At 45.2% G+C, this 547,412-nt stretch overlaps 1 protein-coding gene, 1 long non-coding RNA gene and 1 pseudogene across 2 annotated transcripts; all 3 read right to left on the reverse strand.

Moving 5' to 3' along the window:
- Positions 1-8,404: 8,404 nt before the first annotated feature.
- LOC144819195 (large ribosomal subunit protein uL23 pseudogene) lies at positions 8,405-8,879 on the reverse strand (annotated as a pseudogene).
- An 8,097-nt stretch (positions 8,880-16,976) lies between these two features.
- Positions 16,977-449,335, reverse strand: LOC144817691 (long-chain-fatty-acid--CoA ligase ACSBG2-like). The gene is made up of 13 exons (XM_078674438.1): positions 448,795-449,335; positions 417,866-418,152; positions 342,803-342,891; positions 339,802-339,922; positions 324,573-324,653; positions 318,151-318,300; positions 248,487-248,651; positions 201,694-201,875; positions 176,801-177,034; positions 166,054-166,271; positions 104,028-104,167; positions 93,025-93,271; positions 16,977-17,364 (listed from the first exon to the last, which is right to left on the reverse strand). The coding sequence occupies exons 1-13, from the start codon at positions 448,802-448,804 to the stop codon at positions 17,219-17,221; spliced, it is 2,070 nt and encodes a 689-aa protein (XP_078530564.1). The 5' UTR covers positions 448,805-449,335; the 3' UTR covers positions 16,977-17,218.
- A 32,294-nt stretch (positions 449,336-481,629) lies between these two features.
- Positions 481,630-487,170, reverse strand: LOC144819196 (uncharacterized). The gene is made up of 3 exons (XR_013607229.1): positions 485,068-487,170; positions 483,722-483,807; positions 481,630-483,292 (listed from the first exon to the last, which is right to left on the reverse strand). It is a non-coding gene; the product is annotated as an uncharacterized LOC144819196 (long non-coding RNA).
- Positions 487,171-547,412: the final 60,242 nt, after the last annotated feature.

Here is a 547,412-nt window from a genome sequence, read left to right on the forward strand (position 1 = left end):
AACGTGGCAACATAGCTTTACATAGGCCTAATATTCGTAGTATTCACGAGAACTGGAAATTGACATACTAGAGATGGACACAACTGTAATTGCGTCTTTTAATCGAACATGGGGAATACATATGCATATTAATCATGCACAGATAACATATGATGGAGGACGCGTAGGGACACAGAACATGGCAAAATTTACTTTTCCACAGTCCAATCTGGACAAAACCAGGGAAATGACAATCTGAGTGAGGGCAGTTTGGGAGAAGAAGCGGGCAATTTTTTTTATTTTCTTTAACTGAAAAAAACTGGAGGAAACAACAGCTCCAACTTGTTTATTCAGAGAGAGGTCCTCACTAATGAAAATGCCGAGGCTCTTGACCGAGGATGATTTGGATGGGGGGGTGCCCATGCATGAAGGCCAGAAACTGGGGTTCCAGCTGAGGGTGCTCTGTCCTGGCAAGACCAGTTCGGTCTTGCCTGGGTTAAGTTTCAGATGATTGCAGCTCATCCAACTCAGAATGTGGGACATGGTGTTTTGGAGTTCTACCACAGAGTCCTTGGTGTTTAAAGGAAAGATGAGCTGCAAATCATCGGCGTAATTGAAAATGGTGACCTTAGCATGCCTGAGGGAGTACAGAAGTGGGCGCAGATACAAATTAAAAAGCAGGGGAGACAGCGAAGAGCCTTGGGGTACTCCACAGATGGTAGATATGGTAGGGGCCGTGAAGGGGCCTAGTCTGACCGATTGAGTTCGGTCAGTGATAAATGAACGGATCCAGCTCAGTGCAGGGCCCCTGAGACCTGCCTGTTCGACACGGTCGACCAAGATGGTATAGTCGACCGTGTCGAAGGCAGCAGAGAGGTCTAAAAGCACCAGAGCCTGATGGATCCCTTCATCCACATTCCGCCTCAGGGTGTTCTGCACCGAGAGGATGACCGCCTCCGTAGAATGGCAGGGACGGAAACCGGCCTGATTAGGTGCAAGATATTCCGATTTTTCAAGGAATGTGGAGATGCTGTCGCATACATGAGACTCCAGAAGTTTGGCGCAGTATGGCAGCAGAGATATGGGCCTGTAATTGAGTGGGTCTAGTGGATTGGCTCCTGCCTTTTTTATGAGTGGAATAAGGAGGGCTTTTTTAAAGTTGTTTGGAACTTTACCCTGAGCAAGTGAACCATTCAGCATGGGAAGTAGACCCCCAGGGATGCTGGTACCTACTTCTTTCAGGATGTAAGGGGGGCAGATGTCATCAGGGGAGCCGGATTTGATCTTAGAGAGAAGTTTAGATAAGTTGGTGTTTTCGATGGGGGGGTAGGAGTCCAGGGTGACAGGGTTATAAAAGATGTCTGAAAATAAAAGGGGAGGCTGGGTGGTGGGAATGTTTTGTTTAATGGTACAGATTTTGTCAAAGAAAAAAGAGTTTAAAGAATTGCAAAGTTCCTGAGTGGGTACTGTCGGGAGGGAGGTTCTGTCACTGGTGCTAAGATCTTCCACAATGTTGAACAGTTCTTTAGATTGGTTCTGAGCTTTAAGAATTTTTTCCGAGAAATAGTCAGTTTTGTGTTTTAAAATCAGCTTTTGATAGTTTTTGCGAGCCTTGCAGTAATTAGCCCTGTCCTGTTCTGAATAGGCTATGCGCCATTTTCGCTCCAATTGACGGACTTCAAGTTTGTGAGTTTTCAGAAGGGGTGTAAACCACCTATGGGCGTCATTGGGGCGGGAGCGAGGAAAGCAGGTACAGGGGGCGTGAGCGTCCGCAGCCTGGAGAAGCCACCCTGAGAAAGCCTCTTCCATCTTTTCAATGTCCTGATCAAACGGAGGAAGGGAGGAAGTAAGTGCACGGTTTGTGTTTAAAGTCATGCACGCGCATTGCATGTAAGCATGCAAATCGCATAAGCAATGCCTGCAATTAAGTTATGGTGTGGGTTCTAGCTAGCGCTGTGACCATCGAGGCCCTGTCTGTAGGCTCTCTGGCTCTTCTTCGTCTTCATGGGGACCATAACGCTGACCCAGAGGCTCAGCAAGGATGCGTTCGGTGAGATGGTGAGTGCTACGGCACGTGGCAGCAGACTGGTGTTATATGTTGTGTTGGATTCTAGCGTGTGCTCGAGCCATCCTGAATGTTGTCGATTCTAGAATGATGTTTACGTGGAGTATGTAGAATACCTGCTGCATTCGAGTTACGGAGCTCCAGCTGACGGTTGTGTCTGCATTGCGGTGGGGTCTTGGGGGTTTAAGTATGAGACTAAATCTGAGAAGAATCCTCCTTGTGTACGATTATTCTTCACAACATTATAGTGCCTTTTGTCTCTTCCTTGGTAACTCGATGCTGCCAGGGTGCCTTGGCACGGCCTGGGAAAGGGCAAATGAGCCGGGCGAATGTCTTCCGGTCGTGTGCATTTCAGAGAGCCTTTCCAGTGGCTCAGGTGCTGCTGACACTCGTGGTTATTTTTTAAAGACACATCAAAACCGAAGTGAACATTTAGACTTGGACTTCGCTCACTAGAAACTTGATGAACGCATATATGCAAGTTAGCAAAAAGCCGTTAATTTATCCGGTTATTCACCGGCCGGTGCAGCAATACCGGTCCTAACTCACCGACATCCAAAAGCAACACCTTTTGTAAGATGGTGGGTGGTGGTGCCAAGGGGTGGTTGGGCGGTGCAGTGGTCATATGGCGACCCTAAGTAAGTGGCTGTCCACTGACCTCTCTATCCTCCTAACGGATGTCCCAGCATGACGCCTCTTAGTGTAAGTTTTCCTGCCAGCCGGCGGCCCCTTTAAAGGGCTGTAGAAGCTTCAGGGTCTGGCTTCTGGCTGTAGACACGGAATGCAGTAGCATGCCACTTGGAAATGCTTTTCTAACCCATTGGTCATATGTGCCAGCGTTTGGAATATCAGTGAGTTAACTGAAAGAGAAATATTGTGACAATTCCATTTTAAAATTCGTTTTTAAGCAATGTATATTTTTAATAGGGTTTTGGGAAAATATTGAGAAATACCACCACTTTGGGTAAAATAAAAAAAATGAAGCTCGCTGATAGACAGAGGTGGCATTAATGCTGGTTGGAACTGGGAAGCAAAGGCACGAAGCACTAAAATCATGGTAAACAATAGAGCTGGTTTCGTGCACTTCTCTTCAGGCTTACCCTCGCCAACACCTGTTTATAGTGCATGTATGTGTGCCCCTCCCCAGTCTATAACGCCTTTGCATACATTTTAAAGCCAGTGCTTAACATATTCCATAATAAATCGAGGGGAGGAAGGCGTAAAGGGACAGATTTATACAGAAAGGGAAAATAACATTGGAATGGGAATTACACTCTGAGCACATTAGCCGAAATGGGTCCTCAACCGGTCACTTGGGGTTCTTTTTAAATAGCAGACAGAGGTATGTGTTGAGGAGGCCTCCTGGAGATAGGGCCGTCTCCACCCCCTCACTCCCCCACCAAAGGGGCTGCAGGGGCCTCTGTTGCCGTTACGACAGATGTTTTTAGTGCGCTCTACCCCCATAACCATCTCTGTGAATCCGTGAACTTTCCTCGGATTGTTGGGTAATTGTTATAAATGTGTTTTCAATAAACCCCATGTGTGGGTTGTGAACAATGAACATTTCTTCACTGTATTGTTTATTTAGAAACAAAACGTCACCCTTTAAAGTCGTCTGCATTTTAGCCTGCTAGGGATCTAAGCGGTGTTAGGTGCTGTGTTGGTTGAGAGAATGAAGTTGATGATACACTGCCACACAGTCCATTGCAGTAATGTGCGATAATATAATGCATGGCTAAACACCTATAAGACCCAATGGTGAGACCGATTTGCATTGCAAATGCAACAAGTCTCACCTTTTGATTAAGGTAAACCATTTGCTTTGCTAATGGTATTGTATAGCAAAGCAGATGGCTTCAACTTAATAAAAGGTGAGACCTATTGCATTTTCAATGCTTGTTTATAATTGTGGACATACTTTATCACAAAGTATTCATGTGGGGTACTCTATGTGTGCCTGGGAAACTGTCTCAGCCCGGGCTGATACACACGGGTGGGAGGGGGGATGACTGAAGTCCATTGAGCTCAATGGGGGTTTCACACCTGGGGGGTATAAAGTGTGCATCGAATTGACCTCTCTCGCTCATGAAGGAAGAGGTGATAAAAAAAATAATGTGTGATACCTTTGTGGTCTCTTAAACTTCTCCAAAGCTGCGGGACAATTGCAGGCTTTAAAGCTTGTTAACTAACTAGTGATTGTAAAATGGCGTTTTCAGAATCTTTCCTAAGGATGGTTGGGTTGTGGTTCCATCACTTTTGTTCGCATCACTATCCTGATCCTCATCAGAGAGGAAAGAGACGTGGCTAAGTCCTGCGACCGCTAAGAGTCCTCATATCCGGGCAGTGCACACAGTGATTCCAGGGGGTTGGGCCGTTTCGTTACGGAGGCGCGGTGCTGGGAGGTGACTTGTCCGACAGCATAAGCAAGGAAAGCACGTGATTTACTTTAGTTTCAAGCTGAGAAAATGTTTTCTGTCATTTGCCGCTGAGAAAATGTTTTCTTTCATTTGCCGCTCTCACGGTGCTCTCTATACACACCTGTAGACTGCAGAGAGAGGATGTGGCGTGTCGGCCAGAGATGTCGACTTTGGATCTGGAGATCCAGGTTCGAGTCTCGGCGTTGGTTAAAAATACTGTGATTCTTGGCAAATCAATCTCCCAGTGCCTAAAAAATAAGCACATGACATGTATTTTAACTGGTGCTCATTTACAGCGCGCTGATATCTTCTGGCCGCGCTCCCACTATGTAAATGTGAAAAATAATCACACGTCCCCGTTATAAGGATAGTGGGTTTGAATGGGGCCACCGGTGTCCCTTGCGGGGCAACCCACCCTGCACTTGTTCTTTTAAGTTCTTCCTTCATATGAGCAGCACAGGAGAGAAGAGGAGGCAGGGGCGGATTACGCACACTTAAGGACAAAAGAACAAAAGAACAAAAAAACTCAGCGGTGACAGAGCGGAATACAGCGTTTCAATCAGATCCCAATGAGATGCCACTGTTTTGCCACAATTGGCCAACCCTGTCGTAACATTTTGACCCCCAGCTTTAACATAATTGCAGTGGCCCTTATTTTGTGGTACAAAATCTATGCGTTCAAAGCTTCCACTGTATTCACTTAGGCCTTTTATGTGACTCAAAGTAGACTATTTGGAATTCGGAAAAAGCCAGAAATTATTAATTTCCAAAAGGATTATCCGTGTTGGACTGCAGCTGTGCATTATATCTAACATTTTGCTTTAGGCTTTGTTATCCTATAAAAAGCTCATCCCTCCCTACACAGAGCTCTTAGATTAAACAGGCAGGCAACACGTATAGAAAAATAGGAAATGCTTTTTTTAGTCCAGGTTTATTTTTTTTATTTATTTAAATCTGAAAGTACCTGGTACATGCAGTTATTTGTATGGTGGAAGCTGTTCAGGGCGTCAGATGAGGTCTCCCACTTTAAAAGTGACACCTATTTTCTGGATGCGTTTGTCCTCAGAGATGTATGTGGTGAAGAATCTGGCCGCTGTCCCTGCCCGTCTGCGTTCAGCAGTTTTTGGTCTGTTACTTAGATGTATGCAGAGTTCGAAATTGGCAGGTGAATGACATTCCCAAGTTTGTGTTTGATCAAAACCGTTTTCATACTTTATATTTAAACAACTGTCCCTGATCAGCTGAGTTGCTGCGGGTTAAAAGGAGAGAAGGATGGTCTCCTCCACCTTGAAATGAGAGAAAGGAGAAGCAGCTCAAGAACAAGCTTTTGCAATGCAATAAATCTCTTTTGAGAGAATTTGAGCTATTGGAATTGTAAATGACAATGCCTTTGATTTGTGTTTTGAAAACATGCAAGGGGCTTGTACACACACACTTTGTACTTTGTACTTATAGATGTTGCTTGCAAGAAGAAAGGCTGGCAGTAACTGCGTCTCTCTTACTACCAGCCTTGCTTCCTGAAAACAGCAACTAAGTACAAAGTGTGTGTTTACTCACTGCTTGCAGGTTTGCAAAACACATAAATAAAAGGCATTGTCATTTACAGTGCCAATAGCTCAAACTCTTGCAAAAGCGAAACCTATTGCATTGCAAATGCTTGTTTATTTTGAAGTGATAAGTGAAGGTGAATACGAAGGTAAGACAACGTTTTTTTTAATTACCCTACCATGTTCCAGCCTGTTTTGAAGTGTAATGCCCTCTTCTGGTTGGGACCTGCGTTATTGGTGGTAGTGGTCACTCTGAATGTGGTATTATTGTGATAACAGCGTTAGCTAGGATGTACAAGGAACCAGTGGCATTGCCCGAAATCCGATGTTCTTATTGCGGTTAGGACCTGGTTTTTACTCTCCAGACGAATCGATCTACTTGGAGTCTGTGGTACGCCGAACGTGTTTATAAAAAATGTTTTGGTAAATTGTGTACAACTTTGTGACTAACAATAGGCCCGGGTAAGGGACTAGGACAGTGTTGGGATTCTTATCTGGGGTTGTACTTAAACTAGGTGGGATTGACGGGTTTGGAAATTGATGGTATTATGTTGATTTGCTCTTTAATTGGAGCTTTGGTATTTCCCTTAAATCAGAACCCAGGCCTCTAAGGAATATGTTTCAATTTTGGAACCATTTGATTGAGTGGACCAGGACAAAGACGCTTCTGGTGAGATTATGTGATGGTCTTTGTAGGCACACTTTGTGGTACATTCACTTAGAATAAAAGAGGAGAATACATCTTTTCTCTCTTTTTGCTTTCTCCTCTGTTTTTCCCTGGCTCCTCCTTCTTCTTCTTTTTTAATTTTTTTTCCTTCCTTCTTTACACCTTTCTTGTACCTAACACAGTCTTTTTACTGTGCACGCTCGGTGTACTTTTGGGTCTTCTCCTTTTTCTAAAGTCTTAAAAATTTAGTGTTTGTGATGAAATAGTATCTTGATTTTTCTACCAATAATACAGTATGATTTGGATCAGAAAACACATTTTAGCTAAGTCTATATACTAAATGTATTGTATGTCCATTTATTTAGTGTCTCTCTTTTGTTGAGTTAAGCACCCTAACTTTGGTGTGAATACAGATTTTAGAATCTTTCGCGAGACTGGTTGATTGTTGTGTTGTTATCTTGGGGTAATGTTGCATATACACAACATGATACTAGATCTTTTCTTGCTTGAATTTTTTTCATTGTCTGTTTGTTTTGCCATTCTCTCAATGTAATGAATTTATGTGGTTTATATGCTTATGCACTTAATTATATATGTTGGCTAGACATGTTTATGTGTTGTCTTATATGGCAGGTGTACTTAGTGTGTTTTTATTTGTGTACTTTTTTCAGCCCTGATGAAGTTCCATTCGGAACGAAACGCATTGGCTGATGTCCAAATTTTAAATTGAAAATTCAATAAAGAATATATTTTGGAGTACACTCGGAATTCTCTGACTTCATCCTGGTGCACCGTCCCTCTTCCTATGAATCTATCTATCTGGTCTCCAGTGGAGTATAAGTGCGGCGTACTCCGGATGTGTTTGCACAGACATTTTATGAATCTGTTTACTTAAGAAGCTGAAGTGCTGAGCCTTTGGTCAGCTGCATTTTGTCTTTTCAATTGTGAAATATGGACTACTCTGTTGGTTGATGCTGCCCCGGCACATACCATGCGGCACAAATTAAAGCAGCCCAAAATAACACCCTGCTCCATCAGAAATATGCAATTTTTCTCACAACCTCCTAAATTATTGCTTTACCCACTACTATTTTTTCTGTTGTTTTTTTGGATAAATCACTTCTTACAAAAATATATTCACAACTTCACATTTTTTAGGGGCACCCCTTTTAGTATAACAAAAATATTAAATTAAAGAATAGAATACTTTATTGGAAAGATAGGATATATAAGGGTATCATAACATACATTTTTAGTAAATTAGTTGATTTCCTTTTCTGACCTTCAGCAAACATTCTATTGATCCCCATCTAATAATACCAAATGCAAACAACTTAAAGGGATTCTACCACAATAGATCTTTTCCCTCCAATCTCCTGATCAATCCCACCAACATACAGTATCCACTCTTACTTTCTCCAATGAAGTGAGAGCTTCCTACATATATAAGCATATTGATACATTTTCTGCTGATAGATCTGATACGAATGTTGAATTACAATGGGAAAAGGACTTTCAACATACATTTGCACTTCACATTTGGAATCCTGATTTGGGCCAAAATTCACTCCACACCTCGCTCTGCTCGCTCTGATCCAGCTTCTTAACTCACAGAATGATAAGCCCTCTATAGAGCATTGATGCAAGGAACTAGAGGTATATCTCTCAACACCTGACCTGAATAGTTTTTAAATTTTATTCTGAACTATCCAGCGTCTACAGAGGAGGCTTAGATTATGCCAATTTTGTTGGCCACATCCAGTGCATCATAGTCAGGAGCTAGACGCACATATGCCTTCTTCTCGCCGTCTGGCCTGATCAGGGTGTTGACCTTGGCAACATCAATATCATAAAGCTTCTTTACAGCCTGTTTGATCTGGTGCTTGTTAGCCTTGACATCCACAATGAAGACCAGCGTGTTGTTATCTTCAATCTTCTTCATGGCAGACTCCGTGGTAAGAGGGAACTTGATAATCGCATAATGGTCAAGTTTGTTCCTACGAGGAGCACTCTTCCTGGGATACTTCGGTTGCCTTCTTAACCTCAAGGTCCTCGGCCTCCTGAAAGTGGGGGCTGTCCTAATTTTCTTCTTCTTGTGACTGTGTACCCCCTTAAGAACAGCATTTTTAGCTTTCAAAGCTTTGGACTTTGCTTCAGTTTTAACAGGGACAGCTTCCTTCTTGGCCTTCGGTGCCATGTTGGGGGTGAAATGACCTGAATAAATAATTATGGCTGTGAATGGTATCAGTGATTCTGGGAAGCATACTTTTATGAGGTAGATGCAGCATTTCAGTAATTGATTACTTTTTTAACTCTAGCAGTCAAATCAAGATATTCTATCATGGAGCAACTGTTCCCTCGTACTTTGGCGATCACAACCCTATTGAAGCAGCATTGAGGATCAAAACCAATATTGATGCTGGTATTGGCAAGCCTAAACCATCCTCAGAAAGCCTTAGAGTGATATGGAAAATCCATAATTTGGTCCAATTCCTGGAAACCATCATAAGAGATAATCAGGAGTTGATCATGGGTTGCTTGACTGAGGAGGTAGACCAGAAGCCAATAGTCTCCTCTTTTGTACAATAATTAAAAAAGCTCTTTGTAAAACTCATCAGATCGATGCATACTGCACCGAAGTGGTTTAATCAAGATTGCTCGGCAACCAATTGACTATTGCGCAGGGCACTTACTGCTAATCCTCCAGATACACTCATAGTAGCTGCTTTAATTAAGAAGTATAAAGCTCTTACTGTAAAGAGATGGAAAGAGGTTATCACCCAACATTGAACACAGTAGCTCAAGCATCATCTATGAAGGATTGTAATTCCTTCTGGTCTGTTGTAACTACCATGAGAACAATAAATCACGCTGTGACCCCCAATTAGCTGCCACATTTTCAGTGATACAAAAGGGAATGATGGACGTCCATCACCACCCCCTTTTGTACCGCTTTGGCCGCCATAAGTGTGGTAGGGTATGCTCAGACGTGAGTCCCTTGCTCACTTTGCCACTGGATTCAAGCAAGCCGGGCTGAAGACGGCTGTAATGCCAGAAACCGATCCTTGGAAGCTTGTTTCCGGTCCAGGGAAGGCATGGCTTGGCAGTTCGGGCTGGACTGTTCCCATGAGGCACAGGGTCAGACTGATTTGCATATAGCCATGTCTGAACTGGGGTGGCAGAGTGGGCTAAAGGACGGTGATGGATCTAACCCAGATCTTTTGACTGGGTGTGAGTGTTTGATTGGTTCAGATGCTCCGTCCATCACCACCCCCTTTTGTACCGCTTTGGCCGCCATAAGTGTGGTAGGGTATGCTCAGACGTGAGTCCCTTGCTCACTTTGCCACTGGATTCAAGCAAGCCGGGCTGAAGACTGCTGTAATGCCAGAAACCGGTCCTTGGAAGCTTGTTTCCGGTCCAGGGAAGGCATGGCTTGGCAGTTCGGGCTGGACTGTTCCCATGAGGCACAGGGTCAGACTGATTTGCATATAGCCATGTCTGAACTGGGGTGGCAGACTGGGCTAAAGAACGGTGATGGATCTAACCCAGATCTTTTGACTGGGTATGAGTGTTTGATTGGTTCAGATGCTCCGTCCATCACCACCCCCTTTTGTACCACAATTTCAGTGAGGCACAAAAGGCTCACTTTTTCAAAACATAAGAGCGTTTCAGCGGGGCAAACCCAGAATCCAGGCCGACACGCGGTTGAAGGCAGGCGGCTTGGCTTTGGCGGTTGCTCCTGGTCACCTTTTCTTTGTTCAGACTTAGAAACTTTTCTGGAGCTTTTTCTTGCGGTGTCCCTCAATGCTCTTCACCAGGCCGGATTCTGTGAGGGTTCTCCGGCCTTGGATTTCGTCTACTCCCGGTCAATCTCGGGAAGTGGGACCTACGGAGCTTTTAGCTGGACGAACCTGGATGGCTTGGCCGGTTCGCAGTAGAAGGCAGGCGGCCTGGTTGGCCAGGTTGAGTCGGTCCCTCTAGGGAGCTTTTTTCCAAAGTTGCTCCAAAGTTCTCCAAACTTTTTGAACTTCTTCCTGGAGTTCCTCAAGGGGTCCCAGAGTGTCTCAAACTCACTCCAAGGGTCTGGAAGCTCCAAGATGGTCCTTGAAAGTTGAGGACTTCAGTTCTGACAATCCACTTGAACAAAACCCCTACACATCCACTGGTGTTTTCCAGGTTGAGGATCCTTGGTGGTTATGCTCCAGGTGAGCTCGTTCAATCTGTAGCTTTCAAGGAGTCCACTGTTTAGTTCTTTTTCAGCATGATAATTCACTGGCGTTTTAGAAGGTGCAGTCTTCAGAGGCCAGGCCTTAGAAATCTTTGCACAGCAATCTTCTCAGCTTGGCAATGTCTTGCTTCAGTAAGTTTCACGCAACAGATCTGAGAGGCTCTGCCCCTCTCAGATACTTATTCCCAGTTCTCTGGGGCAAGGAGGAGGTCACTGCTGACCAATGGGAGAAGGCCAACTCCCCAAAAATATGACCACATTCTGTAAAGTGTGGCATTATTTTGTACCAGAGTGCACCAAATCTTCCAAATTCATAATGGCTAATTTTCCAGCAGAGAGTCAAGAGCTGGCTAAACACACCCCCTAGGATGGCCTATTTCCATAGACTTTCCCCCTACCATCTGCAGATACCTTCCCTAATCATTGGTCTGTTTGGGGTCAAAAGTGTAGAGTGGAAACTTACACTGAGGCCACCCCCCTTTCTTTGAAGACCATGGTTTTTGACTCCTCCCCCAGGTCTGGCATTCCTGTGTATCAGCACACAGGCCTCCCAGCAGAGCTGGTTAACCCCAGGGGCTCTTTATCACCTCTGCCAAGCAGCCAGGCTAATCCACTTAACTCGGACCAATCAGGACAGACCACTAGAAAGCTGAATTTGGATCTACAAACAAGAAAGTCTTATAACTTCTTGTCTGTGCATTTTAGGAGAAATTCAACAATATGATATTGTTGGATGTATTAATACAATCCACAGTGTTCCTAGCATCAAAGTCCAATTTGAGCAGCACTTTACCACAATGTGGGGAGTGAAATGTGAAATTTTACTTCACACAGGGCATATAAAACTCATTTTATAAGGGTATACCTTTTAAATATCTGACCCCCACCCTTGAGACACCTAGCGGAGACCCTGGGGGTTCCTAATATGCAAAAACATTGTAGGTTACCTATTTTGTAAGTGCCCCAAACCCCAAAGTCGAGTTAGAACACAATTTACTTTTTAAAACTAGTGTTGGCACCCAGGGCTGCTTTTACACTGACCTCAGGCTTCAGCAGTGCACACAATGCAAGTGCAAAAAGAACTGCTGGCCTCCAAACTGCCATGCCCTAGGGTACTTGGAACTTCTAGATAGTTTCAATCCCCTGCCCTGTTATATACAAGGGGCTTATAGGGTAGGTCATGGCAATCACAAGGGGATCCCACAATACCAATGTGTAACATAGTGTATATAGGTTTTTCAACTGTATTCTAAATGTGTGTCTTTCAGCATTACACTGGCCCTGTGCCTGGTTAGGCAGAGCCCAGGGTCAATCAGAGTCAGTTACCACCAGTACCATTCAGCAAATGAATATGTGATTCCATCCCGCTGTTTTTCTCCCCTGAGGGAATCACAACGCGGTCGTTACAACTACCGCGTTGTGATTCTGCATACCATTACTCGACAAGTCGGAACAACGACTTGCGGAGGGGGGGTGCTGGATGTTGGAATAGTATAATTTACTATTTCAACTCCAGTCAGTGTGGACAATAGGGAAGGTGTTGGATTCTAAATCCAACACCCCCCCCCACCTCCCTCCCCTCCGCAAGTCGTTTTTCCGACTTGCGGATTAATGGTATGCGGAATCACAACGCGGTCGCTGTAACAACCTTGTTGTGATCCCCTGCGGGGAGAAAGATTCGCGGTAAACGTTGTTTACCTCAGCACATAGTTGCCAGGGCACAGGATGACTTTGCAATACTCACTCATAGACATATCTGTCAAAATTCTAGGCAGCGATATATATAAATATATGTATAATAGGATTAAGGAATGGGCGTCAGATAACACCATTTTTCATATCTGTCAGTATGGATTTCAAAACCATGTAGGTACAATAGGGCAGTGCTAAACCTAATCATTGTTCAGTACACAATAGCTAACCAAACACCATTGTATCTTGCATTTATGGATTTGACTTCAGCATTTGATTGTGCAATCTGATCAAACCTCTGGCGACTTAGAATTTCTAAGGGAATGGATGAAGTACTTGTACACTTTCTAGCCTTACCTCATGAAGACATGAAAGCCAGAGTAAGAATTGTGCCTAATGGCGAAGTCTCCAATGAGATCAAAATCTTTTGAAGTGTGAGGTAAGGCTGTGTGTTGACACCTTTACTGTTTATCGTCTATATTAACAAGCTCAGCCCCGATCTAACCACCATTACCCCCAATGTCCCCAAGGTCAATAGGGCTTCACTTCTTGTAGGAAGCTGTCTCTTTACATAGTGGACCAAAAAGAAGCACACTGTGTAAAGAGTCCAAGCAAACCCAGGAAGAGTTACAGAGGCACAAATGACACCCCAAATGCTCTCTTTTGTGGTAGTGTGGGTGACCAGTTAGGCAGGGGCTATTACACCGCAGCTGGTACCATGCAGGGCCTTTACCACGCATGTGTTACACGCATGCAATGTTACACGCATAGCCTTTGCCATGCATGCATTACCACGTATGCACTGTTACGCACATAGCCTTTACCACACATTTTTTTACAACATATATGCCTTTACCACGCATGCCTTGACAGCAAATTAATGTTGTAAATGTATGAATGATAAAGGTATATGTGTAGTACTGCTGGTAAGGGCAAATGCTGGTAACTGTGGTATAGGCACTGGCGTGGTCAAGGCTATCGGCGTCGTTAGAGAAAACAGAAAGACCCTTCTGCTTTCTCATGACGGCCTGTGCCACGCCTTGGAAGAGCTGTCTCATCGTCCTGTTAAGGTAAGAGGGATTGGGCCTGGGGTAGGGTGTATGGATTTAGGGTGTTTGACTGGGGGTGTTTTTTTTTTAGGTACTTAGAGCCAGGGTGAGCTTGTGCCGGGGTACAGGGCAGGGGTCGGGTATAGTTTAAGAGGGCTGGGGCCAAGGGTGTTTGATTTTAGGGCGGTGGACGGGTGGTTTTGAAAAGTGCTAGGGGTTGAAGGGCAGCCTATGTGTAGTTTGTATGTGGGTCCCTTCGAGGTATAATATATGCTGCAGCCTTAGGGACCCTTTTTAGTACCCCTGCCATAGGTACCTGGAGTACCATTTACTAGGGACGTGCAGGGGTGCTAAAGTCCTTAGCCAGTTGTAGCACAATTCGACTTTACCTTGTTTTAGGGAAGGAGCACTGGCACTCAGGTGTGGTAAGTAGGCCTCAGTGCACCATCAGAGTCGAACATCAGCATTCATATGCTAAAATGAGGGGTAAAAGGGAGGGGGGTGGTAACTGCAACAAAAGCCCTGTTCTCTAGACTCCCGACTTTGCTAGAAGGTCAGCATCTGCTGGTGTCCTCCTTTATCCAATTCATGGTTGATTTTCATCTTCAAAAAACTTTTCAAAGTCATCTATTATGGCTTGTGGCCAGATTTCTACCCTTGCTGTTGGTACAAACTGCATAGAACCAGCACTTTGTCTTATCTTAGGTTTATCTTTGATTCAGCTGGTTCTTGGGCAACTAACATCACAGGCGGAAGCTATCTAGGACATTGGTTTCTCTTTAGTCTACCTCCGCCCCCTGGGGGAGGGCACTCTCACTGCCTCTGGAGATCTATACTACTCAGGATGTCCCTGTTGCAGCATATCAGGCCAAGATATGGAGTATTGCCAATTGCAAAGCCATTCAGCTGGAGCAAAACTGCCTGTGTATAAAAGTTCTCTCGCCCACTTTATCCTCCTTTTAGATCATTCTCTCTCCTCCAGTTGTGATTCCAGGTGAATCGTCGCTTCTTTTTGGTTGAAGGTGCACTCTAAGTCCTCACTTCCCTGGGTTGGGTCCATCCTGGTTTCATCGAGGGAGTCCAGGAATCCTTCCAGCCGTCCAGAATCCTTCTATCCCGTGGTTCTGGTCTCATAACTTATCAACTAGGTTGCTTGAACTAATAAGCCATATTGAATTCCCAAGGTCTTCATTCGGGGTCGCAGTGCTATGAATGTTTCACGGCACAAAACCGTTTTATGGGAAACGTTTTGTGAAATAAGAAAATAATCATTTCAAAATAAGAATGGGTGGAGTTAAGGAGAATGCACCCAAACCTTCCTTAGTGGTCAAGGGTATGGTGACCTCAGGGACAGACACAACGATGTGCACCTTCTTCCGCAAAATACATTAAAGATTTGAAGAAAAGCATAGACTGGTCATGGAGGGCATGTCAAGACTAGCGCCTCGATGCCACGGGCACCCTGACCAAGATACTAGAGCTTGTAAAACACAACAAAGTATCATGAGACTCTATACTGGTGGATGTAGTCTCAGGACTTCTGAAAGTACATGTTACAGGATACAGGTTCAATTCACGGCTTCTGAACGTACAAAATACATGTTACAGGCTCAGGGTTCAAATCACTGTTTCTGAAAGTACGAAATACATGTTACAGACTCAAGGTGTAAATCACTGTTTCTGAAAGTACGAAATACATGTTACAGACTCAAGGTGTAAATCACTCCTTCTGTAAGTACAAAATAAATGGTACAGGCTGGTACATGCTCAACGTTCAAATCACGGCTTCTGAAAGTACAAAATACATGTCACAGGCTTAAGGTTTACAACATGGATTCTGAAAGTACAAAATACATGTCATAGGCTCAAGGTTCAAACCACAGATTCGGAAAGTACAAAATACATATGAAAGGCTCAAGGTTCAAATCACTGCTTCTGAAAGTAGAAAACATATGTTACAGGCTCAAGGTTTACATCACAGCTTCAGCAAGTACAAAATACATGTCACCGGCTCAGGTTTAAAATCACTGCTTCTGAAAGTTTAAAATAAGTGTTACAGGTTCGAGGCTCAAATCACTGTATCTGAAAGAATAAAATACATGTCATAGGCTCAAGGTTCAAATCACCGCTTCTGAAAGTACAAAATACATGTTACAATATCAAGGAGAAAATTACAGCTTTTGAACGTACAAAATACATATTACAGGCTCAAGGGCCAAATCACGGCTTATTAAGTTTTCTTTTTAGATTTTTCTAACATTAAATTACATTTAGTTACATTTTTAACTATTTTTAAATTTAGTTAATTCAAAGTTTTTTCTACGCGGATTAAAGTCCGTATTATCGTAATTTTCTATTGGAGTGTGCTGCAGTACCAGTGGTTGGCCATGTGTGGGGCTCTGAGCTGGTGTAATTTGGGACTTTGGGTTATCGTCATTTTAAACATGCAGTTTGTGAAAGCATTTCCCGCCGTAAACACCTCCCTAATCCTGCCTCCTTACATCTCCTTAAACCCCTCCAATTTAGTAGTCAGGATGCCCCATTTTCCAGCCAGTTCCCCATGTCCCTCCCACATTTACTACTGAGAAGTAAACTTACATCTGTTAGGATCTCCCCATTGAAAGGATAGGAGCACTCATAGTTTTCTGACTATTATTTGTAGTAGAGTTGAAGTAGTATTAAATGTACTACAAAGTGCAGTCTGTGAAAGGCACCTCAGTATTTATAACAAATCTCTTGGGGCTGTGTCTAGAGAATTCAATATTTTTGATTTGAGAGCAGAATGTTAATGGAATAGCGCTTCATCAATGGCAGGAGTAGGAGCTGGAAACACCATCTCTGTCTGTCCTAATCCCACACGGCGAAGCGAGTGGTGGAAGCGTGCAAGAGTTGCAATCTTTCTGAGATTAACCAAAGGTGATGGGGTGTTAATATCAGTCTCTTATTTAAATTATTATCTTTACAGTAATCTCTGCTTTGTTTTGTCCATGAAAACTGAGGTAACTTTCAGACTTTCATGTTTTCTTTTTACTTCACTTAAGCTTCCCAAATGCTAACTCTGATTAGTCCCTTATATGAATAACTTAATGATAACTTATCCAAATTTTGACACAATTATAATATATGCACTTCAAGGATTTGAAGGTGTCTTAGGCAGAAGAGGAATCTGGAAGTAACCATAAACAGAAATATCCACTAGAAGTAAATAGCGGTTCAAGGACAGAAGTTCAATTGTAGGCTCAAACTGGAAGAAGAGTTGATTTGTGGGATTCAAGCACACATGCCATTGTTGTATGCACACTACCTTACTCTTAAACATATACGCACAGACGTACAACAAAATCAAGCTTTATTTACATAGCTGGTCACAGGAAATTACTACAATCATTAACTTGAGGGGCACATCAATGGAATGCGTCTATATATTTTTACCAACTTCTAGATCACCAGAAAAGGCCCGCAAGAAGAATTCCAGAAACCTTAGCTTGATATCTGATTGCGTTTCCATACACAGTGTGCCATCCTTCACCATCTGTCCCTTTGACATCCAGGCTCCCCAGGAATCAGTAGATCTTTACAGCTTACTTTTTAATCCTTTACTTCTTTGGGTTAGAGGTCTTTGTTTCTTTCCCTGGGGGGATCTTCCCTCCATGTAGAACTCATCAATGATCTTCTCATACTTTTTTAAGATAACAGGACGCTTCAATTTCATGGTGGGGCCTGAATATGAGAGAACAGATGAGGAAAGTTAGAGAAGGAGGAAAAGGAAAAGCAAAGTATATCTAAAGCAAACGTACAATCTTTAAAAAACTCTTAAATATAATATTCTAACCGTTCTGTTACCATTCTGTAAATCTCAAACTCTGGCAAATGTTTCTCCCTTGCAACAAATGTCCTTAAAGTGACTTGTTCTAACTATGAACAACATATTATTATTATACTAACATATACTTCATAACTGCCCTATGTATTTTTACTGAGGCACCATTTAAGGCTAATCTCTACCTACATTTCTCATTACAATGGGTTCTCCTGGTCGACTGAGTGGGGAGCGTGAGAAAAGGCTTTTAGACATCCTTTGCCTAATCTCTCATAAGATTTTGTCCTGGGCCACACACAGCTGTAAACAAAACTCCTTAAAATTGTCTATGTCTCTTATAGCTTGGGGTTAGTGCAGTGAAGTGTTCAGATCTAATAAATCAAAAAGTGATACAGAGAACACAATTGCGAATGTAGGGCCAACGAAGAATACAAGGTGTTGCTTCATCAAACAATGTTAAAAAAAACATTGAAGGAAAAGTGAGAAAAATGTATTAGGATTTTCTCAGAAAGGATTACAGGAGCACTACATATTCCTGTCTCCATTATATTGATCTAATCCTGTACCCTAGGTATTGTTTATTACCTGTTTTGGTGATTCTATTCCACAAATTGCAAGGGTAAAAAAAGAGAAAACCATATTTTGCAGAAAACTTTGAGATATAAATTGTTATTGTTTATTTAATTATGAGGCACTCATAATCCCAAACTTCATGACGCTGAAAATAACAAATGTTAGCAAAGGAGAAACAAAGAAAAATAGCATAATATAAAAGAAGTCACTGTGGCTAAACAGCAGTGTTTTAAATCTTCTTTAGAAGGGCAACATTTGGGGAATGCTCAGGATTTCATCTGAGAGATCAGTTCACTCTCCTATGGCCATTATGGAAACAGCCCACTGGCCATAATTCACAGTAAACTCTTTAGTAATGACTAAGTCATGAGCTCTTCTCAATTTCAAATGTCTTGGTGGATAGATTGAGGACCTGTCCTTTAAAAAGGCAGAGGAGATCCATGACCACCCAGAAAATAATTGTCATGGCTTTAAATAAAAGTCCCTGCCTAATGGAGAGTCAATGTAGTTGTCTCAAAATGGGGGTGATGTGATGTTTCTGAGGAGTGTTACCTACGAGACAAGCAGCATTCTGAACCAGCTGGAGCCTCTTTGAGGATTTGTCTGATATTCACGCAATTCAATTATCCAAGGTGGACAACACCAAAGCCTAAATCACAGGGACTTGAAGGGATACGATGACCGAAATCCAGAAATGGCAAAACGTCCTTTACTAGATTTATCTGCCACGAGCATGTTTGAGCCAGTAATGCAACGTAACGATTAAGCAGCAGAATCACATCATGGGATCCAAGGTTGCATACAACCTCTTAAGGTTTTTTTTTTTGTTTGTTTTTTTGAAGGTATTATATAGCGCGAATGTGACCTTTGCTGGTATCAGAGCACTTTACAAGTAAGGTAGTTAAACAAAAGGGACAATCTATAAAGAAACATAGTATTTCGAGATAAAGACTTATGTTACAGCTGGTTGTTCTACTAGTCCGAAATAATGTTCAAATTAATTTCATCATGAGAAGAGATTTACCTTCTTTTTTGAAGGAGGCAGTTGATGGGTTGAGTCTGATTTCTGGGGGTACTGCATTCCAAATCCTTAGCGCAATTCCAGAGAAGGCGCGATTATATTTCTTCTTCTTGGAAAATCTTTGAGGCATCCAAAGAAGGTTGTTGGCGCTCCTGGAGGGTCTGTTTCCACACGAGAGCTCCAGTTTTTGGGCCAGGTACCTCGGGGTGTTGTGATGTAGGGCTTTGTGTGTCATGTAAGCACATTTTTAGATGAATTCTTGCTTCGAAGGGTAGCCAGTTAAGCGATTTGAAGTCAGGGGAAATGTGGCAATGTCTTTTGAAACCTGTGATGAGCCTGGCCGCTGAGTTGAGTGATGCTCTTAGCGGGGCAGTTGTCGATCTAGGAGTCCACAGAGTTGCACTAACATATTCTAGTCTGGGAATTACTAGTGCTTGGACGGCTAGTTTGAAGTCGTTTACTGGGAGGAAGGGTTTTTTATTTTCTCAGGGTGTACATCTGAAGGTTGAGGTTGCGGACCCATTATAAATGGGCATTTGCCATTCTGTAGTTTTGTGATATTGTTGCGTTGGTCAGAAGCTCTGATGTTGCTGGATTCACTGGTAGAAACCTTTGGGACATCCACTGACATGCAACCTTACATAAATATGCACGATATTTGTATAGTAGACAGTGCACAATGTGTGGAGACTTCACCTGATGAAATTTAAATAAAACATGGGTATCCTCAGCGTAGACATAGAACTGCATCCCAGATGGAATAGGAGGTCAGCTAATGGGGCCATATAAATATTAAAGAGTAGGGGTCAGTATATATCCCATGGCACGCCATAGGATATGGACTTAGCTTCAGAAATAAATGGAGGCAAAAAGATGGTTGTGTCCAAGATGAGAAGTAACTAAACCATTGAAGGGAGTGTGAGTCACATCAAGTCCATCTAACCTCTACAGCAGTACCGTATAGTCAGTGGAACTAAATGCTCACCTTACCTCATACCTGGCCGTCAAACTCAAGAAGGCCGGTCAGACTAGCAGCCTCAGAATTTCTAACACTCTACTCCTGATCTCGCCGAAAATCTGTGAACAAAAAAACGCTTCTTGTTCCTTTTCTGGAAATGTGCCCAAAATCTGGAACTCCATCCCAGTCTAGATCTGGACTACCCCCTCCTTTACACATTTCAAAAGGCAGCTCAAAGGCCTCTTCCTCAAACGTTCTCTCCTGAATGGATAGCCGCTGCCGAAACGCAGAAGCTTGCACTTTGCAGGGCACAGTCACTTCATCACTAAGACTTCTACCTCATCCCCTTCCTGACCCCTCCCTCTTTCCCCCTTCCCTAAAGGAGTCTGGGCTTAAGTCAGTGTGCCCAATATTGTGATTCCCTGTGTCTTCCTTTCTTGCAATGTTGTTCTGTGCGCCGAGACTTCCAATTGCGCCTTGATTCAATATGTTTATAACAGCCAAACTGTGTGTTTTTACCCTTGCTGTGAAGCGCTCCGATTCCTTTGGGTCTGGCCACGCTATATAAAACTATACAATAAATAAATAAATAAAATGCTGCTGGCAGAGCTCACTAGACCAGCACAGTTGTCCATGTCATGCCTAAGGTCACCAAAAACAGAAAAGACCACCAATGCAGGGCTGTTCCTGGAATGAAACCCCACTTGAAACAGATGGCAATATTTCTTAACCTCCTTAATGCCCTGCTGTTAATGGAACACCAGTTTTTCTAGCACCTTACCCAGCAAAGAAGGAAGTGAAATCAGTCTGAAATTTTTAGGATCTAAGTGTGAAAGCTGGTGTGTCCTACTGTGATTTCAGCAAAGCTGCTTTCCATTCCCAGGGTAAGGTAGCTTCTTTCACTGAGAGATTAGGTAGAATGGTGATTTGTTGAATAAGAAACTGAGCAGTTTGCTTTATATCATAGGCTGCACAAGAGTCCCAGGAGTTCCTGAGGGCTTGGGAGTAATAACAGCCACTTTCATGCCCTATTGTCCACTTGCAATAGTTCAGCCAGGGAAAATTTCTCACCACCAATCATGTCCAGGGGGCCAACTTGTATGGCTGTATATAGTGTTTGTTGTGTACCATTATATATTTGTTCCACCACAATTGCTTCATCTGATGTCAGGCACCTTTTCAATAAAAAAATCTGAAAATGAATCACAAAGATTTTAGGAGGGTACTAACCCTTCATGGGAGATTTGAGCATTAGAGGGCAATTGTACTATTATGTTTCATAGTTGCCGGTTAAATATGGATTTCATAATCTTCCTGACAGCCCACAAATCACTCAACAGAGCAATGATGTTGTCAAGGCTACTAGGATTATGTGACATGGGAATCCAAATTATGGGTTAAGGTTGTCTAAATTATGTGGTAAAAAAATACTTTGCGTCACATTTTGCAAGTTATGTGGTGAATGCAGTAAATTCGAACCCAGTATAATTATAAAGTATTTGCTGCAGCAGCAGAATTGCATAAATTCCATGACCTCACCATTGCTCAATGTTTTATTTGCAATGTATTCAAGAAAGGTAAACACAAACAAAACATCATGGACAGCAATTGAAATGTGTTACACTTAATGTTGAGTGAGGGGTAGTTACAAGATGGCAGAGAAAAGAACATCTCCCATAGAGCTGATAATTGGGTCCACCAGGAGATTCATCAAGTAGCTCAAAGTATATGCAAATCCCTACAATCTTACAAAAATACACAACCTTTTTAGGTCTCGCCTAGGCAGTGCGCAAGCACTGCTAGGAGGGACATCTTGGAATCGCTCCATGCTTTAGTTGAAACTCGTGCATGTTTTGCACTGTTTCCTATTGGTACGCATGCATGTATGGCATTTACCTTGCTGGAGTCAGCAGCAGCGCCATCTGTTAGTAATTATCGCATTGGCTCCCGCAAGGTAAAACCGCCATACATGGACTTCCGGCGGCGCGCGCCACTGAAACACCTTTGAGTGGTGCCCTCAGCCTCGCTTTAACTTTGGAGGCCGCGCCAGATTTTCACCGCTTGTTTGTAAGGCTGTGCAGATTTGTTCTTCTGTAGCATACTTTTATTCTTTTAAAGTGATATGCAGCCCCTTAGATAAAACTATGAGTAAGTTAAGAGCATTTACGCAGATTTTCTACGAAATAAGATGCCTTTGAGAGAGAAGTCTGATTAATGGTCCGTGATTTATTGGTGTGCAGCACGAAAATCCATTTAGCTGCTGCTTTATAGGGGTCATGCCATGCGGGATGAAATCGGAAGTACCTTATTTCCCTCAGACCTACTAGGCATCATGATTTTATTGGAAATGTGTCGATTAGTGATTTTATTTTCAGCTTTTTCACTGCTTCTTTATAGGCAACATGTTAACAACAGGGATTAGGAAAGCAGTGGTTCTACAATATTTTTGGTGTGTTTCTGTTTGTGGTCTTGAATTATTGTTCAGAAATTATTAAGTCATTGTTGGACTTGGCCCATTTTACCAAAAATGTTCGCCTTTCACACCCTATTTTAGGATGTCTTCCCCATGGTAGAAAAATGTACAGGCCATGTGTTGTCTGAGATGCCCTAGTAAATGAAATGCAATGGTGTCCGCCCTTGTTAATCCCCCCCCCCATTGCAAGAATGCACCCTGGTGAAATGTCGCTTTTAAAATGGATGCCGTGGCTGTGTGTTGTGCCGCTTGACTGTGGTGGGTTAGCAGTCTAGATTTTCAGTTTCCAGCCATCACAGCTTTTGGAGGGAAAGCCTGGCACCCAGGGTGCTCTACTCCTCCCCCTGAGCCAGTTAGAACCAGATTCCCAGATGCTTCCAGAAGCTTCTGGCACTGTCTGGTAGGTGGGGTGAGGGGCGTATAAGTAGGGGGGCTGTTCCACCATGTGCTCAGACAGAGCAGGGACATGAACATGAGGGACCTGCTGCCAGGGGGTACCACCACTTGTGCCTGTGTGCTGGACCCTGCACCGAACTGAAACCCCTCTGCTGTCCACATGGCCAGTGAAAGTCCCACTGCAGGAGTCAAGGCTGCTGTACAGGAGAAGTGCCGCGCTACAGTGGTAAATGGTTTTTAAAGCCTACCGCCCTGTCCTGATGAGTGCCCACTGACTGCTGACCTTGCCCAGTAGTGCCTGCTGCTCTGCTACCTGGCCCCTGAAGAAGGAAGGAATGCCATCCTAGGACCGGAGGCTGCTGGAGGGACCTTGCGCTACGCGAGCGCTACATCTAAAAGCGCCAGGAGAAGAAGAGCGCTTTACCTGTCTGCCAAGTAGCACATTTAACTGTGCCCAGAAGGAGGTGGGGAGCGCTACAACTGTCCCCATCTGGCCTGCTGACTAGCGCCTGGTGAGTGCAGCGCTATATTACAAGCGCCGATGAGGAGCTGATCCCTGCGAGCGCCTGAACTGCGCAAGGAAGGACTGTTCTATTTAGAAGCGCCGCAGGAGCCTACCCCGCGTTATTGCTGCCATAGCGGGTGCCTATCCCGCGTGTGGAGACTGCCTGCATACTTTGAAACCAGCGGGAGCCTACCCCGTGTTTTTGATATGGATTTAACTGGAGCCTACCCCGTGTAATGGCGGCGCCTGTGCCGCTTAAGAACTAGCGGGAGCCTACCCTGCGTTGGCGCACCTAATTAACCCAGCGGGTGCCCACCCCGCATAGTTGCCGCCATGAGGTAATTCACCGCCGCGGCCGAGTTGTACCAATGGAACGGCCTGTTGGGAACTGCAGTGGGAGCCTACCCCACACTGCAGAGCTGCCCAAGATCACCGCAGCGGCCCAGGAGGCTCCGGAGTCCCACGCGGGCTTCACCGTGACGTAAAGGGAGCCGCGGTGGGATTGGCGAAGGCGGGGGGACCTCTCGGGGAAAGTCCCTCCCTGCAGGGGCGGAAGCAGGAAGAAGTCGGAACGAGGTGTTGCGGGGCTCCCGTGGTGACGAGGGAGTCCCAGGTTAGCCGAGCAGCCAGGCGGGAGCCTACCCCGGGCTGGCCCATAGCATGCAGTTCACAGATATCAAACTTGCCCTTTCATGTTTTTTTTTTAGGTTGACATTTTAAGTACTGTTATCTGGGCAATCACAGCAACTGTTACGCGCTGTTCTGTGAAACTGGTATAATCTGTGTGAGCGCTAGCAGCGCAATGTATAACATCAGTCTTTTCCAGCAAGTCACTTTCCAAAGGGAGACCAGAGGGATTTAAACCCGTAGTTCATACCACTTTTTTTGGGTAGGATGCTTTATCTTTTGATTATTTTGATAACAAAAGGTTAAGTGTACTTTTTTCTCTTTTAGTCTCATTAGGTCTCGTCTGGCGACACAGCGCGAAAGTGCTGTTGCCAGCGAGATCTATTGTCGCTGACTTTCCTCTCAAGGGAGACAGGAGATGGGCATGCGCAGGCTGCAGGCTGGACTGGAAATGTGGACACGCGCGTGAACACGCGCTAGCATCCACTGTGAGCCATCCCATTGCCGTTAATTAAGTTTCAGTTTCATTGTTAAAGATGTACACCTGGCGCCTGGCACTTGGTGCGCTTTAAATACTGCTTTCAGTACATGAGAAATTGAAGTGTGCTTTGACAGGGTGGGCTTGTGATACTGCTTTATTTTTTATTATTTCGTTTTACCAAGTTTCAGAACATGAAATGTGCTGTGTCTCGCTGGCGCCATGGCTTCAGTAATAAGCAAATGCAATATAAACAGCGCCTTCCGGCACCGAGGCCAAAGTGTGACTTGCTATTGGCATAGTTGCGGTGAAACCCTCTCTTTGCTATGCCCGACTTGCCCAACCTCCCCCCCTTCCTAAACACCCAAATGCAGCCTATTTACGTCTCGCCTGGCCCAGCGGCACTACTCCTACTGCACCCCTACTGTCACAAGACCATGGTGGACTCACCTAGGGTGTCAGGCAGCAGGCAGTGCAGAGGCAGCACACCCAGCACCAAGCAGGAGCCCCCACCGTCTTCCTGGCTACCCGGGAGCACAAGCATGTTCCTCAAGCGTTGGTCCTTTCCTCTTCTCCCAGGCTCCTCCAGTGCTAACTTTCAGCCGGCCCTCCGCTCTTGCCAGTGTCCAACCTTGCCCGCTGCTGCCTCCTTCCAAGTGAGACTCACGGGCGGCCGAGGTGGCAGTGGGGTAGGCCAGTCCCGCCTCGCACCTGGGTGCTGCGGGAAATTTCTGTGGCTCCTCCTATTGCACTGTGGGCGTGAAACAGAAACACGGAGGCCGGCACTTTTTATGACGCACGCTCCTCTCAGGGATTTCATGTCCTTGTTGTGTGCGCACCACAGGGCTTGTGTGTGCACCACTCGGGGGACGCTGCTTTCTGATGGCGCCCGCTCACCACAGGCATCTCGCTGGCCAGGAGATATGCACACCCAGACAGGAGATGTGCATACCTAGACAGGAGATGTGCACGGCGTGTAGTGCCAAGAGACAAGCGTGCAAGCCACAGCAACAGAGGCAGCTCACGGGCAGACATGCCTGCGGGAGGACTGTGGCCCCGCAGGGTCATTCGGCAGTGAGTCTGTTTGAATGTTCTTCATTTTTTTTTTTTTGTGAAGCATGTGCGCAGTGGGCATCCCCACCCGGCTACTATGGCTTGTTAATACAGTTACCCCGTTAAATATGTGCATACTGTCCATTTCTAGTTCAATAATCATGCTGAAAGTGTTGGCACTGTCCATTCCTAGATACATCTTACTGACATTGTTTGCACTGTACGTTTCGAGAGCAACAGCCCTGTTGAAAGTGTGGGTGTTGCCCATTTCAAGCACAGCAGTCCTCATGCGAAGTGTCGGAAATTTCAAGTTCTAGTTAACTGTATTATTGTAGCTTTAACTCGCAACAATTCGAAGCAACATGTTAGCGCGCTACAAATCTCTGTCAATAAATACATCATTATAATACACCTGGCACCCTACCCGGCGTAGGTGGGAGAAATAGGCCATAGTTCACCACTAAAAAAAGAGCTAAGACCCTGCTTCCGGAGGACATCTGCGAGGGTGATTCCGGACACGGAGCCAGGTGTTTCAGAAGCAAACACAAGGGCGATGGGAAACGATCACTTTCAGCTCCTCGAGATGACAGACGTCAAAGACCCGGCCCTGAGCTCTCGGTGCAGACTGCAGACCCCTGTCTAACAAAGCTGAACTGGGTCAAATGACACTTGTGGTTGCTTCACCTGCAACTACGCCAATAGCAAGTCACAACATGGCCTATTAAGGATTAGTATACATCACTGCTGAGCCCAAGCTCAAAGCAGGGGCCGAAGAAACTGAGGGGCATATTACCGAGATGTGCGTTGCAAAAACGCACAACACACATCTCCGTATCGCCGGATTTCATCGCCTAATTAGCACGCAATTATCAATGAGCATCAGGCAGGCGATCAGAAATCCGGCGATAGTCGGCGATATGGCATATTAGCGCATGAAAAAAATGTTGTTTTCATGTGCTAATGTGGGCCTTGATAATAAGGGGGGGTGGATTCAGCTTTATGATCCGCACCCCCATGTTAACAATGCCTAACGCCTGGTCGGAGCAGGCGTTGGGAGACCTGCGATAAATGAGTTTATCGTAGGTTTTTGTCTCCCAACGCCTGCCTTGGTAATAGGGTGTTCCCACCTCCAACCACATTTTACATGTGGTTGGACGTGGGAACGCCCACTTTGCATGTCATTAGCGATGTTTATCGCTGACATGCAAAGTGGGCTCCGGCCAGACTTTAAAGTGCCCTTGGTAATAGGGCTCTAGCTGTATCGCCGCTTTCTCAGCACAATTCGCAGAGAAAGCGGCGATACAAGCCCTTGGTAATATGCCCCTCCGTGTTGCTACTTACTTTCCATTTTGTTTGTCTTTTTCTTTCTTAAGGATAGCACTGCTAAAAAGAATCATCAGATCACTAATGGTTGAAAATGAAATAGAATGTGATTCGTGCAGTTGTGAAAGGGCTGACCGACTATAAACTGTTTGCATGTGGGTATGGGCGACTAGAAGATGTTTCTTGGGGTGTTCCAAGCTTCCTTTCAAGCATTATTGGACAGAATTGAGCTCTGCTGGAGTCGGAACTTTCAGGGGCCCGAAGCAGACAGGTCATGGTCAGAGATGCACAAAGAAGAGGTGCTGGCCAAGTTTGGCATCTGCCTGTATGTAACCAGACACAGCTCCTCTTCTGTCCCACACAAAAGGACTTCGGGCCAGCAGGGGCATGTGCTCCAACCATGTGTGGAATCTCGCAGAGGGTGGACTTTTTGCTAAGGCCATAAATAGTGCCACAAAACATTTATTATCCCATTTTTGTAAAAATGATGCTCCACAACCACCCGCCTCTCATCGCTTTTCCCCAAGATTACTAAGTGGCTCCATTTTCTCACACATTACCACTCTCTTTAAGCTAATCTTGAACAGGCCAATTATTCCCTTTAAGGGTTTTCTCCTGTCCGATTGTAAACATTTTTTTAAAACTTGAGCAATCAATGGGGTTGTGTAAATATACAATGTTTGTAACTAGTATAGCAAGATTTGATTTGATTTGATTTGATTTATCCACTTATAAAGCGCGCGATTTCCCGAAGGCGTCTTGGCGCTAGGACAGATAGCAAGCCTCAAAGATGGAAAACAAAACTCCCTTAAGAGTCAGCCATGAAAAGCCAAGTTTTCACTGCCTTTCTAAACATGGCCAGTGTTGGACTTTCTTTTATGCTAAGTGGCAGCCGGTTCCATGCCCGAGCTGTATGTACCAGGAAACTTCTCCCACCCCAATTGGTTCGTCTGAATTTTGGGATACTAATTAATTTCAATTGCCTTGATCTAAGCATCCTGACTGGTTCATACAATTTCAAGTTAGTTCGCAGAAACTGTGAGCCTAAGCCCTGAACAGCCTTGTATGCCAGGCAAAGTGATTTGAAACATACTCTCTTTTCCAATGGAAGCCAATGCAAGAGTTTTAGTTTAGATGTAATGTACTCATATTTGGGGATATCGAGCACTAACCTCGCAGCTGCATTCTGCAGGCATTGTAACTTGTATAGAATTTGTTTTCTGGCCCCAGCGTATAAAGCATTTCCATAATCTAACCGAGACAATGCCAATGCCGTCACCACTGTTTTCTGGCAATTGTCTGGTATGTAAGGCAGTAGTTTCTTTATCATCTTTAAGATAAACCAAACTGAGGATACAAGTTTGCTTGCTTGAGCATCAAACGAAAGCTTGATGTCCAGGGTCATTCCCAGATTCCTTACTTTGTCTACCCGGTCCGGGCAACTCCCCAGATTGTCCGGCCACCAGGCTGGAGACCAGATGTCAGCATTTCCTCCCAGCACCAGCACTTCACTCCTGTCGCCGTTCAACTTCAAACAGTTGTCCGTCATCCACTGACTGACCTGTGACATACAGTGTTTGAATTTCGCTGCTGTCTCATTCACCTCCTTACTGATAGACACCACTATCTGGGTGTTGTCAGCATAAGATACTGGGGTAAAGCCACATTCCGTTATGATTTTTGCCTGCGGTGCTACATATAAATTAGAAAGGGTAGGGCTTAAGGCAGACCCCTCTGGTACCCCACAAGGTGAGCTAAATGATTTGGACTTTGCCTCGCCCAACTCAACTGAGAAGGTTCTATTTCGAAGGTATGAGGCAAGGAAAGATATTGCAGAATCATGGACCCTTACTTCTGTTAGGCGGGCCAGGAGTATCTCATGGCTGACCGTGTCGAAGGCCGCCGATAGGTCTAATAACGCTAAGGCGGCCTTCCCTCCTTGTCTAGCAGCCTCCTGAGTTCTTCCACCGCCGCCAGCAGAGCTGTTTCCGTGCCATGTCCCTCCCGGAATACATATTGAGAAAGATCTAACCAGCTACCATCTACAATGTACTGGGACAGCTGTCTGTTTAGTAACTTCTCTAGGATTTTCGCCACAAACGGGATCCTGGCTATGGGTCTATAGCTACTGGGCTCATCATTATCCAAATTCGATTTTTTCAGGAGCGAGACAACTGCAGGCAGGTGCCCAAGGCGCCTGGAGTTAAGGGAAGGAGAGTGCTACTTGCTCTCAGAAGCATCACATTTAAAAGTATTGTTAGAGGGCGGTATAATATTATTACTCACTTATCGCTGTAACATGAAAAACAAGCATTTGCAATGCAATAGGTGTCGCACTTATGCGAGTTTGAGCTACTGACATTCCAAATACCAATGCCTTTTCTTTTTCTTTTTAAAACAAATAAAAGGCTTTGTCATTTACAATGCCAATAGCTTAAACTTGCGTAAATGCGAGACCTATTGCATTGCAAATGCTTGTTAGTATTGCCCTGGCCCCCTACATCCACAGCTCTCCCAGTGACATTCCAATTGTTGGCATTCTTAGTTGTTTCTTTGAGTCGTTAAACAAAATCTTTGCAGAATCTCTTAGAGCACATCAATCAGAGGAATCCAGGAACGCACCCTGGTACACACGCGAGTGTCGGAAGGATAAATTGCAGATGATTACAGCTGTAAAAATAACTAATTTGATAACAGTTCATGATACAAGAAGTCAATATAGCAAAATGTAGGTTTTTTTAGCAGAAAAAAATGGAATAGCTAATTGGCAAGAGTTTGAGAGGCTTCTCCAAAGAGGAATAAGACATCCTTTGGCACATCATCACAAATGAGGGCTTGGATGGATCTACAACCACTGACCATTTTATTCACTCACAAGTTTGTGTCCAGCAGTTTTCTAATTGATAATCAATGGATAACGCTGGGAATAAGGTACCTCCTGGAGTGCCCAACCTATTGAACACCCTTGTTACATCTACTGAAACTCCTGCATGTTCCATAACTGACACTGTGATCACTATAGAGTCACTGCAAGGGGGCGAGGCCCCTAGCCCTGGCAAAATTCCTGGGGACCTTTATTGCTGTGTGATACGGGTATAGGTCCAGTACACCTATCTACTGTCAAATGCTATAATGGCGGGTGCAGCCACACCCGACTCCTGGAGAGGTGTGGAAATAATTCCTATTTATAAAAAAGGAAAGAGGGGCAATCCCTGTAATCAGTCTGCTGGACAACATTCAGAAGGTGTTCTACAAGTAGGTGCCGGGGAACCTCCAGCTATGGATGAGGGGGACCAAGATCTCATGAATGAATGAATGACCAGTTGGTATAGCTCAAACATATACCCGAAGGTTTCTAAGCGCTGCAAAAGTTATCTGGTTCGAGCAATTCTTCATAGGTCAAATGTCAGGTCTTCAAGGCCTTATGAAATGGGAGATTTGATTCTATGCCGGATATGGATAGAGGAAGAGTGTTCCAAAGCTTGGCCGCTGCGACAGAGAAAGCTCTTACTCCCATTGTGACTTCCTATTTTCAGGACAACCAGCTGATTTTTATTGGCTGAACTTAGTTGTATGGTAGGGATATATTGGTGAAAGATGTTCCTGATTCCCTCTGGTCCTGAATTGTGTAGTGCCTTATGCACAATACACAAGCTTTAAATAGAATTCTATTTTTCTACTGAGAGCCAGTGCAATTTCTTGATGGCAGCCAAAATTGAATGGTATTTTGGAACATCTAATACCAGTCTGTCTTGCTGTCGCATTCTGCACCAATTGTAGTTCATTGATGGAGGCCCTATTTATATCTAAAAGAAAGGCGTTGCAATAATCCATCTTCGATAAAATCAATGATACACCATCTTGCTTCCGTGCGGCAAGGGAAAGAAATGGTAATACCTTTCTGAGAGTTCTTATGGCCCTAAAGCAAGTGGACACAGTTCTATTGACATGGTGGTTGAAAGATAGACTGGTTTAAACTATGGCACCAAGATTCCTTGCTGATTCAACTGGAGAGGGACATGATCCCAATGTTTTTGAGCCACCATGAGTGGGTCCATTCGGGTGATGATTATCAAACCTCAAAATCACCGTTTTGTCGCTGTTTAATTGAAGGTAGTTGTCTCTCATTCAGAAAGCCACCAACTTAATACAGTTATTAAATCTTGCAGCTGCAGTCTTTATATCTTATCATATAGACACAATTAGTTGTGTGCTATATGCATTGGATATTACCTCCAGTCTGAAAGATCTAACCAGTTTTGCCAATGGAGCGATGTATATATTAAACAGGGTGGGGCTCAAGGAGGACTCCTGAGGGACTCTACAACAATTTGGGATTGGGTCTGAGTAGAATCGGTCCATCTTAACATTTTGTGATCCATCAGTTAAGAAGGAAGCCAGCAGCTTCAGTGCATCATCCGTGAAACCTATTTCTTGTAGCCGGTTGATCAACTTATTTGGTGAGATGTTATCAAATGCTGAAGACAATTCCAATAATATCAACAGCACGTTTGCCCAGCATCCACCAAAATGTGTATATTATTTACTGCAGTTATTAAGCAGTTTCTTACCCATGGTAGCTTCTGAACCCATACTGAGAATGAGCTAGTAGTTGATGTTGCTCCAAATACACACTCAGTTGTGAGCTAAGATGCTTTTGTAGAATCTTGGCCGGTACTAGAAGTAAAGAAATGGGTCGATAGTTTTTAAAGTCTGTAGGATTAAGATTGACTTTTTTAAAAAGAGGCTTGATGAACGCTATTTTCCAGTTAAGTGGATAGCATCCTGTATTGATGGCTACGTTGAGAGACTCTGTTAGACGGGGTACAACAATTTCCCTGCCTAACCTCATCAACTTTGGGGAGCACAGCTCAAAAGTAAAGCCTGATTTAATCCCTTCTAAAAGCTGGTCGGTCTGTCTTATCACCTTTACAGGCTGGCTTCAGATCTCAAGTTAGCACAAGTCTGCAGATTAGCTTTAATTTGGGGGAAATACACTTAGTTAAATAAAGAGCATCTTTACTTGCCTTTTGTAGACTTGAGGGTTGCTTTTGATCTTGTCGCCAGTAAAAATCTGTTGGACTTTCTCAGGTCTATGGATGTCCTGACTAGGCTGCTACTTATCATAATAAGGTTTCATGAGGACAACTTACCTCAAGTGTGTTGGGGAAAACAGGGCAAGCTTACTGATAGATTATCTATTATGAAAGGTGTATGCCAAGGATGTGTCCTCGTCTCTATGCTTTGCTCATTAATGATTAATGATGCATTTAATAATTTATCTGATGGTATCCCCAATTCTCTCAAACTTTATGGAACACCGATCCCAGGTCTACAATTTGTGGACAACATGTTACTTGTTTCAGTGAGTCATGTGGGGCTGCAAAATCTGCAGAATAAGTTCAAAGACTTCTGTGACTTGAGGGGCTTGGACATCCATACCCAAAAAAGAAAGTATATGGCAACTTGGTCATATAAGTCCTTTCAAAACAACTTGGGAATGGGGGATATCGTTTTTGAGAAAGTTGACCACTATCATTATTTGGGTATTAGGGTTGATAACATCTTAACATGGTCTTCTCGTATTGAAAAAAATAGGGCAATAGTCCTCCATAGAGCTTCTGCTGTTTTTAGATCTACATCGTCAAGATCAGTGTCAACACCACTAGGGGTCTATAGAGCAAACATATTTAGAAGCCCTTTGGCCATTATTATACTAGGTTAGGCTGTGGACAACAACAGAGTTGGAATCATACAGGAATGAATTGACTGAGATTTTAAGTTTAGGTAAGGATATCAAATTGCCTTGGCTGTGCCATTGTAAGTCTTGGCTTTGCGCTTTGGGGCTGGAACATATGTAGTCCGAACTCACCTTAATGAACCTGGCTGCAAAGGGCACCTTACAAAATAAATGTTGGCTTAATGTTGTGGAAAAATGGCCCAGAAACACATACAGTGTTAGCCTTTTGGTCACATATCTGGATATTAAACCCAATCCACATTGCCAACCCTTCAGATGAAATTGTCCCCCACAGGACCAAAATGCTAAATATTAAAGGCATATTTAGCAATGTTTTGCATTGTCTGTGGCCAGGCTCTGCATCCAACTTACACTATGCAGAGTCTTTGGGTGTGCGCAGTACAGGTTGTCCTCAGAACTTGGCCTGTGGACAGGTGCTATGGCTAACCACCCAACTCATGCTTCAACGGGAGATAGCTGGAGAGCCTAAACTGCATTGAGGAGATAAACCGCTGTGACTACCCGACCCATGTTGCGCATGGCCTTTGGGCATGTGCATAGGCAGGGTTAGCCAAGTCAGGCCCTGTGCCCAACTTCCCAACTCACTCTGCACATGACCTTAGGAGATATGCAATGGGGTTGGCCTCATGGCCTGGCCTGCTCTCAGGCCCTGCACCGTTCTTTATGGCTTACAAGTAAAGCTAGACACTTATTTTTGTTTCTGACTTTGCTTGTTCTTCATTTTTAGGTCTCGCCTAGCATTGCAGCGCGAATGCGTTGCTATCGCTTTATGAGGCATGCAGTATACACTCTAGTGTGGAAGCTTCGTGGAAGCTCCGGCCACTCTCCAGTTCATCTTTTTCATTGTCTTAGGTCCTAAATACAGCCTTCCCGTTGTTTTTTTGGCTTATTAGTACCTCCTACTGACGGCCATGTTGTCAATTGTGAACTTCCATGGTTATTGGCTCCTTTGCTGTAAACACAATTTTGTTCTGTGGCTCATCCCCTCCCCTTTCGCAGTCCATGACTTCTTGGTACTCCACCATCACCCCACTCCCGTTTGTGCCTTTTTGCCCGCCCGTGCTCCCTTTTAAAATGCAATAGGACTCGCGTAAATGCAAGTTCTATTGCATTGCAAATGCTTGTTTTTAAAGTAGTGCGCATTAACAGGCATGCGATGCCTGGATATCCCCGCATTGCCTGGAGTCGTGAGGGGAGCTCACCCTGAATGTTGGTGCGATCTTGCTGCGGGAGCATAAGAATCCAGCGGGAGCCTACCCCGATTGCCTGGTGAAACCGCCGCTGACAGCCGCGAAAACCAGAAGTCAGGCGTACTGCCTGACCGAGGGTGGAGCTAACCCCAGGAAGTATTGAGGGCAGTAAACGTTGGTACAACTTTCAGTCCAATTTCCGGTGCGCGGTGATGGTTTTCGAGCTGGCTGGCTGGCTGTCTAGTCACAGCTTATCCCTATAATAAACTTTGCTGTGTGCGCTGTGTAAATATATCACCCCCTCACACAGTGAGGCGTTTATTACTAGCGTCTTTCGCTTCAGAAAGGGGGCTGCTGGTGTGGGGAGGTGCGATGCACTGGAGTGAGCCTTTTGTGAGAATGCGGCCGATTCATTGCGAATCAGAGCGGAGCAGGAGGCTCCCGACATAGCGGGACGAAGGGGAAGTGGCAGAGCGGGGGCGCAGCAGTGCCAATAACATAATCAGGCTCTTGTGTGCCTCTTCCAAGGCTGAGGCGGCCACCTGCATGCCGGCCGCCGGTTTCAGGGGGTGAACAATCCCCACATTTACCAGTGCAGACTTGGGCTGGACTGTGAACTAGGAGACTGGAGGGAGCTGCACTCCTGTGTCGGTGGTGAACCTACAGCCTGTGTACTCAACAGTTATTTTATTTTCATCTCCCTGCCATGGTGCTACTGTACCAGCCTAGAGGAAGGCGCGGGGTACCGACGGACAGAGCGGTGCTCCATTTCTGTACCTGAGCTGTTGCCGGGTGAGGTGGAGAGTCCATTCCCCAGAACATGGGTGATATGATTTTATACACAACATTCACTTCAAGATGAGCAGTAGCACTTCCTTAACAACTAGGTCCTGATGAAGCAGACTGGTATCCTTTGAACCTAATACTGCAGAAACATGTCGACCAATTAAAATCTCAGTAGTTATTTGTTACCACTACTTGCACTGTCTTTTAACCTTGGGTGAGGGTAGGAACACAATAAACTCTTTTTTCCACTCCCTCAACCCAATATTAACTTCCTCACTCTCACATGCCACAGCGAGCACTTAATGCACTGTGTTTTGTTCTGTTTATGCCCCCTGATACCATCATAATAGTCTACCCACACACCCTACATTCCTTCACACCTCGATTGGGTCACAATACACCTAATCCTAAGTGGTTCGTTCCACTTCCTTCTGGTGAAGGATCCCAAGTGATGTAGGGCGGTACAGGACGGGTATCTGATGGGAACAATTTTTCACTAAGAATACTTTGGATTCTGGGATTGTGTTCTCTTTAAAAACACACTTACAGTTGTCTAGATAGCTGCTATACTTTTATGTTGACCCATTGTTACACGTTGTTTTTTTCAGCTACTGTACCAGTACCAGTTCAAGCCTCTAACCGCCCTCGCTGCTCACTAGGCAAATCATGGTAAAACTTCATGAGCACAATTTTGCACAGATTAGATGGGGTTCTACTGGAAATGTTACCAGCCAGTTACCAGTAGAAAGAGGGGTACGTCAGGGCTGCGTTTTTGCTCCCACCCTGTTTTCTCTATATATTAATGATGTGGCCAAACTAATGACAGCAGCTAACGTCGACGCCCCAATTTTAGCCGGGTCGAAAGTACCTATTTTAATGTTTGCAGATAATTGTTTAATCATTTCAAAGACCCCGAGTGGATTGCAGAAAGCACTAGTCATTTTCAAAGAATTCTGCACCACCCGAGGCCTTGAAGCAAATGTTTTAAAATCTAAATTCATGACTTTTAACCAGCACAAATCTTTTAAGGGCAATCTTTTTATGAATAATTTACCTCTGGAACAAGTAAGGGCATTTAGCTACCTGGGTGTCAATATCCAACATGATTTGCGATGGAACCAACAGACTGAGTTGGCAACGCTTAAACATCGCCAACTGGCTGGAGCATTGAGCTCTGAGCATGCCAAATCATTAACTAAGCCATTTGCCCCTGCTCTTCGAGTTTATGACGCAAAGGTGGTTAGCTCAGCCCTCTATGGCGTAGAGATTGGGGATTTGAGAACTTAGCTAAAATGACTGTATCCGAAAATAAGTTCCTACGTTATCTTATTAATTTACCCCAGAGTACCCCCATGTGTCCTATTTTTTATGATTTAGGAATGAGGCCAATTAAATGTATTGCTAACCTGCGTCCGGTATTATATTGGAGGCGCCTGTGGACAACTCCCGAAATAAGAATATTTGCTACAGGCCTTATGGATATTATTATTATTTTTTTTTAATTTTCAAAAACCTTTATTGGTCATATCTATTATCATACACAGCCCGTAGCCTACAACCCGGAAGCCGGCAGCAGAGAGATCTCAGGTCAGTATACGCTCGGTCTTAAAGTACACAGCCATGTAGCCGACAACCCGGGGGCCCGGCGGCTTGTTACACGCATAAGTTCAAGCAGCTATTAATATATATTACAGGGCCTAGGATACCAAATCCTCCCCTATCCTTATGAACAGCTGACCCCCATTACTTTCACCTTATTGCTACCCGATCCTGTACCTAGTTGGCTGTGAATCTCCAGTAAATTTAAGACCCTATCTAAATGAAAAAACCCTAATCATCCCCCTGCCCCCCACCCTTGCACACACCTAGCCCCCCTCCTGGTCTTCTCATATCAATATGTATACCTTGCCATTTCGCCCTGCCTCCATCGTGAGTTAATGTGGCTGACCAAGTTACCATTTCTAATATATAAGGCAGTTGTGTTGTATGACCCCACTCGTCTGTTTGTAGGAGATCCCTGGGGAACTTGCAGTGTATTGTTATCTGTTCGCCCTGTTCCCCCACCAACGCCACCCCCCCTCACGCTCTCACCGGGGCCCACCCTTCGCGTCCGTATGCTGTGAAACTCTGTTAGTCTTCCTCCGAGGGTTCTAAAGTGTCTGGCAATGCGTCCTCCCCACCTGCTTCCTCAACAGCTTCCCTCTCTATGTCTCTAGCTCGAAGATGCGTTTGGTACAAACCCCAAATGTTCTTCGGGCGGCTTGTGGGAGGCAGTAGCTCACTATAATGTTCAGATTGGGTGCAGCAGTACAGCATATCATGCGCCCATCGCTTGGCCGTCTGGAGCGAGCCTCTCATCCAGCAGAGAGCTACCTCTCGCCTAGCTATTAGCATTCCCATATCCGCCAAGCGTCTGACCGCAACCGGCAGCCCTCCAGAGTAACCCAGTAGTGCCAACGCCGGTTTTGGGGTCAATTCAAGTTCTAGTATCACGCTCATTTCCGTGAATATACTGTCCCAAAATCTCTGGATTCCCGGGCACCACCATGCAAGATGCACGAATTCCTCTATTGGCTCGTGGCAACGTTCGCATTCTGCCGACTGCCTGAGGCCATACCGGTGAAGTCTCTCCGGGGTGTAATACACTCTTTGAAGAAACTTAAAGTGTATCAGCCTATGTCTACCATTCAAAGACAGTGTCTTAGTATTCGTACATCAATAACGCCACATACCATCGTCTATCGTTACCTGCAGATCTCTCTGCCAGGCCATTCTAGATTTCATGAGCTGCTGCCCTCTATGCGTCATAGCCATCTTGTACAAGTTCGTGATCAGTTTACGGGGGGTGTCTGTTTTGATAATATGCGTGAGTTCCATGATCTCCGGTGGTTCCGCCATTTCTGGGCCAAGGAGGTCCAGCAGTGCGCAGCGCACCCTGTGATATTGGAAACGGAGTAGCAATGGTGCTACGCTACATTCTGACGCCACCTGGTCCCACGTTTTCACTCTGCCTCCCGCAAATAGGTCTCCTGCACTAGTGATGCCCACTTTGCGTAGTGCTTGATTGACCCTTCTTTCTTTGATTGGTGTTAGCCATAACGTCCACTCAATGGGCATTTTAGGGGAATATAATAAGACACAATTCTGCGCCTGAAGAAGAGAGTGCCATGCATGATTCGTGGCAGTAATAGAGTCTAATATGCCCGTCCTGCGGTCCACCGGTCTGAATACCGTGGCCGGAAGCGGAAGTGGATCTGCAAAGAGACGTTCCATGCGTATATGGGGGATCTGCGCATCTCCGTGTATCCATGTGTGTAAATGGGCAGCCTGAGCCACCCTGTAGTACAGCTCCAAGTCAGGAGCACCCAATCCGCCCATCTTGTACGGCAGCGTGAGGAGGGTCCATTTCGCTCTGGGTTGTTTGCCTCCCCACGCTAGCCTAATCATAAGTTGTGTTAGGGTTTTGAAGAAAACTTTTGATAGCACCATCAGTATGGCACTGAACAGGAATACAAATCTGGGCAGTACTACCATTTTCATGATGGCTATGCGTCCCATTAGGGATAGAGGTAGCTTGCACCACGCCTCTACATCATCCTCCAGCCTACTGCATGCCACACCATAGGTCTCTGTTAGCAGAATTTCCGGGTCTGTGTGGAGCCGAATCCCTAGATACCGTACCGACTCTAGAGACCATTGTAGCGGGTATTCCATGTCAAACTGGCATGTCGCTGGGGTCAGGGGGATGGCCACCGACTTCGTCCAGTTTATCTTCAACCCGGAGAGTGCTCCGAATCGCACCACCTCTCTAAGCACCGATGTCAGATTAGCCTCCGGGTCTCGAACGTATAGCAGTGTGTCGTCTGCATATGTTGAAATTACGATCTTATACGTTGGAAAATTGACACCTTCATTGCTATGATACTCTTGCAATGCACATGCCAGCGGTTCAGCCACTAGCGCATAAAGCAGCAGTGAAAGCGGGCAGCCTTGTCTAGTTCCTCTGCAGATCGGAAAGGGGCCAGACACTAGGTCACCCATGCGGAGTCTAGCTGTCGGTTGATGATATAAAGCACCAATCCTTTGGAGGAATGGCTCACCCAGCCCTAGTCTCCGCAATACTCGAACCATGAATGGCCACTCAACGGAGTCAAAGGCCTTCTCCATATCAAGAAACACTGCTATTGCCTTCGTATCTTGCCTGACATGTTGGATGGTGCCCAGCACAGTTCTAATAATATAGGTGAGATTTCTGTTAGGAATAAACCCCGCCTGTTCCGGAGCTACTAGCTGTGGTGCAAGCAGCGCAAGACGAGTCGCCAAAACGTTTGCAGACAACTTCGCATCAACATTAAGCAGTGATAAAGGCCTGTACGTACTGCAGTCATTGTGGGGCTTGCCAGGCTTAAGTATGGTAACTATCAGCGCCTCCCTCATGGATTGCGGCATACTTCCTTCCACACAAACAACGTCAAATAGTGTGGACAAGTGCAGGATTAATTTATCCTGAAACGCTTTGTAGAAACCCACCGTGAGCCCGTCTGCCCCTGGGGCGCTACCAGAGCGCATGCTCGACAAAGCCTCTATGATTTCATCTTTGCTTATAGGTTGCATTAGGAATTCACGGTGTGTGTTCGTGAGCATAGGTAAGTTTATATGCTCCAGGTAATCCACTATGTCGTCTGTGCAGCCTCCAGACCTAGAGGAGTACAGGTCCGAGTAGTAATTCCTGAACTCCTGTGCTATCTCAGCCTTGTCCGTGACTATTCCACAATTAGCAGTCTTTAGCTCAGGGATTTGTGTCTTCCCTCTAGTTCCTTTCAGTACCCTGGCGAGAAGCAAACTAGGACGTTCCCCCTCTCCGTATGTCCGAGCTGTCGCATATTTCCCCATGTGCTGAACTTCCCTGTCTGCCTCTTCGTTATATTCTGCTATCAGCATTTTTATATCTTCTGCTACTGTTGTGTCAGGTCTGTTCTGTTGGTGCCTTTCTAGTTCGGCTAGCTGTTTTTCTAATTGCAGTAACCGTTGGCGAATAGATTTGAGGACGCTCGAGTGTTTGGACATAGCCATGCCTCTTATAAAGACCTTAAATGCCTCCCATACTGTTTGGAAACTATCCACAGAGTCCAAGTTGGTCTCGAAAAAGACATCAATCTCTTCCGCGAGCTCCCCCCGGAAGTGCTCATCTAACAGCGAGTATGGAGGGAAACTCCATGTAAATGGTGGGATCTTCTTCGTTGGTGTCTCTAGCACCAGCAGTAACGGTGAGTGATCTGAGAGAGTACGCGTCAGTACTGAGCAAGCCTTGATGCGCCCCATTATGGAGGACGACGTAAGCCAATAGTCAATTCTCGTGTGTATATCGTGGTATGCAGAGTAATGTGTATATCCCCCCTGCGTTGCGTGCCTGTGTCTCCATACGTCCTCTAAATCTAGGGTTAGAAGCTCTGTTTGCAGTGTTAGTGCGGCCGTTGAAGGTCTGCGTGGTGGGCCTGCTGATTTGTCCAGCGCCGGATTCAGTACCAGATTAAAGTCCCCCCCCCAGAGCACCTGTGTCGTTGTGTAAATGCGGCATATTTGGGCTAAGTTACTATAAAAGGTCGAGAGCGGGCTTCTAAGTCTTCTGTCTTGTCTTGCAGAGTTTGCATTATCTTCTCCAGCTTCTTATGTCCCGTGTCCAGCTCCGTCTGGGCCTCTTCCACGTGTATGCCCAACAGAGACGCAATAAACCATTCAATCCCCAAACCGACACATCTTCCTCAGGAAGCGACACATCGAATCGACCACCGAGAAGAGACAAGCCACACGAACAACCACGGACCAACAAAATCACACAGGCTGCTAACAACGTAACCAATCCCACAGAACCATCCACTGCGGTTCCTTTTTTAGTGGAAGGACACGACCACCAAGACGACCCAGGAGGGGCCTTAGAAAAAACAAAAGAAACCTCACAATTCAACACGCGGAGCACGAAAAAGAACAAAAAGAAAAACACCTAGTTATAAACATCTCTAATACAACCTTGAGTCCTCATGAAATGAGGCTATTGTCCAAAGGCACGTCCTTTATACCTACCACAAAAACGAATCATCTAGAACTTCAGATAAGTACATACAAATTCGTACGGAAGCTCAAACTGAGATATTTCTTCGATCATGTGACTCCTCCAACCACCAGGAAAGCGGACCAATTGATGGGACTCAGACCCACTAGCACTTTTGAAGCTCCCACAAGCCACAAAAGCATAGATCTTTTTGAGACGCTAATAAAGCAAGACATCTCGAAACTCAATTACAATAAGTCGTTACACAGGAACATGACGCAAAAGGATTATGACACCCTGCAGAGAATCGCCAGGAATACAGAGATCAAATGTGTCAAGGCCGACAAGGGAGGCGCACTGGTGATAATGGATTCCAGCATGTATAAATGAAAAATGGATGAATACATCCACGACGAACAAACATACATGAAACTCCCGAATAACCCAACCAACCAATTCAAGGAGAGATTCATTCAAATTGTTAATAAAGCACATGAAATGTCCCTCATCGATGACCGAACCAAAAAGTATCTCATAAAACCATTTCCAAGAAGCCCTACCATTACTATGATTCCCAAAATTCACAAGAACTTGACGGATCCCCCCTGCAGACCTATCGTCTCCACAAGGAGTTCTTTACATGAGCCAGTCGGGAAATTCATAGATCGTTACCTACAGCCCATTGTAAGAACTATGAAGAGCTACATTCAGGACACTACAGACTTCTTGACCAAGCTTGCTTGTATTGAAACCAACACTGACCAACAATTCATCTTATGTACAGCGGATGTACGATCCCTCTACACGTCAATCCCCCATAATGAAGGGATAGAAGCCATTGAAAAGGCAATCCTTGAGAGTGATATAACGACAGAGATGCAAACATTTCTAATGGAACTTGTGGTGTTTACGCTCTATCACAGCTACTTTCGCAACGAAGACAACTGGTACCTTCAACTGTCTGGGACCTCTATGGGTAATTAGGCCGCACCGACCTATGCCAACATCTACATGAAGTCCTTCGAAGAGGATTACATCTACAACAACCCAATCTGGACAGAGAACATTGTCATGTACGCCAGGTACATTGATGTTGTTTTTATCATTTGGAAGAACACGGAAGAAACCCTAACACAATCGCTGCTAGCCCTGAACTCAGCAAATGACAGAATTAAATTCACATGGGACATGAACAACAGAACTATTACCTTCCTAGACGTGAAAATTACAATAACCGAAACTGGCATTGAAACAGATCTTTTCCGCAAATCCACAGACAGAAACAATACTCTTCTCTATACAAGTTTCCATCAAGGATCACTAAAACAGCATTTACCTACATCACAAATGCTACGGGTGAGAAGAATCATCTCTAACCCTTTGCTAATAGAGACAAGACTAGAAGAAATGGGAAGAAGATTTCAAGAGAGAGGATACCCAGAAGGAATAATCCAAGAGGCCAAAAGAAAAGCACAGACAACACCGAGAGAAAAACTACTTACAAAAGTCATCCAACCACAGAAAGACAGGATGGTCCTTGTATCAAAATTCTCCACACTCAGCATAGCGTATAAGAAAATTGTTTTAAGACATTGGCCAATCCTAACTGCAGAACAGGATTTTGGTACTACCTTTATAAATCCTCCCATATTTGCGTACACCCGCAGCGCAAACCTAAAAGAGATCCTCAACAAAAAAACACACACAAAAGGTAACTACAGAGGCACTCAACCGTGCGTGAACTGCGGTAATTGCAACTGCATCATCAGGGGCACGTCCATAAATCACCCCATGAGAGGGAATGAAATACAACTAAAAGTGAACGCGACATGCGACACGCAAAACGTCATCTATCTGATTAAATGCCCGTGTGGCATGATATATATCGGCAAAACGGAAAGGAAAGTCAAAACTTGTATCAACGAGCACAAGTCCAACATCAGGACACAAAACACCAAATCCAACGTGGCAGCACATTTTACAGAATCGAGACACAACATCTCACAATTTAAATTTTTGATATTGGAAGTTGTCGAAAGATGTGAAGGCATAGACAACAACAAAGAACTACTCAGAAGAGAAATGACATGGATTTTTAAACTACAGTCCATGAAACCCATGGGACTGAACGACTGGCTGGAATTTTCTTGTTACCTATGAAGCACCTAACCATGGTGCCTTATGTCGCTTACATGACATTCCTGATGTGCTGCTACCAGTTCACTTTATTTTACCTTTATTTTATTTTAATTTCAATTTCTATTCGCATTCAATGTTCATTTGGATTTTTCCCCACTGGTTTTAATCGTTCCCGTCACGTTCCCACCACCGGTATCGAACCCTCGTACACACACGTTTTACCTTTTCAACATGGCCGTTTCACTAGTCCTATTTCTATATTAATCGCACTGTTCCTGGGTGCAACCTACTCACTTCCTGGTTTCGCGGGAAAGACAAACATCGGAGGAACATATCGCAAGCACGGAGCACAATAACCCCAAGTAGGTAACGCGCTGAGATGTCATTAACTTGTTCCACATAAGCGCTTCAGATGCGCAATGGGGAATGAATTTATTCATTAAGATTGACATCCGTTATTACTATTTTATTGTAGACTCTCCACGCACCGAGAGCACGTGAGTGATAAGGATGCACTAATCTCTTTCGTTTACTAGCGTATTTAGGCACTTAAATCACATTCGAGCACATCATTGTTCCTACAACTAGTCACCGCGACCTCCGTCACTTACTGAGCACACCACCATTTAACATCGACTCCGAGCACATTGTGATTAAGCCGGTCACTCCATGCACCTACCTGACCCGCATGCTACGTTAATCCACTGCTGAACACACAAACCCACCCTTAGTGCTATATGTTCTGTCTTTGTTTACAGAAGCTCCCCGATGAAGGGTACATTACCCGAAATGCATTGGAGCAGTTTTCGAAAAAACGTCTAAAATGTAAAACATGAATACAATGTATTACGAACTAAAGATGACGCACCAATAAATTGTGACAACTATTTACATTGTGGAGGTTTATCACTCAAACACCAATGGTGTGCACAAAATGCAGGGATGTCACCAAGGTAACATGGTGACACATTAAACACATTCGTAAAACACGTGTGTCGGACGGACACACCACCTGCTTGCAGCACCCAACTTTAAAAAAAAAAGCTATTCAAAAGAGAAATCAAGTATCAAACTAAACTCGCTGTGCGTCCCCCAATTATAATATTTAGCCTCTTCCACTTCTGTCATTCTCCTCTCAGCCATGTCGTGTCTCTCAGCATGTTTGTCTAGGCGCTCCGCCATGCGGTCCATCCTATTTGTTAGTGCATCTATTTTGGTGCCCAGCGAGGACATGCTAGTCTGCAGACTTTTTTCCATGGACAACAGCATAGTCTTGATGTCCGATCCAGCTGTTTGATCGTCCTCTGTCCGTGTTACCAACCTTTCCTCCATGAGGGCACCCTGTGACTGCGATCTCCTCTGCGCAAAGGGCAATTTGCTTTGTGTTTTGTCGCCTTTCATCATCTTGGGCGTCTGTCTTCAGCTCAAACTGGAATGCAAACCAACGATACAGCGCTTGGGGGGGCAGCAAGGTGTCGGGGTCTATTACTCACTCCTCTGCGGCTCCGCAATACCAGCACAGGGCTGTCTTATCGCCTCTTCCACCCGTCTCAGGAAGCCCTCTACGCGTCTCTTCATTTTGTCTGTGGTTTTTTGCTGTCTGTGCTGCGCTGTGAGGCGCACTATGCGCCAGCGAGGATCTGCTTCCCTCCTCCGACTCTGCCCGTCAATCCGTGGACCTGTCCCCTCTATGTGGCCGTCTCACTGCGTTCCCTGCTGCAGGCAGAGTGCCCTTATACTGCGGCGATACCACTGTTCCCTCTGCATCTGGGAGCCGCTCAGTCAGTGCCAAGGCGCGCAGCGCAAGTCACTTGGCGCCCAGTCTTGCACGAGTGTCCCCGCTATGCCAAACGTTATGCCGAGTATCCAAGATAGATTCCACTGAGCTTGTAATACATCATAAGCCACAAGCTCAAGGTTAATCTTACCATATGTAACAATTCTATATACTCACACAATATCCATGCAGCTAGAATGTAGTGAAGGACCAAGTGACACAAAACTTGATAGACCTATTGCACTGGTGATGTCACTATATCACTTTCCCTTCTGCAGGCAACGGGTATAACAAGGATATTGCGCTGCATAGCTAAATACGTATGAGGCCCCAAAGGCGAGACCTATTGGCTATGCCAATGCTTGTTTTCTAAAGCATGCGCATTCTATTGCTGAAGTAGTGCGGGCGTGTATCTTCGGCAAGCTTGTGTGCAGAAAAATAACCAAATGTTTCTAACGCACGTGCACTCGCTTCCTGAATAGTTTGAAAAACGATTGCTTTTATAACATGCATGTGTATTTAAAAAAAAATGCATTGTGTTTGTTATGCACTCTAAGAGCTCTGCAAATACTTGTTTATATTGGCTGAGACTCACAAATTGAAAGTTCATGAATCAGGCTCAAAATGACCATCAAATCATGCACCTAAAATGGGTGCTGGTGAGCTCGCAAAGCCATCTGCCAAAAATGTTGCTATTTTCAGTTGTGCTGAGGATTTAGCATGACCAGTACCCATGACCATTGCCTGGGATCTTGTCACCTTTGCGGCTGTCGGCCCATTCATTTATGTTTTCACTGACGAAACTCGCAAGCCTGAGCCTACTTGTGAATGTCAGTCCGGCTGGAAAAAAGATTCAGCCCTAATGAGCGAATCACATTGCCTTCAAATTTGAAAATGTGATTGAGAGGATTGACTCACCAGCAATGTTTCCTCTAATTTCTTTCCTCTGTGTGCGGCAGTGTAGGGTCTCTGTGCGCTGCAGTTATGGCTATGTGCGCCAGGAACCATACTGCGCATGCATGCAGCGCCAAATATCCCTCCAAAGTTTTGCTTGGAAAAGTGAAAAGACTGTGCATTTCCACACATACAACGCCATGTTTGGGTCTTAAGGTAGGTTTGCAATTTGTTACGCTTGCCATGACATGAATTAGTTACACAGACAAGTACACTTCGGGTTTAGAAAAGCACCAACGGTGGGACCATCATAAGATTTTACTAAAGATTCCTAACTGGAGCACTGTTCATTGGGTGGGGAAATGTTGGGAGCCTATACAAGAACACATATACAAATTAAGTTACGCGCTTAGATTACATATTTACAATTTGATGGGCAAGCTACTGTGTAATGTCGGGCTATCTCATCAAAGATAGTGTATGAAATGAGATTAACTTGAATACTTTCACAAAGGCCCACAATCAGACCCGCAGCCACGCTCTACTAAGAAAAGAAATGCATCAAGTCCAAAAGCATAAAGTGTTTTAAACGTCGTGCTTTTGGACTTGATGCAGGTGGCGTCTGGCATGCTACTTGTTATATTATATAGATGGATGCAGAGAGAGAAAGAAGCAGCAAAATACAACCGATGACAAAGCCAATAGTCCTGGCTTGTTGTTGGTGTAATGTTACTTGTATTATATTTTTGGATGCAGTGACAGAAGCAGCAAAGTACCAGTCAGGCAGCACACTATGCTAAGCACAGATTTTCAGTTTGTGTTTTTAAGCCATGCCCTTAACTACATCGGTCACACCCCTTTAAGAGACCCCCCCTAGTTTTTTCATCCCACTTTAAGCCCTGTCTATAAGATTTGTGGACAGTTACTGTAAATATAAAAGAGCATATCTAGAAGTTCTAACATTATGGTATTGGGCTAAATGTAATAAAAACGTTTCCTATGTTCTTTGTACTGCATCTTCTTTGAGGAATTCACCTTGCGATCCTGCAAAGGCGCTTCATCTTTTATCTTATTAGTCTATCAAAAATACCATGAATGGCCCTATTAGGCCTACAATGAAATAAGTCACAATTCTAGTGAAAGTTACTTTGAGAATCCTGTATTGTTTTTCAACATATCCTCTCTGAGAGCTTCCTCTCATCTTCCCCATCCTCCTCCCACCTGTGCCTTGAATTAGTAATCAGCAGTATTTGTCCAACAGGCCCCTTCTGGTCCTTTGCCATGGATCCCTTTGCTAAGTTAGAATCTGCATAGCAGAAGCAGGTTGTTTTGTATTGGCTTCTGGCCCTGACACAGATCAATAACTGTGAATAACAGATGTTCAGTGACAAGATATTAGGAGTTTGTGTGAGAAGGTTTTTGGAGCTGAATGGTATGTAAACATGTTTATTGAGGTCTTTCTGGGTCGCTGTGAGGCCCATCACAGTGCTGGAAAGAATGTATACTAAGTAGGCGGCTATATAATGTCTTTCTATAAGACTATCATACCCAAAGTCCTGTTTGCTTGCACCGCATCTGTGGTTGCCCTTGGTACAATATGGAAGTGAACAGATTTAGACCCTCATTGCCAGTGGCCTAGTTTATGTGCGATATTTATTGCACACAATAAAAACAAACATTGATGTGTACACAATTGATTGTGTTATAATTATAATATGTGGTAACTGGAGCTAAAGGACCATTAGTAATGAGGAACAATGTGCTTTACAAATTCTCAAGTACTCCTTTGTATGCACTGTAAAGCGCCACATTTTAAAAGTCATCTTTTGCAACCCACTTTCTTGCCTTGATTCATAACAATCTACCTTTTTTCTTTTAAAAGCGGAAAAAAGCATGCTGAATAGCTTTTATAGGAAGCACACCAAAAAGAAGTCAATGGGCATAATTATGAGGCGCAAAATACAGTAAAAAAAAAAGTGTTTTGTTCCCCGAAGAAACCTTTCATGTTAACACCAGAACCTGGGCTTCTATGGGAATTCACAAGGGCATATTATCAAGCCCATTATCGCCGCTTTAGCTACAGTTTCCTGCCGAGAAAAGCGGTGATAATGTATCGCCTTTCTTGATAATATGGCCCGCAGATCCTCTGTGGATCCGTGGGTAGAAGCCCAATTGTATACATATTAAAACCCTTACAAACTCACACACCATACCCCTGCTCAGCATGATGAAAGGGATAGCGTTGGGTGCATGTGGGAGAGTTGCCCAGGTCACCCCTCCCTCCCATGGCTGAAGGCCGTGTGCAGCAGTGGTTGTATTAATTTACATAATTATACATTACTTTATGTTAATACACCAAAATTCACTTAAAAAAGATTACTGGGCTGTTATAGTTAGGTTGACGTTTGCCCACGCAAAACAATAGAAATTCTGCAGTTATAGTTATACTAAAAATTATACATATCTGAGGAAAATATATCTCATGCCCTAAAGTAACTTTAGGCCACAAGTTTTAGTTTCTTAGCATAAGTATAACTAGAAGTATAACTATAATTGGTTTTGTATGCGTAAAACATCAACCTAACTTTAACGTCCCTATAAACTTTGTTTTTTTAATGAATTGCTAAGGTTTTTATAATTCTATTTCCTAACTATATTGTCCCGGTAGCCACTGTTTTTTTCTGTGAATATCTACTTTTTATTGTGCTATTTTTTAACTATAACGTCCCTGTAACCTTTGTTTTTTTTCAGTGAATTGCTACAGTTTTTTAAGGCAATTTACTAAATATAACGTCCCTGTAACCTGGACGCTTCTGTGTGGGTGAATGTGGGTGTATGAGTGTGTAGTGGGTGTGTCAGTGCGTGTGACTGGCTGTGTCAGTCTGTGACTAGGTCCATTAATGGCTGTGTGGGTGTGTGAGTTCCTGTACAGGTGTGAGTGGTTACATGGTTGTGTGAGAGCCTGTTTAGGTCTGTGAGTAGGTGTGTGAGTGGTTCTCTGGGTTTCTGAGTGGCGTGTGAGTGGCTGTATGGGTGAGTCAGTGGGTGTGTGAATGGTGTTCTGGGTCTCTGAGTAATTGTTTGGGGGTGTGAGAGAGTGTGTGAGTAGGTCTGTGAGTCAGTATATTATTTAAGTAGGATCTGGATCTGTGAATCTATCTCAGATTCACATGGGGCAGCTCTGAGCGCTGCAGTGGATATGCAGATCTACGTGTCTTTCCCTGCACAGACCCCTCATGGGAAATTCCTCACCCATGAGGGGTCCCTCACAGACCCCTCTATCAGTCCTCTATCCTGATCCCTTATAGCCTATTTCTACATTATCCCCCCTTTTCTGGGTACTTTTTTAAGAGTCACAAAATGACAGATGCAACATTTCCCTCAGGTTGCTCCCAGCCAATCATGGCATTACTGTTGCCGCGTGGATCCACTGTGGTGGATCCACCACAGATCTGGATATCTAGATGTACATACATCTTTTTTTCTTTAATTACTCCAAAACTACTGAGCAAATTAACATCAAATTGCAAAAAGCACTCTTTCTGGGCCAAGATCTACCTTTCTGCCACATTTGGCATAATTCCGTTCAGCAGTTCGATCTGTAGGCGTGTCTAAAATCCTTTTCAGAAATTGCATGGGGAAAAGCCCAACCCCCACTTGACGAATCTCTCAAAAATGTTCCAGACAGCAGCTACAATGAGTGGCAAACTAGTTTTGAAAATTTTGTGAAGATTTGTCGAACAGAGCTAACGTTATTAGCAAAACAAAATATGTTTTTCTCATGGAAAGGAAACTAGGTTCGAAGTAAAACTACCTACGGGCAACCGTCAAGGCTGTTATAACTAGGTCAGCATTTCTATAGGAAATGGCGTTTTTTGCTTTGCTAATGATTTAGGCGCCGTTTGACGAATCTTCATGACACTTCCCAGAAACATGCTCTTTTTAGCCTAATTGTGCATGGAGAGTTTCAGGGTAATCCGTCAAACGGGGGCCAAGAAAACAAAGGGGTCCCAAAAATCCAAATCCCCATGCATTTTCAATAGCCTTCTTTAAAAAACACTACTTTTTGTTATTTGGTGTAAATCTGTTCAGTAGTTTTTGAGAAATTAATGTTTAGAAATATTTGTATATCCGGACCGTTTGGGTGCAAGAGACTCTTGCAAAGGTCCCTTGAACCCAATTAAAAAAATAGAGCATTCTGATTGGCCCAGGGTGTTTTTTTTTCATTGGGCCATGCAGCGGGTGGGTGCCATAGGTAGGCACTGGGGCACCCATGGATTATTAATGGGGGCCCTGGGGGATGAGGCTTTGAGGGCCAAAATAGGCTTGGGAGGCGTTCTGCATGGCCCCCCTCCCCTTTGAAAGAACAGACAGAGAGGGAGATAGGGGTCCCCCGGGCCTGAGATGGTTTGGGGAGGAGGGCCACCTGGCCCCATCCCCTTTTTCATTGTATTTGGCCTGCAGGATTGGGCTCTTTAATAAGACTGAGGGAGAGGGGCTGCATGCACCCCTCCCCCTAGATTATGGCCCCAGGGGATGGGGTCCTCGGGGCTCAAAAAGGCTCAGTGCTGAGGGCCGCGCGGCCTCCCTCCTCTTTTTATTGGGACTGGCGATGAGGGATGGGTTCCCGGGGCCATGTAAGGCTACATTCCCCCCTACCCTTCACATATATGTTCTGGCCCCAGGGGATTGGATCCCCGGGGCCCGAAGGCCAAACCTACTCTACGCATGGAAAGATTTTGTGTGGCGTGGGGTGGAAGCCTGCTAGGGATTTGGCACAGGGCAAGGTGGCAGGCCAAGCCCAGTGGCTAACCGCTCAATGCACAAGGCCAAAGGCTGTGGGCAGCGTGGGATTGGCTGCCTGCTGGGGGTTTGGCCACATGGCCTGGTGGCAAGCCAAGTCCTGTGGCCATCTGTGTGCTGCGCATGGCCACAGGCCGTGCACAGCCCAGGATTGGCTGTCTGTGGGGGGTTCGCTGCAGGGCCTGTTCTAACCCCAGCCATGCAACTTTGCGTTAAAAAACTGTAGAAATGCACGGAAAAAAACAAAGGTTAAAGTAATGTTATAGTTAGGTGTGATAAAAAGATTTGTCTTTGTTTTAAAAAAATAAAAATTCACTGGAATAACTAAAGGTAAAAGTGACTTTATAGTTAGGTGAATATGCCATTGACAATATTAACATGTTGAACAAAAAAAACACAGAAATTTAACAGCTATAGTTAGTATCTTGCACCTCTGCCATGTACTGCTTATGACCTAACATATTACAGCACTCATGACATGTTCTATGACATCATTTATGACATCATTTTTTTTCTTTTTAATTTTTTGTCCTCATTCGCCTTCAACCACCTAAAACCAACCGCCTGTTCGTACCCTTACTCAACGACCTGGGATAGCTTTGGCTATTTAGATGGAATCTTTCGGTGCCTTCAGCCTGTCAGGGTACATTATCAGATACGGAAGTTCTTTCCCCGTGAAAAGGGTGTGGGGTTTACTCCAACTAGGTCTTTAAGTACTTGATGGACACTTTTGATGGCCTGGAGAGGCGCGACCTGGTCCAAGGAGTATCCATAAGGCATAATCATAGGACCCGCCCCCCAAAAAAATAATATTAATTCTTAGCTTACTTCCATTGAAGTTGCAGGTCCCGGTATGCAATTTTTTTCTTACTGCAAACTCTAGACAAGTCCATCTTGGATACTTCATATAGTGAGATCAGCCAGTCTGAATGCTTGGGGGGCGGGGGCTGGATCTACCCACTGGTTGCAAATTTGTCTCCTGGCCAGTAGTATTGATCAAAATAGAAAAGATCTGGCTGGGCCTACAATGTGGCTATTAAGGCCGAAGATTATCAGGATCAGATCTATATAGATGCTTCAGCCAGCCCGCACTTTTTACATGTAACTTGGGTCCCATTCAAAAATGTATGTAGTCTGGGGGAGATGGGTATGCTCTATGAGCAGTGAATAAGTGATTCCTCTTCAGCCAAGCAGGTTTAACTAAACTGAAGAGAGTTCTAAACGAGTCCTGCTATATGAGGTCACACTGGGCATTGGCCTCTTAACTAACGGTTGCTTGAGGCTAATACCACCACCAATGTTTTTTTGTTGCCTTAACTGGGATTGTCCCCAGCTTTGTAGCTGGATATACTTAGATCTTGAGAGACCAGTACCTACTCTCTTTCTTAGATCTTCCCATGAGATAAATGTCTCCTCACTGATCAAATCTCCCCATACTTTTAACCCAGCTTCTTTAAGAGGTATCGCCAACCTATCCTGAAGGCATTCCGGCGAGCCCGGTGAATCACAAAGTGGCGCTAGGTTTGAAAAGTAATTAAGACCCACCAGAGTTTTTAATCTGGCCCATATTTTAGCAAATGCCTGGAGGACCTTGAGTTTGACCTTTTTAAAGAACTTTTGGTCCCCAAATTTAAACATAAAGCCTTCTTCGGGTAAACCAGCACCTCTAAATATAGCCCTAAACATGTCTTCTCCCCCAGTACAGACAGGCATTTTTAATAACATCTGGGAGTGTGAAAGCTGAAAAGCCCAGGCATAGTACTGTAGGTCAGGTAGCGCAAGGCCTCCTTCCTCACTTCTTCGCCTTAGTTTTTTCCAGGCTATTCAGGTCGTTCTACATCTCCAGATGAAGGAGTTCACTTCCTGCGGAAATTTATCTATTGAGCGTTTGTCCAAGTGCAGGCGGATTGTATTGAAGAGAAACGTGATCTTAGGTAGAATCGTCATTTTGACCAAATTTACCCTCCCCAAGATGGATGGGTGGGCCCATGACTTCATCTGTTTTTGACATTCCCTAAGGCCTCGCGCTAGATTTATTTCTGCAATTTTATCTACATCTTGAACAATTCTGAACCCCAAGTACCGCATGATGGGACTAACCTGGTATTGAGTTTCCCTAATATGCCAGGTCATAATCTCAGTCTTCCCAGCATTTACTTTGTACCCAGAAACCTGTCTAAATTTCTCCACCACTCTTATTACTGCCGGAAAGGATGTGTCCAGCTCTGACTAAAGTATCAGAATGTCATCCGCATGCAAGGCCACCCTCCTCTCTAGGGGCCCGATTCACAGTACTAACTTAAGACAAAATCCTAAACGTACTACTTTTGGTATTCACAGAATGCACCTACTACTTTTGGTATTCACAGAATGCACTTACTACTTTTGGTATTCACAGGATGCACTTACTACTTTTGGTATTCACAGAATGGATTTACGACTACTAACTTTATGTCCGCACTCGGGCCGTGCTTGGAGGCGGGGCTTCCGGCCCAGAGACGGAAATTTCAGTCATGGCTAAATCCCGACCTCCGAGCCGGAAGCTCCGCCTCTAAGCCGAAAGCTCCGTGGCATCCAAAGTTAAGGCTATTGAGGAAGAGAATAGGTGGAAGCAATATCAATTGCACCGACCAGATCGTATGTAAGGTCAGCTAATTGTCTCCCTTTCACAAACCCTTTTTAATCTAGGTGAAGGATGTCATTTGCCACCATCCCTAGCCTGGTTGCTAGAATAGAAGAGCAGATTTTATAATCTGTATTTAAGAGTGATATTGGTCAATATGAATCACAGCTGGCTGGATTTTTACCGGGTTTCAAAATCAGGACTACAATAGCATCATCCCAAGAACGAGGGGGGCTAATTCCCTCCAATAATATCTTGTTATACAGTTGAGGTAGTACTGGAATTATAGCCTCCCCCAAAGATCGATATAGTGCAGCTGGTAGCCCGTCAGGCCTGGCAGCTTTCCCTCGTTTACTACCCGCCATGACCTTCCTCACCTCCTCTTCCGTAAGGGCACACTCCAAGTCTGTCTGCTGCTTGGAACTGACAGTCGGTAATGTAGTCCCATCCAGCCACAGCTTTACTTTTGCTTTATCCTCTATACCTGTCTCTTTATATATGTCTTGGAAGTATTCCAAGAAAGCCATACCGATTTCTTTATCCGAGGATAAGGAGGGTGCGTCATTAGCCACAATTATTTCTTTTATGTGGTTGCGGAGATGGTTTGCTTTGATTTTCCAAGCAAGTAACTTCCCCGCCCCTTCACCATACTCAAAATGGGCGATCTTGCTTGCCTCCCTTCTATGCCTGAGCCTTCTTTGAAGAGTGCTCTCCAGCTGTTCCTTTAGTTGATTAAATTTGTCCAGATCGTCCTTCATGCCGATGCTGGCCTGGCTATTTAATTTTAGTTCAACTAACCTCATTTCAGCCTCCAAAGCTGAAGTCACTACCCTATACTTTTTTCTCCTATAGCTTGATCTGTTCATAATAATGCCTCTCAGGAAAGTTTGAGAGTGTCCCAGACTATAGTTATATTGGCTGTACCTAAGTTATGATCTAAGAATTGTTTTGTTTCACTAGAAAGGAAAGCTTCCTCTTCAGTAGTAATGATCGATCTAGTGACCATGCTCTGGTATACTGTGGCTGTATACAATCAATGGCTAATAAAATTCCTGAGTGGTCCGAAAGATGTGATGGCATATATATTATATCTTTGACTCTATCTCTTAAGTTATAACTGAGCAGAATATGGTCAATTCTTGACTTGTGTTTATATTTAAGATTTCTAAATGATACTCCTAGTTGCTCGCCTGACCTTTCCCTCCATTTGTCACTGAGTTCCAATTGAGCCATCAATGTCAGGAGAGACGTCCTGGATCTTGAGGGGACTGCTGCTCTACTATTTGTAGACTTATCCAATTAAAGGTCAAGGACGATATTAAAATCTCCTGCCCATATCACTGACTCTGGAAAATCCAGGAGATGTGAACAGATAGATTTGAGACAAAAGGGATCGTCCTGGTTAGGACCCTAATATCCAATTAAAGTAAAAAGGATACCCATTAAGGTAATCTTCAATATCAGCCACCTACCACTTGAATCTTCCCTATGTTGTAAGATCTGAGCTTTCGCTTGCTTTTTGAAAAGAATCAGTACTCCTCTAATATTAGCTTTCTGGTTGGTGCATATGAAAGAATCCACCCATTTCTGAGTTTTTAGCATTTCTTTTGTCTCTGCCTTGAGAAGGTGGACTCCTGAATGACAATGAACTACACTAGGGAATTTCACAGATATTGTAGGATTCTAGCTCTTCGTGCTCTCACGCGCAGGCCATTGACATTCCAGGACAATATCTGGAGTATTGTCATGTTATTTTAACATTAGCATATCCAGACCTTACTGAGCATGAACAGAGGAAACTTCCAGCTCTTTGTATTCTAACTGGATCCATCCTCACTAAGATTTCTAAGTCTAAAAGCGTTGAGACGAATGAGGTTATTTTATTTTCTATCCCCCTGTGCTCCCCTTCCCCCCCCATCTATCCCCCCCTTGGAGAACCCTTCTCCCATTTATCTGGACCGGTGTTCTCCAGATGTTGCGTCCGTGAACTACTCCCCCCCCCTTTTCCTATTGTGTCTGTGTATTACCATTCCCATAGAGAGAAAGAGCTCTTCCTTTTATATATATATATATATATTTTTTTTTTTTTCCTTGTTCCTTTTCTTTTTTCTTGTCCTGTACTTTTTTTCCCCTTTCTTTTCTTTTCCCCCTCTTCTTTTTTTTCTATTAAACTGTACCAAGTTTAAACCTGAACTAAACGCAAAAGAGGAAAACTAGACAGGTACTATAAACTACATTCCTATTTCTTCTTCTGTGACCTTATTATAAAAAGTATTCCCCAGCCATCTGACAGTGACACATCAAGTAGTGAGGATAAAAAAAAGAAAAAAGGCTCTATTCACCCTGGCGGTAAGCTACTCCAACCTGACCCTGTATCAGAGCAAAGAAATAGGGCTACCTATAGGGGCTTATGGGACCTCCTTACTAATTGTATCAAGCAGTTTGTCTGCCTCTTGGGCTGATCTGATGTTATGCATCTTGTTGTAATACATGACTTTTAAAAAGGCTAGGAATGTAAGTTGTGCTACTGCTCCGATCTTCTTAAAATTGTCCATTCTTCTGCCGAGTTCCCACTGCCTTTCTAGTGGAGCTTTGGAAAGATCTGAACAAACTTCAAAGGAGAAGTCCTTACTCCTTAGCGTCTTCGCTTTTAAAGCCACATTCAAGATTTTTTCTTTTACCGAATAGGTGAGAAAGTTGATAAGTATCTTCCTAGGCTTTGCCCTATTAGGGTTGTGACAAAATGGATCCCTATGAATTCTAAGAGCTCTGTTGTTTCTTCGAGTGATAGGGCCTCCTTGAGCAACAAGATCATAAAAGTCTTGAGACCTGCCCCTTCTTTTCCTTCTGGAACATTCATACTCCGAAGGTTATTTCTGTGAGAATTATTTTCAAGCGTCCCCACTCTGTCACAAAGAGCAGCTTCACCTCTTTGAAGGCCTTGAATTTTTGTCTCTGCTGTCCCCAGATTAGTCTTGCGTTCCTCCACAAAACAATCTAGGGACTCAGTCCTCGAATTTAACAGATCGACCTTCCTCTCTAGGATCTCACATGAGTTCCTTATCTCACTTTGATTAGCTTCTGATACTGCAAACCCTTTTTTATGTCCTCTCTTAATGAGGCCAACAGGGCTTCCATCGAGACCACTGAGGGGTGGCTAATGTCATCCACTTGATTCTGAGCAGCTGACTCTACCTCCTCCCCCAACAGCTGGTCAGGCAGCATTTCAGAGAATGCTGTAGATATGAGGCACCGACTGAGAGGGTCCCCCTTAGGATCAATATTGTCTCTGCAGACACCGGCCGCAGAGCTAATAGAGTAGATATCTGAGTCACCTCTGGAGTCCACCCCTTGTTTTGTAATAGTAAGGACCTCAGGTTGCACCCTGAAAAAGAACCGCAATGAGGGGGTAGCTCTGACTTTATTATATAAGGAAACACTCCTATTCCTCCCCCCTTTATGCTCCTTCCCTTAACCGTATAATTTTGAAAGTCTGTACCTTCGTTAGGGATGGTGATACTCCTGTCTCTAGCGTCTTCCAAAACGCGGCCCTCTACTAGCTGTGGCTCTGTTATTCCACTTTCTATGGCCAGACGCGCTCTCCCCACATTTCATACCTTTTTTTCCTCCTTGCTTGTTCTCAACTGTCACCCGACTCTCTAAGTTATGAGGCAATGCCTTACCTCCAAGGTGCTCATGGTTTCTGTTGGATAAATTAGGGGAGACCAGGGATTCAGCAACTTGCGCGGAGGATATTACACCCTTACTGCCTGAAATCCTCCTCGAGGCAGCAGAATCAGAAGAAGAAACCATGCCCGGGACAGACAGAGCTGACAATTCCTCCGGAGCAGATCTGATTACCTCCCCAGCACCACCAGCAGCCGCCGTCTCGAAGAACCGGCTGATGCTGGCGCTGCCGAATCGGAGGAGTCAGTGGGCTGCCACTCTGCGACGGCACCTCAACTCCAGGGCGGCTCCGCAGCAACGCGGAAGGCAGAGTGGGTGAGAGACGCCGGGAGACTCGATACACATCCAGCCCCCCGCAGCCGAAGAGAAGCTGCAGAAAGAGCTTCCAGAAGACTCCCCGAGCAAAACTCAGTCCATGTTGGGGAATATTATTTGATATTCAGCAGAGGATAGGGGTGAGTTTTTCCGGCCCGCACACTGAGCAGCTTGCAGGCGCCATGTTCTCCACCCAAAAAAAATGCATGACATCATTGATGACATTTCAAATGACATCACTGATGGCATTACTGATTAAATCATCCAATGAGTGTGTTAATTTGTTTCATAGTTTACATAGTGGTGGGTAACCACCATATTACTTTTCTATCTAATTTTGTACAGCCTGTGTCTTGCTAATGGGTGCAACTGTTTACACATGCATTTGCTACAAATGTATCATAGTTGTGTAGAGGTATTGAAAATTTTCTAAATATTGCATCCTCATGCATTTTACATTGACTTTTTTAAAAAGCACTACAGCAACAACAGCTGATCGGACTTACACTAACTTTGGCTGGAAGCCAGATCTTGGTCCACAATGTGAGCTTTTTGTGATTTGGTGTAAATCTGTTCAGTAGTTTGTGAGAAATGAAGGTTACAAAATATTTGTATATCTGGGCAGTTGGGTTCACCAGATTCTTGCGAGAGTCCAGCAGGAGAGCAAATTAAAAAATGGAACCATACGATTGGTCGAGGGGTCTCTTTTTCCCATCAGCCATCTTGCTATCCCTGGAACATGATGCTTCAGTGTGTCCTGCTGAAGTGAGCACTCTGATTGGCTGGCTGCTGAAGGTTACAAATGACTTGACCGCCATTACTGTTTAGTATGAAAAATTGCTTTGTTTGTGAGAAGGAAGTATAAAAGGTATATAATTGGGTATGATAAAGGCATCCTGTCCACATAGTAATTTAGAAAAGGTCTGTAAAGAATAAGTGCTGTGATGAAAGTAAGTGTACAATCTTTTTTTCAAAATTTTGAGATGCTGCAGGACTTTCACATGATCCTAAAAAGATAGGGAGGATTGGAAAAAATCTCTTTCTACTCTACTATGCAGATCTGTAGCCCTGGGGAGGATTCTCACTGTAGAGGTAGTTCATCACTGCACCCTTCTACAATTATTTGTCACCCTGTAGAATAGTCTAAGAGGAGAGGGCAATCCCTCCCCATAATCTACTATGCATGCTTGTCTTCCTGTGTAGGGATGATAGAAGAGAGTCCAGTCCCTTCCCACACCCTTTAACCTCCACCTATCACCCTGAAGATAGTTGTCAATGGAAATGCCGGTCCCTAGCCACACTCTAGCATGCGCACCCGCTATCCCTCTCCATACCCTACTACACACATCTGTTGTTCCAGAGAGAGGGCTTAGTGGAGATACCAATTGTTTTCTACACCCTTCTATGCACACCTGTTATCCAAGAGAGACGTCTCAGTGGAGAGGGCTGTCTCTCTCCACACCCTCCTATGCACATCCGTCAACCCAGAGTGAGGTCTCAGTGAGGAGGCCAGACCCTCTTCATATTCTACTTATCCAAGAGAGAGGTTTCAGTGGATAGGCCAGTCCCTCCCTTCAGCCTGTGGTAAATAAATAAATAATACCCTATTTTTGACTAGACTTATAGCATAACAGATAGCTCAATAAAATAAGAGTCAAGATTCGAGGTAGTAGGAGTTTCTGCAGGTTTATTACAGCATAAGGACAGGATCAGGACAACCTGCATGGGAATAGGACAATAAGGCCCGGCAGCTGCCGGGGCTGGGTCTGGGATGAGCGCGCTAACATTCAATAACAAAACATTGACTTATATACATAGCGCAAACACATAGCATTACATTGCAGTAGGCGTAGCGGTGGGTGGAGCAGAAGGCGTGACGCGTAGCAGTCGCGAGAGATAACAGTAAAAGTAGGTGTAACTGGGCGTATACATAGACATGTGGTGCAAACGTAACAGAATATGTCATGAATGGGCGGAAACTTTGGAGGGGGCTACCTAAGGAGCCGGGACCTCTAACCTAATGGTGCGCGAAAACTGGCAATGACGTGTTACTAGGAGAAGCTGGGGGCTATGAACTCTGTGCTAGGAGCAGAGACTAGAGTCTGAAGGGTCGGAGCGACATGTACCTAAACCCTATCTGGTATCTGATGTTTAGGGAACATGTTGATATAAACTAGAAGTCATGAGGGGAGAAGCTAACTTGATTCTAAGACTGGACCATGCATTATTCTACATGTAGTGCGTGATGAAGAATATTAAATGACCATTAAATACAGTATTTCTCTAACATGGAGACGAGAAGGCTAGACAATGACGGAAACTATTGATGCAGAAATCTGTAGCTTAGGAATGCAGAGGAGGAGGACTGAACTGATAACTGGAACTATAACATACTTTTGGCAGACTCAGAGGCAGAGCCAAGCTGCACCGGGCACTGCGAGGCAGGAAGTAAGTGAAGGGTCGAGGATACAGGTGGGGGCTGTATCGCTCCTCAGCGAGGCTTTCAGGAGACAGGAGCTGAATCCAGGGTCCGGGCCTTTTTGAGGCCTAGAAACGGGGATTTTATAATGGAATAACGTGCACACTAAGAAACGTGGCAACATTACTTTACATAGGCCTGATATTCGTAGTATTCACGAGGACTGGAAAATAGCATACTAGAGGTGGACACAACTGGAATTGCGTCATTAATCAGGCATGGGGAATAACATATGCATATTGGTCATGCACACATAACATATGATGGATGAAGCGTAGGGACACAGAACATGGCAAAATTTACTTTTCCACATTCCCTCCTTGTCACTACGTTTCCATCAGGAAACATCAATTTTCATGATACCATCTATCATTTCATACAGTACCATTTGCTCGTCTCGAATTGTCTTGGAACGGGATTTAGAACGGGGCTTGGGACTAAGAATACAAGAGGTAGCACACATGCTGCAAATCGCAGGGCCACATTGTATACAGAGGCAGCAGCTTAATATGATCGCTACTGCAATACCTAGAAAGGACAGGACTTTCCATCCCCATGCGGAAATTATATTCCAGAACCAACCGGACCATGTCCAGGTGCCTGGATCTTGATGTAACAGATGGGCAATTTTATGGAGTCTGGTTATAGCTGAATAAACAGACGGCGCGTTATTTGGAATGAAAATGCAGCAACTAGATCCGATGACTCTACAGGCCCCGCCCCTATCGGCCAGTATGACGTCAAGGACGAGACGATTTTGCAAAACGACAAATCTCATAGCAGATTGTTCTTCGGTTAGGTTACCTAGAGCAGAGGCAGTCTCATTAACTACAGCTTCAAGGGTTCTTGTTAACCTACGGATCAGTTTACTATTCTGGACAGGTCCTACAAAGAAGAAGAAACCTTTATTGAAATCTGTATACTGTTCTAGAGTAGTTTCAGTATAATCGACAATTGGGGACTCCCTTCTATGTCTAATGTGTACTAGATGTGTGTTTCTGTGATAATCAGATGGGGCTAGGAAAACAGGTGGCAGTAGGAAGGCAATGTAACAGGTTCCCTCCCAATCGAGGGGCAGACGGACATATGCAGTTTGACCACAAATAAAATAGGAATGACGTGAAGCTTTGAAAATAGATTTCCCACTGTCACTATATTGGATAACAGTAGTACATTCACTATGACCTATGTGTACAGAACCATAACTACGGACACATAATTCGCCTTTGACTGGTAGTACTGAAATAGCAGGTAAATCTGGAGTAGTATCAGACTGAACATTCAGGACCATGAAATTCGACGAATAATTACCTAAATTATATACTTCATTTTCTAGATCTAAACCTGTTCTGTGGGGGAGACCTTGCTTGTCTGGAAAACATGTACTGTTAAGAAAAGACATATCTGTTGAGGATGACGTTAACGTGGACCATGCTCCACACGAACCATTGTGTGAGAATGGATAAGGAAAGAGTGGCAGAACTCCCTTCGGTGTCTGAAAAGGGGGGAGTCGACCACACACCCAACAATTAGTAGCATTGCTGGTCTGGTGTGAATAATGTAACATACGGATAAATGTGTTGTTGCGCATAGCGAGGCGGTAAGAATATTCGTGAGGAGGCAGATCACTAAACGTGTGCTCTACTGTAGCATTAGCAGACATATTTACATGAGGAACTGGAAAACACAGGAAAAGTGCGTAACTAGTGCAGGAAATCATTATGCTGAGAAATAATATGAAACTCAGAAAAACGATACATTTGATTGAACTTTGACTGACTCTCTCACTATGGGGGTCTATTTTATACATGTCAGAAACAATTTAACCGTTTCACCTAGGGGAGGACTTATACAATCAAACTGACTGACTTATTTTACTAGACCTTAACTTCAACTTATACTCCTGCTGCGGAGTTTTCTCTAACAAGGGAGGGGTTGTAATAATGTCTTGTGCGGGACAGTCCTTAAGAGCAATATTTTGGCAGTCTTTCGAATCCTGGGAAATGTTTTTAGACGCTGGTTTCAATCCTTTGAAAAGTTTTACATGAGAAAGGTGGACCCACCCCTTCCTGCCTTCCAACTTGACAGCAGTTCGGGTGGTCAAGAGGACCTGGCGTGGCTCCTTCCAACGTGGTTCCAGCGGACTTGATCTGTCAAAATTTCTGATCATCACAAGGGAGCCTGGAACGATCTCGTGCGGTGCCACCTCGGTATTGTCTGGAAATGCGGCGGCAACCTGTGAACGACATGAGTTGAGGGCAGACATCAAGGAAGCTAGGTAATCTGTCAGCATATTACATGAAACATCGGTAATACTTCGGGGTCTAGGAGTACCCCACATGTTAGGGGGGCGGCCGAATACGACCTCATACGGGGACAGACCTGATCTGGAATGTGCGACCATACGCATATAAAATAAAGCGACTGGCAGAGCTATTAACCAGTCCACACCTTTGTCTTTACATATTTTAGCAATTCGAATTTTCAGAGTCTGATTATGTCTTTCGACTAGTCCAGCTGCTTCAGGATGGCGTACACAATGAAACTTCCACTGGTACCCTAACAACAGGGAAACGTGTTTCATGAGTTCAGATGAGAATGGCTGGCCGTTATCAGAATATACGACTCTAGGGAGTCCGTATCTAGGGAAAAATTCACGAACCAACTGCTTGGCAGTGGTCGCGGCTGTGTAATCTGGGACTGGATATGCTTCTGTCCACCTGGACAAAGCGCATACAACTACAAGAACATACTTGAAACCTCGACATCGCTCCATCTGAATATAATCCATCTGGAGGACCTCAAAAGGGTGGTCAGGGGGCTGGAAACCACCTTGTTCCACCGGGACACTTTTACCTGGATTAAACTGACAACATATCATACAGGTACGGACTTTCTGCTTGGCTGCAGCTCGTAAATGCTTGTTGAACCAAATGTTCTGGGTACTGTCTAACATAGCTTTTTCTCCTAAATGTGCTGGACTATGTGCGGTATTGATAATGACTTGAACCATAGAATCGGGGAGAAACCATGTGGCTCTACCCTTCGTTAACCATCCTTGATCTGTCTGGACCCCTCCTTGTTCAGACCATTTCTTGATTTCATCGGGAGTAGCATGTAACTGAATATCTATGACATCTTGTGTAGGGTCCTTAACTGTCATGCATGTAATCGGATCTGGAGTATGTGTCAGATTAACTGGAATGTCTGGAGTCTGTGCTGTAAGCTTGGCTGTGCGGTCTGCTAGATCATTACCTTGGGAAATAATGTCAGTGACTTTCGTATGTGCTTTGCATTTCATAATAGCAATAGATGTCGGTAAATGTATGGCATCTAACAGGGCTTGAATAAGGAGACCATGCTGAATCTTGGTTCCATGAGAAGTCATGAAACCTCTCTCCTGCCAGAGCACTCCGAAGTCGTGTACAACTCCGAATGCGTAACGTGAATCTGTGTAAACATTAACTTTCAGGTTCTTGGCATGTGTACAGGCTTGTGTCAGAGCGACTAGCTCTGCTGCTTGAGCGGACAGGGTGTCAATACGGTGTGTTTCAATAACTTCAGTGTCAGTAGTCACTGCATACGCGGCGACTAGTTCTCCTGTACTAGTTCTCATACATGAACCATCTACATAAAGTGTCAGGTCGGGATCTGGTAACGGAATGTCTGTCAGGTCTTGTCTTGGCTTCGTCGTAATGTTAACTACTTCCACACAGTCATGTGGGTCTGGATTTGAACTAACTGATGGTAACAGTGTAGCAGGATTCAGAACGTTGCAGCGTCTGATTTCTATGTGTGGCTGGAACAGTGTCAATTCATAACCTGTTAAACGTGCAATTGTCAAGTGCTGAGTTTGTGTTCGGTTTAAAAGAACTTCTACTGAATGTGGGACTTGTACTGTCAAGGAATGTCCTAAAACTATGGAATCACTTTGTCTGATAGCTAGTGCTGTGGCTGCAACTGACTTGAGGCACGCAGGCAACGCCTGGGCGACTGGATCTAATGTGCTCGAAAAATAAGCACAGGGCTTGTATTGACCTGCTTGATCTTGTGTGAGAACAGATAATGCTGTACCTTCCCGTTCAGTAACGAAAAGTGTAAAAGGCTTACTGTAGTTCGGTGTAGCTAGAACTGGAGCTTGACATAGGGCTTTCTTTAACTCGTTAAAGCTAAGTGTATGGTCAGATGTCCAAGGGAGGACAGTCGATACGGCTGCCTCCTGTGTCGTTAACTGTATCAGTGGCTTGGCTAGAAATGCATACTGGGGAATCCATTGTCTACAATAAGAAGTAAGGCCGATAAAAGCACGTACCTCCTTCTGGGTTCTGGGCTGGGGAAGACTCGCTATTAACTGGATACGGTCTGGTGTCAACTGCCTACCCCTCTTGGACAGCAAGTGTCCTAAGTATACCACTTGCTGGACACAGAATTGAAGCTTCGAAGGTGACACCTTGTGCCCCATCTCGGCTAGAAAATACAGAACTGTAAGTGATGCTCGCTCGCAAGCACGTTCAGAACGGGCTGTGATCAGTAGATCATCGACATACTGGAGCAGGGCAGTGTCAGTTGGCATGTGAATATTGTCTAGTTGTCTCTTGAGTGCTTGACTGTAAATACTAGGGCTTTCTGTGAAACCTTGAGGAGCGCGTGTGAACATATAGCTCCTTCCATTTAAACAAAATCCAAAAAGAAACTGGCTGTCTGGATGAATTGGAACACTAAAAAATGCATTCTTGAGGTCTATGACAGTGAAGAACATGGCTTCGGAATCAATAGCAGTTAACAGGGAAGAAATATCTGGAACAACTGGGTACTGAGGAATAATACATTTGTTAAGCTCTCGTAAATCAATCACTAATCGATATACTGGGGGTGCATTCGGATCAGTACGTTTCATGACTGGAATGATCGGAGAATTGCATACATTGGAGTCAGTTTCTACAACTACTCCTTGAGCCATGAGCTCGTCAATAATTTTGGATAAGGCTGCTACAGCCTCGGGTGGCAATCTGTACTGTCTGATTCGGGGTAACACTACACCTGGTTTGAGAGTCACACGATGGGGTGTGATTTGCATGTAACCTACATCAGTTGGACCTTGCGCCCATAAATGCTGTGGAACATTAGACAATCTTGAATCAAAATCTCGTAATACATAGTGACCCTTAAAGTCACGTAGGAACAGACGTATTCCCTCTGGGGAACAGCAAATAACTGCACCTAACTCTTTCAGTGTCTTAATACCTAATAGATTTTCTGGACATGACTTAGTAAGTAACAGATCAGTAGTACGGGATAATGGACCTACTTCTAGAGTAACTGGCTTAGATATTTCATTAACTATTGGCTTTCCTGAAAATCCAAGGGAAACATTTCTTGAGCCTGAGAGCGGAGCCCCTGGAACTTCGGCATGACTAATTGTGGTCCTACTTGCCCCTGTATCGATCAAAAACTTTCTGTCTTTCCCTAATACTTGACTGTGAACATAGGGACCTTCTTGATCTACAGGTATCTCGATGAGAGGCAAGCCTACCTCCCTCTCTAGGCTGTTTCATGAATATGACTGGTACTCTGGATACTCGGACTGTGCATACTGGTACATCTGTGATGTAACGTGCTGTGTTGCAGCAATGGGCTGCGGTACTGTAACGGTCTGTTGTGCATTCTGTAGTTGAGGAATCTGTGAAACTTGTTCTTGTCTAGGCGGACGTGGTCTTTCTTTAGTCTTACCAGTAGCTATGTTATGTTTCAGAACTGCACACTCGTTTATAAAATGACCTGGCTGTTTACAATAATTGCAGTTCCCTTTAACGGGAGCTGCAGGATGACTGGCTTGATTCGGACCCCTCTTCTGACTGTCTTGAGGAACAGATTGTGCAACTAGCACTTTCATTTTCGTGTCTTTCATACGTTTTCTCTCGTGTTCTTGCTCTTCCCTGATTCTATTCTGGTGGTACTGGAGCATCTGGAGCATCTGGGACGGAGTATTAGCTTGCCAGGTGCTTTCGACTTTCAAAACTCGGTTTTTAATTTGTGGACTTGAATTCTCGACTAATTTGGTGACGAAAAGGTGAGGGTATGACTCACTACTTGTCTTGAGACCACTGTTGATACTGAAACATTTCTCAAATCTAGAATAAAAATCACTAATATCCTCATCTTGTTTCTGTTTACAGGCTGAGATTGCATCCCAGTCTTCTTTCCTAGTTGTCAATAATCTGGGTAAAACTTGAATCAATAATTCTGGTAAATCTTTACATTTATCTCCAAGACCGGTACCTGGTACTCTTGCCTTGTCTTCAGCTTCTAGAGCTGTCCAATCGATCTTTTTCTCTCCCACCTCCCATTCTTTTTCCTTTAACTTTTCATACACCCCTGCGGGTAACAGGACCTTTAACATTTTAATGATATCTGGGTAAGTGTATTCTCCCATACGGAGCATGTCTTTTAATTCTCTATGGAACCCTGCTGGATCTTTGTCATGACAGGGAATTAATTTCTTCATTTCAAGAAGTTCCATCTTTGATATTGGAGTGTATACAAACACTCGTTGCATTACGCCACCCGCCCCTTGGACTGGGTGGACTTCTCGTAACGGATTCTGTCTGTCTATGTAGAATGATTTACTTTCTGGGGGTGAGACATGAACAAAATGCGGGTTCAAAAACGTTCTATACTTGTGACGCTGTTCTAGAATGACACTAATTAAATCGGTACCTAGACCTCTCCATCTATACTGGAGTAACTCGTTCAGGATATCGTGCAACGGACCTGGATCAGAATTTTGACCCTCGTACAGAGTAATGAGGTGCTGGATCATATACATACCCACCAGTTGTTGCTCGGCTGGGGGCAATTTCAGAAACATTTGTGCCACTATTTCGTCTGAAAAAGTGGTAGAATCAGTAATCCATCGGACTGCTGATCGGGCTAGTTCTTGTTCATGCATAGTACTTAGTTCACTGTAACCGATTCGTGATTTCAGAATGTGATCGGTAGCTTGAAATACTTGTTCTAGGGAACCTTGTTCTGGTGCTAGATGTTGAAAAATAGACTTGGGTTCTAGACGTAAATGGCGATCTGGAAATCTGGATTTTCCTACATACGCTATTCTGGCGGGATTCTCGTTCTCTTCCTCTTCAGGATCAGAGATACTTTCTTTCTCGCTTACTTGTGCTGCTTTACGCTGGTCGTGTAACCTTATTATTTCTTTACGAATTTTCTTGTACATACTCTCCATGGCACTGACGGTCTTGTGCTTACCCTCGGCTATATTATCACTCCACCTTGTCAGGATTCTCATTTCGGCGGGATCTTTAGACGGGTAATCTTGTTCTCTTATTAAACAATTGATCAGGAACTTTAATATCATGAGCTGAATCTCGGCTTTCCTTTGAGACATAATTTCGCCAATACTTTCTGGATCATCCCCTGTACGGATGAAACGATATATTCTGTCTAGATCTTCTTTCATATTCGGTAAGGTGACTAGATACTCGGTCACTCTCCTTACACGTAAGGAATATAAAACCATAGTATATTCGCCTGGAACTGGATCATAGACACATTCGTTAAGTGCTTGCCTGATTTCTGTGACAGACTTATTACTTTTAGGAGTACGCTGTGATGCTTGAGCATGTAATTCGAGTGCTGATAAACGCTTGTGTGGCGGCGGGGTTTGAGGAGTAGCTCCTCCTGCGGCCCCTAGACTGGAGTCGTCTACTGAGGCTCTACGTCCTGGCAGAGTGGGAAATGGAACTGTAGGCTGGACCGGGGGCACCGTAACAGGTACTCCGGTGTCTGGAGAAGCGGGAAGTGCCTGATTTACAGGGACTGGCGGAGCACGAACAGGATTTGCATATTCGGGGACTGTGTCGTCCAAATAGGACGAAATAAAAATATCAGCTGCGGTCGGTTTGTGACGTAGCTTGGTCGGAACTAATGGCGGCGGGAAATTACTGGATGCCTCTGGGGTCGCTTTTGGCAGGCCCTCGGCAAGAAGAGGATACATACCCTTAATAAGGGCATGCCTCTGTCTGTCTGACTGTTCGGCTTTGACTTGTTCACCTATCTCGATTAATTCTCTTTCTTGGGCTCGTTCTTGGGATTCTCTACTTAACTCTGACTTTCTGACTTCCTTTTTCCGTTCTTTTATGAGCTTCCTTGCGCCATAACTCGATGGCATCTTTCTGTGACTGTCTGGCTTTCTTTTTCCATAATGCTTCTTCTACTCGCATGATACATTCGGCATCCCATGTACCCGATACGGGCCATCTATACTTTTCTTCTAACTGTTTGGTATACTCTACCCATAAATCTAGATACATTATGGCGCTTATGCCATGTTTCTGATACATAAAATGACCTGGACTGTCCCTAGGCGGGACAGGAACTGCTTCCTCTAACAGACCCTTTCTAGTTTTTAACTGACGTAACTTGGAAAAGAGCGGCATTCTAAACTTGAATCGGAACACAATACAATACACGAAAAACAATAACAATTGGGAAAACAATTCAGGCATACCACGACATTGGAAATACATTAAACAATATCATACCATAACAGTTCGAACAGAATACTACCTGAAAATACTGAAAACAGAAACAGAACAGAATTCTCGAGAACGGAACAGACTAGAGTTACTGGATGCACTGCTGTAACAGTACGGAACATACCGGTCCCACAAAGGAACGCATCAAGACCCGTATCCACCTAGGTGAACACTTCGTTTGTGGGCTTGGGTACCACCAACCCACGGACCAGGAGTCAATTTAGATTGGTCCTGTCTAGATACTACCCCAGCAATGGTACTCACCGGGCAGCATGGAACGGAAAGCCTCGAACGGGACTGGACTACGACGGACTTCGGACTTCGGACTTCAGTTACGGGTGGGCCTCCGGATACCTCGGACCTTGGACTCTCGGCTTGGGCTCTGGTCGGGACTCGCCGCGTTCCTCCACCGTCTCGTTTGGATGCTGGACCGCCTCCTCCGTCTCCTCCGTGGGCCTGAGGGATACTTGGAGCAGAAATATCTGCCAGTGCACGGTATGGTTCCGTCACGACTGCAGAGGGTCAGGGGGTCGGCGTGGCTTCACCGACGCGTGGGGAAAGGGCAAGTCCCTATTCGGGCGCCATTATGTGGTAAATAAATAAATAATACCCTATTTTTGACTAGACTTATAGCATAACAGATAGCTCAATAAAATAAGAGTCAAGATTCGAGGTAGTAGGAGTTTCTGCAGGTTTATTACAGCATAAGGACAGGATCAGGACAACCTGCATGGGAATAGGACAATAAGGCCCGGCAGCTGCCGGGGCTGGGTCTGGGATGAGCGCGCTAACATTCAATAACAAAACATTGACTTATATACATAGCGCAAACACATAGCATTACATTGCAGTAGGCGTAGCGGTGGGTGGAGCAGAAGGCGTGACGCGTAGCAGTCGCGAGAGATAACAGTAAAAGTAGGTGTAACTGGGCGTATACATAGACATGTGGTGCAAACGTAACAGAATATGTCATGAATGGGCGGAAACTTTGGAGGGGGCTACCTAAGGAGCCGGGACCTCTAACCTAATGGTGCGCGAAAACTGGCAATGACGTGTTACTAGGAGAAGCTGGGGGCTATGAACTCTGTGCTAGGAGCAGAGACTAGAGTCTGAAGGGTCGGAGCGACATGTACCTAAACCCTATCTGGTATCTGATGTTTAGGGAACATGTTGATATAAACTAGAAGTCATGAGGGGAGAAGCTAACTTGATTCTAAGACTGGACCATGCATTATTCTACATGTAGTGCGTGATGAAGAATATTAAATGACCATTAAATACAGTATTTCTCTAACATGGAGACGAGAAGGCTAGACAATGACGGAAACTATTGATGCAGAAATCTGTAGCTTAGGAATGCAGAGGAGGAGGACTGAACTGATAACTGGAACTATAACATACTTTTGGCAGACTCAGAGGCAGAGCCAAGCTGCACCGGGCACTGCGAGGCAGGAAGTAAGTGAAGGGTCGAGGATACAGGTGGGGGCTGTATCGCTCCTCAGCGAGGCTTTCAGGAGACAGGAGCTGAATCCAGGGTCCGGGCCTTTTTGAGGCCTAGAAACGGGGATTTTATAATGGAATAACGTGCACACTAAGAAACGTGGCAACATTACTTTACATAGGCCTGATATTCGTAGTATTCACGAGGACTGGAAAATAGCATACTAGAGGTGGACACAACTGGAATTGCGTCATTAATCAGGCATGGGGAATAACATATGCATATTGGTCATGCACACATAACATATGATGGATGAAGCGTAGGGACACAGAACATGGCAAAATTTACTTTTCCACAAGCCAACTATGCATCCCCAGCATCCCAGAGAAAGGTGCAGTAGGAGACAAGCCCCTCTCCATACACTACTACGTACACCCATTACCTTGAGGATAGCTGTCAAGGGAGAGGACAGTCTCTCTTCATACCCTACTATACACATTTATTATCCAAGAGAGAAGTGTAAGTGGAGTTGTCAATTGTTTCCAATAATCTACTATGTACACCCGTCATGCAAGAGAGAAGACTTGGCAGAGAGGCTAGTCCTGCATCACACCCTACTATGCACTTCTGCCATTCAAGAGAGAGGCCTCAGTGGAGACGTAGGTCTCTCCCCGCAACCTGCTATGCACAGCCATCATCCATGAGAATGATCTCAGCAAGGAGGCCAGTCTCTCTCTACACCCTAATATGCACACCCATCATCCGAGAAAGAGGTCTAACCAGAAAGATTAGTCCCTCATCAAACTCATCTACGCCCCTCTGTTAGGTAAGAGAAACATCTCAGTAGAGAGGTTAGTTTATCACCACACCCTACTACTTACATGCAGAGCAATCTCAGAGGAGAGACCAGTCTCTCCTCATACCCTACTATGCACATCTGCCCTCCAAGAGAGAAGTCTCAGTGGAGAGGCCAGTCCCTCCCCACACGCTACCACATACTTCTGTCATGCTAGACAGAGGTGTCAGCGGAGATGCCAGTCTCTCCTCATCCCTTACTGTGCACACCCATAGTCCAAGGGAGAGAGGTAACTGCAGAGAGGCCATTCCCTCCCCACACTCTACTGCATGCACTTGTCACCCTGGGAGGGGTCTCATTGGAGAGGACACTCACTTCTCGCACCCTACTATGCACGCTGTCACGCTTGGGTGAGATTTCAGTGGAGAAGGCAGTTCCTCCCTAGAGCCTAGTGCATACTTCTGTAAACCCGCAGAGAGGTCACAGCAGATAGGTCACTCTCTCTCATTCCCCACTACGCAAGCCTATCACCATGGAGAGTACAGTCTCTCCCTACAGTCTAGTGTGCATACACCATACATTGTTCCGTTCATAGCATTTTTTATATGCTAGCTGTATATGTTTTCAAGAGTCATGAGAACGTGTGTTGAAATAATTTCCTAAAACTGAGTACCTTGCTCAGTTTGATACAGAGAGCACTGACTTACTTAAAACCAATATGAGGGGTTTCATCTAACCAGTCAGTCACGCTGGCAAACATTATTAAGGTGGCTAATAGATTTGGATTATTCTCTGACTACACACTTAATGTATCTAAGGTCCATATGTAGTTAAAGTACATTTACAGATTCTTGAATACCGAATTTTACCGATTCGGTATTCTAGAATCGGTAAATGCTTTGTAGCGAAATATTCGGTAAGTATTACCGAATCTGTAAGATTCGGTATTTACCGAATCGGTATTTACCGATTCGGTAAAATGGGGAAAACATTCAAGGGTGCCAGGGTGTCCCTTTGACACCCTGTTGCACCCCTGAATCGTGCTTGTGTGCACATGTTGATTCAGAAAAGGGGGTGGTGATGGACAGAGTATCTGAGTTAATCAGAACACTCATACCCAGTCAAGAGATCAGGGCTGGATCCATCACCGTTTTTTAACTCACTGCATCACCCCAGTTCAGAACCTGGCTATATGCAAATTAGTCTGACCCCGTGCCTCATGGGAACAGGGCAGACCAAACTACCAAGCCAATTCTTCACTGGAAAGGAGACAAGCTTCCGGGGACCGGTTTCTGGCATTTCAGCCGTCGTCGGCCCGGCTTGCTTGAATTCTAGTGGTGCAGTGAGCAAGGGACTCATGTCTGAGCATACCCTGCCACACCTGTAGTGGCCAAAACGATTCAGAAAAGGGGGTGGTGATGGACAGAGTATCTGAGTTAATCAGAACACTCATACCCAGTCAAGAGATCAGGGCTGGATCCATCACCGTTTTTTAACTCACTGCATCACCCCAGTTCAGAACCTGGCTATATGCAAATTAGTCTGACCCCGTGCCTCATGGGAACAGGGCAGACCAAACTACCAAGCCAATTCTTCACTGGAAAGGAGACAAGCTTCCGGGGACCGGTTTCTGGCATTTCAGCCGTCGTCGGCCCGGCTTGCTTGAATCCTAGTGGTGCAGTGAGCAAGGGACTCATGTCTGAGCATACCCTGCCACACCCCCTTTTATGAATCGTTTTTGGCCACCATAAGTGTGGTGGGGTATACTCAGATGTGAGTCCCTTGCTCACTGCACCATCAGGATTCAAGCAAGCCGGGCCGAAGACGGCTGTAATGCCAGAAGCCGGTCCCCGGAAGCTTGTTTCCTTTCCGGTAAAGAATTGGCTTGGTAGTTTGGTCTGCCCTGTTCCCATGATGCACTGGGCCAGGGTCAGACTCATTTGCATGTAGCCAGGTTCTGAGCTGGGATGGTGCAGTGAGCTATAAAACGGTGATGGATCAAGCCCTGATCTTTTGACATGGGTAGGAGTGTTCTGCTTAATTCAGATACTCTGTCCATCACCACCCCCTTTTATGAATTGTGTGCACATGTGACACACCTACATGCCCTAAGGGCATGTATGTCTGCCACATGGCACAAAATTGCTTTTTATAAGGTATTCTGTATTTACCACCAACTATTAGTTGGTGGTGAATAACGAATACTTAAATGTAAAACGCACTCACTTGAGTGCTCTCTAAATTTCAGATTCAGTAATTTACCGATTCGGTATTTTAAGGAATCAGTAATTTACTGATTTCTTAAATTACCGATTCGGTAAATTACCGAATCTGAAATGTAGCCACCTACATCTGAAAAGCCTAAATCCGGTCGGTAACGGCTGAAATTCCGTAATTTCGGCCAATACCGACCGGAATTAGGCTTCCTACATCTGGCCCTAAGTCTCTAGTCCTCCTTAATTTTAAACCAGAAGCCCATATTGCTGGAGTTTGTTATACAGCATCATGTCTCGGGGTTCAATTAAGCTTGCAGGTCAGGAAAGTGGTCAAATTTAACTATGAACCCTTACTACGCTCAGTTACTAGCAAATTGCAGCTTTGGAATATACTCCAGATAAGCATCATAAGCCAATGTAATACCATTTAAATAAATGTTTTGCCAAACTTTATATACCTATTTCAGGCAATACCCATCAGGGTCCCCAACCATGTTTCTGAAACACCTCAAAGGTGCTATAGGCAGCTTTATCTGGGCATTTAATAGGGTTAGACGTGGTATAGGATTTTTAAAATTCCCTTATGGCCAAGGCAGGTTGCAGTTTCCCATCTTTAAACGTTACTTCTGGGTGGCATTTGCGTAATCTGCTAATACGAGGTGACCCAGACCCCTCAGTTTTTGGCTATCGACTAGCGCTAGGGCCAGACTACAGACTATTTTTATGTCGATGTGGAAATCCCAAATATTGTAAACGTGTTAGGTTTAAGTTTATTATGGACATCATCAGTTTATGGTGGGAAATCTCAGCTGAATACTCCCTTCTCCTGATTCATCCAGATATGCCCCATGTGGGAAATTGCAGCATTCCCGGCTATATTCCACCATGCAGTGGGTAAAGCTTGGCGGTGCTATGAGGTGAAGACTACGGGACAAACTCTATGATCTCAATGGATTCTTTACATTTGCCCAGCTCCAGCTCTCTTTCGATTGCCCTCACCATTTATTTTTCAAATACCTAAAGATAAGGGATATTTTTTTGTCTGAATGTAGGCTCACATCCGAACTGGGCAGCTCTGAACTACTTTCTTGTTTGTATAAAGCACCTATGAAATCATTCATTAGTGTGATTTGTCAGTGGCTCTGCAACACATGTCAGTGTTTTGGAGACCATCAACGGTTTGGTTCATTCTATTAATCTAAAGCTGCACCAATTTAAGACAATCTGCATGTTGTATTATATGCTGAGCAGAATTATTAAATGGGGTGGGAACTCTGTGGATGAGTCGACTAAGTATCCCAAATGTGGGTGCTATCCAGCAGATATTTTATATATGCTCTCCAACTGATCTTATTTGATTTGCAATAATTTTGGGAGGGGGTGACCTGTGTGTGAGAAAAGAGGGGTATCCCCGACTAAAGTTCCTAATTCGGGATATGTAAACTGTTTGAGAGAACGAGAAATTAGGAACAAGGATATCAAGTGGACAAGGACTGACATCAGACAGAAATGACTAATTATAGACAATAAGCATGGTACAAAAATTATTTATATATTTTATTAAGCAATAGTTTTTTTTAAAAAAGGAGCAATATTTTATACATTTTTTTATCTCTTATGTATTTGTGATATGTAATCTACAAATGCATACTGTTGTACATGTTCTTTCTAGGTAGGTTATAATACATTACATTGCAGTTTATTGTATGGAGACTTTTAATGCTATTTAGCAACATTTTTCAGTCTAAAAACATGGCTAAAGATTACTACGCGCGTTTCGGCTATTAGCCTTCATCAGGAAGCCATGATGAATTTTCGAATGTACCATAGGCTGTGGTTGCAGTATCTTGTAGATATCTTCCATGTGCTCTACTATTTTAAAATGCCCTAATATTTTTTTAGGGATGATTCCTCTTTCTGCCTAGAAAACGGTAGTCCATGCCCTAGTCACTTCTAAGCTGTGCTACGGCAATTTTCTCTATCTGGGCTCCAATAAAGCTAAAGACTTCAAGTGGTGCAGAATGCAGCGGCTAGATTACTGTGTCAAGTGCCAAAATCTTCATGAGTCACCAGGTTCCTTCGTTGCCTTTATTGGTTGGCGGTGGAGAACCAAATAAAATGTAAAGTCCTATGCTACATGTTAAAAATTTTAATTGGAGTGGCCCCCAAATATTTGCAAAACGTAGTTCAACCTTACCAACCCGCTTGTCTTCTGCACTCCGCCCACCAGATAAGGTTTTCTGTCCCGAAATTCAAACTCTTTCATGTGTGTCCGGTCCTTTTCTCCTATAGGACCAACCCTGTGGAACTCTTTACCTATCTGACTAGGTGAGGAAACTGTTCATGGTGTATTCCGCAGAAGCTTGAAGACTTGTGTCTTCAACTCTTAGATTCCTCCTTGCTACATCTTTGCTTTCCTACCGGGCTGGCACCGGGAAACCCCTCTAGGTAGCTGTGCGCCCTACAAATTCAAATTCAAGGAACGTTTGGGGTGACTGGCAGCAACAGATGTTCGGTGAGACACTCTAAGGTAAGTCCTTTTAGTTATTGTAAACTGAGCTGTCAAACAGTAAAGAAAAGAGAATTATTTGACTTGGCTCTTTTGCAACGTTTTAAACCTTGGGGTTCTAAGAAAGAATTACTAGGTGAGTCTGACTACTATGAAGATGTGTTTAATGCAGTGAAACATAATATTAAGTGTGCAATGTTTCCCACATATCTGAAAATGTTGAATGATGATATTCAACAAAGAGGAAACACTTGCTAAAGAGGTTGGAAAGAACAGTTCACAAGGGAGCCAGAGCTCAAGCCCTAATAGTCAAGATTCCCTTAGGCAGCCTACTACTGAGCATCCATAGCTATGAATGAAGCTGAAAATACTATGGGCCAAGTGAGGAGTGTCTAGTAATATTTGAAAACATGTGAATCAGTAGATCATGGACTTTTACATGATAAGTCTGAATGTTCATGTACAACATTCAAGCCTACAATTCTCCATGTTGTTGGTCAGGTAGGCGCAGGCAAATGTTTTCTGATTGAAGTAGTAACTGCATTTGTTCACAGGAAAACAAGTTGTGATATCGCATGTGTTGTGAATGCTCCTTCTGGACTAGCAGTTCACAACATTAAAGGAATTACATTGCATCTGCTCCTTATGTTTCCTGTGGAGCATGGCAACAAACTAAAGTACTTGAAGGTATCCGGTGATGCTTGTCATGAAGTGCCCTAAGTTATAAAAATAGTCCTCATTATTGATGAGGTTAGCATGGCATCTAACCAAAAGCTGGCCTTCATTCATCTAAGGATGTAAGAGGTACTCAGAACTGACTTTGATGTTCTTTTTTCTGCCAAGCACGTCATAGTTTTTGGTGACCTTCTACAGTTGACAACAGCTTCATGAAGAAACTAAAAAGTTCTTAGGAAGTATTTGAAATGTTAACATATGGTTACATTTTCAGGATGCTGAGTTGACTCACAATTTGACCCAGGCTACAGATGTGGAGTATGGCAATATATTAAATGGCATTTGAATAGGAATTATTCAGAAAGAAGCAAAGAAAGCTCTTCCTTCTCGCATGTACTGGTTATTGTTGTATTTCATTTACCAGTAGTGCTTGAATATATTCAATAAATCAAAAAGAAAAATCTGTGCCAAGCTTTCACCAAATTTATCCATCTTAGTTGAGGATCAGAAACATGTGTGTTCTTCAACCACAGCTATACGTGACATTGTTGTACTGATGTTATACAATTTACTTTAAATTCTTAATAGGATGTTCAGGAATTTTTAACAATAGTTCTAAATGTGTTGGAAAGTGAGGGAATTCCAGTTAATGAAATCTATGGAATAAGCTATTCAAGGTATTGTGAATGTGTTAGTTGTTCCTATCAATGGTTCGACCCAGAAAATTAAAATACCCCCCACTTTGATCCATCCCTCGAAAGCTATCAGGTGTCCAAAGCGAATACACTCTAGATTAGGTCCCTTAATCCATTCTTCTGTCCATCTATTTCTCCATCCTTTGAAACCGTCATGCATCCATCCATTCATCCATCTTCTCAGGTTTCCACCCATACATCCATCATTTCACCCTTCCATCCATCTACCCTCTCATCATTACAGACACTTTCTTTCACCCACCCATGTAAATCTTGCTTTCCACTTCCATCCATCAGTTCTTTCTCTGTGCATTCTTCCTTTAATGCACACTTCCTCCCTTATGTTTAGATGCCCTTGCTCTTGCGTCTCATTCCTAACCTCTCTCCCACTCTCTCTTTCATTCCCTTTCTTTTTCTCTTAATTTATTTTCTGTGATTAACTCCTGATCAGTGTTTTTTTATCGTTTTCCTTTACTTTAGATTTTTTAATAACTTTTGTCTGCAGAGCAGCTGCAGCCAGGACAGGGCCGTAAATAACTATAATAGTCAACACCTTAAGCTGTAAAAGTGGGGGATTCACAATGTCACTGGTTTATGCCTCAGCAACGTTTTCCCAGAAGCCTGAAGAGGGTCATTGATAGCTGAGAGAGCTGAGCCTTAAGAAGTGGGAAAAAGTGGCTGGCAGCCGCGGTCGGTAGTGGTAGTACCAAATTTCATTGCGTGCACTGCATCACCAAATGCGATGCAGTGCGCGCACCGAAATTCGTTTTTATTTATTTATATGTTAACTTACCTGTTAAACTCCGTAATCCATACATTACTACCCTCCACCCAGCCCATCCCCCTCCCCACGACACCGCCCGGCCGGTACTCACACTACCGGCCGTGGCTGGCAGTGCATATAGAACCACTGTAAGGATTAGAGCAGTAGCTTCAACAGTGCACTCAGGAAAAAGGCAAGTGCTGCCATTGTGTCCCAGAACTTGCTCCTGGGAAAAGATTGTTAGTCCTCCCAGGGTTCAGGCAAGTCCTATGTAGAATATAAAATTGTATGAGCTTCAGGTGGGCATTTCTGGATACTGTATCAGGGTATAAAAGGGCATACTCCCATTTATCGTCATTAAGTGCCATAGTGAAGTATGTTTCCTACTTTGTCCACAGTAAGTTTAAAGAAATTTGCATGTGAGTCAGCAGGGCGCTAGTTAACCATGTTATGAGATCTCACCTAATGTGAAGCAACTGCAGCAACTCGTTTGTACGTGGATCCACTGCGGTTATAAAAAGGAAAAGTTCAAGATGCCGTTCCTAGCTCAGGTTCTGCTTATACTGTATGGAGTCTGTTGACCTGCAGAATGTTTCTTCGTTTCAAGGTTAGGTCTGATCACTTCCACTCCTCGAGCCTTCACGAAAGTGATGGTAGTGGTTGTGGCCAATCTCCTAAGGGGTAGCAATCACAGTATTCCCTTACCAGGATGACTGACACATCAAAGTAGGTCTCCAGAGATAGTGTCTTGCCTCTTGCAGGCAACAACCACGTTGTTGTTGAACCTGGACATTTTGGTCAACGGGCCCAAATTTTCAGCTCATTCTGTTCATAGGGGCAATGCCAGAAAGCACATTGAGTTGTGCCCTCTCTCCTTCCAGAGTAGAATGATCATTCCAGTCCTGATGGTCCTCCTGCAGCCCTGATGCAGTCTCCTGCATTCTGTTTGTAACTCATGCACACTTGCATTTGAGGGCTCTCTAATGGAGCATTGTGGTCCCAATACAACGGAAATCTCAAAAGCTGTATCAATCATTTGGATTTGTAGAATGCAATTGCATCACCCGTGAGGGTCTCGAGGTGCTGGGATAGTGGTCTGCTGGTTCTTCTATTGATTGAACATCCAGGTCTTGAGGTCCTTCTTGAAAAGCTATAGCAAAGTACATGCTCTGAGGCACAGGGGAGGTTGTTCCAGGTCCCAGCCGCCAGGTAGAAAAAGATGCGGCCTCCGCTGTTGGTCCGGCAGATGCAACATGTGGCTGCTAGGAAGAGGGATTCTGAGCAACATTACCTTGTACATAGGTGGATGTTCATTCGAGTGTTGAGGTACCCCAGCAGTGGTGGCTAGGATATCACGCTCCAACTTGAATGTCTTGGAGAAAACTGGTACTACGGAGAAACAAATTGGTAAGCAGCAAGCAACTCACCCTCCCCCAAATATGCAAAAAGACAAATCCATTGTGTTAATCTCTAAAAATAAAGACAAAGATAAAGATGTTGACGAAGACTTGCTTGATGATAAACTTAATAGTCATAATATTAATAAAGCCACTAACAAGGTGGGTGCACAGGGAGCCATTAATATCGACGTCTCAGTAAAGGCAGGGGGGGAGTTGGATATTAATGACTCTCTGGCTACAATGTGAGTAAAGAGAAGTTAAATGTGCTGCTTGTGGAAGATTCTACGGTTGTGAATCCGGTGCTGGCTGATGATCTTAACTTAGAGGGACCTTTTTCAACAGACACTGCCAAGTCTGCCAGTAAATGTAGCATCCCCCGCAGCTACGCCAGCTCCTTCTCAAGCTTTACAGGTACATGATATGACTGCGGTCGACGAGAGAATAGATAGTTGCAGTGAGATACCGGAGATTCTACAAGAGAACAACTTCTACTCCAATGACGAATATGAGGAATATGAGGAGGGAGGAGATGCAGAGGATGCAGAGGAGGATACAGAACATAATGCTCTACAATCAAAGGGGAGCAAATCCTCGGGCTTAAGAAAAAGGGGGAAGGCAAAAACTAAAGCAAAGAAAGGGGGGAAAATATGAATCCTTCAGTTTTACTCACAACATTAATACCAACCCTCATTGGAGGGAAACAAATCAAAGACCAGAACCCGCTGCACAAGTGGATTCAAGTCAAAAGAGGAGATAAGAATTTGCCGCTGAGCTTAAAGGGGATCACTCTAAAAATTCTCAAACCTTTCAGAACCCTCAGAATATAACGTTGAATAACGGGGGGTTATTTGACCCTGAATTAGACTCGATGGCGGCGTCCTCCATTGCTATCACTACTGTTACCCCCCCTACTCTTATATTTTCTACTGCTGACAACATACCTCGCCAGAAAGAGAAATCTTCCTCACCTACCCCTCCCCATGGTGAGGCTAAATCTATGGCACCGGTGGTATCTGATGTGTCCACTGCACCCCTTAACCCTCTCACTGCTTCTACCAATGATTCGACCTTTGATATAATTTTAAGAACCTTAATGGTACACCATCAAGAGATTCAAGAACACTTTTTACAGTTAAGGGAGGATAACAGTAAAATACATAGCTGTTTGCATGAAGTAACAAATAAACTGAACGGCGTAACAAAGGATATAGAAGAGCTACAACAAAGGGTTGTCGAAGTAGTGGAAACTTTGGCGACCACTATGGTTTCAATAGGTCAGCACAATGAAGACATTGGGGCCCTACAGAACAAAGTGGAAGACCTTGAAAATAGGCAGATACGGCAGAACCTGAGACTTTTTGGGATACCCGAAGGATCAGAGGGTTCAGATGTGAGGGCCTATTTGGTCAAACTACTCCAAAGGGCATTCCCGGACTTATCTGACTGGGACTGGGACTCTCAACTCCAGCGAGTACATAGATTGCCCACGATCTCAGAGAGTAAATACCCAAGGCCTTTGCTGATTTACTTTGGCAACTATCTGCTAAGACAAGCAGTTTCAATTAAAGCTAGACCGAACAACCCTGTGACAATTGATAATCTAACCATTTTTGTAAAATCTGACCTGAGTAAGGTTACCATGGATAAGAGATGGGGGTTACGTAAATTGATCGACCCCTTTAAGTCTTTGGGGGCAACTGCTTATCTTCAGGAACCTGATCGCCTCAAAGTCATAAAATCCGGCCATACATTTTTTTAATGACCTAAAAGAAGCTGAGCAATGTCTTGCAAAAATGGGTTAAAAAACTTAAGAAATTAAGTTTAATTTGATAGGGCTCTCAATAATCTATTATGGCACTTTCTTGTCTTCTTTCTCCTTTCTCTTTTTTTTTTGGTTACTGTTGTTTTGCGTATGAGTATAATACGGAGGTTTGGGGTTCCTGGGGAATCCTCTCTGGATGGCTGCCCCTCCAGCGGCAGCAGAAAATAGAGGGAGACTTCCGGGTAGGTAGTACTATGGGTGGGGGGGGGGTTGGGGTTGTGGGGTAGGGCTGCTGGAGGGGGTTTTGTCTAAAAAAGATGACACAAGCATAGAATGTTTATGGTATTTAAAGAGAAGGTTTCTTTTCAGACTAAAACAAGAACCTGGGATATATTTAGAGTATAGAAATGTATCAAATTAGTTGTTTAGCCTGGAATGTTGCAGGCCTTAATAATAAAGGTAAAAGGCAACTGGTTTTCGAAGAGCTTAAAATGTACAATCCTCATTTAGCATTGTTAACCGAAACTCATTTATATTATAAGGATAGGAAATTGCTTGTGCAGGGAGGGTATGAGTTATTGACGTGTACAACTCTAAATGCTTCTATTCGAGGGGTAGCCATACTTAAGAAAAAACAATTTAAAGTAGAAATTCTTAAAGCAACTGCCGACAAAGCGGGACGATGGGCCATTGTGCAAATTAATTTATCAAACGCTATATATGTTTTCTGAGCTATATATGGTTCAAATACTGATAATGCTTATGTTTTTGGTAAATTAAATATGGAGCTGTTAGATTGGGAAGGGGAGCTAATACTTATGGGCGATTTTAATTGTGTTATGAATTATGTACAGGACACTACGAGGCAAGGTATATCTACACGTATGCGTAAGACACGAGCCGCTATCCTTGAACTTTCACGTATAGATAATATTAAGGATGTCTGGAGGAATCTTTATCCTAACCTATCAGGTTTTACTTATTATTCAGCGTCTCATAAGATGTGCTCACATATTGATATGGCATGGGCCTCTGACAACATAATAGAAACATGGAAAATGGAGATATGCTCTAGGGTAACTTTAGATCATAACCCAATCCTACTACGATTTAATATTATACCTAAAATAACTGAACCAAGGTTGTTTTCATTTCCTAGATACTTATTGTCAGATGTAATATTCATTTCCCAGTTGAAAGACCATATTAAAGAATTTTTGGAGTTTGATATGGATTCCGCCGCACTGGTGTATGTTTGGGACGCTTGTAAGGCGAGCATCCGAGGGTTTGCCCAGCAGTTTATCCTTAGACTAAATTCTAAACGCAAGGAGGAGACGAGGGTAATCACTTTGGATATTTTGACACTAGAGAAACATTTCGCAGAAACTCTCAGACAGGGGGCTGTAGGAGCGCCTACTCTATTAACCTTAAATCAGTTGGATCTCAAATTAATTACTTTAAGATCTAATACTAAAAAACTTTTTAGAGAGCGTATTAGATCCAAATTATATAAATATAAGCTGATGCAATATGAAAGCGGTGATAGAATCGGTAAAAGTCTAGCCTATAAAATAGCTGATGATAGAGCTAGCTCTTTAATTAAAGGCATAAAAGTAGAAGATGATATTATATATAATCAACCTGGACAGATTCTGCAACAATTTGTTTCATACAATAGCAAACTTTATACACCGGAACAAAACCTCAGGGAGGAAGATTTACGGAGATATATTCAGAAGAATTGGGTACTAGAGAAGGAGGCAGACATGATTGAACAGCTGGAAAAAGAGATTTCGCTTTCGGAGCTAAAAATTGCCATCTCTTCCCTCCCCTCTGGGAAAGCAGCTGGAGATGATATGCTCCCAATTGAATTATATAAATTATGTGGTGAGGAATTGCTCCCCCTTCTGTGCTCTGCCATTAATCAAATAGGTGATACGGGCAAGGCCCCTAATTCTTGGAGAACGGCAAAAATAATATATTTTAAAAAAAAACAAAGTTCCTACAGAATGCGGCTCTTACAGGCCTATTTCTTTGATTAATGCGGACGCCAAGGCCTATGCCAAACTGCTTGCAATGCGTCTTGCCCCGCTTATGCCTAAATTAGTTAATGCACAGCAGCACGGTTTTGTGGTTGGCAGGGACACAACTGCGCATGTTAATATTTTACTATTCTTGGTGACCTGAACCTCCATTGGAAGATGAACTATGTAATGTTAGCAAACTGTTTTTATCTGAACTTGAAGCCTTAAACATCCTGTTATGCAACTCAGGACCCACACATTCTGCATGGCATTTATTGGACCCTGTTCTCTCCAATCTATCATTTGAATGCTCCTCCCTTGCTCGTCCTCTGGAATGGTCGGATGACTATGCTGAACATTTCTCCCTATCTCGGACTAGAACCCCGACTAGTGGGAATGGCAGTAAGGACGTGTTTATACGTCAATGGAACAAGCTTGACATCTCTGATTTCAACAGGCGCTTGATGGACACTCTCCCTAACACTGATATGTCCACCTCCGTGTTGAACTCAGAGTTATCTAAATGGTTGAGCACTACTATTGATGTACTCCTCCCTCTAACATCCAAAAATTCTATGTCCCATCGAACTCCTGCGCCCTGGTTCTCTGAGGACTTAAAGCGCATGAGATCTAATTGTAAGAACTTTGAAAGGAAGTGGAGGTGCTCTTACTCTTCCTCTCGTAAAGCGGCCTACAAGGAAGCCCTTAGGGACTATCACCATCAATGTAAAATGGCCAGAGCCGCCTATGTTTCCAATACAGTTACCAATGCCCAAAACTGTCCTCGTACCCTTTTTTCGGTGGTAAAAAAGTTAACAGGGGCAGATGTGGTGCCGGCCCCCCCTGCTCTAGATGAGACTCAGTGTAACTCTATTGCAAAATTCTTCATATCTAAAGTAGAGCGTATCTATGACTCACTAAGTACTTCTTCATCTAATGATGAGCCTCAACCTGAATCAACAGTGATTCCAGATCATATGCCTCTTGCCATGAATAGACTTGCAAATTGGTTACCCTTTGATGATGCTTCTTTCTCTCTCTGCCTGAATAGCATTAAATCTGGCTCCCCACGGGATCCGGTACCGGCCAAAATTCTAAAACTACTTGAACCCAGCCCACGTCACGTATTAATGCAACTTCTCAACTCTTCATTATCTGAGTCTCTCGTTCCACAGGAATGGAAGCATGCAATGATTGTTCCTTTATTAAAAAAGGCTGGAGCTGATGTTGCCAATTTGTCTAACTTCAGACCAATCTCACTGCTTCCAATTCTGTCGAAAATCCTAGAACGGCATATTAATACGCAATTAACTCACCTTGTGGAAAGCACGGGATTTTTACATCCGTCCCAGTCAGGCTTTAGAGCGCATCACTCGACCGAAACTACACTCCTGGGAGTTACCGAGAGTCTGAGACACAGTGTCGATCGTGGAGAAACATCTGCCCTCATTCTTTTGGATTTGAGCGCGGCGTTCAACACTGTGTCTCATTCCATCCTCCTTACGACTCTCTGGTCCCTGGGTGTAGAAGGCGCTGCTTTAGCCTGGATAGCCTCTTTTTTAAGAGACCGCACTTTTCAGGTGTTTTCGACCTCTGCTTCATCTACAATTTGTTCATCGCCGTACGGCGTGCCTCAGAGGTCTATAATTAGTCCTCTACTATTCAATATCTACGTAAGACCCCTGGCCACTATCATAGAGGAAGCCGGTCTTACCTTATACTCCTACGCCGATGACACACAGATCATCTTCTCTCTCTCTAATACAGAGGGCACTGATACCTCTGCTTTGAGAGAAGGTTTGGTTCGTGTCTCCAGGTGGATGAAGAACAATTTCTTGAAACTTAACGGTGACAAGACCGAGGTTGTGATACGTGGCAGGGGTAAGGATCTCTGGGGCCCCCACCGTTGGCCCAATGATATGGGACCTACCCCTCAGCCTGTAACTGTAGTTCACAATCTCGGGTTCCTCATTGATGAGAAACTCACAATGAGACAGCAGGCTGTAAAGGTAGCCTCTATCTGTTTCGCCACCTTGAGATGGCTCAAAAAATCCTGTGGATGTTGCCCCCCTCCACACAAAGAACGGTAGTCCAGGCGTTGGTTGTATCCCGCCTGGACTACGGCAACATTTTATACCTTGGAGCTGATCTGACAACCATTAAAAAACTCCAGGTTGTTCAGAACGCAGCTGCTCGACTGCTTCGCAACGTCCCCAGGAGAACATCTGCCTCTCCTGCTCTTCACGACCTGCATTGGCTCAGAGTCCTGAATAGAATCAAATTCAAGGCCCTTTGTCATGTTTTTAAAATTAAACAAGCCTCCGCTCCTAAATTATTCAGGGCCTTATTCAGGCCTATAAGCCAAATCGTATCCTGAGATCTTCAGGGAATGGTGACTTCTCCATCCCCAGATTTAGGCTAGCAAAAATGGGAGGCCGCTCATTTGCCTATTTGGGTCCTAAATTCTGGAATGCTCTTCCCATGACACTTAAGACAGAAACCAATCTTTTTCGCTTCCGTAAAGGATCAAAACGTAGCTCTTTAAACAGTAAATTGAAGCCTCCTCTTAGTACAATCAGCATGCAAGTTCTTCTTTAGTCTGTCCCTCAGTGCCGGGAAACCCACTGTGCGCTTTATAAGCTTAAATAAATAAATAAAATAAATAAATATGGCGATTACTGCATTTGATGTAGCAGCTATTTATCCCTCCCCACTCGGCATGGTGCTATTAGATGCTGAAAAAGCATTTGACCGGGTGGGGTGGGATTATCTCTGGGCAGTTTTATCTGAGATTGGCTTTAAGACACAATTTCTAAAGAAAATACAGTCTTTGTATGATTGCCCAAATGCCAAAATAGGCTATGCCAATATGTTGTCTTCCAGTTTTCCTATTTTGAGAGGCACTCGTCAAGGGTGCCCCTTATCTCCGCTTCTATTTGCTCTTTCTATGGAGCCATTTATAAATGCTTTACAGTCTCAAGTACATATTAAGCCTTTCTGTCATGGAAATAATACGCTCAAAATTACTGCCTATGCCGATGATTTGGCAATCTTTACAACAGATGTTGTTGAAGCAATGGGTGGAATTACGGAAAAAGCCAAAGACTTTGGTGCCATCTCTGGATACAAACTAAATCTGAATAAAACGCAAATTCTTTTAAATTACCAGCCCTCGACTCCTGTTTCAGGCATTTGTCAGACAGCTACCTATCTAGGTATTAAAATTTCAACAACTGTTAGGGATATCAACACACTTAATTATGATACGCTATTGAAAGATACTGCGGTTCTTCTTAAAAAATGGCATAAGGTTCCTCTTAATCTATTTGGACGGATAAATCTTATTAAAATGAATATTCTTCCCAAATTTCTTTATCTATTCAGGTCTATCCCCCTGCTTGTGAATAATTCTTTTTTCAGAAAGCTTGACGGAATTTTGGGCAGCTATATATGGGGGTATAAAAAAAGTCGCAGAGCATTATCTTTTTTGAAGCTATCCTTTATCAAAGGTGGGCTTAATTTTCCTGATTTTAGAATGTATTTCTATGCCACCTTTTTGGGTCGATTGCGTAGCCTTTTTAACTCTAGTAACCCCCTTTTTTTTCATCAATTCATTCTAGGACCAGATTCTAAACGATTTCTTGCCAGAACTAACGATCCAAATTATTTTAGGAGAGTAAAGTTCAAGACCGCCAGTGATGCCGTTCGCATTTGGAAAACAATTTTGGCTTTTGATGCAGCCTCCCTTTTTCATCCTAATCTGGCGCTTTGGGATAACCCGGGACTGCTGGGCATTTTTAGTGATAAAGCAGGGAGATCATGGGCTAACTTTGGGGTGACTAGGCTGGGGGATTTATATGGTATAACAGGCTTATTTGAGTTTGAGACACTTAAATTACTCTATAAACTACCGGAACAAATGCGATTTAAATATATACAAATGCGAGACTTTCTCTTAGGTAAAATGAAATTAAAACAATTATTAGACTCCGAGGTTTGGTCCTGTATTTATAGAGAGAAGAACAAAGCCCTAATTAGCGTAGGTTATAAATGCTTCAGCCAGTTCAAGACTGATGATTGTCTGCATCTCGCGTAGAAATGGACTTCTAGAATGGGGAGGCGTAAACTTTCTAACAACATCTCAACATTCTTTCAACGTATTAATAGCCTAGTTCATTCTTCTAGCCTTTAATTACAAGCTTATAAAACGGTTTGTCAGTTATACTACAACCTCCTTAAGAATTTCTAAGTGGTCTGGAAACACTACTCCCAGCGACCGTACTAAATGCCCCAAATGCGACTTTGCGGCTGCAGATCTGGAGCATATGCTCTACTCATGCCCATTGCTCCGTGTATTCTGGAATGGGATACAAATTATTTTGAGGCAGAAACTATTACTCTCTATCTCTATTACAGCTGAGATGGTATTACTTGGAATCTCGTTCTCCACTTGTTTACTTACGGATCTCCTAATTGTTTTGATCTCATGTGCAAGATTGGTTATTGCAAGGGCATGGATTTTAGTTAAACACCTCATGTTACCGAATGGTGGTTCTTGGTGAATGAAATTTATGATATGGAACTTTCTATAGCAAAAATAACGGGCACAATCGATTGAAAAATTAGATAAAATCTGGGGAACTTTTCTTCTGCTGTGAATCTAATGGCCGTTTTTTGATTTTATGCATTTTTGCTTCTTCCTTTACATTAGTTCGCGGGTGTATGTTTTAGTCTCTTACGCAAAAATTATGTGTTTATATCAAATTATGATTGTTGGTTTATTTATGTGTTTTTGAAACTGATTCTCTGCTTTTCTTTACTGCTTGTGTCATTAATAAAAATAAAAAAAATGTAAAAAAATTAACATCCAGTTCTTGAGGACCTTCTTGAAAAGCTATAGCAAAGTATATGCTCTGAGGCACAGGGGGAGGTTGTTCCAGGTCTTAGCCGCCAGGTAGAAAAAGATGCGACCTCCGCTGTTGGTCCGGCAGATGCAACATGTGGCTGCTAGGAAGAGGGATTCTGAGCAATGTTACCTTGTACGTAGGTGGAAGTTAATTCGAGTGCTGAGGTACCCTGGTCCTTCATTGTGTGGTGCATTGTAAGTGTGGGTAAGCAGCCTTAACTGCCATCTCTTTGCGACTGGTAGCCAGTGGAGTTTCCTGAAGTGAGTGGTGATGTAAGTCCGTCTGGGGAGGTCGAGGATGAGTCTGGCTACCGTGTTCTGGATATTCTGGAGTTTTGTCATGAGTTGGGTGGTAGTTCCAATGTAGAGGGAGTCTCAAAAAGTCTAGAGACATTGTAACAGACCTACAATGTTGGATTGTGTGCAATAACTTTACACAAGTCAGGCCATTTCGCCCTCTCTCTACAGGGATCATGGATGCTTCCACCATAAAGTGGAAGGCCCCATGTGGTGAGACTGGAGATCAGGGGTCGCTGGTCTCTAGAAAAACAAATATTTCACATCAACCTGTATAAGCTGCAGGCGATACGTCTGCTTCTCAAGTCCTTCCTCTCTTACAATTGCTGTCAGTCTGTCCAGATCTTGATGGACAATACAACCACGATGTGGTACATCAATAAGCAAGGGAGAGTAGGGTTGCATCCACTCTGCCAAGAAGCTTTGCGACTCTAGTCCCGGGGTTAAGACCATCAAATCTGCTTAGTAGCAAATCGCCTGACCAGAGTGCCCAAAATGTGAGCGGCTCGGGAAAACATTTCTCAAGTAGGTGCTCCTTGAGGATAAGATCATACAACCCCTCGTAGTCCCCCACCTCACTGCCTTGCACCCACCCCTCCAGGGCCTTCTTTGCATAGTCCAGGAAATCTGCCCAATTCTGTGTGCCCAGTTTGTGGCTGTTCCTAAATTTCTGTCGGTATTTTTCTGGAGTCAGCCCAAACTTTTTTATTAGCGCCACTTTCATGGTGGGGTAGTGGGTCTGCTCTCCCTGCTCGAGGGCCAAAAGTGTATCCCTTCCTGCAGGAGGCATGTATTTATACAAGCCACCCCCCCAGTGTCTTTCCAATATCCCATGGGCTCTTAAGGAGACCTCATAGGCAGCCAGCCACTTTGCAATGTCATCCCCTGCACTGTAGCTGGCGACTACGTCCTTGGGCAAATAGGGTCTGCGTTCCCTGGTTAGGTCTTTGGATTTGCTGCCACCAACAGGAGTACTGGGAGTTCCTATTTGCAGGGCCTTGAGGTCTAACTCTCTGAGACTCAACTCATGAGCCATCCTCTTTTCCTCCCTCTCCTTTTCCAACCTAGCTAGCTCCCACTTCAACTGCCTTTTCTCTCTTCGGTCAGCTAATTCGGCTTCGGTCAAACTTCTTACAGAGACACTGCTACCCTCCCTTGAAAGTGTCCTAGGACCCGTTAGTAGGTTCCCCACTTCAGGTTGGTACAGTCCATCCACTCCCATGACAGTGTCTCGATCCCCCTCTTCCTCCTCCTCCTTCCCATCTGGGTGAGCTGCCACCCACGCTCTCAAGCTGGTTTGGAGTTCCCCCTTTTTAGCACCACGCTTGAAAAACACCCCCTTACTTTGGCAAAATTCCCTGAGTTGTGCCGCAGTGTAGGTCTCCAACTCTTCCAATTAAAATTCCATTTTGCCAACAGGGTCTCTGACAGTCACTGGGAAGAAGTCAAGAAGGGCGATAATTAAAAGCTACCTCCACCCACCACCAGGAAAGAATTTGGAAAAGCAAAACGGTAATTAGGGAGTCCGCTAGGAGAAAACTCCTGGTGTAGGCCTGTGGTGCCCACTAAGCCACTGTCAAGTGGACGCACGCACAAGCTCTAATCCCACCGCTGAACACCAATTATGTTGGACCTGCGATTACCAGTCCACCTAGGGTAGCCTAGCACAAGTGGTAAGGACTATTCTCAGAGACATTTGTGTTGTGATTGCGTCACACTTTCCACAGCAACCCAGTGTACGTCCACCCAAAAATGACACTACACCGTGTTTATAAAAGATAGAAAAGGTTTATCTTTCCTTCAGTTAGTTTAGCAGTTACACACAATTTATTAAATAAACATTTAGAGCTTTCTCCTGATACACCTGCACTTGTAAACACATGTGGAAGCATAATATGACATTTCATAAGCAATTCTTCTTTCTACTTATAGTATCAAAAGGTAAATTAGATGTAACCATTAATTCATTACATTACCCATCAGAAGGAGAATAAGTTCTACTAGAAATTCTGCAATACTGGTGCCTTGGTAAAGGAATCAATCCTCTGAAATCCTAGTAAGCTGTCTGCAGACCAAAACAGTAATTCATTTTTACATTGCTTCCATTTTACATTAATATAAGGTCATAGTTCAGTTTCTCAATTCATACAAGCATTGAACTGTTGAAGAAATTACCCACTAAATGGAGGCAGGGCTTGAGTCGAATTAAAGACTTAGGGGGGGAAGGCTTATTTCATAAGAGTAATATAGCTTCACATTTAATTCTGCACATCAACCTGTTCCCCTCGATTGTCTTGCTAAGTATCAGACTCAGATTAGCCAAAGCCTTGTTAGTAGGGTTCTTGAGTTATTAGTTCTGCCACACATTAACTCTCCCCGGCAGCTTGATTCTGCTAGATTCACTCCCTGGGTTCCTCTTACACTCTTCCTGTTTGTGCTGAAAAGGGGCTGTTTACATCATAGTTCAACGGGAGTCTTTTGAGGTCTGTCTGGCCTCCCACTAGCCCCTTTCCCAGCTTACTTGTCACCTGAGGCAGAAACAGAAGGTCCTGACGATTTTGGCAGTCGGTGTTGTGAAGCTTCCACTTCCGACGCTTTCCTCGGCAAAGGAGGGCCCTTAGCGGCTGGCTCACGGAGAGAAGCCCCCACCAACTACGCCCTGCTCCTTGTGTCCCTCCCTTACGCTTAACAACGAGGAAGGAACCTCCCCTGTTTCCAGCCTCCTACGAGTTCCTCACGCCTCCCTGCACTCTTTCCTGTCAACGCTGGGCGGGACTTCACTCGTTCTCGCTCCCGATCCCCTCACAGAGAATGAGGCACCTTTCCCTCCCGCGCCGATCCACTACGGCGGGACAGAAGCTCCGGCTGTTGGCGGCTTCCTCTCTATCACTCCTACGCTCGCCAGACAGGGCACCAGGGTACCAGCGGAACCAGCACTCGGGCAGCACCAACTCCACCACAGGGGCTCCAAGCAAGCCTGCAGCAGCAAGATCAGGTACAAGCTGAACAAGTCAGGGTCTGTGGCAGTCTTGGGACCCACACTGGAGGGCAAGTTCTGGGGAGTTCTCCCCTCTGACTGGCTTGTATGCCCTCACACCCTAGAGCCAGTCCCAGATTTCTCTCATGGGGCAATTAAGGGGGAAAGATGCGTTTACCCCAGTCGTTTTCAGCAGTGTTAGATCAACCCACAGGGGGTAATGTCAACAGTGAGGGGAAGCGACCCCAAGGGGTAGTCAAATCCTCCCACAGTGCACTAACCTCCCTGTCGAGCAGCCTAAACTCCTCACTCCACCCCCTCTCCAAACACTTCTAAAATGGCTGCCCTGGTTCTGTCCCTTATATAGGCTGACCTCAGGCTACCAGAACCAGCTGGAAGGTTCTGGGGCTTTCCCATACTCTCCTATGGCCAGTTCCTGAGGTAATCAGTTGTGGCAGTTACTAGCCACCATTTTGTGTGACTAAATTTCCACCACTATAAGGGACACCTAGGCCTAAAAAAAATGATAGGGACAAGGAAGCACCCATCCCCTAGGACAACACCTAAAAATTTTAGTGGACACAAAAGAAAATGAAAAGTACTAGGAGGCAAAAAGGGACAAAATAAATAAATAATTGGAGGGACCACCCAAAGGGCGGTCAGGTCTAACAGTGCCAACCTCCTTTAATTCTCCCTGTGCCTTTCACTCTGTTTCCCTTACAGGGTAGACCTCCTCTCACATTTACAGGAGTGTGTTCAACAACCAAGTCTCCAGGGCCTGGGCCAGCAAGACCAAGCTCTATTTGTGTGAATAAAGCTTGTTACCAGACAGTGTCCCTTAACAGTAGAGAAAAATGGTCTCTGGACTCTGAAATGCACATCACTGCCTGTGCATTTAACTGCAGATTAGTCACTCCTAGAACAGCCTACGTACCAGGTGGGATCTTGAAACCTCTTCCAGCAATGCCTCCTGTGTGTCAACAGGTGACGCCATGTGGCTCAGTTGAGATCACATACGCCTATACTGCACTATGAGATATGGTTAGCATTGTGGTGGAAGCTGAGGATTTGGTTGAATGCACACAGCCAGTGTGCATTCAACCAGATCCTCAGCTTCCATCATAAGGCCAACAATTAGCAGAGGCTAACAGCCCTATTTGGTTCCTAGTATGATGTGGTCTAGAGCCTACAAATATTCCCTGGGTTACTGATGATGAGGTGAAGGCGGACAATATCTTCCCCCCTCATTATACCGATGAAGGACTTACCTATACCTAGGGATTACCAGTGGGCTAAATACCTTCAATGAAACTAAGAGGGACTCCCCACCAGGCCCATCAATGGAGGCCTTTGCAGTACTAGAGCGCAGAATGGCAGTTACATTTATTACTGCTTACAGTTAAAGCAAAGTCAGTTTGCTGACTAATATATGCCAATAGGGCTGTCTTCATCAGAGTCTCGATTGCCATTTAACAAGGATCTCACGGACACCCTTGTGGCCACTTGATCAAAGCCTGTGGTCAGGTAATACAGACTGACTCTTGGCGACCCTGATTTTCTGACAAAGCACCCCAATGCTTGAAAGCCTTGTGGTGCAGTCATCGACAAGTTAGGTGACTCCAAATGCCTTTCAGAAGAGTCCACTAGGCAGCGCAATGAAGCATACTGACACATATGGCAAGAAAATGCTTTCAGAAAAGAAAGATCCAGCCAAGAAAGTGCTATACTGAACAACTATAGAAGGTGAACACCATTTACTTTTTTCTTGGTTGTTGCTCAACACTTTATGAGACAAAAAACACATCAGAGGCTCCTAAAAATCATCACATTTGGAGAGCAACATAATATCGAGAGACCAAGCCCATAAAACTGCCTGTGGGAAGGGAACACTGTACATGTTCCTGATACACACATCTGAGGTACCCTAAGGCTAAGAGAGTAAGAGAGGTGGAGGTGGAGAAGAGGGGTATCATTCTACATGGGACAGTGGCCATTGCAGAGACTCTAGAGTACCTGAGTTTTCAAAGGTAAGCACTGGGATGGACAGTTGGATGTTTGCAAAGTATTGAGTCTGTTCTACCCCACACTAACCTCCCTGTGAAGCCTGTGACTACTTGCCATTACTATCACGAAGTGCTGAAGGGACTGTATTTGGCCAAGTTTCCTAAGCCATAGTAGGATGGGCCCTGGGACATCTGTGGCAAATAACACCAGCCCACACAATTAGGCTCAGCATCACTTGCTTACCACATGCCCCCACTCTGTCTGACAACAACTGTGACATCATCAGAACCCTTCAGTTTCATGATGGTGACATCAAGCATAATTTCACTTTATTCACGCTAAATGATGATATATCTGCATTTTAATTGAAGGATCATGTTGTGTTGTGTCCACCTGTGCCAAAACCATCTATAAGTACTACATGTTGTTTGTTGTCGATTCTCTTGGTATTCACCTGTCTCTTCCATTTTTTTTGTTACTATCGGTATTCGCTTAGTTCTCTGCATCAATGTAAAGTCATACAGTTCAACACTCTATCATCATGACTCTTTCTTTTACATTTTTCAGGTACTCACATGCTGGTCACCATCCATAGTTATGCTACAGTTGATCACTCCAGCTTGTAGTACTCACCTAGCTCACCCCCATCTATAGATAAATCCTTTTCCAGTATGGTCCATTTCTTCACCCTTTGAGCATTGAAAGCCGCCCTTTGGTTCACCCGGTCCAAGCCCTCCTGGATGGCCTTGTAGATTGCTGGGTCCTTCGATTTCACCACCTCCGACACCCGCGTAGCCCTGCTGCCCAGCTGCTGGCAGAGGCGGATGGCATCGGGGGTCAGATCATCACCGGGCCTCTGTGTTTTCGGATCTGTGGTACACTGAAAGCAGATAAATCAGCACCATATCAAGCAAGAACTTGTTTCTGACCTATTTGTGTTTGATTTATTGCCCAAAATTATGAATTATGAACCACAGAAAATGTTTCTACCAGTTCATGAGAGTTCTGCAAAACTTGATATGGACAGAATGATATGTAAAACAATAAATGCAAATCTCAGTAAAGGGTTAAAGGTGAATAAGAGAGAGGATGGATGGTTTAAGGCAGAAAATGGCATGGAGATAATTCATTTTGGATTGGTATCACAGCCATAAGTAGCTATGACTGTTAATGTTTTATAATGATTCTGTTTTGAAAGTGAACTTATTTTATAAAAATGTATTGTAAAAATTGGTGACAACAAAAAGAAACTTAATTCAGCTGTTATGGTGTAAATACATCTGAATTGCAGGAAGACACGTTTGCTTTATACAAACTTAGGAGAAAGTGGAGAATTGTCTTGTAAGGTAACCCCTTACAGAAGGTTTCCTAGTTGCCTGGAAAGCATTAAGGATTCAGGGGACATACACAAAAAGAATGCTAAGCCACGGGAGTGTGTGGAACTGAGCACGTACAACTACATTTAGTTTTAAGAATTGCAGATCCAAACAAAGCCATGTTTTTCAAATATAGGTAATATATATAACATATAATGACAGATAAAAAAGGGGAACAACATTAAAATGAAGCAAAGTTATCATAGCATACCATGAACTACAGCACATGGGAGAGATATAAACCAGGACATGAGGAGTGCAGACAAAATACATAAAACTGTCTCTTGAGCAATACATACACAATAAAACTACATCTTAGTGGAACAGTATGTATGGAGGGTAAAATATTGTTTTACTGCTGAATTGTTAGAAACATTGCCAATGAACAACCCAAGCCTATGTCTCCTTTGTTATTTCTTGGAAGACCTTTCTTGGCTTCAGAGCAATAAACATGGATAATAGCTCCCTATCTGCCTTTCACCTCATTTTTAGGGAGATCAGCACGGATCCATTATGGCATAGGCAAGCATAGACAAGTGTCTTCAGACCAATCGATATGGGTGATCTTTGCTCGAATGTCTTCAGAGAAATCATCATCGCCAAGCTTACAGTTTACATTTAGATTAATTTAAAGTAATCAGCATGGACAAGTTCTACCCTTCTACCTGAGAAGAGATCACTATGGACTAGGTTGATGTTCTTACCTGAGGAGTAATCAGCATGGACACGTTCTACCCTTCTACCCTAGAAGAGACCACTATTGACTGACGCTGATGTTCTTTCCTGAAGAGTAATCAGCATAGACATATTCTACCCTTCGACCTGAGAAGAGACCACTATGGAATGACGTTGATGTTCTTATTAGAGCAGTAATCAGCATGGACACGTTCTACACTTCTCCCTGAGAAGAGATCATTATGGAATGATGTTAATGTTCTTACCTGAGGAGTAATCAGCGTGGACACGTTCTACCCTCTACCTGAGAAGAGATCACTATGGAATGACATGGATGTTCTTACCTGAGGAGTAATCAGCATGGACAAGTTCTACCCTTCTACCTGAGACGAGATCACTATGAACGAGGTTGATGTTCGTACCTGAGAAGTAATCAGCATGGAAAAGTTCTGTCCTTCTACCTGAGAAGAGATCACTATGGAATGATGTTGATGTTCTTACCTGAGCGGTAATCCGCATAGACACGTTCTACCCTGTACCTGTAAAGAGATCACTATGGAATGAAGTTGATGTTCTTACCTGAGGATTAATCAGCTTGGACACGTTCTACCCTTCTACCTGAGAAGAGACCTCTATGGAATGACGATGATGTTCCTACCTGAGGAGTAATCAGCATGGACCCGTTCTACCCTTCAACCTGAGAAGAGAGCACTATGGAATGGCATTGCTGTTCTTACCTGAGGAGTAATCAGCATGGAGAAGTTCTACCCTTCTACCTGAGAAGAGATTACTATGGAATGACGTTGATGCTCTTATCTAAGGAGTAATCAGCATGGACACGTTCTACCCGTCTACCTGAGAAAAGATCACTATGCAATGACTTTGATGTTCTTACCTGAGGAGTAATGAGCATGGACAAGTTCTACCCTTCTACCTGAGCAGAGACCACTATGGAATGACGATGTTCTTACCTGAGGAGTAATCAGCATGGACACGTTTTACCCTTCTACCTGAGAAGAGAATACTATGGAATGTGGTTGATGTTCTTACCTGAGGAGTAATCAGCATGGGCACGTTCTACCCTTCTAGATGAGAAGAGATCACTATGGAATGATGTTGCTGTACTTACCTGAGGATTAATCAGCATGGACACGTTCTACCCTTCTACTTAAGAAGAGATCACTATGGACAATGTTGATGTTCTAAAATAAGGAAAAACTAGCATGGTCAAGTCTTGTCCAACAATTTGAGGAATGACCAACTGGACATCAGAGGGACACGCTCTGTCCTCCTAATTTAGAAGTGATCAGCATGGATGAGCATGAAGAAATTCGATCGTCATACCTTTCTAGTGATCAGCACAGACAAGCTTTGTACTCCTAGCTGAGGTGTCCTAAGGAGTGATCAGAAAAGGTGAGTACTGTACTTCGGATCACTGACACACTATTGTGGCAAATAATATTGTTGACAAAAATATCCTTTAGCACATTATTATGCTCCTATACTTTTAACAGTAAGTAAAAAAATATCAGAAAACAAATATTGTAGACACTAATATCATCCAGAGACGCCGATCCTGAGTCAGCAAGAGTGCAAGGGGGACGCCGGCTGCGCTTGTCTGGGATCACCGGTTTCGGTATTCTGCGCTTGCATCCGATTCCCAGCCCATAGCCCCCGGTCCGCTACCGCCCCCGTGCAATTTCCACACAGCGGTGGGGGGTCAAAAGCTTCACCCAGAGCGGCTAAGTCGAGGCACCGCCACCGAGGGAACCGGAGCAAACGGCTCAGCGGGAGCCTGCGCCTCCCCCTGCTAAGCGAGCTGAGAACGCCAAGAGAAAGGCGGGCAGCAGGTAGAAACGGACTATTCCTTTCCTCGGCACAGTCCAGCGCCAGGTCCTGGCCTTATCTGCAAGTAAGCACAGCGCAGAGCTGCTCACCGGATCAAGGGATCTCAAAGACCACAGAAGATCATAAAGGACTCTGAGGTGAGGAGCACTTGAAGGAGCACTTGAAGGAGCATTGAAGGCGTAAGGCAGGCACAAGGCAGAGGAGGAGGAGGTGTGGTATCCCGTGCACATTGAGAACAGAGAGAAGAGCACTGCTGGGAGCCCTGGCAGGTGCGTGGTGCATTCGGGCTTCGACAGCAGAGGTGAGCTGAGGTGAGGTGAGCTGAGGTGTGCCACTTACCAGTCCACCCTTCTACCACCCTCTTACCACCCTTCTACCACCCTCTAGTACCCGTCATCACGGTACCGCCAAACCCCTACCCGATGCTCCATCATTCATTCTGCTCACCTGTTTCCCACTCTCCAGCAGCCCAAAGGGAGCAAAGCTTCAAGCCTAACGCCCAATGAACAAACCCGCAGGATGAACCGGAAGGGCAAGACCTGGCGTCAAGGGGAGTCGCCACACCATCACTTAGCCGCCGCCAAGCCACTACTAAGTCACCAAGGCTAAGGGGGGATGAGGGGGGCCACCAGTTAACAGGTGTGAATCCCTGCCCTGGTTCCTATTCTCTGGCTCTCTTCCTAAACCTCCGTGCACTTACCTCTCCTGATAGGCTAGGAGGAGTGCAGTCTCCTTCACCCCCCCTGTTAAACCGCCAATCAACACCTTGGGGGCCTACCATGGAAGACCGCAAGCAACTCAGAAGACTCCCACGGAGGAAATGTACTACCCTCCGCTCCGCCTCCCCTGGAGGGGTCCAGCAGGAGTCGCCCCCACCCAAAGACGAGACGTCAAACACAGGCGGCCTATCATCGCCAGCGCAATTGCAACCTCGGATTAGCGACTTCTTTACTAAAACCCCTGTCCAAAAGGTCTTTTCCTCTATCCAATCATCTCAGCAGGATACAGACTTAAAAGCTGACACCCAGATGGACAACCTCTGCTCCCCCGGACCTGCCTACGTTAAAAACTCAACCCCGGAGAAACCCTCTCTACCCTCACCCGGACCTTCCACCACACACGAGACAATCCATGAGTCATTTCACAAGACACACCAGCTGCTCATCCTCTCCCAGGAGGTTGCTGTCACGACTCATGACAGCCCTCTTCTTTCACTGTCCGCCTTCTCTGCAGCACCTGGAAACACAGCCTTACCAGCCCTCAGCTCAGAATCTACAGACATCACGATTTTAAACAACGCGACTAAGCTAGAAGTCGAAGCCCAAGTCCATGGCAGTGTCCCGTTGTCACCATCTAAACATACCGACAATTGTTATATTGCAGACTTAACATCGAAGGCTCAACTACAACCCAGTCCAATTGTATGCTCAGGGGCCCCTTCCACTAGCCGGAACGTCTCCCTACCTTCAGACAAGAGCCCAAAAAACAAAGGCCTCTCATTATCTCACAAACTATCCAACCGATTCCTGGCCTCCTTAGAAAGTCGAACTGAGGAATCACTCGCCCACTCACCAGGCTTCAGTCCCTCCTCAAACTTCTTCAGAAACCCTCCAGAGGACCAGGAATCATCCGTGTTCACTCTGCCGGACCCCATAAACTCCATTTCGGTCTCACTGACATCCCTCCATGCCAAACAAGACGCGATTGCCAAGGCTACGCTATGGCAGTCGCAGAAAATGGAGCTGCAGATCGATCTAATGCAAACTTTGGCATCAATATTGTTGGATCTGGGCTCCAGGATACGCACCCTCGAAGACCTGGCGGGGACAATGGGCAATCAGAGTTCCTGTCCCTGCAGCCCAATAATCAACAATCTCTCGTCCCTCCCTAAAAACATGGGCGCAATCCTGAACAGCGTAGAGTGCCACAGCAGCAGACAAGGAACATCTCAGCCTACGCTCATGCAAGAGTTTCAAACTTCACCTATCCTTGAAGACCCTTTACGCTCCGCCGCACTAGCGGGCCCATGCCCTGTGAGAAAAAATACACCCCCTTGTGCCGACCAAGCTATTAAAAGTTCGGCCAGCCTTCCATTAGGGACCAGCCCCGGCCCGCTCTCAGCGGGTTTGGATCTCACCGAAACCACATCGACGCAAGTATCAACCACGCGATCCGACCGCCCCAAAGGAACCCTCACGGACCTGATTCACAGCGTTCCTAAGCCTCCAACGAAAACCTCACTGTCAAGGCGGGAAAGAAAAAAACTAAAAAAACAATCTAAAAAACAACGCTTATTGAAAAGAAGATCGGGCATGAAGGGTTAGTGGCACCCAGTCTACCAGTTAATAAATCAAGGGGTCTCCCCTACTTCCCCATTTTCAACCCACCTGTAAAACCTGAAATAAAACACAACAAGAAAAGTAAGTCCCCCGCTGGCTCAATGGCCACCAGCGAACAGCACGGGTCATCAACCCTGGGGAGCTCCGGGATCACAAGAGCCTCAGAAGTGCACACCTCAACTACAGTAAATGTATTACTGCCAAACAAATCTATAGGAACAAGTACCAAAGACTACAGCGCTGGGAATCAGAACAACCCCGCACAGCTCACTGAAGCAAAAATGGAAGACCGGAATAGTCCACCTCAACCCCAGGGAATGGCAGAAATCACGAACACGGTTCTTCACAGCCCAATAGTGGGCATTGCCACAGACCGCAGTGCGCCCCATCAATTAGAAGACTTAACTAAAGCCTGCTGTGACCTCCACCTACAGCCGCAAAGGTACTTTTTGCCTCAAGTGCCACAGGCCTCGGGTATGACAAGCCAATCGGGGAGGTCTATTTACCCACCTGAAGCTCGCTTCCTACTTCAGATGGCGACAGCTCCTTTACCTGGTACAGCCAGGAGCCCGGAAAAGAGAGCAGAACTAGTATTTTATCCACACTACGAGCACAAGGGCCCACATGATATTCTTAACAGACGCAATCTCCTCCGCCTGTTCAACTGCATTCCAGCACTGGCCGGGCTCACCTCCTCAGACCTTACGTCAGTCAAGTTCTCCACAATACCAGGGAGAGGGGACTTTGAGGCCACCATTACAATGTGGTCCCAGGAATCCATTAGGAATGCAATTTTTAAGGAAGCCAACCAATTTGAAAACTGGGGCATTGAAACGTGGGTCCCCACCCAACAAAAATACCCCCACGTCCTTCTCCCACAGGCCCCTGCGAAACAGCTTACCAGCGTACTGAAGGGGTCCCGGGGCGCAACCCATGCCTGGCTTACAGAAGCGTCGAAAGCGGACAATCTCCTAAACATTGCATGCTATAAAAACCAACGTACGATAAGCTGTAAATTGAATTGCCCTGTCCCCCATGTCAACGACATGCGCTACGGAGACTCAGTCCCAGAGTCATCAATCAACTTTGCCCAGCAACAGCGATCCTCCTAATAAGAACACCAACTGGCCCGATTCCAAACTAACTATCACAACTTGGAACACGAGCGGGCTAAAGTCAACCCTAGCTTCAAAATCAGCCGTTGAATTCCTGAACAAAACGACATAATCTGCTTTCAGGAGACCTGGTCTCTATCCCCATCGCCTCTCCTTGGCTATCATGAACTTTTTCAACCGGCCGCTAAAGTCAACTCTTATGGAAGACCCTCAGGGGGCCTCTCCATTTTCATCAGCCACAGGTGCAAGTTAACGGCCACACCCATCACTCGGAACCTGACGGCAGGGCAGATGGTTCTGATTACCGGTCTGTCTTTTTCAGGCAGGGCACGCTCTATCCTCCTAATTAACATTTATCATAATACAGCAAAAACCGCAAAATCATCTGCAACGGACCTGATGATAAAACAACTGGAAGACCTTCTAGCGGAATTTGCATCCATGGAGGTACTGCTACTAGGAGACTTCAACATCAAAGACCTCGCATCCAACGGCCTCTTAGCTTGGAAAAACAAAGAGCAAGAAGCGATGATCACTTTTCTAATAACCCATAACTTCCGCTCGGCTCAGCAAATCTCGCTGGAACTGCTCCCGGATGCTCATTTCTTGCCAACATTTAGGAGAATCTCTACCATTGATTACATCTTTCTTTCCCCGCTTCTGGGTAATCGTCTGGCCAGGATGGAAATTCCCTACCGTTTGGAGAGTGACCATAACCCCATAGTGGCCACACTGGACCTGCAAGTGCAAGTTGCCCTCGAAACGGCAGAGGTGGGGCATTCAACGCGAGTTGAATTGCACACTATGGTTAGGAGAATCAAATGGGACTCACAGGGATCCGCCAAGGTGGGAACCTGGCTCAACGGCGAAATGCGTAACTTCAGTCACATTGCCCCGATAGAATCACACCACCGGTGGGATAACTCCATCGCTAAGCTACAGGATCTCCTGGCAGGGCCCGCGCTCCATCATAGAACATTCGGGCGACACACACGAAGCAAACCCATGACCCACTGCTAGCCTTCCAAAGAAAGACCCTCAGGAAGGCCGTCCGACTGCACAATCTGATTGGAACTGTGCACTCCGCCAAAAAGGTGGCATCGCTGCGGACGACCTACAAGAAATCCTTATGGGAGACCAAGAGACTCAAAGAACAGTCTGAGTGGGTAAAAATCTTTGCCCTTCTCAAGAGCAAAAGTCAGTCCCAGTTTTGGAACTATATGAACAAACTCCGCTCCACCAACAAGACGAGAGGAAATGCAGTCTGTGAAGAAGCGTGGGCCCTGCACGTGTCCGATCTATATCGCAGCGACTCTGGCGACCCCGTGGAGATAGAACTAAGAGATCGTGCTGCTTTAACACTCAAATAGAAACTTTCGAACTGACCACTGCAGCCGAGGTCACCAAGTATCTGCGAGCCATAAAAAAAGACGGAGCTCCAGGGCCCAACGGTCTACCAGCTGGGATATTTAAATGCGCCCCGGAAGAGTGGGCTGACCTTCTGACTCCCCTATTTAACAACGTTTTCGCGACAGGCCAGCTCCCAGACTCTTGGTTAGGTTCGACTCAATGCTCCATATTCAAGAAAGGTGACCCTGCGTCACCGGCTAACTACCGCCTCATTGCCCTATTAGACCTGGAGGCAAAGGCATACGCTCGATGTCTCCTTCGGTTGCTGGAAAAATGGGTCGAAGAAAATAATATACTACCATACTACCAAACTGGGTTCCGGGCATCGGCTTCCACAATAGACAACATCATTACTCTAGCCGCTCTGAGTCAAAAAGCTGCACAAAAAACCATCTTCCACTCTATTGCTGCTTTATAGACTACAGCGCGGCTTTTGACAAAGTGTCTCGGAACATCTTGTGGAGGAAGCTGAACAAATAGGGGATCCCGCATGACCTACTAGGCGCACTAATTTCTCTGCATAAGAACACGTGGGTGCGAATCAAAACCAGCCCAAAGACACTTTCCTCAAGAATTGCCGTCGAAGACGGGCTAAAGCAAGGCTGTGTTCTCGCCCCACTGCTGTTCAATCTCTACACAGCCGACCTCTGAACATTCTTGGAGAATAGTAATCTTCTCCCGCCAAAATTGGGTCCCGCCAAAAAGCCTCTTCACATATTACAATATGCAGATGATATTGTAATAATGGACCAAGCAAAATCGGGTCTCCAACGGGCATTAAATATGCTTCATACATATAACTCCGCCAATGCCCTGAAAATCAACCAGGCAAAGACGAAGGTACTGGTATTTGGCAGATGTAAGAACAAGAAAAGGCTGGCATGGAACATCGGACCCGCCAGGATTAATACAACAGTAAAATGTAATTACTTGGGTGTCTGGTTCAACGAGACGTCCAGGCCTACAGCTCACCTAGCCGCTCTGCAAAAGAGAGCAGGCGCAATTACATACTCCCTGACCCGGCTGAACCAAACTCTGAGCAGCCCCTCTGCAGAAGCCATCCTGAAGGTGGCTAAAGCCACTCTACTTCCTGCATTAACTTATGGACACCAGGCCTTCCCTGGAGCGTGCTCCTCTAGTCTTGAGCTCGCCCAAATCTCCACCTATAAAAAACTTTTCCATCTGCCAAGTTTTATTCAGCGGGCAAGACTACGACTGGAGCTGGGCCTACAAAGACAATCTCTTTACTGCGAGGCTGACACCCTGAAATACTTTATTAGGACCCTAAAAGCAGGTGATAACACTCTTAAATTCCAGCTAAAAGGAATCCTGTCTAGCCCCGGCAATCCCTGGATCACCCAGATTATAAAGGCCATAAGAGTGTTAGAGATTGAAGAGTCATCTCTCCCCTCAGTCACTATTCCGTACTCGGCCTGGAAAAGCACCATCAATAAGCAAGTCAAACTTATTTCTCAGTCCATGGATCTGCAGGCTCTAAAGGCATCAACCATTCTGCTCCCCTTGAACTCTTCGTATCTTCTTGGGCGTCCACAAGCATACTGCCAGGAAAACTTAAGCAAAGTGGCTAGGAAGAACATAATGTTTATGCGACTTCTAGGCCTGCGCTCGACGGCCTTTAATAAATGGGCCCCAACAAGCGAGGGGGGAGCATGCAGGCTGTGCAAATACCACTCCGAATCATGGCTGCATCTCCTGTGCTGCTGCCCGGCACTAGCAGCCCCTAGGAGGTCCCTTTTGAAACCCTTGTTCCTAAAATGGGGCGCCAGGACGTGCTGGGAGGCCTCGGCCTTGTGCTTTACATCTACTGACATTCAAGCACTTGCTAGGTTTGGAAAATTTGTGAGACTTTTGGACAATCTTTTATTACCCCCCTTGGTTGCCATGCTTCCTCCCCCTCCCCCTCAAAGACTCATTACAGACTTTTTCCGTCCCTTGGCCCAGTACCCTCTGTATTAACTATTTTATCCGGCCAAGCATAGCAAAACGCTCACATAGGCAACCATAATACTGCTCCTCGATAAGCATATTGGCCACTAAGCCTTGTAAATTGCTTTTTAGCCTTGTTTTTATTTGATAAATGTGCTAAAAACTAAATTTTATATTCATGTTAAAGTAGACTTTGTACAGCAATAGTTTTAAGTAACTGTGCTAAACTAATAAAAAACTTGAAACCTGTGAAGAACCCACTAATATCATCCAGAAATAGATACAAATATTGATTATTTTAAAATAAATAGAGTTTAAAGTAGTAATTGTAAATAGTTCAATATATAAATGTAACCTAATGTAGATTACATATATTCTACTAATATTACTACTATATATAAATATACACTTATATCTGTGTTTAAAATTCATTTAAAATGATAAGCTATACTTAATAAACAATTAATAACATTTATATAAACAATCACGCAAACATTATTATATCAACTAAAACACATTGAAATAACTTAAAAATCATATTTTTAATGACTCTGATAGTGAAAACGAAATTAAAACACTGATGATATTGACAACGATATTACTTACAGTAACAAATGAAATTCTTGTCAACAATATTTTTGTATTGCAATATTTGTGTGTCACAATATTTAGTTTATTATATTTCTATCTCCCAATATTTTTAAATTGACATTCTTTCCAAGCACTCGCTCTCCTCCCCTGAACAGAAATCAGCATGCATGTGTTCTTCAACCTTACTTGTAGAGTGAACAGCATGTGCAATCTCTTCCTTCTTGCCTTCAAAGTGATCAGAAAGACAGTTTCTCCCTTTTTTTTTTAGTTTGATGCATATGAAGGATGCCTTATCTATCACATTAGACTTTTCAGCAGAGGCAAACTGTACTTACCTTCAGGGTGATCAGCATCGACAAGAACTTTCTCTTGTCGCCTACTAACACAGCATTACTGATGATGGGAACCTCAGTTTTCAGAGCGTTCTCTATTGGAACTGGGGGAATGTTCTTGCCTCCTGATGTTATAACCAATTCTGCAATCAGAGACAAACACTAATTAAACATGATCTATTCTGAAAAGAGTGAAGTTTCTGTAACTTGTTCAACTACTTTGTGATGACAATGACCCAACAAAAAAGGAAATGAACATGATCACAGTCTTGTGGACTCTATTTTCTATGAGGACATCCTTCTGGGTTCACAGATTTCGGATCCCTCTGCCCTCATGCAGCACCTGTAGGTTCTCAACAGATAGCTTAAAATAATTACATATTTATTTTAACATTAGGTTAATTGTGCTGTAGCATTTTATTGTATTCTACATTTAAAATAACTATATAAAATTAATTTGCATGTAATACTGAACCTAAGAATATTTTTCCTAACATTTTTGAAAGTTTAATATTTTTTTTATTTTTCCATATACTTTACCAAAAGGAGACCTTTGCCCAAGTGGAGGAGAACTTAACCTATGTGCGAAAAGTTACTACTAGTAACTTCACTCTGTTAAGTTGTTTTTTTTACTAAATATTTAATTAAAATTATGTATTTAGATATTTTTTAGAAAGAGATGCAAAATGTTTGCATTCCCTATATATTAAAATAACAAACATTGCATATAAGATTATTTTACATTAATTTCAATTTTCTAATGTTACATTTATTTTTACATTTTAAAAAGTTATGAAATATTTTATCATGAAATAATATTTGTATTTATACAGTTTTTACATTACCTAACGTATTTTTATTTTTAATTTTTTTAAATACTTTAGTTTATACTAACATTATGATCTATGGGGTTTTACTTTAAGTCCCGGCCTTCATATTCTCTATGGGAGGATGTTGGAGTACCAATGGTTGGACATTTGTACGGTTGAATATACGCCATACCTGGATCCACTGCTGTTACACTCTGAAATCTTGAATAGCCAAAAGTAATACATTTACTACAAACCGTAAGGGTACATTTACACATGCTGATTTACTCACTTGCAAAGTTACCTTTCTAAGTAGGTCCCACAGTTTTGAGATTAGGCATATTAACAGCATCTTTTTCCGGACTAAATATTCTAGATGCATAAACCACTTTAATGGTATGCATGAGCCAGATCTGCTAGTCTATAGCTTTGTCCCGCTCGACAACACTGATAATACATAAAATACAAAGGAGCAAACTCTAGTGAACACAGCACTGGTGCTGAGTGCCAGCACAATTTTGACTGCTAGCTGCAGACCCAACTGCTCGGGAGCTGAACAGGTGTGTGAAGATCTATGGTTTGTCATCACAGATGGTCTGCTCGTGCCCTGGTAAGAAAAAGAGCTAAAGTAGCACAAAAGTGGGCCTTTTGATTTCTCACAAACACAAAATCTGCAGAGTGGAATAACTTTCATATTCAAGGGGTATGTCATCAAGCTCCGGAGATAAAATTATTGCCGATTTAGCGCCTGTTTTTGGACGGAAAGCAGCGATAATTTTATTGTCTAATCAGCAAGGTCACGCATTTGCGTGAATCCTTGCATTATCCCCCTTTCCCCCAACGCCCATCTTTGCATCTCTAATGAGCTAAGCGGCATTTCTCCAATTATCAATGGGCACGCTAATCTGCAGAGCCACAAGCAAAGTAGCGATAACCTCTGTTATCGCTACTTTCCTTCCGCCTGCTTCAAAAGTGACTTATGTGGTTTGGCCACTCGAGTTTTCTATGACACGTGAACAGTGTGCACACTATACTATTGTTTACCTTGATGTTATGACCCGCTCATGGTTATGTCACGTCTTTTAGTGTATAGCACTTTGTATTGTTATCTATCTTACCTCATTGTAAATCTTGAATAGTCGCTTTTTGGTTTTACAGATTGCCCCTGAAGAAGGGACATCACTGTCCCGAAATGCATCGGGCACTGCCAAGAAAGTCATTGTTAACTATTTTCTGTTAATGAAGAATGAAAAAATGTATTTCAATGTTGAGCATTATTTGATTGGTTCCATGATTTAATGGACCAACAAGCGATTCATTTGTTGACTCTTATATGTAAGATGCAAAAATTAATCTGTGTATTCTAATTGATACATTTTGTGGACATATACATAAAGAAATAACAGGTTTATTTCCTTGAAAAATTGTTGAATGTGTATAATTTATTAGATAACTGTTTTTGTCTTAACCAATAGAGTCCACCTGGACTATACATGCACAGTGCGCGGCGTTACCTGCCAGTAGTGGTAGTTCACTTGAGCATCAAAAGTGACTTAGCCATGATTTCCTATGTAAGGTGGATATCATGGCTAAGCATGCCTTGCCCTATCAGCAAGCTTTCGCCAAACCTTGTGTGATTATCGCTGTATTTACAGCGATAATCGCACAATTGGCAGCTTGCGCTCTGAATTTTATTGCTTTGGAGATAAGCATTGCTGATAGCACACTATCTCCGCGATAAAATTCAGAGTTGGCCGGCGATAATTATCCTTGCGCTAAGAGCGCTCAGCGATAATTATCGCATGGCCTTGATGCTATTCCCCCAAGTTGTTGGCAAAAAGGCTGAAATATGCCACCTCTCTGAACCCCAAACAGGACAAATTGACACACATACACACTACACTGCTAAGTATAATCATGTGATGACGCACTGTGTTAGTGCTGCATTAATGTCACTCTAATGCACTGGTGGCTATTCTGCGATTTGTGTTCACTCAATGTAGTCTTTTAGCATGAATGTCTAGCACTGCTAAGAGGTCTATGATAAGTAATTATCAAATATATAACTTATATGCTACAGTGATATCCAGTGATTGAATGTTTTAAAAGTTCATACAAATATATATAAAAAACTACGTCAAATACTTTTGCCTGGTAACTTATGCATGAGTGAGAAATTCCCCTTAACGTGTGGCCCACTCAGAATGTTCATATTTTTTGTAGACTTGGGGGCATATTTACAAGCCCCTATCGCCACCAGAGCGTAACTTAATTTCTCATATTTACAAAGTGGAGCTAAGCCACTTTACGTGGCTTAACGCCACTTTTTAAATATGCCCTTTTCTTCCGCAGTCCAGCAAAAGGGAGTGTAATGGGTGTTGCTGTGGGCGTTCCACTGCATTATCCATTGCTTTTTGAAGCTGCCTCTGATTTACAAGGTGAGGCAGCTCCAAAAAACGAATGCCATGGATGACCAGGCATTAAGATGGCAATGCGAGGAGAAATGTTTAGTTCCTACCTCGCTTTTTGCTCTTTCCATGGGTGATACATTCTGCGGCACAAATAGAAAGTGCAGAGGGATGTATGACGTTACAACGCATACTTTTACAACGCCTACCTTTACATCGCAAGTTTTACAACGCATACCATTACAACGCATAATGCTTTTGGGCGCTGGATAGTGAATAGTTTAATTTACTATTCCAACTCCAGTCCCTGTGGATAGTAGGGAAGGTGCTGGATAGTACATTAAACCTATTCCCTATCCTAGAGCGCCCCCCAGCGCTATGCGTTGTAATGGTTTGCGTTGTAAAAGTTGCGTCGTAATGGTAGTGCGTTGTAAAAGTTTCGTTGTAAAGGCTGTTCACCGCAAATCACCATTATTGTTTTTCTATGTAGAGGAAGGTATCCCTCCTGCACATAAACAATCACCCCTGCAGTGCAGGCGCCCATGCAACATGGCGGCAAGGTGCCTGCACTTCTGTTAGGCAGCTTTTTTGCACTGGCACTAAAGGCTACGTTGAGCTGTATTTCTCAAGAATAGGGCGCACCACTGTGTGTGCCATATTCTTGTGAAATACAGCTCATCCCTGCATTTTGAAAATGATTGCGCGTGGCACTGCTGAATTTGGTGCAGTTCCGAACACCAAACTTTTTTTGTAAATCTGTCGCCACATTTTCAATAATTTTTTACTAATCATTCGGCAAATCATATGCAACCTCCCAATGTATGTGATCTGACCCTTGATTATGAAGAAACATTGGCTACACCCAATTGTTATAATGAATGTTGATACAAAGCCAAAATAACTTACATACAATCTTTCATGTGTGCTGTGTCCTTATTGCTTTGCACACTCTTGCACTGTCTTTAGAATATTACTATGAACTTCTTTACTGCAAATCTCATTTCTTGTGCCCCATTCACAGGAATGGCTCTCTATAGACAGCAGTGTCTGGTAATCTCTTGTGTGAAAGGTCAGAAAAACGTTGGAAATCGTTCAAAGTATCAAATGGGTTCCATGGGTGCTGTCGATGGAAAGCTGATGGTCCATCCATCTCCAAATGAGGCAGCAGGCCATCCATCTGGGGGACAGGGAGCTCCATCACATTTTGGGCACACCATTTGTGACAGAGAAACCTGTCCGCCAAACTCTAAATCTACCCAGCAGTCTTTGATTTTTGTTGGTCTTGGCCCCATACCATATTGCTCTTTGTGGATAACAATCAACAATATCAACTTGAAGTAACAGGGAATGAGTGTGCAACTCAACCTAGTGGCAGTTGCAGTGTTTACTCCTAGACTCTAATGGGAAATTACAAAGAAACATATGCCACTCCAACTTGGCCACACCCAAGTACTAAAGCCACAATTAAATCCTGAGACAGCAACAGAGGCATCCAACAAAGATTACATAACTCACTCATTCATGATAGGAGATTATTACAAACTCACTCTGCCATGAAAGAGAGGTTATGAGTAACTCAGTGAATGATGGCCACGAAGAGATTATTTCTAACTCATGCTCATGTCAGTGGCATTATTACTTACTCAGGACAGCAAAGAGATCAGTACTTACTCCTTACAATGAGAAGATTATTACAAACTCATACACTGATGACAGCAAGGAGGATATTACCTAATTATGACATCGATATTATTATGAACTCATTCACGATGTCAACAGGGAGATTATTGCTAACTAAAGTAAACATGACAGTGAAGAGATTATTACTCGTTCACTGATGACAGTGAGAAGGTTATTACTAACTCATTCACTGAAACCAGCAAGGAGATAATCATCTACTCATGACAGTGAGAAGACTTGCTCAGCATTCCTTCCATGGTAACCAGGATGCTTTGTTCTGAGTTGACCAGAAGAGAAGAGCTGGCAGTTGCAGTGTGAGGACATGTTTGGGGGCTGTTCCTGTGAACTTAATAAAAGTTCTTACTACAAATAACTTGTCTGCGCCTCTTAAAAGTGGCGACGAGGATGAGATGCAATTTTCCATGAGGGCACACTGGGCAGAGACTGTGTGTTATCAACCTCTAGACAAGTAAGGATTAATTGAATTTTTACTCGACATTATCCACGATGTGCTGATGGTGAAATGTTGTTACAACAAGAACATCTAGAGAAGAATCAGCTGGATCGTAATACTATTGACTCTAACTCTAATTCCGTGAGCCCAGGGTAAGAGCCACCTAACGTGGAAGTGAGCGGTGTCCTTGTTAGTAAGAATGCTGTGAAACCGGCATCAACTGCGTATAAAACTGTCTGAATGCTGACTGCGCTAAGAGTTAGGGCCTCATGCGTCACTTTTACGCCGCCGGTGCGTCACTTTTTGTGACGCACCAGCAGCGTAAAAAATATGCCTTGTTGCACCATATCTACAAAGTGACGCATCTAGGTAGATGCGTCACTTTGTAAACCCCTGCGCTACATTATACCTACGCCAGGTATAATGTATGCAGGGGAGGCGTTCTAACGCAAGAAAGGGTCGTAGAAGTGATGCAGTGAAATCTATGTGATTTCACTGCGCCACTTCTAGGAAACAAATGCGTCAATTTCTTGCGCCTGCCTCACAGCAGGCGTAAGACTGGCACAGGCCCTTTCACATGGGGCTTGCCCCATGTGAAAGGACCCATTGCTGGAGTTGCGTCACTTTTGTGACACACTCCAGCAATGCGTCACTTTTGCGCTTACAGATACGTCAGAAATACTGACGTATCTGTAACTCCTTGCGACATGATGCGTCATATCATAAATATGACGCATCAATCATGTCGCAAGGAGTGCGCACTGAGAAGTGACGCATCGCTGCTTTCACGCAGCGATGAGTCATTTCTCATAAATGAGGCCCTATATGCTTATAGGCTGAATTGAAGCGTCAATACTGCTGAAAGCATCTTAGCACAAGTTTTTAAAAAAGGAAAAAAAGGAGAAATCTACCAAGTGGGAAATCTGCGTGAAATTTACAAGCGTGTGGAAACTGAGTTGATGTGGATACCCGTATATATCTCCAAAACTGTGTGAATCCTGCTGGCCGAAATCAGTTACTTTCTGAGTATACAGTTACAGTGGGAGCTCCATTGTTAGCATCCCATTCCTCTTGTTAGTTTTTAAAATCGGCTCATGACGGCTGCTCGTGCTGGGTGTGCATTTCGTCCCTGTTGCCTCTTGTCATCGGAAGCTCTACGAAGAAGCTACAACTCGTCACACATATGTATAGCATTGCCTTGTGACGGGCGACATTATCGATGCTGGTAGCTTACAACATGTGGCTGTTATGACAACCAGAGTGAATACTCCACAACGCGATCTCAAGAAGAAAAAAAAAAAACGATTAGAAGTGAAACAGACTGGAGCACTACAACACGATCACAAGGAGGAATTCGGGAATTTGGAGGTGAACAATTGAACAACGGTGACCACCTTAATTTTGTTAGCTTGTTTTTTTCAATCTGTTTTTTTCACATACTATCTCCAGTACAATATTACTATTATTACTGTATATTCAATACTTATAGTGTGTATAGTATTGTGGGCAACTTATTATTCATATTCATTATTAAAACATTTTTTTTTAAAGTAACACTATCATTAGGGACATGTCATCCATCTTAGCTCCACCTACGTTTTTACTGAACCTGGGAGAGCCTGTTTTACCATTGGAAGAGTGGATAGAGTCCTTTGAGATTTATTTAGAAGCTATTGGTGGGGAAGATTTTATAGCCTCCAGGAAACTGGCATTACTTAAACACAATTTAGGATTAGAGGGCAGGAAGGTATTAAAGACTTTACCCATTAAAACAAGTGATTATTAGTGAGAAAGCAAACGATGGTGAAAGTAAAGAGGAGGGTGAGGAAGTTGTAGAGGTGTTACAATATGATGAGATAGTTCCCACTGATGAGTATATTGAGGTAGGGCATTAGAAGAAAACTATGGCAAAAAGATTAGCATAGTTGTAGAAATGCATACTTTTTTTCTCAATCTCAATTACCGGGAGAGTCTGTGGAGGAATATATTTCTGTTTTAAGAACACTTGCAGCCACCTGTAAATTTAGAGACCTTCACAAGAAGATCATAAAAGATCAGTTTATAAACAGAACGAGTAATATTAAAATGTAAGAGAGACTACTAGATATGAAAGATCCCTCTATACAAAAAAACTATAGAAGTGGCAAGACGAGTTGAGAATACTTTAAAGTATGTCAGGGAATTAAGCTCAGAAAAACCTGTTAATACCGAACTATGTGCTCCTGAAAAAAAATCATTTAAAAAGGAGAGCAATAGCAAACTCACTAATATTCCTAAGAATAATAAAGTGTGTTACAGATGTGGCAGCACTAGACACACTGCGGACTCTGACAAATGTTTTGCAGTTAAAGAAACATGCTACAAATGTAAAAAGATTGGTCACTTAGCATGCATGTGTAAAGCTGGATCTTTATCTAATCCAAAATGGAAGCCACCTGTGAACACCATTAGAGAAAATTCTGAGGATGATAATTCTGACAATGAAGGGGAAGCTGAAATGATGGTTATTTGCAACAATGAAATGAATTATGTATCTGAGGTTTACAATCCACCAAAATGTGACTTAGGCTTTGATGGCACTAAAATAACTGTATTGGCCGATTCCTGCTCACCCTATAACATTATTGATAAGAACACATGGGTGAGGGTAGGCAGTCACCAATTGAGTATACCACATGTTGAACATGTTGGGTATTGTGGTGCCAAACTCCCTATGTTAGTTTTGTTCAAATGCACCTTGTCCCACAAAGGAAAGCTATCGATTAGCAAGGTATGTGTAGTCAAAAAGGGAAGAACATTGCTGGGATGGTGTGAACAAAAAATGTTGGGCATCACATTAGATCCTAATCACCCACAACAAGTATTGGCCACTGAAGATTCTGAGATAACTAAATGGAGCTCAACATTTCCTAAATTATTTGAAGAATAATTTATTTGAAGAATAATGTTCAAATGTTTCTAAACACCCCAATGTACTTAAGCACAACAACGTTCTGTGTGTATACAAAGCAAGGAGTGAACTTTTTACGCTTAGAGAAAAGTTGAAATTAGAACTACAGAGGTTATGTAAGGCACAAGTTATAGAACCTATTGAGTCGTCTTAATGGCTCAGTCCGATAGTTTTGGCATAAAAACCGGACGGCAATTTACGCATGTGTATTGACCTGAGAGACCTCAATCATAATATTTGGGTTGACCGATACCCATTACCACATATCAATGAAATGGTGTCTTCAGTAAACAATGCTACATATTTCTCATTGATTGACCTGTCTAATACTTATCATCAGATCAAATTGCATTCCTCTGCAAAACATCTCACGTCCACACTGGAAGGAGCTTTTCAGTTCATTAGAATGCCATTTGGTCTGGCATCCGCCTCAGAGTTTTTTCTAAGAGTAAAAAGTAAAATATTGGAGGGCTTTCCTAATGTGTTGTTGTTCCAGGACGTGCTAGTATGTGCTAGTATGGGGGTCCAATCTCATTGAACACGATTCAATATTAACAAAAACATTGGAGAAGTTTGACTGGACGGAGGATTGTCAAAGGGATTTTACTTCTGTCAAAGAACAAATTGTTAAGGCTGTTTCCTTGAAACCATGTAATCCTTTGCATCAGAGCATAATTGTAGTGGATGCCAGTGCTTATGGCCTGAGAGCAGTGCTGATGCAAAAGCACTTTGGACATGAACTAGTAGCATTCACATCCCGCACCTTGAAGGGTGCAGAGGGAACTTACTGGGTCATTCAAAAAGAAGCACTTGCATGCTGGTGGGGAGTGAATTACTTCAAGAATTACATATGGGGCACACAATTTGAAATCAGATCAGACCACAACCCGCTCGTAGAGTTGTTTACCATAAAAGGAGCTGCAAAAGTAACTCCCAGGATTGCCAAATGGCTATTCAGGCTTCAAGGATATATTTTCTCTCTTCAATATGTTCCTGGCATTCGCAATGTCAATGCTGACTGTTTATCACGTTTACCATTGGAATGCAATGGTAATGATACAGACGCCAATGATGAGTGTGTGGTAGCAAGTGTAGTTGAGTCATGTGAAGGAGCTATAACTTGTGATGAGTGGAAGGATGCTGTAACCAATGGTACCATTTTCAAGGAGCTTATTGTTGAATTGTAAAATCCATCTGGCCCTAACTTCGTTAAAAAAAAAAAAATCGGGAGAGTTTCGGACAGTATGGACAGAACTTTCAGTTGGTGATGGTATGCTATGCAGAAGTGGTAGGTTGGTGGTTCTGGAAAGTCTGCAAAATAAACTACTGAAGTTATTACATGAAGGACACATTGGTATGTCAGGTATGAAGAGGAAAGCTAGAGAAACCTTTTGGTGGCAAGGGATGGACAAAACACCTTGGGCGCGATTCACAGAACTAACTTAAGACAAAATCCTAAACGTACTACCATTTTGTTAGTCACAGAAGACACTTACTCATTTTGGTATTCACATAAGATAATTACTCATTGATGAGTATGTGCCTTCTGTGAATACCAAATGAGTAACTTACTCATTTTGAGTAATTTACTCATTTTGGGATTCACAGAAGGCACTTACTCATCGATGAAAAAGGGCCTTCTGTGAATGCCAAAATGAGTAAGTGCCTTCTGTGAATGCCAAAATGAGTAAGTGCCTTCTGTGAATACCAAATTAGTAGTATGTTTAGGATTTTGTCTTAAGTTCGTTCTGTGAGTCGGGCTCTCTCTCTTTTCTCTATCAGTCATCCTTTTCTCCATCAAAACTGTTTTAAAATCGTTGTCACTGAATTTTAAGAGTCCCTCCGGATCCTCAATGTTCAATTTCCCATCCACCTCCTTTAGCAAGCTGTATACATAAGCCAGCCATGGTAGTATTGCTCCATATTCGAAAGTAAGGCAGTTTGTTATCATCTCTTTGATGAAATAGGTGCCATCTTTACTCCACATATTATACCCGTAGTGCAATGGCGCTTGTCTGCAAGCCATCCTCTAAATAGGGGACTGCTAATTCCTTATGGAATATATTAGAAGAGGTTGAGCAGGGCACTGCTAATGATCTGAATAAGAAACGGTTTTCCTGTGTCTGCAACAATTTACAGTTTATCAAGCCCCACAGGGGGCTCCATAATTGACACTAGAAATTAATGTATTTCTGTATATGGTCAACAGCTCTCTCAGGGGTTTATTCCCAATTTTTGATGTAAACCTAAAGCGGGGTTCTGATGATCTAATACATTTCAGTTTTGCTGCTTCCACATGTGTCCCCATTGGCCATAGCTAGAAAAATTCACACCTAGATATGAGAAACTTTCTGTTGAAGGATATGATGACTTGATATGATGACTTTTCTTCTTGGGTCCCCTTTTCCGCACATCATGGTAAAGTTTTTTTTTTAATTAATTCATATCCGTATTCTCCATTTACATGGTGATATCACCAAATAAGAGCTGGAGGTCATTACCAGTTCTCATGATCAAGATGGCGTCATCTTCGGATAGTGGTACAGTTGTTGAATGTTTGCTAACTTTTGGGGTGTCTGCATTGATGTTTTGTAAAAATTAATTTACCCCATTAATATATAATGAAAGTATAAGAGGGGCAAGGACACGGCCTTGCCGGATTCCTCTAGACATTTTAAAAAGTGGTGTGACTTCTCCTCTTGACCCATAGCACACCCTTAATGTTTACTGTGCATATAGTTGTGAAAAAAAGTTCACAATCTCAATGGTGGCCCCCATCTTAACCAGTGACTGTCACAGCATGGCGCGATTAACCAGATCAAAGGTGCTGCTCAAATCAGCAAAGCATAGATGGACATAAATGGGCGTGGCCCTCTTTCACCAGGCTGTATTTGGTGATGAGCAGATAAAGATTGATACATTGCTCGATGGTGCCCACATCACTTCTAAAACCATATTATGTATCAGTTTTTATCTGAATGTCTAGCGGCAAGGATTCCAACCATTCTGTCAGCCCTCTTAGCAGAGGAGTCCAAGAGGGATATTGGATGATTACACCCTGCACCTCGGGACTGTAACACTTTCTGTCCTACATAAGGGCAGATATCCTCTGGCTGCCCCGTTGCACACCTGCGTCAGTACAAGGCCCCATAGGTTAATGCATAGTTTAAATGTTTCAATTGGGACCCAAAAGTTCTGGATGACTTCGCAGCAGCAAACATTCCCAAAGAAATAGTAACTTCCTCCAATCTAATGGGTTTTAGATGTGATTGTCCTACATAGCTTATTGCTCCAGGAGTAATGTCCAGCCCATGATCTTCAGGAATAAAAATACCTCCATAGTGGCCCAGAAAGTCGGCCTGTTGGATTAGTGCCTCTACCAGGGGGGCTGATGAATCTTTTAAAAAAGGTTAGTTTATTGTTTTCCAGAGAACGGTAATATCTTTTTGTGTCAGCTGTCTGGTGCAAAATTGTCCAACCTCAATCAATCAATCAATGACACTTGTAAAGCGCGCTACCTACCCGTAGGGTCTCAAGGCGCTGGGGGGGGGGGGGTGCCGCTACTGCTCGAACAGCCAGGTCTTCAGCTTCCTCCTGAAGGAGAGGTGGTCTTGGGTCAGGCGCAGGTCGGTCGGGAGGGAGTTCCAGGTCTTGGCGGCCAGGTAGGAGAAGGACCTTCCTCCTGTAGTTGCTCTTCGGATGCGGGGGACGGCGGCGAGGGCGTGGTTGGCTGATCGAAGGTGGCGTCTGGGAGCGTAGAAGTTGACTCGGCTGTTGAGGTAGCTCGGGCCTTGGTCGTGTAGGGCTTTGTGTGCGTGGGTGAGGAGGCGGAAGGTGATTCTTTTGCTGACGGGGAGCCAGTGCAGGTCTCTGAGATGTCCGGAGATGTGACTGGTTCGTGGGATGTCGAGGATGAGTCTGGCTGAGGCGTTCTGGATCCGCTGGAGTCTCTTCTGGAGCTTGGCGGTGGTACCGGCGTAGAGGGCGTTGCCGTAGTCCAGGCGGCTGGTGACGAGGGCCTGGGTGACGGTCCTCCTGGTCTCGGTGGGGATCCACCAGAAGATCTTCCGTAGCATGCGTAGGGTGTTGAAGCATGCCGAGGAGACGGCGTTGACTTGCCTGGTCATGGAGAGGGAGGAGTCCAGGATGAAGCCCAGGTTGCGTGCATGGTCTGTCGGTTTGGGTGCGGTGCCCAGGGCGGGAGGCCACCAGGAGTCGTCCCAGGCGGAGGGTGAGGAGCCCAGGATGAGGACCTCCGTCTTGTCCGAGTTCAGCTTCAGGCGGCTGGTCGTCATCCACTCGGCTACCTCCTTCATCCCTTCGTGCAGGTTGGCTCTGGCGGCGGCGGGGTTGTTGGTCAGGGAGAGGATCAGCTGGGTGTCGTCGGCGTAGGAGATTATGCTGAGGTTGTGTTTGCGTACGATGGCCGCGAGGGGGCTCATGTAGACGTTGAAGAGGGTGGGGCTCAGAGATGATCCTTGAGGGACGCCGCAGATGACTTCGGAGGCCTCTGACTTGTACGGTGGTAGGCGGACTCTCTGTGTTCTTCCGTCGAGGAAGGAGATGATCCATTCCAGCGCCTTGTCCTGGATTCCGACGTTGCTGAGGCGCTGCACTAGGGTGCGGTGGCAGACCGTGTCGAATGCCGCGGAGAGGTCTAGGAGGATGAGGGCCGCTGTTTCTCCATTGTCCATCAGGGCTCGGATGTCATCGGTGGCGGCGATGAGGGCGGTCTCGGTGCTGTGGTTGGCTCGGAAGCCGGACTGTGAGGGGTCGAGGGATCCGTTCGTCTCGAGGAATGCGGCCATCTGCTTGTTGACGGTCTTCTCGATGACTTTGGCTGGAAACGGGAGGAGCGAGATGGGGCGGTAGTTCTTGAGGTCGGTGGGGTCCGCTGTTGGTTTCTTGAGTAGAGCGCTGAGTTCGGCGTGCTTCCAGCTCTCAGGGAAGATGGTGGTGTCGAAGGATGTGTTGATGATGTCTCGCAGATGGGGTGCGATGACAGCGTCGGCCTTGTTGAAGACGTGGTGAGGGCAGGGGTCGGTCGGCGATCCGGAGTGGATGGAGTTCATCGTGCGGATGGTGTCTTCGGTGCTGATCGGGGTCCAGGCGTGGAGGGTGGTGGTGGGGGGTGGTAGTTCGGTCATGGTGTGCGTTGGTTGGTTGTTGAAGCTGTTGTGTATGTCCGCGATCTTGTTGTGGAAGTATGAGGCGAGGGAGTTGCAGAGGTCTTGCGATGGGGTGATGTCGTTGTTTCCTGCGCTGGGGTTGGAGAGCTCTTTCACGATGTTGAAGAGTTCCTTGCTGTTGTGTGCGTTGTTGTCCAGCCTGTCCTTGAATGCTGTTTTCTTGGCGGCGCGGATCAGCTGGTGGTGTTTCCGGGTGGCAAGCTTGAAGGAGGTCCTGTTGTTCGGTGTCGGATCCCTTCTCCAGACTTTCTCGAGGGCTCGGCAGTTCTTCTTGGAGCTCTTGAGTTCGTCGGTGAACCAAGGGGCCTTCTTGCTGCCGGGTCTGCTAGGCGGGGTCCTCAGTGGGGCGAGTTCGTCCGCGCAGTTGCTGATCCACTTTGTGAGGTAGTCGGCGGCCTGGTTGGGGTTCGCTGAGCTGGCAGGAGGGTGCTGGCTCAGGGAGGTGGCGAGCTGGTCTGCTGTGATCGTGTTCCAGCTTCTGCGGGCGGCCTGTTGTTGGTGGTGGTGGGTCGTTGTTCTCTTGAAGGTGAAGTGGACGCAGCTGTGGTCCGTCCATTGAAGCTCTGTGGCGTGGCTGAAGTCGATGTCTGTGCTGGAGGAGAAGACGGCGTCGAGTGTGTGTCCGGCGAGGTGGGTGGGGGTGGACACCAGTTGCTTGAGTCCCAGGTTGGCGAGGTTGTCTAGCAGGGTGCTGGTGTTGCGGTCGTTGTTGTTTTCCAGATGGAAGTTGAGGTCTCCTAGGAGGATGTAGTCAGCGGAGGGGAGGGCGTGTGGGCTGACGAAGTCGGCGATGTCCTCGCTGAATTGTGTGCGTGGTCCAGGGGGTCGGTAGATCAGGGTGCCTCTGAGGGTGGTGTTCGGGTTGGTGTGGATCTGGAAATGCAGGTGTTCGGCGCTGGTCAGGGTGTTGTCGGTGCTGGTCGTGAGACGGATGGTGTTCCTGTGGATGATGGCGATGCCTCCTCCCATCTGGTTGGCGTTGCGGTCCCTCCGGACGATCTTGTAGCCCTCTGGGATAGCGATGGCGATGTCGGGAGCTGAAGAGGCGTTCATCCAGGTCTCCGTGAGGAAGGCAACGTCAGGGGCTGTGGTGTCGAGCAGGTTCCAGAGCTCGATGGCGTGTCTGTGGACGGAGCGGGTGTTGAGCAGGATGCACTTGAGGTGGGTACTGCTGGTGTTCGGTTTGGCGGGTGCTGGTGCGAGGATGGTCCGGATGCAGGATAACTTGCAGGCGTTGCAGCTGAAAGGTCCGTGGGTACGTCGTGGAGTGGCTTGATGGCAATCTGGGTGTCGGTCGGTGTTGAGAGCGGTGAGGGTGGCGGAGGAGTACGTCAGGCGGGTCGGTCGGGCTCTTCGGGGGCCAGGGGTCCTGGCACTGGGCGCGGTCCAAGCGCGGACGGGCGCAGACGGGCTTACCTTTGGCGCGCCTTCGGCGCACAATCGGCGCGCCCGCTGCGCGTCAACGCTGCGCGTTCGCACGGTCGCCATTTAAGGCGAAGTGCGCGGGTGGGCGGAGCAGCTGGGAGGCGGGAGCGGGGAGGGAAACAGAAGAGAAAAAGGGGCGGGGCTAATGGCGGTGGCGGGAAGCGGGAGCGGGGGGCGGCGAGGTGGGCGGGGAAGCAGGAAGGGGACAGGCACAATTAGCAGAGGAGTGCAAAACACGACGGGGACGGCAAATACAAAAGGACAAGCACAAATTCAAGAGAAAACGGGGAAAAAGACTGTCACACACGATCTGGGGCACAGGGAGAAAACAAGCACAAATACCAATAAAAACGGGGAAAAAGACTGTCACACACGATCTGGGGCACAGGGAGAAAAACAAGCACAAATACCAGTAAAAACGGGGAAAAAGACTGTCACACACGATCTGGGGCACAGGGAGAAAAACAAGCACAAATACCAGTAAAACGGGCGAAAACCAAGGAGAGCGCTCAGGGCGGCAGCGAGGCCGGCGCTGAGGCAGAGGCAGGCACTGGGGGCACACGCAGCAGCTGGTGGCCGTGCGGCGCGGGGGTGTCCCACTCCGTAGATCCACCCTTCTTGAGTCTCGAGGTTAAAATCTCCCCCTTTAGGAATTCCCGTTTTAACCACCTAATGGGTTTATTATCAGACCTCTCTCTGGTCGATCTCAGGTTACCGCAAATAGCTGTTAGCATTTTGCTGAAAGCATCTATGATTTGGCAGAGCAAAGGATTTTGGTCAGTGCAAGTGGGACATTGAATGGGGTAATCCTTAACCACTTTGTTTAGTAGGGCACTTCATTGACCTTTGTTCATTTGAGGCTAATACCATTTGTGCCATGGGTTTCTATATATTCTGTCTATTGTGATCCCTTAGTCTATTGTGTTTTAATATTGAGTGACATCAAAAATGGGTTATATTCGCTAAAATGGCTTGGAACAATTTTCAGAGACCAGAATGTGGTCAATAAAGAAACCAGAGCGATTCCCATGGAGGGGAGAATATGCATCTGCCCTCACTATCAGGTGTATGTTAAGGGCTTCAACATAAGGGTTGTGTAGAAAGTGTGTTTGGTTACCCCTATTCATGTTTGTGTATCCACACATCTTACTAGAGTGCTTGCAGCAAATTTCAATGTTCAATCCCAACCCATATGAAAGTGCAGCTATCTGAAACATGTGTCTCAAAAGATTCCAGTTCTCTCCACAGGTCATCAATGACCCAATTCGTCATGTTGGCAAAAACATTATTATAAAAATTAATCAGAATAAAATTAGCTTTCTCGATGGTCTGAGGATGAAATGTCTGGTCATAACTTCCTGGTGAGCAATTTCTGACATTTCATGAATTAAACCCCCGGCAACGTTTTTCTCCTCTCTTCCTTCACAGCAATTATTCTCATTACAGCATATTTGCTGTGCTTATTCTGCCATTTTCTACATCTAACCTTTTTTTCCTTCATGAATGCCATATAAAAAGCTCTTTATTTACCTCTGCTCTTTCTACATTGCATTTTCTATATTGTCATTGCCTTTCATATCACATGCTGGGTCTCTGAATACTTTTTTAGTACATCCTTCGCTCTGGATATTGGTCACATAGGCTTATAAATATTTTTCTTCACTTCTGCATGCTTCTACGTGTTGCTCATACAGCATATGGTTAGGCTCAGACCGTTACCAAAGTTGGTACATCGTCCTCTTTGTCATGCTACTATGGCCAGTGACATTTTAGCCTCTGTCAAGCCTTCATCTTCTGCCACAAAAACTAAGCAGGTGAAAAATGACCCCCCTCACCCATTCTGTTACCACACAACCCTGTTCTTGACAATATTCTTGATGAGGTAAGGGGATTAAAATCTTTGATTATCCGCTACTAATGTTGTAAGTTTCAAGTTTATTTTATTTTGCATAATTACCAAAAAATGTAAAACAAATATTCAGTAAATTTTCATCAACCTTTGCCACCGTTTTTTGAGAAGTATTTAGTAAAATTAATATTGTCTACTAAAAATCAGTTAAAACCCTTGATAAAAAATACTGTACAGTTTGTTGACAATGATGCAATGGCGCAGATCATCAGTTCGCACAGTAAAGTGCAGTGCGGTCGATCTTTTTAGCCACACACCTCAGCCCGCCACTAAGAACACTATCATCTACCCCTTTTTACGAGATCACTCCCTACCCACCCGGTCACTCCGCAGGCAGCGAAACCTCAGATCCCACATCTTCGGTTCTTGCTGATTGCATGTTGGCCCATTGTATACACGGTTCCCAAATGTCACGAGGTCGGGAAGTAGGCGGCATTAGCTCCCAGAATAGTCCCAATTGTGTGTGTCCATATGCTACATCGACCAGCCAGCCTTTAATTGCGGGTACTCGTTTCCTACCCCAGTGTACCGCCACCCACCTTTTAGCGAAAAGGAGAAGTAATGCATGCAATTTACGTGTTTTGGGTGGAGGGTTTTTGACATATTCCAGTATGCCCAGTTTGGGAGATGGGGCATCTGACCGTCCAACAATTTGATTTACCGAGGTGAAGACTTCAGACCAGTGTTCTGTCAGCGCCGGGCAAGACCATGCTATGTGTAGAAAAGAGGTGGGGGAGAAGCCACATCTCCAACAGTCATCTCTTTCTCTAAGGCCCACCCTGCGCAGCCCTATGGGGGCCTGTAGTTAGGCGAGAGCTCTGTGAGTTGAACGCAGCAGAATGCCCATTGGTCTTCGGTTAGGGGCACCAGAAGGTCATCATTCCAACACTGCAGGGACTACTGCTCTATCACTGGCGTTGTGGCCTGCATCTGCCTGTATAGTCTGGTCACCAACCTACCGGGGGACGGAGATCCTACCAGATTTTCCAATGCAGGGAAGACCGGGGGAGCTGATGGGAAATTGTCACTAAAGGCCCGGCACGCTGTATGCAATTTAAGATACAAGAACATTTCTGAAAATGGCACCACCCTCCTCCCCCTCCGGGGGGGCATGAATTTGTTATCAGGGAATAAATCAGCAAAGGTATAGAGGTGCAGCTTCTGCTCCAGGGATCTACTAATCCCCCCTTCAATACATATTGGATTATGCGACAGCGAAAGCAAGGGGGCATATAAAAATGGGGGCCCCGCCCTTTTCCGCAGCTCCTCCCACACCCATCTCAGCATGACCGCTGAGTCTATATCCCCTCTGGGGCACCTTGCCTTCACACAGACGGCCACCGTCAGCAGGACAGGTGCGACCATATCCTGCTCCACCACCACATGGGACTGAAAAGGGGTGGGATGGACCCAGAAATGTAAATATTGAGCTTGAGCACAGGGTCTCAACAGCCGCAGTCTCCAGCAAACGGCACGCCGATATGCCGCAGTCTTCCTTGACATCTGGCGGCCACACACAATCTCCTCTTACGCGAGGCGCAGTTTGTTCAGACAGGGTATGCCCACAACAGCATATGGGCAAGTCTTCTCTTAGCGGACGAAGGCCCACGCACCTCCAGCAGCCGCGGGCTCGATTTTAGCACACCCCGATGGCAGCACAGCACAGCGCCTCACCGGTCCCCTGCACCCGCACCACTGCTCGTAGCTCAGCTCCGGATGCTGTCAGGGCTTCGAAACTTCTACCAAGTGCTCTACACACTAGCAGCTAGTCATACAGTTGACCTGGGCAGCTTTCGGACTATCCATCGTGCAAGATTTAAAAAGGATTTTGTCCCGTCCGGCGGAGAGCACTCAAGGAGCGGCCATTCCGTGTAGAAAAGTCAGCCCACATCGCACCCGATGCCCAGGCTGCTGGTGCAGGGCGACTCTTCGTTCCCATCATAAATAATTACCAAATGAAGAGACGGGCACTGGAAGTAGGAAAACAAGAACAGAGTTTATTACTCATGAGGAGAGCATGTCATTTGGGACACTCGCATAGTGTCTTCGGGAGGTGCTCTAACAAGTTTCTCTGAGGCTTCGCCTTTTATACACAGGTTTGTGGCACACAGGCATCCTTTATTACAATCAATACATTGTGAAGTATGAAGATATTCCAACACGTGGCTACAGTAGGGGCCCTTATCCTTCATGCAATAGGAGGGGGCTGTCACGCAGCTGGGTGTTCTGCTGATTCCATTGGAATGTGTGTGCCTGATCGAATCTCAGGGGGTGGGGTGGCCATGATCAATAGTGGCTTCTTTCAAGAAAGACGAGTGCATACAGTAGTGGGCAATAAACTGTATCCTCGGGCTAAGGGATGACCAGCGGTCCGTGCAAACAATTAGGTTCAGAGGAAGAGGTCATCAAAGGAGGGGTATTCATGGAGGGACAGGAGGTGTTGGTCAGGCGCGGGGTGCGATTCTCAGAGACAGAGTCATGCGGGAGGGGAGGGCTCATGACTTGTGCATGTGAGAGCGGGGGCGGTCAGGGTACATGGGGGAAGCTTGCAGGGTCAGGGAAGGGGCTGATGATCGATTGTGAACAAGGAGACCATGATACCTAAAATGGCTGTCGTGTCCGTGTGTGCATGGGTCTATGCTAGCGGGGTAACACAGTCAGTGCTTTAGCGATATCCGTTCTGCTTACAAAAAGGGGTACAGTGAACACAAATGAACGCCGCTTATGTGTATATATAATGCCAATTTCAACAGTCGCCGCTTTTAAACATAGCTAGTACATTTGTGTTTACCCCAACTGATGGAGTGTACATATAGTCATGTGTGGCCAATGAAATAACGTTCGTCGAATGCTAGCAAATTGCGTGTAGCCATATGCAGTCGATACAATTGGCGGAATACGGTACATATGAATTTACATTCGCTGCGTTATTCATAGATCGGCATAACACGTAGTCGAGGGCAATCAGGAAAAACGTTCCGACATATTGTAGACTCAGGTTCTGACTTTCTTTTCAATGACATCAACATATAGTAAAAAGTGCTATATGAGACTTTTGGACTTAAGTGACCAAAAACATTTTTGAAAGCAACAAGAATTGAGGGAGAAAGTTCAGGAAGGGGGTCTTAGTGAAAATGTCTTTTTTCAACGATGAGCCACCACTGGTAGACTCTGTTAGTCCGTTTTTCTTTTCATTGGCGCTTTTGAGCACCGGCGGTGGAGCTACAAGTCCAGCTCGGAATCATCCTTACGCGTTGCAGGGTGCGATCAGTCCTCTGCTGTTAGATCACAGTCCTGTTTCCTAACTCATTTTCTTAGGGGTGCCTCATGCTGGGCACCTGCGTGTCTTTCTTTTTCCGTGGCAAAATCCCATTCCATAGTCAAAAGTTTATATGAAAGAGTTTGTTGAATAATCGAGGGAAGAGAGGGCGGAGTGGGGCCAGATCTTCGAACACACCAAGAGACCAAGGGAGCAAAGGACAATAAGCAGGCAAGCCCAACAGTCGGACTCAAAAGGGGACGGGGGACTTCAGGCACAAGTGGGTCAGCGAGTCGAGGGCTTCAAGGCAGCCCTTCATTCCTCCATCTGCTGAGTTTGAAAGTTATGCCTCGTCCCACGTCTCGTTGCTCTGCGGCTCCACCTTTGGTCGTCACACGTGCTCCATGATCTGTGGCCAGGTTGTGCGTTACGTCCAGCTCCTCTCCTCCGGTGATTATATCTTTGAATGGGTAGAAAACAAGTTTTAGAAAAACTGGCAGGAGAAGACATTTATACATCTCAATTCCGTCCCCAATTCTATGTAGGTGGGGGATAAGTTCATCGGTCACAGTCAGAAGTCGTCATTTATGGAGTCTGTAGGAGTGCATTGCTTATGAATTCATAACCCTGTTCGTCGCTCATTCGTGACGTACGTGGAGAGAAATTGGACTTTTATACACAGTGTATTATAGCAAACACAAGGTCGAGTCCTTATGTAGAGACTCGCCCTTCCCTTTAACTCAAGTATCGACCATCTTACATCTCCCTTCGGGGTCGGCTAACTCTTGTAAGTGGGGCGTTATCGTCATGAAGAAGGGGAGGGGGTGGACGTAAAACATGCTCTTACTTGGGGAGTGAACGTTAATCAAGGTCATCAATTTCGCTTTCGAGGGTAGATGACATGAGCTGGGGTTAATCGGGAGAAACAGGGACGTTTTGGGCAGGGAGCTGGGTCGATCGGGAGAAGTGGGGTACTCTGGACATCCACACTTAAGTGTAGAGGAGCGAAGTAATCTGTGCATTGGGAATTGCATTTTTAGCGAACTGAGAAACTGGAGGCCATTGACGTTATAGTCCCCCTATAAAGGCCAGATTAGGGGACGTTAGTCGTCTGACCCGTCCTTTCTTTCATGACCAACTCGGGTTCTATTGTTTTGCAGAAAGGAGAGGTAGTAACATGGCAAGTTACAGTCGTTTTAGTTCCTGTCAATTTTTCCAAACACCTTTGTGTTCGAGGAAACCCAATTAGGTGTTGTGCCGGGAGGGGCACAACGTTACCATTACAAGAAAAGAGGGAACAGGGGGGTTTTAGAGAGTGAGAGAGAGAGAGAGAGAGAGAGAGAGAGAGAGAGAGAGAGAGAGAGAGAGAGAGAGAGAGAGAGAGAGAGAGAGAGAGAGAGAGAGAGAGAGAGAGAGAGAGAGAGAGAGAGAGAGAGAGAGAGAGAGAGAGAGAGAGAGAGAGAGAGAGAGAGAGAGAGAGAGAGAGATCGCACTCTAAATGGTCCATTCTGTACACGCATGGCATGGAGCGAGAGAGAGAGACGTGTACAATAATGGGCCATCCAGTGCACACAGAACCACGGGGATTAAGTACTACGGAAATACAGACAGAGGGATGACGTAGATCCATGCATCACGTATACACAAACTCAGGCGGAGAAGACAGTACATGTATTATGTACGAAAATCCAAGACAAAACATAAAACAGTTATTGGCCAAAATTATCCCTTTCTGTATGCTGTGCATTCTTAGCATCCTAAGCTCTTTTTACCTTTTTCTTCTCTTTTAACCGTCGGCTGCCCTTACTGGTGGTTTTGATTGTACACACTTACGCCTTTGGCAATTGGTCATGAACTAACCTGGTCGGGCTAATGCTCACAGTGGTTTATTCGAGTCATTTTTAGCAAATGCGTTTCCAGGCTGAGACAAGCGGTTGGTGTCAGTTGGAGAACAATGGGGCAGCTTGGAGTTACATGTCTAGGAGGGTGCGAAGAAGGATGCAGTAGATTTTAAATGTACCTCACCCCAAAATATTCCTTAACTTTCCCTATTTAATTAATTGTGGGGTGCTTATTCATTAGCGCACGTCATTTTAGTTGTACTATTCGGGGTGCCAAGCGAAGTTACATTTTGTGGTTTCCCCTTCAGGCTGCCCTCCCAGGCGCTAAGTTCAGAGAGAGAAAATAGTCATGGTTTGCTTGTTGCGGTTAGGTACCATAATCAAACCCTTTTTTCCGTCTCTTTGTCCGTTAGATCGCCGTTTTCATACATTGATCGATATTCCGATGTGACCTGCAGAGAGAGGGAAAAAGAAGGGGGCAGGGGCTACATTGATAGACACATTAGCGTGCATAAACCCAGAAAGGCTTTTACTTACTGCATACTCGGCCTATCTCCACGGAATGCAGTCCCTGCCAACTGGGCGTTTTAAGCCCCGGCGGACCGTTAGTGTGACTCTTTTTATACAGGTAGCGCATGAAGTATAGGCTAAACACCAGGATTTTTAGCGGTTGCTTTTTGGCTGCACAAAAAGGAAGAACGCACACAACGAAAACTTGGACCCTTCATTTTTGCAATATTTCTACGTACTATACTTTTTAATCCTTTAAACAGTGGTCATTTATTCGAAAATTACCAATTCACACGTGACAACTACGTTTGCTTTTTCCAAAAATCTTTAATAAGAATGTCGGTGCATAAATATGGGCCTACAACCCCGTGGGCCGGCCACGGAGCAGGCTGGAACTGTTATATGTGGGGATACTTATTAGCGGAGAACTTTAATGGAGTCGGTGGTCGTTTATTTCGTAATCTAAAAGTGCGACAAGTGCAACAAAATCATGTCGAGACTTCAGTGTGAGCGAGTGTCATGAGTGTTGGGCTTCCAACTTTCAATAATCATGATGCGCCAAACTTAACAACAATTCATTGTCCGAATGTTCAATTAATACCCATCTGATGTCAATTTACCGTCTGAACACATAATCAGTACCCACCCAATATCAATTCATTGTCCGAACATATAGCCAGTACCCATCCCATATCAATTCATTCCCCGAACTGACAGTACACATCCTGAATCAATTAATTGTCCGAACATATAATTAGTACACATCCTATATCAATTCATGTGGTTAAAAAAACCCTTCATACATATCTCATGACACCAGGGCTGAACAATCGGGGTACAACAAGGAGTTGAATGTTTCATTTGCATCGGCGCCATTTTGGGTGTGGTCAGGCAGAACCAGGCATAGTCTAAATTTCTACTAACTCGTGGTTGGCCCAGAGCTTCTTTTGGCAGTCCAAAAGTTCCGTTAAAGGGCAAAAGAAAGGATCGGTGGTCTGAACCATCAATCAAAAGGGGAGGGAGGCAACAATGTTCCTACCGGGTCATACTGTGCTTTCACCGGAACTGATCCGAACTGTAGTCTGCAGGATTCTAGTCATTCAAACTGAGGCTGGCGACAGCATGGAAGCGCCGACGTCCTGCGGCTACATTTCCATTGTTCCGTGGGCAATCATGGCAGTCATTCCCCATCGGGGGTATCTGCGGGGGGTCGGGGACTCCCGCGGCTCCTCTAGAATCTTCAAGGTCGTGGAGAACTATGATGGTGGAGTCAACAAGTGACTGGGCCATTCCTTCATGCAGGGCCCGCTCTTGCCAGGTCGATCGCCATTTTGAGAGTTCGGCAGCTACCGGCGATCGCGGGGTCAAATGAGCGGACGGGCTCCACCCTGCCGGGCGAGGCGTTGCAGCATCGCCATAGTGGAAGAACCCTTTTCCGGGCGCCTGGAGCGCTGAGGGTGCAGCTGGGAAGCCTCCACCTGGGGAGGCGGGAGAGACTTGTTCGCACCGTCTCTCCCTCCCAGTGCACCCCACGGCGTCTCGCTTGACATTTGTTATGGCCGGACCAGGCGATGAGGACGAGGGGGGGGGTCGGAGGCATGTGCAAGACATTCCCCCCCCCGAGTGTTGTTGCTGCCATTATGGAAGAAAAAAGAAAGAAGTGGCGCCTGGCATGTTTTCGGGTCGGGCCTCCGATTGATGGCGGCCGGACGCTCTTCGTCCTGGCCCCAGGAACGGGTTCCTTGGTTCATCCGGTGGGGTAAGCCTTGGCGTGTGACGCCTCTCCTGGGCCTCTCGTGCAGTGGCCTCTCCACTCCCAGGCCCTCCATGGATGCTGGTCCCGACTGGGAGAGAGAGGGGAGGGTTGAGGACATAGACATTCCCCCCCCCTGCAACTCTCCAGGGTTGTCGTAGCAGTCCCCTTGGCCGGGTCCCTTCGGCCTCGGCCTCTCCTTCGGCTACACCCTATGTGATGATCTCCGGCCGACTGTTGGCAGCAGGACCCGCCCTATATGTGTTGCTTCCGGCTGGGCGTAGCCGCAACCCTGTTGCACTTTGGAAGTTTCCAGAATGGGGCGGATGTCTGTTGCTTTGTATCTTTCCCAGTTTGCCGTTATTTGGGCGTGGCAGGCGGTGGGACAGACACGTTTGGGGCTGTGAGGGGCGATGAAGCCTCGTTGCCTTGTGGCCGTTGCAATGCCACGCTTGGTTTCTCTTACTGTTCTCAGGTTTCTTATTACAGGCTTATTTCTAACGTTTCTTGTTTCTAAGACAATAATAGATTTTATCATTAAGTATTGTTATCGTTTTCTTGTTCGTTATTTAATAAAAGTTCATCAGTGGCCTACTGATTTTCGTTTTCCTATTCCTTTCTTTCCAGGTTGTTTCATGCTAAAGTCTCTGTTAACAGGATACAGTGATCACTTCGTTATTATTGTATATGTCCTTTTCACTAGGGGTGCTCTCTGGTCGGGCCAGGTGACCTATCTCTAGTAAATGGTCCGGGTGAGACTGGTGCATCAATCAGTGGGGAGTAGATAGGCATGACATATTACAATGGGGGACAAAGGTCCGCATTACCTACCCTTCACTACTTGCAAAGACTAGACAGAGTATGGCGACTCTGTGCTTGTTTGTAAATAGAGAATACCTCCAAAAAGAACCAATTCCAAACAGTCAATGTTCGGGCAAACAATCAATCAATGAGGAATTAAATAGGTACGACGTGTTAAAGGTTTGCGTTACCTACCCTTCACTATCTGCAAAGGGAGAGAGAATATTCCTATTCTTCCCCGTTTGCAGACAGAGAAGATCCTTAGGAGAACCAACTTCGAACAATTCAATGCTCGATTCAATCAATCAATCAATGGGGAGAAAAATAGGTATGACGGATTACAATGGGGACAAAAGTCTGCATTACCTATTTATTTATTATTTATTTATTTTAAATATTTATAAAGCGCAGCTGATACCTTGCAGGCTTCCTGGCGCTAGTGAATGTACTGCTGAGGATAGACCAGAGTAGCTAGCAGACGGGTGGGGGATTAGGGGAAGAGCCAGGTCTTAATGCGTTTCCTGAATGGAAGAAGTTGTGAGATCTGGCGTATGTCAATGGGTAGGCTGTTCCATAACTTGGCCGCTGCGACCCTGAAGGATCTGCCCCCGGTTCTGGCTTTGTTGAATCTGGGCACCTTTACCAAACAGGCTGAGGACGATCGTAGGTCTCTAGTGGGAGTGTACCACAGAAACAAGGCTTGCAGGGGTCTAGGCCCGAGTCCATGCAGAGCCTTGAAGACAATGCAGAGGGACTTGAATGCCACCCGCTGCTTTAGAGGAAGCCAATGTAGCTCGACCAAGGCTGCTGTGGCTGAGGACCTTCTCGTCCAACCGAGAGCCAGCTTGGCGGCGGCAGATTGAATTCTTTGAAGTCGGTCCAGCAGCGTGACTGGGGACTCAAGGAGCAGGGCATTGCAATAGTCAAGGCGACTGAGTATTGTACACCTGACTATCGATGCCCGGGCTTGTGCGGGGAGAAGTGGCATAATTTTACGCAGGGAACGTAGCAGGGCTGTGCAGATCCCCACTGTTTTTGTTACCTGGGTTTCCATACTCAGCTTGTTGTTGAGCATGGCTCCCAGGTTACGGACCGAGGAGACTGGCAGAGGTTTGTCTCTAGTATCCTTCACTATCTGCAAAGACTAAACAGAGTATGGCGACTCTGTGCTTGTTTGCAAATAGAGAATCTCTCAGAAACAATCAATAAGTAATATTAGTATTTTCAAACAATCAATCAATCAATTTCGCAATTTGTCGTGTGTCACGACCTTACCCGGACCGGACCATGTGGACAGTTCTTCGCCTTCCTTTTTTCCAGCGCCCGATCGTTCTCTTTTCTTCATGTTTTTACCGCAGCAGTCCTGTGGGATTCCAGTCAGGACAATAGGTCACTTGAGAGAGGTCCGTTCGGAATCGGTGAAGTTCATTCAATCGGCAGCCGGACGAGGGCCCTCTCAAGGCAGGTATACTCCAATCATTTAGATGTTCACCCCATCGTCTGGACCTCTCTTACCGGACCCTATGTCGCTGATGGGCCCCGCGTTGGGCGCCAATTGTAGAAAAGTCAGCCCACATCGCACCCGATGCCCAGGCTGCTGGTGCAGGACGACTCTTCGTTCCCATCATAAATAATTACCAAATGAAGAGACGGGCACTGGAAGTAGGAAAACAAGAACAGAGTTTATTACTCATGAGGAGAGCATGTCATTTGGGACACTCGCATAGTGTCTTCGGGAGGTGCTCTAACAAGTTTCTCTGAGGCTTCGCCTTTTATACACAGGTTTGTGGCACACAGGCATCCTTTATTACAATCAATACATTGTGAAGTATGAAGATATTCCAACACGTGGCTACAGTAGGGGCCCTTATCCTTCATGCAATAGGAGGGGGCTGTCACGCAGCTGGGTGTTCTGCTGATTCCATTGGAATGTGTGTGCCTGATCGAATCTCAGGGGGTGGGGTGGCCATGATCAATAGTGGCTTCTTTCAAGAAAGACGAGTGCATACAGTAGTGGGCAATAAACTGTATCCTCGGGCTAAGGGATGACCAGCGGTCCGTGCAAACAATTAGGTTCAGAGGAAGAGGTCATCAAAGGAGGGGTATTCATGGAGGGACAGGAGGTGTTGGTCAGGCGCGGGGTGCGATTCTCAGAGACAGAGTCATGCGGGAGGGGAGGGCTCATGACTTGTGCATGTGAGAGCGGGGGCAGTCAGGGTACATGGGGGAAGCTTGCAGGGTCAGGGAAGGGGCTGATGATCGATCGTGAACAAGGAGACCATGATACCTAAAATGGCTGTCGTGTCCGTGTGTGCATGGGTCTATGCTAGCGGGGTAACACAGTCAGTGCTTTAGCGATATCCGTTCTGCTTACAAAAAGGGGTACAGTGAACACAAATGAACGCCGCTTATGTGTATATATAATGCCAATTTCAACATCCGCTTCGCAGCATGCTACGCCCCCCTTGTAGCTATTCTTGATGCAATTCCTTGCATGTGTAGATTAGATGTAGAATGTCACATTGCTTGATGTTACACAGCCTGCACGTGCTTTGTGTTATTGTCCTCAGCCACGGTGGAAGGCACTGAGCGCACAGGAGAAAGCACATCTATGCCTTAGAAAATTCATTTTTATACCTTTAGAATGCTTGTGGTGCAAGTGATTTATAGGTATTCAGGCTCATCCAGGCATGAGATCTATTTGAGAAGCTTGTCTTGTCCTCCACCAGGTAGATTTGTTATATGCGTTTCCATTCCAGTTTTTTAAAAGTTAGATGGCCGAGTTGGGTGTCCCAGAGTTCCGTGAGCCTGGTTGTTTCCAGGGCTGTCTGAAGGTAGCTTCTCACTTGGGAAGTTTCCCTGTGCTGTATATCGTGCCATAGCAGATGATTTAACATGTTTGTAGTGGCGCTTCTGATCTTATGCCAGCAGATGATGAAAGAACCGTGCCTGGCCAGGCTTGTTGTAAAAGTCCAAACTCCAGCCTTATTTGAGCCGGTGAAGTGTAATACAGGCATCTCTCCCCGCATAGCCTCACTGCCGTAGGTAATCGTGGGGAGTAATTTAGCTTGGACTACCTTCAAAAGCGGGCTCAGTGTCGGCCCCATCAATTTGTTTGCAAGATTTTTCATTGATAGAGATATTAACAGTCCTTTCCTTCTTGTTTCCTCTTTTTGGTGCCTAAAAGACCCTTCTCAGTCAATTATGACTCCTAGGTACTTGTAGTCGTGAGCTGGTTCGAGTTTAGTGCCACCCAAAAACCAATTCCTCTGCCGTTTGTTTTTGTTGTTTATTGTCATTGACCGAGTCTTACTCAGATTAATTTTTAAGTTGTTTTCTGTGGCGTAGTTCTGCATTTCCATAGATGTTGAAATCCAACATAGGTATGACTGAGCAGAACTACGCCATCTGCATAGATAAGATTGGTCAATGTTTTGCCTCTTAGCTTTGGTGAGTGGGCATTACCGGCATCAAGGGCCTTTGGGAGGTCGGCCATGAATAATTTAAACAGGGTGTGTGTGAGCACGCAGCCCTGTTTCAATCCTTTGGTTGTGGGGACCTTTGAAGAGAGGTGGGTGCCGCTGCCTAATTTCACTTGCACCCAGGTGCCTGTGTGGAGGAGTGACAGAATGTTTAAAATAGGCTTTGGGCTACCCCAGAGTGCCAATTTCCCCCACAGTCTACCCCTCTCCACATTGTCAAATGCTTCACTAATGAGAAACAAATCGAGGACAGATGGATTAATATGGAAGCAAAGGTGTTCAACATGGAGAAACGTATAGGTGATTTGAATGATGTCACTACCAAAATTCCTATCTTGGAGCACGAGATCCAACGACTCAAGCTGCATACTGAGGGTCTTGAAAATCGAAATAGACGTAATCACATCTGTCTATATGGCTTTCCAGAAAATTTGGGAGGCTTGGACCTTCTCCTCTTCTGAAGAAATTCCTGCCTGAGCTTTTTGACCTTCAACATGATCCTCCACTGAACATTCACAGTGCACACCGTCTTGGTCATTTTCAACCTCATTCTACTAGACATAGAGTAATTATAATGTTATTTTTGGAATTCACTAATGAGACAATTACATATTTGTTATGATATTTTATATCCGTGTCTATGTAAATTGTCTCATGAGGGCACTACATGTTCTTTTGACGATCCTGTCAAACTAAAGTCTTTTCTCCAAAGTATCTTGCCAAACTCTATAGATACTTCTATCCAGCGCTCCTAATTTATTTTAACTAAGTCCTGTTACCTTCACATTCCCTCCACCTTCTTCTATATTGTTTCTATATGGCTGTTATCTCATGTATATCTTAGTATTTTTCCTCTGCTGCTCTTCTTGCTCTTGGTGCTGCCCTTTTCTGTGTAACTATGCAACTATGTAATTGGAACTGCTTACTATGTTGGTGTAATCTTTCCTCTTGTCTCTCCCATGCCGTTTACTGCTTCTCACGATTTCCTCTGCCCGCTCCCGCCTCTTACCACCCAGCACCCTGCCCCACTATCAGGACCTACTTAGTGGAAGATGCAGAGTGACCCCATTGAGCAGGTCCTGTGCCAGCTCCCAGCGCCAGTCCAGACTTGCTTGTCTGTCAGCTGAGCGTTTGCCTAGTCTCCCTGCCTCTTGTTTTACGAAATCTCAGGGTCATAAAAGATTTCTTGAATTCTGCTGGTGCTCCTGGCCATCAGTGAGCCCTACACTCGACTGATGTGCCTCCTCCAGTCTTGGGCCTCAGAAGTGGGTTTCCGCAGCTTTATCCAACTTCAACAGTGACACAGCAGCATCTTTGCACTGATCTGGACCGACATATCACCCTTTGACTTTTTGGCTGCTGGTGTATGCCCAGACGTGGATCCCGGGCTGACTGTGCCACTGGTTTCAAGCTATCCTGGTTGATGAGAGATGCCTGTTTCTGGTCCAGGGAGGACCTGGCTTGGCAGTTTGGGCTAGACTGTTCCCATGAGGGACATGGTCAGGACTGATTTGCATATCGCCAGGTCTAAACTGCGGTGGCATTGTGAGAAAAAGAATTAAGGATTTAACCCAGATCTCATGACTGGGGGTGAATGTTTTGATTTGTTCTGCATTCTGTCGATCAATTGTGTGTCTTTTGCTCAAAAAGAATCACTGCACAGCCCTCGAGGCTCAATGAGGATGGACAGCGCGGCTGGATGACGACACATCATACAGTGGTTAATCGACGAAGCTTCCATTGATGTTGTGAATCAGCACCAATGCTCGCCTCCATCCATGGGATGGGTGATGCAGCACCTCCTCGATGCTCCGGTCCATCCAAGGTACTTTGTCAGCTGGACCTGTCTGAGTCCTGTAGCTTGCCTGCCCTCCATTGCAGTCAGCCTGAACTTTGGATTTACCCCAGTCTGGCGAGCTCTTGAGTAACCATTTGGCACTATTGACTTCTAACGATTTTTTTTTGTTTATTCTTTAACAATTCATAACTTTGGTTCTACTTTTGTATTCTTCTTGTTTTTGTCTTGATTTTCTCATAAAAATATCTTTTTCTAAACCTGTGTGAAGTCTTTGTGGTGTATTCATGGCGTTGATGTGTAAAGTGTGTGTGCAAATCCCACACACAGAGTGCCTCTTTAGATAAGCCTGTCTGCTGTGTGCCAAGCTACCAAAGGGTGAGCACAGGTTTATCTTTTTGTGAGTATCTAGCGTACTCTGACTAGAGTGGTGGTTCCTGCTTGAACAGAGAGAATACCCCGGCCAACCAGAAACCCCGGTTCTAAAACAGACCATAGATCCTTAAATTACACCAAATTACAGACAGAGTTACGAATCAGGATTACAATTCCCATGGTCCCCCAAAAATGACGCACATAAGGAGTGTGGCTTTCCCAATCTAACACGGGGGAGTATGTATTCAACTACAAATTCCATGATACCCTGCGAACGACACATGCATGTGAGGGATGTGGCTTTCGCAAGCTAATGCAGTGAGTCAAGAATAAAAACCATCAGAAACCACTTATTGGGCGTCCAATCTAGGTTCTACCAGTGATGCTACTCCCTTGGCATAGTAAGTACCTACAGATGTATGGGATATTTGGAGGTACCGTTAACACACAAGTACTATTTAACCTGGTCACTTATCTCAAAAGGAAACCACTTGTGGCTTTGGCTAATTATAAGAGGAGTCTAACTCAAGCAGAGTGGGATGGCGTTCAGCAGACAATTGAAGACTTGGCAATGCATCAAATGGGTATATATTTCATGTAGTAAGTTCCTGTATGTTTTATGTGCATATTAAGGTGTTGGAAAAGGGATGGATTACACTGAGACTGTGGATACCACACAAAGCAGTATGGTGCCCAATGTACCTATGTTGAGGAGTCTCAGAAATGACAACATGTGAGTGCACCTCTTCCTCACAGTGTGATGTGATTGCACCTCTTCTTCACAGTGTGAGTGCATCTCTTCTTGACAATGGGAGTAAAGCTATTCCTCAAAATGTGACTACATTTCTTCTTCAAAATATGAGTACACCACTTCTTTACAATGAGAGTTCACCTCTTCTTCTCAATGTGTGTGCCTCTTCTTCAGAATGTGATAATACCTCTTCTTCAAAATGTGACTACATCTCTTCTCACAATTTGAGTACACCACTTCTTCACAATGTGAGTTAACCACTTATTCACAAAGGGATTACACCTATTCTTCACAATGTGAGTACACCTCGTCTTCACAATGCAAGTACACCTCTTCTCCACAATGCAAGTGTACCTCTTCTACATAATGTGAGTACATCTCTTCTTCACAATGTGAGTGCACCTCTTCTTCACAATGTGAGTACACCTCTTCTTCACAATGTGAGGTCACTTCATTTTCATAATGTGATTACACCTCTTTTTCACAATGAGTGCACCTGTTCCTCACAATGTGATTACACTTCTTCTTCACAATGGGTGCACCTCTTCCTCACAAAGTGATTACACCTCTTCTCCGCAATGTGAGTACACCTCTTCTTCACAATGTGAGTATACCTCTTCTTCACAATGTGAGTACACCTCTTCTTCACAATGTGAGTGCACTTCATTTTCATAACGTGATAACATCCCTTTTTCACAATGAGTGCACCTGTTCCTCACAATGTGATTACACCTCTTCTTCACAATGAGTGCGCCTCTTTCTCATGAAGTGATTACACCTTGTTAGACTTGGCCCTTCTGACAGGTTCACCCCTTAACTTTTTACCTTTTAATATGACGTAATTATGGTGATTTCGGTCTTTGCGCACTTTGACACTGTGTCCAAGTGTAAAGTGTGTGCGCAGTCTGAGTGCGTATGGTGAGACTGCCTGCCTTCCCATAGGAATGCATGGGGAATATGTGTGTCCATGGTAGTTCCTGATGTGTGGGGAGTGCAGGGTCGAGTTTGGTATGTGCGGAATTGTGAGATTGAATGCTGCGCGATGATATGTGCAGATTTAATGTGTCTAGTGTGGAAGTGCCACTTCTAGAAGTTGGCACGTCTGTGCAGTGAATGTGGATTGACTGTCTGGCTTGTGATTGGCTGGAGCTGGCTTGGGTGCCTGGCCCCAGGAGTCAGGATTGGTCTGCCCTGGTGGTGAATGGAGAGATCTGCATGTTGATGGGAGGGCGGAGTGCACCTGGGACCTGAATAGGGCTGTGCCTTCCCTCCATAATGCTGGCTCCATCCCCTGTGGTGGGTCTGATGTCCCTGACCCATCCTGTGAATAGGCAGAGGGGCAAAGCAAAACAAAGTCCTCAAGAACCAGTTGTGTCTGGTTCGCCCCTTGCCTGCACCTTTGACAACAAAGGAAATTAAATCTACCAGGTGTGTGCTGCTGTTGGGGCCCTGCCCAGCCCCTGGATGCTGGAGGAAGTCCTTTACTGGGAGCTGCTGTGCTCCACCTTATGCCTCTAGGACTGCTGGGACTGCTTTGGTTTACTTTTGATTTTGCCCAGGCTTGCGACAGCCTTCCAGCGCCCGAGGAGTGCTCTATTCTGCTTCTTGAACTTGCCCAGCTGAGGAGGAGTGTGTGGGCTTGGCAGCACTGTGCTGCACTGGTGTCTTGGAGGAATCCCCAGCGTGGGGATCCCCTCCAAAATGGCTCCACTGCGGGTGCCCATCCTACTTATTTAATTATTGTTATTACAGGTGCCCACCAAGTTTATAGGAGCCTTAGCGGGAGTCCACCCCGCTCATACGTTTTGTTAGCATACCAAGGGTGCCCACCCCTCATTTTCTGATGTAGAATCACCGCCGCTGCCCTCCCGCCGAAAACGGAAGTCAGGCAGCCTTTCACCTGGCAGCAGGCGGGACTTCCGGTTTGCCGGAGGAAGTCCCGCGCACGCCGCCGTCTGAGGAAATCCTGGGTGAGGAAAGGTGCCGCCCGAGAGAGAGGATGCTGGCGCCTGCCCGTGCGGGGCTCCCATTGCTGAGGGAGGGCCCCACGGGCGCCAGCCAGCAGCAGTGAACAGCGGAGGGGGCGCGAGGCACATTGCCGGTGCCTGCCCCTACCGCGAGCGCCAGAATCGTTCTACCGCCACCCGCAGGAGTCCCCGTCACGGGAACAGCCCGGTGAGTGTAAACGGGCTGGGGGGAGCTTCAGGCATGTTGACCAGCCTGACCTCGTCAGTGCCGGCCGCTCAACCCGCCGCGTGGCTCCTCCCGAGGTCAACCGGCCCCCCCTGCAACCAGCACCTGCTCGCAGCCGCCTGCCTCCACTGAGCCCCTGACTGCGACCTTCTCCGTGCGTTGTCTGCGACGCTGCCGCCTTGCCTTCACTGTGCCCCTGAGTGCCCGCGCTCTTCTGCCTGCATTGTGTGTGCCTTGCCTGATTGTCCTCTGTGCCCCTGACGGCCTGTGCTCGTCTGCCTGCATTGTGTGTGCTGCCTGATTGCCCTCTGTGCCCCTGATTGGCCGCGCTCATCTCCCTGCACTGTGTGTGTTTTTCTCCGCCTGTTTGCCCGCTGTTTGGCCCCCTGCCTGGGTGAACCCTAGCCCCTAGCCCCCAGTGCTTCAGCCGCCGCTCCACCCCGCTGCCCCCCCGCGGCACCGCCCCCTCGTCATCTGGGCCCTCTCCCATTCGCCACCCCGCTCCCACCTCCCAGCTGCTCCTCCCTCGCTCCGCCCCCTCCACTCTCCATTTATGGCAGAGTCCGCGCGTATGTGCAGCGTGCACGCCGATTGTGCGCCGAAGGCGCGCCAAAGGCAAGACCGTCTACGCCCGTCCGCGCCTGGACCGCGCCCAGCGCCGGACCCCCTGGCCCCCGCAGATGCCAGCCCACCCGCCGGACTTACGACGCCGCCACCCTCAACACGCTCAACACCGGCCGGATCCCTGCCTGCTACCGAGCATCCCCAAGACGCACCCACGGACCCTTCACCTGTCAATCCTGCAAATTCTCCTGCATTCGGACCTGTACTGCACCCGCCAAGCCGAGCACCAGCAGCAATCACCTGAAGTGCATCCTGCTCAACACCCGCTCCGTCCACAGACACGCCGTGGAACTCTGGAACCTGCTCAACACCACATCTCCAGACATCGCCTTCCTCACAGAAACATAGATGAACGCCTCCTCAGCGCCCGACATCGCCATCCCGGACGGATACAAGATCACCCGGAGGAACCGCGTCAACCAGACAGGAGGAGGCCTCGCCATCGTCCACAAGAACACCATTCGCATCACGACCAACTCCGACGACACCCTCATAGCTGCCGAACATCTCCACTTCCAAATACACACCGACCCCAAGACCACCCTCAGAGGCACCCTCATCTACAAACCCCCAGGTCCTCGCACACAATTCAGCGACGACATCGCAGACCTCATCAGCCCACACGCCCTCGCCTCCGCTGACTACATCCTCCTAGGGGACCTCAACTTCCACCTGGAGAACAAGAACGACAACATCACCGCCGCCCTGCTGGACAACCTCGCCAACCTAGGACTCAAGCAACTAGTGAACACCCCCACCCACTACGCCGGACACACGCTGGATCCAGTCTTCTCCTCCAGCAAGTACATCTCCTTCAGCCACTCCACTGGACTCCACTGGACAGACCACAGCTGCGTCCACTTCAGCGTCAGAAGGAACACGACTCACCGCCACCCGCAACAGGCTCCCCGCAGGAGCTGGAACAAGATCATCACCGAACAGATCACCACATCCCTGAGCCAGAACCCTCCCGCCTGCTCAACGGGCCCCAACCAAGCAGCCAACAACCTGACACAGTGGATCACCAACTGCGCCGACATCCTCGCACCTCTGAGAAACCAGCCCAGCAGGTCCGGCAGCAAGAAAGCCTCCTGGTTCAACGACGACCTCAAGACCTCCAAGAAGAACTGCAGAATCCTTGAGAAAGCCTGGCGCAAAGACCCGACTACAGACAACATGACCACCTACAAGCACGCCTCCCGCAAACACCACCAGCTGATCCGCACCACCAAGAAGACAGCATTCAAGGAACGACTAGACAACAACGCACACAACAGCAAGGAACTCTTCAGCATCGTCAAAGAGCTCTCCAACCCCAGCGCCGCAAACAACGACATCACTCCCTCACAAGACCTCTGCGACTCACTCGCCTCGTTCTTCCACAGCAAGATCGTCGACATACACAACAGCTTCGGCGCCTAGACCACGTACCCAACCACCGAACCGACGCCCCCCACCTCCACCCTCCACGCCTGGACCCCGATCAGCACTGAAGACACCATCCACACGATGAACACCATCCACTCCGGATCTCCAACCAACCCATGCCCCCACCACGTCTTCAACAAGGCCGACTCCGTCATCGCACCCCAACTCCGGGACATCATCAACTGCTCCTTCGACACCGCAACCTTCCCGGAGAGCTGGAAGCATGCCGAACTCAGCGCCCTTCTGAAGAAACCATCAGCAGACCCCACCGACCTCAAGAACTACCGCCCCATCTCGCTCCTCCCTTTTCCGGCCAAAGTCATAGAGAAGACCGTCAACAGACAGCTTGCCGCCTTTCTCGAGACAAACGGATCCCTCGACCACTCGCAGTCCGGCTTCCAGGCCAACCACAGCACCGAGATCGCCCTCATCGCAGCCACTGACGACATCCGCGCCCTGCTCGACAACAAGGAAACAGCGGCCCTCATCCTCCTGGACCTCTCCGCAGCGTTCGACACTGTCTGCCACCGCACCCTAGTGCAGCCTCTCAGCAACATCGGAATCCAAGAGAAGGCACTAGAGTGGATCATCTCGTTCCTCGCCAGAAGAACCCAGAAAGTCCGCCTCCCCCCGTTCAGATCCGAGGCCACCGAAGTCATCTGCGGCGTACCACAAGAATCATCACTCAGCCCCACCCTCTTTAACATCTACATGAGCCCCCTCGCAGCCATCGCACGCCAACACAACCTCAACATCATCTCCTACGCCGACGACACCCAGCTGATCCTCTCCCTCACCAACGACCCAGCCACCGCCAGAACCTGTGGTATATAAATAAATAATACCGGATCTATTTTTGAATGAATGAATGAATAACAGATAGCTCAATAAATAAGAGTCAAAATTCGAGGTAGTAGGAGTTTTGCAGGTTTATTACAGCATAAGGACAGGAACAGGACAACCTGCACGGACTAGGATGGCAAGCCTGGCAGCGCTGCCGTGGTCAGGGTCTGGAATGGCTCACCAACAGGATCGGAACTGGGAACACTTTTTAATAACAATACATGAGCATATACACATAACGCCAACACATAGCATTACATTGCAATGGGCGCAGCAGTGGGTGGAGCAAGAGGCATGACGCGAAACAGTCGCGAAAGATAAGGGCTAAAGAGGGTGTAACTGGGTGTGCACATAGACATGTGATGCAAATGTAACAGAATATGTCATGAATGGGGCAGAAACATTGGAGGGGGCTACCTAAGGAGCCGGGACCTCTAATCTGATGGTGCGCGCAAACTGGCAATGACGTGTTACTAGGAGAAGCTGGGGGCTATGAACTCTGTGCTAGGAGCAGAGACTAAAGTCTGGAGGGTCGGAGCGACATGTACCTAAACCCTATCTGGTATCTAATGTTTAGGGAACATGTTGATATAAACTAGAAGTCATGAGGGGAAAAGCTAACAGACTCTAAGGCTAGAGCATGCATTTATTCTACATGTAGTGCGTGATGAAGAATATTAAATGACCATTAAATGCAGTATTTCTCTAACGTGGAGACGTGAAGGCTAGACAATGACGGAAACTATTGATGCAGTTCAGTAGCTTAGGAATGCAGAGAAGGAGGACTAAACTGATAGCTGGAATCATAACATATTCTTGGCAGACTCAGAGACTGAGCCAAGCTGCACCGGGCACTGCGAGGCAGGAAGTAAGTGAAAGGTCGAGGATACAGGTGGGGGCTGTATCGCTCCTCAGCGAGGCTTCAGGAGACAGGAGCTGAATCTGGTGTCCGGGCCCTGTTGAGGCCTAGAAACGCGGACTTTCAATGAATTAACGTGCACACTGAGAAACGTGGCAACATAACTTTACATAGGCCTGATACTCATATTACTCATGAGGACTGGGAAATGACATACCAGAGGTGGACACAACTATAATTGCGTCTTGAATCGGACATGGGGAATACATATGCATATTTAATCATGCACACATAACATATGATGGATGACACGTAGGGACATAGAACATGACAAAATTTACTTTTCCACATTCCCTCCTTGTCACTACGTTTCCATCAGGAAACATCAATATTCATGATACCATCTATCATTTCATACAGTACCATTTGTTCATCTCGAATTGTCTTGGAACGAGATTTAGAACGGGGCTTGGGACTAGGAATACAAGAGGTAGCACACATGCCGCAAATCGCAGGGCCACATTGTATACAGAGGCAGCAGCTGAATATGATCGCTACTGCGATACCTAGAAAGGACAGGACTTTCCATCCCCAGGCGGAAATTATATTCCAGAACCAACCGGACCATGTCCAGGTGCCTGGATCTTGGTGTAACAGATGGGCAATTTTATGAAGTCTGGTTATAGCTGAATAAACAGACGGCGCGTTATTTGGAATGAAAATGCAGCAACTGGATCCGATGAGTCTACAGGCCCCGCCCCTATCGGCCAGTATGACGTCAAGGACGAGACGATTCTGGAGCACAACAATTCTCATAAAGGATTGCTCTTCGGTTAAGTTACCTAGAGCGGAGGCAGTCTCATCTACTACAGCTTCAAGGGTTCTTGTTAACCTACGGATTAGCTTACTATTTACAACTGTACCTAAATAAGGGAAAACACCTTTATCAATATCAATGAACTGCTCTGCAGTAGTTTCAGTATAGTCGACAATCGGGAGATTTCTCTTGTGTCTAGTATGTACTAGGTAGGAATTCCTATGGTAGTCAGGTGGGGCTAGAAAAACAGGTGGCAGTAGGAAGGCAATGTAACAGGTTCCCTCCCAATCGAGGGGCAGACGAACATATGCAGTTTGACCACAAACAAAATAAGAATGACGTGAAGCTTTAAAAATAGATTTCCCACTGTCACTATACTTGACAATAGTAGTACAATCACTATGTCCTACATGTACAGAACCATAATTACGAACACATAATTCGCCTTTGACTGGTAATACTGAAATAGCAGGTGAATCTGGAGTAGTATCAGACTGAACATTCAGGACCATAAAATTCGACGAATAGTTACCTAAATTGTACACTTCATTTTCTAGATCTAAACCTGTTCTGTGGGGGGGACCATGCTTGTCTGGGAAACATGTGCTGTTAAGAAAAAACATATCTGTTGAGGATGACGTTAACGTGGACCATGCTCCACACGAACCATTATGTGAAAAAGGATAAGGAAAGAGTGGCAGAACTCCCTTCGGGGTCTGGAAAGGGGGGAGTCGACCACACACCCAACAATTAGTGGCATTGCTGGTCTGGTGTGAATAATGCAACATGCGGATAAAAGTATTGTTACGCATAGCGAGGCGGTATGAATATTCATGAGGAGGCAGATCACTAAACGTGTGCTCTACTGTAACATTAGAATGCTTATTTACATGAGGAACTGGAAAACACAGATAAAATGCGTAACTAGTGCAGGAAGTCAAAAGGCTGAGAAATAATATGAAACTTAGAAAAACGATACATCGGATTGAGTTTTGACTGACTCTCTCACTATGGGGGTCTATTTTATACATGTCAGAAACAGTCTAACCGTTTCACCTAGGGGAGGACTTAGACAATCAAACTGGCTGACTTATTTTACTAGACCGTAGCTTTTGCTTATACTCCTGCTGCGGAGTTTTCTCTAACAGGGGAGGGGTTGTGCCAATGTCATTTGCGGGACAGTCCTTAGGAACAATGTTTTGACAAGTTTTTAAATCCTGGGAAATGTTCTTGGAGACCGGCTTTAATCCGTAGAATTTCTTGACGTGCGAAAGGTGTACCCAGCCGCGGCGTCCTTCCAATTTCACGGCTGTACGGGTGGTGAGGAGGACCTGACGGGGCTCCTTCCAACGTGGCTCCAGCGGACTTGATCTGTCGAAGTTACGTACGAGGACCATTGAACCTGGAACGATTTCATGCGGGGCCACCTCAGTATTGTCTGGAAATGCGGCGGCAACCTGTGAACGACATGAGTTGAGGGCAGACATCAAGGAAGCTAGGTAATCTGTCAGCATATTACATGAAACATCAGTAATACTTCGGGGTCTAGGAGTACCCCACATGTTAGGGGGGCGGCCGAATACGACCTCATACGGGGACAGACCTGATCTGGAATGTGCGACCATGCGCATATAAAACAAAGCAACTGGCAGAGCTACTAGCCAGTCCACACCTTTCTCTTTACATATTTTGGCAATTCGGACTTTCAGAGTCTGATTATGTCTCTCGACGAGACCAGCTGCTTCAGGATGGCGTACACAATGAAACTTCCACTGGTACCCTAACAACAGGGAAACGTGCTTCATGAGTTCAGATGAGAATGGCTGACCGTTATCAGAATATACGACTCTAGGGAGTCCATATCGAGGGAAAAACTCACGAACCAACTGCTTGGCAGTGGTCGCGGCTGTGTAATCTGGGACTGGATATGCTTCTGTCCATCTGGACAAAGCGCATACAACTACAAGAACATACTTGAAACCTCGACATCGCTCCATCTGAATATAATCCATCTGGAGGACTTCAAAAGGGTGGTCAGGAGGCTGGAATCCCCCTTGTTCCACCGGGACACTTTTACCTTGATTAAACTGACAACATATCATACAGGTACGGACTTTCTGCTTGGCTGCAGCTCGTAAATGCTTGTTGAACCAAATGTTCTGGATACTGTCTAACATTGCTTTTTCTCCTAAATGTGCTGGACTATGTGCGGTATTAATGATGACTTGAACCATAGAGTCGGGGAGAAACCATGTGGTTCTTCCCTTCGTCACCCATCCTTGATCTGTCTGGACCCCTCCTTGTTCGGACCATTTCTTGATTTCATCGGGAGTAGCATGTAACTGGATATATATGACATCCTGGGTGGGGTCCTTAACTGTCATACATGTAGTCAGATCTGGAGTTTGTGTCTGTGTCGGATTAACTTGAATGTCTGGAGTCTGTGCTGTAAGCTTGGCTGTGCGATCTGCTAGATCATTACCTTGGGAAATAATGTCAGTAACTTTCGTATGTGCTTTGCATTTCATAATAGCAATGGATGTCGGTAAATGTATTGCATCTAACAGAGCTTGGATAAGGAAACCATGCTGAATTTTGGTTCCATGAGAAGTCATGAAACCTCTCTCCTGCCAGAGCACTCCAAAGTCGTGAACGACTCCAAATGCGTAGCGTGAATCTGTGTAAATATTAACTTTCTTTTCCTTGGCGTGTATACAGGCTTGTGTCAGAGCAACTAGCTCTGCTGCTTGAGCGGACAGAGTGTCAATGCGGTGTGTCTCAATAACTTCAGTGTCAGTAGTCACTGCATACGCGGCAACTAAATCTCCTGTACTAGTTCTCATACATGACCCATCCACATAAAGTGTCAGGTCGGGATCTGGTAACGGAATATCTGTCAGATCTTGTCTTGGCTTTGTCGTAATGTTAACTACTTCCACACAGTTGTGTGCGGCAGAATTTGAACTAGCTGATGGCAACAGTGTAGCAGGGTTCAGGACGTTGCAGCGTCTGATTTCTATGTGTGGCTGGAACAGTGTCAATTCATAACCCGTTAAACGTGCAATTGTCAAGTGCTGTGTTTGTGTTCTATTTAAAAGAACTTCCACGGAGTGTGGAACTTGTACTGTCAGGGAGTGTCCTAAAACTATGGAATCACTTTGTCTGATAGCTAGTGCTGTGGCTGCAACTGACTTGAGGCACGCGGGTAAAGCCTGGGCGACTGGATCTAGTGTGCTAGAAAAATAAGCACAGGGCTTGTATTGTCCTGCTTGATCTTGTGTGAGAACAGATAATGCTGTACCTTCGCGTTCAGTGACGAAAAGTGTAAAAGGCTTACTGTAGTTCGGTGTAGCTAGAACTGGAGCTTGACATAAAGCTTTCTTTAACTCGTTGAAACTAAGTGTATGTTCAGATGTCCAAGGGAGGACAGTCGATACGGCTGCCTCCTGTGTCGTTAACTGTATCAGTGGCTTGGCTAGAAACGCATACTGAGGAATCCATTGTCTGCAGTAAGAAGTAAGGCCAATAAAGGCACGTACCTCCTTCTGGGTCCTGGGCTGAGGAAGACTCGCTATCAACTGGATGCGATCGGGTGTCAACTGCCTACCCCTCTTGGACAGCAAGTGTCCTAAGTAAACCACTTGCTGGACACAGAATTGAAGCTTCGAAGGGGACACCTTGTGCCCCATCTCGGCTAGGAAATACAGAACCGTCAGTGACGCTCGCTCGCAGTCACGTTCGGAACGGGCTGTGATCAGTAGATCATCGACATACTGGAGCAGGGCAGTGTCAGTTGGCATGTGAATATTGTCTAGTTGTCTCTTAAGTGCTTGACTGTAAATACTAGGACTTTCTGTGAAACCTTGAGGAGCTCGTGTAAACATATAGCTCCTTCCATTCAAACAAAATCCGAAAAGAAACTGGCTGTCTGGATGGATGGGAACACTAAAAAATGCATTCTTAAGATCGATTACTGTAAAGAACATGGCTTCGGAATCAATGGCTGTCAATAGGGAAGAGATATCTGGGACAACTGGGTACTGAGGAATAATACATTTGTTAAGTTCTCGTAAATCAATCACTAATCGATATACTGGGGGTGCATTTGGATCAGTACGTTTCATGACTGGAATGATCGGAGAGTTACATATATTGGAGTCAGTTTCTACAACTACTCCTTGAGCCATGAGCTCGTCTATAATTTTGGATAAGGCTGCTACAGCCTCAGGTGGCAATCTATACTGCCTGATTCGTGGTAACACTACACCTGGTTTGAGAGTCACACGATGGGGTGTGATTTGCATGTAACCTACATCAGTTGGACCTTGCGCCCATAAATGCTGCGGGACATAAGACAATCTCGGATCAAAATCTCGTAATACATAGTGACCCTTAAAGTCACGTAGGAACAATCGTATTCCCTCAGGGGAACAACATATAACTGCACCTAACTCTTTCAATGTCTTAATGCCTAACAGATTTTCTGGACATGACTTAGTAAGTAACAGATCAGTAGTGCGGGACAATGGACCTACTTCTAGAGTAACTGGCTTTGAAATCTCATTTACGATAGGTTTTCCTGAAAATCCAAGGGAAACATTTCTAGAGCCTGAGAGCGGAGCCCCTGGAACTTCGGCGTGACTAATTGTGGTCCTACTTGCCCCTGTATCAATCAAAAACTTTCTGTCTTTCCCTAATACTTGACTGTGAACATAGGGACCCTCTTGATCTACAGGTATCTCGATGAGAGGCAAGCCTACCTCCCTCTCTAGGCTGTTTCATGAATACTGCTGGTACTCTGGATACTCAGACTGTGCATACTGGTACATCTGCGATGTAACATGCTGTGTTGCAGCAATAGGCTGCGGTGCTGTAACTGTCTGTGGTGCATTCTGTGACTGAGGAGTCTGTGAAACTTGTTCTTGTCTAGGCGGACGTGGTCTTTCTTTAGTCTTACCAGTAGCTATGTTATGTTTCAGAACTGTACACTCGTTTATGAAATGACCTGGCTGTTTACAATAATTGCAGTTCCCTTTAACGGGTGCTGCAGGATGACTGGCTTGATTCGGACCCCTCTTCTGACTGTCTTGAGGAACAGATTGTGCAACTAGCACTTTCATTTTCGTGTCTTTCATACGTTTTCTTTCGTGTTCTTGTTCTTCTCTGATTCTATTCTGGTGATACTGGAGCATCTGGAGCATCTGGGACGGAGTATTAGCTTGCCAGGTACTTTCGACTTTCAGAACTCGGTTTTTAATTGGTGGACTTGAATTCTCGACTAATTTAGTAACGAAAAGGTGAGGGTACGACTCACTACTTGTCTTGAGACCACTGTTGATACTAAAGCACTTTTCAAACCTAGAATAAAAATCACTAATATCTTCATCTTGTTTCTGTTTACAGGCTGAGATTGCATCCCAGTCTTCCTTTTTCGTTGTTAATAATCTGGGTAAAACTTGAATCAATAATTCTGGTAATTCTTTACATTTCTCTCCTAGACCAGTACCTGGTACACGTATCTTATCTTCTGCTTCTAGGACTGCCCAATCTATCTTTTTCTCTCCCACCTCCCATTCCTTCTCTTTGAGCTTTTCATACACCCCGGCGGGCAACAGAACCTTTAACATTTTAATGATATCTGGGTATGTGTATTCTCCCATACGGAGCATGTCTTTTAATTCTCTATGGTACCCTGCTGGATCTTTGTCATGACAGGGAATTAATTTCTTCATCTCTAGAAGTTCCATCTTTGTGATCGGAGTGTATACAAACACTCGCTGCATTTCGCCACCCGTTCCTCTGACTGGGTGGACTTCTCGTAACGGATTCTGTCTGTCTATGTAGAAGGATTTACTTTCTGGGGGTGAGACATGAACGAAATGCGGGTTCAAGAACATTCTATATTTATGGCGTTGTTCTAGAATGACACTAATTAAATCGGTACCTAGACCTCTCCATCTGTACTGGAGTAACTCGTTCAGGATATCATGTAACGGGCCTGGATCAGAATGTTGACCCTCATACAGAGTAATGAGGTGCTGAATCATATACATACCCACCAGTCGCTGCTCGGCTGGGGGCATTTTCAGAAACATTTGTGCCACTATTTCGTCTGGAAAAGTGGTAGAATCAGTAATCCATCGGACTGCTGACCGAACTATTTCTTGTTCATGCATAGTACTTAACTCACTATAACCGATTCGTGATTTCAGAATGTGATCGGTAGCTTGGAATACTTGTTCTAGGGAACCTTGTTCTGGTGCTGAATGATGGGAAATTGGCTTGTGTTCTAGACGTAAATGGCGATCTGGAAATCTAGGTTTTCCTACATACGCTATTCTGGCGGTATTCTCATCGTCTTCTTCTTCAGGATCAGAGGTACTTTCTTTCTCGCTTACTTGTGCTGCTTTACGCTGTTCGTGTATCTTTATTATCTCTCTACGGATTTTCTTGTACATACTTTCCATGGCACCAATGGTATTGTGCTTTCCTTCGGCTATATTATCACTCCACTTTGTTAGAGTTTTCATTTCTTCCGGGTCTTTAGACGGATGATCCTGTTCTCTTATTAGACAGTTAATTAAGAACTTTAATATCATGCGCTGAATCTCGGCTTTCCTTTGAGACATGGCATCACTAATACTTTGTGGGTCATCCCCTGTACGGATGAAACGATATATCCTGTCTAGATCTTCTTTCATATTGGGTAGGGTGACTAGATACTCGGTCACTCTCTTTACGCGTACGGAATATAAAACCATATTAAACTCGCCTGGAACTGGGTCATAGACACATTCGCCAAGGGTTTGCCTGATCTCTGCAACAGACTTATTACTTTTAGGAGTACGCTGTGATGCTTGAGCATGTAATTCGAGTACTGATAAACGCTTGTATGGCGGCGGGGTTTGAGGAAGACCTCCTCCTGCAGCCCCTAAACTAGAATCATCAACTGATGCTTTTCGTCCTGGCAGGGTGGGTAATTGTAACGTGGGCTGGACTTGTATGGCGGGCTGACCCGGGGGGGCTGTTAAGGGCACCCCGGTGTCTGGGGGAGTAGGAATTACCTGATTTACAGGGACTGGCGGAGCGCGGACAGGGTTTACATATTCAGGGATTGTGTCGTCCAGATAGGACGAAATAAAAATATCAGCTGCGGTCGGTTTGTGACGTAGCTTGGTCGGAACTAACGGTGGCGGGAAATTACTGGATGCCTCCGGGGTCGCTTTTGGCAAGCCCTCGGCAAGAAGAGGATACATACCCTTAATGAGGGCGTTCCTCTGTCTGTCTGATTGCTCAGTTCTAACTCGTTCACCTATCTCGATTAATTCCCTTTCTTGGGCTCGTTCTTGGGATTCTCTACTTAGTTCTGACTTTCTGATTTCTTTTTCGGTTCTTTTATGAGCTTCTTTACGCCATAACTCGATGGCATCTTTCTGTGATCGTCTGGCTTTCTTTTTCCATAATGCTTCTTCTACTCGCATGATGCATTCGGCATCCCATGTACCCGATACGGGCCATCTATACTTTTCTTCTAACTGTTTGGTATACTCTACCCATAAATCTAGATACAATATGGCACTTATGCCATGTTTCTGATACATAAAGTGACCTGGACTGTCCCTGGGCGGGACGGGAACTGCTGCTTCCAGCAGACCCTTTCTAGTCTTTAACTGACGTAATTTTGAGAAGAGCGGCATGACTGGACTATAATCTGGACATAATACAATACACAATGAACACGATACTTATACCCCATTCATACCACGACATTGAAATACATGAAAAACATTTAAAATAACAGTTCGAACAGAATACTACCTGGAAATATTGCGAACAGAACACTTGAAATTTCTCGAGAACAGAACTGACTAGAACAGAAACTAGATGCACTGCTGAAACAGTAGGAAACTTACCGGTCTCTTAAAGAGACACGTCAGGACCCGCATCCACCGAAGTGGACACTTCGTTTGTGGGACTGTGTACCACCAACCCACAGACCAGAGTCAATTTAAATTGACCCTGTCTAGATACCACCCCAGTAACGGTACTCACCGGGCAGCAAGAACGGAAGGCCTCGGACTGGACTGGACTGCTACGACGACGGACGACGAACTTCGGACTTCGGACTTCAGTTACGGGTGGACCTCCGGATACCTCGGACCTTGTACTCTTGGCTTGGGCTCTGGTCGGGACTCGCCGCGTTCCTCCACCGTCTCGTTTGGATGCTGGACCGCCTCCTCCGTCTCCTCCGTGGGCCTGAGGGATACTTGAGCAGAAATATCTGCCACTGCGCAGAAGAGTTCCGTCACGACTGCAGAGGGTCAGGGGGTCGGCGTGGCTTCACCGACGCGTGGGGAAAGGGCAAGTCCCTGTTCGGGCGCCATTATGTGGTATATAAATAAATAATACCGGATCTATTTTTGAATGAATGAATGAATAACAGATAGCTCAATAAATAAGAGTCAAAATTCGAGGTAGTAGGAGTTTTGCAGGTTTATTACAGCATAAGGACAGGAACAGGACAACCTGCACGGACTAGGATGGCAAGCCTGGCAGCGCTGCCGTGGTCAGGGTCTGGAATGGCTCACCAACAGGATCGGAACTGGGAACACTTTTTAATAACAATACATGAGCATATATACATAACGCCAACACATAGCATTACATTGCAATGGGCGCAGCAGTGGGTGGAGCAAGAGGCATGACGCGAAACAGTCGCGAAAGATAAGGGCTAAAGAGGGTGTAACTGGGTGTGCACATAGACATGTGATGCAAATGTAACAGAATATGTCATGAATGGGGCGGAAACATTGGAGGGGGCTACCTAAGGAGCCGGGACCTCTAATCTGATGGTGCGCGCAAACTGGCAATGACGTGTTACTAGGAGAAGCTGGGGGCTATGAACTCTGTGCTAGGAGCAGAGACTAAAGTCTGGAGGGTCGGAGCGACATGTACCTAAACCCTATCTGGTATCTAATGTTTAGGGAACATGTTGATATAAACTAGAAGTCATGAGGGGAAAAGCTAACAGACTCTAAGGCTAGAGCATGCATTTATTCTACATGTAGTGCGTGATGAAGAATATTAAATGACCATTAAATGCAGTATTTCTCTAACGTGGAGACGGGAAGGCTAGACAATGACGGAAACTATTGATGCAGTTCAGTAGCTTAGGAATGCAGAGAAGGAGGACTAAACTGATAGCTGGAATCATAACATATTCTTGGCAGACTCAGAGACTGAGCCAAGCTGCACCGGGCACTGCGAGGCAGGAAGTAAGTGAAAGGTCGAGGATACAGGTGGGGGCTGTATCGCTCCTCAGCGAGGCTTCAGGAGACAGGAGCTGAATCTGGTGTCCGGGCCCTGTTGAGGCCTAGAAACGGGGACTTTCAATGAATTAACGTGCACACTGAGAAACGTGGCAACATAACTTTACATAGGCCTGATACTCATATTACTCATGAGGACTGGGAAATGACATACCAGAGGTGGACACAACTATAATTGCGTCTTGAATCGGACATGGGGAATACATATGCATATTTAATCATGCACACATAACATATGATGGATGACACGTAGGGACATAGAACATGACAAAATTTACTTTTCCACACGAAGGGATGAAAGACGTAGCCGAGTGGATGTCGAACAGCCGCCTGAAACTGAACTCAGACAAGACCGAAGTCCTCATCCTTGGATCATCACCCTCGGCCTGGGACGACTCCTGGTGGCCCCCTGCCCTGGGCAGCGCACCCAAACCTACGGACCACGCACGCAACTTGGGCTTCATCCTGGACTCCTCCCTCTCGATGACCAGACAAGTCAACGCCGTGTCATCATCATGTTTCAACATCCTACGCATGCTCCGAAAGATCTTCCGTTGGATCCCCACCGAAACCAGGAAGACGGTCACCCAAGCACTCGTTACCAGCCGGCTGGACTACGGAAACACCCTCTACACTGGAACCACAGCCAAACTACAGAAAAGACTCCAACGCATCCAGAACGCCTCCGCACGACTCATCCTGGACATCCCCCGACACAGCCACCTCTCCGGACACCTGAGAGACCTGCACTGGCTCCCCATCAACAAGAGAATCACGTTCCGACTCCTCACCCACGCTCACAAGGCCCTCCACAACCTGGGCCCCAGGTACCGCAACAACCGCCTGACCTTCTACATCCCCACCCGCCAGCTACGATCGACCAGCCACGCCCTCGCCGCCGTTCCTCGCATCCGAAGAGCCACCATGGGAGGAAGATCCTTCTCCTACCTGGCAGCCAAGACCTGGAACTCCCTCCCCATCCACCTCCGCTTGACCCAAGACCACCTCTCCTTCAGGAAGCAACTCAAGACCTGGTTGTTTGAGCAGTAGCGGACCCCCCCCCCAAGCGCCTTGAGACCCTCCGGGTGAGTAGCGCGCTATACAAATTTCGTGATTGATTGAGTGAGGTACAGTACCATGGCCAGTCTTGAGCGCCCCCCCCCTGATAGGGGGTTGCTCCTCCAAAGAGGGCAGTGCTTTTGCTTCAAGAGCCAGATGGCTCGAACAGCACCTAATTGATTGCCCGAGCCAGCGCGCTCCAATGTGGGGGACATCGTTGTTAGGGCTCCAGGTGTGCCCAGAGCCTGTGCGTGCCCCCCCCCCCCCGGGCCATATTTTGTTTAAAGCCCCACGGGGCTTCCATATTTAACGGACCCGAGGGGCCCATGCTTTATTTCCCCAGGCAAATTTAGTCTTCTACCTTTGGGGGCATTATGTATTTAAGGAGCCAGAGTGCTCCAGAGGGCCTATGTGTGTTCAGAACCTAGAGGGCTCCACCGTTTTGTGCATGGTTCCCTAGAGCCAGAGGGCTGCAACGATTGGCACAGTTTGTTCAGAGGGCCAGTGAGGGCCCATGTTGCAGTTTTGCTTCACAGCTGCCCAGCAAGTAGTGGGCAGCTGCACCGTTTAGGCGCCATTTGAAAGAGAGTCCCTAAGAGGGACAGAAGTGGCACAGAGGTGCCAGGCCTTCCACAGCTGCGCAGCACTTAGTGCCAGCTGCAGCGTTTAGGCCCTGTTCATTGTCCTCAGCTGCCCAGCAAGTACTGGGCAGCTCCAACGTTTAGGTCTTGGCGCAGTGGCGCAACCTGGACTTTCGCTGCTTAGGCAGCAGCCCTGACTCTGTGGACATAGGGCATTTGATCCCCTACCTAGAAGGCCAGTTGGCCAGGGGGGGTTGTTACATTTATAGGGCGCAGGCCCTAATGTGATTATGTGCTAGATGTGATTCATGTGCTAATGCTTTGGGTGTTAGGAAATGTACTGTGTATACTAAGTTTTGCGCACCCTGTGTTTGATGCCTCTAGATATGATTTATGCATAGGAGGTTATTTTACCTGTTAAGGTTGATGTTAAGGAGATTATACTTCCCTGTGTGATTTACGCCCCTAGTGTAAGGTTTTACTTAGGTGGTGAGAGTCTAATGTCGTTAGAATTGTGGGATCTATGTATGATGGATTTCATGGCACAGACGGTTACCAAGTGCAGTGATTATCCATGTTTACTGACTGTACGTTCTATGACCAATTTTACTTGTATGTTTTAGTTCACCTTTACCAAGTTCACTTTGTGATGATCCTGACAGTGATCCATGTGGCCCTGTGGCCCTTGTAAATATTGCCCATGCCAGTTATGATATGATATGATACAGCGCACGTACAACAGCGGTTTCTTGGCGCTTTCAAGGACGAGTTGGCACAATGTATATGGTGTGATTACTATCTAATGTGTTTTGAGAATACAAAGGCTATTTTTGAAATAACCTTGTTTGGAGTTCCTTTTGAGGGGGGCCTGGGATGTTGTTGCTGGTAGGTGCGTGTGCAAATGCTTTACACATTGCCTCTGGGATAAGCCTTACTGCTTGTGCCATGCTACCAAGGGGGTGAGCAGGGGTTATCTTTGGCGTGTAACTCCCTTGCCCTGACTAGAGTGGTGGTTTCCGCCTGGCTTTGGCGCAAGCCTCAGCCAACCAGAAATTCCATTTCTAACACACCTCATCTCCGCAATGTTAGTACATCTCTTCTTCACAATGTGAGTATATCTCTTCTTCACAATGTGAGTGCACTTCTTCAGAATGTGATTGTACTTCTTCTTCACAATGTGATTGTCCTTTTTCTCCACAATGTGATTGCACCTCTTCCTCACAATGTGAGTGCACCTCTTCTTCACAATGTGTGTCCACCTCTTCTTCACAATCTGATTACACATCTTCTTCATAATGTGAGTACACCGTTTCTTCACAAAGTAAGTAGACCACTTTTTCATAAGGTGACTGCACCTTTTCTTCACAATGTGAATGCACCTCTTCTTCACATTGTGAGTGCACCTTTTCTTCACAATGTGAACGCACCTCTTCTTCACAGTGTGTGTAACTCTTCACAAAGTGAGCACACCACTTCTTCACAATGTGAGAGCACCTCTTCTTCATATTATGATTCCACCCCTTCTTCACACTGTGAGTGCACCTCTTCCTCACAATGCAAGTACACCTCTTCTTCACAGTGTGAGTGCACCTCTTTTTCACAACGTGAGTGCACCTCTTCTTCTTCTTTATGGCCTGCCGTGTACACTGATGGTGGTGCAGGGAATATTTTAACATTGACGATGTATTTTTTGCTGTGAATATGGACTGGAATGGTGAGTCATCTTATATAGATAGAGGCACTATATAGAATGAATGCTTATGCATATGAACAATAGAGGCTTTTGTGCTGGCATTATATTTAGATATCCTACAGGTTTTGCTTCAATGACGGTGTAGGAGAGCGGAAACATGCAGGAATCAATGGACTTCCATTTTTAGTATCCTGTTGAATTGTTCTTAACCATGGAATGGGACCCAGTCAATAGGGAAATGTGGAGTACTCCCATAACCACTTTTAGCCTTAAAGGGACCTCTGCAATTGCTCAGAGAGAGATATATATATATATATATATATATATATATATATATATATATATATATATATATATATATATATATAAAATAACTTAAGGGTTGTTCCATATGCATAGAACCACCAAATGTGTATACAAATACAAGTTATGAGATTGCGATCAATCTCCTATAGACTAGCACGTTGTAGAACACGGGACATTTGCACTTTGCACTTTTTTACTTTTTGCACTTAAATATTTTAAACATTGGTTTTACTCTAATGAAAAATGTACTTTAATTATTACCTTTTTAATAGGATGTATTTATTTATATGCCTATTATTGGGATTGGGTTGAAAGAACTCTTTTATGTCTATGATTGTTTGAACTACCAACAGCTGACGTCACCCATTTATGTAAAGTATTTAAACCAATGTAATCGTTCTCACTGTGTCATGTGATCAAGGCCCGAGGTGGGGCCGAAACGCGTCATGAAGTCCATGCACTGAATTAAACACTAAGAAGCACCAGAACTGTGGTCCGTGTCCGTGTTTGAATACTTGGATTGTGTTTGCTGAATACGGAATTTCCAGGATATATATATATATATATATTCACTAAAAAAAACATAGGTTATAGACCATATATAGTTAGGAATTAGCATTTACAAAACCTTGAAAATTCACTCAAAAAACCATAGGTTATAGACCATATATAGTTAGAAATTAGCATTTACAAAACCTTGAAAATTCACTGCAAAAACCATAGGTTAGAGACCATATATAGTTAGCTGGACATTTTATTGACATAAAACCAATGAAATTCCATATATAGTTAGTTGCACTAACTATATATCGCGCACCCGCAATCCACTGCTGATGATGTCACATATTACATCATTCATGACATGGTCAGTGACATCACTGATGACATCTCAAATGACATCACTGATGACATCACTGATAACAACATCCAGTGATTTTTTGTTTCTATAAAGTTTAAATATGTCTTACATATTGAAGAATGAGTGGATGTGTAAGTGTCTGGACGAAGGATTTAGTAGGTGCATGACTGACTGTATGAGTGAGTGATTAAATGTGTCTCACTGAGTGCATGGGTTAGTGACTAAACTGTCTTAATTTGTGCATCATTATGTCTGTTGTTCTGTAAACTGCTGCATGTGTTGATCAGTAGCTACATGAGTAACTATATGGGTTATTGATTGATTGCCCAAGTATTTGTATGGGAGACTGAGTGTGTGTGTGGCTAGCTGGGAGGTGTGTGACTCTGTGCAGATCAATCTGTACTTGTATCAATGATTGTATAAGAAGGTAAGTATGTGTTAGTATATGTTTGAAAATGTAAGGTGCTCTATGTTTAACTGTATAGACAAGAAAATGGAAGTGTCATTGATTCTTTACAGGACTGACTAGGTGTGTGAGTAACTCCATGGATGAGTGGCAGACTGTGAGTGTCTGTATAGGTGTATGAGTGCATATGATAGTGTTGTAAAGATGAGTGATTGTATGTATGAATGATTGTATGGGTGAATGAGTGAAGGTGTGTGTAGACGTAGCAATCAGTGAGTGCGTATGTAGTAACTAGTATTGGTGTGTCAATGGTTTCAAAAATTATACTCTTTTTAACACTGGGTGAAACAGAGGTTATATTAAAATGTGAGGAGATGCATTGTATTGTCACATGAATGATATCATCAGTGATGTGGTCATTGATGTCAAATGAGATGTCATCAGTGATGTCATCAGTGATGTCATTTGAGATGTCATCAGTGATGTCATCAGTGATGTCACTGACCATGTCATGAATGATGTAATATGTGACATCATCAGCAGTGGATTGCGGGTGCGCGATATATAGTTAGTGCAACTAACTATATATGGAATTTCATTGGTTTTATGTCAATAAAATGTCCAGCTAACTATATATGGTCTCTAACCTATGGTTTTTGCAGTGAATTTTCAAGGTTTTGTAAATGCTAATTCCTAACTATATATGGTCTATAACCTATGGTTTTTTCAGTGAATTTTCAAGGTTTTGTAAATGCTAATTCCTAACTATATATGGTCTATAACCTATGGTTTTTTCAGTGAATTTCAATGGTTTTTTAATAGCAAATATCATAAGCTGTCGAATGTCAAGTACGTGGTAAGTAAAAACATTTTCGTGTTTATGCACACTGATCTGCTTTGAATGCTGCCCCCCACCCCTCATTTCTATTAGGAGTACTCTCTCTTTGCAGATAGTGAAGGGTAGTTAACGCAGCCCTTTGCCCCCTTTGTAATCCGTCGTGCCTGCTTCTCTCTCCATTTGATTGATTGTTCTCTTTGGTTCATTCTCTATTTACAAACAAGCACAGAGTCGCAATACTCTGTTTAGTCTTTGCAGATAGCGAAAAATCGTGTAAAAAAACAAAAGGAATCGAACAAAATCAGTAGGCCACTAATGGGATCTCTTTTTGACCTCGCTAAAATAGAAACATTAGGAACAACCTGTTGAAAATAGCAATGCGTATGTACATAAGCGGCGTTCATTTGTGTTCACAGTACCCCTTGTTGATTGTTTCAATCGAGCATTGAATTGTTCGAAGTTGGTTCTCTTAAGGATCTTCTCTGCCTGCAAACGAGGAAGAATAGGAATATTCTCTCTCCCTTTGCAGATAGTGAAGGGTAGGTAACGCAAGCCTTTAACACGTCGTACCTATTTCATTCCTCATTGATTGATTGATTGTCCGAACATTGACTGTTTGAGAATTAGTTCTTTTTGGAGGTATTCCCTGTTTGCAAATAAACGTAGGAAAATCTTTGCAAGTAGTGAAAGGGTACGTAATGCGGACCTTTCTCCCCCGTTGTAATCTGTCATGCCTATCTACTCCCCACTGATTGATGCACCTGTTTCACCCGGACCATTTACTAGAGATACGTCATCTGGCCCGACCAGAGAGCACCCCTAGTGAAAAGGACATATGCAATAGTAACGAAGTGATCACTGTATCCTGTTAACAGAAACTTTAGCATGAAACAACCTGGAAAGAAAAGAATAGGAAAACGAAAATCAGTAGGCCACTGATGAACATGAACTTTTATTAAACAACGAACAAAGAAACGATAACATAACGTAATGATAAAACCTATTAATGTCCTAGAAACAAGAAAACGTTAAAATATGCCAGTGGTGAGAGACCAGAAAAACAGTAAGAGAAACCAAATCACCCCTCGCTGTCCCACCGCCTGCCACGCCAAAAAAATCGATAGACTAGGGAAAATGCAAGTCAGTAGAACATCCGCCCCCACTCTGGAAACTTCCAAGGTGGGGCAGGGTTGCGGCTACGCCCAGCCGGGAGCAGCCCATATAAGGCAGGTCCTGCTGCCACGCCTCGGCCAGGAGATCCTAACGTAGGGTGTAGCCGGAGGAGAGGCCGAGGCCAGCGGGACCCGGCCAGGGGATTGCCTTTACAACGCTGAACAGTTGCAGGGGGGGGGAATGTCTCCTCGACCCTCCCCTCTCTCTCCCAGTCCGGCCGCGGTGGCCCTTGAGAGTTGCAGGTACTCCCGCCACATGCTCTTCCGGTCCGGCCACCAACGGTCGGGGGGCCGAGGACGACGGGATCCGGCTGCAGCCGATAAACCAAGAAACCCTTTCATGGGGCCAGAGCCAGGGGCGTCCGGCCGACATCTACCGGAAGCCCGGCCCGAAGACGGACGGGACACTTCTTCTTTCATGAATAATGGCTGCGACAACACTGGGGGGGGATGTCTTGCACATGCCTCCGACCCCCCCCCCCCTCGTCCTCATCGCCTGGTCCGGCCATAACAAATCTCAAGCGAGACGCCGTGGGGTGCACTGGGAGGGAGAGACGGTGCGAACAGGCCTCTCCCGCCTCCCCAGGTGGAGGCTTCCCAGCTGCACCCTCAGCGCTCCAGGCGCCCGGAAAAGGGTTCTTCCACTGTGGCCATGCTGCAACGTCTCGCCCGGCAGGGTGGAGCCCGTCCGCTCATTTGACCCCGCGATCGCCAGTAGCTACCGAACTCTCAAAATGGCGGTCGACCTGGCAAGAGCGGGCCCAGCATAAAGAAATGGCCCGGTCACTGCTTGACTCCACCACCGTAGTCCTCCACGACCTTGAAGATTCTACAGGAGCCGCGGGAGTCTCCGACCCCCGATTGGGAATGACTGCCATGATCGCCCGTGGAGTGACGAAACTGTATCCGCGGGACGTCGGCGCTCCCATGCTGGCGCCAGCCTCACTTTGAATTACTAGAATCCTGCAGACCTCAGTTCCGGTGAAAGCACAGTGTGACCCGGTAGGAAAAATTGTTGCACCCCCTCCCCTTTTTCACTGATAGTTCAAACCACCGATCCTTTCCTTTGCCCTTTTAACGGAACTTTGGACTGCCTCCCCCTCTTTTACATTTTCTAGAGAAAACAAAACATTAACCACTACATTAGCATAGCAGTTGACACCAGAACTGTTTTCAAATTTAAAACCAACAACATCTTCAACAAAATCCTTTTTGTTTCTGCTGTGACCCTGCTACAGCACAGGCATTGTCCCCAGCAGTAATTCTGCGATGCCGGTAAGAATAGCTGTGGTGCCTACTGGACTCACTCACCCCCGCGGCGCCCCACGCCGTTATTTGCTGGGCGGCAACTTACTAGACATCACTTTCGTGCCATCTAGATTTCAGCGCGTTCTGCTGCCTTGGAACTATTCGCACAACAGACCGCTACTGACAAGAATATTTCATTATTGGTGCTGTCAATTTCAATAAATCTATTGGATAATTCAAAAGAAATTGCCACGGTCTCTTCGTTGTTTAAATGTTTTTACTGTTTTTGTTTTGTTGTATATATTTATATGTTATTAAAGTTTTATATTCCTACTACTTTGTTGGAGTGCTACATATTTTTAATGTGACACATAATTGTAAAAACTTTGATGTACCAAGAGTCATTCCTGGAATCTTCCGCTTCAGGCTCGGTCCCCTCCCCAATCACAATACAGGATGGTTTTCAGATAGTAGGAACACGTGTGGTGTGACGGATCTCATCGGGTGTGGGCCTTGATCTACTATAACTCCTTTGAAGAGGGGTGATTCTTTACAGCTGGGGCCATAAACTACATCTGCAGGGCTAGCTGATAGCCTGGACAATCGGACACAGAGGAAGAGGAGTGTCAGAGGGTGCGGTAGTGAATAGGGCGAAAGGGAGGTGTCGGGCGAGCACAGAGTGTGATTCTCAGGGAAGAGCAGCGCAGATGGGGGGAGGTTTATTGCCCATGCATAAGACAGAGAGCGGGGGTGACCAGTGCCTGGGGAAGATGCTTGCGAGGGTGAGGAGCCATGCTACGAATCGACAGCGTGCAGAGAGTGGGTCTGGTCAAGACATGTAAAATGGCTGCCGTGCACCACAAAAGTGTGGCATTTCAAAAAAGGCAAGATGGCGCAAACAATGTTTTTCAACACTTCCTCATTTCCTTCTAATCGAACGTTAACAGACGTTGGGGCATATTACCAAAGTTAAGCGATATTTATCGCTAACGATGCTTACCAACGAATTTTTTACCGCTAAGCATCGTCAGAAATTATCGAAGATAAACCTTGCTATTATCAAGGTTTATCGCAAATGCGATAATAAACGGCCGCAATGCATGAATATCGCTAAAAACTCAGCGATATTCATGCATTACCGAGCTAATGCTCTTAGCCATGTTATCCACCTCCCATTGGATAACATGGCTAAGAACTGCTCAGGGCAGGTGTTACTTTTTGGAGATATTCGCGCTTAGCGCGAATATCTCCAAAAGGAGATAGATATCTTGCATGTTGTAATGCAAGTTATTGTGGTATATGGAACTCATACCATAATCTCTCAGGAAAGCAGAAACTGATCCTTTTGGGACCGCCTAAAAAGGCCTAGGGGGTGAGGAGTACTCTACTTTGCCCCCTTTTCACGTTCCGAACTATTTTATTTTACTCTCTTCTGTAATTACACAAAATAGCAGCGATAAGATGCATCGGAGACACACAGGGGCATATTACCAACAACTAGCGAAAATTTTTGTCTCTAACTTGTTTAGAGACAAAAATTATCGCCGCACATCGGCGATTTTTATCGCAGATAAACCTTGCTATTAGCAAGGTTTATCGCAAATGCGATAAAAAACGGCCGCAATGCATGAATATCGCTGAAAAGTCAGCGATATTCATGCATTATCGAGCAAATGCTCTTAGCCATGTTATCCACCTCCCATTGGATAACATGGTGAAGAACTGCTCAGGGCAGGTGTTAGCTTTTGGAGATATTCGCGCTTAGCGCGAATATCTCCAAAAGTTGGTAATAGGAGATAGCGATGTTAGCGACTGTTTCCAGTCGCTAACATCTTGGCACGCCCACTTTGCATGTCATTAGTGATAAATATCACTGACATGCAAAGCGGGGCCCAAGATGGTCGCTATCTCCTATTAGCTGTCACTAACTGGTGTTAGTGACAGCTTGGTAATAGGGAGATAATTTTATCTCCGCTTTCTTGGCTTTTAAAGCCAAAAAAGCGGAGATAAACCCCCTTGATAATATGCCCCACAGTGAGAGAAAGGAGGCCGGAGATGAAGAAGAGATGTCAAATACACATTAGAGATAATATAGTGGCAGAAGGGAAGTAAATATGAGTAAACTTACCATGTAACATAAAAATGTTGCACTCTATACTATAAGTCTCATTTTATACTACAATCACTTCGCTACAACCTCATAAATTAAAAATAAAAATGAATAATGTCTCAAACAATTTTTGATTTCTAAATATAAATTTATTCTTCAGAATTTTCTAAATTTGAAAGAACTAGTAACATGTCCTCATCAGCAATGTCCTCATGAAAAGTCTGCAATGATGATTCTTGTAACTCTATGGTCTCCAAACATTCGATAAATTCGCCATCAAGAGATTGATCAAAAAAATCATTCAAGTCATCTCCTCCTTGTGACAATATTTCATTATTGGTGCTGTCAATTTCAATCAATGTAGTGGAATCATTCAAGTCATCTCCTCGTGACAATATTTCATTATTGGTGCTCTCAATTTCAATCAATGTAGTGGAATCATTCAAGTCATCTCCTCCTTGTGACAATATTTCATTATTGGTGCTGTCCATTTCAATCAATCTAATGGAATCATACAAGTCATCTCCTCCTTGTGACAATATTTCATTATTGGTGCTCTCAATTTCAATCAATGTAGTGGAATCATTCAAGTCATCTCCTTGTGCCAATATTTCATTATTGGTGCTGTCCATTTCAATCAATCTAATGGAATCATACAAGTCATCTCCTCCTTGTGACAATATTTCATTATTGGTGCTCTCAATTTCAATCAATGTAGTGGACAATTCAAAAGAAATTGCCACGGTCTCTTCATTGTGAGCCATTTTATTTTGAAATTGCTTGCTGTAAATTGCAGAAAAAAATAATCACTTTCATTTATCGTTTTTAGTAAAACATAATATAAAACTAACTTTATCAAGTATTTAGTATAACAGAAGGACTGCAAATAAATAACAGAAAACATTTTTCAAATTATCTTCAAGTGTACAACATAGTTCCCCTTACAAATTAACAACTCACCTTTTTAAAAGTAGGAGAAGTGTTAGTACTGTGTAAATCAAACACCAGAAATTCACCACCAAAAATTCCTCACAAATGTACCTCAGACAGTAGTATCACAAAATGGCTGTGGTTTCCTCTCATTTGAAATATATACATAACCAATTAACTTTCATCACACACAAATACAAAACCAAACTAACATTTTAATTGGTTCTAAATTTCAACACTTTCAAATGTGTTTTCCCCATGCAATTTTCCATAGGACATTTACATACGTCTACAGCCTGAATGGCTGAACGGAATTACACCAAACTTGGCAAAATGGTACATCAAACCTAAGAGGTCAGGAAGGACCTACTATGCCCCCTTATGGTCATTTCCCCCTTCGCTTTGGCCTCCTCTTGTCTCTCAATCCTACCGAGAGACACGATGGCGGCCGCTACGGACTGTTTGGAATGTTGACAGACGCCGGAGAACCAATCAGCTTCGCAAAGCTCCGTAACGCGAAAAGTACGCGAAGCGGAGCGCTGTTACAGATATATATCTTTTTTTGAACGTTAATTTCTCAAAATCCACTGGAGCACATATATTGAGACCTAGCAAAGGCACATCGGGCTACCAGTCCCTAATATTTTGCCAAGTTTCGTGCAAATCCATTCAGCCGTTCGATTATTATTATTTTTTATTTTTTTTGCCCCGCGGGGCCCTTTTAAAACCTCCACATCAAACGTAGGGGGTCAGCGAGGATCTACTATTCTCCCTTATGGTCATTTGCCCCTTCGCTTTGGCCTCCTCTTGTCTCTCGATCCTACCGAGAGACAAGATGGCGGCCGCTACGGACTGTTTGGAATGTTGACAGACGCCGGAGAACCAATCAGCTTCGCTTCACAAAGCTCCGTTGCGCGAAAAGTACGCGTCCTGGAGCGCTGCCCGGTCCGCTGTTACAGATATATATCTTTTTCTAAACGTTAATTTCTCAAAATCCACTGTAGCACATATATTGAGACCTACAAAAGGCACATCGGGCTACCAGTCCCTACAATTTTGCCAAGTTTCGTGCAAATCCATTCAGCCGTTCGGGCTAAAAGTGAGGCCAACCGCCCTATGGAAAACTCAATGTTAAAAACACGTTTTGGGACCCCCCTTTTTTCTCAGCCCCCCCTTGACGAACCCCCCCCAAATTTTCAAGGGCTGCTCAGAAACAAAATGTGCCATTTTCCTGAAAATTTCAGCCAATTCCGTCCACAAACGCCAAAGTTATTAGACATAGAATTTTCAAAAATCCCATAGAGAAAAAATCCTAACTATATATACCTACTGGCGACCGCCAGTAGGTAATATATATGTGCTCCTGGATGCAGTTGCGCCCACTAAGGTGGCAGTCACCTACCTAGGCGATGATGGAAAATAGTGTGGGCATGCAAAAGGATAAGGCCAGACACTACATCTTAACCCAGGAAAGGTTTCTTCTTTGCATCATGGTACATGCAGTGCACAATATGCGGTCCTCTCAGTGTTGACTGCGGTGTCAACACTCCAGTCAACACTAAGGGGAGAGTACATTGTACAAGGATACAAAGAAGCAAAACATTTCCTGGGTATTATGTAGTTTCTGGCCATTTTTTATGACCTCCTCTACCATTTATCACACATTCTTAATATTCCTTTTTGTAACAATTGCATTCCAGCCCACTGATTACACTTTACCTGGCCCGAGCAGGAGATTACCGCTTGAGCCCTAGAGGACAGCCTTGCAGGAGATTACTGTCCTGGTGAAGAGAGTACGGTCCAGGTGCGAAGATTGTGGCCCGCCGGCGGACGTAAAGTTAGAAATGGTAAGTGATTTCTGTGAATTCCAAAAATCGTAAGTGCCTTCTGTGAATACCAGAAGTAGTAAGTTTAGGATTTTGTCTTAGATTAGTTCTGTGAATCGGCCCCACTGTGACTAGATGACATTGTTTCAGCATGCCACCCATCATCTTAATTCAGTGTAACACTGTCAATGCGCATCACTTTAACAACCTACATGGAATGTGCTTATGGTCTTGGGAACTATGCTGAGACCAAGGCTGTCTCAATGCAAGCACATAAAAAAAATGAAGAAGGCATAATAACTGCTGAACCTTAAATGATGCCTGTACCAAACAATGTGCTCCAGAAACCCATCAGTGCCCCTCTAACTGGCCAGCTGGTAGACACTTCACCCAAAGTTTTGATTTATGCAAGATCTCTGCCGTAGCAGCTCACCAAGAGATAATACGTTTCACCTCTTGGGGTACAAGAATCCCGGTAAAGCCCAGACTTTATACGTTCATGCTGTAGTCCGAGGGAACGTTATTCAACTTTACGCAGTTCAGGGTAGTGGCTATGCTCAGAGCTTTGTGCTTTAACTGTCTTCTGTAATATACCTTTTGTGAAGAATATGTATGGCTTGTATGTTTTCATTGAAGACCTAGGGCATCATTTACTATATTTTGGCATAGGGCAGTGCTGCAATCCTTCCTGCTGCTCTACCTATGTCAAAAGAAAAAGGCAGGAATGTGGCATATCGATGAGATACATTGCATTCCTGTCCTATTGCACAGAGATGGCACACACCGCCAACATAGGCACTCTTTCACCATGAAGCAAGGGTGTCTGTGCAGAAATTAGGTTATTTTTGTGGGGAATTGGACACTTTCCCTCACAAAATAACCCTTACGCCACCCCAGGGGAGAAATAGGCTTTTGACTCATTCCCAGGTTTACAGCTTGTTATAAATCTGGAAATGTGCCAAATGACATGGGTGTTACGTGGGAACACCCACCATAACGTCCATGGCACGCATCTCCTTCCCAGTGTGAGGCAATGCAGCGACTTGCACTACGTTGCCTCACACCACACCTACGAGGCCATGTAAAGCCATTTATGGTGGCTTTACGTGGCCTAGTAGATATGGGTAAGCCCAGTGCACCTGTGGAATGTCATTAAACAGGATGTTCCGGCAGCGCTCTAGGCTTTTAAATAAGCTCTCTAATCTGTAGGTTTTTCACACATTTGAAACTTAAATACCTGTTGCATGCTCAAGTTGTTAGGCGCATTCTCATTTCTAAGATCAGACAGCACTCATAATTCCAGGACACCAGCCAGCTTTGGGGTCAATAAGTATTTTGACATTTCTCTGCAACTTGCACTCCAGATGCACCTCAATTAATGGATAATTCTATACTCAATGAATGTATCACTGCTGGAAAGAGTAGTGGCAAACATCTCCATTAGGAAGTATTAATTTGCTCCTGTGCAGTTTTTTTCTCAATGATACACGCCAATAATTGAAGCATTCAGCACTCACCTTTGATTCTCCCAGTGATGTAGAGAAAGCCATCCTGGTCCAGCTTGCCAATGTCACCAGTGTGTAGCCATCCTTCCTCATCCAAAGCCTTCTTTGTTTCTTCAACCATGTTCAAGTAGCCCATGAAGACGTGTCTTCCCCTGATGCATAATTCCCCATTGCCATTTTCATCTGGCATAAGTATCCGCGTCTGGCATCCTGGGACAGTCTTACCGCAGCTGTGGGCACATAATATAGAGATATGATTGGGATAGATTTAGTTATCTATTTTGAGAGTTTTATTTAGTGAGAACATGACTTTAGGGTATCGGAGAGCTATACAGTATATAACTATTTTCCACCAACATTCTTGGTTGCATAGTCTGGGAAGTTACCAACCATGTTATGTACATGTTACAGGCTAAATATATACATGCGTTCATTATACTGTTATCCACCAATATTGGTGATTACATAGTCGGAAAAGTTCCCTTCCATGACTTTCCTTGTTACATGGATTGGCCTTGTGGGTATAGCTCTAGTAGTTCGGTCATTTGTACAGGCAATGTGGGATTGTTAGGCTGGGAGAGAACTTGCCTTGTTACATACATAGAGCAAACTGTGATTAACTTTAATTTCTACGGGTGTGAGAATTTTGTGTAATTTGCTTTTGTGTACTTGATCACAATTTCAAGATAATTATTTGAAATTGTGCAATTACCACTATATTTTTGCGTGAAATGCATCTGTGTTTCAATTTCTGGTGTGAGGACTCATTTTGCACAAAACATATAATGTAAAACATAACTACTGTGCAACAGCTGCTTGCATTCAAGTTGCTTCTGTTGATCCCACGCTTCGGCTTAAACATTTAGCTGTGAACAGCGGCATAGATAAGAGATGTGGTGTATTGGCTTGATTCCAAAAATTATGCAGTTTACGCCGGCGTAATTTTCCCATTTGGTAATCTGGTCTTGTCAACTAAGTTGGTTATCTTTTATTACAGAGCATTATCATCTTTTTCACTAACGCTCGCTTCGTACTTGCCTATTCTGCATCACACTTGTTTCCCACTTCCTTCTCCCCACTTGAATCTTAGATGCCTGTTTCCCACCTCCTTCTCCTTACTGGACCTGTAGATACCTGAGCACCTACCTCCTCCTCTTCACTTGTCTCTTAAATGCTTGAGCTCCCACTTCCTTCTCCTCACCTGACTCCTAAATGCTTAAGCACCCGCCTCCCTCTCCTCACTTGACTCTTAGGTGCTTGTTTCTACCTCCTTCCCCTTACTTGACTCTTAAATGCATGAGCACCCACCTCTTTCTCTTCACTTGACTAGTTTATGCTTGACCACCCGCCTCCTTCTCCTCACTTGACTCTTAGATGCTTGAGCACCACCACCTTATCCTCATCTGACTTTTAGGTGCTTGAGCACCCAGCTCCTTCACCTCAACGGACTCTTGCATGCTTGAGCTCCCGCCTCCTTCCTCTCCTTGACTCCTAGATGCTTGAGCATCTCTCCTCTTTCTCCTCACTAGACTTTTGCCTGCTTGTGCACCTGCCTCATTCTCCCCACTTGACTCTTAGATGTTTGTTTCCCACCTCCTTCTTCTCACTTGACTCTTAGATACTTAAGCACCCACCTACCTCTCCTCACTTGTCTCTGAGGTGCTTGATTACCCGACTCCTACTCCTCACTTGACTCTTAGATGATTGTTTCCCAACTCCTTCTCCTCAGTTGACTCTTAGATGCTTGTTCAAACCTCCTTCTCCTCACTTCATTCTTAGATGCTTGTGCACCCCCTCCTTCTCCTTGACTTTTAGGTGCTTGAGCACCAACCCGCTTCTCCTCACTTCACTCTAAGGTGCTTGAACACCCATCTGCTTCCCCTCAGTTGACTCGTAGATGCTTGACCCCCCACCTTTCGCCTCACTTGAGTCTTAGATGCTTTTTTCCCACCTCCTTTTGACTTGACTCGTAGATGCTTGAGCACTTATCCTTTTCTCCCAACTCGACTCTTAGATGCTTGAGCGCCCACCTCCTTCTCCTCAATTGACTCGTAAATGCTTGTTTCCCACTTCCTTCTCCTCACTTGGCTTGTAGAGGCTTGAGCATCCACCTCCTTCTCCCCACTTGACTCTTAGATGCTTGAGAAACCATCTTCTACTCCTCAGTTGGCTCTCTTATACTTGAGCACCCAACACCTCCTCCTCACTTATCTCTTAAATGCTTGTATCCCACCTCCTTCTCCTCACTTGACTCTTAGATGCTTTTTTACCACCTCTTTCTTCTTACTTGACTCTTAGATGCTTGAGCACCCACCTGCTTCTCTTCACTTGACTCTTAGATGCCTGGTTCCCTCAGCCGCGGCCGCTGCAGGTAAGAGCGATGGGGCCGGCTGGAGGGTGTGGGGGGAGGGGTTTCGAGAGACGACCAGGCTGACCAGTGATGCCCCATGGGTGGATAGACAAGCAGGTTGGTCTCAGTCTCCTCTCAGTTCTAAGTGCAGTTTTTAGCTACAAAAGTACCAGATTTTATTTTTTGACTATCTGGGCACATTTAGCAACACTTCCAAGGTTCCAGGGTTGAAGAGGCAGCACTTGGAGTGCCATGACTCACTCAGGCTGGGCCCAGTTGTATATCAAAGGTAGTTGAAGCCTTTTCTGTCCCTGAAGCTCTGTTCAGGAGGTCAGCCAACTAGTCCTAGGAGTCAAGGCTCAAGCAGCAGGGAAGGCTTCTGATGATTAAAGGCAGACTTCAGACAACAGAGCAGTCCATCTAGGTGCAGCAGAGCAGTATTCTGAAGCACATACTAGGCCACAGCAGCAGGCAGTCCTCTGAGAGTCCTTCCACAGCTTCAGAAACTAAACTGAAGAGTGGGTCTGAGAGTCCTAGTTTTATACCTGGTACCTTCTTTAAAGTACAAGACGTTTCTAAAAGAATTCCCTTTGAAGTTATTGGTGTTTCCTTTCTTCCCAGCCCTGGCTACAGCCTGGCTGCCTGAACAGTGCAGTTGTGTGAAGTCCTTTGTGTGAAGGTGGGGCACAGCCTATTTATTTGCAAGTGGGGCTGTGACCCCCCCCCCATCCTGCCGGGGATGGCCCTCCATGCACACCTAATCTCTCTTTTTTGTGGCTTTCTGGGAGGATTAAAAAAAGCCAACTGCCAACTACACCCAGTCAATTGACCCAGGAACAGGGTGCAGGCACTAAATAGCTAGGGCAGGAAAATCCTGACTTTAAAAAGTGGCATTTGCAAAGTTGAAAATCTGACTCTACTATTGAAGTGGGTTTTAAATTACAATTTCCTGAACACCAACATTCATTTCCCTACCTGCTCTTAATAAAGAGTTAACATGTATTAAATGTAATAAGGCAATCCAATGTTATACTATGGGAGAGGTGGGCTTTGTCGTAGTGAAAAACGAATTTAAGAGTTTTTCACCACTAGGACGTGTTAAACACAAATGTACATGTCCAACCTCTTAATTACAACGCACCCTGCCCTATGGGCTACCTAGGACCAACCTTAGTGTGACTTATATGAAATAAAAGTCAGTTTACGGCTTGGAACAGGGTTTCTTTTACCAAGTCGATTTGGCAGTTTAAAACTGCATTTGGGCAGCAATGGGAGATTTGGGACATGTTTAAAGGGACCACTTATTTGGTGGCACAATAAGCGCTGCAGGCTCTCTATTAGTCTTTAATTTACCAGCCCTGGGTATATAGTACACCAATTTACTGGGGACTTATTAGTAAATTAAGTATGCCAAACAGATGTAAACCACATTTTCTATGTTTCAGAAGTGAGCACAAGCAGTTTAGCACTGGATAGCATTGGTAAAGTGCACCTAGTCCTCAAACCAACAAAAACAAATTCCACAAAATATTAAAGTGAAGGCAAATTGTTTGGGGGAATACGATTCTAAGCCGTACGGGTCTAATGGGGGGTATCTTCCATAATTCGTGCAATAGTAATGTTTATTTTCTAATGAGGAATGCTTGAACCCTTCTGTGCTTAAAGAAATACTTAAAAAATAGGTTTCTAACTATTTTCAGGTAGTTTTTCCCAGCTTTCAGCTGCAAGTTAGAGTGTTCTGCAAAGTAATTCCTCGAACCCTGAGCTTTTTCCAGTCCTACTGCATAGGTGATTTTTTAGAACAGGAAAAAAGAAGGTTCTAGAAGAGCTTAAATTGGGCAGTGAATGATAAGGGGTCCATCCCCTTGCAGGCAAGAAAGTGCCGGGCATGTTGCTTGAAACAGGGTATATTTGCTTAATGTGATTCGACACAAACTCATTAAGTCTCAGCAGCATTTTCAAGGAGCTATAATTTATTTGATTCTCTCCTCATTTTCCTAAATAGACCACGTTACAAAAATCAGTGGGCCAATTCACAAAGCCATTTGCTATGAAGACTTTGGGGCAGATTTACAAGCCCCTTGCGCCACTTTTGTGCCACTTTTGTGTCACTTTTAACATGGGAAAATTGACGCAAAAGTGGCACAAGGGGCTTGTAAATCTGCCCCTTAGTGCCCAAAAGCTGAATAAAGGAAATGGAAGCTATTAAAGGTAAAAGACATAACTTAATGAAAATGGTGAGGCCTGTGTTCCAGAGGTTGGCATCTATTAAAAAGCACAAACCGCTTAATTCTATTTCCATGTTGAATTCTTTTCTAGACTGACATTTTATGAACCTGATTGGTGGAGCAGCCATGAGTGTGATGCAGACCAGTAAGCAATGAAAAGAAAGGGTTTGAACGCAGCAGACTGGAGGGGGATTTGTTTGAATGCTCATCCATGAACGTGTACTGGTCCTGAAAATAAAACTTAATGTGCAGAAGAACTGTTAACATTCACACCAGAGATATATTTCCAACTGAAGAAAACGTGAACCTTCATCTTGACACAATTAGGTGCCTGACTGAATGATTCACTGAAGAATAACACCAAGAAGTGGTCGGAAACACTTGGTAATATTTCCTGAAAAATTAATATATATGAGCCATGTGCATAATTTTTAGAAATGGCTTTTTTTTACTCTGCACTTAAATTATTGATCATGTAATGTTAAAGTGAGTTGCTAAAAAATGCAGACTTACTCAAATAAACTTTCCAGCAAATTCTTCTGCTGCTCAACAAATCCAGAAGGCCAGAGAGGGGATGTTTTTCAAGCTCGTCAGTATTTCAGCATTACATGGTAGCTAGAGGTCTGCTCTCCTCTGATAGGGAACCAGATCAAAAACAGCACGCAGCGCCTCTGTGTGCTCCCTGAAGCCAGATGTAGGCATTGTTTACCTGTCCTGTGTAACCAGTACAAGAGGCAGGGACCGGTTGTCTAGGGATGCTGACTTCAGATGTAATGGCATAAATGTATGCGGGGATGGGGGTCTACATCATGAGTCAGCATATAACTTTAGATTGAGAATCAGGGGCATAGCTTCAAGGGGATGTTTGGGGTGTTACACCCCCCTAAATTATTTACCCTATAGAAAAGCATTGGGTACAGGTGCTTTCAGTCGGGTATAGTGAACTTTCTGTCAGATTTCACTCTGTATTTTCACATGCACACATTGACAAAAAACATCCAAACTTATTGACAAATAGCACACAAACTCTCGCTCTCTCTCCCTCTCTCTCCCTTTCTCATCTCTGCCTTAAGACAAAGGGGCATATTACCAACGATTAGCGATATTTATCGCTCACGATGCTTATCAACAAATTTTTTATCGCTAAGCATCGCCGGAAATTACCGCAGAGATAACTTGCTATTAGCAAGGTTTATCTCAGAAGTGATAAAAATCCTCGCGCTAACTGCCAAACGAGAGATTATCGCTGGAAAACCAACGATAATCTCTCGAAGTTTGGCGTTATCTTGATGATAGGGGCTCACAAACTTAGCCATGATATCCACCTTCCATAGGATATCATGGCTAAGTCAGGAAAATACCAGGTGTAAAAAAAGCAGCGCTAACCACGGTTAGCGCTGCTTTTTTTATCACTAACAGGGTTAGCAAAATCCTTGATAATAGGAGAACTGTTGCTTAACAACATTTCTCCTATTATTTTTCTCTGGAACGCCCCCTTTGCATCCCATTAGAGATGCAAGGGGAAGCGCAGAGAAAAAGGGTGCTAACATGCGAATTTGCGTGTTAAAACCCTGTTGCTGATAGGGAGATAATTTTATCTCCGCTTTCTTGGCTTTTAAAGCCAAAAATGCGGAGATAAATCCCTTGATAATATGCCCCAAAGTTAGTTAGAAAATGATTGGGGCATATTTACTACGCCCCTGCTGCACCTATAAGCTGCTGTAGCATCACTTTTGTGTGATGCTCCGGAAAACGCAGTCTGCTGGACCATATTTACAAGGCCACGCAATGTCACACTGCATTGCTTTCCATGGTCTTGTAAATATGGAGTACGGCAATGCCTTAATCTTCATAGAAGGGGCATTCCATGGGTGTTGCTGTGGATGTTCCCGCGCAACACCCATGGTTTTTTACATTGCCCCAGATTTAAACCATAGCGTAAATATGGGGCAGCATCAAAACTAATGCCTTCCAGCAGCAGGGATAACAAGGAGAAATGTTTACATCTCTACTCGGTTTTTCCTCTTTCCACGTGTGCTGCATTCTGCGGCACAAGTAGAAAGAGGAAAAATAGCTCCTTTGATTGTGTTTGTGCAGGGAGGTGTCCCTTCCTGCACAAAAGCAATCATGCCAACAACCCAGGTGCAAAGGTGCCTGTTCTTGTGCTCGGCTGAGGTTTGTGCACCAGTGCTGACAGAAAGAACAGGAATGTGCCATGTCTTGCAGATGCTGCGCATTCCTGCCATTTTCTTTTGACGTAGGGCAGTGCAGCAGGAAGGCTTGTGGCTCTTCCCAATGGGAAAATATTGTAAATCACGCCCACAATGTGTTGTAAGCGCCACTAGCAATCCACACTGCTCTCTCTGTTCACTGTGTGTCCTGCTTCTCATAACATATTTTACCAAGATATGCCAGTGGTATTGTTGGGAAATCTGAAGCTTACATCCCCCAATCTCCGTGGCCAAGCTATGGCCCGTAAAGAATACCTGTAATGAGCCAGTATTACTTTAGGTATGGTGTAGACTAACGGGGTAGGGATTTGTGATGATTATTATGTTCAAGCTTTCCTGTTTTTTGGTAAATTCTGGTGTTTTTTTCCTGTGTTTTCAAGTGATTTCAATACCTTACAAAAACAGTGGTTATCAGTGCTTACACATTTTTGTACCATTAAATACAATAGAAACAGTGTTTTTCCAGTGTTTATGGAACTTTTAGCTTTTATTATTGCTTGCTTTCTGCACAGTGTATATGAGGGCCAAATAAATTTTGACAAATGAAACTTATCGTAGCACATCATACAATACTTCTTCAGTTAGTCTTTGGTCAAGCTTGCTCGCTCTTCCCTTCCCATGTAAACTTTTATCTGTGAAAAGGCCCTCTCAATATTGAAACATAAGACGGAAACACCAAAATAGCCAGTACACAATTTGCTAACTCTGGCCATTGACATAGCTTCCCATGCCAGTACTGATGCACCTGAAGATTGCACCTCTCTGTGACGGGTTCTGCAACATATGCGTTGAACTGGGCGCATATGGCCTCAGTGTGATTGAAGCGGTCACAAATGAAGCAGCACTTCTGAAACTCTAGAGAAAAGTTCCCTTTACGGAAGGGATATATAACTTTTGCAGAGTACCACAGTGAGGGTTCATTGAGTTCAAATGCCATGGTTGGTGAAGGGCTATTTCTCATACATTGTAAAATAAAAGTTCCTGAATTGCTCCATAACATTTCTTGGCTTACCAAGTGTTAAGCACTCTAACATCAAACTTGTTGCAGTGCCAAAGTCACTAAAAGCGTCGCCCAGCCTACTCTCAAGGAAATGTTTCACATCTACACCAATTATGCTGAACACTTGGTAGATGAGGGTGTTTTCAGACTCTAGCTTTTTTATGTCCACCACAGCAGTCGTGCTTTCCTGTAAAAATCTAAAAATGCAGTAGAGTGTACTTTTTTTCAAATCACTATCACTGTGTGACCAAAGATCCTCACATTTCTTGCCTTTGCCATCATCACTCAGCAATAGTTCTGTAAATGGTCGCCACATGAATAATTTAGCATTCAGGGCCTCTAGGACTGAGAACCACTCAGCTAAGTGACACTGTTGGGATGACTCTTACTTTGGTGCCACACTAAGCACAAAATGAGAAATATTTGCGTTTTAGTTTCCACGCATAACACAACAGTACACCAGACTTTACTAAAAAGTCAATAGCATTCTTCATTAACTCTGAAGATTGTAAAGATGCTTTCAGCATATAATCTAACAAGTGGCAAGGATATTTTACAGGGAAGCACTTCATCTCCGGTATCGAATTTGACAGGCCATCACATACTTCTTTCTGTAAATGGTTGCCACATGAATAATTTAGCATTCAGGGCCTCTAGGACTGAGAACCACTCAGCTAAGTGACACTGTTGGGATGACTCTTACTTTGGTGCCACACAAAGCACAAAATGAGAAATATTTGCGTTTTAGTTTCCATGCATAACACAACAGTACACCAGAATTTACTAAAAAGTCAATAGCATTCTTCATTAACTCTGAAGATTGTAAAGATGCTTTCAGCATACAATCTAACAAGTGGCAAGGATCTTTTACAGGGAAGCACTTCATCTCCGGTATCGATTTTGACAGGCCATCACATATTTCTTTCCTATACGTAGCTGAATCACTGCAAGTACAAACAATATCACTCCAATCTTTGTTGAACTTGGTAAAAACTTTTTGTAGCATCATTCCAAGTGACACTGCGTTCCATGTTTTCCAAACGTCTGGTGTCATGTTTTCACCAGTATCCAAGATGCTTGGGGACTGCACTCTATTCACATATACCTGTCATTATACCTCGCATTGAATGTTTAAAGCCTGGGGTGTTTGGCAATTCCCCTACTATCAATACTGACTCACTAGAAAAAGTGGCTGATGTATTAAGGATTTTTACCCATTCTCTGTGGGTAAATGTGATGGTACAAATAGGGAAAGATTTTTATGAAACCTACGTTTTTCCTATCAGGGAAAGACTCAAAGGTAGCCCAAAAATCAAACATGATTTTGATATTTCCTGATTTTCTACAGTTTATAAAATAATTAAACAACACTTAAAACATGCTTCTAACCCCTGTATCTTTAGACCAAAGACAACAAAACTGAAAAAAGGAAGAAGAAACAATATTTTAGTGACATCCCTAAACAATAAAATTCAAGCAGGATAATGGTAGCCCAGTGTTTCCCACTGCTACCTTTTATAACAAAGTTACATATTATTGGCCCCTTCAGGAAGAAATAAAAATAACTCTTTCACTCTCCTTTTCCTTTCTTTGAATGGCATTTAGTTTGAGGTTGTGCAGTGTTTTTTCAGTGTTTATATGTTTACACTGGTGAGGGCTATTTCCCTTCCAGTGGGGTTTTATCAGTTATTATAGGTTTATACCTAAGACCGGACAGCCTAATTATGTTTAAGTATATTTAGCACTCACTCTAATACACTCCTTGGCCAATGATAATTATGGTCTTTTTTACATGGTTTAGTGATGAATAATTCTTAATAACTAATGTGTGTTGTAAAATATTGATACTTGTATGTGTATCGGGGTTCAGATATAGTGCCCCAAAGTCACCTGCAGGTGAGACTTCTCTGACAGTGTTGTCTGACTCCCAGCATTGCTGTCCTTAGGAGCACAACTCAAGGGCAGAGGTGAGAGGCATTCTCTCTTTCTCACTTGTTTGTCCATTCAGCGCTTATGACTATCAGTGAAGGTCCTACAGTGTAGAAGGAAATGTTACTTGTGTGGTACTCATGGCTCATGTGTGTCTTTGTTGAAGTCATAAGCTGCCCTCCTGCCTTAACACTCCTCCTATTTCAGTAACTATGGATTTCACAAACTATGTACATTAGAGTCTTTTCAAATGAATTGATCTTCTGTGGTACCTGCCAGCACAGGGCATGCTGGGACATGGGAACTGCTGGCTCCTTAAAGTGACAGAGTTGAATTTACACTCTTGATGCAGCCTATTTTGTTCCTTAGCCTGATTTTCTTCTCTAGTTTCCTTCTATGTATGACATTTAAGGCAGTGTTAGGGTACTGTGCTGTAAAAGCCTTGTCTTTGAAGGTGGTAAGAATTCTGCAAATACCAGTCTAATTACATAATTCTGAGCTTGATGTTCCACATTTGAAATGTCAGTGTCCACATCATACATCTTTTTTCATAATGCAATAAGTGTGTTCTGGAATCCCACATGGAGCTGGAGATGCATCATTTAGTGCTGGTGACCTCATCAGAGATAGCTAAGATGCAAAGCTAGGATTACAAGTTAGTAGCGTTTGCTTCATCATGGCTCAGTACCAATGCCCCAGGCTCTATCGTGTGCCCTCTGATGCTTTATCCCATGAGAATGCAAGGTCTTGTATTAGTTGTTACAATAACATGAAGTAAAAAAAATACAGCCAGCATTAGGCGTGAATCACAAGCCATGCAGCTCTTGTGCATTGATGGGTTGACGAACAGATCAACAAAGCTGTGATAAAAACCACAGAGTTTACTGATAGGAGCCTGCTTGATCATAGTTAGAGGAGGTTCATCTTGAGGCGAACAGAACATAAGATATTGGCAGAAATGTTCTCACCAACTTTGAAAAGTCAAGTGAAGCGGAAGAAGTGATCACAGGTTGGTACTAACCTTGTCAGGTGGTAGTCATTTGCCACATGTATTGTATGGGATCCCGAACACTCACTCATGCCGAAAATATCTGTGATAGGAAGATTCATTCCCAGAAAATATTCCTGGGTCTCCTTTGCGATGGGAGCGGCTGATGTGTAACGCTGGACACTCCGATCAAGGCCCACGGCAGCTTGCATCTTTTTCAGTACTCCAAAATCAGCCATGGAGTGCCCAGGGCGGACAGAGCCACTACTGTAATGGAAAGCGCAGACTGGTTAGAAGAAGAAGCAAGCATTGGCAAATAGGTTGGACTTTATTTGATGCTTTCACATGAAATCCAAACATTGGCAAATATGTATCTAACCCAGATGTCAGGAAAGCTTATACAAGCAGCCTGGTGAACCCATGACCAAATACATCACCTTATCTCAGTTTTTTTTCACGCAAAAGTGTGTTACATTTTGGGAGTAGTACCTTCTCATTTATAGGGGCTGTGAACTATAAAAAAAAGAGAACCTTTGGGCGATAATTAGTTTCTTCTTTGATAAGGCTGCTCCTATTTTCAGGAATCTATAGAGTTTGATGTCTTTTGGGTGGTGTCTTGATTTGAGATGAGAGAAGGTGATGGGGTATTCCCCATTCTCGAGTAGGTGAGGGCAGTAAATACCTTTCTCTATCCATGTATCGAAGGTAAGGCTTTTCCCTTTGTATTTAAACTAGCTATTTGCCCACAGTGACTCTGACTTAGACCCCTTGACGCTAAACTCCAACTTCTTGTCTACTTTTAGAAGTGCGGTTTTTGTGTTTTTAAAGATAGGTTTGGATGAGTGGGGATTTGTATTTGCTGTTAGTATGGCCAGTATTAACAAACTCGGGCACCAAGTCTCTCAGCTATTCAAGCTATTACGCCCCAAAGCCAACAAACTTAATGAAAAAACAATAGCCTATTTGGATAAACAGTCCAACACCCCACTCAATGAACAGGAATGGGCAACTCTGTGGGCCTCAGCCTCGCGTAATAAGATCAACCCAGTTCTAGCACAAACTAAATTTAGGCTTCTCCACAAGGCATTTTGGACTCCAGCCCGACTACACTCGCTAGGCCTCAGGGAGGACTCACTCTGCTGGAATTGTAACAAAGAGAAGGGAGACCTGGCACACCTTATCGTCCAATGCCCAACACTCAAGGTATTCTGGGGGAAAATCTTCGATTTCATTAATAATGTGTTTAAGTGCAAACTAGCGATGGAATTCTCCACCCTCACTTCGGCATTTATACGCACAAATTTGAGATCTGAGCGAGAAAAAGACCTAATGGACCTCTTACTGACAGTAGCTGTGAAAATGGAAAAACACAAGCAAAACTAGCTACAAAGGATGGATCAACTGGGTCACACATCTCAAAGGAGCAGACAACATTGCGCTACAGTACTCACCCTGGAAAGTGTCCTTGAGGGGGATGTGGGAAGCACTGGACACTTACCTATACTCTTATGAACCTCCATAAACAGTTGGTTTTCACAAACATCGTACCGGCCCTCGACCCAAAAGTGTGATTCCCCCAACATAGCCCGGGCGGGCTCGCATTAAGACTCATGCACACCGAGTGTCTGCCAAATGTAATGCAGTATGTACAACTGTTGACAATGTAAAGTTAAGCGACTGTAGCTCTCTACATGCCTGTCCTATCCTTCTTTTGTTTCACCTCTAATTTTTCTGTACTTTCCTCCATACCTCACTTTTACTCTCAAAAATCACAAGCAGAAGGGGCTAGCTACATAGGTACCATTGTACGAACGACTACTGCCATTCTTGGCCAACCCTGCAACAGTAGTTGTGATTGTATTCTTTGCAAAAAATAATACTTAAAAGAAATAAAAGTTTAATACTTGTGCAAAAAAAAAAAAACGTGTTTAGGTCTGTCACAGCACATCTGTGACTGGCAATACATGCAACAGGCCAGGGCCTACCAGCCCTCAACTGCCCTAGCTGCACAGTACCCCAGGCCTGTTCAGTGATACTTAGAAATAATCAAGTCTGTGGTTTGAACTTGCACTTTCTAAGGAGGCTGTGATCCCTGCGGCAACTCCAGGAGTGGAGCATTTTAGCTGTGCAGGAGCCTGGGACAGATGAGAGTCCAGAACTGGATCTGGGTGTACTGCTCCAGCTTGTGGCGAGCCCTAATCTGCAGTCTTTGTCCAATGTGCAAAAAGGGGAGCGAATGGAAGAAGCAAGTAGCACAGGTCTAGGGGTCCTACTGCCACTCTGGCCACTTCCCCCATCTATGGGGAAGGAAGCAAGCAACACAGGTCTAGGGGTCCAACTGCCATTCTAGACACTGCCACCGCATGCTGGGAAGAAAACAAGCAGCACAAATAAAGTGGTATAATCCCCACTCTAGCCACTGCTTTCACCTACTGGGAAGAAGCAAGCAGCACAGGTCTAGTGGTCCAATCACCACTCTAACCACTGCCGGTACATATTGGGAAGCAAATAAGCAGTGCAAATCCAGCGGTCCAATCACCACTCTAGCCACTGCTTCCACCTACTGGGAGGAAGCAAGCAGCACAGGTCTAGCATTTAAAACGTCAGTCTAGCCACTGCCCCCAACTACTGGAATGAAAACAAATAAAGTGATCCAATCACCACTCTAACCAATGTTTCCACCTACTGGGAAGAAGCAAGCAGCACAGGCGTAGTGGTCCAATCACCATTCTAACCACAGTTCCCACATATTGGGAAGAAAACAAGCAGTGCAAATCCAGCGGTCCAATCACCACTCTAGCCACTGCCCTTGCCTGCTGGGAAGGAAGCAAGCAGCACAGGCCGAGCGATCCAATTGCCAGTCTAGCCACTGTCGTCACCAACTAGGAAGGATGGAAGCAAGCAGCACAGGTCTAGTAGTCCAATCACCACGCTAGCCACTGACCCTGCTGACTAAGAAGCAAACAATTAGCAAACAAATAGCGTAAATCCAGTCGTCGAGTCGCCACTCTTGGCTCTGCCTCCCCCTATTGCTAACAGCAATTTGTTGCATTCTACCCACTCAGTTGAAAGGAAGTTCTAGGGGGCAGTTTTACAAGGACTGGCGCATTTCGGCATATTAGCAGGGATGCGCCAGTACCAATGCAACACTCAATTCTACCCTTGCGCCATCACGGATGCGCCGCATTTACAATGCGGCGCACTGTGGCGCAGGGATAGACAGATGCGTGCTGCATCTGATGGGATAATGGCGGCGCGTTGCTGGAGTCGTGTCGCAAGCGCAACGCAACTCCAACAATGTTCACGGACTACCCATACCTAACGTGCTGCGCCACTCCTTACGCCTGCTTTCAGCAAGCGCAAGGTTTCGTCGCAGCGGACTCTGAAAAGTGACTCTGTGAAATCTTGTAGATTTCACTGCGTCACTTTTACAAGGCTTTTTCCGATGGTACGCCCACCCTGCATACATTAAACCTGATGCAGGTTTAATGTGGCGCAGGGCCTTACAACGTGACGCATCTTTCTAGCTCGCTGCCTCTAGAGGACTTCACTAAAAAGTGGGGTTCTGGTGGGACGGGGCACTGTCCAAATTGTCTTGGTCAAGGTGAAAGTGTAAACCATTTTTTGTTTGTGTGTCCTCTGTACACAGCCCCAAGAGCCAAATGGTTAAGCTCGGTTTGTAGAAGCCTAGGTACCCGCTCGGCTGTTGAAGCAAGCAGAATTTTAAAAACTAACCTGACCCCATTAATTGTTGTGGGGGTAGCCAAATATTTGGGGTGGGCTTGGTTGCTTAGAACCAGGTTCATCAAAAGTAAATAGCTGGGGGTTTAATAATGTTTGCTTGCTAATCTGTTAATGACTAGTTCTTTATATTTGATGCTCATTGGTAATCTATGTGGTAATGCCAATTTTGTACTCATTCATAGAAGCCTGTATTAATAATTTAATATTGGTTTTAGATGTTTTAATTATGTATTTACTGTATTTTACGTCTTTTATGATGCATCAATCGAATAAAGACTTCTTGAATTGAATTGACTCTGTGAAATCTTGTAGATTTCACTGCGTCACTTTTACAAGGCTTTTTCCGATGGTACGCCCACCCTGCATACATTAAACCTGATGCAGGTTTAATGTGGCGCAGGGCCTTACAACGTGACGCATCTTTCTAGATGCTGCACATTGTAAATAAGTCACAATGTGATGTATGGTTTACACCACCGGCGCATCACAGATGCGTAATGTGTCGCAAGGGGCTTGTAAATCTGCCCCTGGGTGTTTAGTCTTTTCAATGTATTTTTCTTTTAGCTGTTCGTATCTAGATTGGAAAATACATTATACTCTAAATCATTGGGTTTTAAATATGCCAGGTCTTAAATCACCTTTTTACCTACAGGGGCTATAGATTAAAATTGTTTTTTTAGGTCTCGCCTACGCAGCATGCATGCGCTGCATAGGAGGAGACCTTTAGCCATCGGTCCCCTTTTCAAGCCACCTCAGAGCAGGCGTTCCATTGGCAACGCGTGCACGTGTGGCTATTCCCACCATGTTTGTAATTAACTTGTAAACATATGGTGTCAGCGCTGTTCCCGTAAGGGAAGCAGGCGCAGGCCCCTTCCTCTCTCCCTCCCCCTTGCTGCCAGCGCAAGGCGCCGTGTGTATGTTTTTTTATGTCTGTCCCCAGGGGCACAAGCAGGGATCCACTTCTGTCTTTTTGCTGAGATCAGCTGTAATGACAGAAGTGGATTCCAGCTTGTGCCCCGGGGGAACTGCAGGACTTCAGACACAGCTGCACATGCACAAACAACATAAGTGCATGCATGCCACAGTCATCGGTGAAAAGGAAATGTCAGTTGTTTAATCACCAGAGTGTGCACTGGATTGAATTAGGTAAGTGCATTGAAAATACATAATTACACTGCACTCAATGCAACATACATTCCAAATACCACTCAGTGTCACATAATTATACACCACATAATTACACTGCACTCAATGCAACATGTACTCCAAATACCACTCAGTGCCACAAAGTTACACACCAGATAATTACACTGCTCTCAATGCAACATACACTCCAAATACCACTCAGTGTCACATAATTACACGCCACATAATTACACTCTACTGAATGCAACACACACTCCATACAATACCACTCAGTGCCACATAATTATATTCTATATAATTACACTGCGCAAAACGCAACGTACAATCCAAATACCACTCAGTGGCACATAATTACATGCCACATATTTACACTCTACTCAATGTAACATAAATACACTCCACATAATACCACTCAGTGCCATATAATTACACGCCACATACTTACACTCTACTCAATGCAACATAAATGCACTCCACATAATACCACACAGTGCCATATAATTATATGCTATGTAATTACACTGCACTCCATGCAACATACACTCCAAATAATACCACTCAGTGCCACATAATTATACACCACACAATTACACTCTACTGAATACAACATTCACTCCCAATAATACCACTGAGTGCCATATAATTACACGCCTCATACTTACACTCCACTCAATGCAACATAAATACATTCTACATAATAACACACAGTGCCACATACTTATATGCTACATAATTACACTGCACTCAATGTAAGATACACTCCAAGCACCACTCAGAGCCACATAATTACACACCACATAATTACACTCTACTGAATGCAACATACACTCCACACAATACCACTCAGTGCCACATAATTATATGTTGCATAATTACACTGCACTCCATGCAACATACACTCCAAATAATATCACTCAGTGCCACATAATTACACGCCACATAATTACACTCTACTGAATACAACATACACTCCCAATATTACCACTCAGTGCCACATAATTACACGCCACATAATTACACTCTTCTCAATGCAACGTAAATACACTCCAATAATACCATTCAGTGCCATATAATTACCCACCTCATACTTACACTCTACTCAATGCAACATAAATACACTCCACATATTACCACACAGTGCCACATACTTATATGCTACATAATTACACTGCACTCAATGCAACAGACACTCCAAGTACCACTCAGTGCCACATAATTACTATCTCTACTGAATGCAACATATACTCCACACAATACCACTCAGTGCCACATAATTATATTCCTCAAAATTACACTGCATTTAATGCAAAATGCACTCCACACCATGACACAATTTCACTAACCATAATTTCGCAGAACACCACAGTTCCAGGCCACACAATTCAACTCCACACATTTCCAATACACACCGCATAATTACACACCAAACAACATATTTCAACTCCAAAACTCCACAATCCACAACGGACCTCCAATCCACACCATATGGTGTCACCATATGAGCACCAAACATCATTCAGCTCCACCATTTTGCATCAGCGCACCACCTAAACATCACGCCAGTCTGCCCTTGGAATCTGGCATCTGTTGATTCTCCCCTAGTGTCTGTCCGCTGCTCGTGTTCTAATTAAATTACTATTTTCAAACATCCACTCCCCCGTTATTTATGTCCCGCCCCCATAACAAAAAAATTATAACAAACAAGCATGAGAACAGGCAGGAAGTAGTTGCCAGCAGTGCAAGCACAAAAAAAGTAGAAGACAATTTTTATGGTAAAATCTTTTTTTAATTCGGTTTTTCAGTTGCATATAATGTTGCCTTTGTTTGTATAAAGGTAACAAAAATGCTTATCACTTTTTACTATAAGTTTTCAACATAATGCACAGCAGCCACACTGCTCTACAACACAGCCAAAAGTTCTGGCTAAACACATAAGGTCCCAAAGGCGAGACCTATTTGCAATGCCAATGCCAATGCTTGTTATTGTTTGCTGTTAATAAATGGTTTATATTTTGCACTTCAGCTCATTTTGGTGGTATGTTTTTGGTAGAACCTGTTTTGAAGTACATTCTATTGTGTTCTGAATTTGAGTAAGTTCAGGAGAGATGATCTGAGGTGCTTTTCCTGAGCGCTTATGTGTTAACTTGGTGATTGTAGAAAGCATAATAAATCTGTGTGAATTATCTTTAAATTAGTCTTTCTACACATTTCAATTTTCAAACTGTTTCTCGGTGTGAGCATTTCAAATCCCATGCTCTTTTATGTTTCCTTTGTTTATTCTCTGACTCCATCTCATCTTCGTTCTGGTGATATCAGGGCATGTTGAAAATGTTTCTTGTCTTTAGCAACTTTCTTTTACCGTCCTCTGTTAATTATCAGAGGGCCAGAAGTACGAAGCATTTTAACAGTTGCAAAAGTTCTGACTTTGCTGTGTACCACTTTTTAATTTCCAGAAATTGTTTTCTGACTCCTAAAAAGAATTCTGAAGGAATTCTGCTTTGGTATCTGGAAGAGGCGTGTTGTCGGTGTCCCTTCCAAGTGCAAGATTGGTATCACATAATTCGGTGGCATACCACAACCTGAGGGGGGCCCTGCAAAGTGCATGGATGGTTCCCCCATGCTCGGGACACAGTCAGGAGCTCTCAAACCCGCCCATGCACAGTGTAGGAGTCGCCCCCTGGAGCTGGCCCCCTGCACTGCAGGGGCTGCGGGGGCTATTGTTATGCCACTGATATGATTCTATGGTTGGCGACCGAAATCCGGTCATAGGACATTGGACCTATCCGATGTCGTAACAGTTTCTGCAATGGAAGCAGTCTTACACAATTACATATTAATGCAGCTGGCTCCAGGTGCACCTGTCCATCAAAGGTTCATAAAATACATCAATGTCAAAACGCCTTGCAATTTTCCACTTCGTGTTAACCTCTGCGGTGCCTGATTATTTTTAGGTAATTGACATGTTGTTTACAGCCGCTCCCCCCGGCAGCCCAACAGCTGACCCTTGACCCTTCGGGCCCCTCCCTCCCAAGCTTCTTCTCCAGTTGATAGAGCCAAGGAGAAGCATGAGTGTGCAAAACAGTGTAAAAGTATGTGTTAGGCAACTGCTGGTCTGCAAGGCGCTTTCATGAAAAAGTATAGCGCTTGCTTCTGTTTTATTTGAACATTTTCCGGTGTGCAGTCCTTGCTGTAAACGCACCAGTAGATTGCACCTACCCAACATCTGTCTAGTCTGGGACTGACCAGCGGAGAGATGTGTCAGCAAATTGTTTTTAGGTCTCGTCCTTTACCATTCCGAAGGAATGGGAAATGGCGAGAATTCAAGTGCTCGAACTGATTGTCAAACCACCGCTTTTTTTCGTGGCGTTTTCTTCGAGTGCACGTACAGGCACGCGCTTTTGGCCCATACACTTTCATGGCCATCTGTTCCTCAATGTCCCTCCCACCCTTCGTTTGATCTTGCCGCGAGTTCAGGCTAATGGCCCTCCCCCCTCCCCCAGCACAGAGCGCGCATCGCGGCCGCACAGCACATCAAAGGGCTTCTCCCAGCATGTGCTGTGCGGCTTCTCCTCCCCTAATTATGTGGCCGGCCTTACTTGTGTTTCCCGGCCGCTTCCCGGCCACTCTTGTATTTAATTAGCAGCAGCAGCATTTCTCCTGCGCCAGGCCACATCAAAGGCTCTGTGCCACTTTCACCCACACAGCAACACTTACAGACACGCAACGCCACTCACACCTGTGGAAAAGTAAATTTTGCCATGTTGTATGTGCCTACGTGTTCCCCATGTTATGTCATATGTGCATGATCGATATGCATGTATTCCCTTCTGATCGATTAAAGACGCAATTACAGTTGTGTCCATCTCTAGTATGCCAGTTTCCAGTCCTCATGAATACAACGAATATTAGGCCTATGTAACCCTACGTTGCCACATTTTACAGTGTGCACGTTAATTCATTGAATTATCCCCGTTTCTAGGCCTCAAAAGGGCCCGGACTCAGATTCAGCTCCTGTTTCCTGAACCCTCTCCGAGGAGCGATACAGCCCCCACCTGTATCCCTGACCCTTAGCTTACTTTCATGTCTCGCAGTGCCCGGCTCGGCCTGGCTCTGCCTCCCAGTCTGCCAAGAGTATGTTATGTTTCTAGTTATCCGTCCAGCCCTCCTTCTCTGCATTCCTAAGCTACTGAATCGCATCAATAGTTTCCGTCATGGTCTAGCCTTTATGTCTCCATGTAAGAGAAATACTGTATAATGTTCATAGAATATTCCTCGCACACGCACTACATGTAGAATAATGTATGCACCAGTCTTAATGTCTGTTAGCCTTTACTCTGATAACTTTTGGATTCTATCAACATGTACTCTAAACACCAGATACTAGATATGCCTTGGGTACATGTCGCTCTGACACTCCAGACTTTAGTCTCCTCTTCTAGCGCAGAAGTCATAGCCCCCAGTTCCTCCTGGTAACACGTCATTGTCAGTTTGCGCGCACCACTAGGTTAGAGGTCCCAGCTGCTCAGGTAGCCCCCTCCATGTTTCCGCCCCGTTTATGACATATTCTGTTACGTTTACATCACATGTCTATGTATACGCCCTGTACACGCCTTCTTGTTACATCATTTTTGCCTTATCTTTCGCGACTGTTACGAAACCACGCCTACTGCTACGCCTACTGTATTGAATGTAATGTATTCTGTTTAACTATATATATTGTGCACTGTTATTAAAAGTTACTCCTTATGCTCCCAGATCCTGGCCCCGGCAGCTGCCATCCTATTCCCGTACAGGCTGTCCTGTTCCTGTCCTTTATACCTATTAAAGCCTGTAAACTTCAGCTACCTCGAATCTTGACTCTTATTTATTGAGCTACCTGTTTATTGATTAATTCCGAAAAATAGATCCGGTAATATTTATTTATTTACCACATAATGGCGCCCGAATAGGGACTTGCCCTTTCCCCACGCGCCGGAGAAGCCACGCAGGCCCCCTGATCCTCTGCAGCCGTGACGGAACCATACCGTGCACGTGCAGATATTTCTGCTTCAAGTATCCCTCAGGCCCACGGAGGAGACGGAGGATGCGGTCCAGACGAGGCGGTGGAGGAACGCGGCGAGTCCCGACCAGAGCCCAAGCCGAGAGTCCAAGGTCCGAGGTATCCGGAGGCCCACCTGTAATTGAAGTCCGAAGTTCGTCCGTCCGTCGTTGTAGCAGTCCAGTCCAGTCCGAGGCCTTCCGTTCTTGCTGCCCGGTGAGTACCGTTGCTGGGGTAGTATCTAGACAGGGTCAATTAATTTGTCTCTGGTCCGTGGGTTTGGGTACGCAAATCCAACACGAAGTGTTCACTTAGGTGGACGCGGGTCCTGACGTGTCTCTTTATGGGACCGGTAAGTTTCGTACTGTTGTAGCAGTGCATCTAGTAAATTCTAGTAAGTTCTGTTCTCGAGAAATTCACGTGTTCTGTTCTCAGTATACCAGGTAATATTCTGTTCGAACTGTTATTATAAATGTTATTCCATGTGTTTTCAATGTCGTGGTATGAGTGATTTATTTTCTTCAAGTTATTATTGTGTTTATCGTGTATTGTATTGTGTCCAGACTCCAGTTCTAAGTTATGCCTCTGTTCACGAAATTACGTCAGCTAAAAACCAGAAAAGGTCTGCTCGAAGTAGCAGTTCCTGTCCCGCCTAGGGACAGTCCAGGTCATTTTATGTATCATAAGCATGGCATAAGTGCCATATTATATCTAGATTTATGGGTGGAGTACACCAAGGAATTAGAAGAAAAGTATAGATGGCCCGTATCAGGTACGTGGGATGCCGAGTGCATCATGCGAGTAGAAGAAGCATTATGGAAAAAGAAAGCCAGACAGTCCCAGAAAGATGCCATCGAGTTATGGCGCAAAGAATCTCATAGAAGACGAGAAAAAGAAATCAGAAAGACAGAATTAAGTAGAGAATCCTTAGAAAGAGCCCAAGAAAGGGAATTAATTGAAATAGGTGAACGAGTTAAAGCCGAACAGTCAGACAGACAGAGAAATGCCCTTATTAAGGGTATGTATCCTCTTCTTGCCGAGGGCTTGCCAAAAGCAACCCCGGAAGCACCATGTAATTTTCCGCCGCCATGGGTTCCGATTAAGCTACGTCACAAACCGACCGCAGCTGATATTTTTCTCTCGTCCTACTTGGACGACACAGTCCCAGAATATGCAAATCCTGTTCCGCCAGCTCCTGTAAATAATGTAATTTCTGTTCCTCCAGCCACCGGGGCACCTGTTACAGCACCTGTTACGGTACCCCCGGTCCAGCCCATAGTACAAGTTCCCGCTACATCGGTCACTCTGCCAGCACGAAGAGTATCAGTCGACGATTCCAGTTTAGGAGCCGCGGGGGGAGGTCCTCCTGGTACCCCGCCGCCACACAAACGTGTAACGTTAGTCGAGTTACATGAACGTGCGTTACAGCGTACGCCCAAACATCAGTCCGTTGCAGAATCAAGCGAGCTCTTACCGAATGCCGTTATGATCCAGTCCCAGGCGATGATAATATGGTTATATATTCATTGCGTGTAAGACGGGTGACCGAGTATTTGGACACCCTACCGAATATGAAAGAATATCTAGACAGAATATATCGTTTCATCCGTACAGGAGTAGATCCAGAAAGTATTGGCGAAGCCATGTCTCAAAGAAAAGCTGAGATTCAGCTCATGCTATTAAAGTTTCTAATCAATTGTTTAATAAGGGAACAAGATTATCCGACTAAAGATCCGATGGAAATGAGAGTTCTGACAAAGTGGAGTGATAATATAGCCGAGGGAAGACACAAGACACTCAGTAGTATAGAGAGTATGTACAAGAAAATTCGTAAGGAAATAATAAGGTTACACGAGAAACGCATAGCAGCACAAGTGTCCGAGAAAGAAGACGACTCTCCTACTGAAGAGGTAGAAGACGAGAATACCGCCAGAATAGCGTATGTAGGTAAATCTAGACTTCCCGACCGACATTCACGTCCAGAACACAAGAAAGTTTTTCATCTTCCAGCACCAGAACAAGGTTCTCTAGAGCAAGTATTTCAAGCTACCGATCACATTCTGAAATCACGAATCGGTTATAGTGAACTTAGTACCATGCATGAACAAGAACTAGCCCGATCAGCAGTCCGATGGATTACTGATTCTACCACTTTTCCAGACGAAATAGTGGCACAAATGTTTCTGAAACTGCCCCCAGCCGAACAGCGACTGGTGGGTATGTATATGATCCAGCACCTCATTACACTGTATAAGGGACAACATTCTGATCCAGGTCCGTTACATGATGTTCTGAACGAGTTACTCCAGTATAGATGGAAAGGTCTAGGTACCGATTTAATCAGTGTCATTCTAGAACAGCGCCACAAATATCGAACGTTCCTGAATCCGCATTTTGTTCATGTCTCACCTCCAGAAAGTAAACCGTTTTACATAGATAGACAGCACCCGTTACGAGAAGTACACCCAGTTAGGACAGCGGGTGGTGAAATGCAACGAGTATTTGTTTACACCCCTATCACCAAGATGGAACTCTTAGAGATGAAGAAATTAATTCCCTGTCACGACAAAGATCCAGCAGGGTTCCATCGAGAGTTAAAAGACATGCTCCGTATGGGAGAATACACGTATCCAGATGTCATTAAAATGCTTAAGGTCCTGTTGCCCGCAGGGGTATATGAAAAACTCAAGGAAAAAGAATGGGAGGTGGGAGAGAAAAAGATTGATTGGACAGCTCTAGAAGCTGAAGATAATATACGAGTACCAGGTACTGGTCTTGGGGACAAATGTAAAGAATTGCCCGAGTTATTGATACAAGTTCTGCCAAGGTTACTAGCCACGAAAAAGGAAGATTGGGATGCAATCTCAGCATGCAAACAGAAACAGGATGAAGACACTAGTGATTTTTATTCTAGATTTGAGAAATGTTTTATTATTAACAGTGGTTTGAAGACGAGTAGCGAGTCGTACCCTCATCTTTTTGTTACTAAATTAGTCGAGAATTCAAGTCCACAAGTTAAAAATCGAGTTTTGAAAGTCGAAAGTAGTTGGCAAGCTAATACCCCGTCACAAATGCTCCAAATGCTCCAGTATCACCAGAACAGAATCAGGGAAGAGCAAGAACATGAAAGGAGACGTATGAAAGACACGAAAATGAAAGTGTTAGTTGCACAATCTGTTCCACAAGACAGTCAGAAGAGGGGTCCGAATCAAGCCAGTCATCCTGCAGCTCCCGTTAAAGGGACATGCAATTATTGTAAACAGCCAGGTCATTTTATAAACGAGTGTGCAGTTCTGAAACACAACATAGCTACTGGTAAGACTAAAGAAAGACCACGTCTGCCTAGACAAGAACAAGTTTCACAGACTTCTCAGCCACCACAGAATGCACCACAGACAGTTCCAGCACCGCAGCCTATCGCTGCAACACAGCATGTTACACAGCAGATGTACCAGTATGCCCAGACAGAGTATCCAGAGTATCAACAGTATTCATGAAACAGCCTAGAGAGGGAGGTAGGCTTGCCTCTCATCGAGATACCTGTAGATCAAGAGGGTCCCTATGTACACAGTCAAGTATTAGGGAAAGACAGAAAGTTTCTGATTGATACAGGGGCAAGTAGGACTACTATCAGTCATGACGAGGTTCCAGGGGCTCCGCTCTCAGGCTCTAAAAATGTTTCCCTTGGATTTTCAGGAAAGCCTATTGTTAACGAAATTTCAAAACCAGTTTCTCTAGAAGTAGGTCCATTGTCCCGAACTACTGATTTGTTACTTACGAAGTCATGTCCAGAAAATTTGTTAGGCATTAAAACATTGAAAGAACTAGGTGCAGTTATTTGCTGCTCCCCAGAGGGAATCCGATTGTTTTTGCGTGACTTTAAAGGTCACTATGTATTACGTGATTTTGATCCAAGACTATCAAATGTACCGCAGCATTTATGGGCGCAAGGTCCAACTGATGTAGGTTTTATGCAAATCACACCCCATCGTGTGACCCTCAAGCAAGGTATAGTCTTGCCACGAATCAGACAGTACAGATTGCCACCTGAGGCTGTAGCAGCCTTATCCAAAATTCCAGTCATGAAACGTACTGATCCAAATGCGCCTCCAGTATATCGATTAGTGATTGACCTTCGAGAACTTAATAAATGTATCATACCCCAGTATCCAGTAGTCCCAGATATTTCATCCCTATTGACAGCTATTGATTCTGGAGCTTCATTTTTCACTGTTATTGACCTCAAGAATGCATTTTTCAGTGTTCCCATTCATCCAGACAGCCAGTACCTTTTCGGTTTTTGTTTAAATGGAAGGAGCTATAAATTTACACGAGCTCCTCAAGGTTTCACAGAAAGTCCTAGTATTTACAGTCAAGCACTTAAAAGACAACTAGACAATATTCACATGCCAACTGACACTGCCCTGCTCCAGTATGTCGATGATCTACTGATCACAGCCCGTTCTGAACGTGACTGCGAGCGTGCGTCACTTACAGTTCTGTATTTCCTAGCCGAGATGGGGCACAAGGTGTCCCCTTCGAAGCTCCAGTTCTGTGTCCAGCAAGTGATCTACTTAGGCCACTTACTGTCCAAGTGGGGTAGGCAGTTGACACCAGATCGTATCCAGTTAATAGCGAGTCTTCCACAGCCCAAGACACAGAAGGAGGTACGTGCTTTTATTGGCCTCACTTCTTATTGCAGACAATGGATTCCTCAGTATGCATTTCTAGCCAAGCCACTGATACAGTTAACGACACAGGAGGCAGCCGTATCGACTGTCCTCCCTTGGACATCTGAACATACACTTGTTTTTAATGAATTAAAGAAAGCTTTATGCCAAGCACCTGTTCTAGCAACACCGAACTACAGTAAGCCTTTTACACTTTTTGTCACAGAACGTGATGGTACTGCATTATCTGTTCTGACACAAGATCAAGCAGGTCAGTACAAGCCTTGTGCTTATTTTTCGAGCACATTAGATCCAGTAGCCCAGGCTCTGCCTGCGTGCCTCAAGTCAGTTGCAGCCACAGCTCTAGCAATCAGACAAAGTGATTCCATAGTGTTAGGACACTCCCTGACAGTACAAGTTCCACACTCCGTGGAAGTTCTTTTAAACCGAACACAGACTCAACACTTGACAATTGCACGTTTAACAGGTTATGAACTGACACTGTTCCAGCCACACATAGAAATCAGACGCTGCAACGTTCTAAATCCTGCTACACTGTTACCGTCAGTTACTTCGAATCCTGCCACACATGACTGTGTGGAAGTTGTTAACACTATGACCAAGCCAAGACAAGACCTGACAGACATTGCATTACCTGATCCCGACCTGACACTTTATGTGGACGGTTCATGTATGAGAACAAGTACAGGAGAACTAGTAGCCGCGTATGCAGTGACTACTGACACTGAAGTTATAGAAACACACCGTATTGACGCCTTGTCTGATCAAGCAGCAGAGCTAGTTGCTCTGACCCAAGCCTGCATACGTGCCAAGAACCTGAAAGTAAACATATATACAGATTCACGTTACGCATTCGGAGTCGTACACGACTTCGGAGTGCTCTGGCAGGAGAGAGGTTTCATGACTTCTCATGGAACCAAGATTCAGCATGGTCTCCTCATTCAAGCTCTGTTAGATGCAATACATTTACCGACAGCTATCGCTATCATGAAGTGCAAGGCACACACGAAAGTTACTGACATCATTTCCCAAGGTAATGATCTAGCAGATCGAACAGCCAAGCTTACAGCTCAGACACCAGACATTCCAGTTAACAAGACACAGACACTCACTCCAGATCCGACTACATGTATGACAGTTAAGGACCCTACACAAGATGTCATAGACATACAGTTACATGCTACTCCTGAAAAAATCAAGAAATGGTCCGAACAAGGAGGGGTCCAGACAGATCAAGGATGGTTGACGAAGGGAAAGGCCACATGGTTTCTCCCCGACTCTATGGTTCAAGTCATTATCAATACCGCACATAGTCCAGCACATCTAGGAGAAAAAGCCATGTTAGATAGTATACAGAACCTTTGGTTCAACAAGCACTTACGAGCTGCAGCCAAGCAGAAAGTCCGTACTTGTATGATATGTTGTCAATTCAATCCAGGTAAAAGTGTCCCGGTGGAACAAGGTGGATTCCGACCCCCTGACCACCCTTTTGAAGTCCTCCAGATGGATTATATTCAGATGGAGCGATGTCGAGGTTTCAAGTATGTTCTCGTAGTTGTATGTGCTTTGTCCAGGTGGACAGAAGCATATCCAGTTCCAGATTATACAGCAGCGACCACTGCCAGGCAGTTGGTTCGGGAATTCTTTCCCCGTTATGGACTCCCTAGGGTCGTGTATTCTGATAACGGCCAGCCATTCTCATCTGAGTTAATGAAACATGTTTCCCTCTTGTTAGGGTACCAGTGGAAGTTCCATTGTGTGCGCCATCCTGAAGCAGCCGGTCTCGTAGAGAGACATAATCAGACCCTGAAAATCCGTATTGCTAAGACATGTAAAGAGAAAGGTGTAGACTGGCTAGTTGCCCTGCCAGTTGCATTATTTTATATGCGAATGATTGCACATTCCAGATCAGGTCTGTCCCCTTATGAGGTCGTATTCAGCCGCCCCCCAAACATGTGGGGTACACCTAGACCCCGCAGTATTACAGATGTTTCCAGTAATATGTTGACAGATTACCTAGCTTCCTTGATGTCTGCCCTACACTCTTGTCGTTCCCAGGTTGCCGCTGCATTTCCAGACAATACCGAAGTGAAACCGCATGAGGTCATTCCAGGCGACCTCGTCCTTGTAAGGAACTTTGATCGTTCAAGTCCGCTGGAGCCTCGTTGGAAAGAGCCGCGACTTGTCCTCCTGACCACCCGCACGGCCGTGAAGTTGGAAGGCCGCAAGGGGTGGGTCCATCTGTCCCATATAAAGAAGTTCCATGGAGTTCGAGAAAAAACATTTTCAAAGGACTGTTCTATTACTAAAGACTGCCTGAAACCAGACTCTAATCTGAATCCTGAACTGAAAGTTCCTCTGTTAGAGAAAACTCCGCAACAGGAGTATAAGTTAAAGCTCCGGTCTAGTAAAATAAGTCAGCCAGTTTAATTGTCTAAGTCCCTCTCGGGTGAAACGGTTAGACAGGTATCTGACATGTATGAGATAGACCCCCATAGTGAGAGAGTTAGTCAAAACTCTATACGATGTATCGTTGTTCTAAGCTTCTTATTGTTTCTAAGTTTAATGATTACCTGCACAAGTTATGCATTACATTTATGTTTTCCGATTTCTCATGTAAATAAGTTTTCTAATGCTACAGTAGAGCACACATTTAGTGATCTGCCTCCTCACGAGCTATCCTATCGTCTTGCTATGCGAAACAATACATTCATTAGAATGTTGCATTTTTCACACCAGACCAGCAATGCTACTAATTGTTGGGTGTGTGGTCGACTCCCCCCTTTCCAGACACCGAAGGGAGTTCTGCCACTCTTTCCTTATCCGTTTTCACATAATGGTTCGTGTGGAGCATGGTCCACGTTAACGTCATCTTCAAATGATATGTCCCTTCTGAATAGAACATGTTTTCCAGACAAGCAAGGTCTCCCCCATAGAACAGGGTTAGATCTAGAAAATGAAGTTTATAATTTAGGTAATTATTCTTCGAATTTTATGGTCCTGAATGTTCAGTCTGATACTACTCCAGACTTACCTGCTATTTCAGTACTACCAGTCAAAGGCGAATTATGTGTCAGAAAGAATGGTTCCGCACATGTAGGACATAGTGATTGTACTACTACTGTCGAGTATAGTGACAGTGGGAAATCTATTTTCAAAGCCTCACGTCATTCTTATTTTGTTTGTGGTCAGACCGCATATGTTCGTCTGCCCCTCGATTGGGATGGAACATGTTACATTGCCTTCCTACTGCCACCAGTTTTTCTAGCCCCATCTGATTATCACAGAAACACACATCTAGTACACGTCAGACATAGAAGGGAGATCGAGTCCCCAATTGTCGATCAAACTGAAACTACTCCAGAACAGTACCAAGACTTTAATAAAGGTTTCTTCTTCTTTATAGGCCCCGTCCAGAATAGTAAGTTAATCCGTAGACTAACCAGAACCCTTGAAGCAGTAGTGAATGAGACTACTTCTGCTCTAGGTAACTTAACGGAAGAGCAATCTGCTATGAGATATGTCGTGCTCCAAAATCGTCTCGTCCTTGACGTCATACTGGCCGATAGAGGAGGAGCATGTAGAGTCATCGGATCTAGTTGCTGCATTTTCATTCCTAATAACGCACCGTCTGTTTATTCAGCTATAACCAGACTTCATAAAATTGCCCATCAGTTACACCAGAATCCAGGCACCTGGACATGGTCCGGTTGGCTCTGGAGTATTATATCTGCCTGGGGATGGAAAGTATTGTCATTCCTAGGTATTGCAGTAATGATCATATTCAGTTGCTGCCTCTGTATACAATGTGGCCCTGCGATTTGCGGCATATGTGCTACCTCTTGTATTCCTAGTCCTAGATCCCGTTCCAAGACAATTCGAGACGAGCAAATGATGCTATATGAAATGATAGATGGTATCATGAATATAGATGTTTCCTGATGGAAACGTAGGGCACAAGGAGGGAATGTGGAAAAGTAAATTTTGCCATGTTGTATGTGCCTACGTGTTCCCCATGTTATGTCATATGTGCATGATCGATATGCATGTATTCCCTTCTGATCGATTAAAGACGCAATTACAGTTGTGTCCATCTCTAGTATGCCAGTTTCCAGTCCTCGTGAATACAACGAATATTAGGCCTATGTAACCCTACGTTGCCACATTTTACAGTGTGCACGTTAATTCATTGAATTATCCCCGTTTCTAGGCCTCAAAAGGGCCCGGACTCAGATTCAGCTCCTGTTTCCTGAACCCTCTCCGAGGAGCGATACAGCCCCCACCTGTATCCCTGACCCTTAGCTTACTTTCATGTCTCGCAGTGCCCGGCTCGGCCTGGCTCTGCCTCCCAGTCTGCCAAGAGTATGTTATGTTTCTAGTTATCCGTCCAGCCCTCCTTCTCTGCATTCCTAAGCTACTGAATCGCATCAATAGTTTCCGTCATGGTCTAGCCTTTATGTCTCCATGTAAGAGAAATACTGTATAATGTTCATAGAATATTCCTCGCACACGCACTACATGTAGAATAATGTATGCACCAGTCTTAATGTCTGTTAGCCTTTACTCTGATAACTTTTGGATTCTATCAACATGTACTCTAAACACCAGATACTAGATATGCCTTGGGTACATGTCGCTCTGACACTCCAGACTTTAGTCTCCTCTTCTAGCGCAGAAGTCATAGCCCCCAGTTCCTCCTGGTAACACGTCATTGTCAGTTTGCGCGCACCACTAGGTTAGAGGTCCCAGCTGCTCAGGTAGCCCCCTCCATGTTTCCGCCCCGTTTATGACATATTCTGTTACGTTTACATCACATGTCTATGTATACGCCCTGTACACGCCTTCTTGTTACATCATTTTTGCCTTATCTTTCGCGACTGTTACGAAACCACGCCTACTGCTACGCCTACTGTATTGAATGTAATGTATTCTGTTTAACTATATATATTGTGCACTGTTATTAAAAGTTACCCCTTATGCTCCCAGATCCTGCCCCCGGCAGCTGCCATCCTATTCCCGTACAGGCTGTCCTGTTCCTGTCCTTTATACCTATTAAAGCCTGTAAACTTCAGCTACCTCGAATCTTGACTCTTATTTATTGAGCTACCTGTTTATTGATTAATTCCGAAAAATAGATCCGGTAATATTTATTTATTTACCACACACCCACGCAAGCCCACTATCATCCACGCAACACCACACTCACCCACGCAACGCCACTCACCCAAGCAACACCACTCACACACGCAACGCAACTCATCCACGCAACCCCACTCATCCACGCAACCCCACTCATCCACGCAACGCCACTCATCCACGCAACGCCACTCACCCAAGCAACACCACTCACACAAGCAACACAACTCACCCACGCAACGCCACTCACACACGCAACGCCACTCACACACGCAACGCCACTCACACACGCAACGCCACTCACACACACAACGCCACGCAGCCATGAACGCCACTCACACACGCAACACCACTCACACACCCAACGCCACTCACACACGCAACACCACTCACACACGCAACGCCACTCACACATGCAACGCCACTCACACACGCAACTCCACTCACCCACGCAACGCCACTCACCCACGCAACGCCACTCACACATTGTGGGTGCAGATTGTGGGTGCAGATTGTGGGTGCAGATTCAGAGTGCAGATTCAGAGTGCAGATTGTGGGTGCAGATTGTGGGTGCAGATTGTGGGTGCAGATTGTGAGTGCAGATTCAGAGTGCAGATTGTGGGTGCAGATTGTGGGTGCAGATTGTGAGTGCAGATTCAGAGTGCAGATTCAGAGTGCAGATTCAGAGTGCAGATTGTGGGTGCAGATTGTGGGTACAGATTGTGGGTGCAGATTGTGGGTGCAGATTCAGAGTGCAGATTCAGAGTGCAGATTCAGAGTGCAGATTGTGGGTGCAGATTGTGGGTGCAGATTGTGGGTGCAGATTGTGGGTGCAGATTCAGAGTGCAGATTGTGGGTGCAGATTGTGGGTGCAGATTGTGGGTGCAGATTGTGGGTGCAGATTGTGGGTGCAGATTGTGGGTGCAGATTCAGAGCGCAGATTCAGAGTGCAGATTCAGAGTGCAGATTCAGAGTGCAGATTCAGGGTGCAGATTGTGGGTGCAGATTGTGTGTGCAGATTGTGGGTGCAGATTGTGGGTGCAGATTGTGGGTGCAGATTCAGAGTGCAGATTGTGGGTGCAGATTGTGGGTGCAGATTGTGGGTGCAGATTCAGAGTGCAGATTCAGAGTGCAGATTCAGAGTGCAGATTCAGAGTGCAGATTCAGAGTGCAGATTCAGGGTGCAGATTGTGGGTGCAGATTGTGGGTGCAGATTGTGGGTGCAGATTCAGAGTGCAGATTGTGGGTGCAGATTGTGGGTGCAGATTGTGGGTGCAGATTGTGGGTGCAGATTCAGAGTGCAGATTCAGAGTGCAGATTCAGAGTGCAGATTCAGAGTGCAGATTCAGGGTGCAGATTGTGGGTGCAGATTGTGGGTGCAGATTGTGGGTGCAGATTGTGGGTGCAGATTGTGGGTGCAGATTGTGGGTGCAGATTGTGAGTGCAGATTCAGAGTGCAGATTCAGAGTGCAGATTCAGAGTGCAGATTCAGAGTGCAGATTGTGGGTGCAGATTGTGGGTGCAGATTCAGAGTGCAGATTCAGAGAAAACTCAGCAGCACCACCAACATTGCAATGCAATAGGTCTAGTTTTAACGCAAATTTAAGCTATAGGCCTTGTAAATGACAAAGCCTTTTATTTATGTTCCAAAAACCAGAACGCAAAAATAAAGGGCATTATCATTTACAATGCTAATAGTTCAGACTCGCGTTATTGCGAGACCTATTGCATTTCCAATGCTTGTTTCATCTGTAGCGCTGGTTCTCCAAGGGGTGGTAATAGTACCCCTTAGCAGCGAGATGCTCAACATTGAAGGACAGTCTATACCTTCTAACCCCCATGACTGCTTTGATTAACAAAGGTAGAAAGTCATGTACCACATTTTATTTTCCAATTTTCAAGCCCGCCAATTAGCTGTACGACATATGATATGAGGGGCCGTTCCTTGCTTTACTGAGAACAGAATGTTGCAATGCGGGGCTTGTAGTCTTGCTTTCAATAGTTTCATTTGGAATCAGAACTGTGAGCTTGTGGCTAATATGCCACAATTGACCGAAGTGTTATACATGGCATGGCAGTGGAGTGGAGTGGCTCACTGGTTAGAGGCGGCAGACCCGGAAGCAGGAGTCGACCTGGGACCAGGGTTCAATTCCCGACGCGGCAAGGTCGTGGACCAGGGTCAGTGGACTCGATAATTCTCGCCTCGGTGCCTACTCTAGCCAGGGGTCCCACTCGGCAACTCTGGGCATTATCTTGCCTTATCTCCACAACGGCCCCATCAACGCCGGGGATGCCTGGCTCCACCTTGGGGATTCCCAGCAGGGACCATCCCACAGGGAAAGCCAGGACGGGTTCCCCAGCGGTATACCGCGCCAGGATACTCCGGTAGTAATTGAGCGCGTTACAAAACAGCTTATAACATATAACATATAACATGGAGCCATGTTCAAGGGGTTTAGCAATGGTTAAAGCTTCCTGTAACAATTGATGATGTTTCTGCAGTAAAGACTACCTAGTGATTTCAATCACACAGCCCAACATGAATTGATCACAAAGACATTCTTTGTATGAATACCCAAATGACATTTAGAGTCTCCACAGATTAATCACATCTCTGCACCCTTTTCCCAAACTGATAATGATCCAACACAGTAGTAATTTGGGGATAGATAGTTAATGGTGGTAAGCTATGGATTGCCTAACTTCTTTATGCAAATTTCAAATTCATGTTACCATGTGCCATCTTCATAAGAAAGATCTGATAATTGTTGAAACACTTCTTGCCCCTCCTGACCTAACCAATGCATAAGAAAAAAGTATTCCATCCTGTGCTCAGCATAGTGTTGCATACTCTGGCGTAATGATTAAACACTTTTTTTCCATTTCGCCCAGTGAAGGAAATCTCTCTCACAGAACAGATCCAAAGGGACAGACGAGTGCAAGCTTTCAACTATGTAATTGCTTTTTAGAGTATCCCAGCCACTGCCTAGGAGCTATCCTCTAAGTTGTCAGACTCTTCAAGAAGGTTTAGAATACACAAAAAATAGGTTATTTTCAATCTCAGTGGTCCTGCACCTGCTGAGGGTTACCTCAGATGGGAACTGTGATCACAAGTGCAATTTACTGATATAAACAACACCTCCATGAGACTCAATAATGGGCTAGAGAAGGTGTCCAAAAGGATGGAAACCAGCTGCCTGGAAAAAATGGGGAGAAAACATAGGTCACCGTAGTTGAGAATAACACAGTATTCTGGGGCCAAATTAGTTGACCTTCTTCCCCAGCAGCACATCTATTCCCCAAGCTGGAAGTTAAGAATCTAGAGATTACTTTGGCTGATTTTCTTTCCATGACCTCCAAAGTAAAGAAGATCACGGGCGGTTGGTTGGCCACTTGAGAGCCTTGAGAAAGACCTTGAAAAGGCTCCCGTTGGAGTTGTGAAGAATTGTGAGTCAAGTATTGATTCTTTCTCACCTTGATTATGGCTACTCACTCTATCTGGGCAGCCCAATCTCAGTCATCAAACAACTTCAAATAATTCAGAATGCTGCCGCTCATATACTGTGAGGGATCCCGAAAAGACAATCAGCACATGCAGTGCTCAAAATTCTCCATTGGCTGCCTATAAGTTGCAGAATGCAATTTAAGGCACTATGTATGACACATCGGGCAAAACACAAGTGGGCCCACATATCCCTCATCAGCTGGTCACGCCATCGGATCAACAGAGCCCTTAGGTCCAACAATCTTGATCTTATGGTTGTCTCTTGAATCAAGAAGTCAGAAGTGGGGGGTCGTTTCTTCACGTAATGTAATGTAATGATGTAATGATGTCTTGTAAAGCGCATGAATCACCCCACATGGAGTATCTCCGCGCTAAACTCTGGAACTCCTTGCCTATTAGCCTGAGAATAGATGACAACTTCATGAGTTTCTGAAACTAACTAAAAATGTATCTTTTCCCCCGAACCATCTTTTTTACCCTTAATCTGGCTAGATTTGACAACACTGGGGAGCCCAATGTCAGGTAGCCATGATGCACATTACAAACAGGTGAATTGAATTGAGTCGAATGGGTTGGGTCAGCAAGGGTGTGATTTGCTCAGAGATGTGACTCAAAAAAGAACGAAATATTCTGGCACTATTTTATTTGCATTTCACCCCCAGTCAAAGACATACAAAATGAAATGCACATACCTTAAATGTAAAATACTCACAACGTAATTAAAGGGAACTGCTCTCTTTTATCGTACAAAAGCTTTATTGGCTAATGAGATCAAACCAGACAGTCACATAACTGAATCCTGGTTGGCACAGTGGGGATAGAGCCGTGTGTTTTGTAGTGTTTCGAGGTCCTAGCCTACTACTGAAAGCCTTTTGAATGTGCAAGTCACCCTGAAGTTTCACATGGCTCATCAAGTAAAGTCATACACTGGCTCACAAGCAGCCTTTAGATTTTCTGACCAAATAATTGCACATTTCTTTCAGGGAGCGGGGCAACCTGGCAAGGAGGCTTGTTTCCGATTTAGCTATCTGCCTCCCTCTTGCTTCCAGAGCATTGGGGGCACCGTCCATTCCCTTCTTAAGGTCAGTGCTACTCATTCAGGAACGATTGGGAACATCGCGCGCCACAGATACCACCCACTTTGAGAATTAACAGTAAAAAGTGCTTACTACTAGGGAATGTAAATCCTAAAACATCCTTTAGCTTTTTGGAAAAAGCCATGTATGAATATTTTTAGTGCCTAGAAGATTTATATTGTTACACTGAACTTAAAATCACATGGGAGCTACAGATAGGGCTTTTTTTGATTTACCAGTCTTTTGGACTTTGGGCCTGATTTGGATTTCTGCGGATGGGTTACGCCATCAGAACGGTGACGGATATCACATCTGCTGGAATATACATCAGACCGGTGACAGCTATCCTGTCCACGGAAATATAATCCCATATTATCCTATAGGATTTATATTTCGGCGGACGGGATATCCGTCATAGGTGTGATGGAGCGACCCGTCCACCGAGATCTAAATCAGACCCTTTGTCACTCATATGTTTCTGACTTTTGAGGCACCTCCGTATGCCTGCTTATTAACAAAGCTGCCCATGTGTCTATGCACTGAACCAATGCAATCCCTCAAAATACATCTCTGTGCCTCACGTCACCTACCAATTCAAGTGGTTGAGGTTAGATGCCAGCCTGGGATCCCCGGCTGAAGTGGTGATGGATCTCTGCATGGAAGATGGCTTGAATTTCAAATCAACCAGCGTCTCTTGAATCTTTTCCCAAATCCGTGGCACCCCAAAGAAGACAGTAGGTCGCACCTCCTTCAGCGTGTCCACCAGGGAGCCCTGCAAGTTATGAAAGCACAATGTTAAGAGTCTGGAGTATCAGAAGATCTTGCCATTTATTGGATACCCTCACCTTTGTAGGCTTATAACTTGAATCCGATTTAGAGATAATATGATGCATGGCTAAAGATGCTCTTATCTAACACTTGTTGTTTGGCCAGGGGAAATGAGCTTACATTCTGTGAGCAGGGATGCACATCAATTAAAGCAAAAACTGAGGAATGTTGTACTATGAGATAAAATCACTAAAATAAATGACATAAATAAAGAAGGCAGAACAAGACATTTCGTTTGCAAACATGTCCTTATTGTTTTAGTTGATACTCATAAAACGTTTAGAAGATACTTTCCAATAGAGCAGAAGTATATTCAAGATTCAGACAAGTCTGGTAATTTCAGTGCCACTTTTGGGAATGTCTCACATTTTTTGCATATTATCCATTGTTCAACAGTCAACAGGCGTATTCTTCCGTAGGTTGCATCGTCAGATATTGATTTAGAGTCATGATCTGCTTATTCTTCAGTCCTAAACATCAATATTACAGAGAAACCTCCTAAACTCCCATTACTGGATCCGTGGATTGGTGCGTGGGATACCAGAGGGCTTTATTCTTCAATCATGGCCGGTATCCCCACAGCACCATTTAGGGATTACCATTTACTTCCCACGGAAAGACAGTGTCCAAATTTGGCAGTTATTCCTATTTTTAGATAAAGAACCAGCACAAATTTGAACACACTTATCTACCTCATGAAACAGGTGATAAATGTGAGCAGGGCCTTTCATGAGGACCATCTTGTGGATGATTAAGGTGGACATTGAAGAAGGGCAGGTTAGGTGAGGTGGGAAAAAGCTTGTTGTTCCCTGAATTCAGGCTAAGGGCCTGAATAAGATCTTGGCGATGGGTTACTCCATCACAACAGTGAAAGCTATCCCATCTACTGAAATATAAAACCCAGTGTGTCCCATGGGATTTATATTTCGTTGATTAGGATATCCGTCACCGTTGTAACAGAGTAACCTGTCCGCCGAGATCTAAATCAGGCCCTTAAAGTGAAGATGGAAGACAGGGAGCAGCAACGGCCGGCAGCTCCGGCATTGAGGTCAGGTACAGATTTGGTGCCTCTGGGCCTGATTTTTTTTCCGTTCATATATTGCAAACCCGAAAAATACATCAAATGTCTCTTTTCAAGCTTGGTGGTATGGTGTCTGCTACAATCACAGAATAGACAGAGCATATGTATATCCTATTCATCATGCTAGCAAACGTGATTTATTATGGTTACCAATTACAAATTTTTTAGATGTATCTGCTCAATCTCGTCCATTACATACCCCTCCCCATGAAGAAGTACCTAAACCCCCATGATACAGTTATTATAACCATATTTATTTGTAATAATTGATTGTTTTCTTTTTATTCTATGACAGTTTATGTAGAAGTCTTACATGTTTATGCTTATTATACATTTTATATACAGATTGTTCTTTATTTTTTTTCCCTTCCCCGTTCCTTCCTCCTTTTCTTTCTATCTCTCTTTTTCTTTTTTCTTTTTTCTTCCTTTATTGCAATGTACTATTATTTCTTACTTGATTGCTTTTCACTTTGTATTGAAGATATTGTAAGTTTCTTTATTACAATCTTTATTTTCAATAAAATCTTTTTGAAACTTAAAAAATATATTGCAGACCCGCTAATTCCAGGTCTAGAAACACCAGTTGAGAGTGGTTCTGCCTCAGGCCACTTGCAATGAGGGTCTTAGTGTTTTCAAATTTTAAACTTCTGTTTTTTATATCCAAAATTAAAATGTTGAACATCCCCGTTCTAAAAGGTAAAATAATGTAAAGCTCCTTTTTGTGAGCGGAAATTTGCTTTGACAGACTTTCAGCCCAACACTACCTGAATTGATTGAGCACTGGGAAGAATGTGTGAGTAATGTTAAGCTCTAAAAAGGGTATATCCAACATATACCAAAAATTGAAAAAAAACACTACTAAAAGATACTGTCATAAATAACCAAAGAGTTAAGAATAAAACTGACATTTTAATTATTAATGCATTGATGAAATTATAAGGTATTAATGCATTACTTGGAAACAGAAGTTTTTTTACATATGAGTTTTGTGAAGAAATGTAAAACAATTTGGAACCACTAGAGTACAGTTTGAAGAAGTTTGTGCAATCATTACATAAGTTGCGGGTCAGGGACAGGTTCCCTCACCGAGTAGATGTCCCTTGGCCCCACATACTAAAGATATACCAACTTCCCATATGGAGTGGGGAAATGAGACAGATATTCAATGAATCAAGCCGAAACATACCGGGAAGGAATAAATGTTAGAAGCAGCATTGCACTCTAGAGACGCACAGGTAGTAAAGAGTTGGGTTAAATGTACTCTGTCCTCGGAAGGAGCACACACAAAACACCTGAACTAATATTTTATAAGGTTATGGCAGTCTAGATGCATGAGTTTTTAGTGGAGACTGTGGGGTATATTTACGAGCCCCTTGTGACGGCAGAGTGTCACATTTTATGTGATGCTCCGGCAACAGCAGATTACAGGATCATATATGTGAGACCACGTAAAGCTACTACGCATGGCTTTGAATGGCCTCATAGATAGAGTAAGGCAAGGCGGCGCAAATCGCAACGTCGCCTTACTCTGCGCTCTGGAGGCATTCCATGGCGTTCCGGTGGGTTTTCCCACGCAACACCCATAGATCTTGACAAAACCTTGCACCTCCTGAGGTGAGACGTAACCAGCAGAAATAACTTTATTTCTCCTTGTTCTTTCCTCCTTCTGTGGCTGCTGCATTTTGCAGCACACTCAGAAAGAGGACACACAGCACACACAGAAAGAGGGAAAGGCCTCTTAGTATTATTTCTGTGTAGGAAGGTGCCCACGGGTTTAGCGGACTACCCTGAAAAGTGAACTCTTGATTCATGATACAGTGTGAGAAAAATCTCCTGGGAAAACATATCTTTATTTTGGGTATATAGAAACACTCTATGCCTAACCTAAGACACTCCACAGTATATGAGCTAAAAGTATACTTGAAGCATAAACAGCACATTGATTTACTGCTGTGCGAATATATGCAATGAAGCAAACAGCATTGGTAAATAAGTACGGGAGTTAGGCCATTATCAAATGATGAACAGGTGCATAATATGAGGGGCAGGTAAAAATAATATGTAAACACACATCACCTTCAGAATGATAGCATTATTAGTGAATACATGAAAATATGGAAAAGCACAGCTATATGTGGGTGCAGGGTGAAAGCCATATGCTTAATTCGACTATGCAAAACCAAAGGAAATGATGGATGGAGCGTTGACAATACAAGCACTCACCCCCAGTCAACTGATCTGGGTTTAATCCATCACCATTCTTTATCCCACTCTGCCACCCCAGTTCTGACATGGCTATATGCAAATCAGTCTGACCCTGTGCCTCATGGGAACAGTCCAGCCCGAACTGCCAAGCCATGCCTTCCCTGGGCCGGAAACAAGCTTCGACTATGCGGCAGAATGCTAAACCATGTGCAAAAGCTGGTTAAACAAGCATTTCAAATGCAATAGGTCTCACATTTGTGAGAGTTAGAGCTACTGGCGTTGTAAATGACAATGTCTTTTGCCCATGTTTTTGGTTTGGAGTGGAGTGGATGCATGTGGTGTGGAGTGGAATTATGTGGGTTGGATTAGAACTGTTATTTCTGGAATTGTTTGTGGTGTGGAGTGGATTTGTGTAGTGGAATGATTTGGCATAGTGAATAGATCGGGTGAGAATTCAACAGAATAGATAGGCAAATAGTGTGGTGTGGAGTGGATTTGTGTAGTAGAATTATGTGGCATGGTATTTAGTGCAATTATGTGGATAGTAATTATGTGGTAGTGAGTGTAAAGTGTAAATATGTGGATTGGTGTTTTGTGTTGTGCAGTGGTATGAAGTGGAGTTCAATCATGTGGTATGTTGTGTTAGTGTGTTGTTGATTTGAAATATTTGGTTTGGCATGAAATGGAAATGTGTGGTCAAGTAAAAAACGAAAGTTGATAGCAAACACATGGAAACCTGTCACTGTTTATCCAAATGTAGATTAGCAGAATGTGTAACGAGTCAAGGTTCACAGTTCATTGCAGGTGTTCAGGAAATACAACTATTGACATTTACAGAGAAACACACAGGCAATGGTAGCTGTTTTCGAGGGACAAAATGTACTGGTATTTTTCTACTTTTTGTTTAAATGGAGGGGCGACAGATCAAATTCTGTTACCTACAGTTTAAGGATTTAAAGCTACTATGAGAACTAAAAACCCTTATGTCTGAAGTGTGGAGCACACTGAGAAACTGGAAGCACAGATGTATGGCAGCGGTCTCCTAGGGCAATACCAAGCCATTGGTTTATCTGCATTTCATTCTTTTTTCACCAGCCGATCTCCATAACAAGCACCTCGTTGCAGAGAGTTTTAAGGCAGGGGCAGAGTGGGCAAATGCCCAGGGCCCCCACCTTTCAGGTGGCCCCCTGGGAAAGTAAACTTTCTTTCTATCTCACAGCTCCATATCACTCCATGAAAGTATTTAATGTATCAAGTATTGGTTGGCATCATAGGGCTTGAATTAGCAGAAAAGGATTAATGAAATATAATCTGTTCCAGACAGAGGCCCATAGACTATGTCTCAACCCCAAAATCCTTAAGATGACATTGAGATTGGAAGCTAAATGTAGAGCTTAAATGAAATGCCAACCACTACAATTTCACAGACTATGTGTGCACCCAAATTACAAGCCTCATGAAGGTGATTTCTCCTTCCCTCCCCAGTTCTGATCCTTGTGCTTTGATGCGGCCTAGTCCAACAATAAGGGGACGATTCCGATCTCGCTCGGAGGGGCTCCGAACGCGATCCGGCCAGAAAAAGTACGAGTCGTATGCCTGTTCTCTGCCCGACTTGTACAGCTGTGCAAGCGAGTGAGTATGATGCAAGCAACATGAAATTCACCGACTGAATCATTTCTGGGTCCGAACCGCTCCGTACGTCTCGTCCGTAACCAAACCGTGCCGTGCAATGGAGACGATTTCTGACCGAGCCAGTACGATGCACGCGGTGGACAGCTGGATTGAGACGAGGTTTCTGGCTCACAAAACGTCCGGGAAGCTGTGTCGGACCCTCCATCACCCGCAGCCTTATGACTCGGACACAGGGGGAGACCCTCCCCAACACAGGCATGTACGATGCAGATGGCACCGATGTGTACCCACTGTAGGGGGCGCCCTTGTGCAAGATGTCCCCATTCAGTCAAAGGGAGCCCATGTACGCGTCGTACGACCGGCTCCCATTGACTTCTATGGGAGTCCGACCGAATTGAGTCCGGCAGCATGCTTCCGCATCCCACTCACTCGGTCGGGCTGCAGGGGTCCGGCTTGGTCAGAGAACACTCCGGATCCGGATCAGTCGGAGAGCTTTCCGTCCCGGATTGGAATCGGGCCCTAAGGGTTAGTTCTTCTTCTCGACTGGAGCTAGTGCGGATAATCTCTTCCAAGTACCAGCTTCCATGAAATGAGGGTCTGTTTTTATGGGAATTATCTTCGCATGAAAGATGGCGATGGTACAATCCATACAACACGAGTTGCTGCTTGGTAGCTGCATGGAGTTCAGTGTCCTGATGTTGAAAGGCTTTAAATACCTCAGTCCAGCCTGACAATCACAGCACCGCTCATTAGCACTGTTGGTGAAGGACTTCAATGCGCTCTGACCAGTAGGTTGCCAGTAAACGTCCTCCTTTTTGTGTGAGACATGACTCAAGTCATTAGGTGAGTCTTATCTGAGTATCATAGTCCTGCACGTGTTTCTGTTATTGACATTTAAACTCCACTTTTGTGTCTCCACCTTCACGTTCCTTTTGACTAGACGGGCCACCCTGACAAGGACTGATACCCATCTCTGCACTCTGCAGCTGTTTGATGCCACCACATCGGCTTCTGGGAACTATGAATGACATATGTGGTAAAATATCACGCATAGCCTGGTTGAAGTTACAGGTCAAATGAATCCACTACCCCTAATGCATGAACGCCCAGTTACAGTTGCCACTGACATCAAGATGGGATCTGAAGTCACGAGTTTGAAGTCTTACTCCGCCTTCAATGCCAGCATAGTCAATACCATCTTACTTAGCACTCAAAATGCTATTTTGAAAACATTTTAATATTATATATTAAACCCCATCCTACCCCGTCCTTCCAAGGCAACACTTCTCATTACTAACAACAGACTAACAAACCATATTTTATTTTGTATTATTTTTGAAATTTAAAGAGCACAAGGATACCTCCAACGGAGGTGTCTCGGCGCGAAGGTAGCAGATTCACGCAGAGGCCCAGAAAGAAGAGCTATGTATGCTTAAAAAGCCAGGTTTTAATGTGCTCCCAAAGGCCATGGGCTTCAAGGGATTAACGCCGCCTATCAGTATTTACGTTGACTTTATACCATGATTCAAGCCAAAGGGGCATCAGAGCACTGTACATAGCAGGGAAAGAGAGCATTTGTTGTGATACATAAGCCGTTTGTAAGACAATGAAATGATGCACGGTAGGAGGTGGAGGACAGAAGGTGGTGGGCAACACACAATGATGTAGAATGACAGTGGCAGGTTACCTGCAGCGGTCAACTCTTGAATGCGACTAAGGGGACTGAGTGACTGGGAGTCGGAGGCTGCGGGGGGAAGAGAAACATAAAATGGCAAAGAGGGTAGGGGAAATGGGAGGGGGTCAAAGAAATAGTACCTGCATCAATGTAGATGGCCACTATTTCAGGGGATTTCTTCTGTAGTTGAGTGGTGCTCCTCAGTTACAAATGGTAGTGATGCATTGGGTGTGTGAACCAATTAAGAGGCAGCAAAGAACAGCGATGCTGGAGTTAACCTATGGTAAGCAGCAGGTGGAATCAAAGTCCTTTTAGTGCATACAGCATGTCTTGCAAACAGTGCATGCGCGCTGCCAGGCTAGTCCCAAAAAATTGGTATCTCATAAAAACAGCAGCAGCTGTGAGTCCAATTCCAAAGTATTGATGTTGCAGGGTAGTCGGTAAATTAAAGTCTGCTGAATTGGCATTCACCTCAGCGGAAGGTGGTGATGGCAAGAAATGCACCAAAAGGACATTGGTACGCTAGATTATTTAAAAATGTAAAGCCCAGTGAAGCTGGGTTTATGCGCATCTCTGGACTTGCTCTTTGCAAAAGGAGGACAATCTTCATTTAATTTTTGAGTACTGTATTGGAAGAGATAGAGTATATATTTTCAATTGGTATTTGTTTATTGTTGTCTATAAGGGAGAAGGTGCATTTAATGACTCCTGATCGAGTTCCCAAATATGCCCAGCAGCTTCTTCCTCTGAATAAGCTGCCTTCTGCTGAAGCAAATCACATATCAGAGCAAAAATCAGTCTTTCTTCATCTTAGCAAGATGGACCTAGGTAAAAAGGCATTACTTTCCCATCCTCATGCATCATTTTTATTTCCATTTTTATAAAACGAAATTCAGCAGTTGATAGTCACTCTTGAAACAATGTACACACCCTGTAGGTTGTAGCATTTACACAACTACCTAGGATCAGGTCTCTTGTCTAGTGGGCCAGGGGTCTTGAATAAGAATCCATCAGCACAGTCACACCAATCTGCCAGAGCGCCACAATGACTACTCAATATATTGATGTTTTGGAGAGGATATTTATGAGCCCCTTACGCCGTAGCATAACTTTATGTGACGCACCGGCAGCGCAAACAACAAAAATCTAATTTATGAGGTCACGCAAATCCACTTTGCATGGCTTTCAACGACCTCAAAGATGTGGAGTAAGGCAAGGCAGTGCAAATCACTGCATGTATGTATGTATGTATGTATTGTGCATTTGTATAGCGCTAACTGCCACCCAAAGGGTATCCTGGCGCTTCTGACTCCACTGAAACCTTATACGCAACACGTTTTAGCCAACTCTGGGAAAGAGGTGAGTTTTTAAATTTTTCTTAAAGGATGAGAAGTCCTCCGAGCTCCTCAAGGATAGTGGAAGGGAGTTACAGAGCTTGGCAGCTGTGAATCCAAAGGATCGGCCCCCCATTCGAATCCTATTAATCCTAGGAACCACAACCAGGTATAACGAAGATGAGCGTAACGGCCTCGCTGCGTGATACCAAGAGAAGAGGTTCCGTAGCATTACTGGGCCCTGGTCATGTAAAGCCTTGAAGACCAAGCAAGAAGATTTAAAAAGAATTCTCTGTTGGACTGGAAGCCAATGTAGGTCTTTAAGTGCAAGGGAGGAGAAGGCAGCACGGGGCCTAGCAAGGGCTAATTTTGCGGCCATGTTTTGGACACGTTGCAGTTTGGAGATCAAGTTACCAGGAGCCCCCAGAAGCAATGCGTTGCAATAATCTATCCTGCTAAGGATAATGCCACGCACCACCTCTGGTCTAGCCTGGAGTGGCAGCAGGGGGAGAATTTTCCGCAACATACGGAGTAGCATCATGCAGATAGAGATGGTTTTGTCAACAAAACCGTTCGGCTGGAGATTGGAGTCAAACATCACTCCAAGGTTGCAGGCAGAGACCACCGCCACAACCTTACCTAATGAAGAGGACGGCCAAAGATCAGGCGGCAGAGCGCGTGGGACGCGGTCCGATGAACAGTGAAGAACCTCAGTCTTGGAGCTATTAAATTGGAGCGAGTTGTTCTGCATCACCTTACTCTGTGTGTGTGAGGCATTCCAAGGGTGCTGCGGTGGGTGTTGCCACGCAACTGGGTTTTGACGCCTCCCATGTAAACCTGGGGATGCGCCAACGCCTTACGCCTCCCCAAGGAAGATGCAACAAGGAGAAATCACATTATTTCTCCTCGTTTTTTCCTCTTTCCATTTGTGCTGCATTTCTGCTGCCCTTTCACTTTTGCGTAGGGCAGCACAGCAAGGTGACTTGCTGTGCTGCCCTATGCTAAATCACGATAAATGGGGCTGTTAATTCTTTAAAAAATATATTAATTTCATCAGAAATTAAGGCTCTTCCCAACTTCCAATACTGTCTGTATTTACCTGGAGGAACTGCTGAAGCCAGTAAATCTTTAAAGGATGCAAAGCCAGGGCAAATCTTTTTGCTAATTCTGTCACCAAGAAATCAAAATATGTTTTTAAAATACCATTACTACTCTATTCAAATAAAATGTTTACAACACATATATGAAAGAAAATCACATTTACTATTCCCACTTCAACCTGGCCAGATGTAGGTGTAGTGAGGAAACGATTCTGCCTGCACACATTGCTATGTTAGCATAAGTGAGTTAGTCGTTCAATTGCCATTTTGCCGCTTTTGCACACAACACTACATGTCTCTATTTTTATAAAGACAAACATGAGAACGGTCTGTTTTTCACATCTCTAGACTTACACTGTGACCTCAAGTCTGCACAAAGTGTTCACGGTTAAATAACAATTTATGCTGTTGATTCAGGTTGATCGGCCCGCGCTCTAGACACAACACTCACACAGCTGCTCATTTCTGAAACTCAGGTGCTTTTAATATATTGCATTGCATGCATTAGACAAGCACTTTGGAGAAAACCTATCTATCGACGAAGAGCTGTGCTGAACTGGGATGTGATTCACTTCACCTGATCTTGGAGGTATGGGGTTCCCCGTTTTAACCTAAGGATCTTCTATTATTATAAGACATAGCTCCTAGCACGGGGAGGGTGGTACATACGGCACTATATACCTGGTTCCGTTATCATTATAATATGATTTCTCCCTTTGTATTTTATGGAATGGTAATAATGCTGATTGTATTGATTTTATGCATCTTTTTACTTATGCTAACAAAGATACTGCATCTTAGAGCACGTAGTTGAAATAAACATTTTAAACTATACTGTGTCTCTGATTACTCACGTTGTGGGTAAGCGTGAGCGCAAAATCCGCTCCGATCGCGGATTTTGCGGATTTTCGGTAAATTCGCGGTCCGTGAACTCTCGCGAATTTACCGAAAATCCGCAATCCGCGAGCGGCGGATTCCGCGGTCAAAAGTTCAAAGCCTAATTTACGATGGCGCCGGCAAGCTGCCAGCGCCATCCTCAAATAGTTACTTAATTAGCTTCAACAGGAAGCTCTAATAGATAAGATAAAGCAGGGGCTCGAGCGCCTGCTTTATTTTATCAGTTGGAGCTTCCTGTTGAAGCTAATTAAGTAACTTTTTCAGGATGGCGCTGGCAGCTTGCCGGCGCCATCGTAAATTAGGCTTTGAACTTTTGTTGGGGAAAAACGGTGGTGTCAAACGGTGGTGTCTTCTTGAATAAATATGAAGGGCAGGGTTCATTCTGGCACGACGGTCCTGGCACAAAAAATAAACCTCAACAGGAAACACTTGCAGATATCAATAAAGCATGTGCCCTAGTTGAAGCTTAAATTCAGTGACTCATTCATCAGCCCAAAAACAATCGTGAGCGTTGTGGAGGCTGGGCAGGTGTGCCTTCTTCCCAAATATACCATCGAAAATCCGCTGTGATGCAGGCCAGAGGCATTTGCATCTTTGACTTTCACGAGCGCTATCCCCGTGCTGTTCCTGTGACCAGGAGCTTCTGTCTCTTAATCTGCTGCTCTGATCGGTCTCTGACCTTTTATACACACAAGAGGCATGTGCGCTCGCATGGAAGCCCCGTCCGTTTGGCCCCCCCCACACACTCGAGGAAGCCCCGCCCCCAAATCCGCCGATCCGCAAAATCCACGGATTTTGCGGATCCACGATCCGTGAATCCGCAAATTCGTGAATCGTGGATCCGCAAAATCCGCCCATGCTTAGTTGTGGGCATTTATGAGAATAAAAATGAAAGAGTTGATCTTGATTCCCACTATTCCTGAGAGGTACCTAAGTCGCTTGTCCTGGGTTGTCTAATCATTGGTAGCTTCGCTGTAGTACGGAGAACGAATGAGACACTGATGCTAGTCAGATTGGGGTTCTGGGCACTGAGGTGGGTTTTTAGTACACCACAATACACCGAGGTCCTGGTTTCCAGCGCATAGTTCTGTGCATGAGAAGAATCCCCGCAACATAGGGAAAGTGGTGTACTTTGGAGGGGTGAGATTTACTATTCCCTCTTCAAACTGAGCAGCAATAAGGAAAATAACCAACAGGAGAAAACGTTTAGGAATTTAGAAAAATCACACTTCCTTTTCCCAACCCTATGCAAAAAAGAAAATTACATAAAATACAGCTTACTAAATATGAAAAGAATATTAAAGTGTTACAACTAAATTCTACATGATTTATTATTATTAAACATTGCAATGTAAATTCAGAAACTAAGGAAAACAATGTTCTAAAAAATAAATATCAATAAATATATAAATATTTATATAAATAACTACATAATTTACATTAAAGTAAAACATACAATCTAACACCAAAATAAAAAAATTACAATCTGTATCCCAATACACAAAAATATGTGACCCAATATGAAATATTGAAGTACATAATTCAGAAAATTAATGAACGATTGGATCAATTAACAATTAATAAATACTTTTTAAAGTGAATAAAATGTGTAATTCCAAACAAAAGAAATATTAATTATTCATATTGACATATATATTAAACATCAACATAATATGAACTATTTTAATTAGAATAAATAATAACAAATATATCTTCTATGTTTATAAAAAACAACCAAATAGTGATATTATTTAAAAATACTAATCTAATAATTTAGCACTTTATAAACAAATGAACCAATTAAAAAAATTAAATTAAAATGCTTCCTTACAAGCCTAAAAACCCACCAAAAATAATTAAAAATCTATTCATTCATAAAATACACATGGACATTAATGATTACAATTAATTATCTTACATACTTAATAGTGTAATAACATTTAAAAAAAACAAATAGCAATGTATTACATATAGTACAATATTTACTTTGAAATACATTCCTCATCCTTATCCAAAACAAATTTAGGAACCTGCCAACAAATAAGAAATAGATATACAAATACATAAAATATACTTTTTGAACTATATAATCAAACCCAAAGAACAATAAACTGTACTAAACAATAATTCAAATAATGAACAATAAAATATTAATAATAGTACTCAAACTAATGAAACATTTTAAAAATCCAATTTTAAATGAAATGATACTAAATTATTATTGATTACATTAACAAATGGTATTCTTCCCTGCAATATTATGTTCCACCATATTCTGGACATAGCAATATTTTTGGGTATGATAATAAAGACCATCAATATTTTTTTAAGAATTGAGGACGAACACTAAAAGCATAGGTCGGCGACACACAAGGAGATGATTATTGCAGCTGGAACTCTAGCAACACAGGGCATGGTGGCAGATATATTCAGGAAAATTGTTTTCATGCACCATATTGATGGAAATAATAAGCTTAGCAATTCACTCAAAAATGATGAGCCCTCTGCAGCAACACAGACTTATTGAGAGAGGTCAAGGTATCCCAGTGGGTCATAACTGATATCCACGTTAAGAGTCATACCCTGATTTCCTGGTTTGGGTTATGACCAAATACCTCTTAGCTCAAGATAAAATGCCAGTAAACCGTCTTTTTGATGAATCACAAAACTGAAAAAAATCAATCAGATGAAAACAGGCAGAAGAAACCTCATTTTGGGGAAAAGTTAAAATATTGAAATACCTTTTCCACAAAAATATATTGTTTAACAGAGAACATGATAACAAGAGGACAGTGTGAGGTTGTTGTGTAGAGGGTGGGAGTAAGGGGATTGTAAGATGAATGGAAGTAAAAGGGAAAGAGAGTAGTTGTTTTTTTAAAAAAGATTGGAGAGTAAGGGGTTTGGAAAAAAAAATGAAGTAAACCAGAAGTGGAGTAAGGGTTTATTAAAATTTGGAGTAAAGCAGGAGTAGATGTTTTTATAATAAAAGAGAGTGAAGCAGGAGGGAAAGTCATGTTTTTTAAAAAGAGAGTAAATAAAGTATGGGAGCAAGGAGTTAGGTAATAAATGGAGTAAAGTGGGAAAGGGACTGTATGGGGCTTGCAAAAAGGGAGTAAAAACTATTTAAACAAACCATGGGAGTAAAGAATGACTGGTGCAACACCTCTGATCTTCCTGGGCAGTGTCACGTCTCTCTCCCTGCACAGCTCTTCCATTGAGGGACTGCCCTTGAGCCTGAGCCCCTAGCCTGGTAGGTATTCACGGCCCTCCTCCACCCGCATGCTCCTGCCTGCGCCTCACCATTGGTGCTCTAATGGAAGAGCATCCAAAGCCCGATCTCCTGCCGATGCTGCAGACACAACTTTACCCACCTCCGGACTCCAGCAGTAGCCCCCAGCCCACCAGACGCCAGTGCACACAAACCACTGAAATGCATCCTCCTCAACTTACGCTCCCACCACAGACACACCATAGAAATCTGGGACCTCTTCAACACTCACTCGCCCGACGTCGCCTTCCTCAAAGAGACCTGGACTAACGCCAGCTCCACACCCGACACTGCAACAGCTATCCCAGATGCATACAAGATCCTGAGAAAAGACTGCCCCACACGCCCAGGAAGAGGCCTAGCCATCATCCACAAAAGCTCCCACCCCATGACAACCATTGACTCGGATGACACCCCACCCCCCATGGAACACATCCAATTCCAGATCCAGACCAACCCCAGAACGATGCTCGATGGAACCCTGGCTACAGACCGCCTGGTCCCCGCACTCTGTTCACCAACATCATTGCCGACCTCATCGGACCTCACTCCCTCACCTCCACAGACTACATACTACTCAGAGATCTAAACTTCCTCCTCGACAACCAGGAGACCGCAACGCCACCGCCCTCCTAGAGAGCCTCAATAACATAGGACTGAAGCAACTTGTCTCCACCACAACTCACACAGCAGGACACACACTTGACTGAAGCAACTTGTCTCCACCGCCACTCACAAAACAGGACATACACTCAACCCTGTCTTCACAGGAGGAAACAGCATCTTCTTCAGCCACACCACAGAACTACTTTGGACTGACCACCACTGCATCCACTTCTCCTTTAGAAAACCCACTGCACACAAGCATGTGCTCCGCCTCCCACATAGTATCTGGAACAAAGTCACCGAAGAAAATCTCACCTCCGCCCTCACCCTCACTCCACCCCCAACTAGGACAGATGCCAACACCGTGGCAAGTAACCTCCACCAGTGGGTCTCCAACTGCGCCAACACACTCACCCCCCTCCAGAAGACGACAAAACAAGAAAGCAAACTGGTTCAACACGGCACTCCAAGAATTAAAGCGCTTCTGCAAATGACTAGAAAAGACATGGAGAAACAGCAAAACTCCAGAAACAAGCACTGCCTACAAAAGAGCAACTACAACACACCACCAACTCATCAAATTCACAAAGAAGAATTTCCTCCAAGACAGAATTCTCTCAATGCCCACAACTCCAAGGAACTCTTCTCCATCATACAGGAATTTGCCAAACCAAACAGTGAAACAGACATCCCTCCCTCCCATGACCTCTGCAACAGACTCAGCTCCTTCTTTCACCTCAACTTCAAGACGCTCTATGACAACTTCGATGAACAAGACCTCTACACTGCCTCAACCCGCACCCCCAGCGATGCCACTCAACAGACGCTGCTTACATGGACCCCACTCGCATTAAGACCCCCTTCAGACCCCTGCCCGCAACACATCTTCGACATGGCCGCCACAGCCATCGCACCTGAGATACATCGAACCATTAACTGCTCCCTCAAGACTACCACATTCGACAACAACTGGAAGCATGCCGATGTCAACTCCCTCCTAAAGAAACCCTCTGCAGACCCGACGGACCTAGAGAACTTCAGGCCTATCTCACTGCTTCCTTTCGCAGCCAAGGACATCCAAAAGGCTATCAACACCCAGCTAGCATAGTACATTGAAGAAAACAACATCCTAGACACCTCCCAGCAGCAACCATAGCACTGAGACTGCACTTCTCACCACCACAGATGACATCCGTGCCCTCCTCGACCAAGGCCAAACGGCAGCCCTCATCCTCCTCGGCCTTGCAGCAGCCTTCAACACTGTCTCCCACTGCACACTAGCCACCAGACTCCACGACGCCGGCATCCGAGGAAAGGCCCTAGACTGCATATGCTTATTACTTATGGGCAATGGCCCTTCCTCTCAGAAGCAACGGAGATCAGATGAGGAGTACCCCAAGGATCATCCCTCAGCCCCACCCACTTCAATGTCTACATGGCCTCCCTTGCAACCATCGTCAGAAACCATGGGCTCAACATTGTCTCCTATGCCAATGAAACCCAACTCATCCTCTCCCTCACCAAGGAACTCGACATCACCAGACTCCGCTTCCAAGAAGGGATGAAAGCTGTTGGTACCTGGATGAAGAACAGCCGCCTGAAACTCTACTCAGAAAAAACAGAAGTCCTCATCCTCGGTTCTACCCACCCCATCTGAGACAGCATCTGGTGGCCCCCGCCCTCGGAAATCCACCCACCCCAGAGACCATGCACGTAACTTTAGCATCATACTGAACTCATCACTCACTATGATCCACCAGATCAATGCCGTCTCCTCCGCATGCTTCAACACCCTCCGCATACTACGCAAAACATTTAAATGGATACCCTCCGACTCCAGGAAAACGGTCACTCATCACCAGCAGACTGAACTACAGCAAAGGCCTCTATGCAGGAATCAACAAAAAACTCCTCTGCAAACTCCGGACTGCCCAGAACGCCGCAGCCAGACTAATCTTCGATATCCCATGGCACAACCACATCACCCAATATCTCCGCAACCTCCACCGGCTCCCCATCAAAAGAAGAATAACTTTCAAGCTGTAGACGCGTGCCTACAAGACCTCTACAACATTGGACCACAATACCTCAAAACCGCCTCTACTTCCATGCCCCCATGAGAAACCTCCTCTCAGCCTACCTCTCCCTACACACGTCCCACGGTTTTACAGGAACAGAGCGGGTGGAAGGTCCTTCTCTGACCTCGCAACCAAGACCTGGAACGATCTCCCCCTTCACCTCTGGCGAAGCCCGACACTGCACCAATTCAGCCTAGACCTCATGACCTGGCTCTTTGAATGATCCCAATGGAGCTACACACACCCTACCCCGTACCTTGAGACCCTTACGGGTGATTAGTGCACTTTACAAACCCCTGATTGATTGAAAGGGGAAAGAAAGTAAGGAGTTAGAAAAATAAATGGACTACAACGGATACAGGAGGAGGCGAAGGGGTTTTAACTCTGTAAAGGGAGTGAAGTAGGAAGAAGAATAAGGGCCACGTAAGAAAAGGAAGTATATTAGGAGTATTGTACATACAACAGGAGTGAGAGAGGGAGTAAGGAGATTGACAAAAGGAAGTTATAACTTTACTATTTGATAAGTAGGGTTATCATCTATATGGGCTAAAGTTACCATTTGAAAAGCCGAAGATTTTCATTGAGAGGGAGGCATTTGTAAACCTATGGCCATATAAAATGGCATGGAATTCCAGAGATGTGTGCTTCAAAAAAAGAGGCTGTGGGCTTCACAGTCTTCATCAATGGCGAATAGTCAGAGTACGAGGGTTAGGATTGGCATGCTGAGTGGATTAGGGTATTGCTTTAATAATGTTGACACAAGTAAACTCTTTTTCCTCCTCTCTATGTATAACTTTGAATGTCTCCTGATTGGGAAGACTTTTCCAACTCAGCTCATCTCTTGGTGCAATTCCAGGATGGGACAAGATGCCTTAGTCTAATTTGAAGGCACAATCGCTTCAGTGCTCGGATGCTGAACAGAATCAGCCACATGATATTTCTTAATGTGCTCAATTGATATCTTCCTGTTTTTCTCAGCAACAGCCAGTGATCCCAGGGTGACGTGCAAGTACTTTCTAGCCCCAAGAACTGGCGCAGGTGGTCTGTATGATGGTTGAAAACTTTCTCAGGAATCCTTTCTTTGACTAATTCTCCCATTTGTGGTAGTCATCCATCATCAGCTTTACTTTGAATGATGGCTTTAGAAGAACCCTAATTATCTCATACTTTCAAAATAATGAAATCTGATGGAGATTCTTGTGGAGCTGTAATGTATCAACACCTCCACAAGAATCTCCACCAGATATCGTTCCTTTAAAAGAATCCAGATTCAGTTGCTGAATTAACTACTTTTACTAAATCAAAACTGGTTGGGTTTATTGGGTACAAGGTTGGAGGCTCTAAAGACCCTTTAATTGGGGGTCACCCCAACTTGGCTGATAAACTCTTGTGGTAACTCCAGAATAGAGAGAGAATGTATTGGCCTAATCTAGCTGCATGTTGGCATCGGTGGGGGACCACTGGATAGAATCAGCCACCTGACGCATCTTGATGTGTTCTTTTGATGACTCCCTGTTTTTCTGAGAAACAGGCAATGGTGTCAGAATTATGGAGTGAGTAATTTCTACCTCTAGAACTAGCAAAGGTGGTTTGTATAACATCTAAAAGGTTCTTTCATAAGAATCCAAACATTGCGGAAGCCACGTTGGTAGCTTAACCTCTGTTGTTAGAGTGAAAAGTACGCTTCTTATATATGAGTTTACCTCTCAAATCTTGCAAATTCTGCTACAGATTGACGCATATGGCAGGTGAAAGTATTTTGCATATTCACATTTACAGGCCATCAGGTACATACTTTTGTATGCCAAGGAGAAGTTTGTATGGACTAAGAGGACTAAGGGAGTGGATACTTGATTATTTTAAAATAAATGAGGGGACGGCAAAACCATTTTCAGTATTGAGTGGATTTAAGGCGGCTGTTCATGGACTAATGATTGCTTTTCAGCAGCACAATTGAAAACTCGATGTATGAAAATAACTGAACTACAGCAAGCTGTCGAAATGTTTTAAACCACAGAAATTCATCTTTATGGGATTAGCTTGAAAAGGCTAAAAAGGCGCTAAGGGATTATTTTATAGTCGAAGAAATCAATAGCTCAACAACGTGTTTATGAGGAAAGCCAAATGGTTGGTAAATTACTTGCTGGGTCTACTAAGATTCCACTGGAAGCGGCTCGAATTACAGGGGTCATAGCTCCTAAAACCAGATTAGCAATGACAGATAGGGAGGCGATAGCCCAAGTTTTTGGGGAACATTACCAACAGCTTTACACTACTAAATATGCAGTTAGCCAGGATGTAATACAAGAACACTTTGAGGGGGTAGAACTCCTGAGGCTATCCAATGCCCTTGTAGACCAGGTTCAAAGAGATATATCAAGTGGAGAGATTTTGTCAGTCCTTAATAAATTACTGGAGCGAAAGCTTGCAGTGACGAAGGGGTACCCATAGAATTCTATTCAGCATTTGCTGGGGAGCTGATTCCCTTCTTGACTAAGCTTTTTATTTATGTAAAAGCTGGAGGCGCTGTTCCCTCAGCTTTCAAGAAGGCCATTGTTGTCCGTTTTGTGAAGAAGGGTAAGAACCCCAAGGATGTTAACTCTTACAGACCAATTTATTTATTATTTAAAATATTTATAAAGCGCGGCTGTCACCTGGCAGGTATCCTGGCGCTGGTAGCTACTCCTGGGTTTATAGGCGGGGGGGGGGTTGAACTATGGCTGGCAGGCTTAAAGGGGTGGAGGAAAGAGCCAGGTTTTTTATTTGTTTCCTGAAGGGTAGGAGATGAGTGATTTGGCGGATATCGGCTGGCAGACTGTTCCACAGCTTGGCTGCAGCTACTCTGAAAGACCTACCTCCGATCCTGGCCTTCTTACATCTGGGAACTTTCACAAGGCAAGCGGTTGTAGACCTGAGTGTTCTGGTGGGGATGTACCACGAGAATAGACGTTGAAGGGGTCTGGGTCCTGCACCGTGTAGTGCCTTAAAGACCAAACAAAGGGCTTTGAAGGCAATACGTTGCTTCAACGGCAGCCAGTGCAGCTCGGCCAAGGCAGCGGTGGCAGAGGATCTCCTGGTCCAACCAAGAGCCAGTTTGGCTGCTGCCGACTGAACTCGTTGGAGTCTGTCCAGCAGTGTCGCAGGGGATTCAAACAGGAGGGCATTACAGTAGTCAAGGCGACTAAGAATAGTGCACCTGACTATCAATGCTCGGGCAGAAGGTGGTAGAAGAGGCAGAACTTTGCGCAGTGAGCGCATAAGGGCTGAGCAGGTAGCAACTGTTCTTGAGACCTGCGTTTCCATGCTCAGTTGGTAATTTAGCATGACGCCCAAATTGCGAACACTGGTAACAGGTGGTGGGTTGTTAGAATTTTCCGGGGGCCAGAACTCAGCAGGCAGAGGGCGGGGAATGCGGCTCGCAGGGCAGAACAGAACCTCGGTTTTTGAGGAGTTGAACTGGAGGGAGTTCCGGTGCAACCAGCCTGCGGTGTCTCTTAGACAGTTGTGGAAGGCTTCTAAGGATATGGAGTCTTCGCCCTCCCAAGAAAGCAAGAGCTGAGTGTCGTCCGCATAGTTTACTGTGGTCATATTGTGTGATTTGATTAACGTGACCAGTGGTTTCAAGTAAACATTAAAAAGAATCGGACTAATGGAGGAGCCCTGAGGAACACCGTGAGGGACAGGGGAGAAAACCGATTGGAATGGGGGAAGGGATACAGCCTGTTTTCTGTCACTAAGATATGAATGAAACCAAAGCAGGGCCGTGCCGTCGATCCCTGCCTCTCTCAACCTCTCAAGCAAAGTCCCATGATTGACAGTATCGAATGCGGCAGACAGGTCTAATAAAATCAAGGCCACGGCTTGGCCCCTGTCTGCACGCATTCGAAGCTCCTCCATGGCAGTGAGCACAGCAGTTTCAGTGCCATGGGCTGGGCGAAACCCAAATTGGAATTCGTCCAAGACGTGGTGCTGCTCGAGGTGGTTTGAGAGACAGTTGCTGACCCAACGTTCGAGTACCTTCACCGGGAAAGGCAGAAGTGATATGGGGCGGAAATTGGACAAACATTCTGGATTCAGCGTGGGTTTCTTTAGTAGCGGAGTGATGAGCGCTTGCTTCCAGGGAATGGGGACGATACCACAGCTGAGAGATTGATTGCAAATCATCCGTAGAGTGTGAAATAATTCATGCCCACATGCTTTCCAGATTTTCGGAGGCAAAGGGTCGAGGGGAGATCCCGAGGTGATGCCCAATGCTACTTTCTCAAATTCTACTTGAGAGATAGGGGGGAAATCCAGGAGCTTATTCATAGGAGGGCAAGCTAACCTTGGAGAATCAGGATTGGTGGAGCCAGCTTCGGGAGGGGTGGGGTGGAGGTGTAACGGGGCGTTGCCAGATTATTGATGATAGTCTCAATTTTATCGGTAAAAAACTGAGCGAGATTATCACAAAGGGTCTGAGATGGGGGGATGGGGTTTTTGACACAGTCAGGATGCATGATATTATCCAGGATCTGAAATATACTTTTAGGACTGTTGGCCGCGTTGGCTATAGTGGAGCAGTAGTAATTCGCCTTACTCTCTGCAATGGCGGATTTATAATCATGGAGTGACTTTTTCCAGAGGGCTTTGTTGTTGTTGCAGTAACCTTGTCTCCACTTTCTCTCAGCCTGTTTACAGGCTGATTTGAGGGTTTTGAGGGACTCATTGTACCAGGGAGCAGGTGCTCTACCTTTGGGTTTACAGTATTTTAGAGGGGCAGCCGAGTCCGCGATGGATGTAATTCTCGAGCTGAGGGATCTGTAATTATTTTCCACCGAGCTAGTAGGAGAGAAACTATCCTGTACTTCGAAAACTTTGGTGGAGGTGGTAAGTTTTTCTAAAGCTTTCCAGTTTCGATAAGAAAATTGTGGTGGTAAGTGATTCTTGGGCTTTCTTATTGTGGCGTTGCTGATGTAGAGTTTAATGAGCGAGTGATCTGTCCAGCTCATAGGCAGAATGTCGCCTACTTGAGTTAGGCCCGGACTCGAAAAAATGAGGTCAAGACGGTTGCCTGCGGAGTGAGTGGGGTCCTTTATCAATTGGTAAAGGCCCACGCTGTCACAGGACAGCAGAAGGTTGTCTAAACCTGTGTCTAGGCTGCCGTTTGGCCAGAGATTAAAATCTCCTAGAATAATAAGTTTGTTATGGGAGGTTGCCATATTTGTGATGGTCGTGAGGAGCACTTGCTGTTGCGAGAGGGAAAAAGCACCAGGCGGTCGGTAGCAGATGATCACCGTAAAGGTGCATCCTGGGTGGCAGTTTATAGTCAGGCCAAAGAGCTCGATCCCGGGTACAGGATCTATGTCAATGGTGTTCATTTGCCACGAGGCTCGGAAGATGACACCAACTCCGCCACCGCCGCCTTTGGGTCTGGGGAGATGAAGAATGTTAAAGTTTAAGGGGCAGGCAGAGGCTAAATCGGTCTCACAGTTGGCGTGTGTCCAAGTCTCGGTAAGAAAAAGTACATCTAAGTGGTGAGAATCTATAAGAAGATTAATTTCGGTGGCATGCTTCGGTAGAGATCTGACGTTCAGAAGGCCTCCTACAATTAGGCCCTTGTAGGTGAAGTCAGTTAAGGGAGAAGCAGTCTCTTCAAAGGTGAGCTTACCTTCGTGCGCGTACCCTCGTAAGTTGAGCAATGTATCCCGGGTGTAGCAGGGGGATTGCAAGCTGAAACGGGCAGGATTTGTGGCGCTAGGCGCGTCCTCGTCGCGGACGAGCGCAGACGAGCTTGCCTTAAGCGCGCCTTCGGCGCGCAATCGGCGTGCCCGCTGCGCTCGTCCGCTGCGCTTCCGGTGTTGACACATGAGTAATAGTGGTAGCAAGTGACGTAGGAGGGGTCGTGGCCAGCAAGAGATGGGCGTGGCTATCGTCTCCCTCGGCGGTCAATGGCGCCAAGAAACGAGTGGATTATGTTTCCCAAACAGCTAGTATTCAACTGCTATGGGGAGTCAAAGAGTCGAGGATAGTGTGCAAATTCAGCAAGTATTTTTAAAAACAAATACACAGTATACAAGTTAAAATATGCAGTAGAACACCTCCCGGCTTTTCGCCTCAGGAGTTAGCAAAGCAATGGAGCAGCGCTCGAGATCAGCGCGCCCTGTTTATCTCTGCGGAGGGGGCGTGGCCAGCAAGAGATGGGCGTGGCTATCGTCTCCCTCGGCGGTCAATGGCGCCAAGAAACGAGTGGATTATGTTTCCCAAACAGCTAGTATTCAACTGCTATGGGGAGTCAAAGAGTCGAGGATAGTGTGCAAATTCAGCAAGTATTTTTAAAAACAAATACACAGTATACAAGTTAAAATAGGCAGTAGAACACCTCCCGGCTTTTCGCCTCAGGAGTTAGCAAAGCAATGGAGCAGCGCTCGAGATCAGCGCGCCCTGTTTATCTCTGCGGAGGGGCGTGGCCAGCAAGAGATGGGCGTGGCTATCGTCTCCTCGGCGGTCAATGGCGCCAAGAAACGAGTGGATTATGTTTCCCAAACAGCTAGTATTCAACTGCTATGGGGAGTCAAAGAGTCGAGGATAGTGTGCAAATTCAGCAAGTATTTTTAAAAACAAATACACAGTATACAAGTTAAAATAGGCAGTAGAACACCTCCCGGCTTTTCGCCTCAGGAGTTAGCAAAGCAATGGAGCCAATCAGTCTTCTCAATGCTTATTATAAGATTTTGATGAAAACTTGGGAGCAGCGCTTCACCCCATTAGCCCAGGAAGTGATCCACAGAGGCCAGTCGGGGTTTGTTGCCGGGAGGTTGATGTCATCTATCACAGGGTTCTTGATACAGGCTCTTGATTTCTTTATTTATTATCAACAAGACTCCAGAATGTATTATGATGATGGACGCCAAAAAGGCGTTCAACGTGGTTAACTGGGACGCCCTTTTTTATTGTCTGGGGAGGTTTGGAGTTCCCTCTCATGTCACAATAATGTTCAGGAATATCAATCAGGGGGCCCAGGCTCAGCTGGTGATAAATGCAAGTCAAGTAGGGTCAGTAAATATAAACCGCGGGACCAGACCCCCTATTATTTTCTTTTTTTATCGAACCCCTGACTATTAAAATTCGAGGTAATATAGCAATCAACGCCCCAATCCAGGGCATGGCAAAATTAAAGTTGTTCTTGGATGACATTATCTTATGTCACAGCCCTGAGAGTCAGAATATGAACCGGGTCTTAACTGAATTTAGTCAATTCAAATTGATTGGGGGCTATAAAATCAACCAAAATAAAACTGAGATTTTAACTTTGAACACAGATACGGATTTTCTCCCGACAGATCTTAAACATCAGGCCCTTATGTCGGATCCCATACGGTATCTTGGGATCTATGTTTCAAATCAATATAGGCAGTTATATACATTGAATTATGAGGTAACACGGGACAAAATTAAGAAATTGTTGGAAAACTGGTCGCGTTTGCTGCTAACTTTCATAGGTCGGGTAGCCCTTAACAAGATGTCCATACTCCCTCTTCTAATTTTCTTGTTTATTAATATACCTATTAAAATCAATATTAGCTACTTCAAAGTGCTTGAATCTATGTTCTGAGGGTTCGTATGGAGCAAAAAAGCACCCAGGGTTAAACTTTTGGTGCTACAACTCGATACTAATCAAGGTGGGCTAACATTACCGCATATTCGTACATATTACGAATCAGCGATTTTAGATTTAACAGCGCGTTTACTATCTTCTAATGGGCTATAGTACAAGAATCTGGCTCGCAGATCCTGACATTTCTTAAAACTTCAAAACTCCCCAAAAGGACTAGATATAAAACTCTCCTGTAATTCTCTGTTAAACTACAGTTTTTTTTTAAAGCAAATTGGTTTGTCTGGGTTTCACTATTTGAAATTAAGTGAATATAAAGCTTGGGTCCCCAAATTCATTCTAGTCATCTTAGTAATTGGAAGGATTGTGGTCTTGAAGAACTGGGGCGCTTTGTAATTCAGAATAGAGTTATTACCTGGCAAGAGGTTCAGGATAGATGCAGTGTCCGGAATAAGCCTGTTTTTTTTAGTATCTACAAACTGTATACTTTCTAAATACATATAATCTTTCGTCTAGTTGTGCCCTGACCAAATTGGTGACCGCTCTATTTGGATTAAAAATTAGAGGGGTGGGCAACTGGTACCGTCTGATGTGCACCCAAAATGAGTCTCCATTGTTTGAGAAATTCAGAGAGAGAGTAACCCAGGAAACCCAATGTACATTTTCGAGCCAGGAGTAGCAGGCCTTATCCCTGTTAGGGAGCAAGGCTTTAAGAGCTGCCAACTTTAAAAGAATGGCTTTTCTGTCCCGATGGATGGCATACTTCACTCCTAAAGCCTTCAATAGGAAATATCCAGAGGTGGAGAATAGATGTTTTCGTTGCCAGGCAGAAGGGGAAGCGGGATGGCTACATATATTCTTCTCTTGTCCAAGGCTAGGGGTATTCTGGGGCAGAAGTCTATCGATCCAGTGGCGGAGGCTGCCCTCTTTAGTAATACGAGCTCTGGGACAAATTTGATAAAACCGGAGGAGACTTTTCAGGCTATTTCCTCCCTGGTTGCTCGCTCCTTAATTCTTCAAAATTGGAGGTCGGTGGAAGCACCTTTGATATGCGAGATGGCTAAACAAGATGAAGTGCACCAGAACATTTGAAAAAGCATATGCAAAGCGGGTAGGGGCAATAAAAAAGTGTACTGCGACTTGGAAATACTTAGTCAATCTTGAAAATTATGACAATATAGAAGCCAGGTTGACTGTACGCTTTAGCACTTCAGCACTTTAGAAAGCCAGGAAAAAAAATTGTATCTAAAAAATGTGGGGACAATAATTTAAATGTATGTGGGAAGCGTGCTGTTGACTATACTATGGTAGTGATCTGTTTTTTATGCATGTATTCCTCACTCTCTGTACCATATCAATGAACTTATGTTGATCAATTGTTGTTTAGCATTTTCTCGCATCTTCTACTATAGTTTAACCTGGGATTTGTATGTTTTGATCAAAGGTGGTATTTAAACTCCCTTAAAATGGTGTTATTGTAATGTCCCTGAAGCTCTGCTCAATAAAAAGTTAAAAAAAAAAAAATTAAACAAAAGAGATGTTTGTATGGTGTGTGGCCATCTAGTACAGCTTGCCGAAACAGGTACCCGGAGTGTTCTGTGTCCAACACCCTCACAGTCAGTCAAGGCTGATGTAACTCTACCATTCGCTCACTCAACCATGTTGTTTGATTCCGGACAATCCTACTAACACTCGCCAAATAGGCCCTGGAAGGCTTAATGCACCCACCCTACAGGTTTCTACTATGTGTGACAATACCCCATTCACCCATAAAGCAGGTGTTGATAACATATGGGAATTTCTTGACATTCACATGGTTCATATTGTGCAGGAGGCTGTACTGGCTTTTAAGTGAAACAGGGTCCTGCAGCTAGTTCAGGCTCTACCCATAAGTAAAAAATTCCAAAAGGTAAGCTGGATTTGCTGTGACTACCAGAATGAGTGCACCCTGGTTCAGGAACCTCTTGCGCTGTTAAGTGATTAGTTAATACTCCCTAACATTCATTCGTTTGTGCAGAGTCCCATTTGCTATTGAATTGCAGGGAATCCTTTTAACAGTAATGTGCTGAACAACCCTCTGACCGATTAGGGAGTTCCGACCCCCGCTCAGGGAGGAACAACCATTATTACAACAGATGTCTCCGCTTTGATGATATGTGGCAAGTACTTGTGTTTTACCCCTGAGGGTTCCCAAATATCCAACCTATGGGATGAGCGCCATGTAACGTCTCCAAGGTGTAAACACAACCCAGTAGATCCTTTTTGGCCCTTTGCCAAGTGCAGGAATGGTCCAACATACCAAACTTGAGCATAAGTTACAAACACATGAATCCCCCTCCATTTACTCTGAGATTTATTGTTGTGGCTTGTGGCAATCTCTTGACACAAGTGTGCACATAAGAAAATTCACAATTATTTTTAAATAATTTATTTCAAGCCAATGTTGAAATAAAAATTGATCACATGGTGTAATTGCAGAAATTCAAATGTAGATTGCATAAAACCACATAATGTAAATGTTATGAGTAAACTGTATTTCACATTATTCTTTTTAGGGATCACTATACGCCTAATTCTTTACGCAGTTAAGGTTTCACCATAATGAAGATTCAGTATTTCCATGGTCAACACACATCAGTACCTGAACTTCATATATCTTTCAACTCTGTGACCCTCCATGCAGGACAAGGGTAAGATATGTCTCTGCAGGAAACAATCCTATGAGGCAAAAAGGCACAGATAAAGTGGGCATGGCTCAGCTTCAGGCCACGATGCTCTGCTTTCTGGAATGTCTTTGTAGTGCTGCTCTCTGTCATGGAGAAGGCTGTGTACATTATTATATTTTCTAAACTGCTTATTTTGAGAAAAATAAACCTTGTGATCATGATTTTGGTTAGCAAAATAATCTTCAAATTATTTTGCAGTCTCATGTTAAGGCTTACACTTCTTAGGTGTTTCCTAATCCTCAGCTGGTCAAATAAATATGTGAACTAAAGGCATGCTATCAAAACCCACAGTTCATGTAATCCGCATTATTGCACAATAATGAAAATAAATGCATCAGATCTTTCAGATGAACTGTGAGTTATATGGCTTAGGTCCACAATAAGCAAATGAGTGCACATTACAAGGGTGTTGTGTATCGAATTTGATTCCGTTGGAATTTCCCGATTCATGCCCTTATATAGGCATAGAAATCCAGTCCTTATTTAGGCATAGTCCATGATACCCAAATACAGGCATGGCTACTTCCATCCGTTCATCTACATCACAACGAGTTCTTGGAGAATCAGACTCTTAAGCCGTTAGGGACTTCCCCTTGCTTGGATATTGATTTCTCCAAGAACTCATTTAATATGCATGAACATCTATATATAAGCATTTATTCATGATGTTCATATGCCCGGCTTCTACGTGAATACTGGCCTTCCTAAACACCTTCAAGGTATAAATATACCTGCACTTGCTATGGCAAAGCACGGTGTGGTTCGGTGCCGTTCGACTACCTACTTTCACAACGCAGCTTGCCACAGCAAGTATCGAAGGAAGCCAACTCCCCAGCTAATGCACTGCCTAGACGCTGTCATCCTCCTGCCGAGAATCCAGCTCCAGTGTTTCTGACTCCCCTTGCAGGGTGTTGGGAAATCGAGTTCCGAGAAAGAGAAACCAACATCTCTCATTCTAAGGTATGGAGCTGATTAGAACCTAGAGAAACCTTTGGCAAATCTTGGAAAACCTAAACCTATGCTAAAGCAGCACTTACTTCTTCCCTAGTGCTAGACTTAAGTTAGGTACGCTGGAGTAGGATTTTTTTAGAAGCACCAGTTGAGTATACTAGCCTGTGTTATTTATGTATGTATTTTTATATATGTCATAGCAACAGACAATACTATTACAGTTATGTTAAATTAATTTTATACAGCGCACAGCTACCCAACAAGGGTATCCCAGCGCTAGACCTGACAGAGGACAGAGGTAAAGGAAAAGAAAGATGCAGTAAGATACATCTTTGGTTAAATAGCCAGGTTTTTAAAAGTTTACGAAAATTCATATATGAAGTTTGATTACGAATTGCAGTGGGAAGAGAATTCCATATTGATGGACCAAGGCAGGCAAATGAACGACCTCCCATTCTTTTCAATTTCGTTCTGGGCACCGAAAATCTTCCCTGCGTGGCTGAACGAAGTGAACGAGAGGGCTCGTAAGAGTGAACTAAAGTTTGTAAATATTTAGGAGCAGAGCTGGCTTTGATTTTATGCATATAACTCATGGCCTTAAACTTTACACAGCTTTCAACTTTAAGCCAATGAAGACTGCGCAAGGCACTGGAAGTGGTTGAGGTTTTTGAGAGCTGGCAGAGCACCCTGGCAGCAGAGTTTTGTACCACCTGTAGTTTCTGTGTAACATCCTTATTTGATTCCAAATAAAGGATGTTTCCATAGTCCATTCTAGATGTCACAAGTGCCTGGACTACGGTTTTCTGACTGGAAACCGGAAGCATCCAAATAATTTCTTTCAGCCATTTAAGATGGTGAAACAGGTGGCTGACACCTTAACTGCCTGTTGCTTCATGGATAGTTTGTCGTCCAAGGGGTTGCCCAACCTCAGCTGGCATTACATCACTGCACTGGCTTCCAGTACAGCAGCGCGTTGATTTCAAGGCCTTGTGCCTGGTTCACAAGGCTCTCTATGGAGGGGGTGCCAATGAAATCTCTAAATTATTCACGCCCTATGTTCCCTCACGTCATCTGAGGTCTACTAATCTAGGGCTTCTTAAAACTATCAGGGTTAAACGGGCTAGATGGGGAGGTAGGACTCTATCCAACGGGGCAGCACGCCTGTGGAACAGACTACCTCTGGATATGCGATTCCAACCAGATATGAGGCTGTTTAGGAAGAACCTGAAGACGCTGCTCTTTGTAACTTAGGCTGGCATAAACTACGACTTTGGAACTGTACTCACACACACACTAGCGCCAAGACGCAACGGCAATCGAGCGCTTTACAAACCTTTTATCCTATCCTAATAAGAACTCCCAGGTTGCGAACATACTCAGAGGGTTGCGGAAGATCACCCATTTCACGCGGCCAATGCTGGGGACCCCAAAAATCTTTATATTTACCCAGAATGAGGACCTCCGTTTTTTCGCCATTTAATTTAAGAAGATTGGCTTGCATCCAAGATGCAATGTTACTTAGACCAGTCTGAAGAACAGAGGATCCAGACATCTTTTCTGTGGAAAGGGAAAAAATGATCTGGGTATCATCAGCATAAGAGAAAAGGCACAGCCCCGCCTCCACTGCTATTGTCGCCAGAGGTTTAACATATAGGTTCAACAGAAGAGGACATAAGATGGAGCCCTTGGTACCCCATAAGAAGAGGAATGGGTTTTAGAAATGCCTCTGGCTGAAAAAACTTGAAAAGTCCGTTTGACTAAGAACGATGAAAGCCAGCCAAGTGCAGAGCCAATAATGCCAATAGATTGCAAAGAATCAATTAACACAGTATAAGACACCGTGTCAAATGCAGCGCTCAGGTCGAGCAGTATGAGAGCCACGGTGTCCCCAGAATCTAGTCGCTGCCGTATTATTTCTGATACTCCATGCAAAGTTGTCTCGGTGGAATAGCCAGACTGATTGGAATGTAAAAAGTTCGTAGATTCAACAAATTGAGCTAGTTGCTGGTTAACATGCTTTTCAAGAATTTTTGAGTAGGTGGGAAGCAAAGAAATAGACCTAAAGTTGGATGGCTAAGACGAACCAGCATTGGCCTTTTTTAAAAGAGGAACGACCATCGCATGTTTCCAGTCCGTAGGTACAGTAGCTTCTTGAATAGAAGCATTTAGCAACTGCATGATTAACATCAAAGAAGATGAATCCAACTGCTGCAACACGGATACAGGAATAGGGTCACAAGGGGAGCCCGATTTAATACTATTTAAAATCTTTTGAAAAGAGTTACTGTCAAAAGGTATCCAGGATTCTAGTCTAATAGAGTCTTTCACCCTGTATTCAGACACGGACGTCGAGAGCAACATAGCTGATGCCACTGGCTGAATATTTTGTAGTACAGAGTGTATTTGCTCTACTTTATCCACAAAGTACTTAGCGAGACTATCGCATTGTTGTTCATTTAAAATAGGTGGCAATGGCTGTGTATCAGAACCAGCAAGTTTTTTTACCATAGTAAACAAAGTACGTGGACAGTTCTTGGCGTTAGAGATATTGGAGGAAACATAGTTCTTCCTTGCTAGTTTACAAAGAGTATGATAATGTTTTAGAGCTTGATTATATACATATTTAGAATCCTGTATATAGTTCCTCCTCCATCTCCTTTCCAGAGCTTTACAATTGCTTTTTCTGCTTTTAATTGCTCTGTAAACCACGGGGCGGGGGGATGGTGATTATGTTTTTTTTTTATGGATGGCGGAAGACAGTACTCAACTGCAAAATCCAATCTTGTATTATACTTAATGAGGTGGTAGACATATGCTCACTGATAGAGGCACTATCAGCGAGAGTCTTATTAAAGATATCTATATCCAATTTATTCCAGTTCCAAAATCTATGTTGACTCCTATCAAGGACAGCCGTTGTAGTTGACAAAAAACTACAGCGAAACTTAACTGCAAAATGGTCTGACCAATATAAAGGAAGAGCAGGATCACACCGAAGGCAGGGTAACTTGGAAAAAATGGGATCCAGCAAATGCCCAGCGATATGTGTAGGACCAGTATTACAAAGTAAAAGATTAAGTGCCACAAAATCAGCAATCAATGCACTACTAACTGTGCATTCAGTTTTATCAAGATGTAAATTAAAATCACCCAATATAGTGAAATTCGACGCTTTGAGAACATATGGCAAAGAGGAGGCCCAGGAACAAGAAGGTCCAGGTGGGCGATAAACAAGAATGCCCTGAAAAAGTGGTTTGCGGGGTCACTGTGATTTTAAATAGAGCTGCTTCACAATTTGAAAGAGATAAATCCTCAAGCTTACATTGGTAGGATTTATCATAAATTATAGCGTTTCCTCCACCCTTTCCACGAACTCTGTCCCTTCTAATTATAGCATAATTAGGAGGTAAGGCTAGAGCTACATCAGGACCCGAACTAGTATGAAGCCATGCTTCGGTTAGAAAGATAGCGTCTGGGTGTTCACTACTTAAAAGGTCAAATATGTCCATCTGATGTTTGGGAAGGGAACGACAATTGACATTAAAAAATGTAAAAACCTTACTAGCAGCGTTACTCACCCGCAATAAGACATTGTTTTTTAAAAAGTTGGGGGTGGAACTGATCGATGTTATTTCGTATTACTGTTTAAGCTGTACGCATTACTTCACATTCTGTCTAACGATTGAAGCAGTTCGTACATCTTGCAAGAGAAAGAAGACTGTTTGATAAACCCTTTTTATTGAAACGCCTGTCTCTCTATTTCTAGGCAACTCTGTATAAACGAAGTAAGCACGATTGACTGAGTGAAATAGCTATCTATTGTTTCCACTACTCTGAAGATATTGTTCCGGTTCTAGGGGAAACAAAGTTGTCATGTTTATGTGGTTGTCAGAGACTAATCACTTCTTGTTTTTTTTAGAAAGTTTCTAGTGACCTCTGAGCTAGCTGGCACACACAATTACGTTTAATATACTCGATAGAGACATACTGACCTCAGTCCTATGTAAAATCTATAGTGTATGTTATTCCAATGCGCAGAGCCTAATAGAGATATAGGAACTACACTATAGGGGAGGCTCTTAAAAGAGATATAAGGTCAGATATTTAACAGGAGAGGTTTGCTGAATGTACCTTTGCTGCCATAATCATCTTAAATCCAAAGTGGACTGCTCAGAAAATGGGGTAAAACGTAATATACTCAACATTGGATGCTGGGAGCAGTGCAAAGCTTCCTCGAATCTCTGGTGCTTGAAGGAGAGAAGCCAGTTGCTTTATCTGATGTGAAGGTAACAGTCAAATCCACAACCCGGCCTTGGACCAAGAGGAGGGCCCATGCACCAGATTAGCTGAAGTGAGGGTGCTGTGGCAAGACAAATAGGTATGTGGTGCGGTTCGATGCTCCATATTTCTCCAAGCCTGATCAGTGCCATCCTAAAGCTGGACCTGCAGCTGGTCAGAAAAGGGCCTTTCACTCTAGGGATCGAGCTCTCTGTAGGGTCTTGGGCCCTAAGCCTGCATGCAGGTGGAATGATGACACATACACATGGGGTATGGTACTGGTAACTGGCCCAGGGCCACCTGACCAGTGACACCTGCGATGGGTGGGTGTGGGGTGAGTGTGGACCCAGTCCTCAGGGAGTGGCTGGTTACATAGGACAATTCCTGGAACACTAGAATGTGTCCCGCAGGACACTACACCCTCCTGCTGTTTTCATGAATATCTACAAATCTGAGATGGAGAAAGACTTTCCTGTTGGGACAACCTGAGGCAGTAAGAGGTTTCCTGACTGCTAGAAAGAAGGGTGTGTATTGCATTGAAAAGGGATATGGAGACATAATTAGCTGTTGTGTTTGGAGTTGTGTTGGTCAGTTTTATGAGCTGATCTGAACCTGCCTCCTATATAAATGCAGTGAGGGGAATGCTTTAAATAGGCTTTTAAGATATTTAGTGAACAGGGTTTTGAGCTACAGTGACAATGAGACTTGATTGTATGTGTTGCTCTCTCCGCAATCTGCACCTCTTTTTCCCATGTGGGGCCATATTACAGAAGTGCTTCTGGGGTGGAACGGGTGTTTGTTCCTGCTCTGTGCACCCTGTGGCACTTTTGTATTATAGAAGATGCCGCTGCCGCTTGTGCGGCTCCTTCTGTAATACAGATAGTATTGGCGCACATGTAGCGCAAGCACTATCAAGAGAGGGCGCTCCCTCAAATCAGGTGTTGACTTTGCCTCTGTGCCCACGCCATATCACTGACATGGGGCCGAGGCAAACAGGCCCTAACTGCTTGCGCACCCCATGAGGGCAGCCCTCTCAAGGGATGAAGAGGGGTCCCATGAACCCCCCAGACATTTCCCTGCAGGCGGGCGCAGTCATTCACAGCACTCACCTGCTAGGGGACCTCTAATCCCTTTTGAAAGTTAAGATGGGTACCACCTGTAAACGGCTGCTCCTTATATCTCTTTAATCCCCGGCCCTGGCGCAGTACGGGTTTGCTGCTGCCCAGAGGGCCGTACATTGTTCTAAATAGGGCGCACTTTCCCTGTTTGCACCTGGCACACCTGCTTTAAGGTGCTGCATGGCACAAACAGGAAAAGTGTGCCCTATCTTCAATAGGGCCCCTAATGCAACATCCAAATGTGAGCAGTATGTGATATGTTTAACTGACCAGAGGGATGCATACACTCTTTTTGAATTCTTAATTGACATAGAGCTCCTACCATATAAACCTGATGATATGACCAAGGAACAATGTAATCCACAGATTCAGTCGATCACCATGTCTGCAGTGTCTACCCAAATCATCCCGGACCCCTCCAAATGCAAGACCATTGACCAGGGGGTCATAATAACTCATTTACAGGCTCCAAAGGTTCTTAGGGCAACTCTGTGGGGGAAGAAGATTACTATACAGATCTGACTGTGTATTACAAAATAACATGCCTCTAGATCATTGTGTCAGCGCCTTGAGACCCTCCGGGTGAGTAGCGCGCTATATAAATGCTTTGATTGATTGATTGAGAGTAGGAGGTGAACCTCGTGCCCAGTGAGTAGCAACTACCCGCTTCGCTATTAACAACCCTATATATATACCCTATATAGATGGAATGACGAGATGGCCTGGTCTCAAAAACAGGCTCAGTAGACCAGATAGGACAAATCCCCTTTCAGATGAAGAAACCCTAGCCTTACTCCGAACATATGAACAACCGGAACGGGGAAGTGCTGAGAAAATCAAAACAGTACCAATAGATGCTAACAGAACATCCAGAAAGAATGACAGGAAAGCTATCCACCTCAACCTACAACCTATCCAATTAACAACAACTGAAGCTGAAAATGGGAACCTCAGGAACTGTGAAAAACCTTTGAGTTGCCTTCTACTCAATTGTCGTTCGGCAACTAAACATGCATCAGACATAGCAGCCCTCATCCTCAATAAGGAAATTGACCTAGCAATACTTACGGAAACATGGCTCAATGAATCATCATCGCCCGCCATTGACCTCTTAGTACCACCGCAATATAACATTGTGAGATTAGATAGGCTAAGAAAAGTAGGAGGAGGTATAGCCTGCATCCACCGATCAGAGATAGAGGTCAACAAAATCCAAGCCGACCCCCTGGAATCCTGTGAATACTTGGGTCTGAATATAAGATCAGCAAGCAATCAGAAATGCAATCTGCATGCGTTTTACCATCCACCAGGAGATAACGCAAAGTTTACAGAGCAACTAATAGAGATCATAACGGCCAACCCCGACTCTACTGCCAACAACATTTTCCTGGGGGACTTTAATCTACACTGGGACGATGCAAATGACAAAACGGTCAAACTGCTTAAAGAGTTCCTCGCAGAACTAAACCTTACACAAGCTTGCACCCAACCCACACATGTGCAAGGAGCGACGATTGACTGGATTATTGCAAATAAGAAAGAGACATCAATACTCGCTATTGATCCTTGTGATTGGTCGGACCATCACGCCATAACATTCGCGATTCCCACAGTGAAAAAGGGTAGGACTGTGCAACCCCCCAGGTCCAAAAAAGCGATACGAGATACAAAAGTGGCGAACATTGAGTTACTGGTTGAAAGGTGCAAGAAGGATTTAAAGTCACCTGACGACATGAAGAATGTAAACGAGTTGACTGATCACTACCTTACCTCAATTGGAAATATCGTCAATGACACCATGCCACTAAAACTGAAAAGAGTCGCAGAAAGACAAAAAAATCCCTGGTTCAATGGTTCACTGAATGAGGAAAGGCGCAAATTGAGAACGGCCGAAAGAAACTGGAGACGACACCCTTCCTCTCCTGAGCTGAAAGCCCTCAGGACCACCAGAAGTCACTATAACAAAAAGATAATCAATTCGAAGAAAGAATATATAAGAGCAGAACTTGACAATGCCAAAAACAGACCACGAAAACGTTTCGAGATCCTAAAACATCAATCAGACAAACTGGCCAAATCGGCACAAGAACATTCAAAGATCCCCCTAAGCGGCGAGGAATTCTCCACATTTTTCACGGAAAAGACCAAATTGCTAGAGGTAGAGCTCGCAAATGCCGCGGCTATCCACCTGACGCAACATATGCCGACGAATGCGACCACTATGACAACTGAGAGGATTAAAGCAAAAAATAAAGCGAATTGGGACACATTTGAATTATATGACCAGATTGAGATCGCCAAATTAGACCGAACAACCATTATCACGACCCTTTACCGGCAAAGTGTGTAAGAGAGATCAGCCACATCCTGGTCCCAATCTGGACCAAAATAATAAACGCGTCACTTGCACAAGGGATCCTCCCAGACTGCCTAAAAACAGGACAAGTAGTGCCAATAATCAAAAAACCAACAGCAGACACAACAGATCCGAATAACTATCGTCCAGTAACCAACATCCCTTTCTTGGCCAAACTTATGGAGAAATGCGTGCAGAGCCAATTGAATCAACACATCACCAAGTTCACCTTACTAGACGAATGGCAATCAGGTTTCAGAGCAGGGCACAGCACGGAAACAGCGATCCTGCACATTGTCGATGATGCGCTACAAGCCCTAGACCAAAAGCAAGCTTGCCTACTGATTCTTTTAGACCTATCAGCTGCATTTGACACGGTAAACCATGAAGCATTATTGTTCAGACTACAGGACAGGATGGGATTGTCCGGAAATGTACTGAAATGGTTCAATTCTTTCCTACGCAACAGAACCCAACGATTCCTGGTTAACCAAGCAATCTCACCCTCATGTCCTAATACAATTGGGGTCCCGCAAGGCTCAACGCTATCCCCAGATCTATTCAACCTATATGTCGAACCTCTTACAGACATTCTACGGAAATCACAGATCTCCTACCACATATATGCAGACGACACACAAATATACTTGAAGATCGCCAATCTTGAGGACATTGACCTAATGAATGAGACGCTAAAGTTGGTTCTGGAATGGTTAACCTCCAATCATCTGAAACTAAATGCCCATAAAACAGAATTCTTGCTAATTTCACCACCAAGGAGCAACTCTGAAATAAAGGAATGGACCAAACTGCTGACGGCACTAAATTGCACTCCAACGCTAGTCAACTCAGCGAAATCACTTGGAATTACTTTAGATGAAAATCTTTACATGAAAGCTCATATTAATTCAATGGCGAAAAGTGCCCGCTTCCACTTGAGTTACTTAAGAAAATTAAAACCATTCATCTCGGAAGCAGATTTAAAACTGGCTATTCAATCTTTAGTTATATCAAGGATCGAATATGGTTGCTCCACATTAGCCGGCCTACCAAAAACTTCCACAGCCCCATTAAAAGCCTGTCTCAACGCAGCGGCAAGACTCATCACGGGGTCTAGGAAATTTGATCATATATCTCCTCCCTTGAAAGTACTAAATTGGCTACCTTATGAGGCTAGAATTCAAATGAGGATAGCATGCATTACCCACAAAGCGGTGCACTATAACACACCAAGATATCTAGCCAAGAAAATCAAGCTATCGGGTGGAATCAGACCAACCAGAAGTGCCAAGGAGCTATTGCTGCGGCCAGCCATCTTCCGAAAGAAAAAGTCTTATGACCGATCATTCTCTGGAGCTGCCCCTAGAGTCTGGAACTCTCTCCCTCCAAGCATCAGGAAGATTCAAAATATTGTTCAATTCAAACGGGAATTGAAAAGTCATATGTTGAGGAAATACCTTCACTAGGGAAGCTAACGGAACTCTAAGACGAATATTCTTATTCCGATGAAGGGCGGCGGTCTTCATGAACAATATCATCGAGAAGTGAATGACTTCACCCACTAACCGGAACTGAACTTTGTCCTCACTGCCATCTCCTTACTAGATGAACCGAGAACTGTTTTATAGCAGAAAACTATATAACCTCTACCTCTTCTTATTTATCGATATAGATAGGGATATAAGCTAGCCTTAACTGCACATGCATGTGGAATATATATATTTATGCACTCCCTCATAGCCTTAAGTTCTTCTACCCCATATCTGTTTTGTTTTATATTGTACTGCCAATTTGTAACCGATCTCGATGTTAAGCGCTCTGATACCCATGGGTCTTGTTCGCGCTATACAAAACACTTTAATAAATAAATAAGTAAATAAAATATCAACCAAGCGCTGTATATCTTTATGTATCTTCTTAGAGAAGCCCAGGAGGGCCAGCAAGGGATCAGGGGTCAGGGGTTCAGCGGTTATGTCACTTAGTGTTTGAAACACTAAGATCCAAAAGTTCGCAATTGGGGGGCATAGCCAGGCCAAATGTAAAAATCCTGCTGCCTCTGCGCTTCTCCTTTCACACCTATCCCAGTCCCTCAAGCCATATCGATGCATATGGGCAGGAGTAAAATAAACTGTTGAGGAATTTAAGCTGGATGAGACGCTGCCGACCATTCAGGGAGATGCGCTGTGTGGCTTCACAGCAATACCAGGTACAGAAAAAGGTTTGGTAAGCACACGTGGGATGGCACGGGGAAACCTCTTAGCAGAAGGTGAAATTTGTTTTGTAAAAACAACTCGGTCTGTTAATTTTGAGCATGAAGTTATAATAATGTTGAAGCTTTAAATGTGTCTGACAGAATAATGATGCCCATTTTTTATTGGTGTTTGTAGTTACCCCCGAAGAAGGGCGGGACACGCCCGAAATGCATTGGGTCAATAAAATACTGCTTTCTTGATGAACTCCGTGCTCTTGTACTTATTCTTGGAGTAAGGTCCGATGGACAAATCTGAACATGTGAAATATTTGAAAATCTGCATATTTCCTTACGTGTGGCTGTGATGAGAAAACAAAAAGTGGAATAAAATAGCGAAAACAAGGAAATTTACGTTTAAAAATTGAAAAAATAAAATGGAATTTATTATGCAAGTCCGCATTACGCTGTGCCTCGGAATTTGGGGCGGAACGTCTTCCCAAAATGCTTTGATATAGTACTTATGGTGCTGCCAGGGCAGGGCACCACTCCGACGAGCACGCGATCATGAAAAATAAGTTGTGAACTGAAGTGAAGGATGAACATTGTCTAAGAGGGTGTGCATTCCCCACCTTGCAAAATATAGTCTTCACAGCAATACCGCCATGTGTCATCGTCTAATGTAACCTCGAAATCCGGCTGCCAATTAAGTCTGGCTTTAGTATAGAAGTTTTTACGATAAACTTGCACCAGTCTGCAAATGTGTGACACAAGCTTGCTTTGGGACTCAGAACATAGCAGTAGGGAATGGGACGACCCCTGGAGATTTCATCAACTCCACACCCAGCAACTCACGGAGCGCATGACTGGCTCTATAGAAGTGGACACATTAAGAGGAATAATACCCTGCTTTCTTGCAATTAGGCCCTCCCAGTCTTTCCCTGTCCCATCAGCAAAGAAGTTGTCTATTACCAAAATATCAAGGCTGTTTAGGGCACATACCACCTCCGTTTCCATGACAGTCGGGAGCCAAGCACGCCACTCAATTGGCATTAGGGGGGAGTAGAGAATGGAGGTGGCTTGTCTTTTTATTAAAGCTTGCCAGGAATGCGTAGTTGCATTTATTGAGTCCAAAGAGCATGTGTGTCTCACCGCAGTGCAGAACAGTTTTGTAGCAGGGTGGGAAGGCACTGCAGCTACCTTTTCTATGTGTAAATGGGGGAGAGATGTTTGCTGATGAAGCCAATAGAAAGCGTGGGAGCACTGTGCCACTCGATAGTAGAGTTCCAAATCCGGAGCACCAAGCCCACATATAGAATATGGGAGGGTGAGGATGTCCCATTTGACCCGGGGGTGCTTACCGGCCCAAGCTTGCTTAACCTGTAGGGACTTTAATTGCTTGAAAAAGTGGGAGGGGGAACCATAGGTATATCTAAATATAAGAAAAGTAATCTAGGCAACACCACCATCTTCATGAGGAACACATGACGCAGGAGCTACAAGGGGAGTTGCATCCATTTGTTTATATTGTCTTCTAATTTGACAATCGTTTTGCCATAATTCTCCATAAAAGCCGTCTCTGAGCACATTTGTTCCTGGTTCCCCAAGTATTGGACAGGATCAGTAGACCATGAGAGGGGGAACTCTAGATCCATCGAGAGCATCACAGGGGTAAGAGGAGATCCATCAAGAGCATCACAGGGGTAAGGGGAAGAATTGTGGATTTAGAGCAATTGATTTTTAGCACAGAGAATCCCCCAAAACGTACTACCCCCCTTAAAACTGGGGAAAGGCTAGTCTCCGAGTTTTGAATATATAAAAGCGTATCATCTACATAAGTGGAAATTATTAAATTATAGTTGGGGAACCAAAGCCCTCTGTAACTGTTATATTCCCTTATGGCACACACCAATGGCTCCGCGACCAGGGTATAGAGTAGGCGGGCACTCCTGACGGTGCCTCTAGAGATTGTGATAGAGGAAGTTACAGTGTTTCAAATTCTCACCCGGGCCGTTGGGGAGTTATAAAGGACTGCCACCGGTTGAATGAACAGGTTGCCCAATCCCATGCGTGTTAACACCAGCATCACAAAGTTCCACTCCACCAAGTTGAAAGCCTTCTTGGCATCCCAAAAAATCGCAGCTGCCTTAATGTCTAGTTTGGTGTGTTGTATAGCCCTGGATAATGTGCATAGGTTATGAGTTAATGAGCGGCCCGGGATGAATCCTGCCTGTTCAGCGTGATGGAGCAAGGTTTCATACATAAAGAAGCTTGGTCAAATTCAAACCTCTCGAATAACATGTAATAATGTAACCAATATGTTTTGTGGACATTAATAACTGTATTACACAACATGTATTTTATCTAGGGGAAGCTTTAAATGTACTTTACTAACAAGTAACTCAAGTGTCTTAATATAGCTGCCGAAAACACGAGAATCTTCTGCGGATGCGTCAACTGGATCTATGTAGTATGACGTCTTTCGCTTTGGTGGGAAATCTTTGCAGCTGCACAGTAGTATTAAAGATGGCAGCTTGAAACCTCGCATGCTAATGCTTTTGCTTAAACTAAACTTTGCATGTCTTCTTAATCGCTAATGCAATAGTTTAAATAAACTAAAGGGATTAGAGTAAGAATAAGTGGTATACAGTGCATTCATTTATTTTCGTATTCTAACATGTTTCTCTTTGACTTTGTTATTAGTTCGTATTTGGGCCTGGAGGGTGACTGAAAACTCCATCTTGCTAAAAGATGCACATGCGCACTGGACTCTGTGAAACTCTGCACTATGACATTGAATGGCTGCCAAACTACAGTTGACCAGAAAACGCGCCTGGGAACAGCACCTCTTGACCCGAAGAGGGAAGAAGAAAAATACATTTTGCGTACAATGTATATGTCCTATGTGACTTACGGGTGGGAAATAAAATTTGGAAAAAGTAATTAAGGGGAGGGACCATAGAACAATGAACCTTAGAAAAATTACATTACATTAGTATGGTGTGATGATGTCTCCCCATCCTATTGTCCAATCACCATACAGGAATACACACATTTTGAAACATTTGGGGCATGTACATACACTGAGAATAGTATAACTAAGGTAGGCTCAGTTGATTAGATTGTCAGACTTGTCACGGACCTGTCACCGACCCAACATTGCGGCAGAAGATGGCGGATGCCACGGATGTCAGAGATGCAGTTCGAGCACTCTGACAGAAGAATCAGGAGAGAAGAGTCAGAGAGATTGCTGAGGGAGAAGAACATGTCCATCTAGAAGGGGAGGAGAGTAACACCAGAGAGGGGTGTGGCTCTGGCATTGCACTTAGAAGAGGTTAACTGTCCTATCCTGAACCTGTCCTGATCTGTTGGCTCCTGACTACTCGGGAGTCCCGTTCCAGCTCCTTGGCCAGGGGTTGGTCCTCACACCATTCTAGGTAAATATACATCTGTGTGGTATGTCCTTGTACCTTTTTCTTATTCCACCCTTCCCAGGTACTAACATCATGAGATTTTACTAAGCCTTTATGTTTTGCTTTGATCATAATTCTCTTTAAAGTTGGTGTTTGACATGTAATGGTATCTGGTTCACAAAATATTTGCATAGATAAAGGTTTTAAAACTCTCCCGAGTCTGTGGTCATTCAAATCAATAAAGGTAATTGTAATTTTCTGCCTATTATGCTAACAACCTAATCTATCGACCAGAGGAAAATAGGAGCTAAGGTGTTAAGGTTTGGTAAGACTTGGTGTACAGGTAGAATATATTACAAGGTAAATTAAGTCCTGATCTACAGCGGAGGATTGCCAGCTTATTGTATGAATGTTTTATGGGCCCAGATGAGTATGGTGTTTTTGAATAGCTCGAGCTGGTAATCATGCTGCATCAAGGGCCTACCAAAACCGGGATAAGAGGGGCTAGGCAATTCGCCAGGACCTTGGCAATTAAATGAGGGACCAGCTGCTCTCTGAACTCCTTGTAAAAGGCTACTGTTAAACCTTCCTGGCCCAGGGCGCTATTTGCTTGCATGGACTTTAGTGCATCAAGGACTTCCCAGGCCTCCAGGGGTCTCATTAGGTACTCCCTGTGTTTGTCCTCCAACCAGAGCAGCCTAATATGTTCCATGTAATCCAGCATGGCAGCGTCAGAACTGTGTGAACGAGTGCTATACAACTCGAAGTAATAAGTCTTAAAACAAACGGCAACAACGTCTGGGTTGTTAATCATTCCACCCAAGGCTAAACTGATCTCTATGGGACCCGATGCCTCCCGTCTACCCTTCATTATGGTTGCCAATGTAGCTCTGGGGAGATCCCTCTCTCGTATGTCCTCGCTAGGGCGTACTTCCCCAAGAATTTGACCTCCTTGTCAGCTTCCTCCTCCAGTGCGGCCCTGAGTCACTGCCACCTCAACGGCTTCTCGTTCCAACTCAGCTAGTTTTACTTGAAGTGAAGCAAGGTGCCCTCTAGTAGAGCGGAGAACTCCTGAGTGTTTAGGCATTGCTATCCCTCTAATATGAACCTAAAAGTTTTCGCAGACAGCTTTGTAGCGCGAAACTGAGCCAATATTAATATCAAAGAAGGCTTCAATGGCTTCAGACATCTCAGCCCTGAAAGCCTCATCAAGGAGAGCATATGAAAGAAATATCCACGTAAAGAGGCCAGGCATTTTTGAGGGCACTCAAGGTCTAATAGGATTGGTGAATGGTCAGAGTTCGAGCGGGGGAAGACCTCGCAGCCACAAATTGCGTGATCTAGAGAACCAGCAAGAAATCAGTTGTCTATTCTAGTGTATAGATTATGTGGTGCAGAGTAGTGTGTTTCCTCCCTCGTTCCCAAACCACGACTGCCAAATATCTACCATGCCCAGCTCAGCTATCGCATCTACAATCACTTTAGCAGCTAGTAATTGATGCCTAACAGGGCCCCCGTGCCGGTCAATAGCAGGGTTTAAAACACAGTTAAAGTCACCTCCCCATACTTGCAGTAGAGAGGGTATATGACATGCTACCTCAAGAAGTGTTCGATAAAATAGTGGGTGGTCAAAATTAGGGCCATAAATGTTTATAATGATAAACTCCATGCCTTCCCCCTGGCATTTTGTAATCACAAATCTGTCCTCTGCGTCTGTATAACGACTTTCTAGGGAGAGGCCGGCTCTAGGTTTTAACTAGGTAATGACCCCACGTGCATGTGTGGAAAATCCCGCTGCATGAAACGTACCCTGTAACTTTCTGTGCATTATTATTGGGTTATCTAAAGGAAGGTGGGTCTCTTGTAATAGGGCAATATCTATATTATGCCTATTAAGGTACGCAACCACTTTCCTGGTTTTCCGATAGTCATTCAACCCTCTGATGTTCCAGGTCAATAATCTTTACCTATCACCCAGTATTCATGGAAGGAGGGAACAGTTTTCCTGCATTGTCCCTCTGACATCCACCCACATAACCACCCCGGAGGAGCCCGTTACTACAGAACTCCTTAGCCAAATTAGTCTTATACCATACCAACGTTGTGACAAAAGCAAGCCACACAAAACAAATTACCCATAACAATGACACCGCCCCCCCACCCATGCAATGCAAACCCTAACTTAGCACAGTCAAAGTCCCCCCACCCACCACCCATTCCCCTTGTACGAAAAAGGCAGTAAGCCATAAAGTGTGTCACACTCGGGAGCAGATGTTACCAAAGCACCACTACCAGCACTTAAAAAGAAAACACTCCATGTGCTATGCCATCAAAGCGGACAAGGCACAGCCGGAACCAACAATGATGACATTATTACGCATTGAAGGTGGAGAGAACAATCCAATAACTTTACATAAACCCTTTGGGATCCCCACTGAAATGGTAAGCATGTTCAAGCCAATATAGTAGTGTCCCCTCAGACCACAGTCACATTATCCTCAGCGTTTCAATAGTGATCTTCACAGAGCTCTACAGCGTTCAATGCTCAGTGGAGTGTGACATCAGGAGCCTTCCGGGGGAGGGGTTGAAGACACTGTATGATCGGGGCAACAAAGATAAGGAACAGCAACAAGTCGAAATCTCCTCAGTCTTGTTCATCCAGGATGCCTCCAGATGCCCCATTAGATGCCTCATCGAGGTTTTTTTTGCATCCGAATTCCGTTCTCCCGATTTGGAAAAGTGCTTAAGCGTTTTTATAGGGATTTAGGATCCGTGAAAATCCTAGCTTTGCCGTTCAACATAACTCTAAGCCTGGTCGGGTACAGCAAAGCATAATCCATGCGCTGCTTTCTGAAGCGCCGTTTCAGGAGGGCAAATTGGCATCTGGCTTCCTGAACCTTCCTGGTGAAGTCTGGGTACAGGGATATTGTGAAGCCCTCGTATGTCAGTACACCTTTTTCTCTAACTTGCTTTAGGGCAGCTTCTCTGTCCATGTAATTCAATAGCTTACGCGGGGGTCTCCCAAATGCGGTCTAGGGCCCAGTAATCGGTGGGCAGGCTCCATCACGAACATCTCAGAGAAGATTTTGTGACCCAACAGAGCGACAAGGAGTTTCTCTGTAAACTGTTCCATGTTGCCTATCGAGGTGGACTCTTGTAGGCCCATAATTCTGATGTTGCTCCTCCTGGACCTGGCCTCCAAATCCTCTGCCTTATCTTTTAACACTACCAGTGCTTTGGCCATTTGCTTTCGGACTGTATCAGATTCCGACTGCACTTCCTCCACCTCCATCACACGCCGTTCGGTCATGTTGATCCTCTCTGCGTGTTTGTCTAGTCGCTCCGACATTCTGTCCATGCGAATGCAAGCGAGTCAATCTTACTGTCAATGGTTAATAAGCTCTTCTGCACTGCAGCAAACATCTGTTTTACATCGCCGGGTACATCCTCAGGGTCTGCCACCGGGTCCCTCGAAGGTCAGGCCCCCACTGTCTCCCTGGTACTGGCCTTCTGTTGATCAAAGAGCAGTTACCCATCTTGGCGACGAAAGAGATACGTCCACCATATGCTGTGTTTGTGTTCTTTGATCTGGGGTGGATAGAACTACTGTGTGTCCCCCAATGATCATGCAAGTGGCGTGCTAGGTGCGAAGTCAGGCTATGCAGGGAAGAGCGATCCCTCACCGACTTTCCCCAGTTTTGATTCCGACTCGCCAGAGCTCTCCCTCGAGCTTCCGGGTGGCTGCCAACCAAGTAGCACCCTCAGCAGCTACCAGACGCTCTCCACCAGAGGTAGGTATAAGCTGACTAGCACCACGACCATGCCTGAGTTGTACAGGGAAAAAGGAAAGTGGCCTACGGAATGATTATCTGTCCATCTAATTTTCTCTGAAATGGATACCATAAATTATCCATTCCATGAAAAATGGTTTTTCATCGGATTTAATCCAAAACTTTATGTATAAAGGGACTCTCCAATTTCAATCCGTCATTTCAACAAATTCAATCTATATCTATATGGTTTAAGTATTTCTTTGTATTAAACTATATTTTTTCTTACATTTCTGTTATCTCATATTTCACATTACTATACACATTTTATACATTTATACACATACAAATACATTTACATATATATACACGTACACAATATTTCAAACCCTATTTTTAGGTTCTTTTGCCCTATTTATTTTTAACCAAGGATGTTTATCACAAAAACGTTCAACAAAAACATTCCTTATTTATAGATCACCAAAAGAAACTGTAGAAGAGTATCACCAGGTCAGAAGTCTTTTTGTAACCTATCTCACTCTGACACTCTTAATTCAAGCTTATTCTATCAACTTAGTCAAACAAATTTTTTGTTTGAATTGGTGTCTTCAAACAACAGTGTCGACGCGTTTTAGCCTCTTGTAAATCCAGGCCTCATTAGGACTTATTGGGCAAATCAAATTTTATACACTCAAATCCATGTATGTTATGTGGATCGTGGTCCAATCTCTTCCGGCTGGTTCTATCACTCGAACTTAAAATGAACGCTGCATGGGTTCAAATTAATTTTGCGGTCTCCTTCGTCCGTTTTACATAATCCTTCATAATATATCCTTCAATAGAGAAGGGAAAAACCTCTCCGTTGTTGACCGCCACCACCCTCCGGTCGGGAACTTAGTTATTGGAAACACAACCGCTGCGTTGCTTCAGCGTCCTGCTGGGTGGACGGCCAAAGGAAACCAGGTCCCCAGCTGATGACAGGAATCGTTCAAGGGGCTGGCGCCCGGAACCACCCAGGAGCACAGAAGATCGAAGGTCACGCCTGGATGGGGCCACCAACAATCGCGCCCAACATCGTAGGGCCCAGCAGGGTTAATAGTACTGTGGGGCTGTGCACGCGATTCCCGGTCAGCAACACTGCAGGCGAAGTCCTTCAAGGCCAAGATCCGAGATCACTACGAGCAATCTCACAGTGCAGCACAGGGCAGAAGCCCACCTCCAGGGCAACAACAGGCAGTTCTCCACACACTCTCGTGAAGTCCCCACCAAGGATAACACCGAAGGGAGCACAGGGACACCACTGCATGATGGACCACCTCAATACCCGCTCAGGTGGTAGAGCGGCTCTGGTGTCGCTGGGGTGGGCGCGGCCTCACAGGCCCTTCACAATGGCAGCAATCAGCAGGGGCCGTGAGCCGCACCTCCAGGTTCGCGTGTACAGCAGTGCAAGCGCAGCAGAGCCCCGGGGCTAAAGGCATCTCAGAGCGGTGCAGTGCGTGGCTCCGGTGCCGCCACCCGCCAAACAACAAAGAGTGGGGTGCACGATAGCTGTGCAGGCCGCGTCCGCCGATTCCCCCAAATGTCCGGGCTCCGCTCACTGTTTCCACACCAGACGGCAGTCTAGCGGTGCTCTCTCCACTCGCAGAGTATGGTGTTGCGGCGTCAGATGTAAGGATATCTGATGAATCGTTCCTATGGCTCATGGAGCTCTACGTTCACGTGGTCATCTTGTGCTTCAGCAAGCTCCGCCCCCATTTTAGAGAACCGTTCTTATAGATTATCCTAGGAGTTATTGGTATCACTGCAGTGAGATTGTTGTCTTCATAAAACGTTTTCAAACCTCAAGTAGCAGGTCCTCTTTCTGCAAATATTGGCTGTAAAGAGAGCCATAAGGTGAACATGGCCTGGTGGCACACACATCACCATCTGTTGAGGGGGTATACTAAAGGACTGAGTGTAGGGAATTCGGGTCTGATGGATGCGGGGAGGGTGGTGTATTATACTCAGCATTATTTACTGAGTGCAAGCTTCTCATGTTGGGTTGTTTGAACATTCAGTGCCGGCTCCAGTTTGTTTATCATTATGAACATCTTTGGATTGACTGGAGTGGTTTGTAGGGGTGGAGGCTGACTGTAGCTGGGGAAGATTCCAACATTCATGGTGTGATCTCTTGAAGGATAGTTAAAGAGACAAGCTTGTGAGCAAAGGCAGGTGATTAGACACACACAAATTACACAACATATTTCTATTAACTACTACACACAAATAGATACTTATCCTTCAGGTACCTTTAGGGCATCCTTATCTGCAAAGTAGGTGGTCCCTCCGATGCACATCGGTAGCCAGATGTCGAAATATTGTGCAGCCGCGTGGCTTAGTGACAGGTAACTGAGGAAAATGTCACTTTCTTGCAGGCCAGAATATTTGCTAAACATTTTCGGTCCCCATGTGACCTAGAAGCACAAAGCAAAGGAGAAAGACAAATTGTACAAATTAAGATTGCACAGAAACAGAACTTGAATACTGACAAAAATATTGTTTAGCTGAGCTGATGAGGAACAACTAGGCTTGGTATGAGCTAGCAGCTGCTTGGAATGGGGAGAAAACTTCACTTCAACACATCACTTTCTCTCCCTCTCTCTCTCTCTTCCTATCTCTCCATCCCGCTCTTCTCCCTGTCTCTCACTCTCTCTCTCTCTCTTCCTAACTCTCCATCCCCGCTCCTCTCCCTGTCTCTCCCTCTCTCTCTCTTTCTCTTTCTCTGTCTATGTCTCTCTCTGTCTCTCTCTGTCTCTCCCTATCTCTCTATCCCCCTGTCTCGCTTTCTCTCTTTCTCGTTCTCTGTCTCTCTGTATCTCTGTCTCTCTCTCCCGCAACATCACCCTGTCTCTCTCTATCTCTTAGTCTCTCCTTTGCTATCATGGCATCCCAAACACAAAAAAAGCAAGAGAGAAGACAAAGGAATGGGGCAAATAGAAGCTGAAGATGATCAATGTGGGACGGGAATGTCCCCCATATTGTATACACGCTTGTCCCCATGTCCTAGGTGCTTGACTGCTTGTGTCTGGTATCCTGACTTGGTTTGTGGTCCTGGTGTCATTCTAATGTAGCATGTGCGCTGATGCCTAGGCCTTTCCATGACTGTAGTAGGTCCTGGATGTGTCATGTGACCTGGAGGGGAGCACCAAGTATGTCCTCATTGACTGACAGGGGCTGCGTTACCTGTCACAGGTTTCACATCTATAGCATTGGTGGCAGCGTACCATGCTGTGGTCACGTTACGAAAATGCAAAGCAAAAGCAGTAATTCAATAGCCACCACCACATAATACATTTATAATTCTAACCATCACACTAGATAAATGCCTATCTACATAACTTTATAAAAACATTTATAAATATCCAAATATCTCTATAACAATGTGTATTAATGATTCACTCTGAGTGGATGCATAAGTCTCCGAGTGGGTCTGTCACTGCTTATATAAGTCTGTGAGTGGATATCACAGAGCAGACTCATGAGTCTTTTAGTGAGTCTGACATTGGATGCACTGTGTGAGTGGAAGCATAAGTCTCCCAGTCGGTCTGTGAGTCAGTACGTGACTGTCTGAGTGGGTCTGTGACTGAGTGCATCAATGTCTTAATGTCTCGGTGGGTGTGTGAGTGGAGCCATAAGTCTCTCAGTGAGTCTGTGAGTTGATGCATGAGTGTCTGAGTGTGTCCATGACTGGGTGCCTGAGTGTATGAGTGGGTCTCTGAGTGGGTGCATGAGTATCTGAGTATGTCTTTGAGTGGGTGTATGAATCCCTGAGTCCGTACGTGAATGGGTACCTGACCCTGTGAGTGGATCTATGAGCTGGTGCATAAGTGTCTGAGTGGGTCTCTCGACCAGTGGGTGTGTCAGTAGAAGCAAAAATCTCAGACTGTATCTGTAAGTGAGTGTATGAGTGTTTGAGTGGGTTTGTACATGGCTGTGTCACTCTCCTAGTGAGTCTGTAAGTGGGTGCATGAGTACCTGAATGCGTATGAGAGTGGGTGCATGAGTGTCTGAGTGGACATGTGACTGGATACATGAGTGTGTGAGTGGATATGTGAATGAGTGTAAATGTGTCTGAGTGAATATGTGAGTAGGTACACAAGAGTGTGACAGCGACCAGCAAGTGTTTACAACTATATATTTTTATTTTTTTGTATTTTCATTATTATTCGCGATGACGACACGATAATCATGATCTCCCTGCGATGGTACACAGGGGGCTGCTCTGCCAGTTGCGTTGACAAATAACTTGTGTCACTAACACCCCCATTTTTCAGACATGGGATCAGAGTACCTCCACTCTGACCCCTTTTGCTAGCTTTTACAGAAAATGTCAGCCCCAGGAACCGTTCGAGATCGATAAAATGGTGGTTGCAACTTTCTGTTCAGGTTGCGTCCTGCCAATCATAGCATTCCCGTTGGTGAATTAATTTGCAATGAGCCACACAACTGCTGCGAAATATCCGCGACCAAAGATATATATATATAATTTTTGCTTTGAATTTCCCAAAATCTACTGAACGGGTTAACACCAAATAAGCAAAAAGCACTTCCCAACATCCTCTTTCCTGCCAAATTTGGCATAAGTCCGTTCAGCCGTTTGGGCTGTAGTTGTCCAGCCCGCGTGGCCACCACCGCCAGCAGTCTCCCTCTGACACCTTTGGGTCAGTAATTACGAGTTGATAAATGCATGTTATGTCGCCACCACCGGACGCAAGGTTCCTCGCTTACATGTGCCCGCATAGCCCTTCACTTCACATCGTCACGGCGCCGGTGCAATGTACAGTTATAACCACCCTTGTTCTCAACAAGAAATCACAAGCTACCATGGAATATCATCGCACCGTATTGTTAGTGATTCTCCACTCAGGCGGTCTTATAAAATGATGTCACAATTATAGGCCAGTTTCTTCACTGCGCCGCATTCTTGATCACAATCCACACTGTTATTAAAAATGTTCCTCACATGTCGGTCCTCCTCAACCAATGCTCTTGCTCGGTTGTACACGACACCAGAGATGTTCGCCAATCTGAAATAAGTATGATTGAAATTACTGTCTGCACATGGATGGGTGCACTCGCCGTATATACGTGCTGCTTACCTTAATTATTTTTGGCTCGAGGACAACGTCCTCATTATTGGTTTTCTGCTCTTTTTTCGTTCCACTTGATTCAACAGGTTGGAACCAAACCAGGCAATTAATATCATTAGCCCTGATGATGATCTCGGGTTTATTAGGAGCCAGGGGACCGAAACGTCGACTTTAAAATACAGTTCTACATAAGTAACCATTGTGTTCATCCAATTGTAGTTACTATAATTGTGAGCTTGCTATGATATGTAACTACGTGCAAGCCACAAATTTGGCTCCTTTGCTTTTGCCTGTTATTTCTTTTCTCAACTCTCACTACCTTCCCTATTCTTTTCGTTTTCCTCTTGAATGATAGGTACAGGACTGTGCCCTATCACTTGTTTGTATATATACTGTGGTTCTGATTGCCATACCAATTGTATAATAAATATCCTTTGCCCGGCTGGGTATATGGATTTAATTTATAGTACTGACTCTAGTCTATAAATCTATCGTGTTAAGCTAATTTTTCTCACTACTAGGACCTCTGTTCTTTATAGTACGTGACTACCCATGGTCCTAGTTTATCCATTGGGTCCCCTTGTTTGTAAGAAGTGGGCTGTAGTTGTGGCTAAAGGTTCCTATGGGAATTAACATTACAAATGGACCGTTATTTTGTGCCCCATTTTCTCAGTCCCCATTACACCGATCACGCCCAAATTTTCCATGACACACAGAACACTTGTTAGGGGCACTTTCATGAAGATTGGTCAAATGACGCTAAACTTATAGCCTAATAAAGAAAAGCTTTTCCTTTGGAAACTAGGTCCTAGCTATAAGTACCCTACTGGCAACCACCATATAGGTACTATATATTATCTACTGGCAGTCGCCGGTAGATAGTTATGGTTAGGACCTATTTTCCATAGGAAGAGCGTTTTTTCTTTTCCTAATAACGTTGGCGCCGCTTGGCAAATCTTCGCAAAATTTTCAAAATTCGTGGGGCGCTCTGGTCATCTCCTATCCTGAAAGTTTCGGGGTGACTCGGTAAGCGGGGGATGAGAAAAAAAGTGGGGTCCCAAAACGTGTTTTCCCCATGAGGATGCCATAGGAAACTATTGACACGGCTACAGCCTGAACTACTGAACGGAATTACACCAAATTTGGCAAAAATTTAGCCCTTTTGTTAAATGGTGTAAATCCAATCAGTAGTTCCTGAGAAATTTAAAAAAAGAGGTCAGAAAATGAATCTCACATAGGAAAATTTAGACACGGCTACAGCCCAAAGTGCTGAACGGAATTACACCAAATTTGGCAACAAGGTAGTGCTTGGTTCAGAAAGCCCCCATTTTTAAAAAAAATGGTGTAAATCCATTCAGGAGTGGCTGAGAAAATCAAAAAATAAAAGTTTCGATATATAGAGGCGCGGTGAATCCGCGGACCCTCTCGACTATGAGCTTTATTCTAATTGACTGTCAATACTCCAAATCAGGACGTGTTGTCAGCCATCTTGTGACTCGGTTGAACCGAGTGACAAGAAAACAGAAAAATAAGCGCAACAAACAAGAAAAGGGGGCAGGGTAGAAAGACCCTGACCCCCTAGGCCTGCTCAGGAGGTCCCAAAAAACTCCTTTAAAAAAAAAATAATTGGCTGAATTCGCAATGGGTGCTCAAATCCGGCTGGGAAAATAAAAAAAAAACGAAGCCGAGTGGGCCAGGTCATGGGGGCACTGAAAAAATGTGGGGGGAGGCAATCCCCCCCACACTGCCACGGGGGCTTGATTAATGCTGCCCAGGGCTTGTTATTTAAAAATATACCTGTTTGGGGAGCTTAAGCCCCCCCTACTCGCCCCGGGGACCGCGTCCCCCCGGGGCACTAAAATGCAAATTTGGGGGTCCGTTATGGACTACCGGGGACCACCACCTCCCTGGGGCTTTGTAATTGAAGGGAGGGGGCTGCGTGGCCCCCCTCCTGGAGATCGTGATGGCCCTGTTGACCACCACCCCCATGGGGCAGCTCCTGCAGTGTCCTGGGGTGCCCACCCCTGGGACACTCCTGTTTGCTATGGTAGGGCAGGAGTACGGATCCCGCCCTACCATAGCAAACTCTGCTTTGGTTCATTGAAGCTAAAGCAGGGAAACCTGCTCTCGCGTCAATGAAACAAAGCAGATTGCTTTTCCACATGGGGAGCTGCATGTTAGCAGCTCCCCATGTGGAAAAGGAATGCCGGCTCCCATAGGAGGTGGGGAGCCAGCAGGGCCCCAGGGGCATTGGGGACCCCCCCACAGTCCCCAACGTGATGGCCTGCTCTGGGGGATGGGGTTCCCGGGGCAGACACCGTCGCGACCCTATTGCGGGGCTCAGTGCAACCCCACGTGTAACATCGCAATGGATTCGCGGATCCACCTAAAATATATATTAATTTAATAGTATATAATTTAGAAGGTACTGTTGCATTTTTGAACTTTTTTTTATAGAGTTAGTGAGATTGAAGTTCATAATCACATTAAATTTGATTGAGTTAGTAGTAATATAAAACATTTACATGAAAGGTAAACTTGAAAAGTGTATTGTGTTGTAGTACATTGAATTTGTGCTTTTGTTTTTTGAATGTTGGGTTATAGGGGGCCTCTAAAAAGAGTCCTTGTTTTCATTCTGACTTTGTTAAAGCTACATGTAAGTGCGAATGCACAGCCTAAGGTTGTTGAGAAACACTCTGTTTCATTCATCAGTGAAGTGAACTCCATCACTTCTGTAGATGTCATCTACAAATTGTTGTTAGAGAAGGAGCCAATCCTCTAGTCTCTGAGGTAAGCAGAAATAGCTTTATTGACATTGTGGCTTTCTCAAGCTGTGGACAGAATTGATTGGACAACTGTTTTGGCATATATTAGAGAAGACAAAGACAGTTTGAGGCAAACGCAACATCAATTGTGCAAAGGTATCCTGCATGAGAATTTCCAGTCCTACTCCAGTCGATGTGCCTATGTCATTGCCGCCATAGTGCCCAATCATGAGGTCAGGGGGGTGGCGATCAATTGGTGCCACTTTAATCCTCTCTGTGCAATCCATTTAATATCCACATTTTGCAAACCTAGGTCTTGGTCAATACCTCTGCGTTTAGCATACCTTTTGCCCCAGAAAAAATAGCTGTGCCCTACAATTCATACTGTAAGCATCTTGAAGGGATTTCTGGAAGCAATGAAAAGATGTCTTTAGTTCAGGTAATCAGTTGGTATAATGAGAGGCATCTGAAATGGCCGAGAAGAAGCTATTTTTCAAAAAGCTGATAAGTGTTTGGCTGTTCATTAACATTTTGCACTCAAAAATAGGATGCATGTTACTTTCCTTAAGAAGTATGTTTCTTATTGGTTATTAAAAAATGTAGATAGGATAAGGTAATATTTTGCAAAAGTCAACCACAGCTGCTATTTGCATATGTAAGCTGCTGTGTTGAAGTTTACAATATGGTGAGCTTGTGACCTGCCAGTACAGTTGAATGTTGCAAAAAGTGTTGCTATGGAAACTAGTATTATGGTGAATGGGAGAAGGGTTCAAAGTTAAGTGTGGATTTAATATGTGAAATGGTAGCTTATATATGACTGATATGTTACAAAATTAAGTTGTCCTACGTCAGTAGTATGTGTATAAGTAGTGTGTTGTTGAACAAAAATACAAGTATTATTAGAAATGAACTCCTGACTCCAGTAAACCAAGATCAAGTTTTAAGGTGTGGATGGACTTGTGACTGAGGTATGTGTGTACTTGCATATCTATTTTCATATGTCTTATACATTTGAAGATGCAAGATGTATAAAAGGCAGGTGTTGCTGCTTTGTACTTGGCTAGGTACCCAACACAATGAGGAGTATTAGATTGGTGAAGCCGCAGCACAAAAGGTAAAAAACATGTTAAAATGAGGTATTCGTGATTAGGTTACCTTGTATAAGTCTCTAGAGAGGTACCTTTGAAATATGCCACATAATTTTTTATGTGTGCTTGAAATAGGAAGTGGGTTCTGTGAAGTGTTCAGGTCTGTATAGTGTTGTGATTGAGATATGTCTGTACTTGGAGATGTATTCTGATAGGTGTTATGCAATTGAAGATGCTTTACATATAAAATACAGATGTCTATTTGTATGTTTCTTTTATATATGGTGTCACTAACAGAAGGTACAGACACATGAATATGTGCTTTCAGGAATACGGTGAGACTTACAACAGAGACATGTACAGGCTTGCTGCTTTGTATTTGGGTACGACTTATACCATGAGTAATAGTAGAATGGTGAAGCAGCAGCATGAAAGTGAGGTTTAGGATATGTTGGCAGAGGAATTAGTCATTAGGCTACTTTGTATGAGTCTGTGGAAAGGTACACTCCAAATACACTGCATCATTTTTGGTGTCTTCTTGAAATGGCAAGTGCAGTCTTTCAAGTTTAAAAGGCCTGCATGGTCTTGTAACTGAGTTATATGTCTACTTATACATGTATTCTGATATGTGTTATCTCATCTGAAGATGCTATATGTGTAAAGCATAGGTATACATCTATTTGTATGTTTGTTTTATATATGGTGTCACTAGCAAAACGTACAGACACATGTATGCATGCTTTTAGGAATATCGTGAGACTTACATCAGAGACATGTGAAGTGTTGCTGCTTTGTATATGGCTAGCCTCAACACCCTGAGTAATAGTAGAATGCTGAAGCAGCAACACAAAAGTGAGGTTTAAAATATGTTGGCAGAGGAATTAGTGATTAGGGTTCTTTATGAGTGTGTGGAAATGTACACTTGAAATATACTGCATCATTATCAGTGGCTGTTTGAAATAGGAAGTGCTGTCTCCGAAGTTTTAAGGTCTGCATGGTCTTGCAACTGAGGTATGTCTCTCCTTCCACATGTAATCTGATATGTGTTATCCTTCTGAAGATGTTAGACATATAAAACACAAGTATATATCTATTTGTATATTTGTATGTTTCCTTTACATTTGGTGCAACCTGGAAAAGTGCTAACACCTGCATGCATGCTTTCAGGAATATGGTGAGACTTACAACACAGACATGTTAAGTGTTGCTTCTTTGAATTTGGCGAGGCCCAACACCCTAAGTATTAGTAGAATGATGAATCAACAGCAGAAAAGTGAGGTTTAGCATATGTTTACAAAGGGATTAGTGATTAGGGTACTTTGTACGAGTCTGTGGAAAGGTACACTTAAAATATACCGCATAGTTTTCAGTGTCTGCTTGAAATGGGGAGTGCAGTCTCTGAATTTTTAAGGCCTGCATTGGCTTGTGACTGAGGTATGTGTGTACTTACACATGTATTCTAATACGTGTTATCCATCTGAAGATGCTAGACGTGTAACATACAGGTATACAACTATTTGTATGTTTCTTTTGTAAATGGTTTGACTAGCAAAAGGTACAGAGACATGCATGCATGCTTTCAGGAATATGGTGAGACTTACAACAGAGACATGTGAAGGGTTGCTGGTGTGTATTTGGCTAGCCTCAACACCCTGAGTAGTAGTAGAATGGTGAAGCAGCAGCACAAAAGTGAGGTTTAAGATATGGTGACGGAGAGTCTAGTGATTAGGTTACTTTGTATAACTCTGTGAAAAGGTACACTTCAAATATACTGCATAATTCTTAGTGTCTGCTTGAAATTGGAAGTGCAGTCTGTGACATTTTAAGGTTTGCATGGTCTTGTCCCTGAGGTATATCTGTACTTGCACATCTATTCTGGTACATCTTATCCATATGAAGATGCTAGACGTGTAAAGAACAGGTATACATGTATTTGTATGTTTTTGGGTGTGATGGGTGTGGCTCCTTTATGCCTCGCCCACTGCGAGAATCAAGACGGGACGTACAATCTCCAGGCTTTACACAATTTCCCGGGGGTCCTGCCAGGGGTGTCAACTTTCCCCACTCTTGTTTGTCCTGGCCGTGAAACCGTTAGCAAAGCGGCTTTGATTAGGTGGGAGGGGCCTGGGACTGACCTTAGGTGGGAGACTTCACCTCGTCTCGTTATATGCAGACGACCTGTTGCTGTACCTAGCGGACTCGGTTGAGGGGGCAGCGAAGGCTCTGAAAATCCTGGGCAACTTTGCTCTTCTTTCCGGCCTTAGGGTTAATAAAGCTAAGAACATATTTGTTCCCCATAACCGGGCCACTACCTAGACTGGAGGCGCCGCCGGCCGACACTCTCAGGGCCCAGCGTACCTTTAGATACCTGGGCATCCATATTTTTTCTGACTTAGACGACTTAAAATATGGGAATATGGGGAAGACGTTGCATTCCCTTTGCTCCTGTGTACAATTCTGGTGCACCTTGCAACTGCTCATTATGGCCCGGATTATATTATCCAAAATGGTAATGCTACCCCAGCTGCTATACTTTTTCATAAACCTTCCGGTTCTGATGCAGAGAAGCTGGTTTTGACCCCTACACGCTCTCCAGCTGTGCCTACTTTGGGGGGATGGATGCCGAGGGTGTCTTTGCAAATCCTACTGCGCCCTATATCGGAAAACGGCTGGGGGTGCCGAACTTTGAATTATATATGCTAGCCGCCCAACTGCAATGGTTGGCACAATGGGTGGAAGGAGTAAATGAGGAATGAATGTGCATGGCGGACCAGGTATCGAGTCGGCGGTTGGCAACCGCAAAGCTCTTGCTTTTGACCACACCCATCCCCAGCTGCTTCCTGATTCCAAGTGTGCACATGTTTCCAAGTGTGTTTGCGATCCTGAAGTGGAAGGCAATGACTTTCAAAGTACCCCCCCATGATTCCTTTGGTGGGGCTGCCACATGGGGACCCCAATCCATATTCACGGGTCCCCAGCTGGCCAGATGGTCGGATGCTGGCCTGGAGAATGTTGGGGACTGCTACTTGGATAAGGCGCTGATCCCTTTTGCGGACCTGGTGCAGGATAGTGGACTCCCCCCGGGTCAGTTCCTAACTTATGAAGCACTGACACGCATGTTTGCGCACCTGTGGGACCCTGGGGAGGAGGAACCTGATACACACACCGTCCTCCATGCTTTATTTACTCTTGGTACGGACGGACACCTTGTGAAATGGCTGTATGTCGCCCTAGTGGAGGCCTCCACTGGTCCGCTAGACAGATTGAAGGTCCGTTGGGACGTATTGGGGGGCAAAGTCCTCACTGATTTGGAGTGGTGTAAGGTTCTAAGATATTCGGGAAACGTTTCTAGGAACACCAGACTAAAGTATATTCAATTTAATTACACACACATGACATATATGACACTGCACCAGCTTAACATGACATTTGGAGGGGAGCAGCGGCAATGCCCTAGATAAGCTTGCCCAGACGCTGACTTTGGCCATATGACCTGGGACGGTCAATGGGTGCGCCCATATTGTGTGGCAGTGCTGGCTAAGATTAAAGACGTGATTGGTAGAGAGCTGACTTTAACAATCCAGACATGTCTACTGCACCTCTTCCCCAGACCACCCAAGCGTAAGGTTGGGAATCGTTTGATTGATCTTGCTTTGGGCCTCCATTGGATCATGATGGAGTGGAAATCCGCAAAGGGACTACAACTTGCAGCCTGGAATAGGGATGTCATTGCATGGGAAGGGGCAGAAGGCAGGGCCCTGGCATGAGAGGAGGCCAGAGAGGTGAGAAAGCTCCCAATCTCCAAACAATGGAGGGAAGTACTGGCTGAATGGGAGAAGCCGGTGAGTTATGGCAGTGGAGAGGGAGAGTCAGAACACGAGTCACAAACAATCAATGAGGTTCTGGTCCCTCAGCTACGGCCATCTGGGATGACCGGAGACTGATCTTAGGGAAGGGATCGCATGGACCTAGGAACCCCCCGGTGGCTGGCCGGGAGTTAGGTGTCAATTGTAGGGGAGTCCCCCCCTGCACCGGATCCGTTAAAGGGTTAGCAAGGCCTTCTTCCCCATTTGATGTCAATACCCTGATACATCTACACCGCATCTCTGCACCAGTTCCATGTTCTTTTCTTCGTTCTCTAGTTCCTTCTATTATTCCCTCCCCCCTTTTCACTGGGTTTGGTACAATATTAATGGCATAATGTGACTTAAGCCTGTAAACATGCAGGTTGAAATTTGGACTAATCCGCACACAATTATTTTCGGCGAGGAAAACAGTCGCAGTAGCCTTAATAAATTCTAGGCTGGACTACTGCAATGGACTCTATGTTGGAGCAAACAAAATCGTCCTCCACAAATTGCAGATGGTCCAAAATGCGGCAGCTCGCCTCGTACTGCGTTTGCCCCGTAGATCGTCAGTTTCAGCAGCCCTAAACACTCTACATTGGCTGCCAATAGGGAAGAGAATTTTATTTAAACTTCTCTTAATCACCTTCAGGGCATTCCACCAACGTGGCCCAACCTACCTACGAAAGGGGTTTAAAAGATACTACCCAGCGCGCTGTCTGAGATCCGCAAGCCACAATTTACTTCCTACTCCTCGTTTCAAACTGGCCACAAAGGGTGGCAAATCCATCTTTGTGCTGGGCACTAAGGCCTGGAACAAACTTCCCCTCCCCTTGCGGTCCTTCTCCCAAGAAGCTTCCTTCAGGAAGGCATTGAAAACCTGGATCTTCTCCCTGCCTGACGCTCTGTGTAGGACCCTAGTGTAGTGGATGTGTAGAAATTAGGACATCTTTTCCCTATCGTGATGGCCCTGTTGACCACCACCCCCATGGGGCAGCTCCTGCAGTGTCCTGGGGTGCCCATCCCTGGGACACTCCTGTTTGCTATGGTAGGGCAGGAGTACGGATCCCGCCCTACCATAGCAAACTCTGCTTTGGTTCATTGAAGCTAAAGCAGGGAAACCTGCTCTCGCGTCAATGAAACAAAGCAGATTGCTTTTCCACATGGGGAGCTGCATGTTAGCAGCTCCCCATGTGGAAAAGGAATGCCGGCTCCCATAGGAGGTGGGGAGCCAGCAGGGCCCCAGGGGCATTGGGGATCCCCCACAGTCCCCAACGTGATGGCCTGCTCTGGGGGATGGGGTTCCCGGGGCAGACACCGTCGCGACCCTATTGCGGGGCTCAGTGCAACCCCACGTGTAACATCGCAATGGATTCGCGGATCCACCTAAAATATATATTAATTTAATAGTATATAATTTAGAAGGTACTGTTGCATTTTTGAACTTTTTTTATAGAGTTAGTGAGATTGAAGTTCATAATCACATTAAATTTGATTGAGTTAGTAGTAATATAAAACATTTACATGAAAGGTAAACTTGAAAAGTGTATTGTGTTGTAGTACATTGAATTTGTGCTTTTGTTTTTTGAATGTTGGGTTATAGGGGGCCTCTAAAAAGAGTCCTTGTTTTCATTCTGACTTTGTTAAAGCTACATGTAAGTGCGAATGCACAGCCTAAGGTTGTTGAGAAACACTCTGTTTCATTCATCAGTGAAGTGAACTCCATCACTTCTGTAGATGTCATCTACAAATTGTTGTTAGAGAAGGAGCCAATCCTCTAGTCTCTGAGGTAAGCAGAAATAGCTTTATTGACATTGTGGCTTTCTCAAGCTGTGGACAGAATTGATTGGACAACTGTTTTGGCATATATTAGAGAAGACAAAGACAGTTTGAGGCAAACGCAACATCAATTGTGCAAAGGTATCCTGCATGAGAATTTCCAGTCCTACTCCAGTCGATGTGCCTATGTCATTGCCGCCATAGTGCCCAATCATGAGGTCAGGGGGGTGGCGATCAATTGGTGCCACTTTAATCCTCTCTGTGCAATCCATTTAATATCCAAATTTTGCAAACCTAGGTCTTGGTCAATACCTCTGCGTTTAGCATACCTTTTGCCCCAGAAAAAATAGCTGTGCCCTACAATTCATACTGTAAGCATCTTGAAGGGATTTTTGGAAGCAATGAAAAGATGTCTTTAGTTCAGGTAATCAGTTGGTATAATGAGAGGCATCTGAAATGGCCGAGAAGAAGCTATTTTTCAAAAAGCTGATAAGTGTTTGGCTGTTCATTAACATTTTGCACTCAAAAATAGGATGCATGTTACTTTCCTTAAGAAGTATGTTTCTTATTGGTTATTAAAAAATGTAGATAGGATAAGGTAATATTTTGCAAAAGTCAACCACAGCTGCTATTTGCATATGTAAGCTGCTGTGTTGAAGTTTACAATATGGTGAGCTTGTGACCTGCCAGTACAGTTGAATGTTGCAAAAAGTGTTGCTATGGAAACTAGTATTATGGTGAATGGGAGAAGGGTTCAAAGTTAAGTGTGGATTTAATATGTGAAATGGTAGCTTATATATGACTGATATGTTACAAAATTAAGTTGTCCTACGTCAGTAGTATGTGTATAAGTAGTGTGTTGTTGAACAAAAATACAAGTATTATTAGAAATGAACTCCTGACTCCAGTAAACCAAGATCAAGTTTTAAGGTGTGGATGGACTTGTGACTGAGGTATGTGTGTACTTGCATATCTATTTTCATATGTCTTATACATTTGAAGATGCAAGATGTATAAAAGGCAGGTGTTGCTGCTTTGTACTTGGCTAGGTACCCAACACAATGAGGAGTATTAGATTGGTGAAGCCGCAGCACAAAAGGTAAAAAACATGTTAAAATGAGGTATTCGTGATTAGGTTACCTTGTATAAGTCTCTAGAGAGGTACCTTTGAAATATGCCACATAATTTTTTATGTGTGCTTGAAATAGGAAGTGGGTTCTGTGAAGTGTTCAGGTCTGTATAGTGTTGTGATTGAGATATGTCTGTACTTGGAGATGTATTCTGATAGGTGTTATGCAATTGAAGATGCTTTACATATAAAATACAGATGTCTATTTGTATGTTTCTTTTATATATGGTGTCACTAACAGAAGGTACAGACACATGAATATGTGCTTTCAGGAATACGGTGAGACTTACAACAGAGATTTGTACAGGCTTGCTGCTTTGTATTTGGGTACGACTTATACCATGAGTAATAGTAGAATGGTGAAGCAGCAGCATGAAAGTGAGGTTTAGGATATGTTGGCAGAGGAATTAGTCATTAGGCTACTTTGTATGAGTCTGTGGAAAGGTACACTCCAAATACACTGCATCATTTTTGGTGTCTTCTTGAAATGGCAAGTGCAGTCTTTCAAGTTTAAAAGGCCTGCATAGTCTTGTAACTGAGTTATATGTCTACTTATACATGTATTCTGATATGTGTTATCTCATCTGAAGATGCTATATGTGTAAAGCATAGGTATACATCTATTTGTATGTTTGTTTTATATATGGTGTCACTAGCAAAACGTACAGACACATGTATGCATGCTTTTAGGAATATCGTGAGACTTACATCAGAGACATGTGAAGTGTTGCTGCTTTGTATATGGCTAGCCTCAACACCCTGAGTAATAGTAGAATGCTGAAGCAGCAACACAAAAGTGAGGTTTAAAATATGTTGGCAGAGGAATTAGTGATTAGGGTTCTTTATGAGTGTGTGGAAATGTACACTTGAAATATACTGCATCATTATCAGTGGCTGTTTGAAATAGGAAGTGCTGTCTCCGAAGTTTTAAGGTCTGCATGGTCTTGCAACTGAGGTATGTCTCTCCTTCCACATGTAATCTGATATGTGTTATCCTTCTGAAGATGTTAGACATATAAAACACAAGTATATATCTATTTGTATATTTGTATGTTTCCTTTACATTTGGTGCAACCTGGAAAAGTGCTAACACCTGCATGCATGCTTTCAGGAATATGGTGAGACTTACAACACAGACATGTTAAGTGTTGCTTCTTTGAATTTGGCGAGGCCCAACACCCTAAGTATTAGTAGAATGATGAATCAACAGCAGAAAAGTGAGGTTTAGCATATGTTTACAAAGGGATTAGTGATTAGGGTACTTTGTACGAGTCTGTGGAAAGGTACACTTAAAATATACCGCATAGTTTTCAGTGTCTGCTTGAAATGGGGAGTGCAGTCTCTGAATTTTTAAGGCCTGCATTGGCTTGTGACTGAGGTATGTGTGTACTTACACATGTATTCTAATACGTGTTATCCATCTGAAGATGCTAGACGTGTAACATACAGGTATACAACTATTTGTATGTTTCTTTTGTAAATGGTTTGACTAGCAAAAGGTACAGAGACATGCATGCATGCTTTCAGGAATATGGTGAGACTTACAACAGAGACATGTGAAGGGTTGCTGGTGTGTATTTGGCTAGCCTCAACACCCTGAGTAGTAGTAGAATGGTGAAGCAGCAGCACAAAAGTGAGGTTTAAGATATGGTGACGGAGAGTCTAGTGATTAGGTTACTTTGTATAACTCTGTGAAAAGGTACACTTCAAATATACTGCATAATTCTTAGTGTCTGCTTGAAATTGGAAGTGCAGTCTGTGACATTTTAAGGTTTGCATGGTCTTGTCCCTGAGGTATATCTGTACTTGCACATCTATTCTGGTACATCTTATCCATATGAAGATGCTAGACGTGTAAAGAACAGGTATACATGTATTTGTATGTTTTTGGGTGTGATGGGTGTGGCTCCTTTATGCCTCGCCCACTGCGAGAATCAAGACGGGACGTACAATCTCCAGGCTTTACACAATTTCCCGGGGGTCCTGCCAGGGGTGTCAACTTTCCCCACTCTTGTTTGTCCTGGCTGTGAAACCGTTAGCAAAGCGGCTTTGATTAGGTGGGAGGGGCCTGGGACTGACCTTAGGTGGGAGACTTCACCTCGTCTCGTTATATGCAGACGACCTGTTGCTGTACCTGGCGGACTCGGTTGAGGGGGCAGCAAAGGCTCTGAAAATCCTGGGCAACTTTGCTCTTCTTTCCGGCCTTAGGGTTAATAAAGCTAAGAACATATTTGTTCCCCATAACCGGGCCACTACCTAGACTGGAGGCGCCGCCGGCCGACACTCTCAGGGCCCAGCGTACCTTTAGATACCTGGGCATCCATATTTTTTCTGACTTAGACGACTTAAAATATGGGAATATGGGGAAGACGTTGCATTCCCTTCGCTCCTGTGTACAGTTCTGGTGCACCTTGCAACTGCTCATTATGGCCCGGATTATATTATCCAAAATGGTAATGCTACCCCAGCTGCTATACTTTTTCATAAACCTTCCGGTTCTGATGCAGAGAAGCTGGTTTTGACCCCTACACGCTCTCCAGCTGTGCCTACTTTGGGGGGATGGATGCCGAGGGTGTCTTTGCAAATCCTACTGCGCCCTATATCGGAAAACGGCTGGGGGTGCCGAACTTTGAATTATATATGCTAGCCGCCCAACTGCAATGGTTGGCACAATGGGTGGAAGGAGTAAATGAGGAATGAATGTGCATGGCGGACCAGGTATCGAGTCGGCGGTTGGCAACCGCAAAGCTCTTGCTTTTGACCACACCCATCCCCAGCTGCTTCCTGATTCCAAGTGTGCACATGTTTCCAAGTGTGTTTGCGATCCTGAAGTGGAAGGCAATGACTTTCAAAGTACCCCCCCATGATTCCTTTGGTGGGGCTGCCACATGGGGACCCCAATCCATATTCACGGGTCCCCAGCTGGCCAGATGGTCGGATGCTGGCCTGGAGAATGTTGGGGACTGCTACTTGGATAAGGCGCTGATCCCTTTTGCGGACCTGGTGCAGGATAGTGGACTCCCCCCGGGTCAGTTCCTAACTTATGAAGCACTGACACGCATGTTTGCGCACCTGTGGGACCCTGGGGAGGAGGAACCTGATACACACACCGTCCTCCATGCTTTATTTACTCTTGGTACGGACGGACACCTTGTGAAATGGCTGTATGTCGCCCTAGTGGAGGCCTCCACTGGTCCGCTAGACAGATTGAAGGTCCGTTGGGACGTATTGGGGGGCAAAGTCCTCACTGATTTGGAGTGGTGTAAGGTTCTAAGATATTCGGGAAACGTTTCTAGGAACACCAGACTAAAGTATATTCAATTTAATTACACACACATGACATATATGACACTGCACCAGCTTAACATGACATTTGGAGGGGAGCAGCGGCAATGCCCTAGATAAGCTTGCCCAGACGCTGACTTTGGCCATATGACCTGGGACGGTCAATGGGTGCGCCCATATTGTGTGGCAGTGCTGGCTAAGATTAAAGACGTGATTGGTAGAGAGCTGACTTTAACAATCCAGACATGTCTACTGCACCTCTTCCCCAGACCACCCAAGCGTAAGGTTGGGAATCGTTTGATTGATCTTGCTTTGGGCCTCCATTGGATCATGATGGAGTGGAAATCCGCAAAGGGACTACAACTTGCAGCCTGGAATAGGGATGTCATTGCATGGGAAGGGGCAGAAGGCAGGGCCCTGGCATGAGAGGAGGCCAGAGAGGTGAGAAAGCTCCCAATCTCCAAACAATGGAGGGAAGTACTGGCTGAATGGGAGAAGCCGGTGAGTTATGGCAGTGGAGAGGGAGAGTCAGAACACGAGTCACAAACAATCAATGAGGTTCTGGTCCCTCAGCTACGGCCATCTGGGATGACCGGAGACTGATCTTAGGGAAGGGATCGCATGGACCTAGGAACCCCCCGGTGGCTGGCCGGCTGGCCGGGAGTTAGGTGTCAATTGTAGGGGAGTCCCCCCCTGCACCGGATCCGTTAAAGGGTTAGCAAGGCCTTCTTCCCCATTTGATGTCAATACCCTGATACATCTACACCGCATCTCTGCACCAGTTCCATGTTCTTTTCTTCGTTCTCTAGTTCCTTCTATTATTCCCTCCCCCCTTTTCACTGGGTTTGGTACAATATTAATGGCATAATGTGACTTAAGCCTGTAAACATGCAGGTTGAAATTTGGACTAATCCGCACACAATTATTTTCGGCGAGGAAAACAGTCGCAGTAGCCTTAATAAATTCTAGGCTGGACTACTGCAATGGACTCTATGTTGGAGCAAACAAAATCGTCCTCCACAAATTGCAGATGGTCCAAAATGCGGCAGCTCGCCTCGTACTGCGTTTGCCCCGTAGATCGTCAGTTTCAGCAGCCCTAAACACTCTACATTGGCTGCCAATAGGGAAGAGAATTTTATTTAAACTTCTCTTAATCACCTTCAGGGCATTCCACCAACGTGGCCCAACCTACCTACGAAAGGGGTTTAAAAGATACTACCCAGCGCGCTGTCTGAGATCCGCAAGCCACAATTTACTTCCTACTCCTCGTTTCAAACTGGCCACAAAGGGTGGCAAATCCATCTTTGTGCTGGGCACTAAGGCCTGGAACAAACTTCCCCTCCCCTTGCGGTCCTTCTCCCAAGAAGCTTCCTTCAGGAAGGCATTGAAAACCTGGATCTTCTCCCTGCCTGACGCTCTGTGTAGGACCCTAGTGTAGTGGATGTGTAGAAATTAGGACATCTTTTCCCTATCCAACTCCTCCATCTGGGTTGTGTAAGCGCCAAGATACTCCTTGGAGTGATAGTAGCGCGGTAGAAATGTCCATTACATTACATTACATTACATTATCACGCTATCCCCGTCTGGGTGGAACCAGCACCCACTAACATGGACAGCAACGGATGATGTACAATGTAAATTGATTCGATATTTTTTCTCCTTTTTATTTGCTGATTGTTTCTGCTCCTTCTCCAGAACGCATCTAAACTGTAGAATATTATAAAATGGCAATAAAAATATATTTTAAAAAAAACATGTTTTTGTATGTTTCTTTTATATATGAAGTCACTAGCAAAAGCTACAGACACATACATGCATGCTTTTAGGAAATATGGTGAGAGACTTACAACAGAGACATGTAAAGGGTTGCGTCTTTGCATTTGGGTACGACCAATACCCTGAGTATTACTAGAATGGTGAAGCAGCAGCAGAAAAGTGAGGTTTAAGATGTGTTGGCTGAGGGATTAATGATTAGGCTACTTTGTATGAGTCCGTGGAAAGGTACACTTCAAATATACTGCATAATTATCAATGTCTGCTTGAAATGGTAAGTGTAGTCTTTGAATCTCTAAGGTCTGCATGGTCTTGTGACTGAGATATGTCTCCACTTACACATGTATTCTGATATGTGTTATCCTTCTAAAGATGCTAGATGTGTTAAACACAGATATACATCTATTTGTATGTTTCTTTTATATATGGGGCCACTAGCAAATGTGCAGATACCTGCATGCATGCTTTCAGTCATATGGTTCGACTTACAACAGAGACATGTGAAGTGTTTTTGCTTTGGTTTTGGCTAGGCCCAACACCCTGAGTAGTAGAAGGGTGAAACAGCGGTAGAAAAGGGAAATGTAAGATATGCTGGCAAAGGGTTTAGTCATTAGGATACTTTGTATGAGAAATTGGAAAGGTATACTTCAAATATACTGCATAATTTTCGTTGTCTGCTTGAAATGGGAAGTGCGGTTTCTGACATTTTGAATAGCATGTGCTCTGAGATGTTACTGTTTAAATGTTTATTTCTTATCACAGGTTTGGTAAGATGTAAAGTATAATATTCTGAATATTTTTGTGATGGAGAAATTTGCAATACAATTGAAATTACTTGTTTATTTATAGATGAAAATATTTATATTGAATTATTTTAATAATATAAAGTTGTTTTTAGAAACTATTTAAACATTTCTTTTTTCAGATATTTACAATTATTAGTAAGAAAGATTGAGTATGGCAAGAAAAGATCAAAAGAGAAAACACGAAAAAAAGTACTATTTAAAGGAAAGATAAAAGCAAAAATTAGATGAAGTGCAAACTATTACATTGAAGAAAAACTTATCTGGTAAGAGAATTACAAAGTTTGTTAGAAAACCTTTAAAGAATGTAAAGAATTTTGAAAATGTGAAAAAGAGAAAGAAGAGTTGTACAACCAGTCAGAAGGAAACAAAAAAAGACATATTATTAGAAAATCTTGTTATAGAAAAGCAATACATGCTGAAAGAAGGCTGAAATAATATAAAGACATAAGCCAGAGAATGTATAGAAGTAGAGTATTACAAAATCTATTGAAATAGTATAAGAAAAGCAATAGATTTAAAGTGTAGTAGGAAAAGCTTTTGAATTGAAACAAAAATTATTTATATTGGTTTTGAAGAGAATGAACGCAGCTCTTTTGCATGGGTGAGTATCAGAATGTAAAACACGTTTTTGATGATATACAGTTTTGTTTCTTTGGTTCACAGGATGAGGGTAGAGAAAGTTGTTGACAGCTTGTTAAGTGTAGGTCTTGAAGAACAGGTGGAAGATATTAGTACTGAGAAGTTTGCAGAAGAAATGTCAAAGTTTAAGATACTTTCATGTGAAAAACCATCCTGTCGTGGGCATGGACCGTCCGCCATAAGGGCGGAGGTGACGTGCCTCAAATCAGTATGCACCCGCTACAGTGGCGAGTGCATCCCGCATTTTTAACATTGCGGCGGGCGGTGCTGAAAGCACCGTCAGCGCAGTGCCAAAAATGCATGTTGTGCGTTACAAAGCAGAACATGACAGGCACCGCGCGATGCCTGCCATGTTGTACGTTGGAATGCAGGGGGGTTTCATAGCTACCCCCCTTGTGCACCCCCCACCTCCCTTCACCATGGGGGCCCACAACGGGCCCCCAAAGCAAAGACCGTATGCCTTTCTGTGGCGGCATTGCCGCCACGGAAAGGCATTCGCCGAAGCGCATCCTAATATGGCTGGCGGTGTCTGATAGACACCGCCATCATATTAGCCCTGTTCTGCCATGGTCGCAAGGCGACCGCGGTGGAAAAGTGGCGGGCGGTCTTCCCGTCCGCCGCGGACCCCCCAGCTATCCTAATGTGGCGGGGGTCATTTCTGTCAGGATGGTGGACGGATTGCCCCCGCCGCGCTGGTGGTGGCTACCGCCAGCCCTGCGGGGGCAATCCGTCCGCCATCCTAATCGACCCCTAAGTTTGTATTTCTTGTCAACATACTCACTATGGAAGTCAAACTAGGAATGTTGATGTGTATTGAACAAGTGAAAAGGAAAACAATGATAAGTGAGAGCAATTTGGTGCTTATTTGTTGGTGGAAGGTCATTTTGAGTTGGGGACTGATCAACGTATTTGTAAATATTGTTACAACAAATTAGAAGAGAACAAAATGCCAGTTAGAGAAGTACATAACAAGTTAGATTTGGTAGCCAATCCTCCAGAACTGGCAGATTTAAATGCATAGGAGTCCATTCTTTTTCAATCTGTGCACCTGTTTCAGGCTATAGTTCGTGTGAAGCCTAAAGCAGGTAAGCTGCCTCCAACAGAATTTGAGAGAGGTCGGAAAGGAACAGTTGTGTACTTACCTTTAGATTTTAAAAACATATTAAAACTGTTGGTATAGAGAGAGAGGAAAGTGAGCCTGTAGTTACTCTAGTTAATAGTGTACCAACAAAGAGTCGAAAAATATGGCAAGAGTTAGTAGATGTTACCAAACTTCCGAAGGCTACATTATATCTTGTACAGAACAATATTTATTATAAAACAGTAAATGTGGACGAACAGGAAACTGTTTAGAAGATGCAACAGAAATTTCAAGTAGCCAAATAGAAAAAGTGGACAAGTCCTGGAGTGGAGAGATTTACAATCATTACAGTATACATCCTCTACATTCAAAAGAAGTGAAAGAAAACAGTATTGAAACATTTCCATTGAAGAAAGCAAAGGGAACTCCCATGAGTGTATGGGAAAAAAGTTTAAAAGCTTGTTGTTATCTACAGCTGTTCCCCACCAGAGAAGGTGGACGATATGATGAACGAGCAGTACAGATTTCAGCTTCAGAATACCGCTTGACAAGATTGTACTCATAAGATCCAAGATTTCAACAGTGCATTCCATATATATTTCTTCTTCTGTTTGAAAGTGACTTGTCTGCACTTTCATATACAGTGAACCACATATTAAAAACGGGAGTTCATCTTACACATGTTTCTGGGATTACTTTACGTCGATTACTTATGCTACCAGAGCATGATAATAAATTGGAATATCAGAAGCTATCTGAAGAAGCTTCTTATGAAGTTTCAAGAGTACAGAAGAAAATGAAACTTCTAATCATTGATGAGATGAGCATGGTCTCAAACTTAATGCTTGCCTGTGTACACTTGAGGATGGATTTTAAAAACAGATTACGATGTACTGTTTGGAGGTAACCATGTAATTGTATTCAGAGATCTACTACAACCTACTCCTGTAAAAGGATAACCTGTTTTTAAAACCCTTGTGCATGAAGACACTAGGAAATCTATGGGAAGTATTGGAAATGTGTACATTTGGTCAAATTTTGAATGCAAAGAACTTATTAAGAATATGCGACAAGCAAGTGATGAACATTATGGAAATGCTCTTCAACATATAAGAATTGGTGTATTGACAAAACGTGGTAAACAAGCTTTGGAAAGTCGGCTATTAAGGAACTTGTTTACAACTGGAAACACACCGTCTGAAATAATATATAATAAGCTTGAAGAAAATAAGTCTATAGTTTGCCTAATGCCTATACTGCAAGAGTGTTCTGCGTTTAATCAAGAACTTTTGAAACTGTGAAAAAAGGAAATAGTTGAAATGAAAGCTATTAATAAAATTGAACACAAGGGAGTGACTATTCTTCTCACAGACAAACTACAGTCTAACTTGCATTCTTTGGAAAAGACTGTATCTAAAACAGCAGGCTTAGAAAACACTTTACTTGTATGTATAAACTGTCAGGTAATTTTACAGCGTCATTTGAATTTGAATGTAGAACAAGGTTTAGTAAATGGAGCAATGGAAAAAGTTGTTGAGTTTGTAAAACTTCAGAACAGAGACGGAATAGAATTTTTGAAGATAACATTTTATCACATTAAGGAATTAACACAGATAGGGCTTTGTGTTAAACATTTTTTGCTTGTAAAAGACTTGTATCTTTGCAGAAAACAGTTTCCTCTGTCTTTAGCATATGCAGCAATTATTCATAAATCACAAGGTTTAAGTATAGACAGCGCTTTTGTAAATATTGGAAGAACAGTGTTCAAAGAGGAAATGGCATATGTTGCATTATCTCGAGTAAGAACATTGTCTGGTTTGTATTTGATAGATTTTGATGACAAAAAAGTTAGTGCTGATTCAAATTGTGTAAGAGAGTATAATCGTTTAAGAAGACTTTATGCCCCTAATTTAGGTGAATACCCCATATATGAGAAACGTATTGCCTGTCCAAAATGGAAACTTGCCAAAGATGGAACTGAGGTTCAAAAAAAGGAAAAGAAATGAACAGAAACTTGAAGGCGTAAAGAAAAAGAAAATGGAAACTGTTGATGAGATTTAGGATATCAGTTAGAAAATAGTTCAGGTATCAACTGCTATGCTAATCTGATACTGAATGTAGTGTTCTATCCAGAAGAGCTTCATTGTGAAATCATGAAAAAATATGTTGTCCTTTATTACATCATGTATTTTAACAGTTGGTTACTGACAAAAGTAAAATTCATGCTGCTTTTGGCATTCAGCATCTTTTGGATATATGTAGTGGTTCACTGACATTTACTCCTAATGTACAACAAGATGCCCAAGAATTTTTAACAGTTATGCTTGGAGTGTTAGACATAAAGGAATTCTGATTGAAAACTTATTTGGACTAGGTTACAGATGGGATCATAAATGTGAAGAGTGTTCATTTACTACTGTCACTGATATAGGAACAGAACAATTCATATACTTGACAATACAAGACTGTAAATCAGTACCTTTAAACAATTTGATTAAAGCAGCCAATCAGGACATGACATTTTTACATTGTCGATCAACAATGTAATCTACATTACATATAGAAAGATATGGAAGATATCTAATTTTAATGCTACAATGTTGTAGAGCAAATGGAAGAAAATAGGAAACAAAAATTAAAAGGGTTGTTGGAAGTCAAATACTTATTTGCGGAAGAACGTTTATAGCAGTGGCTATATTTTCCATGCTGGACCTACTACCACATCTGGACACTATACTGTGTATTTAAAGTGAAATAAAGGGTGGACACATTGTAATAATGCCAACTTGGAATTCAAATCTAGGTTGCCTTCTGAATTACCAAATTAATATTTAATATTTTTTAAGCCAAAGTTTTGAATACAGTACTCAGCCTATTGGGAAGATGTGAACACACAATGACGAATTTATATTGGATATTTCTGAAGCCAAAGTTTTGCATACATTATTCGGCCTATTGGGAAGGTGTGAACAGAAAATGGATTAAACCCAGATCTTTTGACTGGGTGTGAGTGTTTGATTGGTTCAGATGCTCCGTCCATCACCACCCCCATTTGTACCGCTTTTGGCCACCATAGGTGTGGCAGGGTATGCTCAGACGTGAGTCCCTTGCTCACTTTGCCACTGGATTCAAGCAAGCCGGGCTGAAGACGGCTGTAATGCCAGAAACCGGTCCTCGGAACTTGTTTCCCGTCCAAGGAAGGCATGGCTTGGCAGTTCGGGCTGGACTGTTCCCATGAGGCACAGGGTCAGACTGATTTGCATATAGCCATGTCTGAACTGGGGTGGCAGAGTGGGCTAAAGAACGGTGATGGATTAAACCCAGATCTTTTGACTGGTTGTGAGTGTTTGATTGGTTCAGATGCTCCGTCCATCACCACCCCCTTTTGTACCGCTTTTGGCCGCCATAGGTGTGGCAGGGTATGCTCAGACGTGAGTCCCTTGCTCACTTTGCCACTGGATTCAAGCAAGCCGGGCTGAAGACGGCTGTAATGCCAGAAACCGGTCCTCGGAAGCTTGTTTCCGGTCCAGGGAAGGCATGGCTTGGCAGTTCGGGCTGGACTGTTTACCCATGAGGCACAGGTTCAGACTGATTTGCATATAGCCATGTCTGAACTGGGGTGGCAGAGTGGGCTAAAGAACGGTGATGGATTAAACCCAGATCTTTTGACTGGGTGTGAGTGTTTGATTGGTTCAGATGCTCCGTCCATCACCACCCCCTTTTGTACCACAGAAAATGCACAGCAATTACTATTTATAATTAAAATTTGGATTAGTATTTATGCTAATATATATTGCATTTGGAAAATTGTGTTTAAAAGCAAATACTTTATATATTTATTGTCTATATTGTACCAGAGATAAATGAGAATGTATATTTCAGCAAATGTACTTGAGAGAAATAATAGAGTTAATGTACAAGAAGGATGTAATTAAGAAACTGTAGATAGATAAACACATAGCGCAAATTATTTTTCAATTGAATATTCTATTATATTATATCACATTGATGAAAATTGCAAATAATAAAACAGTGTTAATTTAAGAGAGAACACTATAAATCATTCGACAGCTTTTTTATTTTTTTAACACTGTTTATAATTATTTTAAAACATAATAAAAAGACTGAAAAAGACTGACAGAAAATTTAAAAATATTTACAAACATCTTTAAAAAAAAACATATACAAAAACGTCACTGAAAAAAACACAGGTTTCAGGGACGTTATACTTAGGAATTAGCTTTTATAAAAACCTTAGAAATTCACTGAAAAATCTAGAGTTTTCAGGGACGTTATAGTTAGGAATAAGCATTTTGAAAACCTTAGATATTCACTGAAAAAACTGAGGTTTCAGAGACGGTATAATTAGGCTGTCATTTCACTCATACTAAGTTGGACTAACTATAATTTGCACCCCTGCAATGCACTGCTGATGAATTCACATGTTACATCACTCATGACATAATCAGTGTCATAACTGATGACATCACTGATGGATATTCACAGTTCCAATAACAATGTGAATATCCATACCGAAATATCTCTGATTACAAAACAGAAGTCAAATAATGGAAATAAATTACAGAGAATACACAAGCACAATACAAAATTGAAACAGTAATGTAACACACTGTGGTTGTAATCCAGGTCCCTGGTATTCCACACAATATAAAGGTGTAATACCAAACTGATGCTATCAACAAATTGTAAATATTTACTATCTATAAGAGAACCCATGCAATATCACCAGCTGTGCACTGATGTTTCATAGCCCTCACTGTTCAGTTGTAATCCTTAATTGATTTTGTGAGGCAAGCTTAGGGTTGTAGCCACTATACCTGTATCAGTGGATTTTTTTTTTAGGAGAATAACAATTGTCACAATATAAACGTGCATATGACTGGATACAAACAGAGGTGGGCAAAAGAACAATGTTTTTGAATGCTAACCCAAGTGATTGCCAATGGTTAGACCTATTGGAAGCATTTCTCCCATCACCTTTTGTGTGTTTAAAGTGTCACAATAAACCTGGATGCCTTGTATCTTCGCTCACCATGTACATTTCTCCAGCATGAAGAATTTGCAATTTCAATGCCTCTTGGTGTAATGATGGAACACTAAAAGATCGTAAATCGGGCATAAGCGTGGTAGAAAGTCCTTGTTTCTATAGAAAGATCTACCAATGTATGTATATGGTATTTCTATAGAGTGACCCTCACCAAAAGGCAGCAGAGTTCTGTACATGGTCAAAGACAACCATAAAGTCAACCAGTGAGAGTAGATGGAGTTTGCTTGAAACTGTTCAATGCATTGCGATGCATAAGTGAATCTTCAACTCTTTGCTAAATTAGAACAGGGCTGGAGCAGTAATGATGGATAAGAGGATGTTTTTCCAGATCCTGGGTGCATAGATGGAAAAGGCCTGCTGTCTTATTTTCTTTTTACCCTTCTTAAGTTTGGCGAGAAGCGGAAGACCTGGCTCTTTGAATAATGCAGTGGGTATTACTACCTGCACACATTGCGGGTGATTAGTGCACTATACAATCAACATAACATAACACTTCTTAGTCTGCAGCCTACCGTTGTCCTAGCTGGGATACCATAGGCTGGTCAAGCCTGTTGAAGGCAGCTGAGAGGTCCAGCAGCATCAGGAGGCACAGGTTATCTTTGGTCAAGAGAGCATCATCTATTTTATGTAAGATTTCTGCGCTGGTAGTTGTGCAGGAGATAGTTAGCATTGATACTGCTTCTATTGGTTGCTTGTTTGATGGTGTTGGTATAGTATTTTGCTTTGACTGATAGGATGAGATACCTGCCTGTAGAGCAGATGGACTTTAGAGGAGGAGAGGACTTTGGGGGTTCTCTTTTTGTTCCATATTCTTTCCTGCCTATGGATGGATCGTTTATTGTAAGCAAGGTCTTTAGAGAACCAGGGTGCTGAAGGCTCTGTAATTAGGGCTTTCCGAACAACTGTTGAAGTTATTTAGGAGGGAATTGGTGTAGGACGTGGAATTGATAGGGTGACCGATGAGTTCAAGCATTGGGTTATCTGTAAATAGTCTTTGAGAGACCAGAAAGTCTGGGCTTCTCTTCTGTGTTGTCCTTAATTTGTTGGTAATGCACTGTTAGACCTGTCAGCCTTAGAGTGGTCTTCCTCCATACCTCCAATTATTAATGACAATAATTTGTGTTGGCCTTAGGAATTTTGCACATTACAAAGGCTAACCAGTGCTAAAGTGCTTGTTCTCACTCCCCTAATCATGGTCTGATTGTCATACACCTTATTGGCATATTTAATTTACTTGTAAATCCCTTGTAGAGCCTTATGCTGTATACCAAGGGCCCATAAATTAAATGCTACTAGTTAGGCACTTATTGTTCCAACCACTTAAGTAGCACTTTAAAAAATGTCCGAGGCCATGCTACACAAGGTTAAAGCACAGGATTATTTAGTGATTTTGTGTAGCTCGCCCTGTAAGGGATTGTGGCTGTTGCTTGATCAGGGCTCACCCCCCAATCAGCCAACAACCCAATTTGTCACAGGTGATAAACATGGAGATGAGAATGACAAAGTGGAGAGTGGTGGTTGAGTGACATGGTGTACCACATTGAGTATTTCAATGAGGTTGAAAAGGGCATCTCACTTGTATTATTTGAGGGTTGTAATGTCTGGCGGACTAAAGTCATCCAAGAGGGTGATGTGTGCCTGTCGGATGGATGAGGTGGTGAGGAGATCTGGGAATTCATCAAGGATGTCCTTGTTTTGCTTGGGAGGCGTGTGAATGAGATGGAAGGTGGTGTTCTGAGTTGCAGAGGAAGGGAAATGCCATGTCAGCAATCCACCGAGTTGAGTGTTACTTGCCTTCCTAGGAGGATGCATGGCCAGGAAGACTTATGGATGACAGCGAGGCTTCCTCCCTTCTTATGTGCAGTCCCTTCTTATGTGGGAAGAAGGATGTCTTGGATAATAGAACACCAAAGTTAAGGATTGCATAACTTCCATAAATACTTTAATATTTGGTTATGATTTGATAACTATTACAGTTTGTGACCCTAGTGTTCGCCAACACAAAAAAACTGATATAAATTAAAACAGTGCAGGTATAATGGCACATACAGGGACAGTGTCTCTGAGTTAGGAAACTGTTTTATTGGTTGCAGGAAGGTAATGCTTCCTCCTTTGTTTAGGATTTGTGGTATTGGTCAAGTTGAAACTAGATGGTTCTAGCTGCTTCAGCTCTGCTGCTCCTCACACAGGGAGGATCAACCTAAAAGATAAATGAAGCAGACTTAAGACTCACCTGACTTAATTAATGCAACAAAGTTCGAACAAAGGGCTTGACTTAGAGCACCTGGTCTGCTGGCAAGAGTTCCAGATGTTTGCCCATCGCTACAACAGCAAGATCAAATGAAGAAGTCAAAGAAAATGTGGTGGGATGAAGGAGACAATCAGGTCACTTGCTGCAGTTGTTTGGGAGGCCCTCCTTTAGTCTATTATGAGGGCTATAAAGAACCTCAAAACACTCTCAAAATATTCCCTGCTTCTCTTGACTGATTTGGTTGGCTCTTGTGATGAACACAGACAAAGCAAACAGCAGCAGCAGGATAGATCTGCAAATATTCAACAAGTGCATTGATCTTCCTAAGAATGAGGAAATTGGAGGTATTCATCTCACATTCTGGAAGCACTAACAATGTTGGGGGTTGTGCACTAAAGGATTTTCCAGATGCTGGAGGGAAGCCCTTGCTTCTCCTTCCAAGTTCAGACAGTGGGGCACGTCCCACTGCCAGCTATAGTAGTAGATCCAAGTTTGACTGGTCCAGAGCAGAGTTTCATGCCACAGTAAGGACTTTAGGAGCTTCCTCTTTCAGTGCTGAATTACTGTGTTCACTTATGTGCAGATAACCAGGTATCCCTCCCAGTTGGCTGAAATTTCATGTAATCAGGAACTCAGGGCAGGGCACACAACCATTGACTATTCGGGAGACATTTCCAATCCAAAAGTGAGTTTTTGGGCAACTTAACAGATTTGGGGCCCAGTTTAGAATTTGCTGGTCGGGCCATCCTTTGCTAGTGTGACAACATTAATTCTTTCACACTTAGAAACAAGGGATGAGAGGTTTTATCTTTCCCTAATCCTCCCTATAACTACATATATTCACACAAAAGAAGGGAGAGCATCCACATGATGCCCCTTAAATTTCATGAGGTTAAACAATTCCCAATCAGGTTAATTAAAGGTAATTATTGTACTTCAGGAATTCCCTGCAATGTTACTAAAAAGGAATACGCCAAGTAACCAAAAATCCTCTACATCAAAACTGTGTTGGGAGGTGAGAGAAAGGGGTCTAATTCCTGAGGAATGCCAATGACCCCTAGAGGGCAGATGTATATGCCTGAAACATGTTGATAAAAGGAAAGAGGATGATTGGAACGTCTCATCCCTAAGTGCACCCAAACATAGATTTTTTAACCCTGTTAGGACGAGCCCATGAATAAAGATTAGAGAGGGCACCTGCCTAGATAGTTTTATCCTATTACTGCCTCTGCAAAGTAGATCCCACATGCTTTAAAAAAAAAAAGATTTTTCCAAAAGTATTCTTGCACTCCCCCCTGTATGTTTGCCTGCAACAGGGGGTAGAAGCAGCCCTATGATGAAGCATGCCACCAACTAGTGGGTGAGGACAGTATTAACAAACCCTTGGGGTTTCCAACACTTAACCCTCATGAAATATAAGAGGCATCATATGGTTGCTTTCCTTTTTTTGTGTGAATATACAACAAAATAAATGACCTTTCCTCCAACATCTAAATTAGGTCCTCAGTATGTAATATTGGAGGAACTTATCTATTGAAATATTCATGTAAGAGGGCATGGTGTCAGGTTTCAGAGTGCTATGCTATGACCATGCAAACACATAAAGGCAGTGGTTAGCATTTAAGAAAATTAAGATAAATGTGTACAAGTAGACCACTTGTGACTCTTGGCAACTTGTGGTCAGGCACTAATGTTGTGAGATAAGACATGTAGGGATATCACTTTGCAGATAAGATAATAATAGCCCTTTCCAAGTTTTAGTTCTGTCCACCTGGGATCAAGCAGGGAGAATGTCATTTGGATTAATAACTTCTTTACTCAATATCAGGCAGAGTTGGCATAACATTAAAATAAGACATTTGTCAAATTGTGGAAAGATGTCAGATGAGCTGGGGCTAACTGACTGAATTTGACAAATGCAACCACAATGATCTGGAGACAGTCAAACACCATTGACTGGGGCAAAGGGGCAATGTTTTTCTGTATTGTTTCAAAACAGTTAAGTATTATTCAGAAAATGGATGAATACATGCTTCATTTCAGCAAATGAAAAATGGAGTGAAAGACTTTTAAGCAAAAGTGCTATGCTTTGTCTTGCAGCTGTCTCAGATTGTCTGGACAGCAGAGGGTGCTGGGCAAGGATAGTGACACTTGTATAGGTGTGGCCAACCATGTACAGTTGCTAACCCCAAAAGCAAAAACGTGCCTCACTAGCTCAGAATTCACTCTTCCTTCCTAGACCTGGTGACTGGGGCACTGATGCGGCTCCTGGGCAGGACGAAATAGACTTTGATAGGATTGTATATTTTGTCACTGTGCAAGACATGTTTTACATGTGTTAAGCTCACAGGGGCTTATTTATGAAAGCCCTGCGTCTCTATTGCACCACATAAGGTGGTACATGCGAGGCCTCGAGTAGCCACATAAATCATGAGTAAGGCGACGCAGCGCAAATCACTTTGTCTCTTTAATTTGCACCCGGGAGGCGATACAAGGTTGCTATGGGGTTTCCCATGAATCACCCATGAAATTAGATGCTGCCTCAGATTTACAAAGTGGTGGAATTCTGGGGAATTGTCAAATCCGTACACATCTCAAGGTGATGCGTAACAAGGACAAATATGTTAATTTCTCCTTGTTTTTCCTTTTCCATGTGTGCTGAATTCTGCAGCACACACAGAAAGAGGAAAATGCCAGGAAGGATTGTTTTTGTGCAGGAAGATGCCCCTTCTTGCACAAAAACAATCCTGGCTGCAACGGAGGCTCTCTTGGACCATGGTGCAGGGGTGGCTAAGTGGGCGCTTGGCTGCCAAAACAGCACCAGCAAAGAGGGAAACGAATTCCTGCCCTTTTACTTTGGTGTAGTGCACAAAGCAAGGTGTCTTGCTGTCCGGCCCTATGCCAAAATGCCATAAATGAGACCTAGAGTTTGGTGCTAACATTTGTATGAACATTTTTTCTGGGAACCCCCATAAAGGTTAGGTTTGTTGAAATGGAAAAGTGGTGAGGTTCCGTGACAATTTTAAGTGATGTTTTCGACTCACACGAATATGGTCGAGTCTGGTATCTAAGAACCGCAAATGACGAGTTTAGTAAGTGTGCGCAGTTTCGCTGTGCTAACTTAAATCATTCGTTTGATATGTGGGTTTTTCATCTGTACCCACGGGTTCCATCTTAGATACGGCATCCATTTTGTCTCTTGCCCTCAAGTAGCCAGCGAACGGACACTGTCCGCTTCGTCACCCTGGGACTCTCAGGATATTTGTGGAAGACACATGTACTTTGTAAATATCTTTTACGATGAGGGGGATGATACTGTAAGGCAGATGGCCCCGCTCGAGGCTCATCTTGCCGTCCGGTTTATTGTCTCAGCCGTGCATCTCATTAGGCACGTCCCTTTGATGCCTGTATCTCGTGTTTCCCGATACCTCCCCTTTTACACTCTTTTCAATCCCCCACTGTCTCCATCTTCCTCTGCACCTGTCCTTGTCCCTATTTCGATCTGTTTTACTGCCGATTAGAATTCACTAATGTTGGGAAGATGGGTTTTTACAGTTGGGAACCGCCAAATGTTTCCGCACTTATGTTCCGGACCTTATGTGTACCAAAGTGACCAAAGCGACCCCTCTGGGGGATAATTATGGGAACCAGGTTGTAAACTTTTGTGTACCATGTTGTCCTATGAGTTAATTTTGTATAAAAGGAGCGATCCACAGAACCAATTTGAAGCAGTCTCCCCAAGTTGCACGTGTTGTACTTGTCGTGACTTCTGTGTTCCCTGCAGTAATAAACCTTGAATCTTTGACGCCGAAGGAAGTGTCCCGTGTCTCTGTAGTTTGTGCGCCGAAACAGGTATCCCATGAAGGTTATAGGTGTTGTTCCCTGGCACCGCTGGTACTGTAAAAAGTCCAGTCCTTCAGTTGGCGCCCAACGTGGGGCGACTTCAGCGGTACCGGTCCAAAGCCTGATGATCGTGAGGAACTTCGTGTGAAATCTCCGAGGGAAGGTGCACCCCGCTTCATCGATCCTGTTATCGAAATAAGTGGCCCGAAGTTTTTCCCTGCGAAGATTCCCGCCTCCTGACGGCTGCGACGGACCGATGCCTTGACTGTCGACCTGTCTTCGACGCCCGGCGTAGACCTTATGTACAAGCGAGACGATAGACGGGCCTTCCTGGTGACGCCATTGAAGTTCTGAGTTAAGTATTTGTGGGTCGCTCCCAGTCCTTAGTAGTGGTTCTAGCTTTTGAAAGCTTTGTTGTTAGCCTTTAAGGCTTTGTGGTAATAGCTCACTGAGCTTTGTAATAGCCTTCTCAGGCTTTGTGGTTAGCTCTCCGAGCTTTGTGATAGCCTTAAGGCTTTGTTGTATTGCATGGTTCCATTGCATTTGTGGTTCTTAGTATTGGTTCTTAGTATTATTTGACAGTTGCAATTGCCAAAAACCGAGGGTTTTTGACTTACACGAAGTTTCATTGCTTCGGTAATCCTTGAAGTTTGATACTAGGTTAGTGTGCACGATGCCTAGCCATAGTAATTTGTTTCGTATTTTCAAATGTTGCGCAATGGATTCCCGGTTGGAGGACTCGTGTCCGATACCTCCAGTTGGAACTCCGATACATGATCTATATAGTCGACATGGGGTGGGTCCTATAATCTATAATGATTACTGGGTCCGCTATACAAAGAAAGACGGTGACCTTAGATGGCCACCACACGGAACTTTTGAACTTTCGATTTTAGATAATCTTGAGGCTAAATTATTTTTAAAGAAAGCTAGGCCAGCTATGTTTGATTCCTTTCGGATATGGCGTAAAGAGGCCAAGCAGAAAGAAATCAAACAACTTAAAAAGGATAAAAAGCAAGAGTTTGTTCCGATAATGCAAGCTATAAAAGAATATAGACAAGACAAAGAAGAAAAAGATATGGAAATCGCTACTAGATTGCATCACATGAAAATAGATAAATGTTACCCAGTTTTACCGAATAATCTAGAAAAGAAAGAAGAAGATTTGAAGGAGGATTCCTTGTTATCATACTTGATGAAATCACCACCTCCTTATGTACAGGGTGCTACTGCTCCTGTAGCTCCTCCTATAGCTCCTCCTGTTGTTCCTCTTGTTGCTCCAGCGGCTGCGGGCCAGCCCGCTGTTAACCCTACGTTTGTTCCACCACCTGTTCTTGTTCCTACTGCTCCTGTACCTGTACCTTCGCAGACTGTTGTTTCTGCTACTCCGACTATCTTGTCTGTTCCTACTATGCCTTCCTTCACCTCCAGTGTTGTTGCCCCTGTTTTTCTTTCCCCTTCTGTTCGTAAGCGTGTTCCTAACTCTGTTGCTACCCTTTATTCACCTCTTTCTGGTCCGTTATTTTCGTCTGAAACTCCTCAGAGACGGAGTCAGATCCCTAGTGGTAGGGAGAAAGAGACGTTAGTAACAATGGCACATAGGTGGATAAGACATCCTGCTAATTACACTCCACGTGTAGTCTTTGATACGTTTTCTCAGTTTAATGAGCCTACGCAGAGATTCGTATTTGAGGAGATGTGTAACTTTTTGAGGGAAGAATGGTACAATAATGATGTAGATGATGTACCGTCCGACATAATTGAACTTCAAAGTCACTTTTCGAACGGTATGATTATAGGAGACGATGTACGACGTGCAGTGGAACGCTTATTAGCATTCAGATCCACAGCACATTCTCGGGTGACATTAGATGATACCACTGAGAACTGGAAAGCGGTTCCTGGTCAGTATCCCATGAGAGAAGTTCCGCCACTGTGGGTGCCTGGTGATCCTAATGCGAACCCTGTGGTGCTACCGCATTTTCGAAGGGTGTGGATACATCTTCCATGGAAACGATCGGAAGTTTTGCAAGTGAAGCAATCCTTACCCGATCCGCGTAAAAATCCGGCTGGTTATTATAAGGAATTATCACAACTGATAGAAGCTTCTATTATGAATATTGCCGACATCGACATGTTGTTTGGCAATGTTGTACCGCAACCAGTTTGGGCTAAAATTCGTCAAGCCGATCACGCAGTTGAATTAGGGGGTGATTGGGCTGCACTGCTAGCAGCTGATGCATTACAAGTCGGTGGGGCTAAACCTGAACAGTTGATCTTGGATTTGCCTCAGAGAATCATTACGCTCATGAAAACTCTCATGCCAGCAATGAAGGTGAACTGGGATAAGTTATCAGCTTGTAAGCAAAAGAAAGACGAGAGTGTCTCAGATTTCTTTACAAGGTTTGAGGAAGCGTTTGTCGACCACAGCGGCCAGGACATGGGCGCTGAGGGAGGCCAGCGGTTATTCGTTGACAAATTCGTGTCAAATTTGCTGCCTGAACTAAGCAACAAATTGAAGAATTCAGAAAGTGCGTGGGCAGTTTCAACCCCTGCGCAAATACTAGCAACGGCCCAGTATTATGAGAATAGGGAAAAGGAAGAAAGTGATCGTGTAGAAAAGAAAACTAAAGAACTCAAAACGAAGGTTTTGTTGCAGCAAGCATACCCTCCACGATCAAACCAAAATGATGCACAACAGCAGTATCGACCACGAGCACAGCTCGATAGAACACAGCCGCGCTCTGACAACTCTGATTACAGATCTTCACTTGGGTATAATCAGTGCGCATATTGTAGGAAAGAGGGACACCTAAAATATGATTGTCTTGCTTTACGGGACCGTCTGAATGGTGTGTCGACACGAGGAAATCGTGGCGGTGGTCCCCAACCGGCACCACGTGGTAGAGGTCGTGGTTCATCCCACAATCAGAGTGATCGTTATCAAAATCAATCAGACGCAAATAATTGTTTTGACCAGCGAAATGCGGGGTCAGTTCGATCTGCACAGTATAATGTGGATGACTATTACGTAGGGCACGAGACTGTTGTAAATGACCATTACTAGGACAGCCAACGACAAAGAGAGGGAGTAGTGTCAGTTCCGGTCGATCAGAGTGGGCCTTACGTTGCAGTGGCTACATCAGGTGTAGTTGAGCCTTTTCTGTTAGACACTGGTGCGACGAAAAGTTCCATCATGCATTCAAAACTCCCTGGCGCACCTTTGTCTGGCTTAACAAATGTTTCCGTCGGATTCTCTGGCGCCCCTGTTAGTAACCCAGTCTCTAACCCTTTGCCTCTTATGATTGGACCTCGTGAGCTAACCGCTCCACTGATTCTCTCTACAGGTTGTGGTGAAAATCTTTTGGGCCTGGATTTGTTGAAACGATTATATGCAACATTGTATTGTTCCCCCGAAGGAGTGGAACTTACATTGGGACGGAGAGTGATCTCTCCCATGTATTTATCGGTTGATAAATTCCCACCGGAATTGAGTTCCCTCCCTGCGTCTTTATGGGCCACAGGTCCCAATGACGTGGGCCTGTTAGACATTCCACCCTATGTGATTCAATTGAAACCGAATGCGCGATTACCGCGTTTACCTCAATATCGTATTTCTCTTGAGGGCGAACGAGCGCTGTTAGCAATCGTTCATGATCTCATTGGAAAAGGTGTTGTTGAAGAAACTCGTGGAAACGTGTGTAATAGCCCTGTATTGCCAATTCTGAAACGAACTGACCCAACTAAACCTCCTGTATATCGTTTTGTAATAGATTTGAGAGAGGTAAATAAAATAGTAGTTCCACAATTTCCTGTGGTACCTGACATTACAGCTTTATTAACAATGATTCCGGCATCTGCCTCCTGGTTCACAGTGATCGATTTAAAAAATGCTTTCTTTAGCATCCCGATTGCAGAGGAAAGCAGAGACCTATTCGGATTTTCATTAGGAGGTCGCAGTTTTAGGCTAAAACGCGCTCCACAGGGCTACTGTGAGAGTCCGTCAATCTACAGCCAAGCACTTAAAGGTCAGCTTGATGCCTTTGTATTACCAACGGGTGCGGCTTTGATTCAATACGTTGACGATCTTTTAGTGGCAGCTGATACAGAAGTTATTTGCAAAACGGCTACAGTATCATTGTTACACTATCTACATGACTTGCACCACAAGGTGTCGCCTTCAAAGCTACAGTATTGTTGTCAAGAAGTTACCTATCTAGGTCACTTATTGTCAAAAGAAGGGAGAAGGTTGACCCCAGAGAGAATTGCAGCGATTTCCCGAATGACTGTGCCAAAAACCCAGAGAGATGTTCGCGCCTTTTTAGGTATTACGTCCTACTGCAGACAATGGATTCCAAATTTTTCATTGTTGGCGAAACCATTGATAGCCCTTACGTGCAAGGATGTTTCATCCCCAGTACCTTGGTCTGAAGAATGTCAGAAAAGTTTTTCTGAATTGCGTGATGCGCTGTGTTCGGCTCCTGTGTTGGGTACCCCTGACTACAGTAAGCCGTTTACACTATACGTTCACGAGAGGGATGGTTGCGCGTTAAGTGTTTTGACACAATCTTTTGGTGGTAAGCAACGCCCATGTGCCTACTTTTCTTCGACTTTAGACCCAGTAGCAAGAGCCTTGCCAAGTTGCTTAAGGGCAACAGCGGCAGCTGCGGCGTCCATTCGACAGTCCGCAGGTCTAGTCATGGATAATATGCTCACGGTAATGGTTCCGCATGCAGTCGACACTCTATTGAACCGAACGAAAACTCAACATCTGACAAGTGCAAGATTGTCTGGTTATGAATTGACGTTGCTGGCCAGTCATATACGGATAAAACGATGTAATGTGTTGAATCCAGCAACATTGCTGCCGATCGACGCAGAATCAAGTGGTGAAGCAGTACATGACTGCTATCTCAAAACTGAAGAGGAAACCAAGGGTCGCATTGACCTAAAAGATACTCCATTGACAAATCCCGATGGTACTTTGTATGTGGATGGTTCTTGTTTCAAGTTGCCGAACGGTGATGTGACGACTGCGTATGCTGTAGTTACATTGAGAACGATTGTGGAAAGTGCAAGATTAAGTCAGAATTCGGCTCAGGCTGCTGAGTTAATTGCTTTGACGAGAGCGTGTGTGTTGTCTAAAGATAAACGGGTGAATGTGTTTACAGATAGCCAGTATGCGTTTGGTGTGGCACATAGTTTTGGACGACTGTGGAGAGAGAGAGGATTCCTTACGTCACATGGTACGAAGATTCAACATGGACAGCTTGTAAATGATCTTTTAGATGCACTCACATTGCCTAAACAGGTGGCCATAATCAAATGTAGCGCACATCAGAAAGTAACGGATGATGTTGGTCGTGGAAATGCGTTTGCGGATGAGACTGCTAAGGAGACTGCCCGGAACCTTAGCACTCGAATGTATGTGACGAGTTCGGTTAGGTGGCCTGCAGAATCAAGTATGTGTGAAAACACTATCGAGAGTGTGAAAGCAATTCAGAATGAGGCCACCGAGACTGAAAAGGCGAAGTGGAAAGAAAGTACGGGAAAGTTGGATGCGAATGGTTGTTGGATTGACTTATCGGAACAGAAAAGATGGATGTTGCCTGATGCGTATGTGCTGGCTGTTGTGACTATGGCACATGGGTTAGCACATATTAGCGCGAAAGGTATCTGTAAATTGCTGTTTCCTGTGTGGAAGAATGATGGTATTACGAAATGTGCTGAACGCTTGGTTAAGAATTGTATGGTATGTATGTTGTACAATCCTGGTAAGGGAACCCCAACTCCTCCTGGTAGTTTTGCTCCCCCTTCATGCCCCTTTGAGGTGATCCAATTGGACTTCATCCATATGGAACGATGCAATAATCTGAAATACGTTTTAGTTGTTGTTTGCGCATTCTCCCGATGGATTGAGGCCTATCCTCTCAAAGACAATACTGCTTTGTCCACTGCGAAAATCCTACTGAAGGAGTACTTCCCTCGGTATGGAATGCCTAGAATTGTGTGGTCAGACAACGGAAGTGAGTTTGTGGGGAGTGTGATGAAGAGTGTGTGCAAGGGCCTTGGAATTAATCAGAAATTCCATAGTGCCAATCATCCTCAGTCAGCTGGTTTGGTTGAGGGGTACAATGGCACCCTTAAACTAAAACTAGCAAAAATTCAGGCTACGACAGGTCTTTCGTGGCCTGACGCTTTACCCTTAGCATTACTGTCAACAAGGGCAACTGTACACTCCCGAGTAGGGCTCAGTCCCTATGAAATAGTGTTCGGTCGTCCTGCCAATGTTTGGGGGGTCCCTAGACCGGGTGCCTTTTGTGAACTTGAGTATCCAATGTTGATCGATTATCTTTATGACTTGACTGCTAAACTGAGGTTAATTCACCAACAGGTTCACGAAGCATTGCCGACGCAGACGGAGGGTCCAGGCCACCAGCTCCAGCCCGGAGATTGGGTGGTAACGCGAAATTTTTCGCGCAAGAACAATTTGGATCCCAGGTTCACTGGACCCTATCAGGTCCTCCTTGCCACGAGAACTGCAGTTCGTCTCGAGGGGCGGAAGAATTGGGTGCATGCCACCCATACCAAGAAAGTCCCCATTCCGTTGCCAGCAGACTCGTGGGTAAGGAAAGGCATTGCATCAACTGAAACCGAAGGATTGCCGGCGTTTGTACCTTTCAGCGACGCACAACCTGTCGGAGAATCCTCAGTGCAGCAAAAAGGCATTATTGAACACTTGTCATCAGAAGACTCAAGACCAGAACATTCAGCTGATCAACAGGGCGTTGTCCCTTCAACGGATCTTTTGTTTAACGAACAGACACATCCTGGGAAAACCCGATATTTTTTGAGATCCAGCACTAAAGACTAATAAAAAAACCCCGTTCTGTCCCTTGACAAGTGCATTATCCCGTTTTCCATGATCAGTTTGAACACTCATACTATTGTAAATTATTTTGTATATATTCATTGAGCTTCGTTCCTTACACTTTTTGTTTCCACAGCTGAGAGACATTTTTTTTTTTTTTTTATATATATATATATTTGTGAAATAAAGGCCGTAGGGCCGCGCGTGTACTTCCTCCTGGTTAGTAGGTCTTGACGCTAGGTTAAAGACCGTCGATTTCTGGGAACTCCTAGGAATTGACTATTGCTACACAGAACGAAGTGCGTCAAGAAACGTTGCGGACGGTCATAGGGAATGGCATTTTCGAAGCTGATGGACTTGGAAAGAGCTCAAGCACAAAGATTCAAGCTGCAGCAACTCAGTCGTACCAAATGTTTTGTGTTCCAAATATTCGTACTGTTTGTGACTGTTTCTGCGTTATTGGCGGGTGGAGTGTATTACACAATGTCTTACTTCTTGCCTTCTACTATACCTACTCTTACCCCTGACCTTAAACTCACCTCCACTGTTTCTCCTCATTCTTTTCACATCTTACCTGAACACGAGCAGGCTAGACGTGCAGAATTCCGCAACAATTCCTTTATTCAGCTCCTTCATCAGCATCAGTTAGTGGTTAACACTACTAATTGTTGGGTGTGTGGGTTGATGCCACATACTACGAATAAGGGAATTCCATATCTGGTGTTACCGTATAGCTCCCAAGGGTCTGCTCGAGCATTTCAAACAATGTTTCGAAGCGCACTGGGTTTCCACCCCATTCGAGAACCACGTTCCCCCTACCCTGGTCCTACCTCGTACCAAAAATCTTTGTCTATAGCAATAGAGGATTTAGGTAGCGATATCTATGATCCCTCGCTTATCCCTGAAGAAGAGGTACAAGCCTATAGGGTCCTAAGTAGAGGCGAATATAGTGTGTTCACTGGTGAAAAACAGCTTAAAAGCTCGCCTCCGATATGGGTCGTACCCCACATTGGTAATTTTTGTTTAATAGGTCGCGGCCGTAGATCGAAAGCCCGACTTGGAGAGAGTGCTTGCACTGAAAATTATATTTTGCCAATGGTCTCGTCCCCTGTGTTTTTGGCTGCCAAGGGTACATACTTTATTTGTCATGATCGTGCGTATGCATGGTTGCCCTCTGACTTCATGGGCTCATGTTTTATCGCAAACTTGTTGCCTCCGACGTTTACTGTAGATGCAGATTATCACAAAACTAGAGTTGTGAGGGGCGTAATTAGCGAAGAGGATACTGCCGGTCAAGAGGCAGGAGACTTTTTCAAGGGTTTCCTCCCATTTTGGGGACCTATGGTTAATAGTAGGAACCTAAGACAGTTGACTCGAGTGGTAGAATCGACAGCTAATATTACTGCCAGTGCCCTTGGTAATATCACCACAGAACTTCAGGCGGATAGACTTATGACGTTACAAAACCGTATGGTTTTAGATGTGATCTTAGCAGATCGAGGTGGGGTATGTAAGGTGATCCATTCGAGCTGCTGTATTTTCATTCCTGAAACTGTCTCCATCTTCCTCTGCACCTGTCCTTGTCCCTATTTCGATCTGTTTTACTGCCGATTAGAATTCACTAATGTTGGGAAGATGGGTTTTTACAGTTGGGAACCGCCAAATGTTTCCGCACTTATGTTCCGGACCTTATGTGTACCAAAGTGACCAAAGCGACCCCTCTGGGGGATAATTATGGGAACCAGGTTGTAAACTTTTGTGTACCATGTTGTCCTATGAGTTAATTTTGTATAAAAGGAGCGATCCACAGAACCAATTTGAAGCAGTCTCCCCAAGTTGCACGTGTTGTACTTGTCGTGACTTCTGTGTTCCCTGCAGTAATAAACCTTGAATCTTTGACGCCGAAGGAAGTGTCCCGTGTCTCTGTAGTTTGTGCGCCGAAACAGGTATCCCATGAAGGTTATAGGTGTTGTTCCCTGGCACCGCTGGTACTGTAAAAAGTCCAGTCCTTCAGTGGTTGGGCTGAAAAGGATCCTGGTCCTGAAGAACAGGGTTCTTAGTTAAAGGGAGTTGCTGTTATGTTTTGGGGTTGGAGTGGTATGGTTAAGCAATAGGGAGGTTGTTATTGATCTCTCTATTAATCTGAAATGTTTAACATCTTAGTGTAACAATGGTATGTTGGTGTGTTTTTGTAAACAGCTCTTTCAGCCATGCTAAAGGTTTGTTAATGGTGTGCTTTGTTGTAGTAAAGTTAAACTAATGTCCTTGAGTGAACAAGTGAACATTTGTTGGCAACCCCCCTGTGACACCTTCAGTGTCACAGGGGGGTTGCACGCACGGCGAGAAAGCAGAAGTTCCTGGTTGAGAGTGGGCGGTGTTACTCAAGGGCAGGGGGAGTGGCTTGCCCACTGTTAATAATACTGTTTGTTTGGGCGGCCTCAGGCTGCCCAAACAGACAGTATTAACAACAGCGGGCAAGCCGCTCCCCCCTGCCTTCTAGTAACACCGCCTACTCTTCCTGTTCTCTCTGTATGCTGCAGCATACAGAGAGAAAATGACGCGGGTGGGGCAGCGGCCGGACTAATCAAAGACGCCGCGGTGGAGGGGAGGGAGGCTGCCAGCAGCCTTCCTGTTGACGAGCAGCACCCTGGGAATTCGAAGCGCAGACGGCGGGAGTAGCGAGTGTGGAGTCTCAGAACTTAAAGGCGGGAAGCCAGGTAAGTTTTACTTTTATAATTATTATTTAACCCGCCTCACCCCTATCCCCTCCGCAGCGCGACACCACCATTTCCACCCCCCACCCCACCCGCCCGTAATGGCGTCTGCGACTGTTAAGTAAGGAGCTTAAAAAAATAGGTTCGTTTTGAACGGAGGAGCCTGTTTTTTTTTTCAGTGAGCCTTCCACCTGTACCAGTACTGGGACGAGGAACGTGAAATTAAGAGGGGAGAGGAGTTGGCCTAACGGCTAAGGCGCTCGACCTCGGACCTGGGGATCTGGGTTCGAGTCTCGGTAATTATGCCAAAAACTCCTGTGATTCTGGGCAAATCACTTAATCTCCCCGTGCCTAAAAAAATGAAAGTGTGTCCTCATGTAACGTAACTGGTGCTATGTAAAGCGCTCTGATACCTGATTCGGTTTGGGTCTAGTTCGCGCTATATAAAACTCTGCAAAAAAATAAAAAAAGAGAGTATTGAACATTTCTGGTTAATAATTCAGACCTTGCCACCAAGTCTCTACAACTGATCCGTTGGGTAGAGCACACCTACCTATCTATACTAGTTTTTCTATTTCATGGTGGATTACCTTTAAAGAAGTCTTGGCTGCACTCCTGTTAATCCCTCTAAGTGTTGGGACTCCAAACCATGGAACCATTGTAGGCAATCCATTCTCTGCATCGGTAGAATTTCCTGAACTGTTGGCGCCAAACCGTGAAGCTAAAACGATCGGAGGTGGGCGAGCCAGAGAACTCATAAGAATGGCCGAGTCAGGGGACCTAACACTCAAAACTCAAGCCGAGCAGGCAACGCAAATCATAAGGTCAGTACTCTTTCACGTTCATCCTGCCTTCATGTCGCTGTCTGCCCGTCTTTCTGATTTTCGTTTTCTCGATTTCTCCCTCTGTCTCCCCTTCTGTTTCTCCTGCTGTCTCTCTTGGTATCCCACTCTCACTCTTTCCTCTTTGTCCAGCTCCCAGCGTCGGCTAATCTTTCATTGATTCTGGGCAAATCACTGAGTGAAATCCACAGAAAATCAACAGTGCACGCAGAGGCCCGTTTATTTCCTTTTCCTACGTTGTCTTTGTGACCCCTGAAACCGTGGGCAGCAAGGGCAGTGCCAATGGTACTCAAGCCTGGGGCAGCAGTGCCCTTGCTGCTCCTAGTTAAAGTCCATCAAATATTTGTCTCTGTTATATGGCACAACAGGCAGTGCAGTGCAGCGAGAATGTTTCCATATGGGGCGCTCTCATTCGAATGCCTGTTCTTACTTTAACAATTATTAGGCAGACCTAATGTTTCGAAATATACACTGTTCGCCTGAGGTGATATATTATCTTATAACAGTAATGATGCCGCGTTAACTGGTTCACCCTGTGTGTCTAATTGAACCAAGCGGATCCTTGCCTGATCAGGGACATGTTTTCTGTATGAGTTTAACATTTGGGAAACTAGAAAAAAGGACTTTTTGCAGGATGGATACAAATCCTGTTTCTGAGCGAGCCGTGTCTGCTCTGGTTGGAGGCCGGTACGCTCTCGCATCATATTTCTTTTTCGTGGTGTATATGGAAAACTTGAAGGTGTGGATTAGAGCGTGTAGTTTGAGGGGTCATTACTACTGTAACGTTCGGGGGTGCAGGACTGAGGTACAGTGACTGGGTTGCGTGTAAAATCTTACTGCAATAGCCTGGTGCTCTGCAGGGGCGGCTCTAGGCTCATGGTGGCCCTGGGCAAGGAGCGTAGGTAGGGGGCCCTGGAAGAGGGGGTCCGGGCGGGGCCCCGGAAGAGGGAGAGGGTCAGGGTGTTTAGAAGTGGAACAGAGCCGGAGGCCGCCAAATCCCTGCCAGGGGCCACCACGCAAATATGTGTCCATCCTCAGAGGATTAATATATTAAGGATATATATTGGCGTGGCGGCCCCTGGGGTTTGGTGGCCATGTGCTCTGGGTGAGCAATTAGGTGCATTGATAGAGCTGTGTTACGGCCTCTGAACAGCAGGGGGCGGCGCAGATCAGAGATGCTTTTACAGAGCTGTCTGTGGCATCTTAGTGCAGGTCCAATTATAATAGCAGCAGGCGTTGTGGGTGAAGGCTGAGGTGAATTAGAGCTTTGCGGATTTGAGAATCGGCGCGCCTGTGTGTGTCTCTGTGCAGGTGAAGTATGTCTGTCCTTAGTGTCTGTCTTCCCGTAAGTCTTGCTGTGTTGGCCGAACTCCAGCAGGAGGGCCAGAGGGAGCTGAGAAAAGATGCTCCCAGGGCCTGAACTCGCCCCTATTTGTTACTCTATCCTTTACAACTGGTAATTCATAACTGCATGTTCAAGTCCTGCGTGTGCACCAACGGCAGGTAGACCAAAAAGAAAACCACACTCGGATATACAACACACTCTGTTACTCTGCCTCACTAAAGGCACAAATACAAGCAAATCGCTCGCCAGGAAGCTGGGAAGCAGGCTTAGATGTTCTGCTTTTTGATGCTGAATTTCCACAGGGGCTTTTTGCTGCTGAAACTTGTAAGAACAATGAATAAATTAAAACGTATGTTTTCAGGGAGTTCCACTAACTCTAAGGCTAGCTAACAATAGTTATAATTATAATAATAGTAATTTTCCAGCTTCCTCAAATTTGCTTGAAAATGCACCGTTTGTCCACTCTTTTTTTCAAAATTTTCTAGGGGGGATAACCCCCCCAAACTTCCCTCCGCTCTGCCACTCAGTACCTTCCCTTTCGTAGAGATCTGAAAACGTTCCTCTTCAGCCAGGCTTTCCCTTCTTAAACTCTCTTAATACCTTCTCTTATCCTTTCTTCTGGTCTCTTTCCCTCAGTAGCCAATCCCCCCAGCGCCAAGAAACCGCAAGGTGTACGCTGCGCTCTAGAAATATTTTAAATTAGAAATTAGAACTTCCGGTATCCAGCGCAGGCCGACAATAAAGTTACGGCTCACCACTTTCAAATGTCACCAGCCGCCACTGACCTCCAGTAAAGAGATCTGGGTTAAAACAATTTCTATTTTGCTCACCATGCCAACTCAGTTTAGACCCAGCCATATGCAAATCAATCTTGACCCTGTGCCTCATGGGAACAGTCCAGTCCAGCCCAGATCTTTGTACTGAGGTGAACGTATGATATTGTTCTGCATTCAGTCCATCAATTGTTTTTTTTGGCATTTGTCACCCCGAGTGGGAGGGGTATGCCCAGACATGGGTCCTGTGCTCTCCATGCCACTGGAGTCAAGCTATCCTGGCTGATGAGGGGTGAAACCCGAAACCAATTCTAGGATGCTAGTTTCCAGTCCAGGGAGTACCTGGCATGGCAGTTTGAGCTGGACTGTTCCCATTGGGTGCAGGATAAAGACTGATTTGCATATGGCTGGGTTCAAACTGGAATGGCATGGGGAGAACAAAAACAATGGATTTAGGCCCAGATCTGTGTACTGGGGTGAATGTATGACATTGTTCTGCATTCTATCCCTCAATTATACTTTTTCCCTATATTTCAAGGGGACAGCTGCGACTGCATTTTTAAATCCCGTCACCGCTTGTGTCTTTTTGATTTTAAACAGCTCGGACTTTCGCACAAGCTGCTTACTTTTAGCCTCAAGGAGCTGCGTGGGAGGCTGGTTCTTTTCTTCTGCATGACATTCCATCTAGCTTCGCCCCTGCAGTGTTGTGGTTATCGGGATGTTTTGTCCTGGATACCTGACTTTGCCTGACGGGTGTAGGCTGTGGGTGCGTCATATAAACACAGCGTCATATCCTGTTGACGTGTTCCATTACATGGGAACTGCGTGAGGCTAGCGTGAGTTCATTCTACGTGCGTCTGAAAGTGCGCGTTCCTTCGGCGCGCGCTGCGAAATGCTGTGGATTAAGTTTTTTTAACAAAAAGCGTTTTGCACTTTACCGGACTCCTCATTTCCTGAAGTGGCTTCCGGCAGCAATGTGAGGTCGTGCACTGTGTGGGGTGCACTGTTCTTTCGAGTGAGTAGTCGCTCACCGGCAGAGTGGATTCGCTGTTGGATGTTGAGTTTCACAGTGCCATGAATATTTAAGCTTTGGGATGTTATGTCCTTTTTCTCTGTCTTATTGTACAGGTCAATTTGAAATATGAATCTGTATTTTGCTTTTACAGGCGTTAACAGCTCAGTGTGATTATCTAAACTCAGACTCATAAGTTGGACTTCATTCCTAGTTGTGTGAGTCATGCTATGTGTGAACCAGCAAATAATAGAGTGCATTTCTGTCTTCATGACATGCTGCAGGTTGTAACAAGACTTTTCAGTAATGGGATTTTTGTAACTAATTTTGCTGTTGCTGGTGTTGGGATTCATTTCCCAAACCTTACTAACTTACTGTGTAGATGGTGTTGCGTTGTTGTTCCTAAGCCATGGTTGGTGGGTGCATTGCGACCCCAAACCTTACTTGAATGTTCTGGTGGTGAGCAAGTTGCTTAGCTCTAACCATTTTTATGGGGCACACTGTGACCCCAAATTTTATTTAAATTCTAGTTGATGAGTATATTGTTGAGCTCATTTTTTATGGGCATATCTTTACCCCAATCTTTACTTGGGTTGACTGGTGGTGAGCCACAGACCTTTACTGATGGGGCACTTTGCACCCCTAATTTTGTGGGTATTTACAGGTGGTGGGTATATTTTTCTAATTTGTGGTGGCCTTTCTGTTAATTTACTTTAGTTTAATGCTCAAACAATATTGAGGGGGCATTGTCTTACCCCACTTGTTAAAGTGACTTATTGTTGATCAACACCTCCTTCGACTTCGCCACCTTCCCGGAGAGCTGGAAGCACGCCGAACTCAGCGCTCTTCTCAAGAAACCATCAGCCGACCCCACCGACCTCAAGAACTACCGCCCCATCTCGCTGCTCCCGTTCCCGGCAAAAGTCATCGAGAAGACCGTCAACAAGCAACTGGCCGCCTTCCTCGAGACGAATGGTTCCCTCGACCTCTCGCAGTCTGGCTTCCGGGCCAACCACAGCACCGAGACCGCCCTGATCGCAGCTACCGATGACATCCGAGCCCTGCTCGACAACGGAGAAACAGCGGCCCTCATCCTCCTGGACCTCTCCGTGGCCTTCGACACTGTCTGCCACCGTACCCTAGTACAGCGCCTCAGCAACGTCGGGATCCAGGAGAAGGCACTGGAATGGATCATCTCCTTCCTCGCCGGAAGGACACAGAGAGTCCGCCTCCCCCCGTTCAGATCGGAGGCCACCGAAGTCATCTGCGGCGTTCCTCAAGGCTCCTCGCTCAGCCCAACTCTCTTCAACGTCTACATGAGCCCCCTCGCAGCCATCGCACGCCAGCACAACCTCAACATCATCTCCTACGCCGACGACACCCAGCTGATCCTCTCCCTCACCAACGACCCCACCACCGCCAGAGCCAACCTGCACGAAGGGATGACAGAAGTAGCCAAATGGATGTCCAACAGCCGCCTGAAACTGAACTCGGACAAGACGGAAGTCCTCATCCTAGGATCCTCACCCTCCGCCTGGGACGACTCCTGGTGGCCCCCCGCCCTGGGCAGCGCACCCAAACCAACAGACCACGCACGCAACCTGGGCTTCATCCTGGACTCCTCCCTCTCCATGACTAGACAAGTCAACGCCGTCTCCTCGTCGTGCTTCAACATCCTACGCATGCTACGCAAGATCTTCCGATGGATCCCCTCCGAGACCAGGAAGACGGTCACCCAGGCCCTCGTCACCAGCCGTCTGGACTACGGCAACTCCCTCTACGCCGGAACCACCGCAAAACTCCAGAAGAAACTCCAGCGGATCCAGAACACCTCAGCATGACTCATCCTGGACATCCCCTGCCGCAACCACATCTCCGGACACCTGAGAGACCTGCACTGGCTCCCGGTCAACAAGAGAATCACCTTCCGGCTCCTCACCCACGCACACAAAGCCCTGCACAACCAAGGCCCAGGATACCTCAACAGCCGCCTCAACTTCTACGCTCCCAAACGCCAGCTTCGATCGACCAGCCACGCCCTCGCCACCGTCCCCCGCATCCGAAGAGCCACCACTGGAGGAAGGTCCTTCTCCTACCTGGCCGCCAAGACCTGGAACTCCCTTCCGACCCACCTCCGCCTGACCCAAGACCACCTCGCCTTCAGGAAGCAGCTCAAGACCTGGCTGTTCGAGCAGTAGCGGACCCCCCCCCCAGCGCCTTGAGACCCTCCGGGTGAGTAGTGCGCTATATAAATGTTTTGATTGATTGATTGATTGATTGATTTGTTGCACAATACTTGCATTTTCTGGTGATGGGTCATGTTTTTGTGCTCAAACTGTTTGGTGGGGTTATGTTCTTCACCTTATTGTATTTATTTGTGATTGGTATTTCCACCCACATTTGCAGTTCATTTACTTTTTTCTGGGTGTCTCTTTGGCACCTTAGTTCTGCACCATCTTTTACGTAGGAATGTGAGTTGCATCCTTTGGAACACATTTATTTCTATTTGTGAAAGGAGTTGTGTGTGTGTTGGTGTGTTTCTTTATTGCATTATTCTTTCCTAGAGCTTCTGTGTTGCATCCTTTGGAGCGCATTTATTTCTATTTGTGAAAGTAATGGAGCGTGTGTTGGTGTGTTTCTTTATTGCATTTTTCTTTCCTAGGAATTGTGTGTTACATCCTTTGGAGCACATTTAATTTCCTTTTGCTGTAGGGGAGAGTGTGTGTTGTGCTTGTCTTGTTTCTCTCTGTATTGCCTCTTTTACTGTCTGTTTTATGATGTGTGTTACCATCGTATTTGTACTGTTGTTTGATATTGTCTCCATAAGGGAGGAAGGTGTGTGGTACCCTGCTTTTCTTGATGTTTAGTCCGACCTTCTTTTGCATTCTGTGCCATGCTGCTCAGCCAGTGTGAGTGGTGTCATAGAATGTTCATGTGTGTCTGGTTGAGTGAAATGTCAGTTGGAGTGTGTGGGCTGAGCAGCTGGGATGCTGAGCCCAGTGGGACTACTGCTACAACGACCTTGTAATCTGCAATTTCTGTAACCTAAGACACCTACTTTAGTCCGAAGAATAAACTTTTGGATTCTACATCATCTCTGCTTACCCTACTTCTTAGTTTATTACAGAATGCTTCATGGAGAAGCACCCACTATACTCTTCCTTGCTTTCCTCCACTTCCTTACAGTCATGTTTTTGAAACACACACCTCGGATTCCAAGTATGGCCATTGTCAATGACTAACTAAGAAGGTATACCTACTGAATTAGAAAACTTACCAAGTGCTCCAATTGAGGAAGGCGTGGTCACATTTATCATAAATACCATTTCAATCCACTTGGACTTAGCATCCGCTAAGCATCAACAACTACATATCTTTCTTGTTCAGGCAAATATGAAAAGGGTCCAAAAAAATCGAAGTGGCTATTTTGCCACGAGTGTTTGGCATTACAACAAGCTGATCACAATCTAACGTCCCTAAATCAACATTCAAGTGTTTTTCCACCTGCCTACAGACTCCCCACCCCAATACCCATCTCTTTACTTGGCCATTCATCGTAGGCCACCAAAAGTCCTCCTTAAGTTTTTTTCATGGCCTGCCCCAAATGTCCTTCATAAGCTGCAGCTATTATCTTGATTCTTACCTCAAATAAGAGGTACAAATCTGTTGTCTCTCATTACAACGTTATCATCACATAATGACATTTCCTCGATGAACTTAAAGTAAGGTCGGGCACCAAGAGGTAGTACACTCTTGCTCATTAATGTACCCTTAATGAGTTTAACCACAGTTTGCAGGGTCTTCTTCCGTGGACACAATCCAGTCCTACTTGGATATCATGTTTCTAACTCTTCTATGGCATCATTCACACTTGCCAATACTTCATCAGTTTCAAGGTCACTCTCTTCCCCTGCAATATCTGGCAACTGAGACAAACAGACAGTGACTCAGTTCTTCCATTATGGAACATCTATTTTTTTTCACTTTTCTCAGCAACCTTCGACACAGTGTACCACACCTTCTGGTGGACCTTTCAAGGCTGCGGGATGGCGGGCCCGGCGCTTTATTGGATTACCTCCTTCCTGAAGGGACGCTCCCAGTCTAGTTTATCTCATCCAGACTCCATCTAGACTGAGGATGCCCCCAAGGCTCCTCCCCCACTCTCCCCACCTCTTCAATTTGTATGTACATCCTTTAGTCAATTTACTGAAAAACAAAAACTGTGCTACATACAACTACAAAGACAAAAAATATGATTTGATTCCCTCACCCGATACGGAAAGTTGTTAACAATTTGCGTTAAGTACCTCACAAACGTTTGCCATGCTCGTCACGCAGTAAATACACCGCGGAATTCGATGTATTTTTAGTCTTCTCTTAGGGCGATCCACTCAAGCAGTGGCTCCCATATTCGTGATTTAGATATCGTGCTAATTGTACATATGACAGACTTTTCCCATCCGCTGAGATTTTCGACACAAATTTTCACCTCACTTAACATTGTGGTTTTTTCTGTTTTATGATGTCACTATAAACATGCTTCAACACACCATGGGGACTCCACGGTCAAACAGGTTGCCTTTGATTTCTTCACATCACCCATTCAAATGTTTGTAGATCAGCTTTTCAGTTTGCCCCTTTTTATTATTATTACTTTCCCCTTTATGTCCTTCCCAGCCCTGAAGAGTCACATCAGATACACGGTGTGACAAACACGTGTCGGCTGGTTCTTGCCAAATGTACTGATCAAGATTGAATTATAAATCTTACCTTCACGCAAATTTGGACTTTGACCTTTCTGTCTTTTGTTCGCATGAACATTGTCGTAATTGTTGAGTTCTGAGATCAGAACCTATTTACTCTGCAACTTGTGCACAGGATTTGAACTTATGAATCTTGAAGTCCTTTTCTGCAGTTGGTTATATCAATGTAGTAAATGGGGTCCCATAGGTGGGTTTTTTGCTTTATTGAATCTTCCCAGAGCCAATAGTTTATGTGGTCTTTCTACTAGATTCTTAAGGGAAATGTTCAGTGGTACATAAACACTGCACCTCATTTCAGCTACAAGAGCAATCCACAATAAATAAACATGGATCTCTGACACAACAATTGGAATTCATTGCATGGTGAACATTTCCTTGAAGAACTTTACAACAGTGCTGCTTAGTTCTTTCTACAGTATCTCACTGGCAATGCTCTCCTGAGGAAACTTCAACAGGCTAGACAAGGAATACACAGAAAGCTTATGGAGATATCGTGTTTAGCTCACAGAATGGAATTTTGTAGGATCTGTTATATTCCATATAGATACCCCAATTTAGGTTTGGGTAACATCCCAATCTTTCACCTATATTCATCGCTACATTATATACATAACGGGCTGCTGGACGGACCATTTACCTAGTTACAGTACTGCACACAGAACGTGGGGTTTTCCCTGAACAATTATTATGCATGAGCATCCGTGAATTCTTGGAAACTCAGCAGGGCTACCATCTCCTGTATAATAACTATGTACAAGGTTTATTCCCTACGTCATCCTAAACCCGGCAGTGGCACAGCAAGGTAGAACCCCTAGGAAACCTTTGGGTATAAAAAACCTCACATCTTGCTGAGATAGAGGAGATCATGACTTCCATGCCGGTACACTGAAGTGATACGCTGAAGTCCTCTGCATGCAGATACTCCAGCTCACAGTGGTCTGACGTGCCTTGTGGGGTGCCCAACCCAAAACCAGGATGGGGTCCCACAATTTCTTACTTCAGGTAATGGGGGTTGACCTTATCCTAGAGTATTATTGGCTTAACACCTACATACTTGCTAGGTACACTTAGGTACATCTAGTTAGGAAAGCATCGTAGCAGTACGCATTTTATTGTCATGTATTTTATATACTTGCCTGTATTCATGGTTATAGCAAGATGGTAGAACTCTACCATCCTTTTACTTTCCTAGTGCTTCTAATCATTTCTATTTGTTACTGTCTAATGATTGTTTCAGCACACATATTTTACACTAGAATGACGACTGTTCAATAAATTCTTATTGAAAACATCCCCACTGTTTATTCCATGTATCTCTCTGAGACTAAATGAGCACGAGTGACTGAGTGAAAAGTAGTACACTGCTTCCACGGTCCTGAGGAATCAGGGTTTTCATGTTCGAGGGTTGGCGAGAACTATTCCGTCCCTGGTAAGAGGAGTTTCTAGTGGCACTGTGGGCTACCTGGTATACAGGTTAACATTCCCAGTGGGGGTTCTCAGAATAAGTCTGGGACTAATCCTACAATGTAAAGAGTTTTTTTTACTAAATAGCCTGTCATTTCAGACCTTTCTACTGCATGTAGGGGCATATTATCAAGCCTATTATCGCCGCTTTAGCTGCCCTTTTCGTCCGAAAAGCGGGGATAATGGCAACCCAGTATTGGCAAGGACATGCTAGCGCATGTTACCTTGTCTTAGCACCGATTTTCCTTACACCTTTCATCACATCTCTAATGAGATGCAAAGTAGGTGTTCCCTAGCAAAACAACATTAAAAATATCGCTATCTGTCCTTCCCAGTATTTACAAGCCTGCCCAGGACACATATAGCGATATTAAAAGCCGCGTTAACCACATTTATGACCAGTATTTTTCATCTGTGAAAATCCTGCCTTGACTATCTTTTACAAGGGTGGTGGAATGTACCACTAAATCCACATCTCCCTATCACTAAGGATTCCCCTATCGATGCAGGTTTATTGCCAGATTCACAGCGATAAACCTGCATTTCGCCGCTATTGCCAGATTTTCAGCACTGTGGAGATAAGCGTTATAAATACCACAATATCTCAGCGATCAAATCCAGCGATAGCCGGCTTTAAACAAAATTGCACTAAGCGCGCTCTACAATATTTATCGCTGATTGTTGATGATATGCCTCGTTGTAAAGACGGATGGCAGACACTGATGAAGTATAGTTCAGAATAGGTTTATTGGAGAAGAGAGCCGCCCAAACTGGTACAGCTTCAGGACAGCATAAGTCCCCAACTGACACATCAGCATCCCTCAGTACTAACACTCTATATGACATCAACAGATTCTATGCCAGAAAGCTGGCATCATGACATCACCACTGCTCCCCCCTTTTTAACAAAAAAAAACAATTATACTTGAACATAGTCTCTAAGTTTATAAGGTCTGGTGTGAATTCTGGTGCTTTTTCTGATATCACAACTCTTTTTCAACATATCTTTGCTAAAATTTAAATTCTTGTCAGAAGAACAAGGATCTTTTGCTATGCAAGATATGTTTCACCAATTACCATTGGCCAATTTAACAGCATTTCTCCTAATTTCTACAACTTGTTGACTTTCCAAAATTTTAGAAAACCCTATTCTAACAGCAACTGGTTTTTTGACTCTCACCTAATCTGTTACTCTAATTTTGTGGGTTTCTATTTCAATTGTTGAATCATTGTTTTTTTAGTGTTAAATTCAGATGAACTTTTATTAGCAGACTTCCACATTTCTCCCATGTTACAACCATGATGAAAAGATTTTACCATCCAAAATGGATACACTTTAGAACATGCTTTTCTTCCTCTCATGAGTTCAAATGGGCTTAAATTGGTCGCTACCTGAGGAGAGGTCCGATATGACCAAACAAGATCTTTTACTGCTTGGAAAATACATGTTTTTCATCTAAAAGCTGCTTGTACACATTCTACCACAACTCTATTAAACTTTTCAGTTTTTTCATGGCTTTGTGGGTGATAAAGAGGGGTTCTAGTATGTTTAATTTCACAAGAATGTAAAAATGATTTCATTTCTTGTGAAATAAATTGGACACCATTGTCCATAAGTATCTCTTCTGGGTAACCTTCTCTCTGAAAAATCTTTTCCAGACAGGTGATAACACTTTTTGAATTGGGGATTGAAATTGGATCTACTTTAACCCATCTTGATAGATGGTCAACAAGGACTAAAACATATTTTGAACTGGAAGGCAGAACATGGAATGGTCCAAGAAAATCCATGCCTAACTTTTGCCAAGCTCTCTGAGGGGGAGATACAGAATGCTCAATAGCACCTTCCAAAACAAGAACCTTATCACTAGAATTACACCGTGCACATTGTTTGACTAGCTCCTCAATTTGAGTGTCCATTCTGGGCCACCAGAAATCAGATCTAATTTTCCTTTTGGTGATTGTAGCACCCAAATGACCCGAATGAGCTGCTAGGATGATTTTTTCTCTGTAACAAGTAGGAGGAACAAGTTTATCGTTTCTAACAATTTTTCCTCCTTCAAGAGAAGGTTCATTGTTAACTTTCCAGAACATTTGGAGATCTGGAGAAAGACATTTCTCCTTAGGCCAGCCTTTTTTTTATTAACGAGACAACTTCTTTTAAAACAATATCTTTATCAGTCTCAGTTACCCAATCTTCTCCAGCGAAAGTGGGGGTAACTTGATCAATGTAAGCTACAAAACACTCTTCTATATCAGTTTCCCAATTCTGTTCATCTGTATCATTAATGGGAAGCCTAGATAAGTAGTCTGCCCTGCTGTTTTTTCCACCAGGGATATACTCCACATTAAATGTGAACTCAAGTAATTTTGTAGATAGTCTAGCTAGTCTAGCTGTAGTACGTTTGACATTTTTTCCTGATAAAATATCGACTAACGGTCGATGATCAGTTTTAAGTGTAAAGGATCTACCCCATAAATAAGATTTACATTTTTCGACACTCCAGACACAAGCTAATGGTTCTTTTTCTATTACAGAATATTTTCTCTCAACAGGACAAAGTGTTCTGGAAGCAAACCCTATTGTTTGTTCTTTACCTTTATCATATTGTGACAATACAGCACCAAGTCCGTATTCGCATGCATCAGCAGTAACAATGGTTTGTTTACCTACCACAAATGGCTGTAGAGCTGGAGCTTTTACAATATGATCTTTGATCAATTGAAAACCCTTTTCACACTCTATTGACCAGACAAATGTTGTCCCTTTTTTAAGTAGATTCCTAAAACATTCTGTAGTTTTTGCAAAATCTTTCATGAATTTTGCATAAAACTCGCAAAGTCCAAGAAAAGACATGAGTTGTTCTTTATTTTGGGGAGCAGGTGCTTCTGTAATGCTTTTAATTAATCCAGGTCTAGGCTTAATACCTTGCTTGGAAATCATGTGACCTAAATATTCAATTTCTTTTGTTTTGAAATAGCATTTACTCTTTTGTAAGGTTACACCTCTGCTTTCTAATCCAGTGAATACATCCTTAAGAACCAGATTGTGTTCTGCTTCATTTTTGGTAAAAATAAGTATGTCGTCTTGAAAAACTACGATGTTGGGGTTATGTTTGAACATTTCAGTCATAAGTCTTTGAAAGACTGCAGCTGCTGAAGCAAGGCCGAACGGAAGTCGTCAGAATTGAAAAAACACCATCAGGGTAACAAATGCAGTAAGGTGTCGAGATTGGGGATGAAGTTCAACCTGATGGTACGCTGCTTTAAGATCTAATTTAGTAAAGCATGAAGAAGACCCAACTATTGCAATGAGATCTTCAATGCGTGGAAGAAGAAAACCATCTACCCAGATAGCTTTGTTAAGACTCCTCAAATCAGCACACATTCTCAATTCCCCTGATCTTTTTCTTGCTAAAACAATAGGTGAAAGCCACAGAGTAGACTCAACTTTCTCAATAATTCCTTGTCCACATAATACTTGTAAGTGTTTGTAAAGATCTTCTCTTATACTCATAGGAACATTACAAAGTTTGTGCTTGACAGGATTAGTGTTTTCTTTAAATTTTAATAAAATGTTGAAAATTTGTAATCCTGCCAAGACGATCCTCAAAAACTTTTTTGAACATTTGTTCCCAGTTATTAGAGAACTGGGTAGAAGACAGAGAATAAGTCTCTTCAGATGAAGATTGGTTGTGATCAGTTTGTTTGTCTATGTAAACAGGATTCTTTAATCCAGGTTTAATGCTTAAACCTAACACAGCTTGATGAATAAGCCCGAAAACATTAATTCCTCTCCTTGCAATGTACACTTTTCCTTTGATGCTTTCTCCTAGTACGCAAATGGTAGTCCAAAATATCCTAATAAATCAATTCTACTGCCTTCAAAAGCTACTGTTAGAATGTCAGGTGGTAATAAACTTTCATCACTCCAGAATGTTTGATATTTATCTTCTGATATAATAGTAATATGGGCTCCAGTGTCTACTAGAAGTTAAATTTGACTTTTTTCAATCGTTACATTTACCTCTGGATCAGGAATGTGAGAGAATTTTTCTTCATTGTTATTCTTAACAACAACTACATATTCCTGAGTAGTAACATCATCGTCAAAAATGTTCTCATCATCATTAACCACACATCAAACGTTCCCTCTTCTATTACTCAAACAAACTTTAAAAAAATGACCTATTTTGCTGCATTTCCCACACTGCTGATTAATTGCTGGGCAATTTCTAAATGAAGAAACACGTAAAGAAGAACCACATCTGTAACAATACATTCTGGAATTGATTTGTCTATTTGGTACAAAACCTCTTCCCCCTCTATAATAACCAGATCTTCTGATGTTATCACGAAAACTGATACCTCTAGAAACATTGTCTTGCAAAGGGTTAGGTAGTTTTGTAGAAGTGGTAGGAGAATTCTTTGTAGAGACTGCCCCTGAAATAGAAGTGTTGGATAGAGCAGTTTCAAGTTGCTTGGCATCCTCTATAGAACTTTCAATAGTTTTAGCAATGTCTATTGCTTTGTCTAAACTGGGGTCTTTACATGTAAGAAGTCTTCCTTGTATTTTTTTACCAAAACAAGGTGCAACTAATTGATCTCTTATAAGATGAGAGGTAAAGTTTTCAAATTCACACTTTGAAGCCAAAACATTTAACGCTGTAATGAAAGTGTCAATACTTTCTTCAGATTTTTGCATTCTGGTAAAAAATTTGTATCGATGCACCACAATATTTTTAGTTTTAGAGAAATATTTATCCAGTTTTGCCACTGCTATTTCAAACTCATCTGGATCTTGACCATCAGGTGGATCATAATCAGGTAGGTGATCAAAAATATTTTGTCCTTCAACACCTAAAAGATAATACATTAAATGTTTCTTTCTCTCTGGTCTATATCTTTGACCATCTATTGCACCTAAATATGCATTGAAAGACCTGAACCATAGTTTCCACTATAAAGGTGGATTTCCAGGTTCCTGTAAAAAAAGGTGTAGGTGCTATAACACTTTGCATATTTTAGTTAATGAATAAAAACAAAAAGAACAATTTGAAGTATATATGAATAAATAAGTTAGCAATGAAGATGTTTCAATAAATTGACTATGTAAAATAAAATACCATTTTTGACCACAAGATGGCAATGTTGTACCAAATGAATAAGATTTGGAAAAACCAAAATGTATGCAAAGATGCAAAAATGCTGTGTGTATCAGCGACGAATTAGAAATGACTCGTAAACTAATACACCAAAGCTGTGTGTATCAGCGTGTGTTTCTTTTGTAGAACTAGTTGAATGCACTGGAATACACAAGGCTGTGTAAATCAGCGTGATGATCTTAGTGTGATACAAAATTGATCTTCTTCGAATACTCCCACATATACAATAAGTTTTGAAAATGATACGCTGTTGACTGCTAGCGCTGTGAGCATAATAATTAAATGCTAATCATGAGCTGTGCGCGTAATCAAATGCCGAACAAACCAATGATAAGCTGTGCGCATCAGCGTAATGATTACATTATAAGACCAATCCAATATGGACGTTGTTGACGCATAACAATCCAAACTTCGATTGAATTGACTGCGTTCAGGACGTTCAGAACGCAGGACGTTCGAGACGTACTTCGCTGTGAGGCAGAAATGCCCCGGTTACTTACCGGTAATCTTCATTACTCCGAGTCCATGTCTTTCTCGCCGCAGTAATTACCCATGAGCCTCTGGCTCCACACAGAACTCCAAGTATAAAACAAAAAAACGCTCTAGTCTCCCACTCCCTCCTCCAAGATGGCCCCCAGTGGCTCCAGCCAATCCCATAAAGGGATACAGAAATACCAACACGACCTGAAGAACCAAGCCGCAGACCTGAAGCCACCAACAGGGCCGGGAGGGAAGGGAAACTATACTGTGGCGAGGAAGACATGGACTTGGAGTAATGAAGATTACCGGTAAGTAACCGGGGCATTACCTCCTCGTCCTGTCTTCCTCGCCACAGTAATTACCCATGAGCCGATATCAAAGCAATCAGCTTCATGCAAGGAAAACACTCCACAGAAATCATGCAGAGAAACATATTTCAAACACAAGAGGTACAAAAATTCCACAGAAACATACACCTCAAGTAATCCCAGCCGACAGTACAGAAGAGGCAAAGGAAACAGAACCCCCACCCCCAAACTGAAGGTGATAATGGGACCTGAAAGTATGTGGGGACGACCAAGTGGCAGACCGGCAAACATCCTCCACGGACACCCCCTTAAAAGCGGCCCACGATACAGAAACAGACCAGGTGGACCGACCCTGAACAGGAAGAGGGGGAAGTTCAGAAATAGAACCATAAGCCAACAGTACGGCCTCCTCAATCCAACGACTGATAGTGGACAGGGAGGGCTCTAGGCCCGGACGAGAGAAACCAAAATTGACAAACAAATTGTCCACCTTACAAAAGGAAGAAGTGCGTGATAAATAAACCAACAATGCACGACGCATATCCAACAGGTGGAGAAGGCAATCCTAAGCCGAGGAAGGATCAGGACAATGAATCGGAAGAACCACTGCAGAAGAACGGTGAAAATAAGAATCCACCGTAGGAATAAACGTAGGATGAGGGCGCAAGACCACACGACCAGACAAAATGACCAAAAATGGAGCAGACCGCAGGAAGGCACCCAGCACACCAATACGCCTGGCAGATGCAATAGCCACAAGAAACACCACTTTGAGTGTCAAGAACATCAGGCCCACCGACTCCAAAGGCTCGAAAAGGAGCCGACTGCAAGGAACATAACACCAGAGGAAGGTCCCAAGGAGGAGAACACAAGACAGGATGGGGACGTCGCAAAGAAAGCGACTTAAAAAGCTGAGCCACCAAAGGAGAAATATGAACCAAAGGCAGGACATGAAATGCCCGAATGGCGGCCCAGGGATCCCTGAGAGTGGAAATGGCCAAGCCCAAAAGGACCCATCAAGAAAAAAATCCAGAATCCGAGCAGGGTCCAAAGAAGCCAACGACAGCCTGTGACACACACAGCAAGAGGCAAAGTCATCCCAATGCGTAGCGTAGGACATAAGAGTAGAAGGCCTCCGAGATTGCTGAATGACGCCAGCAACGGCAAAGAACTACCTGCACGCAACAGCGAACCCCTCTCAAGAGCCAGGCCCGCAGACCCAGGTACCGGAACACAGGCAGAGTCAGAAGAGGACAACAGAGGATAAGGCACGAACGGTAACGTCCAGCCCGGAGATACAGCCAATTCCAGCAAAAGGTGATACCAAGGACGACGGCATCACCCTGGAGCAACCAGAAGGACAAACGACCCCTCCCACTTGAGCTCCCGCAATACCTTCGGAATCAGGGGAACAGGAGGAAAGGCATACAACAGGCCCCTCGGCCAAAGAAACGACAGAGTGACCACACACCAAGCATCCAGACAAGGCATAAACGTGTAAAAACAGCGGAATGCGGCAGAGGTCCGGGAAGCAAAGAGGTCTACAATCGGAGACCCAAACATCCACCGCAACCATCTGAACATCAAGCGTGGCAGGGACAAAGACCCCATGGGTAAATGGGGAACCAAAAGCCCGGAAGCACGAGAAAGCTCAGGAGCCAGAAGCAAACGGGCCTCCGCCGTCTACCGAAACATATTACCCAATTGAGAGCCAAACAGTCACACACCAGAGAAATGGATGTATAACAGCAGACCCTTCAGTGCAGCATCAGCCTACCATGACCGGAGCCACAACAGCCTGCACGCATCGAAAGAAGACCCAGCAGCCGAAGCAGCCGTCCCCAAAGAAACATGTCGTACCCGGAACGCCAGATTAGAAGAGACATCTACCCCCTGGTCCAACAATACAGCCAAAGACTGAAAATCCGTAAGGAAAGACTGGACGGCATATTAAGAACAGGCCGCAGCCCGGAAGGAGAAAGCAGCTGCTGCAAAAGTGCGCCACACCATACCATCCACCTTACGATCCACAGGGCCAGCAGGAGAGGAATCCCCCCAAACAACAGTCCAATGAGAGGACATACTGGCCATCAAGGAATCAACCTCAATAGAGGAAGGGATTGTCACAGCAAAGTCCTGCAGAGGATAGCGGTTATTCAAGAAAATGCGGAAAAGAGCCCTCGCCCACATTCTCCCACTCCGACTCCAAAACTATCAAAACAGAAGAATGCAGAGGCAAAGAATCAGGCTCACAACGCTGATACTGACAAATAATCATCTTCCAGAGGCACAACAGAATCAGGAAAAACCAAGTTCCAGCGAATGTGACCCAACACCTTCCTCAGGTCGGCACCCTGCACAACACGATCGTTGACGTCTACATCCTCCTCCGACTGAGATTCAGGAGCAGGAGCATCATCAGCCATAGGCCATTCAGCAGGAGGAACCAGCCCCATAACCTGTAAAGCAGCAGCCATAGCATAATCTACCTTTTTTTAAGAATTTTTATTGCAGCTGTAATAAGAGTACAATCAAGTTGCCAGTGAGGTCAGCATCTGGTATTCAAGGTACAAAAGTTCTGAGGTGGTAGCCTCAAACTAACACGGCCATTCAGCTCACATCCCGGAGGTCGAGCGGCAGTACACATTAGAGTATTATTCGCTAGGATCTGTAAGGGTACGCACAAATAACTGTTTCCCAGGTAGTACATATAGCTGTGTTTCTAACCATCTGGGTCCCCCCGCACCTGGTCTAGCGAGCTCTAAACAATAACAAACAACTTACTACCCTCCTCCCAGTTCTCCCCCCGAACCCCCCCATCCCTTGCCCCCTTATTCCCCTATCCCACCCCTCCCCCCTGGCGTGTCAGAGGTCCACAAGAGCAAGCACGATTCCATGCGGGCATAGCAGGTCCGAGACCGACAATCAGGATTAATCAGTAGGAAAGTGCAGTCAGCACGTGGGGCGCGGGGCGATCCCACGAAAGCAATGGGCCGAGCACCCACCTAAGCCGTGGTGTCTAAGGGCCAGGGCTACCCGGGAGGGAGCCCTCGCCATCAGAGTTCGGCAGCGTGAGTTCTAGTACCAGCCTCTCCCAGGCCCGGGCCCTCTCCAGAGCAGTATCAGTGCCTGCCCTAATCGCCAGTTGCAGACGTATCTCTCCCTCGCAGCTGGCCCATTTAGTGAGCTCCACCCGCCATCTCTCCACTGTGGGCCCCCTATTTGCTCCCCATTGGGACGTTATGGCTCGCTTCGCTAGCAGTAGACCCAGGTCTAGGAATTTACTAGTGATTTTTTTTTGTTGATGTGTGTGGGAACCAGTGTAGGACGCAGTGTGCCATTGTGTGTTGCAAATCCCTCTCAGTGATCGCCTTCATATTTTCCACCACCCCTTGCCAAAAGGAGCCCAGAGCCGGGCAGGACCAGCACATGTGTTGGAAATCAGCCACCTCTGCCGGACAGCGTGGGCAGGCCGCTGAGTGTGTCGGGAAATACCTATGGAGCTTGTCAGGGGTCAGGTACGCTCTGTGTAGGATGTAAAAATGCACCAGCTGAAACCTCGCATTGCGCGTCCCTTTCCAGGCCCGTTCTACTATACCAGACCACGCCGTTTCAGGGATCTCCATCGTTAAATCCGCCTCCCATTTCGCCTTCAGAAATGCTAGTGGGGTCTGAGCCTCCGCAGTCATGCGTTTATAGAGGCACGTTATAGCTTTAACCGTCCCCGCGGCCACTACCAGGTATTGACAGCCCGTGGACACCGGAGGCTCCACCAAGCCCGCCTTCCAGTGTTTACGGATCGCCGCGGTCAGTGCCGCATGAAGGAGGAAGTCTCCCCTCGGCAGTTCGAAGCGATCCTGCAAGAGATCGAAGGGCATTAAAGCTCCGTCGTCATATAGATCTCCAATGGTCGCCAGTCCCTGTTGCTCCCAGTTCTCCAGTCGGTGCCATGAGCCCCCGTGCGGGAGCGCCCTGCATAGCTTGAGCGGGATCTCCGATGCATACGGCACCGCAATGTGACCTCTCCGCAGATACCTATTCCAGCACTTCCAAACCGTCGCGAATTCCTGAGTAAGGTGGAGGTCCCCCATCGGCAGGCCCAGTACAATCCGGGAGATCACCTGCACCGGCCCCACTGGCTCACCAGACCCGTTCTCTTCCCTCGTGGCTCTCGCTGTCCACTGTGTCAACCACTGCAACTGGGCCGCCAGGTAGTACAGCTCGTAGTCCGGCACCGCTAGCTCCCCCTCACCTCGAGGCCGCAGAAGCGTGGTCAGTGCCACCCTGCGCCTACCCGAGCCCCACAGAAAACCGGTCACCATGGTCTACAGCCGACGAAAGTAGCTTGCCAGACCGGGAGGGTCCGAAAAAAATAGAGCGGCAGCGTCACCATCTTAAGGAGTGCCACCCTTCCCGCCAGGGATAGGGCGAGCATACCCCAGAAGTCAAAGTTAGTTTTAGGGAGTCGGATCGCCGATCCGATGTTGCCCTCCAGAATGTCTATGTTGGTATGGTAAATCGAAGTGCCCAAGTATCGAAGGCCCCTCTCCTCCCAGGTCACTCCTCCTGAAAAGTGTGGGCATGGTCAGGAACAGGTATGACTTCGCCCAGTTCACTCTGAGGCCCGACACCCTGCTCAATGCCTGAAGTAAGGCTTTAGCTCCCCGCAGGGAGGCCGCGGTGTCCCCCAAAAACAGCAGGAGGTCATCAGCATATAATGCGATATGATGCACCTGTCCATATACGTCCAACCCCTGATATGCCCGTCCCAAACGGGCACGCGCCGCTAAAGGTTCGATCGCTATGGCGAACAACAGGGGCGAGAGGGGGCAACCCTGTCACGTGCCCCTTCCTACTAAGCAAGCCTCTGAAATTATACCTCCCGTTCTGAATCTCGCCGTCGCGTTCTTGTATAAAAGTGCTGTCCAGTCCGCAAAATCCGTACCCAATCCCATGGCGCGCATAACATGGAAAAGATACGGCCATTCCAGGCTGTCAAAGGCCTTCTCCATGTCAACGGCAAACACCGCTGCCTCGTCCACCTCGTAGGTGTCAGCCTCCAGAACGTGGAGAAGCGGCCGTATATTGAGCGTGGTATTGCGGTTCCAGATAAAGCCCGATTGGTCCACGTGGATCAGAGTGGCCATGTGGGGAAGTAGGCGCGTCGCCAAGATCTTGCTTAGGATTTTGTAATCCAGGTTGAGCATGGACAGTGGGCGGTACACCGACCTATCCCAAGGCGGCTTGCCAGGTTTCAATAGAGGGACAATGAGTGCCTCACCAGTGGTCTTCGGTAGGCTGCCGAGGTGTTTGGCCTCATTGTAAAGCCACGCCAGTCGGGGGGCCAGGAGGTCGACGTAAGTGTTGTAGAACTCCGTCGGGAGGCCATCAGAGCCCGGTGTTTTATTCCGCGCCATACTCTTGATGGCGACTCTCACCTCTCTTTCATCAATCTTACCCCCTAGAGATTTTGCAGTCTCTTCATCCAGCTCTGGTAGGTCCAGCCCCTCCAGGAAGCTCTGGAACTCAGCCTCCAGCGGTAACACCCGACTACGGTAGAGCTCTGTGTAATAGTCATGGAATAATTCATTTATTCCCTGTTGGTCGAACCGCGCCAACCCCGCATGATCCCTGAGTTCGAGAATGACCGAACTTCGGCGAGCCGGATTGGCCAGCCAGGCCAGGAGCGCCCCCGTTTTGACCCGTTCCAAATGCGCACGCCTAAGGTATGCTTTGTGATCGAAGCACCTGAGGCACTCCACCGTCGCTGCTACCGACTCCCTCGCCTCAAGTAGTGCCTCCTGAATGTCTGGTCGCTCAGGCCGGTCCTTCTCCAGCGATCGTAGCTTCGCGTCCTCCTGTTCAACTGCATTGAGCAAGGTCTTCCGCACCCGACCCCGTCGCAATGCATCGTCCCCGCACCACTGTTTTAAAGGCGTCCCACTCGATTGTCGCCGATCCCGCAGTCCCCGCGTTATCCCGAAAATACGACTCTATATCCGTGGCGATCGTGGCCCGGAAGACCTGATCGTCTTGCGCCTCCGGGCGAAGTATCCAGGTGGGAATGCGTGGGCGGCACTGCGACCACTGCAGGTGTACCAGCAGAGGGTTATGGTCGGAAATCGTGCGCGTAAGGTACTCGCTATGGCACACCTCACCATGCACCTCCAGGGAGCACACGAAGGCGTCTATGCGAACGTGAAGTTCGTGCAGGGAGGAGAAGAAGGAGTAGTCCCTGTCTAACGGGTGGTGGGTCCTCCAAACGTCAATTAGCCCCCAACGCCGCTGCCAATCAGAACGCGCAAGCGTCAGTCTGGTCGCCGGTGCATTTAGTAAAGGGGGATGTGAGCGGTCCAAGGCAGTGTCAGACACACAATTGAAATCCCCCTCAGAGAGCAGAGGGCCCATTAAGAACGGTGCCAATGTGCGGGACAGCAAGGAGAAGAAAGCAGGTTGGTCCACATTCGGTGCATATATACAACCCAGCGTGAGGTCCCTCCCATCTAGCTTGCCCCTCACCACTACATACCTACCCTCCGGGTCAATAAGCTATTGCGTGCATTGAAAGGGAACCCCCGCCCTTATCCAGATGACCACACCCCTGGCATAGGCCGAGTAATCAGTGTGAAATACCTGCCCCCTCCATCTGCGCTGCAATGCTTTCCCTTCCTGCGCTAAGAGATGCGTTTCCTGGAGGAAGGTCATATATATGCCCCGTCTAATTAAGTGTGAGTGAATCTTGTGGCGTCTATGCATGGTGTGCATCCCCCTCACATTCCACGTGAGACATTTGTATCCTAAGTCGGGTCCCATGGCAGTACCCGTTGCAGTGCATACAGACCCCTAAGGGAGCCTCTGACACGTCCAGAACCCACCCCCCAACCCCCATACCCATTATCAAACAGTTCAACCCCACTCCCTCTCCCCCGGACAGATAACCAACGTGGTAACCCCATCCAAACCCTGCAAAACAAGCGTCAATCAACAAGAGTAGGCTAGGCTATACGGCATGTCAATGCCAGTTAGGTCCGGAGCTTCCCCCCCCCGCACCCCTTAGTATTCAAAAGTTCACCCATTCTACCCCCCCTCAACAGTACAGTTATGAGCAGCAGAAGACAGTTGACCCCGCCACCCCCGCAACCGCAGGTAGGACCCTCCCCGCATCCCAATACCGTATAATAGAGTTTCCCTTGTCCTCATAACCTCTTCAGCCAAAGATACCGTCCGCCGTCTGCGGGGTAACCACTGAGAGATCCGTCTCGGATAGGCCATGAGCGCTGCTGGAGCCTGAACTCAGTTCAGCATTCTTTGAGTGGTCCGAGCCGTTACTGGAGGGGCTGACCTCCCCTTAGCTGATGGCTGCCACCGCCATCACCGCCTTGTTTCTCTCCTGTTGCCATCCAGTGGGGGAGCCAGGTTGTCGTGTCGGTGTCACTTCAGTAGAGCCACGTCTAGGCGTGGTCTCAGCGGGGGTTTCTCCATCAGCTATCCCCCTGGTTTCTATCCAGCCCCAAGCCTCCTGCGGTGTGGTGAAGAAATGAGTGCTCCCTCCAGCAATGACCTTTAGTCGGGCCGGAAACAACATAGCATAGGGCAGCTGCAAAGCTCTCAGCTTCTGCTTGACCGCCAGGAAGGACGATCGTTGACGTTGAACGTCTCTAGTGAAGTCCGGGAAAATCATGACCTTGCTGTTACCAATGCGTAGGTTCGGCAGGGCCCTAGCCGCTTGGAGAATGTGATCACGATCCCGGTAATGTAAAAGGCGCGCCACCATCGGGCGAGGCGGTCCTCCGGCTCTAGGCGGGAGTGACGGGACTCTGAGGGCGCGGTCCAGAGCGCAGAATGGGGAGAGCCCCTCCGGCGCCACCTCCGTCCGCAACCAGTGTTCCTAGAAGGCCACTGCGTCTTGGCCTTCCTCTCTCTCCTGGACTCCCACGAAGCGGAGGTTGTTGCGTCTGGAGCGTCCCTCACTGTCCTCGGCCCTGAGTTCCAGCACCCGAACTTTCTGCGCCACTTCCGCCAATGAGGCCTTCAAGGTCTCTACGTCCCCTGGAACGTCTTTCATGTTCGCCTCCATGGTCGTAACTCGCTCTTTCAGCTTCCTGTGGTCATCCTTCAACAGGGACAGGTCCGTGCCAATGGTGTTCATTCGCTTCTCCTTGGCCTCCCGCGATGCCACAATGGCCTGCATAATGTCACTCAGGGAGGGGTCCCGTGGCGGAGCCGAGTCCCCAGAGCCAGATGCCTCCTCGCCACCCGGCATCGTGTGACCTGGGTCATCGAGCCTCAGTATATCAAATCCCTTCTTTCGGCGCCCCCCGGACCATCCTGTGGTAATTTTCCGGAGTCCGCTCCAAGCTGCTCACTCAGGCGCAGTGCGCTGGGCCCGTCAGCCCCCAGTCACTTCCACAGGGGCGCCCCCGGCACCAGGTCCGCGCCCCTCCGTCTCCCGTGTCCAAGAGCTCTCTCACCCCCCGATAGTGGATGCAGGGGCAAAGTCAGCGCAGGAAGGACGTCCCAGCCAGGGTCCTCAGGGAGGGCTCGAGGGCCTGCCCGATGTGGTCGCCCGCTGCGGCAAGCGACAGGAAAGTGGGGATGCCGGCTCGTGGATAGCCGGGGGTGTACTCCGGCACAAGGGGTAGACTCCTGGAGTTCTAGGTCCACTCACCGCAGGTCTAGCATGGGCCCTGCCAAGAATGAGGAGAAAGAGGGGGCCCTCCTGGTCGTCTTCCTCCTTGGGGCACCCAGCGAAGCAATCAATGCCGGCACCCTCAGCTTCAGGTCACCAGAGATCCTAGGGGGTGGCTCTCCGGGCCGTGCTAGCTACCTGCAGGCCTCCCCTGAAGGCGCCCCCGGTCCTTCTGACGTCTCCTCGCGACAGGCTCTCTGTCTGAAGCACCCCCCTGCCACCTTCGTAGGCCGTCGTGCTCCTCCTGGTTCAGGGGCCGCCGTTGCTCTCACCTCAGTGCCCGGGAGACTCCTCACCAAGGGGGGGACCTGCAGGCCTCCCAACGTGTTCGGCCAGCCGTCCGGGGCCCGGGGCACTCACACGGGCGCCGCCATCTTGGGGTCAGACGGCCCGCGAATTCACCATTCCAGGGCGCTTCAAGGCCACCGCACCAGCCCGCTCTCCCCACCTCTATCAGTGTGCAAGACGCTCCGCTCCAGGCACTGTTGGGTCCACCGCCCCAATGAGCCTTCTTCTGGCAGCAGCCCGCCTGCGTCAGGCAGCTCAAGTTTCGACTGCAGCCGCCATTTTGCACGTGCAGCGCGCAAACCTCTTCGGTGGGGAAAAAGGTCGCTTTTGGCGGTTTCGGGGGCCCCCAGCTACCCTAGTTTGTGCCCCTATGCTCCCCAGCCCCTCCGATGCTCGGTGGGGGCCAGGGGTCCGATGTCGGGGGTCAGGATGCGTGGTTGCGAGGGGCGGTCGTGGAGGAGCTCCGGAGTCCCGCTACCGTCTACATCGGCGCCCAAGCCACGCCCCCCCATAGCATAATCTATCATGCACTGCAAAAATTCCATAGAAGGAATCGTTACCCCAGAGCCAGAAGCCTCCAAGGAATCAGGAGCAGCCAAATCCGAAGAATCACCCTCCATAATAGCCAAACATGAGTGACAAAACACAGGCAATCCACAGAAAGCACCAGATCAAAAAAATATATACCCGAGGTTGCTAAGCAACCAATGGAAAACACCCACTGCACGCCCCCAACAGCACAGAAAAGCGAGGGAAGTCTTGCGCGCATCCCGGTAAGAATGCCCGGACCCACCGTGCACAGGGAAAACAGCACGAGAAGCCACGTCTCGCCTCCCGCAGCCCCCGAATCATAGAGGCAGCAGAAGGTAAGTGCGAGTCACCGGGAGCCTCCGGCCCCCATAGGAAACGCACCCGGCCGCACCTAGGCCCGCACAGCAGGATACGCGGCCGCGAGACAGAACACACCCATCAACGATCCTGTACAGCAGGACCCAAGGCGCATCCACATGGAGCGAGGCTCAAAGCGCCGCAGCCCACACAAACGCTCCCAAAGTCCGCTAGAGCAGGACACGGAGCGCGCCGGCATAAGAAGGGGGAAAAAAATCAATTAAACAAAAACACGAGTACATCGAACCACGAAGGAACAAACACACTAACTTCCCCCTTCCTAATATCAGAGGACAAGCGGGGCTGCTCCAGCAGTACCCCAGCCCCCACTCACCTGACCAGCAGGGAACACAGCACTCGGGGTAGTGCAGAAAAAAGAACAGGTCGTGTTGGTATTTCTGTATCCCTTTATGGGATTGGCTGGAGCCACTGGGGGCCATCTTGGAGGAGGGAGAGAGAGACTAGAGCGTTTTTTTGTTTTATACTTGGAGTTCTGTGTGGAGCCGGAGGCTCATGGGTAATTACTGTGCGAGGAAGACAGGACGAGGAGGTAATGGCTGCTTTCGTCGCGGCAATAACTGGGAGAACAGGAGAGTTCTAATACGTCATCATACACAGGATGGCAGTGATGAGCAAACACCTCTGTTGCTCGCGATGGATCGGCATAGACAAGCTATGTTTGACGTAAGTCCCCTCCTAGATCTAGTTCTGTTGTTAAAAATCGGGCCTCAATACGACCAGTAAGATGGAGGAGATACGGCCACAGATAATTTTATACAGAAACTACATGTGTCTCACTGAATAATATGAGACTATGAATCGATAATGATCGGCAAAAAGGTCAGGAATGTGGGTAGGGACAGCTCTCTCTCGTAGTGGGGAACTAACAGCCCCAAAAAAAATTGTACTCACGGTTGGTCAAAGTCAGTAGTATTGAATTTTGAAATCGGGATGTACAGAAGAAGTATCCCGTCCTCTGTCGCCACTGTAAAGACGGATGGCAGACACTGATGAAGTATAGTTCAGAATAGGTTTATTGGGGAAGAGAGCCGCCCAAACTGGTACAGCTTCAACACAGCATAAGTCCCCAACTGACACATCAGCATCCCTCAGTACTAACACTCTATATGACATCAACAGATTCTATGCCAGCAAGCTGGCATCATGACATCATCACACTCGTCCTCTCACATAAAAATGTTTTATAAATTGATTGATTGTGGGTTTCTAAAGCGCTAGAATCGACTCCCGAAGGAGTATCTGTGCGCTGTAGACCTCTGGGGAACCCGTCCTGTCTTTCCCTGTGAGATGGTCCCTACTGGGTATCTTCAAGGTGAAACCAGGCATCCCCGCCGTATGTGGGGGGCCGTTGTGGAGATGAGGCAAGCTAATGCCCAGAGTTGCCGAGTGTGTTCCCTGGTTAGAGTAGGCACCGAGGCGAGAACTATCGAGTCCGCTGACCCTGGTCCTCGTCCCTGCCGCGTCGGGAATAGAACCCTGGTCCCGGGCTGTCCTCTGCTTCCGGGTCTGCCGCCTCTAACCAGTGAGCCACACCACTCCAAATGTAAACACCATGCCTGTTTTTTTCTTAATACCACATGATACGCCATACATTTCATATAATTACAACTGCCTTTACATGTAAAGTGTTCTGTCTTTCCCATTTAGTAAAATTATTTCTTAACTGAATATTTCGGTCTATTTTGATGGTTAATAGTTCAAGGATCTGAAAAGCTATTTTGGTGAAAAAGATATAGTATTAAATGTGAGAGAGAGGACACACTGTCCAGTGCATTTAGTTCACCTTTGTTTAAGTTGAATTATTTACATTAACTTGCCCAGGATAAATCATTCTGCATTGATACTCACATTGTCATGACTCAGCATCACACCCTTAGGTGTACCAGTTGTCCCTGAGGTGTAGATCAGAGTACAGCACTGATTTGCATGCTGGGAAGTCATGATGTCATCAAGTTCAGAATCTGGAATTTCTGATCCCAGCTGCATGAACTCCTCCCACTGCAGACAGAAAATAAGAATCAAAACATCAGAAAAGAGAAAGCCATATGCCAATAATGTCAATGCGCCCGATTCACAAAAGTAATCTGAGACAAAATCCTAACTTTACGACTTTCCCAACTTTACGACTTTCGGTATTCACCAAGGGAATTTAGGAGTAGTAAAGTTAGGATTTTGCCTCAGTTAAACTTAAGTTTTGGTCTTAAAATTAAACTAAGTTAAACTTAAGACCAAAACTTAAGTTTAACTGAGACAAAATCCTAACTTTAGTGCTCCTAAAGGCCCTTTGTGAATACCGAAAGTCGTAAAGTTAGGATTTTGTCTCAGATTACTTTTGTGAATCGGTGCCCATAAGACTGCAAAGTAAAACAGGTGCAGGAGAGCTAAAAACAGGGGGCCTTTTTATGAGGAATCGACTTAGGGCAACATCGCAGGTCTTGTTGCTGTGCTGCCCTACGCCAATTTGAAATGGCAGGAATGCACTGTATTTACAAGATACGGTGCAATCCTGTCTTTTCAGCCAGCGCTGGCACACAATTTGCAGCCGAGCGCCAGCGCAGGCACCTTGCACAATGGTGCAAGTGTTGTTGGCATGATTGTTTTTGTGCAGGAAGGGGCATCTTCCTGCACAAAAACATTCCTACCAGGCATTTTCCTCTTTCTATGTGTGCTGTAGAAAGCAGCACACTTGGAAAGAGGAAAAAACAAGGTGATATTAACATATTTCTCCTTGTTGCCTCACCTTGAGAAGCGTACAGATTTGACATTGCCCTAGGTTTACAACACTTTATAAATCTTGGGCAGCATCAAATTCCATGGGTGTTGCATGGGAAAACCCATTGCAAAAACCAGGAAGGCCTCCTTGAGGGAGAGTAAGGCAAGGCTGCAACATGTGCTGCTTTGCCTTACTCCATATCTATGAGGCCATGCAAAACCATGCAGGGTGGCTTGACGTCTCCGCATAGATATGACTGAGAGGCTTGCGCTGCAGCATCATCAAAAAAAGTGATTATTCAGCAGTGCAAGTCTCTCATAAATAACCCCTGGGATATTTAGAGGGTCATAAACAAGAGTTCAAATAATGAACATTTAAGCTGTCAGAAGGGCGAGCAAAACAGAAGACTTAAAAGAAAACACACAGTGAGAAATCAAAGAGAATGCATGCAAGAAACACTGACTTTGGCCCACTGATCAGAGACCATATGTACAGACTAAATGCTCATTAGGAATTGTGACTGTGCCGTTCTGCATTAGCAGGGTAGCACACCAGTCATTGTTATGGATGTGGCCCAGCGACTGGCCCAGTTTTAAGCTGTAAGTTTCAGTTCTACTGGCCTTTTGTGAGAGCCCATTTTAAGATGGCCAACAAACACAAACTTCCTTCCAATATGGCCACCAAACACAAACTTCCTTCCAATATGGCCACCAAACACAAACTTAATTCCAAGATAGCCACCAAAAACAAACTTCATTCCTATGGGGTCACCACACACAAACTTCGTTCCAAGATGGCCGCCAAACACAAACCCAAACTTCACTCCTATAGGGCCACCAAACACAAACTTCATTTCAAGATGGCCACCAAACACAAACGTCGTTCCTATAGGTCACGAAACACAAACTTCATTTCATGATGGGCACCAAAGATGAAAACCATTTCAGCATGTCCAGCCTTTCCCTGTTCTGGGTCCTTTCCATTCAATTCAAGTGGGTCCTGTTCTGGGACAAGCCTCTTCCTGTCGGGTGATTCCTGTTCCGGGTCCAGTCCCTTCTTGTCAGGTGGTTACAGCTCAGTCAGTATCTGGTCAGCATACCAGTGCATCACAACTGCTCTAACGTCTTCCTGCTGTTAGAGTGCTTACCCCTTACATAGATCCAAAACTCCAGCCTTGAGCCTTTTCCCTACGTTGCTGCGTAGCAGGGGACCATTCGCCCTGTAACCTGTGATGCACTGGGGACAGACAGCCTGGCTTCTGAAAGAGGCTACCCTTTCCTTAGAGGCTCTGAGAAAGAAGTGAGGGACCAAACACTAAATCCCACCTTTGGCAGTCCTTGCCGCCGAGTGGTGTGAGTAAAAGCTGCCGTAGGTGTATTTTGGCTCACTTTGTGCACACTTCTGACGTGTGTTATGCACAAGTTATGCTGGTTATACAGTAGAGTGCATTGAATTTGCATTTCCTGATTAGAGTGTGTTTGCTTGGTTGATTCAAGATTGGACTGTTGAACCAGCAGAGCGTCTCTGGGAGGGATAAGCAGACGATTTCTCCTCTAATGACAGGTGAGAAAGAAAGTCAGTGGCTTATGTGCCTAATTGCTTATTATATACTATGAAAATGCAAATGCCCATGCATTCATGTGCACCCTTGCATTTTATTCATCAGTTGGTATTTCATTTTTGTACGTCTTGAAGTCCACTCAAGCCTAAGCTTTATTGCATTTCTACACACATTTTTAACAAGTTCTCCTTTTGTTATGTTATTCCATGTTGTACACCGCACTGTTTAGGTGAACCCTTGAGGTGAGCAGAGCAAAGGAAAGTGAGTATCTCAGAGAGCAGCAGGGCCATCTCTGGCCTCAACCCATAGATCTGTTCCCCCCAGGCCTTCTCGCATCCTACCCACCAGAAGAGCCCGGCAGCTGCCCATGGGAGCCTAGCACGAGGTGTCTTTTCTATCACGTGCTCTGCTCCCACTCACTCGCACTGAGATAAAAAAAGGTTAAATGCACCAACGACGATCAATGGATCTTAGCATCAGATGCTGCAACTGGTCGAGGGCGAAGCGCTGTTAATTGACCTTGCTTATCCTGGGTGTTTGCTTGTGATTTTTGTATTAAACATGAGCGCTACCCTGAGTTTTTGTGTTTTCTTGCACAGAACTTGGTGCATTGTGTGCCGGGAAACATCCCCAATCCACCGCAAATCTTGCATTGGACGCCCCCCCACACGAGGACCCCAGGCACAGAGGTAAGGGGGAGATGTCTTCAGGGGGGGGGCTAGGGTGGAGCGTGGCCCAGCGCTGGCCCTGGGCACAGTGCAACCATCTTGGACCAGATTTAAATGAAGTCTGACTGTGTTTAGTTTATTTTGCTTGCTCGCTTGCGTTGCAGATATTGTTATGAAATGTCTTTAATGTGTTAATATAGCCAGAATAAGGGTTGTCTGGGTAGGAGAAGACTAGAATTCAGAATGGCTGGGTAGGTATCAATGGGAGCAGTCTGGAGACAAAGATTGTGTGCAAATCCATGCTTTAGAGCGAGCTCATGTCATGTCATGTGAAGTAACGAAAGATGCAAGATAGGCAGTAGTTCCAGGGAATGGTGAAAAGGCCCTTGTAGGGTGAAATTGTGAGGGAAAGAGGCCCTTGGACACGACTGATCACCCGCTGAAGGCAGGGACACTTTTGGGTATTAGTGTTTATCAGCGTTCCCTCCTCACTCCACAAGATCAAGAAATGTCCACATAGCAAGCTCCAGCCGAAAGGGGATCTTGCCCACACTATGTACCACCAGTAATGCAAAGCCACGTGCACACTGCACGCGAGCGTCCGTAGAGTGGGCGGGAGCCACTATCGAAGATGAGAAGCCCTCTCCTAATCATGGAGCCTTTCAGACAGAGAGCACAACCCCACAATTCCTGGAGAACGCCTTAGAAGGGGAGCAAACTGACAGACATGGGGATACCTCCCCTCCACTCATTCCAGTGATGCAGATGATGAAGACCCCAGCCACATGTTGTGCAGGGATCCCTACGGATGTGAGAAATCAGTCAATGATGAGATGTACTGGATGGAACACTAAGAAACTAGCAGAACTAGTGACCATCAGAAACCACTGTGCAGCTTCACAGGAGAGAAAGAAGATTGAATCCAAATGAATCCCTTTTGAAACAGCAGAAAGGAAGGGAGAGAGTGTGTGGAGCTCCCCAATGGGCAGGACAAAGGGGGAGCCGAAAGGAGTATGAGGGAACAGAAAAGGGCAGGGGTATTGTAAGGGGGATAAGAGAAGCCCCGGGTGCAGGAGGATTTTGTTTTGCATGGGATCAACTGGGGCATTGGAAAAAAGGCTACCCTAATGCTGTTTCAAATGTGCCAGGTCTTGTTGACACCCCTGGATTTTATCAACAATTATGCATCAATCCTGAGCTTTAGGACAGCCTGAGAGGTCCGGACGGTGCCCTGAATACCCTCATTCCAGTAGATCAAAAAGGTCTCTATGTTGATTGCATTATAAATAGCACATCGTAAGAGCACCAGTCGGCCTATTGACACTGGTGCGAGTTGCTCCATCATTAAAACCTCTGAGTTTCCCTCATTGGATCTCTCAGACTTATCCATAGATGCAGTCGGTATTTCTAACCAGCCTCTTACTCTTCTCACTTCCGACCCCTTCTCTATCTACCATGGGCCCATTACTGATCAGCATGCTTTCCTACTCAGTTCTATCTCACCAGCCATTCGTGGGGTGGGACATTTTGTGCAGAATTAACTGCATAGTGTTTGGAAACGCCGATGGTGTATACCTCCATGTACACCAGCACTGTGAGAATGAGGGGCTCCCTTGCTCTGTGAAAGTATAAACTGTCAATCTGATGCAAATAACTCTAAATTAGCTCCATGCCTAACTTATTTACTTTTCCAGGGGTCTACAGGTTCCAACGATGTGGGGGTTTTTGTGGTGATGGCACCCTTGAAGATCAAGATTCGCCACAAAAGAAGCTGCCTCGAAACCCTCGGTATCGCCTTAACCCCAAGGCATAGGGACACATCTTTCCTGTAATAACTGAGCAGATTAATCCTGGGGTTTTAGTATCAATCGTTAGTAGATGGTGTACCCTTATTCTCCATGTTAAGAAAATGGGGAAGACCACTGTGTACAGTTTATTCTAGATTTACCTGCCATCAATAATGTGGCTATACCTAGCACCTCTGTAGTCTGAAACATGTCACTGTCCTTTCTTACATCCCCGCAAGTGCACAATGGTTTAACATAGTGGACCTTTGTTCTGCCTTGTTCTCCATGCCCATGCATTATGTTTGCTAGATTTGTAGAGTGTGACTGCTGGAAATGGCAGTTTCTGTAGGGTCACCCCCAAACCTTTTGCCTTCCTCCTCCCCTATTTGCTGAATTCATTTTATTGGCTGTAGGACTCCGAACACTTAGCCACTGCTAAACAGTGCTAAAGTGCTTGTACTCACTCCTCAAAACATGGTTCGAGTGACTTATTCACAATTGGCCTGTTAAATGTACCTTTAAGTCCCTAGTAATGAGCACAACATGTACCCAGGGCCTGTAAATTAAATGCTCCTAGTGGGCCTTTAGCACTGATTGTGCTACTCACTTAAGTAGCACTTTAAACATGTCTCAGTCCTGCCACTGGAGAGCCTCTGTGTGCAGTTTACACTGCCATGTCCACTTGGCATTTAAAACCCCTTGCCAAGCCTTAAACTCCGCCTTTAATTTTTTACAAATTATTCACCCCCTAAGGTAGGCCCTAGGTAGCCCACAGCACTCGGTACTGTGTAATTAAAAGGTAGGACATGCATTCTTAAGTTTTACATGTCCTGGTAGTGAAAAACTCCCAAATTAGTTTTTTCACTACAGTGAGACCTACCTCTCCCATAAGTTAACATTGGGAATTCCTTGTTAAATCTAATAAGTTGTAATTGCCAATTGGAAGGAGGGAGGGCTACCATGTTTTTTATTACCTATGGTATTGAAAGGATAAAACCTCTTTAATGGTAAAGTCAAATTTTTCAAAACAATTTTAAAAATGCAACTTTTAGAAAGATGGTGTTTTTTTCTTAGCCCTGTGTGCCTACAGCCTGTCTCCAATATATGTCTAAGACGGGCGACAGATGGACTTTGTTCATTCCTTTTAGATAGCCACACAGAAAGGGAGCTTAAGTGTGACTTGAAGGGCAGTCTACATCCTGATGGGCCATCCTGGGCACACACAGTACTGTTTAACCCCTGCAGTGATACCAGTGGAAGTCTAGTTCGAGTCTCACTTTTTATACTCAAACCTGTCTCCTGTCGGTAGATCACAAGACTTTTTAACAAAAGAGGGACTAAGGTAAAAATGAAAGTGGTATGAGTTGCTGGCAAATCACATGTTGCTACCAAAACACCATTTCCTGTCATTTTCAATGAATTTTGTTGAGAAAACATATGTGGCTTTTCCCATCCTTAATATGAGGGTATATAGGGATTTGCAACTTTGTGTGACAGTGGCAGAGAGGGAGAGATGTCCAAGAGCAGTCGGAGTTCCTCACCGTGTAGAGGTTGGGTCTCTTCTCCTTCAGCTCATCATTGTATTGTACAATGGCCTTCAGATGAGGCAGCTGGTCCTGGACCTAAAATCAACACAAAGGAAACAAAAACAACTCAATTATTACACACAGGACCTATAATTCAGAAAATATCAAAATCAAGCCCTAAGCTTCTACTACTTGTCAGACTAAAGGCACTAGTTTTGAGTGCAAAATACACAGTTTGCCTCCAAACAGGGAACACTTAAGGCTGTAGGTGAATTGGACACATTCTATACTGATCCAAACCCTGCCAGGCCCTTGTCTGTAAGGATTATAGGCTAAGTTTGAAATCCACACTTGGTCTAGACTTTCTGCTAGCCTCTGAGGCACTTAGTGGCTCCAGGTTTTTGGACAGCATCAGCTCTTTGGTCTCACTCATTATTCAAGCCTCACCTGGTTGGACCTCTGTGCTGGCCTCTGAGGGTTCTTAGCAGGAAGCAATAGCATCTCGAGGGTTCAGACCTGCTGCCTCCAGCACCAACCCACGATCCTGTAGCACTTCATTATTTCCTCCAGTGTTTAAGTGCTAGGGGTCTTCCTCTTCACAGTACCAGCAACCTAGTGTACAGTACCAGTTGTCTACAGAGATTCAGTGGTGCTATGCCCCTAATACAAGCATGTTAGCACACAACTATTAAAGACATACCCAAGGGCTGGAGCCAAAAGAAGCGGGAAAGGCAAGAAGAGAGTCATCAACCAGGTGTGAAGAATTTCCAAGAATGTTGTACCTCTTTTTTTCTATATTGAGACCATCACAGGTATTTGAACATACTGGAAAAACACAAGAAACAAGGTGTTGCCATGTAATAGTCCTTCGTCTCTAAACATGTCCGAGAAGGTTCACTGTAAAATGGAAGGCTGGCTTTCTGTTCTGGCGTTAAAGAGGAAGGGGACAGTAGTTGTTGTGTTAGTCACAAGACAGGAAGGAGGACCTTGAGGCTTTGCTTGAGAAGATTTTGACACTTAAGGCAATATGAGCAAATGCTTGTTTTGATCTTTTACTCTTTGTGTACTTGAACTAGGTGAAATGTTTTTATGCCAGTAAACTCTTGCAAAATGTCCTGCATTTAGTGCCGAAATTGTGACACAAATGTGTGAGATTACACAATTATGCCAGGTCATGTAATTGAGACTTTCTAAAGGTACAAAATCCTATTGCAGGAGCTTGGGAAGCACACAAACAAACGAAACTCAAGCAGCAGTTGTTTCCATAACATGTGATTTTGTGCTCTTTTCATCACATGTGATTTTGTGCTCTTTTCAGAGCAACTTGTGCCCTTGCACCAAATATGTACATGAGGACACAATTCACACTGACCTTCAGCTGTGTGCAGTGGAGGGTTGGCAGACAACTGCCTGTGCTACAATCAATCAATCAGGATTTATAAAGCACAGCTAAAAAGCCGATAGGGTATCCAAGCGCTTGCAGCCCAGGAGGCTTACTCGCCATATTTTGATTGCCATTCGGAATTCCAGAAGTGAGGCAATAGTTCAGAGGTGCGTGGGTTGGCGGTTCTAGGTCTTTGCTGTCACGTGGGAGCAGGAGCGTCCTTCACATCTGCTTCAGTAGATGCCGAGAGTATGGGCAAGTGAAAGGGAGGCAGAACGTAGTCTTCTCAATGGTTGGTAGAAGTTCAGGCGGTGGTTAATGTAGGTGGGTCCTTGGTTCAGGCTGAGTGTGATGTGTTGTGTGTGATAATGATAGTGCTGCATGTTATATTGACCTAGCTCAGCGAGTACGCAGATCCACATGGGTTTAGCAGAGGGTTTAAGTGAACGTGCCAAAAATATGGCCATCGTAGAGAAGAAGTCAATCAACTGTTCTTGAGGCACCCTATTGGGAGCATTTATGATTTTACACTGACATACATCTACACAGGATGTGACTTTCAAAAATTTTAACCATGTGCGCTTACTATACTAAAAGTGCAGTCACCGTCAGAGGGGCGGAGCTTGCCAGCGACCAAGAAGGCCGCTTGAACCCCGAGCTCCGCCATGTTGCGCACCTAATCCTTTAATATCCTGCAGCATTCTATCAGAATTGACCTAAACCGGCACCCCCGTAGAGCGGAGCAGTGTCGCTACCGGAAAACGTGGCTTGTGATCCTCCAGACGGCCTGCACCGGCAGTAAACAATCGCGGAGAGCCGGGAGCGGTGGACCGCTCGGCAGCGGACTGGAGTACGGGGCGGGGCAGAGCTGTGTCGCTGTGCGTGCGGCGCTGACCCGGTGACTGCCTAGCAACAGCCGAAATTACGCCAGGGGACAGGGGCAGTCATCCGACCTATACGGGTCTGAGGAGCTGAGAGGAGCTACGCCCACCCTACCCCCCCACCAGCTACTTCGGGGAGGATATAAAGTGCCGAGCTACTCCCGCAGATAGATGTGGGGACAGGCGTCCAGAGTTGCAGCGCACTGCGCGGTCGGCCTTGGCCTGAAGAGTGTGTGAGCTGAGGGAGGTGCAGCAGCAACTACAGCAGCGAGCAGTGCAATTGTGGAGAGCAGGGCTCGGCGAAATTGCATGGGCTGCTCCCCAGAGCCTATGCGGAAGACAACCGACTTTGGGGGCCTGGGTGTGCAGAAGTGTGGGGTCCCCCCCCCCGGGTCCGGTGTGAGAGGCCTACAGACAACAGCTGCATGGGTGAGAGCGCGACTAAACAGTCAGTCGGGCACCCCACAACACAAGAGTGAAGCCATGTAGGCACGGAACAGGAGAGTCCCATTGGTGGCGGCTTGGCAGATCAGCCTGAAGAATTGACTGAAAGACTCCACTCCCTTGCACGTCGCCTGCACTCCGGGCTAGACACACAGAGAGAACTGGGCCCTGGGCTGGCTCCGCGTGGCCCGCCCGAGGTTAGTGCCAAGTCTAATCTTTGCGGATTACCACAGGAAAGGCGGCGGGTTGCGGATCCTGCGGTGCCCGTTGCGAGTACAATGTGGGACTGACACGATAGGAACAACACACTGGAGGCTGTGGCAGGATAGTGACCGTGGTCAGGCGGTGCATAACAGAGACGAGCATTGAGACCGGGAAGTGACTGGAGTCTGATTGTCTTGCACACCGCCACCGCGCCATAACCGTACGCACCTCGCACGGACCCTCGATCAACATGGGTAGGAATGACAAGTCGCAGACAAAACTGTCCTTCGAGTAACGACGCTCGAAATCCCAAGACGCAGCAGAGGCTGAAAGGGAACGCACGGAATCTGCCAGATCAGAAGAACCTGGAACGGATATAAAGAGTTTACTTTTAGCCATGGATAAAGGCCTGCAGGACAGTATGTCGTCTCTTGGTACGAAAATTGACGCTTTGACATATAGAATGGACAGGATGGCGGAGAGAATCGACAAACATGCCGAACGACTGGACATGTCGGAGAGGCGGATCACCGAAGTGGAGGAGGCGCACACTGAACTGGACGCGGACCACAAACAACTCAGTAAACTATTGCAATCCCTGCAGGACAAGACAGAAGGTCTTGAAGCCCGCTCTCGGCGGTGTAACTTGCGCATCACGGGCCTGCCGGAGACGACCGCCACCGGGAATATGGAGCTATTTGTGGAAAAGCTTCTGATCACCCTACTTGGCGAGGGAGTCTTTTCACCGATGTTTGTGGTGGAGCTAGCGCATTGCTCACTGGGCCCACGATCGAGACCTGGAGCCCCACCACGCCCAATAATCGCGAAACTACTTGACTACAGAGACAGAGACGCAGCCTTGCGCCTTGCAAGAGAGAAGTCACTACAGTTCGAAGGTTCTGAAATCTCGCTGTATCCAGACTTCAAAGCCAGAGTGCAAGAGGCTCGAAAACACTTTGTCCCATTTAAGAGACAACTGCGAAATTTGGGTCTGGACTATGCTATGTTGTATCCGGCAAGGCTGCGAGCTAACCGACAAGGGAAATCCCACTTGTTCACAGACCCGAAGGCCCTGCAGCGGGCGCTTAAGGAGTGGTCGAGGGATCAGCGAAGAGACACTACCACTCAGCAGGCCGGAGACGAGATAGGCGGCCCGCTGGATGAACAGGACTGAAGACATTCAGCATGTGAAGTAAGGAGGGGTACGGAGCGCGGTGAAGGGAGTTTGCGCCTCCTCAGAGTTCTGATTAGCTGGAACATTATGGCATCGGGGCAGGGTACAATTCCCATCGGTGGTGTTTCTGGGAGGCAGCGTCCAGGTCCGTGTATATGTTATAATCTGGGACACATTATTATGACTGTTAGGCATGGGGGCAGATATATCCTCGTTATGGAATGCTACACAAACTTTGCACGGCGGGGGTGGAGTGGGGAGGCAATGGGCTATCTAGGATGGTAACACATAGTCTGGTCGCGACGCAACCTCTGCCCACGAGTGCTGATCACCCAAACTGTCCCCAAGGGGACAGGATGTTAAGGGAGTTGGTAGGGGAGGGAGGGAGGGGTCACAGAATCTGCATGACCAGGTTGGGGGCGGTCAGCTGTGGGTGGGGGGTTGGGGATGCTGAGGAACGTGATCTGTTAATGGGTTGTTGTGTGGGAAAGTTGGGGGTTCAGTACACAGTGATTAGTGCAGTTGCATGCAACGAGCGAGCATACACGATGTTCTTTGATCATAGGGTTGGCGGGAACGGCTGATGTAGGCAACCCTGGGCAGGTTGACAGAGTTAAAGCACTCACGTGGAACGTCAGGGGACTGAACGACTACCGGAAACTGCGGAACGTTTTGAGCTACTTGCAAAGGCAACAGGTGGATGTGGCGCTCCTACAGGAAACACATCTCCCGCAGTCCAGCAATATGTTACATAGCAGGGGGCTGGAGGGGAATATCACATCAGCGGGCTTCACGACACATGCTAGAGGGGTACTTGCATGGTTAACCCCAAATCCAAATACACAAGTCAAAGTCAAGTCAAAAGGTTTATTTGTATTGGTACTCGACAGAGGACCACAAAAAGTTATTTACATTTTATATGTATAAAGAATACAATTGTATTAATACAAAGATAAAAAAGATTTTAAAAATTTGTACAAATTGTAACAAACAAATTCATTCAAAGGTTGACTACACAAAACCAAAAGTTCTCTCCCCGTTGTAATTCTACAGGAGCGGAGTATAGGATCAAGGTATCTAGTACGAGCTAAGGTTACTTTGTGATTAGGACAAACGAGTAATAAATGCTCTATAGTCTGATCACCCCCTGCGCACAATGTACATAATGGAGATCCTCCTGGATGCCATCTTGAGGTATATGCAGATACTGGTAAAATGCCCAATCGAAACATACTAATCGCTCTCCTTACGCCGTGTGTCAAGGTGAACCCAATGTAAAACCGACTTTGCTTGTATTCAAGTGCGTCTACAAACGACTTGTAGGTGGTAAGTTTGTTACAGTGTAAGGAGTCCAATTCATAGCTCAGTTTAGGGGTAAAACATTTTAAAACAGTTTTAGTTGTGCCGGTGACCAAGTAAGCAGCATTTCTGTATTAATATTTGCCATTCGAAATGCTACAGACAAGTTTTCTAAAAAGATTTGTTTTTTTGTATCTACCCCAAAAGACTCTTTTTGCAGCACTGACCTTAAAGTGTTCTCCTTCGCATGCAACAGGTTGTAGGCCCACCTGATTACATTGGCAATAGCTATGGCATAAGAACTTGTGATCGATAGTTCTAATCTCAGTGCCTGAACAGGTACAGCATCAGAAACTTTCATGATCCTTCTTAAGATTTTCCCTTCTTTTCGGTCCATGAAGACCCATTGCTTTATGGGAATATACTCCGTCGCATAAGATAATACAGGTGGTATTTTTACTCTGTATGTGCTTAGCAATGCAGAGAAATGTCTGTTCCCTGTTGCACTGTAAAGTCTCAGGAGAGCCGAGACGTGAATGTCAGTTTTCCTTTGTAAGTTTGATACCTGTATTGAGTTTGTTAAATCTTTTGAGAGGATCCTACCTAGATAGGGATAATTATCTACCTCTTCTATTTTATCTCCTCCGATCTTCCAGATATATTTGGCGCTTTGTTTTCTTCCCGAAAAGGCTATCACTTTAGTTTTCTTTATGTTTGGTACTAGATAATTTTCCTTTGAATATTTATACAAAATGTCCAATGATGCTTGCAGTCCGAAAGGGGTAAGATCTAACAATACTATGTCGTCAGCATAGAGTAATGAATTTATGCTTTGCTTTGCTATTTTTGGAGGTATACTAGAGCCTAATTGCAGGTGGTGAGGCAGGTCACTTAAGTAGAGGGAAAATAGGAGCGGGGCTAAGAGGCACCCTTGTTTTAGTCCATTCTCTGTTTGAATTCTTTTTGTAAGTCCCTTTTCCCCCCCCATTTGGACTTGACACCAGGTATTGGTATATAGGCTTATTATTACTTGTAACAGTTGTTCTTGAATTCCAAGCCTCCTTAGTTTTCTCCATAATGTTGGTCGATCTACCCGATCGAATGCCGTTGAATAGTCAATGAATGCAGCATAAACCACCTGGATTCTACGAGTAATGTATTTATCGAAAATAGCCTGGATAACTGCAATATTGTCTGTTACAGAATGCTTAGGCCTGAAACCTGCTTGAAACATGGGTATCAGACCCAACGAAAAGGCCCATTCTTTCAAGCGGTCTAGTACCTCTGCTGCAAACACTTTTCCCACAGCATCCACGAGTGCAATTTGTCGATAGTTCCCATCTTGGATTCTGCTTCCCTTCTTATGGATTGGGATAATAATGCTCCCCTGCCAAGATTTTGGTACATGACCGGTCTCAAAGATGTAATTGAAGAGAGGGCATAACAACTTGCTCCATTCCTTTGGTGCGACTTGTAACGCCTTAATCGGGATCTGATCCGGGCCAGAGGCTCCTGTAGTTCTCGCTTTACGTATGTTAAGTTCAACCGAAATGGCTGTAGTTTGTAATAAAGTACTCTTATCTTTTTCTTCATTCGTGGCTTTACTACTTTCATTTAGTTTTGTTGGGTTTGCTTTGTAGAGATCCGAAAGATAAGATTCCCAGTCGTTCGGAGGGACCGGAATAGATTGTAATTTCTTCTTTGACCCAGTTATTTTTGCGATTAAAAACCAATATTTACGTTGGTTATATTTACTTGCAGCTATCTGGATATCGACCCAGTTACGATCTTGTGAAGCTCTTTTTTCCCTTTGATTCTCGCGTCTCAGTTGGTTTTTCAATCTATTTATTTCCTTCTTTACTGTTGGCGAATAATTTATATATTGGGCGCGTATAAGTTTATTTAACTTTTTCTTTACTTCAGATTTCTTAAAGGTACATACATTTTTTCCTCCTTTCTTCTTATCGTTACCTTTTGCACCCGTTGATACCATACTTAGAATGAGGTTTTTAAAATCCTTAATTATAAATTCAAAGTTTTCTATAGGATTTTTAGAGAATCTTTTTGCTAGAAGCTTAGAATGATCGATCTTTGTCATGATTTTATCCAGGATCGAGGAATTCCAGAAGATGCGTCTCTGTTCGCTTTTTATCATAACGGTACTTTCATGATATATAATATGGCTCGGTTCTGAAGACTTAGGTATCCAATCTGTTGTTAGTTGCATAAATGCATGATCACTCTCTTGGCAGAAATGGTTGAGCAGATACGAAACTGTATCCAGCAGATCCATGCTGCTTATGATGTAATCTATGATAGATAAAGTCCCATTACCTCGTCTGGTGTACTTTGCAGGGATGTCCCCCTCAATAGTGCCATTCAATATTTGTCCATTTAGATGAGTTATTGCTGATATTAATAATTTGCCTCTTTTGTCGGTTAGTATACCCTCAGGGAATTGTGGGGTTATAGTTTCCTTACCTTCTTCTGAAAATAGTATTGCCCACCTGTTAATTTCGGAATTGGAAATTTTACTATTAAAATCGCCTACAATTATAAAAGATGAATAGGAATAATTTTCCATTATGTCCATAATCTTTTCCATGATGTTAAAAAATATTATATCATATTTTTTTCCCGGGGGAGCATAAACATTAAAGAGGAGAATTGCCTGTAATGGAGCAGTGCTATGTTTTTTTGCAAAGATTTGTATGCACTGTAAATTTTCTAATTTCGTATCTACAATTTCCTGTGCCCACAAGTGTTCTTCCCTCAGTAAAATGGCCAAACCACCTTTAGCATGTCCTCGTTTAGTGGGTATTGCTGGAATTTCATATACATAATAGCCTTTAAGAGTAAAAGATACAGTTTCCCATGTTTCTTGTAGAAGCAATATATCTGGCGGATTTCTCATGACCATGGACAGTTTATTTTTAGTTCTGCCTGCGATGTTCCAAGATATGATTTTTAATCCCGTGCTAAACAGAGTGTTGTTTGGTGTTAAAATTTTTGTTGCTATTCAGAGTCTCGGAGACCCAAGCCCAAGACTCTATAGTGGTATTATTTTCAGGTTCCGTAGCAACTTTATACCAAACTGCCCTGTGACCTTTATCCACCAGAATTTTTAAATTTTCATGCCCTATAGAATGGGTTCCAGGATATATGGTGTCTCGATCTTTGGTCATGCCATTATTTCTGTATCGCTATATTTTGTTTGCTGATATTTGTATCATCAAGTAACATTGAACTCACTCTGCTTTTTATAGGTGTTAAGATTTTCAAATTGGTCGTTTCATGATCTGAAAAAAGAAGATCTTTAGGGGTGCTTGATAATTTGTTGCTTGAGTCTAATTCCAAACATCCCTGTTTGAGTTGTAGGCTAGGTTTCGTTGAAGTACCATCAGTCTCCCCAATGATGTCTGATGCATGAAAACTTATTTCTTTACTTAACGATTGTGGATCTTGATTCTCTTTAGGCAAGAGTGCAGAGAAGTAGGCACTAATTGCTGGCGTATGGATTATGCGACCTTGTTTTATAGCTTTATCAGAGGATTTTCGTACAGCATTTTCAGTACCCATTCTTTTCATGTATACTGTCCGAGATCGCAGTTTTTTAAAGCCCATTTATTTTCCGGTAGTCGTAGATAATTATATCACTTATATCGTCACAGATATCGTTGAGGGTATTACTGTTTTGAATGGTTCTTGGTTATCACCACTAACTTACGGGAGACGGAATCGATCGCATGCAACTACAAAATATCTCGCTAAATGAAGACCAAGGTCCAAGTACAAGAAACCAAGAGGGGGGGCCCGTCCCGTCCTCGGACGGCCACAGACGGCCCGCCCTTTGCCCGGGCTTAGCCCGGCGTCCCGCACGCGTCCCGCTAGGCGTCAGCTGAATATATTTATAGGAGGAGCAAGGGGCGGGAAGAGACTCCAGGTGCGCTTTGATGGTCCTGCGCTGCAGCCTGGGTCTCGCAGTCCCAGCCCCTGTTGTAGAGCAGCCTCACACGCAGTTCCAAAGTATTCTTGGTCCCTGGGGTCGGCAGGTAGGCAAAGAAGCTATTAAAACACCAGTCTCTATGAAAGCAAAGCAAAGCTACGAGCGGCTCCCGCGAAGCGGGGGCCGCGAGCAGTTAAGGGGGAGGCAGCCAATCACAGGCCACTCACTCACGAACAGCCAATCGATGCGGAGCAGGGGCGGGAAGAGACTCCAGGTGCGCTTTGATGGTCCTGCGCTGCAGCCTGGGTCTCGCAGTCCCAGCCCCTGTTGTAGAGCAGCCTCACACGCAGTTCCAAAGTATTCTTGGTCCCTGGGGTCGGCAGGTAGGCAAAGAAGCTATTAAAACACCAGTCTCTATGAAAGCAAAGCAAAGCTACGAGCTTTAGAACTGTTGAGGGCGGACACGGAAGGGCGGTACGTTCTATCAAGATGCAAGGGACATAGGCTTGACTTAGTGCTAGTAAACGTGTATGGACCTAATTATGATTGCCCGGAGTTCTATACATCTCTGGCAGCGACGACCCATACTTACCGTAGTGCACAATTCTTGTGAGGTGGGGATTTCAACCTGGTACTTAACCCGACACTGGACAGATCGGCTGGCCCTGCCCGTAGACCCACCTCGGCTGCGCAAGTGTTAAATAGTGTCATGATTAGCATGGACTTAGAAGATGTGTGGAGAGCGCGAAATACAGCGCAGGGGGTTATACACACTACTCGGCCTATCACAATATTCATACACGAATAGATTACTGGCTGGCGTCTTCCCACCTGCTGGGGCAGCTTAGGGACTGTAGGGTCCTCCCACGCGCACTCTCCGATCACTCCCCGCTCCTGTTAGTGTTGGCTACTCCTAAGAAAATAATCCACCCTTTTACATGGCGCTTCCTGCCCTATTCGCTCCTGGACCCGCTTTTTAGGGGGGAACTGGTGGAAGCCATAGACGTGTTCTTCGAGACTAACATCGGTTCTGTGGAGAGCTTCCAAACAGTATGGGAGGCATTTAAGGTCTATATAAGGGGTATAGCTATGTCCAAACACTCGGGGGTCCTCAAATCCATCAGGCAAAGACTATCTGATTTTGAGAAGCGCTTGGCACAGTTAGAAGAGCGGCGGGAGAGGGATGGGGGCACTGCCTTAGAAGAAAAGATTTAGGCCCTGATTGCAGACTATAACGAGGAAGCAGACAGGGAGATTAAACATATGGGGAAGTACACGATGGCACGCATGTAGGAGAGAGTAACAGGCCAAGCTTGGTCCTCACCATTGTACTGAAGGGGAGGTGGTACAGGCCGCAGGTTACGGAGCTGAAGACAGGTGAGGGAATAGTCCTCACAGATGAGGCAGATATTGCACAGAGATTCTGGCAATACTACACGGGCCTGTACTCGTCTAAAAGTAGAGAACTAGACGAGGAAATTCTAGACTACTTGGAGCACATAAAGCTCTCCGCTCTCACGAACGTGCACAAGGAATTCTTAATGCTACCTATAGAGAAGGATGAAATCGTGGAGGCTCTCGCTGGCAGGAGGTCGGGCAGCACCCCGGGGGCGGATGGGCTCACGGACGGATTTTATAAAACGTTTCAGGACATACTACTGCCGCACCTGCTGACACTGTTCGATGATCTGTGTGTTTCGGGATGCATGCCACTGTCGATGAGAGAGGCGATCATGGTAGCTATTCCCAAGCCGGGAAGACGCCCGACGAGTGTAGCTCATACCGCCCCCTCTCCCTCCTAAACGTTGATACAAAGATATTCGCCAAAGTGCTGGCGCACTGGCTGGCGCTCTTGGCACCGTTGCTGGTTGCGCCGGAACAGGTGGGATTCCTCTCGAGCAGGAACCTTACATATAACATACGCACAGTCCTTGGCACTATGCAGCATGTTAAGCAGGACACGAAGGCGATTGCAGTGTTCCTAGACATGGAGAAGGCCTTTGACTCTGTGGAATGGCCCTTCATGTGGCAGGTGTTAACGAGGATGGGGCTGGGATTGCCGTTTAACCGTTGATAGGCACCCTGTACAACAGGCATAGGGCGAGGGTACGTCTCTGTAACCTGGTCACAGACTCCTTTCCTATAGGTAGAGGGACTCGCCAGGGATGCCCGCTGTCCCCCCTGCTATACGCCCTAGTAGCCAAACCACTAGCCTGCGCAGTGCGGGAATATCAAGAACGTGAGGGCATAGGCTTCCCTACTTACAAGATAGTGGCATCAATGTATGTGGACGACACCTTGTTATACGTCCGGCACCCGGAATTTTTTTTATCTGCGGTGCTCTGTGAAGTGGTGGCATTTCGTTGCACTTTCCGGTCTCAAGGTGAACTGAGCGAAGTCCCTGGCCTTCCCCCTGACCGCGGTCACGCAGGGATTCGACATGGAATTTTCGCTGCAATGGTCCACCGACTCGATTAGGTATCTGGGTATACGACTGCATACCGATTCCGAGATAGTGTTCAGAGAGAATTACGGCGTGGCCGTTAGTAAATTGGAGGACGATGTCGAAGCCTGGTGTAGGCTCCTGCTCGCTCTTCTGGGTCGCATCTCCGTCATGAAGATGGTAGTGCTCCCTAGAATGCTGTTTTTGTTCTCTAATCTGCCGATGGTACTACCCCATGTATTCTTCCAAAGACTAACCCAAATAATGATAAAACTCGCGTGGGCGGGCAAACAACCGAGGTTGCGGTGCAAGATTCTCATGTTGCCGTACAGTATGGGGGGCCTGGGAACCCCAGACCTGGAGCTTTACTACAGGGTGGCACAGGCATCGCACATGCACACTTGGGTGCACGGAGACGTGCATATCCCGCATGTTCGTATAGAAAAGCTGTTTGCTGACCCACTTCCCTTACCGGCGACTATTTTTAAGGCTGTTGATCAAAGGACTGGAATAATAGACTCCATCACAGCCACCAACCACGCTTGGCACAGTCTCTTGCAGCACCAGTGAGGGGTCTTATTGTACTCACCATGTATGCCGGTGGAATGGACCCAATGGCTGGCCCCATGCAGAGACAAGGGAGTGATAAGTGCTCTACACAAGCTGAACATTAAGCAGGCGGGGGACCTATTCCGGGACGAGAAGGCGAAGACTTGGGATCAAGTCAGTGAGACAGAAGGGGCGGGTTCACTTCTACAACGTTTCCAATACTATAGGGTACGCAGGGCCCTTTTGGAACTGCTGGGGGAACACCTTGCAGAACCACCAGAGGTCCGTGAACTCACCTATGTAATTAAGGCCGAGTCTTCTAGTAAGCTAGTGACGAATCTCTATAAAATAGCAGTGTCCCATAGGGGAAACCAATACGCAGCCGCTAGACTGGCATGGCAAAGAGACTTGCAGACTACGCTAGACGATGACATGTGGCACTACTGCTGCGTGAACAACAGGCGGATTTCACTAAATGGCAAACATAGGTTAGTACACTTTAAATTCATCAATAGGGTGTACTATACCCCTGAGCGCCTGCACCGATATGGCGTCCAGGAAGACGCAGAATGCGAAAGGTGCCATGCACTAGCGGCAGATTTTCTACACCTGGCGTGGCTGTGCCCGAGAATACAGGCTTACTGGGAGGAGATCGTCAGGGAACTGAGCAAGATAGTGGAAGTTGAGTTGGACCTAGACCCCGTGCTGGCACTTCTGGTTTATTCCAGAAAGTTGCCCAGGGCTGCGCGTAGGCTAGTGTACATGGGCATGCTTATAGCTAAAAGGGTGGTGGTCCTATGTTGGATGAGAGGACCAACGCCCACGGTTAAACGCTGGACACAAGACATGTTGTACTGCTGCGAACAGTCTGAAAATTACAGTGAGTTGCTGCCTCCTCGGAGCTGTCCGAAGAACTTTTGGGGACTGTTCCAAATGCATATAGTAGGCAGGGGGGTGGGGGAGGAGGCGGGGGAATCGACCAGTAGTGGGGGGGAGGAAACACTACATGATGCGGGCTGAGAGAAATGTTGATTGCAACCTGGGGTACCGCGGGGAATAACTTCCAGGAGAGGTCGATAGTGGGAGGGAACCGTATTCAGTAAGGGGTTTCTTATATATATTTTTTGGGTTATTGAAGGGTGATGTCTTGGGTGGGGCGTGTTCCTCTAGGCTGACCAGACAGCGATGAATGCATTGAACGCCACCTGCCCACTGTTGGGTTGTTGGCTGAAGAGCTGTGTAACTTTCAAAAGGCAGGCATGGGTCCTACAGCACTGAAGCGCTGCACTGTGTATGTTTAATTGGGAGGGAAGGGGTTTTTATGATTGTTGTAATTATGACTCGCAAAATTTTGTAAAACATTGAATAAAAAAAATAAAAATTAAAAAGGTGCAGTCACCGTCATGAGTGGGAAGTGGTGACCCATCCGCTGAGATCTAAATCTGGCCCTTAATCACTTAGTCGATTCTTGAAATCCACCAGTGGGTAAGGCAAGAAGCTGTAGTTGTACATGGCTCTAAGAGGCCAGAACATTTAACCCAAATTCCATTTAAACCAGTTTTCAGAGCGGCAAAAAGCTCAAAGTGAGTTAAGGCTAGTTTTCTTTCCCCGCTAATGTGAGCCCTCCTTGGGCAAGCTTCTGAAACTTGTCCCTGTTCTGGTGGAGAAGTGTGGCTCACTGGTAAGAAGCGGCAGACCCTGAAGCAGAGATCGGCCCGGGACCAGGGTTCAATCCCCGACGCGGCAGGGTCTTGGATCAATGTCCGCGGATTTGATAATTCTCGCTGAGGTGCCTATGCTAACCATGGATCCCACTCTGCAACTCTGGGCAATAGCTGCTTAATCTCCACAATGGCCCCTTCAGCACCGGGGATGCCTGGCTTCACCTTGGAGGTGCCCAGGAGTGACCATCTCACAGGGAAAGCCAGGACGGGTTCCCCAGCGGTATACAGCGCCAGGACACTCCGAGATGGAGTAACAGTACGCTTTACATGTATACTTACCTTACCTTACCTTCTCAAGGGGTTGAGAAAATGATTACATTTCCATTTGTTCCAATAGGTAGGAAATCGGTTTTCGCCGTGGGTCACGAGATTGAGCAGTACACTCTGCTGCCTTCATACAGATCTCCAGGACAGTAACTCACCCTGGACTGAGCCCAACTCGGCTCGTTTTCTATTATGTGCTACAACTCTGCGTCACACTACTTGAGCGACATTGGACTGTTTATTTGACAAATCCTTGCCTCATTTGATTTTACCTTGGGAATCTACTACATTCCTACGCCAGCTGGGATGGAAGTGCAACTGGCGGAGTGATCGATTCATTTCAGTTATTCGCCATAAAACTCTGAAGAAGTCGTGGGTTTACACCCTGATGAAACACGCGTTGGCTGGGCAATCAATCTCCAATAAACACAAAGAACACAGGATACCTGGAGTGTTCTGCTATTATTTCACTCATTTGCGTGTTGATAGTAGTGTTTTGCTTCAATTTTCATGAATCTATGTTACGCAGTACAGGTTCTGCAGTTTAAAATAACGTGTGCACAGGCATTTGTAATATAATACTTGTGGGCCTTGTGTCTGTTTGAGGGGGTCAGGGTTATCCCTTCGCCTGTAGCCCCGTACGGTATAAATATCATCCATACACAGATGCGCACACGAGTAGGCGCCATCGCATACCGCACAAATCCGGACTAAAAGAGGTGCTGAAGCTCATCAGAACCCTTTGATCTCTGACAATCATGCTAGTCAAACTGACCTAAAGCTGCTCTGCCCATTTAATGCTCATGGTTAAGGTAAGGCGATCTTGGGGCGACTATGATGAAGGCCTCAAAATCCACCTGCTAATACTTTGTGCCTTAGATATCATTACAATATGTGTACAGGGAAGGAGAAAAAATGGGCGAACATCTCACCTGCAGAATCTTTTCCAGTTGGTGATGGTCATCTACAAGAAGGATGTTGGCTTCACTGTTGATGGCCACGTAGCGACAGGTGTCCGCTGTACTTGTGGGGTATATTCCTGCAGGAGTACCTCTGCAAACCAAGGAGGAGAGTTTGAAATTCAAGTCTTTGGGTTAAGAAGATGCTTATCTGTGTTATGATGGGCTTAAATGCTGCATGGTTGACTCCCAAAGACACTTTAATAATCCCCTCACAAGCTGGAACTAAGAAAGGGCCATCACAGCATAACAACAGGCTGGGAAAGGCGTGTTTGCTCTTTCCCCTTGTGATGGCATGAGGCGCATGCCATCCTCAAGGACCACTCAAAGATGGCAGCAGGTAACTATTCACCAGCAACCTTATGGGCGTGAGTTCCATCCTGATCCACCACCACCGCACACACTCACAGCTGTGCTCAAGGCTGCACCACCACTAGAACTCCCAGCCACTGAGTATATGCAAGTACAAAGCTCCTTACAGAGGCCTCTTCTGATGGGCTGTCTCTGGTTAGGATGACTCTTCTAGCATCCACTACGTAGGCTCTTCCTGCCCCTGCATGTAAGCCCACGAAAGCACTTCACCTACCTCTAAAGCAAGATCTTCACTATGTATTTTCATTTAAAAGCACTCTTTTTTACACATATGATTTGTGGTGTGCCCACCACCATACCACCCGGAAAGCACCTGATCTCAACAAAGATTTTGGGGTGCTGGGGATTAGGCACTTAGAGAGGCTGATTAATCTACATTCCAGAGTCTTTGGTGGTTGGAGGCAGCAAATGCCTGTCCAGTAACAGCAGAAAGTACCCCTCACTTCAGCGGGGAATACTCATAGCAAGAGGAAGGGGAGAGGTTTTTAGGTTGTGTGAGGGCAGAGCAGCACTGTACAGTACTTTCAGAATCTGCTTTTGAGTCTAATTATATACAATGTTCGAAGATTCCGTCTTCATCACATTTCATCGCTAACTCCACTTTATTCCCTTGTTTCCTCTATTTGAGATTTTAGGGTCATTTGCGATTTCTATTTCTTGATATGTTGTTATCAGGCCTGTGAAGGGTTTTAATGCCTTACTGCATTTTCCCCCTCTAGGGCAGACATTTCCTTCTCTTTCTTACATTATTAGAGTTAGCACAGTTGTAGTTCTTTACTTGAAGTCTCTACCTTGCCCATTCAAGGACAGTGGAGAGCAGTTATGTGGCAGCTGGAGAAGGTCACCCGCTTCATACCTTGCCAGAAGAAGGATAATGCAAGAGACAAGACATGAGGAAAAAACGTCCTTTGCACCACATTTGTCCTCCTTAATTATATTACAAGCTGCCCCAGCTTATCAAGGGCCTTAGGCCATTCAACCACATCACCCCTACATTAAAGGAACTTTGGGGCATAATATCAATAGCTTTATCTCTGCTTTTTTGGTTATAACAGCCAAAGAAGCGGAGATAAAAATATCACCCTATCCACAACAGGTTCGCACCCTTTTCCACTACACTTCCCTTTGCATCTCTAATGAGATGCAAAGTGGGCGTTCCAGAGAAAAACAATAGGAGAAATGTCGCTAAGCGGCATTTCTCCTATTTCCAAGCTTCGCGCTAACCCTGTTAGAGACCAAAAAAGCAGCGCTAAACACGGTTAACGCTGGGTTTTTACATCTGCTAATTTTCAGATGTAGCCATGTAATCCAATGGAAGGTGGATTACATGGCTAAGATCACCCTGCCCTATCAGCAAGGTTTCGCTGGTTGCAGTGTGATTATCGCTGGATTTCCAGCTATAATCACACTGTTTACCAGCTAACGCATGGATTCCTATCACTTGGGAGATAAGTGTTGCTGATAGCACGCTGCCTCCGTGATAGAATCCAGTGTTAGCCTGCGATAATTATCCTCGGGCTAAAAGCGCTGAGCGATAATTATCGCATGACCTTGCTAATATGCCCCTTTATGTCTTCCATCTGCAGGCCCAGAACAAATTAATAAACAGTGGCAGCAGCAAAAAGGCCATAGGAAGTGGCATCCTTGCACACCTGGCCAAGAAACAACCCACCTCAAGAGCTCTTCTGGACACCAGGAACAAGATGGAGAAATGTGAGAAAGGAAACTGAAGGCAGGGCTGGGTAAGCAGGATCTGGAACAACATCTCCATCACCCTCAAACCTTCTGCATCCCGAAAGAAATAGAAGTTCTATCTCTTCAAAGAGAAACATGGGCTCCTGCCTGCAGTTTACAGCTCATCCTCCTCCCCTTCCTTAACCAGGTTTGTTTATATGAATATCACCATATAGAAAAATGCATAGATATAACTGTATTCTAATGTTTTCTTTTACAAGCCCAGTGTAAGAATCAAATACAATGGAGAGAGGTGTCATGTCCCAGGTGAATTCCTGAGTTTCAGTATCTCAAGAAGCTTGAGCCATGGTGAATGTTGTGTCTACATACAGTGTTGACAATCAGCAGGGCTGATTCCATCGGACTGGCAAATTGTAACTGTCAGGGGTGTTAGCTGCACTATTTATTATGTGCAGGCCCACTGGAATTATGAAGCAGGGGATGGACAAATTATGCTGCAGGGTTGAGGAAATTATGCGTCAAGAAAAAGCAAATTATGCAGTGTAATGCTGCACATTGTGGGATAGTATTACTTCATTATTTTGTAATTTGTAAACTTGTTAACAATGTCAGGGCATTGGTTGCATGTCCTTAATACCAGAATCACACACAAATATAGTAATAAGCAACAAAGAGGTGACCAGTGTCAACCTTTCCAAAGGGCCTTCCACTGCAAGGCAGCACATGTCGCTGCAGTGTTAGTAACTTTTCAACCTTTTGATCTAGGAACAAAACAATGTTTTGTTTTGTTAAAATCTTCATATTATGTGGCAGATGATGGTTTATGTGCCAATGACAGTGGCCACACCATTGCATAATTCCAGTGGACCTGATTATATGTAAAGTAAGAGCAAGAGGAGGCACTTACCCGGCCATGATTGCTCCAATGTGCCCAATGAACCACTCTGGGGCGTTGGCGCCCAGGATCCCAACGCTGCGGAAGCGCTCCAGACCGAGCTGCAAGGAAGAGATTTAGAGAACCTTGATCAGGAGCAGCTCTTCATCTGCCATGGTGCATAAGGGCAGCATTTAGTAGAGCTGAGGTGCCATCATCACCAGCACCTTGTACACACACTATTGGTAGGACATTCAAACCTTTCCAACTAATCAGTAAACGAATCAGCAGCCAATACAATGGAGCAAAAGGAAACTGAAGCTGGCTAACATGTTTTTCAAAGTTATACCAATGTTACTCAAACATCTCACTTCCCGCCTTCAGGGTCCTTAATCGACTACATGCACAGTCACCAACATGCCTTAACCACACATCATAACTAAAGCTCAATAGCTACTTTTAACAGGTTAGGAGGATCCACATGAGAGTGATCAGAGCCGTTTGCCAGGGTCAAGGAAGCAGAAGAGGGAAAGCTGTACATGAAGGATCTGTGATTTGCTTTGTAAGATCCAGGAAGATCCTTGGGTGATAGCAAAGCGGTGGTATTCAAAGTGATTTCAAATGTCACTTTTAACAACCCAAGCCAGTTGCACAACTGAAAATGTGGAAAACACCAAAGATAAAAAGAAAACATTGTATTATAATAGTAAATGTGTTAAATAAATGAGTCCCTAGGTAATAATATAGAGCATAGTGCACATATTTAAAAATCTTTATTGGCTAATGGCCCATTCCATATTTAGAAAAAGGCAGCCAACTCTGAGGTCACAAGAAATGGAGAAGAGGGGACAAGGAGCTGGATCTAGGTCCAGTGACTCGTGCTCGTTCTCCTGAAAAGTAGTATTGTTGCTGAGGGGAGTCACAGATCCTAAGGAGGAGTAAGGAAGAGAGGGATGAGTGTATGTCTTTTTCTCGATGCCCTCACACACCCCGAATGATGTCATGCTTCATCGTTGATCGGTGCTCCTCGTTGGGCCGGTGCTGCAATGCCGCATGGGTCCCCCGAAGGGTCACTTTTTCAGAGATCCTTTGAATGTTTTAGCCATATGAGTGTGTGCAGGTCTGAGTTGAAGTGGTGTTAGGTGCAGTATTAAACGATGGCTAGAGGGAGGTATAAGCATGATATCCTTTGGGGTGTGTGAGGGCATCAAGATAAGGACACATTGTCCCCTGTTACTATGTTAAAAGAACGACGCCCATCTCGCTCTACCTTACTCCTCCTTAGGAACTGTGATTCTGCTGAGCAACAAGCCTACTCTAAGGGCCTGATTGTAAATTTGGTGAATGGGTTACTCCATCACAAAAGGGACGGATATCCCGTCTGCCATGTTATAAGTTCCATAGGATATAATGGAATTGTAATACGGCAGACAGGCTATCCATCACGTTTGTGATGGAGTAACCCATTCACCAAACTCTTAATCAGGTCCTTAGTTTTCTTCACAAGGCACCTTTTGTTTAGAAAGAAAAAAAGACAATAGAACATGAAATGAAATTCACTTCCTTGTTTTATGAGTGCCATTTATATATTTAAAAATCACAATGGGAGTCTTTAGTGATCATAATCCGGCTACAATCACCAAACTCTGAGGGCCTGATTTAGATCTCAGCAGACAGGTTATTTCGTCACATGGGGGATGGATATCCCATCTTCAAAAATATAAATTCCAAAGGATATAATTTGATTTATATTTCAGCGGATAGGATATCTGCCACCGTTGTGATGGAGTAACCCATCCACCGAAATCTAAACCCGGCCCTGAGTTTTGACTTCACTTGGGGCCAGAGTAGATGATTCTTTTCTTCCATTGTCACTCAGACCCTTCTCTAGAGACACCCTAGTGTGAAAGGGTATTGTTAGCTTTGGGGGATCTCCAATTGGCAGAGGTAGGTACCTTTTACCAAGTAGGGATGCTTGCGTCTAGTCAGGGTAAGGGGCTACACTCCTAAAAGAACCCCTGCTCACCTCCTTGGTAGCTTGGCACGAGCAGGCAGGCTTATCTCAGAGGCAATGTGTAAAGCATTTGTGAACACATACAGTAACCCATTGATAACACAAGTTGTAGTATAAAATTAAGTATTTATATATAGACTTAACACAAGACTACAAACGACAAAAATCCACAATACTGAACTTTAAAAATGGTAGAAATAGCTTAGTTCTCTTTAGATGTAAAATGCAACGCTTTGAGGTCAATGTACCTTTGGATGCGTAACGCTATATGACGAAAATGTTGCAGGGAAGGTGATGCATCGGTTCCTTACACGCAAGAACGGTGATGCGTCGGGTCCCTACTGCTGAGTAGGGGATGCGTTGGTTCTTCTCTGCGTGGGGAGGTGATGCGTCGGTTTCTTACTGCGCTTATGTGGCAGTGCGACCAGCAGCAGCTTGATTCGATGAAGATCCGGTGCAATTAAACAAAATGGCGTCTTCTTTTGATGTGACAACGATGCGTGCATGCCCGAGGGCCGTGCAGCGACTCAGAGATTCTTCTGAGCCATGACAGGCCCTGCGACATGCTTCTCCAGTGATGCGACGGCATCTGCTGCGACGCGACACTCTTCTCCGGTGATGTGAGGTGCTTCGGGTGATGCGATCGCGACAGTGGCAATGGCGGCATGCTTCCCCGGTGATGTGACGGTGTCTGCTGCGATGGCGACACGCTTCTTTGCCTTGAGTCGTGCTTCCAACTCCCAGCGACACACAGTCTCTCAGAAGGCCCAGCTCAACAGCAGGCACTTCAATTCCCAGCAAGGGAAGGCAGGGGAGCTGGTTGGTGAAGTCTGTTGTCCCTGAGACTTCAGCAGGAGTCAAGCTCTATCTCAAGCCCTTGGAGATCCTTTAAAAGTTGATTTGAAAGTAGCACAAAGTCCTTTCTCCTTTCTTTGACAGTCAGGCAACCGCTGCAGGCCAATCCCCCCCAAACAACATTCAGCTTAGGGATTGTCTCCTCCTCAGTTTGTCTGGTTCCTCTCCTAAGCAAAGGTTCTTCTTGTTTACTCAAAAGTGATCTAATTCTCTGTGGTCTAGGTCTCCATATTTATACAAGCAAATCTTTTGTCCTCTGAAGGCAGAGGGTCCTGTACCCAGTCCAAACCAGTTCTGTGCAGTCCTGGAGCACTTTGTTGACAAGACTTCTTCTTTCCTTTAACAGTGTTAGCCAGGGACATCAGATGCACCACAGGAGGTGGACCCATCATTGTGGAAGGCAGGCACAGCCCTATTCAGGTTCCAGGTTCAACTCCCCCCACCCATCTACATGCAGATAGCTCTATTCAGCCCTTTGCTGACTCACCCTGTCTCCAGGAATCCCCCAGCCCCTGTCACTCAAACTCCAGACAAGGAATACACAACCTAACAGAGGCAGGCTTGGACAGTTAGGCAAGAAAATACCTACTTTCTAAAAGTGGTATTTTCAAACACAGAATGTTAAAACCACCTTCACTAAAAGATGTATTTTATCATTCTGAGTTCAGGCATACTAAACTCGAATTTCTACCTGGTTCCCTGAGTCAGTTAGGATTATGAGATATTATAATCAAACTGCCCATTCTGGCCTATGGGGAACAGGTAGCCTTGCAATAGTGAAAAACGAAAATGGCTGTAATTCACTATCAGGACATGCCACTCACATCAGGGCATGTCCTACCTTTTACCTACAATGCACCCTGCCCATGGGCCTACCATAGGGGTGACTAATATTCAGAAAATGGAAGGTTTAGGGACTGGCAAGTGGGTGCACTTGGCCAGTCAACATGGCAGTACCAGACTGCACACAGGCTCTGCAATGGCAGACCTGCGACACACGTTACAGACTGCTTCTTTGGGTGGCACAACCAGTGCTGCAAGCCCACCAGCAGCATTTGATATACAAGCCCTGGGCACACGCAGTGCACTGTACTAGGGTCTGACAAGTAAACCAAACCAGCCAATCATGGAGTCACTAATCCATACATCAATTTACAATAGGGAGAGCATATGCACTTTAGCACTGATCAGCAGTGGTAAAGTGCCCAGAGTCATAATACAGCCAACAACAGGTCAGAAAAAATACAGGAGGAAGGTAAAAAGTTCAGGGATGACCCTGCAAAAAGGGCCAAGTCCAACACAACCCCCTTCCAGCCAAAACGCAGGGTAGAACAGTCACTACCTTGATGGGCTTCTCTGCTTTGGGTGATAGAAAATGGACCCTGGCCCGCAACAGCAGGGGCATATTCCAGTTCTAGGCCAATCTGAACCCATTTGGATCTTTGTCCATACTATCAGGGCCCACCAAGCTAACACATGGGGAACCCTTCTCCTCACCTGTGGACACCATATGTGCAGCACCTTACCTTAGTCTGCTCATAGGTGTGTCCCAATAGACAGCAAGCAATCCACAGTGGCCACTGACAGTAGTCAGTGATGAGACCCAGGCCCTCTGTCTCTCCGGGCCCTCAAACCTCTGTGATGTCAGAGAGTGGGGGGTAGTATCCCCAGGTGCTTGGCACCCTTTGCCCACTCTCCCTCCTGTCGGGTCAGTTATAACATCCTGACACTGACCCACCAGCCCCGGGCCTCAACCCGGCAGCTCGACAAGAGACCGGGGTGGGCTCTCCCACACCCAGTCCCCCTCCTCGGGAGTCTGCACCCTCCCACTTGGAGTGGTACCCCATTCCAGAACCTGGCTTCCTAAACCCAGGGACCAACCTCTGAGGTTGAACACTTGTCCAGCGAACGAGGACTTCCTGGTGTGCACATATCCCCCCCAGGCGTGACACATAACTCATGTGTCGTGTGACAGTCTGCCTGGCGCAGATCTCCCGACTCCTGTCCATCTGACAGTGCGTGAAGATCCCCCAGGACAGAAGTGGTGTCACCATGGTCACTCCTTGGTGACTCCACCCTTCTGGCTGGCCCCTGACCCACTGGACCTTCCACTGGGGACTCTTTCAATCAATCAATCAATCAATCACAGCATTTATATAGTGCACTACTCACCCGGAGGGTCTCAAGGCGCTGGGGGGAGGGGGTCCGCTACTGCTCGAACAGCCAGGTCTTGAGCTGCTTCCTGAAGGCGAGGTGGTCTTGGGTCAGGCGGAGGTGGGTCGGAAGGGAGTTCCAAGTCTTGGCGGCTAGGTAGGAGAAGGACCTTCCTCCTGTGGTGGCTCTTCGGATGCGGGGGACGGCGGCGAGGGCGTGGCTGGTCGATCGAAGCTGGCGATTGGGAGCGTAGAAGTTGAGGCGGCTGTTGAGGTATCCTGGGCCTTGGTTGTGTAGGACTTTGTGTGCGTGGGTGAGGAGCCGGAAGGTGATTCTCTTGTTGACCGGGAGCCAGTGCAGGTCTCTCAGGTGTCCGGAGATGTGGCTGCGGCGGGGGATGTCCCGGATGAGTCGTGCTGAGGTGTTCTGGATCCGCTGGAGTCTCTTCTGGAGTTTGGCGGTGGTTCCGGCGTAGAGGGAGTTGCCGTAGTCCAGACGGCTGGTGACGAGGGCCTGGGTGACCGTCTTCCTGGTCTCGGTGGGGATCCATCGGAAGATCTTACGTAGCATGCGCAGGATGTTGAAGCACGACGAGGAGACGGCGTTGACTTGTCTGGTCATGGAGAGGGAGGAGTCCAGGATGAAGCCCAGGTTGCGTGCGTGGTTTGTTGGTTTGGGTGCGCTGCCTAGGGCGGGGGGCCACCAGGAGTCGTCCCAGGCGGAGGGTGAAGATCCCAGGATGAGGACTTCCGTCTTGTCCGAGTTCAGTTTCAGGCGACTGTTCATCATCCACTTGGCAACGTCTGTCATCCCTTCGTGTAGGTTGGCTCTGGCGGTGGCGGGGTCGTTGGTGAGGGAGAGGATCAGCTGGGTGTCGTCGGCGTAGGAGATGATGTTGAGGTTGTGCTGGCGTGCGATGGCTGCGAGGGGGCTCATGTAGACGTTGAAGAGTGTTGGGCTGAGCGAGGAGCCTTGAGGAACGCCGCAGATGTCTTCGGTGGCCTCCGATCTGAACGGGGGGAGGTGGACTCTCTGTGTCCTTCCGGCGAGGAAGGAGATGATCCACTCCAGTGCCTTCTCCTGGATTCCGATGTTGCTGAGGCGCTGGATTAGGGTACGATGGCAGACAGTGTCGAAGGCCGCAGAGAGGTCCAGGAGGATGAGGGCCGTTGTTTCTCCGTTGTCGAGCAGGGCTCTGATGTCATCGGTGGCTGCGATCAGGGCGGTCTCGGTGCTGTGGTTGGCCCAGAAGCCAGACTGCGAGAGGTCGAGGGATCCGTTCGTCTCGAGGAAGGCGGCCAGTTGCTTGTTGACTGTCTTCTCGATGACTTTTGCAGGAAACGGGAGCAGCGAGATGGGGCGGTAGTTCTTGAGGTCGGTGGGGTCGGCTGATGGTTTCTTGAGTAGAGCGCTGAGTTCGGCATGCTTCCAGCTCTCCGGGAAGGTGGCGTTGTCGAAGGAGGTGTTGATGATGTCCCGTAGGTGGGGTGCGATGACAGCGTCGGCCTTGTTGAAGACATGGTGAGGGCAAGGGTCTGTTGGAGATCCGGAGTGGATGGAGTTCATCGTGCGGATGGTGTCTTCCGTGCTGATCGGGGTCCAGGCGCGGAGGGTGGTGGTGGGGGGCGGGGGTTCGGTCGTGGCGTGCGTAGGTTGAGTGCTGAAGCTGTTGTGTATGTCCGCGATCTTGCTGTGGAAGTAGGAGGCGAGGGAGTTGCAGAGGTCTTGCGAAGGGGTGATGTCGTTGTTTCCAGCGTTGGGGTTGGAGAGCTCTTTCACGATGTTGAAGAGTTCCTTGCTGTTGTGTGCGTTGTTGTCCAGTCGTTCCTTGAATGCGGTTTTCTTGGTGGCGTGGATCAGTTGGTGGTGTTTTCGGGTGGCGAGCTTGAGGGCAGTCATGTTGTCTGGTATTGGGTCTCTTCTCCAGGTTTTCTCGAGTGCTCTGCAGTTCTTCTTGGAGCTCTTGAGTTCGTCGTTAAACCATGGGGCTTTCTTGCTGCCGGGTCTGCTCGGCGGGGTCTTCAGAGGGGCGAGGTCGTCTGCGCAGTCGCTGATCCATTTCGTGAGGTTGGTGGCCGCTTGGCTGGGGTTCGTTGTGATGGTGGGCGGGTTCTTGCTCAGGGAAGTGGCGAGCTGGTCTGCCGATCTTATTCCAGCTTCTGCGGGGAGCCTGTTGCTGGTGATGGTGGAGCGTGGTCCTTCTGAAGCTGAAGTGGACGCAGCTGTGGTCCGTCCAGTGGAGTCCCGTGGCGTGGCTGAAGGCGATGTCCTTGCTGGAAGAGAAGACCGGGTCGAGTGTGTGTCCGGCGTGGTGGGTGGGGGTGGTCACCAGTTGCTTGAGGCCGAGGTTGTCGAGGTTGTCCAGCAGGGTGGTGGTGTTGTGGTCGTTGTTGTTCTCCCGGTGGAAGTTGAGGTCCCCGAGGAGGATGTAGTCGGCGGAGAGGAGGGCGTGTGGGCTGATGAAGTCGGCGATGTCATCGCTGAATTGTGTGCGTGGTCCCGGGGGTCTGTAGATGAGGGTGCCTCTGAGGGTGGTCTTGGGGTTGACGTGGATCTGGAAGTGCAGGTGTTCGGCGGGTGCGAGGGTATCGTCGGCGTCGGTCGTGATGCGGATGGTGTTTCTGTGGATGATGGCGATGCCTCCTCCGGTCTGGTTGACGCGGTCCCTCCGGATGATCTTGTAGCCTTCCGGGATGGCGATGGCGATGTCGGGCGCTGAGGAGGCGTTCATCCAGGTTTCCGTGAGGAAGGCGACGTCTGGGGCTGTGGTGTCGAGCAGGTTCCAGAGCTCGACGGCGTGTCTGTGGACGGAGCGGGTGTTGAGCAGGATGCACTTCAGGTGGGTGCTGCTGGAGCTCGGCTTGGTGGGTGCTGGTGTGGCGTGGGTCCGGTTGCAGGTGAACTTGCAGGAGTGGCAGCTGAAGGGTCCGTGGGTGCGTCTCGGTGTGGCTCGGTAGCAGCCCGAGGTTCGGCCGGTGTTGAGTGCGTTGAGTTCGGTGGCGTCGTAGGTCCGGCGGGTCGGCTTCCGTCGGTGGGGGCCAGGGGTCCTGGCACTGGGCGCGGTCCAGGCGCGGACGGGCGCAGACGGGCTTACCTTTGGCGCACCTTCGGCGCGCATTCGGTGCTCCCGCTGGGCGCGCCCGCTGCGCGGTCGCCCTGGGGGCGTCATAAGAGGGGAGCCGGGAGGGAGGGTCCGCTGGGAGGCGGGGAGCACGTGGGCCAATCGGCAGGCGGGGGCGGGGTCGCGGCAGGTAACGGCGGGAAAAACCTATGCGGGCTTGGAGGGCGGCCCTGCGGCGGCTGGGGCGCCGGGGATCCGCGGTCGGTCGGCCCTGCGGCGGCTGGGGCTCCGGATCGGCGTCTGACAGGCAGCAGGTAATGAGGCAGGCAGAGCAGGCGGGGAGCGTGGGGGCGACCAGGCCGTGGAGGGCGCCCCTCTTACCCCCCACTCTGGACTCCTGTACCCTCAATGATGGAGGTCCACTTACAGACACTCCCAGCTCACCTGACACAGGGAGATCCCCCTCAACGGATGGTCCATCAAGACAGACTAGGCTCCCTACCTGGTGTTCCCTTACAGAACAATCCAGACTCTGAGACTGAGGTTGGGCACTATCGGGACATAACCCATTCTCACTCCTTTGCCTTAAAGACAGGACGTGAGGCCCTACACCTCTCTCACTACAACAGGACTTAGCTGGGATAAACTGAGTCACTTCTACCACGCTGGGTTGGAAGATACCTGAGCCACTCCCCTTAGGGTCACACCCAATGCCTCTTCAGACCCCTAAAGGTCTGTCTCCAATGTGAGCTCCCTGGGGTCAGAGAACTCACTCTCCAACAAGTGTTGGTGTAACTCTGGAAAACAGGGATTTACAACATGCTGTCCCACAATTGGATCACACAGCCCCATACACGGGTTAACCAAACTATCCTTCACCTCTCCATCCAGTGCCTCACACAGGTACTCCACACCACTCTCTTGAGATTGGCAAGACAGTATCTGACTGTCTCTGTCACTCAACCCACACTCTTCTGGGCAGTGTTCTCACTCACATACCAGAACTTCAACCTTGGGGGAACCCCTCTCCCTGTATCTCTCATCTAGATTCAGTAGAGTGTCTCTCCCACCACTAAGACCATGAACCCCTGCATCAGTTTCCCCATTTACCTCAGAGATACTGCACTCTACTGGAGCTACTTCATGCCCTTGAATCTCCTGGTGTATGTTAACCCCCTCCTCCAAGTCAGGCGCCACATCTCTGGGTGTATATACTTCTCTCTCAGCACAGGAGAATTCAATTTTGCTTCCACCATCTGAGCTGGATTCCACCCCCAACTCAGCAAAGCTCACTTCCTGAGCTACAAAAATTTCTTTTTTGGGGGTTGAGACACTCATGGCCTAAAGCCTCTTGATCTCCAAATGAAGCTCCCTCATTCTCAACTCATGCTCAAACTGCATCCTCTTTTCCTCTAGGGCCAATTTCCTAGTTTGCAACTCCAATTTTAATTGCCCACTCAACTTGCGCTTGGTCAGATCCATCTCATGCATCCTACTCTTCTCCCTGTCCTCCAGCTCTTCTGGGGACAGGGCCTTGGCAGAAACACTGCTTCCTGCTGGGGGAGGTGCTCTCCTCCCCCTGGACCCAATTGCCCTTCCAGCTGCTCCTTTGCATTTTCAGCCCCCTCCTCATTCTCAGGGGTATTCCTTGCTTCGACCCAGGCCTTTTGGAACTCCTCCTTCTTGGAGAAACCAGTCACAGCAACTTTAAATCTCCTGCAGAAGTGCTTCAGCTGTTTCACATTGTAGCATTCTAGTTTCTCCTCTTCTCAATAAAAATCAATATGATTGATTCAGCATTCTGTCCATCATTTGTTTCCATAGCACTTTTCACCCTAAGTGGGATGGGAATGCCCAGACTTGGGTCACTTGCTCACTTTGCCACTGGATTCAAGCTAGCCTGGCTGATGAAGGGTAATACCAAGAAACCGGTCCCAGGCTGCTTGTTTTTGGTCCATGGAGGACGTAACTTGGTAGTTCGGTCTGGCTTATTTCCATGAGGCACAGGGTCAAGACTAATTTGCATATGACTGGGTCTAAACTGGGGTGGCATGGTGAGCAAAAGTACAATGGATTTAACCCAGATCTCTTGACTTAGGATGAATGTATGATTTATTCAGCATTCCGTCCATCATTTGTTTGCGTAGCACTTTTCACCCAAGTGGGATGGGTATGCCCAGACGTGCGTCCCTTGCTCACCTGTGACACTGGATTCAAGCTAGGCTGGCAGATGAAGGGTAATACCCAGAAACCGTTCCCAGGATGCTTGTTTCCGGTCCAGGGAGGACCTAGCTTTGCAGTTCGGGCTGGACTGTTCCCATGAGGCACACGGTCAAGACTGATTTGCATATGGCTGGGTCTGAACTGGGGTGGCATGGGGAGCAAAAGAACAATGGATTTAACCCAGATCTCTTGACTGAGGGTGAATGGGACGAAACGTGTTGGCGGTTCCAAAAGTGATGCTTTCAAAAGGTTTTAAAGAATAAAAAATAAAGGATAAATTGAAATTGAACATCGACTTGTCTATGGAACTAGACTTCTTTTGAACTGTTTGTTGAGACTATTACAATTTGTGTTTAAAGTGTGCTGGGCTACTATATGTCAACTCATCCTAATAAATGTCTACATTACCACCAAACTATTGCCAGAATAAGGAGTCTCCGAAGTGATGCATACGAATACCTACCAATCCCGATTCTCTTCTATTTTTTTATCTCATTGCTCCAGCAATTGAGGAAAGAACTCAAGACCTTGTTGTTTAAATGAACAGATAACCACAAAGCAGTAAGCAACCCCAAGGCCTTGAGACCCTTATAGGTGATTTGCCGCGCCTTGCAAATACTTGATAGAGTGATTGATTTTGCTGCCTGCTGGCAGGCAAGACCAATCTTTGTCTATACCTTGTTGATGTTCAGATAGCAAGCATGAGTGTGTGGTCTTGACACAGACTGTCACAGATGATCCTTATGGAATGCCTGACGTCTTTCTGAGAGGTTGTCACATGGACTTCATGTAAAAGTGTTCATCATTGTTATGAGAAATAAGGAAACCCATGATCTGTGATGTAAGTTGTGATTAGTGGTGTGTAAATTCTTTGCACATTATCTCATGTACACCAAGACCGTGCCCCTTTAAGCCTCTTCTATCTTTATTATGTGCTTACCTGCAGACTCTTTTATGGCTTCCTATCAGAAAGTGTAATGATCAGAAACCCACAGAAATGAGCACCAGGTCCACCTCCAATCTAGGCTGACACATTTTGTTGTTTGTGTTATGGCCACTGCCATGTTATTATAACAGCTTAAAATGGAGGCTCAATGGTCAACATGTGAATCGCGATGATGCATTTATCGCCATACTAACTCTCGGGAATAGCAATTCGTATACATCGCAGAATGAGGCCTCTCACTGAAAGCTCATCTCTTAAATTTTTAAATCTCAAATACTCACTGTCATTAGTGAGAGGTCTAGAGTGCCAGTTTCACAATTGATGAGCAATAATATCTATTAACTTTAACATGTCGCTATCTTGGTTCGTGGCGGTAACAATTTGTTCTAAAGACATGGTAGCTGCTGTGCTTGATTTCACAATAAAATTGATGTAAGCCTCTGCTATCTTAGATGGGATACCAGGGCACTGCCAGAGCACTTTTAAAAAATAGTCAGCAGAATTCTGACCTTTACTTCAACGATGAAGAATCGTATACCTGTATTCTTCTAACCTCAAACCCAAACATTCAATTCTAGGAGGCATTTTGGCTTTGGGATTGCTGAATATTGTCAACAGTGATTGATGATCAGTCACTAGTGTGAAAGGCTTTCCATACAAAAACACAAGGAAATAGTCACAAGGCCAGGGCATGGCCAAACTTCCTTTCTCAGATTGCGTGGAAGCACATTCTGTTTGTGACAGGCTTTTACTGGCCTATGCTAGCATTGCACCTATTCCGACGGGGCTAGCGTCAGTTACAACCTCCATGTGAAGTTTGGGATCAAAGTAGGCCATTTCAGTGGCACTCTCAATAGCTTGCTTGAATTTTTGGAAGCTATTCTCACATTCTCGAGGCCAATAAAATGACACATTCTTTTTTTTTAGTTCTTGTAACGGTGTACTGACCCTAGCAAAGTCTTCTATGTAACTAGAACAGTAATTGGCCATTCCAAAAAATGATCGTAACATTGAAATGTCCGTTTGGGATGTGCAGTAGACAATGCTGGTACTTTAGCTGGATCAAATTTCACACCCCCATCAGAAAAGATATGGCCAAAGAATTTTAAACTTTTCTTATGGAATTCACATTTGTCAGCAATCAAAGTTAAACCTGCATCATTCAGCCAACAAAATACTGTCCAGACCAGGATGTCTCTCTTGCTCAATTGTGTTGTTGGCTTGACACATGTCAACACATATACGTACAGCTCCGTCACTGTCATTTTTAGGCACTATTACATTGGGAGAAACCCATGGTGTCGGCCAAGTGGATTTTTCAATGATGTCATGTTGGAGCACCAAATTAGTTCCTTTTCAACAGCTTCTTGCAAGTGAAATGCAACTAGCCTGTGTCTTTGAGCAACTGAACAAACCTCCTTTTTATGTGTACCTTTATTTTCATTGTTTTGAGTTTTCCTAACCCATGAAATAATGAATGAAATTGACTTACAATTTCATGTTGAGCATTTATATTGTAGTTCACTGATATCAGTCCCATGTCAGCAGCAGTGTTACATCTCAGCAGACAGAAATATGAAGCTGTTCTGTGAAGCACATGAATAGGTGTTTGTACCACAGTTTTCTTATGGTTCATGGAGGCAACAAACAAACCTTGTCTTTTAACCCCTTCCGCGCTCATGACGAGCTGAGCTCGTCATGAGTTGCGCTGCTCGCACTCTCATGACGAGCTCAGCTCGTCATGTAACGCGGTATTTTAAAAAAGTCAGCGCACAGCGGGAAAACCGCTAGCTCTGATGCGGTTAAAGGGCATTGAGGCAGCCCATGTGTATACTTTAGTCTTTGACTTCGTAAGTTGTGGTAACGAAGATAATCTTGATAGTTCTCCTCAGGCATGACATTTTTCGATGTACCATGTCAATTCTGAATGGTATCGAACACATGTTTATCGTTAGAGGGATCTTTGGACAATGTTAGAATGTTTTTGGTGCTTTTTCATGATGATTTTTCTTTGCCTTGGGTTTTTCTTCACATTTGACATTCCCACATGCTTGCCTTGTTTGTAGTAATTATCAACATTACAAAATTGGCCTTGTACTTTTACTGGAAACTGATACTGAGGAACTATTTGTCGATGGTTTAGATGATGATCAAAATCATATGGTGTCAATTTGCCGAAGTTGGTGTGACCGCTTATCCTAGTGGGACTGAGTCGAACGTCACTGAGGTAGCGTTCGTTTGGCCATTTTGTCTTCACGCTGTGACGCACTTAAGTTTCTTTTCGGCTTGCAATTTATCACAAAATGGTACACTTTACCATAGCCGATGCATAGCTGTCCAGTAGTGAGATATTTACCTTTCCATGGAAATGACAGTCCACATCTGTAAAACTTTGTATTTTTTCTGTGGAGACATCGCCTTGTGTCCCTCTGCCTTGTACCATGGCTTACTTTTAATGCTCATGACTGACACACTTATGGGCAACTCTGACCTCCATGTCAGTTGCTTGACAATCAGCACACTCTTCAGTGCGGCCAGCCTTAAGGAATTGTTCTAAGCTCAGTTTCTTTCAGCAGTCGTCATCAAAAGGAATCTGACAGACATCCGTCGATTACTCAGGTGGGTAGCTTCCTCGTCATTAAATTCATTGAATTTACAATGTTTCACCAGAACATTCAGTCTCTCAACAAACTCTTTGGTTTTACCAGGTCCCTGGTGTTCTCGACTGAATATGTATCTTTCATAATCCACATTTGGCACTGGGCTGTTTTGATTTGATCGTGTATCCCTTCACCTTCATGTGGTATATTTTTCATAGTTTCTTTTACTTCTTTACCAGCCATGTACTTCAGATACTTTATCATTTTTTTTCTTTATTCTTTTTTTATTATTTTCATTATCAGCATTTGCAAAAAACTCAGGTGGATTACAAATATAGTATACCATTAGTGCACATTCCCATATCAGCGATACAATCAATCCCCCCATATATACTCTGTTACCCTCTTTATTGTTCCTCCTCCAAACTGTCTTCAATACGTTCTGGCGGCGGCTCACATATGTCTCCCCTGAACTTATTTCACGCTCCTCACACCTTGCTCCATTTCTGGGGGCAGCCCCGATTAATAAATACTGTCCTTTCATCCACCATAGCCATTTCCTTGTCCTTGCACCACACGGCCAAAGACGGCACCTCTTCCGCTCCCCACTTTTGCGCTATATTGCGCTATATTGCGCTTAACTTCCACCAACCCCAGTGCGGCCTAGGACTGCGCCTGATGAGTAAGGTCATTCAGTTCCCACATGTTCAATAGGCACCTCTTTGGTTCCGGCACCAACGACACCCCTTCAGTCTGTGATATTATTTTCATTATTTTCTTCCAGTAGTCAGCAATTTTAGGGCAGTGCCATATGATATGATAGAAGGTACCCTCCTCCCCGCAACCTCTAAGGCAAAATGGATGTGATGTTCTACCCAACTTGCATAGATTGTATCTAGTATAGTAGGTGCGATGCAGGATTTTAAGCTGTATTAGTCTGAGTCGAGAGGGTACGCCCACCTCTCTTGGCGAGGCCAGCGCCTCTTGCCACTCTGCTTAGTGTCCCAGAGAGGAATACGTTGTCAGCCCAATTTTGCCTGCACCACATGCCATATGGTGACTGTGTGTTTTGTGGGCCCTGTTAGCGTAGAGGTAAGTCCCTTATTGTAAACTGCAGAGAGCATATTTCCTGGTCCCAATAGAAACCTGTCCGCTCTGCATGCGGGGTCTGCCTGCGGGGCATGTATCCACTGATTAATGACCTTCATTTGCGCCGCCCAATAATACAGTTGTATATTTGGGAGTGCTATCCCACCATCGTACCACCCACGGGTCAACTTATTCTGCGCTATGCGCGCCGGTTTGTTACCCCATAACAGGGTGGATACTTGGGCTGCGATTTTCTTGAAATATCCTAGGGATGCAGGGAACGGCGTGCTCTCTAATGGATATAATGCCATTATTTTAAAAAGTGCTGCTTTTCCCAGCAATGTCAGCGGTAACGATTCCCAGTGTGTAACGTCTCTCTTTAGACGCTCCAGTGGGGGCACCAGATTTCTTGAGAAGAAGTCATCTGGATTTGCTGTAATGTATATGCCTAGACACTTAAATGTGTCACCCTTGACATGGAGCGGACAGTCAGCAGGGAGTTGTGGTGGGAGGCCGTGTAATACGTACAAAACAGATTTGGACCAGATTATGGTGTACCCCGATGCCCTTACAAAAATCTCACAGATATTGAGGAGAACCAGTATTGAGCGCCTGGGGGAGGCCAAGTATAACAATACATCATCCGGGTACAGGGAGATGAGGTCTTCCCAACCATCTGTCCACCTGAGACCCCTTATCATTGGCTCCCATCTGATCCATGCCGCCAGTGGCTCCAGCACCAGGGCAAAGAGCAGCAAAGACAGGGCACAGCCCTGGCGTGTTCCCCTTGCAAGTGGAAAATCATCAGAAATGTACCCATTGGCCGTAACGTGTGCTATTGGTTTAGTGTACAGGAGGCAAATCCACGCGCAAAACCCGGGGCCAAAGCCCAGATGGTGAAGCACTGCGAATAAGAAGGGCCTCTCAACCATATCAAAAGCCATCCGTGCATCTAAGGATAGCACGCCAGCTGGCTCTTGAAGATATGGGATTCGGGCCATTACCCCAAGTAAGCACTTTAGATTCAGTGCCGTATTTCTGCCAGGCATAAACCCAGACTGGTCCGGATGTATTAGGGCCATAACATGCCGTGTTAGCCTAACCGCCAGTAATTTCACGAGGATTTTAGCTTCCGCATTTATCAATTATATCGGGCGGTATGAGGTACATTCTATCGTTGGTTTCCCTGGTTTAGGAATGGCCACTATAGTAGCTAATCGCTGATCGAGCATCAATTCACCCATCTCTGGGCTATCGGAGTACATGCGAAGTAGGTGTGGGGCAACAGTGCCGGTCATCTTCTTGTACAGTTCAATAGGCATACCATTCGGTCCTACCGCTTTGCCAGAATTGTAATGATCGGATTGAGACTTGTAGTTATTCCTCCTTAAGATCCGGCTCTAACTCAAGGGCCGCCTCCGGGGTGAGCCTAGGCATTGCTATGTCTTTAATATAGGTCAATGCATCTTCCATTGCCATCGTGGAGGATGAGGTATATACTTTCTGGAAGGGATGTATGACATTACAACGCATGCTTTTACATCGCATGCCTTTACAACGCTATTTTTACAACGCATGCCTTTACAACGCATAGTGCTTTGGGGCGCTGGGTAGTGAATAGTTTCATTTATTATTCCAACTCCAGTCCCCGTGGATAGTAGGGAAGGTGTTGGATAGTAAATTAAACCTATTCCCTATCCTAGAGCGCCCCCAGGGCAATGCGTTGTAATGGTTTGCATTGTAAAAGTTGCGTTGTAAAGGCACTGCGTGGTAAAAGTTGCGTTGTAAAGGATGTTTCCCTTCTGGAAGTGCCGTGCTAGTGTGCAGACTATCGCCGTGGGTCTGCCGTCATCTGCCCTTCCTCCGTCTGAATCTTTGCTATCCCTGTATTAACCCCGCTCCCTCATATCAAGCCATGCGGGAAGCTTTCCAGCTTTGTCTCTGGTTTCGTATATTTTATGTTTAGTGGCCGTGAGCCTCGACCTGGTCTCCTCTCTAAGTTATTCTCTATACTGTTGCTGCCTGATGTTCAGCGTCTGGGATGTAGTTGGTGTGGTGTTAGTAGAGTGGTGTGTTTCAGCCTAATGCAACTCTAGTTCAATGTCATCCAGTTCTGGCTGTTTCTCCCGCTTGTGCCCTGCAATAGAAACTATGGCCTGCCCTCTAATGACGGCTTTATAGGCCTCCCTCAAGATAGTCGGTGAGCTGACAAACATAACGTTTTCTTGGAAGTAGTGTTTTTTCGCCTTAACAACTGTTTCTTTGATCTTTGGGACCTGTAAATAGCCGGGGTAGATGGGGTAGATGCGCTTCCGAGTTTGGTAGTGATATGAAAAAGTCAATAGTACTGGGAAGTGGTCCTAGATGCCCCTAGGTCTTATTTATATACTTTCAACGCTCTTAAAACTATCCGCTGAGGCCAGGAAGTAGTCTATTCTAGATAGGCTGTTATTTGCCGCCGAATGGAAAGTGTAGTGTTGTGTCGTAGGGTGGTGCCGTCTCCACACGTCAGTAAGTCCAAGAGCCTCCATAAAACCCTACAGGCGAGACACACCAGGCACGTGCGCCCTCACCGGGTATCTGTCTAAGGTACCATCTATAGTCCCATTGAAGTCCCCGCCTATCAGAAGTTCCCCTTCCGGAAGGTCAAGTAAAGATTTGCTAAAGGCTGGGAGCGCTATCGCATGCAGGGCGGGAGGAATGTATACTGATACCACATTAACAGATCATCCCTCCCATGACCCATTAGGGCCGTAAATCGACCTTGATCATCTGTTTTTGTTTTATGTATTATAAATGGGGATTGTTTTTTCACCAGAATACCAACTCCTCTGGAGCCAGAAGAAAATTCTAAGTGTACCATCATTATACCCCCACCTATCCATCGCTTTACATGCGGTACTAGTGAGGTGTGTTTCTTGCAGTAGGGCTATCAACAGGGCGCAGCGCTTCAAACTTTGTAAAACCAGGCCTCTCTTTATTTTGTCCCCCAGGCCGTGCACATTCCATGTGAGCAATGTCAGAGGGGTCACTTGGGTCCTGGGGTATGACTCCAAGTCGTGATCAGCTGGGGCTTGTGATGTCATGATGTCATGCCTATTAAAATACTGGGGAACGGATACTGACTCATGTGTATACTGTATATTTCGGCCAATGTGCGGGAATGCTACAATTTTGAAATCACCGCTGGGAACCAGATTTAATAACGCCTAGAACCATGTAAACTGACCCTTTCCCCCAACCCCTCTCCCTGCCTCCCTGCCCCGACGGACTCATAACTGTCCGCCTCCCCAACTTAGCAGAGTGCTCCGTCTCAAATCCGGAAAAAGTACTTGCGTGTGGGAGGTGATAGGTTCAGGGACGGTCGTAGTCCTTCCCTACCCCAAAGACTGTTTTTGCTTAGAATTTGTTTCAGATCTTTGTGCAGGTAAGTCCGCGTGTGTGCCTCCACACCTCACCCAACCTCAGTGTCCAACGTTCTCGCTCAGTCTCACTCTTCGTCCTCACTTTGTTGCAGATGTTCTTCCCCTTGTTGCTGCCCACGATCCCCGGGGTCTTCAGTCATCTCGCGACGTCTCTGGTTCCTCTCTGACTGCTTGGGTCCTCCCACCAGGCGCCATCCCTCGATCCAGTTATGTGCCTCCTCTGGTGTGTCGAAAAAACATGTTTTCCCATCCTCTACCACACACAGTTTAGCCGGGAATAACATCAAGTACGGCAGTTCCATGGTTCTAAGTTCATTCATGACCTCCATGAAACTCCTTCGGCGCTTGGAGACCGCCGCTGTATAGTCCGGGAAGAATGATACAATTGAGTTCTGGATACATAGCGGCGGAGCCACCCTTGCTGTTTGCAATATAGCGTCTCTATCTCTGAAATTGAAGATGCGAGCCAGCACAGGTCTAGGGGGGGGCCAGGGTTTGGGCTTACCCCCTGGCACCCTGTGGGCCCTTTTGACTGAGAAAAACGTTGACAGTCCCCTGGGCTGAAGTCTTGATTTCATGAGGTCTTCTAAATACAAGTCCATTGCCATCTGAAAAAACCTAAATGTTTGTCTTGAAAAAGTTGAAATTATAAGCTACTGCATTGAAACACGTCGACACATCTGTAGGCACAATCTAAGGATCGACATAGACTTGTAGGTGCAGAATTGATAAATGTATCCCAAGCTATGTTCTGAAGTTGTTGTTCCATATGATGTGCAATAGTGTATGACAAAGTGTGCTGTCTTATATATGTTGTTTTCTCTGTTATGCTGGTTCATAATGGTATTTGTAACTTGGGTTGAACAATTATTTTTGTACTGCATTAACTGTTTTTTAAATTATTTGCTTGTGATTACAATTGCGATATTTGATGTTTTTAATTTCTGAAATATATTTTTAATAAATTATTTTTGACTGTACGAATTGAATGTGAAATTTTACAATTAGTGATATGATGTATTGTTGTGGTGCTTCAAATTTGCAATAGGCATATGGCAGCAATTGATCAGTTAATATTGTTCTGTCTAGGGATTACCTTCCTTTACTTGTTAAAAGTACCTCATCTCCCTTGATAGTTATAGGAGGTCTCTCTCTGTCGTTTTCACCTCCACCAGATGTTGCCAGCCCCCATTCTCTGGAACCCATTAACATGGATGATTCCCAATTGGACTCGGAGGGCGACCTAGACCAAGACAGGCCTTTGAGCCCTTAATTAGTTACCCCAGTAAAGAGGACAGAGATCACTCAGGGTAAAAAACTCACTGACAGAGAGTCAGATATGCTGGACCCGAAGGATATGCTGCAGATGTTAGGTGTAGACTAAAAAAACCTTTGAATATGGAACTATGCAGCAGCCTGTGGGTGGAGTGCCTGGGTCCACCTCTGGATGGCAAGGTGACCTGAAATAGATATTAGAATGATCACTTTATTGGTCAAATATATACATGACCCCAAAAAATGGATAAATTGCTCTTGGCACTCATGTCAGGACAAGTTCTGATTTATAACAGGACCCCTCACAAAAATCTTTCACACGAGTTCAAAGAGTCGGGGCTCATGGATTTTCCAGAAATCCTATTGAGCTGGGCCCAGTATGCAGTGATCATTCTGTGCAACGCAAACCACATGATCTCTACTGACAGGCACATATTTATCTTAATTAAAGTTGACCCCAAATTGGCTGATCTTGCCACCTCTCAGATGAGTGGTGTTGCCCAAGGGGTTCTCTTTGGTGATCCAATTAACAAGCAGCTATGGGGGTTTGTGGCGATCGTCACCTTCTTAGATAATGCCAGGGCTCCATTAAATAAATATTCCTCCCTAAGTTTTTCTCTGGGGCTGGTCGTGGCAGGGGGCGCTTGAATGGTAGTTCCTACTACCAAGCTCTTTATCTAGAGGATCAGGCCAGGTTTAGGGCCTTCTTTCCCTTGAGGGGCCTCCTGTGGAATTTTTTGAGGGAGCAGCAACCAGAGTTCCCTTAATGGTGAGTGTTAATGATGAGGTTTGCTCTTCGTCCCAGTTAACAGTAGGGGGCAGAAAGGCCAGCTTTCTCCTCAGCTGGCAAGCACTAACTTCAGATGCCCGAGTCCTATAGAAAGTGCAGGGTTTTCAGATAGGATTCTATGGTTACTCTTCGCTGATCCGGTGCTCCCAGCCTTTCGTATTTTCAGAACGAGATACCCCCATGGTAGAAGATGAGATTGTGGACATTCTGGACAAGGATGCTACAGCACCCACAAGAACACATCCTGGGGTTTTCAATATATATTGCTGGTGGAGAACAGGGACGGGGGCCAGCACCCCATCATCAACCTTCAGAAGTTCAACAAGTGTTGGCCCGCATTACTTCAAAATGGAGAGGATCCACCTCCTAAGGGGTAAACATCTTCTGTTGTCCTGTGACCAAATGGTCTGCGTACCTCACAATCCTGGTCTATCCGCCCCATCGCAGATTCATACAATTAAACTTTGAGGGCAAGACATCCAATTCACATGGTCCTGTTGGACTTGGTCCTTTCAGCAGTGTAACATCATATTTTGACTTTCTCTGCCTCCATTTGCCGAACCCGTTTATTTCGGATTTTAGGACTCTGCTTACTTTTTTCCCTACTAATCAGAGGTAAAGTGCTTGTGCTCCACCTTGAAAGCATGGTATAGTTAGCCTAAACCTGATTGGCCTATTACATTTATTTATATATATCTTGTAAATGACACTGCCCAGGAACTCTAAATTAAATGCTGCTAGTGGCAGTAGTACTTATTGAGCCACTCACTGAAATAGCCTTTTAAAACATGTTGCAGGCTTATCCACTGCAGCCTGTTGTGCGGTTTTAAATTTCAACCCGCAAAATAAACCTTTTGTCCAGTCTAAACCTTCCTCTTTAATACTTATAAGTCAACACTAAGGCAGGTTCTAAAGGCTCTTAGGGCAGGGAGCATGGTATTCCAAAAGTAGGACATGTGGGTTTAAGTTTTACATGTCCTGAAAGTGAAAAACTCCTAAAATCATTTTTAACTGCTGTAAGGCTATCTCTCTGTGGACTGACTCTGGGTTCCATTAGTTCACTTAACACGTGCTAACCTCCAACTGGGAGCAGTTAGAGAAATGCTGTTCACACTCAAATTATTTGTAATTTTAAATCCTCTTGAGTGGTAACATATGATTTTGAGTGCCAATTTAGAAAATTAAATGTTTAGCCCAAACAAACTATGTCTTGCTGCCAGTGTCCTGGGTTACATGGCTGTGAATGCCTATGTGGTTGTGGGTTGGCTATTGCTTTCAAACATGGGAACAAAGAAATCCTAGATGTGATGGGAGTTGGTCTTCCTGTCAGGATGGCTGGGGAGGTGCAGGATTCTACCCTGATTACCCTTCAATGGGCTCTAACAGCAGCATACAACAAGCATTTGCAATGCCATAGGTCTCGCAATTACAAGATTTTGAGCTATTGGCATTGTAAATAACAATGCCTTTTATTTATGTGTTTAAAAAACCAGCAATAATAAAAGGCATTGTCATTTACAACACCAATATGTAAAAGTTTCAAAAATGCAAGACCATTTGCATTGCAAATGCTTGTTACAAATGTTGTTAATTACACTTGTTGGCTTTGCCAGTTCTGAGAAACATAAAAACGGATTAACACGCACAGGTGAGAAATTAATAACAGGAGGGTGATTGGGTGTTCTTTTAAGATATAAAATAGTCCATCATGCATTCCGAAGTAAGTTTTTCCTGGAAGTCGTGATGACTTAAAAAACAGGGATCAGTGAGGCCTAGCTATACAGTCACACTGGAAGAACAAGGAGAAGTGAGGTCTTATTCTGGAATAAACTGCTTGCTAAAGAGAAGATGATGGACTGAGGATTGAAACTTTTCAGGCACTCAACACCAAGTGACTCTTAGATCTGTGTTAAATCCATCAATGTTCTTCTGCTCACTTCGCTACCCCAGTTCAGACCCAACATATCAGCCTTGACCCAGTTCCTCATGAGAAGAGTCCAGCCCGAATATCCCTGGACCAGAAACAAGAATCCTGGGACCGATTTTATCAGAAAGGCTAGCTTGAATTCAGTCAGTTATATGTGTGAACAGCTATCCATCTAGTAACAGTCTCGGTGGTATCAAAGGGAGAAACAGTATTTTGAAATGATATTGTTGAGACATCTCTTCCTGCGCAAAGTGAGGTCACTGCCCACTATCTATGCTAAACCCTTACTTGTTCAGAGCAAATTATGTATTTAAGTATCCTGGCTCCCAAAATTGCCCTTCATGATCGCTGCAACTCAAAGGGATGCTGACTGAGCCTCCTGCAAAAGTCCTTCCACGGCTGTGCAAGCATATCGCTCCCAGGTGCATGGCTACGCAAAGCAAAAAAGCGTAGCATGTTCCAGACCGCGCTTAACCCCACCCTCTGCTCTACAAGTTGTTTCTAACTTCGGATCATGACAGGAAAGTGAAAGTGCATTCTCTAACTGTCAGCAGAAAGGACTACGGCTCTAAATGCGTAAAGCTTTCCGGTTTCGCTCTCAACTGTAGCACGATTGCCTATGCTCATGGTTCCTCACCGCGCTAATGATTCGGGTCACAGTCTGTGGCTGCCGCAGGAACCTCTCGAGGTCGAAGCTGCCACAAGAACTAGGAGCTCCATAAGCCCCTCGGGCGCCCCGCTTCCGCCGTCTTCCATCAGCCCGAAAACACGTACCGACCTGACCGCCGCCTCAACTGTCAATGGCTTCACCTGGAGCGACCAAAATGCAGCCAATCGACTCTTGCCACGTCATGCGACACGCGCAACACGGGACTTGGGGCCAACCAGAGTCACAGGATTTTGGGCTAACCACTACACCGGCAACTTGGGAAACCCGGAAAACAAAAACGTAGCGTCATCTTTACGAACCCCCAATCGATTTAAAATCGAATCTTTTAACTTGGCAATTAATTTTTGTTCTGCTTTATCAAACTACAAATGAACTTAGTATGCATCTTAAAAACTCTGTCAAGTATACTAGACTTGTCAAAGGGATTTGTTTACGCTTCGATAGTCGCGAAGTCTCAAAGAAGCGGCCATGTTTGTGTCAGGCACGAACTCGCCATAGGTGGCCAAGAACAAGCTGTTCCACTGTGAAGCGCGTTCACAGACCTGAATCGGCTCGTGCCCAGATCTGTCTCCCTTGGGAGGAAACACGGCGACTATAGTCTCGTTGGCGGCAGCGCGAGCGAGACATAAAAAGGAACCTGACAATGGCCTGCCCTTGCCTTTCTCGCCCTAAAAAGTTGGAAACCAGGACCAGGGAAGAACTGACCCAACCTGTTTTGGGGGTAGGTCAGGGAATTCATCCACACAACGGCTGACACTAGGGATGAAAATGGGACTTTCAGAACCTCTCATCTGAGCACTCCTGGGCCTGTACAAGAATGGATTCAGAAGAACGATTGCCCTGCTGACTGAAGAATGATGACTGGACCTAGTAGCAATGCCCCCAGGCCACACATTAACTCCAAGGATCAGGTGGCTGACTTGTGAGAGCTAGAAGGACACAACAAGCTTCCAGAGGTCTTCCTGCAACTGCCCTCTTGACCAACATCAACCGGACCTGCCTGAGCCCTGTTACTGGCTGAAGTGAGTGCTGATCCATAAGAGGTAGCTACAAGTTTGGGACTTTGGATGGCCCCCTGTAGAAAAGGTGCAAATACAGATGTTTTTGGCTCCTTGCAACCACAAGGTAACTTTTTTGTGATGAGAATCGACCACCCATGAGGACCATTAACGAAAAGCTCTAGGGGGGCCAGCAGTTGCGCTGACAGTGACTTGTGTACGACAGTCGACCACACAGTAAATGCACTTCGCACCGATAGCCCATGACTATTGGCAAAGGGATGTTCCTGCGATGACGGGGTCTTTGCGCTTCAGCCATGACCGTCTGTGACGCTCGACCTGCTCTTTGCGCCAACAACCTCCTTGAGGCCCATGTCACCATAAACAGAACTCTTCTAGCAGACTTTGAGAAAGTAACTTTTTAGCGGTAATAACTTGGAACCTGTGTACGACCCGCACTCCACTGCAATAAGCATGAACTTGTGACCTTCCCCTGGTCCATTTCAACCTAATAATCACAAGTGGAGCTTTGTGCTTTTATATATATAAATATATGCAAGACTGTTATTAACACTTTGTGACTTAGGGGAATCTGGAAACCCCATAAGAAATCCAAGCACTACTGAAATTCTCAATACACAGCGTGAATTGCAGAATGTAGATATTCGACAAAAGGGAGCCGGTGACAGTCCATTCAAGCCGGTAAGCACTTTTCTGCCTGTTATGCCTAAGGACGCAGTAGACATTTATCATGAATGTGTAGTAGAAGATCTAAAAAAACTTCACCGCAAGGTACAGGGACAAGATCGTAAGCACAATGCCAAATGTAATCAATTTACTATGCTAATGAAGAAACTCAGCCTAAATCAGGAAGTAGTAATTAACAAGTCTGATAAAGGCGGAAATATTGTCTTGTGGCAAAAGAAAGACTATGTCACAGAAGCCATGAGACAATTAAACGATACCAGTTGCTATGTAAGATCTAATGGCCTGGCCTATAAAAAAGCTAAAGAAGATCTTAAAAAAATGTTATCATCTTACAAGAGACAGAATCTCATTTCATCAATAGAATTTGATTTTTTGCACGTTGAGCATCCGGTTATACCGATACTATACCTAATTCCCAAGGTGCATAAGATGAAAGTTCCAACACCAGGCCGACCAATTATATCGGCCATCAACAGCATTGGAGAAAATATTTCCCGATATATTGACTTTTTTCTTCAAGACATTGTCAAAAGCTTACCGAGCTATTTGAAAGACACTGGTGACTTTTTGAATAAGTTGAACTTGATTCAATGGCAGGAGAATTGGTGTCTAGTGACTCTCGACATTGAGTCGTTATATACTTGCATTGATCACTCCAAAGGTGTTGAAGCAATCAAACACTACTTGGGTTTAAAAACTTGTGAGTATTACAGTCACAACAAGATGCTGTGCGAGTTAGTACATTGGTGCTTACACAACAACTACTTCATGTTTGGGAAGGATGTTTGGAGACAGGTCAGGGGTGTGGCGATGGGATCATGCTTCTCTCCCAGCTATGCGTGTTTACACGTGGGCTGGTGGGAGGGGCGTGGTCTCATTGTCACACCTGGCTTCAATGGAGTTAAACACTGGATGCGATTTATAGATGATGTTTTCTGTATTTGGGAGGGCGACGAACAGAGTGCCTTAGAATTCGTCGAAGCCTTAAATTGTAACACAGAAAATCTTTTCTTCACTTCGAACATCAGCAAAATGCAGGCAGACTTTCTGGATGTTCACATTACAATAAACAACAATATTATAGAAACATCACTTTTTCGCAAACCCACAGCTGGCAACAGCATACTGCATGCCAGCAGCAAACATCCCAGGCATGTTGTTGAAAATATTCCGTATGGAGAGCTGTTGCATTTAAAAAGAATCAGCAGCACTCCCGAAATATTCGAAGAGGAAGCCAAAGTAATGTTAACTAGACTCAGAGCTAGAGGATATAGCAATACAACATTACAAAGGGCGCTGGCTCAGAGCCGGGAGAGATCTAGAGAGTCTCTTTTAAAATCTGGGGTTCAAGAGACCACTAATGATAATGCTACTCCTCGCTTAATTCTTGCATACAGTAAACAAGAAAGACAAATTAAATCAATTGTCAAGAGACACTGGCCAATTCTCATGACTGATGGGTTTCTGAGTGACATTCTTCCAGAAATGCCAACAATAACATACAGAAGAGCAAGAAGTATGCATAACAGCTTAGTCAAAACAAGTCCAGAGCTAGGTAGTGGCAGTATCTGGCTCAAACAGAAAGATGTTTTTTTTAAATGCTCATCCTGTCGAGCCTGCAAATTTGGTATAAATACCACGCATTATAACACCCCCTTCAGTCAAGTCAGTCAAGCTATTAGAGGTAATTATAATTGTCATAGCGACTTTGCCATATATGTTCTGACGTGCACCTGTGGCCTACGATATATAGACAGTACAAAATTACAGGTGCACGTCAGAATATTACAGCATCTTCGAGCAATAATCAACAATGACAAAACATACCCAGTAGCTCGCCACTTTAGATCCACTCACAACAATGATCTGAGCAATCTGACATATTTTGTCATTGACGCAGTGGCCCCCCTCAAACGAGGGGGTGTTAGAGAAAAACTGTTAAGAAAGAAGGAGACGCAATATATAGTAGAGCTAGACAGCAAATATCCTAATGGGCTCAATACCACAGAAGATTTACATCACTTTCTGTAAAACATCATGCTGTTAAGTTAAATATATAAGAGTAACATATCCATTTCTGAACCAAGTATTCAACTTATGTTTTCAACTATAGGGGTCTCCCGTCCTAACCATAACAAAGTATATCTTTGGGAAGACTGGCGATCTAGTGCATTATGGGTGAAGAGGTCGGATTTGATACGACCAGAAACAGAAATAAGAGCTGAATCGATGTACCCGTCATTATTTCAATCCTAACCGTATGATGTAAATATTGTTTATACTTGATTAGTATTTCTTTTTTCTTCACTTTTGTATATTGTATCTATACACCTCAATCTTCACGGATGTTTATGTTCTGTTATCAAATGATTAATCTGTTGGGACAGCAGTATTGCACAGGGTGTAATTGATCAATTCAATGATATTGATTGTTTTTTCGATAATGTGCTTTAAGAGGATTCGTGTTTTTTGAATCACGACATTCTTTTAGACAAAAATCACTAAAAAATACTTTCCTGCACTGGTCACGTTTGATCTAAAATACAACTGTCAAACATGTTTTATATTGAAATGTGTTTCTGGTACAATAAGATTTGGTAATCCACAAGGGGCCATTTTTAGTTATCCCACTTAAAAGGGAACTAAGTTTTGAATACAGGAATAGGGACTGTTTTATCAAAACCTGATAATATTGATAAGTATTTGTGCAGTAATTATGTTAAAGAAATTATACAGTGTTATGTACATAGATGAATTGCTCTGTAGATAGTATTGATAATCGTGTATATATATTTATTTGTATATATCATTTTTTCACTATTCTAAGCAAAATCCAACTATTCTTTCCTGTAACGCAAATTATCTCGGCCCAACTATTCATTCAATATTGATTTATTGTATAGTACTTGTGTGTGACCAGGCATTCATGCCGTTATATCATTGTACCATGTTTCCATAGTGATTGCATTGTGGATATTATTAAGTACTTCCTTTGTGTTTACTACGTGACCATGTGATTCCCTAGTGAGGTGGAGCATCACTTTAAATGAGTATATAATTAGTCAGCTGACCGGGTGTACGGTGTGTGAACAAGAGCACTTGTTGCTCGAAACGCTTCGCCCGTTGAGAGGTCTTCTATAAATATACCTTGCCGACAGCCTGGGGTCCGTGTCTTCATTTCGCCATTCGTTCGGAGGTGGTGAAGATTGCTGGTGTACATATATATATATATATATATATATATATATATATATATATATATATATATATAATAGTTAGGATTGTTTTCCATAGGGAAATCTCAACATTCTATTGGGAATAACTTTGGCGCCGGTTGAGGAATCTTCCTGAAATTTTCCTTAACTTTGCCTCGCGGCGCTCCGCTCCTTCCCTGAAAGTTTGGGGGGATTCGTGAAGCGGGGGCCGAGATAAAAGGGGGGTCCCAAAACGTGTTTTCCCCATGTTAATTTCCATAGGGCGGTTGGACTCACTTTTAGCCCGAACGGCTGAATGGTTTTCCACCAAACTTGGCAAAATTGTAGGGACTGGTAGCCCGATGTGCCTTTGCTATGTCTCAAGATATGTGCTCCAGTGGTTTTTACGAAAATTAACTTTGAAAAAATATATATTGGGCTACATTGGGCTATATATATGTTAGAGCCAAAATGTAGCCCAATGTAGCCCAAAGATGGCCACCAGAGACAAAAAAAAACAAATGTAGCCCAAATATCAGCCAGATGTAGCCCAACTATAGCCCAGTGACAGAATGTCCCAGAGTGTTCTAAAGAACAACTAGAGCGCTAACAGTCTTACTAATGACAAAAGTATGGCACACCTGAAGTCATCTTGATTGGAATAAAGTGTTAACACTTAAAACATTTAATTTGCAAAGGAACAAAATGAGGGGGTTCATTTTGCCATAGAAATTATGATTAGTGCTGAAGAAAGAAAAATTAGGGCACATTTTGAGTGACTTCTCAAATCCTCTTATATTTCATTAAAAAAATGCTGAAATGCAGTCTCCCAAGATGGCCACCAGAGACAAAAGAGCCCAATGTAGCCCAAATATCAGCCAGATGTAGCCCAACTATAGCCCAATGACAGAATGTCCCAGAGTGTTCTAAAGAACAACTAGAACGCTAACAGTCTTACTTATGACAAAAGTATGGCACACCTGAAGTCATCTTGATTGGAATAAAGTGTTAACACTTAATACATTTAATTTGAAAAGGAACAAAATGAGGGGTTTCATTTTGCCATAGAAATGTTATATATATATATATATATATTACCTACTGGCGGTCGCCAGTAGGTATATATAGTTAGGATTTTTTCTCTATGGGTTTTTTGAAAATTCTATGTCTAATAACTTTGGCGTTTGTGGACGGAATTGGCTGAAATTTTCAGGAAAATGGCACATTTTGTTTCTGAGCAGCCCTTGAAAATTTGGGGGGGGGTTCGTCCAGTGGGGGCCGAGAAAAAAGGGGGGTCCCAAAACGTGTTTTTAACATTGAGTTTTCCATAGGGCGGTTGGCCTCACTTTTAGCCCGAACGGCTGAATGGATTTGCACGAAACTTGGCAAAATTGTAGGGACTGGTAGCCCGATGTGCCTTTTGTAGGTCTCAATATATGTGCTCCAGTGGATTTTGAGAAATTAACGTTCAAAAAAAGATATATATCTGTAACAGCGGACCGGGCAGCGCTCTGGTTCGCGGACTTTTCGCGCAACGGAGCTTTGTGAAGCGAAGCTGATTGGTTCTCCGGCGTCTGTCAACATTCCAAACAGTCCGTAGCGGCCGCCATCTTGTCTCTCGGTAGGATCGAGAGACAAGAGGAGGTCAAAACAAAGGGGGAAATAACTATAAGGGGGCATAGTAGATCCTCGCTGACCCCCTAGGTTTGATGTGGAGGTTTTAAAAGGGCCCCGCGGGGCAAAAAATAATAATAATAATAATAATTGAACGGCTGAATGGATTTGCACGAAACTTGGCAAAATATTAGGGACTGGTAGCCCGATGTGCCTTTGCTAGGTCTCAATATATGTGCTCCAGTGGATTTTGAGAAATTAACGTTCAAAAAAAGATATATATCTGTAACAGCGCTCCGCTTCGCGTAACGGAGGTTTGCGAAGCTGATTGGTCATTCTGTCACTGGGCTATAGTTGGGCTACATCTGGCTGATATTTGGGCTACATTTGTTTTTTTGTGTGTCTGGCGGCCATCTTTGGGCTACATTGGGCTACATTGGGCTTCATTGGGCTACATTCGGCTAATTAGCAAATAGCTCATCGCAAACTAGGAATGGTAAAGAATCGCTATTTATTCCTTAAAGTTCGCTATTTAGGTAATGCAAAAAACTTTGATGATATATATGGCGGTTCATCTCTAACAAGATAAGAAGCATAGGGATACATTTATGATGACTGGCGCATCACCAGGGATGTGTTAGTCATTCTGTGCCGCTGTTCCGTCACCTATGGTGTGCTGCATTTACAATGCGGCGCATCATGGGGCAAAAACAGCACAGATGCGTGATGTATCTGTGCCGTAAAGGTGGCGCATTGCTGGAGTTGTATCGCAAGTGTGATGAAGCTCCAGCAAGGGTCGGGGGTGCCCCTGTCGCAGGGTTTCTGTTCTCACACAGAACTGTGGACAGAGGATTGGAACCTCTGCGAATTAGGGTGTCCCAAAACTCACGTTAGTAATCAAAAACTCCTTAGCAAGCTAGGTACAGTGTCACATTGGATATAACAAACTCTCAATGTTTAGACAATCCAGAATATGAACTTATAGTACCTCAGGATACGTGGAACTCATGAACAGTCGGTCGTTATAGATTTCTTAGAAACCAGAACATGGAGTTAAGAAGAACAGATGTGTATTTGAAATGTTTATTTACTAATGCCGTCTTCTCAGGCGTAGTACCTTAGATAATAAAAGTACACATATTATCAGTAGCAAAATTACCAGCATAGTTACTAGTACATAAAAAGTGAATGGTGATAGTATGTTAACATGCTGTAAATGAATAAGAGTTAGCAACACTTATAAGCAGCCGCGGGCCGTGGAGGGAGTTACGGTGAGGCAGGGAGGCGGGGAGGGGGAGAAGCAGGGTGGAGAATACAAGTACACATATTATCAGTAGCAAAATTACCAGCATAGTTACTAGTACATAAAAAGCGAATGGTGACAGTATGTTAACATGCTGTAAATGAATAAGAGTTAGCAACACTTATAAGCAGCCGCGGGCCGTGGAGGGAGTTACGGTGGGGCAGGGAGGCGGGGAGGGGGAGGGGCAAGGTAGAGAGGGCTCCACCCTGCTTCTCCCCCTCCCCGCCTCCCTGCCCCATCGTAACTCCCTCCACGGCCCGCGGCTGCTTATATCTCACCCTCCCTAATACACATATTATATTATTTGCTAAGAAGGTCTCTTTGTGTTGGTTTAGGGCGTGCCCATACTTTAGTGTCTTAGATTTGAAGGAATCACATCACCATACACCAGCTCTCTCTTCATGTGAACCGCATCAACTGTTGTGTATGTGTGTTCGGCAAAGCAATATAAAACCCGCCTCATGCCCAGAATTGGCAGAAGTTGCACTTATGTTATGAGTATGAAGTCGTGGAGATCAGACCTCATAACAATTCTGTATCGTGTTGTTCTTGAAACTTTAGCACTCGCTGTACAGATATAGTTTAACAAGTAAAGCAGATAGTAGACCAATAACATATTATTCTCATGTAAACCACGATGAACTACTAGGTGGAAAGCTAAAGCAACAACTAAGTGTCGTGTGCAGAAGTTGCAAAAAAGGAAAAATGGCGTTTAAACCCATGAGCCCATGCTAACTTAACACGGTGTAAAGATATCCAGGACCTAGATGACACCTCCTCATGATCCGGAAACGAACTGAATAAGATAATAGAAGTGCCATCTCATGAGAGCAGATTGCAGGTTTATATGTGGACGGTCCGCAAGGTAAAGCATTAAAAACTAGGAAAATTTAATGCTAAAGAAAAATAAAACAGCCAAGTACTTTATCGAGTCTTAAGCCAATAGGCAAGGTAAATAATAAAAACTTGACAAATAAGTCAATGAATTGTCAATGAAATGCTAGTACTCAGCATATCAAACATGAAAAAGGTCTATGACATAACTGTGTATGCAAAATAAGCTGCAACAGCCTCCAATAGGAAGTCACCGTCTTCATCCGAAAACAGTTCAGCCATCCAATTTAAAAGCGGAAAAGAACATACGTGCTCTCCCAGCACCGGATCCTCTATCACCATCAGAGGACAGCTCGGTGGGTTTTCAAGAAAGCTCTCTTCCAAGAAAGACTGTGCTGCCGCCAGTAAATTCCAGGGACCAAGTAGTCCATGCATCAATGCCACAGCCATAATCCTTTCGCCAGGACAAACCAACTCGTGAGTAATGATAGGAGTCATCAGCTGATTAAAGTCGACGTCAGGAGAAACCGGTCCGCAGAGACACAAATCAATGGCCCAATCGAAATCACAGGTCAGGCAGTGAAATACAGGCTGGACACAGGTGAAGTAGGAGAACCGAAAAGATAATCCATATGCCGTGCTTAATATCGCCAACGGCATTGTGCCATAATATTCTAGCATGCGATTGCGGAACAGTGTCAGCAGCTGCAGGGTCGGAGGTTGCATAGGAGGGACATCCATATTTAAAAATGTAAAAAAGCACAAGAGCGTCCGCTGGTAATGCAAGTAAAAATGCCAATCCACGAACCAGAGTGCAGAAAATACAATGAAAGGAAGCAGGGATGACTCCAAAGATTTTCTCAAATGAAGTCACGAGACCACTGGTAACAACTTTAAAAAAGTGTGTCAGGGACTTTGTGGAGGATGCGTTAAAGATAGTCGGAAACATGTTGCTGAAATTGAAAGGCAAATCTTAATTGAAAAGGGTGTGCACCTCTGTACGGGTGTTCGCTCTGTGAAGTACGAAAGTTTCACGGGCCGAACTCAAGGCCACCTCTCTCTGAGACAAAAGAGCTCTTATTCTTGCCATGCCGTTGAAACGTGTCCCAAGGTTGGTATTTGTGGCCAGATTGAAAACTCCCTATGTTCATGTGTGGGAGGAAATAGAACATTTCTGCAGCAAATAACCCGTTCACTTACTGTTACGATAAAAGGAATACTTTTAATTAACTCAGAACAATCTTCATTATTGAGCATCAAATAACTACCATTTTCCAACAACTTGAACGTGGGGATGATAGCAGGAACTGGCGTGCCTTGCAACACGCAAGCCATATTTGGTCGGTGTTTGTTGCATGAACCGTGTAACTGTATGTGCCTACACATTAGTGAATGATCTGGCGTCTCAGTGCATTCCTCTCCATTCAGATAAACTTCTTGATCATCTTTGAAACATCTGTATGTGTATGGAAGCGACCAGACCTCATGAAGAAAAGCACTACCTAAAGGTTCATAACGACCTATTGGTATATATTTCATACAATTTGAAAACTTATATAAAGCAAAAGGCAGCGTTATTAAACCGTGGATAAGGCATGTTGTCAAAAAACCCGCAATCCTCTGCTGATGATGTCACTGAGCATGTCATGAATGATGTAATATGTGACATCATCAGCAGTGGATTACGGGTAATAGTATCTCTAGTTTACTCCCCTATAGCTGTCTTTATTTTAACATAAGTGTGTGTTTCCCTCCCTTATACTTACTGTTTTTGGTTCGCTTCCAGTTCGCGTACCGGCGAGCGAACTAGGAAGCGAACTAAGAGAAATAGAGGTTGGCACAGTTCCAAATATTGTACCAATTTTTTAATAACGGGGAGGTAGTTCTGAAAAGAACTTTATTTTTTATTTTTCTGAACATTTTTTTACTGTTTTTGAATTTTTCGGAACAGTTTTATATTTTTTTGGGTTTTTCTTGGAGGGGGCAATGAAAACGATTCATTGTAAAGGGCTCAACAGGAGCAACAAAACAAAAAAAAGAAGTATTTATTATTTTGGGCGTTTCGGACAAACTTGCATATGATAGTCAATAGCTCTGTTGATCAGAGTGATGCTTCTTTCTCCGTAGGAAATGAATCCATCGCAAAATACGCAGGTGTGTTTTACTTCACCAAATCTCATTTGTATATTTGGCACCATCTCCCTGCCCTCTGGTCCCGTTACTTCCGGTACAACAGATCTTCTGGCCATAATAGGGAGATTATCTAGGTCGTTCCGAAACTGTGCAGCACTGTAGTTGTTAGGATGCCACCTAGTCATATGGCGATGCATTGTGTAGTTTCCGAAACTGTATTTTTTGTCGGTCCCTCTGGACAGTCTATCTTGACATATAAGGCAAGTTACGTATCTTGCATTTACTTTTTTCTGACCTTTGGGAATTTTAAAAAATTGCCAAATGAAGTTTTCTTTCCGGTGAGACGTCCTGGGCTGCTCAGGCAAAAACTGCCTCTCTTCGTGCTCGTCCTCCTGTTCCTCTTCTTCTTCTTCTTGTTGAATTATAACTTGAGCAGGTGGTCCACTCTTCCTTGGATGTGGTGGAGGTGGTGGGGAAGCACCAGCTGAAGCTACTAAAGAAGCCATTGCTCAGTGATCACAAAGGGTCTTTCTCTCACAATGATGAAAGTCAGAGTGAGGAAAGAAGGAGGGATTTTCATCATTTGGGAAAAACAAGAGTTCTCAACCAATCAAAAGTGTTCATTTTAGATTATATGACCTAGTCTTACATCATTAGGAAACCAAAAGTGAAATGAACCAATGAAAAGTGTTATTACCAAGTCACATGACTTGCTGTGTTTACGTTAAGCGCTTTGCAGGGCCTCCCGGTTTGCTTCCAGAAACCTGCGCTTTGCGACTCGCTTCGCGTACCAGTTCGCTAACGTAGTACGTCATATGACGTATCACGCGACAACGTGAAACGTCATGCGGACGGGAGGCGTCACGATGTTGTTTTGTAACGCGGCACTTGCGGTAAAGAAACGTTTACCGGCTCGCGGTCTATTTCGCGGCATCAAGGTCAGCTAACGGGAAGCTTCCCTATTTGCGAAGCGGGAACGAAGAAAAAAAAAAATGTTTTTAAAAAATTATTCATAAACATATAAAATATATTTTTGGATTTAAAGAAGAATACATTTTACAGCTACAGATATTAGCTGTTAAAAAACCAATGAAATTCACAGAAAAAACCATAGGTTATGGACCATATATAGTTAGGAATTAGCATTTACAAAACCTTGAAAATTCACTGAAAAAACCATAGGTTACAGACCATATATAGTTAGGAATTAGCATTTACAAAACCTTGAAAATTCACTGAAAAAACCATAGGTTATAGACCATATATAATTAGGAATTAGCATTTAAAAAACCTTATTTTACTCACACAAAACCATTGAAATTCCATATATAGTTAGTTGCACTAACTATATATCGCGCACCCGCAATCCACTGCTGATCATGTCACATATTACATCATTCATGACATGGTCAGTGACATCACTGATGACATCACTGATGACATCTCAAATGAAATCACTGATGACATCACTGATGACATCTCATTTGACATCATTCTTGTGCTAATACGATAAACCTCTTCAGACTCTAATATAACCTTAGATACACTCAGTGTATACAGACACTCACACACTGCCACTCATCCATGGAGTTACTCACACACCCAGTCAGTCATGCAAAGAAACAATCTCACCTCCATTTCTTCAACTATACAGTTAAACACACCTTACTTATTGAAACATATACTAACACATATTTACTCTCTTATACAATCCCTGATACAAGTTCACAATGATCGATACAACCACTCACTCATTCAGTGGCTCTCATGCACACTTATTTATATATGCCAACTCTCACATGTACTGTGTTTTACATATGTACTTACTATGACATGTAGCATTGAGATATCCATTCACTCATCAATACACTCATGCACACAGTCAACTGCCCATGTAGCTGTTTCCACATGCACTCTTGAACTCATACACCTAGTGAATAAACTGCTCACACATCTATGCATAGAGTCTCACACCTTCCAGCCACCCCCACACAAACTCAATCTCCCATAGAAATACTTGGGCAACCAATTAATAACACATATAGCCTCTCGTATAGCTAATGATCAACACATGCAGCAGTTTACAGAACAACAGACATAATGATGCACAAATTAAGACAGTTTAGTCACTAACCCATGCATTCAGTGAGACACATTTAATCACTCACTCATACAGTCAGTCATGCACCTACTAAATCCTTCATCCAGACACTTATACATCCACTCAAGACATATTTTAACTTTACAGAAAAATACAGTCACTGGATGTTGTCATCAGTGATGTCATCAGTGATGTCATTTGAGATGTCATCAGTGATGTCATCAGTGATGTCACTGACCATGTCATGAATGATGTAATATGTGACATGATCAGCAGTGGATTGCGGGTGCGCGATATATAGTTAGTGCAACTAACTATATATGGAATTTCAATGGTTTTGTGTGAGTAAAATAAGGTTTTTTAAATGCTAATTCCTAACTATATATGGTCTATAACCTATGGTTTTTTCAGTGAATTTTCAAGGTTTTGTAAATGCTAATTCCTAACTATATATGGTCTATAACCTATGGTTTTTTCAGTGAATATATATATATATTGCTGTTTAAATGGCGAAAGACTTTGTCATTTTCTATCTCGGCATGGATAGCACTGTCTAATCCTATGCTTAAAAACTTTGATAGAAAAACAGACATTTGAGGTGAGCAGATCTAGAGTGTCGCTGGTGTTGAGAGTGCTCTAACAGGAGCTGCTTTCCACCTAAACTGAGACCTACCCAGAGTTCTCTCCTTCTTTTTTGCATAATTTATGTGTCACTCTATGCCTGAAAGGGTTTTGTTTTGACTTAATACTGGGTGCTCCCTTGTGTCTGGACAAAGCTATACCTCTCTGAAGAGCTCTAATTAGAGCGAAACACTGTGTCAGGGGTTGCTTTTATTCATTTCAGGTTGGCTTGAGTTGGTATTTTACCAATTCAAAGCTGTAATATTGTGCCTGGAGTGATAAATGGCTTTTGTTATTTGACAGCTCGGCAAGGACTGCACTGTACTAGTCCTATGCTTAAAGACTTTGCTGTTTAAATGGCGAAAGACTTTGTCAGTTTCTATCTCGGCATGGATAGCACTGTCTAATCCTATGCTTAAAAACTTTGATAGAAAAACAGACTTTTGAGGTGAGCAGATCTAGAGTGTCGCTGGTGTTGAGAGTGCTCTAACAGGAGCTGCTTTCCACCTAAACTGAGACCTACCCAGAGTTCTCTCCTTCTTTTTTGCATAATTTATGTGTCACTCTATGCCTGAAAGGGTTTTGTTTTGACTTAATACTGGGTGCTCCCTTGTGTCTGGACAAAGCTATACCTCTCTGAAGACCTCTAATTAGAGCGAAACACTGTGTCAGGGGTTGCTTTTATTCATTTCAGGTTGGCTTGAGTTGGTATTTTACCAATTCAAAGCTGTAATATTGTGCCTGGAGTGATAAATGGCTTTTGTTATTTGACAGCTCGGCAAGGACTGCACTGTACTAGTCCTATGCTTAAAGACTTTGCTGTTTAAATGGCGAAAGACTTTGTCATTTTCTATCTCGGCATGGATAGCACTGTCTAATCCTATGCTTAAAAACTTTGATAGAAAAACAGACATTTGAGGTGAGCAGATCTAGAGTGTCGCTGGTGTTGAGAGTGCTCTAACAGGAGCTGCTTTCCACCTAAACTGAGACCTACCCAGAGTTCTCTCCTTCTTTTTTGCATAATTTATGTGTCACTCTATGCCTGAAAGGGTTTTGTTTTGACTTAATACTGGGTGCTCCCTTGTGTCTGGACAAAGCTATACCTCTCTGAAGAGCTCTAATTAGAGCGAAACACTGTGTCAGGGGTTGCTTTTATTCATTTCAGGTTGGCTTGAGTTGGTATTTTACCAATTCAAAGCTGTAATATTGTGCCTGGAGTGATAAATGGCTTTTGTTATTTGACAGCTCGGCAAGGACTGCACTGTACTAGTCCTATGCTTAAAGACTTTGCTGTTTAAATGGCGAAAGACTTTGTCAGTTTCTATCTCGGCATGGATAGCACTGTCTAATCCTATGCTTAAAAACTTTGATAGAAAAACAGACATTTGAGGTGAGCAGATCTAGAGTGTCGCTGGTGTTGAGAGTGCTCTAACAGGAGCTGCTTTCCACCTAAACTGAGACCTACCCAGAGTTCTCTCCTTCTTTTTTGCATATATATATATATATATATATTACCTACTGGCGGTCGCCAGTAGGTATATATAGTTAGGATTTTTTTGAATAGGGATTTCTGAAAATTCTATGTTGAATAACTTTGGCGTTGATGGACGGAATTGGCTGAAATTTTCAGGAAAATGGCACATTTTGTTTCTGAGCGTCCCCTGAAAGTTTGGGGGGGGTTTCGTCAAGCGGGGGCCGAGAAAAAAGGGGGGTCCCAAAACGTGTTTTTAACATTGAGTTTTCCATAGGGCGGTTGGACTCACTTTTAGCTCGAACGGCTGAATGGATTTCTATGAAACTTGGCAAAATTGTAGAGACTGTTTGCCCGATGTGCCTTTGCTAGGTCTCAAGATATATGCTCCAGTGGATTTTGAGAAATTAACGTTCAAAAAAACTATATATATCTGTGACAGCGTCCCGGTTAGCGCCCCGGTTCGCGTACCATACGCGTAACGGAACTTCGCGAGGAGAAGCGGATTGGCTCTCCGGTGACTGTCAACATTCTAAACAGTCCGGAGCGGCCGCCATCTTGTCTCTCGGTAGGATCGAGAGACAAGAGGTGGAAATAAACGAAGGGGGAAATGAATGAAAGGGGGCAAGGTAGACCCCTCCTGACCCCCTAGGATTGATGTGGGGGCTATTAAAGGGCCCCGCGGGGCAAAAAAATAAAATACATTTTTTTTCAATTTTTCGCGGTGGAAGCGCTACCCGGTACGCGAACCGGGTAGCTCACCGGTAGCGTAACGGGAGTCCGCCATCTTGTGTTTCGGACGAATTTAGTCACAAGATGGAGGATAAACAATGTTGGGAATGGGTATAAGGGGGCACGGGAGACATATCTTGACCCCCTAGGTTTTCTGAGGGTGGCTGAGGAGGCCCATATATGTAAAAAAAAAACAATTTTTTTTTCAAATTTTCGCACGGTTAGCGCCTGGTCCGCGCACCGGGTAGCGTTCCGGAAAGCGTAACAAGGGGAAAACCAAGGGAAATATTAAAATAATATTTTAGAGTGCTTTGAGGTAGGGTAGCTCTGAATAGAGCTGTTGTGTTGTGTGGGTGATGTAAGTACCAACATGTAGGTACCAATGAAGAGTCTAAAATTCAATGTACACCGTCTCCTCTGTAGATATTTTGTATGTTCTAATATGGATTATTTAAATGTAAATGTGTGGAAAAGCACTTCATGCTTTAAAGCAATTGTATTTTTGAACTGATTGTTCTTTCCTCTTAGTCCTCCTCTTTGTTTTTTTTCCCCACAATCTTCTTCAGCATGATAGTTGATAAATTTGTTCCCTCAAAAAATTTATATACATAAAAAAATTATATTAAATACATATAAAATATATTTTTCCTTTAAAAGAAGAATACATTTTACAGCTTTTGATATTTGCTATTAAAAAACCATTGAAATTCACTGAAAAAACCATAGGTTATAGACCATATATAGTTAGGAATTAGCATTTACAAAACCTTGAAAATTCACTGAAAAAACCATAGGTTATAGACCATATATAGTTAGGAATTAGCATTTACAAAACCTTATTTTACTCACACAAAACCATTGAAATTCGCATATATAGTTAGTTGCACTAACTATATATCGCGCACCCGCAATCCACTGCTGATCATGTCACATATTACATCATTCATGACATGGTCAGTGACATCACTGATGACATCACTGATGACATCTCAAATGACATCACTGATGACATCACTGATGACAACATCCAGTGACTGTATGTTTCTGTAAAGTTAAAATATGTCTTACATATTGAAGAATGAGTGGATGTATAAGTGTCTGGATGAAGGATTTAGTAGGTGCATGACTGACTGTATGAGTGAGTGATTAAATGTGTCTCACTGAGTGCATGGGTTAGTGACTAAACTGTCTTAATTTGTGCATCATTATGTCTGTTGTTCTGTAAACTGCTGCATGTGTTGATCAGTAGCTATATGAGTAACTATATGGGTTATTGATTGGTTGCCCAAGTATTAGTATGGGAGACTGAGTGTGTGTGTGGGTGGCTGGGAGGTGTATGACTCTGTGCATAGATGTGTGAGCAGTTGATTCACTAGATGTATGGGTTCAAAAGTGCATGTGGAAACAGCTGTATGGGCGGTTGACTGTGTGCATGAGTGTATTGGTGAGTGAATGGATATCTCAGTGCTACATGTCAAAGTAAGTACATATGTAAAACACAGTACATGTGAGAGTTGACATATATAAATGACTGTGCATAAGAGCCAGTGAATGTGTGAGTGGCTGTATGGATCATTGTGAACTTGTATCAGGGATTGTATAAGAGAGTAAATATGTGTTAGTATATGTTTGAATAAGTAAGGTGTGTATAACTGTATAGTTGAGGAAATGGAGGTGTGATTGATTCTTTGCATGACTGACTAGGTGTGTGAGTAACTCCATGGATGAGTGACAGTCTGTGAGTGTCTGTTTACACTGAGTGTATCTAAGGTTATATTAGAGTCTGAAGAGGTTCATCGTATTATCACATGAATGATGTAATCAGTGATGTGATCAGTAATGTCAAATGCGATGTCATCAGTGATGTCATCAGTGATGTCATTTGAGATGTCACCAGTGATGTCATCAGTGATGTCATCAGTGATGTCATTTGAGATGTCATCAGTGATGTCATCAGTGATGTCATTTGAGATGTCATCAGTGATGTCATCAGTGATGTCATTTGAGATGTCATCAGTGATGTCATCAGTGATGTCACTGACCATGTCATGAATGATGTAATATGTGACATGATCAGCAGTGGATTGCGGGTGCGCGATATATAGTTAGTGCAACTAACTATATATGCGAATTTCAATGGTTTTGTGTGAGTAAAATAAGGTTTTGTAAATGCTAATTCCTAACTATATATGGTCTATAACCTATGGTTTTTTCAGTGAATTTTCAAGGTTTTGTAAATGCTAATTCCTAACTATATATGGTCTATAACCTATGGTTTTTTCAGTGAATATATATATATATATATATATATATATATATATTATATATATATATATATATATATATATTCACTGAAAAAACCATAGGTTATAGACCATATATAGTTAGGAATTAGCATTTACAAAACCTTATTTTACTCACACAAAACCATTGAAATTCCATATATAGTTAGTTGCACTAACTATATATCGCGCACCCGCAATCCACTGCTGATGATGTCACATATTACATCATTCATGACATGGTCAGTGACATCACTGATGGCATCACTGATGACATCTCAAATGACATCACTGATGACATCACTGATGACATCACTGATGACAACATCCAGTGACTGTATGTTTCTGTAAAGTTAAAATGTGTCTTACATATTGAAGAATGAGTGGAAGTATAAGTGTCTGGACAAAGGATTTAGTAGGTGCATGACTGAATGTATGAGTGAGTGATTAAATGTGTCTCACTGAGTGCACGGGTTAGTGACTAAACTGTCTTAATTTGTGCATCATTATGTCTGTTGTTCTGTAAACTGCTGCATGTGTTGATCAGTAGCTATATGATTAACTATATGGGTTACTGATTGATTGTCCAAGTATTTGTATGGGAGACTGAGTGTGTGTGTGGCTGGCTGGGAGGTGTGTGACGCTGTGCATATCAATGTGTACTTGTATCAGTGATTGTATAAGAGAGTAAGTATGTGTTAGTATATGTGTGAAAAGTATGGTGTTCTGTGTTTAACTATAGATGAGGAAATCGAAGTGTGATTGATTCTTCACAGGACTGACTAGGTGTATGAGTGCATATCATAGTGTTCTAATAATAACTGACTGTATGTATGAGTAATTGTATGGGTGAATGAGTGAATGTGTGTGTAGACGTACGAATCAGTGAGTGCGTATGTAGTAACTGGTATTGGTGTGTCATGATGTCATCAGTGATGTCATTTGAGATGTCATCAGTGATGTCATTTCAGATGTCATTAGTGATCTCATCAGTGATGTCACTGAAGTATGGTGTTCTGTGTTTAACTGTATAGATGAAGAAATGGAAGTGTGATTGATTCTTTACAGGACTGACTTGGTGTGTGAGTAACTCCATGGATGAGTGGCAGTGTGTGACTGTCTGCATAGGTGTATGAGTGCATATGATAGTGTTGTAATAATGAGTGACTGTATGTATGAGTGATTGTATGGGTGAATGAGTGAATGTGTGTGTAGACGTAGGAATCAGTGAGTGCGTATGTAGTAACTGGTATTGGTGTGTCATGATGTCATCAGTGATGTCATTTGAGATGTCATCAGTGATGTCTTCAGTGATGTCATTTGAGATGTCATCAGTGATGTCATCAGTGATGTCACTGACCATGTCATGAATGATGTAATATGTGACATCATCAGCAGTGGATTGCGGGTGCGCGATATATAGTTAGTGCAACTAACTATATATGGAATTTCAATGGTTTTGTGTGAGTAAAATAAGGTTTTGTAAATGCTAATTCCTAACTATATATGGTCTATAACCTATGGTTTTTTCAGTGAATTTTCAAGGTTTTGTAAATGCTAATTCCTAACTATATATGGTCTATAACCTATGGTTTTTTCAGTGAATTTCATTGGTTTTTTAACAGCTAATATCTGTAGTTGTAAAATGTATTCTTCTTTAAATCCAAAAATATATTTTATATGTTTATTAATAACTTTTTTTTTTAATATATTTTTTTCTTCGTTCCCGCTTCGCAAATCGGGAAGCTTCCCGTTAGCTGACCTTGATGCCGCGAAATAGACCGCGAGCCGGTAAACGTTTCTTTACCGCAACTGCCGCGTTAGAAAACAACATCGTGACGCCTCCCGTCCGCATGACGTTTCGCGTTGTCGCGTGATACGTCATATGACGTGCTACGTTAGCGAACTCGTACGCTTACCGAGTCGCAAAGCACAGGTTTCTGGAAGCAAACCGGGAGGCCCTGCAAAGCGCGTAACGTAAACACAGCAGGTCATGTGACTTGGTAATAACACTTTTCATTGGTTCATTTCACTTTCGGTTTCCTAATGATGTAAGACTAGGTCATATGATCTAAAATGAACACTTTTCATTGGTTTAGAACTATTTTTTTTCCCAAATGGTGAAAATCCCTCCTTCTTTCCTCACTCTGACTTTCATCATTGTGAGAGAAAGACCCTTTGTTACCAGTGAGCAATGGCTTCTTTACTAGCTTCAGCTGGTGCTTCCCCACCACCTCCACCACATCCAAGGAAGAGTGGACCACCTGCTAAAGTTATAATTCAGCAAGAAGAGGAAGAAGAGGAACAGGACGACCTAGATAATCTCCCTATTATGTCCAGAAGATCTGTTGTACCGGAAGTAACGGGACCAGAGGGCAGGGAGATGGTGCCAAATATACAAACGAGATTTCGTGAAGTAAAACAAGTCTGCGTACATTGCAGTGGATTCATTTGCTACGGAGAAAGTAGCATCACTCTGATCAACAGAGCTATTGACAATCATGCTCATGTTTGTCCGAAACTCCCCAAACAATAAATTCTTTTTTTTTGTTTTCTTGCTCCTGTTGAGCCCTTTACAATGAATCGTTTTCGTTGCCCCCTCCGAAAAAAAAACTAAAAAAATATAAAACTTCAGAAAAATTCAAAAAAAGTAAAAAAATGTTCAGAAAAATAATAAAAAAAATATAAAACAACAAAAACTATTTAAAAAAAAGTTCTTTTCAGAACTACCTCCCCGTTATTAAAAAATTGGTACAATATTTGCAACTGTGCCAACCTCTATTTCTCTTAGTTCGCTTCCCAGTTCGCTCCCCGGTACGCGAACCGGAAGCGAACCAAAATTTTTTTTTTTTTAAAAAGAACAGTAAGTATAAGGGAAGGAAACAGACAGTTATGTTAAAAGAAAGACAGCTATAGGGAAGTAAACTAGAGATACTATTACCCGTAATCCACTGCTGATGATGTCACATATTACATCATTCATGACATGCTCAGTGACATCATCAGCAGAGGATTGCGGGTAACAGTATCCCTAGTTTATTCCCTATAGCTGTGTTTCTTTTAACATAACTGTCTGTTTCCTTCCCTTATACTTACTGTTCTTTTTAAAAAAAAATTTTTAGATCAGTCAGAAACAGTGAAAGTAATGAAATATAAAAGACTACGTAGAATATGAGCACTGTATGCAACAACTTTGACACTTACAGAAGCCTCACCTTCTCCATGCCTCCTACACAGTTCTACATGTACATCATAAATGCAAACAGAACAGAATTAATTATACATGTTAAATGGTTTATTTTTGCTGTTCTCAGAATGTATCAAATTTCACTAAAACAGTGACTTGAAGGTATTCATCATATAACAGCGGGGGAAAAAAAACACAATCAAAATGATTGTGTTTAAAAAACCCATACAACATTACAAATCAGAATTCAGAACTCCTTAAAGTTAACTTACTTTCCATGACGGCCAAGGATGTCCTATGAACAGCTTACACTCTGTTGTGCTGTTATTACTTTCAACCCGCCACTTTCTGAAAGAAAACCTCCATCGTTTTCAAAAACATGTTACATACAATAAATGACTTCTTGCTCTCTACCACAAGATTCCACAAGGCCAAATCTTGTCAGAGCCATGTATAACTCTTGGATTTCTTGTTAGCCAATCCCGTCTTTTCGCATTTCCGCAACTTTCAGAATTAAAATGTTGAAGATCATTTACACAATCCTGGACTAGTAATATCTTCCCCTTCTTGCTCAATCATGTTCTACATTTCCTATCACACTGATACTGCTTACTATGAAGCAGACTTACACTACCTTTATGACTAGTACAATTATTTAATTCTCTACATCACTTTTAATCACAAAGCAATGTAAAACAGTAGACAGCATTGCAGACTTACATTCCCTCTACTCCATGTTTTGATTGGCTGCTTCAATTAGCTTATAAAAAGAAATAGTTTTTCTGAACTCATTCAAAGTGCACGTATTTCTCAATAACGTCCAGTGTTATGGTAAAAAGTTATGTCTCTGTACTACACTTATCCTCAAGGCCAAATAGTGTAGGAGCCATGAGAACTTCTTGAAATTCCTCAGAGCACATCCCGACATTCTTTCCCTAAAATTTTGGTTTTAAAAACACCAGGTAAGAGTTTTTAAGGTCATATGGCAATTTTTTTTTGAAAATTAAAACAGAATCATTGCAGAATGACCAGCCATTTCTACACTTTAAATAAGCTGTATAATGTCCTGATGTTATTGAAGGACCATCATGATATATAATTGCTACAGTTACAAAAGTCCTTCCTGATATTGACAACTGTGAAGCCACAAAATTTTTAATTAAAGTTGTCAATTTTGTTCCATCAGGCCTACATCGTTGGAACATTAAAATGACATACTGGCCATATGTTCGTATAAATAATGTGGACATCATTTCAGATTTACATTGCCTACACTCCATATTGTGATCAGCTGCTTTTACTAGCTTATTAAAAGAGACTGATTTACTGTCTGGCAAAGTTAAATATATAAATCTTTCTGAGTCTACACTAGTACTACTTGATACCCTACAGTTCTCGCAGTCATGCTGCCATTGATAAGAAAGCCCAAACAGGTGATCTACATCTACACCTTCAGCATGCAATACATCAAGCATATACATTAAAAACTCCTGACAATCTTGCTGACTATTTTGAGAGAATTGTGTTTGGCCTGAACATCTGTCTAACAGATTTCGAATTTCAGACACACTTTCTATGTTTGTTCTATCAGTGCTACATTTCTCTAACACAGAATTTAACAAACTGCAAAATCTTTGATCAGAATTGACCACAATCTCTTCTTTTACATTTTGTAGAGAAAACAAAACATTAACCACTACATTAGCATAGCAGTTGACACCAGAACTGTTTTCAAATTGAAAACCAACAACATCTTCAACAGAATCCTTTTTGTTTCTGCTTATAATTTCAGGTTCATCGACTTTTCGTCTTTTTGCTACAACCTCCCCAGTATTGGTCACATTTCTTCGTTTCCGGCCTACCACACGTTTCTCAAACAAAGGATACTGAGGCAAATGTGGCGCATACTCTCTTCTCAACCTATTGTATTCCTTAACACAATCTAGATCCGCACAAATGTTTGTGACATCACACTCAATCAAGTACAATCCCGATAAAGTCCTAACTCGTGACAATGCCACATATGCCATACCCTCCTTGAACACAGAACTGCCAATATTCACCAATGCACAGTCTACACTTAAACCTTGCGATTTATGGATTGTCACCGCATATGCCAAGCAAACAGGAAACTGCTTACGACGAACATATAAGTCTTTTACAAGCAAAAATCTAGCAGAACAACGAGCAATTAGCTGTACTTCCTCAATGCCATCAAATTTAATTTTTAAAAATTCAATTCCATCTCTATTTCTGTATTTCACAAAATCAACAACATTACCCATTGATCCATTTACCAGACCTCTTTCAACATGTAAATTCCTTCTTAAAATTATACGGCAGTTCAAGCACACATTCAGAGTCTTTTCAAAACCCGCAGTTTTAGATATACTCTTCTCTAATGAATCCAATTTTGTTTTCAGATTCTCAGACAAAATAATTGTTGATCCCATATGCTCTACTCTGTCAATAGCTTCCAATTTCACAATCTCTTGCTTTTCTAAATGCAACATTTTGTTGTTGAATTTGGCACATTCTGCAAGAGTTGGCATCAAACATATTCCAGATTTTTTCTCAGTAACTTTCTGAAAAATATTCTCAGGCACAACATCTTCGTCTGGATATAAATTTGTCAGTAATCGTGCATGTAAAGCTTCTTTCCCATGCTCGGTCACTTTTCCAATTCTAACATCTTGTAGAATAGTCTTGTAAACTTCATCCTTTGCCTGACGCATATTTTCATGCAGTTCAGCATAATTGAAGTTTAACCATATATTGACGTTGCCAATACTCCCTAAGCACTTCCTGGTATCTTCATGCGTGAGCATTTTGAACACAGGTTGCCCTTTCACTGGTGTCAGCTGCAGAAGATCTCCGAAAACAATGATGTGTTTGCCACCAAATAACACATCATACTCTGTTTTGAGAACTTCTTGCATTCTCAAATGCACAAAGGCAAGCATGACATTGGAAACCATGCTTACTTCGTCAATGATAAGAAGTTTCATTTTCCTCAAGACTCTTGAAACTTCAAAACAAGCATCTCCAGATAGCTTGTGATATTCTAATTTGTTGTCATGCTCCACTGGCAGCATCAGTAAACGATGTAAAGTAATCCCTTTAATGTTATGTGCTGCCAGTCCAGTTGGAGCGGTGACAACACAAGACAGCGATGACTCTGTCCTTTCCTGCAAATAACATGAAATTGCTTTAATAAGGAAACTTTTTCCAGTTCCCGCTTCTCCACTCACGTACAGTCGGACAGGCTTCAACGACGTACATGAGCACTCTTTCTTGTCATGACTTAATCCATGATCAATTTGCATGGTAAGTTCGTCATATATTTTCCTCTGCTCAACGTTGAGTTGTCTTTCCAACTCTTCTAAGTTAACCGCATCCTCCTGAGCATGTGCCATGGCTCTTTCCACTTCATTCATAGCAGTGGCAGCTTCATTTTCGATAAGAGGTCCTCCTAGTGGATCCTGACTCAATGAAGCAGAACTCTGACTGTCCTGAGAACTGTCTCTGGCAATCTCGGCTGCAATTGTTGCTTCCTGCTCAATTTCCACATTCAACATTTCTACATATTTGGGAAAAGCAGGACATTCTATGGTCTCCTTGGCAGCATTGAATGAGTCTTCGTAACAAAGGAAATCTCCAAGCAGTTCCTCTTCTGCACGCCAAGGCTTAAAAAGTTGCAAAAGTGCTAAATAGAAAAACTCCTTTTTTTCAGGAGATTCGCCACTCAATTTTCGATGGTTTATCAAGTGGCATTTTCTTTGCTTGACCAGACATCCCTCACTTCCTATTACAGCATACACTCCTTTCTCAGTATCTTCTTTGATGTTCCTCTTGAATATGTAATTTTGCAGAACCTCATACAGACAAACATTCTCGAGGTGACTGCTTCGATTTGGATAATATGTATCCAACATGTTGCTCTTCAAAATGTCGGTACTGTTTGGCTCCTTTTCCGCCAAATACTCAATTTCCCGCACAGGTTTCAGAACTCGATTACGCGTTGCAGCAAGACCAACACTCGCCCAAACGATACTCCTGGACTTGGCATAGAGACTTGCTGAAGACAACCGGTCAGAACATTCGTAAGCTCCGATTTCTCGATGCGACAACATCTTCAGACTGAAACTGTACAACTTCTTGCTGAGGCTCTTTTCATGGGAAATGTCCTCCCACATATCCTTCAATTCTGTCTTCTCTTTTTTGGTGATGTAAGATGTCACATAACGAGCCACAGCCATACAGTTATCAGCCACAAACTGTATATCCATGTTAGCATTCCACATGGACAAAATCACCGGGTTGTAGTCGTTGATGTACTTAGACTCTTCGTTCCTCTTCAAATTGTATGTGTTTTTAGGTGATTTCTTCATCACATTATGTCGCAGCGAAGACATCAAACTGTTCACTCTTCCTTTAGAAATCACCGATCGTGGAAAGCCGAAACGACATTTGGTGTAGAACTTGTCTTTGTTCCGGAATTTACGACGACAGTACTTTCCACATCGATGGCTTTGGAAACGTAGAACTTTTTCTCTTAGGCTTTTTTTCTCCTTTGCGTTTGGAACAGCACACGTAGAATACTGTTCTATGAAACTCATCACTGAGTCGTCTGCATCCGTTCCAAATTTAGGTGCATCCTTGATCCACAGCAACATATGTATATGAGGAGCACCTCTTGCTTGGTACTCCTTCCTCCAGAAGAAATCCAACACCTCTCTAAGAGGTGGATTCTTCTTATTCATGATGAAAGACATCATACCTTCAAATCTATGATTGAAGTACCTACATACATTGACTGGATCCAAAGAGCACAGTTCTCCGGGTGTCTTGAATTCGATGTTTTCTACGTTAGCATTTGCCTCTCGTAGAAATTCAAGTAAGTCTTCCCAGCCATACTCAGCACAGCTCAAAGTGAGGAACCATGTGGGAGTTCCTAAGTTCCTCAGCATACATTTTAAATCACCATGACGACGGTACCAGTACTCATTAGTACCACGCTGACACGCCATGAGATTAATCAGGTGAGAATCCAAAATACTGTCTTGGACATTGACTTTATCCATAAAGTCACTTGCCGAGATGTTTTGCATGTGTATACCACTTTTCAAGATGTGGTTCACTGCATATGACAGTCCAGACAGATCGCTTTCAAACAGGAGATGAAACAAATAAGGAATGCATTGTCGAAACCTAGGATCTCCTGCATACAATCGCAAAGTCCGGTATTCAGAAGCAGGAATTTGATGAGGTCGCTCATCATATCTTCCTCCCTGACCTGTTGGAAAAAGCTGTGGGAAACACCGAGCTTCCAAACTTTCCTCCCAAACACTAATGGGACTCCCTTTCGCTTGTTTCATTTGAAACAACTCAATAGCATTCCCCATGACTTCCTTGGAATGCAAAGGATGAACACTATAATGTTCATATATTTCTTCACTAGTACAGGGTTCTACTTTCTCAATTTGACCAGCACACAAATCGCTATCCTCTTCCTCACTTACTTCCTCTTCTGCAACATATACATTTTTATAGTATTTATTATATTTTTTCAAATACAATGTTGCCCTTTTGACTTTCCTAACATCTACTAAATCTTGCCATATTTTCTTATTCTTTGTCGGAACCCCATTAACTAAGATAACAAGAGGTTCCTCTTCCACTTTTTCTACTCCAATTGTGTTAATGTTTTTCTTCAAATCTAGAGGCAAATAAACAACTCTTCCCTTTAATCCTCTCTGTAAATCTGATGGAGGCAATTTCCCTGTCTTTGGCTCCATTCTTACAATAGCCTGAAAGGGATGGATACTTTGAATCAAAATAGATTCATAAGTATTTAAATCCTTCAATTCAGAAGGAATCTCAACCAATTCCAGATTATTATGAACTGCTCTAGCAGGCATCTGGTTTTGATTTAATTTGTTACAACAATAAGTACACACACGTTGATCCAATCCCAAATCAAAACAATTTTCTACCATCAAGTATGTTGTAAAATCCTTCCATTCACTATTATTTTCCCTTTCACTTTTTCCATATAAATCCACTAACTTAGTCTGATTCTTATAATAAGTGCGTCGACAACACAGAACCATGCAAAAGAGCAGCGCATAATTGTTTAAGCATAATTGCTGGACTCTTAGCATAATACAACATTCTAACTAATTTCCTCACTTTATTATGATGCACTGCTAGCATCCTGAAATGATGAAAAACACTCTGGCAAACTCTCCTGGAAAGACAAGCCAGTGAATGACCATGCAAACCTATCACTTCTCTCACTCTGCAAGGATCTAATTCTTGCAACAACATCATTTTCTGCTTCAAACTTTTCTTATTAAATGACCGTATAAAATCACAAAGCAAATTGATGGAATCCTGTCGTACACTGCAAATACTACTACACTTCCAGGTGTACACAGGACCCTTAGGACATCTCCCTAAAACCTCATTACCTAACACCTCTTCTATCTCTGTTCTCACAAGTTTTTCTTTTTCAACTGGACAACCATCTTTCACTTCATAAGCTCGACCACTGGTGTCAACTGCATGCACCAAATCATTATCCTGGAAATAACTCTCCTCATTAAAAAATGCCTCAGAGCTTGAACTATGCATCCATTCTCCAGAAAAAACTTCACAAAAATTACTACGATTAACTATTCTCTTCCATCTACTATTTCTTTTGAAATCATAAATTACCTTGTTTAGCTTCCTAATTCTATTGATTGTCAAAATAAATAACTTTAATTTCAAATGCCTGATCAATAACTTTCTCAACTATTTTTTTTCTCTTATAAAAAACCACTTTCTGCTGACCTTTCTTAATATTTTTTAACAAATTCCCAATTATCCTGTTGCGGAACATTCGTTTACGAATATCCCTAAACTGTTGTTTCCTTCTACTTTCATGCATAGAGTTATCTCTTACTCTAGCAGTAACATTTCTCATTGGCCTTTCCTTACCATTTGAATTCTTTCTCCTTTTCTGGACTGAAACATTTTCTGTAGTAATATTTTTTTTACTACACATATTTCTTATGACTGTTTTTCGACTCTTACCCGGTGCTTTCTTGGTGACTTGACAAATCTTTTTGTTAGAGGACTGCTGCATTATTCCATGGTCCTGCTGTCTTTGACGTTTTGCAGCCTTTCTTACTCTTTCTTTGCTAGGCATCCTAAAATCTTGAAATAATCTGCAGTTGAATCTGTGGTAAAATATAATAAAAAATGTTATTAACCACTATTACCCAACAGTAAATTAATAACAGTCATCAAAAACTTAACACACTACTTAAGTATATAATATACTGAAGCCTATCTCCAATTTTTCACTGAACAGGACTCATCTCTTCTTAACCTTGGATAAACCTCACCTACTCTGTGTCCCCTGCACATAATTAAATGTAAAGGGGCAGATTTATATTAACTAGCACATCCCCAGGGATGCACCAGTTAACGTGCACCGCTGCTCTGCCACCCACGGTGTGCCGCATTTACAATCAGATAGGACAAAGCTACATCAAAACCCTGCGCCTGCTTGAAGCAGGCATAGATCTTGACGCAGGTAGGCTGAAAGCTAAAGCAACAACTAAGTGTCGTGTGCAGAAGTTACAAAAAAGGAAAAATGGCGTTGAAACCAGTAATGAGACCATGCTAACGTAATACAGAGTAAAAATATCCAGGATCTACATCAGTTTGGGGTTCACGAACCTGGCAGGTACAAGGCACTGAGGCTTTCCACCGTGCATGTCTCATCCCAAAACATATGTTGTTTGTGAATGAAACAATTTCCCAGACCAAATGCTTTGGATTGGCTACTTCTAAAAAATTAAACACCCCTACTATCCCGGAGTTAGAGGAATATGATGGTTGGAGTAATTTTACTCGTTGTCTATTAAAGATTTACAGGCCCTACTCCGTAATTCTTCCTTTAACATTTCCAGTATAAATCCAAAAGGTTGACTGCTTTGGCAACGTGCCTTATCCACGGTTTAATAACGCTGCCTTTTGCTTTATATAAGTTTTCAAATTGTATGAAATATATACCAATAGGTCGTTATTAACCTTTAGGTAGTGGTTTTCTTCATGAAGTCTGGTCGCTTCCATACACATACAGATTTTCAAAGATGATCAAGAACTTTATCTGAATGGAGAGGAATGCACTGAGACGCCAGATCATTCACTAATGTGTAGGCACATACAGTTACACGGTTCATGCAACAAACACCGACCAAATATGGCTTGCGTGTTGCAAGGCACACCAGTTCCTGCTATCATCCCCACGTTCAAGTTCTTGGAAAATGGCAGTTATTTGATGCTCAATAATGAAGATTGTTCTGGGTTAATTAAAAGTATTCATTTTATCGTAACAGTAAATGAACGGGTTATTTGCTGCAGAAATGTTCTATTTCCTCCCACACATGAACATAGGGAGTTTTCAATCTGGCCACAAATACCAACCTTGGGAGCACATTTCAACGGCATGGCAAGAATAAGAGCTATTTTGTCTCAGAGAGAGGTGGCCTTGAGTTCGGCCCGTGAAACTTTCGTGCTTCACACAGCGAACACCCGTACAGAGGTGCAGACCCTTTTAAATACAGATTCGCCTTTCCATTTCAGCAACATGGTTCGGACTATCTCTAACGCGTCCTCCACAAAGGGCCTGGCGCACTTTTTTTAAAGTTGTTACCAGTGGTCTCGTGACTTCATTTGAGAAAATCTTTGGAGTCATCCCTGCTTTCTTACATTCTATTTTTTCCACTCTGCTTCGTGGATTCCCATTTTTACTTGCATTACCAGCGGACGCTCTTGTGCTTTTTTACATTTTTAAATATGGATGTCCCTCCTGTGCAAGCTCCCGCCCTGCAGCTGCTGACACTGTTCTGCAATCGCATGCTAGAATATTATGGCACAATGCCGTTGGCGATATTAAGCACGGCATATGGATTATCTTTTCTATGCTGATGTGATTCCTTCAAATCTAAGACACTAAAGTATCGGCACGCCCTAAACCAACACAAAGAGACCTTCTTAGCAAATAATATATTATGTGTATTAGGGAGGGTGAGATATAAGCAGCCGCGGGCCGTGGAGGGAGTTACGGTGGGGCAGGGATGCGGGGAGGGGGAGGGGCAGGGTGGAGCCCTCTCCACCCTGCCCCTCCCCCTCCCCGCCTCCCTGCCCCACCGTAACTCCCTCCACGGCCCGCGGCTGCTTATAAGTGTTGCTAACTCTTATTCATTTACAGCATGTTAACATACTGTCACCATTCACTTTTTATGTACTATTGACTATGCTGGTAATTTTGCTACTGATAATATGTGTACTTGTATAATCTAAGATACTACGCCTGAGAAGACGGCATTAGTAAATAAACATTTCAAATACACATGTGTTCTTCTTAACTCCATGTTCTCGTTTCTAAGAAATATATAACGACCGACTGTTCATGAGTTCCACGTATCCTGAGGTACTATAAGTTCATATTCTGGATTGTCTAAACATTGAGAGTTTGTTATATCCAATGTGACACTGTACCTAGCTTGCTAAGGGGTTTTGATTACTAAGGTGAGTTTTGGGACACCCTAATTCGCCGAGGTTCCAATCCTCTGTCCACAGTTCTGTGTCAGAACAGAAACCCTGCGACAGGGGCACCCCTCAACCTTACTGGAGCTTCATCACACTTGCGATACAACTCCAGCAATGCGCCAACTTTACGGCACAAATACGTCACGCATCTGTGCTGTTTTTGCCCCATGATGCGCCGCATTGTAAATGCAGCACACCATAGGTGACGGAACAGCGGCACAGAATGACTAACACATCCCTGGTGATGCGCCAGTCATCATAAATCTATCCCTATGCTTCTTATCTTGTTAGAGATAAACCGCCATATGTATCATCAAAGTTTTTAGCATTTCCTAAATAGCGAACTTTAAGGAATAAATAGCGATTCTTTACCATTCCTAGTTTGCGATGACCTATTTGCTAATTACAAATTACCCATTCATTTCCATGCAGCAGGAGGCCCATAGGAATGAAGGTGCAATTTGCGATTAGCAATTACCTCATCGCAAATTACGAATTTTTCCGACGGTGCAGGGGTGTCTCAAGAACACCCTGCTGCACCCCTGAAAAAGAAATTTGGGGTCATATGGCGCACATAAATTTTGAAAACATTCCTTTACCTCAAAAACGATTTTCAACTCATAATTTGAAAACACTGCACATGGGGAAATGACTTAAAATGTCCTTAAGACACATAAAAGCATTTTTTGATTGCCTTTGCACCATGTTTCAGTCACCTTTAACATGCCTATGTAACGGAAACATTCAAAATCTAAATTTGCCATGCACAGGTGGGAGCATATTTACAAGCAATTTGCTCCACAGACAAACTTCTTACAATGAAATGGGAAAAATAACATCAGAGACTCTCAATTACCTTATAAAGAAGCAGACACCATTATGTCCTTCTCATCAATATTAAAACCATTGCTTTTTCTCAAAAACGATTTACAAGTCATAATTTGAAAACACTCCACAGCTCCTATGCACATAAAAGCCCTGTCAGTACTAATACTTCACATTTTCTCCAATTACAATTTCTCAAAGAAACAAAATCTATTTGTGAAACACTTGAGACAAAGCAACATTTGAAAAACACAACTTTCTTCATAATTTTCTCCTTAAAGCACACTATTTTCTATCTAAATTAAAGAAATCTTTTCTCACCTTAGCAAATACTTTGAGTTTCAAAACAGTCTCAGAAACACACCAATTTGTCTTCAGCAGAGCAAAAGGTATGCACTCCAGAGTCTGCAGCTATCAAAAGCACAGAAATGCTGTAATTCCTCACACATATCTCTCATGTCACCCAATCAAAACTCTTCCCTCACTTTTTTTCAAAGCAAAACCCTTCCCCCCTCTGCCCCCTCTCTGCTTTTTCTGCATAGCAACCACCTCTTGCAAGACCTCTCACACAACAATGTTGCAATTGAACTCTGAACTCTCAGTGCACCTGCATATCCAGAGCATTCTTTCATTTAATGATTTTTTCTTCGCCACTCAAAATACATCTTTCAACGAACTCATCCATGCACACTAACTTTCTGTTTTCAGCAATCAAAATCCACCAATCACTCTTACTGCTTCATTAACACAGAAACTCCTCAGTTTTTTTCATTTTACACTCTCATTTTTTCAACTGCCATTTCATTGCCACACTTCATCTGACTGCAGCAGAACCTTCTCTCACCATGTTTTCTGTCTGGATTGTTGGACATAGTTACATCTATTGGGCTCAAAGGTACGCTGAAAACAGGAATTTACCTAACCTCAATTTACAAGATGTGGAAATTAAGTGGTTTGGCCACAGAGGATTAAAATGTCACCAATTGATACCATTGGTGAAAACCTTTATGCATTTGCCAAAACCTGACCTGTTAATTGTGCACTGTGGAGGCAATGATTTGGGCACTTTGACTGGGGTAGGTCTGGAAATGCTTTTAAAGGACACCTTTGAGCAATTGATGGCACTTTTTCCTCAGACTGCCTTGGTATATTCAAATATATGCCAAAGATAGAAATGGAGGTGGTCGAACCAATTTTGTCCACAAATTGAGAAATCGAGGAAGCATGTAAACAAATCTGTTTCAGCTTACATGAGAGACCATGGAATGGGCTCCCTGTACAACAATAACTTGCGTTACTACATGCAAGATATCTACAGAGGAGATGGAGTTCACTTCTCAGATGAGGGCAACAGAGTTTTCACTCTGAATTTAAGACTGTGCATTGGTACCTACTTATAAGTACCTAAATGTACCATAAACCCAAAAGCTCTTCTCAGAGCTACCCTACATCTGATCACTCACAATTATTATTTTACTCTAACTTTTTTCACTAATTTTCAAGAAAGTACGCTCCCCAGAACGCTTCCCGGTTCGCGAACCGGGCGCACTCCACGCAAAACGGTATATATTTTTTTGCCCTGCGAGACCCTTTCAAAGCCTCCACATCAAACCTAGGGGGTCAGGGACGATCTACTATGCCCCCTTATGGTCATTTGCCCCTTCGCTTTGGCCTCCTCTTGTCTCTCGATCCTACCGAGAGACAAGATGGCGGCCGCTACGGACTGTTTGGAATGTTGACAGACGCCGGAGAACCAATCAGCTTCGCTTCACAAAGCTCCGTTGCGCGAAAAGTACGCGTCCTGGGACGCTGCCCGGTCCGCTGTTACAGATATATATCTTTTTTTAAACGTTAATTTCTCAAAATCCACTGGAGCACATATATTGAGACCTACAAAAGGCACATCGGGCTACCAGTCCCTACAATTTTGCCAAGTTTCGTGCAAATCCATTCAGCCGTTCGGGCTAAAAGTGAGGCCAACCGCCCTATGGAAATTAACATGGGAAAAACGCGTTTTGGGACCCCCCTTTTTTCTCGGCCCCCCCAGCCAGATGTAGCCCAACTATAGCCCAATGACAGAATGTCCCAGAGTGTTCTAAAGAACAACTAGAGCGCTAACAGTCTTACTTATGACAAAAGTATGGCACACCTGAAGTCATCTTGATTGGAATAAAGTGTTAACACTTAAAACATTTAATTTGCAAAGGAACAAAATGAGGGGGTTCATTTTGCCATAGAAATTATGATTAGTGCTGAAGAAAGAAAAATTAGGGCACATTTTGAGTGACTTCTCAAATCCTCTTATATTTCATTAAAAAAATTCTGATATGCAGTCTCCCAAGATGGCCACCAGAGGCAAAAGAGCCCAAATGTAGCCCAAATATCAGTCAGATGTAGCCCAACTATAGCCCAATGACAGAATGTCCCAGAGTGTTCTAAAGAACAACTAGAACGCTAACAGTCTTACTTATGACAAAAGTATGGCACACCTGAAGTCATCTTGATTGGAATAAAGTGGGAACACTTAATACATTTAATTTGAAAAGGAACAAAATGAGGGGTTTTATTTTGCCATAGAAATTTTATATATATATATATTCACTGAAAAAACCATAGGTTACACACCAGTTTTAGTTAGGAATTAGCATTTAAAAAACCTTTGAAATTCACTGAAAAAACCATAGGTTTCACACCAGTTATAGTTAGCTGAAAATTTTACTCGCATAAAACCATTGAAATTCCCACGTTATAGTTAGTTGGACTCACTATAACTTGCACGTCTGCAATGCACTGCTGATGACGTCACATATTACATCACTCATGCATATATTTAAATATTTAAACATTACTCGCTAATATATGTATTCACTAAGATACACTTTTAACCAATCAATTTTTTTTAAAAAACACTGTCATGAGTGATGTAATATGTGACGTCATCAGCAGTGCATTGCAGATGTGCAAGTTATAGTGAGTCCAACTAACTATAACGTGGGAATATATATATATATATATATATATATATATATATATATATATATATATATATATATATATCCAACATTTGCAGTCCCAATGAGGGAAAGAGCCCGGTGAGAACACAATACGTGCATCAGATCTTTATTTGAAGAACAGCATGCCAACAGAGGATCTTTTGATGGGCAAAATATATACCAAATCCAAGCCAAACGCGTTTCGAGTTGCTCTCTTCTTCAGTGGCTTAAGGGAAGTGCAGGGGGAAAGCGTTTCACAGGTGCTTCTACTCTTAAGCGCCTCCCGCCCGGTTGGGCGTGGCTGCAAAGCCTCTTGGGAGACGTAGTCCACACCACATTATGACCTCAGTAGGTACGTTGTCCCCTTGTAACAAATGTCCTGACAATTCTGGTGCCCCTTCTCCAGTACCTTGTCCCGCTTTATTGCTGTGGTTCCCGGTGTAAGCACGCATCTTACTGCCTCGGTGCGTGCTCATTCTCATCCGCTGTTTGGCCACATCAAATGACGCCGCCGCGGACCCGCTCACAAGCAGCAGTCGGCTCTCTCCCACGACCCGGGTAGGCCGTTTAAAATCCAACATTTGCAGTCCCAATGAGGGAAAGAGCCCGGTGAGAACACAATACGTGCATCAGATCTTTATTTGAAGAACAGCATGCCAACAGAGGATCTTTTGATGGGCAAAATATATACCAAATCCAAGCCAAACGCGTTTCGAGTTGCTCTCTTCTTCAGTGGCTTAAGGGAAGTGCAGGGGGAAAGCGTTTCACAGGTGCTTCTACTCTTAAGCGCCTCCCGCCCGGTTGGGCGTGGCTGCAAAGCCTCTTGGGAGACGTAGTCCACACCACATTATGACCTCAGTAGGTACGTTGTCCCCTTGTAACAAATGTCCTGACAATTCTGGTGCCCCTTCTCCAGTACCTTGTCCCGCTTTATTGCTGTGGTTCCCGGTGTAAGCACGCATCTTACTGCCTCGGTGCGTGCTCATTCTCATCCGCTGTTTGGCCACATCAAATGACGCCGCCGCGGACCCGCTCACAAGCAGCAGTCGGCTCTCTCCCACGACCCGGGTAGGCCGTTTAAAATCCAACATTTGCAGTCCCAATGAGGGAAAGAGCCCGGTGAGAACACAATACGTGCATCAGATCTTTATTTGAAGAACAGCATGCCAACAGAGGATCTTTTGATGGGCAAAATATATACCAAATCCAAGCCAAACGCGTTTCGAGTTGCTCTCTTCTTCAGTGGCTTAAGGGAAGTGCAGGGGGAAAGCGTTTCACAGGTGCTTCTACTCTTAAGCGCCTCCCGCCCGGTTGGGCGTGGCTGCAAAGCCTCTTGGGAGACGTAGTCCACACCACATTATGACCTCAGTAGGTACGTTGTCCCCTTGTAACAAATGTCCTGACAATTCTGGTGCCCCTTCTCCAGTACCTTGTCCCGCTTTATTGCTGTGGTTCCCGGTGTAAGCACGCATCTTACTGCCTCGGTGCGTGCTCATTCTCATCCGCTGTTTGGCCACATCAAATGACGCCGCCGCGGACCCGCTCACAAGCAGCAGTCGGCTCTCTCCCACGACCCGGGTAGGCCGTTTAAAATCCAACATTTGCAGTCCCAATGAGGGAAAGAGCCCGGTGAGAACACAATACGTGCATCAGATCTTTATTTGAAGAACAGCATGCCAACAGAGGATCTTTTGATGGGCAAAATATATACCAAATCCAAGCCAAACGCGTTTCGAGTTGCTCTCTTCTTCAGTGGCTTAAGGGAAGTGCAGGGGGAAAGCGTTTCACAGGTGCTTCTACTCTTAAGCGCCTCCCGCCCGGTTGGGCGTGGCTGCAAAGCCTCTTGGGAGACGTAGTCCACACCACATTATGACCTCAGTAGGTACGTTGTCCCCTTGTAACAAATGTCCTGACAATTCTGGTGCCCCTTCTCCAGTACCTTGTCCCGCTTTATTGCTGTGGTTCCCGGTGTAAGCACGCATCTTACTGCCTCGGTGCGTGCTCATTCTCATCCGCTGTTTGGCCACATCAAATGACGCCGCCGCGGACCCGCTCACAAGCAGCAGTCGGCTCTCTCCCACGACCCGGGTAGGCCGTTTAAAATCCAACATTTGCAGTCCCAATGAGGGAAAGAGCCCGGTGAGAACACAATACGTGCATCAGATCTTTATTTGAAGAACAGCATGCCAACAGAGGATCTTTTGATGGGCAAAATATATACCAAATCCAAGCCAAACGCGTTTCGAGTTGCTCTCTTCTTCAGTGGCTTAAGGGAAGTGCAGGGGGAAAGCGTTTCACAGGTGCTTCTACTCTTAAGCGCCTCCCGCCCGGTTGGGCGTGGCTGCAAAGCCTCTTGGGAGACGTAGTCCACACCACATTATGACCTCAGTAGGTACGTTGTCCCCTTGTAACAAATGTCCTGACAATTCTGGTGCCCCTTCTCCAGTACCTTGTCCCGCTTTATTGCTGTGGTTCCCGGTGTAAGCACGCATCTTACTGCCTCGGTGCGTGCTCATTCTCATCCGCTGTTTGGCCACATCAAATGACGCCGCCGCGGACCCGCTCACAAGCAGCAGTCGGCTCTCTCCCACGACCCGGGTAGGCCGTTTAAAATCCAACATTTGCAGTCCCAATGAGGGAAAGAGCCCGGTGAGAACACAATACGTGCATCAGATCTTTATTTGAAGAACAGCATGCCAACAGAGGATCTTTTGATGGGCAAAATATATACCAAATCCAAGCCAAACGCGTTTCGAGTTGCTCTCTTCTTCAGTGGCTTAAGGGAAGTGCAGGGGGAAAGCGTTTCACAGGTGCTTCTACTCTTAAGCGCCTCCCGCCCGGTTGGGCGTGGCTGCAAAGCCTCTTGGGAGACGTAGTCCACACCACATTATGACCTCAGTAGGTACGTTGTCCCCTTGTAACAAATGTCCTGACAATTCTGGTGCCCCTTCTCCAGTACCTTGTCCCGCTTTATTGCTGTGGTTCCCGGTGTAAGCACGCATCTTACTGCCTCGGTGCGTGCTCATTCTCATCCGCTGTTTGGCCACATCAAATGACGCCGCCGCGGACCCGCTCACAAGCAGCAGTCGGCTCTCTCCCACGACCCGGGTAGGCCGTTTAAAATCCAACATTTGCAGTCCCAATGAGGGAAAGAGCCCGGTGAGAACACAATACGTGCATCAGATCTTTATTTGAAGAACAGCATGCCAACAGAGGATCTTTTGATGGGCAAAATATATACCAAATCCAAGCCAAACGCGTTTCGAGTTGCTCTCTTCTTCAGTGGCTTAAGGGAAGTGCAGGGGGAAAGCGTTTCACAGGTGCTTCTACTCTTAAGCGCCTCCCGCCCGGTTGGGCGTGGCTGCAAAGCCTCTTGGGAGACGTAGTCCACACCACATTATGACCTCAGTAGGTACGTTGTCCCCTTGTAACAAATGTCCTGACAATTCTGGTGCCCCTTCTCCAGTACCTTGTCCCGCTTTATTGCTGTGGTTCCCGGTGTAAGCACGCATCTTACTGCCTCGGTGCGTGCTCATTCTCATCCGCTGTTTGGCCACATCAAATGACGCCGCCGCGGACCCGCTCACAAGCAGCAGTCGGCTCTCTCCCACGACCCGGGTAGGCCGTTTAAAATCCAACATTTGCAGTCCCAATGAGGGAAAGAGCCCGGTGAGAACACAATACGTGCATCAGATCTTTATTTGAAGAACAGCATGCCAACAGAGGATCTTTTGATGGGCAAAATATATACCAAATCCAAGCCAAACGCGTTTCGAGTTGCTCTCTTCTTCAGTGGCTTAAGGGAAGTGCAGGGGGAAAGCGTTTCACAGGTGCTTCTACTCTTAAGCGCCTCCCGCCCGGTTGGGCGTGGCTGCAAAGCCTCTTGGGAGACGTAGTCCACACCACATTATGACCTCAGTAGGTACGTTGTCCCCTTGTAACAAATGTCCTGACAATTCTGGTGCCCCTTCTCCAGTACCTTGTCCCGCTTTATTGCTGTGGTTCCCGGTGTAAGCACGCATCTTACTGCCTCGGTGCGTGCTCATTCTCATCCGCTGTTTGGCCACATCAAATGACGCCGCCGCGGACCCGCTCACAAGCAGCAGTCGGCTCTCTCCCACGACCCGGGTAGGCCGTTTAAAATCCAACATTTGCAGTCCCAATGAGGGAAAGAGCCCGGTGAGAACACAATACGTGCATCAGATCTTTATTTGAAGAACAGCATGCCAACAGAGGATCTTTTGATGGGCAAAATATATACCAAATCCAAGCCAAACGCGTTTCGAGTTGCTCTCTTCTTCAGTGGCTTAAGGGAAGTGCAGGGGGAAAGCGTTTCACAGGTGCTTCTACTCTTAAGCGCCTCCCGCCCGGTTGGGCGTGGCTGCAAAGCCTCTTGGGAGACGTAGTCCACACCACATTATGACCTCAGTAGGTACGTTGTCCCCTTGTAACAAATGTCCTGACAATTCTGGTGCCCCTTCTCCAGTACCTTGTCCCGCTTTATTGCTGTGGTTCCCGGTGTAAGCACGCATCTTACTGCCTCGGTGCGTGCTCATTCTCATCCGCTGTTTGGCCACATCAAATGACGCCGCCGCGGACCCGCTCACAAGCAGCAGTCGGCTCTCTCCCACGACCCGGGTAGGCCGTTTAAAATCCAACATTTGCAGTCCCAATGAGGGAAAGAGCCCGGTGAGAACACAATACGTGCATCAGATCTTTATTTGAAGAACAGCATGCCAACAGAGGATCTTTTGATGGGCAAAATATATACCAAATCCAAGCCAAACGCGTTTCGAGTTGCTCTCTTCTTCAGTGGCTTAAGGGAAGTGCAGGGGGAAAGCGTTTCACAGGTGCTTCTACTCTTAAGCGCCTCCCGCCCGGTTGGGCGTGCAAATGTTGGATATATATATATATATATATATATTTTTTGGTACAAAGGACGCCCCACACAGCAACTTCAGTTCACAGATTTATTGAGCAAGGCCGTCAGGCTGAAACGCGTTGGTGCACTCGAATAAATCTGTGAACTGAAGTTGCTGTGTGCGGCGTCCTTTGTACCAAAAATTGTTTTTTGGCCATTGGTCTGGCCCAACGCCGGCACCCGCTGGAGAGCGATCCTGTAACAAGACCACATTGCACCAAAAAAAAAATATATATATATTACCTACTGGCGGTTGCCAGTAGGTAGTTATAGTTAGGACCTAGTTTCCATAGGAAATCTGCAACATTCTATTGGGAATAACTTTGGCGTTGATTGATGGAATTGGCTGAATTTCTCCAAGAAAATGGCCAGCTCCGCTCCTTCCCTGAAAGGTTGGGGGGGATTCGTCAAGCGGGGGCCGAGATAAAAGGGGGCTCCCAAAACGTGTTTTCCCCATGTTAATTTCCATAGGGCGGTTGGACTCACTTTTAGTCCGAACGGCTGAATGGATTCCCACGAAACATGGCAAAATTGTAGGGACTGGTAGCCCGATGTGCCTTTGCTATGTCTCAAGATATGTGCTCCAGAGGATTTAGAGTAATTTAGGTTAAGAAAAAAATATATATCTATAAGCACGCCCCGGTACGCGCACCGGGGCGCGTACCAGCGCGCTACGCAAGTTCGCGCGCGGAAAGCTGATTGGCTCTCGGGTGTCTGTCAACATTCCAAACAGTCCGGAGCGGCCGCCATCTTGTGCCTCGGTAGGATCGAGACACAAGAGGTGGCAAAAACAAAGGGGGAAATGACCAAAAGGGGGCAGGGTAGACCCCCCCTGACACCATAGGTTTGATGTGGGGGCCATAAAAGGGCTTCGCGGGGCGTACCATGGGGAAAAAAGAATGACAGATTTTTTTATAAATGTAGCCTTTTTTATAAATTGGAGGTAGTTCTAAAAAGAACTTTTTTTTTCTTCTTTTTGTTGTTTTATATTTTTTTAAATGTTTTTTTGAACATTTTGTACTTTTTTTGGCTTTTATGAACTATTTTATATTTTTTTGGTTATTTTTATGGGGAGAAAAAAAAAACAGGAAATTGTAAAAGGCTCAACTGGAGCAAAGAAAAATAAGGAAAAAAATATGTTTTTTTGGGGCAATTGTGGTTGTCACCAGCACGGTTGATGAGCTTTATGCTCTGCTCACCATAGGTGATGGTCTTACCACAAAAAATACAAGTGATCTTGAATTCACCAAACTGTGGTTGTATGTTTGGGACCATCTCCCTTGTCTCTGGTCCCGATGGAGTGGGTTGCTTTCTTTTGGAGGTGCTGGGTGAAGATTGGGGAGGGTTACTGGCCAGTTCTCTCACCTCTGCCGCAGCATAGTTGTTGGGATGCTTGCGCTGCATGTGCCGAATCATGGTGTTATTGCCAAATGAATATTTCTTATTAGGGTTCCCCCTTGAAAGTTCAGAGCCACAGATTTGGCAAGTCACCTTTGGCGCATTCACTTTCTTCTTGCCCTCTGGGATGGAAAAAAACTCCCATACAATGTGCTGCTTTGGCCTATATGGGGTATTGTCTTCTGGCAGGAATGTCCTACTCCCCTCCTCCTCCTCCTCCTCCTCCTCCTCTTCTTCTTCTTGACCACCAATGTGATGTTGTGGTGGTCCTCTTGGTGGTGGTGGTGGTGGTGCAGATGCTCCAGCTGCTGCTGCTACTGTAGCCATTTTAAAGTACAAAATATTAGTCACAGATCTCCAAACAGGTCTTCCTCAGTCAAAGGACAAAGTCTGAATAAGGAAAAAAGGTGGGGGCTTTCATCATTTGGAAAAAGAAATGTCCTGGACCAATGAAAAGTGTTATTTTCAGGTCACATTATCCGGGCTTTCATCATTTGGAAACCAAAACTGTTCTGCACCAATAAAAAGTGTTATTTTCAGGTCACATGACCCGACGCGCTTACGCTACGCGCCCCAGGGGCGTGTCGCGTAAGCGCGTCGGATGCTTACGTTGCGCGATCGTATGCGCTCGAGTGCTTCCGGGTGCGCTTACGCCGTGCGTATCAGGCGGACGCTGCTACGCGATACGTCACGATGATGTTTGGGCGCGCCCCGGGCCACTTATGTAACACGTTCGTATGCGCGTGGGTGCTTCCGCGTACATATCACGTGAACGCGGCTACGCGATATGTCACGAGGATGTTTTCGTTCGCGGCAATAGCGGTAACGGGACGCTCCCCGGTACGCGCCCCGGGGCATGCTGCAAAATTGCGCTGACCGGGGCGCTCCCCGGTACGCGCCCCGGGAGCGCTCCACGGCACAAAAAAATGTTTCCATTTTTTTTTCATAAAAAAATAGTATTATATAAATATACAATATATGATTCATTATAAAAAATATTACATTTCATAGGTTTGAGGCCCTATATATAGTTAGGAATTAGCATTTACAAAACCTTTGAAATTCACTGAAAAAACCATAGGTTTCACACCAGTTATAGTTAGGAATTAGCATTTAAAAAACCTATGAAATTCACTGAAAAAACCATAGGTTTCACACCAGTTATAGTTAGGAATTAACATTTAAAAAACCTATTAAATTCCCTGAAAAAACTATAGGTTTCACACCAGTTATAGTCAGCTGGAAATTTTACTCGCATAAAACCATTGAAATTCCTACGTTATAGTTAGTTGGACTCACTATAACTTACGCGTGCAATGCACTGCTGATGACGTCACATATTACATCACTCATGACATGGTCAGTGACATCACTCATGACATCACTGATGGCACCATCCTTGTGACAGAGTGACAGACCTCCTTTCACTGAAATGTAACCCTTGAAACATATTCAAAAATAAAAACTTACATTTTCAAAAAAATGGAGATAGCCATACCAGTTACAACAACCAATTCAATTATTCCACCATCTATATACTCATGCACTCATTCACCAACAGTTCTATATAGTCACTCATACATATACTCACTCTTCATATGAAGTGATACACCTATACATCCTCTTACACACCGACAGTCATCCTAAAGATACTCTCACACATACTCACACATGCAAATAAACTATTGAACATCCATATATTTGCATATACAGCTATACACACACTACCACTTTACTTCTAAGGAAACTTACACATACTTACTCTCTTAAACAATCACTTATAGAAACACATACTAATTTAAACAGGAACTCTTACAATTCCTCACTCTCACATATACTCACTTATATACATCAATCATCACATATACTAGATTAAAACATATGTAGTTACTGATAAACACACTAGTGAGACAGTCATTCACTCACTAACACGCACATATACACACTCATTCACCCATACAGTCCTGCACATATGCTGTCTTCAAAACACATACAAACAGAGTCAGTCATTCATGCATCTATGTGCTAAGTAATACCCCCACCAAACCATACAAACACTCATACTGATACTAATAAAAACATCTAATAACCCATATACATACACATGTAGCAACTCACCAACCCATGCAGGCACTTATACACAAAGTGAAACACTAATACATATATTTGAATATTTAAACATTACTCTCTAATATATGTATTCACTAAGATACACTTAATAAACCAGTTAACCAATCAATTTTTTTTTTAAAACATCCATGTAAACACTTATTTAAACATTTATTCTTCCATCAACTTTTACATATACATATATAACACATATATATTTTGTAAAAAGACACACATTCACTGGATGGTGTCATCAGTGATGTCATGAGTGATGTCACTGACCATGTCATGAGTGATGTAATATGTGACGTCATCAGCAGTGCATTGCACGCGCAAGTTATAGTGAGTCCAACTAACTATAACGTGGGAATTTCAATGGTTTTATGCGAGTAAAATTTCCAGCTGACTATAACTGGTGTGAAACCTATAGTTTTTTCAGTGAATTTAATAGGTTTTTTAAATGCTAATTCCTAACTATAACTGGTGTGAAACCTATGGTTTTTTCAGTGAATATATATATACATCATATCACACGTCTAGTGCCCATCCTCGTTCATTCAGGCCATCTTTCTGAGCCCATTGCATTACAAGGCCATCCAACATATACCGTCATCCCATCTTTGGAAAGGCCTGGCGTATTGTACTGTCTCTCTATCAAAAAAGGCCAAAGTAGACATATATTGACGGCTCTCAATTTTAGAGGCCTGGAACTGAAGTGCAATATTTGGAGCTCAACCAGTCCTGAAAGTAGGATCAAATACCAGCAGAAGCATCTGGGTGGTCTCATGAGGGGAGCTCTCAGTAGAAGAAGAATGGTCCTTTGAAAAGCAACAGCTACACATCAACCTTCCCAGCTCTCAGGCTCCTTCGCAGTGCGATGCTGGACCAAGGACATGGTCCAATGATGTGTCCCCTTCAAGATGGACGACATCTCAGCTGATTGATATATTAACTATCTGGGGAAGCAAGATCTTGAACACCATCAGATGTGGTCAATGACATAACAGATTACTGCCTGGAACACCAGATCTCAGTCACAGCGGAATGTCTCCTGGAGACCTCCAATCAGGTGGTGGACTGACACTGAAGGCATATACAAGACATGAGCCACTAGAAACTTTCTCACAGGGTATTTAATGGACTGGTGAACAGATTGGGTTTGTTCATAATAGATCTCGTTGTATCATAAATGGATCACCACATTGACAGATATTTCAGCTAGAGGCCAGATCCAAAGGTGGCAGAAATGGATTTCTTTCTCCAGGATTGGATGAAGGAAATGGGCTATGCCATTCCTCCATTCTCAATGGTAACGCCTTTCACTGTTCCACCGACCCACTGGTGCTACCTGTGCCAGCCACGCCAGGGGTGTACTGTGGTAAATACACAAACAGTTTAAAGGCTTGATTTTGGGAAGAATAGTAGTGTCCTGATAGGATCCTGTGTATGGATAGAACACTCATTGATGTTTTTTCTTGCAGGTAATGAATCATCTAAACAAGACTGAGCGTAGGACATGGATTAGCTCCTGTTGCACAAAGAAAGAGAGTGATACATCTGGGGTAGTTAGTATGTTTTATTCTAGTTTAACGGAAGGACAGGGAACTGTACTGGGTGGTGTGAATTTACTTACTAGTGTCAGTGGCTGGGTGCATATTGGAAGCCGCAGTGGGCACCTGGGTGCTCGATTGACTGATATATGACTAGACTGGTTTCATTGGTGGCATGGAATGTGAGACGTTTTTATCACTTCATTAAAAGGCATGGGTTACTGTTGTCTCTTAGATATCAGGGGGTAGGAGCAGCATTCCTACAGCAGATGCAGCTCAATTCCCAGGAGCATATCAGCTTGGCAAGGAGAGGGACAGCGTTTGTAGTCATCTTCGTTCTCTTCTGTCTTCCGGGTGTGGCCGCCTGGATAGAGTAGTGGACATTTTAGGGAATTAGCAGAGACTTATGACTCAAAAGGGCAGTGTGACATGGTCTCTGTGACCTTACATGGTAGATGTGGGAAAGCAGATTCTGAAATGGAGAAAACCTCAGTTTTTTAACGTTATTATAAAAAGTCAAAGTATAATCTGAAATGTACTCTGAAGTGTAAAAAGCTAAAGCAACCATGAAAAGAAAGTCTTAAGCGGCCTTCAACTGCACCCAAGAAGTAGCCAGGGGCAGTAGAGCGCACCGTAATTCAGTGCGTGGGCTCAAGAATGTGTATATTATAGTGATGGTGGCCTCAGAGAGGTAGAAGCATCACAGCAGCATCCTGCTGGTTAGGGGGCTTCTAGGAGCACAGTATCCCCCCATTATTGCTCTACCAGCCTCTAGAAACTTGCCACCGTAAGTCGCTGGGGTGGAAGCGTTAGTACCTCTGGGAGTAGACACGCTTGGTGTCAACCTCTTTCTTGGGCTTCTTTTTTGTCTGTGTCATGGAAGTAGCTGTGACCTACTGAGTTCTAGGTCCTTAGTAGGTGCTAGATGAACTTGTTTAAAAACAAGAATATGATTTTCCATGAAATATTCAGTGTTAAGCAGTATACAACGTTGACGGTGTGTCACAGCATGTAGGTAAAGTTGTAAAAGGTATATTTGCATAGTTGTGATATCATCTTGAAATGTTCCAGGATTTTTAAGTGCTCACATTTCATTATTGAATGCACAGGAAATAACCATGAGAAATCCAGTGTGTCTGCTTTGTTATAGCTGCATTCCATGTGAATTGTTTTAGTCTCACAGGGCCTCATGCATAGAGCACTTCTGTGATCACAAAATTTGGGATTAACCAAATCACCAGGTGTGCCAAAAGGGGGTTTGTTATGTACAAACACATGTTCATAAGTGAGTAAAATATTTCCGACTCTCAAAAGGACTGTTGCAATTTTTTCTGAATCACACATAGGGAGAGGCATAAAAGAGGCGTCCCCCTCCTATTTTTGATTAGTAGAGGAATGTATCAATGACTTATAACTGCACTTATCGTTGATGTGTTACTGACTTCTGGTTACTGTGCCTTAGAATTCCTTCTCATTTGTGAATCGTTTTGACAGCCTCTCCCATGGACCACTTCCTGCTCCTCTTGAAGTGTTTTCCACACTAAAAAAAAAAAACTATGGCGCACTGCCATATCAAATCTTCTTAGTGTTCAAGAATCCAGGAACATTCCGTATGGTGCCAAATTCACGATCGAGCATTCCCTAAATCTTAGAGCTGACCTCACCATTACCTTATACAGAAACGGCATCATTCTGATCCAAGCTCCAGACATAGATCTCAACAAATTCGCTGACTTCTTCCCCATCCATACAACACAAGCAAATAACCCCTCTACGCTACTCCGGGGCCTCCTATCCAGGTCTAACAAAGCTGCAACCACTCCCCCATGCACCCCCACACTCCCTCACAAAGGTTGCGGAGGCTGGACTCTCCCTAAAGTGTTCCACTCCCAGAACAATCCCTGGACCGTACCTTTCTTAATGCTACTATAGAGTTTGAAACCTCTTGCTTCTGACAACAAGCCATTGCCACCGCCCTCCTCCTCCCCCATCCGCTCATCACCTTCTCGCTCAGTAACTAACACACACATCACTCTCAGCTCACCTGAGCCCCTTCCCAAAAGCTCCATGACCACCCCTCTGAGCCTCACCCACCTCAACAGCCCCCTGACCACACCTCTAAGCTCGCCTAGCCCTCCTCACTCCCCTCTTCCCAGAAACCTAGGCTTAGGGTGTTCGAGCTCTTCCACCAGGCCTCCCACTCATCCTACCAGATTTTGTCCTGATCCACAGACTCCCTTCCCGCAAGTTCTACCTTTACCTTTGGACCTTGAAACCCTGAACATCAGAGCATCCAACATAGTTCAGAGCATCCAGAATTCCATACTGGAGTTGAAGAACATCCTTCACCTCTTTGAACACTCTATCGCTATCCTTAAGCCTTCCCATAACTCAGTCCTTCCCCCGCTCACCATGCTTTCCCTCCAACCCATGCCGCTGGCGCTACAGACACCTTCACCCTCGCAAACATCCCAACTACCTCTTAGGGGATGAAACCCTAGCTCTCCTCTTATCTTACAAGACCTCCCTCAACGCCCCCCTTCCTCCAGACATGAAAGTTGATTACTGAATCCCGACGGTCTCCATCAACACTAATATATACATCTTCTCTCCATTACCGAGGAGTAAACTGCAACAACTTAACGCAAGTACCCCTATCCTTCCCTACATCCAACACTTGCCCCGACGCTCCACTCTCTAGCCTCCTACTCAACTGCTGATCAGCAGTGAAGCATACCTCTGACATCGCCGTCCTCATCCTGTGCCGGAAATTTGACGTAGCTATCCTAACCGAGTCATGGCTCAATGAATCTTCATCACCCTACCTAGATTTACTGGTCCCGCTAAACGACTTCATTGTTAGGCTTGACAGACAAATTAAAAAAGGGAGAGGTGTTGCCTGCATCTACTGCTCAGACCTACTCGTCGCTGAACTCCATTCTGACCGCACTAATTCCTGTGAATATCTCGCTCTCTCCATTGGTAATAACACTACTCAGTTTTGCAAACTGCATATCTTCTGCCACCCCCCAGGCAAGAACAACACTTTCATTGATCACCTCATGGAAATCATTACTGCTAAGGCTTCCCCCCAATAGAAGCCTGTGTTGACACCAGAACATGGACTTCTATTGGAATTCTCAAGGGCATATTATCAAGCCCGTTATCTCCGCTTTAGCTGCAGTTTTATGCTGCTAAACCGGCGATAATTTTTAACGCCGTTCTTGATAATATGCCCCAGAGTTCCTTCTCATTTCCCCCCTTAAAAACTACTGACATCCTGGAATAGACCAACTCGATCACAGCACTTAATTGCACACCGACCATAGTGGAATCTGCCAAATATCTCGGCATAACCCTGGACAGCCAAATGAATATGCATGAGCACATCAACTCAATGGCCAAAACTGCCAGGTTTCACCTGAGCTATTTGAGAAAACTAAAACCCTTCCTTGAAGGTGCAGACCTAAAAAATGCAGTCCAGACGTTAGTTATCTCCAGGATTGAAAACGGCTGCTCAACCCTATGAGGCCTACCCAAGATCTCCACTGCCCCCCTGAAAGCCTGCCTCAACACCGCAGCAAGACTACTAACAGACTCAAAAACATTTGACCACATCTCCCTGCATCTGAAGGCGTTGAACCGGCTCCCCTTTGAAGCCAGAGTCCAGCTCAAACTGGCTTGTATCACGCGCAAAGCACTATAAACAAATTCCCCTGCATATCTCGCCAAGAAACTCTTGGTATTCGGGGGAATCAGAAACTCCTGGTCCGCCAAAGACCCGGTGCTCCAGCCACACCTCTTCCGTAAGGATAAAACCTATAACAGTGCCTTCTCTGGGGCCGCACCCAGAACATGGAACTCCCTGCCGTCCTCCATCAGAAGAATCCCTCTTCTGTCAACCTTGAAGAAGGAAGCTGAAACATTCCTTATGAGCAAATTCCTCCCTTAATTTTCTTTTACTGTGCACTCTGCCTCATTGCAATGCGTTGGTTATTCTGAAACATCGCTTCTCTGCTTGGTTGCTCCTATTCTCTGTACTGATTCATTATTCCGGCATATGTAATTGTTGACTCTCTCTGCATATCTCTTACGTGTCACCCTGCATATGTAATTGCTGACTTTTCATTGCATTTTGCTGACTTGTCCCTGTAAAGTGCTCTGATACCCTAATGAGTCACGTTCACCCTCTATAAAACTTTAAATAAATACATAATCAAATAATTAAAAATGTCAAAACAGAAAACCTTTGTTTTTTAAACCAACACTGGTTCCTTCAAGGAACACAGGCTGGTTTTAAAAAGGTTTGATGTTCTGAAATGCAATCAAAGGGATGGTAGTCTGCTGTCCCTTGCAGGCCACCGTCCCTGTGAGTGCAGCCAATCACAGAGGCTGGAAATTGTGGCTTACCTGACAAATGTTGATTAGGTACAGTTTGCGACCACTTTTTGTAAATGAAACAATAGTACATTAAGGCAATAGCGACGTGCCGTAGTTTTAGGGATATTGGTCTGCTATTACACAAGCGAGTTAAGGTACCTCGGACCAGCGGCGGCTCGCAGAGGTAATGCTGTGGGTCAGTGAGGCGGGGTGGGGCTGGGTGGGGGGGTTAGTGGAGTCCGACATACGATGGCAAAGATGAACGTAAATAAATAAATAATTATCTGTCGTCGTAAATAAATGAATATCTGCCGTCGTATGTCGGACTCCACAACCTACACGCAGCCCCGCCCCCACCCCGCCTCACCGCCCCACAGCATTACATCTGCGAGCCACCACTGCCTCTGACCTACAGGTTTAGTGGAGGAGTGTGGCTCACTGCTTAGAGCGGCAGTCCCTGGTACAGAGGTCTGGCCGGGACCAGGGTTCAAATCCCGCCTCGGCTGATTTGGCGGATCTTGGGCTCATAATTCTTCGGACCTGATTTCTCGCCTCCGTGCCTACTCTCAGCATGAGTTCCACGCTGCAACTATGGGCAATAGCTTGCTTAACCTCCACAACGGCCCCCTACAGCGCTGGGGATGCCTGGTTGCACCCCGGGGATGCCCAGGAGTGGACATTTCACGGGGAAAAGCCAGGATGGGTTCCCTAGCGGTATGAGTACAGCGCCAGGACACACTGCTTGCCGGGGTATCAGTGCGCTTTACAAATACGTCTACATTTACATTTACATTTAGTCTGTATTCAGGGAGGCACTTAACTGCTGTGACCTTACATTATTTTTAACCCTTTGTGGCTTCAAGGCATTTCACAGGCTGTTCCCATTGGTTTTTACCATCCGATGATTTGCCATAAATGTATTTTTTTACATAGCTTTATCTAGGCATTTGTGTAGTGCTATTTTTGGGTTTGCTGAATTTCTATCCTGTAGCATTTCCCTGAGCCAGCCTTGGACTACTCTGCCCTACTGCCCTAAGATTCAATTTCCTAACAGGAGTACTTGGTCCCCAGAGTCCTTGGTACGGATGCCCTAAGGCACTTGAAGTGAAAGACCCCACTTGTCATCATTGGGGAGAAGTGACGTCTGGTTGACCTAAAGCCCTCTGGCACTGCTTTGCACAAAAAGACGTGAGTGTCTGTTGAATCTATGGGCGTGGTTCACAAACAGCACTTTGTAGTAGATTTGTAGTACTACCACAGAAATTACTACAAAGTGCTATCCACAAGCTGCATTTTTGTAATCACTTACTCTTTTGAGAAAACCTACTACTTTTTGGTATTCACAAACTACACTTTTATTGTAACTTACACTTTGTAGCACGTCACTACCTCCATCATCTCCTTTAGGGGGGTGTTCAGTACCAGTGGTTAGACATGTGCAGTGCTGGGCTTATAACTATTACAAAAGGGTCCAAGTCACATCTGTTTCTCTTGGTGCACTGGCTGTGGTGTGGCACTCTGGAAAGCTTCACAACAAAGGTTGCAGGTTAGGTCCAAAAGGGATTGGGATGTGGGTGAACAGATACAGACTATGTAGTGGCAAGTATTGGTTGACTAAATCAAACTGGTGTAAGGCAAGGCTCTGATACACCCAAGTTCTTGCACCTGATCAGCTTCTTGTGTCATATAAGTCATATAAAGCAAACTTTGGCCTCAGTCTGGAAGTTTGAAGGGTTTCACAAACTAAGGTCCAGAATCCAGAGATACACTTACACTTTTGGGTAAATGTATGTTTGCTTGCTATTCACAAAGGTACTTTATTAGGTGTAGCTCTCCGCACATTAAAAGATGGGACAGCTCTGTCTTTTTATATGTAGAGACTCCACAGTCGTAAAGATACTACTCAGAAAATACCTTTGTGAATAGCAAACATTAGTAAACCTACGCAAAAGTGTTAGCTTACTTTTGTGACTCAGGCCTAAATGTTTGTATTTCTTGATCTAAGTTGTTGTGGATTGTAAAAGAATTCTCTCTGTGTGTAGTTTATTGTAATCCTAGGAAAGCTTGTTGAATAGGAACAAAATAACAGGTTGGCTGCCCAGAGGCTGATCTGGGAAAATGAACACAAACAGAAAGAACTAATGATTGGCATCGTACACGGTCTTGTGGACTTGTTCACTTTTGACCATTTGGCGTTACAGTACATGATCATTTACAATATGTACGTAAATCAATCTTAGGGCCTGATTTAGATCTCAGTGGATACGTTACTCCGTCTCAACGGAGACGACTATCCCATACGCCGAAATATAAATCCCATTATATCCTATGGGATTTATATTTCAGTGGACGTGATATCCATCGCCATTGTAACGGATCAGGCCCTTAACTCTGCTCCAAAAGGAACAGTCCAGCTTGAGCTGCAGTTCCCGTTTCCTCTGAACGTGAACACAAGCAACTGAGACAACTATCAGCCTTGTTGGGTATCATCAGTGAGGTACAGCTCAGATTCTACAGCACAACAAGCACAGGACTCATGTGGTGGTACACCCACTCGACATGAGGCATTACATTGATGCAACAGCAGGTGATGGGTGGCATAACTAGCAAAAGTCTCCACCACTGGATTCCCTCGGGCCATTATGCCACACCAGGTGCTAATTAACCACCTCAGATGAGAAATGTACAACAGCCTTCACTGTTGCGTATATATGTAGACTGTGGTTTGGTGCCAGGTTACATTGTAGTGGGAATCTGAAACTATATTGGAATGTTGTAAATGATCATTCACGCTTTCCTGTCTATTTACTGACAGTTTTGAATATTGAATTTAATCTCAAGTACATGCAGTTTTTCTCTTGTAAAGTGCTCTTAGACTCTATCATCTGATACCTTCTATATAGAACTGCAAACAAATGAATAAAACAAACATGTTGTCCACAAATGTATACAGATATATCTTATTACATTTCTAAGGTTTGACTGCACCAAGCATTTTTCCATCATGAACTGTACTATTTTGTTGTCACCATTTAAGCAGGAACAAGAATCGTCCTCTTTCATTAACCCTCCCAGTCCGAACAGTGGGACTTGCTTGGACTCACCTTCAGAAAGCTCTTGGCTGCGGCCCGGCAGGCCTGGTAATACTGGAGATATGAAATAGTTTTCCACTGCCTGTCTCTCTTCACTGCCATCGCTGGGCGGTTGCCGAAACGCTGGGCTGCATCCCATAACATCTGGTGGGTGGTGACTGGAGGTTCTGAGGCTGGTCCTGTCTCTTCTGTGTGCAATCTCACCGCCCCATCCCTTTCAGTTGTCCAGAAGTTGTCCGCTGGGGCCAGATTCAGCTCAATGGGACAGCTCCTCTTTCCCACACCTGCAGACTTTTGTCCTAAGGGGGAATGTGGAATATGGACAGTACTTCAAGACAGGCCTTCTGTCACACATGTCCTGGGAACTATGATGCGTGTGTTCTTTTATTGGATAGTTGCATTGCTAAAAAATTTGGGGTGACAGGGGAGCCAGTTGAGTCAGCAAAGGACCAAACAGTGCCTGCACCGCTCACGCCTTGGTCACCCTCCTTCTTCCATCCTAATTTGTTAGCATGTTGGATTACTGTTGCACATATATTTGATGTCTACACATATCCCTGCTTCGTGGAAACATGGCAAGTGAGACTATCTCTTCACAGAAGGCCACAGCAAAGCTTTCCTACCTGAACTCACCTGCACAGATGTCTGACTCCGGATCACTTAACAGCTTATACTTGGCAATTTCCATCATCACACATGCTCCCAACACTGTGGTCTAATATACAGCCATTTATTTTGCAGATTTAACCCTTCCATCCCTCCCAAAGAATCTCCTGCTTTTAACACACTATGATGAGTGACAAATTACTGCTCTAATCCTCCTCTGGACGTCTTCCTTCAGGCAAAGACACTGGAATGCAGCCTCTAGATCTTCTAGCCTCATTAATTGGTTCATCACCTACTTACCCCTCCCCGTTCTGGCATGTTTAGCTTAAGAAGCAGTCTTCTGATATCTCTATGGTTTCTTTTGTTTGTAACTATCAATGGACCAGTTCAGGCTCCATCTTTTCCTTCTAATGTTCTTTAAATGCATATTTGAGTGGGACTGGGACACACTGATAACCTCTTTATGGCTTCCTGGAGAAAGAAAGTACTCATGAATCTCTACCTAAAAGAGACATTTGTTCAGCCAAGAGGTTTGTTAAAGTCACCAGGCCCTCAAGATAGCATTATGGGATCCCATATTTTTTATATTACATGTTTCTAATAGGATAACTAGTTTGAAAAATGTTTTTGCAAACAGGTAACTGCTGGCTTGAAAATAGTGACAGAAATACTATTCTGGTTGGTTGGGAGGGATGGAGTCTGGGACAAGATAGCGATGGACTTGCTCTAACCAAAGGGACAGATGGACTTTCTGTTGGGATGCCTGAACCCCCAGAGTGACCTGCCTTGGAGCAGTGACTACTGCACTGCTCCGGGGACACAGAGGGATCTTGGAAGATCAAAAGCAAGTTGGGAATGGAAAAAACATTTTATCATGAAAGAGAATTCAGGGCAGCCCTAGGGACTCTGCTGGGTGCACAGTAACAGAGCAGCACGGAAGGAGCAGTAAGAGGAGAAGAAGCTGCATTAGAGAAGCTACCATACGCCCATGAGAGGAGCAGCCTGGTAGGAGCAGCAAGAGCCGAGGAGGCTGCAGTAGAGGAGCTGCTGTATGCCCGTGAGAGGAGCAGAAGCTGCAGTAGAGAAGCTGCCGTTGCCCCTGAGAAGAGGAGCAGCCTGGTAGGAGCAGCAAGAGCAGAGGAAGCTGCAGTAGAGAAGCTGTGTAGTGGTGATGTATTGATTACGTAACTTGGAATGTATATCATGATGTATTGATTACGTAACTTGGAATGTATTTCATGAGTAGAATGTTGTCCTTTGAATGTATGGAGTCTTCTTGAGTCTGGGGTTCGATGGGTTTCTCCAGTTGCCTGTTGGACTCTGGATTGGAGAGGCGCTCCTTCTGTGGGTGAACTACCTTGGATTAAATCTTCATTATATAACTCATTTAGTCTCTTGAATTTCCTGATATCCTGCCTTCTACATACTGGCGACGATTAGGATATTTTCTGTGTTTCACCCTCCGACCCTCGCAGCTCGTGGAGTTTTACAGAATTTTACTGAAAATTGCTTACAACGATCTGATTTTTGTGGCATTCTTAGAGTGGTTCTTCGGATTTTCGTCTCCTTTGAGGACTTCAAGGCACTCCGCGTTTGAACATTTTTCGGCCCTTTCAATCTGACCACGGTAGGAACAATCTGAAGTGGTGATTGTGGGGTGAAATTTTGTGTTGGTCTGCCTAGTCATCACTCTGATGTAATCTGTGCCACCTATGGATTTTGTATTTTTCCTTGGGAAGTTCGAACTCTTGTTTTGTTTGGAGGGGTCAGTGTTTAAAGGCTGGTGTACCTTAGCTTAACTGTATGCGCAACTTGTTTTGGTTCAAATAAGGCGCCTTACCTGACTCGCGATCCTCCAAGCCTTTGTTGCTGTTCCTTTGCTACGAAGACGCTACGATTCTTGGAATCTGTGACACCGAGATTCTTGGAACGTCTATCACGCTGGAGAACATCATTGTCGTCATCATGTAGATCGGCTTTCAGTCGGCATCTGACCGTGAAGGCTTCGGAGGTGGTGCGTCAGAAGTTCTTTTATCCGATACTAGAAGACGCCGGAAGCCACCCTGCTGAACGTGAAAAGCGTGACTCCATTTTGTCTCCAGTTCTCGTCTATTTTCTTTCAACCAGCTTCCATGTGAGGATACATTTGACTTTATCGGATGAAGGGATTACATCGGCAAATTATTTTTCCCCGTATATTCAAGTAAGACTTTACTTGGGATAATAATTTTTTTTTTAAATTGAAGCCTTAATTGAGTGTGTTCATATCAGAACTTGGAGACTCATTATATCAGTAGACTCTTTGGTATTATTATAATTTTTTATTTTTTTATTTTTGCTTTTAGGAAATAATCGGAGACACACTCACCTTCATTTCAGTGTGTGTTACATGGAACCCTTTAAGGTCACGATCTCTGTTAAGTTCTTTTAAGCTAATTGTACTAAGAATTTATTCGCCATCACTTTATAATGTCTCCTGTACATGAAGTTACTCAACCTCCCCTCTTGGACTTGGCACTTTTGGCAGGTCCACCCCTAACCTTTTGCTTTTAAATGTGACTTGGTGTTGGTTGTTTTTGGCTTCTGCGCACTGTGTCCCAGTGTAAAGTGTGTTTGCCCTCTTAGTGCATGTTGTGAGATTGGCCTGCCCTCCCATAGGAATGCATGGGTATATGTCTGTCCATGATAGTTCCTGATGTGTGGGGAGTGTAGGGTCGAGTTTGGTATGTGCGAACTCGTGAGATTAAATGCTGCGCGATGATATGCGCGGATTTAATGTATCTAGTGTGGGAGTGGCACTTCCAGAAGTGGGTATGTCTGTGTAGTAAATGTGAATTGACTGTCTGGCTTGTGATTGGCTTTAGCTGGCTGGTGTGCCTGGCTCCATGAGTCAGGATGGGTCTGCCCTGGTGGTGAATGGAGAGATCGGCATGTTGATGGGAGGAAGGAGTGCACCTGGGACCTGAATGGGGCTGGGCCTTCCCTACACAATGCTGACTCCGCCCCCTGTGGTGCGTCTGATGTCCCTAGCCTGTCCTGTGAATGGGGAGAGGGGCTGAGCACAACAAAGTGCTCCAGAACAAGCTGCAACTGGTTCTCCCCCTGCCCTGCAGCCTGAGACAAAGGAAATATGTGTATAAAAAGGGGTTGTGACCTCATGTAAAATGGTCTCTGTCTGATCCTGACTTGAGGGGGGGCCTGTTGCTGCTGGGCGCCAGGAGGAACCGCCACTGGGTGCTGCCTCCCTTTTGGAGGGCCCTGTGAACTGGCCCCTGGGCCCAGCCTTCGCCCCTACCTTCTGAAGGACCTCCCTGAACTTTGCCCACAGGACCTTTCTGCTGTAGCGCCCTGGGAGTGCTGTATTCTCCCTACAGCAGAGCGCTTTAATTTCCAGGAGGGGCGCTCTAATTTGTGCCTATAATTTGCCTCGCTGAGGTGGAGCTTGAGGGCTCCTCAGCGCGGCGCGGCAACCTTCCCCGGGGTAATCCCGACGTAGGGACTTCCCCCTACTGGAGGGGAGAGAGGCGGGTGCCCACCCCGCTGTTGTCTTCATGGAACGGGAGCCTACCCCGTATACTGCCACTTTTATTGCATGATTTCGAGTGGGTGCCCACCCCGCTTATTTTCTTCTATTGAGGGTGCCTACCCCTCATTGTGCCCCGTGTTGTAGCCTGCCACCAAAAGTTGCCAGGAATTGTGAGGGCTGCCGCGCTGCCTGCAGCGACCCGGAAGTGCAGGCCAACCAAAACCAGAAGCGGACGGGAGCCCACCCCACGCTCCTGTGCCCGGAAGAAGTTTGCCGCGTCCCCACCGGGGCTCCCAAGTGCGAGGGAGAGCCTGAACTGCCTGCATGAGCCCGGTGAACCTACGGAGCTCCCCTGCAGGAGAAAGACCCTCGTGACTGTCCGGCCCTAAGGAGATGCCCAGGGAGAGCCGGTGAAGAAGCAGGAAGCAGACGGGAGCCCACCCCGCGCTCCTGCACACCGAGAGAAGGCCCCGTGTCAGAGAGAGAGCCCCGAGGAGCGGGAGCTCTTGTGCAGTGGCCAGCCGGCGAGCGGCACTTCTGTAGTGGAGGGAGTCCCCCGGCCACCGCCAGTGGAAGCCCACCAGAGTCCCAACGCGCCCAGCAGAAGCCCGGTGAGTGCGGGCTCCGTGCAGGGGAAGGGGTTGTGCCTGAGCGAGGCACTGTCGAGGTGTACTGCCCGAGTGGCCCCTGATGGCAGAGGGCCGCTCCTATGACAAATGTCACATTTTGGTCCTAGAGCCCATGAGGCTCCAACGCTGAAGGGGGCATTTCAGGTGGCAGAGCGGCCCCGGTTGGCAGCGGGCCGCTCCCACAGTGTGGCAGTATTTTCTCGATAGTTCAGAGCCCATGAGGCCCCAACGTGGTAATTGGGGCATTTTTCATTCAGAGCCCACGAGGCTCCAACATGTGGGGGCATTTTGTTTTAAAGCCTATGTGGCTCCTACACCTGCGGGGGCATTTTGTGTTTAGAGACTACCTGGCTCCCACGTCGTGTTTGGCCGCATTTGGTGTTTAGGGCCTCAGAGGAGAGCCAGGGTGCACGCTGGTGCCCAGGCTCAGTTCCCCAGCTGCCCAGCACTTAGTAGGCAGCTGCATCGTTTAGGCCCTAAAACCCTTGCGCATTCTTCGTTGGCTGCCTGTGCAGCCCAGCCCTGACATTTTGGACAAAGGGCATCTTAGCCCCTGAGAGGCCAAGTTGGTCTGGAGGTCAGTATCTAATATAATTCTGCGACAGGTGATTGGTGATTTGTCTATGTTGGTGATTACCTCATACCTAATGTGACTCTTGAGTAATGTGCATTGCTTTTATGCTTATTTCTACTTCTAAATGTGTCTATGCTTAGGAGGTTGTTTTCCCTAGTATTGTTATGCTAGTAAGGTTATGATTCCCTGCGTGACCTATGTTCATGGTAACTACTAGTGCGTGGTGTGTATTTACCCCTTCCCAGTAGTTACTGGTTGTGTTCTACACTTGTTCTTTGAGGCTACAATTATCCTAAGTTCTATGTGCTATTTCTACTAAGTGCTGATTCTGACAGTGGTCCACGTGGCACTGTCCCGATTATATAATCCCCTGTAAATACTGCCCAGTGCCAGTTGGCACAGTGTAATTATGTGATTATGATCTAATGTGTTTATGGTAATATAAATGCTATTTTTATATATAACTTTATGTGGAGTTCCTTCTTGGAGTGTATCTAGGGTGTTGATGCTGTGTGTGTGTGTGTGTGTTGAGCAAATGCTTTACACATTACCTGCGGGATAAGCCTGCCTGCTCGTGCCAAGCTACAAAGGAGGTGAGCAGGGGTTATCTTGGTGTGTGACTCCCTTGCCCTGACTAGAGTGGTGGTTTCTGCCTGGCTTTGGCTCAAGCCTTAGCCAACCAGAAATCGCCATTTCTAACATCACCCCTTTTTAGAAAAACCTGGAAAACCTCTATTGTTACGGGCAGAATGGTTTGGGTTATTTGAAAATCACATAGTAGCTAAAGACGCTGCAGAATATTCTCCTCCTCATAAGTTTGTATTGTTATTTGGTAGCTTAGGCCTGGCTGCTCAGCGCATTTTTAATAGCCTTCCACCTATTCCTCCCCCTGCTGGACAATCTGGTGATGGGCGCTGGAATGTTTATTTAGAAGCTATAGCCAGGCTAAAGAAACAATTAGAAGAATCTTCCAATATTATGTTAGAGAGACATAGGTTTTATTAAAGAAAACAGAAAGAGGATGAAAAAGTTGAAGCCTATATTTCCGCATTAAGGGTCTTAGCAATTTCGTGTGATTTTGGTCCTCTTTTAGATAATTATATCAGAGACCAATTTGTCTTCAATTGTGCTTCACCTAAAATTAAGGAAAGGATTCTCAGTTGCAAAAATCCTTCGTTATCAGAAGTTATAGATTTAAGTTTAAGTATTGAAAGATCTGTAATTTCTACAAAGGTAATGATGGCAGATTCAACTCCTAAGGTGAACATGGTTTCTGAAGAAAATGAGGATGAGGGTTTATACGCGGTAGGAGGAAAGGATAAACCCATGAAGACAAACCAAATCAAAAATCAAAACTATTGTTATAGGTGTGGTTCTAAATTTCACATTGGGAATTTTAAAGGCTGCCCAGCCTTGAGTAAACGTGGCTCCATCTGTAAAAAGATAGGACATTTTCAGAAAGTGTGTATATTTCAAAAGAAATCAGTGAAGGTTAACTGTGTGGATGTGGATGAATGCTCAGAATCTTTCGATAATCTTTTATTAATGCTGGATTCTGTTGCGGAACCAATTTTTATTAAGGGTCCTTTGTGTGATGCTACAATTAATGACACAGAAACCCAAGTGATGGCGGATTCGGGATCGCCTATCACCATTCTCCGAGATACAACATTTTATGAAAAATGGGGCAAAGAAGTTAGCTTGTTACAAACAGATGTGAATCCTAAGACATTCAGAGAAAAAGATATTGACATGTTAGGATTCTTCATGGGTAATTTACAGGTGTTACAGAGATCAATTTATACTAAGATGTATGTGACAATAAAAGGGAAGAATATCGTAGGTTAGAAGGACCTAGCAAAAATGAGTTTGTATCTAGTACCTGATGACAATCCTATTAAAGTAAGAGAATGTCCTATTTGTTATGTGGATGAGGCAAAAATTGATTGGTCAGATCTCTTGAATGAATTTAAGAATGTTTTTAATGAGAAAATTGGAATTGTGAAGGGCGTGGAACACAAGATTATATTGATACCTGGAGCAACGCCTGTGGCACACAAAGTGCCTTTAAGTGTGAGATCAGAATTTAAAAAAATGTTGGATGATTTATGTGATCATATAATTATTCAATCTACCGAGTCTTCACAATGGGCCGCCCCCATTGTCGTCGCACGAAAAAAAAAAATGAGATTAGATTATGTGCGGACCTTAGGGGTCTTAATAAGAACATTAAAGTGGACTGTCACCCCCTTCCCAGGATTCACGAGTTGTTGGCAAATTTAGATGGTGCCAAATGGTTTCTTAACAGATTTCAAGTCTGCTTACCATCAAATCCCCTTGTCTAAAGAGTCACAAGAGCTGACTACCTTTATTACTCCGTTTGGTGCTTTTAAATTTTTTAGGCTTCCTTTCAGGTTAGCATTGGCAGCCAGCGTCTTTTAAAGACTGATGGATACCTTGTTCAAGGATCTTGTGGGGGTCCAAGCTTACTTGGATGACATCTTGATGTTTGCGAAAAGCCTAGTTGAACATAATTTTCTTTTAAAAAAGGTTTTGTCTATTCTGAGGGAAAGAGGCATGACAGTTAGGGAGGATACGTGCAAGTTTGGTGTTTCTGAGTTAGAGTACTTGGGACATACAATTTCGGAAGCAGGGATTAAACCAAAATTCTCTGTAGTAAGGGCACTTAAAGAGGCAAAACCTCCTGGCGATAAAGACTCTCCACGCTCGTTATTGGGGCTAAATGAGTATTACGCTAGGTTTGTGGTCAACTATGCGCAAGTGGTGGAACCACTTCGCATGTTACTCAAAAAGATACAAAAATTAGCAGGAAGAATCTTTTGACAAGGTGAAAGAGCTAATCTTGTCTGCTCAAGCACTCCATGCTTTTAGAGATGATTGTATTTCTACCATTTCTGTGGACGCGAGCATGAACGGTCTAGGGACGGTGTTAAGTCAAGAAGTGAATGGCAAAAAATCAGACAGTGGCTTTTGCTTCTAGATCACTCAAGCAATTTGAAAAACATTATAGTACCATTGAACAGGAGGCGTTGGCCTGTGTTTGGGCGGCACAAACATTTAAAATGTATATTTGGGGGCGAAAATTTGTGATTTTGTCAGATCATAAGCCTCTCTCCTTTATTTTCAGCAAAATTGCTGGGAATAATATTTTGTCCCCGAGGTTAACTAGACTTGTGTCTAAACTTCAAGAATACAATTTTGAATTGAAACATATTGCAGGATGAAAAAATTTCCGTGCAGACTGTTTGTCCAGAATGTTTATGGAGAAGGATGATGAAGATGATCTGGTGGAAGAGGATGTAGAGTGCGTGACAGTAATTGATGCTATTGAGGAGTGCAGTCCAATGATTTCGGAAAAAGATTGGATGGAAGCATGTTTGAGGGATCACACTTTATCTAAAGCGGTAGAATATTCATCGAAGGTTTGGCCTGATCGAAGAAACCTATCTGGGGAATTGAGGAATTTTGCTCAAGTCACCAATGAATTCTCAGTTAAAGATAATATTCTGTTGAAGTGAGATAAATTTGTACCTCCAAATGATCTAGGAAATACTATTGTGAAAATGGCTCACAAAGGTCATTTGGGAGTAACTAAAACAGGGATGAGAATCAAATTACATTACTGGTGGTCAGGTTTAGATGCTCAGGTCAGTTCAATGGTGAACAATTGCGAAGAATGTTTGGTATCTGACAAACATTGGAAAACTTATGATTCTCCTTTACAGCCTACCCAATTTCCTAGTTCAGCTTGGGAAAAAGTAGGGCTTGATTTTTCTGGTCCCTAAAATGCTTTACCTCAAAACATGAGATATTTGATTTTGGCAATATATTATTTTTCGAAATGGATCTATTACAAATTTGTGGATGCTCCAAACTCTGATAATACCATTTCATTTTTTAAAAGAGTGTTTCTATTGGAAGGGGCCCCCCAAGTGCTAGTAACAGAACATGGTACGCATTTCGTATCAGATAAAATGTGTACGTTTTTAGATGCATAAGACATTAAACAACTTATAGTCGCTTTTTACTCCCCCTCTTCTAATGGATTGGTGGAACGTGGGAATAAAATTATGAAAGAGGGTATCCAACTGCTATTGCTTCGGATCTGGATATAGGAAAGTTTCTGGAAGAGAAAATTTGGAATTACAATACTTTCCCACATTGTACATCCTTGGTTACACCGTTTGAATTATTAAGAAGTAGGAAGGTACATTCAAATTTATTTCCCTCCTGGTTAGACAGGAGAAATCCTGGTGATAAAGGTTGTGACTTTAGTGAAATGTCAAATACAGTTAAGCAAAAACAAGAACTAATGAAAAGAAATTTTGATTAAAAAAAAGCAGTGTAAAAGATGCACACATTTCAATTGGAGACTGGGTAATGATTAACAAATCTTTAAAGGTTTCCAAAGGCGATTCAATTTTCAAAAACCCAGTTCAAGTGGTAAGAGTAAGTAAAAGAGCCATGTTTTGGGGGGAGAACGGTTGGTGCAATTTTACACAAGTGGTAAAAATGTCAGATGATCAAGCAAGTTTGGTTAATAAAGTGAAAAACAGACCTACTCAAGAAAGTTGTGCTTGGACACACTGGTTACAAACTGAAGACAAAGATTATAGTGGACCTCACAATAATGAAAATACATGTATGTTTAACTCATCTGTTTCATCCTACAGCCGGAGTGGGAGTGCTAGAAGAACTCCTGCCAGATATAATGAATTTTTTAGATATTGATTAATACTATTTGTTCTTTTATAAAAAAGGGGAAGGTGATGTAGTGGTGATGTATTGATTACGTAACTTGGAATGTATTTCATGATATATTGATTACGTAACTTGGAATGTATTTCATGAGTAGAATGTTGTCCTTTGAATGTATGGATTCTTCTTGAGTCTGGGGTTCGATGGGTTTCTCCAGTTGCCTGTTGGACTCTGGACTGGAGAGGCACTCCTTCTGTGGGTGAACTACCTTGGATTAAATCTTCATTATATACCTCATTTAGTCTCTTGAATTTCCTGATATCCTGCCTTCTACAAGCTGCTGTATGCCCATGAGAGGAGCAGCCTGGTGGGAGCAGCAAGAGCTGAGGAAGCTGCAGTAGAGAAGCTGCCGTACGCCCATGAGAGGAGCAGCCTGGTGGGAGCAGCAACATCAGAGGAAGCTGCAGTAGAGAAGCTGCCATACACCCATGAGAGGAGCAGCCTGGTGAGAGCAGCAAGAGCAGTGGAAGCTGCAGTGGAGAAGCTGCCGTACGCCCATGAGAGGAGCAGCCTGGTGAGAGCAGCAACATCTGAGGAAGCTGCAGTAGAGGAGCTGCCATACGCCCATGAGAGGAGCAGTCTGGTGAGAGCAGCAAGAGCGGAGGAAGCAGCAGTAGAGAGGCTGACGTACGCCCATGAGAGGAGCAGCCTGGTGAGAGCAGCAAGAGCGGAGGAAGCTACATTAGAGAAGCTGCCGTACGCCCATGAGAGGAACAGCCTGGTAGAAGCAGCAAGAGCAGTGGAAGCTGCCGGAGAGAAGCTGCTGTACGCCCATGAGAGGAACAGCCTGGTGTGAGCAGCAACATCAGAAGAAGCTGCAGTAGAGAAGCTGCTGTATGCCCATGGGAGGAGCAGAAGCTGCCGCATGCCCATGAGAGGAGCACAAGCTGCAGTAGAGAAGCTGCCGTATGCCCATGAGAGGAGCAGAAGCTGCAGTAGAGAAGCTGCCGTATGCCCATGAGAGGAGCAGAAGCTACAATAGAGAAGCTGCTGTACGCCCATGGGAGGAGCAGCCTAGGGGGAGCAGCCAGAGGAGTAGAAGATGCAGTAGAGAAGCTGCTGTATGCCCATGGGAGGAGCAGAAGCTGCCGCATGCCCATGAGAGGAGCACAAGCTGCAGTAGAGAAGCTGCCGTATGCCCATGAGAGGAGCAGAAGCTGCAGTAGAGAAGCTGCCGTATGCCCATGAGAGGAGCAGAAGCTACAATAGAGAAGCTGCTGTACGCCCATGGGAGGAGCAGCCTAGGGGGAGCAGCCAGAGGAGTAGAAGATGCAGTAGAGAAGCTGCTGTATGCCCATGGGAGGAGCAGAAGCTGCCGCATGCCCATGAAAGGAGCACAAGCTGCGGTAGAGAAGCTGCCGTATGCCCATGAGAGGAGCAGAAGCTGCAGTAGAGAAGCTTCTGTTCGCACATGGGAGGAGCAGCAAGAATAGAGGAAGCTGCATTAGAGGACCCATTGAATGTCCATGACAAGAGCGTTGTGGCAAGAGCAGCAATAACAGCGGAAGTTGGACTAGATAACCTAACATGCACGCATGAATAGAGCGGCCTGATGGGATTAACTGCAATTGAAAACCCACTGGGGCAAAGGACTTGTTTATACTAAAGTGCAACACCCACAAGGGATTTTATTTTTGGCGCCAACTGCATGCCCATAACTCTAAGCGCCACTGGGTCACATGACATGAGTAAATTCAGTTTGCATAATTTTGGGGTTTTGAGTGCCTTTGTTGCACTTGGGGAATGGTAGCCTATGAACAAGGATGTCTCATATCTGAAACGCATTAGGCATGATGCCTGGTTCAGGTATTCAGATGGCAGCTTGCCCATGGCCTCTTCGTCTTTTGGGCAAACTTGTGAAACATGTTAATATATATCTATATATGTATGTGTTTGTAACTTTTTGAAAGTATGTTTATTTGTTATATTAAGTATATTTTTTTAATTAATTTAATGTTAGTATTTAATATATTTTATTTTTTATATTTTACTTTGTATATATTTGAAAATTGATATTTAATACAAGAAAATTATTGTTAACAATATTTCTGTACTTACCTTTTTAAGTAAAGGTAGTTGATATTTTTGTAGTCAATATTTTTGTCTTGATATTTTTGTAGTCAATATTTTTGTCTTGATATTTTTGTAGGTCAATGTTTTACTAGTCGATTTTGTCAGTGAACCGTGCAAACAGGAAACTCAGATCAATCCTACAGATAGGCGCAGCGATGCCACAATGGTCCAGGGAGTTTGGCCTTACTAAAGCACGCATGGTCGAAGGTGTGCACACATTCCCAAAACACCATAAATCCAGATGCCACATGAAGTTAGGAATACTCAGCCAATCAGAACACAGCACCCACAGTACACGCAGTCATCACATGTCCTTAATGTGCACATCTGGGCACGTTACCCACTGGCCCTCATTGTGTCTGTGCCCGGTCGAGGCCCATCTGCCTTTATCAGGAGGAAATATTAATGACCCCAAGACTAGGCCGCATTCTCTCCGGATCGTTTTATGGTGCCCAAAGAAATGTATAAAATGGCGCTCAGATCAATTGTACTTTGAGACAGTCCTCATACCCCAACTTTGTAACTGTAAATGTTTAATGAAAGCAACTGTTGCTGTTTTGCCAAATGCCTCTTGTCTCTTGTTTTTCAAAGTAAATTCATATTAGAACAACAAGATAAGAGAGAGAGAACAGAGAGACCAACCGCAAGAGAAAGAGAACAATAGAGATAAACAAAGTGAAAGAAAGATAGGTGAGGAGCAAGAGGAAGACAGTGAGAGGCAGCGAGGCAGTCGAGGAGCGAGCAAGTCAAATACAGAATGACGGGGATTGAAAGAAAGATGAACAGGCAGGGAAAGCTGGCAAGAGGTAAAGATGGAAAAATATGGAGATGCAGCGGGAGGGAAACTTAGACAGGCAGAAAGACAAATAGACAGAGGTAAACAGAGAAGAACAGGGAGAGAGACAGGGGACCAATAAAGACAAGTGGAAAGAGCTAAAGAAAGAAACGATTGGGAAAGATGGAGATAGGTTCGGCCGGGGAAAGACATGAGAGTCATAATGAGGTAAAGAATATATCAAAAGAGATTGAGAAGCGGGTTAGACAAAGGGAAAAATGGTGCAAAAGAAAGATAAAGGGTTGAGAGGCATACATCTGCATCCTTCTCTATGTCTCTATTGATTTCTAACTGACTCTTCAACTGTAGTACATAGGAATCTTGGTACATAAGGGGGTGGTGATGGACGGAGCATCAGATCCAATCAAACACTCACACCCAGTCAACAGATCTGGGTTTAATCCATCACCGTTCTTTAGCCCACTCTGCCACCCCAGTTCAGACATGGCCATATGCAAATCAGTCTGACCCTGTGCCTCATGGGAACAGTCTAGGCCAAACTGCCAAGCCATGCCTTGCCTGGACCGGAAACTAACTTCTGAGGACCGGTTTCTGGCATTCCAGCCGTCTTCAGCCCAGCTTGCTTGAATCCAGTGGCAAAGTGAGCAAGGGACTCACGTCTGAGCATACCCTGCCACACTTATGGCGGCCAAAGCGGTACAAAAGGGGGTGGTGATGGACGGAGCATTAGAACCAATCAAACACTCACACCCAGTCAAAAGATCTGGGTTTAATCCATCACCGTTCTTTAGCCCACTCTGGCACCCCAGTTTAGACATGGCTATATGCAAATCAGTCTGACCCTGTGCCTCATGGGAACAGTCCAGCCCGAACTGCCAAGCCATGCCTTCCCTGGACCGGAAACAAGCTTTCGAGGATAGGAATCTTGGGCCAGATGTACAAATCATGTTTCAGGCTCAAAGGGCCAGATTCGCAGAAACGGGCTGCTTGAGACCAGAAAAATGACCGGAAAAATGCTTTTACAAATGTACAAAATGCAAAATGTGATTCTGTAACTTGTTACTGAATCTAAAGTTGACTTTGCACTCCGGTATTTGGAAGGGGCGGGTTATGGCTGTCCCTTCGAAATGCAAAATCGGTATGGTGAGTTTACTGTTTTGTGACTGAATTCCAGTTGTAAAACAGTAATTCTTTACCAATGTTTTAAAAGTGTTGGTAACTGATTCTCAAATTGGAAGGGGCCCCCTTGGGGTCTCTTTTCCTTTGAGAATGTTGAATGTTAAGAGCAGGCAGTGGACCTACTGTTGAAAGGGAGACTTCAAAGTTTCATTCTTTTTTATGTGCATCCTGTTTTCCTTTAAGGCATACAGGCCATTAAAAAAAAAAAAGAGAGAGCTTGCTTTGCAGGCAGCGTTGATGACGAACGCGGTCTGTTTGAGTTCATTTGTTGTGATTGCACGCCAGATCCCCTTCTGCTGCTCTGCAGCTCTGGGCTGCCTCTGGGCTTGCATCAGCACGTCGTTTCCTTTACAGGAAGTATGCAGCCTCAAAGCATCGCATTCAGAACATATTGTTTTTCCCATAAATTGAACAATGTTTCTAAATACTTCATCAGTGTTCAGTGTGCGGTTTTTGTGTTGTGAAACAGACTGTTACTGTTTATTTACTGGGGGAGCAAACGAGCTGGAAGGAATTTGGATGCAACAACGTGTTTCAGTACATAGCACAGAGCACAACCTGCTTATGTAGGAGTTATTTTAGTCCTAAAATGTTACATTTTTGTCTTTTTTTATTTTACATCCTCCTAAAAGTCAATAGGAGTAAACATGTTATAAGTATCTCCCCTTGGCAGGTTCCTTTCCCCCCTTCCCGCTCCTTCCCTTGGAATGTTCCTGACAGCTGTTCTGTGGACGTTGTATGTCGAGCTCACAGCTGGCTGGAGCCTGTGATCATGCATGACATGAATAAAAGAAGGAAGCCTGTCCTACTTTGAGCCTTCATTTCAACACCGGCCACACGTTCTGTTGCAGTGTGGGGACAACAGCCCCCCCCCAACGAGCACTCCATTGGCACAGGTTCAGAGAACATCCCCAAACACCTATAGTGATATTGCTCAAAAGGTGGGGCTGGCAAAGTAAGGTCCATCACTAGAGGTCCAATCCACCGGGCCTCTGTGTGCCAGCAAGGTAAACATGTTTACCAGCGGATAGTGATGCCACATCGAAAGCCCATCTGTATCTGTTTGACCGGTCTTATCCAGAGACTCCAGGAGGCTGTTGAGGGTTCCCTTCAGGAACTGCATATTCTGTGTTTACTCTATAAATCTTCAACAACGCTTTCCCAGTCAGCGGTTTCGTGACAGCGACTGGGGCCGCGCGGCGTTGGACTTTTTTGAACTGCAGCCAGCGGCCAATTACAGAAAGCGTGTCAGGCCCCCCTCAGGGAGAAACAAATGAGGGGCTTGATTCCACTAAATTTAACCCAGTGGGCAATAACTGCATGTGTGTCGAGTCCCTCAGGACAGGAGGAAACACGCTCTCGGCCTGCATAGACTGCAGCCCAGTGGCTGCATGTGTCAAGTCAAAGGCATTTGTAACGCGCACATATCACGTCCAAAGAGTCTCATGGCGCTTGCAGACGGCTCTGACGAGAAATGGAAAGCTTAGTTTGCAGAAAGCCATGTCTTCAGCTTCTTACGAAAGCAGCTGTGGGGGTGTGTGTGGGGTGGTGTCGAGCCCCTCAAGGAGGAATACGAGGACGCGCACCCCAAGCTGATCTCATTACTTCAAACCGCCTCCCCCACTTTCTTGCATGGAGATCCGCCAGGCAGAGTGATGCTACTCACAGCAGGGTAGCCTCCAGCCTGCAGCACCCACAAGAGAGGCACAAAAAAGGTGTGAACTACCTGCTCCCCTATAGGAACAGCCAAAAAGACAGTGATCAGGAAAGACCCAAAAGGCGGGTCTCACCTAAAGGATCCTTCACATGCTGAACAGTGTTAGAAGAGACTGCAGCCCCTTCACCCATCCCATCTGTCAATGGGCAGCACTACAGGAGTTCCTCTCAGCAAAAGACATAATCAAATTTCGATAGGAGCTTTGCGTCTTCTGTCCCTACTTCAGCATTTAGGTCTCCTCGCTCCTGCTTCAGGAATGTTAGTAATACACTTCCACCGTCAGTGAAAGCCAAACCACCTCCATCTTGTGCACAGGAACAGGCCATGGAGGGACTTTCAAAATGGAACCCACAGGCTATCCATCACTTTGCTTCCCTTATATGTCCAATGTATATACTATAGTGGCCACATGCACGCCTATGCACAATATACACTTGGAATGTTGGCTGTAGATACCTTTCATATCAGAGCGTTCTCTGCTGTGCGGTAGGAATAACCCAGAATGGGAGTAGGTAACAAAACACACGGAATATCTGACTACGCATTGACAAGACACTCTCAGCCAATGCCAAATAACTCAATTTCAGTGCGTGAAGTGAACGACTAAAAAGCTAAATCGTGATGGAAGACCATCAAATTAGATTAGACCTTTTCTCTTCTCTGCACCAACTCCTCTTGTGCAGCGTACAGATACTGTATCAAAGTTGGCATACTGATGACTACGTGTAAAAGGGCTGCCCTAGGGTTGGCACATAACAGGCTAATGCTCTTAATGTTTAGAGGATGGGTACACACAGACTGGCATGTTTCAGCTGCCTGACCTGTATATGGAGCAAGATGTATGATGTATTTTACTTTCTACAGCTTACATCCTTAGTTTGCTTGCTGTCTCCAAAAGCCTTCTCCCGCTAATAATCCTAAACCATACATGAAAAATTGTTGTTGACTGCCTCCTGCTTGATTTCTCTCCTTTCTGTGTTCAGTGACCCGCTTCAGACCTTCCATCCTCTGCATGCTGTCTATTTCTAAGTATACATTCCTCTCAGTCGCATGCCTGTCTCCCTTTATGTCTCTAATTATACTTCTGCAAAAGGCTGACATCTCATCTCATAGACTACAAACTCTCCTACTTTAGAACGCTATCCCTGCCATCTAACACTACCTAATCTCTGTCTGCCCTATCTATATCACCAACGATTACCATAAAGCCACACAGCCCCTTCTGACGATCACCCCTAACTGGTATTTATCTATCTATCTATCTATCTATCTATCTATCTATCTATCTATCTATCTATCTATCTATCTATCTATCTATCTATCTATCTATCTCACTGACGATTACCATAAAGCCACACAGCCCCTTCTGACGATCACCCCTAACTGGTATTTATCTATCTATCTATCTATCTATCTATCTATCTATCTATCTATCTATCTATCTATCTATCTATCTATCTATCTATCTATCTATCTATCTATCTATCTATCTATCTCACTGACGATTACCCTAAAGTCACACAGCCCCCTCTAATGATCACACCTAACTGGTATTAATCTATCTATCTATCTATCTATCTATCTATCTATCTATCTATCTATCTATCTATCTATCTATCTATCTATCTATCTATCTATCTATCTATCTATCTCACTGACGATTACCCTAAAGTCACACAGCCCCCTCTAATGATCACACCTAACTGGTATTAATCTATCTATCTATCTATCTATCTATCTATCTATCTATCTATCTATCTATCTATCTATCTATCTATCTATCTATCTATCTATCTAACCAACGATTACCCAGAAAGCATACAAAGTTTTACTTCAAAACACATCACCTTGATCAACATTTAACTATTGGATTAACTACTATCCTTAGGCTATGGAGTAGCCTACTTCTCGTCCTAAAGCCCTTGAATGTCATCTCAGGGGTAGTAAGCACTATATAAATAATATTACAATTCCTATTTAATATCTATTTCCTACTAACAGTTGCCAGTAGATAGTTAGGTCTACCTTTCCATAAACTGAACATTTTTTGGTTTGCTAATAACTTTGTCCACGTTTGACAATTCGTTACAAAACTTTCCAAAACTAAAGTTCATCCACCTTATCTGTTTCTCGGAAAGTGTCGGGGTGTTCCATCCAGTGGGGGCAGAGCAAATACGGTTGTCCAAAAATACAAAAACCCCATATATTTTCTATAGACGTTTTTAGACACGGCTGCATCAAAAACTGTTGAACGGAATTGCACCAAATTTGGCAGGAAGCTAGATCTTCTCCGGAAATTGTGTTTTTGATTTAGTGTAAATCTGTTCAATAGTTTTTTAGATATTTAGGGAAAAAATAATTGTATATTTTGCCGGCTTGGGCAAGCAGGCATCCCTTAGGCGTCCCACTAGAGAGTGAAATTGAAAATGGAGCCCTATGGCTGCGCGAGGGGCCCATTTGTCCCCTGAGCCTTCACACTCTTTTGGAAACGAGAGGCTCCTGAGAGTCCCACGAGAGTGAGTGCTCCGACGGTCTGGCTGTTGAAATGTTAGGAATAAAACAGTCGCCATTAATGTTTACTGTAAAAAAAATTAGGTTTTGTGGAAATGAAGTAAATAAGCTACATAGGAGGGTAGCAGAAGGGCATGTTGTCCCCCTTGATTAAGAGAGGAGGAGTCTAAGAGATAACTACTGTGAAGAAAATAAATGTATATCGTTTTTAGTATTAAATCAATTTTATTGGCAGAGCACAAAGCAAGGTAAAACAGACACCGCGCCTACAACCCAGCGGGCCGGCTAAAGGCTGAGCAGATTATGGCAACAAAATAATGAACTAGAGCATACCGATTGGTAGATAACACAGCATGTCTCCTACAAACCTAAGAGGGCCGGCTGCGTGGTGAAAAGGAGAGGAGGGATGCGATTCAGCCTCCCCAGCATACGAGTATCCATATGGTCCAGTGTGCTGTCAGTCGTGCAAGCAGTGATAGTTGGCGGCCTGTGACAGGACATAGCTGCATTATGGCCCTGCTTTTCACAAAAGACTAGAACTACGAAACAAGAAACCCATCAAATCCCTTCCCACCCCCTCCCACCCTCCCCAGTGATCAGGAAACAGAGGAAAAAGAAAGGGTTCAGCCTGTAAACTTTGTAGGGAGCATGACCACCATTAGTCTGCGGGGTCCGTGGATACCACGAGGAGCCATCAAATTAGGTTGGGGGAATGTCCCCAGGGATTAACTTCAGGAGCCGGAGATAGCTGGGGCATGTCAGTTCCCAAAATTCAGTGGAAAGGATAGTTATGAATGGGGCCCAAATCTTGGCATAATCTGCGTAATTCCCTAGGGTAGCCATTGAGAGTCTTTCCATACCCAAAAGATACCAGAGTTGGTGCAACCATTGCGTGTTGTCCGGTAATCTATTAGTTTTTCACCCAGCCAGAGTTACTCGAAGTGCGGCGTTCAGGGCAAGCGACATCTGTCTCCCTCTAATTCAGCACAGGGGGCATTAGGGAGGCCTAATAGGGTGTAAGGCGTGACCCTGGGAATAGTAGTGCGACAGGCCTTATTAATGTCATCTAGTATCCTCTCCCAGTATCATGTGAGCTTTGGGCAGTGCCAAAGCAGGTGGAGGAGGGTACCAGGGCTACCGCACCCCGCCAGCAAAGGACATCGCAATTAGAGTGCAATTTAGCAAGTCGGGCTGGGGTGTAGTACCAGTAGGACGTAATCTTAAAGGCAGTTTCCGCATGACCCATGGAGTGTGCGGTGTGGTGTGAGCTATAGAAAATATATTCTCATTCCTTATCAGATAATGTACTCCCCAGTTCTGCCTCCCAGCGCATTTGTCCTGCCGAACGGGTGGTTTGAATACCTGATGTGAGAAAGGAGTATATTTCAGATATAAGCCCTCTATCATCCTTTTTGCTGGTGAGCCACTTCTCGAACTGTCGCAATGGGCAGTGTGCCAGGGGACGTGTCTTGGTTTCCGAGATCCAGTGCGTCATCTGGGAGTGGAGGAAGAGGTCAGTGCCGCATAAACCATAGCTCTCCTGCAGGTCCTTAAAGGAGATGTGACCCTGAATGTTGAACAATCAATCAATCAATGACACTTATAGAGCGCGCTACCTACCCGAAGGGTCTCAAGGCGCTGGGGGGGGGGGGGGTGCCGCTACTGCTCGAATAGCCAGGTCTTCAGCTTCTTCCTGAAGGAGAGGTGGTCTTGGGTCAGGCGCAGGTCGGTCGGGAGGGAGTTCCAGGTCTTGGCGGCCAGGTAGGAGAAGGACCTTCCTCCTGATGTCGCTCTTCGGATGCGGGGGACAGCGGCGAGGGCGAGGTTGGCTGATCGGAGGTGGCGTTTGGGAGCGTGGAAGTTGATTCGGCTGTTGAGGTAGCTCGGGCCTTGGTTGTGTAGGGCTTTGTGTGCGTGGGTGAGGAGGCGGAACGTGATTCTTTTGTTGACGGGGAGCCAGTGAAGGTCTCTCAGATGTCCGGAGATGTGGCTGGTTCGTGGGAGGTCGAGGATGAGTCTGGCTGAGGCGTTCTGGATCCGCTGGAGTCTCTTCTGGAGTTTGGCGGTGGTCCCGGCGTAGAGGGCGTTGCCGTAGTCCAGCCGGCTGGTGACGAGGGCCTGGGTGACGGTCTTCCTGGTCTCAGTGGGGATCCACCAGAAGATCTTCCGTAGCATGCGCAGGATGTTGAAGCACGCCGAGGAGACGTTGTTGACTTGCCTGGTCATGGAGAGGGAGGAGTCCAGGATGAAGCCCAGGTTGCGTGCGTGGTCCGTCGGTTTGGGTGCGGTACCCAGGGCGGGGGGCCACCAGGAGTCGTCCCAGGCGGAGGGCGAGGAGCCCAGGATGAGGACCTCCGTCTTGTCCGAGTTTAGTTTCAGGCGGCTGGTCGTCATCCACTCGGCTACCTCTTTCATCCCTTCGTGCAGGTTGGCTCTGGCGGCGGCGGGGTTGTTGGTCAGGGAGAGGATCAGCTGGGTGTCGTCGGCGTAGGAGATAATGCTGAGGTTGTGTTTGCGTACGATGGCCGCGAGGGGGCTCATGTAGACGTTGAAGAGGGTTGGGCTCAGAGAGGATCCTTGGGGGACGCCGCAGATGACTTCGGTGGCCTCTGACTTGTACGGTGGTAGGCGGACTCTCTGTGTTCTTCCGTCGAGGAAGGAGATGATCCATTCCAGTGCCTTCCCCTGGACTCCGGCGTTGTCGAGGCGCTGCACTAGGGTGCGGTGGCAGACCGTGTCGAAGGCCGCGGAGAGGTCAAGGAGGATGAGGGCCGCTGTTTCTCCATTGTCCATCAGGGCTCGGATGTCATCGGTGGCGGCGATGAGGGCGGTCTCGGTGCTGTGATTGGCTCGGAAGCCGGACTGTGAGGGGTCGAGGGATCCGTTCGTCTCGAGGAAGGCGGCCATCTGCTTGTTGACGTTCTTCTCAATGACTTTGGCTGGAAACGGGAGGAGCGAGATGGGGCGGTAGTTCTTGAGGTTGGTGGGGTCCGCTGTTGGTTTCTTGAGTAGAGCGCTGAGTTCGGCGTGCTTCCAGCTCTCCGGGAAGGTGGCGGTGTCGAAGGATGTGTTGATGATGTCTCGCAGGTGGGGTGCGATGACTGCGTCGGCCTGGTTGAAGACGTGGCGAGGGCAGGGGTCGGTTGGTGATCCGGAGTGGATGGAGTTCATCGTGCGGATGGTGTCTTCGGTGCTGATCGGGGTCCAGGCGTGGAGGGTGGTGGTGGGGGGTGGTTGTTCGGTCATGGTGTGCGTTGGTTGGATGTTGAAGCTGTTGTGTATGTCCGTGATCTTGTTGTGGAAGTATGAAGCGAGGGAGTTGCAGAGGTCTTGCGATGGGGTGATGTCGTTGTTTCCTGCGCTGGGGTTGGAAAGCTCTTTCACGATGTTGAAGAGTTCCTTGCAGTTGTGTGCGTTGTTGTCCAGCCGGTCCTTGAATGCTGTTTTCTTGGCGGCGCGGATCAGCTGGTGGTGTTTCCGGGTGGCGAGTTTGAAGGAGGTCCTGTTGTCCGGTGTCGGTTCCCTTTTCCAGACTTTCTCGAGGGCTCGGCAGTTCTTCTTGGAGCTCTTGAGTTCGTCGGTGAACCATGGGGCCTTCTTGCTGCCGGGTCTGCTAGGCGGGGTCCTCAGAGGGGCGAGCTCGTCCGCGCAGATGCTGATCCACTTCGTGAGGTTGTCGGCGGCCTGGCTGGGGTCTGCTGAGCTGGCAGGAGGGTGCTGGCTCAGGGACGTGGCGAGCTGGTCTGCTGTGATCTTGTTCCAGCTTCTGCGGGCGGTCTGTTGCTGGTGGTGGTGGGTCGTCGTTCTCTTGAAGGTGAAGTGGACGCAGCTGTGGTCCGTCCATTGAAGCTCAGTGGCGTGGCTGAAGCTGACGTCTTTGCTGGGGGAGAAGACTGCGTCGAGTGTGTGTCCGGCGCGGTGGGTGGGGGTGGACACCAGTTGCTTGAGTCCCAGGTTGGCGAGGTTGTCGAGCAGGGTGCTGGAGTTGCGGTCGTTGTTGTTTTCCAGATGGAAGTTGAGGTCTCCCAGGAGGATGTAGTCAGCGGAGGGGAGGGCATGCGGGCTGACGAAGTCGGCGATGTCCTCGCTGAAATGTGTGCGTGGTCCGGGGGGTCGGTAGATCAGGGTGCCTCTGAGGGTGGTGTTCGGGTTGGTGTGGATCTGGAAATGCAGGTGTTCGGCGCTGGTCAGGGTGTTGTCGGTGCTGGTCGTGAGACGGATGGTGTTCCTGTGGATGATGGCGATGCCTCCTCCCATCTGGTTGGCGTTGCGGTCCCTGCGGACGATCTTGTAGCCTTCTGGGATGGCGATGGCGATGTCGGGAGCTGAAGAGGCGTTCATCCAGGTCTCCGTGAGGAAGGCAACGTCAGGGGCTGTGGCGTCTAGGAGGTTCCAGAGTTCTACGGCGTGTCTGTGGACGGAACGGGTGTTGAGCAGGATGCACTTGAGGTGTGTGCTGCTGGTGTTCGATTTGGCGGGTGCTGGTGTGAGGCAGGTCCGGATGCAGGCGAACTTGCAGGCGTGGCAGCTGAAAGGTCCGTGGGTGCGTCGTGGAGTGGCTTGGTGGCACTCTGGGCGTCGGCCGGTGTTGAGTGCGTTGAGGGTGGCGGCGGAGTACGTCCTGCGGGTCGGTCGGGCTCGTCGAGGTCCAGGGGTCCTGGCGCTGGTCGCGGTCCGGTCGCGGATGGGCGCAGACGGGCTTACCTTTGGCGCGCCTTCGGCGCACAATCGGCGCGCCCGCTGCGCGTGACCGCTGCGCGTTCGCACGGTCGCCATTTAAGGCGAAGTGCGCGGGTGGGCGGAGCAGCTGGGAGGCGGGAGCGGGGAGGGATACAGAAGAGAAGAAAGGGGCGGGGACAAGCGGCGGTGGCGGGAAGGGAGGGTGGAGGGCGGCGGACAACACGAAGGAGGGGGATGAACAAAACAGGCACAAATCTGCTACAAAACAAGGGGTATGAGGGGAAAGATACCAAGATACACGGAGAATACTACACAAGCACAACTGTTGGACAAAACAGGAAAAAAAAGGAAAGAATAAAGGAGATGCACGGAGTTAAGGAAAGAAAACAGGCACAAATGTTTGTCAAAACAAACCCTACTGCGGGGGCAGCCGGCAGCCGGCAAAACGAGGCAGTAGCGAGGCAGAGGGCGGGCAGGGGCACACGCAGCAGCTGGTGGCCGTGCGGCGCGGGGGTGTCCCACAAGTGCCCAAGGCGTTTGCGGCCCCCCTCTAAGCAGCGCGTTGCTACATTATGGTCTGTGCCAGGTGGAAAGGCAGGGTAGGAAAAGATTGGGGTCATTGGCGACTGTAATGTAGTTAGGTCAGCCCGGAGAGAGACCCTATCCCAAACCAACATTGTGGGATGGGTGACTGGTGAGGAATAAAGCCCCCAGGCAATAGCGGGGCGCAGCAACCAGGCATCTCGTCAGATGTGGTGGCCTGCCACAGTCTGGTCCATAAAGACCTAATATTTCTCGGTCATCGGGCGGTTCTACTCCACCAGGTACTGTAGTAGAGAAGCTTGAAGGTAGCGGAAGATATTAGGGAAGGCGAGACCGCCGTCTTTCTTAGGACCTTGTCCTCTACAAGCAAGGAGAGATCTGGCCCCACACAAAATGCTCGATTGCGGTCTGCATATGGCGAAGTGCCTGGGGTGGAGGCTCTAAAGGGAGTGTTTGAAACAAATGCAGGGCCTGTGGAAGTACATTCATTTCGACAGCGGACAGCCTACCAAACCATGACAAAGGCAGGCACCGTCAGCGGGCCAGGTCTGCTAGGATGCGAGTTAGAAGGGCCGTGTAGTTCACCTCTGCTGTTTTTGCTAGACTCTTGTGAAGGACCAGTCCGAGATATTCAGTACCGTCCATCACCCAGTCAAAGGCGAATTTGGCCCGTGGGGCATTGACCATTGAATGGGCAGCGGTGAGGTTGAGTACCTGAGATATCTGCATAATAATTTTGAAGAGGTCTGTAGATCCTCAACAATGGCCAGTAGAAGGTCTCGGGATGTGCCATTGAAAAGATGACCTCATCGGCGTAGAGACTGATAAAATGGTGGTCCAAAACAAACAGGATGCCCAGCGCCCTGGGGTTGTCCCGAAGCAGTTGGGCGAAGGGCTCCATATAAAGAGCGAAAAGAAAGCAGAGGGGAGAGGGGCAACCTTGCCGCGTTACCCTCTCCACCGCAAAGCTATCAAAAGTAAACCATTGACCCCCACCACTGCTTTCAGAGAGCTATAGATGCTCGTGATCCACTGTCGGAATCTGGGCCCCAACCAAGGTGGACAGTATCCCGCTGCTATCTATGAACTCCGAACCGCCCTCTCCCCGTATCGCTTTTTATGGTTTGTGCCCCTTGCTGACTGCGCAGGCAGTGCGCCAGCATTCGTCCCCCTCCATTGGAGCCCACATAATATTTGTGTTTGAGTCAAACAACTGCGTGCTCAGCTCTGTCAAGGTCTACCCGCCTAAGCTGAAGGAGCTTTTTTCGAACTGCCACCAAATTCTGGGAGCGCCAGTGCGTTTGTGAATAGCTTCCAGTTCCCTGACTTTAGCATTTAGGTCTGCACGTTTGGACTGTGTGAGTTTACTTTCATAAGCTGCCTTGGCGATTAGCGCCCCCCTCGCAACAAGTTTAAGCGCCTCCCATACCGAGGAAGGTGGCGAAAGTACTACATCATTAGTCGCTAAATAGTCAGTCAGGCAACACTTGATGTTGTCCACTACTGCCGGAGATTGGAGCAGGTGCCACTGGGAGGCGGGTGGAGATCTTACAGAGGAAAGGCTCATGGTCAAGGTGATGTGTGCATGGTCAGACATGGTGCGAGCTTCAATGGTGGAATCTGTAACACAGGACCAAGCGACTGTGGTAACACGGAAGTGATTTAGGTGGGCATAAGTCTTGTGCGCCTCCGAGTAGTATGAAAAGTCTTGCTCGTCTGGGTGGAGGCATCGCCAAGCGTCTTGAATCCCTGCGTCGCGCAGCCAGTCACCACCCCCGTCGACAGGGCCCCTGCTCCACTGGTTCATGAGCCTGAGCGGTCCATCTCTGTGTCCATTACTAAGTTGAGTTCGACACCCACTACCACTATTGGGTCGGGTGTGTGTAGGACATCAGCGAAGGCATCTATTAGGAATTCCCCTGGTCGCTCAGTTGAGGAGGGAATAGAAGCTACTGTGAAGTGAAAATGCCCTATACTAAGGAGCAGTCCAAGAAGGCAGCCTTTGATCTCTGCAACGGGACCCCCCACTGAGCCCCTGAAGTGCCTTGAGATTAGGACCGCTACCCAACCCGCTTACTATTCCCAGAGGACCAGAATTGTGAGGGGAAGTGACTATGACGCATGCGGTGTGTGTCACTGTGAAGCAGGTGGGTTTCTTGAAGGAGATAGATATCTCCACCCAAATGTTCGAGCAGAGAAAGAAACGCTTTCCGTTTGACTGGGTTATTAAGTCCCCTGGCATTGAAGCTAACTATCTTAAGTTCCATTGGAAATGGACGGGCCAGCTGGTGTACGTGTTGATGTCCCGAACAAGGTACTGGAGGGCCGGGTTATAGGAGAAGCCCCGGAGAGGGAGGAGACAACCCCAAAAGATAAGAAAAGACCCCAACGTCAACCAAAAATGAGCCATCTCAATTCGTAGGACAGCAGCCCAACAAGTGCCTGCGCAGGAAGAAAAAATGGGGGAAAACCTAACAATTAGGCTTTGAAAAATAGTCCAAAATAACACAGTCCAATAGGGGGACATTAGACATAGGTTTGGCTGTCGGTCAATGTCAGAGAAGGCCGGGTCCCTGGCGGCAGGCTGTTGAGCTGAGTACTTTGAAAACCAAGAACCGTAGAGGGCATGGCACTGAGCACAAGATAGTAGTCGTCCCAGGAGCCCCTCTGACCTCACTCCAAGGTGGCCATCCCCCTGTGCATGCTTGGGATGCTCAGGGGGAACACGGGCGGTCAGGGGGTTGTGAGAGAGAGGAGATCCCTGCCTCCCGTTCCTTCCCCATCTTCTCTGGGTCAAGTTCCGCAGAGGCCTTCATTTTCCCAACTGTGTGCCATTGTGATATTCTACGTGTGGAGCGGTCCCTGGGGCTCTCCCTCCGTCCAGCGTCTGCCGAAATGTCCAGTCCCAGTAGATCAAGAGCCACAGTAAAGGAGCGGATCTGGCGCAGTTTTCCATGGTGCTTAAATAGGGGGCTGATTGGATGGCCCCACGTATAATGGATGCCTTTATCCTGGAGATGAGAGGTGACCACTCATCCGTTTGGCAAGCGTAGATGCAGTGAGATCTTGAAAGATGGCTGGGGAGTGCCTCGTGGAATTGGATCGGCTGGGCCGCTCGCACCCTGCGGAGGATCTGCTCCTTAAGCTGAAAATCATGCCCACATACGAGCACGTCCGGATGGGGGGCCTTCTCACCCCTGGGAAGGCCCACACGGTGCACCTTGTCCATCTGTATCTCCTGCGGGCCATCATTACCCAGGATCTGCTGGAAGAGGGCCAGGACGTAGGCTCGGAGGTCATCTCCCTCTGCTCGCCATGAAATCTCTCGGATGAGGATATTGTTCCTTCATGAGCGGTTCTCCAAATCCTCCGCCTGGGTCTGGAGATCTAAGTTTTGGTCCCACAGCCGGAGCATCTCTTGTTGGAGCTGGTGTAGGTCTTCTTTGCGACGCAGTTCATGATCCACGTCGGGCCAGACTTAATTGGGGTCGGCCAGGAGCTGCCTCCTCAGATCTATTATGCCTTCTTTATTCGCTGAGAAGAGCTCCATCATGAAGGCCTTCATAGCAGGCCCATCTGCCCCTTCTAGTTGCTCTGGGAGCCCCGTGTCCCGGGGTGTTGTGGTTGCTGAATCCGGGCTGACGTCTGCTTCAATAGCATTTCCTTAAGGGTCTTCTCCCTCCTCACCCATACTGACGCCATGTTGCTACGCCTGGGACGTTGGAAAGGGCTGCAAGAGGGCCGCCAGGATGCCAACAGAGTTGTGAGAGGGTGGTCAGCCGTCGAAGCGGCACCGGTGATCAGCGGGATGCAGTGGGTGTACCTCCAGACTCACCAGTTGCGACCAGCTGGGCATTATGTTTCCAGGGTGTATCCTGTGCGTTCCAGCGCCCACGTGGCAGAAAGGAGGCCTGGGCCGCTCTGGGCAAAAGGCAGAGGCGCCAACGATCGTGCAAGCCGGGTGGGCCCTGGGCCGGTCGTAGCGAGCAGAGCTGCTCCCAGCCCTTAGCAATCAGAGGGCAAGTCCGAAGAAGGGGCATACACTGCTCTCAGACCTTATCCCTGAACCATAGTGGAGCCCCGCAAAGGGAAAGGGGGCAAAGTGTGGCAGCGTTGTCGCTCCGAGACCACAATCCTCCATGTTGGCCATTGCCGAGGTGTAGTGGTGCCAAGTGGATGTAAGCAGGTGCGCTGGGAAGGGAAGGCTGCACTCACCGGGAGTCTGGGGGATGGAGTTGTGCTCTGCAGGCGGATCACGGCGTTGTCCGGCACCGAGTCATGCATCCACAGGGAGAGTCTGATGGGGCAGTTCCCCGGCTAGGCTCCGCAGCTAAGAAACCCCAGGCCTCCGGATGCCCCGTCTACAATGCTGTGACCCGGCCGGAAGAGAAAATAAGATGGCTGGCGGAGGGCCGGTCTCCCAATGGATGGACCCTACCGCCCCAGTCCGTGGCAGGTCAGAGTTCAAACAGTGTCCGCAGGCCACAGTTCAAGCAGAGTGGGGCACCGGGTCTAGTGCTCACACAGGGCCACCAGTGGTGTTGCAAGGCTCTAGGCGTGGCAGCTTCCAGTGCACCCGGATGAGTCTCATGGAGATGTAAGATGGCGGGGGCGAGCTGACCCCTCCGCTGTCCGTGCCGTGCCGTTCACCTCCCGCTGCCCTCGGACTAGCCTCCGATCCGGGTTATCGCCTGCTGCTGAATTCACGGCACAATCACACGGTGCCCACACTGTTGTCGGGCAGGCCTCCTAAGGTTCACTGGCAGTGCCTCCGCTGCGTTCTCCCCAGCTCTGTCGCTGCTTTGGCGCGCCTCCGTCCGGGGGCGCCAATTTAGTCTGTAATTTCCTCACCGCTGGTACCGCAGGAGGCACAAGTCCGGTCCGCACTGTGTCCCGCAATCTGAGGGCCAGGAGATGGGACTAATACAAAGCTTCGTGTCGGCAAGGCCGGAGTGACGGAGATTCGCGTCCTACCAAGCTGTCATCTTCATGTATATCGTTTTTGACTAATTTCTACGATATCACGGTACACTCGCAGGATCGTGAATAGTAAAAAGAAGTAGATGAGTTCTCAATGCACTCCATTAGTAGGAAGGCATATTGGGATTGTGGTCCTTGTTTATGAGAGAAAGTGTGTAAGAGATAAGTAATGTGATGAATAGAAGGTTAATTCTTTTTTTTAAAGTTACAATTTTGGGAGACTCTAGCGGAATCGTGAAGAGTAGGTGATATCTGAATACAGTCTGCTCTGCATACTTCTTACTGTAGGAAGGAATCTTAATGGGGTAGGTGTTATCAGACTCTACTATTTGTTGTCATTGGTTGAAAAGAGTTGTGAGCAGAGTTAATACGCATCCACACACCCTACTGTGCACACCTGTCATCTGTTTGAGATGTCTGGAAGTAGAGGTTAGTCCCTCCCCACACCCTTCTACGCCTGTGCATCGTCTGAGAGAGAGGTCTTAAAGGGGAGCCCAGTCCGTTCTTACTAGGCACTCCCCATCATTACATGGAGAGGTCTCATCAGAACAGTCAGTCCCTCCGCACACCCAACTATGCACACCCATCATCCGAAAAGAGACCTAGGAGCATATTAGCAAGAAGCTCGTAAAAATGAGTGGCGTTTTAGCAGCAGGAAACTGCCGCTAAAACAACGATAATGGGCTTGCTAATATGCATTATAGAATTCCGATAGAAGCCCAGGTTAGATGTCCTGCACATCTAACCTGGGCTTCAATTGGAATTCTATAACGCATATTAGCAAGCCCATTATCGAAGTTTTAGCAGCAGTTTCCTGCCGCTAAAACGGCGATGATTGTAACGAGGGTCTTGCTATAATGCCCCCTAGTACCTTGCTACACCTTACTACATGCACCCATTAGCTGAGACTGAGGTATGAAAGGAGAGGCCATTCCCTCTCTGCACCCTTCTACTCACTCCCATCATGAGAGAGATAGTTCTGAAATGAGAGGCCGTGCACAGCCGGGGTTGCATTTACGTTTGGTTATTAATTATTGCTTTAATTTAAAAAAAAAAGTAGTAATTCACTGGAAAAAATCAAAGGTTTAAGATAATGTAAGGTGTGATAGAAGGATCTGTTTTTATTCTTTTAATACAACTTCAAAATTCACTGAAAAAAACAAAGGTTAAAGTAAAATGAATTTGTCGGTCTGAACATTAAAGTTTTGAAAGTAACATAAATTCACCAGTTATAGTTAACATCGCTAACTATAACTTGCACCCCAACCATGCACTGCTTATGACCTCACATATGACACCACTCATGACATGTTCTATGACATCACTCCTGACACCATCCCAGTTTCAATGTACCACATATTACTGTAGAAATGGCTTTGGATTTACACGTAGCATAGTCCACATTAACAATCAACCACAGACATATGGTAACCCTCATTGAATACGGCGTTCTATCTGTGTGCAGCTGTTCAGAGATAGCCAAATTAATGAATGCCAATTCCCAAACACGTCTCCTGTGATCAGTGCAAAGATCACCACCACTCAAAAAGTATAAATCTTTGTCATCACAAAGTTCAGATTGATTCAGTCAGTTAAAGCCAGTACCAGCTTCAAAATATTCTTTAAATTTGCAGATTAGCCTTTACATTTGCAGATTAAGTCACAGCGCACATTAAAATTTCTTTCAGACAAGCAGACACCCTGGCAGGAAGGCTGGTTTAGCTGTCTGCCCGGCTTCAGTTTCACAGCACAGGAGACTCGCAGGATGACTCTTCGGCTGAACCATTGGATTCATCAGAATTAAGCGACCTGGGACTATTGTCTTTTTACAAAAAGTTGGGGAACAGGTTCTTATAAATTAAAGTCTGGAGTGTCATGCTCCTCTGATCCCGCCCACTTCAAACTCTGCCTCTATCCTGTTCCTCTACCCATTCTACTACTTCCTTTCTTTCCCAGGAACAGTGGAGTGTTTTAAACAGGACATTTGTACATCTTGCCCACAGACCTTTTGCATGTTTAGTGGGTTCAGGGTCTGGGGGATGGTTTTGCCAGTGCCTGTGCTTGCTTCCCTTTGTCTCCTATGCACTCACAGGGCAGACATGTGTCTCTCTAAACCTGTTAAGTGCTTGTTTACACCAACTACTCTTCCTCCGTCTCGCACAGCACATCAAAGATGAAGGAAAGCAATTGTTATGCTGCATTTAGACCTCACATCTTAAAAATTACATTTTGTTAATTTGTTTCAAATAATACACCAAATACACTACTTCATGAACCCCGTCTACCTGCAACTCATTCACAAACTCCCTCATATTTCCCAATTTCTCAACTTTACTCTGGCGACCTACCAGGATCCATCACAGCGGCGATCTGGGTCACGGCCACAAAGTCCTCTGAGGGTCTGTCTCCTACTCCCTTCCTACAATGGCAGCTCGTGGATACGTCACGCTCCCTTGTTGACTTGCGAGGGACCAATGGATGGTGAGTCTGAAGCGACAATCACTCAATCAGCATTTGTATAGTGCAGCACTGGCACCTCTAGGGTTATCTGGGCGCTGTGAGTGAGACGTCTCTGTCGAAAAGCCAGGTCTTGAGTTTCTTCCTGAAGTCCACCAGGGAGGATGCTGTTCGATGTAGAGTCAGCACTCTCTGCTCCCCACAAGAGCTGTCTTTCTATCTTCTCTGACACAGGCTCTCTGGAGTCTGGCAGACTAGAATTAACTCCTCTCCAGGGAAAATCATCAAAATTGGCTTCTGAAGGCTCTTGATACTGCAGAGCAAATGGTGCCTCTGAGCCCTGAAGTGATGTGGACAGGCGAGAGCTGAGGACACACTCCCTGTGCCCCTTGACGTCTTCTTAGTTGTGCCATAAGCACAAAAGCACCCACATTCCTCTCTATTTAGCAATGCACAGTGAGAAAGCCTACAAAGTGCAGCAGCCAGGGTGTGTTGAGCAACTTCTCATAACATATTTTGTCATCTGGGTGTGTGCCCAAGTGAAGTTTATGACTCTCCCGCCTGGGGCACAGGCTCGAGCCTTTGCTTTCCATTTAGAAAAATCCTAATTAGTAAGTTTCCTACAGTTTAATGTTTTGTTCACGCCCCACCAGCGGAACTATGGTAACCTTCAATAGTTTACCTGACATAAAAGACAACAATAGAAAAACAAGCATTTGCAATGCAATAGGTCTCGCATTATGAAAGTTTGAGCTATTGGTCTTGTAAATGACAATTTTTTTATGTATGTGTTGGTTTTGAAAATAGCAAAATTAATAGCTTTGTCATTTACAATGCCAATAGTTATAACTTTCGCAAATGTGACACCTATAGCATTTGTAATGCAACATGTTTTGTATTTACATGACTTAGATGAATTGATATTACAAATAACAATGGCTTTTAATTATTTTAAATAATTATTACTTAAATAAAAGTGATTGCAATTTATAATGGCAATAGCTTAAACTTTTGTAAATAACTTTTGTGAAGATTATGCTCAGTGTATTTTATTGTGACGAAAATCCAAGAACAGAAGTGAAATATTAACATCTTTTTCTGACATTTGTAATAAAGCTTGAAACATTGAGAGAACATATTTGAACCAGTTGTTGTTGAATGGTTGCACAGATTGATGCTGTGATGGCGCGGAGTGATGTTGTGGTGGCGCTGAGTGATGCTGTGGTGGTGCTGAGTGATGCTGGGGTTGCGCTGAGTGATGCTGTGGTAGTGGTGAGTGATGCTGTTCTTTTGCGATATATAGAGTGAGGGCGATAGATTGAGTGAGGGCGATAGATAGATAGATAGAGTGAGGGCAATAGATAGATAGGGTGAGGGCGATAGATAGAGTGACGGTGATAGAGTGACGGTGATAGATAGATAGAGTAAGGGCGATTGATAGATAGATAGATTGTTGTGTGTGTCGTTGTCGTGTGTGTTGTTATTGTTGTGTGTTGTTGTGTGTGGTTGTAGTTGTGTGTGTGTTGTGTGTGGTGTTGTGTGTGTGGTTGTTGTGTTGGTGTGTGTGTGTGGGGTGTTGTGTGTGGGGTGGTGTGTGTGTTACTGGAGCAAATATTCCATTGAAGTAGGTCGGCCAGAAGTTAAAAAAAACAGCCCAAACCGGAAAAATTCTGTAGGTCTTGTCACTATACTATTATCGAACTCAGCAACATGAAATGCCAGCAGTACACGTTTTGTATTTGATCTTGATTGTAAAAAAGAAAGTATCATCCGCTACAGGACGTATTAATTAACTCGGAGGAAGGTCGCAAAAGTAGCTCTTGGAATAGTGTGACTTTTTAAAAATAATGTTTGGAAATGGCTGCTAGGAATGGTCTGACAAATGTGCGTTCGTTTTAAAGGACTTAGTGCAGGTTATTCAAATAGATAGTGAGGAAAGGGGAGAGTGAGGACAGGGGAGGGTGAGGACAGGGGAGAGTGGGGAGAGGGTAGACTGAGAAGAGGGGGGTCTGAGGAGAAGGTAGAGGGAGGGGAGAAAGGGGGAGAGTGAGGAGAGAGAGGGGAGAGTGATGAGAGAGGGGGAGAGGATAGAGGGAGGAGAGTAGAGAGAGAGGAGAGTGGAGAAAGGGGGAGAGTGAGTATAGAGAGGTGAGAGTGAGGTGAGAGTGAGGAGAGTGGTAGGAGATGGGAGTGAGGAGAGAGGGGAGAGATGAGGAATGAGGGAAGAGTGTGAGGGTGTAGAGGGAGGGGAGAGAGAGAGGAGAGGGGATAAAGGGGAGAGAGTGAGGGGAGAGTGAGAAGAGAGGGAGGAGGGGATGTTGAGGAGAGAGGGAAGATGGGAGGGGGGAAGAGTTATTTTCCACTTTTCAAAATGCCTTTAAAAAAACTCTCAACCTTTTTTTATTTGCACCTTTCTAAAAACCAGGACAGGCGTAAGTATTTCCTATGTTTTGGTTCCCTAATACCATGAAAGCACATGTTTGGGATTTGATTCTTAAAAAAGAAAATATCACACACTGCAGGACGCATTAATACACTGTAAATAGGCGCTCCAAAGAAGCTTTTTTGATAGTGTGACTAAAAAGATCCAAGGAAACTTAAAGTAGCTTTTCATGAAGAGTTTAATGCATGAATCAGAGTTGAAGCACAGCACATCATAACAGGTTCAGGTACAGGTATCATAAAATCAGTTGGCCTGGAATCTGGAACCCAGGATGTAAGATGCAGGCACGCATCATACATTCCAGGCAGCAGATCCAGACAGGGAAAGGCAATGGGACAGAACAAGGCAGAAAGAAAATACTACAGAATGCAACACATCTTACCCCTAAAAAAAAACATTAATCCAGATATCTGCTGGGAACACACTTTTGCCTATTGGAAACTTTAACTCTAGAGGCAACTGAGGAATCTAGATGAACAGAACTGGGAGAGGGTAAAAGAGGAAAAACATCAGGTCTCCTCAGGCAAATACCCTGAGTGGAGGAAGGAGAGAAACGTACATTTTCAGGATTGCAAAACTTAGCTACTCTGCGGACGTTCCATACCCTACCGTCTTGCGTGGCAACGCTATTTTTAAAGACTTTAACTATTTTGATAGGAGGGTAAAACTTAGAAAGACCCTTGACGAGAAAGCCAGGCTTTCTAATTCGTACCCAATCCCCCACCACAAAGTCATTATCTTTAGCTTTCATTTTGGAATCAAACAAGGTTTTCATTTGTAGTTGTTTGTTTTCAACCCGTTTGGCCACAGCAGCAAGGTCACAAACAGAGTTATTTACATCAAGTTTTACATCAAGTTTTTTAATCCACCAGGGACATATATCAGAAGGAGGCTCCCTACCCTTAAGGAGCTTGAAGGGACTAACACCGGTAACAGAGTGGGGGGTGATACGATATGTCCACAATCTTTTCCTCACAACATCCACCCAGTTATCATCCGAAGACTGCACAACATTCAAACAATCCTTAAGAACACGGTTAAAGCGTTCAACTTGGCCGTTTTCCCTAGGCTCATAGAGAGAGGTGGTGTAATGTTTGATACCACAAGCACTGAGGAATTTCTCAAAATCATCTGACACAAGTTGAACACCATTATCGGTGACACAGGTTTCAGGAAATCCTTCCCTGGCAAAGACTTCCTTAAGGAAAAGAATGACCGATTGAGAAGAAACAGAACTGACAAACTTGACTTCGGGCCACTTGGAGTGGTAGTCCACCAGAACTAAAGCATACCGAGCATTAAAAGGCAACTGTTTAAATGGACCAGATATATCAAAACCCACTTTCTGCCAGGGAAAGGTGGGCCAAGACACAGGCTTGAGAGGAGCAGAGGTCACATGAAGCATCTTATCACTGTTAACGCAATGCGAACAGTCTCTCACCAGCCTATCCACCATTTTGTCCACTCCCGGCCACCAAAAGCTCTCCCTAATTAGACGTTTCATCGATGACATGCCGATGTGACTCTGGTGAGCGAGAAGAAGAATCTTCTCTTGTAAGGATTGAGGTGGAATTAATTTACCAGACTTGAAGAGTAAACCAGAAAACACTTCAATTTCCGAAGAAACCTGGCAAAAAGGAGCTATATCTGGAGAAATACCCTTATGGGGTGGCCAACCATTCCTGACAAAATCAAACAGATGTTGGCAAACCACATCCTTGCCAAGTTCAAGAAACCATTCATCTTCCGACAATGAAATAAACTCCTTGGAAACACAATCTCCAACAGAGGCAACCACATCGAGGTCAATATCCATCTTTGGAGACTCCTCACAAGGAAACCTTGAAAGAAAATCAGCAGTCACATTACATTTACCAGGAACATACACAATTTCGAAATCATACTCTTGAAGGCGTGAGGACAAACGAGCTATACGCGCAGTGGAGTTCCATCCACCTCCAGGAGATAAAATCCCAACTAAGGGTTTATGGTCGGTACGTAGTACAAAACGATTTCCCCAAACATAATTCCTGAAGTGCTCAACAGCCCAAATGCAGGCCAGAAGTTCCTTTTCAATTACGGAGTACCTTCTCTCCGTGGGAGACAAAGTCCTCGAGGAGAAGGCAACACACCACTCATCCTTACCTGATGACTGACTTAACACACTACCAATGCCATAAAGGCTGGCGTCAACAGTAATAATGCACTTTTTATTGACACAAAAGGACTTTAAAGTAGGAGCATTAACAATTTCCTCTTTGATTTGTTTAAAAGCTTGTTCCTGTTTCTCTGACCAAATGAATTTAGCTGAACTCCTAGTAAGTTCTCTGAGAGGTTCCATTTTGTTCGCAAAATTTTTGATAAATTTGCTATAATACTCGCAAAGTCCTGCAAAAGAAAGTAACTTTTCCTTGTTGTCTGGGGAAGGAGCCTTAACAATAGCATCCACAAGGTTTTTTTTTGGTACAACTCCATCCCCTGAAAGCGAATGGCCCAAATAGTCTACTGTCTTACAAAAAAACTTGCACTTACTAGCTTTGATGGTCAAACCAAACTTCTCCAACCTGGAACAAACCTCCCTAAGGTGACCATCATGCTCAGAGATATTTTTAGAAAAGACAAGAATATCATCTTGAAAGCATTTGACGTAGACATTCAGATCCCTGAAAATGTGATACATTGCCCTCTGGAAAACAGAAGCGGCTGACGCTAAGCCGAAAGGCATTCTTCTAAACTGAAACACACCATGGGGAGTGATGAAGGCGGTGAAATGTTTTGAGTCTTCCGTGAGCTCTATCTGGTGGTATGCAGACCTAAGGTCTAAAGTGGAGAACACACAGGCACCATCAAGCATACATAACATTTCATTTATGTTAGGTAACGGGTGACAATCTGTAACCAAACATTTATTTAACGCTCTCAGGTCTACACACAACCTAATAGTTTTGTCGGGTTTAATCGCCAAAACAATAGGCGAAACCCATTCGGAGGATTCTACCTCTTCAATAACACCATCTTTAACCATGTTGTCAAGCATGACTCTGAGTTCCTCTCTGACACTGATGGGAACGCCCCTCAACTTCTGCTTCAGAGGCACAGTATTAGGTTTGACTTTGATTTTATGCATAAAACCAGTCAATTTCCCAAGTTTCTCGGAAAAGACATTGGGAAAGGCGATAGATATCTCTTTAGACATGGATGCTAGATCATAGTCCCCATCAGTTATAGCAAGAACACATACAGGATCCTTTAACCTAGGATTTAACGAGATCCCCAACTTAGCTTGGTCCCGCCAACCTAGAACATTCACACCTTTGGACGCTACATACATCTTGATGATAGCTGAATTATTTTTAACAATAATGGGGACTTCTTTAAAACCAATAAAACTGATCTTGGAAGTATCAAAATTGTAGGCATCGATATCAGGTTCACACAAAGAATTCACATCAATTAAGTTACCAAATGACTCCACACAGTAATCATGAGTGATTATGGTCCACGGTGAACAGGAGTCTACCATAAGTTCAAGAGTTTTACCTAGTATGTTCACTGAACTCTTAGGAGGAGGCAAAGTATCTGCAAGTGTCACGTCGAACGAAGATTGTATGGAAATTACAATACCAGACTCTCTGACTAGCAGATCGTCACTCTCTCTCTCCGCAACATAAGACACATTACTATTAGCACGTCTGGGAGTGGCATAGGAAGGTTTCTTGTAATCATTAACTGGCTTAATCGAAGTCTTACAATATTTAGAAAAATGTCCAGTGCGATTACACTTATTACATTGTCTATTCAGAGCAGGACACTGTGGAAAAGAAGCTATGTGATCCGGACTTCCACACCTAAAACAATAAAATTGTTTACCTTTGCCCTCGTATTTGTTAGAACTTTGAGTTTTAACATTCACAGTGCTAACCTCACCAGTGGATGTGGACGGGGCAGATTGAACAGAGGCTTTGTCTAAAGATTTGATCCATTTGTCGGACTGTTCTAATGCTTTAGCTGTACTAATGGCAGTTTCTAAACTAGGATCCCCTAAAATCCATAACTGCTCCTGTACTTTTTTGCTTTTCACATGCACCACTATTTGGTCTCTAATCATTTCGTCGGTTATAAGACCAAAATTGCAATGGAGAGAAAGTGCACGTAAAGCAGTTAAGAAATCATCAAAGCACTCATTCTCATCTTGTACTCTGGTATAAAACTTGAACCTGTTTAAGGCTACACTGGTTACTGGTTTAAACCTTCCCTCTATTCTGTGTACAGCCTCATCATAAACATTAGAATCCCCACTAGATCTCACAGGAGGTAAAGTTCTAAAGACAAGTTGTCCTTCTGAGCCAAGACAATGTAAGAAAATGTTCTTTTTCCTTTCCGCTGACATCCTTTCGCCATCCATGGCTTTAAGGTAAGTAAAGAATTCCTCTTTCCACCTAGTCCAGGGGATGGGTGGATCTCCTTTGGTTTGCAAAAACTTTGAAGGTGGGTCAAATTGCATAGTGGCTAGAGAAAGTAAGGGTACTTCCTCCAATCTTTAACTAATGAAAAAAATTTTTCACCAAATAATAATAGACACAAAACGAATAACGTAAATAGGGCTTAACAATAGTTCTTTAAGTGGTACAGTCACCAGTTCGAAGAGAAGAGAGAAATCCTTTCCTTTGAATTGAATGAAAATGCGGCAAAAGTACTTGAAACTGAAATCAAAACGATAATAAAGATAAATCTGTTATTATTTTCCCATCCGGCGTATATATACAGTTTTATTTTACCTTCCGGCGAGTAGAAACGTTTAGGAAGCCTCGACAATGATTCTTATGCGTTGCCGTGTATTCCGTTGTTATGGCAACCAAGATGGCGCTGAGGCGTGCAGCGTGAAGGCAGGAAGAACGCGTCACGTGATCACGCAGCGCGTGATGATGACGCAGCGCGTGTAACGAAGAAGCCTCACAGCGCGCGTCTGCAGAGGAAGTCTCGCGCAAGCAAAGCCTCGCGCATGGAGAAATGTCGAAAAAGGCATGAAATTGAATAAAAGCAGTTTTATACTTCACCGGATCGCCGGAGCAGAAGCGCAGGAAACATCCGGAGGAGCGCTGAATAAAACGGTAGAAGCGATGCTTTTTGAAGAATCTTTGTAGTTTTCTGTTTTCAGTTGGTAAAACGAAAAGTTTTAAAAATAGGTAGGAAAACACTGGTAGCTCGTAAATTTTCGTAGTTTCGATGTAGAAGCATTAACCAGTGCTGTCAAGAAGAAAAGGCTGATGAATATGTATTACAGGTTTCTTCCTTAGTACGTAGTTTCAAAATGAATAATTCTGCTCCTGTGCTCCAAGGATGGTGGCAGAAATAGTAGGGTTTACCTCGTCGCCAGTAAAAAGATCCAAGGAAACTTAAAGTAGCTTTTCATGAAGAGTTTAATGCATGAATCAGAGTTGAAGCACAGCACATCATAACAGGTTCAGGTACAGGTATCATAAAATCAGTTGGCCTGGAATCTGGAACCCAGGATGTAAGATGCAGGCACGCATCATACATTCCAGGCAGCAGATCCAGACAGGGAAAGGCAATGGGACAGAACAAGGCAGAAAGAAAATACTACAGAATGCAACAGTGACTCTTTGTAAATCATTCTTGAAAAGGGCTAGTAGGAGCGGACTGTCGAATCTGCCTTAATTTTAAAACTTATAAATAAAGTTATGTAAGTATTGCCAGAATTAGATAGGGAAAACAGAGAATGAGAGAGACAATTAGCTAGTTTAGTGTGTAATGTTTGAAACCCGTAACAAAAGTAAAAAAAAATTCTAAAAATCACTGTTATGTGTAAGTAACAATTAATGTTGTTTTTAAAATATAAAAGAACTATGAGATCGGCTTTAAATATTAAGTAAATGCTAATCGTAAAAAATGTGGAGATGAGGCCACCATAATGTCTTTCAATTATTGACCGCGCAAACAATCTTTAAGATCTTATGTGAAGAACAGTACTGTCTTTCCCTTAAAGTTCTCTTTTATTGGAGTTACGCATAAACGTGATTATGGTTAGAGGGGAAAAACAACTTAGGAGGATGTCTCCATGTGGCTTGTGCTCGGCTAGCGCTTCGGGCAACGTAGGAGGATGTCTCCATGTGGCTTGTGCTCGGCTGGCGCTTCGGGCAACGTAGGAGGATGTCTCCATGTGCCTTGTGCTCGGCTGGCGCCTCGGGCATGTTTACTGGTAACACATGAAATGCTAAAACCATTAACCAAGAAGGATGGCTCAGTCTGCCTTCTTGCCCGGTGGCGCCTCTTCACTGCTTCCTGTTTAACACTAGAGATTGTGGGAGGGGGGAGGTTGAGGAGAGAGGGGAGAGGGAAGAGGGGAGGGGAGAGAGTTATCCTTTTTTTCCTCCAAAAAGCATTAAAAACAAGGTAAATACCCCCACCCCTCGATTACTAGTAAATTGCAGCAATAACCTGGGTTCCTGGGCTCTGAGGTCACTGGGCCCCAGTGCCACTGCACCTGCTGCACCATTGATAGCCACGCCCCTATTCCAGATGGCCTTAAGTGTAACCAAGCCGTGCAGGAGCCTAAATAACGCATTTTATCATAGAAAGATGTCGTACATTTTTAAGGCTATTTCCCCTTGCTGTACTGTGTCCATCTGTTCATACAACATATTACTAATGATTTCTTAGAGCTTCACGCTGTTTATTCATTATTTCACTTTCACGTTTACTCGGCCTGGACTGTTTGACATTAGAAAAAATGGAGCCCGGGATATAATGTTAAAAAGGCACCCATCCATGGGGGGACATACAGGCTAACCCGTGGCCAGAGAACTCACCTGCCGGCCCGCTGAACCGGACAACTGCCCCTGGGCGCCATACACTGTAGGTCTCGCCGCTGCTGTTTCTCGCCATCTCGCGGCTGGAGACTACAGCTCCCAGGGAGCTTTGCGGGCACTTCCTGCTTCCTGCCCACAGCGCGCACGGTGGCGCTATTAAAACGCAGACGCTCCCCCCGCATCACGGGACGCGAGCGGGACTGTGCCGGGCTAAGCCCGGGCAAAGGGCGGGCCCTCTTAGGCCCTCAGAGGCCAGAGAAGGCCGGGCTGGGCCACAGACCTTGATTTTCTGTCAGGAATTTGAACCTCTAAGTGAGATATTAATATTATTTTATTGTGTAAACGTTAAAGTGCTTTTGGGGTGTGTTGCATTATCCTTTCCATTGATGATGTCCAAAGCAAAGTCAGACAGGACCACAACTGGGTTAGGTACTATGGATTATTACCTGGTTAAAAAGGTTACACAGATTAATAGCGAGCGCAGGGCCTCACTAGGTCGCGGAAGTGATCGGTTGGCTATCGATGATACACCATTAGTTCCTGACCTAGTTATAGTTGATGTACCAGAATCAAACAATGGGTCTGTTATAGCGGTTGAAGCGCAAGTTCATGCAGAATCACAAGATAATACTACCAACATATCTATTGAGGCAAAAGATCAGCCTTTGGCTTCCCCCTCCCCCTCCCCTAGACCAGTGAGATCATGTAGAAAACCACTGACTAAACGTGGGGGGAAGTATGGGAAGAAAAGAGCAGAAATAGTGAAACAGGTGCCAAATACCCATGTTGGTGAACAAGACTCGCATGAAGGTAATAATGTAGCTGGTATAAATACTAATCTGGAGCATTTTGCCTTACTGATTAGCACACTCGAAGAAAAACTAGAGGCTAAGTTTGTAGAGTTAATGAGACCTCTGACAGCTAAGTTGGATAGTGTGGCCCTAGGAGTAAATAGACTAGGTGCACTGATATCAACACACCTGTTATCCACCTCAGCGGTAAAACCTAAGGCTGTGGAGAAGGGCCATAGTAGAGATGGCCATGGTACTGGTAGAATTTCTGGTCAGCAGGAGAACAACCAGAAAATTGTTGTAATGGAATCCGTACCACTTAGCTCTACATCTACAATCGGTAAGGAAAAACAGGTTATATCAAATCCTGAGGGCAACCCTGGAAAAGAAAAACAGGTTACATTAAATCCTGAGGGCAACCCTGTTACAAGTAAAGAAAAGCCGCTATATCAATCTTCCCCCTGACTGCGCCCCTTATGTGGCTGTTTTAACAAATGTGCCGCCCATTGATTTTCATTCGGTTCAGCCATTTGAGGAATCTCATGCCTCATTAAAAAATAAAACGGTAACATGGCTGAATAGTAAATGTGGTTTTCCAATTGCATATTCTGATCAAATTTTGTCAACTCGAAGAGTGAACTGGATTGGCCCGTCTCTAAAAACATCTAGTGGGGATTGTGTGGTAGTTAACTTTAAACATCCACAACACGTGGCTACAGTTTTACTGAGAGCAGCCTCTTTAATTCAGAATGCAAATAGTGTGTGTGTACGCCCCCTTGGTTACTTCTATACCCACCTTATTCAAACCCCTTCTCACCGTGGGAAAATTGGTCCATTTATTCCTACTCAGCCCCCGGCCTCTGAAGTTGCTTATCGGTACAATGTTGATAACTTTGGCATGAATGGGTTCAATGCTGTAATGCAGAATAGATTTGTTTCACTCTCAGGCCTGGAGGCATGCGATTGACATGAGGAATCTGATGGACAAGTAACAGAGACTCTGAATGAAATGGGACAAGAGGAGAGCACACGGGTAAAACTGAATGGGAACAATGTAATTTCTTGGAATATTTCCGGGTTGGGTGCTAAAATGGAGGACAGTAACTGGATTAGGTACATTAAGCAGTTTCAGGTTATCTGTCTGCAGGAGACCTGGTCAGTCGAATGTAACTATTTTCTGGAAGGTTATAAAGCATTTTATGTCCCTGCAACAGCCACAAGTAGAGGACGATCAAAGGGGGGAATGGTGACGTTCATCTCTGTTGCGCTTTCGTGTAAAACTCGCAGAGCCATAACTAGTAACTCTGGCATTATCGGTCTAATTTTAACGGGAGAAAACTGTATGCTCGGTTTGGTCAATTTTTACAATGCTGTCAATTCATGCTCAGTTATCAGTCAGTTATCAGTACTGAATGTTTTTATTAGAAACTCTATGAGGGATTGTATCCATAATCTCATGATATTGGGAGATTTTAATGTTCACCCTTGTGGGGATGTTCTTTTGAAAAGTATTTCGGATTTGCATTGCCCGCGCTTAGAGGGTTTGCATCTGGAACATACGACAGAGGGGGAACTTTTTAATGATCTACTTAATGACTTAGATCTATCATTGACCATGGGACTGATGGACCCTACAAAGCGTTTTGAGATCCCATCCTTTAAGGGGCATGGCAGGTGAACTTTTATTGATTATGTACTAATAACTTTGCCAATGCAATCCTTTGTGGATTCCTTTGTCATTCAGTGATCACAATCCACTCACTGTTCACCTGAGGGGTCCCTGGATAGCTAATGTAGATACAAGTCTCATTACCGGTAGGGTAAGTACATCTGATGGGAGACGTCGTCTCGAATGGTCTAAAATTACCCCAGATCTGTTGTACAAAGATATTAAATCCCTCTGTGCAGATGAAATTTTGGTTTGCACACAAAAAGGCCCACAACCGAGGAAGGTTCTTGAAGCCTACCAAAGTTTGTCGGTTAAAGTGCCAAAGTTATTGTCAGTCCCAGCAAAGAAGCCAGAATTTATGGGACCCAAGTGGTTCAATCGAGATTGCTCTAAAGCAGCCAGAAATTTAAGGTTGGCACTAGCAGCTAAACCAAGAATAAAGGAGACAGTTCAATTGTGCCGTAAGCAATATAAATCTATCATTACTAAACACAAGGAAGGCCTTAGAGAGGAGGCTTGGAGAGAGATTCTGGACCCTTCCACTTTGAGGTGTAGTTCTAGATTCTGGGCATTAATGAAGAAACCTTTCCTGGTCCAGGTACCGGGTGATGGCCTGGAATGCTATATTCCAAAGGAGGAATGGGAATCTCACTTCAAGCAATTGTACTGTAGCTCGGTGGAAGAAAGGATCATTCCCGCCCCGAGTGACAATGTCAAGATGACTAGCTTCTCTAGGGTGGAGGTCATAGAGGGTATTGAGGTTCTAACAGCAGGGAAAGCTCCCGGTCCCGACGGGATTCCTCCAGATCTATTTAAATCTGAGCCAAGCTTCTGGGCACCTATTTTGGAGTCTGTCTTTAATGCGGCAGGAAATATGGTTGCCCACAATCCTGGGGGGTCTCCACGATTGTCCCGGTCTTTAAGAAAGGGGAAAAAGTAGCTCAAACTGTTACAGGCCCATTTAATTATTAGACTCCATGGTCAAAATTATAGGTAGAATCCTACTGCAGAGACTTTCTGATTGGACGATGGAAAATAATATTATGTCCATCATACAGTACGGGTTTTGCAGTAGACGATCAACTGTGACGCAGTGTCTTAACTTTTTTTTATACTTAGCAAGTACACTGTGGCTCATAGGGGCACCATTCACCTCGCCTTCATGGACTTGTCCTCAGCCTTCGATTGTGTAAACAGGGGAAGGCTTTGGCAGTCCATGAGGGCGAAGGGTGTAGATAGTGGAATTGTCAATTTCCTGGCTGACTTACATAGTAATACTAGAGCTAATGTGAGATACTCCAAAGATCTGAGCACAACAGAAATTTTTGACAACAAAAAGGGTGTTCGTCAAGGTTGTATCTTGGCCCCCTTTCTTTTTAATTTTTACATTAACGACCTTGATAGTATGTTGCAGAATGTACAGGCCGACTGCCCTAGAGTTGGTTGGCGGGGGATTCCTGTACTTTTATACGCAGATGATGCGGTTTTAATTACCAGAACCGAGAGGGGCCTTCAAGCTTTATTAAATGCTTTTAAACTGTTCATGACGGACAGAGACCTTATGGTCAACAACTCAAAGTCATTCGTCATGCAGGTTGGTCAACAACCAAAAAGGATCTTCTCTTTTAAACTCGATGATGTAGTGATCCCTATAACAAAGACATTTTCATACCTAGGGGTCCTTTTTGATTCCAAGCTTAATTGGGGTCCTCATCTGGCAAAAAATAAAGGGGAACTGGTCAGGGTTAATGCCTCCATCTTCAATTTCACGTCGAAATTGGGCAAAAAACCTACCGGTGCCATGCTTAAACTTTAAAATGCGAAATCGGTATCAACCGCTACTTATGGCAGTGAAATTTGGGGGTACACTGACGGTGGGCAGTTGCAGATCGCTGAAAACTTATTTCTGAAGCGCATTTTGTGTGTTCCAGCAGGCACTGCGAACTTTTCGGTACACGAAGAGCTAGGGATGCCATATTTAGGTGACACTTTTTCCTTACGCCCATTAACCTGCTGGCTCAAACTGTGGTTAAATCAGGATATTCCACTGACTCACCTGATTTTGAGCGATTATTTGACCCAGGACAAGACAATGGCGTCCCCTTGGATAAAATATGTGAAATCCTGCTTTGTCAAGCTTGGTCGTTTGGAACTATTCGAACAACCTAGCAAGATTGTAAAGGGGGATCTGGAGGTAATTAAACAGGACTTCCTTTTGGACAGGAAGACCCAGAGGGAAGAACTTGAACTCCAGAAACAAAGTGTAAGAAAGTTTGTTATGCTGAAAACATGTGATACTGCAGAGCCATATCTGATGGGTACACTGACCACCCATGAAAAGTTCCTGTTAACAAGGTTCAGGTTAAATCTTTTTCATCATCTGCTGATCAGACCTAAAACTGATGTTTTTAACAAATTGGCAGCTCCCTGTGGTTGCGACGGAGAGTCTCCACAGGATATGCTGCATTTCATATTTGTATGTAGATTTTATGAATACCCACGCAGGCGCTATCTGGTCTCTCTTTTAAAAAAAACTTAATTTTCACTCAGATCAGACCGGCCCTAATGTACTTACAGCTTTTGCATAATGACAGTATTCTCCATATCACTGAATTTTTAAAATTGACTGTTAGGTTAAGAAATTGTCTGGACATGTAATGGCCCTATGAGATGAATGCACTAGTCACTTTTCTCCCGCTGTAAAGTTGATATTGCACTTTCACACTTTGGCACTTTATCTGATATACGTTTACAATTAATGTGTTTTAAATTGTTTTTAATGTATATGTATATGTACTTTTATGGTTTGTGTAAAACCGAATAAAGTTTGTTGACACCCATCTATGTTTCTAAGAGATAATTCAAATATTTGGGGTCAGAAAGAGACATTGGTGCACGTAAATTATACGCAAGGGAAGTCATCCAAGCAGGAATGCAGGTGCGCTCAGCTACACTTGAGTATGTGTGGCACATGCGCTCGATCCACTCAGGTCTTGTACACACCAGCAGGAACCACACGGAGCTCATGCAGGGACTGCACAAAGCGTATGCAGGGACCGTGCGGCGCTCATGCTTGGGCCACATGCACGCAAAGACCTCATACAGGGAATACATGGTGCTCAAACATGAACACCACAAAGGTCGCGCATGGATGTAAAGAGCTCACGCAGAGATGTGCGGAGCTCGTGCATGCACCACACGGAGCTCATGCTCATGCAGGGGCCAGCTGTAGTTCTTGTATCGCTCAAACGCGCCTTCATGTTCACATGCATCAGTCGGCGCACACAGTGAAGAAAGTATATGGGCACCGGCTGGGCACTAAGATACTCTTGGAAAGACGCTCTGTTCTTGTATATCCGGTAACGCATTCTCAAAAAGTAATAGTAAATCATGTAAGATATTTGCATAACGTGCCTACGTGTACGTTTTGCTTACTCCGCCTGAATTATCGTGAGCTCTATTACACGCGTGCTTTTCTACGGCTTGCAAGACATTACATCATTAGAAATACGGATCTGAGGGTGCGCGCGGAAGCAGTTTTGACAAAACCCGTATAAGACCTTATTGCAGGATGAGACATACAGATCTGAGGGTACAGGTGATATATTGGGCACTAATTTCAGATATTAGGCCACTGAAAACAAAGAGTTGAGGATACACGTTGTGAGTTGTTTGTCTGAGTCTGCTGTAAAGTGTCGGCATGGCTTTTGTTACGGACATAAGTAAAACAAGCATTGGCGCCACGCAGCTGTAGGGGATACACGTTGTAAGTTGTTTGTCTTAGTCTGCTGTAAAGTGTCGGCATGGCATTGGCGCCGCACAGCTGTAAAAGTGATGCGGCAATAAAACAAGCTCTTGGCATTGCTGTGGGGGGCGGGCGGGAGGTCATTGGGGAGGCCGTGGGCAGCAACAGCAGGGGTGAATAATTAGGGGGGGAGGAGAAATGCAAGACAAGGCCTGGCGGCCGTGAAAAGTGTAAAGCAGTGGGCGGGGGAGCGGATCCCTTTGAAAGTGAAGCTCTCGGAGGCAGGCGGCTCGGGGAGCAAATGGTAAAAAGCGCATGGATGTGCACATGCACTCGACGTAATCCGCGATGGTTTCAGAGCTTGGATGAGCCTCTATACTCTCGTCCTATTATCGCTTGAGCGATTAATAGAACAAGACCTAATAACTATAGATATCGATCACGCATTAAAAGTTAATATTATTCAGTTCCTTTATAGCACGTTGCTACCCACCAGGGTTTTGCTGCTCCTGATGAAAACAAAAGACACACAATTGATGGACGGAATGCAGAGCAAATCAAAACATTCACCCCCTGTCAAGAGATCTGTGTTAAATCCATCATTCTTTTGCTCATCATGCCACCCCAGTTTTGATTTATTCTGCATTCCGTCCATCAATTGTGAATCTTTTGCTTTCTCACCCTAAGTGTGCCAGGTTTGCCCTGACGTGTGTCCTGGGCTCACTGTGCCACTGGAATCAAGCTATGCTGGCTGAAGAGGGGTGAAACCCCGAAACCGGTCTTAGGATGCTTGTTTCTGCTACAGGGAGAACCTGGCTTGGCAGTTCAGGCTGGACTGTTCCCATGAGGCACAGACCAAAGCCATGAACCGGCTTGCCACAGCAACCTCCCTGCTATGTCGGCGCCCTGTCGCCATGCAGGATGACATTGTGCACTGCTGCACGGATTTGTCGAGGGGGATGGGGAGAGTAACCTCTGCCATGGAGCTACTACTCACACACCAGGCAGCCACTGCTGCGGACACAGGTGTCAGGGACACAGAAGACTCCAACAGCAGGAGTGGCTCTAGCACGCCTGTTCCTGACATTCGAAGGAGCAGCAGGCGCCAATCTGCTGACCCAGGCACCACTGCAACTGTTGACACCCAGCCTTGTGCATCCCGCACTGGAGTGCGTGGGCGCAAACATTGATGATTCCCTCAACTCACAGGACAGGTCACGGGGAGGTAAACTGTGACCACCCAGTGTGGAATACAGACATTGTATTACCATCGTGTGGTATCAGTAAACTGCCGTAGTGTCTATTAAACTACGTAATTCAAATACTAAGCCTGCCTGTGTCTCCTTACTTACTTAGAAATAGCTGCGTGTGATCTCTGCCCGTCTCAGTCTCCCATCTGTTGCTGGCGCTGCTCCTGCTGCATAGGGCTCTGCCTGTTCTGTTCCATCATCAATGTCCTCATGATGTGTGATCTCAACCTCTGTGCCTTCCTTGGTGGCAAGATTGTGCAGCATGGCCCAGGTCGCAATTATTTTGCAGCAGATGATTGGAGTGTACTGCTCTGCACCTCCGCTCTTGTGGAGGCAGCGGAACCTGCTTTTTAGAAGTCCAAATGTGCGTTCTACAATGCTGCGTGTTGCTCTGTGTGCCACATTGTAACGCCTCTTACTCCTGGTAGATGGATTCATGTAGGGGGTGAGAACAAAGGACCGCAGAGCATAAGCACTATCGCCTAGGTGGAAAAGAGAGTGCCATTAGTTACATACTCATGATTGATTCATCTGCTTTGACTATCAGGGTGTGTCACAGTTATTTACCTAGCAGGTATCCATCCCCGAAATCTCCAGCAACAAGGCGTGTGTATATCCGACTGTTCTGGAAGATGTAGAGAAGTGTGGCTCAATGGTTAGAGCGGCAGATCCTGATGCAGAGGTCTGGCCCGAGACCAGGGTTCAATTCCCGCCTCGGCGGGTCTTGGGCTCAATTTCTTCGGACCTGATAATTCTTGCCTTGGTGCCTATTCTAATCATGGGACCTACTCTGCAACTCTGGGCAATAGCTTGCTTAATCTCCACAACGGCCCCAACAGTGCTGGGATGCCTAGCTTCACCTTGGGGGTGCCCAGGAGTGGGCATTTCACAGGGAAAAGCCAGGAAGGGTTCCACAGCGGTATGCATACAGCGCCAAGACACCTCAGGGTATAAGTGCGCTATACAAGTACGAATTCATTTCATTTCATGTACGAGTCGTGGGTGCTCCCTGGGAATTTGACCACAATGTCTGTTATGATGTTGCCAGTGTTGCATATCACCTGCACATTGATTGAGTGCGTTGACTTCCGGTTCCTGTAAATGTGTTCTGTGGCTGCAGGTGGGCAGAGTGGGATGTGCCATCTATACAGCCTATGACGTTAGGGAAGTGTGCCAGTTGATAGAAATCTGTTTTGATCTTTGCTAAGTATGAGCGAAATTTGCAAATTCGGGGTCTGTGAATTCGCGCGAAATCGAATTCGCGATCTGCAAAATTCGCGAATTCGTGCAAATTAGCGGATTTTTGTTCACGGGTTTTTTTGCGTATTCGCGGGCCGCTTGTAGCGCACCGACCGCGAAGTTACCCATGCGGTCGTACATGGGCGAGACCATCTTTTGCGCGTTGCGTATTTCCGTTTCCGGTCACTATTGGCAATCTCGCATTCTGTGCGGCGCGCTATTACGAGTTCGCCTGTGTTTTTGTGTGCTCGCGGGGGAAATATCGCGCGAACTTACCCACGTGGTCCTCAATGGGCGCGGCCATCTTGTTTTTCATTCATTGCTATGGTTCTGGGCATGCTTTTCTATCCAGCTTCAATCTTTGCCACCCTTTGTTTGTTTGAAGTTTTTTTTAATCTTTTTTACTTATTATCTATCCCTCTATTTTTCTAGATCTATATTTTGTGTTTTCTTCTACTTTTCGTTACTTTAAAACTACTTTTTTTTACCTCTTCTTTTATTTACTTTTTCCCTATTCTCGTTCCTATTTATTATTTCCATTCCTGTCCAGGACCATGGCAAAGGGAGCCGGGAAGGACAAGGGGAAGGGTCCCGCACCCTGCACCCGGCTTCCATGCGGGCGATTGAGGGGGGAGCAAGTCATAGCCCGGGAGATCTTTAGCGCGGAGGAGGCGGCCGCACTGGTTTTTTGTGTCCTGTGCCGCCTCCCCAAGACCATCGCGGCAGGCGGCAGGATCGCTGGCGGGTACGGGCTCCTGGAGCGTCGGCAGCTATGGGGGAAGGTGTGCCGGGCCATGTATCGGCAGTTTCGGGTCCGGCGCACCTACAGCCAGGCCAGCAACCGGTGGTCCGACATCCTGGACCGGGGAAACATCCTTTACAATGCAACTTTTACCACGCAGTGCCTTTACGACGCAACTTTTACAACGCAAACCATTACAATGCATTGCGCTGGGGGCGCTCTAGGATAGGGAATAGGTTTAATTTACTATCCAACACCTTCCCTACTATCCACGGGGACTGGAGTTGGAATAGTAAATTAAACTATTCACTATCCAGCGCCCAAAGCACTATGCGTTGTAAAGGCATGCGGTGTAAAAACAGCGTTGTAAAGGCATGCGATGTAAAAGCATGCGTTGTAATGTCATACATCCCCTGGACCGTGAACACGACCTGCTCGACCTGCTAGGCGTCGAGATCCCTGGGCTTGGTGAGTAGTAGTAGCTATTTAATCACTACTCTGTTTTCTCCTGCTCTATGTTATCATATTGCAAATGTTTGTTTTTTCCGAAGAGCAATAATGCTGCCGATTACCTTGTAGGTGAATTATGTTTCAAAGTTTTCTGTGATTGCATTGCAGGTGCACTGCTCACCTGCTCGGTGGCGGTGCTACTATGCTTACTTGTTTTCGATTTTGTGCCCATTTCATTGGCCTGAGTGATTATGTATGAGTGTACTTTACAGAACTGCGTAATGCTAGACACTAAGGGGCAGATTTACAATTACTGGCGCATCCCTGCAAATTAGCAGTAATTGCAGTAATTGTACGCCACGCCTCAACCACCCATGGTGCGCCGCATTTACAATGCGGCGCACCATGGGGCAAAAACAACACAGATACGTCACACATCAGTGCCGTAAAGGCGGCGCATTGCTGGAGTTGCGTCGCAAGCAGGACGCAGCTCCAGCAATGCTCTGGGGTACCCTATCTCTCCAATGCTGCGTCAAGCAGTACGTCTGCTTCAAGCAGGCGCAGGGTTTTGGTGCATCAATGGCCTAAAAGTGACTGAGATTTCACTCAGCCACTTTTATGAGGCGTTCCTGCGCAGGAACGCCCTCCCTTGCACCGGAACGCCCCCTGATGGTGCAGGGCTTTACAACGTGATGCATCTCCCAGATGCGTCACATTGTTAATATACCCCGCACCATGGCGCCTCTTTTGCGCTTCCACTGCGTCACAAAAGTCACGCAACGATGGAGCAAAGGAGCCGCAAGGGGCTTGTAAATCTGCCCCTAGAGACTCAAGTCCATTCCTTCCTTTGTACTCCTGCCACTAAGAAGAGATAGTGGTGGTGGATTGAAAGTTTGAGTATATTATGACTGGTTATTTAGTAGGAAACGTTTTAGTGTTCTCACTGGTCTGCAATCACAATGGACTGTGTCTGTCACTTCGCGTGCTGCGGAATGCTGCCTTCCAGTCCTAGTCGAACCTTTTTGTAGTTGGTTTAGTGAGTTACATAACTTTCCAAGTAGACGGTCCGCGAATCCAGCAATACTAATATCCTAGTAGACCACATCAGCTAGGTCAATAAATTTAGTGCAATTGTTGTCTATTTCCCCGAAATATTTTGTTATTGTTTTTCTGAAATGTTTGATTTGGTTGACAACAAGCATCCATGTTTGTGTCTTTCTTTCATGTTGTACATCAGCATCAGCACCCCCCAGGGGCAAGGGGACACAGGAGGAGGAAGCGGCGCCGGCAGAGAAGGGACAAGATCAGGAAGGTCAGGATCTGTCCGGAGAGGGCTCCTCTGCTGGCCCCAGTAAGTTTTCCTGTTAATATTAATATTTACACTTCCCTATCTTTTACAGCACCTATTTTTTACTAACGTTCCTCATTCGAATTTTTCTAAATCGTCTTTGATCTTCTTGTAGACTGTGTCTAAATTCTCATCCTGCCTCTACTATGACTCCCTGTGATACTACTAGATTATTATTAGTCTGTCTGTGTAGCTAACTAAGCTTGCACAGTTGGCAAAAGGTGTTCAACAAAACTCCCATTCAATAGCTCTATGCACTGAGTGCAGTCCTCTGGGTTGTCAATAATGTCTTTGGAAGTCTTCTAAATGTTTATGCTTTGACACTTCCCAACAATAAAATGTCAATGGCCACCAAGAAAGAATAAGATACTAGTTTACTTTTTGATTGAATAGGAGGACAATCCATACTACTACTGTTGCAGGGACTATTCTGCACAAACAGAACTATGGACACGAAATAGTGCATTGTTTATCAATTATAATAGGCGCAGTTAGACTTTCCACATACCTCAGTTATACCAGAATTTAAACCCCCAATCTCCTTACTGACTAGCTAGTGTGTCAGAGTCATTTAGCTCCCGAATTCATCAATGATTGATCCCCAATGATTATACAACCCAGGACATAAGACTACGGAGTCAGAGTACCGACCTCTCAGAGCAACGGACTCATGCTTGTTTATTTATTTATTTATTTATTTATTATATAGTTTTGTATAGCGCGAACAAGACCCGTGGGTATCAGAGCGCTTAACATGAAATAGGAAAAGGAAAAGGGTTAACATATATATAAGCAGTTAACAAGCAACCGCAGTGAGGTAGATGATATAAATATTCGTAACACATGTGACGTTAGCGTAGGTAAATATGCTATGATTAAATTAATAACAAAAACATGTATATATAACAAATATGAGGTAGCTCGGTATAGGTTCATGAAAGATGCTGTTCTCCTGTTCAATCAGAATCACCATTACTATTGGCTTTTAGGTTGTTCTCATATCATAGGATACGTATTCCATTATAGTATTGCCAATGCCTCCCATTCTAATGGCGTCCATGATCTGTACTAAGGCAGTAGTATAACAGAACCATGATCAGTGTTCTTCACTAAGTAATGTATCTATTCATCAGCAGGCTCTTCACTTCCCGTTTGAATGTTACCAGATTCTGGATCTTCCTGATGTTTGGAGGGAGTGAGTTCCATATTCTGGGGGCCGCTCCTGAGAACGCTCTGTCATAGGTTTTTTTCTTTCGGAAGAAGGCTGGCCGTAGTAGCATCTCCTCAGCACTCCTAGCTGGTCGGTTGCCACCGGACAACTGAATTTTCTTTGCTAGATATCTTGGGGTGTTGTCGTGTAATGCTTTGTGTGTGATACATGCTATCTTCATTTGGATTCTTGCTTCATATGGTAGCCAGTTTAATACTTTCAGGTGCAGGGATATATGGTCATATTTCCTGGTTCCGGTGATAAGTCTTGCTGCAGCGTTAAGGCAGGCTTTCAATGGTGCTGTGGACATTTTTGGTAAACCAGCCAAGGTGGTGCAACCATATTCAATCCTCGAGATAACGAAGGATTGGATTGCCAATTTGAGGTCTGACTCTGTGATGAATGGTTTCAATTTTCTTAAGTAGTTCAAGTGAAAGCGGGCACTTTTTGCCATTGAGTTAATGTGGGCTTTCATGTCTAGATTCTCATCTAAGGTGATTCCTAGAGATTTGGCTGAGTTGACAAGGGTTGGGGTGCAGTTTAGCGCAGTCACGACTTTCATCCATTCCTTTATTTCTGTATTGCTCCTTGGTGGAGAAATTAGTAGGAACTCTGTTTTATGTGCATTCAGCTTCAGGTGGTTTGCGGTTAACCATTGAAGTGCCATTTTTAGTGTCTCATTCATTAATTCCAATTCTTTTATGGATCCGATCTTCAAGTATATTTGCGTGTCGTCAGCATACATGTGATAGGATATTTGAGATTTTTGGAGAATTTCTGTGAGTGGTTCGACGTATAAGTTAAACAGATCTGGGGATAGTGTCGATCCTTGAGGGACTCCAATTGAGATAGGGCAAGGAAGTGAGATTGATTGGTTAACCAGGAAGCGCTGCGTCCTGTTCTGTAAAAAGGAATCGAACCATTTCAGCACAATTCCCGATATTCCCATCCTGTCCCGTAGCCTGGTCAGTAATGCTACATGATTTACCGTATCAAATGCCGATGACAGGTCTAGGAGAATCAGTAAGCATGCTTGATTTTGGTCAAGGGCCTGTAACGCGTCATCAATAATGTGGAGAATCGCAGTTTCCGTGCTGTGCCCTGCTCTGAATCCTGATTGGCATTCATCTAGCAAGGAGAATTTGGTGATGTGTTGGCTCAGTTGGTTCTGCACACATTTCTCAGTCAACTTGGCTAGTAAAGGGATATTGGTCACTGGGCGAAAGTTATTTGGATCTGATGCATCCGCTGTTGGTTTTTTGATTATGGGAACGACTTGACCTGTTTTTAGGCAGTCGGGAAGGATCCCTTGTGATAGTGACGCATTTATTATTTCGGTCCATATTGGAATCAGGATGTGATTGATTTCTTTTACGCATTTTGCAGGCAGAGGGTCTTGGTAGTGGTTGTTCGGTTTGATTCCTGAGAGCGTCTTGGCAATCATGTGTTGGTCGTACAGTTCGAATGTTTCCCAGCTCGCCTTGTTTTTTGCCATAGTGCAATCCGTTGTAGAGTCGGCATCGTTAGTAAGTCGAGGTTCGTTGGGAAGGTTCAACGCCGAGTTTCTAAGCTCTATTTCGAGTGCTTTGGCCTTTTCCGTGAAAAATGTGGAAAATTCATCACAGCTTAGAGGTGTTTTTGAATTTTCTTGCACTGTTTTGGCTAGTTTGTTTGATTGCTTCTTTAGGATTTCAAATAGTTTTCGTGGTCTGTTTTTGGCATTATCCAGTTCTGCTCTAATAAATTCCTTTTTTGAGTTGATGATCTTTTTATTATATTGTTTCCTTATATTTCTGAGGGCTTCCAGTTCAGGAGATGATGGGTGTTGCCTCCATTTTCTTTCGGCCATTCTCAATTTGCGTCTATCTTCATTTAGTGCTTCGTTAAACCACGGGTTTTTAGTCTTCTCTGAGACTCGTTTCAATTTTAATGGCATGGTGTTATTAACGATATTTTCGACAGTTGCTATGTAGTGTTCCGTCAGCTCGTTAACTTTTTCCATGTTGTTGGGTGGCTTTAAGTCTCTTTCACAGCTTTCGACCAGTAGTTCCATATTTGCTTCTTTTGTGTCTCGAGTCCATTTTTTGGTCTTGAAAGGTTGCCTGGTCCTACCTTTTCTCGTTGTGGGTATCATGAATGTTATGGCGTGATGATCAGACCAGTCGCATGGTGTTATGGAGTGGATTGTTGCAACTTTGTTTCTTGAGATAATCCAGTCTAACGTCGCTCCTTTAGAGTGTGTGGCCAGTGTGCACGCTTGAGTGAGGTTTAGTTCAGTGAGGAAACCTTTAAGCATGTTGACCAGTTTGTCATTGCAGTTCTCCCAGTGCAGGTTGAAGTCGCCTAGAAATATGTTATTGGCAGCGTTGTTAGAATTGGCTGTTATGATCTCCATTAACTCTGCTATAAACTTTGCGTTATCTCCTGGTCGGTGGTAAAGTGTATGCAAATTGCAACGTTGAATGTTAGTTGATCTTATGTTAAGACCAAGATACTCACAGGATTCTAGCGGGTCGGCCTGAATTTGTTTAACCTCTATGTCAGATCGATGAATACAGGCTATCCCTCCCCCTAGCTTTCCGTGTCTATCCAATCTCAAAACGTTGAATTGTGGTGGTACTAACATATCCATGGTTGGGGATGAAGATTCCGTAAGTCAAGTTTCTGTAAGGATTGCCAGGTCAATGTCCTTGTTGAGGATGAGGTCCGCTATGTCCGATGCATGTTTGGTTGCTGATCGACAGTTGAGTAGTAGACAGGTTAGATGTTTTTCTTTTTTACTAGCGTTCGCATTTTCGTCTTCGTTTGGTGTTAGCTGTATGTGCTGTAAGTTGTGGGGGTTGGATGTTCTATAGTTTTTTCTCGCTGTTCTGTTAACGTCTAGTGGAACTGTTTTGATTCTCTTCTCTTCCTTGTGATCCGATAGGTCATATGTCCGGATTAAGGCCAGCGTTTCCTCATTAGATAATGATTTAGTCCTGTCTGGTCGGTTGTCTCTCTGTTTTAGACGCATGTCCGCCTCGTTACTCTTTTTATGTGAAGAATGTACAAGATTTTGGATATCCGTGACTTTAGCGTGAATGTTCACCGTCATCTCTTCGATTTTTTTCTATCGCCTGTACGGTATTAATAGTGGCTTGTGCTAGCTTGCTCACTAGTTTCTGAAGCTTATTAAAGTCCTTCTTGTTCTGGTGAGATTTCTTAGGGGCGGCAGATCTGTACATCCGCTCAACTCTTCTCCTTTTTGGAGCGGTTCTTAGTTGCGCTGCCATTTTCTTTATCTCCTCTCTTTGATTGTCGGTTCCAACTCTATTAGGTTTGTCGTTGGTGCTGGATATGTTCTGAGTTGCTAGGAGCATGTTTGAGGGTGAAAGTCTGCAAGTCGCTGGTGTTGTACTAGCGCTCGGTATAGGGAGGTTGATGGAGTTAGATAAGTCCTGTGTTGTTGGAAGTTCGTTTGTTGGTGGAGGAGTGTACGACGTTGGTATTGTGCTGGCGAGGGTGTGGGATGTAGGAAGGCTGATGTCTTCTGTCTCATCCAATTCCTGGTTATTAGGTGGTACTACCCTCAATGCCAGTGTATGATCTACGTGATGGGCCTCGTGGTTCGGGAGTAGGGACGACTCTTCTCTTAGGCGCTGATAAAGTTCTTTGTTTGTCTGATAGGTAGACCTCTCAGTTCTTATAGTCGTGTTCTCTGGTACTGGCCTTACTAGACCAGTTAACTCTACTTGGTTAGGGTTTAGCGCATGATGGTTCCTGGTTCTATTTGCGCCTCTGTTGGTGACATCGTGAATATCTAGGGTGTCTACTGGTGGGGTTAGGAGAAGTTGATTACTCGGGTCGTCCATTGAGTCTTTTACCGATAGGAAAGTCTTGGCAACACTCTCTAGATCTCGATTTGCTGCTTGTATCAGCACCATTCCAGATTTATATATCGTGATGCTAAGTTCGGCTCTGCATCTTTCTGACGGTGAGGTTGACATTTTTAAGCCATGAGGAATGTTTTTCGTAGTTTTTATGGTAAGCATCCTAGTGAAGGCATTGCGCCATTTAGCTGTTCTGTATGTATAGAATATGAGGTCATTCATTTTCGTACCATTAGTTGCATTAAAGTATAGGTCTGCGAATAGTATGTCCGGGTTTTTCCTCATGTAGTCGTGTTTAAACTTCTTAGCTGCATTTTTAGTTAAATTATTGGGGTATTTTATACTCTGGGCACTCAAGCCAGCAGATTCTAGATATCTTTCGCTCATTTTTGCTCCGTTCTGCATGTATTGTGGTGCTTCTTTTTCCATTTTATTCCAGGTAGCCCCACTGCTGATGTTATTTATTGCTGCTTTTAATCCCCGATCTAGAATTGTGTAGTTATAGTTTTGCTGAGTAATACTGGATATAGCTTCTCTCTTCCATAATTATTCCTCATTTACCTCTAGTAGTTGTAGTTTCAGAGTGCTTAATAATTATTAGCCGGCTGACATTTGTTCTGCTCTATGTTGGGTGTAAAAGCTAATCCTTGTAAGATGGCTGCCGTTATGTTTGTTTTTATACAGGCAGGGAGGCCTTTTTCTCTTTCCACTTTTTTTCTCTGGTCCAGCTTCCCTTGTCGATTGGTCCCGATTCCCTGGCCCTCCTTTAATTAGTTAGATTGCTGTTGCCTTGTTTGTTGCATGTAGACTTGCAGAGATTTCGTTTTTCAATTAATTGCACCTAACTAGCAGAGTTCCGCTTTTCCCACAAGTGTGTGGATACTTGTGTCAGATCCTCTGGGTTATTTGTTAATTGTCCGCATTGGCCGCCATTTTAAGGTCAGGCGGGGCGGACTGCAGACTTTTTCTCGCTTTCCCTGATCACTTTTTCATGTTCTCTCTTGTAGTGTGGCGGGGGGGGGGCGAGGATGGGCGTTGGGGAGTAGCGCTGCAACAGCGCGGGTGCCTGTACCTCTTTGCTGCTGTGCTCGGTCTTTGGTCCCCGTCCTGGGTCCCGGTGAAGCCGCCTCAGCTTCCTCACGGATCGAACCTTGCTCGCATCGCCCTGAGAGTCTTCCGCTCTCTGCCTGCTCCGCCAATAGCCCCAAAGTGTCAGCCGATGTCGTCCCTGCCCGGGGGCCTCCGAGTCCAACACCCCTCTCGGTTCGGATGATGCAAGGCTGCCACGTCTCCTTTGGAGGTACTCTCTTATCCTATTTTCCGTTCCGTTTCCGTGTCCTGGGTCGACAGTCTTGGCGGTCTTGGGCTGCAGAGGGGGGGATATTCAGGGATTTATGCCAGGCTTGGCGATCCCAAATCCCGGAGCCCTTGCCTAGGACTCCTGGTCAGCGGCCATCTTGGTCATCCTTGCAAATTGCATCCTTGCAATCTTGCGTCCTTGCAAATTGCAAACCCTTTCGCTCACTCACTCATGACCAAAAACCACAGAGTCTATGTAAGTTTTAAAGCTTTATTAAAAGGAAAACATTTATTAAAATCAAGTTCATCATACAACATAAACGGTGGATTGAAAATTAAAAAGTGCTTAGTGATTTCACACATTAATTGTGGGCGAGCCCTCAACAGGTTGGAACTTCAAGTCTTCTTTGTGGTGCTGAATCGTTGCTGACTCCGTCCAAGTGATGATGATCTGATCTTGCTCTTGTTCTTAGAAGGGAAGCTTCTGTCTGTTATAAGAAAAATGGTGCGTGTTAAAAAGCAAGCATTCATCAGTTGTGCCAAAAAGTGTAGCAAGACATGTTACGGCTAAGCATAACTAAAAAACACCCTTCCCTGAAAAAAGGGCAATTTGTAGTTTAGACTAGAGAGTCACAAATTATTAAATGTGTTTGTGTAGTCGTAGTAACATTTTTTAATTCCTAGACAAAATACTAGGGAGTGGTGTATATGGCATCTAAGAATCTGAAATGTATTTTCTAGGCGGAACATCGGCACAGCCATCCACCGGTGCCGGGGCCAGCGCGGAGGTGGGCACTCCTGGGACGGAGGCGGTGCAACAGCCAGCGGGAACTGCTGTGGGGGATGCCACGGGAGTGGCGAGCGGTGGTAAGCTATTATATTCCTTACTTATTGAGATTGAAGACTGCAGAGTGTGCTTTCTGCACGGGTGTATATGGTGTACAGTACAAGTATACTTTACTGTTAAGAAGACTTACAAATTTAGAACTACGTTTTTATCAACCAGGTAGTAGCCTCCTCTAAATTGACTTCAACTCAGCTGTGAAAGTTTTATCGAGAAGCCAAGTCAGATCAGAGATGAACTTGATGGATGGGATGAACAAAAAAGGGAAAGAAGGGTGTAAGTAAGTGTGGAAGGACGAGCGGATTAAAAGTAATGATGACTGGCAAAGAATGATACGTGTTTTTTGATGCTGCCCGAGGTGGCTGGGAATATGATGCATGGCCGGTTGAAGGATGAAGCAAGGATGGGTGGGAGGAGAAAATGAAGAGGACCGCCTGGGTGGGTGAAACAGAAACTGTATGTATGCGCAATATATATTTTGGTTCAAATTCAAATGCAAGTCAAGCACGGATGCATGGCTTGCGGTTTCCAAAATAAAACGAAAATGTTGTTTTTCTGTGAGAAAAACTAAGGTTTGTCCAGTTGAGGCATTCAAAGTTTTCTGTGATTGCATTGCAGGTGCACTGCTCGCCTGCTCAGTGGCGGTGCTACTATGCTTACTTGTTTTCGATTTTGTGCCCATTTCATTGGCCTGAGTGATTATGTATGAGTGTACTTTACAGAACTGCGTAATACTAGACACTAAGGGGCAGATTTACAATTACTGGCGCATCCCTGCAAATTAGCAGTAATTACAGTAATTGTACGCCACGCCTCAACCACCCATGGTGCGCCGTATTTACAATGCGGCGCACCATGGGGCAAAAACAACACAGATACGTCACACATCTGTGCCGTAAAGGCGGCGCATTGCTGGAGTTGCGTCGCAAGCAGGACGCAGCTCCAGCAATGCTCTGGGGTACCCTATCTCTCCAATGCTGCGTCAAGCAGTACGTCTGCTTCAAGCAGGCGCAGGGTTTTGGTGCATCAATGGCCTAAAAGTGACTGAGATTTCACTCACCCACTTTTATGAGGCGTTCCTGCGCAGGAACGCCCTCCCTTGCACCGGAACGCCCCCTGATGGTGCAGGGCTTTACAACGTGATGCATCTCCCAGATGCGTCACATTGTTAATATACCCCGCACCATGGCGCCTCTTTTGCGCTGCCACTGCGTCACAAACGTCACGCAACGATGGAGCAAAAGAGCTGCAAGGGGCTTGTAAATCTGCCCCTAGAGACTCAAGTCCATTCCTTCCTTTGTACTCCTGCCACTAAGAAGAGATAGTGGTGGGGATTGAAAGTTTGAGTATATTATGACTGGTTATTTAGTTGGAAACGTTTTAGTGTTCTCACTGGTCTGCAATCACAATGGACTGTGTCTGTCACTTCGCGTGCTGCGGAATGCTGCCTGCCAGTCCTAGTCGAACCTTTTTGTAGTTGGTTTAGTGAGTTACATAACTTTCCAAGTAGACGGTCCGCAAATCCAGCAATACTAATATCCTAGTAGACCACATCAGCTAGGTCAATAAATTTAGTGCAATTGTTGTCTATTTCCCCGAAATAATTTGTTATAGTTTTTCTGAAATGTTTGATTTGGTTGACAAAAAGCATCCACGTTTGTGTCTTTCTTTCATGTTGTACATCAGCATCAGCACCCCCCAGGGGTAAGGGGACACAGGAGGAGGAAGCGGCGCCGGCAGAGAAGGGACAAGATCAGGAAGGCCAGGATCTGTCCGGAGAGGGCTCCTCTGCTGGCCCCAGTAAGTTTTCCTGTTAATATTAATATTTATACTTCCCTATCTTTTACAGCACCTATTTTTTACTAACGTTCCTCATTCGAATTTTTCTAAATCGTCTTTGATCTTCTTGTAGACTGTGTCTAAATTCTTATCCTGCCTCTACTATGAATCCCTGTGATACTACTAGATTATTATTAGTCTGTCTGTGTAGCTAACTAAGCTTGCACAGTTGGCAAAAGGTGTTCAACAAAACTCCCATTCTATTCATCAATAGCTCTATGCACTGAGTGCAGTCCTCTGGGTTGTCAATAATGTCTTTGGAAGTCTTCTAAATGTTTATGCTTTGACACTTCCCAACAATAAAATGTCAATGGCCACCAAGAAAGAATAAGATACTAGTTTACTTTTTGATTGAATAGGAGGACAATCCATACTACTACTGTTGCAGGGACTATTCTGCACAAACAGAACTATGGACACGAAATAGTGCATTGTTTATCAATTATAATAGGCGCAGTTAGACTTTCCACATACCTCAGTTATACCAGAATTTAAACCCCCAATCTCCTTACTGACTAGCTAGTGTGTCAGAGTCATTTAGCTCCCGAATTCATCAATGATTGATCCCCAATGATTATACAACCCAGGACATAAGACTACGGAGTCAGAGTGCCGACCTCTCAGAGCAACGGACTCATGCTTGCAAATTGCAAACCCTTTCGCTCACTCACTCATGACCAAAAACCACAGAGTCTATGTAAGTTTTAAAGCTTTATTAAAAGGAAAACATTTAATAAAATCAAGTTCATCATACAACATAAACGGTGGATTGAAAATTAAAAAGTGCTTAGTGATTTCACACATTAATTGTGGGCGAGCCCTCAACAGGTTGGAACTTCAAGTCTTCTTTGTGGTGCTGAATCGTTGCTGACTCCGTCCAAGTGATGATGATCTGATCTTGCTCTTGTTCTTAGAAGGGAAGCTTCTGTCTGTTATAAGAAAAATCGTGCGTGTTAAAAAGCAAGCATTCATCAGTTGTGCCAAAAAGTGTAGCAAGACATGTTACGGCTAAGCATAACTAAAAAACACCCTTCCCTGAAAAAAGGGCAATTTGTAGTTTAGACTAGAGAGTCACAAATTATTAAATGTGTTTGTGTAGTCGTAGTAACATTTTTTAATTCCTAGACAAAATACTAGGGAGTGGTGTATATGGCATCTAAGAATCTGAAATGTATTTTCTAGGCGGAACATCGGCACAGCCATCCACCGGTGCCGGGGCCAGCGCGGAGGTGGGCACTCCTGGGACGGAGGCGGTGCAACAGCCAGCGGGAACTGCTGTGGGGGATGCCACGGGAGTGACGGGCGGTGGTAAGCTATTATATTCCTTACTTATTGAGATTGAAGACTGCAGAGTGTGCTTTCTGCACGGGTGTATATGGTGTACAGTACAAGTATACTTTACTCTTAAGAAGACTTACAAATTTAGAACTACGTTTTTATCAACCAGGTAGTAGCCTTCTCTAAATTGACTTCAACTCAGCTGTGAAAGTTTTATCGAGAAGCCAAGTCAGATCAGAGATGAACTTGATGGATGGGATGAACAAAAAAGGGAAAGAAGGGTGTAAGTAAGTGTGGAAGGACGAGCGGGTTAAAAGTAATGATGACTGGCAAAGAATGATACGTGTTTTTTGATGCTGCCCGTGGTGGCTGGGAATATGATGCATGGCCGGTTGAAGGATGAAGCAAGGATGGGTGGGAGGAGAAAATGAAGAGGACCGCCTGGGTGGGTGAAACAGAAACTGTATGTGTGCGCAATATATATTTTGGTTCAAATTCAAATGCAAGTCAAGCACGGATGCATGGCTTGCGGTTTCCAAAATAAAACGAAAATGTTGTTTTTCTGTGAGAAAAACTAAGGTTTGTCCAGTTGAGGCATTAAGAAGAATGATTGACATTTACTTTGAATGGATGGATGCCTGGATCATGGTACTATCTGACTCATAGATAGCATATGTGGATGTAGACAGAGTAGACGGTCACTGGATGAAGTAAGTGTTACTTTGAAGAGCATGTAACACTACACCCGCACGTCCGTTCCAATGTAGCAAAGGCAAGGAAAAGAAGTTGTAATTTTTCCGAATACTACCATGAATAGTAGCAGTAGTTTGTATTGCAAGCACAGCATATATCCGGCGATTACGGGGGCCACTCACTACCTCTGTTAATAATTTTAGTACAACTCTGTCATTCATGTGTGGCCTATCAGTGATCACTCAATAAAAAACAAAGCACCTAAAGGTCTCCCATATGTAAGCAAATATCCTGTGAAGGGATAGATAATCATATTATTTATCTTCTTCATTTTCCTTTTCTAGTAGTCATTGGCACCGTAGGGTGAAAGTTAAATTAATTAAGCAGTAGCCCTTGTAAAAGAGTATTCTCAGTGCCACCCGTAATAGAAAAGTAAGAGCTTCACCACCTGCATGTACTGGACAGGTACAGTAACGCAAGTCTGTGTCATCATGGCTTGCGTCTGATTTTCTCGGGTGCAAGTTGACTGCGCTGGCATTATGCCGGCTTCCAGAAGTTTACGTACCAATTTCGCTAAACAAGAGAGAAGAAGAAGAATAAGACTGGTGTACTGGCATAGTCGACTCTAATGTAGTTAGTGCATATAGTGCTCGTAGAATTAATTCCTGGAACTCCCACTAATGTTAGAGCAGAGGCTGATGAAGTAGGAGGTTAGATAGATACAGGCCACAAATGTTATGTACTGTGCTTGCAAGTTGCTAGTTCTACTGTGACACAAGTTTCTGCTGAATTATTTTGTTTTAATCTTGAAGAGCATTGGTTACAGTATGTCTTTCTTTCTTCATATAGATGCTCCTTCCAAACTGACACGGAAGGAGCTGGCTAGACGGGCCCGGCAAAGGAAGCTGGAGGCGATTGTCGCCGAATATCGGCGACTGGTGGCCCAGGAGAAGAAGGACACGCAGTCGCAGTCCACCACAACATCCACCGCGACAGCTGCATCCTCCTCCGTGCTCCCTGGGTCAGCCAGTCAGCGCAAGCCTCCAGTGGTACGGAGCCGTGGTACCACAGCCACCCGCCACCGCCAAGCAGCCAAAAAATTAGCTGCCCCCCACAGCAGGTGCAAGGCCCGCATCCACCGCCTAACCCTCAGGGTGTCCAACCTTGAGCAGGAGATGGAGAGAATGAAGAGCCTGGTCAAGAAGAACCTCCGCGGGGAGCAACGGGCCCAGCTGGCCAAAGGACACCGCCAGTGGCAGAAGAGGAGGAGAGACTGTCCCTTGCCCCTTTTTTAAGGACTTTTGGGGGAGTGGGAATTGGGAGTTGGGTTTTTTCTTGGACTTTGGGGACTTTTTCACAGACATTCTTTGGGGTCAGGGAGGGGGGTGGGTCGGGTCTTGCGGGATAGTTTATTTTTGTTATGGATTTAAATAATTATTTACTTTCAACTTAAACATTGCATACGCGTTTTTACTGTTTTGCGGGGTTTGGGGGGTTAACTGTTCGTTTGTTTTCCTGAAACTTAACTGGCTGCTTGATTCAAATTGTCTAAGTAATCGCCCAAATGTTTACAAAAGTAAGTGCCACTCACAGAGTTAGTGAATTCAATTGTCCTACTACATTAGTAGTACTACCGCCAGTCTCTTCTCTCTCCTCCTACTCCATTATTCTTCCTCCCCCCCAAACGCTTATCTTACCTGTGATTTGTGTTTGAGAATAGGCCTAGGGCTAGGCACAGGACTGGCCGCATGTCAACTGGTGATGAAGGTTGGCAATCCTGGGCGGATGAAATGGTATCATTGTGGTGGTGGTAGTGGTGGTACACAGTGGCAGAAGCAGCATATGAAAAAAAAGAAAATTAAACTTTGAGTGGCCTGAGCTGATCATTACAACAGTACAATAGATAGCATAGTACACAAGAACAGTGCCATAATTTAACCTAACAAATGCTAAAGTTTCCAAAGTATACTAGTTGCCTGGAGTTTGGCTTCGGCTACTACAAGAAATAGTACTGAAGGTGAAGGGCACAGCAGTGTAATCATTCGCCACGTGTAGGAGGAGGATGTTTTCTGTTGCTTTGACCTTATCCTCCCCAGCAAGTGTGTGGACTTATTTTTGTAATTTACTCACACCTCAATGAAAACCACACAGCCCGGGGGAAGAGGGTTGGGGTTTGCAACTTGGATAGGAATGGGGTTTGTGGGGAAAGTTTTGTGGAGAGAGGACTAAAAAAAACAGCATGGACAAACAACACATCTTTGGATACAAAGCTATCCATAAATCTTTTAAGGGACATAAAGGAAGTGCTTGCACTACTGCATGCATGAAGTTGTTTGCTAAATGGATAGGTTACTGTAAAGTAAGTAGTACTTTCTACAATGCACTAACTATGAAGAAACAATGTGACAGTACAGGGCTGCAGTAATTACGCAATTTCACTTGCTTATCTGCCCTCAGAGAGAAGAACCACTTAGTACATTAAATTAGTTTACAAAATAGCAAAGAAAAAAGTATACATTGGCTGGAGGGATGAATTGAAGCAGAGAGCAAACAAAAGCACAGAGTCACACTCACAGAAGTTCACAGCAATAACATTACTTAAAAGATAAGTAGAAATGATGAGGATGGATACTGCAACTGTATGTTGTTGTAGTTGTCCTGTTGAATTTGGGAAGTTGCATGCATCCAGCCATTCCTCTTTCGCGGTACTCCTCCATTCCATCTGACGCTCCGCAGATCAATGTTGGGGACCAGAAGACACCTTGTCCACCGCCTGCCTGGCGGATGCTGAATTGCGGGTCGCTAAGCCTGAAGTCATCCTTTTTGGCATTGCACAGGGTAAAAGCTGGCCTGTAATTGTTGATGGAAAAACAGGAAGTGATATTAAAACACCACGGAGAAACAAATATAAGGTACGCTGTGTAGTGCAAAAAGAACACTTTCAGTTTCAGAGTCGACAGTATTACAAAACATACAAGCATCATTTCGAAAGTGCGTACTCATAGTCTCCTTTTCAAGGATAAATAAGTGTGTGCAAAATTTGCGTACCTTTCTCCTCAAGCTATGTGTAAAGTGTAAACAGCGATTTCAGAACCCTAACCATAACGCTAGCCCTAACTCTAACCCTAGGCCCTAACCCCCCTTTTTCACCATGGATTTTGTCCAAACCACTTGCGCCCGATATTAGACCATCCCCGAAATGCCCCCAGACCCGCCAACCCACCCGCAAAAAAGTAGAACCCCCCCAAACAGGCAAAAAGCAAAAATGCAAAATCTCACACTTAGAACATTTTCGGCCTTCCTTCAATTCTGTCCAAACGCGCTCTGCAGCTAGGCCATAACTCCCCTTTTCCACCATGGATTTCCTTAAAAACAAATGCAATCAAAATTAGACTGTGCCAGCAGTGCTCCCAGACCCCAAAACCCACCCCCAGAAACCTAGAACCCCCCCAAACAGCCCCCCAAAAAGAGGCAAGTGAGCAAAAACTGAAAAACTTTTTCACCATGGATTTTGTCCAAACCACTTGATTCCGATATTAGCACTTCCCAGCAATGCCCCAAGAGCCGCCAACCCACCCGCAAAAAAGCAGAACCCCCCCAAACAGGCAAAAAGCAAAAATGCAAAATCTCATACTTAGCAAAATTTAGGCCCAGTTCCCAATTCATTCCATGCGCGCTCTGCAGCTAGGCCCTAACTCCCCTTTCCAACCATGGATTTTCTTCAAACCACTTGCAACCAAAATTAGGCATGCCCAGCATTGCTCAAAGACCCCCCCCAAACACCAGGAACCCCCCCAAACAGCCCCCCGAAAACAGGCAAGTGAGCAAAAACTGAAAAACTTTTTCACCATGGATTTTGCCCAAACCACTTGATTCCGATATGAGACCTTCCCGGCAATGCCCCAAGAGCCGCCAACCCACCCGCAAAAAATCAAACCCCCCCCCCAAACAGGCAAAAAGCAAAAATGCAAAATCTCATACTTAGCAAAATTTAGGCCTAGTTCCCAAATCACTCCGTGCGCGCTCTGCAGCTAGGCCCTAACTCCCCTTTCCAACCATGGATTTTCTTCAAACCACTTGCAACCAAAATTAAGCATGCCCAGCATTGCTCAAAGACCCCCCCAAACCCCCAAACACCAGGAACCCCCCCAAACAGCCTCCCGAAAACAGGCAAGTGATTAAAAACGGAAAACCTTTTCACCATGGATTTTGTCCAAACCACTTGATTCCGATATTAGACCTTCCCAGCAATGCCCCAAGAGCAGCCGACCCACCCGCTAAAAAGTAGAACCCCCCAAACAGGAAAAAGCAAAAATGCAAAATCTCATACTAAGCAAAATTTAGGCCTACCGTATTTTCTGGCGTATAAGACGACTGGGCGTTGACTTGCAAGCACTGCTGTGCATGCAGAAAAAGCTTAAGCAAGGCAGAGTCAGAAAACAAGATGACATGAGGTCATGTCAAAGCCAATAATTCTCATCAATGTACAAAACAATGCACAATTGTGCACAACTGCTGATATATGCACATACGTCATCTCTCCATGTCCTATAGCATCACATACTTCATCTCTCAATGTGCATCACTGCCCACAACACTGCACTTCTAGACTAAAAAGTACATACCACACCTCTCTCCCCCACTCACGCACATCTCACACGTTCTGTTCTTGGCAGGGCTCTCCTTCTCCGTGATACCTCCCACTGAAAGACTGCAAGATTACAAGAACAAAACTTTTTAGAGAAATAGGTATATGCAGGACCGTCATACATTCAGGCTAGAATAAAATAACACACTAAAGTCAATTAAAATAATGGTAGTCAAAAGTTATCACAGGGTGTCAGACCACAAGAGTGCCTCTAGCACTACAGATGGAACTGCTGACTACTTGTTGGCCCGTTTCCTTTCCAAAAGGAAGTCGGTCGGACCCGCATCCGACAGGCATTGTAATAGGGCCCTTAATGTAGCTTACCACACTATACCCCCGCAAACCTAGGAGCTCACATTTAAAATATAACTAAAATTAATTAATTATAACACAATTGACAGCATTATTATCTAATTAAATATTAATTGATAAAGAAATACATTACTATTTAATCATTATTCATGAATTAATTAATTAATGATTATGTACTAATTAATTTATTAATTCATAATTAACTTTACTCCCAAAACCCCTATACAACCACCAACCCACACCTAACAAATAGCTTTACAATTATTATAATTACACAATTTATATAATCAATAATCAATAATAACTGAATAGGTAAATAATTAATATTTAAATCCCAACCTACACCCCTACAAACCTAGCAACATGTTACAACAATATAAATTACTATTAAAATTCAATTTAAAATTATAAATCACTTAAGATCGCAAGCTATGTTTAAAAATATTATTAACAATTACACACAAAAAATAACCCAACAAAATAGTAATATTCAATCTAACACACATAAAGATAATTAAAAAACAAAATTATATTATTAAAAACGATACTTCTGAAAAAACGATATTTCTGCAGCATGATATTTTTGTCACAATATTTTTTGCTGCTATTTCTGCCTCCAATGTTTCCAACTCAAGATTTAATCCAAACACTGCTGTGTAGGGGTACAGTTCTAGAATGGTTAGAATCATGGCTTGCTAAAGTCAATGATTAATTTGGGGGGGTAGTAGTTATTTTCTTTTATGTTATGTTATGAAACTTATAAAGCGCACTGCTACCCTAGGGTGTCCTGGCGCTGAGTCCTAGTTACCTGGGGAAGACCATGAGCTGGTTATTTGGAAAAAAGCCAGGTTTTTAACCCCTTCCGAAAGGAAATGAGGTCTAAGGCATCTCTGAGGTGGAACGGGAGCTCATTCCAGGCTTTGGAGGCACAGTGAAGGAAGCTACGGCCTCCCCAGTTAGTTTTCTTAAATCTAGGCGTCTGTACTAGCTTAGACCCGGAGGAGCGCAGAGCTCTGCCAGGGACATACCAGTTGAGCCTCTGTCTTAGAAACTCCGGCCCAATTCCATTCACTGCCTTAAAGACCACGACGAGCGCCTTAAATCATGATCTGAGTGGAATTGGGAGCCAGTGTAACCTCCTCAGCTCTCCTCTCACAGAGGTAAACCTAGCAGTGTCAGACAGTAGTCTGACTGCTGCGTTCTGCACCAATTGCAGCGTGTACACATGTTGTTTCTGTGCATTAAGATAAAGGCTGTTGCAATAATCCAAGCGGGGCAGAACTAGAGCCGTGACAACCGTCCTGAGGTTGCTGTCTGAGAAGAAGAGCTTGATTTTTTTAATTATCCTGAGAACCATAAAACAGGCAGAGGTTACCTGATTCACTTGGCCCCCCATGGTAAGTTTATTGTCCACCATGACTCCCAGATTCCTGGCTTTCCGAAAGGGTGTAGGACAGAATCCCAGCCCTCCGGCCACCAATGCGGTGTCCAAACCCAGGGATTGTTGCCAAACTGTAACACCTCAGTTTTTGCTGAATTGAGCTTTAAACAATTAGATGCCATCCAGATGGAAATAGAGCACATACACTTTTGAAACCTGTCTTTATTTTTTATATGGTTTAAGGTCATAATAAGTGCTGCTTTGTTTATTTGCTAGCAGGGCAGAGTATTTGTGTTTTGATATTCACCATGTAGGTGTATATCTGAGTAAAAGGTTTGGGACATAATTTGAAGGTCCCATCCATCATACAGGTTTTCATTTAGTATGTTTTATTAAGTTGTCTGATGTAGAGAATGGACAAGTTACTTATCTTCGGTAACGATGTATCTGGTAGAAACACAGTCTAGCCACAGATTCCTTAACTTAGAATATCCCCAGACGTCAGAATAGATCCGGAAAACATTTTCTCCAGCAGTACCTCTGCACGGCACGGGGGCGGCGTCGCCCGGCTCAGTCCTGACATCGTCCACGGAAGTGACGTCAATGGAGCCATATAAGACCCTCCCGCGTGCTGACGTCAGTTTTCTATAGTGAAACATTTCAGAGCTACAACGCTGAGCCACGACAAAAACTGTGAGAGTATGAGAACAGTGTGTCAAAAAACAAAAACCTTTGAAACAACAATGATAAAAGAAATCATAAAATGAGAAACAACACCATGCTGAAAGAGACTCAGCACTTGAAGGGACTGAAGGGAGTGAACAGAGCACCTGCCCCAGCAAAAGCCCCATCAAAGCGAAGAGCCATGCCCCCCTAAGATGCAACGGCAGTGGAACGAATGGCATGACAAATGAAGGACAGTTGCAACCACAGGATGGAACTGTATCAAAAACAGTCTGGAACCACAGGATGTAACTGTAAAGGACCACAAGACTGGGACAACATGTTTCATGGCAAGTGACCAGAAGTCAACAACAACATAAAATGTTCACCATACCCCCCCAAATTGAGCTATGAACTGTAGCATAGTCAAATAGAATCTCAACCCAATTGACTGCAGCATAGACAAGGATCCCAAAGAAATAGGGAGAAACAAATGAGGGCGGAGGGAGGGTAGGAATACATGAGGATTTCCACGTTGGAAGAACCCACTTGGTGAAGCATTTAAAGGCACAGAACCCTAGGCACCCAAAAACGAGAATTGGTGGATAGTCAATGTGCTCAAAACAGAATGACACACACTGTCCTGGAGGTAGGTGACTAGAGCACCCCTCAGGAAGACAAAGGCCACCTGTAATGAGGTGAGGTGGTGGAACCCTACCTGGAAAGGTCCTCCCAGAGCAGGGAGGATGGGTGGGCATTAAGGTATCTGTGGCTAGACTGTGTCTCTACCAGATGCATCGTTACCAAAGGTAAGTAACTTGTCCATCTGACAGAGACATCTAGCCACAGACTCCTTAACTTAGAATAGATACCAAAGCCATACCCCATTGGAGGAGGGTCTGCGACCGAAACCCTCCAAGTTCCAAGAGAACTTATCTATCAAGAACATTGGCTAATCATGGTCGGAACAGCAGTGCCAGTGCGGCCGACACCAGACCAATGAAGCGCCCTGTAAGGGAACATGAACAAAGACAAGCAAAGGAAACATTTAAAACAAGGGGGAACTCGAAGAGCATGCCCTAGATAAAAGGAAGTTGAACAATAGGTACCAAAGGCACTGGTGTGAAGCATAGAAGAACACAACAGTGTAAAAAAAAAAACTAAAGCGACAGCATCCCCCCTGATGGGGACAGAACCCTGGCCCCCACGAGACAGGTGGGACACTGACCACTGCACAAATGAGGAAGGAGTGGGAAATACACTGACAGAAGTCTATCAGAAAAAGTATATACAGTGAGTCAGAAACATCTGCAGAGGCCAGGAACGGAAGGACCAGAACCCCTGCGCATAATAATAATCAAAAGGACCAAAGTCCGTGCCAGGGAAGTGCATACGGAAATAGGGTACAAGGAAACACACAGCAGAAATGCCGCTGGCGGAAACTCCACTGCCCATTGGTGAAAACCCCACAGGGTCCGAGCCATGAGAGAAGACATAAACATTCCCCCCAGACCAAGAATTGAGAGCAGAACGCAGCCAAGGCGTGGGAGTAATGTAATCCGCCGGCACCCTGTGACAGCGAATGTATTCTGTGTGTACACACATGTTGAAGCCACACAGAGCGTAGAAGAAATTGTTCTGGGACGGAACAGAGAAATAAGCTACCAAGGGAAACGTGCCTACATATCAGACGGGCAACGCAGGCAGAAAAAACACAGCAAAAGCTGAAAGAGCACGTTGGGAAGAGCCAGACATGGCCAAAAAAACAACAACAACTATGAGGGGTAGTGTGTCTCCAAAGAGACAAGAAAGAGCCGTGGACTACAACACATAGCGGGAATGTCTTCCAACAGCAGGAAGAGCATCAACAAAAGAGAAGTATCCCAGGAACACTCCGCAGAAGCAGGTGAAACTTCCCATGCCAGGAAGAGCAGCTATACAATAGCCAACAAGTACCCCACATAGGGTATAGCACATCCCTATAAAAAACAAGGGGCGCCTCTTGAGCCAAGCTCTTAGGCATAGGGCTAAAAAAGAGAAGCATAAACAGATAGCCAGCTGTAACAAAAGAAGGACAAGAAGGCAAAAGGCTGCGCAGTCTGTCTGGGCAATAACGTCTTGAAGCAAGAGATAGAGCAGTGACAATGCTGCAAAGAAAAGCCAAAGTCCACAACAAGGAATACAAACCATGGAACGCATGAGTCAGCATGTCTGTCGAACAAGGTAACCCCATCATAGGGCAGATCCCTAAGACTGTCCTGGACGTAGGTAGGGAAACAGCCGTCGCACAGCCAGGCGTGGCAATGCAAAGCAACTGACGGGCCATAGCTCGATCCACCGAATCAGTGGGGTCCATGACTGACCAAATGGAAAATGGTGCCATTTCTCGGCCATCCCGAAGCAACCATTCCTGGTCAGTCCGAGGACCCTCCGGAAGAGAGGGAAGGAGGCGCTCAACCAAGTCCCAAAGGGAAGAAGTAGCCCATACAAGCACGTAAGACTTGACAGGGATCTAAGGCCTGCACTGGGGGACACAAAGATATGGCGGTCACACAACTCCAACCATCGACACTCCCAAATGGGAGTGAGTAACGGAGGAGGGACAGAAGGCAGCGAGATTCACCAGCCCTTGAGCCATAAGGTGGAGGGACAAACAATCAGGGTCATCTGGAGCAGGGCGTTGTCGATGTGTTCTGTTCTGCGTGCCTGACCGCGCCGAGTGTGGGTGTAGGTTCCGAGAGGGATTGGCCACGCGCTGACCGGGTACTTACCTAGAAGCACAGGTCCCACAAGAACAGTCTGCGGGGATCTTTCTCAGGTTCTGAGGGGCTGATTTCCACGCAGGACCAACGGCCTGCCCTGGTTACTGACCCCTCAGGTTGTATACTGCATACACTGGAAGCCCACTTTGGGCACCTTATTAGTTTATGAGCACAATTAGGTCCTGAAGAATTGCCAATAGGGCATGAAACATGTTGACCACAGGTGAGGGTTGTACGAGGCCGAACTACATCGACTTTGTGTCTCGGACTCTCGGTACCCCTCCTTTCACTATTTTAATAAGGCTGTTAGCCACGTGAATAAAGTTGTCTTAGTGGAGTAAACTAACCTTTTTTAACACTCCCCTTCATGCTCACTACTTCACCTTCTTAGGCCCCTCATACGCACTCAACCACGGCAAGGAACAAAAGAACTCCATAAAAGCGTAGCACTTTGTGCTACCCGTCAGGCATTGCAGCGCCGGCTTGACGTAGGAGCAGGAAGCCGTTGATGAGGCAAGACAACCATCTTGCGGGATGAAAATAAGTCATCCAGCTAATTAGTTGTGTGAGGCTTCCTAGTTCCAATAAGGGATCCCCTTGGTTCCCTGACTATCGATTACACATCCATCCATAGAGAGAGAGACTACTATGCCACACTAACATGATCTCTTGGGGAACTCTGTACATTACTTGGTTATACGTTGTCGATGTGCAACAGTATGATTCACTAGGTACCCCGAAGAGGGCCTCGCCCAAGCCCCCAGAAGAACATTGTACAACAACTCACCAAAGGGAAACAGGGGCTCCACTTCCACCGTGCCCTGGTGGAGTAAATCCAGCAAGGGATCCGAGGGCAGAGAGACTGAGGGTGGCTGCATTTGTAAAATGTCGGTAGCCCTGCGAACTGCCCTCGCAAAAGCCGCACTAGCCACCGTGGCTATTCGAGGAGGCGACAACAGGTTATCCATAGAGGACGGCATGAGGCTAATCTTGCCACCAACATGTGGGGGCTCTACAGCCTGAGGACATCCAAAGCCCTGCCAGTGCATGGGGGTCCCGCCCAGAAGGACAGCAAAACAACCCTGGGGGTGGTGAATTCACAGTGGCTTCCTCAGATTCGGCCACCACATCTTCCACTAACCGATGAACGGCGGGGGATGGCAACAGCATTGTTCGGTGTTGAGGTGGATTTGTCTCAACATCAATGAACCCTGAAGGAGCCTCGCCTGTACGGCATCGTACTGGCGTTGTCATGACCTCCACTGAGGTGGGAGCCTGCGGAGAGGAATGAAGTCGACTCGGACTGCGCTGCAGCCTCAGCTGGCATCCGTGCAGGGAGCCTCACAGGGCTGTGCGGAGACGACATGGAAGGCTTGGACGTGCGAGTAGCATGCCCCTCTGGGCTGTGTCCTGACGCCACAGCGACTCCGGAACTGTAGTCAGCATGCTCGACCGGTGCTGAGGGAGAACCCGCCGGCAAAATCCTGATCTGAGCCCCTACACCCTCTATGGGGTCTAAAGGCGTGCCAGGGAGAGGGGGTGACACAAAGAGGGCAAGTAAGGCCCTAGAATAGGCCTCCATCTGGGCCCGAGTTGCCCCAGCTTTTTCTTGTGCTTACCTGCGGTAGGAGAGTGACATCCATGGGAAAGACCCCGCGACCTGTCCCGAACTGCCCCCCCCCTGCACGAGAAGGAGACCGGCTGCGTCATTACCGCAGGGACTTTGGTTTCAGCCGTCGGCAGGCATCGCACTCCTTGGAGTCGTGGTGTTCTCCCAAGCACCACATACAGATCGCGTGTGGATCCGTCGCCAACATCTGCCATGTACAGGATTCACACGCTTTGAAGCTCAAAGGCATCACACACTGTTCCCGGTCTCCAAAAGGCATAGAGCAAGCCTGAAAAACAAAAACAGGCCAGAAGCAACTGCTTCTCCGGTTCCACGTTGGGATGTGGAAAAGAAGAATAACTGTCGTCAGTACGCCGGGGTGAGGGGATCTTATATAGCTCCTTTGAAGTTTTTTCCTGTGGACGACGTCAGAACGGAGCCAGGCGACGATGCCCCCCTGGCGTGCAGAGGTACTGCTGGGGATTTTTTTTCCGGATCCAGTCTGACGCCTGGGGATATTTTAAGTTAAGGAATCTGCTGCTAGATGTCTCTGTCAGATATTAGGATTTGTTTCTCATTATTTAGGTTGTAATGTAAAAGGAATCATTAACATGCATGGAGTCAGTTACTACATTTTATTGGTGACGAGGATGGGATGCGAACCCACGCGTGCTCGTCGCCAATAAAATGTAGTAACTGACTCCATGCATGTTAATGATTTCCAGGAGGATTTATTGAAGTTAGATGGAAGATCAGTAGTACAATAGTAATCAGCCCCACCAGGAGCAGCCAGCAAGGCGCTCAGCCCTTCTCCAACGTTTTATCACTCCAACATGAAACAACAAGAATCTCGCGTTGAAAGAATTATTTTCCTCCAATATGTCACCGGGTGATATACATGTACTTTTCTTTGTCATTATTGACGCTATGTAGCATTTAATTCTACTCGTTCCAACTTGAAGACTGAACGATGGTTTAGACTGGTTTGCCGGAGCGTTCGACAATTAACACTATGTGTTGTGACTCATTTTGTGAAGGAGAATGGAAGTCCTGACTTAACAGCAAGTACGATCTAGGATGAAAGTACTGGGTTGTTCTTCATTTCGGAGCTTATTTACATCACTTTGGATTCATTCATTCTACTGGACATTTTCCGCGTAAAGAGCATTATTTCTCAATTTTGTAATTCCTTACAGCCAGATTCATGAAGCCAAATTGCGATCGTAATAGCTGCGAAATAGCAATTGCGATCGCAATTTGAAGAAAAGCAATTCTTGATAATGAAAACTCTAAAATTGCGAATTCGCTAAAGAAAAATTGCGATATCGCAAAGTAATTCGCAGAATCCAGGAAGAAGGCCATTAGCGAATCGGAAATTGCGAGAAACCATGGATTCTGCGAATTGATTTGCGAAATCGCTAATTAATCGCTATCGCTATTCAAGAAAAATCACTAAATGCGAAAAACCCGAAAATCGCTATTAGCGACGCGCAATTTAAGGAGAACCCAAACCAGGTGGTAACCATTAAGGAAAAAAACCCAAAAAACTTTAACAAACTACCAACAGGTGCAGGCCTGACCCAACACACTTAAGGACACGCAGCTGGAGCATGAGGACTCTCACAATGCCAGGACTCTACATGGTGGTCAGGCGGCGAAGGCTACAGCGAGCAGCAGCCAACAGACGCAGGATCCAGGAGCGAATATTCCGCCAGCGGGTCACCCTTCTGGGCCAAACTGATGAGCAAATTTACTCTAAGTACCGCCTGAATGGGGCAATGATCATCAAGCTGATCCGGGACCTTGACCCCCTGATGCAGCACCCAACAAGGAGGACCAATGCCGTGCCCATCCATGTCCAGGTCTTGTGCAGCCTGCACCTACTGGCCTCCGGAAGCTTCCAGGGGATAGTCGCTGTTGCAGGGGAGATATCCCAGCCCACCATGTCCCGCTGCCTAAGAAGTTTCCTGGAGGTAATGCTGACCCGGCTACACCACTACATCTCATTCCCGACCACCCAACAGGACTTGAATGACTCCAAGCTTCAGTTCTACAACATCGCGCAATTCCCACATGTAATAGGATGCTTTGACTGTACCCACATCCACATCTGCCCACCAGCACAAACGGAATACATGTACCGTCACCGCAAGTCCTACCACTCCCTCAATATCCAGATGGTGTGCAACGCCAAGACTATCATCACGGACATAGTGGCACAATATCCGGGGAGCACACATGACTCCTTCCTATTCCGGCACAGCGGCATGCACACACGACTAGCCAGGGGAGACTTTGGCGAAGGACACCTACTAGGTAAGTACACATGCCCCCAAATAGTATTCTGTGATCATGTATCTGCGCAGAACAGGCACTCACCCTGTGCTTCTTTCCTTCAGGTGACAGCGCCTACGGTCTCTGTGAGTACCTCCTCACCCCATACCTCAACCCTGCCACACCACAGCAACGGCGTTACAATGCTGTACACATACCCACAAGAAATTGCATTGAGAGGACATTTGGCCTTTGAAGAGGCATTTCCGCATACTTCACAAGACTGGTGGGGCCATCAAATACACGCCTGAGGTCTGCTGCCGCATCGTGGCCGTGTGTGCAATACTTCACAACATTGCTACCAAGCGCAGGATACCAGTGGAGATATCTGGCAGTGAGTTCAAGTTCAAGTTCAAGTTCCAAAATTTGTATAGCGCACTACTCACCCAGAGGGTCTCAAGGCGCTTGAGGGGGGGAGGTGCTTTACTTATCAAATATCCAAGTTTTTAGTTGCTTTCTGAAGGAGAGGTGGTTCTGTGTAAGGCGAAGGTGGGTGGGGAGAGAGTTCCAGGTTTTGGCCGCTAAGTAAGAGAAGGACCTTCCTCCCATGGTGGATCTGTGGATGCGTGGAATAGCGGCGAGGGCTTGATTGGACGATCATAGTTGGCGGGAGGGGGTGTAGAAGGAAAGTCGCGTGTTGAGGCATTCGGGTCCTAGGTCGTAGAGAGCTTTGTGTGCGTGGGTGAGGAGACGAATGTTATTCTCTTGTTGACAGGGAGCCAGTGGAGGTCTTTGAGGTGGCCGGAAATGTGTGCTTGTCGAGGGATGTCCAATATGAGTCTGGCTGAGACGTTTTGGATGCGTTGGAGTTTTTTCTGTAGTTTGGCTGTGGTTCCGGAATACAGGGTGTTTCCGTAATCCAGTCTGCTTGTGACCAGTGCGTGGGTGACCGTCTTTCTTGTTTCGGTGGGGATTCAACGGAAGATTTTTTTGAGCATGCGTAGGATGTTGAAGCATGATGAAGAGACGGCGTTGACTTGTCTGGTCATCGAGAGGGAGGAGTCAAGGATGAAGCCCAGGTTACGTGCGTGGTCCGTGGGTATGGGTGCGGTTCCCAGGGCCGGTGGCCACCATGAGTCGTCCCAGGCAGAGGGGGATGGCCCTAAGATGAGGACTTCCGTTTTGTCCGAGTTTAATTTTAAACGGCTGTTTTTCATCCACTCGGCTACTTCTTTCATTCCATTGTGTAAGTTGGTTTTGGCGGTGTTTGGGTCTTTGGTGAGGGAGAGGATTAACTGGGTGTCGTCTGCGTACGAGATGATGTTGAGGTTGTGTTGGCATGCGATGGATGCCAGGGGACTCATGTATACGTTGAAGAGGGTGGGGCTGAGTGATGAACCTTGCGGTACGCCGCAGATGACTTCGGTGGCCTCTGATTTGAAAGGGGGGAGGCGGACTCTCTGTGTTCTTCCGGCGAGGAACGAGGTGATCCATTCCAGTGCTTTTCCTTGTATTCCAACATTGCTGAGGTGTTGTATGAGGGTGCTATGACAGACTGTGTCGAAGGCTGCGGAGAGGTCAAGTAAGATGAGGGCAGCTGTTTCTCCGTTGTCCAGTAGTGTTCGAATGTCGTCTGTTACTGCGATGAGGGAGGTCTCGGTGCTGTGTTTGGCTCGGAAGCCGGACTGTGAAGGGTCGAGGGATTTGTTGGATTCGAGGAAGGCGGCGAGCTGGCTATTGACGGCTTTCTCAATGACTTTGGCAGGGAATGGGAGGAGCGAGATGGGGCGGTAGTTCTTAAGTTCGGTGGGGTCTGCTGTGGGTTTCTTCAGAAGGGCGCTGAGTTCGGCGTGTTTCCAGTTTTCCGGGAAGGTAGCGGTGTTGAAGGAACAGTTGATGACATCGTGGAGATGGGGTGCGATGATGGAGTCTACTTTGTTGAAGATGTGGTGGGGACATGGGTCGGTTGGTGATCCTGAGTGGATGGAGTTCATCAGGCGGATGGTGTTGTCGGTGGTGATTGGGTTCCAGGCGCAGAGGTTGTTAGTGGGTGAAGTGGACTGGTCTTCGGACTGGTTTTCAAAGCTGTTATGTATTTCGGCTATTTTGTTGTGGAAGAATGAGGATAGGGAGTCGCAGAGGTCTTGGGAGGGAGTGATGTCGTTGGTGTCGGCGGTGGGGTTAGTAAATTCTTTGACGATGTTGAATAGTTCCTTGCTGTTTCGGGCATTGTTGTCTAGTCTATTCTTGAATGCTGATTTCTTGGTGGAACGGATCAATTGGTGGTGTTTGCGGGTGGCGTTCTTGAAGGTGGCTAGGTTGTCAGTGGTTGGGTTTTTTCTCCAGGTTTTCTCTAGAGTACGCCAGAACTTCTTGGATTTCTTAAGATCCTTGTTGAACCAGGGGGCTTTTTTGCTGCTTTGCTTGATTAGATGGTTTTTCAAGGGTGCTAGTTCGTCGGCGCTGTTGGTGATCCATTGTGTGAGGTTAGTGGCTGCTTGGTTTGGGTCCGATGATTTGGCAGGGGGGTTTTGGTGAAGTGATGTGAGGAGCTGGTCGGTGGTGATTTTGTTCCAGTTTCTTCGAGGAATGGGTTGTTGGGGGTTGTGGGTCGTGGTCTTTTTGTAGTTGAAGTGAACGCAGCTGTGGTCCGTCCAATGGAGAGCTGTGGTGTGATCGAAGGAGATGTGCTTGCTGGAGGTGAAGATAGGGTCGAGCGTGTGTCCGGCAGAGTGGGTGGGGGTGTCGACGAGTTGTTTGAGTCCGAGATTGGCTAGGTTGTCCAGAAGAGTGGTGGTGTTGTTATCGTTTTTCTTTTCCAGGTGGAAGTTGAGGTCTCCCAGTAGAATGTAGTCCTCGGAGGGGAGGGCGTGAGGGGTGATGAAGTCGGTGATGTCTTCTCTGAATTGTGTGCGGGGTCCGGGTGGTCTATAGATGAGGGTGCCTCTGAGTGTGGTTTTGCGGTCGGTGTGAATCTGGAAGTTCAGGTGTTCGGCGGTAGCGAGGTTATCGTCGGAACTGGTCGTGATGCGGATGGTGTTCTTATGGACGATGGCGATGCCTCCTCCTGTTTGGTTGGTGCGATCTTTCCGGATAATCTTGTAGACGTCCGGGATGGCTATGGCGATGTCGGGCGCTGATGAGGCGTTCATCCATGTTTCTGTAAGGAAGGCGACGTCCGGCGAAGTGGTGTCGAGTAGGTTCCAGAGTTCAATGGAGTGTCTGTGGACTGAGCGGGTGTTGAGTAGGATGCATTTTAGGTGGTTGGTGTCGGGGCTTTTCTTGGAGTTTGTGGGTTTGGTGTGGGTCTTGATGCTGTCGAACTTGCAGGAGTGGCAGGTGAGGGGTCCATGGGAGAGTCCTGGGGCGGCTTGGTAGCAGTTTGGGAGTCTGCCGGCGTTAAGGGCAGAGAGGGTTGCAGAGTCGTATGTTATGCGGGTGGAGTAGGAAGGGCGGGAGGCAGGGGGTCTGGCGCTAGGCGCAATCCAGGCGCGGACGGGCGTAGATGGGCTTACCTTTGGCGCACCTTCGGTGCGCATTGGGGCGCGACCGCTGCGCGTGAACGCTGCGCGCAAAAGCATCTGACATATGCTGGTAGTGGGAGGGGAGGGGCGAGGGAGGAGCAGCTGGGAGGCGTGAGCGGGGTGGAGATCCGGGCAGAGAATCACAACAACAACAACAAAATGGCAGCAAGCCAAAATCGAAACAGGATTGGGGCACAATCACAAAAAGCGCGATGCAAATGGCAGTGGCACCGGCACAATCAGGCAACAATGATTTCTTCAGGCAGCACAGCACAATTGACAGGAATGTAAAGCGCACTTTGGCAGTCTCGCTCTATGAAATAATTATGATTAGCGATTAATTAAACAGTCAGGCAATCTAGCGCTACGATATGATATTGAAATCGATCTGGCAATAACAATAGTGGGAGCAAGGCGAGGTAGCAGGCAGCAGTTTGGCAGTATAGCGCTACGATACCAGGTAGAGCAGGGGAGCAGCGTGAGGAGCGGCCGCTTCTGATGGGAACAGGGCGGTCACAGCGCTACAAATGGGAGAGCGGGGCTAACAGTATCAGTGGGAGGGAGGAGCAGCTGGGAGGCGTGAGCGGGGTGGAGATCCGGGCAGGGAATCACAACAACAACAACAAAATGGCAGCAAGCCAAAATCGAAACAGGATTGGGGCACAATCACCAACGGAGTCGGAAGGGGACAACCGCCGACCTCCACATGTGCATCATGCACGCGGGGAAAATCCTGCAGAAGGACACAGGCGCCACAACCACCTCACTATTAACTGTTTCTAGAGCACCCATTCCCCTCACACAACACTGCACTCACGCATGACAAATGTAATAATGACATGAGTTGGAGTTAAGTGAGACCATACATTTTTATTGTTAATTAACAATAATGTGGCCTTTGATTTCCTTGGTGTCACCTGAGGACAGTATTGCTTCATACCTCCCCATGCAGGGGTAGAGGGCTTGCTTAGGTGTCCAGCACGGCCCCACAGACAGTGTTCAAGGTGTCACTGGCGCCTACGTCCAGATGCACCAAGTCGTCTCTCAGGGTCTTGAGGGACGGTGTTGGCCTGTGATCCTGCTGTGGGCCTGCTGCTGCGGTGGCGTGCAGGCACTGGCGGCAAGGACATGCTGCTGTTGGTCGACGCGACCTCGCTGCCATCGTCACCCCCCCTGGTTCACCATGGGCAGTGGGCTGCTTGCTGAGCACTGCTGCTGTCAGCTGAGCACTGCTGCTGTCAGCTGTTCAAGTGACCTAGCCACATCCAGGCTACACTGTACCATTTGCCCCTGCATGGCAAGGGATCTGCGTAATAGTTGCGATGTAGCATTGCCTACTAAGTGGTTTGACCTGGTGTAGGCCGACAGGCGGGCAAGTAGTTGGCGGTGGCAGCGGCGGGTCAGGTCCTGCTGGGCTATCAGCAGCTGACTGTTTTCACGGACAGCTGCGGTCATCTGTCCGACATTGTTGGCAGTCTTCTGCAGCTGAACATGTATCGCTGCCAGGTGACGCGCCTGTGTTTGGTGCACCGCCAGCATGAGGCGTTCAATGGCCAGGCCAGGATCAGGTAGATGGAGTGCCCTGCCCGTGCCTATTGAGGCTTGACGCTGCTGGCGCCTCAGTCCGCTGGACTGGGATCTTGCTCCGGCTGTGCGCCTCGTCTGCCTCCTAGCCGCTGGTGGTGTGGCCTGTACAACTGCCATGGGTGTCTGTTGGGGCGGTGGCTGGACACCTGTGGCTGCAGGGGTGGCCCTGTCCACACGGGGTGGTGGTGGTGGAATCACTGCAGGTGGCTGGGATGGACCTGGTTGTTGGTCAGATTGGCCCTCACCCTCAGTGTCCTCCGGTAACTCCTCAATATGCAGGGCCTCGCTGTCAGTGCTGGGTTGGTCGGCAGCACCTGTGATGTAAAAGGGTGCATGATTAATGATATGTATCTTGCACATGAGATGTTGCTACATGCATGCAGGCTTGCTTTCCCTGACTGGCTTTTGTAATTACTTTGATTTGACAGGTCTGGCTGTGTTGGGCTATCTGGGGAATTATGATTACACTGCAACTACCACAATGCATTGGGGCATTTCAGGTGTGCATGGCCTGCATTACTGGGGATGTCATATTGCTAGCTCAGGAGTCATGGGCATTGTTAGGGCACGGGGTCGCAGTCGCATGGCACTTACCTTGTGATTGTTGGCTGGGTCGGGACGAGTCCAGCTTAGTGACACCGACGCAGGCTTCTGGTGTGAGGGTGTCCTCAACAAGGTTCTCCAATGGAGTGTTGGGTGTGGCAATTGGATCCCCTCCACCGGTGGCAACTTGCTCCCCAAGCCTCTCCGCAATGCACTCCTTTGCACGACCTCTCCGGTCGTACCAGCGCTTCTTTAAGTCGTCGATTGACCGCTGGGTCACCCCGACTGCATTTACTTTCACGTGGATGCGCAGCCAGATCCGGCGCTTGTCTGCCTCTGGCACCCTCCGGGAGTCCTTACCGAAGAGGCGTCCATGGTCATTACAGACCCCCTCTATGAGGTACTCAAGTTCTTGTTCAGAGAACTTTAATTTTCTCTTCCTGTCTTGGCCACTGCTCCCTGCTGCTTCCTGGGACATGTTGGTGGTATCTGTCCTGCTGGGGTGCTGCAAAATCACTGTAGTTGAGCTCTTCACAATGCTGGTTCCTCTGTCTGGCTCAGTGATCTGTTTGTGGGAGGGAAAAGCCTACTTCCTGGTTGTGATGTCATCAATGGGCTCGAAATGCGACTTCCCGTTTTTGCGATCTTTCAGTTAGCGAGATCGCAAATTGCGATTTCGCTAATTGCGAGATCGCAATTTCAACATGGGAAACGGGCGATTCTGCGAAATGTAAGCGATTGTAGCACAATCGCAATCGGAAATTGCGGCCGATTGCGATTCGCTTTTTTAAATCGCATTTCTTCATGAATGCCATTCTGCGATTTTCAAATTGCGATTCGCTATTTTTCGCTATTTGAAATTCACAGAATGGCACTTTGATGAATCTATATGTTAGTTCTTTAACTGTGTTATGTTGCCACCTTGTGCTCCAAGTTGGAATTAATTTTTTATTTTAGGGATGTATTACCTCAGAGTTGTGCAGACCACGTATGGCATCAGTTATTTTTAAAAAAAACACGTTTGTCATGGGGAAAGGATGTTTTTCAACAATTACATTGGTCTACAAGGTTCGTTGTATATGTTAGATTTACAGCTTTACCTTTGTCTTCTTTACATTTGCTTTGTTTCTTGTTCAGTGCACAACATTCCTACCTCCACACGAAGTGTGTGTGAATTGTGGCTTTTGTTCAAGGCACAATATTTTTTTATAATGTACGATGCACAATAGTCTTTCTTTCACACAGTGCACATTTTCTAAGTTTCAGTCCTGGGATACATGTTCATTTACTCTACATAGACTGTCTACGTTTTTTACCTTCACACAGTGCACAATTTCTAGGTTTCACTTGATCTCTCCATGAGGTATGTGTCTTGTCTTACAGTGCACAATGTTTAGGTTTACATTTTACCCATCTTTACAGTGCACATTTGTTCTTACCTCTACACGAGGTGTCTCGCAAGGGATTTTGTCCTGCTACTCTAGTGCACAACGTTGACCTCTTCATGAGGTATTTGTTTTTTTTGTTTCAGTGCACACCTATCTAGGTTCACACGTTGCGTGGCTTCTGTCTCGCATCTACAATGCACAATCTCGTGACCTCTCTGGAGGTATGTTTGTTGGGTCTTCCCATCATCTCGTGCATAACATGATACCTCTGGTCGAGGTGCGTCCTTACGGACATGACATAACTCTTGTCATTACATTTACAAACCTTCACTGCAGTGCACGCTCTTACCTTTCTTAAGGTGTCTAGTGTAGGTTGTTTGTTTTACTTCTACAGTGCACAACAGTTTGATGTTATCGTGTTTTTACCTCTGCACATTCATATTTTTACCCTCTTGGGTGTATAGATTGGGTTTTTACCTTTTAACTATACTGCAGTGGTCCATTTCAGACTGGGCGTTTCTCTATTCTATTTTCCTTATCTTTCATTACACTGTAGCCCGGTACTCTTCTATTTTATTTAAAACTCAAATGTTTATAATTGTATGGAGAAGGAGTTTTATATTGTATTTCTCTTCTTCTCTGTCACCTAATTTTCTCCTGATGTGGATTGCTCTCTCGCATACTTACCTGGCCAGTTGGTGTGCAGAGAGTACTCATTGATGGTTTCTTTTTCTTCTCTTTATTTCTTTCTCTCATTTATTAGAAAGGAGGATGGGAAACAGGTTATGTTTATCTGTTTCTTTAAGATTTTTGGTTGCTTTCTTTGTATCTACTTTAGCTTGGTTTCTCTCTAGTACTCTCCTCTATATTTCTTCCTACTAGCTTATACATCTGATTATATTTTCTTCTCTTTGGTTTTCTTTGGAAGAAAGGAGGATATGTAGTATCTTGTTTATTATGTTTTACATGTCTTCCACTGCTTCACCAGTGGAACACTCTTAAGATGATGTCACTTAGAATGTTGGTGAATGAATCACACAGTTGGAGAAGGGATGAGTGCCTTGCTGGCTTCTCCTGGTGGGGCTGATTACTATTGTGCTACTGATCTTCCATCTAACTTCAATAAATCCTCCTGGAAATCATTAACATGCATGGAGTCAGTTACTACATACTTTAAAGAGAGTCATTTTCTCTCTGCCTTTCCCTTCTCTTCTCTTTTTTTTTTTTTTTTATTTTTTTTTTTTTTTTTGAAAACCTTTATTGACAATGAAAGCTCACAAATACTGGCCTACAACCCCACGGGCTGGCCAGAAACAGAATGGTCAAATAACCAGCATACAAAAAGAAGATCTGCACAGGATATAACATCAGGAGCACTGGTGAAACAAGAAAGACCATTGAGCGTTCAGCAAGAGCAGGATAATAAAGGTTAAGTTTTCTAGCACGGGGAGGGGACCAAAAGAATAACGGGCCGTATACGAGAATACAAGGGAGGGACCGCGGCAAGCCGCCATTTTATAAACACAACGTAAAAAATGAAGCCATATAATCAAATCGAGCAAAGGACAAAAACAGAATCAGACCATCAAATAGCGACAGTGGCAACAATCAATCGCGCACACTCACCTCCGCCCCCACCCAAACAAAGAAGACGTGGTCAAAAAGCCCCATCACAAAGACTATGCAATACGCACCCCAACGGAAAAAGGGCACCTCCATAAAGGAGGAAGGGAAAGAGGGAAAAAAGACAACAGAAGGAACACCCGCCAGACCGTGCATCCTCAGGGGGAAAAACAGGACAATAAAACCGGCATGCGATGTAACAGCAACGTAATACCAGAATAGACAGCAAACCACAATCAGCCACACACCGGAAGAAGGACAGAATACCCCCGGGGGAGATACAAGGTGACAGAGTCCCGAAAAAGTGAATACACAAGAGCCATAGAACAAAAAGGGAAAATAAGGGGGGAAAAAGACCCCCCGACACAAACAGACCCCCCCCACCCACCCCTAAGCCCACCCTGCACCCCTGCAGAAGGCTACGGCCTACCCCCCCGCAGCGTGCCTGTCGCCCTAAGTTGAACCCGAAATTTAGTGGAACAAGAAAAGTTGGAATTAGAAGACAAAAAAGGGGGGGGGGGAAAGGGAGGGAAGGAAAGAAGGGAATAAAGACACACAAACATACACACGGGGGAGGGCCAAAGACAGGAGTAAATGCACCCATCCACCCGCCCGGGTTAAGGGTCCAAATCCTCGGGAAGCCAAAGAGTACCAGGCCAAAGTCCAGGAGCACTAACCAATTACACAGAACCATATCAGGACACAGAGATCATCCAAACCGTTCATGAACCACCGCATATAGGAGCCAGTTTTCATCAGCCCTGACCCTTTTTATCCAAAGCAGTAAGGGTCCGATCCAACGAGGACCCTGCCAGAAAGAACAGAAGGCAGGCAGCAGGAAAGTCCAACGGCAGTCCAAAAAAGTCACAGGAAGAAAAGCATGGAAGATCCAGGAAAGTCACAGAATGTAGCAAACGATGCAGGCACAGTTCCAAGGATATATCCATAAGAGCCGACCCATCCGGGCCGGTACAGGAGACGTCACCGGGCAGCGGTGATTGAGAGGGACCAGGAGAATCATGAAAGTCCGGCAAAACAAAATCCGGCTCCCGGGCCAGGGGCAGAGGAGGCAGCACAGGAGGAGAAGGCGCCATCAGGATGCGCGCCTCCGGGGTGGCAGCCGGGGCCGAGTCCGCCAGGAGAGTACCAGCCACACCCCGCGATATCGATGCCTCATCCGGTCGCGGGGGCCCGGGAGGCCCGTAGTGAGGAACCGTCTCGAGAGCCAGGAGTGGCGCGGCCACCGATAGCCGCCAGGATAGCAGGACGTTCAGGATCCCCTTAAGTGCAGGAAAACATTCACAGTATCCGACACCCGGGCCTCGTAGCGGGCCCCCAGTGCTCGTCTGGGCCCGGCCCAAACAAATGGGGCTGGTCGCCATCTTGAGAGCCCGAACAGGCCGCGCGGCCAACAACCTCCGCCGGGGCGGCATTAAAGCAGATGAAGTCCCGTCGACAGGCAGAAGAACACCCCGGACAGGAAGGGGGGCCACCAGAAGAAGGGGATTCGCCGGCCCTCCAATGTCGCCAGTCCCGGTCTCCGAGTCCGGGCGGCAAAGAACAAAATGGCCGGACCGGAGAACAAAGGGGGAGGAAGCCGAAAACACGAGGAACCCCAATAATGAAGGGCAGCGTCACCATCCAAGGCCGCTGCCACACAGGAGTCTCTCAGCCAGGAACCTCCGGCTCACACGAACAGCGGCCCTCCAATCACCTCCAGCGCGCCCCGAAGGGCAAGCCCGCAGGCTGCATCCGGCCCAGGAGCCGGGACGAAGAACCAGGCCAGTCCGCTCTCGAGTCCCGGGAACGATCGGGGACACTGCACCGGACCCACAGCAGCCAGGACAACCGGAACAAGTGGTAAGTGCCTGCAGTGCGTCGTGGTAGTACCACACAGCAAGGAGGGCTTCCCGGGGCAGGATAAATGCAGGATAAATGTGAAAAACACAGGCGGGCGAACGGAGCCGAGCTAAAGCGCGGCCATCTCGGTCGCGAGCTAGGCTCCTCCCCTCTTCTCTTCTCTTTTTGAAACTCAGGAGCAGCAACATTGTTGTGGTGTCACCAGGACTTTAACTTGAAGCTTTTTCAATATTATATACAAGCCATATTTGTTGCTTATTTATGTTATGCAACTAACAACCTTTGACAAAGCCTATAGTTGTGACTTGTTGTAGGTATCATGTTACTTGCTGTATCATATATCTGAATGCAATGACGGAAACAGCAAAATACAAGTCAGGCGGCACACTATGCTAAGCTAAAAATCTCATACCACTTAAAGCCCTGGGTAAGGTCATGTAGTGCCCGCCTGGAGAGGGTAAGGTTAGAGAATAATTATAGCTACACAGGAGTGTGACATACAATCATATACACCTCCTTGTACGCTCCGAGTAATGTCCGTCCTTTTCACTTTGCAATGTAGGTGTGCACCAGGCCATGTGTTTAATTGCACTATAATTTGACAGGTGTTGCCATATCATAAACAGTCATTAACAAATCTGTAAATGACAGATCAGGGAACCTAACCAAAGGGAAGGGCGTCCGCTAAATGTGAGAAACAACTTCCTGAATCTAAGAAGAGAAAATTCTCTTCTTGAGTCCCCTCACTCACCAACGGTTGCCCCTAGGTGACATGCTTCATCATTGGGGCCATCCCAGACAGCTCCTGTCTGGGGCGTGCTGCAACTTGCAACAGGACCAGATGGGGACCAGCCACTCAGTGAGAAAAACAATCCTATACTAAAGAAATAATATAATAAAGAACAGATGCACACCTAATGTGTGAACACCAAAATTAAATACATATGGTTGAAATCAGACTCGTAGTTTCTGTTCTAGGAGATAAAGTGACAAAGAGATTAGTACATATTGCCTGTCCACTTTTCACGTGGGCAGGTCCAAACCGTGTGCAGTGCTTAAATCAATGCGTTCCTCTATAGTTTGTCGGTGCCCTTAGTAGTAAAATGTATAATTAGTGCTTGTATCCAATGTGACACCTTGCAACAGATCGGACTACTCTATTATGAGAAAGCGTGGTTAATCACTAAAAACATTGGTAAAAAGAAGAAAACACTTGTGAGCAAACATTACAAAACAAAGCAAACATATAAACATACTGTTTACAATTGTAAGAACATACTGCTTTTTTGGCAACGCTGTGCCTCATGGACTGCCAAGGTGGAGGGGTTTGTAGTAACCCTAGAAGAATGTATATAAACTATTTAAGTCAAGGGAAGGGCCATGAGGAAAAAACGAAATATGGTTAGTTATTCCCTATAGCGTGGTTGGAGGGAAAACCGAGCATGTAACAGGTGTCCTGGGTTCCAGTAAACAACCTTTACAACGAAACCTTTACAATGCACTACCATTACAACGCGGTCATTACAACGCAAACCATTACAGCGCATTGCACTGGGGGCGCTCTAGGATAGGGAATAGGTTAATTTACTATCCAATAACCTTCCCTAGTGTCCACGGGGACTGGAGTTGGAATAGTAAATTAAACTATTCACTATCCAACACCCAAAAGCACTATGCGTTGTAATGGATTGCGATGTAAAAACTGCGTTGTAAAGGCAGGCGTTGTAATAGCCTGCGCTGTAACGTCATACATCCCTGGGTTCCTGTTAGGGAAAAAAAGATCTCACTTGGCTCAGCACTCCTCAGTCAATGACACCTATTCGTACCCGTGCGAACCGCATATTAGCGATGTTGTTTAAATACTGGCAGAAAAAGCCCAGTCATGCTCACATGTGAGTAAAGGCTAGACCCCGGTTGTAACAAAATGGCCGCCTACTTTCAGTAGTTTTCCCGCACCATTTTAGGAGGATCGTTTTCAGAGTTGGAATTTTTTTTTAATTAAATTAGTTGGATTGTAAAACTGGGGGATGAGTAAACAATAATTTCTTATCAGCATTTATTAAGGGGTTTACCGCAACTGAAAAATGACTATGACAAAAAAGACTGACAAAAAAAGGAGAGAGATGAAAGAAAGACTATAGACCAAGGTTAATGGTCATTTCATTATTGGCAAGGTTTGAGCGCCATATTGGAAGTAGAGACCAGAAATGGTCCTCCCTCCAATATTTAGTTATAAGATTATCAATTGAGGTATTGTTAGTGTGGTGTCAACCTGAGAGGAGAAAACTACTCTAAAGGCTATGTTTAATAGCAAGGCAGTAGGATTTAGACTGTTGCTTTTGTGTGGTTGTGGATGTGGTTATTAAGTAATTGCAAGTTCCTTGCATCATGCCAGTGGAGTTACAAAAACAATTAACAATCTGGGGTCTCACATGGGAGTTTCTTTGTGGTACCCCTTCTTGGAGGTGATTTTAGTATGTCCGGTACTCTCATCTGTGATGTAAACACAACAGTCCAAGAGTGGTATTGGGATTATTATATCTGTATCTCCAAAGTACTCAGGTTGTAATTCATCTTGTGAACTGGCCCAATGGGATATTATCATTCAGACCTGATTTTTCTATGCGCAATTTGAACACCCATCTTTGTTCTTTTTTCAGCAGCTTCTTTTCTAAATGGTAACAGTGTGTCATATGTTCTAACACTACCCATCGCATGTCATTTGGGATGTATTTCTTTTCATTAAAGTGCGCTGTCATCCTCGTGCTCGCCCTGTGGCACCTAATGTTGCGGCGGTGCTCACATATTCTCGTCTAGTAGTCATGCCAACATAGTGTTGGTTACAGCTACATGTGATCATGTATATCACCCCTGAGCAGTTGCATTTGAGGAACCTTCTTAGTTCCCAAGTTGTTCCTGTGTTGAAAGTCACTGTATTCATAGCAGCAGTTAGGTGGCACACACTGCAGTTGCCCCATGGGTGATGGCCTGTGGGTAAAGTACTGTTTACCTGTTGGTTGTTCTTGAATTGGGGTTTTGGTGTGCACTACAGATTTGTTAATAACTATACACAGTCTGAGGGATGAACCTAACATCTACGTCCATCTCTCCCCTTTTTGTTTATGCCATATAATAAACAACAAACCTTTTGCAACAGCTTAGCACTGGAATATTTTTCGTGCTGCGGGGTGCCTTTGCTGCGGTGCCCCTGTGCTGCGGTGCACCTGTGCTGTGGTGCACCTATGCGGTGGAGCGCCTGTGCGGTGGTGTGCCTGTCATGCTCTCGGCACCCTGCCACGCTCCAGGTGCACTGCAGTTAGAGCTGCTGTAAGAGCTCTATTCCTGCTCCAGGGTGGGCGGCTTCAGAAACTCCAAGATCCATTCCTCCATTCGAGTGAATGTGGTGCGGCTCACAGAGCACCTTGGGTTTAAAGATGCATCGAGGCCACGCAGGCCCATTGGGACGGTGGGAAAGGCCAATTCCACCTCTAGAAATGAAATCTCTATTCTATATGCGAACTGCAGTTAATTTATTGATGTTGAGTTCAATTATCTCGGCTTTGCAGTGCCTTTGTTTTGTGTTTATCTAGTGTGGGGCACTAAGGAAACACAGGGGTGTTCAAGCCCTGTCAGATATTGTGAGAAAAAGGCAACAACAGGCAGAAAAGGGGCACCACAGGTACGGTCACAAGGCCGTTGGTAACAGACAATTTGGACGGGCACTGGGAGAGGGGAGGACTCACTTTTTCTCACAAGAAAGGACATGTCCAAAAATTGTGAATCAATAAGGTGACTGAGTCCCCGCCATCTTTACAATCTTCTTGGTGGGTGTAGAAGTTGCTACAATAGTCAGAGGCATGTATTTCAGTGAAGGAAGAAAGTGATTCCTTCCCCTTCATAGGTCAGTGGGTGATGGTGGTGATACAACAACTTGGACAGACCTGTAGGTATATCCTTAGATTTAACCGACTGAGTATGATGCATTAGAGCACAAGAATCCAATGGACTCTTGTGCTCTAATGCATCATACTAAGTTGGTTGAATCTAAGGATATACCTACGGGTCTGTCCAAGTTGTTGTACTAATTAGGGGCAGAGGACGTACCCCTTTTTCTTCCTCGCTCTCTTTTTGATTCCTTGCAGATTAGACAGCGCACAGCTGTGAGCGCTTTTTCTTCTCTCTTTCTCTTGTTCCTACGTTGTCACAAATTAGTAAAAATGACAGAGAATCCTGGACTAACCTTCACTGAAGAAGACGTAAATAACATCCTGTTGGCCCCCCCACTGAAGGCTGATCTAAATGTTTCACAAACAATAGCTCAAAGCGCTGACTGGGAAAACTTGACTGAAAAGAAAAGAAACCGCATCGGAACTATTTTACACGCCGTGATCCTTATGGAATATTTAGGGAACTACACTGCACCAAAAGGACTGATTGTCACAAACGGCCCTCGTATCTTCCTAGACAAATCAGCCTTCGGAAAAGACTGGGCACAAACAGCCTGGCACTGCACCAGGGATTGGATTATTTTACTTATCCAGACAGCAAAACGACTATCCGATACCATCCTCATTGGCATTCAGGCCACAGAAAACCACCCTGACATCTTTCAAAGAAAGACTAGACAAGGTCAATAAAAGATCCAAAATTTTCTGAAGGATCTTAAAAAGATTTCATACATCTACAAGTGCATGACATACACAAGCCAGTCAAGCTCATCTGACGATGATTCATCAGTAACCAGTAGTTCCAGTGGGGGCAGTTATCGTAATAAACAGAGGAGAAGATGCCACAACACCAACTGGCATCAATCATGGCCCTGAATACTCCAAGGGGGTTCAATACATTACCCAAATCCATATTCTCAAGCAAATCCTCACATGATGTATGGTTGGAACCCACCGTTCACTCAGCCACAAATGCCATACACGACCCCAAATCCCAGGTATTATTTTTTAGGAGGAGGTCACAGAGGTAGCGGCAGGAGACGGAGACAGAGGCAAGTCCATTAAGAAGAAGACAAGAATCCAGGGGCCCACACTTGCAGCAAATCCAAGGAGCAGCAAGCGGGTCCCAGCACATACAGAACCTAATCACCAACCTATCATCACATACGCTGACGGAGACATTGGAAAATGTCTTGAATAAAGGATTAGGGTTTGTACCCACAGCAAGACTAGACAAATTTAAATTACATTGCGAATCAGCTGAATTTTATCGCAAGTTGAAGCTAAAATCATACTTTAAAACCTTAAGCTGATTCGAGAGAAGAACAAGGGGACACCAAACTCAAACTCAAATCCTCTTTCATACCTCTACCTCATACCATACCTGTCGAACTTGTGACATTCAAAAAAATGATCTTCAAGGAACCAATGAGGTTTCATCATTCAAAAACACAAGTAGTGCAGAATTTGAGGCTACACATGCACTGAGATCCAATGACAAAATCATCATAAAACTGGCAGACAGAGGAGGGAGCATAGTACTACAAAATAAGAAAGATTACCAAGCAGAATGCAGAAAACTTCTTGGAGATACAAAACACTATAGAAAACGGAATCACGACCCATGTGAGGAGCTGAAAGAGAGAAGAAGCAGAATCCAGAGGCAATATCAGTAAACAGGAGGCAGCGTTCCTGACTTCATGTGGTGCTAAGATCCCTTGCTTTTACACCATCCCAAAAATTCACAAAAATAGACATCCCCCCTGGCTGCCCGATAGTTTTGGGTATTGATTCCCTATATGGACTACTCTCACATGTTTGCGATTTCTACCTTCAACCTATTGTACAAACAACACCAACATACCTCAAAGACACTAAAGATCTACTGAGACTCTTAGAGAACCTTGATTTCAATCCAGCCACCTCCTTATTGGTCAGTCTGGACATTGAGAGTTTCTATACAAGCCTCCCACAAGATGACACACTACAAGTCCTAAAATCATCACTGGACGCAACCCCTTGGGACTACAACACTCCCGAATCTGTTGTGCTCCAACGTGCAGAAATGGCCCTGAAGGACAACTACTTCAAATTCGAAGTTGAACTATTTCTACAAACATACGGGACATCTATGGGCAGCACATTTGCCCCTAATGTGGCAGGCCTGTATGTGTATAATTTTGAAAAAATCCATCTGTTGAGTTCTGACATGCCATTTGCAAAAAACATCACATATTATAAAAGGTACATTGATGGCGTTTTCCTAATATGGGCGGGCGCTGAAGATGCTTTACATTCCTTCATAAGATGGATCAATGACCGCGACCCCAATCTCAGATTTACCCACAACATGAGAAAAAACATCATTACCTTTCTGGACTTAGTCATCACTGCAGAAGAGGGACATCTAACTACCAAAACTCATTTCAAACCCACCGCACAAAATTCTCTCTTATGTTTTGAGAGCTTTCACTCAAGACCCCTTCGAGAAAATCTGCCTTATGGGCAATTTCTCAGATTGCACAGAAACTGCAGCAACACAAGAAACTACAAAAAACAAGCTACTGCACTGACAATAAAACTATAAGTCTGGGGATACCCAACCAGAATTACAACAAAAGCCCAGAAACGAGCTAGAAACCAAAACTGTGAAGGCCTACTATAACAAACACAACAAACATCGATCAGCATACCACTCACATGCGTGACCACATATAATACCATCTCCAACAGAGTGGCACGCATCATTCAAAAACATTGGAGAATACTCACAAGTAGAAAACTGAATTGGGAGAAACCACTGGTCTCATATAGACAAGCTAGAAGCCTGATGAAAGCTTGGTGGCAACACGCCCACCCCTCCAAACAAGCCCCCCAAACACAGTGCTAAATGCTTGGGGACTTCTGAACGTGACTGGCCATTTCCCTTGGGGCAACTGTAGTGTGTGGCACCTCACTAAACCAACTAAAGCCCTAGATCTAGAACCGGGAAGTATATGGCAAATCAGGAAGCATACAGATTGCAATTTGTGTAATGTTATCTACCTGATTACTTGCCCCTGTGGTCTCCGGTATATGGATGGATGAAAAGCCGCAAAATAAAAGTACGAATATGCGAACACGGGAGTAACATCTGTTGCAAGCGAAACACGACAAAAACGACGAAACGCTTTTTGGAACTAGGCCACACCACGAATGATATGAGATGGGTAGTAATTGAACAGCTACATAAAGGTCTCACCAACCTTCAACACTGTCTTCATGAGAAAGAACCACGTTGGGTGTACCGCTGAGACACACACAGTAAAGGATTGAACGATAACATCCAATGGAACCTACTTAAAAGGCCACCTTAGATACACAGCACAAACCGTATAATAGCACACAGGTAACCATATACCAACTGTGTAATTTACCCATCTTGTCATATTATTGAAAATTGGCATTTTCGAAAGTGCTTAAGGGATAGGATCTACTTAACCTACATACTCACTCTTAAAGATTGGCCATCCTTTCTGTATAAAATCACCCGTAGTGCACACCCAGTTGACGCCTGCATTTAGGACACCTGTTACCCACATAACCACTCTTGACGATTGGTCATCTGCACGCCCCCAGGTGGCGTCTGCGATTAGACTGACTCTTGTTAAAACACTGCATTTGCCATCATTAGTGGTTTCAATATCTACTGATGTCTTATTATATGGGTTGCATCTTTTACTGAGCATTTAGCAACATTGCTTTATATGCACCAGCATGCAGCATCTTCCTTGTCATCACATCACAGGTAGTGCCATTCAGGGGTTATTACCCACTTTTATTTCAAGTGTATTATTCTTGACTGGCCATATAACCGTAATCTTTTGTTGGTCTCCCAAATTCTGAACTGCACCCTACGCATTACTCCCGCACGTTTTACTCAGCAGTCTAACAATGTATCCCGGCGATCACGTGATTACGTCATGCTCGCGCTTTGGTAGTGTCCATGTGGCGCTGTTAGCATTCTAGCAGCGTGACCACACCATTCCACGCTGCCACGCCCCCACCTGTACACCGGCAAGTACTTAAAACACTAATACAATTCAATGTATCATAAATTCTAAAGGCTGCTCTTCCCTTATGCTTCCAATAACCACTGTTTTCGCTTATGTCACTTTACATCTTTTTCTTACACCAAATCATGTTTAGTTTGTACATAATGTATATACTTTAAATATTTTCCTACTTTCTGTGGTACTTACTACTGCTTTGATTGCAAAATAAAATTACTCTCACTTCAGCTGAAGTGAGCACGACTAAGATCTATTGTCTTGTGGGCTTCTAAACCTATTTAATATTGTCTGACCATTCACCCTAAGGTTTTTCTGTTTATCCCTTATGTTTTTTGGGGGTTAATAATTCCAGCAAGTCATATCTTCTTGCAGAGTGTATATTGTTTTTGTCAAAAGAGTTCCTTGTGAACATTGTTCTTTACTTAATAGTAATACCCAGTTCACAGGACATATGAGTTGCTCCTGCTACTCCAGAATCTGATATTATTGCGACACAGCATTGGTATTTGGATAGTGGGCATAAACTCTTCTGCAATCAACAGTTTATAGTGATGTAACATTGGTATATAGCTAGTGGACATATAATCTTCTGCCGCTGACATAATATTGTGACAAAGCATTAGTGTACAGATGGTGGACACAAACTCTTCATCCTCTGACATATTATTTTGGCAGAGCATTGGTATTCGAATTGTGGACATAAACTCATCTGCTTCCAACATATTATTGTGGCGAAGCATTGGTATACTGATAGTGGACATAAACTCTTCTGCTTCCAACATATTATTGTGGTATAGCATAGGCATTCGAATAGTGGACATACCTCTTTTGTCTGTGACATATTATTGTGGCGTAGCATTAGCATTTGGATAGTTGGCATAAACTCTTCTGCCTGTAATATATTATTGTGACACAGCACGGAAGGCAATCAAGACCCACCTCTTCTCCTCTCCCTAGGCCTTCCGCCTTCCGCCTTTCCCCTCCCTCTATTTCTCAGTGTAGTGTCTGTGGTTCTTCAGCGCCGGGACGACTCTTGGCTGGGGCAGCTGTCGCGTTCTACCAAACTCATAACATAACATAACATTGGTATAAAGATAGTAGACATAAACTCTTCAGCCTCTGACACTCTTTACATCATCTACTGTGTGTGGACTTGAATACTACAATAGTATTGTGACATAGCATTGGTACACGGATATTGGACATAAACCCTTCAGCCTTTGACATATTATTATGACATAGCATTAGTATACGGATAGTGGACATAAACTTTTCTGCCTCCGACATATTATTGTGACATAGCATTTGTGTAAAGATAGTGGACATAAACATTTTCGCCGCAGACATACTATTGTGACATTGCATCGGCATTCAGAAAGTTGACATAAACTCTTCTGCCTCTGACATATTATTGTGAGATATCATTGGTATATGAATAGTGGACGTAAACTCCTCTGCTACTGACATATTATTGTGACAAACCATTGGTATTCGGATACTGGACATAAACTCTTCCACCGCTGACATGCTATTGTGACATAGCATCTACATTCGGAAAGTGGACATAAACTCTCCTGCCTCTGACATATTATTGTGGCAAAGCTTGGTATATGGATACTGGACATAAACTCTTCTGCTACTGACAAACTATTGCGATATGGCATCAGTATTCAGAAAGTGGACATAAACTCTTCAGCCTCTGACATATTGTGACACAGAATTGGTATATGGCTAGTGGACATAAACTCTTCTGACTCTCACATATTATTGTGACATATTATTGGTAAACTGATAATGGACATAAACTCTTCTGCCTCTGACATATTGTGACACAGCATTGGTATATGGCTAGTGGACATAAACTCTTCTGACTCCAACATATTATTGTGACATATTATTGGTAAACTGATAATGGACATAAACTCTTCCTCCTCTGACATATTGTGACACAGCATTGGTATATGGCTAGTGGACATAAACTCTTCTGACTCCAACATACTATTGAGACATATTATTGGTAAACTGATAATGGACATAAACTCTTCTGCCTCTGACATATTGTGACACAGCATTGCTATATGGCTAGTGGACATAAACTCTTCTGACTCCAACATATTATTGTGACATATTATTGGTAAACTGATAATGGACATAAACTCTTTTGTCTCCGACATGTTATTGTGACATAGCAATGGTACACGGATACTAGACCTAAACTCTTCCCCCACTTACATATTATTGTGGCATGTCATTAGTATACAGATAGTGGACATAAACTCTTCAGCTACTGACATATTATTGCAACTTAGCACTGGTACACGGATAGCAGATGTAAACCCTTCCGACACTGACATGCTAGTGTGAAATTCAGAATATAGTGTGTTTTGGAAGGGACTGAATTCATTTAGGATATCTGTTGGATAGGTGACTTTATTTCCTTGAGTAACTTTCATTGCGGGGATAGAGTCTCCTGCTGCATCATTTGCATGGCCTATTATCGTTCTGATATCTTGCCTGTGTCACAGTGTTGCTTTTTCAGATAAAACAGGGCTTTCTTTAGAAGTTGTATGAGTTTTTGAAACCATATTTCATGTTGAGCAGCTGACAGCTGATGAGTGTGCATGGGGAGTTGTATATTGGGATGTAATTTCTTTGAGTTTTGTGCTGAGTCCTTCCCTTTTTATAACTGAGTCTCACATTATCTACCCCCCTACAGATGCCTTACCCTCAACCCAGAAGGTTGAGGCGGCGGGAAGTATATGTCCGTTTCCATCCAAATATCTTCTCAATGGGCTTTGTATTTTGGGGTTTCATATCTGGACATAATGAGCCCCCATAACACTGTGGCAGGTTTCACTAAGCCTAGGTCTAGCTATATTTGAATGGCATTGTTGTCTGAGATGCCGACAAGCGTGTTCTTTATCCTCACTACTGTTTATTTTATCTATAGTACCTTTTCTGGAAAAGATACGTAGATCCCCTACCTTTTTAGGAAAAAAAAAACATGGACCCTGAGGTGAAATTGACAGCATATATAGATATTTATTAATTGTTTCTGATTTGGTACACACAATCACTGAATTTTTTCATTTATCGACAGAATATTCAGCCTTTTCTCGATATAAACTTTCTGTTGATAAAGCAGAGGTTTTACCCCTTAACGAATATTGCCTTATGAAATTTTTAAGCTTCAGGCTTTACATGGAACCACACACACACTCTATTTCAGTACGAGATACTATCAACAATACCATACCAGGATGGAGGTCTTGTTCTTCGGTTATACGTCCCCTCCCTTCGCAGGTCTATGGTGGCAAGCAAAAATGGGATCACCACCATTACCGGCAAACTCGGCCAGGAACCTAGGCATCAAATGGGAAGCTGACCTCCCTTTTGCAGCCCAGGTCCGTCATTAATCTATTGCCGGAGGAAAGCCGCAGGGTCATATTCCAAGCTACTGTGACATCTCAGCTGGACAACGCTAACAGTTTGTACTTGGGGTTGCCTTCTGACATGATCAACAGACTACAAATGGCACACGATGCGGCAGCAAGATTAATACGACGGGTCCCGCTCCATCATCATATCTTCCACCACATCAGACAACTTCACCGGCTCCCTGTACTTAAAGGATAGAGTTCAAGTCCTTGACCCTGGCCTTCCGTGCCTTACATGCCAGCGGCCCTGGGTATCTCAGGCGCAGACTTTTCCCATATGAACAAAAACGCACACTGAGATCCACCTCCCAGCACCTTCTTTGTGTACCTCGCTATGCTAAGTCCCGAATGGGAGGCAGGTTCTTCAGTTAGTACTGCCAGATTGTGGATCTCTCTGCCCTCCCATATGCTCTTGATTGAATCAGAACATGAGTTCAGGAAATCCTTGAAGACTTGGCTCTTTAGTCAAGGCTTACATCACTGTTGGGCTGATCCTCACCTGCATATACTGCTAAACCCTGGGACACCTCTGAGGTAGCTGTTGTGCTCTACAAATGATGCAATTATTATTTATTATTATTAACATTGATAACACATAAACTGCTTCGTGTCACAGAAAAGTGGTCACCATTATTTTTATTTTATTTTTTGTTTGAATGTTTTTATTGTTATTTCAACTTATAGTAACAATACAGAGCTGTACATGGTGCAGGGCGACACAGCAATGAGCAATAGGAACCACAGCTAGGAGTAAATACAGTGAGGAAATTGTATCGTGCCACCAGCACGAGTTTTATCCAGTGTCTCTGTGGAGAAAGAAGTTGGAGGGTATAGGGGAGGAAAACAGTGGTAGTTACACAGAACAGCCTCACTCTGCATTTCCCACCAGTACATGCCTTTCGCATCTGCGGTCTCCCCCGTCCACCCACCAGGGCAATGGAAGCCTCCGAAGGCCGAGGCAGCAACACCTGCGTATGTTAATGTGAGTGTGGATCTGCACTGGTCGCAGGGGCGCGGCCAGTGGGGTGTCATAGAGGAGGGGCGCCATCGAGGGCCATGAAGTGCGCAGGTCGGGCAAGTCCCGGACTGGTCAACACGCACCAGCGACGTGTGGGGAGGAGGAGTGCAGAGGCATGTCCCACTAGTTTCCAGTGCATAAGGAGGTAGGCGAAGTCTCGGTGCGCTGTGTGTTGTGTCCCTCATTGCCACTCGGCAATCCGCTTTGTGGTCACTGCAATGTCATTGCCGTCTCATGTGCTCCGTTACATGAACTGGCGAACAGGGGAGAGAGAAGGGGGGGGAAGGGAGGGGAGGGGCTGGGCGCGGTCAGCAAGGTCAGCCATGTGTCTCACGTGGTGCCATGAGGATGGCGCAGCAAGAGCGGGTGTTAGGGAGGGCAACTATCGTGTCGGCCGGTGGATGTCTGTAGTGTGTAGTGGGGGGGGCGTGGGGAGCCCTGCGGGAGGCGTGAGGCGCTGGAGTGGTATGCAGGTCATCCTCTCGGTAGTCAAAGTGCGATCTGGCTGGTAGCTAGTTGAACGCCATTTCAGGGGGGTGCATGAAGGGCTGAGCAAGAGACGTCAGGGCTGTCACGCGCGTCGGCTTGCTCCGCTATCGTGTCTCCGCCTCCCTCAGGGGAGCTGGCGGGTGTGTGGTCTCCCAGAGGGTGCCTGTCGCTGTGAAAGGCGCTGAGCATGTCATCCCACAGTGTTGCTATTGGGAACTGTCGCAATCTCGCCGTTTCCTCGTTGTGTAGGACTATGCTTTCCGCCCTTGCCCAGGTGTCCAGAGAGGTGCGCCAATGTTGTGGCAAGGGAGGGGTCGCGCGTTTCCAATGCTTAGTGAGTAGTCTCTTGGCTGTAATGAGGCCCAGATCCCAGTAACGGGAGGGGACTTTGTTGAGGGCGGTTCTCTTATAGAGGCCCAGCAGGCATGTCTCCCATGTGTGTGGTAACGGCATAGCCGTGCAGCGGTCAAGAACCATTAGCACTGATTGCCAGTATGGCCGTATCCGAGGGCAGAGCCATAACATATGTAGCAGATCCGCACCAGTTAGTGCGCATCTTGGGCAGCCAGCCGAGGCACCCGGGAAATATTGGTTGAGCCTGTCTGGTGAGAGGTATGCCCTGTGCAACACATAAAATTGTATCACCTTGAAGCGTGCGTTACGAGGGATGTTTTTGGGGCTGGCGAGTACCATCATCCACTCCTTGTCCGTCCAGTCCCTCCCTCTGTCGATTGCCCATTTAGCACGCAGGGGCTGTAGGGTATGTTGCGTGTGGGTCAATAAGGCCTGAGTCAACCAATGTACCACGTGCGTACAATCCCCCATGACATGGAGGTGTTGTATCAGCTGATGCGTGGGGGGCTCAACTGTGATGTTACCCCATCTTCGGGTGTACGCCGCTACTATGGATGCGTGTTGTAAGAATTGGCCCGCGGGAATGCCCGTGTCGTCAGCCAGTGTCTCAAAGGGAATCAGGGTGCCATCGGCATATAGGTCCGCCATGGTTTCAATCCCTGAGCTCGTCCAGTGTTCCAGCGCAGCTGCCGTGACTATGGCAGTCGTTTTAGGTGTGCCCAGGAGTGGGAGTGCTGGAGCGTAAGGTGTGACATGTTTAGTGAGCCGTATGCTTCTGTTAAAGCATTTCACCGCTACGTCCACATGTAGCTGTGGCCTGTGTTTCGTACGTGCTAATGGGTGGAAAAACGAGTGAATTTGCAGGAGGGTGAGCGAGTCCTCATGTGAGGTCGTGTCCGCCAGGTTCCTGCCCGAGAGCCAGGCGGTCACCCACTGGAGCTGCGCCGCTAGGTAGTAGAGCTCCAGATTTGGCACCGCGAGGCCGCCCGCCTCAATTGGCGCGTAGAGCTTATTTAGCGCCACCCTGGGTCGTCCAGCATTCCAGACCAAATCCCGGAGTATAGACTCCAGGTCCTTAAATGTACGGGCCGGGACATACTCTGGTATGTTGGCAAAGTAATAGAGAAGCCTGGGCAACACTATCATCTTCGTCAATGTGATCCTGGCCGGGACAGTGAGTGGGAGAGTCTTCCAAAAGGATACCTGCGACCTGATGGATGTGATGGCGCGTGTCAGATTGCCATCTAGGATTTCAGGGTGTGTTCTGTATATATAAATTCCCAGGTATTTGAACACAGTATCATGCCATGGCAGTAGTTCCCCCCCAATGCCAATTCCTGGGTTCGGGATGTCGGGCGCAAAGGAGTATGCTCCCGACTTCGCCCAGTTCACTCTGAGTCCAGACATGGACTCAAAGGTCCGGAATATGTCCGAGAGGTCCCGTGGCAAATTCGTGAGGTCCCTGAAGTACAGTAATAGGTCGTCAGCGTACAGCGAGACCGCATGTGTGCCGTCTGCTAGCGGTATACCCCAGTTCGCCCCACTTCCGCGCAGTATCTCAGCGAGAGGTTCGATTGCCAGCGCGAAAAGTAGCGGGGACAGCGGGCATCCCTGTCTGGTTCCCCGTCTGACTCTTATAGTGTCCGAAAGCAGCTTGCCCGTGCGGACGCGTACTTCCGGACTCCTATATAGCAGGCCGACCATTTCGATGTAGTTATCGCCCAGGTCAAATTTGCTCAGTACCTCCCGTAGATACGGCCATTCGACCGAGTCGAATGCCTTTTCGAGATCGAGAATTAGGCACCCCGATCTCGGCCAGTCCCGTACCGCATATTCCTGCACCCGGAACAGCCTCCTGATGTTGTGGGATGTGCACCTAGTGGGTACAAAGCCGTTTTGGTCGCTGTGCACCAGGGATGGCACCAGTGGCGCCAGTCGCCTTGCCAGGGAAGACGCTAAGATCTTATAATCCGTATTTAGGAGTGCTAGAGGCCTGTACGAGCCAAGGAGCGTGGCATCCCGGCCGGGTTTGAGCAGCGACACCAGTGTCGCCTCGTTCATGGATGTGGGCAGGGCAGAGTCATCCAGCGCCGCCGAGTACACTCTTATGAGCTCCGGGATCAAGATGTCGGAGCAAGCCTTGTAGTATTCAGCTGGGAGGCCGTCTGGTCCGGGTGCTTTACCGTTCGAGAGGGCAGAGATGGCGTCGCGCAGCTCATCCGCCTCCAATGGCGACCCAAGGTCGTCTTGCTGGTCTGCCGTAAGGGCGGGAAGCCTGAGCCCTTCGAGGTAATCGGCAATGTTTGGGTGCGGGGTCGAGAGACGTGACTCATATAGCGCTCGGTAGTGCACTATAAAGGCGTCATGGATCTTCGCCTGGGTGTACACCGCGGTACCAGCGGGCGGGTGTATCGCAGTGATGGGGGATGTTCGTTCCTCTCGTTGAATTAGCCAAGCTAGCAGTTTGCCAGGTTTATCCCCAGTGTGATGTGTGCGGGCCGAGTGTGCTGCGTAGTTAACATGTTTCAGGCTGTCTATGAGTTTGTCATGCTCCGCGCGTGCTGCCAATAGTTTGGCATCATCACCGTCAGCCGCTTCTCGCTCAGCCTGCAACAGCTCTGTTTCCAGGCGTTTAAGGTCAGCTTCTATGCGGCGGCGTGAGAGGGCTTGTGTGCCCAGACAGTGCCCCCTGAGGACCACTTTAAATGCGTCCCACTCTATCTGCGGGGATGACGCCGTGCCGGTGTTGTCCTCAAAATACTGCGCTGTCTGTGCGCTAATGGAGCTTCGGAAATGGCCATCTAGGAGTAGGTCAGGCTGGAGCCGCCAAGTGGGCGCCGGGGGTCGGGGGCAGTCCCATGCTATGCTCAGGGTATGGGGATTGTGGTCGGAATGTGTGCGGCCCATGTAGCAGGTGTCTACGATGTGCGGCAAAATGTCTTCAGTGACCATGTATCTGTCTAACCTCACATGAAGAGCGTGTGCCCCAGAGTAGTACGAGTAGGCCCTGGTGTGGGGGTTATGGCTACGCCAAGCGTCTCGCAAGTCCCATTGCGTGGACCATGCCTGGAGGGTGTCTGCAGTAGTCTGTGCATGTGAGTTGGGCGGTGGGGGATGCGAACGGTCAAGGGTCACGTCCAGCGTGCCGTTATAATCCCCACCCAACACCCACGGGACGCCATGCCAGGGAGTTAAAGTGGTGGACAATTGTGCCAGGAAAGCCGCCAAGCCCGTGTTGGGTGCATATACCGAGGCCAGCACCAGTGGGTTCCCGTCCAGCCTGCCATGGACCACCACAAACCGTCCTCCGGGATCTATGTGCGTGTCTGACATCGCCCAAGGTGTGCCCGGTCTGACCCACACTAGTGATCCCTTGGCATATGACGAATGGCGCGTGGCGTATAGTTGCCCCCGCCATCGGCGGCGCAGTGTGTTGACTTCCGAGTCACTGAGGTGCGTCTCCTGTAGGAGAGCTATCTGTATGTGATGGCGCTTGAGGTAGGAGTATATTTGGTAGCGCCGGGATGGTGTGTGCATGCCCCTGACATTCCACGTACATATCTTAATGGCAGACATTACAGCAATCCAGTATCAGTCCTCGTCCCGCCTCCCCGTCGCCGCCCCTCTTGCCCCACATCATCGTCAAACAACTCACCCCAGCGCCACACCACATCGGCCTCCCCGCGGCCACAATTCCCAGCAATGGAAGGGGGGGGGATAAGGGTACATAAAAATGGGGGAACAGTGAATTCTCGAACTTGGTGAACATGTAGAATACCAAAAGGTCGGGTGCGGAACGTGCTCCCGTCCATACTCTCAAGGAGAGTAACCATATCTAAGACTGAAGGGGGTAGGTGTGCAGATCACACCCTAATCGTGGTAGCAAACCAACAATGTCTGTCCATGGAGACCCTCCACCCACCCGGCGAATGTCCGGCAGCACAATAAAAAGGGAAAGAAAAAACATCTATGCAAATGCAAATGCAGGCCCCCATGCACACATGCACCAATTCACTATACGTTACGTGTCCCAGGGTGGCAGTATTCAGGAGCAGCTTCTCCGGGTGTGTGTGTCAGCCGGGAATGGGCGCCAGCGACACGCCCGGGGGTCAGTATCGCCACAGGGGTCTCCGGGTGTGTATTCACTCCTCAAGCAGAATGCAAGGCCAACACTCTCACCCGGCATGGGGTGAGTGCATGTCAATCCATCCCTCCACTGCCGTGGAGGCGTCGTCCGAGTCGTGTCTCTCATCCCTGTGGCGCACTCAGCTGATATAGTCCGCCGTCTGGGGCGTGACGTCCGGTCTTTCCTCCGAGCCTTGTGAATTCGGTATGCCATAGATGGCTTCGTTGTCACTGGGAGGGTCTTGCTGGCTGCCTCCCGCTGTCGCACTCTGCATTGGGGAAGAGCTCACTTCCATGACCAGGCGAAGGGCGTCTTGCTTCTCCTGCTGCCGAGCGTCCTCCGGGGGGGCCGTCCCCGCCGTTCCTCGCGTAGTGGATCGTGATCTCCGGCGCGGTCTGCGTCTCCTCCGGGCGTTTCCGTTCTGCCTCCTGGGTGCAGGACCAGCCATGGTCTCGGGGTCTGTGCCCACGCCTCCGTCCAGCCATGCCTCCACCTCTGTCGGGTCAGTGAAGAAATGTGTGCGTTCTCCAGCCACCACCCTCAGTTTCGCAGGAAACAACAGAGAGTATTGCAGGCCCTGCTGCCTCAGGCGTTTTTTCACCTCCAGGAAGTCGTGTCGCCGCCTCTGTACTTGAATAGTGTAGTCCGGGAAGAACATCACTGACGCGTTCTCAATTCTGACCTCTTGGAGCTTGCGTGTTTCTCTCAGGATGGAGTCTCTGTCCCTGTAATTCAAGATGCGTAGTAGCATGGGCCTCGGATTAGAGCCTGTCGCTAGTGGCTTGGTGGGGACGCGGTGTGCACGTTCGATCACAAAGTGAGGGGACAGCGAGCCCTCTGGTAGTAGGCCTCGCAGCCATTGCTCCATGTGTTCCTCTGGGTGCCTTCCTTCCCATTTTTCCGGTACTCCTACAAGGCGCACATTGTTCCTTCGCGCCCTGCCTTCCGCGTCCTCCGCTCTATCCTCCAAGAAATCCACCCTGTTCAGTAGGTCTTGGATGTGTTTAGTCGATTGGCTGACCTGGGGTCGGAGTTCCTGCACATCATTTTCCAGGGATACAGTGCGGTCCGCCAGCTTCTTATGATCTGCCTTCAGGTGCGTCAGATCAATGACCACTCCATCTATCTTGGAGGCTAATGAGGTGCGCGTCAGCTGGATGGATTCCTCCAGACGTTCCATCGCCGCCAACATGGTGTCCAGCTTAGCCGTCGTTTGATCCGGGTCAGAACCCTTCCCGGATTTGTCCATCTTGCCTTTGGGGATGGTTCCGCTGTTCCCAGTTCGGTTCCTGGTCCAAGTAGACATCTGTGTTAGGGCGCGAGTATTACCTCAGCAGTGAGGGCTGTGCCAGTGGGGCGCGATGGTGTTCAGGTCCGTGGACGCACTGGCAGGTCACGCTGCGGTGGCGGTCTCCCGACTTCAGGCCTCAGCTCGCGGGCAGCACAGGGTCCCGCCTCAGGTGGGCCGTTGCTGCTACTTGGAAGTGGAGCGTAGGTGCGTCGCCGCTACAGGCGGCCTCTCGGGACCCGGTACACCTCGTGTGCAGCCGTCGGCTAAGGGGGTGTCATGGGCGTCTTGCTCGCTCGCCCATCACGGTGGGGCTATTCCCGGTCCCTGGTGGTCGGGCCCTCCCTTCGTGGCCCGTCGGAAGGTTTACGAAGTTTCACCGAGGGCAGCCGCCAACGTTCCCGACCTCAGCCACCTCAAGCGTCCGTGCCCCCCACGCCCCCCTCCAGCTACTCGGTCCGTCTGCTCTGTCCACGGGTCAGGGGACGCTCTGGGGCAGCGCGTGTGCCAGTCGTTCAGTGCCGGTCTCGGTGGGGGACCGTCCTCTCGTTCCTCGGGCCTCAGCTCCTCCACCAGTGTCACGTGGCGCCGGGGCCAGCAGTGGGCAAGGGTCCAGTGTCCACAGCAGCCGGCGAGGGGTTATATGGGGCGAGGCCGATGTGCGTGGCCAGTGCCGCAATCCTGTCGCTGAGGCCTCTCCCTCGGGCCTACCAGTGCGCACGGAGTCTCAGGTTGGTCAGAGCACTGTTCGGGCACTAAGGCATCATGTGCGGCCCTCCGGCAGCTGGTCCGGAGCGCCGGTCACGGTCAGGCGCGGTGGAGCACCCCAGACGCCGCCCGGCCCCGTCAGGCGTCACTCTGTGTCGGGTGGTCGGGCCTCTCCGCCGCAGCAGGCGCCCCCGGCTCCCGTCTTCACTCCCGCACAGGCCCCCGGCGCCCCCCCCCGCCGGCCGTCCGCACAGCGGCCACTCCGCCGAGGAGGCTGATTCCGCCGACCCCAAGCCCCGGCTTCCTTACCGGTCCCTCACGGTGACTCAGCGCCGGTCAGCTCCGATCCGTGCAGGTCCAGCGGCCGCAGTAGTGGGGGGGGGGGTGCAATGCGCAATGTCCAGTGCTTCCGGCGCTTCGTGTGTTGGTTCACCGCGGTCAGCGCCGCTTGAGTGCTCCGTTCCGGCACTCCGGGCCTAGCTGTAGTCCTGGAGCCCCAGGCTGTCCTGGGCGCACGCCGGGCGGGGAGGCGGCCTGCGCGGATGCTTTTCAGCGCTGTCCCCGGTGCAGGTCAGGTGCACCGATCGCCCCCAAAATTGGCAGGGGGACGGATGACCACACTCCACGTCGGCGCCGGCAGTTTCCGCCAGTCGTGGTCCGTGCTGGGCAGGATAAATGCGCCGGGTGGGGAAGCTCAGTGCGGAGCTCTACCCGGAGGCGTCCATGTCGTTTGCGTGCTTAGCCACGCCCCGTCACCATTATTTTTATTATGGTAGGGCAGTTTGGACACCATTAAAATTATGTTGCCAATTATACATTTTTATCTCTCCATGTTCCTGTAAAACTTCAGAATTTAAAATGAATCTCTAAATAGTATATTAAAAACATTTCTATGAAATCTAAAACCAGCAGGTATGCGTTTATACAAGCTGCCAGAGCCTAAAATGTTGAGGAGATTTCCGTAAATATCATTCAGGCTTCACCTTCAAACATATATGGACTACTATGTTTGTTGATGCTGCCCCAGCACATACCATGCGGCACAAATTAGAGCAATCCATAATAACTCCCTTCTCCATCAGAAATGTGCCATTTTCTCACATCCTCCTAAATTATTCCTGTCACTCACGACAATGTTTTCAGTTTTTTTTAGCTAAATCACTTCTTACAAAAATATATTCACAACTTCAAAATTTTTAGCAGCTCCTCATTTAGTACTAAAAAAAATATTAAATTAAAGAATAGAATACTGTATTGGAAAGAAAAGTGTATCATGACGAAAGTTTCAGATGAGTTAATTTCCTTTTCTGAACATCAGCAAACCTTCTATTGATCCCGATCTAATAATCCCAAATGCAAACAACTTAACAGGATTCTGCCCCAATAGATCTCTTCTCTCCAATCTCCTGATCAATCCAACCAACATACATTATTCTCTCTTACTTTCTCCACTGAAGTGGGAGCTTCCTACATATTTAAGCATATTGATACATTTTCTGCTGATAGATGTTCATCTTTCTTCCCTCCTCAAGTTTAAAGCCTTGATTGAAGCCATGGATCCTTTCCTTGGAGTATATTGGACATTTCCTTCCCTTACTTCTTACCACATTTAAAAGAGGAGGATTGCCTAGTGATCTTGTCCTTTGTCTGGTTTATAACGTTCTATTTTGGAAGTTTACTTTATGATGTAGGCGGCTGCTTGGTTCTGCATTAAAAAGTGATATGCATAATGATAGCCTCCGTGTCTTTAATGAAATCCAGATTCTCTAGTCATGTTAATCGGAGAATCGCAATTTAAAACAAAGTTTGAATTACAACTGGCCATTTTCTGCTCCTGCCCTTTTCCTGTGAAGCACCGCAGCGCAGCAGGAAGGCTTACCTGCTGCTGTTTATCAAAATATAGTACATGAGCGCGCAAGTGTTCTGATTGTGGTTGAATTGGGGAAACATCCATTACAACGCAGTCATTACAGTGACCTACCTTTACAACGTAGCTGTTATAATGCAACTGCCTTTACATCGCATGCCAATACAATGCTTGCCATTACAACACATTCCATTAAAATGCGTTATAAGGTAAGTAATAGAGATTTTTTAGTATTAGGTTGTGTATGGGTTTTGGGGCTCGTGGGAGTAGTAATTTTTACCCTACACTAACCAACACTTTCCCTACTGTTGCATTTACTGAGTGGGAATAGTAATTTTTACTCCTACACTATCCAACACTTACCCTACTGTTGCCTTAAAATTATAATGTATAATGTATTGTAATGGTATGCGTTGTAATGATAGTTTCTAAAAATGCGTTGTAATGGCATGCGTTGTAAAATCATGCAATGTAATGGTAGTTGCGATGTAAAGACTGCATTGTAAAAACATGCGTTATAATTGCATGCATTGTAATGTCATACATTCGTTGAATTGACCTATGTCATAGTGGTCTGAAAATTGTTTTCAACTTTAATGTATTCTTCTTCAAAATGTACCTGATATAGAAATTGTTTTCTTTTTCTCAGTTGCAATGCATTTTACTCTATTTATCATTCAATAAATCATTTGTAAACACAGAAAAAAGTGTTGGTTACTCAACTCAAAAGGAATACTGAAGGAGGAAATGTATATGTGGGTGTGCGTACTGTGTGTACATGAAGTGAATGTATATTACCTCCCAAGTCCCTCCTGTCATCGTCCCATTCATAAAATAGTGAGATAATGCTATCTCATGACAGAAAAACAGAAAAAAAGGAATGCTGGCCCTACACCACCCCCTCCCCCTGGGAGTAAAAAAGAGTACTTATCCCATCATTCCTCCTGTTCTGTTTTATTTATTTATTTTATTTGTATTTTATTTGTGTAATTTGTTAAGCGCGCAAATACCCGTAGGTGTCTTGGCACTACGGACGGTTAATGGAGAGGCAAGGGTGGGATAGAGTGTTATTGGTTACACAGCCATGTTTTGAGTTGTTTGTGGAATTCAATGAGAGTAGGGGCCGTCTTAATGTGGAAGGGGTGTGTATTCCAGAGTCGGCGACTGTGAATCTTCTGTCGCCCCAGGATGATTTTTTTGTTCCTGGGACGTTTATTAGGTTGGCTGCTGAAGAGCGTAGGGGTCTGCTAGGTGTGTAAAGGATGAGTGTTTTTTTTAGAAATTCGGGTCCTGTGTTATTTATTGCTTTATAGGCGATACATAGAGCCTTGAACGTGGTACGGCTTCTGATTGGCAGCAAGTGGAGTTTACCTATTAGATTGGATGTGGGTTTAAACTTGGGGGTGTTGGTCATGATCTTTGCTGCCACGTTTTGTACCATTTGTAATTTATTTAATAATTTTTCCTGGGTGTTGAGTAATAGGCCGTTACAATAGTCCACCTTGGACATTACTAGTGTGCCCATGAGCATTTTCCTGGCACTAGATGGAAGATAGGGTAGGAGTTTCTTTATTTTTTTGATAGTGTGGAAGGCGGAGGAGACCACATTGTTGGCGTGTTGTTGAAATGATAGTTTGTCATCGAAAATGATGCCTTGGTTTCTGACTTTTTTGACGTGGGAAGGGGGTGGTCCCAAGTCTGCTGGCCACCATAGAGGGGACCAGCTAGGAGAGAGGTTGCCAAAGATCATTACCTCCGTTTTCTCGGAGTTCAGTTTGAGACAGTTATTTGCCATCCATGTGCTTATTGCGTTTATTACAGTTTGGAAGTTTGCTGCAACTTTTGGGCCGTCGTTGTGGGTTTCTATCACTAGCTGGGTGTCGTTGGCGTATGTAGTGAGTAGCATGCCGTGAGACTTAATGGCCCTCGCCAAGTCAGACACATATATGTTGAATAAGGTCGGACTTAGCTAGGATCCTTGAGGGACGCCGCAAGGGAGGGTGAAGGGTGGGGATTTGAAGTCGCCCAGGACCCCTGACTGGGACCGGTTAGAGAGGAAGGAGGTGAGAAGGGTTTTGGCCTTATTTTTGATACCTAGTGCCGAGACATGGTCGATGAGGGTGTTATGATCGACCATGTCAAAAGCTGTGAGAGTTCCAGGAGGACCAGACCTGCGGCTCCTCCCTGATCGAGTATCATTCTGATCTCGTCTGAGGCCTTGATGAGGGCTGTCTCGGTGCCGTGTCCCTTCCTGAAACCAAATTGTGTGTCGTCTAAGAGGTTGTTTTCTTCGATGAAGTGTGATAGCTGATTGTTTATAACTTTTTCAAAAACTTTGGTGGGGAAAGGGAGACGTGCAATAGGTCTGTAGTTTTTTGTTTCTGTGGCGTTGAGGTTGTGTTTTTTTAAAAGAGGTTTAATGATAGTTTTTTTTCCAGATGGAAGGGTAAATTCCTGAGGTGAACATTGAGTTACAGATGTTGGCTAGTGCTGGGGCTATGATCTCGGGTATTAATTTTAGAACAGCGGGGGCAGGGGTCTTTGGGAGATCCGGATTTAATGGAGGAGATGTTGTCTAGGATTTGGTCTGACGTGACTTGGGTGAATTCCAAAAGGGTGGGAGAGGTGGGGTCCTTTGTGGTGCAGGGTGGGGTGGAAATATATGTGATGGTGGTATCGCTGGTAGTAGCGGTGGGATTGCTGACAGTGAGATTGGCTGCAAAGTTGGTATGTATGTGGCTGACTTTGTCTTGGAAGAATGAGGCTAGGGAATTTATGTATTTATTTATTTATTATTTAAGCTTATAGAGCGCGACAGCTACCCGTGAGGGTCTCCCGGCGCTAAGATACTGCAACTAACAAGAGATGGTTGGCCAAATAGTTATAGATCGAAAAGCCAGGTCTTAACGGCTTTACGAAAATGTATGATGCTGTCCTCGGACCGAATGGCCAGAGGAAGAGAATTCCACAACTTGGGCCCCAAATAGGAGAAGGAGCGACCTCCCATTCTGGAGAGCTTGATCTTGGGGACAGAGAAGAGGCATTGAGAGGAGGAGCGAAGGGAACGGGAAGGAAAGTAAGGTTTTACTAAGGTCTGTAGATAACTCGGAGCCACCTTGTGCTTGATCCTATACATGTAAGTGAGGGCCTTGAACTTCACTCGGTTCTCGACCCTCAACCAATGTAGTTCCCGGAGACGATTAGATATATGGTCAGTTTTGCGGCAACCACTAAGAAGGCGCGCTGCGGCATTTTGGACTAGTTGCAGGCATCGAGTGACGGCCTTGGCCGCCCCCAGGTAGAGCACGTTGCCGTAGTCCAACCTGGAGGTGACCAAGGCGCCCACCACAGTCCTTCTTGTGTCGTCAGGCAGCATCCACAAAATCTTGCGAAGCCAGCGTATGATGGTGAAGCATGTGGCAGATACTTTGCTAACTTGACATTGCATTGTCAGGCCCTTGTCCATGACAACGCCCACATTTCGTACCTGCTCCACCGGTACAGGGAGGGGGCCTAACTTATCAGGCCAATGTCTAGAAGTCCACAGGTTAGGCTTCTGTCCCAGGACAAGGACCTCGGTCTTCTCGCCATTCAGTTTGAGGAGGTTGTGGTTCATCCATTTAGCTATTTCACCAAGGCCAAACTGAAGGCGAGAGGAGGAGGCCTCGCCAATATTCGTAAGCGAGAAGATAACCTGGGAGTCGTCGGCATATGTGAATAACGTAAGGCCGACATCATCAGCTATGTGGGCTAAGGGGGAAACATAAAGATTAAAAAGTAAGGGACTGAGGATAGAACCCTGAGGAACACCATGAAACTGTGAATAAATATTGGAAGTAGCAGTTTGGGAGAAAATTTGGAAAGTGCGTTTAGAAAGAAAGGAGGCTAACCAGTCCAAGGCTAGTCCTTCCACGCCCATGGTGGCTAAGGCGTCAAGAAGGATTTTATGGGAGATGGTATCGAACGCCGCGCTGAGATCGAGCAATATCAGCGCGGCCGTTTCTCCATTGTCGATCAGGGACCGTAGGTTTTCAGTAACACCTAAAAGAGTGGTCTCTGTCGAAAAGCCCTGCCGGAAACCTGACTGTGAGGGATGAAGTAAATTATTTAAATTTACATGCTGGGTAAGATGGAAGAGGACATGACGCTCCAGGATTTTGGAAAAGGCCGGCAACAATGAAATTCGGGATCAGCGGTTGGCTTTTTTAAAAGTGGCGTGACCATAGCGTGCTTCCAGATGGCAGGGACCGTAGCAGTCTTTAGAGATAGATTCAGAACAGAACAGATATTAACCAAATGCAGGGGGTCAAGCACCCTAAGTACAGAAATAGGGAGGGGGTCCAGAGGGGAACCAGATTTTACATTACGGAGCAGTTCCTGTAGACCCTCAAGCTGCAATTCAGGCCAAGCTACGAGCGGATGGGAAAAGGAGGTTGTGGGTCGTGGTGCATTCGCTACCAGGATGGGAAGGGCTGTGATCATACTATTAGAGTTGCAGATGGAGATGTCCTGATGGATCTTCACCACCTTATTTAAGAAAACTGGGCAATTTTGTCGCATTTCCTGTCTGTGAGCGGAGGGATTTTAGCTAATGTGGAGGAGCCTGCAAGATTTTTCACCAAGCTAAACAAGACCTTGGAGTTATCCATAGCATCTGTAATAGATTTCGTCACAAAGTTGGCCCTGGTAAAGGCACAAGCTTTGTGATATGATTTTAACGCGAATCTATAAGTCTGAGCTGCATGCTGGGAATAATCTTTACGCCAGATGCGCTCAAGCCTCTTACACCGAGATTTCTCAGCTTTTAATGCCTCGGTGTACCATGGGGCGGGCATCTTATGAGAAACACCCTGTTTTAAGGAAATAGGGAGAACGATATCAATGGCATTTACTAGCCAACGATCGATCAGCATAGAAGAGGTTTCCGCATCGCCTAGCGTGGACAGTTCTGAATGGAAATGGGAGGCAAGAGTTTTATTCAAGGAGCCAACGTCCAGTTTCCTCCATGCCCTGCTCCTTTCCGTGCGGTTACCACTATATGGAACTGCAGTGGTCAGAACCGAGATTCTAAAATTGACAATATAATGATCTGACCAAAGAACCGGCAAGGCCGGAAGGCATTGTAGATCAGGCAAATTAGAGAAAATTGGGTCAAGAAGATGTCCGCCTATGTGTGTAGGACCATGGTTGTGTAGAATAACGTTCATCGACTGAAGGTCGGTGTTCAGAGTTCTAGCTATACTATTACTAGGGTCATCCAAATGGATGTTAAGATCACCCACAACTACAAAAGTACCGACATTAGGCAACAGAGAGGCGATAAACTCAGACAGATGGGTGACCCAGTCAGCGACTGCCCCAGGTGAGCGGTAAATAAGAATGCCATTTAGGGAAAACTTAGGATGAAGAACTAGTCTAAAAGATGCAGCTTCACAGTTATGTAGATTAATACGATCTAAGAAGCATTGATACACATTTTTAAAGATGATAGCAATGCCCCCACCAATTTTGGCCACCCTGTTGCACCTGACCATAGCGTAGTTAATTGGGAGTGCCTCTGCGATATCTGGGCCCGAACCTTCCTGGAGCCAAGACTCCATGACTCCAATTACAGAGTGTTTGAGTGAGGGTTGACGGGGGGTTGGGTTTAGGGCCTGACAGTCTGGTTATGACCTGGAAAAGTTTTGTGATAATTCAATTTGGTTAACAAAGTATTTGCTTTTTTCTGAAATTATGAGCTGTTTAAATTTGGTTAGTGCTAGTTTATATTGGGTTTTTTGAGTTTGGTCGTAGTTCCGGCGCCATTGTCTTTCTATGTTTCTGCAGGATTGTTTTTCTAGCCTGAGTGCCTCTGAGAACAAGGGGGCTGATGGAGTTTTCCTGTTTGTGGAGAGGGTTTTTTAATGGCACTAATGTGTTGAAGGCTGATTGGAGCCATTGAGTGTATTGCGTGCCTGCTGGCTCGGGTTCGAGTGGAGGATCTAGTTGGGAGGATAGGAGGTGGGCTTTGAGGGCAGAAGGGGAAATACTTTTCCACGCTTTGAGTTGTTTGGGGATAGTGGGTATCACTTCGTTGGGGGTGTTGTTTTCTATATGAATATTGAAGAAGATCGCACAGTGATCTGTCCAAGGGAAAGGGAGGATGTTTCCAAGGGTGATTTGCTGATTATTAGTGAATAAAGCGGTACTAAAGGGGGTGGTGATGGATGGACCCAGATCTGTTGACTGGGTGCGAGTGTTTGATTGGTTCAGATGCTCCGTCCATCACCACCCCTTTTGTACCACTTTGTTCGCCATAAGTTGGCAGGGTATGCTCAGACGTGAGTCCCTTGCTCACTTTGCCACTGGATTCAAGCAAGCCGGGCTGAAGACGGCTGAAATGCCAGAAACTGGTCCTCGGAAGCTTGTTTCCGGTCCAGGGAAGGCATGGCTTGGCAGTTCGGGCTGGACTGTTTCCATGAGGCACAGGGTCAGACTGATTTGCATATGGCCATGTCTGAACTGGGGTGGCAGAGTGGGCCAAAGAACGTTGATGGATTAAACCCAGATCTGTTGACTGGGTGTCAGTATTTGAATGGTTCAGATGCTCCGTCCATCACCACCCCCTTTTGTACCGATTATTAGTGAATAGCCTGTCCAAAATATGGCCTGCTGAGTTGGTAGGTTTGGTTACTAATTCAGTGAGTCTTGTTGCTTGTAATTCTGCTAGGAGGGTTGAGGTGTCATGATCGGATTTCCATATGGAAATTGAAATACCCTAATATAGTGAAGTTGTTTTTTCCCGCTGAGGGTTCTAGGAGAAGCTCTAAGGTGGATAGGAACTTGGCTCTGGGTCCTGGTGGGCGGTATAAGAGAATTTCTTTGAAGGAGTACGAGTGTGTAAGCAATATTGTAAAAGAGAAGGCTTCACAGGTTTTGATTGAGATTCTGTCTGTTCTTAGTGAGTAGTGTTCTCTATAGATAAGAGCCAATCCACCCCCTTTTTTGTGGGTCTGGCCAGTCTACTGACACAGAAGCCATCAGGGGTTGCTGTGGTGAAGTCTAGTTCTACGGATGGATCTCCCCATGATTCGCTTATGAAAAGGAGATCAAGTTTGTAGGTTTCTAGGAGATTGAGTAGTTCGTATTTATGTTTGGGTAGTGAGTGGGCATTTATGAGTGCTGAGTTGATAGTTGTGTGATCATTAGGGGGTAGGGAGTCAATGTTGGGTGGGTTCCTATGTGGCGGCTGTAAAATGAAAGGGCAGTTTGGGCAGTGTGTATGATTTTTAGTGGATAGAGTTTCCAGGTTGATTAGCGGGCATATCTGTTTGTAATTGCAGGCAATGGGTATGGCTTTAAGTTGATTGCTGCAGTAAGTTATCCACCTAGGGTGTGGAGGCTTCGTGGACGCCCATGGTCATGGGGCCTCCCACCTTCTCTCTTTCCGGACCAAGTTCATTTCTCTTTGGCGTCGTTACTTCATTCGTGGATGTTTCTCTTACTCTTGTCCCACCCAACTCTTCACTCTCCTTACACACTTCTCCTTCTCCACAGTTTGCACTGTCTAATGTTCTTTCTTCTTCTTCTCTTTCTTGCCTCTGGTCTGGAGTGGTCTGGAGTGACATCACCTTTCTCCTCCGGCCACCGCACGATTTTGTTTATCTTCGCCATGCGATCCTGGGACCACACTTTTCCGTCGCTAAGGAGTGCTGCTCTACTGTACACTTCTTCCACTTGTAGGGGTGGGCTGTATTTGCTCTCTCCTTACTTCTTCAGCACGGCTTGCTTAACTCTCACCCACTCCCCTCTTTCCAGAACGGAATCTTTTACCTTTCTCCTCCTGTTGTAGTGTTCCGTGTATACTCTCTGGGCCTTCTCCAAATTGTGTTGGACCACTGCAGGCGACCATTTACTGGTGATGGTCTTTTCTCTCCATACTACATTGTCTTTGGTGAATGGATGTCTGTCCCTTAGAATTTGGAAGGGACTATACCCTGTTGAGGTGGGGGTGATCCTGTACGCCCACACCATCCTTTGAACTTCTGTTTCCCAGTCCTTGCCTTGCATAATGGCCGCTTGAATGGACCCCATGAGGACTCGATTAAATCTCTCCACCTGTCCATTGCTTGCTGGATGGTACACTGACGTGTGTTTAGATTTGATCCCGTTCCTCTCGGTGTATCGGTGCCACTTCTCAGAAGTAAATTGCGGGCCATTGTCTGTCAATATCGTCCTCGGGATGCCTTCCCGTAAGAACACTTAGGTGAGGAATTTGACTACCACTTCCGAGTCCATCTCCTCCTGCACATGCACTTCCGGCCATTTTGAGTACTTGTCGACAACAACACACAAGTATTTGGCTGACCCTTGATTGTCCAATATCGGACCCAGGATGTCAACAGCAAGGTCCTCCCAGGGATTGCGGGGTTGCTCAAATTTCCCTAACGCAGGTCTCAATGGTTTGAGAATTTTGTCTGACCCCTGGCATTGGTCGCAGTCCCTAACATGTCTCTCAATCTGGATGTCCATTCCTGGCCACCAGTATATCTGTTTTACCCTTGACTTGGTCTTCACGATTCCCAGGTGACCTTCATGTAGTAGATTTAACAGGGCCAGAATTAACTTTTCGGGCGGCACCACCTTGTCACCGCGATACAGGAAGGTCCCTGAATCGCTCAGTGATAACTCCTCCCGCAATTCATAGTTTCCTCGGCACTTCCTGTAGTCTTTTCTTGTCTGGCCATCCTTCTACTAGGTGCTTCTTAACCTGTTCCAGGTTGACATCCTCCTTGTATGCTTGCTCCCACTCTTGTAAGCTGATGGCCCTTTCCATGTCTTCTAACACCGCTACTGTTTCCTCGTTCTCCGTTACTGAAGTGGGCGCTTCCTCCATGGATGAGGCCCTGCTCAGATAGTCAGCCACTTTGTTGTGTGTCCCAGGGATGTACTCCACATCGTATGTGTATTCAAGGAGTTTGAGAGTAATTTTTGCTATCCGCGGGGTGGCTGTGGCATGTCCGCTTGAGGTAAGCACTTTGACCAAGGGCTTATGGTCCGTCTGTAATCGAAACCTCGTCCCCCACAGGAACTGCCGGAACTTCCCCATGGCCCATGTGACAGCCAGCATTTCCTTCTCTATCACACTGAACTTATGTTCCGTGGGAGACAACGCTCTGGACGCAACACTAAGTGTTTCCACGGTGTTATCATCTCTCTCTTGTGCCAGGACTGCACCCAAACCCTTTTCGCTGGCATCAGTGGTGAGAAGGGTACTTCCTGCGGGGTCATGTCCGTCTAGTGGCACAGCCTGGCTGATGTTCCTTTTCAGTTCCTCAAACTCTTTCTGAGCCTCGTCGTCCCACTGGAACGATGTTTTATCTCTTATGGGTTGCCTCAACTTGTGCGTTTTTGTGGCAAAATGCTGGACGAATTTGCTATAGTACTCGGCCATTCCGAGGAATGACCGCACCTCGTCCTTGCTGGATAGAGCTATGGCCTCGCAGATCGCTTTCACGTTCTCTCTTTTGGGAGTGATCCCTTGTTCGCTGATCTCGTGCCCTAGATAAGTGACGGATGTCATCCCGAGCCTGCACTTCTCCCATTCTGCCGTTAGTCCTTTCTCCTGCAGTATGCCTAGCACTTTATTCAATTTGTTGTCGTGGTCATCACGGTCCTTGCCCATTATCAGAATGTCGTCCTGAAAGTACTGGATGCCATTGGCGTCTTTGAACAGGCGATGCATAAGTTTATGAAACACCGCTGCGGCGGACGCTAGCCCAAATGGCATCCTGCGAAACTGTTAACATCCGTACGGCGTGATGAAGGATGTCAATTTCCTGCTAGATGGGTGCAGGTCGATTTGATGGTAGGCAGACGTAAGGTCCACTGTGGAGAACCACTTCACACCTCTCGTTTTAGCCAGCTTTTCTTCGATCCTGGGGAGCGGAAATTTCTCTACCACCAAGCATTTGTTCAACTCGCGCAGGTCCACACATAGGCGCACCTTGCCGTTGGGTTTCCTGGCGACCACCAAGGGAGCCAACCACTCCGAGCTATCTATGGGCTCAATGATCCCTTGTTCTTCTAGCCGGTGCAGTTCTTGTTGTACTGCTTCCCGCACCGCTATGGGTACATTGCGGACTATGTGGGATACTGGCTGGGAGTTTTCTCTGAGAACGATCTTGTGCATGAATTTTTCCAGCTTCCCCACTGTGCCTCCGAAGACTTTGGGAAATTCACTCCTCACCTTCTGCAGGTCTGGCCAGCTGTCCATGTCTGTTAGTAGTATTTGTACCTTTCCCCCTGGGTCCAGCTTAATTCCGAGGTCTCCTTGGTCCCTCCATCCTAACACTGAGGGACCATTCTCTGCCACGTACAACTTGCACATCACAGTCCTCCCCCTGAATTCAAACTTCAGAGTGCGGTACCCTACCATGGGGATCAGATTGTTCGTGTATGACACTGGTCGTATGTCAGGTGGTTCCAGTTTGGGACCCAGGCTGGGTCTGAACTCCTCTTCCCATACCAACCTCTGCACTATGGTGTACGGGGAACCTGAGTCAATAGCGACTTTGATCTTAACTCCTCCAAATAGCATGTCTGCTCGCGGCTTGTCGGAGCGCTTGGTATCAATGCCCAGCACCTGCTCATCAACGCACAGCACTCTGTCGTCTTCATCTGACTCTTCGTCTGCTCCTTCTGCAGATTGCGGATTCGCTATGTACTTTACTACTGATCTTTTCTCTTTCCTCCGACACACTTTCTCAAAGTGACCTATCAGGCCGCAGAACGCGCACTCTGCGCGAAAAGCCGGGCAGCGTTTGTCTTGGGCCGTGTGGTTTACACTCCTACACCTGCAGCGCGTGGACTTGGTGTATGAGGGTTGTTTTCCTGCTTGTCCGGGTCTTCCCGCCCACTTGCTGGCTCCTCTGCTGTCTCCGGGCACCATTTTGTGTCTCCTCAATGATTCTGCGTCATCTATTTTGTTGACCATGATTCTTTGCGCACACTCCTTTTTCGCGGCCTCAGCGCATCGCTTGGAAAGTTCTGCCTTCTTCACCATCGCGATTACTTCTTTTAGTGTTGCTTCACCGTGGGCCCACAGCTTGTCTTGTACGTTCTTGTTGGTGGTGTGCATTACAATTTGGTCTTTGATAAATTCTTCCTCCAGCCCCCCGTACTTGCAAGTGACTGCTAGTCTTCTCAGGGCTGCCACATAGTCGTCTACCGATTCTCCTTCCCCTTGCTTCCTTTGTTGAAAGTTGAACCGATCAATGGAGACACATACCGCTGGGCGGTAATGTGTGTCTAGGTCTTCTAGAGCTTGCTTGAAAACGTCAGCGTCGGCAGCTTGCCGAGGAGCCGACGCAATGTTCGTGAACACCCTTATGCCTTCCGGGCCCAGATTGTGCAGCAGTATCCGCTTTCTCCTTGCAGGAGTGAATTCGTCACTGGATTCGTCTTCTAGGGCTTCTAGGTAATTCTTGAAGTATTCCCTCCAGTCCTCCCACTTCATTTGGGGTTCGCCTGGCCTGGGTAGAAACAGGATGGGAGCCGTGAGTGACGACGCTTGGTTACTCATTCTGGCCTGGACCTCCGGCTCACCCCCTTGATTCCTGGGGCTACCGGGCGCACTGCCATCCCTTCCCTGATTCTCAGGGCTGCTTGGTGCGCTGGCGCTCTCTGCCTGCGACGTGTTGGGGTTCGGTTCTATCCTGTCCCCTTCCACTTGGTCACTCCTTTCTGCCAGGGTTTTGGCGGGGAGGCTTGCGTGCTCCTACCGTGCTTCTGTGCTGGTCTCTGTGTCACTAGTCCTCTGGACATGTGGTGTGCTTGTCCAGATCTCTGCACCACTGCCGCGCTCTTCCCGTGCTTCCCTCGGCGTTTTGTGTCTCCCACTTTCTGTTGTAAGCGGTCAGTGTAGGCTTGTGCGTCTTGGGTCTTGCTTTCTCTCCACCGATGTTTATTTTTATTTTTTTTGTGGGGACAGATCCCACTCCTCGCCGCCACTGTGGAGTTCCTTGCTTGCCCCCAAGGATCACTCAGCACGCAGGATGTGAGAGACAGGGATGCGTTTATTTATATATTTATATCGCTGTAGGAAGAGCGCCGGGCGTCTTACTAAGATCGCGCTCAGACTCTCTCTGAGAGGCGCGAACCATCGTTCGTGCATGCGCAGTCGACCGCGCTCTCGCCTGGTGCGTATTGCGTCATACGCATGCGGCGGGGCTAGAGCGCTAACACCACAGTCCAGGGGGAATTCGGGTGGATTCCCTCCTCCGAGGATGAGTTCGTCTGTGGGGGGATTCTGGTGTGCGACTCCTGGGTTGCTAGCCACGCTGGGAGGTGCAGTGTTCCCGACAAGACACATCTGTATGTTTCTTCTTCCTGGTCTTGCTGCTTGTCTTCCGGCTGGGGCTGGGTCCCGAAGTCAGGTATTGCCATGCTGGTCGGCAGCAAGGCTGAATTCAGACGGTATAAAATGTGAGTACTGCGTAGTGTTTTTTTGGATTACTTTTGGCCTTGGCAATGTGGTTTTTCTTTCCTTGGATTTCCTTTCCAGTTGGCTTCCGGTGCTGAAGTGATCCTGTGTCAGCAGCTTGAGATGATTATTCCTCTTGCCACGATGGGAGGTCTACCCTTTCTCCCTCTGACCCTCTGCTGTGTGGGTACTTTGGGGTTGAGTGGATTCTGCCGGTGTTGGAATGGGGAAGCATTTGAGGAAGCGCAGACATGTGGAGCGCTCCTCTTCCTCATCTTCTGATTCTTCTTCCTCCCCTTCTCGGGTGCAGTCAAAAAACCACAGGGAGGGGGATGCTGATCGCATTAAGAGACTGATTATTGAAAACCTTGTGAGATGGGGAGGGTCTCGTTCTAAAGGTCCCCTTCCTCCTCACTCCTCTCACTCTTTGTATTCCAAGGAAGAATGGATGGGGTGCGGAACGCAAAGGCAAATATATTGACAAGAGCATGTTGCCTAAATTGCTTTAACATATCAGGTCCAACATGGGATTTCCAGATAATGAAGAGCTCAGCACCTCTGGTGGTTCGTTGCTGCAGCAGTTTCAGAGTTCAACTGCAGTGGGTATGCTTGTCCATCCCTACATACGTGAGGTTCTGAAGAGGGAGGGGACGGATCCGGATCGTATTTTGCTTCCTAGGTATATGGCTCTTCAGGATATGTCTAAGAAATTGCTAGATTCAATTTCGATTGATTCTGTTGTAGCTAACCTTGTGGGCTGGACTTCCTTGGCTGAGGATGTAGTAATCAAAGATCCGGTGCATAAAAAGGCGGATGCTCACCTACCGAAGGTGTATTCTTGGTCTCATCTGGCTTTGAGGGCTGGTATTTATGGCACTTAAGTAGCTCAGTCCTTGATCTCTGATATCAAGGCTTTGTATCAGTTAATGGAGTGCTCTGGGCTGTTGGAGCACATTGAGTGGCAGGTGGAGTTCCTGTCGGATGCGTCCTTCCATGCAGTGAGGGCTGTGGTCCTTTCTGGTGGTATGGGTGCGGCGGCCCACCGAAATCTGGTGTTGAATGACTGGAAGACTGATTCTGCTCCAAAGGCTTTTGCCTTGGTCTTGCCTTTTCAGGGGACTATAATGTTTGGGGAAGAATTGGAGGGCAAATTGCAACCCTCTGCTGCAATTCTTCTACCAAGCCTAAGTCTTTCTGTCACCCTCCTAATCGTCATCAGTTTTCCTGGGTTCACGGGAGGTTTTCTAGGATTAGGATAGGAAAGCTAAATGCCCCCCATAAACCTCATTCCTGATTATATGGCCGGGGCTCCCACATTCTTGGTAGGAGGGCGGCTGCAGTTCTTTCTCCCAGCATGGCTGCAGTCCTGTTCCAATGTGTGGGTTCTGGACATTGTTTGTCAGGGGTCTGGAATCAAATTTTCAGAGCCTCCTCTGGATTCAGGGATTTGTCCGACTCCTTGGTCATCCTGTCCGGTCAAACTGTCGGAAGTGTCTGGGGGTCGAGTTTCTCTTGAAGAAGGGGGTGATTCAGGCCGTTCCTCCTCCGGAGGTGGGAAGGGGGTTTTACTCACTGATTTTTTCTGGTTCCCAGGGTGATGGGGTTTTTCATTTGGTCTTCGACTTGAATGCTCTCAACAAGTTGGGGGTCCATCTGCCCTTCCGAATGGAGACTCTGCAGCTGGTGATTCAGTTGTTGATGCCAGGTAATTTCTTGTACACCTTCGATCTCCAAGATGCATACTATAATGTCCTGGTTCACCCCAGATATCATCAGTACTTGAGGTTGTGTCTTCAGGGATGTCATTTCCAGTTTCAGGTCCTGCGTTTTGGCCTGAGCTCCGAGGGTGTTCACCAAGGTGGTTGCCCCGCTGGTGGCTTACTTGCATCATCAGGGAATCATAGTTTAACCATACCTGGACGATAGGTTGGTCCATGCTCTCTCTCGGGATCAACTGCAGGTGTATTAGGAAGTGGTGTGTTCTGTGTTGCAAGCTCATGGGTTTCTTTTGAATGTCAATTGGAGCCCTTGCAGGGCTTGGTTTTCATCAGGTGTGCTTTTGCACCAATCTGAGCAGAGTGTTCCTGCCTGTTTCTCATGCCGTCACTTTGTGTTCCCTTGCTCGGAGGTTCTTGGCGGGGGAGCTCCTTTCCAGTTCGTCTGTGGTTACAGCTTCTGGGTTTTCATGGCGGCGACGGTGTTTATGGTGGCTTGGGCTCTGTTTCATCTCAGGCCACTGTGGTTGTATCCGTTTTCCCGTTGGAAATCCATTGCCACGCAATCTGGTTCTTCAAGTTCTGGTGTCCCCATCTCTCCTCTCTGCTCTGCACTAGTGGCCGTTGTCAGAACATCTTTTTCAGGGGTTGCCGGTGCAGTTCTCTCCACAAGCGATTCTGACGACAGATGTCAGTGCCTTCATGTGGTGGGCAACTTTGGATTCCTGGTCTCTTTGGGGTCGTTGATCCCTTCAGGAGGGGTGGCATTCCTCGAATTGGAGGGAGTTAAATGTGGTGTACAGTACCAGGCTGTCATAGAATTCCGCGCCAAGTTGTCGGTTCGCAATGTGGTGGTCCGTTCGGACAACATGGTATCGATGGCATACCTGAACCATCAAGGGGGTTTCAGGTCCAAGTCTCTGAATGCAGTCATGATTCCGTTGTTTTGTTGGATGGAGGGGCATTTGTTGTCTCTCTCGCTATTCACATTCGGGGGGTGGACAATGGTGTGGAGGATTCCCTCAGCAGGTTTTATCTGCCTCCCAGGAGTTATCTCTGACTCCAGTGGCTTTTTGGCTTGCGTCCAGGAGGTTTTGTCTTCCTTATCTCGACCTCTATGCTGCCTGGCACAATGCCCAGCTTCTCCGGCTCAGTCTGCTCCCGTGTTCGGCAGGAGGGAGATTGGCGGGGTGGATGCTCTGTCCGTTCCTTGGTTTTGCCGCCTCTTGTATGCCTTTTCTCCTCTGGCTTTGATCCCCCGATTTTTGGCTCACCTCTGTTTGGAATCCCGGGTGGTGGTGGTTCTGTTCTGGCCTCACCAGTTGTGGTTTCCCAGTCTGAGGCTGTTGTCTGTGCAGGGTCCCTGTGTTTTTCCTTGCTTTCCATCCCCTATGCAGCCATATCCCATTTTGATTCTCCCGCGGCTACGGCTGTCTGTGTGGAAGTTGAAAGGCAGGGGTGGTGACTTAGAGGTTTCCCTGAGCACTTAGCCCTGGCTCTGCAGCAGCTGCATAAGCCTTTTACTTTGAAATCCTATGGGCGTTATTGGGGGAACTTCCAGCGCCTGTGTGGGGTTCTGAGTTTGTCTCCTCTAGGGTGCTTTTTGACTGAGGTACTTCAGTTTCTCTGGGAAGGCTTTGAAAAATGGCTGGCTGTTTCCACTTTGAGGGCTCAATGGGTCCGCTATTAAGGCTTTTTGTTCCCCTTGGGGGAATTTATCTGATGTGTCTCTCGCTTGTTGTGGAGTTTCTCACTGTCCCGCCCTGTGGTACGTCCGTCTTTTCCTTTTTGGGATCTGCCACTGGTTTTGCTGGCTCTTGTAGCTCCTCCATTTGAGCCTTTGTTTGAGGTGGACATCACATTTCTGACTTTGAAGGTGGTCATCCTGGTGGCCATTGCTTGGGCTAGGGGCCTTGAGGAATTGGGTGCTCTATTGGATCGGGAGTTGTTTTTGTCTTTTTCGGATGATGGAGTGGTCCTCTGGTTGGATTCGACCTTTGTCCCAAAGGTTTCTTCTCCGTTCCATCGTTCCCAGGAATTGATGTTGCCTGCTTTGAACGATGCTCAAGTGTCTGCTGATGATCTTCCTTGGCCTTTACTGGATGGTTGCAGGGCTTTGTGTGTTTATCTTGATCGTATGAGCTCCTTTCGGAAGTCTGATTCCCTGTTTCTCTCCTTTGGGGTGGCCTCTCATGGGGAGAAGGCTCTTTGTCTTCCATTGGTCGCTGGCTGAAGCAAGTCATTATGTTAGCTTGCTCTCTTTACGGTGCTCCTCTTTGGTGGGTACTCAGGGGTGGTCTACCCGAGGGGTGGCGGCATCCTGGTCTAGGGTTCGGGGCTGTCCCTGTCCAAGATCTTTAGGGCGGCTACTTGGGCTTCCTCTAATGCTTTTGTGAGGCATTATCGGATACAGAATTTGTTAGGGGATGATGCTAATTTTGGTTTGGGGGTTCTGAGGGCTGTGTGGTCCTGAATTTTTGTTTTTTCAATAAATCACTTGCTTTACAGTCTGTTTTGTCCAGGTGCTTTGTTGTTGAATGCTGGTGGTTGCTTGGGTATTCTCAGTATGTTATGACTGGGCCAAGTCAGGAGGGACCTGGGAGGTAATCTTCATTACTCCTCATCGCATTCATTACTTCTCTCCCTCCTGGTCTTGCCAGCCTTCATCTGGGTTTGATATTCTAAGAGGAATGCTGGGATAGGTACTCTTTTGTACTCCTAGGGGGAGGGGGTGGGGTAGGGCCAGCATTCCTTCATTTTTTTTATATGTCATGAGATAGCATTATCACACTTTTTTATCAATGGGACACGGAGTAATGAATCCTCATCGGGTTTGACAATCTCCGAGGTTTCACTAGGGAGAAGTCTGCCATTAGATCACTTCACAGTCTCCTATCTGAATTGTTTCTTGTTAGTGGGTGGTCAAATTTAACAAAAAATGGATCAAGAGCAATATTCCACTCACCCCCTAGGAGCGCCTTGGACCAGGCTTTGAATAGAAGGAATCTTGCCATGTCTCTGAAAGTTTCACGTTTGTTATTCAGTTGAGTGTAGACTGATCATATGAGCAGCGTTTGGGTCTGTAAGATTCAGTAGCCATTAGGGTCTTGCCAAACCTCTTGCACATGAAGAAGCCAGCAGTGTAAGCTTTGAATAGGCCCTCTGCCTTTACAGTATGATAAGGGAGAGAGGGGCGCTATTAGTTCCTACAGTGAGTTTACTGGCATGATCTTGTTTCCCAACCAACTAAGATGTGGGCTCTCTAGGTCCAATAAGTGAGTTTCCTGAAGGAGGGCAATGCCAGGTCTGAGTGAATGGAGTTAGATCAAAATTGTCTTTTTCTTTATATAATGTGTTAAACCATTTAGGAAGTAAGATTGGTATAACTATGAGGTGCATGTCAAGTAAGGTAGCAAAAATGATTCTGGGTTGGTTTGGTCTAAGGTGATTTCTCTAGTGGGAAATCCTAGGTCCTTCGGTTTTCAGTCTAATGTCTGACAAATCTTAGCAGCTGCCAAGAAAGCCTAATTCTTTAGAAGCTCCCGCACCTCTGTAGCGCAATATCACTTGAAATCATTCGATCCTGGTGTGGTGTGTACCAGAGGTATAGGGGGAACCTCTTCACATGGCAAAATAATACAAAGAAAGACGGGGGTGCCTGTGGCAGGGAGTCCGGTAGGAGAGAAATAGTAAAGCAAGTTATTCTATCAAGAAATGAAAGCTATAACATCTTATCTGTAGGAATTTACTGCCATACGTTCTCTATGAATATGAAGAACTTCAACCATGATCTAGAGTTATCTCTGTTGTTTAATGGTTTAGATTTTAGTCACTTTTTCAGATCAGTCTCTCTCCTTCAGTAGTGATTCCAGGTGAATCATTGCTGGTTGAAGGTGCACTCTAAGTCCTCACTTCCCTCAGTTGGGTCCATCCTAGTTTCATTATGGAGTTCAGGAAGCCTTCCAGCTGTCCAGAATCCTTCTATTCCATGGTTCTGGTCTCATAAGTTATCAACTAGGTTGCTTGGTCTAATAAGCCATATCGAATTCCCAAGGACTTCATTCCGGGGTCACAGTGCTATGAATGTTTCACGGCACAAAACATTTTTAATGGGAAAAGTGAAATAAAAACATATTCATCCCAGAATAAAAATGGGCGAAGTTAAGGAGAAGGTACCCTACACCTTCCTTAGTGGTTAAGGTTATGGTAACCTCAGAGATAGACACAGAGGTGGACTTTTTTCTGCAAAATACATTAAAGATCTGAAGAAAAGCATAGACTGATCATGGAGGGCATGTCAAGACTCGCTCCTCTATGCAACAGGCACCCTGACCAAGATACTAGAGCTTGTAAAAGACACCAAAGTATCATGAGACTCTATACCAGTGGTATACCTGTATACCAGTCTCAGGATAGGCACTGACGGGTCAAACTGCACTCTTTTAGCAGAACGCCGCAGGTCTCTTTCGATGATTTAGGAGATCTCTTCACATCAGAGGCCAAAGTTCAAATCACTGCTTCTGAAGGTAAAAAATACATGTAATAGGCTCAAGGTTTAGATCATGGCTTTGGAAAGTGTAAAATACATGTTAGTGGCTCAAGGTGTAAATGTATCTTTCTGTAAGTACAAAATACAAATTACAAACTTCAGGTTCAAATCACAGTTTTTGAAAGTACAAAATGTATTTTATAGACTCTATGTTCAAATCAATGATTCTATACATACAAAGTACAAGTTACAGGCTCAGGGGTCAATCTTTATCCTGCACTAGGAGGAAGTGAGGCCAACTCACGCTGAAGATTACTTTAAAATTGGAATTACCTCAGTTTTGCAAAGGTGCATCGTTTGAGCCTTTTTTGTGGACCAGGATAGAACAATAGCAGCACCCAAATTCCAGGCAATGTGCACTGGACATGTTGGGTCATATTCACTCATCCTTAGTAACTGCTGCTGCAATGCAGTGAATAGTACAACCTTAGAGGGGATGGCAGCTCAGTGTAGGGATGTATATTCCACAGCCTAGCAAACATCTGTGGGGTTTCTCTGAAGACTGCCAGAGAAAGCAGCTTGCAAATTGTCATCTACACAAGCTAAATAAAGACTTGTTCAACACTCACAGAATGCTTAATAAGGCACCCTTCAATCTGCCCACCATCCCCCCTCCGCCCAATGCCTGTACCGTGCCACACACTCAACAAAAGCCACCTCCAATAATTAAGTGTGGGTGAGTTTTAAAGGAATAGTCTTTCCCACTCTTGGTGGGACCACCTGATTGGCATGGCCTTGCGTTCAGCTGATGAATGCCACAGAAAATCGTGGGACACCTGCATTGGGCTCATAAATGGTCAAATCCATTGGGAGAAAAGTTGCAGTGTAGGTCATAAAAAGTAAAAGGGTTAGGGGGGGGGAAGGACGGGAAGGGGGGCTTCGAGGAGAGGTCTCTCAGTTACTGCCTCTACTTATAGTTGATGGGGGGGGGGGAGTTCGGGGTGAAAATGAAAATTAAGTTCGTCAGGATGAATGCAATGTAACTGACTATTTCAAAAGTTGCGTAACGGCGGGTAGAGCGGAATGTTGATGCTCCCCCGCGCTGTCTTGTTCCTAATACTTATGATTCGCCTGCTGCAACAATAAAAAGAATTTATAAAAAAAAAAAAAAAAAGTAAAAGGGTTACTGTGCACAGCGTTACTTCCCCTGCATGGGCCTGTTTCCAGTAGGAGGCTGTATTTGGCCGGATGGCTCAGCGGGTTAAACGTTGAGCAACAACACATGTTGTGATTTTATATTATAAGTCTGAATACCGACAACTCACCATTGAATTCTTCCTAAGTTGAACAAGGTAATAAGATAATATCCCTTGCTATGAGGGCCAGGACTTAGGTGTGGGAATCCCCCACCTGTGAATCATTAGTATACAATCTGCATATTTACATTACCCTCCTTCCAGTGATCATCAATCAATCAATCCGCATTCGTATAGCACAGCACTGTCCCCCTAGGGGTATCTGGGTGCTGAGGGTGCCATGTCTCATTTGAAATGCAAATTCTTGAGTATCTTTTTGAACTCTGCCGCCAGGGAGACTGTTGTTAGGAGGTGAGGGACAGATCGTTGTAGGTCATAGCAGCGTTGTAGGAGAAGGTGCGAGGCCCACAGTGGCAACGGATGCTGGGGGGTGTGTGAGGCTGAGAGAGGAGCACAAATGCCTTGTGGGTAGATAAAAGTTGAGTCGATGGTTGATGTAGGACGGTCCTTCATCATGTAGAGCTTTAAAGGCACGTGTGAGGATTTAAGATGTCTAAATTTGCTTGGAGCAGGTGGCAAATATGTGTGGGGGGATTTTTAGGGCCAGAGAGAGAAGGGCGGCAGGAAGGCTGCTTGTTGTTTGTATATTTATTATCTACATATATAATATTTAAGTTTAATAAGCTATTTTTATTTTTGCTATACCTTACTATAGGGAGATTTGTAGAGTCTCCCTATGCTAAAGTGGGGGAAACGTACAAATAAGTATAGAACAAAATATAAAAGAATACTCTTTAATTAATTTAATAAACACATAAAATAGAACCTGTTTTTCTGAAATTTAAAGATAAAGTCCCACCTATAATACATTTGTGACACTTTTTATTATGAATTAACAATTACTAAAAGTGATGTAGACAATTATTCAAATTTAATTTGATTACATTTTAATACACATTAATGTTACACTTTCTATTACTTATTCAAATAATAAATATGTTTTCAATTTAGATTTTTTCTAACAATAGATTACATTTAGTTATATTTTTAACTATGTAAAAATGCAGTTAATTAAAAAATAATCCTATTCTGTTTTATTTAAGTCTCTACCCTTGCTATTTTGTAGTGCAGGGTGCTGCAATACAAGTGGTTGGCCATGTGTGGGGCTCTGAGCTGATGTAATTTAATACTGGTTTGGATCCCTCTTTGGCTATAGTCATTTTAAACATGCAGTTTGTGAAAGTATTTCCTGCCCTAAACACCTCCCTAATCCGGCCTAAATGCCTCCTTACGTTTCCCGAAACCCCTCCCATTTAGTAGTCAGGATGCCCCATTTTCCAGCCAGTTTCCCTGCTCCCTACCACATTTACTTTTGAGTACTAAATTTATGTCTGTTAGGATCTCCCCATAGAAAGAATAGGAGCGGTGGAGATGGAAATTTACACTCAAAGGTTTCTTGATAGCATTTGTAGTAGAGTTGTAGTACTACTAAATGTAATACACAGTGCAGTTTGTGACTAGCACCTCAGTACTTATAACTGATCTCTTTGGGCTGTGTCTAGAGAATTCAATAGTTTCGACTTGAGA

Source organism: Lissotriton helveticus, chromosome 2_1, assembly GCF_964261635.1.
Source record: "Lissotriton helveticus chromosome 2_1, aLisHel1.1, whole genome shotgun sequence".
In the NCBI taxonomy this organism is placed as follows: domain Eukaryota; kingdom Metazoa; phylum Chordata; class Amphibia; order Caudata; family Salamandridae; genus Lissotriton; species Lissotriton helveticus.

Excerpts from the sequence above, each read along its gene's own strand:
- LOC144817691 (XM_078674438.1), bottom strand. Across the intron at positions 339,923-342,802 it reads ATTGGAGCAATCATGGCCGG|AGGTACTCCTGCAGGAATAT; the intron begins GTAAGTGCCTCC and ends CTTGGTTTGCAG. Across the intron at positions 93,272-104,027 it reads CGATGCTGATCACCCTGAAG|TGTACCACAGATCCGAAAAC; the intron begins GTAAGTACAGTT and ends ATCTGCTTTCAG.